Source organism: Geotrypetes seraphini, chromosome 4 (genome assembly GCF_902459505.1).
Source record: "Geotrypetes seraphini chromosome 4, aGeoSer1.1, whole genome shotgun sequence".
NCBI classification, from domain to species: domain Eukaryota; kingdom Metazoa; phylum Chordata; class Amphibia; order Gymnophiona; family Dermophiidae; genus Geotrypetes; species Geotrypetes seraphini.
This window is the reverse complement of record NC_047087.1, coordinates 301,667,505-302,244,220: the sequence shown is the minus strand read 5'-3', so window position 1 is coordinate 302,244,220 and position 576,716 is coordinate 301,667,505. Positions and strand designations below refer to the sequence as shown.

The 576,716-nt window shown below is 44.6% G+C and overlaps 1 protein-coding gene across 1 annotated transcript; it reads left to right on the top strand.

Moving 5' to 3' along the window:
- The first annotated feature begins 240,715 nt into the window (after positions 1 to 240,715).
- LOC117359849 (VPS10 domain-containing receptor SorCS1-like) lies at positions 240,716 to 545,083 on the top strand. The gene is made up of 22 exons (XM_033943225.1): positions 240,716 to 240,767; positions 242,480 to 242,598; positions 254,913 to 255,002; positions 288,673 to 288,852; positions 303,022 to 303,168; positions 354,450 to 354,552; positions 364,263 to 364,339; positions 370,710 to 370,801; positions 374,381 to 374,488; positions 381,099 to 381,216; positions 381,313 to 381,443; positions 407,478 to 407,591; positions 421,580 to 421,751; positions 436,996 to 437,182; positions 472,854 to 472,987; positions 485,264 to 485,387; positions 490,092 to 490,204; positions 502,835 to 502,966; positions 520,350 to 520,449; positions 530,601 to 530,706; positions 530,796 to 530,956; positions 542,711 to 545,083. The coding sequence occupies exons 1-22, from the start codon at positions 240,737 to 240,739 to the stop codon at positions 542,809 to 542,811; spliced, it is 2,640 nt and encodes an 879-aa protein (XP_033799116.1). The 5' UTR covers positions 240,716 to 240,736; the 3' UTR covers positions 542,812 to 545,083.
- Positions 545,084 to 576,716: the final 31,633 nt, after the last annotated feature.

The following is a 576,716-nucleotide window of genomic DNA, read 5'->3' as shown; positions in this document are numbered from 1 at the left end:
AGGGCACACGGCCATATTGTGATGGCTGTTAAGCTGATAGGTATTTGCAAATCCTTTACAAAGTTGTCTATTCTCTAACACTCCCCCACCAAACTACACCTGCTCCAAGGTAGGAGTTCATTTGTTCTTTTGTTCGTCAGTAAGTCATCGGTTATGCGTGTCTTAAGGTACATGTGCAAGCGCTGAGCCCATTCTCGTCCACCTGTTAACCGCCCCTGTAAACCTCTACATGTCATGAGGGTAACATTGTGTATTTATCTTCCGACATGCGTGCGTCACAACTAGTTCGAAATTCCATTATTCGATCTTTGTGACTGGGGCTTCATGTTTCATATCATTGTATTGGCCGGGTACTTGGGTTTTGGCCAGGTACTAGGAACTTGGATTGGCCATTGTGAGAACAGGATACTGGGATTGATGGACCAATCTTCCACAACAGGTAATTGAGGCCAGCAGCGTGCCAGATTTTAAGAAAAGATGGGATTGGCATGTGGGATCTCTTCATGGAGGTAGTTAGGGGATGGGCAGACTAGATGGGCCGTGGCCCTTTTCTGACGTCATTTTCTATGTTTCTATGTTTCTATGACCATTGGTCTGATCCAGTAAGGCTATTCCTTTGTTCTTACAGAATGAAGTATAAGTTACTATTGTTGGTTTATCTAAGGGCTCCTTTTACGAAGGCGCGTTAGTGGTTTAATTCGCGTAATAGCATGCGCTAAACCGCCGGCCGCTACCGCCTCCTCTTGAGCAGGCGGTAGTTTTTAGGCTAGCGCGGGAGTTAGTGCGTGATGAAAAGTCAGGCGCGCTGAAGCTGCTAACGCGGCTTTGTTAAAGGAGCCCTAAGTGTACATCATTTATCACCAAAATACCTACAGGATTGTGTAATGCCCTATGTGCCCTCTCGACCATTGCACTTTGCTACACATTGTAATTTGGTTATTCCACGTCATAAGAAATCACGTTTCCAGACTACAAGATCTAGTACTTTCCCCTGCTTGGGGACTTCAACATGCCTGATGCAGACTGGAACACATTTTCAGCAACCACCAGCAGCAGCAAGAGGCTTTTGGCCTCCATAAATGGTGCACAACTAAAACAGATGGTAACGGAGCCCACTAGGGCCCAGGCGATCCTTGACCTGGTACTCACCAACGGGGAAAGCGTCTCAGAGGTCTTGGTAGGAGATACGCTAGCCTCCAGCGACCATAACATGGTATGGTTCAACCTTAGGAAAGGATTCCCTAAATCAATCACAAAAACAAAGGTACTTAACTTCCGGGGCACCGACTTCACACGCATGGGAGATTTCGTCCATCAGACGCTGCAGGACCAAGCAGAGACCGGTAATGTGGAAGCTATGTGGTCGTACCTGAAATCATCCATACACGAAGCTACTAATCGCTACATAAAATCGGTAGACAAACGGCAAAGAAACAATAAACCCCAATGGTTCACTGAGGAGATCTCGCACCTCATTAAGGAGAAGAAAACAGCATTTCTTTCCTACAAACGTACGCAGAGAAGGGAAACCAAAGTAGAATATAAGACCAGGTCTGCAGCGGTCAAAACAGCAGTTAGGGAGGCCAAACTTCGAGTGGAAGAAACTTTGGCAAAAAACATTAAAAAAGGTTTCCAGTACAGGTGATCGAGGCCCGCAGTATCCCAGACTTCAAGAATAAATGGGATACCTATGTGGGATCACTGCGAGAGTCGTACCAATGAATAGGGTCGCTAGGATATAGACTTAACAGAGCAGGTCAGTAGAGTTAAGGGGGCCAGTAGACTTAAAAGGGGGTCAATGGTATGGGCAGACTTGATGGGCTGTAGCCCTTATCTGCCGTCATCTTTCTATGTTTCTATGTTTCCTGTGTATGGGACCTGCTGAGTGGAACAGGCTGCCAGAATGCATCAAGCAACGAAAAAATTTCTGTAAATTTTTTTAAAAAATTGTTAAAACGTCATCTGTTTTGCACGAAGTATGATAGTTGATGCTTTTTATATAAATTGGCAATTCTGATATTTTTTGACGTTATGTTTTGTTTTATTTTTAAATTGTGTACATTTGGTTGTAATCTGCCTTGTTTAAAGGCAGAATATAAAAATAAATTATAAACTAAAGCATTTTCAAAAAAAAGTGTCTATTTTGTGCTTTTATAAAATGGGGCCTCTGAGTTTTCTCCAACAGTGCACATATGGTCTCAGACAAAGTTACACCTTTACCAAGGCTGATATAGTAACATAGTAAATGACGATAGATAAAGACCTGAACGGTCCATTCAGTCTGCCCATTAGTTATAGCCATTAAAATACATACTTGTCTCTCCTTTGGTATTCCTGGGTCATAAACTGTAAAGTCCACCTGGTATTGTCCGAGGTTCCAACTGCTGAAGTTGCCATCTAATCAAGCCATTGTGACATCACTGATGAGTTTGTCTCTTAGGCATTGGTGAAATGAGGCATTATGACATAATAATAATAATAATAATAATAATAATAACTTTATTCTTATATACCGCCAACAATCTTGCGACTTCTAGGCGGTTTACAATGAAGATAAATTGCACAGACATCGAATTACAGAGTGTAGCAGTGAATATCTGATAGTAGCAACAATAAAAATAATAACAACAGTTTATATATTGCAGGACCGTGAAGTTCCATGCGGTTTACAATGAATTAGAAAAATTCCATAAATTGTAAGGAACATTCATAGTTAGAGATTAGAGGTTAACAGTTTACAAGATCTAATTTGGGGAGGGATTGCGATGGGGGCTATTGTTCTGATTCGTTACCTAGGTATTTCGAGAACAGGTATGTTTTTAGGTGTTTCCTAAATTCACCATAATTGTTTGTGTGTGTAATTAGTTTTTCCAAGTCTTTGCCCCATAAGGCTGCTTGGTATGATAGAAGTTGTTGATGGTGTCTCTTATATTTGCATCCTCTGGCTGGTGGGGAAACAAATTTCTGGTGTGCTCTTCTCTCATGTCTGTTGGTTGGGAATGAGAAGAGGTCTGTTATATATTTAGGGGCTAGACCGGATAATACCTTGAAGCAGAGACATCCCAGTTTGAACTTCGTACGTGCCTCCATTGGCAGCCAGTGCAGGAGTTGGTAGGAAGGGGTTATATGATCGGACTTCTTCAGTCTGAAGATCAACCTGACTGCTGTGTTTTGGATCAGTTGAAGTCTCTGCATTTGCTTCCAGGTGATTGCCAGATGGGTAATGTTGCAATAATCAAGGTGGCTTAGTATTAGGGATTGTACCAGAATTCTGAATGCTGAAGCGTCGAAGTATGCTCTAATGGACCTAAGTTTCCAGAGAGTAAAAAACCCCTTTCTGACTAGGGAGTCCACATGGTCTTTCATAGTTAGACCTTGATCCAGTATTACCCCCAGAACCTTCATTGTAGGTTGAATAGGGTAGTTAAGATTGTTAATGCGTAGTGGTATTGTGGTGATAGGTGGGTGTGGCAAGGCTATGAAGAATTTAGTTTTATCTGAATTAAGCTTCAGTTTGAATTCTGTGGTCCATTGTTCCATCAGGTTTAGCGCTTCTGTTGCCGTGGGGATGATTTCGGAGGGTGACGTATTAAACGGGATAATGATTGTGAAGTCATCCGCATAACTGAATACTTTTATACCCCGTTGGGCCAGCTGCATGCCTAGTGATGATATATAGACGTTACAGAGTAGTGGGGATAATGGAGACCCCTGTGGAACGCCTGATGGGTTTCTCCATGTTTTAGAGAGGTTGCAGTTGAAGCGTACTTGATAGGTGCGGGTCGTAAGGAATCCTCGGAACCAGTCGAATACCTCACCTCCGATGCCGATTGCGTCTAAACATTGTAGCAATTTTTTGTGATCCACCAGGTCGAAGGCCGAGCTCATGTCAAATTGCATGATTAAGGCATTGTGGCCCTTGCTGAATAAGTTGCGTAAGTATTCTAGGGTCGCTGCAATCACCGTCTCAGTGCTAAACAGAGGACTGAAGCCAGACTGGGTTTCATGTAGTAGTGAGAACTGATCAAGGTAGTTCATCAATTGGGTATGTACTAAACCTTCCATTATTTTTACGAAGAATGGAATGGATGCTACCGGTCTATAGTTGGTTACAGATGTTAGGGATTGTTTACGATTTTTTGGAATTGGGGTGATTATAATGTGACCGTTATTCGTTAGGAATTTTCCGTTTTTGAACTTATTGGTCAGATAACTCCACAGTGTTAGTTTAAAGTCTAATGGGGCTGTTTTCATAATGTTGGGGGGACAGGGATCTAGAATGGAGTGTGATTTAGTGTACTTGTTATAGAGTTTTATGAAGTTATTCCATTCTAGATCCTGAAAGGAGGTCCAAAACATATCCACAGGTATTTCGTTTTCATGTATGTTGGCTATTTGATGTGCAGGTATGCTGTTTGTTGGGCAATTGTTCCTTAGGTTCTTAATTTTTGAGTCAAAGTGTTGACATCACAATCTCAGCTCTGAAATGTTGCTACTCTTGGGGTTTCTGCCAAGTAACATAGTAAATGACGTCAGATACAGACCTGAACGGTCCATTCAGTCCATTAGTTATATCCATTAAAAATACATGATTAAATGAACTTGTCTCTTCTTTGATATTTCTGGGCCATAGACTGTAAAGTCTGGTATTGGCCTAGGTTCCAAATGCTGAAGTTACCGTCCAAGCTCAGTCCAGTCTATCTGACCATCCTGTTTGCAGGATATCTACCATAAAGTCTGGTCAGTAACATCCTCAAGTTCCAAGTTAGTAGAAATCCCATCGATGCCCTCCCCTTCCCATCCTACACCAAATCACCCCATATGGGACACAGACCATGCAAGTCTGTCCAGTACCTGCCTTAATTCTTTAATTTACATCCTTCATTTTCTAATTAGAGATCCTGTATGCTTATCCCACGCTTTTTTGAATTCCATCACCCTTTTTCTCTCCACAACTTCCCTCAGGAGGGCATTCTAGGCATCTACAACCCTCTCCATGAAAAAATAATTTCCTAACATTGCTCCTGAGCCTTCCCCCCTGCAACCTCAAATTATGCCCTCTAGTTTTACCGTTTTCTCTTCTCTGGAAAAGATTTGGTTCTATATTAATACCTTTCAAGTATTTAAATGTCTGTATCATATCTTCCATGTGAAACCAAAAGAAACTCTGTGGAATGATGATGTTCCTCAATGGACTTTATTTGAAAATGTCAAAGTTCCAAAGGTATACTAAAATCATCCACATAAAATAAAATCATCCACATAAAGTAAAGTAATCCACATAAAAGCCTTAAAGAACCTAGTCCGCCAGGGATGCAGGTCCTAACATGGTCCGCGTTTCGACAAAAAGTCTTCTTCAGGGGTCCCTGGGAGGTCCTATATCTTCCATGTTCCTCCTCTCCTCCAGAGTATACATATTTAAGTCTTCCAGTCTCTTTTCATACTTCTTTTGGTTCAAACCCCTTACCATTTCTGTCGCCTTCCTCTGGACCACTTTACCAGATACGGCCTCCAAAATTGAACACAATACTCCAAGTGTGGACTCACCAATGACCTATATAGGAGGCAGCAACACCTCCCTTTTTATGCTGGTTATTCCTCTTTCTTGACGTGTATGCTTATATGTATTTTATAAAGTACACCTACATCACAGACACCAACCCAACTGTGTCTAACAATGGAGTCCTTTTACTAAACTGTGGCAAGTGCTAGTAATTATGACACATTAAAAAGGCTTACCGTGAGGACGTGCAATAGTGTGCAGCCGTAAAATGTCCAATTTGCGCGTTCATACTACGTAATAAGAAATATTTTTAATTTTCTGGAAAGGGTGCATGTTAGGGGTGGTGAACAAGCATAGCAGCACTAATCAGTTATCTCATGGGGAATTGCTGCATGCTAACTGATTAGTGTATATGTTTGGGGGTTGCCGGCAAGCGGGATTGGATATCCCTCCTGTTGGGGATTTTTCGTGGGTGCCAGCAGGATGGAGTGGGCATCTCTCCTGCTGCGGACAGTGTCTGGGTGTTCGGGGATGGTGGCAGGAGGTAGCATCCCTCCTGCTGGCCAACTTGCGGTGGGGTTTGGGGGTTCCCTGTCGTGGCTGCTTAGCTGATCATAGCATGGAGATTTCCTTGCCGCAATCAGTTTAGCGGCTGCGTCTATTTAAAATGTAGGCCGGAAATTCAATTACCTACATTTCAAGCGGCTATCATAGCCCTAGGGAAACACCCACAATAGATGCATACATTGTAAACAGCCTCTCTCGGGTTTTTATTTTTTTAGAAAACGTGCATCCCGACTGGCTGATTAGACAGCGGTAGGACGCCTATCACTGCCTACAATCGGGTCGCTGTTTATAGAATTTCTCCCTAATTGACTTGCCCAGTGTCACAAGGAGCAGCACCGGGATTTGATCTCGCAATCTCTGCGTGCAGATGCAACTGTTCAACTAGTGAGCCGCAGCCCTTCCTCAAGTTAGATGGTGGTAGGCACCCTACCGCTGCCTAACTTAAGCTGGGTTTTTTCTAAACAGTAGTAGAGACTTCTACCATGGGTTGGTGAGGTCAATGCTCCATGGCTCATAGAATTCCTATGTGCATCAGAGCACACTACCAAAACAGTTATCCACACTCTTATCACCTTGTGCTTAGACTACTGTAATTCGCTACTCTGAGGCCTTCCACTTAGCCATCTCGCTCCCCTCCAATCTGTCCAGAATTCAGCTGCACGACTCGGATTCCGGGAGAGCCGCTTTACTCGCGTTACCCCTCTCCTGAAGTCACTTCATTGGCTACCCATCCATTTCCGAAAACAAATCAAACTCCTCTTACTGACCTACAAATGCACTCACTGAGCTGCCCCTCACTATTTTTCTTCATTTATCTCCCCCTATGATTCCCCTCCTGCTCCCCCCCCCTCCCGTGAGCTCCGCTCAGCTGGTAAGTCCCTTCTATGTGTGCCTTTCTCTTCAACTCCAGACTCCATCCCTTCTGCCTTGTTGCGCCGTATGCTTGCAACAAGCTGCCCAAATCCCTATAGCAGCTCCTTCTCTGGCAGTGTTCAAGGCCAAGTTAAAAGCCCACCTCTTTGAGAATGCTTTCGACGCCTAATTCCTCTCACCTTGGGTTCTGCATCCCCAACCCTATACATCATGTCTGTCTGTCCAAGTTAGATTGTAAGCTCTTCTGAGCAGGGACCGTCTATAAATGTCAAAATGTACAGCACTGTGTACACCCTTCAGTGCTATATAAGTGATAAGTAGTAGTAGTACTGCCGGTTAGTAAAAGGAGCCAATTGATTTAATTGGCACGGTGATTGACTGTCATTTAAGACCAATTAAAACCTAATTCTTAAAAATGTAGATGACTGCAGGTGCTTACAAAAAGGGCACTAGAATTGTGTCTCCAGAGGTGCCTAGCAGTGCCTAAGGTCAAATTAGGGTGGTTTTGGCTGGAAATTAACTTAGGTGATGCTAGATACCTCTGAAGACATAATTCACATCAAATATAGGCACCATTAATGTTGGCCTTCAAAACCCTGCTCTACGTTACGGGCGCCTAAGTTTAACATTAGCTGTGATTCTGGTAACAATGCCTACATGTGATTGACACATGGACGGCACCATTTTTGTAACTGCCAGCCAATGTAGGCACTGTTTCTAGAATCCAGCCTTTCCTCGTGATCATTAGAATTGCTTTTGGACACAGGTTTTTGTTTCGGACTCTATCTAAACATTTACCTTTGCCTAATGCACTATTAACTATTAGAGAAATTATAGTTCAAGCCTCTTGACAAAGGTATTGATTCCAAAACACTCTCAGTGTCGAGTATACGAGTCTTCGCAGTTCTACTACCAATAAAGCGTATTTTGAACTGTATACCCGTGGGTGAATTATTGGCATCTTATCCTCGTGACTCCTACGTTGTGCTACAGTTAGCACATGGCCATCAATTCTGGAAATAGACTGATTTTCTTATTTTCCAACCGCGGCAAAAGTGGTCTTTGGCACGCAGAAATGGCTCGCGGTAAGGCCACGCGAAGGCCACTTTTGTCGCGGCTTTAGTAAAAGAGCCAATGTCCCCTGGGATCCTTCTTAATGTTCTCAAGGAGGGCACCCTGAGATCTTGACCCCTTAGTATAATTGCTGTTCACATTGGATATTCTGGTGGATCTTTTTGCATGATTAAGGTCCCTGACTTTTCCCACGTTCAAATTGATTTTTACGTTTTGCGTGTCAGCATTATGTAACAGGTGGCTCGGCTGTTCTTTTCAAGTAGCTGAATTAATCAATGTCCCACGCTTGCTGTTATATAAAGAAATAAATGAGCCTCCAGTGCTTTTCATTGTTTCATTTTTTTTTTTTTTTTGTTTATTGCGATGATTAATGCCTTTATCAATGGAAATTATGGATTGCCTGCCTTGCTCCTTTCCAGCATGCACAGACTTTATTACGATCATAATTGGAAGGGTTTTATTTTTAGGAGAATCATAATAAGTCTCGTCTTGGTGGAGCCCCACATTATTATTCTTAAGCTGGGTGTTTTCGCTGCAATAAAGATTTAATTACTGCATTTTCCAGACACAGTAGGCTGTGATTAATGTACTGTTTACTGCAAGATCATTATTGTTATACTATCAGCATCAAAACTGGGGGGGAAAAAACCCCCACACTGGCTGCCCAATGCATCTTAAACAGTCTCCCATTGGTTTTCACAGCGAGGATTCTTTCTGCCAATTTGAATCCAGTCGTTTCTCTTCCCATCACTTTATCAGCCTCAGTCGTAGAGATATAAAGAAGTTTTCTCTCAGATGTTCGTATCTAGATTTGAATATTTATAGAGGAACATGACCAGCTGTCACGGTCTCTTGTGATATTGTAGGCTCGGCTTGTAGACGGTTTCGTTTCTGTGGTTCCTCTCCGGAGATGGCGGTCTTCTCCTGCAAAGGCTATTTTGTGTCTTAAGTGCTTCCAGGTCTATTTATCATGATCAGTGGCTTGACACAGCTCGAGTGTGAGATTTACATACAACGTCTTTGAGGCTGTGGATTTTTTTTTTTTCAACCCATCTATCATTTTAAGCCCAATGTGCTTCTCCCATAATAAATGGATGTGGACGAGTAGCCAGCACAATAAACACATATTCTAGATTGGCACTGTAGTTGTTCTAGGACAATATATTACACTCGTTCTCTTAAACCAAATGCTAATTTGAGTCCGGCGAAGTAAAAAATCCTCTCGCACTTCCTCTATCCCCCACCCACCCCCAGACTCTCACTCCAAGAAGAATTCCAGCACAGTAGAGGATTATTAAAGTAGCCAAACATTAGTGCAAGCTGAAATTGTGCAGGGTTTCATTCTTTTTCTGTTTGTCTAAGTTTTTATTTTTTTTTACATGCACAGATTGCTAGGTTCATAAAGGCCCTCTATTGTACAAACAAAGGAATGTAGGCAGGTTAAATCTCTGTGTAAGAGAATCAATTATCGCTTCTGGGACTGGCCCAGATTCTTTTTGTGTTTCTCAGCATGAGAAACAAAAAAAAAAAAAAAAAAAACCTTTATGCCAAAAATCAGTCATATTTACATTTAAGAGGACAATAAAAAGCAAGTTTTGTCCAGTCTACATTTTGAACCCCCACCCCCACCCCTCCATCACCAAAGATAAGTCGGTGCCCATCTTAGAGAATGACACGGTGACAAATTTTCTCCATCCCTATGGGATCTCTCTATCCCCGTCCTGTCCCTGCGAGCTCTCTCTGTCCCTGCCCCATTCCTGCAAGCTCTGTCCTCATCTGCACAAGCCTCAAACACTTTAAAATCCTAAGTAGCAACATTCTAGAGCTCAGATTGTGATGTCATAATGCCTCATTCCACCAATGCCTAAGCTCCGTCCTCACCTGCACAAGCCTCGAACACTTTAAAATCATAAGTAGCAACATTCTAGAGCTCAGATTGTGATGTCATAATGCCTCATTCCACCAATGCCTAAGCTCCGTCCTCACCTGCACAAGCCTCAAACACTTTAAAATTATAAGTAGCAACATTATAGAGCTCAGATTGTGATGTCATAATGCCTCATTCCACCAATGCCTAAGCTCCGTCCTCACCTGCACAAGCCTCAAACACTTTAAAATCATAAGTGGCAACATTCTAGAGCTCAGATTGTAATGTCACAATGTCTCATTCCACCAATGCCTAAGCTCCATCCTCATCTGCACAAGCCTCGAACACTTTAAAATTATAAGTGGCAACATTCTAGAGCTCAGATTGAGATGTCATAATGCCTCATTCCACCAATGCCTGAGCTCCGTCCTCATCTGCACAAGCCTCGAACACTTTAAGATCATAAGTAGCAACATTCTAGAGCTCAGATTGTGATGTCATAATGCCTCATTCCACCAATGCCTAAGCTCTGTCCTCATCTGCACAAGCCTCAAACACTTTAAAATCCTAAGTAGCAACATTCTAGAACTCAGATTGTGATGTCATAATGCCTCATTCCACCAATGCCTAAGCTCCGTCCTCACCTGCACAAGCCTTGAATACTTTAAAATCATAAGTGTTCGAGGCTTGTGTGGTTAAGGAAGAACTTGCAGAAATGGGACAAGGATAGAACTTGTGAGGATGGGCCGGGGATATTGAGATCCCACGGGGACAGATTTGTCCCCATGTCATTCTCTGAGCACCTCCAACATATCATTTGATATTCAGCCTTTCTGTTTGACAACCAAGCAACTTATATTCTCTCTCCATAGGGGCTCTTAATCTAAATTTTGTACCTGGGGCAATGGAGAGTTAAGAGACTGGCCCAGAGTCACAAGGAGCCATAGTGTAGGGTTACCAGATTTTACAATCGTTAAATCTGGACCCATGGCCACGCCCCCCCCAGGCCCGCCCAGTCCCACCCTATTCTGCCCAAGTCGCGTCCCGTTCTCCTCCAACTTCTTCTCATGCTCAGAGCCGTGTCGGGAGGGCATCTGCGCATGCGCAGATGTGATGCGATGATGTCACCGCATTGTATCCGCGCACACGCAGATGGACTCCCGACGCGGTCCCGAGCTGGAAGCTTCTCAAAACCCAGACAAAGTGCCAGGTTTTGAAAAGCCGTCCGGATTCCTGGACAGTCCTCTGAAAAGACAGCATCGTCTGGGTAAATCCAGACATCTGATAACCCTGCCTTAGTGGGAACTGATCCTGGTTCCCCTAGTTCTCAGCCTCCTGTAATAATCATTAGGCTTCTCCTCCACTTGATATTAAGCAAGCCGCTTCATTGCTTCCAGGGATAGATAATTTAAAATTGCATTTGGTATACCCCCAATTAGTTGGAAATACTGGCACCTATGGTTCTCACCAATATCAGTGCCTTTGATTCACAAAGAGGCACCTAACTCGACAACACATTCACGATCCGCACATAACTATGCCCACTTTGTGTATAGGTGTATTAAGCTAGGCGCCTACTATTTGCAGAATCAAGATTTTCAAGTTAGGCACTAGAGAATGACACGGTGACAAAATTCATCACCGTTTCCGTCCCCGCGGATAACCGCGGGAAATAATCCCATGTCATTTTCTAGTGTCTATTTCAACCTCAGTCCTTCGACACCAGCATTCTTCAAAGCAAAGCTTGCGGGTCATTGGTTGTGGCCATTCATACTCTGATTCTTATCTGAGCCAAGGATAATGAAGCCATTGTGACATCACTGATGTGATTGGTTCTTAGGCACTGGTGGAATGAGGCATTATGACATCACAATATCTGCTCTGGATACCAGAGACTGTCATTCTTTAGTGTCTATCTCAACCTCAGTCCTTCTACACCAGCATTCTTCAAAGCTTGTGGGTCAGTGGTTGTGGCCATTCATACTCTGATTCTTATGGGAGCCAGGATAATGAAGCCATTGTGACATCACTGATGTGATTGGTTCTTAGGCACTGGTGGAATGAGGCATTATGACATCACAATATCTGCTCTGGATACCAGAGACTGTCATTCTGTAGTGTCTGTTTCAACCTCAGTCCTTCTACACCAGCATTCTTCAAAGCAAAGCTTGTGGGTTAGTGGTTGTGGCCATTCATACTCTGATTCTTCCCTCTCTCCTTAAAGAATGACATGAAGATGGTTTCCCGCGGTTATCCGCGAGGACGGGAACGGTGATGAATTTTGTCACCGTGTCATTCTCTATTAGGCACTTAACTTTCAAATAAGTCAAATTAAAACCAATTGTAAGGAATTTTAAGTGCCAATATCAGTACTGATTAAGACTATTATCCAGTTAAGTTAGGCGCCGATTGGCATCTAACTTTAGGCAGACTTTATAGAATCAGGGCCAAAGTGACTAGCTTCACTGAAAACTGGTTAAAAGGGAAGTGACAAAGGGTAACCGTAAACAAAGTGAATTCTGAGGCTGAGTGTTATCAGTGGTGTGCCACAGAGGTTGGTCCTGGTTTGGTCCCTTAACAGTTCTGTAAGTGATACTGTGTAAGTACTGTCTGGTAAGGTTTGCCTCTTGGTGAACGATACCAAAATATGCAACAGGTGAGGCACCCTGGAAGGTGTGGAATCCTAAAGAGAGATCTATTAAACTTTAATGATGATATAGTATGTTATAACATATTTAATATTACAAATAGTCATGTTTTGGGGCTGCAGAAATCCTAGCGAATGACAAGGTATAGGGGGTAAAGTACTTCTGTTCATGAAAGATTGCATTTGATGATTTTAAAGTGTCTGTGCCTTGAACATGCCCTTACTAAAAGTCTATAAGCCATGGCCTTGTAATATTGACAAATCGTGCACTCAGCGCTTGTTGCTCTACCCCCCGAGATCTGTCCTGAAAACAAAGACAATACACAGGCGTTTTCAACTAGTGTGGAATTTTATTTGGCCGCAGCCATAACAGCACTATTACATCACAACTGCCATGTATAACACTTATAACATGTATAACCACCACATGATCAGGTGCACAGCATATGCCTCTCCATCCTCTCCCAACGTGGGGTTGCCGTACCAGCTTCCCCTGCTCGCTGGACCTATCCCGTTCAAGGATGTGTCCTCTCATCAGCAGTCCGTTGCTGTGAAGATCATGGCCTGGCCTCCTGCCGTCCAAGCAAGGCGACATGCCCCATTTCATAAGCAATGTAAAGGTGTATGTCGTTGACTCATATGCTGTGCTTACCCTCCTCCAGTCTGGCTGCGACAGTAGTAGAGGGTGGGCGGGAGGGAAGCCGCGTCCGCCTCGTGTGATGCTGGATCGAGAGGGGCGACCTCCCCTCCGCTCACCCCTAATCTATCCTGCCCCCCTCCCCCTCCCCCCCTACTCCTAGCCGATTGGCCCCAAGGCTTCGGCCGATTTGTCTTCGCTCCTCCCTATGTGGCTCGGAGCTTGTTTTTAGCTACTAGGAATTCCAGAATTCTGGAGCGTGTCACAAATGACCTTAACAAGAAGGATTCAGCCAGGTATTTTAGAAAACAGCCATTACATTTATATTGCTCAACTTCTAACTAGGCAAATGCCGCTAAAGCTGGCCTCTGAATAGCAAATATTTATTGGGAAGGAGGGAGGTTTGGAACGCTTTCTGACTTCATTATTAGCATGAACCATTAAGATAATGTTTCTTGTAGTTGTTAGATGCCATGGACTTGTGCTCGAGTCCTGGCGACTTGATGAATTGCAGATCTAAAAAGAAATTTGTGCTAGTCCTGAAAAGTCCTCCGGCATCATCCCCATGGCTGTTTTCAACGTGCCCAGCCATCTGATGGCAGGTCACCCTCTTCGCCTGGTTCCTTCGATCTTCCCAGACATGATGTCCTTCTCCAGTGATCTCTCTCTTCTGATGGTGTGACCAAAATGAGACAGTCGTAACTTCATCATAGGGGCTTCGAGTGACATAGGCCGGTTTGATCTCTTCCAGAATCGGTCTGTTAGTTCTCCTGGCGGTCCACGGCACGCCTAAAATCCTTCTCCAGCACCAAAGCTCAAATGAGTCAATCTTTCTGTCTCGTTCCTGCAGTGTCCAGATTTCACTTCCATAACTGACCACGGAGAAAACGAGTGCGTAGACAAGTCTGTTCTTCGTTTGGAGAGGGCCTGGGATAGGCATGCGGGATGTTTCAGAGAGAGAAAGAAATGATGGTTACTGCAGATGGGCCGATTAGATGGGCCATTTGGCATTTATCTGCCATCGTGTTCCTATGTTTATCTCTTTGCCTTTGAATACTTTGTCGAGAGCCTTCATTGAAAAGCGACTCCCTGCTAGTTGCTTCTTTGTTTACAAAAGAGCCCAGGAGACTGAAATCCATTACAACTTCTATTCTATCGCCTTCAGGTTCAAAGTCTTCATTATTTTCCAAGTTCACGATCTTCATCTTGTTTATGTTCAGTTCTAATGTTATGCGTAATATAATTTCTCATACTTTGGCTGCTCTCTAGAGTTTAAACGGTACAACATAACAGGAGAATTAGTAATCTTTTTATGAGATATGTTAATAAGTCCTTGCAGATATTCTTTTAAAAGATTGTCTAATACAAAGCCGATGCAGTTTCCTTTTGAGGCTTTATCATATGCTAAGTCCTTCAGTCTCCCACTGTCATTTCATATACAAGATATATTATTACCTTGAAAATATCAAACTCTGCAAATTAGCATTTCCCTTGGTCTTTCCAAATGTGTAATGACAAAATTTTAGGTACCAACAAATGTCTATGAGGTCACATATAGAGCCTAACCAAGAAGAGAATGATGTGGAACCATGACATTTACAAGTTATTCCATACTTCTTTTGACATTTTTTGTTTCATTGAGGCAAATGCATCTAGTAAATGAGCACAAGTACAGGGAAACCAAGCCATTGTGACATCACCGATGAGGTTGGCTTTTAGGCACTGGTGGAATGAGGCATTGTGACATCACGATACGAGGGGCCAATGAACAGTTCTCAGCCCAAACAAGAAGAGAATGATGTGGAGCCATGAAACTTACAAGTTATTTTACACTTTTCATTTCAATGAGGCAAATACACCTAGTAAATGGGCACAAGAACAGGGAAACCAGGCCATTGTGACATCACCGATGAGGTTGGCTTTTAGGCACTGGTGGAATGAGGCATTGTGACATCACGATACGAGGGGCCAATGAACAGTTCTCAGCCCAAACAAGAAGAGAATGATGTGGAGCCATGAAACTTACAAGTTATTTTACACTTTTCATTTCAATGAGGCAAATACACCTAGTAAATGGGCACAAGAACAGGGAAACCAGGCCATTGTGACATCACCGATGAGGTTGGCTTTTAGGCACTGGTGGAATGAGGCATTATGACATCACAATATGAGGGGCCAATGAAAAGTTCTCAGCCCAAACAAGAAGAGAATGATGTGGAGCCATGAAACTTACAAGTTATTTTACACTTTTCATTTCAATGAGGCAAATACACCTAGTAAATGGGCACAAGAACAGGGAAACCAGGCCATTGTGACATCACCGATGAGGTTGGCTTTTAGGCACTGGTGGAATGAGGCATTGTGACATCACGATACGAGGGGCCAATGAACAGTTCTCAGCCCAAACAAGAAGAGAATGATGTGGAGCCATGAAACTTACAAGTTATTTCACACTTTTCATTTCAATGAGGCAAATACACCTAGTAAATGGGCACAAGAACAGGGAAACCAGGCCATTGTGACATCACCGATGAGGTTGGCTTTTAGGCACTGGTGGAATGAGGCATTATGACATCACAATATGAGGGGCCAATGAAAAGTTCTCAGCCCAAACAAGAAGAGAATGATGTGGAGCCATGAAACTTACAAGTTATTTCACACTTTTCATGACAGTTTTCATTTTATTTCATATCATTGAAATGAAAAGTGTCAAAAGAGTGGAATAACTTGTACGTTTCATGGCTCCACATCATTCTCTTTTTGGTTGGGCACTTTTCAGCGGCCCTTCGCATAACAGGAGAAAATTGTTGTGCTCATATTTACTTTTTCTCAAACCAATAATATGTCTCGCAAAATAAAACTTGTCTTTTCAGTAAGTGAGGTCTATTCACAAGTCTGACAGAAAACTAATTTCTCAATAAATGCTAAGGCCACGATTAAACAAGCAAAACTAATTCGGGAACCCAGGGTGAGAGTTATGCTTCAGATGTTCTATCTAATTATAGAAAACTGTTGAATGTTAATATTTTGAAATCATTCCAATTTATACTATTATCTATTAAAAAATGAATAAATGTCTGCAGTCGTATTATGCTGTGGGGAAAAATCGTTCTGTATGGTTCGTCAGTCCCAACAGACATTTTAGTCAATGGCTGCCAAAAACACCTATTGTTGTTCCAGGGCTGACCTTTCGCCTTGTGCACCAAATTAAAATGTATTGCTTTTGCCTCTGCTGTGCTTGCAGTAATTGGATGTTTTTGACATTCTTCAAGACATAAAAACACGTATATGAAATAAATCAATGAAGACATTAATGCTTAACTAGATATCATGTTTCTACAAGAACAGAAACTGTCATTGTAGAAGTGGAAGTTTTAATTATGCCATTTTAATGGTCAATAGAAACCACCTCTTCTCTAGTAACATTTCCACTCTGCTAGAAGCTGAAGAAGTGGAGTTGTCTAATGGTCAGTGTGGTGGGCTGAAAACCAGAAATGCTAGGGTTCAAATCCCACTGCCACTTTGGCCTGGATTCTGAAACAGTAGATCGCAAAGGCAATGCGAGTCGATCGCGTTGCCTTTGCGATCATGTTAGGCCTGGCGCGTACAAGCATCGGACCCACAAGCCTTAACCTCCGACGTCAATTCTGACATTGGCGAGGCCGTTCTGGGCCAGCCAATTGCTGCCTGGCTGGCCTGGCACTTCCTCTCCGACATCAGAATTGACCGGGGGGAGGGGGAAGGCTTATGGGCCCGGAGCTTGTACGTGCTAGGCCTGACTCGGGGAAGCAGAGAGAAATTGGCGTGGTGGCTGGGGGGGGGGCAGGGAGAGAGAAAGAATCGGGGAAGTGGAGAAATCGGCACGATGGCTGGGGGGGCAGAGTGAGAGAGAAAAAAAGACAGAAATAAAGAGGGGGAAGGGAGAGAGAGAAAGAAAGACAGGCAGGCAGGGGGAGAGAAAACAAAAGACAGAAATAAAGAGGGGGCATGGGGGGAAAGAGAAAAATGATAGGCAGGCGGGGGGAGAGAAAGAAAGACAGAAATAAAGAGGAAGGCAGTGGGAAAGAGAAAGAAAGATAGGCAGGCAGGGGAAGAGAAAAAGAAAGACAGAAATAAAGAGGGGGCGGGGGAGGGAGAAAGAAAGACAGAAATAAAGAGGAGAGCAGGGAGAGAGGAAAAGAAAGACAGAAATAAATAGGGGGAAGGGGGGGCGAGAGAAAGAAAGACAGAAATAATGAGGGGGCAGGGGAGAAAGAAAGAAAGAAAGGACAGAAAGAAAAGGGGGGGGCAGAAAGAAAGAAATATTGGATTTACAATGAGAAGGAAGTGCAACCAGACAGAAACTCATGAAATCACCAGACAAAAAGGTAGGCAAAATTATTTTATTTTCAATTTAGTGATCAAAATGTATCCGTTCTGAGAATTTATATCTGCTGTCTGTATTTTGCACTATGGCCCCCTTTTATTAAACTGCGATAGTGGTTTTTAGCACAGGGAGCCTATGAGCGTCGGGAGCAGCGCAGGGCATTCAGCACAGCTCTCTGCACTAAAAAACGCTATCGCGGTTTAGTAAAAGGGGAGAGGGTATATTTGTCTGTTTTTGTATAGTTGTTACTGAGGTGACATTGCATATTTTAAAGTCATCTGCCTTGACCTCTGAAAAAAAAACCCCAATACAAATGCTAATTAACATTTTCTCTGCGTACAGTGTGCTTTGTGTTTTTTTAAAATGTATTGTTGGTATATCATTTTGAACTGGTCATTTTAAAAGTAGCTCGCAAGCCAAAAAAGTGTGGGCACCCCTGCTCTAGAGGAGAGGAGGGACACGGGAGATATGATACAGACATTTAAATACTTGAAAGGTATTAATACAGAACCAAACCTTTTCCAGAGAAGGGAAAATGTTAAAACTAGAAGGCATGCATTGAGATTGTGGGGTGAGAGACTTAGGAGTAACATTAGGAATTCATTTTTCACGGAGAGGGGCGGTGAATACCTGGAGTGCCCTCCCGAGGGAGGTGGTGGAGATGAAAATTGACGGAATTCAAAAAAGCATGGGATGCACACAGAGGATCTCTATTTTAAAAAAATACATGGTATAAAATAAACAAAAGCCCGTACTGGAATGTCTTGCATGGTCTTTGTTCTGTATATGGCGATTCAGTTTAGGATTGTGGAGGGCTTTGATGGAAGCTCCAGTGATATGGCACGTGAGGACAGTGCTGGAAGATTTTGGTTGGATAGTATTTTTTCGTAATTCATAGTGATCAAAATGGATTCTTGAGAGGGCATTCCACTAATGATTTAGTTAGGAAATCCACGGCGTATGCCGAGGATAAGCAGCATAAAAATATGTTTTACTCTTTGGGATCTTGCCACTGTTGGAAACAGGATACTAGACTTGATGGCCTTTCGGTCTGTCCTAGTTTGGTTGCTTTTATGATCTTATATTATAATACCTGTTTGTGTTGAAATATATTGTTACAGTCAGAAAATTTAGATGATTCCTTCTGTGCCCTGTCTTTGGATGTTGAAAAACTCTGGATAGGGTTGAGTGGAGGTATTTGCTTCATGTTTTGCAATGGTTTGGCTTTGGATCATTGTTCATTAGTAGGTTCAGTTTCTTTATACTAATCCACAACTCCAAGTGTCGGTTAACATCTCCTATTGGGAAGTTGTTTTTTTACTGAAGAGAGGAACTCAGCAGGGTATTACTCGAAAAGGTCCAGAGAAGAGCGATTAAAATGGTTAAGGGGCTGGAGGAGTTGCCGTACAGTGAGAGATTGGAGAAACTGGGCCTCTTCTCCCTTGAAAAGAGGAGACTGAGAGGGGACTTGATCGGAATGTTCAAAATACTGAAGGGAATAGACTTAGTAGATAAAGACAGACTGTTCACCCTCTCCAAGGTAGGGAGAACGAGAGGGCACTCTCTAAAGTTGAAAGGGGATAGATTCCGTACTTCTTCACCCAGAGAGTGGTAGAAAACTGGAAGGCTCTTCCGGAGTCTGTTATAGGGGAAAACACCCTCCAGGGATTCAAGACAAAGTTGGACATGTTCCTGCTAAACTGGAACATACGCAGGTGAGGCTGGACTCATTTAGAGCGCTGGTCTTTGACCTGGGGGCCGCCGCGTGAACGGACTGCTGGGCAGGATGGACCACTGGTCTGACCCAGCAGCGGCAATTCTTATGTTCTTATGTCCTTTTTCGCCTTTGCTGTTTGATACAACTTTGGAACCATAAGCACTTGCTGTCAAACAAGAGCCTCTATCGTGGGCTTTGTTGCATTGCAGATTCATTGCAAGCTTTCTATATATGTAGATGATATGCTTCTTCTATTTCATCCTTGCTTTCCCTTATCGCAGAATTCTTGATGATGTCAGGCTATCGTGTTAAGTAGGACAAAAACCACAGATCATACCAATGGACCCTTATGCTTTTTGTTGATCTCCTTTTGGAATTCTTTATTTGGGAGTCCATTTCTGTTCAGTGCTTGATGAGATGTGAGGCAGAATGAGGAGGAGTTGGTTAGGCTTCTTACAATGTACTTTTAAATGGTCTCTCTTGGTAGGGTAGGCTGGAGGCCACTAAAATGACTATTGCACCAAAGGTATATTATATTTTGAGTGCTAAGCTTCAATTAAGTCTGATTGAAGTATACCCAGTATTAGAGCATATGATGGTTGCATTTTTGTGGAAAAATATGCTTCCTCGTATAGCCATGAGTAAAATAACATGTTCTAAAGATAAGGGAGGGATGAGATTTCCTGATTTTCAGACGTATTCTGTGGCATAGAATCTTGCTATTCTTTGGGATTTTGCAAGGTGCTTAAGACCTGGATTGGCCAGTGTTGGAAGCAGGAAACTGGGCTAGATGGATCATTGATCTGACCTAGTATGGCTGTTCATATGTTCTTACGTTCAAATATCCTCCAGACAGCAAAGACTCGCACCTGAGGAGCATTCCCCATACTTTTAACGGCATCTTCTAGGTCAGTTTTCTATCACCTTAAGCCCAGGTAGCTAAATTGCTTTGGCTTAATCCTAGTTTATCCCTGAAAGTCCTGGGATCCTCTATGTCAGGGGTGTCCAATGTCGGTCCTCGAGGGCCGCAGTCCAGTCGGATTTTCAGGATTTCCCCAATGAATATACATGCGGTCTATTTGCATGCACTGCTTTCATTGTATGCTAATAGATCTCATGCATATTCATTGGGGAAATCCTGAAAACCCGACTGGATTGCGGCCCTCGAGGACCGACATTGGACACCCCTGCTCTATGTCAACCTTCACTGTGCTATCTCCATACAGACATAAAATCCTTTCAGAGGAAAAGATGGGCAAAAGTATGTAGTATTCGGTACATATTTTAAACACTCCTTTTAATTATATTATGTTCTATTGCCACATATTTTATATTTACCGTATTTTCACTCATATACCGCGCACCCGTGTAAAACACGCACACGGGTATAGCGCGCGGGAAACTGTAATTTATGTAAAGAAATTTTTATATACCGCGCACACCCGTATACCGCGCATGCCGCCCCGACTCTCCCGTCGCCGCCCGACTCTCCTTTTGCCCTCCCCGACTTTCCTCTGGCCGCCCGACTCTCCTTTCGCCCGCCCCGACTCTCCTCTCCCCCTTGAAGTCCTGTCCCCCCTTGAAGTCCTGTCCCCACCCTGAAAGCCTGATGCCCCCCGACGTCCGATTCACCCCCCCGCAGGACTGCTTGCACCTCCACCCTGAAGGACCGCTCGCACCCGCACCCCCACCCCGATGGACCGCTCGCACCCCCACAGCCTCCCCACCCCCCCACCATCATGAAGAAGCTGCCTACCGTTGTCCTGCTGCTTCCTCTGCCAGCGGTCCCGCCCCTTCTCTGAGTCCTGCGTCTGCGCTGCTTCCTCTTCCGGCGGTGGGGGTTCGAGCGGTCCTGCGGGGGGATGAATCGGATGTCGGGGGGGGGGAACTATGCAAAAAAAAATGTGTACAACGCGCTCACGAATATAACACGCACGATTATACTCGGTTTGTAAAATCGTGTATAACGCGCGCATTAAATGCGTGAAAATACGGTACTTATTGTATGAGGGCGAATCAAAAAATTAAAGCCAATTAATAAATTACATGATAACCAGAACAGAACTAGTGAAAATGCAACACTCATTGGATAGTTGGATAGTTCGTCCATGCACAGTGCAGAGTTCGGTCTTTAGTCGGGTGGCAGTCACAAGGTCAGAAAGATGGACACTCCCTTGCAAGATTGCACCATTGAAGAACAATGTGTAGTAGTACGGACATAGCATCATGAATCAGCAAAAGGTTTATGGGCGGGTAAAAAGGTTTCAGATGGGACGAACAGATGTAACCGACGAAGGTCATTCTGATCACCCTTCAACATCAAGCACACAAGGGCACATTGACAGGGCGGATGCAGTAAGCGGCACAAAATGCGTTCGTTGCAGATGCGCTGCGTTGTTGCAGATACGGTAGTCGGCACAGAGTGCGCATATGAAGAGGTATCCATCCGTTGACTTTTTGATGGAGAAAATGCTTGTGATGCAACAGCGTTGGAGGGGGGGGGGGACAGCGCTTGTGCTTCTTAGCTTTCTCATGCGGTTTCCCCGATGGTGGCAGTACAAAAGTAGCTGAGGTAGAGCTGGACGTTGAAGTCTACGGCCCTGGTGTAGGGCTGTGAAGAGGAGCCTCAGCTTTGGAGTTGGCCATTCTTGATGCCACTTCAAAACCGATCTGAAAATCTTCAAATTATTGAGAGGTCAATGACCCCAAGAGGAAACCCACCAACAAGAGGTTCCTCAGCAAGGAGTGGGAGGCTAGTCAGACACAGGTCTAAAGGGAAACAGAACTTCCCTTCCACAACCCCTGGATGTAGAGACAGCAGCTCTACCACTAGGCCACGCCTCATCTCAAGCGGGAGGAGTGGCCTGTGCCTATATGTAGGTTTGGAGGCCCTTCTTTGGTAATTACATGCATAATTTAAGTGAATGCCCATGATCTGCACATGACCCACCTATTTTCATGCCCCCCTCTTTTTTTTTCCCAACGTATACCATTTAGGTTCAGAGTAGTAGTAGTGGTGACAGGATTCTCTTCTGTCTTCATGGTGTTTCGCAGTACTGAGGCTTATATGGATGCTGCGGGGACGGTGACGGGGCAGTGAATGGGATGGCAGTGGCGGTGATGGGGCGGTGAAAGGGATGGCGGTGACGGTGAAGGGAACGGCGGTGACGGGGCAGTGCAGAGGATGGTGGGCCGGGGACGGTGCAGTGATGGGGACAGATTTTTTCCCCGTGTCATTCTCTAGTTCAGATCTTGCACTTAAATTTATGCACATAACCCTTAATTGGTTCTAATTAACTCTAGTAATTGCTTGATAAAATGCCAATTATCAGCGCTTTTTAGTTTGTTGTTCAATTAAATTACATGTGCAGTTTGGGTACACAACCAAAATTATACAACAAAATTTTTAGCACTTTTTATGGAATTAGGGAGAAAATCCTTTCAGATGAAAAGGACAAAAATATGCAGCATTCAGTACACTTAAAAAAAATATTTTTTTTTTGTTTTGTTCTATTGCCACTTATTTAAAAATTGCCTAGAATTTGTGTATTTTAAAGTGTCTGAGAAGTTTGCAACCCTATGACCTATTTGAAAATTGCCCCCATAACCTACAAACGTAAGGAAGTTCTTCTTCAGCCAGAGAGTGGTAGAGAGCTGGAACGCTCCTCCGTAGTCTGTTGTAGGGGAAAACACCCTCCAGGGTTTCAAGACTAAGCTGGACAAGTTCCTGCTAAACTGGTAACGTACGCAGGTGAGGCTGGACTCATTTTAGAGCACTGGTCTTTGAGCTGGGGGCCGCAGCGTGATCGGACTGCTGGGCGTAATGGACCACTGGTCTGACCCAGCAGCGGCGATTCTTATGTTCTTATGTTCAAAGTTGTTATTCTGTAGCAAGTGACCTTAAAATAGATGGAGAGAGCAACCTTAATTGTAATAATTAAGGTTGTTGATAACGACTACAGACTACAAATCGTTTAGAAAAGAAATAAAAACCATCCTATTCAAGACATCCTTGAAGACAAACTAACTCCGCAAGACTCATCCCAATTCTCTGTAGCAAATCTCTCTGCTCTTCAATCCCTCTGGAAATGGCCAGATAACTTCTTTTGTAATCCGCCTTGAACCGCAAGGTATTGGCGGAATAAAAATCACTAATGTAATGTAATGTTGTCTGTCCTGTACTTGTACAGTTATTTCGGCTGTTAACTAGAACATTGGGTCCCCCGTGAGAAAAGTTATTGAGGAGGCCCCCCATCCCTCACAATGGACTCTCCCCTTATCAAATGCCACAAGGTTCATAGACAACCCCGCGAAAGACAAAGGCGCGCGCCGACAACTGAGCGCAAGACGGAGGTGCGCGCCAAAGAAAATTACAGTTTTTAGGGGCTCTGACGGGGAGCCCCCCCAGTTGTTGGGGAGCCCCCCCAGTTTACTTAATAGAGATTGCGCCGGTGTTGTGGGGGGTTTGGGGGGTTGTAACCCTCCACATTTTATTGTAAACATAACTTTTTCCCTAAAAACAGGGAAAAAGTGAAGTTTTCAGTAAAATGTGGGGGGTTACAACCAGTGTTCCCTCTAAGCGGGCGGGTGTTGTGAGCAAACTTTTTTCACTGTGAGCTAAAAATATCGGGCGCCAGCAAGTTATGAGCCAAATAAATATGTTGCTTTCTACCACAGAACTTCCTTACGTTTGTATGGAATCTATCCCCTTTCAACTTTAGAGAGTGCCCTCTCGTTCTCCCTGCCTTAGCTACTAAGTCTATTCCCTTCAGTACCTTGAATGTTTCTATCATGTCCCCTCTCAATCTCCTCTGCTCAAGGGAGAAGAGGCCCAGTTTCTCTAATCTTTCGCTGTACGGCAACTCCTCCAGCCCCTTAACCATACGTGACAAAAAATCAATTTATGTAGCAAATGCTACATTTATCTTTTGGCATGGCCCATCATGTAGCAAATGCTATACAAACCTGGGAAAATATTTTTCATTCAACATGTAATTAAAAAAAGATTTGGATAATTTCCTTAAAAAATCTGCATGACATTATTAAGATGGACTTAGGAAAGCCCACTGCTTATTCCTAGAATAAACAGCATAAAATCTGTTTTACTCTTTTGCACTGTTGTGCTTTCAGCAAAATGTTTTAAACACAAAAACAGAAAATCACATGCACAGGCATTAGGTCACCCAGGCATCTAGAATTAGCAATCTTGCACAGCCAGCCTATGATTGACAGGAGCTGCCAAATCACATTGAAAAGGATGATAAGGAAGGCAGATAAGAGATGGTGGAAGGAAGACAAAACGAAAAGGCAAGAACAAAACTGAAGTAGAAACGAGCCAAACATACAGTATAGCATACAAAAAATGTATGTTTTCCTTTGGCTTCCAAAAACTGATTGGCATCCAAGTTCCCTAAAGTTTCACACAGTCATCTTCTAATAATGTCACCATATACAGTTGGCTTGCCAGAAATATGTTTAGGATGCCACTGCAACTCTACCAACAGCATATTAACTTAACAGTGTAGCTTCAAAATAACTGCATCTCTATCCTTCCCTCCCCCCTGTGGTTTTTAGCATATCTCTCTTCTCATTTCCTCCACTCAGATCTGATCATTCTCTGCTCTCTCTTCCCTTTTCTTCTCTGGTCTTCCTTCTCTATTTTCTGCCTCCATCTAAATTAAATTCTTTCTTACTATTTAGTCCCGTTTCCCTCTTTTCACTGTGTCTACACACAGCTTGTCACCCCTTTCCCTCACCCCTCCATTATCTTACTATTTTCTTCCCCCTTTATTTATCTCCTCCTTCCATCCAGTATGTGTTCTTTCCCCACTTCCATTCAGCATCTGCTCTCCCTTCTCAACTGACATCCATCTGCCTTCTGCTCTCTCTCCCTTCTTCTCACTTCCATCATCTGTCCCCTTCTCTCTCTCTCTCATCTCCTCCATTCCATCATCTGCCCCTTCTCTCTCTCTCTCTCTCCCCCCCCCCAACTTCCATCATCTGCCCCCCTTCCCCTCACCTTTGTGGGTCACTTTCTTTCCCCTGAGGGTGGCTCATGTCACAGGGGAAGCTTTGGCCGAGCAGAACCGCTTGATTGACAGTGGAACTTACTTGATTGATGTCGATGCTGGGGCCCGTTGCCGTTTGAAGGAAAAAAAAAAAGGTGGAAAAAAGGAACCTGTAAAGGCGAGAGGAAGGGAAACCTCCAGGACAGCTGCTTTTTGCCCTCCTTCAGCGGCCCAAGAGTTCAGACCAGCAGCGGCAGCTCTGTATGCTTTTAACTTCGGCACAGAGCTGCCCCTAATCAATAGTTTAGCGCGGTTTCATGAGGCAGCCTCGGGGCCTTTGATAGCCGGCCCGCTTCGATGATGCGATGTGGGCCGGCCTAGCAAAGGCCCCGAGGCTGCCTTATGAAACCGCGCTAAACTATTGATTAGGGGCAGCTCTGTGCCGAAGTTAAAAGCATACACAGCTGCCGCTGCTGGTCTGGAGGTGCGGAGACAAGGCAGGAGGCAAACGCGGTGGAAGGCAGGAGTCCCGGCGAAGGCAGGAGTCCCGGCACAGCGACTACAACAGGAAGTTGCAAGTCAGCTGACGCCGGCCTTTCGTTGCGGCGGGGACCGAATCCTTCGCGGACCGGCAAGATTTTGTTTGCGGACTCTACACTGTGTGCGCTGTGACGAGAAACTTGTGCGCTGCGAGGTAATATTTTGTGCGCCAGCGCACCCCAGCGCAGCTTAGCGGGAACTGTCACCCCCACAACGCGGCGTGATCTCTATTAAGTAAAGTGGGGGGGTTCCCCCATGCCCCCCCGTCGGAGCCCTAAAAACAGTAATTTTCTGCGGCGCGCGCCTCCGCGCTGCGCTCAATTGTCTGCGCGCGCCTTTGTCCCGTCACGCTTTTGACCTGACACCATGCCACACAGTAGTCTCTCACGGCCCCCTCCCCTAAACAAACCCGAGGCTCTCTTACAGTTTTTAAACAGCCTTATCAGAGACTGGAAACCTTTTCTACAGGCGGTTCTGCTCTCACTGCGCCTGCCACTTCTCCGTTGGGTCCTGATGCATCTCTTGCGGCTCTCCACAGGTCCCGATGCTCCCCACTCCCCATCAGTCTTCGATGCTCCCGTTGTCCTCCCCAATGTTAGCTGGCTTTGTGGTACTTAGCCTGGGAACCTAAGCACTGCCGAACATTGGATGGTAAGTGAACACATACTTCTCAGCATTGAGTGGGATTTTTTATGGCAAACATCTTTTGAGAATAAGCTTCCAGCATAGGGACTGATATATTTAGGCATGCTGGCATCAATAGTCCACATGAATAAATGAGATATTTATCCCACATATTAATACAAAGAGCCGTTACACTTCTCCCTCCGTATTTGCGGTTTCAACAATCACGGTTTCGACTATTTGCAGTTTTTAGCTTGCTGGTTCCTCCCCCCCAAATTACATCAGCTTGTATAGAAAAATCGCTGATTCCAAGCGTTTACAGAGAAAAATTGCTGATTCCCAGCACTTTCTTCACCATGTTTTGCCTCTCCTTCAGGGACAGGCCAGGTCCCCCATCATGTTATTTGCGGTTTCACCATATTCACAATGGTTTTTAATTAGAAAACAGCAAATAACATATGAAAAAGTTATTTGCGGTTTTTCTGTATTCACGGGTCTGTTAATTCCCTATCACAGTGAATACAGAGGGAGAAGTGTGTTAGTAATGCACACATGATAGATGGTAAAATATACACATACTGCACTTATGGCTAATATTAAAACAACTTAACTACACCTCTCAATTATCTTGCAATGCTAATAAATAATGAGATGTTTAGCATAGTTTTGCACCCAATTACCTCATTAGCATATAACCGGTACTTCATATAAAACTATCACAACCTAATTGAAATGCTAATGCTTGCAAACTAGCTTCCGGGCTATTATCTCCTATCAAAAAAATCCCTTTCAAGGTTAAGAGGTGTTCACTTATTACTTTAAGCTTTTAATATGTATTAATGCTTTGCAATAGTGTTTTTGCACCGGAAGAGTAGGACTGGCTTGATGCTGGAGCCTGAATTCAACTTTTCAGGCTGGAAGCGGTGTCAAGAGCACCCCTGTCACAAAGACTCAGTCATCAACCAGCAGTAATATTTACTGGCCAGGCTCCCCATCCCAGTGATGGTGTAAGGGGGTGGAGACTACCTCATGCACCCACAATGCACTCTTCTCCACTAGTCCAATATCTCTGTGTCCCCTGTTCATTCCTGTTGCCCTGACATCACCGTCCCCTGTACCTCTTTACAAAAATTCCCCAACTCCCCAATCCCTATATATCCTCTCTGTCTGTCCAAATTAGATTGTAAGCTCTTCTGAGCAGGGACAATCTTTTACAGCACTGCGTATGCTTTTCAGTGGTGTAGAAATGATAAATAGTAGTAGTTGTAGTAACCGCTGGCAGCAAGCCAACTGTCTTACATGCTGCCTACGCCAGCCTCATCCTTCTGATCTCACTTCCTGTGTGCAGAGCCAGAAAATGACATCAGAAAGAAGCCTCTATTCCAGCAACTATTCCAGTTTGCTTGCTGCCGGCATAGATAGGAAAGAGGTGCAAAGGGAGGGCGTGACATGGTAAGTGGGGAAGAGCAGGAGGAGTGTATCGATGTCGGAGCAGCGGGGAGGAACAGGGGCACAGCGATATAGGGGCAGTGGGGCATGCACAGGGCAGTGATGCCAGGCACCTTCGCCTTGGGCACCAACTTCCCTCACATCGCTGTTGTATTACCCCTCCCCCTTACTCAAAGTAAACAAGCAAATTAAATAGATGAGAAAACTGAAATATAATGATCTAATTTGCAAAAACTAAGTGCCATTTAGAGATTGTTGCAAAGTATGCTGGATTACGGCCCTCAAGGACCGACATTTCACACCCCTGCTTTAGATGATAGAAACACATGTTTTCTCCATAGTCTATGAGCAAGCGCTTGTCATCAGCGGCAACGTCTCTAATTCTTACTGACTTTGTGTCTCCGATTCCCATCTGTTCATTTCTTCCTCTTTCTTGTCCTCTAGACTTCTCTTCTATCCTCTGATGGTTTATAAACATGTGAATAAGAACGTAAGAATATAAGAATAGCTTTATTGGGTCAGACCAATGGCCCATCAAGCCCAGTAGCCCGTTCTCACGGTGGCCAATCCATGTCACTAGTACCTGGCCAAAACCCAAGGTGTAGCAACATTCCAGCATCTCAAAGAATAGCAAGATTCCGGAACCCCAATGAGAGCAACATTCTAGAGCTGAGATTGTGATGTCATAATGCCTCAGAGCCAACCTCATCAGTGATGTTACAATGGCTTAATTGTCCTATACTTGACTCATGTAAGAACATAAGAATAGCCTTATTGGCTTAGACCAATGGTCCATCAAGCCCAATAGCCCATTCTCACGGTGGCCAATCCAGGTCACTAGTACCTATCCAAAACCCAAGGAGTAGCAAAATTCCAGAGCTGAGATTGTGATGTCATAATACCTCATTCCACAGTGCCTCGGAGCCAACCTCATCAGTGATGTTACAATGGCTTGATTGTCCTATACTTGGCTCACATAAGAACATAAGAATAGCCATACTGGGTCAGACCAAAGGTCTATCAAGCCCGTTCTCACGGTGGCCAATCCAGGTCCCTAGTACCTGGCCAAAACCCAAGGAGTAGCAACATTCCAGCATCTCAAAGAATAGCAAGATTCCGGAACCCCAATGAGAGCAACATTCCAGAGCTGAGATTGTGATGTCATAATGCCTCAGAGCCAACCTCATCAGTGATTTCAAGTTTTGAGTTTTATTTTGATTTGATAATTCGCTTATTCAAATTTACTAAGCGAGTTACAATAGAATAAAATAAACATACATTTAGACATACTATTTAAAATTTAAAAATAATGGGATTGGACCGACAAACTTACAAACTAGTTGCTACACAAGGAATGGAGGAATAAAGTTACAATTCAGTGCTTTAGAGTAAAAAAAAGAACCATAAATGGAAAAAAATCCATTAGGGAGGATGTTACCATGGCTTGATTGTCCTATACTTGGCTCACATAAGAACTGCCATACTGGGACAAGCCAGTGGTCCATCAAGCCCAGTAGCCTGTTCTCATAGTGGCTAATCCAGGTCACTAGTACCTGGCCAAAACCCAAGGTGTAGCAATGGCTTCCCTATTGCATTAGCTTTCCCTTTTTTTGCTGTAACTTCCAGTTCTAATATAGCAGTATTGTAAACCGCTTAATATTCATGTAAAAACGTTATATCAAATGTAATAAATCCAATCCAGTCCACTCCTGGTCCCATGACCAGGAAGTGGCATCAGAAGGAAGCTGAGGTTGGCACGAGCAGGAGGTGGAAGATGCTGCTCACGCTGGCGAGCATTTAAAGAGGTACACAGTGGGGTGAAGAGGCGGAGAGGCTCCAGCAGCGCCGGCACCCCTGCCAAGGTGGCATCCGGGTGCTCCACACCCGTGGCCCACTTAGTACACAACTGATCACACCAGCCATCTTTCACTATATTTCTTTTTTTTTTTTTTTTGGGGGGGGGAGCAGGGGGAGAAGCAAAGGTTTAGGTACCTTTGTTCAAAATGTTTGCTTTATTCATTTTATTGCAGCGGTACCTCGGTTTACGAGTGCACCAGTTTGCGAGTGTTTTGCAAGACAACCAAAACAATCGCAAACTTGGTGCCTTGTAAACCGACCTTGCCTCGCTGTACAAGCGCCCCCCCCCCAGCGATCCGGCATCCCCCCCCGCTTGCGTTGCCCCCCTCCACCGCGATCCTACTTCCCCCCCCGAGCAGTCAATGACACCCTTTACCTGACTTGGCATCAGTGCCCGAAGATCCTCCCTCTTCTGGCGCGGCCTGGGCTGGGCGGTGCGTTGGAGATCCTCCTTCTTCTGGTCTGGGCTTGACTGGCTTTGAGCATTTTCGCATCCTGAAAGTCAGTCCAGCCCAGCCCAGACCACAAGAAGGAGGATCTCCGATGCACCGTCCAGCCGCGCCAGAAGAGGGAGGATCTTCGGGGACCGGCACTGGTGCCAAGTCGAGTAAAGGGTGTCATTGACTGCTCGGGGGGAGGGGGAAAGTAGGATCGCGGTGGAGGGGGGCAACGCAAGCGGGGGGGGGGATGCCGGATCGCTGGGGAGGATGCTGGATCGCGGGGGGGGGGGGGGTTGGAACAGCATCGGATTCCTCAAAGGGGAGGGAGAATGGAGCAGCGCTGGTAGCCTCGGGGGGGGGAGGAGGTGGAACTAATCAAAGCAGTTTCCCTTACTTCCTATGGGGAAACTTGCTTTGATATACGAGCAATTTGGTTTACGAGCATGCTTCTGGAACGAATTATGCTCGTAAACCAAGGTTCCACTTTTTTAGTGCCCATAGGGCTAGATTTATTGAAGAGTGCTACTGCATAAGTATGTGATAAACCAATTAATGCGCAATATTAGTCCATAGGTCCCATTCCATATTTAAGAACGAGTGCATTCACTCGACAGCCCATCAATATCTCTCCTCACTTGCCTCCCTCTACGCTTCCTCCCATGAACTCCGTTCATCGAGTAAGTCCCTTTTATCCATACCCTTCTTCCCCACTGCCAACTCCAGACTCCGTCCCTTCTATCATGCTGCGCCGTATGCCTGGAACAGACTGCCTGAGTCATTACATCAAGCTCATTCTCTAGCAATGAATGTCAGGCATCTCCCTTTTTACAGATTCCTTACACATCCGGGGGTGGGGGTGGGGGAGGGGAAGGTATTTGGGTTTGCAAAAGGTATTTATCTATAATATCGCAACAATATATTCATGTGGAGTGTAATAGTTATGTGAGGAAGGGAGGGAGAAAAGGATTGGTAATGTATTAATTTTGTGCATTTTAAGTGCGTTATGTATAATGCTCATGTTTAATATAGTTGTATTGCACTGTCAAAATTTGAAAATCAATAAAGAATTTTTTTTTTTAAAAAAAAGCTCATTCTCTAGCAGTATTGAAATTCAAGATAAAAGCTTACTTTTCCGAGGTTGCTTTTAACTCTTAGCTCCCACTCACCATTAGATACTTATGCCCGTCTTCCATTCTCTCTGTGAGAAACTCCCCAACCCCTATATGTCAAGTTTCAAGTTCATTAATTTTTAATATACCGACCATCAATGAGTATCTAGCCGGTTTACAATAAAATGTTAAAATATGGATAAAAGGTTATGCTTATAAAAGTAAAGTGTTGTTAGAGAGAAGGGAAGTGTACATTAAGGACATGGACGGGACAAACTATTTTGTCTGTCTAAATTTGACTTTAAGCTCTTCTGAGCAGGGACCATTACATGTTAAATTCACATGGACAGTGCCGCGTATGCCTTTCAGTGCTTTAGAAATTATAAACACTAGTGGTAGGTAAATGATGCCAATTAATGTTTGTGACTGCCCCAACACATTAATACTTTTTAGAAAATGCAGCTTATTATTTGCTAATCATGTATGCTATTTCTAAGTTATGTACAAATTTGATTACCTTTTGTTTCATTTTGAAATACAATGAAATAAACCCATTTCCTTACATTTTTCATTTAGGGGGGAAACGGTGATGGAATTCAAAAAAGCATGGGATAAACAGAGAGGATCTCTAATTAGAAAACAAATGGTGTACATTAAAGAACTTTTAAAGACTTCTTTTTTCCAAATTCTTGGTTTATTAAATTTCTGTATATCACATTATTCTTGTATTTTCCCATAGCATAATCTTTTGTTAACCACACTGAAGTAAGGGTTATGTGGTCTAGAAATTTGTTAAGTTATATATGGTGATTCAGTATAGGATGGGCTGGGGAGGGCATCAATGGGAACTTGACTAACTTGGAGCATTGAGGGCGTTACTGGCCAGACTTTACGGTAGATATCCTGCAAACAACGGGATGGTTGGATAGGCTGGAGTGAGCTCGGATGGCAACTTCAGCATTTGGAACCTAGGACAATGCCAGGTGGACTTTACAGTCCATGACCCAGAAATATCAAAGAAGAGACAAGTTAATTTAATCATCTATTTTTAATGGGTATAACTAATGGGCAGACTAGAAGGACCATTCAGGTCTTTATCTGCCATCATTTACTATATTACCTGGCAGAAACCCAAACAGTAGCAACATTCCAGAGCTGAGATTGTGATGTCATAATGCCTCATTCCACCAATGCCTAAGAGCCAACCTCATCAGTGATGTCACAATGGCTTGATTAGATGGCAACTTCAGCAGTTGGAACCTCGGACAATACCAGGTGGACTTTACAGTCCATGACCCAGAAATATCAAAGAAGAGACAGATTAATTTAATCATCTATTTTTAATGAGTATAACTAATGGGCAGACTGGAAGGACCGTTCAGGTCTTTATCTGCCGTCATTTACTATGGGCTCCTTTTACTAAGCCGGTTTAGTGTTTTTAGCGCAAGCAGCATTTTAGCGCGTGCTAAACCCACGCTACGCAGCTAGAACTAACGCCAGCTCGCTGCTGGCGTTAAGGTCTAGCGCGGGCAGCTATTTAGCGCGCGCTATTCCACACGTTAAAACCCTAACGCTCCTTAGTAAAAGGAGCCCTATGTTATCAATGTTGGCTGTCGTAAGACCGATTCTTTTATCTCAAATGGCACTATGTTAGCACAGAGTCTCATTGCAGAAATGGGACCCTGAACTAAAATAACACACCTATATGTAAACTAACCTGTCTTAATAGAAGCCCACATTGATAACTTTCCCCTTTAATTAAAAACAAAAAAAACCACAACACAATACATATCCCGTGTAGACAATGGCAGAAGAAGGTTATCTGTCTATTCAGTCTACCCTGTCTCTTCATAGACACTTGAATACTTGGAGGCTATTGCTACTTGTTCAAGTCATTTGTCTTTTCTTTTTCTTTGATTCACTATCATTTTAGATGAGCATAGAAACTCCAAATCTTAATCCCCATCCCCGTGCCTTTTCTTACTCTAATGTTTTGTAATAATGCATACAGCTACAAAAATTAGTGCAACCTTTTAGATTTACGTGGTTGTACTTCATGGTACTTATCCACCACCAGTCTGCAACAAGTATTTGCCTAGCCAGTAACAAAATTTGGACCCTTTTTTACTAAGCCATGGTAGAGGTTTCTTCCTCAGGCCTGGCACGCTAAATGTTCCGACGCTGATCGGAATTCTATGAGCATGGGAGCATTTAGCTCTGCAGGCCATGGTAGAAACCTCTACTGTGGGAGGGGGCAGTGGTGTAATGCGTGAGCCTTTTTCACCACCCATTTTCTATATGATAATTTGGATCTTGATTCACACCGTCATTTTCATTCTCTGCCCTCAGACATGCCTCCTCCGAGAGAAAAAAATTATCTTTCCCCTCGTTAAAAGGCGTCATGTATGCAGGTAAATTAGGGAAATCCCTTTTCTTCAAATTCACTGAGCTTTGGAACAACCTCCCTGCCCTGCTGCGGAACCTAGGCTCATTCCAATTTTTCTGAAAGCATCTGAAAACCTGGCTTTTCTCCAAAACATAAAGCTATCTATTTAAAATGTAAACCTAGCTATCCTTTTTCATAACCTCTGATTTCTTATTATGTCCTTCCCTCATTTATTGAATTACCTGTAAACCGTGCCGAGCTCTATCTTTATGCAGATGATGCAGTATACAAACTTAAGGTTTAATTTAGTTTAGTTTATCTTCCTCTCTATCTCTCTCTTTTTTTCTCTCTCTCTCTCCTCCTCTCTCTCTCTTCTCCTCTTTTCCTCTTTTTTTTCTCTCTCTCTTTTTTGCTCTCTCTTCCTCTCTCTCTCTCTTTTTTTCTCTCTCTCTTCCTCTCTTTTTTTTCTCTCTCTCCTTTTTTTTCTCTCTCTCTCTGTCTCTCTCTTCTTTTTTTCTCTCTTTCTCTTTCTCATTAAAATGCGTCATGTATGCAGGTAAATTAGGGAAATCCCTTTTCTTCAAATTCACTGAGCTTTGGAACAACCTCCCTGTCCCGCTGCGGAACCTAGGCTCATTCCAATTATTCCGAAAGCATCTGAAAACCTGGCTTTTCTCCAAAATGTAAAGCTATCTATTTAAAATGTAAAGCTAGCTATCCTCTTCATAACCTCTAATTTCTTATGTCCTTCCCTCATTTATTGAATTACCTGTAAACCGTGTTGAGCTCTATCTTTATGGAGATGATGCGGTATACAAATTTAGGATATTTTTTTATTCCATGGTTTGCTTGTACACATCGGGATTTTAGCGTAAGACTCCTCAGAACGTCCTGTGGTAAGCGTGTGCCACTGTTTACTGCAGCATAGCAAAAGGACCCCTTAATGAGGAGAGTCTTCAAAACTTAAGAAAGAAATCTCAAATAGAAAGCAAAGAAGTCTTATTTGGATCTTTTTCTTAATTTCAAACCAATGTTGGATGTTTTTTTTTTTTTTGTCAGGCCAATAATGGTCCTTCATCAATTTCGGATCGATTGACGAGCTGAAGTATTGCACAGGTGACGGATTTCACTTAATGGATAACTGCGCCTTTTATTATAGTGATGAAATGGCTCCTCGTCTCTGATGTGCTGTTACAGTGTAGCTATTTTCGAGATCCCGTGGATGGTGAGCAAGATTAAATTGACCCAGCTGCGAGAAAGCTGGCAAGGAGGGAGGCCAAGGCTGAGAAACAGAGATGGTGTCTTTCTAAGATAGAAATTTGATTTAGAGTCGATCAGACACAAAACATATTGCAGGTGGATTTAAATTATCAGCCACAAAGAAACTTGATAGAGGTGCGTAGAATTAAAAGTCAACAAAACAAGTTGTAGATGATACTTTTTTCAGACTAGCTTGTGGCAGCTGTATTTCACGAAGGGGATAATTCTATGAAGAGCACCCAGCCACTTGGGGACATGCCCCAAAGTGGGCGTACAAGAGAGCATGGCAACTTTATAGAATGGGTGTGTATGTTGGCATAAGTCTTAGCACTCAAATGCAGTGGGACCACATATGGAGGTACCTGAGGGGTATCTTTAAGAACATAAGAATAGCGTTATTGGGTCAGACCAACGGTCCATCAAGCCCAGTAGCCCATTCTCACGGTGGCCATTCCAGGTCACTAGTACCTGGCTAGAACCCAAAGAGTAGCAACATGCCAGCATCTCAAAGAATAGCAAGATTCTGGAACCCCAATGAGAGCAACATTCCAGAGCTGAGATTGTGATGTCATAATGCCTTATTCCATAGTGCTTCAGAGCCAACCTCATCAGTGATGTTACAATGGCTTAATTGTCCTATACTTGACTCATGTAAGAACATAAGAATAGCCTTATTGGCTTAGACCAATGGTCCATCAAGCCCAATAGCCCATTCTCATGGTGGCCAATCCAGGTCACTAGTACCTGGCCAAAACCCAAGGACTAGCAACATTCCAACATCTCAAAGAATAGCAAGATTCCGGAACCCCAATGAGAGCAACATTCCAGAGCTGAGATTGTGATGTCATAATGCCTCATTCCACAGTGCCTCAGAGCCAACCTCACCAGTGATGTTACAATGGCTTGATTGTCCTTACTTGGCACACGTAAGAGGATAAGAACAGACATACTGAGTCAGACCAAAGTCCATCAAGCCCAGTTGACTGTTCTCAAGATGGCCAATCCAGGTCACTAGTACCTGGCTAGAACCCAAAGAGTAGCAACATTCCAGCATCTCAAAGAATAGCAAGATTCTGGAACCCCAATGAGAGCAACATTCCAGAGCTGAGATTGTGATGTCATAATGCCTTATTCCATAGTGCTTCAGAGCCAACCTCATCAGTGATGTTACAATGGCTTAATTGTCCTATACTTGACTCATGTAAGAACATAAGAATAGCCTTATTGGCTTAGACCAATGGTCCATCAAGCCCAATAGCCCATTCTCATGGTGGCCAATCCAGGTCACTAGTACCTGGCCAAAACCCAAGGAGTAGCAACATTCCAACATCTCAAAGAATAGCAAGATTCCGGAACCCCAATGAGAGCAACATTCCAGAGCTGAGATTGTGATGTCATAATGCCTCATTCCACCAATGCCTAAGAGCCAACCTCAGCAGTGATGTCACAATGGCTTGATTAGATGGCAGCATCAGCAGTTGGAACCTCGGACAATATCAGGTGGACTTTACAGTCTATGACCCAGAAATATCAAAGAAGAGACAAGTTAATCTAATCATGTATTTTCAATGAGAATAACTAATGGGCAGATTGGATGGACCAGTCAGATCTTTATCTGCCGTCATTTACTATGTTTTTATGTTACTAAACATAGAAACATAGAGTATGACGGCAGAAAAAGGCCATTGGCTCAACAAGTCTGCACACTAATGATCAGCATTTTCCTTGTAGTCCTTTTCTTTGTTGCTGCAACTTTTCTTTTTTTCTGATGTTGTCCTTTCTGCTCATTTCTGACTTCTGTGGCAAATCTTTATTCACTGAAGGCACTGCCCAAATCAAATCTTAGGCTCTGCCCTGAAAGATGCAGTCATGGAAGGGAAGGCGTATCCAAAATCCTCATGCTGAGTCAGAAAAGGAAACAGCTTTCTGGGCTGAACATGACCTCAGGAGGGTCAACTCTTTCCGCACATCACAGCCTCGCTGCTGCTCCAGCTCTACCTGAATAGAAAGGGCTGATAGTTTCAGACAGTTAGAAACCACACGTGTACCAGCAGCTGAGGATATTGCTCAATCTTTCAGCCAATTACTGTATATTATCAGCACTAATTTATTAGTATTTATTTTTTAAAAAAAAAATTCTAAACCGTTTTAAGCCAAAACGGTTTACAAAAATGTTACATACATAAAATTATCATAACAACATAAGAATTGCCGCTGCTGGGTCAGACCAGTGGTCCATCGGGCCCAGCAGTCCGCTCCTGCGGTGGCCCTTAGGTCAAAGACCAGCGCCTTAACTGAGACTAGCCCTACCTGCGTACGTTCCGGTTCAACAGGAACTTGTCTAACTTTGTCTTGAATCCCTGGAGGGTGTTTTCCCCTATAACAGCCTCCGGAAGAGCGTTCCAGTTTTCCACCACTCTCTGGGTGAAAAACTTCCTTACGTTTGGACAGAATCTATCCCCTTTTAACTTTAGAGAGTGCCCTCTCGTTCTCTCTACCTTGGAGAGGGTGAACAACCTATCTTTATCTACTAAGTCTATTCCCTTCATTATCTTGAATGTTTCAATCATGTTCCCTCTCTTGTCTCTTCTTTTCAAGGGAAAAGAGACCCAGTTTCTCTAATCTCTCACCGTACGGCAACTCCGCCAGCCCCTTAACCATTTTACTCACTCTTCTCTGGAGCCTTTTGAGTAGTACCGTGTCCTTCTTCATGTGCTGGATGCATGTGCTGGACGTATATGCTGGATGCAGTATTTCAGGTGGGGGCGTACATGGCCCAGTACAGCGGCATGATAACCTTACTGAAATTGGGCATATAGATGGATTCAATAAGTTAGGGTTACCAGATTTTCTGTATGGAAAATCCGGATCCCTAAAACTGCCCCCCCCAGGCCCGCCCAGTTTCACCCATCCCCTCCCCATCATGCTCCAGTCCCGCCCCAGCCCCAGCCCCCGCTGGCTGCTCTCGTTAGACAGGACGTTCATGCATGCGCGGATGCCCTCCTGCTGGGTTTTGAAAAGTCGTCCAGATCCCCTGGACTTGTCCTCAAAAGGAGGACATGCCCAGGGAAATCCTGATGTCTGGTCAACCTACAATAAGGGATTATGGAATTACTTGTGTTGGGATTGATTAAAACAGACAGGGGTACGGAAGGGCTGCACCTGCGTGGCCCTTATAGAATAACTAGTATTTTAGCCCGTTACATTAACGGGTGCTAGAATATATGTCTGTTTGTCTTTATTTCTGTCTTTCTCTCTCTCCCGCTGTCTGTCTCTCTCCTTGGCCCCCTTTGTCTATCTGTCTTTCTGTGTCTCCCCCTGCCCCTGTGTCCTTCTTCTTTTCTTTCTATCTATCTGTCTCTCTCCCTGCCTCCTCTGCAGCACTATTTCTCTCCCACCACTTCCCTGTGCAGCAGCCACAGCAGGATTCCCTCCCCCTCCATTTCCCTCCCCCCACACCACTTCCCTGTGCAGCAGCAGCGTTTCCCCTACCCCCCTTTCCCTTCCCGCGGTCTGGCCGGCTCCCTTAGTCCCTTACCGCCTCTCCCTTCCCTTCCCGCTTCCCCCTTCCCTTCCCGTGGTCCCGACTAACCTTCTGATTCCAGCAGCGTCTGCAGCACTCTACACACTGCTGCTTCGGGGCCTTAGAAGGCCCCGAAGCAGCGTGTGTAGAGTGCTGCAGACCCTGCTTGAATTGGAAGGTTTCAGGACCCGCAGCCCTTGCCGGACCCGAAGCAAGCTCTGGGGTTTGTTTGTTTTTTTACGCGGGCCCAGCCGGAGCAGGAGGAGAAGCCTGGGAGGCAGCAATTAAAGTCCGTTCCGGCCCCCGCTGACGTCGCTCTGGCCAGTTCACATTCTTAAGACTGCAAGAGCCTCCGCATCCGACAGGCTCCGCACCGCCGTGCGCATGCTCACTTCTACCTGCGGGTCCCTACAGCTCACGGAAAACAGGAGTACGCAGGTGGGAGTGCGCATGCATGCTTAGGGCTTTATTATATTAGATTGTATGTGCATCCTTTATAGAGTTGTACATATATGCAGGTAAAGGTTTGACTGGGCCTCTAAATGTTGGCAGCTGTGTTGCAGAATTATTCCTGTAATACACACTCGTATAGTGGTGGGCGGAATACAAAAGAAGGACAAAAAAAAAAGAAACAAAACAAAAATCCTGAATAAAAGGAGAGAAGGGCGTACGGGGAGAAATGCGGAGTACAGAGAGTAGGAGATTTCCAGAAAATAAGGACATAAATTAGAGGGGAGAGGAGTCGCAGTTAAATAATCAACAGAGAATCAGGAATAGTATAGGAACTGTCAGAAGCTGAAGGGAGACACATGACGAATGAGGCAAAACAACACAGATTAAATGCATAATTTATTATTTTATTTTTCATTACCTCAGAATGAAACTCTGGTAAACTTTGTATTTATTACGTGATTCAGCTTCGATTATCCTAGAAGAAAAGCCCATTCATTGTGTGAACTTTTAATGCACTGTACTACAAAGCAGTATTTTACATACCCTCGTACTGTAATTTAAATGCAAATGATAATTTCAACCCATTTCTTTAGTAAAAGCTCGCGCAGTATAGATTTGACTTGTTTTTAATCAGCTTGGCCTCTTGGAAGGTGTTTAAATATTAATCAGCGAAGCAATCAGAACATCTTACTCAGACATTTTGGAAGCTCCGTCATCTTTAGTTATGATACAGGGTTTTTTTTTTCCTCTCCCTCTGAATTGTTTTTAATAATTTGATCTAGCTGTATCCGAAAAACAAATCCCATGTATTCATTTTGTTAATAACTAACCCCCGTAGCACAGTTTGTAGTGCCAGTTCCGACGCTCATAGAATTCCTATGAGGGTCGGAGCTGATGCCGCATTACAGTTTTGTAAAAAGGGGGGGTGAGGGATAATTCAGCTGCCAAGGTTCAAAGGTCAGAAGAGTGCCAGTGGCTAGGTTCTGTCCCAAGTCCTGTGACACTTACCCCCCTCTTTTATCAAGGCGCGCCAACCGATTCGCACACGCTAAACGCTAACGTGTCCGTAGACTAACACACACCATGTTAGCGTTTAGCGTGTGCGAATCGGTTGGCGCGCCTTAGTAAAAGAGGGCCTAAATGTGTGGGCAACAATTTCACTAATTTTGGTCGCCATTTAAATTATTAGAAAGTTAGATTTGTAGATAGAGCAGGTAAGATATATATTTTAAATATATAAAGTAATATATGGAGGGCTGGTAGATGAGATGGGGGAGTGTGCGGCAAGTATTGCATTAATTATGGGATCCTGTTTGCACACCTGGTATCATAAAAAGCAGAGAAAGAAAATAATATACAGTAAATTGGCTTCGATAAGGTGCAAGAGCCCATAGCTGTTTAAGCTTCTCCAACTGACATCTTGGATGGACCCTTAGCAGAGGGGACCAATTAGATGTGTCAGTTGGTATTTTATGGCATCACTATTCATTTTTGAGTGCAGTAAAACCTTGGTTTACGAGCATAATTTGTTCCAAAAACATGCTTGTAATTCAAAACACTCTTATATCAAAGCGAATTTCCGCATAAGAAATAATGGAAACTCAGACAATTCATTCCACAACCCAAAAACTTTAATACAAAATACTATACGTACTTGCATTGCAAGACCTCGCTCATTTAGAACAGTCACTACACTCCCGCAGCGTCAGAGAGAGAAGAACCATCGGCTCAGTTGTGATGATGTGACGTGTGTATACTGTATGTACTCGTATTGCAAGACTTTGCTTGTTTAGAACAGTCACTACACTCCCGCAGCATCAGAGAGAGAAGAACCATCAGCTCAGTTGTGATGATGTGATGTGTGTATACTGTATGTACTTGTATTGCAAGACATTGCTTGTATATCAAGTTAAAATTTAATAAAATGTTTTGCTTGTCTTGCAAAACACTTGCAAACCAAGTTACTTGCAATCCAAGGTTTTACTGTACTTGTGTTTTGAATCTATGCTTTTCTTTTAACCATTATAAAGAAAGAAAAAGAAGCTATACCTTAAAATGAATATCCAACCTGGATTCAGGCTCCTTCTGGACTAAGGAGCTCCCAAGAGGCTAGGTGTGCCCCTTGTGGCATACTCCGTAGGGCACATCCTGAGGCTGTGCGGCTCAGGCACTCCCAGCTTTTAAAGTTGTTCCGGTGGCAACATCTGATGTCATGCACCACCGCTCAGCAGAGCCCCAAACTTTCTCTCTCCAAGGAGGGGGGTGGGGGGTTCCACAAACGAACTGCCTCCTCCAATACTTCTCAGGCACTCCTGGCTTTTAAAGTTGTTCCGGCGGTGGTGTCTGGTGTCATGCACCAAAGCCCTGATCTTTATTTCTCCGATGGGGAGTCAACAAATGAGTCGCCCCCATCCCTCAGCATCACATTTTCAATACTGAGGAACAGGCAAGCTGTGCAAATTTATAACTGTACCTAGAGATTGAAAACACAGTCTTGAAGCTTCACCCCTCGCTGGAAAGAATGTGGTTGGGAGATTAAAGGGAGCACGGTCCCCAGTTGTGATATTGTATGGTGCTGAAAAGCGTGCAACCTTGACTGCACCACTTTCAGGTGGCCAGGCAGATGTCAAGTTTCAAAGGATTTATGCTATTAAAATTGGCTTTTAACTGCATAACTCAAGCAAATATCTATCTGTAAAAAATTGTCATGCACTTGAATTTGACCAAAAAGAGAAATGGAACAGCATTCTGTCAAGCCTTGGTGTAAGTTTCAATAAATTTCTAATGGCAAAATGTCTACCTTTGCACCTCTCTGAAAGCACCTCCCAGCTTTGAAAATTAAAATGGTCTGATGTCCTCACCAGCTCCGTACCAGATTTGGTCGTGCCAGGCACAGCTGTTCTAAAGTGATGGTAAGATGAGCACAACTGAAACGGAAACAAAACACGTGGAGGGGCATAATAACAAAAAAAAAACACGTCTAAGTCCCCTTTTGGCCTAAGGTCTTAAACGTTGAAAGTAGAAGCAGGGAAAATGTACATTCTCATAAAAAACGTCCAAAAGGAGGTTTTTTTGATAATGGCCTGCCTCTTCGTTCAGCTGTATAAACGCCCAGACCACCACTACGTCTACACTAACAACATATAATCAACCTAAAAAAAGCCTAACTCCCAAATGCCCAAAGCAAGAGCTTCTAGGCGAAGGAGGAGCCAGTCCTTCACCTAAAAGCTAGATTCTGTAACCGGTGTCTGTCAAAAACAACACCGGTTACAGAATCCACCCCCCCCCCCCACCCTATAACGATGGGGCCAGGAGAGAGCCCAAGTCCTCCTGGCCCTGCCGACTACGATCGGGGCAAGAGGAAGCCCAAGCTCTCTTGCCCCGGTGACAGCCCGACCTTCTCCGACACGATCAGGGCAAGAGGGAGCCCAAGCCCTCTTGCCCCGCGGCACTCCCCCTGCCAATAACGATTGGGCAAAAGGGAGCCCAAGCCCTCTTGCCCTGGTGAGCCCGATGTTCCCCGACTCCATCAGGGCAAGAGGGAGCCAAGCCCTCTTGCCCAGCAGCACTCATCCCCTGCGGATAACGATTGGGCAAGAGGGAGCCCAAGCCCTCTTGCCCGGTGGCCCCCCCCCCCCCCCCACCGATAATGATTTGGCAGGAGGGAGCCCAGGTCCTCCTGCCCAGATGAACCCCCTACCCTCCACCCCCACTAAGATACGTGCATGAGGGATCCCAGGCCCTCCTGCCCTTGAAGCACTCCCCTTCCCATGAACACCCCCCAACCCCCGATCGGCCCCCTCCCCCTGACCCACAAGACCCCACCGACCCCTCGACCCCCAATCCCTCTCCCCGTACCTTAAATTAGTTGGCCAGACGGACGGGTGCCAAGCCCATCCGTCCGGCAGGCCAGCCATCCATTGAATGGCTGGCCTTAGGGCCTGATTGGCCCAGGCAGCTCAAACCCCTCCCACAGGTGGGGCCTGAGGCGCCTGGGCCAACCAGAATAGGCCTAGTAGCATTAGGCTCCTCCTGTGGGTGGGACCCAACTGGCCCATGTTCCATATTGATTGCAGTAGAGGCATCTTTTCAACCAAATGATCAAGTCTTTATTCAAAAATAGATAGTCCCAACAAGGATCCCAGTTTTGGCATATGGTGTACACCTTCCTCAGGGGACACTTGGCTGGTGGACACTAACCCCCTCTTCTATGAAACTGCGCTAGAGTTCCTATGAGCATCGGGAGCCACGTGGGCCATTCAGCACGGCTCCCCACGCTAGAAGCTGCTAGCGCAGTTTCGTAGAAGAGGGGGTAAGTCCAAAATACGCTAATGAAGACAATCTGCAGCAGATTTTAGACTTGGCGTCCACCAGCCAAGTGTCCCCTGAGGAAGGTGTACACTATACACCAAAACTGGGATCCTTGTTGGGACTACCTATTTTTGAATAAAGACTTGATCATTTGGTTGAAAAGATGCCTCCCTTGACTTCCTGTTGTCTACCTATACTCTAAGGCCAGGTGCTCTTCTGTTTGCCTGTCTATATTGATTGCAGTACCAGAATAGCCCCTTGGACCCTACCGTGCATTCACCACCCTTTCTGTGAAAAAGTATTTTCTGAGGTTACGTCATAGTCTATTCCCCTTTTACCTTCATCCTATGCCCCCTCAATCAAGAGTTTCATTTCAATGGAAAGAGACTCACCTAATGCGCATTTAAGCAATGTAGGTATTTATATATCTCTCAAGAATCAAAATCACAATAACAAGATATAAATACAATCAGCAAAAAAATTGTTATTAGCCTAGTGGTGGAGAAACCCCATGAAAGTACATTTATAATAGGTGGAGAAAAAGAACTCATTGGGTTGCCATCCGTATATTGTTGACGAGTTGAGGCTTTTTCTCCACCTATTGTAAATGTACTTTCATGGGGTATCTCCACCACTAGGCTAATAATTTTTTTGCTGATTGTATTTATATATCTCTATCATATCTCCCCTCTCCTGCCTTTCCTCCAAAGTATAATTTTGAGTTCTTTAAGTCTGCCCCCATAAGCCTTATGATGAAGACCACCAACCACTGTAGTAGCTTCCTCTGGACCATCTCCAACCTGTTTTTCAGACAGATTGGGAGCCTGCCGGGACAGACAGAGAAAAATGCTTGAGAATCTGAATAAATCCATGTAAACCATTTTGAGCTCCCCAGGGAGAACGGTATAGAAAATTGAATGAATGAATAAATAAATTATATCTTTTTGAAGGTGCAGTCTCCAGAATTGTAAAGAATTGTAAAGAAATTCTAAATGAGGTCTCAACAGGGGCATCAATGCCAACTTTGTCCTACTGACCATTCCTCTCCCTTTGCACCCAAGCATCCTTCTAACTTTTGCTATTTACTTTTCAACCTGTTTTGCCACCGTAAGATCATCAAATACGATCCCTCCCAAGTCCCGCCCCTCTTTCATTCACAAAAGTTCTTCACCCCCTAAACTGTACTCTTCCCTTGGGTTTTTGCAGTCCACACGGATAGCCTTGCATTAAACTTTAGCGTCCCTATTTTAGACTATTTTTCAGGCTTCTCTAGGTCTTTCCTCATGTTACTCACATCATCAGGGGTGTCTATTGCAGATTTTTGGTATCATTCGCAAAGTGGCAAATCTTACCAGACAACTCTTCATCAATATCGCTTACAAAAAAATGTTAAAAAGAATAAGTCTAAGATCCGAACCTTGTGGCATATCACTGATAACATCCCTTTCTTCATAGGGATCTCCACTGACCACTACCTTCTGTCACCTTCCACTCAACTGGTTCCTGACCCAGTCAGCCAATTTGGGGCCCATACTGAGGGTACTCGGTTTATGTATTAGACTCCTGTGTGGAACAGTGTCAGACTTTGCTAAAATCTAGCACTCCCCCCTCTATCCAATTCTCTGATCGCCCAAAGAAATTAATCAGATTTGTCTGACAAGACCTACCTTTAGTGAATCCATGTTGCCTCAGTGTTTTTAAATGGAGACCATTATTAAAGTATTATAATGAATAATTTACATTTTTCCCAATTTTAATACTCATGTGGATTTGGGGTGGGGAGGGGGATTCTTGGTTTTCCACTAATAATATATTTATGAATGATATAAGATATTATTTTCATGTGGTATATTTTAGTTGTATATGAATTTCAAGTGATGTTGTACTATAATTGTTTGATATTTACTGTACACTTGATGTAAGTTATAAAATGAATAAAGAAATTAAAAAAAAAAAAAAAGTGTTTCCATTGATTTAATTACCACAGAAGTCAGACTTACAGGCCTGCAGTCCCTTACCTCTCCATTTTCATTTTTTGTGGAGAGGGAGCACATCCGCCCTTCTCCAGTACGCTGGCACCACTTCCAACTCTAGAGAGACATTGAAAAGGTCAGCCAGCGGAGCTGCCAGAACCTCCCTAAGTTCCTTCAGTACCCTCGGATATACACAATCCGGCCCCATCGCTTTGTCCACCTTTAGTTTACCTAGGTCCTCACGAATCCTCTCTCCTCTTAACTCTATATTCGGTTTATAGACAACCCCGCGAAAGACAAAGGCGCGCGCCGACAACTGAGCGCAAGACGGAGGCGCGCGCCGAAGAAAATTACAGTTTTTAGGGGCTCCGACGGGGGGTTTTGTTGGGAGCCCCCCCCACTTTACTTAATAGAGATTGTTGTGGGGGCGTTGTGGGGGGTTGTAACCCCCCCCCATTTTACTGTAAACTTAACTTTTTCCCTAAAAACAGGGAAAAAGTGAAGTTTTCAGTAAAATGGGGGGGGGGGGTTACAACCCCCCACAACGCCCCCACAACAATCTCTATTAAGTAAAGTGGGGGGTTCTCCCCCCACGCCCCCCCCCCCGTCGGAGCCCTAAAAACAGTAATTTTCTGTGGCGCGCACCTCCGCGCTGTGCTCAATTGTCTGCGCGCGCCTTTGTCCTGGCGCGCTTTTGACCTGACACCCTATAATTCAATCCCGGCTTTAGCCAATTCCTTGCAGCATAATAGCCAGGTAGATTTTAACTGGTTAAAATTAACTATTAACTTTTGCCACTTAGTTTGAAAATCAACTTATAATTGTAATTCTGACTTTCTTTCAAGCCACAAAAGGCCGCTCTCCATAAACAAACGAGTAAGCAAACAATGTATAATGAGGACAGAGGCACAAAACCCTTAGTTACATTCTGAATAATCTAGTTGAGGCAGAAATTGATCTCAAAGCTGTGATTTGTTTCCCCTGACAACATAGGAAATCGAAATGCATTAAAAGATTTAGAACTTGCAAAGTGCAGAAAGAAGCTATTACACCAGCATTTTGAGGTGAGGTACGGTTAAATGCATGACAAAAACGCTTTTCTTTTTGCCACCGATGACATTTATTCTGTTGGCTGCTCCATGTTTTCGCTCATGGGCTCTGCTTTATTTGCCTTGATAAGAAGAGCTGGTGGAAGTAATTGCGCAAAGCTTACCGCCGGCAGGCTTGGGCTAGGCCTCCGTACAACAGTTCCTCTAAGTTAAACAGCACAATGATAGCTGCTTCGCGCTTTACTTTCCTGAGCTGTAGAGGTGAAGCTGTCAAAAGGAACAACATGAAAAAAAAAAAAAAAACCGTACTTGTAGCCTAGGAATACAGATCAAAAAGTGTGGTAGCATTTTGAGCCACCTGTCATGGGCCGATGATGCCTGTCAGTGACAAGACTACTTTTAGCAGAGTGCAGTGCATGTTCCATCTGCAGTGGCGTGCAGTCAGGGGATTCGCCCCACCCCCTAAAAGCCCTGAGGGCACTGCGCTGAATTTGATTGGTTGAGCAGGCTGCCAACTTAACAAGCAAAAAGTAAACAACAAGAACAGAAAAAGCAGGGCTGTAGAGCTGGGGATTCGGTGAATCCCCCGAAAGTCCTCGCCCCACGCCACTATCCTTCTGCGATCCTTTCTAAATCGTCACTTCAATGTTTAATAGTCCTTAATAGTCTCTTGGCCTTTGTAAAGAGAGGACGATGATTGCTTTCCTATCTGCATAGTTTGTCCTGCAGGCGTGGTATACTTCACACATTCTCTGAGATGCTGAGTAGAGAATGGCACAGGGACAAATTTTTCCCCTTCCTCGGGGAAACCCATTTTCCCGTCTTGTCCCCGTCAGTTCTTTTCCTGTCCCTGCCCCATTCCTGCAAGCTCCGTCCTCATCTGCACAAGCCTCAAACACTTTAAAATCCTAAGTAGCAACATTCTAGAGCTCAGATTGTGATGTCATAATGCCTCATTCCACCAATGCCTAAGCTCCGTCCTCATCTGCACAAGCCTCAAACACTTTAAACTCCTAAGTAGCAACATTCTAGAGCTCAGATTGTGATGTCATAATGCCTCATTCCACCAATGCCTAAGCTCCGTCCTCGTCTGCACAAGCCTCAAACATTCTAAAATCATAAGTAGCAACATTCTAGAGCTCAGATTGTGATGTCATAATGACTCATTCCACCAATGCCTAAGCTCCGTCCTCATCTGCACAACCCTCAAACTCTCTAAAATCATAAGTAGCAACATTCTAGAGCTCAGATTGTGATGTCATAATGACTCATTCCACCAATGCCTAAGCTCCGTCCTCATCTGCACAAGCCTCAAACACTTTAAAATCCTAAGTAGCAACATTCTAGAGCTCAGATTGTGATGTCATAATGCCTCATTCCACCAATGCCTAAGCTCCGTCCTCATCTGCACAAGCCTCAAACACTTTAAACTCCTAAGTAGCAACATTCTAGAGCTCAGATTGTGATGTCATAATGCCTCATTCCACCAATGCCTAAGCTCCGTCCTCGTCTGCACAAGCCTCAAACATTCTAAAATCATAAGTAGCAACATTCTAGAGCTCAGATTGTGATGTCATAATGACTCATTCCACCAATGCCTAAGCTCCGTCCTCATCTGCACAACCCTCAAACTCTCTAAAATCATAAGTAGCAACATTCTAGAGCTCAGATTGTGATGTCATAATGACTCATTCCACCAATGCCTAAGCTCCGTCCTCATCTGCACAAGCCTCAGACTCTCTAAAATCATAAGTAGCAACATTCTAGAGCTTAGATTGTGATATCATAATGCCTCATTTCATCAGTGCCTAAGCTCCGCCCTCATCTGCACAAGCCTCAAACTCTTTTTTTTTTTTTTTTTTTTAAGTTACAGTAATTTTATTGGTTTTATAAACAATAGAGTTACAGAAAAGTAAGATAAGCTTCCGAAAAACTACGGAAGAAATCGAAAAAGAAGGACACCAGCAAGTATATCACATTGCATAACAATGGAGAGTGGGTTACAAAAAATAATCAATAATACGATACAACTTTTATATAGGAATACATCAGCTATCAATAATGAGCGTGAATATAAAAGAGATAAGAAATATGAAATGATGTGTGACATGTGCGTACAATGTCAGAAATAAACATGTCTGATTATAATCATACGAAATCAATCATATAGTTATCAAATCGGTAAATACAGCAACCAAATTAGTGCTCATAATAAACATATTGAAGATCACTATGAGTAAGACAAAAAGATCAACTCTTTTAAAATCAGAAGTGTTTGAGGCTCGTGCGGTTAACCCTTTCAGGACCAAGGGACATATTTGTCCCATAACTTTAAAATCCTATAAATTTTGATTGGGATAGTCTACAGTTCTAAATTTGATATGTACGGATTCCATAGGATACTGCCTTTATGTAAACAAACTGGTTCCGACATTCATTCATTAGCGTCGTTGCCAGATTGACGAGAAGATTCACTTGCCACACTGACCATAAGCCAGAAGTGTGATTTTTTAAAAAAAAAAATAATGATATTTCACAAAAAAAATCAATTTTTTGGCATCTGCAAGCCCTTTTTACCATAAAAATGTCGTCAAAACCACAAAAATTGGCCTACGATCCTTATGGTCCTGAAAGGGTTAAGGCAGAGCTTACAAGAATGGGGCAGGGACAGAGACAACAACAAAACCCGCAGGGACGGGATGTGGAAATTGAGTTCCCCGTGTCATTCTCTAATGCTGAGTTCAAGGAGGAACTCTGCCCGACATTAAATACAGTTAATTAGTTAAGATGATTTTTTTAGGCTTCTTGTGGCTCTTATTGAGAGCTCTTTGTAATTGAATCCTTATCAGAGATTAATACGGTGTGTCCACTCAGTTTGGAGCACAGCTTCTCACCTCATCTCTTTCCAAAAATGTCATATTGATTGATCTTAGTTTTGTTCTGCACTTTAGGTCCCCACTGCTATATGTTTATTGGATAAAAACAAGCAATACACACAGTAACTCAGTATGTCAACAGATGCAGTTTGCCCTTCACGTCACCAACCCCTAATGCACCCTGTTTCTTCCCAAACCCTCCACCTCCAACCACTCATGCAGAACAACACAGTATAGCCAGAAATCCCCCCTCCCCGTAGAACAAACCTAGTAGCATTCAAGGTATATTATCCAATTTCCAGGTCTAAAAAAGAATGCCGTTGTCTTTTAAAAGAGGGCCTGAGGTGTAATGGGGCAGAGATGAGTAAAACTGGGCGGGCCTGGGGGCAGGTCTAGGGGGTCTGAATCTGTTAACCCTACTCAAGCCCCAAAATGGCAGAAGCTGGTGACAGTCCTGAGCCACGAACCCCTTTGCTCCCTTCCTCCCTTTCCCGAAGTGCGGCCGGACAGCAGGAGGCAGCCTCAAAACAGGACGCATTGGAGGAAAGGCCCTGCTCGGACTGGCCGCGGGCAGCACTTTGGATAAGGAAGGAAGGGAGCGAGGGGGGTTCACAGCTCAGGGTTGCCGCCCGCTTCTACCACTTCGGGGCTCGAGGGAGGACGGGAGGGGGGATTTGCGTCTCGGGACTACTGGTGCTTCGGTGCGGTAAGGAGGGGAGGGTTCAAGTCTCAGCTGCTTCAGGGCTTGAAAGAGGGAAGAGGGATTTGCAGCTCAAGACCACTGCCACGCTGGTGCTTATGGGCAGGAGGGAGGGGGGGGTTCCCTTCTCAGCTGATTTGGAGCTTGGGTGTTTGAGGGAGGGAGGCAGGATTTGTGGTTCAGGACACTGCCACACTGGTGTTTCAGGTCGGGAGGGAGGTGGGGGTTCGCGGCTCAGGACTGCTGCCGCTGCAAGTTCTTTGGGGCTTAGGACCGCTGCTGCAGGTGCTTCAGTGGACTTTTTTCCATCGGTGATTTTTTTTTTTTTTTTGCTGGTTGGGTGAGAGTGTCGGTTAACTGAGAGCTGGTTAACTGAGATTCTACTGTATATTCACTAAATCCATATTATATGAAAAAAGGGGACCACTTATCTGTTAACCATAAAGCAGCAGGGTCACTTGAATCAAAACCCCGATGCTAATAGCCAACAAGCGTTTCAGTTTAAAAAAAAAACTCTGCTTCCGGGGTAGTTATATGGATCCGCAATCTAACTTCAAAATTGCATGATGACACATCTGAAACTCTGAAACTGGAGGTTTTGTTTTGATTAATTTATATTCTGCATACCCTACAATTCTATGCGGATTACAAATTATTCGGTTACTCAAGCATTATTCCCTAACTGTCCTGGTGGGCTCCCACTCTATCTAATGTACCTGGTGCAATGGGGATTAAGGGCTAGATTCACTAAACCCCAATTGTGTCTCTGATCTGTTCCCGATTGCGTGCAGGCCGACGAATTCACAAAAGGCCTGCGTGCAAATGGGGACGATCATTGACACCCCCCCCCCCCCCCCTCACTGCACGGATCGCTACAGAGCGATCCTGGAGCCTGCACAGACCCTGACAGGAGTGACAGGAGAAACAGCCTCTCCTGTCACTGCTGTCAGGGTTTCTGCGGGCTTTTAAATGTTTTTTTTTAATTGGGCAGAAAGTTTGTGTGTATTATACACATACAATACCTGCTCGGTTAAAAAATAAAAAGCCCCCCCCACCCCAAGTGCCTCCTCCCTCCTCAAACCCCTAAAAAAATGCCCCCCCCCCCCGCTGATGTCCCACAAAACGCTAGAGGAATGCAAACTCCCTCCTGCCACCACCTGACGCTGCCCTCCCCACCCGCGCGAATATGGCAGGAGGGATGCGAATTCCCTCCTGCCCAGCCACCAACTGAGTCGCCCCTTCCCCCCTCCCCAACAGGCACGTGAGTCACCCCCTGGCCTAGCCCCCCCTGACTGGCCCACCGCGCCTGAGCCAATCAGGGCCTTAGGCGCCTCTCCATGCTTCACATGTGCACCGGGGTGGGGCCTAAGGCCCACATTCGCGGTACGCAAGAGGAGGAGAAGGAGCTGGAGGACTTTGCGGTTCCTCCTGCTCCGGAAGACAGCAGCGCTGGAGGCCTAAGGAGCAGGAGGGACTGAGTAACCCTCCTGCTCCCAACTTTTAGGTACAGTAGAGGTATCGGGCTGGGTCGGGCCAGTCCGGTCGGGGTGGTGCGGTGGACAGTCTGGGGTGGTGCGATGGGCCAGTCATGGGGTGAGCATCCCTCCTGCTATTTGTGGGTTACCGGGGGGGGGGGGAGGGGAATCACATTTGTTGGGGGGGGGGGGTTCGGTCGTTTTTTGACAGGCCTGCCTGTCTTTTCATTTATTTCTTTTTTATGGGGCAGATATTTTGCATATGTAACACAATCAGTACATAATCAGTTTTGTTTTGTGAATCTAGCCCTAAGTGACTTGTCCAGGTTCACGAGGAACAATGGGTCGATTTGAACCCACAACCTCAGGGTGCCAAGGCTGTAGCTCTAACCACTGCACCACACACTCCCACTCCTCCTGTGAACAAGACAACCTTCATCTGTACGAGCAAAATTCAGCGGCAGCCTCCTCTCAGCAGTAAAAAACCATCACTGCAGAACCATCTTCAGAAATTTCCAGAGAAATACACACACTGACCTACAACAGAAGAAAGATGTTCTCTAGACCCAGAGCCTGGCTACTGTATATTTGCCATTCATAGTGAGTTCACGCTGATTAAGAGCAATTAATAATTCAGGATTTAAATCAATATGTATCTTGATGCATATTCTCTTTGGATAAGCTCCCGAAAGAAAATTTATGTATAAAACTCAGTGCTGTAATGAATGCCAAGCTTGTAATTATCTGCAGCTTAAGAAGGGAAGCCTAGACCTTCCTTAACTTTATGGATTTACGAGGGTGGTTTGAAAAGTGTGGTAAAAAGCAACATAGCCTCTATCAAGGGCTACACACGTAGGCTCGGATTCGCTATAGGGCGCCGATCATGTGTCATTCACGTGACAGGGCCCAATAGAGAATCATGTCTCCGTGAAAGATTGGCACCAGAAATGTAGGCCGTGAATTGCCACGAAAGATAGGCATCAAGGGCTACACACTTACCCCATCTTTTACTAAGGTGCGCTATGCTTTTTAGCGTGTGATAAATATTAGCGCGCTAAACACTAACGCGTGCATCTTATCCTATGGATGCGTTAGCGGTTAGTGCACACATTGATTTAGCGTGCACTAAACGCGCTCTAAAATGCGTGGAGGGGCATAATCAAAAGGAATGTCCGTTTTCGTTCAAGTCGCAAGTCGTCCAAAGTAAAATAATTGCTTAGGACACATTTTCGAAAAATACATCCAAATATTTTTCCGTTTCGAAAATCGTCTAATTAGTATACGTCCTGCAGATCTGATCGTCCAAGTCACTAAATCGTCCATCTTTATACCGCATTTTCATCCAAGTCAAAAACGCCTAGAACAAGCCCTGTTGGACGTGGGAGGGCTCTGCAAAGTGATGGACTGAACACCCAGACATGGCACCTAATTAGTGGGGTACCTTACAGGGCACTGCTGTGAACTTCACAAATAGGGTGCCATGTCTTCTCCTCACTACAGCTCCCTTATAGGTCATGGTGAGCCCCCCAAACCACTTCCAGAATCCCCTAGACTCACTTATCTATCACCTCAATAGCCCTTATGGCTGCAGGAGCCACTTATATGCCAGTAAAAAAGGGTTTTGGGGATGTATAGGGGAGTGCACGTGTTTAAGTATCAATGCAGTGATTACAGGGACTTATGGGCATGGGTCCTCCTCTCCATGAGTCCCCAACCCACCCTCAAGCCAGCTTAAGCCGCCTCTGTGCAGGACGACTAGGCTTTCCTATGCCAGGCTGCCAGGTGATGATGGTCTGGAGGCTGAATTTTAAAGGTGTGATTAATATTTTTATGGGGTTGGGGGGGGGGTCAGTGATCACTGGGGTAGTGTGTGGGGATCTGTATTATGTGTTTGCAGTGCTTATCCGGTGACTTTGGGTGGGTTTTTGTGACTTATTCAGCATCTTCTCCTTGTCTCCCTATTCCCCCTTTACCATGTCCAGCATATCCCCTCTATCTCCCTACTCCCTCTACCCATGTCCAACATCTTACGTCTGTCTTCATACTCCACCCTCCTGTTCAGCATTTTCCATGTCTCTCTGCCCCCTGCAAGGTCCAGCATCTGTCTTTGTGTCCCTATTCTTCCAACTCCCACCTAGTTCCAATAACTATCCTCCCCCAAGGGGATCCACCATCTCCATTCTGTCACACCAATCCCTCCCCCGGGTCTGCCATCCCTTCCCACAACACGTGGGAATCCAGCATCTCTTAATCCCTCCCTTGGCTGCTGGCCCCAGAGTGACTCCAGTGTCACAATAGCTGGTCTCACCATAACTGACACTAAATTGGAAGCAGTTTACTTACAGTTCCCTTGCCTAGAACTCTGAACGAAGACAGAAGCCGTGGGACCTTTCCTCTTGCCTGCATTGCTATTCGCTATAAACTCTGCTGGTCTCAATCCTGCCCCTCAAACACAGGAAGTCACTTCAGAGGGCGGGGGGGGGGGCGGGATCAGGATCGGCAGAGCCTATAGCGATGCAGGCAAGAGGAAAAGTCCCGCGGCTTCTGGCTTTCTTTTTGCTGTCTGCAGCCGATCCTAAGCCCTGGAAGGGAAAGGGGAAGAGATGCCGACGGGAAATTTAACCGCGCCGATCTCAACCGGCGGTTGAAGAACAGTGACTTAGACCATGTTTTACATGGTCAAAGTCACAACGTCCAAGTTCCATCGGTCCTGGGCTGTATAACTTTTGGTTATACATGCTGTACGACTAAGTCTAAGCCGACCTACGTCCCGCTCAACTCCCGCCCTTGACACTCCTCCCAAAACGCCTCGTTTAGCTTTGGTCATTCAGCGGCACTTTGTAGGCCTAGGTCGTTTAGAAATATGTCCAAAACCCATTTTTATTAACAGTACTTGGACGTATTTGGACAATGTTCTTCCAAGTGCCGACTTAGGCCGGTTTTTGGACGTTTTTCTCTTTCGATTATGAGCCCCTTAGCGCACCTTAGTAAAAGAGGGCCTTAGGCTCGGATTCTCTATAGGGCACTGGTCATGTGTCAATCACGTGACAGGGCCCAATAGAGAATCATGCCTCCGCGAAAGATAGGCACCGGAAATGTAGGCCATGAATTGCGCCTAAGTAGACGCTTTAGGCCTGATGCCGCTTTCAGTGCTAGACATAGTGGCGTTAGGCATCTTAAAGCACCTACATAGATGCAATTCCGGCACGTTTTATTTAGACTAGGTGCTTTAACGTTGCAATTTTTTGTTGTTGTTTCAAAAGGCATTTGTGCATTAACTTAGGCGCCGGCAGAGCGCGTACCGGTGTCTAAATTTAGGTACCATTTCTAGAAATTCCCCCTTAACGCAGCGAATTTCCAGTTTTTTTTCTAAGCAATTTTTTTTTCCTACAATACAGTACATAAAAAACGGAAACTCGCTGGACTACAGCCCTCATTTACAAAGGCGCACTAAGCGTTTTAATGCAGATTTAGCGCGTGCTAAATCAACGCATGCGCTAACCGCTAACACGTCCATAGGATAACATGCACGCGTTAGCGTTTAGCGCGCGCTTATATTTACCGCACATTAAAAAGTATAGCGCACCTTAGTAAAAAAAGGGGGTAAGTGTATAGCCCTTGATGGAGACTATGTTCAACTTGCTTTTTCACCAAACTTTTCAAACCACTCTCGTATTTTATTCGTGAATGCTTGCAATGCATGTTTTCAATGAATACTAGGGGCAGATTCCTTGATATATATCTATATTTACATATTATGAAGATCAATGGGCAAAGGCTTTATCTAGACAAGAGATAGCTCCTGTCTTGTTAAACTCCACTACGCTGCCTAGTCACCGATATCCATTTGAAAGGAAACTCTGCAACGAGAGGGCATAGGATGAAGTTAAGAGGTGATAGGCTCCGGAGTAATCTGAGGAAATACTTTTTTTTTACAGAAAGGGTGGTAGATGCGTGGAACAGTCTCCCGGAATAGGTGGTGGAGACAGAGACCGTGTCTGAATTCAAGAGGGCCTGGAATAGGCACGTGGGATCTCTCGGACAGAGAAAGAGATAATGGTTACTGCGGATGGGCAGACTAGATGGGCCATTGCCATTTGGCCTTTATCTGCCATCATGTTTCTATGTTTCTATAACCATAAAGCTTTATGACATCATAATGCAGGTATAAAGAGCCTTAGCCCGTAGGGAGAGGAGGAGATAGTGGATGGGCAGACTGGATGGGTCATTTGGCCTTCATCTGCTGTCATTTTTCTATGTTCTAGTGTCACTTAATATTGGTTCTAATATTCCCTAACTGGCCACTTTGAATCTGCTAACTGGTTATCCCCAAATTCTACTGCATAACTCTTTCACAAGGATAGTGCAAGGAAAAGAACAGCACTTACCCACAGTTCAAAACTATGTACCCAGGGGAGAAAAAAGCCTCAGCAACAAACCCTCCCACCATCCACACAGCGAGAGGGTGGTGGACACCTGGAATGCGCTTCCAGAGGGTGTGATAGGACAGAGTACGGTATTGGGGTTCAAGAAGGGATTAAACAATTTCCTGAAGGAAAAGGGGACAGAGGACATAATTTGAGGTTGAGGGGTGGTAGATTCAGGGGCAATGTTAGGAAATTCTACTTTACGGAGAGGGTGGTGGATGCCTGGAATGCGCTCCCGAGAGAGGTGGTGGAGAGTAAAACTGTGACTGAGTTCAAAGAAGCGTGGGATGAACACAGAAGATTTAGAATCAGAAAATAATATTAAAGATTGAACTAGGCCAGTTACTGGGCAGACTTGTACGGTCTGTGTCTGTGTATGGCCGTTTGGAGGAGGATGGGCAGGGGAGGACTTCAATGGCTGGGAGGGTGTAGATGGGCTGGAGTAAGTCTTAACAGAGATTTCGGCAGTTGGAACCCAAGCACAGTACCGGGTAAAGCTTTGGATTCTCGCCCAGAAATAGCTAAGAAGAAAAAAAAAAAAAAAATTTTTTTAATTGAATCAGGTTGGGCAGACTGGATGGACCATTCGGGTCTTTATCTGCCGTCATCTACTATGTTACTATGTTACTATGTAGAGGATTACTATACAGGTCCTGGACCTGATGGGCCGCCGCGTGAGCGGACTGCTGGGCATGATGGACCTCTGGTCTGACCCAACAGAGGCACTGCTTATGTTCAGGCTAAACCTCACTGGCATAGAAAACCATATCTGGAGTCTTAAAATTGGCTCTGTGCGGTGGAGTGAGAATATAAAACAACTCAGACAGATAGGAAAAAAAAATCAGCTTATCTCATGAAGACGACCTGTACACCAACGATGGCCAGCGTTTCACAATTATGCTGCCTTAGGGGGTAACACGACCGATCGATGACTTTGAAATAGAACCCAAACAGCGTGTCTCCATTCATCAAATTCTATACCCTCAAATTCTATGCATGGTACCTAAAAAAATAAATAAAATAGGCACCGACCAGAATGGCATGGAGCATGATTCTAGAAAAGGCACTCCTACTTGGCGCCCGTATGCGTAACATTTAGGCGCACCCATTTCGGCCAGTGCAAACCAGGCTTAGATACCTGTGCCTAAGTTGGCCATTACTTGGGCGTATTCTATAAACGTGCACCTAATTTTTAGGAATGCCCATGTCCAACCCATGCTCCTCCCCCCGGCCAAGTCCCCTTTTGAGATTCAGGCACTAAAATTTACATGCACCGATTGATAGAATGTGCTCAGAAAGTTGTGTGCGTAACTTCTAATTAGTAATCTTAATAATCCTTTAAATTCTTGTGAAACACACTAAATACTTACAAATTTGGCTAAAGCACAAGACAAAATATCCAAACTGGATGTACCGTATTTTCACGCATATAACGCACGCGTTATACGCGTTTTTACCTACCGCGCATACCCCTCGCGCGTTATATGCGTGAGCGCGGTATACAAAAGTTTTAAAACATAGTTCCCACCCCGCCCGACGCCCGATTCACCCCCCCCCAGCAGGACCGCTCGCACCCCCACCCCGAACGACCGCTCGCACGCGCTCCCACCCGCACCCGCATCCACGATCGGAGCAAGAGGGAGCCCAAGCCCTCTTGCCCGGCCGACTCCCCGACGTCCGATACATCCCCCCCCCCCAGCAGGACCGCTCGCACCCCCACCCCGAACGACCGCTCGCACGCGCTCCCACCCGCACCCGCATCCACGATCGGAGCAAGAGGGAGCCCAAGCCCTCTTGCCCGGCCGACTCCCCGACGTCCGATACATCCCCCCCCCCCGGCAGGACCACTCGCACCCCCACCCCGAACGACCGCTCGCACGCGCTCCCACCCGCACCCGCATCCACGATCGGAGCAAGAGGGAGCCCAAGCCCTCTTGCCCGGCCGACTCCCCGACGTCCGATACATCCCCCCCCCCCGGCAGGACCACTCGCACCCCCACCCCGAACGACCGCTCGCACGCGCTCCCACCCGCACCCGCATCCACGATCGGAGCAAGAGGGAGCCCAAGCCCTCTTGCCCGGCCGACTCCCCGACGTCCGATACATCCCCCCCCCCCCGGCAGGACCACTCGCACCCCCACCCCGAACGACCGCTCGCACGCGCTCCCACCCGCACCCGCATCCACGATCGGAGCAAGAGGGAGCCCAAGCCCTCTTGCCCGGCCGACTCCCCGACGTCCGATACATCCCCCCCCCCGGCAAGACCACTCGCACCCCCACCCCGAAGGACCGCCGACTTCCCGACAATATCGGGCCAGAAGGGAGCCCAAACCCTCCTGGCCACGGCGACCCCCTAACCCCACCCCGCACTACATTACGGGCAGGAGGGATCCCAGGCCCTCCTGCCCTCGACGCAAACCCCCCTCCCCCCCAACGACCGCCCCCCCCAAGAACCTCCGACCGCCCCCCAGCCGACCCGCGATCCCCCTGGCGACCCCCACGACCCCCCCACCCCCCTTCCCCGTACCTTTGGTAGTTGGCCGGACAGACGGGAGCCAAACCCGCCTGTCCGGCAGGCAGCCAACGAAGGAATGAGGCCGGATTGGCCCATCCATCCTAAAGCTCCGCCTACTGGTGGGGCCTAAGGCGCGTGGGCCAATCAGAATAGGCCCTGGAGCCTTAGGTCCCACCTGGGGGCGCGGCCTGAGGCACATGGGCCCAACCCGACCATGTGCCTCAGGCCGCGCCCCCAGGTGGGACCTAAGGCTCCAGGGCCTATTCTGATTGGCCCACGCGCCTTAGGCCCCACCAGTAGGCGGAGCTTTAGGATGGATGGGCCAATCCGGCCTCATTCCTTCGTTGGCTGCCTGCCGGACAGGCGGGTTTGGCTCCCGTCTGTCCGGCCAACTACCAAAGGTACGGGGAAGGGGGGTGGGGGGGTCGTGGGGGTCGCCAGGGGGGTCGCGGGTCGGCTGGGGGAGCGGTCGGAGGTTCTTGGGGGGGGCGGTCGTTGGGGGGGGAGGGGGGTTTGCGTCGAGGGCAGGAGGGCCTGGGATCCCTCCTGCCCGTAATGTAGTGCGGGGTGGGGTTAGGGGGTCGCCGTGGCCAGGAGGGTTTGGGCTCCCTTCTGGCCCAACTACCAAAGGTACGGGGAAGGGGGGTGGGGGGGGTCGTGGGGGTCGCCAGGGGGGGTCGCGGGTCGGCTGGGGGGGCGGTCGGAGGTTCTTGGGGGGGGCAGTCGTTGGGGGGAGGGGGGTTTGCGTCGAGGGCAGGAGGGCCTGGGATCCCTCCTGCCCGTAAAGTAGTGCGGGGTGGGGTTAGGGGGTCGCCGTGGCCAGGAGGATTTGGGCTCCCTCCTGGCCCGATATTGTTGGGGAGTCGGCGGTCCTTCGGGGGGAGGGATGTATCGGACGTCGGGGGGGGGGAGCAGGCTTTCAGGATGGGGACAGACCTTCAAGGGGGGACAGTGCACGGAAGTCAGGGGGGGTGAACGGAGAGTCGGAAAGTCAGGGCGGGCGAAAGGAGCGTCGGGCAGCATGCGCGGTATACCCGTGAGCGCGGTATACCAAAGTTTTTGTACATATCATCGTGATTTCTGCGCGCTATACCCGTGTGCGCGTTTTATACGGGTGCGCGTTATTTGCGTGAAAATACGGTAATGGAGAAATACTTTGAAATATTAAGGATCTCAAGTGCTCACAGCTAAAAGCCTGATGTATTTTTCAAGCCAATAACTATAGGGTGAGCTATCATCGGTCCTGTATATTCTCCTATTTTCTCAATTTTTTATCAAAACATTCTTTTCTTTTTTATTATTTTAAATATTTTAAATGTATTAAATATTGTACAAATCTTATTTTGATTCATATAAATACTTTGCAAATCTTTTTTTACTGGTCTTCATTTAATAAATAGTACTATTTATTAAATGAAGACCAGTAAAAAAAGATTTGCAAAGTATTTATATGAATCAAAATAAGATTTGTACAATATTTAATACATTTAAAATATTTAAAATAATAAAAAAGAAAAGAATGTTTTGATAAAAAATTGAGAAAATAGGAGAATATACAGGACCGATGATAGCTCACCCTATAGTTATTGGCTTGAAAAATACATCAGGCTTTTAGCTGTGAGCACTTGAGATCCTTAATATTTCAAAGTATTTCTCCATTACATCCAGTTTGGATATTTTGTCTTGTGCTTTAGCCAAATTTGTAAGTATTTAGTAACTTCTAATTAGTGCCAACTATTCCTTGCTAATTGCCACTTATCAACTCTGATTAGCTTGTTAAACAACTTTAGTTACACGTTATAGAATCTGGCCCTTAGTGGATAAAGTTAGAGCAGCAAAAAAGGTTCTCCTAACTATAACCAGCAATTTAATCCGACACTGGTCTGAATAGGGAAAAGTGTGGTAGAGTGGTTAAAGCTACGGCCTCAGCACCCTGAGGTTGTAGGTTCAAATCCACACTGCTCCTTGTGACCCCGGGCAAGTCACTTAATCCCCCCATTGCCCTAGGTACATAAGAGTGTGAGCCCACCAGGACAGATAGGGAAAAATGTTTGAGTACCTGAATAAACCATTCTGAGTTCCCTTGGGAGAATGGTATAAATAGTGGGAAACGTTTCAGCCTATGATAACCAGAGCTGGTATTGTGACATCATAATGCCTCATTCCACCAATATCTAAGAGCCAACCTCATCAGTGAGGTCACAATGGCTTGATTGTCCTATACTTGGCTCACATTTGCTACATTTTGATTTCTAGAATGATGCAGTGGTTAAAGCTACAGCCTCAGCACCCTGAGGTTGTAGGTTCAACCCCACACTGCTCCTTGTGACCCTGGGCAAGTCACTTGATCCCTCCATTGCCTCATTAAGACAGATTGTGAGCCTGTCGGGACAGAGAGGGAAAAAGGCTCAAGTACCTGAATAAATTAATGTAAACTGTTCTGAGCTCCCCTGGGAGAATGGTATAGAAAACTGAACAAATAAATATCAACCAGTGCCCAGTCAACTTCTAGGTTGCCTCACTAACCCTGATATTCAATGCCAGAGGCATAAAATAGCCCAGCATTGATCCAAGGTTAATTTAGCCCTTGGCAGTGAGCAGCTTACAAGCCACTTACCACTGCAGGGTGACTATTAACTCCTGTACATTTTATATCTATCCATCTCCATCTATTTCTTTCCATTTAGATAGATAAATAGATATAAAAATCCCTTTCAAGCAATGTTTAATCATAATATAATTAAACACGAACTGAGACATTATGTTTCTACCAGAGGCAGGTTTTGCCAAATAACTCTGATTGATTTTTTTTTTGTTTTTCATTTTGAAGACTAGAGAATTAGATTGAGGGCCAGTGCTGGACATACTTTATTTTGTTTTCAGCATCCCACATAGAAAACTTGTGAATAAGAGGGCACAGTCTGGAATTGGGTCCTAAGGTGGTGGATTAAAAATTGATTGAATAACTGAAGAGAGATAGTAATGATCAATAAAATTCACTCAGAGAGAAAGGTGTGGACTGTGGAGTCAGTGGTGTAGAACGGGGGTGCGAGGGGGGGTGCGGTCCGCCCCGGGCACGGTCTTCCTCGGGGCGCTGGCACCCCCTCCTCCTCTCCGCCCCTCTTCCCACTCCTTCCCCATACCTTTTTAACTTCAGTACGAGCAGCCAGGAACACACTGCCTGCGTCGGCTTTGGCCCTTTCTCTGACGTCACTTCCGGGAGGAAGTGATGTCAGAGAGAGCGCTAAAGCTAGTGCCGGAAGCATGTTTGTGGCTGCTCATGCCAAAGTTAAAAAGGTACAGGGAAGGGGCGCGGACACACGCTCATGGCAAGGGGTGGGGAAGAGGGTGGGAGAGGGGCGCTGGTTACTCTGGCTAAGCCACTGTGTGTAGTAGAGAGCTCCAGGGGTAGATACTGGGCCTGCTGTTGTTTAGTATCTTCATGAATGATATTAAAGAAGGATTGAAAGAAAAAGTTTGCAACAAATTAGACAATATGAGAAATTTAACCCCCCTCTTTTACTAAGGTGTGCTATGTAAAATTCGATCATGTCACTCCACTTCTTAAGGAAGCCCATTGGCTTACTGTTGCTCACAGAATCATATATAAACTTAGCTTGCTTACTTTCAAATCTCTTTCTTTTAAAACTCCAGCTTTTATATATAAATCATTAATCCCTTACACTACCAACAGAACACTAAGATCTACCGACCAACATTTACTGACAATCCCATCCCTGAAAATCATAAATACAAGACGCCAATATATTTTTTCTGTTACTGCTCCCCAAACCTGGAATTCTTTACCCTACCACTTGAGACAAGAAGTCAATCTAGAGAAATTCAAAAGTAACCTGAAAACCTTTCTATTTAATGATGCCTTCATAAATTAACAATAATTTCATTATAAATTAATTTCAAGACTCTGCTTCACCCCTTCCTCATGTACCTTCCCTAAATGTTATCCCCTTCTTTATTTTTATATTGTAACTTCTTGCCCATTTCTTTCCCATATGTTTCTTGTATTGTCATATTTGTCATAAGTTCAGTTAACAATCTTCAATGTATTACTTTGTTATATTGTAATTTTTATTATGTACATCGCTTTGAATTAAGATAAAGCAATTAATCAAAACTGAATAAACTTGGAAACTTGGAAACTATGCTTTTTAGTGCACGGTAAATATTAGCGCGCACTAATCACATGCTAAACGCTAACGCATGCATGTTATCCTATGGACGCATTAGCGGTTAGCCTACACGTTGATTTAGCGCATGCTAAACGCGTGCTAAAACGCTTAGCGCACCTTAGTAAAAGAGGGCATTTAATGTGTGATTAGCGTGCGCTAACCGCTAACAGGCCCATAGGATAACATGCACGTTTAGTATGCGCTAAAAAGCTTAGCACACCTTTGTAAAAGAGGGGGGTTAGTAAAAGAGGGGGTTAGTGTACTGACAGAATTACAAGACCACCTTTTAGATGTATTGCAGCAAGGTGGATTACAGGCATTAAATATAAAGGGCAGAGAAAGAGAGAGAGAGAGAGAAAGAGCAGAAGAAATGTATTAATTTTTTTTTAGGGGGGGAAATAGTATGACATTTTGATCCTGTTTCTATAAATGGCACCTAACTCAGTAGGCGCGGTTGAAAACAACAACTACCGTAGGCCATTCAAAGTTAGGCGCCGACTAAGTATTAAACATTAAAAACTAATACTAATATTGATTCTGCACTTTGAAAATATATATTTTTTTAAAAAAATCATTTTATTTTATAAATCTTTATTCATTTCATATCTTAAAATCAAGTACAGTAAATGATGTTTAACAATTGAACATTTAAAAACATTTGAATTCTTACATATGATTGTATCATCCTAAAATATTGTAACCCCCCTCATTATTTATATATATATATATAAATATTTATATATATATATATATATATATATATATATATATATATATATATATATATAAAATGATCTATTTCTTTAATAATCAAATTTTCCCTCCCCTCACCCTCCCTCATATGTCATATATCATAATCAGGGAAGAATATTTTTAATCTTTGCAATAATCTATCAATGGCCCCCACACATCCTGAAATTTGCTATAATTTTCTTTTTGGACAGCTAATGTCCTTTCCATTTTATATATGTGGCACAGAGAGTTCCACCAGAAACAGTAATTGAGTCTATTCCAGTTTTTCCAGTTATACGTGATCTGTTGAATAGCAACCCCTGTTAAAATGAGCAATCATTTATTATTATTAAAGGAAATTTGTTTCTTTGCCCTCATTTCCATGCCAAATAATACTGTGTCATATGATAATGCCACGTGATTTTCTAAAAGGCAATTAATTTGGTTCCAAATTGATTTCCAAAATTCTAGTATATATGGACAATAGAATAAACAAGTGATCTAAAGTTCCTGCTTCAAAGATGGCAATGCCAGCATCTATCAGATTTAGAGCTATCTAAGTTTTTTAAACGAACAGGGGTCCAGAAAGCTCTATGTAGTAAGAAAAACCACGTTTGTTTCATAGACGCTGACATTCACCTACCTTCAGATAACCTTCCCCCAAATTACCCACCTTAACACCGTCCAATTAAACAAATACCATAAATAGATTGTAACCTACCCTCTCTAACTGCATTCCATATGTATTTTTCATACAGTTCTTCACTGTCAGTTTAATTTCCATCCTATAAATTCACATAGAATTTTTCTTTTTTCAACCATCTTTATTTTCTCTTCTTTATTAATTTCCAGGTACTTTAGTTAGATTGTGAGCCTTCGGGGCAGTAAGGGAATTTTTAAGTACCTTCTTACTTCTCATTTATAATCTTAATGTATATTTTCTTCAAACCGCTTAGAACCTAACGGATGTAGCGGTATATAAGAAATAAATTACATTACATTACATTACATTGTACATCTCATCCTCCAAGACCAAATACGTGGCCATTGAGATGCTGTAATTTCGTGCTTAATCTCAATGCTCCAGATGTCTCTAAGACCAGTCCTTGGTTTTTTTATTCAACAATCCAGATATTAATTTGTACCACTGTGCGGCCTGGTGTCCTACGGAAGCATAGGAATTCCACGGTAGAAAATTGCATTAGACACGCCCACAGTGGCGTTAAGCGGCCTAAAGCACTGATTCCGGCACTGATTTTTTTGGGCGCCAGTGGGCACCTTGAAACTCAGTTTCGAACGTCATTTAAAAATCATTTTATTACTGAGCTTTGGGCATCTTCCGGTGTCTAAAAAATTGGCACTGGTTAGCGAATCCAGGCCTTAAAGCTAATATTCAGCGGTCATCTTGCACAGAATATTTGCACTTATCTCTCTCTCACCCCTCCCCCCTTTCCTTTTACAAAACTGTAGTGTTTTTTTAGTGCCAGCCACTGTGATAACAGCTCCGACGCTCCTAGGAATTCTAGGAGCGTCGGAGCTCTTACTACCGCGGCCGGCACAAAAAAACACGCTATGGTTTGTAAAAGGGGGGGAGGGGGGAGTAGCCTGGTAAATTCAATTTAACTGGCCAGGAGCCATTCCTGGTCAGTTACAAAGCACTGAATTTTGGCCAGAGAAGCTCTAAGCGTTTATTACTTGCTGTAGTTTTAGGCACAGTAACCCCCTCCTTTACAAAGCCACGCTAGCATAGTTACTCCCTGTTTTACTAAGGTACGCTATGCCTTTTAGCACGCTAAATATACGTGCACGCTAACTGCTAACGTGTCCATAGACTAACATGCATTCATTAGCGTATAGGGCACCTTTGTAAAAGGAGCCCTTAGTGGTGGCCGCCACAGTAACAGCTCCTATGAGCATCCGAGTTGTTACCGCCGCGGCCAGCGCTAAAAACGCTAGTGCGGCTTTGTAAAGAAGGCAGTAAATTTAATGTGTTCTGATAAGCAATTTTTAGTGTGTTTGGTCCAACTCTCTGGACCCAATATCTAAAACGATTACAATCAACAACGATGCTCTACACTCATTTTACAATGGTTCATAGTCGAAAACGCGCAGGACAATCGAGCGCCAACAATACGGAGCAGAAATTGCGCGCAGGACATCAGCGCGCCGGACTTAAACTTAATTTTAAAGTGCTCCGAGTGGGGGTTTGAGAGGGAACCCCCCACGCAGTTAAGTTAGTACTGCTCGCGCTGCCGTTGGGTGAAGGGTGTTGGGGGGGAACCCCCCATTATAGAGGGAAGAGGCATCTTTCTCTTTTTTTAGGGGAAAACGACAATTTCCACTGTAATGTGGGGGGATTTCCCCCCCCATCCCTCCCAACATCAGCGGCAACAGTACTAACTTAAGTGGGGGGGTTTCCCCCCCCACACACACACACTCTCGGAGCACTTTAAAATTAAGTTTAAGTCCGGCGCGCTGATGTCCTGTGCGCGATTCTCTGTTCCGTATTGTCGGCGCTCGATTGTCTCTCGCGCTTTTGTCCCATCACCTTTTACAATATATCTCAGTTATGGGATAAATTGCATGATTGGATAAGAAAAAGCATACCTGATCTCACACTAATGGTGTAATAAAGTTTTCAGATTTTATCACGCATCTCTTTACAAAGTAAAAAGAAAGCTTCAATTTTGTACAAAAAGCTAATCAAGATGATCACATCCATCATAATTCTTGAACTGAATCCTTCTGGTCTTCCGAACTATACTTGAACTCCCCCCCAACATTGACTGGATTGAATTTTGGCCTCGTTCAGCCCGTCCTACCATGTCAGCTTCAATATGTCAGTCGACTTTTTTCATTTTACATAAATCCTGCTGGACCCCAAATACAAATTTAGAATTCTTCTAAAACCCTCCTCCGACCTATGCTGGTCTTGTCATAAAGAGCCTGGAACGCTCACTCATCTTTTATTCCAAAGCCCTAATGTGCAATTATATTGGCATTCTATTTGGCACAGAATTATTAATATTAGAGATATTGATAAATCTATACCTTTCTGTTATACAACTATTCCTACGCTCTTCTCATCCCGATATTACTGTGTCTGACAGCCAAAAAATATTTTTCAATATTTTGCTTGCTACTGCTACCCACCTACTCATCTGCAATTGGAAAGATAGCACAAAGCTCGATTTTTAGAATGGTGGAGTTATATTTGTTCTGTACGGAAATATGAAAAAAATTATTGCTATTAAAAATCATTCTTTATTATACTTCTACAAAGTCTGGGCTCCTATAGTCAAATTTTGTAACACAACATAGGCCCTCTTTTACAAATGCACGCTAAGCGTTTTAGTGTGGATTTAGCGCACGCTAAACCTACACGTGCGCTAACTGCTAACCCGTCCATAGGATAACATGCACGTGTTAGCATTTAGTGCGCGCTAAAATGCTTAGCGCTCCTTTGTAAAAGAATGGGGTTAATTGTATAACTCTTTCTATATTTAAATCTCCTGCTTATATACTTATTATCCACAGCTTGTATTACTGTATTTTCACGCATATAACGCGCGCGTTATACATGATTTTTACAAACCGTGCATAACCGTGCGCATTATACGTGTGAGCGCGTTTTACAACTTTTTTTTTTCAATCCGATCCGGCATCCCCCCTGCGAACCGGCATCCTCCCCCCCGCTCGCGTCACTCCCCCTCCCCCGCGATCCTACATCCCCCCCAGCACCGCAAAACATCTCTTACCCGATTGGGCACCGGCACCAGCACCAATGCACAGGATGTGCCAGTGCCAGTGCCCGAAGATCCTCCCTCGTTGGGTTGGGCTGGGCTGGGCTGGGCTGGGCGGTGGGGTGCGAGAGAGATCCTCCTTCTTCCTGCGCCAGGCTGGACTAGGCTTTGAGCATTTGCGCATGCTCAAAGCCTTCTGGTCTCGCTCTCTCTCGCTCAAAGCCTAGTCCAGCCCGGCGCAGAAAGAAGGAGGATCTCTCTCTCACCGCACCACCCAGCCCAGCCCAGCCCAACCCAACAAGGGAGGATCTTCGGGCACTGGCACAGGCACATCCTGTGCATTGGTGCTGGTGCCCAATCGGGTAAGAGATGTTTTGCGGTGCTGGGGGGGATGTAGGATCGCGGGGGAGGGGGGGTGACGCGAGCAGGGGGGGGGGGTGAGGATGCCGGTTCGCAGGGGGAATGCCGGATTCGAATGAAAAAAAAAATGCTCTCTTGGGTAAGTGAGCAGGGGGGAGGATGCCGGTTCGGAGTAGGCGGGAGGAGGATTTAGCATGCCCGGTATATGCGTGTGCGCGCTATTTTAAATTTTTTTTACATAAATTTGTGTTCCCCGCGCGCTATACCCTTGTGCGCATTTTACACGGGTGCGCGGTATATGGGTGAAAATACGGTACTACATCATTTATGTTAATAAGCACTCATATTTAAGTATAATTGTTCATTAATTGTTCACCTGTTGTTAAGTATACACTTCTCCCTCCGTATTTGCGGTTTCAGCATTCACGGTTTCGATTATTTGCGGTTTTTAGTTTGCTGGCTCCTCCCCCCTCCAATTCCATCAGTTTGCATAGAGAAATCGCTGACACCCAGCACTTTCTTCACCGTGTTTTGCCTCTCCTTCAGGGACAGGCCAGGTCTCCCGCCATGTTATTCGCCGTCTCACCATATTCACGATGGTTTTTAATAGAAAACAGTGAATACCATATGAAAAAGTTATTTGCAGTTTTTCTGTATTTGCGGTTCTGTTAATCCCCTATCACAGCGAATACGGAGTGAGAAGTGTATATGTTTTTATACTGCTTTTGTAACAAATTTTTAAATACCAATACAATATATTAGAAAAAAATTTTTTTTACATCACTTAGAAACATAGAAACATAGAAGATGACGGCAGAAAAGGGCTACAGCCCATCAAGTCTGCCCACTCTGCTTACCCACCCCCTGTCTATGCCCTAATGACCCAATTTCCTTATCTTGACCCTCGTAGGGATCCCACATGGGTATCCCATTTATTCTTAAAGTCTGGCACGCTGTCTGCCTCGATCACCTGCACTGGAAGCTTGTTCCAATGATCAACCACTCTCTCTGTGAAGAAATACTTTCTGGTGTCTGCAGCAGCCACTCTCTCCTCCTCTCCCTATTGGCTAAGGCTCTTAACATTTGCATCTCCTCTTCCTATAGGCTAAGGCTCTTTACACCTGCATTGTGATGTCATAGAACTTTCTGATTATAGAAACAGAAACATGATGGCAGATAAAGGCCAAATGGCTCATCATAGAAACATAGAAGATGACGGCAGAAAAGGGCTACAGCCCATCAAGTCTGCTCACTCTGCTTACCCACCCCCTGTCTATGCCCAATGACCCAATTTCCTTATCTTGACCCTCGTAGGGGCGTACTCAGCAGCAAAGAAGAAAACCAGAATCATCTGGTGTGATATAACATTAGCTGAGCTGATGTCACATGCTGGTAATATTTATTGGATGGTGGTGTGGGTGAAATGTGGGGGGGAGGCAGAGGGTGAGGGGAATATATGAGGTGATATCAAAGGTCTGTAGAATAAGGATTGACAAGTTTATAAGATGAGGTAAGAAAGAGTTAATAGACAGAGATTGTAAGAAAGCAAAAGGATTGGGATGGTTTTTGAGGTGATGGGGTGGAGTAGTCATGGACCTGGTTGGATGTTGTGGCAGGTTGGAGGGAATTCTGTGAGGAAAGGGGAAGAGTAGAGTAGTCTCTTCAGGAAACAAATTATCCCTCCCTCCCCATGTGTGCTGGTGGTATGTTTCATGTCAGTGTTGGGGGGGGAGGGTTACAGGTTTTATGTGGACGGGTGGGTTTGGTTGAGCTTATGGGGTTGGGGGAGTGCGGTTGCAGCTTTGGGCGGAAAATAGGGTTTGGTCCAGTTAGATCTGGGAGATGCGCAGTTAATAAATAAATGTAACACTCGTAGGCGACACCGCTGCGAGCGGAAGCATGGCCTGGCGTCACCGTGGGTCATGTTTGGGGGAATGTTATAAGTTTAAAGACTTAACGGGAGTTAGTTTCGACCCCGGATAGCTCGCTGGGGGTGTGTGAAATATGCATTGGGGGTTTGTTGGTTTTGGATACAGATTTTATTGTAAGTGGAGATAATATTGATAGATAATAAAGCTGCGGCCAAATTGCATGGATTGAATTTTGAAAAAATAATAAGGCCCCCCCCCCCTTATGAAGCTGCATTAGGCTTTTTTTTAATCACTATCCATGGCAGTATTAGTGCCGACGCTCATAGGAATTCTATGAGAGTCCGAGCTTTTTCTGCCGCGGCCGGTGCTAAAAAAGCCTAATGCAGATTCGTAAAAGGGGGGTAAATTAGAATAATGCTTAGAATTTTTAAAGATTCCACATTAAGGCCCCTTTTACTAAGCTGCGAGAGCGAGTGCTTTGTGGCAAATGCTATGACATCCATTCAATCCCTATGGGTGTCGGAGCATTTAACATGTCAACCCACGATATCGGACTTAGCAAAAAAAAAAAAAAAAGGGGGGGTAAGTTACTCTCAAAATGCGGGTTTTTAATTTTGCGGGAATGCACACTGAATCTTACCTCTCTGGGCCCCAGGAAGTGGAAATTATTTTTTTTAATGCACTGGAAATTATCTTTTGAAACTAGTTTGCAAACTCCCCCTTCCCCCCCCCCTTTACAAAACAGCGTAAGAGGTTTTAAGTGCGGCCAGCCCGCTGAATGTTCTGCGCCGCTTTGACGCGCATAGAAACGCTATGACCTTCGGAGCAGTGCAGAGGATTCAGTGCACCTGCCAGCGCTAAAAACCTCTTCTCCGGTTTTGTAAAAGGGGGAGGGGGGGTCATAAAAAGGTATTTCCCCCCCCCCACCTCTGCTCTGTGCAGAAGTTCCAGAAATTCTTTTCATATGCACAGACTTTCTTTCAAAACTCATTTCAGCCATTGCGATAATGGCATTTAACTTTCCATTCTCAGAAAGACACTGAGTGAAGAGAAAGCAATTACTGTCTGCCACAGTTAATAAAAAAAGCAGACATCGTTTTGTTTCTTACCGAGCTATTCATTTGGAGATTTTGCCATTAGTATAAATACTTTCTATTAATCAGACCCACCATGCCACTAAACATATGTAAAACATAGGGCTCCTTTTACGAAGCCGTGTGACTTTTCATCACGCGCTAACCCCCGCGCTACCCGGAAAACTACTGCCTGCTCAAGAGGAGGTGGTAGCGGCTAGCGCAGCCGGTGGTTTAGCACGCGCTATTACGCGTGTTAAACCACTAACGCGCCTTCGTAAAAGGAGCCCATAATATATAGGGGTCCTTTTCATTAAGGCGCGCTAACCGCGTTAGCGCGTGCTAAAAATTAGCATGCACTAAATGGTAAGGCGCCCAAAGAATATAATGGATGCCTTAGCATTTAGTGCGTGCTAATCTGTAGTGCACGCTAAATCAGTTAGCACACCTTATCATTAATCTTTTTTATTGATTTATAATATATCGCAAGTGATACACTTGTTTCAGAAATACAGAACATAAAATATAAAAGAAAAAAGGAAAACATCATTAGTGGTATACTACTCATTGTCTTTCTTAGACCACAAATTAGCACGCCTTAATAAAAGGATCCCATAGTTTATCGAGCATAAGAACATAAGAATAGCCTTACTGGGTCAGACCAATCTAATCTAATCTTCCATTTGTGAGTCGCAACATACCTATACAGGCTCAAGGCGACAGATCAAAGAGGAAGGGGAAAAGAAGGCGGGGAAGAGGATGTGGAAAGATAAGAGGAGGGACTTAGACGTAGGGGATGCTATACAGAAACTGAGATAGTTAGTTGTCAAAAAAGTGTGTCTTCGGGTTTTCTCTGAATCTAGTGTAGTTTGTCTCTTTCCTGATAGCTTCTGGTAGGTCATTCCAGATTTTTACACCCAGATAGGTTAGCATAGAGTGGAAAATTTGTTTGTAGTGGAGGTATTTTGTGGATGGTAGGTTTAGTTGTACTCTGTTAAGGATTCTTTTTGATGTCGACCAAACATTAGAGAATAAATGGATGAGATGGGGTGCTGAGCTTCCGTATAGGGTATGCTGTAGGATACATGACGATTTGAAGATTATTCGGGATGATATTGGGAGCCAATGTAGTTGCCTGATGAAGGTTATAATTGAGTCAAATTTCTTTAATTTGTAGATTAGTCTAACATAGTAACATAGTAGATGACGGCAGATAAAGACCCGAATGGTCCATCCAGTCTGCCCAACCTGATTCAATTAAATTTTTTTTTTTTTGTAATTTTTCTTCTTAGCTATTTCTGGGCAAGAATCCAAAGCTTTACCCGGTACTGTGCTTGGGTTCCAACTGCCAAAATCTCTGTTAAGACTTACTCCAGCCCATCTACACCCTCCCAGCCATTGAAGCCCTCCCCTGCCCATCCTCCACCAAACGGCCATACACAGACACAGACCATGCAAGTCTGCCCAGTAACTGGCCTAGTTCAATATTTAATATTATTTTCTGATTCTAAATCTTCTGTGTTCATCCCACGCTTCTTTGAACTCAGTCACAATTTTACTCTCCACCACCTCTCTCGGGAGCGCATTCCAGGCATCCACTACCCTCTCCGTAAAGTAGAATTTCCTAACATTGCCCCTGAATCTACCACCCCTCAACCTCAAATCATGTCCTCTGGTTTTACCATTTTCCTTTCTCTGGAAAAGATTTTGTTCTAACGGCTGTGTTCTGGATGAGTTGTAGTTTGTGGATAATGCGATGTTGATGCCAAGGTAGGCGGAGATGCAATAGTCCAGTTGGGGTAGGACCATCATCTGAACAATCAGAGCAAAGTGGTGTGGGTGGAAGTATGATCTTGTGAGTCGTAGTTGACGCATAGTGTAGATAGTCTTTTTCCGAAGGTTAGATATTTGTGGTTCCATTGTGAAAGTGTCGTCTAAGATGCAGCCTAGTACCTTGGTGGATTTTTCCATTATGAGAGTGATGCCTGATGAAAGACTGAGGTTAGGTATGACATTCTGTTGTGCGGTGCGGAAACCAATGGCTTTCGTCTTAGTGGCGTTCAGTTTCAACTTGTTGTTCGTTGCCCAGGTTTAAATTTTATCTATAGTGTTTGAGATTTTTTTCGGCAATATTGGGATGGTTATTGGTTATTGGGGTCAGGAGGAGGATGTCGTCGGCATACGATAGTATAGTTTCATCTTCCATTTTGATGTGGCCCAGTGAGCTCATGAATAAATTGAATAGGATTGGGGATAATGGGGAGCCTTGTGGGACGCCACAGAATGCCTTCCAGGGGTTGGAGTATGATTCTTGCCTTTTGACCATGTGTTAACGATTTTGTAAGAAGTCTGCAAACCATTTCAGTACAGTTCCTGTTATTCCAATTTCCGAGAGTTTGGTTAGTAGTAATTGGTGGTCCACTGAGTCAAAGTCTGCGGAGATATTAAGTTGGAGTAAAATGGCCTGATGACCCGAGCTTAGCAATTGTTTGATTTTAGTGATTAAAGTGAAGAGGAGGAGCTCGGTGCTGTGCTGTTTTCGGAAGCCATATTGGGATGTATGAAGGCAGGAGTGTTGCTCTATGTATGGGGCTAGCTGCTTGCTGACGTGGGACTCGAGAATTTTAGTGAGGATCGGAATGCCAGCAAACGGTCTGTAGTTGGATGCTTTGGAGAGGTCTGCTTGGGCTGTTTTCGGTATAGGGGTTAAGGCTATTTTGCCCATTTCTTTGGGTAGTTGCCCTTGGTTCAGGGAACTATTTAGTAGATTGGTGAGCCAGTTAATGATATGACACGGAGCTGCTGAAAGAAGGTATGGAGGACAGTTGTCTAGGGGGCTACTTCGTAAGGCTAGCTTTGATATTAGTTTATTGGTATCGGGGATGGACAGGTTAGTGAATGAAGACCAGATCTGGTCTGCTTTTATGGGTTCGATGTATTCCGTACAGTTATGTTGGGGAGTGTTTGTTGTGGCTGTCTTAGCAACTTCCGATTGGACCAACTTGACTTTGTTGAGGAAAAAATCTGCTAGATCTTGGGCTGAGATTTTATTAGAGAAAGTTGTAGATTCTTGGTTTGGGGGGGATGTCAGTTGTTGTACTAGGCGGAACAGCTTTTTGCTGGCGATTGCGTTACCTCCTATTTTACTGGCATAGTAATTTTTCTTTGTTTCAGATATGTTGTCCTTATATTTGTTTATGGCTGCTCTCCATTGTGTTTTGTGTTCTAGTGTCATGTTTATCCTCCATTTCCTCTCTAGACATCTGCATAGTTGTTTGTCTAGTCTTAAGGACTCCGTAAACCAGGGCGAAGTTCGGTTTGGTTTTATTTTGCGCGGGTGGAGGGGGAATACAGTATCTACAAAAAGACACATATATATATATATATATATATATATATATACACACACACACATATATATATATATATATATAATCAGGGCAACCATATTTATTTTATTTATTTAAAATATTTATTATCCACCTAAAAAATAGCCCTCCCCCCCTTTTTTTTTTTTTTCAAAACCATAGTGTGGATTTTAATGCCAGCCACAGTGGTATTAGCGCCGACACTCATAGAATTCCAATGAGTGTCACAACTGTTACTTCTGCGGCCAGTGCTGAAAACCGTGCTACGGTTTTGTAAAAGGGGCGGGGGGTACTTAGAATTTTTAAAAAATCCACAATACAATAGTCACAATAATAGCGTAATAATAGACACAATGCAAAAAAAGTACAAATTAACCTGCCATACCTTATCCATATGTCTCAGTAAAAAGCACAGCCTTAGTTTTCTGTGAACAATGCTTATTTGCCCTCCTCCCTAAGAGCTAAACCCCCTCTTTTACTAAAGTGCGCTATGCTTTATAGCGCGTGATAAATATTAGCGCATGCTAATCACGCATTAAACGCTAATGCGTGCATGTTATCCTATGGATGCGTTAGCAGCTAGTGCACGCGTTGATTTAGTGCACGCTAAACGTGCAATAAAACGCTTAGCGCACCTTTTTAAAATGGGGGGGGATTTATTTATTTTTTTCTTTTTAAAGAAATGCCATCCCTTTTTTCCTCTCGTTATTCCCTACCCCTCCATCCTTCCTTTTATTTTTATTTATATATTGTAGGTAAAACTTCCCTATCCCCTAATACCTCTCGTCTCCAATAAGTCTGAATATGTCATAGTATTAGTTTTACCCTTCTTATTTTAATTAAATTTTAAAAATGATCAGATTTAATTAATTTTTAATATTGTAAACCGTCCAGATACATGTGACGGTCGGTATATCAAGCTATAAATAAACTTGAAACTTATAAAACAGATGGAAACAGACTCTCAGCTTAACAACTGGCAATCCGATGAGCTGCAGCGTTTTGCACCATCTGTTGAACCTACAGCAATATAAACCGCACTGCGACAATCAGTGCGGGATAAAACCAGCATTTTTATTTGTTATGGTTGTTTGCATCAAATCTTGGTGGAAAATAATAAAGCCATCCGCACAATAATCTCAATTTAAAATTTGCAGCACGGGCCACCTTAACCATTTAACACAACAAGCTATAATCACCCTTGCCTGTATCGTAGGAGGAATAGCAAAACTCATTTAGTTTATTGATAATGGTTTCTACGCGAGTAACATAACACTGTCATCAAACTATCTACCAAACGCTGGTACTTCAACAAAATCCTATAAACCTACCCCATCTTCTATTAAACCGCGCTAGCGTTTTAGCGCAGGGAGCCGCGCTGAATGGCCCATGCTGCTCCCGACGCTCATAGGAACTCAATGAGCGTCGGGAGCAGCGCAGGCCATTCAGCGTGGCTCCCCGCACTAAAACCGCTAGCGCGGTTTAGTAGAAGAAGCCCTTAGTGGTCACAAGTTGTCCTTGACGTATGCCAAGTTTTTACAACCTAGAATAACTCTTTCCTCACTATCACCGGCTCTGATCTGATGTAAAACCAGAGAGCTTTATGTTTATTTCCCCCTAAATGACTTTTTACGGGTCCATTGCTGCCAATGTCTTTACCACTGAAGCAAAAAAAAAAAAAGATTCTTGGGCCTCCAGATCACCATCTAACTCCTTATGATGTAACTCTTATCTATTTCCCCAGAAACATATCCATCTTAACTTTAGAGTGTCATAAAAACCCATGGTTATACTATTTATTACTTGAACACATCCAGGACAAACAGATAAATGACCAGAAATAATAGTCAGACCAAAAGACAGGTGTTGCCTCAAATTACTTACTAACCCTAAGGTCACTGAGTACAAAAATAAGCTCTAGCATATATCTGTTCTCGTGTGAATGAAACATCACATATGCTACCAAATCTGATATAAAGCATGGCCTCCATAGACTCCCTGACCGCTTTATCAGACGCACAATCAATATGTTCATTAAAATGCCATAAAATAACCAGAATATGTAGACTTGATCCCCATAATAGCGTCCACAAAGAAAACAGTGACAGCCATCCTCCTCTCAGAGTCCTACCTATAAATCAAGCAAGACTTCAAATCCATGGAACCCCAATTAAATCCCTCCCATTCCATAGTCAGAAATATTCCAAGTCACCAGAAAATGCTCCCAGTAAAATAATAATAATGGCACTGCTCCTTCTTACCTAAACAAAAACATTGACTTCCTAATTCTATAATGGTTTCATTTAGAATTAAAGGAATTCAGACAACTGGAACATAGTTGGTTGAAAACAAGGACCGAGAAATTTGGAGAGAGAAAGTTCATCATTACAAAAAATAATATAGGAGAAACACAAGGTGTTTTATTCTGCTAAAATTGGATCCCCAATAACTAATACAAATTGTTTGGTTTGGTATCTAATATATTTAATACTAATGCATATACTCAATCCTCATACATTTTGCCTCAATTATCTGAGGATTTAGCAAAATATTTCTGTTCTAAAATTACTAGTTTGAGGACATCTTATATTCAAACGCAGATTATTGAAACTCAGATATCACATTAGGTGCTATTCATGCAGATCTGTTCTGGAATGATTTTGAATTACCGGATTGGGATTTTTAAAAAAGATTATATAATAAATATGTAAAAACGTTTAGTCATATCGATCACTGTCCCCCAGATATTATGAAATCTGCACTGATGGATTTCCAGGTAGATTGATTCCAATGGCTCTCTTATATGTTAGAAAAGGGTGTTTTTCCTTCTAATGGTGGACATACAGTATATGAATTACACCTAGAGTTAAAAAATCCAACAAGCTCAATTTCGTTAGTTAACAATTATAGACCAATAGCATCAGTTCCTTTTTTCCTATGGCCCTGATTGGCTCAGACGCCATGGGCTCCTCCCTTGGGAGGGACCTGAGGCATCTGTGCCAATCAGGGACTTCTTTAGGCTCCTTCCTAAGGAAGTCCCTGATTGGCTCAGATGCCTCAGGCCCCTCCCAAGTGAGGAGCTTGAGGTGTCTGAGCCAATCAGAGCCTTAGGCCCCTCCCCATGCTTCACATGATGCAACGGGGAGGGGCCTAAGGCCCAATGTCATCCCAAAGAGATGAGGAGCAGGAGGTGTTTTCAGTACCTCTTGCTCCCAACTTTAAGGTATGTGGCACGGGGGGCTGGAGGGGGAGGGGGCCTGCGGTGGAAGGAGGGAGTAGGCATCCCTCCTGCCTTTTTCTTCAGGGGAAGGGGGTGGTATTTTCTGGCAGGAGGGAGTGGGCATCCCTCCTGCCTTTTGTTTTAGGGTGGGTTGCCATGTTTGTCAGGGGGGGGTGCGAGATTGTCAGGAGGTCATTGGGGGAGGGCCATTGGCAGCGGTAGAGGATTTTTTTTTTTCATTTTTTTTATGGGACAGATATTTTGCGTGTGTAATACATGCAAAATATCTGTGCCATTAAATGAAAAAAAAAAAAACGGGCAGATCTGTCGGTAACACAGTTACCAACAAATCTACAGTAATCGAGTTTTAGGATCAGTAAAACCCGATGCTAAATAGCCAAACAATGTAAGTGAATCAATCGCTTGGCTATTTTGCATGAGATTTTACTAATTTGCATAGCCGGATTGGAAAATGGGCAATCGAGAGGAAAAACACATGGTGGGCCAGTTAGTGAATCGGGTCGGTTAGCAGCGATCGTCGCTAAACCTGTGAGAACAGGTTTAGTAATGGATCCCTGACTTTAGTGAATCTAGCCCTAAGTGCCAATGTTTTTTGGTGCTGAATTATGAGCACTATATAATAATAATAACTTTATTCTTCTATACCGCCATAGTCAGATGACTTCTAGGCGGTTCACACTGAAGAGAGCTGGACAGTCAGCAAATTACATAATGCAAATAGTGAAAGTACAACATATTACACAAGAAATAGACAGAAGGAATATAGTCCTCTCGGTGCATTACTGATCTTGCTTGGAAATAAACATTTAGATGTGACTTATAACACCCCCCGTCCGAAAACAGGCACAGCCAGTTATACCCACTATAAGGCAACCCCAAATGGTGCCAAAGAAAAGCTTTATAAAATTAATCCCATTTTCTAAAAGGTGTACAGTATCCTGCTGTACTAAAGTGTTTGATAGAATTTAATTTTTCAGTCAAATGCTTTTTATCGGTGGTTATTTTTGCTGTTCAGCTGATAAGGAGTGCCTTATCGGCAAATGAACAGCTATCTTTTGATGTGTGTTGATGGCAAGCTGAATGTCAGATCCAGCCGGCCTTTTCCAGATAACAGTTCACGTTTGAAGATGATGCTAACCTTATGTCATTGATGGATCTTTGTAGCATTCTTAAACTCAAGGGGGTAACACCGAGGTGACTCCTACACACTACTTGTAAAAAGTGTGCCTTGAGTTTCTGTTAATATGTTTGGAAAACCAATGACGCAGTTCTCCTTACCTTGGAATGTCTAATATCATTGGTGACGGGACTAAATCGCGCGAGACAACGGCGCGCAGACAACCGAGCGCAAGGTTGACGGCGCGCCGAAGAAAAGCACTATTTTAAAGGGCTCAGACGGGGGGTGTGGGGGGAACCCCCCCCCCCCCCACTTTACTTAACAGACATCGCGCTGGCGTTGTTGGGGGTATGGGGGGTTGCAACATAGAAAGTGACGGCAGAAAAAGGCCAAGGCCCATCGAGTCTGCCCACTCCATTGACCCACCCCCCTAGTTAAACACTCTCTGATGACCTTTTCCCTCGTAGAGATCCGACATGAGCATCCCATCTGTTCTTAAAATCTGGCACGCTGCTGGCCTCGACCACCTGTACTGGGAGCTTATTCCAGCTGTCCACCACTCTTTCAGTGAAGAAGTACTTCCTGGTGTCGCCATGAAACTTCCCGCCCTTTATTTTCAGCGGGTGTCCTCTTGTGGCCGAGGGTCCTCTAAGAAGGAAAATATAATCTTTTACCCCCCACATTATACTTAAAACTGAACTTTTTCCCTAAAAAACAGGCAAAAAGTTTGGTTTCAAGTATAATGAGGGAGGTTACAACCCCTCAAACCCCCCCCCCCACAACGCCAGCGCAATGTCTGTTAAGTAAAGTAGGGGGTTCCCCACCAACACCCCCCGTCGGAACCCTTTAAAATAGTGCTTTTCTTCGGCGCACCGTCCACCTTGCGCTCAGGTGTCTGCGCTCAGTTGTCGGTGCGCCGTTGTCTTTAGCAATTTTGTCTATGAACCTGATGCTTATTGAAGCTTACGCTTTTAAGATGTGCGTTTCCCCCAAAAAAGAGAATGCACCTATTGTCGAGGGTCTTCCCATCTGTCCATGTGCATCAGTTTGTACTAGGGCAGGGATCTCAAAGACCCTCCTCGAGGGCTGCAATCCAGATGGGTTTTCAGGATTTCCCCAAAGAATATGCATGAGATCTATTAGCATACAATGAAAGCAGTGCATGCAAATAGATCTCATGCATATTTATTGGGGAAATCCTGAAAACCCGATTGGATTCCAGCCCTTGAGGACCAGAGTTACCCATGTCTGCTCTAGAACAGGGGTAGGGAACTCCGGTCCTCGAGAGCCATATTCCAGTCGGGTTTTCAGGATTTCCCCAATGAATATGCATTGAAAGCAGTGCATGCACATAGATCTCATGCATATTCATTGGGGAAATTCTGAAAACCCACCTGGATTGCGGCCCTCAAGGAGGGACTTTGAGACCCCTGTACTAGGGTTACCAGACGTCTGGATGGCTTTTCAAAACCCGGCACTTTGTCCGTGTTTTGAAAAGCTTCTGTCAAAGAGCGACATTGGGGCAGCATTTGCTCATGCAAAGATGCAATGCGGTAATGCCACGTGCAAGTGCGTGACATCATCGTGTCACACCAGCACACGCGCGAATGCCGTCCAGTGTCACTCGTGCGGGTCAAGGGGTTGGGGATAGGGCATGGCCGGCTGGAATGGGGCAGACATGGAGGCAGGGCCATGGGTCTGGATTTTCAGTTTGTAAAATCGGTACTGGAAGAATTGATCGCAGGACAAAAGCGCTACGACAAAGGTGTGCCAACAATTGCACGCAGGATGTATGCGCGCCGCAGGTCCTGCTGCTTTAAAGCCTTACCGTTAACATTGTGAGGAGGGATATGGGGTCCTCGTGTTCCTGTTGGGGGGGTTTGGGTGGGACCCCCAGCACTCTGAAAACTTCTGTTTTCCTTTCAGTTTTTGGTGGTTGGGAGTTTTTCAGGGGACTGGGGCGGGTTCAACCCCATACCTCCCCCCAACGAGAGCACGAGGACTTGTGCCCCCCTCAAAGCGCTAATAATAAGGCTTTAAAGCGGAGATACCGGCTGTGCGCATACGTCCTGCACATAATTGTCGGTGTGCTTTTGTCAGTGCGCCAAAGCCCATCACGCTTTTGACGGGTCACAGTAAAATCTGGTAACCCTACTTTGTACCTACTGTAACTTGAATGTACAGCACTTCCATAGCCTTCAGACTTACAAGGAGTCTTATATTTTTAGGCACAGTAGGTATTTTTCTGTTTCTGGAAGGCACAGAATTATTAAAAAAAAAAAAAAAATAATAATAATAATAGTTGAGATAGGATTTGAACCTGGATCACTTTAATAACACGCCAGTCCACTACACTAACCAGTGAGCTGTCCTCTGAATTGCTTAGTGCTTTGTTCAGAATGGCTATAGTACTTGCAGGATTTCATTTCTAGTTTGACTTTCAGGAGAGTTGGGAATGGGGTGGGGGGCAGCAACTACTGGAGGACTAAGAAGGTGTCATGCATTAATCCAGGGGTGCCCAATACGTTGATCGCGATCGACCGGTAGATCAGGAAGGCAAGTGACTTGGGGGAGGGCAGAGAGAAAGAAAGAAAGGGGACAGGCAGGGAAATAGAAAGAAAGGGGGGGCAAGGAGACAAAGAAAGAAGGGAGTCAGAAAGAAAGGCGGTATGGAGAGAGAGAGAAAGAAAGGGAGGCAGGGAGACAGAAAGAAAGAAGGGGGCAGGGAGAAAGACAGAAAAAGTTGGGGGAGAGAATGAGGTCTGGAGGAGAGGAAGCATACAGGAAGCTGAAAGAAGGGAAGAAATATTGGATGCACAGTCAGAAGAAGAAAGTGCAACCAGGGACTCATGAAATCACCAGACAACAAAGGTAGGAAAAATTATTTTATTTTCAATTTAGTGATCAAAATGTGTCCGTTTTGAGAATTTATATCTGCTGTCTATATTTTGCACTTTGGCTTCCTTTTACTAAACCGCAATAGCGGTTTTTAGCGCAGGGAGCCTATGAGCATCGAGAGCAGCGCAGGGCATTCAGCGCAGCTCCCTGCGCTAAAAACCGTTATCACAGTTTAGTAAAAAGGGAGGGGGTATATTTGTCTATTTTTGTATGGTTGTTACCGAGGTGACATTGCATAGAGTCATCTGCCTTGACCTCTTTGGAAAAAACCCCGGGATATAAATAATTAACATTTTCTCTGCGTACAGTGTGCTTTGTGTTTTTAAAAATTTTATTGTTGGTAGATCATTTTGACTTGATCATTTTAAAAGTAGCTCGCAAGCCCAAAAAGTGTGGGCACCGCTGCCTTAATCCTTCCAGTGGTCAGCTACTTAATTAGTGCAGCCTTTTGTAATTTGGACATGAGTGAAACCGGTCTAGATAAAAAATATCTTTCCTTTTAGACTGGCTTTACTCCCAGTCAAACAAGCAACGGCTTTATTTTTGCAGCCATCTTGTGAAACAAAGAGCTCGAAGAAAGAATAGAGCATCTCCAAGATAAGTACAGATCTACTGCTATATGTAAAAAATGTACTAGTTAGTATGGACTTTGAAGTATAATCTGCACTAGTTTGCACCAGTTTGCCGCTTCTTTGTTGAAATAATCTGAGGCACATCTGCGGTATGTGACATACCTGCTGGTTGGTAGATGAACTATCAAAAAATGACAGGGAAAAGACTAAGGCTAGATTCACTAAGCTGCCGATCATGCCCGATCCTTGGCCGATTTGCGGCAGGTCGACTGATCCATAACGGGTCAGTATTTAAATAGGGACGATCAGAGGAACGCCTCCCTCCGACCACATGGATTGCTAGTGAGCGATCCTGAAGCATCTGCAGACCATCTTCTTTGCAGACCAACTTCACTTTCAAGCCCGTGGTTTTAACCCCCAGGTTAAAACCACAGGCCTGCACTGTGGGGAAGGGCAGGAGAGTCGGGGCTGAGAGCAGGACATTGGGGCAGAGAGCAGATTGGGGCAGAGAGAAGAGAAACAGGGCAGAGAGCAAGGCAGCAGAAAGCAAGGCAGTTGCTTATTTATTTATTTATTTTTATATACAGTGGTGCCTCGCATAAAGAACGCCTCGCACAGCGAACGCTGCACACAACGAACTTTATGTCATGATTCATATAACGAACTTCGTTTCACACAACGAAGTCGCCCGAGCTTCCACGATCGCTGCCGATGTATTGCATCCTTCCGCGCAGGCACTGCAGGCAGTCATTAGTCACTGCGCTTAACGCGTTTCACATAACGAACTTTTCGCATAACAAACTTGCTCCTGGAACGAATTAAGTTCGTTGTGTGAGGCACCACTGTATATCTTTATTCATTGACTATGGCAGTATAGAAAAATAAAGTTATTATTATTTTCAAACCAAAAACAGTGCATACAAGAATTCATTTTCAAGTTATTTGAAAAACAGCACTTACATCCAACAATAAAATACTTAAGAATCATTTCCACCCCCCTCCCCCCCTGATTTCAATGTATTCAAAATAATCATACATTAATACTTACAAAACATTAATAAACCAGTTGCTTATTTTTGATCAGTCAGCCCAGTCGGTATCTCTCATTTTTTTTTTTTTTTTTGTGAATCGCTGCCTGCCTGCATTTGCATGCCTTTCCCCCTCATTTGCATGCGTGGATCGGAATCGGATCGGCAATGAGGTTAGTAAATCAGGCCGGAGGAAAATCGGGTCGCAAAGGGGTCGCAAACTGATCAGTACACGATCGCTTTGCTTAGTGAATCTAGCCCTAAATACCCAACGGTATCCTAGGAATAGGGAGTCAAAATATCCAATTTGTTTAACAAAAAGCACTTCCCTCTATACATGATAAAGTAACTTTTTGTAATAACAGCTTTACATATGATAGGAATAGCTCAGAGACATGAAGGAACACAATAGAGGGTGTGAACCCCCATCCACCTCACCACCCAATCGTTGCTTAATCCTTCATTCTTTTAAGCTTATTTTTAAAATATTCAAAAATCATTAATGGTGAAACTCTCAATTTCCCCAAAAGGCGTTTAGTAGGTGGATTCATGGCTAAGTTCTATTATTTCTCAGGCCCATTCATACATGTCCTTTAGGAAACTATTGAAAACTGATTTATTCGAAAAGTTTGTAAATTGATGTTTCAGAATATTGATTGGAAATTTGCACATTGATTTTACAGTTGTACTTTTTAAGGAATATCTATCTTTTCGCGAATGCATTTTATTCAATTACTAGTCTTTAAGCCCGTTACATTAACGGGTGCTAGAAAGCAGCCCCCTTTCCCTCTCCCCCTCCAGTTCCTCCCTAACTGTCTCTCCGTAGCTCCCCTTCTGTCTTCCCCTCCTAAGCAAAATGATCTGCCTCCCAGCACACCCCTCCCCCCGAAGCAGCCCCCTTTCCCTCTACCCCTCCAATTCCTCCCTGACAGTGTCTCCGTGGTCCCCCTTCTGTCTCCCCTCCCAAGCAAAGCTGTCTGCCTCCCAGCACACCCCTCCCCCCCAAAGCAGACCCCTTTCCCTCTACCCCTCCAATTCCTCCCTGACTGTCTCTCCGTGGCCCCCCATTTTGTCTCCCCCCCAAGCAAAGCTATCTACCTACCAGCACACCCCTCCCCCAAAGCAGATCCCTTTCCCTCTGCCCCTCCAGTTTCTCCCTGACTGTGTCTCCGTGGCCTCCCTTCTGTCTCCCCCCCCCAAGAAAAGCTGTCTGCCTCCAAGCACACCCCTCCCCCAAAGCAGGCCCCTTTCCCTCTTCCTCCCTCTTCCTCTTCCTTCTTCCCAGTTCCTCCCTGTCTCTTCGTGGCCCACCCGATTTTCTCTTCTCGCGGTCTGGCCAGCTCCCCTAGTCCCTTGCCGCCGCCGCCACTCCCTTCCCTTCCCGCGGTCGACAAACCTCTTGGCTCGAGCAGCGGACGCAGCACTGTAAATACGCTGCTTCGCAGCCTCTACTGCCCCGATTTGCTCTTCCGTGTCTCTGATGACATCATCAGAGACACGGAAGAGCACATCGGGGCAGTAGAGGCCGCGAAGCAGCGTATTTACAGTGCTGCATCCGCTGCTCGAGCCAAGAGGTTTGTCGACCGCGGGAAGGGAAGGGAGGGAAGGGGGTGGCGGCGGCGGCGCGAGAAGAGAAAATCGGGTGGGAGGCTCAACGGGGATTGGGGGGGAGGGGCGAAGACGACGACGAAGACTGAGCCCTTGCTTTCTCCCTAGCACCCAGTACACCGCGATCTGGAGTGCAACGGTTGCGGCTGGCAAACAATGCGGCTGGGAAGCAGTAAAGCTCGGGACTCGCGCATGCGCACGTCTGCAAAGCCACGGATATACATCTCACGGAACAGGGATTTCAGATCACGCAGATCTGAGTGCGCATGCGCGTCTAGCATTTTATTATATTAGATTGTCTAATTTTAGTTGGTTTTAGATTTTGTACTTTTATTTACTGTTTGTATATTTTTAGTACTGTATGTGAACCGCCTAGAACTATATGGTAGGGCGGGTATATAAAAATAAAATTATTATTATTATTAAAAAGCACTTAGCTAAAGCTTGGTCTCTTGGTTCCAACATGTGGAAAGACAGCAATAAACAGAGTGTATCTCTCAAAAACAGGCTTTTCGCTTTAAAAAGACGCTCTCAATCTTCTTTTTGAGAGTATGATTGAGTTTGCAGCTATTTGGTTTCCCGAAGCAGTATAACGAAACGTGGACACGTTGGAACCAAGAAACCAAGCTTTACTAAACGCCTTTTGGGGAAATTGAGAGTTTCACCATTAATAATTTTTGAATATTTAAAAAATAAGCTTAAAAGTATGAAGGATTAAGCAACGATTGGGTGGTGAGGTGGCTGGGGGAATCACACCCTTTATTGGGCGCCTTCATAGCTCTGAGCTATTCCTATCATATGTAAAGCTGTTATTACAAAAAGTTACTTTATCATGTATACAGGGAAGTGCTTTTTGTTAAACAGGTTGGTAGATGACGGCAGGAATGCTTAGGGCTCTTTTTACTAAGGTGCGTTAGGTCCTCAACACGCGGAATAGCTCATGCTAAATTGCCACACGCACTAAATCTTAACGCCAGCATTAAGCTGGCGTTATTCTAGAAGCGTACCGTGCGGTAATTTCGTACGTGCGCTAAAACCGCTAGCGCACCTTAGTAAAAGGAGCCCTAAGTCTGTCTTTTTGAATAAAAATTTTTTTTAAAATAAATAATTAAAATAAAGATAAGAAGCTGATAATAGTAAAGAAAATAAATTAGTTGAAAGAAACATTAAAACTAGGGAGTGAGGGAGTTAAGCCAGTGACGTGAACAGGAGTATGTGAAAGCATTCACAACATAGCCCAAATTGGGTACACAACACCAAATTCTGAGGCTTTTGAACCCCTACATAAAAACACAACCTTCTAGTTTTATTTCAACTCTCAATGGCTTTGTGATGTGTAGTATGATTACTGTTTGAACCACAAGATTTATTCTGGAGGTTGTTATAGAACAGTGGTCTCAAACTCAAACCCTTTGTGGGGCCACATTTTGGATTTGTAGGTACTTGGAGGGCCGCAGAAAAAATAGTTAATGCCTTATTAAAGAAATGACAATTTTGCATGAGGTAAAACTCTTTATAGTTTATAAAACTTTCCTTTAACAGTTAAAAGGAAAGCTATATAAACTATAAAGAGTTTTACCTTATGCAAAATTGTCATTTCTTTAATAAGACATTAACTATTTTTTCTGCAGCCCTCACATTTAAAGTTTAATATCTTTTCTTTCTCAAAACTGACACATTTCAATCACTATATTGAAAACAAAATCATTTTCCCTATCTTTGTTGTCTGGTGACTTTATTTTTCTGTGCTTTCAACTATATTTCCAGGGCCTTCTTGTCCTTTGACTGTTTTTTTCTCCGTCTTCACTTTCTGCCTTGCATCCATCTTTGACATTAACTTAATGTTCAATTTTTCTGCTTTCTTTTCAAAATCTACATTTCCATGTCTTACCTTCCCTTCCTATCTCTCTCTTCTTCCATCCTATTTCCATGTTCTGGCATCTCTTTCCTTCCTTTCTCTTCCTCCCTCCTTTCTTCCTTCCTTTCCCCTAGTCTGGCATGTGTCTCCTTCCCTTCCCCCATGCCCTGGCATCTCTCCCTCCCCCTCCATGGTCTGATATCTCCTTTCCTTCCCTCCCTCCCATGAACTTGGCTTCTCTTGTTCCTCTCCTCTCCCTTGTCTTCCTTCTCCTTTCTTCCCTCTCTTTCCTCAATTGGGTGCAGCAGCAACAGAAGCAGCATTTCCCTTCCCCCTTTCCTGTGCAGCGGAAGCATTTCTCTTAACCTTTCCCTCCCTCTCCCTTTCTCTTTCTCTGTACAGCAGCAGCAGCATTTCCCTAGGGTCCCCCCTTTCCTATGCAGCAGAAGCATTTCTCTTTCCCCTCCCCTTCCGTTCTCTTCCTTGTGGAGCAGCAGCATGTCTGGCCGGCTCAGTTGATCGTTCCGTTCAAAGCCGCGGGTGGTGGCTCCTTGCGAGGTCCATGCCTGTGTCTGAAGCCTCTCTGATGTTGTGACGTCAGAGAGGCTTCCGATGCAGGAGTGGATAGCGCGAGGAGCCGCCAATCCGCGGCTTTGAACGGAACGATCGACTGAGCCGGCAAGACACGCTGCTGCTCCAAAAGGAAGGGAAGGGGGAAGAGAAATGCTGTTTTGATCGCGTCCAGACCGCGGGCCACAAAATAGCACCCTGAGACCGCTGTTATAGAAATATAGAAACATAATGACAGGTAAAGGCCAAATGGCCCGTCCAGTTTCCCCATCCGCAGTAACCATTATCTCTTCCGCTCTGCAAGAGATCCTGCTTGCCTATTCCAAGCTGTATAACACTATAAAGGTGCACGTTAAAACTTAAAAAAAAAAAAAAATTACAGTTTGAAATCTATCGATTTGTATGAATTGGTGATTAAAACCACAGTAAGGTTCTGTCTTTCTCGGGCTCATGTCCAAGGACAGGTCTTTGCGTAATAGAAAGAAACGTTACCCTGCAGAATGCATTTCTTCTCTCTTAGAGGTGAGTTATCTGTAAATCCCATTATCGCCAGGGTCCAGTCCTACTTTTCACTTCTCGAATCAAAGCGCTCTTTAATTATGTCACTTCTGTGCTTCCTGTTGAAACCATTCTTCTAGTTTCAGGTGAGAAAAAAAGTAAAACTGTGACAAGCTATCCAAGAAAGTAATAGAGATTTGTTCTCAGGCTCTGCAGCAAGCTGTCCGTCAGTCAGAACTCATGTTTCCAGAAAATGGCTGTTGAGATGTTCATCTGATGGAATGGTGTAGGCCGTTCCCCAATATATTTTAATAATATTAAGACTAGTATGCATTTAAGTGACAGGAAAAACGTCTGTACATCGATCCTCATCATTAGTAAATATGAGACACTTGATCTTACAACATAAAAAGACACCGTAGTCAATATTCAAAGCAATGTAACGAGGCAAGGGGCCTATCCACTGATATTCAGTGGCACAAAGAGCTAAAGCCATAGAGGCATATTTTCAAAGCACTTAGACCCACGCAAAGGGGCATTTTCGATAGGACGTCCGAGTTTGGACATTTTGAAAAAGATGTTCAAAAATTCAGTAGTAAAAATGTCCATTCTCAAAACTGCCATACGTCTTTTTTTTTTTTTTTTCCAAAAATAAGTTTGTTTTTTAAAAAAAATCATTTTTATTAAGAAGGGAACAACAAGGTAACAAATACAACAGGTACGCCTGAGGCGCAAATACCAAAGGGTGCCAAGGCAAAAGACAATTACAAAAAACAAAGTAGAAATACGGACAAAAATAAGTTTTAACCCTTAATATGTCTTTTTTTTTTTTTTTTACGTTCTCAAATATAAAGACGTTCACATGAAAAACACATAAAAGCAAGCTGTTTGGATCAGCTTGCCATCAGCTGATTGCGGCAGGGGAATCCCATTAAGCTGAGCCGATTTCATGAAGTCCTGCTGGCTCAGCTGATCGGGGTTCCCCTGCCGGGATCAGTTCAACTTGCAGGGAGAACCAAAATTCCTCTCTCCCTCCTTCCCTCACACCTACCGATCCCCTCCAGTACACCTCCAAAGAGAGCCACACAGCCCTACACCCCTCCCCCTGACATCCCCCGACATCCCTGGACCTGACTTGACATAACATAACATAACATAACATCGTGCTTCGTAACCGCATAACCATAAGTTCTACGTGGTTTACAAAAGATTATAAACTGGAGACAATTTAAGAATGACAGAAATAAATGATTTAACCAAGTATTTTGAAAAGGGATAAGTTTTCAGTCGAGTTCTGAAATGTTTATATGAACAGGCTCCAAGCAATAACAATCAAAATTCTCCGTCATGTGTAGCTGCTTGGAATGCTAAAGTATGGTCCAGAAATTTCTTGTTTTTACAGCCCTGTACTGATGGGAAGGTAAACAGGGCAATCCCACCCCTCCAACATCCCCCAATCAGGGCCTTAGGCCTCTCCCACTGCATCCCAAGATGCATTGGGAGGGGGAAGGCCTTATAAGCAGGAGGGAGTGCACCTTAGTAAAAGAGGAGGCTAGTTTGAAGCTCAAACGCGAGATGGTTGTCAATAATTCCTCCCCAAATTTTCAGACTTTTCTCAGTTTGATAAGGCATTGTATGGATTGTAAAATAGTCAGTGTTCAAAGATTTGAAAGGACTATTGACCACAAAGGATTTTTTTTTTTATCACCATTGAGTTTCAATTTGAATGAGTTAGCCCACAATTCTAAGACATCTAAACCTTTGCAACTGATCCTACTTATCACTTACATAGCGCTGAAAGGCGTAAGCAGCGCTGGACATTCTGACATGTATAGACAGTCCCTGCTCGGAAGAGCTTATAATTTAACTTGGACAGACAGACACGACATATAGGGCTCCTTTTACAAATGTGCGCTAGCGTTTTTAACCCACGCATCGCATTAGGGCGCGCTACCAGAAAAACTACCGCCTGCTCAAGAGGAGGCGGTAGCGGCTAGCGAGCACGGTAATTTAGCGCGCGCTATTTCGCACGTTAAGGCCCTAACGCACCTTTGTAAAAGGAGCCCATAGGGTTGGGGATGCAGAACCCAAGGTGAAAGCAATTAGGAGTTGAAAGCACTCTCAAAGAGGTGGGCTTTTAACTGGGTCTTGATATCACGATATTGCTGACTTCATCTTCAAAAAACAAAAACACAAAAATAGTGATGTTGTCAGCATATATTTAAAAAACATTTCAGCCGACTGCCTCCTCCCAAAAATAATATATTACGTCTCCTTTTACAAAGCTGCAATAGCGATTCTTGTTCAGCAACTGCAACGAAGCCCATTCACTTCCCGGAGGCTTCAGTGCATGTGCCGCAGGAGAATCGCTGCGGTTTTGCAGAAGGAGCCCTTAAATAATATTGAAGAAATTGGTGATCCTTGTGGAATCCCACAATCAGAATCCCAGTCAGAAGAAAGATGGCCAGAGAACTTTACTCAATATGATCTGCTCCCCCCCCAAAAAAAAAAACTCTTGAAACCACTGAAGCAAATGCCTAAATGATCCAACAGTTTTAATAGTGCTTCATGATTTACTGTATCAAAGGCACTAGTTGCATCACATTGGAGAACGATTACTTTTCGGCCTAAACCTATCTCAGTATTAAGGTCAGCTATTAAAGAGCTAACACTGTTTCTGTCCTGTAATCCAATCTAAATCTTGATTGAAACTCATCCTCCATTTAGTTTAATCACTTTTGATAAATGATTAGAGGCCCATGACCCATATTACCCAGAGGCCCAGACTACTGTCAGTCCATCCATGACAGTTACTAATAACTAGCGTTAATAGCAAAATATTACATCTTAATGGTGGCCCTTAACTTCCATTGCATCAGGTACAACATTAGACTGGAAGACCTCTGGGTACAGGAAAACACACGAATGTAACTCATCCTGAGCTAAAATGTGAGCTAAATGTAAATAAATATTAATGCATGCTATTCAATATTCCAAATTGTGTGGGAGAAAGTGCAGAACTGATGTACCAAACTCGACCAGCAGGAGTGCTAGTGAGCACATATTAAGGTCCTCGAGGTCTGCAATCCAGTCAGGTTTTCCCTAATGAATATGCATGATATCTTTTTGAATGCACTGCCTCCATTGTATGCAAATAGATCTCATGCATATTTATTGTGGAAAACCTGAAAAACTTCCTGTTTTGCAGACCTCCTAATACACAGATCTGGTGCTTTCTAAATGAAATGCTAATAGCAACTGAAGCTGTGTCATTGGTCAGTTACGGTAAGTTTTATGCTAATCACAGCGGTGAGTCATGCATCGCATTAACAGAGAAAATTAAAAAGGCTCAGACAGCCACAAACTTGTTGAAAGATCTTGAACGAAAAAAGGTGAGAGCCGAACACTCAAAAATGGAAACAATTAATGTTTTCAGACACTCCGTTGTCAGAGCATCAAACAACCCAAAATGATGTGCATCGGCTCTACAAACTGTATTTCATTTTCATTTGTCATATGTAAAAAAAAAAACAACACGTAAATGGAGTTTCTTCCCATCTCAAGAGGAAGTGATGGATTGCTACCTTGAATCTGGGCGAAGGAGTCCAAGCTGCCTTTATTGACTTTCTAGGAAGAGCGATTAATGTAACCCATCAACGACTGCAGGAGTAAACTTGCTCTGATAACGTCTGGACTGTTAGCGAAAGGAAATATGAGTTCTATCTGATGGAAGATGAAGCTTTTCGGTCCTCACAGTAAACGACAGTAGACATTGCATATGAAGGGCATAGTGTGTAGAATTCGATAAGCTGGAAATGAAAGATGAAAAGACAATTTTCTGAAACTTTAAAAAAAAAACAAAAAAAACACACACACATCAAAGACATGCCTTTCAATCCTCCTCAGAGGAAAAAGTGGGGTCTGCATGGATGGGATCCTTTGTAAAGTTGATGGTTATTTTACTGTATTGTTTTGTGCTATATGCTTGCTGGAGACCTTCTGCGAAAGGGCCTCTTGCGGATTTATGTTCCTGTTCTATGCTGACTTCTTAATAAAAATTATCCACCCCTCCCCCAAAAAAAAAATTTTTAAAGACAGAAAGAAAGAGACAGGGTGAACATAAGAACATAAGAATTGCCACTGCTGGGTCAGACCAGTGGTCCGTCGTGCCTATTATCGCGCGCTAAATGCTAACGTGTGCATTTTATCTTATGGACGCGTTAGCGGTTAGAGCACGTGTTGATTTAGTGTGCGCTAAACACGCGCTAACATACATAGCGCACCGTTGTAAAAAAAAGGACCTAAGTTTTAAGTTCGGTGCAATTCTGTAATGGGTGCCTAAATCCAGAAAATAAAGAAGAAATGATTGAGATTCCAAGATGGCCGACGGTCCCGGACGCTGAGCAGAACGCCGGAGATTTTCTGAAAACTTTTCAGAAAGGAAAGAGTTACTTACTCAGAATGCCGAAGAGGAGAGGCCGCAGCGCCGCTGGAGCCTCGCGGCGTTCGGCGGTCCCCTCGCTCGGCAACATAGAAGAACTCCTGTGTCGGATGCAGGATGTCCCGGCAGCGTTGGTGCCCCCGCTGGAGACGCCTCAGAGGGGCGGGAATGAGGCAATTTCCTTGGGGCTGGAGACTACGCTGAGCCCCGACGCTAGGGCACCTCCCCCACCTCCTCAGGTTACCAGCTCCCCACGAGAGGAGGAGCTGCCGGTAGAAGGCAGGCATCTACCCTCGGAGGCCAGGGAGAACAGTGAGGGGAGTGTGGAGATGGACTCCCTGAGTTTTCAGGTGAGTCCAAAGAATATTGAGGAATTGGAAACATCAGGGACTACTTCAGGCCAGCAGAAGGATTACCAGGAACAGCTGAAAACTGGTGAGACTATTCAAACTTTTAATTCTTCATATGTTATTGAAAAACCCAGAGAAGTAACACTGGATTCAATTTGGGATTTGGTGGCTGACCTAGCCAAGTCTGTCAAGCCCCAGCTTTTGCAGCTGGAAAATAAAATTACTCTTCAAGAAACTGAGATAAAAAATATAAAAATTGAAATTGGTGAATCTAAGAACTCTATTGAGAATATACAACAGGAATTAAAAGCATCAAAACAGTTTAATGAAGTAATAATAAAAGATAATACAAATATGCGTAGAAAATTGGAAACTTTGGAGAATTTTTCGCGTAATAATAATCTCCGACTGATTAACTTTCCTAAAATACCCTCGGTGACGCCTAGGGATATGTTGAAACGTTATATGTTGGAGATTTTGGGTATTCCAGAGGATACATTACCACCACTTACTCAAGTATATTACCTACCAACGAAACCTACCAACGAAACCTATTAAATCACCATCTAAACAACAGGAGAATAATCAACTAATTAATGTTTCAGCAATTTTGGAACTTTCGGATAGAGAGCTTGCATCTCCGGCAACATTGCTTCTTACTGTGGCTCTTCCCCAGATAAAAACTGGTTGCTTAGATTGTTCTTTAGAAACAAAATGAAATAATTTCTTGGACAAAAAATATTAATGTTTCCAGACTTGGCACGGGAAACCCAGAGAAGAAGACGAGAGTTTCTTTTGTTGAAACCAGGAGTTATATCTCTTGGTGGGACTTTTTTTCTTCGACACCCTTGTAAATGTGTAATACAATACCGTATGAAGAAATATGTATTCTTTGAACCATTCCAGTTGACAGCCTTTTTGGTAGGAACTCGGCTGGATGAAGGAAAATCAAAATCAAAGTGAAGTGCATTTGAATAATGATATCCTTCCTCAGCCAAGGGATCTTGTTTTCCTAATATTTGAATTGATAGTTGTTAGTATTTGTTACTAAGTCCGCCTTATCCTTCTTGGATCTAATTTTGAGGACTTGAGCTGAATTTAAGCTAAAAATTTTATTTTATTTTACTTGATTACCATGTATTTTACTTTTGAGTATTATTTTCCTGCTTTTCTTCAACTTTCTGTACAAGTGGATACTTGATTTATAACATGTAAAAATTTGATAAATAAATAATTAAAAAAAAAAAAAAGAAATGATTGAGATTAACAGAAAGTTAGTGGAAATTAAGCAATGGCTTAATTCTAATATGTTAGCCCTAAACATTTAGAAAACTAAAACTTTAACTTTTCCCGTGGAAAGAAGACATAAGTCTGATTACCACATTCATCCTAGATCACATCCATCTAAAGTTGGTAAAATCTCTGAAAATATTGGGTGTCACTTTTGATGAAAGGCTTTCCTATCATGAACATGTAAGCAATAGCATCAAATCTCGCGTTTATAGGCTACGAATGATTCGCCCAAATCACTCAACATACTAATTCATTCCCTAGTTATCACTAAACTCGACTCCTGTAACTCTTTATTAATAAACTAGTATTTTAGCCCGTTACATTAACGGGTGCTAGAAGTCTGGTTGGCTCTCGTAGTCCCTTGCCGCCACCCCTCCCCCCTTCCCTTTCCGCGGTCCTGACTCCAAACCTGCCGACTCCAGCAGCGTCTGCAGCACTGTACACACGCTGCTTCAGGGCCTTCTATGGCCCCCGAAGCAGCGTGTGTAGAGTGATGTAGACGCTGCTAGAGTCGGCAGGTCTGGAGTCGGGTCCGCGGGAAGGGAAGGGGGGGGGGGCGGCAAGGCGAAGAACTTACTTTTACCAGAGCAGGGAGTCCAGCGCTGGCGGCCAGTCCTGCCGGCGAGTGTAGTTAGGTGCTGTAAGGCTGGGGACCCGCGCATGCGCACTCCTGCCACCACGGACCTACATCTCACGGAACAGAGAAAAGGGAACACGCGGCTAGGGTTTTATTATATAGGATATTACACAAAAAGAAAAGAGGCGTCTTCAGATAGTCCAAAATACCGCCATTAAATTGATTCACAATGGCAAAAAAATACGATCATGTCACCCCCTTTTTGATCAAATCCCACTGGCTTCCAGTTAATCACCGCGTTACTTTCAAAATCTTACTTTTAGTATTTAAAACTTTGTCTTCCAATGAACCTCAATTTATTAACAAACTACTTATTCCTCATACTAGCTGATGACCCGGCGTTGCATGGGTATTTAATTATAGCAATAACACTGTAAATGGATTCAAATAAAGATACTTTATAGTGGTGAATGAAATTATTGTTTTACAGCTTAATAAAAAGTACAATATTCAAATTATAATGTGAAATATTTGACAAAATGAATACAATACAACTAACGCAAAACGTGATTATAAACAAAATTTTTAGTTTAACCTCCAGGAGCAAGAACATATAAATTGATGGGGAACCCACCCTTGAGCAAGCAACATAGAGTTGTGGGCCGAGACACCCCCAGAACATATCACCCCAGGTAGTGAGGGATCTGCATACCAAGTTTCATTCAAATCGGTCAAGCCGTTTTTGCGTGATCACGGCACATACATACATACATCCGATTTTATATATATAGATTACATCACGCTCCCTTAGGTCCATTAATCAAAAACTTATAGCAGTTCCCTCATTGAAAGTAATTGGAACTCGTCGTCATGACATGTTCTCACTAATGGCCCCGCAACTATGGAATACCTTACCTCAATATATAAGAGAAGAAAATGACTTAAGTCGCTTTAAAGGCAATCTGAAGAGTTTTCTTTTTATTTTTAACTATGCTTAAAATTCAATTTAGTCCTTTTTTATTCTCTCCCCTCTCCCTTTTGTTCTTTCCATTCATGTCTTCTCTTATATTCTAATAAATACAATTGTAGTTCTGCCCTTCTTACCTTACGTATTTGTTAGTCTGTAAGTCTGTCAGTTAAACCCATTATATTTAATGACTAAATTGGTATATGCTTATATCTTTTTTAAATTTGTAAATCGCTTAGTAAAGTAAGTAAGCGATTCATCAAGATAAAATAAAACTTGAAACTTAAGTGTGAATGGCAAGAGATAGTCGCCTATATTATAGGCCCTTGTCTTTTTAGATGCCATTTACAGAATTCCCCCAAAAAGCCCATAGGTATGGGCTTTAGAATTTAGCATGCACTAATTTCTATAATGCACGTTAAAAGTGTGTTAAGCCCTAACGTTGCATGAAGAATTCTCCCCTAGGTGGGTTAAGTTAGAGCTGGCCGATAAAACACAGATGTTCAACGTTGGTCGCCAAAATGGCCTGGCATTGAATAGCCAGGTTGAGTGTCAGTGTTGAGGAGTCAGCACGCTGCATGGCACCGGCCGAAACTCTTAAAAGTTAGGAAGAAAAGGAACTTCAATAAGTGAAAGTAAAGCGAGTCATATCAGACCGTACATTGCAACTAGAGAATGACACGGTGGCTGTTACCCGCGGCTAGCCGGGGGTAACCCGCCAAAACGGAGAGAAAAGAGGTGGTTGCCGCAGGTACGGGGAGAAGGCCTTTCACCGCCCCGTGGAGCGGTGAATGGCCTTGTCTCCATAGTAAAGGGAGGGAACACGCGCGGTCAGCGATCGCGCTCCCTCCCTCCATACTGATAGCCACAGCCGCCCAAGCATCTCCCTCCCTCCATATCGCTGCCGCCTGAACCCGATCGCCGCCACTGCCGCATGATCATCTCCCTCCCTGCTCCTTACCTTCTCGGCAGGCAATTTCTAAATGTGTTTCCTACCAGCAGCCGGAGCATTGAAATTGCGTGCGGCTGCCGTAAAGGTCATCTCTGATGCAACTGGAAGTTGTATCAGAGACGACCTTTCCTGCAGCCACACGCGATGGACGGGGAAGGGGCGGGGACAGTGGTCACGGGGACAGGGCGGTGACAGGGACGTGGTCGTGGGGACGGGGCAGTGACGGGGACAAATTTTTTTCCCCCGTGTCATTCTCTAATACCAACAACAGTCATATCCATGCAATTAAGTAGCAACTTACAGTGGTATAGAGGTCCTTTTACCAAGGCGCGCTAACCGATTTAACACACGCTAATCGATTTATCGTGTGCTGATTAGTGCACACTAAATCGATTAGCGCGCACTAATTGTTAGTGCGCACTAAATTGATTAGCGCACACTGTTAGTGTTCACTAAATCGATTAGCGCACACTAATCATTAGCGCACATTCAATTGATTAGTACACGCTAAATCAGCTAGCACACCTTCGTAAAAGATGGCGAGAGTGAGGGAGAGAGTTGCCTGTGCGGAGCCATTTACATCCGCAATTTAAAACGACATGCTCCAGGGTGTCCTTTGCAGTCAAGCATTACTTGATGTTCCAGATTTCAAGCAAATAAGATTAGAGATGTATAAAGATTCAAATCTTTATGGTCGTGCATTTCCAAGATTGATTGAGTCCTTGAATGATTTTGGAAAATCTAATCTAATACAAGATTTCTGAATCGCTCTAATACCATTTCGTTCAAGGCGATTTACATCAAAAAGAAGCCATAATAATTCTAGGGGGAAATACAATTTCTTGGATAAAAAGATGTCCTTACAATTCTTTAACTATAAAAGGACTAACTTTTATAATCTATCATATAAAAATGTTTTCAGCTTTCTACGAAACCTCCAATAACTAACTCCTGTCCTTATTTCTATAGGTAAATCATTCCAAATAAAAAATAGCGGCATACAGGGGTCCTTTTACTAAGGCGCCATGGCACGCTCTAAAGCGGTTAGCACGCCTTTGTAAAAGGACCTCAGAGTACGTAAAAGAAGACATAAATTGACATTGAAAACATATACAATGCTCCCCCGGTCATTCGCGGTTGGCGATTCGCGGTCCCAGTCATTCGTGCTATTTTCCGACCGCGAATGACCGGGCAGGAGAGGACAGCCGGAGCACTGGCGAGTGAAGGCAATCACTCGCGCTATGCTCCGACCGCCTCTTCCTGCAGTAAAGTCGTGCCTCACCAATCAGGAGCTGCTTTGACACGTAGCTCCTGATTGGTGAGGCACGACTTTCGTGCAGGAAGAGGCGGTCGGAGCATAGCGCGAGTGATTTCCTTCACTCGCCGGCGCTCCGGCTGCTCTTTCCGGCTTCCCTCTCATGTTTCCCCCAGTAAAAAAACTTATTCACGGTTTTTCAAGATTTGCGGGGGTTCCTGGAACGGAACCCCCACGAATATCGGGGGAGTACTGTACCTCTAAAAGGGGGAAACGGCCATAAAAATGTATTACTCAATCTATTAGATGAATAATGGAAAGGTGAAAAGAACAAAGTGAGATGATCGGAAGCCTCTGCCTGTATAATATGATGAATGAGAGAAGCAGTTTTAAACTCTATTTTTCTCTACAGGCAGCCCATGAAGATTACACTTCTCCCTCCGTATTCGCTGTGATAGGGGATTAACAGACCCGCGAATACAGAAAAACCGCGAATAACTTTTTCATATGTTATTTGCTGTTTTCTATTAAAAATCATCGTGAATATGGTGAAACCGCAAATAACATGGAGGGAGACCTGGTCTGTTCCTGAAGGAGAAGCAAAACATGGTGAAGAAAGTGCTGGGAATCAGCGATTTTCTCTGTAAACGCTTGGAATCGGCGATTTCTCTATGCAAGCTGATATAATGGGGGGGGGGGGGGGGGGGACACTAGCCAGCAAGCTAAAAACTACAAATAATCGAAACCGCGATTGCTGAAACCGCGAATACAGAGGGAGAAGTGTATTATACAATACAGAAACACTATCATATCTCCTCAGGCCATACACACTGTATATCAATCTCACTGCAGTATTTTGCATCAGCTGCAATTTATTTATTTTATTTTATTTTTTTACCATTTTGGAGTTTAAGTTCAGATACAAAGAATTACAATAATCGAGTTGTGATAATATCAACATCGGAACCACCAATGCAAAATGATGTTCAAAAAAAATAAGATTTCACCAGTCTGAACTGTCTCATTACATACGTGGTTTCGATCCATACATTTGCGATTTGATCCTTATATGTCAAGGATGGGGGAGGGGGGGTCCAAAATACAGTAAAATCTTGGTTTGTGAGCATACTTCGTTCCAGAAGCATGCTTGTAATCCAAAGCACTCGTATAATCAAAGCGAATTTCCCCATAGGAAATAATGGAAACTCAAGACGATTCGTTCCACAACCCAAAAACTTTAATACAAAATACTATACGTACTTGTATTGCAAGCCCTCGCTCATTTAGAACAGTCACTACACTCCTGCAGCGTCAGAGAGAGACGAACCATCAGCTCAGTTGTGATGATGCGATGCGTGTATACTGTATGAACTCGTATTGCATGACTTTGCTTGCTTAGAACAGTCACTACACTCTTGAAATGTCAGAGAGACAAGAGCCATTGGCTCCGTTGTGATGATGTATGTATACTGTATGTACTTGTATTGCAAGACATTGCTTGTATATCAAGTTAAAATTTAATCAAATGTTTTGCTTGTCTTGCAAAACACTTGCAAACCAAGTTACTTGCAATCCAAGGTTTTACTGTAATCCCTAATACTTTGGTTGCTTTTTTCAACTTTAAGATGAGCTCCAGATTCCAAGCAATCGATGTCGGGACCAAAGAGAACTGATTATTAAACCATAAAACTTTTGTCTTATTTGGATTTAGTTTACAGGACAAAGCCCACCTTTCAAGTTTTCCAATACAATCCCTGATCTTAATATTGGCATCTCCAATATCCCTGTTCACTAGAATTAACCCCAAAATATCATCAGCGACAGAGCTCATAAAGATAGAAGACCCCTGTGGACCCCACAAAGAGAGTTCCAACTTTTTAGAGAAAACTCCATCTTTGATCACGCAATAGTGCCGATTTGTAAGAAATTCCTTAAACCATAGGCAGCGGAACGCCGCTTTGTTTGAGGGGGGAGGCCAGGAGCTCTGCCCTGGCACACAACCTCTAAACAGCTCCCGAGTCCCCCACCCACCTCCTCCTGGCACTTTAGTTAAATCTTCAGCATCCTCGAGCGTACCAGCCAATGGCAGTAGAATGAGGGGTTCCGAGGCAGTCGGACGCTGCGCGGTGGCTGCTTGAAGATTTAAGCAACACCACCTGGGAGAAGGGAGGGCAAAAAAAAAAAAAAAGAAAAGTGACTGAGAATTTTTGGGGAAGCCGTGGCCCCTGTGGCTCCCCCGTTTCAACGCCTATGCCTTAAATCAGTGGTTCCCAACCCTGTCCTGGAGGACCACCAGGCCAATTGGATTTTCACGATAGCCCTAATGAATATGCATGAGAGAAATTTGCATATAATGGAAGTGACAGACATGCAAATCTGCACCATGCATATTCATTAGGGCTATCCTGAAAACCCAATTGGCCTGGTGGTCCTCCAGGACAGGGTTGGGAACCACTGCCTTAAACCATTTAATAAGTGATCTACACAAACCTAAATCACTTACCTCCCTCTTTTACCAAGGTGCGCTATGCTTTTTAGTGTGCAGTTCAAGTTTCAAGTTTCAAGTTTATTAGTTTTTAATATCCCGATCATAAAACAAATATCTGACCGGTTAACAATAAAATTTAAAATAGGTTAGAAAGAACTAGTTGTTTGGTGTATTAGAAAAATTAGAGAAAACATATAAAACATGTACTGACAAACCTGAAAGTGAGGATGAATGGGGAGGAAGGGAGAAGTTACATAATATTAGAAGAAATGAGATAGAGGGAAGGGATAGGACATAAGGGATGAGGGTGCATGGTATAAGAGATACGCGCTGAAGTAAAGGTTAGTTTTGGGAAAAAGATAAATAAATAAACAAAGTAGAGATTAAGATTTGTCAAAGGCATCTTGAAATAGGAAAGTTTTAAGATTAGTCTTAAATTTTGGTAAGTGAATTTCATCCCGGAGAAATTGAGGGAGAGAATTCCATAATGTGGGGGCAGTTATAGCAAAATTAGTTTTCCTAGTATAGTAGGATTCTTTTAAGGATGGAATGAAAAGGAGTTTTTGGTCAGTAGATCTTAAGGAACGGGGAGAACTTTGGGGTATTAATAATTTATCGAGAAATAAGGGCAAGTGGGAGAGTTTGATTTTAAAAGAGAGCAGTATAATTTTATAAATTATACGGTGGGTGACAGGGAGCCAATGAGCCTCTTTAAGAAGAGGGGTGACGTGTTCGAACTTACCTATTTTATAAATGAGTTTAATTGCGGTATTTTGTATGAGTTGCAAATGTCGAAGTTCTTTTTGGGGTAGTCCATTTAAAAGAGAATTACAGTAATCTAAGTGGGAAATGACTAAGGAATGAATTAGGATATTAATCGAGTCAGTATTTAGAATAGAACTGAGTGAACGGATGATACGTAATTTAAAGAAACAAGTTTTTACAACTGAACTTATATGGTCATGAAAAGTAAGCTCTCTATCCAAGGTAACGCCTAGTAATTTTATTTTAGTATCCATAAGTAATGGTGTGGATTTGATGTATATTGTTCCTGGTAATGTTTCGGATTTTTTAATGGGGAGAAGGAGACCACAGGATTTATCAACGTTAGCAGGCGCTAATCACGTGCTAAACGCTAATGCGTGCGTGTTATCCTAAGGACGTGTTAGCAATTGGCGCATGCATTGATTTAGCACGCGCTAAATGCGCGCTAAAATGCTTAGCGCACCTTAGTAAAAGAGGGCCTTAATCTGCTTATTAATAGCGAATGATCCACTGAATCAAACGCTACACTAATATCAAATTGTCGTAATATAGCTTGACAATAACTAATACCGTCGCAGCCGGTGATTAAAAAAAAAAGCCCCGTAAAAGGGCGCCAAAATAACTAAGGCCCTCTTTTACTAAGGTGTGCTAACCGGTTAGCGCGCACTAACCACTAACGCGTGCATGTTAAGTCTATGGACGCGTTGGCGTTTAGCGCACGCTAATTCCGTTAGTGCGAGCTAATCGGTTAGCGCACCTTAGTAAAAGAGGGATTAAGGCCCACTTTTACTAAGCTGTGCTAGAGGTTTCTACTGCGGCCCGGGGTGCAAATTGCTCCTACACGGCTCCGGCGTTCATAGGAGGTCAATGAACATTAGAGCAGCGTTGAAGCATTTAGCGCTCCGGGCTGCAGTAGAAACATAAGCACATAAGCTTTGCCTCTGCTGGGTCAGACCAGGGGTCCATCGCGCCCAGCAGTCCGCTCCCGTGGCGGCCCCCCAGGTCCTTGACCTGTAATTGGTCCTTACCTAAATTATTCATCCCCTATTCATTTAGTACCTGTACCTATACCCTTCAATCCCCTTCTTCAGGAAGTCATCCAATCCCTTTTTGAAGCCCAATATTGTACTCTGCCCTATCACCTCCACTGGGAGCGCATTCCAGGTGTCCACCACCCTCTGAGTGAAGAAGAACTTCCTAGCGTTCGTTTTGAATCTGTCTCCTTTCAATTTTTCTGAATGCCCTCTTGTTTTTGTTGGCCCAGTTAGTCTGAAGAATCTGTCCCTCTCCACCTTCTCTATGCCTTTCATGATTTTATAAATCTCTATCATGTCCCCTCTAAGTCTCCGCTTCTCCAGGGCAAAGAGCCCCAGCCTCTCCAAGCATACGAAAGGTTTTCCATGCCCTTTATCATCCTTGTCGCTCTTCTCTGGACCCTCTTGAGTATCGCCATATCCTTCTTAAGGTACGGCGACCAGTACTGGACACAGTACTCCAGATGTGGGCGAACCATCGCTCGATACAATGGTAGAATAACCTCCTTCGTTCTGGTAGTGATACCCTTTTTGATTATGCCCAACATTCTGTTCGCTTTCTTTGAGGCTGCTGCACATTGCGCCGCTGGCTTCATTGTTCTATCCACCAATACCCCCAAGTCTTTTTCTAGGCTGCCTTCCCCCAGTACCCTCCCTCCCATCGTACAGCTGTACATTGGGTTCCCCTTCCCCACATGCAAGACCTTACATTTTTCTACATTGAAGCTCCCGTATTGGACGCAGTACTCAAGATGTGGGCGAACATCGCTCGATACAGCTTAGTAAAAGAGGGGTAGGTTAGAGGTAAATAAAGCTATTAATTCCAATAGTGCAGAGAAATTATGCAAACACCAGAGCGATGACTTTTCTGTATTGCTGGTGTTAAGATGTGGAATGCTCTGGTGAGAACAATTGCGCCTGTGTGCAAATCGGTTTCAGTGTAAGAAACAGTTAAAAACTCAGCTGTTTGTTACCGCATTTTTGTGATTTATTAGTCGGCATTTGAAGAAAAGAATCCGCTTAACCGTGTCTGCTATTGTGCTCTTGCGATTTATTAGTTGACATTTGGAGAGAAGAAATTGTTTAATTATGTAGATTTTATCTCTCGGTTTGTTTTTATTTTATGCATATTTTAATTGATGTAAACCGTTTAATTTTTTTGTAAATGGAATAAAAAAGTTTTAAATAAATAAATCCCCAAAGGGGGCATGACCACGGGAGGGGCATGGGCAGGTTAGATTTTTCCAGAAAGCTGTATTCAGTGCTACTTAATTAGAGGTTGAATTTGACCCTACGGTAGGGTCACTAGATGTCCGGATTTCCCCCAGACATGTCCGGGGGATCTGAATGGCTTTTCAAAACCTGGCACTTTGTCCAGGTTTTGAAAAGCTTTCCTTCGGGTAGAAGGGCATTCACGCATGTGCGGATGTCCTGCTCGATGAGAGGAGGCAGCAGGGGGGGATTGGAGGCGAGCTTGGGGGGCATGACAGGGTGGGGATGGTCCTGGGTGAGCCTGAGGGCGGATCTAGAGGTCCGGATTTTCCAGACAGAAAATCTGGTAATGGTACCCTAAGGGCCGGATTCTCAAAAAGTTGCCAAAGGTTAGGTGCAAGAAGGCGCCTAGATCATGCCTACCACTGCCTAACTTAAGTGTTTTAATTGGTTTTAAGTGGTGCGATAATTAGTTGCACCATTAAAAAACCAATTACAAACTCATTTTACAAAGAAATTGGGCGCCACTAGGTGGCCTCTGGGACCAGTGCCTGGGTCCATGGGGCCTAACGGGGCCCAGTGACACCGAAGCCTGTAAGCATGTTTAGGGGCGGAACCCAACTTCAGCATCGCTAGGCACTGCTGGGCATGATTCTGCAAGGACCCCAGGCACTGGAAACGTAGGCATGTGAAACCCTGGCCTATATTTCTGGCTCCTAGGGTCCTTCCTAGCCTTGATTCTGTAAACGGTGCCTGTCTGTGTTCTAGGTGCCTTCCGTGGCAGGCACCGCTTACACAATCAGCCCCTAACTCAGGGGTGGGCAACTCCGGTCCTCGAGGGCCGGAATCCAGTCGGGTTTTCAGGATTTCCCCCCAATGAATATGCATTGAAAGCAGCGCATGCAAATAGATCTCATGCATACTCATTGGGGAAATCCTGAAAACCCGACTGGATTCCGGCCCTCGAGGACCGGAGTTGCCCACACCCCTGCCCTAACTGCTTAACTCAGGGGTGTCCAATGTCAGTCCTCGAGGGCCGCAATCCAGTCGGGTTTTCAGGATTTCCCCAATTAATATGCATGAGATCTATTTGCATGCACTGCTTTCATTGTATGCTAATAGATCTCATGCATATTCATTGGGGAAATCCTGAAAACCCGACTGGTTTGCAGCCCTCGAGGACCGACATTGGACACCCCTGTAATTTAGTCACTGCCTCACTCCCAGTATCTTATGCACAAGGTTTGGGTCTCTCTCTATTTGTGTTCCTTTTGTTGACATGTGCACCATGAGAATCATTAAGGCAGCCACAGGAAACCAGGGTGTAATGGACTGGAACTTCATTAGTTTGATTAGCAGAAAAATAAATGACAAACAGTTAATGAAAACATTCATAACCTATGAATGTAGCAGTAAATAGAATGTATTTATTTCATTCCATTTAGCAAATGTTGCTTATAAGAACCTCGGAGTGATGCACATGAAAAAAAATATTTTGTATAAAACATTTCATAAATCCATTCAACACAAATATGTCCTAATAATCTAACTGTATAAACAGCAGGATTTTTTTAATTGCTCATCTTCGGCAATGTATAAGCCCTTGGAACAGAGGTGTCAAATTGGAATGCTGGAGGGTTGCAAAACGGTTTGATCTTCTAGGATATCCTTAATGAATATTCATGAAGTATAGTTGCATTAAATGATGACAGTGTATACATCTTGTGCAGAAAAAGCATTGTTGCACACCTGTAATGAGTGTTCTCCCCAGCAGTTGTATTAATTCTAGAGATACAGAACCAACTGAGTAGCTGAGAAAATCATTCCCCCACCCCCAATATTCAGTTGGCGGTGATCAGCGTTTATTTGAATGCTTACCATCGCTGGCCGATTAAGTCCCCAGTATTTAGTGTCAGGCCATGAATGGACACCGCAATGAGTACGGGGGGGCTACATCTGGGTGACCTGGTCTCCAGGAGCTTATGCAGGCCTGGCCGATATTCAGCTGGGGGGCTGCATAACAGTTATGTGGGTCCCGGCTGAATATCAAGCTGGGTCCCGCCTAAGTATTTTTCTCTTTTTAAAAATTATGTGCCCCCTCCCACACCCTCAACAATATATAATAACTAGTATTTTAGCCCGTTACATTAACGGGTGCTAGAATATATGTCTGTCTGTCTGTCTTTCTTTCTGTCTCTCTCTTCCTCCCACTGTCTTTCTTTCTGTCTCTCTCTGTCCCTGGCCCCCTTTGTCTCTTTCTGTGTATCTCCCTGCCCCTGTGTTTTTCTTCTTTTCTTTCTGTCTCCCTTCCTCCCTCTGTCTGTCTGTCTGTCCAAAGCAGCATTCCCTCCCCCTTCATTTCCCTCCCCCCCACACCACTTCCCTGTGCAGCAGCATTAGTGTTTCCGCTACCCCCCTTTCCCTTCCCGTGGTCCCGACTACGAACCTGGTGATTCCAGCGTGTGCAGCAGTCTTCACACGCTGCTTCGGGTCCTTCTATTGCCCTGATTTACTCTGGCACGTCCCTGATGACATCTCCAGAGACGCGGCAGAGCAAATCAGGGCATTAGAAGGGCCCGAAGCAGCGTGTGAAGACCGCTGCACGCGCTGGAATCGCCAGGTTCGTAGTTGGGTCCGCGGGAAGGGAAGGGTGGGGCGGCAAAGGACTCGGGTCCCGGGCGGCGGGGTCATCGCAAGAGCCGATTCGGAAAGTTGCTGGACTCCTCTCGGCTCCGTTTTTCGGTTCGTCCCGGGGGGGGGGGGGGGGGGGGAGGCAGGAGGCACTCTTTGTGCCCCAGTCCCGGCTTGTGGAGGTGATCGTCGGCTGGCTGGGAGCGGGCTTGTGGAGGCGATCGTCGGCTGGTGACGTGCAACGCGCATGCGCGCTCTCGCCTAGCGCGACAGATCAGATCTCAGGGAACATGCGGCAAGAGCGCATGCGCGGCTAGCATTTTATTATTATAGATAATAATTTTATTTTTTTTATATACCGCCTAACCAGCAGTTCCGGTTGGAACTTGTATATCGCCTTTTTGTAGCTCTACAACCACACTCAAAGCGGTTTACATACATGCACTTCAAGCATTTTCCTGTCTGTCCTGGTGGACTCACAATCTAATGTACCTGGAGCAATGGAGGATTAAGTAACTTGCCCAGGGTTACAGGGAGCAGTGCAAGGTTTGAACCCACAACCTTAGGGTACTGAGGCTGTAGCTCTAACCACTGAACCACACTCTCCTCCAATACAATGTCAGAAGTGAGCCAAGTATAGAACAATGAAGCCATTGTGACATCACTGATGAGGTTGGCTTTTATTGGTGGAATGAGGCATTATGACATCAGGGAAAGGGCCTGGGACTTGTGTACTGCCTTTTTGTAATTTTCCAACCACACTCAATGTAGGTACTTCAAACATTTTCCTATCTGTCCTGGTGGGCTCACAATCTAATGTACCTGGGGCAGTGGAAGATTAAGTCATTTGCCCAGGATTACAAGGAACAGCATGGGTTTTGAACCCACATCCTCAGGGTGTGGAGGCTGTAGCTCTAACCATGGTGCCACACTCTCCTCCAATACAGTAGCAGAAGTGAGCCTAGTATAGAACAACAAAGCCATTGTGACATCACTGATGAGGTTGGCTTTTATTGGTGGAATGAGGCATTATGACATCAGGGAAAGGGGCTGGGACTTGTGTACTGCCTTTTTGTAGTTTTCCAACCACACTCAATGTAGGTACTTCAAGCATTTTCCCTCTCTCTCCTGGTGGGCTCAAAATCTGGGGCAGTGGAGGATTAAGTGACTTGCCCAGGCTCACAGGGAGCAGCATGGGGTTTGAACCCACAACCTCAGGGTGCTGAAACTGTACCTCTAACTGCTGTGCCACACTCTCTGTTTATACTATCTTATTTTTGAAACTCTTCTTCTACTATAGATCATGCTGCTGACAGACCCAGAGATCGAGAGCAGTTTACTGATCAGCTCAGATGAAGGGGCGACTTATCAAAAGTACAGGTTGAACTTTTACATCCAGAGTCTGCTGTTCCATTCCAAGCAGGAAGACTGGATTCTCGCCTACAGTCTTGACCAAAAGGTAAGCTTTCCTGGCCAGCAATAGCACGACCTCGGTTTCGGCAGGACTGCTTTTCTTCTCCGTTTTCTAATTGTCATTCTGTTTGTGACACTTTTTTTTTTTTTTACTTTCTTTATTGATATTTTGAACTTTAAAATGTATACATTTGAAAAATCAGAAAAACTATATGAAAATACATTATTAACATCAGAATTATTACGATAAATAATTTTTCATCCCTTCTTAACCTATAAACAGTAATGATATATATTATACTATTAATATTATAAAATATTAATAAATATTGCACCCCCCACCCCCCAACCCACCCTGGATGTGCAAAGGAATCTAACATAACTTTAAAAAAGGCGGAGTTGAGTCAGGCATGCCAAATTTACAGATAAACTACATCTCCCGTCATTTTGGTTTTAAGGAGGTAAAAAGGGGAGGAAGAGAAGGTTCTGGGGTAGGAAGCTTACTTAGGGATTAATGTTATGAATACACTCAAAAATACATACATGCTCTACCTAAGGTTACCAGATTTTCCCAAAGGAAAAGCCAGACCCTTGGCCACGCCTCCAGGACCGCCCACTTCTGCCCTGTTCCGTCTGTGTCACTCCCCGTTCTGCCCCCCCCATCCCCGTCCCCAGATGGCATCTGCGCATGCACGGATGTGAAGCGATGAGGTCACATGCATGCGTGCGTGCGTCCGTGCGACGTCATTGCGTTGCATCCACCCCTTCCCGACGCGATTTTGTCGGGAAGCTTTTCAAAACCTGGACAAAGTGCCGTGTTTTGAAAAGCCGTCCGGGCCCCTAGACGTGTCCACGAAAAGGAGGACATGTCCAAAAAAATCCAGATGTCTGGTAATCCTAGCTCTATCTCCCTGCTGACTCAGGTGAATTTGCGACATGACAGTACATATGTAATTCTGCTTTGAACATTACTTCTATGCAGACCCATGTATACCTTCTCTATGGAATGCACAAGTCTCGGTGCCTCAGATAGCATTAGGGCAATTAATAGATCATGCATTAGATTAGATTACGTCTCTTGTATGTTTAATGTACATTACTCTCCCGATATTCACGGGGCTTCTGTTCCAGGAACCCCCGCAAATTTCAAAAAAACGCGAGTACGGTTTTTTTGCCTGTCAAAAGGCAGGAGAGGGCAGCCGGAGTGCCAGCGAGTGAAGGCAATCACTCGTGGTATTCTCCGACCGCCTCTTCCCGTTACTAAAGTAAGGCTACGCCAATCAGGAGCTGCTTTGACACGCAGCTCCTGATTGGTGTAACCTGACTTCAGTACAGGAAGAGGCGGTCGGAGAATACCGCAAATTAGTGAGTCCGCGAAACGCAAATTCGCGGGGGAACGCTGTATAGCGTTGCATACATCTGGCAGCGCTATAGAAATGATAAGTAGTAGTAGATTGGATCTCAGATGTTTCACAAGAAAGCCTTGTACGAGGATAGAACACTTTTTCTCGTTTTTGCACTCTCTTTTTTTCAGAAGTTCCTTTGGACAGGAAACACTGCCCCTCAGTCTGAGTGGCATAGCGACTGCAGGTTGGCATCCAGGGTGGTGGCACCCGGTATCAACTCATCATGCATCCCTCCCCCACTCTTCCCCGCCCCTTGAGTGCCTTCTGCCCTCCTACGCACCCCTTGAAATGTTCTTCCTGCCACTCATGCTAGCTTCGGTTCCCTTCTGATATCACATCCTGGACCCATGACCCGTACGTGACATCAGAAGGGAGCTCAGGCCGGCGCATGCAGCAAGTGTAAGATAGTGCTTATGCTGCTGAACATTTCAAGAGGTGCGGGGGGAGGGGACAGAGAGGAGGAGATGTGCCAACAACCCCTGTAAAGAAGGTGCCCAGGGTGGTCTGCCCCCTCCTCCGTCCTTACTCTGCCACTGCTTGCACCTATAGTCCTGCCAGTGGGAACTGGCAAACTCTGCATTCCAGGGAGTCTGCCTGTCTCTTGCAACTGAAAACACAGTATTGAAACACTGCCCCCTCCTGGTAGCAATGCAGTTGCAGAACTCCCACTCAGCTTAGAGGGGGAAAGAGACAGGAAAGGTCCTTAGACAAGCAACCCACACGACTTGAGAAAAGCAATTCCAGAATAGCCATGAATAGCGTTACCATATTTTTCTTAGGGAAACCCCTGGACACATGAGAAAGGCAATGGGGGCCACCCCAGAGACCTCTGAGGGCTGCCTTTTTTTCAGGAAAGTAGGTGATGGTTCAGGGAAGGAGGGGCTCCATTGGCATGAAGGAGTGGGCATCCCTCCTGCCAATTTTCTCTCGTGGGAAATGGCATGTCAGGGAGGAGTGGGCATCTCTCCTGCTAAATTTCTTTTGTGCGGGGAGGGGGAGGATTCCCGGTGCTGCATTCGTCAGAGGTCTTTGGGGAGGGCCATCATCAGCGGTGGGAGACTTTTTCTACATTTTTTGTGTAACACACGCAAAATATCTGTGCCATTGAAAAAAGAAAAAGCCAGGCAGACCAGTTGTTTTTTTTCCCAATAGCTAAAACCTCTGTTTTGGGTTTGTTTGTTTTTTTGCATAGTCAAGCGATGTTAGTGCGTCAATCGCTTGGCTATTTTGCACAGAGTTTTAGCTAATTTGCATGGCCAGATCGGAAATGACTAATCGAAGGAAAAAAAAAACACGGGATGAGCTGTTTTGTGCATCAGGTAGGTAAAAACAATCATCACTAAAGCTGCCTGGCTGACCCGGGACTTTCTCTCTGATGTCAAAATTGATGGAGGAAGTCTCATGGGCCGGCTGCTGCATGCGGCCACGGCCTGTCCCTGCTACAGAGTTTCTGCTGGGAGAGGGATAGAGCGTGTTGGCTCCGGGTCAGCTTTGGGGTGGAGGGTTGTGCAGTGGGCATGCCGACAGTAGGAGGGAGATTTAACTATAAGCTTTACTCAAAACCAGTAGTTTGTATAAATTTATATCCAACCCACTCCACTAAGTCATATATGGATACAGTAACTGGGTTGTTGTAGCAATATAGAACAATAGGTTTAATCGAAATACCTCAGCCCCACCACTCCACCGCAATAATAATCTTTTCTAAAGCGGGAGATTTACGTGGTGCTTCATCATTGGTAAATCGTCTTTAGCGCCGTGGTTGCATTTAAATTAGTTATTTAACTTATAATAGAATTTATGAATCTATCAATCAATAAATAAAGAGTTGTGAAATTTATAAAATTGTATACTTAATGTCTATACACAGCTAGACCTGGGAGTCCGACCCGACATGTTTCGCACTAGTTGTACTGTCTCAAGGGTCTCCCTGTATAAAAGATAAGAAACATCTTAGGGAAGTGACCGTGACATTTCTCAACCTATCACCGCCCACCATTCAAAAACTTAGTGTCAATATAACTATCCCCTCTCATCATAACTCACCGAGGTAGCCGCAGTCATCCGACTCACAAGTGTACTGTCTGTGAAAGATGGCGGTGGCGTCCTCAGTACAGGTGTAAATAGTTTCCTTAATGTGACACACCCCCCCACATGCAGCAGTCCATTGGTCCATTCACCCTCCAATCAATGTATTCCAGTCAATCTCAGCATTCAATCCCCGCGGTTCCACAGTATCCAATGTAAAAATTGTTCTCTGTTCAATCTCATTTAATCTCCGTACATCCTTCTCACCCTCCCTCCCCGTCACTCTCTCCACCACACGCCACCTCAATTGATCCACCCCATGTTTATATTTCTGCCAGTGGGTTACCAAGGGGGCCTGAACAACATTGTTGACAATACGTGACTTATGTTCATTAAGTCGAATCTTGATCTTACGATTCGTTCTACCAATGTAGATCAGCTCACAGGGGCATATGATCGCGTATATTACATCTTCAGATGTGCAATCTGTAATTGCATTCGAATATAGAGATACCGATCTGCCTGGAACCCTCCATACGTCCCCTATAATGGTAGAAGAACACCACTGGCACTTCCCACAGGGATTGTGACATCCTCTCTCCCTCACAGTCTTCTTCTCATATTTTAAAGGGTCACATCTTTGCCCCAGGGTCCTACCTCTAGAGTATGCTACACGAGGGAACTCACTAAGAGATGGGTGACTCTGTACAATATGCCAGTAGCGATGCATATAACCCACCAGCAACCTAGTAGCCTTCGAATAAGGAAGCACACATGACAATAATTCTTGGGGGCTCCCCTCAACATCCTCTTGAATACCCAAAAGTAACTCCCTCTGAGCGTATCTAGCCCTTAAATACGCGTGACGTATAGATTTTTCCGAGTAACCCCTCCTGCGGAATCTGCCCGCTAGCAGATCCGCCTGTTTTTTATACTCTTCTAAAGAGGAACAAACCCTACGAATACGTAAGAATTGTGCTATGGGGAGATTGAATCTTAATTTAAATGGGTGAAAACTATCGTAATGGAGGATGGTGTTCATGGTTCTTCATACTTATGAAACGTCAGTTTACCAACCCAGACGTGGCGAGACCCGGAAAACTGCAGCAATGAAGCCCTTTCTTTCTCGTGAATTATTAAATATAAAATTAGCTGTTGTCTCTCTGGGCTGGTGGTCAGTTAACAGTACACCTCCTAGCATGGGCTGGAGGTACCAGGAAGAATTTATTAAGCAATTTTTCTATCCCTGGACCAAATAATCAGCTATAATGATTCCCTAGGCAACCTGGAAACTATAGATGCTCATTTTGGGTGTTAGGTAAATAGAGAAAAGATCGCTGCCTTTAAGCAATTGAGCAGGCTGGAAGATTTTCATTTATTTGTAAAGGTTTAGACATTGTAGCTGCATATTGTGATGTGAAATTTGCTATTATCACCTACAGCTGTGAAAATGAGAATAGCACCTTCATTGCCCTGCTTGAGAATTTAAATAAAAAAAAAAAAACAGCTCTGAAAAAGTATTTTTGAAATATCTTCTCCTCACCATCACTATCTCTATTTATATTTAGCCCCCTTATAGGTCTGGGGTAGAGAATGACAAGGTGACAAAATTCATCACCGTTCCCATCCCAACGGATAACCGCGGGAAATAATCCCATGTAATTTTTTAGTGTCTATTTCAACCTCAGTCCTTCTACACCAGCATTCTTCAAAGCAAAGCTTGCGGGTCAGTGGTTGTGGCCATTCATACTCTGATTCTTATGTGAGCCAAGGATAATGAAGCCATTGTGACATCACTGATGTGATTGGCTCTTAGGCACTGGTGGAATGAGGCTTTATGACATCACAATATCTGCTCTGGATACCAGAGACTGTCATTCTTCAGTGTCTGTCTCAACCTCAGTCCTTCTACACCAGCATTCTTCAAAGCAAAGCTTGTGGGTCAGTGGTTGTGGCCATTCGTACTCTGATTCTTCCCTCTCTCCTTAAAGAATGACATGAAGATGGTTTCCCGCGGTTATCTGCGGGGACGGGAACGGTGATGAATTTTGTCACCGTGTCATTCTCTAGTCTGGGGTCTTTCACTGCCTCATGTTCGTGCTTTGCAGGAGACCAGTGGTGAAGGGGTATCTTCAGGGAGGCAACACTGGGTTTCTTCAGGTTATCCTGCTGGGGTCCCGAGTCCTTGGCTAGAGTGCTACTTCAATGGCAGCTTTTAATAGTTGGAGAACAAGGCTAGAGACGGGCAGACGTCTATGGTCTATGCCTTGAAAATGGCAAGGATAAATCAAGATCAACTATGCATATGTAGTATCACATCATACCTTAGTCTATGAGTTTTTCTTGTTAAGAACGTAAGAGCATAAGAATATCTTTACTGGGTCAGACCAATGGTCCATCAAGCCCAGTAGCCTGTTGTCACGGTGGACAATCCAGGTCGTTAGTACCTGGCGAAAACCCAAGGAGTAGCAACATTCCATTATCTCAGAGTAAGCAAGATTCTGGAACCCCAAAGAGTAGCAAGCTTCTGGAACCCCAAAGAGTAGCAAAATTTCATGCAGAATCCCCAAAGAGTAGCAAGATTCAGGAACCCCAAAGAGTAGCTACATTCCTTGCAGAATCCCCAAAGAGTAGCAAGATTCCGGAACCCCAAAGAGTAGCTACATTCCATTCAGATTCCCCAAAGAGTAGCAAGATTCTGGAACCCCAAAGAGTAGCAACATTTCATGCAGAATCCCCAAAGAGTAGCAAGATTCCAGAACCCCAAAGAGTACTACATTCCATTCAGATTCCCCAAAGAGTAGCAAGATTCCGGAACCCCAAAGAGTAGCAACATTTCATGCAGAATCCCCAAAAAGTAGCAAGATTCCGGAACCCCAAAGAGTAGCTACATTCCATGCTACTGATCAAGGGCAAACAGGGGTTTCTCCCATGTCTGTCTCCTTAGCAGGCTATGAACTTTTCCTGCAGGAACTCGTCTAAACCCTTTTTTTTTTTTTAAACCAGCTACGTTAACCGCTCTTACCAACAAACTACAAACTTAGCAACAAACATTTTGTAGTCAACACACTACAAAATGTACAAACTAATAGTAATAATAATTATAATCTTCATTCATCTCATTTTGCAACAAGTTACTTCAAGTTATTTATTTATTTAGTAGGATTTATTTACCATCTTTTTGAAGGAATACGCTCAATAATAATAATAATAATAATAACTTTATTTTTCTATACCGCCATAGTCAGGTGACTTCTAGGCGGTTCACACTGTAAGAAGGCTGGACATTCAGCGAATAACAAGGTCACAATACAATACAATAAGTCAACATACAATACAAGACAAAACAATACAATACAGTACGATACAATACAATGAGTGTATACAACACAGTACAATATAATACAACGAGTCTAAATATACTACAATACAATAAGTCTAAAGACAACACCATACATAAGTCTAATACAGTATCGTACAATGAGTCTAAATATAATACAATAGTGAAGAGGGGAAAGTTACAGATTGGGGTTCAATGGGTAATGAGTAACTGAGTATTTCTTTAGAACTTCCATTTGAATTGGAGTACTATGGATAGCGAATATCTGAGTACATGAGGGGCATCTTGAGAAAGAAAGAAAGGCGTTTAGAGGGAGGGGAGTCCTAGTGCGGGAGGGGACAATTTTAGTCCGTGAATTTTTCGAATAGGGCGGTTTTGATCGATTTGCGGAATGCACTGTAAGACAGGTTGGGTTCGTTTATGTAGTTTTTCAGCCAAACTTGCTGTCTGTTCGCTTGGAACTTAAAGGTTCTATCCAGGAATGATTTGTATCTGCAGCCCGTAATCTTTGGGTATGCAAATATGTTTTTGTTTCTGGTCGCTCGTGTGGGGTTGTGTAGGATGAAGTGAGTTTGTAGGTATGAAGGTGCTAGTCCCCAGACTTGCTTGAAACAGGTGCAAGCAAATTTGAATAGTATTCGCGCTTCTATTGGAAGCCAGTGCAGCTTTTTATAGTAGGGGCTGATGTGGTCGTTTTTTCTTAGTCCGAAGATTAGTCGAACGGCGGTGTTTTGTATTAATCTCAGTTTTTTTATTGTTTTTTGTGGGATGCCCAAGTAGATGATGTTGCAGTAGTCAAGAATGGATAAGATCAGTGCCTGTACCAGCAACCTGAATGATGTTGGGTCAAAGTATTTTTTTATGGTCCTTAGTTTCCATAGCGTGTAAAAACATTTTTTCACTAGTGAGTTTGTGTGGTCGGTCATAGTTAGGTGTGTGTCTAGGGTGATACCAAGTATTTTTATGTTATTAGAAATTGGGTATTCGTGATTGTTTATTTTTATCGATGTTCTCGTAATTTTGTCATTAGGACTAGCCAGAAAGACTTTTGTTTTTTCTGCGTTTAATTTTAGTTTGAAATTGGTGGTCCATTTATCGATTTTGGTCATTACGTTTGAGAGATTGTCTACAATTTCTTTTGTGATGTCATTTAAGGGGATTAGGATGGATATGTCGTCTGCGTAAATGTAGTGTATAAAGTTTAGTTTTTGTAGGAGGTGGCCTAAGGAGGCGATATAGATGTTGAAGAGTGTGGGCGATAGGGGGGAACCTTGAGGCACGCCTGATGGGTTTTTCCATGGTTTGGAATAATTTCCATTGCTGATTACTCGGTAGGATCTGTTTGATAGAAATTCTTGGAACCATTTCTTTGCCTTTCCAGAAATTCCCATTATTTCAAGGCAAAGTAGCATGATTTCATGGTCTACCAGGTCGAACGCGCTGCTGAGGTCTAATTGTAGAATTAGTGCGCTTTTGCCTTTGCTAAAGAGATCATAAAGGTGGTTTAGTAGGGAGGCTAAGACAGTTTCTGTGTTGTATCCTTTCCTGAATCCTGATTGGTGTTCACTAAGGATGTTAAATTTGTCCAGGTAGTTTACTAGTTGAAGGTTGACCAATCCTTCTTGTAACTTTGTGAAAAGGGGAATGTTTGCTATGGGTCTGAAATTGGATGTCAGAGCAGAAGAGGTTTTCTGATCTTTGGGGATTGGAGTGATTAGTATGTGTCCCAATTTTTTGTTTAGTGTTCCGCTTGTGAAGGCGGATGTTAGCCATTCAAATAGTTCCTTTTTAAATTCTAGAGGGGCAACTGTCATGATTTTAGGGGGACATGCATCAAGTAGACAGTTAGTTTTGGTGTATTTGTTGAAGAGATTTAGGAATTAATGCCAATTTGGATATTCGAGGTGGTCCCATATCATGTCTACTCTGGTGTCTTGGTCGTGAGGTTCGAGGTATTGAAGAGCATTTGTTATGGTAGTGGGTAGAGTTGCTCTTAAGTTAGCGGTTTTATTTTGAAAGAAGTTGGCTAGGGTTTGTGCCGATGGAGTGGGTTCATTATCCTTTTTCAGTATTTGTGTTGTATCGGTTATTGTTTTTACTAGTTTGAACAATTCCTTGCTGTTTATTTTTGAAGTACCAATTTTTTTTGCATAATGCTTAGTGCGTTTTTCTTTGATCAGATTTTTGTATGTTTTCATTTTTTGTTTCCAGTTTGTCTTGTCTAACTCATTGTTTGTTTTTTGCCAGATTCTCTCCAATTTTCTTAGTTCCTGTTTGGTGGTTAATAGTTCACAGTCAAACCATTCGTTTGGTGGTCTATTTTTCTTTTTGTATGTTTTATATGGTGCTATTTGGTCTAGGAGTTCTTTGCTGTAAGTTTCCCATCTTGTAGGGAAATCCTGATTATCATTAGTTATGGGATGTAATTCATAGTGGGTCCAGAATTCTGTTGGGTTAATAATGCCCCGGCTGGTTATTGTGTTCGTATTGACGTTTTTGCGTTTTTGTTGTGTGTTCTGTTTTAGCCAGTGTAGATTGAACTTGCCAATGAAGTGGTCTGACCAGACGCATTTTTCCCAGGGTCCTGGGTAGTATTGTATTTTGGGATCTGTTGTTTCTTTGTGGGAGAAGGTGATTAAGTCTAGTTTGTGTCCTTTTTCGTGGGTTATTTCTGTGTCAGGGTTTGGAAAGTCTAGTGATGTTAGGAAGTTGGCGAATTCGGATATTTCCGGTTTTGTCTGTTGTTCTAGATGTGTGTTTATGTCTCCCAGAAGCAGGTTGTATGATCCTTTTAGGGTGGATAAGGTAAGGAATTCGGCGAATTCCTCTTTAGCGTTTGCCCATTTTTTGGGTGGGATATAGAATAAAGTTGTAATTAGAGATTCTTCTAACTGTGCGTTGGTAATTTTGCAGGTTAGTATTTCAAGGTTTTCAGATGATTTGGAGTCTGTCTTGATGTAGTTGAAGTGGTCTTTTAGGATGATCGCTAGTCCTCCTCCTTTTTTCCAGTTTCTTGATAGTGGAATGATTTTGTATCCCTGGGGAAGGATTTCTTTCATGATAGTGTCATTGTCAGAGATCATCCATGTTTCTGTCAAGAATAGGAGATCAGGTTTTGTTTGTAGTATCCAATCATTTATTATTTGTGCTTTGTTTCTCACTGAACGGGTATTTAGGTAGTATCCCTTAATGTTTTCGTAACTGTTAGCTGTGGGGATTTCAGAGTATGTTATCTTTCTTAAGTTTCTGTTACAGGTCTTGTTTCTGTGAGGTTTACGGTGTTTGCGGGTGGTGTTTAGTACTTTGATTTGATGGAGGTCTTGTTGTGGCTGGTTTTGTAGGGGTTGGAGAGGGTTGGAAGGCTTAGTTAGCTCGGCTGGTCTGCGCCAGGAGATGGGGTAGGTGTGCATGGGTTGGGGGGGGTTGTCTTCATTGCCCCAGCATGTAGAGCATAATAGGTATAGTATCCCTAAGAGTAGTTGCTGTTTATTGCAGATTGCCATGTTGTGTGAAAAGGTGTGCGGTTTGGATTGGGAGAAGTAGGGACTGTTGCCTATGTAGCAATGGAAATGGGTAGAGGTAGAGAAATTGGTTGAGGAGACAGAGAGAGTTGGAAGTAAGGAACTGAGTTGAATTGAGAGAGGGGTTTAAGTGAGGGGAGAACTTACGGTATAAAGTGGAGGAAGCTTATCTCTGGGGAAGAAGGATAGTCGTACGGTAGCCTAGTGCTGACAAGTTGAGTATATGGAGTAAGATAGCTGGGCTGGTTGTGCAGCTAGTGCCAGGTCGTGTAGTAACAGATGGCTCCCGACGAAGTGGCTGGGCCCTGGCGACGATCCTAGCAAGTTACCCCGCAGGATCGGAGGAGGGGCGGCGCGGTGCACGCGTGCCTCTCTCTGGGCTGGCTCCCGATGTAGTGGCTGGGCCCTGGCGGCGATCCTAATAAGTTACCCCGCAGGTTCGGGGGAGGGGCGGCGCGGTGCACGCGTGCCTCTCTCTGGGCTGGCTCCCGATGTAGTGGCTGGGCCCTGGCGGCGATCCTAATAAGTTACCCCGCAGGTTTGGGGGAGGGGCGGCGCGGTGCACGCGTGCCTCTCTCTGGGCTGGCTCCCGATGTAGTGGCTGGGCCCTGGCGGCGATCCTAATAAGTTACCCCGCAGGTTCGGGGGAGGGGCGGCGCGGTGCACGCGTGCCTCTCTCTGGGCTGGCTCCCGATGCAGTGGCTGGGCCCCGGCGGCGATCCCAACAAGTTACCCCGCAGGTTCGGGGGAGGGGCGGCGCGGTGCACGCGTGCCTCTCTCTGGGCTGGCTCCCGATGTAGTGGCTGGGCCCTGGCGGCGATCCTAATAAGTTACCCCGCAGGTTCGGGGGAGGGGCGGCGCGGTGCACGCGTGCCTCTCTCTGGGTTGGCTCCCGATGCAGTGGCTGGGCCCCGGCGGCGATCCCAACAAGTTACCCCGCAGGTTCGGGGGAGGGGCGGCGCGGTGCACGCGTGCCTCTCTCTGGGCTGGCTCCCGATGTAGGGTAGGTAGGTAGGTGGTGTACGGTAAGAATATTAAGATAGACATGGAGGCAGCCACTGCTTGTCCTGGAATTGGTAGCATGAAATCGTGCTACTCTTTTGGAATTTGCCACAACTGCTGCTACTGTCTTTTCTCCTTCTGGTTGGGATGGTGCTCTGATGAGCCAATCGTCCAATTAAGGGTGCAACTGCCAACATGGATGAGCTGCCACCACCATCATAACCTTGGTGAAATTTTGGGGCGCTACTGCTAGTCCAAAGGGAAGCGTTGATAGTGAATTTCTAGCACATAGAATTTGAAGAACTTTCTGTGTTCCGGGAAGATTGGAAAGTGATGGTAACTGTCTGTCAAATTTGAGGTGGCCAAAAACTCTCCTGGCTCCATCGCTGCGATGATGGACTGAGCAGTCTCCATTCAAAACCGAGTTGACATGTTTGAGATCCAGAATGGGCCTCCGTTCCCCTAAGCCTTTCTTTGACATGACAAAGTATATGGAGTATCTGCTGGAGCCTAAGTCATCTGAAGGAACTGGTCCTATGGCTTGCATATCTAGTAACCTCCGTCTTCACTTTCTCTAGCTGGACTGCTGGTGAAACCACAAACCAGTCGGAGAGAGAGTATGCAAACTCTATCTTGTAACCCTTTCTGATAATGTATAGGACCCAGCTTTTAGATATTTGTTCTCAAGCCTTCACATAGACCACGAGCTGGCCTTCAACCTTCAAAGGGGTGTTGTAAGGCCTGGCATTATTGTGGCTTTTTGGCTGGTAATGCAGAGTCGGAACATGAACCTTGGTTCCTCCAGTTCCCAGAGAATTTCTGTCTGGAGCCTTGAAAGTAGCGCTGGGTAGAGACTCCTTTGGAATACTGGTAAGAGCATGAGGAACCACAAAGGGACCTACTGCTCCCGCATTTAGATGCTCAGGGTCTATTGTCTTGGCCTGAAATTATATACACTGGCCATAAGATCATCCAGGACCTTACCAAACAGCATCTGTCCCCTGAAAGGGAGCCTGCTCAACGTCACTTTAAAAGTCAAATCATTCACCCATCACCTGATCCAAAGCATATGATGGGCAGCAATCAAAAATGCTGAGACTTTCCCTATGACTCTGATAATACCAGAGTGTATCCACTACATAGTGTATTCCAGCCAGCACAAACTGAGGCCGGGGCTGAGAGTCTATCAGGCTCTGATTTCTGAGCCTAGAATGATAGGTGTGTGCCATGAAGGAGGCCGCAGTTTCAACCTTAACCCCTAAGGCTAAAGCCTAAAACTGCCTCTGGAGGAGCATATCCACTCTGTGGTTCTGTGGATCCTTTAAAACCACTGCTACTTTGCTTGGTAGGGAAGTGGATTTGGTCATCTGGACTACCAGGGAGTCCACCTTTGGCACTGCAAACATTTGCTGAAATTCCTAATCAATGGGATACAGTAGCGTCTCGCAAACTTTTTCGAGCTGGGGCACACAAACCTAGTGTCCCCAGCTCGAGACACTTGGAAGTGCGCTAGCGTCGGTGTGATGTCACATGCATGTGTGGCGTCGGCACGCTGATGCCAGCGCATGCACAAAGGCCCTTCAAATGGACCTTGAACCGAGAGAAGGACCTGCGCTGGAGAGAAGGGTCGGCAGAGAGAAGAGGTGCCGTCATCAGGAGATTGCTTACAGGACGTGCCTGTTCGCAAGAGGCACATCCTGTAGACAGTCATCCGGCTCCGGCACCTCTCCTCTTCCCCAGTATACCGTGGCACACCTGAAATCTCAGAAGGCACACATTTTGCTATACACTGGGATACAGTTTAGCCATGATTTCAGGGGTCTCCCAGGGTTCTATGATTAAGATCCTCATATTTGGGTGCCACAGAAAGGATGTGAGTTGAGTCTGGACCCCACTCAGAAAAAAACACTAGGAAAAGTGCATGAATTGGTAAGGGAGGTAATGGTGTTGGGGGCCGCTTGATAGGGATTATGGCCTGATCAGATTTGATATACCGTAATCCCTGGAATAAGTTTGCACAGGAAATCTAATACAACAGCACATGATAATAATGGTAAAAAAGAAACTTAGAGGGGCAGCTGCAAAGGTGTAAAATATACATCAGGCATGGATGTTATTTAAAAATACCATCTTGGAAGCCCAGACTAGATATATTCCATGTATTATAAAAGGAAGAAGAAAGACCAAACGGCAGCCAGCGTGGTTCATGTGTGAGGTGAAAGATCTAAAAGAGAATTCTTCAGAAAGTGGAAGAAGGATCCAACTAAAAAGAAATTGTAAACAGCAGAAGGAATGTCAAGGCACTAATAAGGAAGGCAAAGAGAAATCTTGAAAAGAAGATTCCGCTTAAAGCAAAAACACACAGTAAAACCTTTTTTAGGTATATTAAAAGCAAGAAGCCTGGAAGAGAATCGGTTGGACCGCTAGATGACTGAGGGATAAAAGGGGTTGTCAGGTAAGACAAGGCCATAGCAGAGAGATTAAATGAATTATTTGCTTCAGTTTTCATTGAGGAAGATGAGGGGGAGTAACCTGTGCCAGAAATGGTATTCAATTCTGATGAATTGGACAAACTCATACAAATCTCTAACACTGGATGATGTAATGCGTCAATTTGACAACTTGAACAGTAGCAAATCACCTGGACTGAATGGTAAACATCCCATAGTGCTGATAGAATTGAAAAATCCATCATAGTACCAGAAGACTGGAAGGTGGCCAACGAAAATGCCGATTTTTTTAAAGAGTTCCAGAGGTGATCCAGGAAATTATAGTCTGATGAGTCTGACGTCGATGCTGGGCAAAATGGTAAAGACTATTATAAAGAAAAAAATGACAGAATATATATATATATAAGCATGGATTAATGAGAGAAAGCCAACATGGTTTTAGTCAAGGGAAATCGTGCTTCACCAATCTACTGCTTTTCTTTGAAGAAATGAACATGTGGATAAAGATGAGCTGGTTGATATTGTGCATTTGAATTTTCAAAAGGCATTTGACAAAGTACCTCATGAAAGACCTCTGAGGAAATTAGAAAGTCATGGGATAATAGGTAATGTCCAATGAAAGACAGAAAACCGAGAGTAGATTTAAATGGTCAATATTCTCAATGGAGAAGGGTAAATTGTGGGGTTCAACAATCACACTACACAGCCAAAATTATTATACAAGCATAATATACAAACTGTGGATCAATTAATGAAGATGCAATAACAGCATACAATACTTGAACTAAAGGAGGAAAAGCCTCAGAACCCTGTTAGGGAAGAAACCCTCCTCCAACTAGAGAGGGTGATTCACGTCATTGGCATAAAAATCTCCTTTGGCTTATATTATAGCTGATATTAAATCAAATGTCAATTAGAATGATCAGATTATCATAGTCGATGATGGCTTATAAAGACCCGAATGGTCCATCTAGTATGCCCAACCTGATTCAATCTAAAAATTTGTTGGAGTTTTTTTCCATCTTCTTATTAGCTGTTTCTGGGCAAGAATCCAAAGCTCTGCCTGGTACTGTTCTTAGGTTCCAACTACTGAAAAGTTATTTTTTTATTTTATAAACTTACACCAAAAAGCATTACAATTCAACACATTACAAAGTCACAGCAGCAAATATCATACAAATAATACAAATATAAACTGACACTTCACTATCCCCACACCAAACCTGTACATATGAAAACTAAACAGCCCCAAACCCTGTACACAAAGTGACTATAAACCCCCCTTCCCCCCCAGCAATAAATAAACATAAATACAAAAACTCAGTTAAAACAAAAACTGAAACACTCATCCACAGGCGTCAGGGAGGCCAAAGCCGCACCCCCTTCCACAGTAAATGCCACTGCTGTTCACTCCTTCTTTTTCTCTCTGCTTCTGCAATTTGGCACACTGCCCGCACCACATCCATCACCACTGTGTGCGGTGCCAGCTGTCGCTGCCTCACTACTATTACCATTCCCTCCACCATCCTCCCTCCTCCCCCCACTCTCCCCTTGTGCATTCCCCCTCCCCCAATTCCTACCCCCCTGTCCCAATCCCCCAGCCACCACATCTGCAAAAGACATTCCCCTTAACCCCTTTCCAGGCACCATGCCCACCACTACCAGATCCGCCACCCTCTCCCATCCCCTCCCCCTCCCCAACACCCCCATTCACATCCATAGGGATCTGTCCTACTTCAAACTGCCCTGCATTCAGTTCTTTCAACTGCAGTTCTTTAGAACAAAACTTGCTTTGTCCATTGCTGCCACTGTGGCAGTACAGCTTCATCACCTGCAGCCACCTCTCCTGCTGTACTTCTCTCTGTAGATTCTCAGGTTCCAGCTCCTGACTCCACTCCACTCCTCTCCTTCCAACACACTGGAAACACCTTTTTGCTGTACTCTGCACTTTGAATTAGGCTGAGTTCCCTCAGCACAGCTCAGAGAAGACTCCACCCCTTTCTCAGTCACATTCTCAGTCCCAGAAACGATTTTACCCACCAGTTCTTGGGAACTCCTCCCCTGAGCTGCATTCTGGGATATTCCTTGCAGATGGAACTCAGGTGTTTCCAATCCATGCTGCTGCTCAATCACTTTCAAACCACATTCCTCCTCCTCCTCCAAGAATTGTAGCAAGTTACTGGGCAAACTAGTCTCAGCTACCTGCTGTTCCAGTACTCCCACAGGTGCTTTTATTAAAGTTTGTGGTTTCTCAGTCCCTGCTTTTCCAGGTAGTTCACTCTTTGTGTGGCTTTCTTCTTCCTGCACTCCTTTGCCGCCCCTCCTCTACTCTGGTTTCTGCTGTGACTGCACGCTTTCCCCAGCTGTACCAATTAAGGCTGTCTCCCAACTTTTCTCCAGTAGCCTCTGGTAGCTTTTTCTTCCACTACTGTGGGAATTTCCTGCACCTCTTTTAACTGTCCTGCTTCTGCACAGGGTTCTTTTGTAGAAACTGCTGTTTGTACTTTCCCCTGGTGTCCCTGCAGCCCTGCCATTCTCTCTCTCTTCTGATACACTTCAGCCATGGGGTTAGACACATCTTTTGTGATAGCAGCCATTTCTGTTATGCAGTTCTCCACCTGCTGCTGAAAGTATTGCTGTTCTTTCTTATACTTTTTCTTTTGCTGCTCTGGAGCCAGCTTATACAGAGTGGACACCATAAGTTGTTTCTTTTGTAAGTCCTGCAGCTTTTTCTCCAGTCCAGCCATCCCCTTAACTATTAATATGGCTCTTGTGGCCAAATCCATGTCCTTCTCCACCACCTCCTCCCCACCGAAAATATCCTCTTCTGACCCTTGTGAGTCCTCCACCACTGTAACAGCCTGGGCTTTCTGCCTGTCCATCTCCACCTCCAACTCCAAGGCCCTGCCAGACCCCTGTTGTACCTTCATGCTCCTTGGTGTCAATTCTGGAACAGGAACCCTTCCTCTAGGAGCTCTGGGGTCTGGCTCTCCTGGCCTCCTCCAGCCTGATGGCCCAGGCTTTTCACCATCTGGTTCCCTCCTTCCTTCCATAGTAGGCCCTCCAAACCAGGACCTTCCCTGGGAAGGGACCCCAGGCTTCATAGCTCTGCCTGGGGCACAGAGCTAGGCCCAGCTCCCACAGGCCTCTGGTTCTCAGTTGCAGCTCTCTTTTCAGCTCCTCTCACAACCACAGTCACACACAGACTGTTTCCAACTACTGAAGTCTCCGTCAAAGCTCACTCCAGCCCATCTACACCATTCCAGCCATTGAAGCCCTTCCCAGACCACCCTTCTCCTAACAGCCATATACAGACAGAGACCGTGCAAGTCTGCCAGTACTGGCCTTAGTTCTTCAATATCTGCTATCATTTTCTGATTCTAGATCCTCTGTGTTCATCCCATGCTTTTTTTAAACTCCGTCACAGTTTTCCTCTCCACCACCTCTCTCAGGAGTGCATTCCAGGCATCCACCACCTTCTCCATAAAGAAGAATTTCCTTACATTGCTCTTGAGTCTCCCACCCCTCAACCTCAAATTATGTCCTCTGGTTTTACTGTTTTCTTTTCTCTGGAAAATATTTTGTTCTATGTTAAAACCTTTCAAGTATTTGAACATCTGAATCATATCCCCCCTGTCCCTCCTTTCCTCTAAGGTGTACATATTCAGGGCTTCCAGTCTCTCCTCATACATCTTTTGTCACAAACCACCTCCTCTGGACCGCTTTTTTGTGTCCTTCGCCAGATACGGTCTCCAAAACTGAATACAATATTCCAAGTGGGGCCTCACCAACGACCTGTACAGGGGCATCAACACCTTCATTCTTCTACTGGTTACGCCTCTCTTTATACAGCCCAGCATCCTTCTGGCAGCAGCCATGGCCTTGTTTCACTGTTTTTTCACCTTTAGATCTTCAGACACTATCACCCCAAGGTCCTTCTCCCCATCCATGCATATCAGCCTCTCCCCTCCCAACATATACGGCTCCTTCTGATTATTAATCAAGTTTCAAGTTTATCATCAAATTTGATTAATCGCCTAATCCAAATTCTAGGCAATGTACAAATAATTAAAATTACAGAGTTGGGGGTAACAGACACAGCTAACAAAAAACTAAAACTACTAGACATGATAAAAAACCAACTTATACAAACATATTGAAACATGAGGAAAGGATAGGAAAGAAATACAATCTAGTTATAAAGAAAACAATAAAGGTTGAATACGATAGGAAAGGGAAAGAAAAAGCAAAATATTTTGAGGATTAAAGAGTACAAAAAAGTATAAGGAATTCATTTATTCATCGAATGCATCTTTAAAAAGAAAACCCTTACGTTTACTCTTAAATCTTTCTAAGTTTTTTTCCTCTCTTAAGTATATTGGAAGAGAATTCCAAGTTTGTGGAGCTGTAACGGAAAAAATGGATTGCCGCCGTGTATTGATAATTTTGAGAGAGGGAATGACCAATAAGTGTTGGTCATTCGACCGCAGTAATCTTGATGTGGTATGAGGAATCAAAAATTTATAGATAAAAACTGGTGTTTTAAATGACAGAGATTTAAAGGTAAGCAGACTTAATTTGTACATTATACGATGAGCTACTGGAAGCCAGTGGGCCTTTTTAAGCAGCGGGGTCACATGATCAAATTTTTTAGCTTTCATGATCAGTTTAATAGAAGCATTCTGGACGATCTGTAAATGCCTAATTTCCTTTAGAGCTAATCCCTTAAATAGGGCATTGCAGTAATCAATTTTTGAGATGACCAGGGAATGGATTAGTATGTTCAAAGACTTTGGACATAAAAATTTAGACACCGAGCGAATCTGACGGAGTCTGTAAAAAGTTGATTTAACAACGTAGCTAATATGATCATGAAAAGTTAATTTATCGTCAAAGATAACCCCTAAAATCCTAATTCTGTTTATCAACTTAAGGGGGATTCCTTTAATAGAGATTGGAAGGGAAAGTTTATAACCATCTTTTCAGGGGAAAAGCATAATGTTTGTTTTTTTTATATTAAGGGCCAGTCTATTTGATTCAAGCCATTGATGGATCTGTTTCAGTTTTTCATTGATGGATGATATTTCACAGGCACTATTAGGGTCCAAATGATGTATAAACTGTATATCATCCAAATGCATTACTCTGCATTTCTTTGCATTGAATTTTAGTTGCCAGATATTAGACCATCTAGAAAGGAATAAACTTATGAAAACAAGCCAACATGGCTTCTGCAAGGGAAGATCGTGCCTAACGAACTAATTGCACTTCTTCGAAGGAATTAACAAATGGATGGACATAGGGGACCCCATTGACATCGTATATTTAGATTTCCAAAAAGCCTTTGACAAGGTACCCCATGAACGCCTACTTCGGAAACTGAAGAACCAAGGGGTGGAAGGAGTCGTATACAGATGGATCAGGAATTGGTTGGCAGGTAGGAAACAGAGGGTAGGAGTGAAGGGCCACTACTCGGACTGAAGGAGGGTCATGAGTGGTGTTCCGCAGGGGTCGGAGCTTGGACCGCTGCTATTCAATGTATTCATAAATGATCTAGAAACAGGGACGAAGTGCGAAGTAATAAAATTTGCAAATGACACCAAACTATTTAGTGGGGCTAGGACTATAGAGGACTGCGAAGGTTTACAAAGGGACTTGAACAAACTGGGGGAGTGGGCGATGAGATGGCAGATGAAATTCAATGAAGAGAAATGTAAAGTCTTGCACGTAGGAAACAGAAACCCGAGATACAGCTACACGATGGGAGGGCTGTTATTGAGTGAGAGTACCCAAGAAAGGGACTTGGGGGTAATAGTCGACAAGACAATGAAGCCGTCGGCACAGTGCGCAGCAGCCACTAAGAAAGCAAATAGAATGCTAGGTATAATCAAGAAGGGTATTACAACCAGAACGAAAGAAGTTATCCTACCGTTGTATCGGGCGATGGTGTGCCCGAATCTGGAGTATTGCGTCCAATATTGGTCGTCATACCTAAAGAAGGATATGGCGATACTTGAGAGGGTTCAGAAGAGAGTGACACGTTTGATAAAAGGTATAGAAAACCTTTCATACCCCGAAAGATTGGAGAAACTGGGGCTCTTTTCCCTGGAGATGTGGAGACATATAGGGGACATGATAGAGACTTACAAGATCTTGAAGGGCATAGAGAAAGTGGAGAGGGACAGATTCTTCAAACTTTCGAAAACTACAAGAACGAGAGGCCATTCGGAAAAATTAAGAGGAGACAGATTCAGAACCAATGCTAGGAAGTTCTTCTTCACCCAACGGGTGGTGGACACTTGGAATGCGCTTACAGAGGGCATGATAGGACAAGGTACGGTATTGGAGTTCAAGAAGGGTTTGGACAATTTTCTGAAGGTAAAGGGGATAGAAGGGTATAGATAGAGGGTTACTATACAGGTCCTGGACCTGGTGGGTCCCCGCGTGAGCGGACTGCTGGGCATGATGGACCTCTGGTCTGACAAGCAGAGGCACTTCTTATGTTCTAACTTTTGTAGATCCTTTTTCATGTTTTTCACACCCTCCTCGGTGTTTACTCTGTTACAAATCTTGGTATCATCCGCAAAAAGGCAAACTTTTCCTTCTAACCCTTCACCATTAGTGTTGTTAGTATCACTGAAAATGTTCACAGCTAGATTTATGTCAGAAAAAAAGCTTTTGTAAAATATTAGTAGTTAGCAATTAATAGTAAACAGTTCCAGTGGACTTATCTTTTCGGCGTATATCCATACACTGTGGTTCAGCATACCATCCCTATTGCACTGGAACACTCATTATAAATTCATGATTAAATTGAATCATCCTTTTTCTTCGATATTTCTGGGTCATAGACTATGAAGCCCTCTCTCCCCCCCCCCGGTACCGTCCTAAGGTTCCAACTACTGGAGTTGTCATCGAAGCTTACTACAGCCTATCCGAACCATCTCATCATTTGTGGGATACAGACCGTAAAAGTCTACCCAGCACCATAGCTGATTTTAAGAAAGGTTTGGACAAGTTCCTGGAGGAAAAGTCCATAGTCTGTTATTGAGAAAGACATGGGGGAAGCCACTGCTTGCCCTGTATTGTAGCATGGAATATTGCCATACCTTGAGTTTTGGCCAGGTACTAGTGACCTGGATTGGCCACTGTAAGAATGGGCTACTGGGCTTGATGGACCATTGGTCTGACCCAGTAAGGCTATTCTTATGTTCTTAATACTGGAGTTCCCATCAAAGCCCTCCCCAGCCCATCCTAAACTGAATTGCCATGTACATTGCACTAGTTTTTCAATTTATACCATTCATATTTTTTTATACCGTTCTCCCAGGGGAACTCAGAACGGTTTACATGCATTTATTCAGGTACTCAAGCATTTTCCCCTCTCTGTCCTGGTGGGCTCACAATTTATCTAACGTACCTGGGGCAAAGGGGGGATTAAGTGACTTGCCCAGGGTCACAAGGAGCAGCGTGGGTTTGAACCCACAACCTCAGGGTGCTGAGGCTGTAGCTTTAACCACTGCGCCACTCTAGAAATCAAAAATGTAACAAAAGTGAGCCAAGTATAGGATAATCAAGCCATTGTGACATCACTGATGAGGTTGGCTCTTAGGCATTGGTGGAATGAGGCATTATGATGTCACAATACCAGCTCTGGTTATCAGAGGCTGAAACCATTTCTTCAATTTTCTATGCTGTTCTCTCAGGGGAGCTCAGAATGGTTTGCATGAATTTATTCAGGTACTCAAGTATTTTTCCCTGTCTGTTTCAGTGGGCTCACAATCTATCTAATGTACTTGGGGCAATGGGGGGATTAAGTGACTTGGTTAGGGTCACAAGGAGCAGCGTGGGTTTGAACCCATAACCTCAGGGTGCTGAGGCTGTAGCTTTAACCACTGCGCCACTCTAGAAATCAAAAATGTAACAAAAGTGAGCCAAGTATAGGATAATCAAGCCATTGTGACATCACTGATGAGGTTGGCTCTTAGGCATTGGTGGAATGAGGCATTATGATGTCACAATACCAGCTCTGGTTATCAGAGGCTGAAACCATTTCTTCAATTTTCTATGCTGTTCTCTCAGGGGAGCTCAGAATGGTTTGCATGAATTTATTCAGGTACTCAAGTATTTTTCCCTGTCTGTTTCAGTGGGCTCACAATCTATCTAATGTACTTGGGGCAATGGGGGGATTAAGTGACTTGGTTAGGGTCACAAGGAGCAGCGTGGGTTTGAACCCATAACCTCAGGGTGCTGAGGCTGTAGCTTTAACCACTGCGCCACACTCGCCCCTGAATAAAGATCCAATGTGTTCATCCCACACTGTTTTTGAATTCCATCACCGTTTTCATCACCAGCATCTCAGGAGGACGTTCCAGGCATCAACCACCCTCTCTGTGAAAAAGAATTTCAGTGCACAGAATTTTTTATTGAAATGGCAACATTTTGGGGGAAAAAAATTGTCACATTAAAACCTGTAAAGTTATATGCTCTATGTTATCTAGTCTAAGTTGCACAGCAGCGAAGAGGGTCAAAAGAGCACCAAGGCCTGTCAAGTGAGGGATCATTCAAGAGCCCTCTATTAATGACCCGACACAGGCTTTGTTTCGGCGTGTGTCAGGGGTCTTTCCAAATGAGATCTGTCACATCCCATATAATCTCAAAAAGATAATAATGGTGTACCATAAATAGCTGATAACTGGAAAAACACATGACATTGACCGTCTTTTGGCAGTTCACGTTCATCAGGGGTCCACAGTCTGAGAAGAGCTTCTGCAGTGGAGGCCTAGGGTGGAGACCTTCAGACTATTTTATGAAGGTGGCCATCGATGGAATTCAGAAAACCTTTTGTATCAACCAGATAAGATAGCACTGAGCAAGAGAAATCCTAGGACTTATATAAGAACATAAGAAATGCCTCCACTGGGTCAGACCTGAGGTCCATCGTGCCCAGCAGTCCGCTCACTCGGCGGCCCAACAGGTCCAGGACCTATGCAGTAATCCTCTATCTATACCCCTCTATCCCCTTTTCCAGCAGAAAATTGTCCAATCCTTTCTTGAACCCCAGTACCGTACTCTGCCCTATTACGCCCTCTGGAAGCGCATTCCAGGTGTCCACCACACGTTGGGTAAAGAAGAACTTCCTAGTATTTGTTTTGAATCTGTCCCCTTTCAACTTTTCCGAATGCCCTCTTGTTCTTTTATTTTTTGAAAGTTTGAAGAATCTGTCCCTCTCTACTCTCTCTATGCCCCTCATGATCTTGTAAGTCTCTATCATATCCCCTCTAAGTCTCCTCTTCTCCAGGGAAAAGAGCCCCAATTTCTCCAATCTTTCTCTATCTATCTCTCTCTATTTCTGTTTCTCTCCCGTTTTCTCTCTCTTTCTTTCTATCTCTCTCTATATATATTTCTCTCTGTCTCCCTTCCTTTCTCTCTCTCTTTCTGCCCCTCTCCACTCTCTCTATGCCCTTCATGATCTTATAAGTCTCTATCATATCCCCTCTAAGTCTCCTCTTCTCCAGGGAAAAGAGCCCCAATTTCTCCAATCTCTCAGCGTATGAAAGGTTTTACATCCCCTTTATCAGACGTGTCGCTCTCCTCTGAACCCTCTCGAGTAACGCCAATAACACAAATAATCTAATTAATACTAGCTTCTCTTACTACAGTGATACGTTTGTAAAGCTTGCTGTTCTGGGTTCTACCAAACCAATCTGATGTGACTAAAAAGCATAAAACAGATAATTAATTGATAAAGAGAATCCCTTATACAACACAATTTTTAAATACTTTTTTTCTTCCAAGAATATTTATTTCTAATGCAATAATAAATAAAGTAGACATACATATATACAGTCCAGAAGGCTAAATTAAAAATGTAATAAAGATTAGCATATCATTCTCTATTAGTCCATACTTCTAAAAAACGGACACCTTTATTGATGAATAAAGTTCAAACTTATCTGGAACAACTCCCAGGGTCAGCAAAAAATCTGATATTTGCTGTAATCCAAAGAAGGTGGATGAAGAGCAGGTTTCAGTCAACCGGAAAGCTAAGGGGTCCTTTTATCAAGCCGCGCTAGCGGACGTTCCATCGCGCGCTAACCCCCACGGCCGGCTAAAAAACTAACGCCTGCTCAATGCAGGCGTTAGCGGCTAGCGCGGCAGGCGGTTTAAAGCACGGTATTACGCGCGTTAAACCCCTACCGCAGCTTGATAAAAGGACCCCTAAGTGTTCACGTGTTCCCATGTCTCAAGCAATCAGAGCTGAGACCTTAAAGTGCAAGCTGTAATTGACTGAAACTTGCTCTTCGTCCACCTTCTGTGGATTACAATTAGTTTGAAAAAAAATATCGGACTTTTTGCTGACCCTGGGAGTTGTTCCAGATAAGTTTGAACTTTATTCATCAATAATAGTGTCTGTTTTTTAGAAGTATGGACTAATAGAGAATGATATGATAATCTTTATTACATTTTTAATTTAGCCTTCTGGACTATGTATATGTACTTTATTATTGCATTATTCTTGGAAGAAAAAAAGTATTTATAAATTGTGTTGAATAAGGGATTCTCTTTATTAATTAATTATCTATTTTGTTGAGTACCCTCCTTTTGATTTATTATCTCCTTTTTTTATTTTGATTTGTTGGTATAATAATAATTAAAAGCATAAAACACCATGGTTCACGCAAGGTAAGAATTGGCCAAGAAAATAATGACATAGCATCAAATATGGGCCTTGCAATTAAGGGACCCAAGGTCAAACACCTACTGGGAAAAGGCGACACTATCTTTTCACGCCATGGATCTCTATCAACCAGATCCCAGAAAGAATAAATTCATTATGGTCAGCCTGAAACCTTTAATTTCGAGGAGAAAAAAAGGTTGTTACAATTTTATCTCTTCTGGACAGTTATAATATTAGAGAGTTCTTGTTGTTCTTTCTAAAGCTCTTGGCAAAATGACAGAAACAAAATAAAAATTAAGCCTCTAGCAGCCAGTGCAGATGGAAATTGACTATCTCTCCAATTCTTCTGGATTTTATGGGCCTTCTGCTGTGTGGTATGTGCTCAAGGTATGAGCTAAAAAATGAAGGATAAAGACATAGTCCGTGTACTAAATTAGGGGGAGGGTAGCTGGAAGGATTTGTGATAGGGGTAGCCTTGCCTGGAGTTGTTCTGAATTTACATATTAATGGCACAATAATGGCCAGGTCAGGTCTTTTGCAACAAGTAACATCCTTTTATACAGAGTTTACCTGTGAACAGAATTACTGAAACTATAGCTTTAGCATTATAGTATAATCTCGTTATAACGGACTCGCGTATAACGGAATATCGTCTATAGCGGAAGAGGTCCACTAGTCCCGGCCATGTGCCTTTAAAAACATAAATGTGGGCTTAAAAAGGAATTATGTATATTATGATTATGTATTTTTTATGAGATTTCCTTTTTTTTTCCTTTGAATTATTGGATATTGTAAGTATTCAAAATTATAATAAAAAAAAATAAAAAAAAGCACAAAAGCACCGCATATAACGGAATTTCTCATATAACAGACAACCAATTTGGTCCCCAAAGCCACTTTTAGCTGTAGTTTTGTTCGGCTATAACGGACATGCAGGCTCCGCCTACAAGGCGCGTGGCGTGCCGGTGATATAGTATCAAAATGCAGCCCAGAAGAAAATGACAGAATATTTTTCTTTCCAGTACAGTACGACATAATGCTTTCGAACATCTTTTAGGGTTCTGGTTTTGCAATTATTTCGTGCCATACCAATGTTTGGCTGAGTTTTGTTCTTGATGTTGCTGATATGGTTGTGCAGTGACTGTTGTTCATTGATTGTACGTTGTTTCAAGTTGACCTAAATAAAGTTTTTTAAAAATGTAACTCTGGATTTGCCAGATCCCTTGAAATCTGTTTTTAACGAGATTATACTGTATTAAAATAACATGCGAAGAAAGTGCTGGAAGCAATCTGAGGTATTTTAGTGCTTTACAAGAATTCCAAAATCAGCAGAAGACCAAGGGCCTCTTCCACGAAATTGCGCTAGCATTTTCTAGCGCAGGGAGCTGCGCTGCTCCCGATGCTCATAGAGCTCCTATGAGCATCAGGAGCACCGTGGGCCATTCAGCGCGGCTCTCTGCGCTAGAAACTGCTAGCACAATTTCGTAGAACAGGGGGTAAAAGGGTAATCCTGTGAGTAAAGGGCACTCAAATGAAGGTGTCATTTGCACACATTATAGAAAACACGATAAGCTCCAAAAAAAGAAGGCCACAGAAACTTAAAAGAAACCAACAATAAGGCAAAAAAAATAGTCTAGGGTTCCATGAGTGATTGCGGGTCTCAGAAAACACCGGAAAAACAGTTAATAAACAAAACTAGAAAAGATCCAATAATTTAAGGAGATGTTAGGTACCCTCAGTGCGCAGGGTCAGCGATGGGAGCAACGCTCCAACGCTTCACACGAAGAGGTGGAGGCCAACAGGCCACCACCTACACACCATCATCGGGTGCCAAGGGTGTGCTTTAAATCAAATAGCTTTATCACCATAAAACAGTGCACAGTAAACACAGGTGAAATCAAGACACAGCAATCACTCAGGGAACCCCCCCCCCCCCAGCCAACTCCCCAAAAAATCAAAAAAAGCAACTTAGCTTCAGTAAATCTTCATCCAACGTCCAAGGGAGCGAGGACAAGGCAGATGGAACACCACAGAACCAGGTTCAACCAAGCCTGGTTTCAGGACTTGGTTTCGGGGCTTGGTTGAACATGTCCCCTATTTTCAGCCCCAGCTCCAAACCCCTTTTTAGCCCACCAGCTCCCTTCTCCCATTTTCTTCCTATCAACTTCCAGCCCCAGCCCCCTTTTCTCACATGTCCCTCGGCATGTTTCTTCAGATAGAGGGGGGAGTTGCCGCCGTGGTGGTCGCCACTGACTCCGGCCTCGCAGCGTCGCCGAGGGAGGGCGATGGGGAAACCGCCGCAGGCTCCTGGCAGATGGAGAGAGGGCGGGAGAGGGGAGTCGCTGCCGTAGCGGTCACCGCTGGTTCCGGCCTTGCAGCGTTGCCGAGGGAGGGTGATGGGGAAGCTGCCACATGCTCCTTCAAGTAGGAGAGAGTTCTGCTCTACTGCACATGCGGAGGCACGGAGACACGAAGGCATGGAGTTTCAAGTGCGCATGCGGGCTAAGGGTTTTATTATTATCGATGATTAATGCTAGGTTTTACTAAGCCGCAGTAGAGGTTTCTACAGCGGCCCGGCGAGGTAACTGCTCCGACGCTCATAGAATTCCTCGACGGACCGTGGTAGAGGTTTATAAAAGGAGCCCTAAGTTAGGTAACTAGATCAGCGACCTTGAAAGAGACCTGGGAGTGATGGTAGACACAACATTGAAGGCGTCGGCGCAGTGTGCCACGGCCTCAAGGAAAGCAAACAGAATGTTGGGTATCGTTAAGAAGGGTATCACAACCAGGACAAAGGAAGTCATCCTGCCACTGTATCGTGCAATGGTGCGCCCGCATCTGGAATACTGTGTCCAGTACTGGTCGCCGTACCTCAAGAAGGACATGGCGGTACTTGAGAGAGTCCAGAGAAGAGCAACTAAGCTAATAAAGGGTATGGGGGACCTCTCATATACTGACAGACTGAAAAAGCTAGGGCTTTTCTCCCTGGAAAAGTGGAGACTTAGAGGAGACATGATAGAAACCTTCAAGATCATGAAGGGTATAGAAAAGGTAGACAGGGACAGATTTTTCAAATTAAGGGGATCAATAAGTACAAGGGGGCACTCAGAGAAATTGAAAGGGGAGAGGTTTAGAACAAACGCCAGGAAGTTCTTTTTCACACAGAGGGTGGTGGATACATGGAACGCGCTACCAGAGGATGTGATAAACAGGAGCACGCTACAGGGCTTCAAAGAAGCTTTGGATAGGTACTTGGAAGACAAAGGGATTGAGGGGTACAGATAAGAGTTAAGGTAGATTATAGGGATGGGATTAGAGGTAAGTTACAAAATTAATCAGGGACCACTGCTCAGGCACTAGGCCCGATGGGCCGCCGCAGGAACGGACCGCTGAGCAAGATGGACCTCTGGTCTGACTCAGCGGGGGGCAACTTCTTATGTTCTTATCTTTTATAGAATCAGGGCCTACATGCATATGTGCTAGGCACAACTCTGTAAAATTGGTTTATTAGTCGCATGGCAGGTAGAAGCTAATGGGCTGTACCAGGTGGAGCGTGGGCATGTCTTGCACATTCCACCTAGCAACAGGCATCAAATGTGCACATTGCAAGGCACACTTTGCCATATTAGTTTATGCCTGCCATTGATTTAGCATAATCTAATCTGATCGGAGTTCTTATACTCCGCTGCCATTCGTTTAAGATTCAGTGCAGATTACAAAAAAACAGACAAACCCTAAAACCAAGGGGAATTGCGGAGAAACAAATGCTTAAAAAGCTGTCCAAAGATACTCAATTTGTGTAACGGATCAAAACCAATAAGATTAAAGAGTCTTTCGAAAGACTGTATAGGAATCATTCTGTCCTATATTAAGGGGCAGATAGTTCCAAACTTTGGCCGCCTGATAAGCAAAAGTGTTTTCCCGTTGCTTCTTCCAGGAAGTACTTTTAGTAGAAGGAAGATTTAATTTAAGAGATCAGGGAGTTCCTGACGATGCAATTTTTTTTTCTGGCGCCTACCTTTTCTGAAGCCACGATTCTATAAACAACGGAATTGTGTGATTGGCACACTATCGGCGGCTGCTTTTGAGGCGACCACTGATAACTACTCCATTTATAGAATCTAGGCCTGAGTTTATTTAGCAACAGTGAATGATTTACTGCATCAAAAGCAACAGATATGTTGAACTGTAAAACCAGCGCTTGCTTTCCTAAACTCAGAAGTTTTCATATCTGATATCATTTCTAAATAATATAGTCTCGGTATTATGCATTGCTTTAAAGCAGGGCTGTCAAAGTCCCTCTTCGAGAGCCGCAATCCAGTCGGGTTTTCAGGATTTCCCCAATGAGTATGCATGAGATCTATTTGTATGCATTGCTTTCATTGTATGCTAATAGATCTCATGCATATTCATTGGGGAAATCCTAAAAACCCGACTGGATTGCAGCCCTCAAGGAGGGACTTTAAAGCCATGTTATGTGGGATGTAATGAGGCGGTTAAGGATGGAAAATCAATAAGTTGTTGATTTCCAGAAAGTTCCAAAAGCTTTGCGAGCAATGGCAGACTAGCGATCGGCCTATAATTTTTAGGTTTTGTAAGATCTGCTCCTAAAGACTTTGGAATAGGAGTCAATATTAGATGAGACAGGTCTTTGGGATAGAGACTCTCTCATAAAATGGCATTAACAAACTGTGTAATCCAAGTAAGTGAATTAAAGGTGTGTTTTTCAATAAGTATGATGGACAAGTATTTAAAGAACAAGATTTTTATGCTTTTTTTTTAAACATATGACTAACCTGTATATTATCAACTTGTTGGAATTTATCTCAGCATTGATCACTCAAAACATTGTCTAATTAACAGATAAGTTGACCTTACTATAAGGTAAGGTATTCGAGCTAAACAGATCTCTTATTTTATTTACCTTATCCTGAAAAAAATATGTCAAATCATTATCTTTAGGTTTATCTTTAGGTTGTAAAGCAGGAGAAATAGAGAGAGAAGAACTGGTTGAAGTTAAAGACGAAAATGTCCGTAAAAGACATTTGGATGCGTTATCTGCCTTGGCAATCCTACCCTACGCTCAAAATAGGTCTTATTGGCTTCTGACACTGCAGATTTGTACAATTTAATCTCGTGCCTCCAAGCTTCAAAGTATTCCTGACTTCTCCATGATCTCTCATACTTCCTATATTTTCTCTTCAAAGTCATTAATTGAACTATAAATCATGAGTATGTCTATCTTTTAATGTACTCTTCCTTAGTGGAGCTAGCTCATCTAGGGGTCCTTTTTCTAAGGCGCGCTAATCAGTTAGTGCGCGCTACATCAGTTAGCACACGCTAAATCGGTTAGAACGCCTTAGTAAAAGGACCCCTTTGTGTCTGCGTTGTTATTGAATTCCAAGATTGTAATAGTAAATTTAGATCATAATCAATATTATTTTCCAAGAGTAAGTGTTGCACCAAAGTAGCTTTGCACTAATATTCTATAACGGGTTAAGCACGCCTTACCTCTTTTATAAAATAGGTGCTAAGCTTGTCTTCTGTCAAGCCTACAATTAGGCACCATTTTATAGAACTGTCCCCTCATTGTTTTGGAGTAACTCATAAGGGACTCTAAAGTCACATCATCTCTTGTTTCCATGCTGAATAATGTATCATTTTTTGGAATGTGAGGCACTACTATTTGACATTTTCCTGTAAAATGATTCTCACAATATTTTTCCAACCGCTAGAAATATTTTACATTTTAATCCATTTCATTTTGTAGCTCTACAGTTCAGCTGAATTTGGAAGAAGATGGCAGCTTCTCAGCGAAACGGTCGCACCTAACAGATTCTACTGGTAAGCAAGGGATGGTCATGCACATTAAATGCTCCTTTGTATTTGAAACAGTCAGGGGACAAAGATCACTTATTTATGACTAAAGCACTTACATATAAAAGCTTAGTGAGCAGTTCTATAACTGAATGTCTTCAATTAGTCATCCAGAGGGTGCAGGATAGGAACCTACTCTAGTATGGAAAGTAGGCATTTATTTTCCTTTATAGCATACTAGTATAACAAGACACACTTTTTTCCCCCAAAAAGTGGGTGTAAAAAAGGGTGCATCCTATGAAGCGAATACCCAACTCCCCCCCCTGTCCATTAACTTATTTAGACCACCGCCCGCCCCTCGCCCCTGCCGCTGCTACTGGTCGCTCGCTGCAAGTAGAGGAAGGAAAGGGCCAGGCGGGTGCAGCGATTGCACGCCGCCGGCCCAGAAGCTTTACCCCCGACGTCAATTCTGACGTCAGACAGAAGGTCCGGGCCAGCACCCGCCTGGCTCTTCCCAGCAATTTGTTCCATTCAGAGGGAGTGAAGCGCCGCTGGCTCCCCGCTCATCCCTCACTCTTGGTACCGCGCTGACAAATTCGACCCACTGCTTTAGCCAGGAGTCCCCCCCCCCTGCTGCTTCATCGACGTGCCTCACAATGGCAGCAGCGGGAGGCAATTAAAACCAGTGGGCGGGCAGGCTTGGGGGAAAGAGGACAGAGGCTGTAAGGCAGTGAAGGGAACACAGGAGGGAGGGTGGAAGGGACAATTGTTGGGCCTGAGTTGGGGGGGGGGAAGAGGACAAAGGCTGGAAGGCGGTGAGGGGAACATAGGAGGGAGGGAGGAAGAGACAATTGTTGGGCCTGTGGCAGGAAAGAAAGAAATAAATCACCAGACAGCAGGGGAGGAAGAGGACAAAGGCTGGAAGGCAGTGAGGGGAACATAGGAGGGAGGGAGGAAGGGACAATTGTTGGGCCTGTGGCAGGAAAGAAAGAAATAAATCACCAGACAGCAGGGGAGGAAGAGGACAAAGGCTGGAAGGCATTGAGGGGGACATAGGAGGGAGGGTGGAAGGGACAATTGTTGGACCTCAGTTGGGGGGGGGGGAAGAGGACAAAGGCTGGAAGACAGTGAGGTGAACTTAGGAGGGAGGGAGGAAGGGACAATTTTAGGGCCTGAGGAAGGAAAGAAATAAATCACTAGACAACGGGGTGAGGAAGAGGACAGAGGCTGGAAGGCATTGAGGGGAACATAGGAAGGAGAAAGGGAAGAAGGGACAATTGTTGGGCCTGAGGAAGGAAATGAATAAATAAATAAATCACCAGACAACAAAGGTAGGAAAAATGATTTTATTTTCAATGTAGTGATCAAAATGTGTCAGTTTTGATAATTTAAATCTGCTGTCTATATTTTGCACTATATTTGTCTATTTTTCTATAGTTGTTACTGAGGTGACATTTCATATTTAAAAAAGTCATCTGCATTGGTATCTGTTCCCTGTCCCCGCCCTGTGCCCTGTCTCAGCCTACCACTGAGGGGGGACAGGGTACAGAGCCTGGCAAGGAGGGGGGACAGGGTACAGAGCCTGGCAATGAGTGTGAGGTTGGGTGCAGAGCCTGGCAAGGAGAATTTGGTTCAGCATATTTTTTTTCTTGTTTTCCTCCTCTAAATCTAGGGTGCGTCTTATGGTCAGGTGCGAAAAATATGGAGCGAAAAATATGGTATTAATTATGTAAATTAAGTGGGTGTTTGCAGAATAACATTTTACTACATTTTTTTGAAGGGGTGAATAAACATGTGGATAAAGGTGAGCAGGTTGATTTTGTGTATCGATTTTCAAAAGGCATTTGACAAAGTACCTCATGAAAGACTCCTAATGAAGTTAGAAAGTCATGGGTTAGGAGGTAATGTCCTACTGTGGATTAAAACATGGTTAAATAGCCAACATTCTCAATGGAGAAGGGTAGATGGTGGGGTACCCCCAAAGGTCTATGCTTGGACCACTGCTTTTTAACATCTTACTCAATGATCTAGACAAGGGAATAACTAGTGAAGTTAATGAATTTACTGATGACACAAAGTTGTTCAAAATTGTTAAATTGCAAGAAGATTGTAAAAAATTACAAGAGGACCTTGTGAGACTGGAAGACTGGGCGTCAAAATTGAATTATCTGGGAGAGGATGGCTGGATCACACATGGGAGTGTAGCGTGTGTGTGTGTGTGTATTATGTGGGGATATTATTCCCCCAAACGAGGCACCGCAGCATTGTTCACATCACATCTTACCTAATTCTGGTATATATCCTGGTCCCAACCGTGGAATGGGACAATTGAGGCCCTGCAGCTTTCCTTACCCTTCGCCCTGCCCTCCCCTGAAGATGCCTTTCAATTAAGTTGTGTCTGCCCTCTTCTGACACAATTTCCTGTTTGGAAGGTGGGACAGATTCTTCAGACTAGCGGGGACAACAAAAATAAGAGGGCATTGAGAAAAATTGAAAGGAGGCAGATTCAGAATGAATGTTAGGAAGTTCTTTACTCAGAGGGTGGTAGACACCTAGAAAGCGCTTCCAGAAGGGGGTGAAAGGACAGAGTATGATATTGGGCTTCAAAAAGGGATTGGATGATTTCCTGAAGGAGAAGGGATTGAAGGGTATAGATAGAGGGTTACTATACAGGATAATAAATGATTAGGGAATAAGAGGTTTAGGTAAAGGATCACTTATAGGTCTTGGACCTGGGGGCCGCCACAGGAGCGGTCTTCTGGGCATGATGGACCCCTGGTCTGACCCGGCAGAGGCAATGCTTATGTTCTTAATGTGATCAAGTGCAAAGTGATGCAAAATACATTTCTTCCCCACTCTATAGCCTTTACGAAGAAGCATATTGTCCCCTGAAAGAGGAACGAACTATATGATGCTGGGTTGTATATTAGGAGTCACTGCCCTGGAGAGGATCTAGGAAAGTGACATTGTTGAGAATACGCTGAAACTCTCAGCTCAATATGCGGCGGCAACTGAGAAAGCAAATAACGAGTAGAATGTTAGCAATTATCAGAAAAGGAATGGAAAACAAAATGTTATAAAGCCCTTGTATCGCTCTATGGTACGGCCGCACCTCAAATACTGTGCGCAATTCTGGTCACCGTACCTGAAAAAAGATGTAGCAGAAGAAACTGAAAACACCACTCTTCGACAGCTAATTCTTCTAAGATCGTTATAAGCCCTGTCTTTTACTTAATTCACCTAGGATCCTCACTTTCTGCATGTTGCACTACTTTGAGCTGTGTATAGCTGAAATTATCAGAAGCAATTAAGGAAAGATTTATAAACTATAATGAGTTTTACCTCGTGCAAAGTTGTCATTTCTTTAATACATTAACTATTTTTTTCTGAGGCCCTCCAAGTACCTAGAAATACAAATTGTGGCCCTGCAAAAGGTTTGAGTTGGAGACCACCGGCCTATAGGAAGAGGAGATGCAAATGTTAAGAGCCTTAGCCAATAGGGAGAGGAGGAGATAGTGGATGCTGTGGATGGGCCATTTGGCCTTTATCTGCCATCATGTTACTATGTTTCTATAACCATAAAGTTCTATGACATCACAATGCAGGTGTAAAGAGCCTTAGCCTATAGGAAGAGGAGATGCAAATATTAAGAGCCTTAGCCAATAGGGAGAGGAGTAGATAGTGGATGCTGTGGATGGGCCATTTGGCCTTTATCTGCCATCATGTTACTATGTTTCTATAACCATAAAGTTCTATGACATCACAATGCAGGTGTAAAGAGCCTTAGCCTATAGGAAGAGGAGATGCAAATATTAAGAGCCTTAGCCAATAGGGAGAGGAGTAGATAGTGGATGCTGTGGATGGGCCATTTGGCCTTTAACTGCCTCAGTGGTCTCAAACTCACAGCCCGCCAGGTCCTATTTTGAGGCCCTCGATATGTTTATGATAATCACAAAAGTAAAATAAAACCATTTCTTGATCATATGTCTCTTTAGCTATAAATGACAATATTATTATTAAGACGTAGCCAAAAGGAAAGATTTATAAACTACTAGCTGATGCCCCGGCGTTGCACAGGTATTTAATTATAGCAATAACACTGTAAATGGATTCAAATAAAGATACTTTATAGTGGTGAATGAAATTATTTTTTTACAGCTTAATAAAAAGTACAATATTCAAATTATAATGTGAAATATTTGACAAAATGAATACAATATAACTAACGCAAAATGTGATTATAAACAACAATTTTAGGTTCACCTCCTGGAGCAAGAACATATAAATTCTTGGGTGAACCCACCCTTGAGCAAGCAACATAGAGTGGGCCGCGAGACCCCCAGAACATATCACCCCAGGTAGTGAGGGATCTGCATACCAAGTTTCGTTCAAATCGGTCAAGCCGTTTTTGAATTACAGTGAGAATGGCAGCTTTTTACATTTTTTCCATTGACATGATTGGGTGAAATCTGATTTTCTGTTTGTAGGTCCGCCCATGTGTGCAGGTGGGCCGCGAGACCCCCAGAACATATCACCTCAGGTAGTGAGGGATCTGCATACCAAGTTTTGTTCAAATCGGTCAAGCCGTTTTTGAATTACAGTGAGAATGGCAGCTTTTTACATTTTTTCCATTGACATGATTGGGTGAAATCTGATTTTCTGTTTGTAGCTCCGCCCACGTGTGCAGGTGGGCCGCGAGACCCCCAGAACATATCACCCCAGGTAGTGAGGGATCTGCATACCAAGTTTCGTTCAAATCGGTCAAGCCGTTTTTGAATTACAGTGAGAATGGCATCTTTTTACATTTTTTCCATTGACATGAATGGGTGAAATCTGAATTTCTGTTTGTAGCTCCGCCCACGTGTGCAGGTGGGCCACGAGACCCCCAGAACATATCACCCCAGGTAGTGAGGGATCTGCATACCAAGTTTCGTTCAAATCGGTCAAGCCGTTTTTGAATAACTGTGAGAATGGCAGCTTTTTACATTTTTTCCATTGACATGAATGGGTGAAATCTGAATTTATGTTTGTAGCTCTGCCCACGTGTGCAGGTGGGCCGCGAGACCCCCAGAACATATCATCCCAGGTAGTGAGGGATCTGCATACCAAGTTTTGTTCAAATCGGTCAAGCTGTTTTTGCGTGATCGCGGCACAAACACACACACATACATACATACATACACACATACATACCTCCGATTTTATATATATAGAAGAAGAAGATAAAGAGTTTTACCTCATGCAAAGTTGTCATTTCTTTAATAAGACATTAACTATTTTTTTCCTGCAGCCCTCCAAGTACCTACAAATCCAAAATGTGGCTCTGCAAAGGGTTTGAGTGTGAGACCGCTGGTACAGAGGCAGTGGTTACACACCACTGATTGAATTTGTGGGTCGGAGAAAAGTCAAGCTGTGTAGGTGCAGAGCAAACAGACTCCTTCTGAGATGCTCGGTAGTGAGAATAGATAATAAACAGGAAAGAGCAAAGCAGAGCACATACAGGCCTGAGCAACTGGCGTAGGCGAGACATGCAAACATTGAATTTGTATGTGTGGGTATTGCTTCACTTGCAAAAGTCTGCAGTGCTCTCCGGGCCTAAAGAGACTACCAACCGGCCAATATGTAGCCAGAAATGGTGCTGACCCTCTAAATAGCATGTAACCGGCTAAATGTGAATATTCAGTGCAAGATAACCAGTTATCTCTGCTGAATATTCACGGTTAAAAGAAAAAACAGGGGAAAAAACAAAACCATAAAGGCAAATACATGAAAAACAAGGGTGGAATTGTCCAAATCAGAATGGTGTGCACTTAAATAGTGTCCTCCAACTCATCTGATGGTACAAAAAATCTTTATTCCTCCAATGATGCAATAATACATTCAATAGTTCAATAACTCAATGACTCAACTCGACATGTACATGTTTCGGCCCTCGGGCCTGCCTCAGGGGTCTTAGAAGTCAATAATGATGATCCAAAGAGGGGCACAACCAAAACACAAAAATAGCATATCCTATCTCCGATGATACGGATACGTGCAACTGCCGCAAGCGTGCCGAATATTCACAGTTAGCAGCTAAATGTTAACTGGTTATAACTGTGTGAAAACCGGCAATTTTCAGTCAAGTTTTAGTGAACAAATCAGGCCTTGCAAATATCAGTCCTATCTTTGCTCACTATAAACTTAACCAGCCAGCACGTAGTATTGACTTAGCTGGATACGTTTACACCAGCTAAAAAAAAAGATATTAAGTGCCGGTCACCGGAAACAGCTCGGCATTGAATATCTATGGTCAGCACCAACCTCAGGAGTTAACTAGCCTGTCGCCTGCAGTCTGAATATCAGCCTGCAAGTGACTGGCTTTGCTGTAATTAGAGAATGACATGGTGGTTGTTAACCCGCCAAAACGGTGACCAAAAAAAAGGTCACCGCGAGTTCGGGGACAAGGCCATTCACCGCCCCGTGGAGCGGTGAATGCTAGCACGGGGCAGTAAACAAGTAGTGAACGCGCGGTGAATGAGCGTTCAATCCGGCAGCTCATTCTCTCCCGCCGGCCATCCATGCATCTCCCTCCCTCCTTTTCCCTTACCTTTTCTTCTTGAAACTGGCGATTTCTATAAGGCTACGAGCTGTATTACAGCCGGAGCCTTGAAGTCGTGTCACGTTGCCTGCTGAAAAAAGTCTCCTCTGACGCAACTTCCTGTTTCCGGTTGCATCGGAGGAGACTTTTCTAGCAGGCAACCTGACGCGACTTCAAAGCTCCGGCTGTAATACAGCTCGTAGCCTTATAAAAATCGTCAGTTTCAAGAAGAAAAGGTAAGGGAAAAGGAGGGAGGGAGGGAGGGAGGGAAATGCATGGCTGGCTGGCGGGAGGGAGCTGCTGGTCCGCGTGAAAGGTGCTGGGGATGGGGGGGATGGAGAGGAGAAGACGCTGAAGACAGGGACGGTGACGGGGCGGTGAAAGAGACAGCGGGGACGGTGATGGGGCGGTGAAGGGGACGACAGGGACAGGGACGGGGCGGTGAAAGGACCAGCGGGGACGGGGCAGTGCAGAGGATGGCGGTCCGGGGACAGGACGGTGACGGGGACAGAATTTTTCCCCGTGTCATTCTCTAGCTGTAATTTCTGTTTATGATAAAATCAAGTATGATGTGCGTACTGTATTGTCCGTTAATATACTGCATGATATAAAGCTTTTTCACTCTTACTGAATCATATCAATGCTTGGAAAATGGAGTAGACTTATCACACCATATTTGTCATGTTATGTTTTGCTGTGCTTGTTAACTATAACTGCCATCTTTGTCAGACAATGCTTGCCATGCCTGTTGCAGGTTTCCGGGTCTCGCTGCGTCTTGTCAGGTAGAAACCAACATTTCAGCCACCAAGCTGTGGCTTTCTTCAGGGTATGCTCTGAAGTCTGCAGTGTGACTTTGTAAATAGTGAGTTCGCTGACCTGATTGGGAACAGGGCAGTCCAACAATTTGAATTTTGGCGGGAAAGTCAGTTGGTCTGAAATTTGAGTTTTGTTGTGAAAGTCCATCGAATGGAAAAAGTCTCTGGTAGGTTTAAAGATGTTCTTTAGCTCTGATGGATATCTTGTCAGTCCCAGGGTGGGGTAAGGAAATCTGCTCCCTACTCTTACTGTTGGGCTCCCCTCCCCCAGTTCTTAAAGGGCCAGATTATTTTAAGTTTCTTGAACTCCTCCTTTCCCTTGAGTTCAGTAGAAATTTTCCCTCCTAACCCTCAAATGCCTTTTCTTAATCTCCCCTTTCCCTCCAAAACCTGCAACATTTGCTTTCCGGTAGGGAAAAAACCCTTCTTGCAATCTGGGAAGTTACTCCTGGTTCTGAAAGCTTCTTATGGGCTGTTCTCCCAACTGCTCTCTGGCCCATAAACCATATTATCAGACCCAATACTTGCTATTTCAGCTGTTTTCTGAAGATAAGCAGTGGTACAGACATTTAGAGGCCCTGCTTTCAATAACCAAATAAATGTTCAGGCAGTTCTTCATTTAACTAGACAAGTTATTAACTGTGCTTTGTGTGATATTCCTGCTAATGCCTCAGAAAAAGTTAAAAAGGGTTTTAAAAGGGACAGATAATTAAAGGCAATTATTGTAGCTAGAAAATGAAATGAAAAGCTGATAGTTTAATTTTATAATGAAAATATTCAAAATAAATGCAAAAATGAAAAAAAGATTGCATTGATGCTGTCATAGAGTGTCTGTCAAAAACCATAATAGATTGCACGCTCTGTCTAGAAGAATAGTCATGCTTCATCTGAATTTGCATTCTGTGTGGAGAGAAGATCTACAGCCTCAGCACCCTGAGGTTGTGGGTTCAAATCCCACGCTGCTCCTTTTGACCCTGGGCAACTCACTTAACCCTCCCCCCCACCATTGCCCCAGATACATTAGATAGATTGTGAGGCCACTGGGACCGACAGGGAAAAAAATCCTTGAGTACCTGAATAAATTCATGTAAACTGTTCTGACCTCCCCTGGGAGAACAGCATAGAAAATTGAATAAATAAATAGTGTGAAAAGTGTCTCTCTGATAACCAGAGCTGATATTGTGACATCATAATGCCTCATTCCACCAATGCCTAAGAGCCAACCTCATCGTTGATGTCACAATGGCTTGATTGTCCTACACTTGGCTCACTTTTGCTACATTTTGATTTCTAGAGTGGTGCAGGGCTTAAAGCTACAGTCTCAGCACCCTGAGGCTGTGGGTTCAAACCCCTGCTGCTCCTTGTGACCCTGGGCAAGTCACTAAATCCCCCATTGCTCCAGGTTGTCACAACCCGGGGTCTCTGTTGTGTACAGCAGACCACCTGGGCTGCGACAAAATACTGGCCCATGTGTCCCCTTTAGCTTGGGGTACCCTTCAGGCCTGGTGACAGCTATGCTGCGGTTAAACCCCAGTATTTTGGGTAAGGATTTTCCTTTCCAGCCAACAGAAGGTAACTTCCACCAAAGGGTTCAAGTTCTTAACAAGAGTTATTATTCTTGGCCACTGGCCAGACCTCGTGTTTGGGTTCAAAGCACCCTATTTCTCACAGAACAATTCAACTGTTTCAAAAGTAACAAAAGCAAAGAATTTCATCAATAAACAAAAATACAGCTTTTCCTCCTGCAACTGGTCAGCAGCCACAGTAAAGACACTGGATAAAGAGAGGTATAGTATAGCAATACTTTCAGGCAGGTTAAGGTAACCATTAGCAATGTATAACTTTATCAAGGTATCTTGCCCCTGGTAGCAAAGGCTTAAGTTTAGCAAGGTATCTTGCATGCAGGCAGCTTTTGCCCAAAAAGTTCTTAAATAGCTTTCTTTGGTTATAAGTGAAACAAAAGAATTAAATATAAGCTTTACCTTCTTTACAATCCACAAACTAGCAGACATAAAAGAGACAGTTCTTCAACACAGGCTGGTTCAGTCTTCAGCACGGCTTCCAAGCACAGCGGCTGCACTACCCTGCTGCTAATTAGCTGCCTCTGTTCAAACGGACCTCAATGCCAAAACCTCAGCAAAACAAAAATAGGAAAAAACAAACGTTTTCTCTGAGCTAGTTTTGAAAAGACAAAAAACCCAATAGCTCAGAAATATTATAGTTCATAAGCAGGAAGCACAAGACACTCTTCTAAGCAAAACATTCCAAACAAAAACACAGTTCAAAGTAATGTCCTCCTCAGAGAGTTAATGGCACAGTCCACACACTCACTTTTACAGCAATTGATTATCCCCAGTTCCACACTAGGTTCTGGTATAGAGAATGACACGGTGGCTGTTACCTGCGGCTAGCCGCGGGTAGCCCGCTGAAACGGGGAGAGAAAAGAGGTGGTCGCTGCGGGTACAGGGAGAAGGCCATTCACAGCTCCATGGAGTGGTGAATGGCCTTGTCTCTGCAGTGAAGGGAGGGAATCCGCGCGGTCAGCGATCGCTGACGCCGCCCAAGCATCTCCCTTCCTCCATATCACTGCCACCTGATCGCCACTGCTGCCTGAGCCCAATTGTCGCCGCTGCCGCCTGATCATCTCCCTCCCTGCGCCTTGCAATTTCTAAATATGTTTCCTACCAGCAGCTGGAGTGTTGAAATTGCATGTGGCTGCCATAAAGGTCATCTCTGATGCAACAGGAAGTTACATCAGAGACGACCTTTCCTGCAGCCACACGTGATTTCAACTCTCCGGCTGCTGGTAGAAAACATATTTAGAAATTGGTTGCCGTGAAGGTAAGGAGCAGGGAGGGAGAAAGGGAAGAAAGGTGGGGTGGATAAAAACAGACGCTGAGGGGACCTGGGGAAGATGGGGTGGAGGAAGTGGGAAGAAGACACTGGGAAATGGGGAAGAGAGAGTTGGGAGAAGACGCTGGGAAATGGGAAAGAGAGAGTAGGAAGAAGACGCTGGGAAATGGGGAAGAGAGAGTGGGGAGAAGATGCTGAGAAATGAGGAAGAGAGAGTAGGGAGAAGACACTGGGAAATGGGGAAGAGAGAGTGGGGAGAAGACGCTGGGAAATGGGTAAGAGAGAATGGGGAGAAGACGCTGGGAAATGGGGAAGAGAGAATGGGGAGAAGATGCTAGGAAATGGGGAAGAGAGAGTGGGGAGAAGACGCTGGGAAATGGGGAAGAGAGAGTGGGGAGAAGACGCTGGGAAATGGGGAAGAGAGAGTGGGGAGGAGACGCTGGGAAATAGTGAAGAGAGAGTGGGGAGAAGACACTGGGAAATGAGGAAGAGAGAGTAGGGAGAAGACGCTGGGAAATGGGGAAGAGAGAGTAGGGAGAAGAAGCTGGAAAATAGGGAAGATAGAGTAGGGAGAAGAAGCTGGGAAATGGGAAAGAGAGAGTGGGGAGAAGATGCTGAAGGGAAATGGGGATGACAGAGTGGGAAGAAGATGCTGAAGGGAATGGGGAAGAGAGAGTGGGGAGAAGACACTGGAAGGGAAGAAGACAGAGATGCCAGACTATGGGGGAGCGGAGGGAAGAAGATGGATGCCAGACCAATTGGGGTGGGGGGTGAAGGGAGAGGCACAGTAACAGAGAAATGGAAGGCGCAGAGAGAAGAGAAATAGTGGATGGAAGGTTGCTTATGGTTCCTTCTTTAAAAGTTATTGGAACCAGACGTCATGATATATTCTCAGTAATGGCCCCTCTTACCTGGAATTCCCTATCTTTATATATAAGAGAAACAAAAGACCTCAAAATATTCAAAACCCATTTAAAAACTTTTCTTTTTAAAGCTTCTTTTAATCTTTAAACAAAAAGTTTTCCTAATAATTTTACCCCAAACCTCATGTTTTTCCCCTTACTTGGCTTTTCCTTTCTTCTCATCTGAAGAACAACAATTTTGTAACTTTTTCCCTCCTTTTTCCTTTCCACATGTGCCCGAGTATGTTTGTTTTGTCAGTTTGTTTTTCCCCCTTTTTTAAAAACTGTACAATTTATATTTTATTGTTAATCGCTTAGTATGTAATAAGCGATGCATCAAACCTGATGAAACTTGAAACTTGAAGAGGAAAGTAGAAACCAGTCCACAAAGGTAGAAAAAAAATTATATTTATTTATTTTATTTTTTTTTTTGCTTTAGGATAAAGTAGTATATTAGTTGTGTTGATAAAAATTTATAAACAAAGCCCTGCCAGCTGAACATCTCTTTCTTCAGTTCAGCAGCTAGTACTTTGATTTATAAGGAAGGGATAAGCTAAATATTGCAGTACTGAGGCATGTATGGATGCTGCGGGGACGAGGCGGTGAAGGGGATGGAAGGGACGGGGATGGGGTGGTAAAGGGGACGGCGGGGTGGAGACGGGGCGGTGAAAGGGATGGCAGGGATGGGGCGGTGAAGGGGACGGTGGTCCGGTGACGGGGCAGTGACGGGAACAGATAATTTTCCCGTGTCATTCTCTATTCTGGTACACTCTCTGCTGTTTCAAAATCCATAACTTCCAAAGTATTCACCTGTCACAGTCCTCCAGCCTCTCACAGTCTGGCTGGGAAAGCAAACGTCCTCTTCTGCTGGGCACTTCCCAGCTCCTACTTCCTCTCCCCTTCTCTTCCCGTCCCCTGTCTCCCTCACCGGCTTCTATTTTAGGGAGCTCAAAGCCACGCCCTCCTCTGCCTGGCTGAGGGGGGAGGTGAATCAGTTCTCTAGAGAACTGCTAGATTTGCCAGAAGTCAGATTTCCCTGCTCCTTTTTTTAAAGGAACAGCAAGCATTTCAGGAACAAGTCTCCTGCCAGGATTTCAAGGCTCTATACAAGATTTACAAAGGGACCTGAACAAACTAGGAGAGTGGGTGAAAAGATGGCAGATGAAGTTTAATGTAGAAAAATGGGGAAGAGAGAGTGGGAAGCAGAAACCCGAAGTACAGCTATACGATGGGAGAGCTGGTAATGGGTGAAAGTACCCAAGAAAAGGACTTGGGGGTAATAGTGGATAAGACAATGAAGCCGTCAGCACAGTGGGCAGTGGCCTCCAAGAAGGCGAATGGAATGCTAGGTACTATCAAGAAAGGTATTACAACCAGAACGAAATAAGTTATCCTGCCGTTGTATCGAGCAATGTTGCGCCCGCATCTGGAGTCTTGCGTCCAATATTGGTCGCCGTACCTTAAGAAGGATATGGTAATACTCGAGAGGGTTCGGAAAAGAGCGACACGTTTGATAAAAGGTATGGAAAACCTTTCATATGCTGAAAGATTAGAAAAGAGGAGACTTAGAGGGGACATGATAGAGACTTACAAGATCATGAAGGGCATAGAGAAAGTGGAGAGGGACAGATTCTTAAAACTTTCGATAAATACAAGAACGAGAGGGCATTCGGAAAAATTAAGAGGGGACAGATTCAGAACCAATGCTAGGAAGTTCTTTTTCACCCAAAGAGTGGTGGATACCTGGAATGCACTTCCAGAGGGTGCAATAGGACAGTGTACGGTATTGGGGTTCAAGAAGGGATTAGATAACTTCCTGAAGGAAAAGAGGATAGAAGGATATAGATAGAGGATTACTATACAGGTCCTGGACCTGATGGGCTGCCGCGTGAGCGGACTGCTGGGCGCGATGGACCTCTGGTCTGACCCAGCAGAGGCACTGCTTATGTTCTGCAAGGAACTGGCATGGCAAGTCCCTCCTTTCTGTGCCCTTCTGCCAACTCCAGACTCTGACCCTTCTGCCTTGTTGTGCCATATGCTTGGAACAAGCTGCCCGAATCCCTACAGCGGGCTCTGTCTCTGGCAGTGTTCAAGGCCCAGTTAAAAGCCCTCCTCTTCGAGATTGCTTTCGACTCCTCTCACCTTGGGTTCTACATCCCCAACCCTATATGTCATGTCTGTCTGTCCAAGTTAGATTGTAAGCTCTTCTTAGCAGGGACTGTCTATAAATGCGAAAATGTACAGTGCTGTGTACCCCTTTCAATGCTATATAAGTGATAAGTAGTAGTAACTTTAGAATTGCCTGAAAGATATACAGTAGTCAGCAGACTTGTCTACATTTTAGTAAAACCGAAACTATTCTCAAATCTCATCATTCCATCACATGGTTAGCTTGAAATAAGTTGAACACAATGCAAGATTGTGAGCTCGTAATGTTTATTAAGGTCTTCTGAAAATCAATATTTTATTCAAGCAGCTGGACTCGTATTAGCAAAATGATTCCAGCAACTTCAGTTGATATGGAAACTGTATGAGTTTTGGATCTAGAAAACACACACCGGTGGATTTACCAGTTCAAATGGCACCATTGCCCAACTGTTTACAAAAGCCTGCTTGAATTGCTTAACCTGACCTTTTAATCACCGTGAGCGATTCCCGAGGGCTTCAGTGCAAGCAGCCGAAAGACAAGAGAGTGTCAATCAAAATGACATGGCAGAGGAAGATGAGGAAATTGTCTGCTGAACATTAATAATGCCAGGACTGGGGGAAAAAAGTCCAGAATAATAAGATTTCTGTGGAGAAGTCTTCAATAAAAAGTAGGCCTATATATAATTCATATACACAAAAGTATGAGGTTAATTTATGCTGAAATTAAAAACCAATGCCCAACTCAGTCTTCCAGATTAAGACTTTTTGTCTTGGGAAAATATGAGATGTGAAAGGACAAGCCAAAAGTTTAGAACTTTTCACTATGTGCTCTTTCACTGATTTTTATGGACGGAATAAAAAAAGTCAGAGCACAGCAAACAACATTAAACAAAGTGAGGCAATACAGTGGGGAAATTAATCACAGGCACAATGCAAAAGCATTAGAAAAAGGAACAATCTGAGAACAGCCCGAGTTAATAAACTAAATATAATTATAGACCACCAAGCAAGACGTAATTTGTCTGGATTTTGGCCTGCATGAAGTTAAAAAGTTGAAGAGAATTTTTAGAACTTCTGCCTTCCTCTTCCCACTTGTTACCGAGGCAAGCATACGGCTTTTTAATTACATCCACAAAGGATCCGACCTTGTGAGAGGCAGGACTTGACCGAGTTGCATAAGTCAATCTTCCATTCCATGCCTGAATTTAAAAAAAAAAGTCATGATCTTGAGAACTTTTTTTTTTTTTTTTTTTAAATAGGTTTCTGAGAGAGATGAAGATAATGGGTTTGCGTTTCTATGATGGAAAAGAATGAGTTCTGGTCAGTGAATGATTAGGATATATGGCACCTGTCTTAGGGAAGCTTTTTTGAAATAGCTTTATCAAGGTGCTATACTTAGCACTATCTTTAATGATGTTGAATAGAGTATGAGTTACAGAGAGGATATTCTGCCTAATGGAACTATGTCCCCCGATATTCAGTTGGCGACAGTCAGTATTTTTAATTTTTTTTTTTGTTTCAACATTTTTTATTAATTTTATAAACATACAGAAAGTGCAAAAAATTAAATTACAATAAATATATAAAAACGCTTATATTCTAACCATAAAACCATAAGTGTAAATATGCCTTTCCCCCTCCCTTCCTCCCCCCCAACCCCACCCTCTGTCCCCTAGTCTGGATACGACATTGGAATTTCAAAGCTGACAGGAACCTGTAAAACCTTATGAGAGATCTTTAATATAAGACTCCAATGGTCCCCAAACCTCCTTGAATTTTTTGGAGTCACCTAATTCCTCCACTAGTATTTTTTCATATCGGTAGTATAGACCAATGGTTCCCAACCCTGTCCTGGAGGACCACCAGGCCAGTCGAGTTTTCAGGACAGCCCTAATGAATATGCATTAGAGAGAGCTGCATATAATGGAGGTGCCAGGCATGCAAATCTGCTCCATGCATATTCATTAGGACTATCCTGAAAACCCGACTGGCCAGGTAGTCCTCCAGGATAGGGTTGGGAACCACTGGTATAGACAAAGAGACTCCCACCAGAAAGGTAAATCTAATCGATCCCATTGCTTCCAATTCCTCATAATCATTTGTAAGGCAATGCCCGTCATAAGTAGAAGGAGATTGTCCCTATGCTTTGTTAGTGAATATTTAGTCATAAATGAGGTACCAAACAAGATAGTTCTATATCAGGGGTCTCAAAGTCCCTCCTTGAGGGCCGCAATCCAGTCGGGTTTTCAGGATTTCCCCAATTAATATGCATGAGATCTATGTGCATGCACTGCTTTCAATGCATATTCATTGGGGAAATCCTGAAAACCCGACTGGATTGCGGCCCTCAAGGAGGGACTTTGAGATCCCTGTTCTATATGATAATGGTATGGGTACCTCAAGAATGTAAGTTATCTTACTCCAAATAGATTTCCAAAAGGACAATATCAAAGGGCAATAAAACAGAAGATGATCTAAGGCAGTGTTTTTCAACCTTTTTTGGGCAAAGGCACACTTGTTTCATGAAAAAAATCACGAGGCACACCACCATTAGAAAATGTTAAAAAATTTAACTCTGTGCCTATATAGCACAGTTACTTACCGTAACAGGTGTTATCCAGGGACAGCAGGCAGATATTCTTTACGCATGGGTGACGTCACCGACGGAGCCCCCGGTACGGACCTTTTTACTAGAAAGTTCTAGTTGGCCGCACCGCGCGTGCGCGAGTGCCTTCCCGCCCGACGGAGGAGTGCGTGGTCCCCAGTTAGTATAAGCCAGCTAAGAAGCCAACCCGGGGAGGTGGGTGGGACGTAAGAATATCTGCCTGCTGTCCCTGGATAACACCTGTTACGGTAAGTAACTGTGCTTTATCCCAGGACAAGCAGGCAGCATATTCTTTACGCATGGGTGACCTCCAAGCTAACAAAGAGGGAGGAGGGATGGTTGGCCATTAGGAAAATAAATTCTGAAGTACAGATTGGCCGAAGTGCCCATCCCGTCTGGAGAAAGCATCCAGACAGTAGTGAGTAGTGAATGTGTGAACTGAGGACCAGGTGGCCGCCTTGCAGATTTCCTCTATGGGTGTGGAACGGAGGAAAGCAACAGAAGCGGCCATAGCTCTCACCCTGTGGGCCGTGACAGCACCGTCCAGTGACAGACCGGCCCGAGCATAACAGAACGCGATGCAAGCTGCAAGCCAGTTGGATAGCGTCCGTTTAGAGACCGGTCGACCCAAACGATTCGGGTCGAAGGTCAGGAAGAGCTGAGGGGACAAGCGGTGAGCCCTTGTACGATCAAGATAGTAAGCCAGGGCACGCTTGCAATCAAGACTGTGCAATGCCTGTTCCCCGGGATGTGAATGAGGTTTCGGGAAGAAAACAGGCAACACAATGGACTGGTTGAGGTGAAAAGCTGAGACCACCTTGGGGAGGAACTTTGGATGGGTGCGCAGAACCACCTTGTCATGATGAAAAATAGTGAACGGTGGATCGGCAACTAGTGCATGAAGCTCACTAACCCTCCTGGCAGAGGTGATGGCAATGAGGAAAAGCACCTTCCATGTCAGAAATTTGAGTGAAGTTGTGGCAAGTGGCTCAAAAGGAGGTTTCATGAGGGCAGACAAAACCACATTCAGGTCCCAGACGACCGGAGGAGGCTTCAGAGGTGGTTTGATGTTGAAGAGGCCCCTCATGAATCGGGAAACCAGAGGGTGAGCCGTGAGAGGTTTTCCGAGGACAGGCTCATGAAATGCCGTGATGGCACTGAGATGGACTCTGATTGAGGTAGACTTGAGGCCTGCGTTGGACAGGGAGAGCAAGTAGTCCAGAACAGTTTCCACCGCTAAAGAGGTGGGATTGTGATGATGACGGAGGCACCAAGAGGAGAACCTGGTCCACTTCTGATGGTAACATTGGAGAGTGGCCGGTTTCCTGGAGGCGTCCAAAATGAGACGGACAGGCTGAGATAGATTTCCTGGAGAGGTCAGCCCGAGAGAAACCAAGCTGTCAGGTGGAGCGAAGACAGATTGGGATGTAGTAGAGACTGATGCTGCTGTGTAAGTAGAGTAGGAAACACAGGTAGAGGAATGGGCTCCCTGGAGCTGAGTTGAAGCAGGAGGGAGAACCAGTGTTGACGAGGCCACCGGGGAGCTATGAGGATCATGGTGGCTCCGTCCCTGCGGAGTTTGGATAAAGTCCGCAACATCAGAGGTAGAGGAGGAAAGGCATAGAGGAACCGATCCGTCCAATCGAGAAGGAATGCATCCGGGGCCAGACGGTGAGGAGAGAAGAGTCTGGAGCAGAACTGGGGCAGCTGATGGTTGTGAGGGGCTGCAAATAGGTCCACTTGCGGAGTGCCCCAGCGAGCAAAAATGGAGAGGAGCGTGGGAGGATCCAAAGTCCACTCGTGAGGTTGCAGGATGCGACTGAGATTGTCGGCCAGGGAGTTCTGTTCGCCCTGGATATAGACAGCCTTGAGGAAGAGACTGCGGGCCGTGGCCCAGGTCCAAATGCGAAGAGCCTCCTGACAAAGGAGGCGAGATCCGGTGCCGCCCTGTTTGTTTATGTAGTACATGGCGACTTGGTTGTCCGTGCACAGGAGCAGAACCTGAGGACAAAGAAGGTGCTGGAAGGCCTTGAGAGCGTAGAACATGGCTCGTAGTTCTAGGAAATTGATGTGATGTAGACGTTCCTGTGGGGTCCAAAGACCTTGGGTGCGTAGGTCTCCCAGGTGAGCTCCCCATGCATAAGGGGAGGCATCCGTGGTGATGATCATGGAATGCGGGGGCAGATGAAAAAGAAGGCCCCTGGAAAGATTTGAGGAGTTCAACCACCATTGTAGAGATCGCTGAAGAGACGATGTCACAGAGATGGGATGAGAAAGAAGGTTCGAGGTCTGTGACCACTGGTTGGCCAGAGTCCATTGAGGTGTCCTGAGGTGGAGTCGTGCCAGGGGAAGCACATGCACCGTCGAGGCCATGTGGCCCAGGAGGACCATCATCTGTCTGGCAGGAATGGAGTAATGAAGGAGCACCTGACGACACAGGCGGAGCAGATTCCGCTGACGGTCGGAGGGGAGGAACGCCCTCATTAGTGTGGTGTCGAGAACTGCTCCAATGAATTGAAGGCGCTGTGTGGGAAACAGGTGCGACTTGGGGTAGTTGATCTCGAACCCCAGAAGATGGAGGAGAGAGATGGTATGATGAGTGGCTTGTAGCACGAGCGGAGACGTAGGTGCTTTCACCAACCAATCGTCCAAGTAGGGAAACACCTGAAGGTTGTGAGACCTGAGGAAGGCCGCCGCCACAATGAGGCATTTGGTGAACACCCTGGGTGATGAAGCGAGGCCAAAAGGTAGCACTTTGTACTGATAATGGCGATGGTGCACCTGGAATCGGAGGTAGCGCCGTGAAGTTGGATTGATTGGGATGTGAGTGTAGGCCTCTTTGAGGTCCAGGGAACATAGCCAGTCGTTCTGAGAGAGATGAGGGTAAAGCGTGGCAAGGGAGAGCATTCTGAACTTCTCCTTGACTAGACACTTGTTGAGGTCCCTGAGATCGAGAATGGGACGTAGGTCTCCTGTCTTCTTTGGAACTAGAAAGTAACGGGAGTAGAATCCCCGGCCTCTTTGTTCCGGAGGTACTTCTTCGATGGCATTGAGAAGAAGGAGGGATTGGACCTCCCTCAGAAGGATGGGGGTTTGAGTTGAAAGAGAAGCAGACTCTACGGGAGGATTGTCTGGTGGAAGAGTCTGGAAGTTGAGAGAGTAGCCGTGGCGGATGATGTTGAGGACCCACTGGTCCGATGTGATGACCTCCCAACGGCTGATGAAGATGTGGAGCCTGCCTCCGATTGGCTGAGGAAGAGGCAATGAGGGTGGAAGACTGGCTAAGCCCTGGAGAGAGGAGTCAAAAGGGCTGAGAAGGTTTGGCAGGAGGAAGAGGCTTGGCAGGTTGATTAGACTGTGCACGAGCCTGGGTGTGTTGGTGTTGGCGGGCCCGCCTAGGTTGCTGCGAAGGTGGGTTGAGCGGCCTAGCGGAGAACCTGCGCTGATAAGAAGTCTGCGGTCGGTAAGGACGAGCAGGAGGAGCCTTCTTTTTTGGTTTAATGAGAGTATCCCATCTGGTCTCATGGGCGGAGAGTTTCTGTGTGGTGGTATCCAGGGACTCTCCGAATAATTCGTCTCCCAGACATGGGGCGTTGGCTAGTCTGTCCTGATGGTTGACGTCCAGATCAGAGACCCTGAGCCAGGCCAGGCGGCGCATAGCCACAGCGATGGCAGATGCACGGGAGGTGAGCTCAAAAGAGTCATAGATAGAGCGCACCATAAATTTTCTCAGTTGAAGCAGGCTGGAGATGTGCTGCTGGAATAGTGGAACCTTGTGCTCCGGCATGTACTTTTGCATGGCGGAGAGTTGCATTACCAGATGTTTCAGGTAGAAAGAAAAATGGAAAGAGTAGTTGTTTGCCCTGTTGGCAAGCATGGCATTCTGGTAGAGCCGCTTGCCAAACTTGTCCATAGTTTTGCCCTCTCTGCCAGGAGGGGTGGAGGCATAAACACTAGAGCCCTGAGTCTTTTTTAAAGTGGACTCTACCAGGAGAGACTCATGGGGCAGCTGGGGTTTATCAAATCCCGGGATTGGAATAACCCTGTAAAGGCTATCCAGTTTACGGGGCGCCCCAGGGACAGTCAGTGGATTCTCCCAATTTTTATAAAAAGTTTTCCGTAGGATGTCATGCACGGGCAACTTTAGGAACTCTTTAGGGGGTTGATCGAAATCTAATGCCTCCAGGAAAGCCTGTGACTTCTTAGAGTCAGATTCCAGAGGCAAAGATAAGGCCCCCGATAACTCCCTGAGAAATTTAGAAAAGGAAGATTGCTCAGGTTTAGATGTGGTATCGGGGGCCGAAGGCTCTTCGTCCGACGACGATGCATCCTCCTCGGTACCGAGGGGGGATTCTTCCCAGAGGTCCGGGTCTCTGACATCGGTGTGCGCGTGTCGAGAGACTGGAGTGGAAGGCTCGGTATGGTGAGTTTTAGACCGAGACTTGCCTGAGCGTACCGAGACGGTACCGGGGGATGAAGACCTGTGTCTGTCTCGGTCCCGGGAAGAACGGTGCCGGTCAGGTTCGCGGGAAGACCGGTGTTCCGTTCGGTCCCGAGGAGGATCGGTCGTCGTCAAGGCGACAGCCTCGGCATGGGCCTGGAGATGTGGCGCCGAGAGAATGGGCATGGAGGAGTCCATAGGTACCGATGGCGTGAATACCGGTTGGACGGTGCGGGGCTCGGGCCGGTCTGGTACCGAAAGTAGCGGTGCCAGGATAGAGGGCAAGAGCTGTTTAAGTTGCTGTTGGAGTTGTTCCTGCAACTTATCCTGGAGGATGGCCGCAATGCGGTCATCCAGGGGTGGCACCGGAACCACTTTTTTCTGCTTTGGTTCCATGGGTGCCGCTCTACGCTCCGGCGATGAGGAGGCCGATGACGAGGCACTCACCGATATCGGAGCGGAGCGCTTTTTGGTTCGGCGTGGAGCCGAAAGAGCTGGTGTCGCCACCGAGGTGGGAGGGCGCTCAAGGGTGGAAGGCTTCTTAGCCGGCTTACCTGGCGCCGGTGGCGCCGATGTAGTTTCAGGCGGTGTCGAAGTGGTCGGTGCCGATTTCGACGGTGCCGCAGTTGAAGAAGTCGAGTCCATAGTCGGGCCGGTGCCGAACAGTAGACTTTGCTGGATTTGACGATTCTTCAAAGTGCGTTTTTTAAGAGTGGCACAGCGGGTGCAGGAGTCCGCCCGATGCTCAGGTCCCAAGCACTGTAAACACCAATTGTGTGGGTCAGTGAGGGAGATCGGGCGTGCACACCGCTGGCACTTCTTAAAACCGGGCTGCGGGGGCATGAATGGAAACACGGCCTCCGCAAAATCAAACCCCGAGGCCTGGATCGTGACAACAGGCCCCGCCGGGGCAAGAACGAAAAACGAAGTCAAAAGAAAATATATATATATATTTTTTTTTTTAAATGAAAGAAAAAAGCACCCGAAGGTGAATAAAAATGAAAAAGAACGCGAGCGGGAAGGCAAAAAGAGGATTTCAACGGAGTTGAAAAACGCACGTCTTCTTCGCTCCGCGGAAATGAAGAAACTGAGGACCACGCACTCCTCCGTCGGGCGGGAAGGCACTCGCGCACGCGCAGTGCGGCCAACTAGAACTTTCTAGTAAAAAGGTCCGTACCGGGGGCTCCGTCGGTGACGTCACCCATGCGTAAAGAATATGCTGCCTGCTTGTCCTGGGATAATGACTATATATAAAGTAATTCTCTTGAATAGGAATCAAATAAACACAAAGAAAGTATTTTATAATTACTTTATTATGAAATATTAAGTAAACAGAATAGTGAAAAATTATAAAATACTTTATTCAGTGCGAAACCTGGGCCTGTTTGGCTGAACACAAAGCTGATATTCTGGCTGGAATCGAAGAAAGACACACACGTAGCTCTTCGTCAACAGCCGTTCCCTTCACCGCCCCGTCACCGTCACCGCCATCCCTTTCACCGCCCCGTCACCGCCACTGCCATCCCATTCACCGCCCCGTCACCTTCCCCGCTGCATCCATATAAGCCTTAGTACTGTAATATTTAGCTTATTCCTTTCTTATAAATCAAAGTTCCTGCTGCTGAACTAGAGAAAGAGATGTTCAGCTGGCAGGGCTTTGTTTATAAATTTTTATCAACACAACTAATATACTATTTTATCCTAAAGCAAAAAATAAATAAATAAATATAATTTTTTTTTCTACCTTTGTTGTCTGGTTTCTGCTTTCCACATCTTCTCATTCAATTCCTTCCATCCACTGTGTGTCTTCTCTCTACGTCTTCCATTTGCTGTTACTGTGCCTCTCCCTTCACCCCCCCCCCCCCAATTGGTCTAGCACCCATCTTCTTCCCTCCGCTCCCCCATAGTCTGGCATCTGTCTTCTTCCCACTCTGTCTTCCACATTTCCCTTCGGGGTCTGTTCCTCTCCACCCTCCTTCAATGTCTGTCCTATTCCTTTCCACCACCACCCTTCCCTCCCTCCTTTACCATTTATTCCTTTCTACTACCCTTCAGCTCCTCTCACGTGGCTTATCTATCTACCTTCCTCCCTCTTATTTTCATGGCACGTTACAATGTAATTTGTGCAAGCCACTGGAGCCTGCGAGCTCGGTCCCTGTCCCATCCCCACAAACCATCTCGCTTCTGTGCTCCTATTTTCTCCATTTCTAATATCTCCCCTATGTATCTGTCATTGCCCCCCCCTGTATCCATATACCATCCCCATGGCATGTCCCCTTTATGTCTCTGTCCCTATGCCCCATGCACATAATTTCCCCTCTTTCTGTTACCTTCCTGTGTCCAGATTTCCCCTATCTTCCTCTTCCATACCAGTGTGTCTCTTCTTTTCAACCCCATCTAGCTTTTTTCCCTCTTTCTTCCCCCCCCCCCCTGCTTCTAGCATCTGGCTCCCCTGCCTGTCCTTCCCTTTCTTTCCTGCTGTGGGTTTTTCTTTCCGTCTTCATCCCCTTGGCCCAGAATCCTTTTCCCTTTCACTCCCTCCTTCCAATTTGAGCCGGGAACACGAGCGATCGCACGGTCCCCGCAGCCACCACTCGCCTGCCCAATCGATCCTACTGTTTAGCCAGCTCTCTCCCTTCGCCTCACCTTAGTTTGTAGGTTTTGTTTTTCGGCGACATGCACGCTTTCCCAAAGAGCCGCGCACGCGCGGCTGCTCAGTGTTCAATCTTCTGCTCTGCTGCAACTTCCTGTTTCCGGTTGCGTCAGAGCAGAAGATCGAAACTGAACAGCAGCGGGGACCGGGGGAGTCTCATGGGAGCGCGTGCGGGACCCGGCCTGAGGCCTAATCAGTGTCTGCACCGTACGGCACACCAGGCAACATCTCGCGGCACACTAGTGTGCCGCAGAACAGCGGTTGAAAAACACTGATCTAAGGTACCCACTTCCAAATTACAATGCCAACATTTGACAGAGTGTGATTTATCAATTTTTTTCAGTCTTACTGGGGTCCAAGGAATTCTGGTTTGTTTGTTTTTTTTAAACGCTGACCATCGCTGGCTAAATTAACCCCACTTTTTGAAAAATAATAAAAACATACCTCTTCACCTAAACCCCTGCCCATGACCGATGGTCTACAAAGAAATGTGTATTGGTACCAGAACCAGTAAGTTTCACGTAAGGAAAACTTGTATTGTAACATCTTGGACTGTAACTATGGCAAATCTAACCTGTAAACTGTCTATATGTGTCAAATTAGGATACAATTTTTACTGAAAACCTTGCACTGAAAGGATAACTATGGCAAATTGTAACCGGTAATCTGTATATTATATATATTAATATTAGACCTCCAAGTATGTGTCAGGTTAGGATAAAAACTTGTATTGTATACTTGTACTAGATAGAAAACAAATTAATTAAATACATACATATTCAATGTCCGGCTATATGTACTACTACTAATTATTATACGCGGGGGTTACCGTGTGACTAAAAGTCGCGTGCGCAAACCCTGCGAGCGCGGCTTGATAAAAGGAGCGAAAAGTGACCGGTGAAGTGACCCATCTTCTGGTGGAGCTCCCTGCCTCTGTCCTGGCACTGACTGGGCTGGATTTTTTCCAAGATTCCCCTGATCCAAAAAGAACAATCCAGCAAAGATTACATCCTCTTATGCATTCTTTATCAACTGCCTTTAAACACTTGGGAACAGGCAATTTGAATTTTGTGGTTTTTTTTAAATCTCTGGTGCCTTATTTTATAGGCCCAGAAACCAGGCGTGTTTATATGGACTTAGGTCTCCTTTTACGAAACTGCAATAGCAGTTTCTAGCGCAGGGAACCACGCTGAATGCCCACCCCCACCACCACCACTGCTCCTGACGCTCAAAGAGTTCCTATGAGTGTCGGGAGCAGCGCGAGCCATTCAGCGCGGCTCTCTGCGCTAGAAACTGCTATCGCTGTTTCGTAAAAGAAGGGGTTAGTTTATCCCTGTATCAAGTTATGACTTTTAAGGTTTTTTAAAAATTATTATTGGAAATCAGCGTATCGCAAACTTTTGTGCTGCTTCAAAATTTTATCTTTACAGAAACTGAAACACTTACTGGGGATTTGCTTTTATCTTAAACAAAGTAGAATTGGGTATTGAAAACAAATCTATTCAGTTTTAAAATGAAAATCTTAAAACAGCTGTTTTCTTGGGGGGAGTTGTTGCAATTTGGTTTGTCTTCATTTAGGCCCCCTTTGGCTAAGCCACGAGAGCGAGTGCCGTGTGACGTGATCACACTCGAGAAATGGGCAGCGACATGGCATATGAGGTCAAGCATGGATAAGTGTAAGGTAATGCATGTTGGTATCAAAAATCCCACACACGAAAAGAAGATGTCCGGGGCAGTCCTAGGAGAGACCTCCCAGGAAAGAGACTTGGGAGTACTGGTCGACAAGTCAATGAAGCCGTCTGTACAATGCGCAGTGGCAGCAAAAAGGGCGAACAGAATGCTAGGAATGATTAAGAAGGGGATCACGAACAGATCGGAGAGGGTTATCATGCCGCTGTACCGGGCTATGGTACGCCTTCACCTGGAATACTGCGTCCAGCACTGGTCACCGTACATGAAGAAGGGCATGGCACTACTCGAAAGGGTCCAGAGAAGAGCGACTAAAATGGTTAAGGGGTTGGGGGAGTTGCCGTACAGTGAGAGATTAGAGAAGCTGGGCTTCTTCTCCCTCGAAAAGAGGAGACTGAGAGGAGACATGATCGAAACATTCAAGATAATGAAGGGAATAGGCTTAGTAGATAAAGACAGGTTGTTCACCCTCTCCAAGGCAGAGAGAACGAGAGGGCACTCTCTAAAGTTAAAAGGGGATAGATTCCATACAAACATAAGGAAGTTCTTCTTCACCCAGAGAGTGGTGGAGAATTGGAATGCTCTCCCAGAGTCTAAGGGAAAACACGCTCCAGGGATTCAAGACAAGGTTGGACAAGTTCTTGCTGAACCAGAACGAACTCAGGTAGGGCTGGTCTCGGTTAGGGTACAGGTCTTTGACCTGGGGGCCGCTGCGTGAGTGGACTGCTGGGCACGATGGATCACTTGGTCTGACCCAGCTGCTGCAATTCTTATGTTCTTATGACAAATGCTCAGACGCCCATTCAATCCCTATGGGATATGCAGTCCTTAACACGTCGGTCCGTGCTATCGGGCTTAGTAAAAGAGGGGGTTAGCAGTCTGGCAGCCCTAGACCGCACTTTGTCTGGACCCTAGGACTGTATTTACTCCAGACTTAAGAGCCAGCACTCCCCCCCCACCCCCCACACATCTTACTCCTACCACAGATCTAAACAGGGAATGATGAGCCCCATTTACTTAAGCCTTACTAATGCTTTACTTGAAAATGGTGTTGTTTGACCAGAGGCCAACACCATTTTGGGATGTTCTACCAGTAAGACAGGATTAACTGGTAATACTGCTACTACCGTTTATCATTTCTATAGCGCTGTAAGGTGTACACAGCACTCTTACATTTAACATGTAATAGACGGTTCCTGCTCAGAAGAGCTTATAATCTAATTTGGACAGACAGACAAGACATATAGGGGTGGGGAGTTTCTTGCAGAGAAAATGATACGATGGCTATAGGTATCTTATAGCCTTGAAAAAGTGAACTTTTAGCTTGGATTTGAATACTGAATAGGGTCCTCAAGGGTAAGGGTGGCCAGAGGAGATGGAAGAAAACTTTGAAGGTTTTTAATTATTTTGCTAGAGTTTTAGTGTGTTTCGTGATAGACCAATAAGTCCTAAAAACAAAACCTGGTCAAAGTCTTTTTGTAGAAATGCTTTGTGAAAACATACCTGAGGATACAGAAATCTACATCTGTTTCATGCCTAATTACATGATAACAATTCTGGCAGAAAACAAACAACAATTTACCTCGAAACGTGGCGGAAACGGTCGGAGAGCTTGTTTAGCTCTTGAGAGATTTATGACAAAGTCTATGCAGTTCTGGCAGGGTTCAGGGAAGATAAATTCCCCAAAGAGCAAGTCCTACCTGTAATTGAATTACAAAGACATTATCCTGGGCTGAACAGGGGTTTTATTGTGACAGAGTAAAGCTTGCAAGAATATTTATGCACATCAAACAATTCCGCTGTAAACATCTCCGGTAATAAACTATGCCTCTACCTGCTGGTTCCATCTAATTAACCTTCTTGGATAATGTCATGGATGGATAGGAAGCCACAATGCATGAAAAAGAGCCGGAGAGCACTGGAATGAGTATTATACTAAGCTTTCTCACCGCAATGACAAAAATCAGCAGCTTTCTGTAGATCATAATAGGAAAATTCTTCTGTTTACAGAGCGAAACTACAACGCAGCCACTGCACACTGAGCTGAGGGTTTCAACGTATTCTCAACGATGACACCTAGATCCTTTTCCTGGGTAGTGACTCCTAATGCAGAGCCCAGCATCATGTAGCTATAGTTGGGTTTTTTTCCCCCCAAATGAATGACTTTGCACGTGCTCACATTAAACGTCGTCTGCCATTTTGATGCCCAGTCTCCCCATCCCACAAGGCGATCTTGCAATTGTTCACAATCCTCTTGAGATTTAATAACAACTTTGGTAATCAGGGGCCTGCGCTGACACCGCTGCTTTTTAACATATTTACCAATGATCTAGAGATGGGAATAACTAGTGAGATCATTCAGTTTGCCGATGATACAAAATTGTTAAGGAACCCGAACAATAGCTGTGTGATGCAGAGTTCCACGTTAGGAGTCACTGCCCACGAAAAGGATCTAGATGTCATTGTTGAGCTACCAAATGGGGGGATTAGTACTAGAGGCAAGTAACCTTGAAAAGGACTTGAGTGTGCTCGTGGACACAACAATGAAGTCAACGGCACAATGCACAGCAGCCTCAATGAAGGCAAACAGAATGTTGGGTATAATTAAGAAGGGTATTACAGCCAGAACGAAAGAAGTCATCATGCCACTGTATTGCGCGATGGTGCGCCCGCATCTGGAATACTGTGTCCAATATTGGTCGCAGTACCTAAAGAAGGACATGGAGATACTTGAGAGGGTTCAGAGAAAAGCGATGAAAATGATAAAAGGTATGGAAAACCTTTCATACGCTGACAGGTTAGAGAGGTTGGAGCTCTTCTCCCTGGAGAAGCGGAGACACAGAGGAGACATGAAAGAGACTTACAAGATCATGAAGGGCATAGAGAAAGTGGAAAGGGACAGATTCTTCAGCCTATTGGGAACTACAAGAACAAGGGGGCACTCGGAGAAATTGAAAGGGGACAGGTTTAGAACCAATGCTCGGAAATTTTTCTTCACTCAGAGGGTGGTGGCACCTGGAATGCGCTTCCGGAGGTTGTGATAGGTCAAAGTACATTAAAGAGATTCAAAGAGGGATTGGACAAGTTTCTGAAGGATAAGGGGATTGAGGGATATAGATAGAGGTAGAGATAGGATTATGGAAGGGTATAGATAGAAGAAAAATGGGGATTGAAAGGTTTTAGACAAAGGATCACTTACAGGTCATGGACCTGATGGGCTGCCACGGGAGTGGACTGCTGGGCACGATGGACCCCTGGTCTGACCCAGCGGAGGCAACTTCTTATGTTCTTGTACGTTGAAACCCTCGGCTCAATGTGCGGCGGCTGATAGGAAAGCAAATAGAACAAAAGGAATTATCAGGAAAGGAATAGAAAGCAAAGATGAAAATGTTATAATGCCCTTGTATCGCTCTATGGTACGGCTACACCTCGAATGCAATTTTGGTTGCCGTACCTCCAAAAGATGTAGAGGAAGTAGAAAAGGTACAGGGAAGGGTGATGGAAATGATAAAAGGGATGGGACGACTTCCCTAAGAGAAAAGGCTAAAGCAGCTCGGGCTCTTCAGCTTGGAGAAAAGATGGCCCAGGGGTCTAGAAAATTCTGAGTGGTGTGAAAAGGGTTGGTGTGAATCGCTTGTTTATGCTCTCCAAAAATACTAGGACTAGGGGGGCAAGTAATGAAGCTACTAAGTAGCAGATTTAAAACAGATCATAGAAAATATTTCTTCACACAACTTGTAATTAAACTCTGGAATTTGTTATCAGAAATCAGTTAGCTTAGCAGAGTTTAAAAAAGGTTTGGATAATTTCCTAAAAGAGAAGTCAATAGACCTTTATTGAGATGGCTTGGGAAAATCCATTACTTATTCCTAGGATAAGTACAATAAAATCTGTTTTACTACTTTGGATCTAGCTAGGACCTGGGTTGGCCACTGTTAGAAACAGGATACTGGGCTTGATGGACCTTCGTTCTGTCCCAGTATGGCAATTCTTATGTTCTTAGGTACAAAATTGACTAGTTTCTAAAATGAACAATTCTACAGTTCATAAGATGAGAGCTCTGTAAAATGGGTTACAGTTTTGATTTGCAGAATTTGCATAATTAAGTGATTTTTATCCAAGGTTTCTATAATCTTTCTTCAATTTTTCCTTTTGTAGGATTCCCTTTCACTGATATTGAGTAAATGGCATCATTCCTTAGAAACCCTCCTAGTATTTTAAAAAGCCTCCCATATTCCACTATTGTGCATCTAGCAGATCTGCTGATTGCAAATATGTTCAGAATCCCAGTCCTTTCCCCAGCTTCTATGAGGGGCATTCAATAATTTATCTACCTCAGTATGAAATAAAGTAGCATGTTGAAACAAGTCTGTGCATGTTGTGACATGTCTCAAGGTTACTAATGCATAGTTGTGGCTCAATGCAAGTCTAACATTCCAAGAGACAGGATGTCAGGAGAGTCATTGTGCAAATCAAGAAACTGCCAGATTTGGAGCACCATTCAGTGATTATATTTCTCACAAAAGAAGGGAAAAAGTCTGGAGATCCATGAGCGAATGACTGCAGTTTATGGTGAGTCTGCCCCATCATCCTACAAAGTAAAATTTTGGAGCAAGCAGTTTAAGTGGAGTATAGAGTCCATTGAAGATGGCCCTCATACTGGATGGCCTGTAGAAGCAGCTTCCACAGAAATGTGCAAGAAAGTTGAGGATTTAATTAAGGTTTCCTGAATAGTTGAAGAAATGGGCATCTCAGCAGGTACAGTCTGGAAAATAATTCATGAAAAGTTAGGCATGTCCAAGGTTAGTGCAAGATTGGTTCCAAGAATGCTGATGCCATGCCAGAAGACCACGAGGCTCCAGTGCTGTCAGGAGAACTTGGAGATACTCTGTGACGACCAAGTGAATTTTTTTTCATCGTTTGGTGGCTGGAGACGAGACTTGGGTCTATCACAAAGATCCTGAGTCCAAAACTGAGTCAATGCAGTAAAAGCACATCCCCATCCCTGAAAAGTTCAATACAAAAAAAATCTTCAGGCAAAGTCATAGCAACCGTCTACTAGGATGATGAAGGACTTTTGCTTCTGGAGTTCATGCCACACAAGACAACCATAAACGGGGAGAGTTATGCCAAAACAGTGATCGCTTTGTGAGAGTCAATCAAAGAGAAAAGTCTAGGAAAACTCACAGCAGGCTTGCTGCTTCTTCACAATATATCCTGTTCTGAGTTTTGAAGAAATCTCTCTGTGGACAGTTGTTTTCAAGTGATGAATACATCAAGGCAGCTGTGATGTCCTGGTTTGAAGGTCAAACAGAAGAATTCTTTTCAAAGGGATTAAAGTCATTGCAGGAAAAGTGGACATATTTTCATAACCATTTTGACAGTCTTAGAATCTTTCTGTCCCTCTCGGTATTGACAAACGTTGCATCATCAACATACTGAGAGGAGAGAGGCCTGTTCCCATACCCTAAAGAAGGAAGAATTTGTTTATCAGGGAGACCTGATCCAGTTTCTCTGAAAGAGAGTAAAAGAGTGGTTACTACATGTGCTACAAGGCAGTCCTTATCAGGAAAGGACCTGAAAGCTGGAAGCAGCAGAGCTAGGAAGGTCTGACACCTTAATTAACAAGATGGAACCTACCCAGGGGCTTAGCAACCTTCCTGTTCTAAAGGAAGAAACTACCGGAGTTCTGTTACTAAGCAGTAAAAGGTGGCTTTGGTTTGCCGTTACACTGTATTATGGGGGTCATTAAGACCATTTTTACCACAGCTAGAAAATGGCTGATTTTATATGTTTAGCAATTAATGGCCATGAGCTAATGTTATACAAACACAATAAATTATAAATACTGGCAGTCCCGCCTTGAAATAACTAATGATACAAGTTCTTGTATTAGGAGGCAGGAAAAGCTGGCAGCGGCGGAAAGAGCTCCGACACTCATAGAATTGCAATTCCCTCCTTTTAAGCTTCTCCTCTGTGCCCCTTATTACCCCTCTCTGCAAGCCGCCTAGAGCCTGAAGAGGTATGAGCGACACACAAATGGAAGATTAGATTAGAACATTGCTGGATAGACGAGATCATTTGTGTCAGTTGTGGTTTTCTCCCATTGCACCCAGGGTTATCAAGTTCTGTTTTTAATTACAAATCCAAGGATTCAGTGAAGCAAAATCTGGAATATTTCTGCTTCTTCTCTGATGAACAGATGCCATCTGTTATTCTCACTAATTTAAAGTTCAGATTCTATAAGAAATGCAATTCTCTGATTATATCCAAGTGGAAGAGAACCAGCTTTTCTGCTTAAAAGGTAAATCACTCAGAAATGTAAGAGAATAGTTTAATTTAAGATTTGTGAAAATCAGGGTTGTGGGTTAGATGAGATTCTGGATGTGGCATATCAATGGATACTCATATGTTATTTTCCTAGTCACTATTTCTCCAAATTTCATGCTGGTATTGTAGGTGCTTCAGATAGTACTCAAGGAATGTTACAAGTGAAATTTATTTCATGCATCTTCAGAATACTTCAGTGTTCAGTAGAGTTTCTCGGAAATGTGCGCCTTTAATTTCCATATTTAGTTCCAAGAATTGAACAATAAAGTCTGCAACTTGAACAATTAGAGGGTAATTCCATAACTGCACGCCTACGTTTACACACCTGAGTGGTACCTATTCGATATAGGAAAAGAGGAGTCTATAATTTATGCACAAGTATTTACGTTAGCCACAGAGCTGTTGAAAGGCTCACTGCTAAATGCCGCAGATATGCTCCGTAACACAAGAGTTAACATTGAAACAAAGAAACATGAGAGCAGATAAAGGTCAAATGGCCCATCCAGTCTGCCCATCCGCAGCATTCACAATCTCCTCCTCTCCCTAAGAGATCCAACACTTTCTTGAATTGAGATACAGTCTCTGTCTCCACCACCTCTACCAGGAGACTATTCAATGCATCTAGCACCCTTTCTGTAAAAAAAAAAAAGTATTTCCTTAGATTACTCCGGAGCCTATCAGCTCTTAACTTCATTCCATGCCCTCTCATTCTGGAGTTTCCTTTCAATTGAAAGAGACACCTCATGTGTATTTATGCTACGTAGGTATTTAAATGTCTCTATCATATCTCCCCTCTCCTGCCTTTCCTTCAAAGTAACGAACCAAATATTCTGGCTTGTATTAATTGTGTGATTTGTTTATTATTCGCTGCACTATTTTGCACTAATTTTGGTTAGGCACACGTGAGATATCCAGTGATGGTGTGCAGGTAGGGGCTTTTTGCCTCTGCTGTAGTGTGTTAAGTGCTGGAGGTTCTCCTCCCTTCGCTTATTCCTCACACTGAGGATATCCCGTCTCACTATTATAATATTGGGTTCAGATTTGTATTTTAATTGAGGGTTTGTTACCCTTTTCACACACTCTCACCAAGATACCACTCTTAGAACCTGTTGACTTTACTGCCTTTTGGTTTGTTTCTTTTGTAAGTTCCTCTGGCAGTGCTCTTTTTGAAGTTATTTTCTTTGCTTTCCTCCAAAGTATACAGATTGAGATCTTCAAGTCTGTACACCTTATGATGTAGACCAACAACTATTTTAGTAGCCTTCCTCTGGACCAATTCCATCCTTTTTATATCTTTGTGAAGGTATGGTCTCCAGAACTGTATGCAATATTCTAAATGAGGTCTCACCAGAGAATTATATAGGGGCATCAATACTTCCTTTTTCCTATTGGCCCTTCTACTAGGCAGCCAAACATTCTTCTAGCTTTCACCATTGCCTGTTCAACCTGTTTGGCCACCTTAAGAACATCATGTACTATCACACCCAAGTCCCGTTCCTCTTTCATGCACAAAAGCATGACCTTGTATTTCATAGCATCAATGGCAATTCTATAAGTGGTCGCCCCTTTGAACATGTCCTGATGCCACTTGATGAAACCAATAAGAGGAAATTTTTTTTTCAATAAGAGACTAGTTAAGCTCTGGAATGCGTTTCTAGAGGTTGTGGTAAGAGCGGATAATGTAGCTGGTTTTAAGAAAGTTTTGGACAAGTTCCAGAAGGAAAAGTCCATTGTCTGTTATTGAGAAAGACATGGGGGGAAGCCACTGCTTGCCCTGGATCGGTAGCTTGGAATGTTGCTACTCTCTTGGATTCTAGAATCTTGCTACTCTTTGGGGATTCTACATGGAATGTTGCTACTGTTTGGGGTTCCGGAATCTTGCTTCCTCTGAGATAATGGAATGTTGCTACTCCTTGGGTTTTGGCCAGATACTAGGGACCTGGATTGGCCACCGTGAGAACGGGCCATTCGTCTGACCCAGTAAGGCTATTTTTATGTTCTTATAACCCAATTTAGGTTTGTCATTTCAATAAGCACCACAGTTATAGTAGTCATAGATCTGGTGTAATTGGGGGTGCATAAATGCAACTGGAATACATATAACTTGCAGTACTGGCAGTATTCTGTAAGTTATATGCATAACTGGAAGACCCACCCATATTCCACTCCTTGCACTTACATACCATAAAACTTACCCTCAGTGGTATAGTGAGGGAAGGAGGAGCCCAGGGCGGTGGCACCCTTCATCGCCACACCATGTGCCCTGCATTCTTCCCTGTTGCTCACGTTCACCCCTCCCCTGCATACCTCTTCAAATCTTCACCAGCAGCAAGCAACATCTCCTACCTGCTGCTCGTGCCGGCCTCGTTTCCCCCTCTGATGTCACTTCCTGGTCCCGCAACCAGGAAGTGATGTCAGAAGGAAAGCTGAGGCCAGCACAAGCAGCAGGTAGGAGATGCTATTGCTTGCTGCAAAGATTTGAAGAGATAAGAACATAAGAATAGCTTTACTGGATCAGAGCAATGGTCCATCAAGCCCAGTAGCCCGTTTTCACTGTGGCAAACCCAAGTAGCAGCAATATTCCATGCTACCAAAACAGTGTACGCAGCGGCAGAGATGAGGAGAGGTGATGGTGCTCTCGTCAAGATGTCATAAGATGGGCAGACTGGATGGGTCATTTGGCCTTTATTTGCTATCATGTTTCTATGACTCTCCCTCACTATGCCACTGCTTACCCTTATAAAACCTCGTTTAGGCTGCTTATGTGCATAAATTCTACTCTTCAATGCATTTATATATGCAAAACAATGCATAACCACTGGGACATAATTACAGCACGAACAGTATTCAGTAAAGTGGGGGGGGGGTTCCCCCCCCATACCCCCGTCGGAGCCCTTTAAAATAAGGTTTTTGTGCAGCGTGCTGATGTCTTGCGCTCAATTGTCTGCTCCAATTTGTCGGCGTCCGTTTGTCTGGCGCGCTTTTGTCCCGTCACCCCCCAAATCAGTCCTATCTTTATATGGTGCCCCTTATGCACTTAACTGCTTAACATGTAGATGGCTGCATCAGTCCGAATATTCAATGCTGGTGCCTGGACAAGAAAAGTCAGTGGAAAAAGAAAAGTAAAAATATATAAACGCAAAAATATAGAGGGCTTCTTCTACTGAAACTGCGCTGCTCCCGACACTCATAAGAGCGTCAGAAGCTGTGCGGGCCATTCAGCGCGGCTCCCCGCACTAAAACCGCTAGCGTGGTTTAGTAGAAGAGGGGAATAAACTAAAAATATGTAAACTAAAAAAAAGTTGATAAAACTATAATTTATTAAACATAGAAAAGGCTGTGTTGTATCATAGGAGATGATAAAACAACCCTGTATGGGCCACGTTTCAGCAGAGGACCTTCTTCAGGAATCCTCAGAACAAAATGAGACAGATAAAATGAATAATAATGGCACAGAAGTATGGTAAGCCCTTTGAAATAATCAGAGGGCTCTTAATATTGGACGAGCCCTGCAAGAGAAAAGGGGATATTCGGGGGGCAGGAAGTTTGAATAATTAGGGAGGTGAATGAGACTGTGATGAGGAGTGGAAGTAATGGGAAGAGGAAGAATTCTTGGGGGATTGGAAACAAGGAGTAAAGGATAGTGATTGGTGGGTTTGGGAAAAAGGTGATTGGTTAATTCGGGTGGGAGAATTGTGAGGAGTTTGTTTGTGGGAAGTTGGGGTCTGAGGAGGGTAGGCGGTAAAGAGGAATGATAGAAAAAGTTGATTAACTGAATTCTTTTCGTTTTTAATATTTTATATTAAATTTCTTCCCCTCTTCCCAATGTTATTTTACCTTAATCGTTTCTTTTATATTTCATTGTATTTCTCCCTATAACTTTCCCTTTATTTGATCATGTATGTTAAACAGTCTTGTTAGTTATGTTTAGTCATGTTATTTTATGTTATGTATTTTTACGATATTTTAAAATGTTTAATATTAATTTTATTAGTCATGTATGTTTCCCCTAACTTTGTAATTTTTATCTGTACATCGCTTAGAATCTGGAATAGGCGATTAATCAAATCTTATAATAAACTTGGGAACTTGAAATTGAGAGGGTAGTCTGAGGTTTTAATACCCGCCCTTTCCCACCCTCTTGTTCTGTGGTCACTGCCTATGTTTCGGTGGGTGGGTATGGAGTTATGGTTTGGTATGTTTCCAATTGTTTGGGGTGTTTTATTGAAATATGAGAGATGTGTGCTTGGGTGGGTGGGTGGGCGGGGCAAAACAGGGGGTTGGCGATTGCAGCTTGGGCGGTAAATGAGAAGGGATTCCTTCCAGGTGGCCAGGGTTTGTGGGGAAATACCTATGAAATATAATGTTGAATGCGGCACCGCCACAGACTGAGGTGAGGCCGGGCAACACCGCAGGTCTTGCAGATGGGATATTTGGAATGAATACAATGTATTGGGATGTTGGGATAAGCAGCTAGATCGGGACCGACTAGCTGTTGGGATGGGAAACAGGAAGGCCACCTAGGATGAGAGATATGAATTTGAGTTGCATTGTTACTGGAGTATGTTAATTAATAAAGCTGCGGCCACATTTCTGCTAAAGTTCATATCGTAAGTGTTTTACTTAAGTGGTGGTCATCTGAATGCAGGGTGCGAATTCCAAATATTAAATGTTGTTTGTTTTTATATATTTCTCCCCCGCCCTTATCTAATAAGCCATCAACATTCATCGTACAAATCAATACAAGATGCTTTGGACCAGGTGTTTAGGGGCCCGTTTCTGTAAGCACATGTTACCGAGTAACGTGTGAGAATGAATGTAACAGGGGTGTGATGCGACGTCATGTTGAATCAAACTAACAGTGCTTAGACCATGTGGTGATGCAAGTGCGAGGGTTCTTCAAGAAGTTTCCGCACCTTCATATTTTCGCAGGAAATGGTTGGGGCTGGGAGAAGTGGTAAGAAGGCGTGTTGTAGAATGTCATGGGGAAAATATATCGCAAAACAGGATGACTATGTGGAAAAGTGATGTAATTTGCTTTTGATATATTTAATAAGTGGTGTTTAAAAAAAAATAAATAAAAGTGCGGAAACTTTTTGAAGATCCCTCATATTTTAGAATAATATTATAACAGAAAGTGTAAAAATTATTCTGGTCCCTGCCCCATTCCTGCAAGCTCTGCCGTCATCTGCACAAGCCTCAAGTATTGTAAAATCATAAGCAGCAACATTCTAGAGCTCAGATTGTGATGTCATAATGCCTCATTCCACCAGTGCCTAAGCTCCGTCCTCATCTGCACAAGCCTCAAACACTTTAAAATCCTAAGTAGCAACATTCTAGAGCTTAGATTGTGATGTCATAATGCCTCATTCCGCCTATGCCTAAGCTCCGTCCTCATCTGCACAATCCTCAAACACTTTAAAATCATAAGTAGCAACATTCTAGAGCTCAGATTGTGATGTCATAATGCCTCATTCCACCAGTGCCTAAGCTCCGTCCTCATCTGCACAAGCCTCAAACACTTTAAAATCCTAAGTAGCAACATTCTAGAGCTTAGATTGTGATGTCATAATGCCTCATTCCACCAATGCCTAAACTCCGTCTTCATCCGCACAAGCCTCAAACACTTTAAAATCCTAGGTAGCAACATTCTAGAGCTCAGATTGTGATGTCATAATGCCTCATTCCGCCTATGCCTAAACTCCGTCTTCATCTGCACAAGCCTCAAACACTTTAAAATCCTAAGTAGCAACATTCTAGAGCTTAGATTGTGATGTCATAATGCCTCATTCCGCCTATGCCTAAGCTCCGTCCTCATCTGCACAATCCTCAAACACTTTAAAATCCTAAGTAGCAACATTCTAGAGCTCAGACTGTGATGTCATAATGCCTCATTCCACCAATGTCTAAGCTCCGTCCTCATCTGCACAAGTCTCAAACACTTTAAAAGCTAAAGTGTCCGAGGCTTGTGCGGTTAAGGTAGAGCCTACAAGGACAGCAACAAAACTTGCGGAGACAGGAAAATTGAATTCCTGCAAGGACGGGGACAAATTTGTCCCCGTGTCATTCTCTAGTTCAAGTATGTGATTCAAAAGAACATGGAATAGGAAGTACATGCACACTCCATTTTGTTTGGTGCCTGGACAAAGCCTGAATAACTCTGATGGCAGCTACAAGAATGCTCACGGCTGAAAGCTGAACATTTACCCCAGACATTTAAGAATGGACTATGTGAGTCACATAGGGGAAGTTGGATTTGAACTAGGGTTACCCTATGGCTCCAGAAAAAGGAGGACAAATTGAGACAACCGGGTTTTACTTCCACTGAACGCAATGGAAATAAAACCCGGATATCTAGATCCACCTTTCTTTTTCTGGAGCCGTATGGTAACCCTAATTTTAACTCTTTCCTATCCTAGATAAATTGTCTTGGGCTCAATCTACTACCAACTTATTGACCACATTTGTACTAGAATGTAGTAACAGAGGAGAGCCTTGGAAACCCCCCACCCCCGCACTCACCCACCCACCTGAAGAAAGTTGCATTTATTTCAAAGTGCATTAAGGGCTCCTTTTACTAAGCCCCGTTAGGGTATTATCACGCGCTAAATTGCCCCGCGCACTAGACGCTAATGCCATCGTTGAGCTGGCGATAGTTCTAGCCGCGTAGCGCGGGTTTAGTGCGTGCTAATATGCTGCGTGCACTAAAAACGCTAACTCAGCTTAGTAAAAGAAGCCCTAGGTGTTTCTAATGCACTTTTGACAGATTTTCAGGGGGTAAAATGAAGTCAGGGGATGAAAAGAGTTTATGAAAAATCTGCAAACAAGAAACTGCTAAAATTTACACATTTCGACTCCAGGCCGAGGGAATAAGAACATTACGCTATTTTAATTCTGCAAGCGCTTCCTTATTAAACTTCACGGTGCTCAGTGCTTGAGCTAAGCTCAATTTCTCGCGCTGTCAATCTGCCACCTTTCATCAGAAGGATGTTAAAATAATAATAGTAATTATAACAAACAGTGATAAAATCTGCCTACTGTTATAAGCAGTGTGCATTAATTTATTTCCATATATGTCATTTTCTCCACCCTCAAGCGGAGCAGATGGTTTCAGCAGAATTAGAAATTATCATCATTACAGAAATTAAAAGCACCTCTTCCTGTCTGAACTCAAAGGAGTTTAGTTTAGTTTGCAGCTGGAGAGTCAGCCATGTGAAACAGAACCAGCCATAATTATACCAGAGAACACATTCGCTGTATACTGCACATACTCGAATATAAGTCGATCCGAATATAAGTCGAGACCCCCTTTCCCCCCCAAAAGGAGGAAAAGTGGTTGACTCAAATATAAGTCGGGCAGCTTAATATTCAAGTGTCCTGCCCCGTCAGGCTGTGCACCCAGCCCCCTTCCTTCCTCCCCTCCCCTGTCAGGCTCTGCACCCAGCACCCTTCCATCTTCCCTTCCCCTCTCAGGCTCTGCCATCTGTCCCCCCTCTGCCCTATCTTCCTACCTCTGCCGATTTGGTGGAGGTGCAGCGGATCCTTTGCCGATCGTTGGTGGAGGTGCAGCAGGCAGGAGCAAGCTTTCTGAACTCCTGCCCCGCTGCTAACCAGCTGTGCGGATCCACTTAGTCCATCTCAGCGGCACGAGCAGCAGAGCGATTTGGCGCTGCTTCTCGACACTGAGTAGCTTCCTTACTGGCTCCCGTGAATTCTCACGCCAGTAAGGAAGCCGCTCAGCGCCAAATCGCTGCTGCTCATTTCTGTCTGTTTTTCTTTCTTTCTGTCTCTCTCTCTCTCCTTGGCCGCTTTCTGTCTGCCTTTCTTTCTTTCTGTCTCTCTATTTCCTCGGCTGTCCACCATCACCCCTTGCCTACTCCACCTGTCCAGCAGTAGCCCTTCTCCCTGCTTTTTACCTCCCCCATGTCCATCAGTAGCTCTTCTCCCTTCCTTTTACCTCCCCCTGTCCAGCAGCACTCCTTACCTGCTCCCCTGTCCCTCTTCCCTGCTCCCCCTATCCAGCAGCACTTCTTACCTGCTCCCCTGTCCCTCTTCCCTGCTCCCCCTGTCCAGCAGCACTCCTTACTTGCTCCCCCTGTCCCTCTTCCCTGCTCCCCCTGCCCAGCAGCACTCCTTACTTTCTCCCCCTGACCCTCTTTCCTGCTCCCCTTGTCCAGAAGCACTCCTTACTTGCTCTCCCTGTCCCTCTTCCCTGCTCCCCCTGTCCAGCAGCACTTCTTACCTGCTCCCCTGTCCCTCTTCCCTGCTCCCCCTGCCCAGCAGCACTCCTTACTTTCTCCCCCTGACCCTCTTTCCTGCTCCCCTTGTCCAGAAGCACTCCTTACTTGCTCCCCCTGTCCCTCTTCCCTGCTCCCCCTGTCCAGCAGCACTTCTTACCTGCTCCCCTGTCCCTCTTCCCTGCTCCCCCTGCCCAGCAGCACTCCTTACTTTCTCCCCCTGACCCTCTTCCCTGCTCCCCCTGCCCAGCAGGACTCCTTACTTTCTCCCCCTGACCTTATTCCCTGCTCCCCCTGTACAGCAGCACTCCTTACTTGCTCCCCCTATCCCTCTTCCCTGCTCCCCCTGTCCAGTATGCGACTCCTCTTCTTTAAAGCAACCTACTGAGGATTGCGGCCGGCTGTAGCGAACCTCGCAGGCTGCTCTGCACCTCGGTAGCACGTTTCCTGTGACACGATACCGTGCATCAGAGGGAACGTGCTACTGAGGTGCAGAGTGGCCTGCGAGGTTTGCTACAGTCGGCGATCAGAGATGGAGCAGCAGCAGTTGGTGAATGAGGGCGGGAGGAGGGAGTCGCCAGTGTGTTCCCTGCCTCCATGTTCTCCCTGCCTCTGTGTTCGAATTCGATACGGAAGCACACCTCACGGAGGCAGGAAACATAAAACCCTAAGTGCGCATGCGCGCTTAGGGTTTTATTATAGAGGATTATTATTCTTCCCCATACACATATATACCAATCCCCATACCCCTTCCACAAACCCACCCAGCCAACCACACCTCCACCACATACGCATAACATCTACCCATCCCACACACCACCTCACACTCACCTACACCCAACCACAAATATATGCAGGTTTTATGTAAAATGTGACCCATTTTCTAAAAAATCTACATGAAAGAAGGGTTTAGACACCAAGAGAAACAACTTTTATCCTGTTCAAATTAGAATTCATCTTGCTTAAAATAAATGCCATTCTTTAGTTCAACAGAAAAGGAAATTGTGGCGTAGTAGATAGACTATTTATAGAGAAAAAAAAGATTTGTTCTCCCAAGCTGACAGAATCTAACTTCGATCCTATAGAATTCTCCCTGGATCAAAAAGAATAATTACTTTTCGTGTGGGAAAGACAAACTGAACCTAGAGTTTGTAAAGCATAAATGTTAAGACAGAGAAAGACGCTGTGAATCACTTTGAAATACACAATGAAAGGCACGGTGTGAAAATCTTAAACTAAACTCAACCAAACATGGGTTTGCGATTTGTTAAATATAGATTTTTTTTTTTTTCTTTATTCCTTTGAACATGATCTAAGAGTTTTAGATTCTGACCTGCCGGCTAGGCTGAACCAAAGTGAGGCAGTCTCAAAGCAATTCGCAGTCTCGGGTTTCTCATGTGATGAAGCACCGTGCCTGCACGGAGCTGCAGTAATTAATTGGTCTATGTCTAATTTCTGTTTTAGAAATAATTGCATAGTCTTTACAGTAAAACATACTTTTATATTACTTACCAAATATAAATAATGTGCATTGGAGAAAAAAAAAAAAAAGCATCTTAAAAGAATGAAAGTAAGAAAAGGCATAGAGAATGTGAAATGTTAGAAAAAAAATCATGTGGGATATGTGAATGTTTGGTTTTCATTTGATATCCCGCTTAATGCAAAAAGGTCACAGAAGAATGCCTCTGCTACAAAGCAGGAGGCAGGAGATTAAGAACATAAGAATAACCATTCTAGGTCAGACCAATGGTCCATCAAGCCCAGAAGAATGTTCTCACGGTGGCCATTCCAGGTCACTAGTACCTGGCTAGAACCCAAAGAGTAGCAACATTCCAGCATCTCAAAGAATAGCAAGATTCCGGAACCCCAATGAGAGCAACATTCCAGAGCTGAGATTGTGATGTCATAATGCCTCATTCCACAGTGCCTCAGAGCCAACCTCATCAGTGATGTCACAATGGCTTAATTGTCCTATACTTGGCACACATAAGAGCATAAGAACAGCCATACTGGGTCAGACCAATGGTCCATCAAGTCCAGTAGCCCGTTCTCACGGTGGCCAATCCAGGTCACTAGTACCTGGCCAAAACCCAAGGAGTAGCAACATTCCATGCTACCGATCCAGGGCAAGCAGTGACTTCCCCCAATAACAGACTATGGACTTTTCTATAACAGACTATGGACTTTTCCTCCAGGAATTTGGCCAAACCTTTCTTAAAACCAGCTACACTATCCACTCTTACCACATCCTCTGGCAACGCGTTCCAGAGCTTAACTATTCTCTGAGTATAAAAAAATTTCTTCTAAGGTGTGTGCTGAGAGAGAACTGGCCTTTTGGCTATCCTGATCTCTCACCAGAGCCCAACTACTGAGGAAGAGTGTCAATACAATCAGAAAATCTGGACCCCTAGTCCTGCCCCCATGCCCACCCAGTTCCATCCATCCCTGCCCTGTAATGTGCCAAACCCCAACCCCGCCCTAGTCCCACCCCCATGACCTGCTCTCATTGGGCAGGAAAACATTCGCGGATGCCTCCTGCCTGACACTGATTTCTTCAAAGCTTTTCAAAACCCGGACAAAGTGCCGGGTTTTGAAAAGCCGTCTAATAATAATAATAATAATAATAACTTTATTTTTCTATACCGCCACAGTCAGACGACTTCTAGGCGGTTTACATAGTAAGAAGGCTGGACATTCAGCGAATATTAAAGGTTTTAAAACAATACAAAACAAAACAATAGATCCACATACAATACGATACTATACAATACCATGAGTCTGAATCCTGGACTTGTCCTCAAAAGGAGGACATGTCCGGGGAGCTCTGGATGTCTGGTAATCCTACGTTAAGATTCGAGTGAAATTGTCAGAGTGCAATACCGTGGTATGTTTAATTCAGGTTGGCGGGAAAGAAGTGGCCCTGGATTGAAGGAAGAAGGTGAGACCTGGAACTGCTTGGCAGGAGAAGAATCAAGGGGACTGTTGGCAGGAGGGTGTGGACACTGATCTCTGTGGGTCAAAAGAAAAGTGATTGTGACTCTACTCATAGCTAGGGTTACCAGACGTCTGGGAAAACCCGGACTTTCCAAAACCCGGAAGTTTGTTCAGATTTTAGAAAGCCCTGACAAGCTCCGTCTGCATCCGGAGGGCATCTGAGCATGGGCGGATAACGTCATACACATCCACGCATATTCCAGGTCCTCCAGACACGGCTGGAGCTCGTCGGGGAAGAAGAACATAAGAAACATAAGAAGAACATAAGAAGTTGCCTCCGCTGAGGCAGACCAGAGGTCCATCTCGCCCAGCGGTCCACTCCCGCGGCGGCCCATCAGGCCCATTGCCTGAGCAATGGTCCCAGACTATCCCTATAACCTACCGCTACTCTTATCTTTACCCCTCAATTCCTTTATCCTCTAGGAACCTATCCAAACCTTCTTTGAAGCCTTGTAACGTGCTCCGGCCTATCACAGCCTCCGGAAGCGCGTTCCATGTGTCCACCACCCTCTGGGTGAAAAAGAACTTTCTGGCATTTGTTTTAAACCTGTCTCCTTTTAATTTTTCTGAGTGCCCCCTTGTACTTGTGGTTCCCCGTAATCTGAAAAATCTGTCCCTGTCTACTTTTTCTATACCCTTCAGGATCTTGAAGGTTTCTATCATGTCTCCTCTAAGTCTCCGCTTGTCCAGGGAGAACAGCCCCAGCTTTTTCAGTCTGTCAGTATATGAGAGGTTTTCCATACCTCTTATCAGTTTAGTTGTTCTTCTCTGGACTCCCTCAAGTACCGCCATGTCCTTTTTGAGGTACGGCGACCAATACTGGACACAGTACTCCAGATGCGGTCGCACCATTGCACGATACAGTGGCAGGATGACCTCCTTTGTCCTGGTCGTGATACCCTTCTTAATGATACCCAACATTTTGTTTGCTTTTCTTGAGGCTATGGCGCACTGTGCCGACGCCTTCAAAGACGTGTCCACCATCACTCCCAGGTCTCTTTCAAGGTTACTTACCCCTAGCAGTGATCCTCCCATTTTGTAGCTGAACATCGGGTTCTTTTTCCCTACATGCATGACCTTGCATTTCCCTACGTTAAAGTTCATTTGCCATTTTTTGGCCCATTCTTCTAGCGTCGTTAGGTCCCTTTGCAGATCTTCGCAGTCTTCCATGGTTTCAACCCTGCAGTAGAGTTTGGTGTCATCCGCAAATTTAATAACTTCGCAATTTGTTCCCGCCTCCAGGTCATTTATAAATATATTGAACAGGAGCGGTCCCAGCACCGACCCCTGCGGAACTCCGCTCGTGACCCCATGCCAGTCTGAGTAATGGCCCTTCACTCCAACCCTCTGTTTCCTGTCTGCCAGCCAGTTTTTGATCCATCGGTGGGGTAGGTTTGTGGGGGCGGGGCTGGAGTAGGTTTGTGGGGACGGGGCTGGAGGCTGAACTGGGCGAGGCCAGACTGGAGGCAGAACAGGGCAGGGCCATGTGTCTAGATTTTTGCGGCCCAAAAATGGTAACCCTATTCATAGCAGAGCCCAGAATGAGGGTTTCAGCATGGCGAGGAGGAAGTGGCCCCGGGCTGAGGAATGAGAGTGGGACCCAGAGCAGCTCACCACAGGTGCAAAATTATTTGTTATGAAGAGATTGGGAACAGGAAGAGGGATCAACTGAAGTGAGTGAATACTGGAAATGTGTCTGGAGAATTGCTTTGACAGTCTTTTGTAAATAGTTTCGAAAATGTTATCTGCAACTCAGATTTTCAAGTAAAGTTGAAGTTATCAATGCCCAGGGTCACAAGGAGCAGAAATGGATTTGAACTCACAACCTGAGGCTGTTGCTCTAACCACTTTTTTCCTCCTTTCTCCTGGGGGTAGAGGTGCTGAAGAGGAGGAGCTCAGGAGGAGAAAAGGTAGTTAATGGGTTGGAGAATATGTTTGCTTGAAAGGCACATAAATGAGAGAGGTTGCATAGGGGCAGAAATCAAACCCGACCCCACTGGAATCAGAGAGCAAGTGTGGCTGCACAGTAAATGAAGGGAGGAGGAGGAGGCAGTACTTGGTGACTCTGGGTAAGTACACATCCCGTGGGAACCCTGCAGGAGCTTCTTCCATCATCATGAGATCCCTATGACATTGGCGGGGGATCCTTGCGGGATTTCCACCAACCCTATCACCCTGCAGCTCTCTAGTTGCAAATTTGAGGAACGGTGAGGCTTGACCACATATTGAGTCATCAACCAGTAGTGCAATGCACCAAGCAAAGCTCCAGGTCAAACGAGACATCTTCTCTACCATTCAAGGTGACATTTTTAATGTGTATATTGGTCTTTTATGTGTCATCTGTGTGTGCACTTTTTATAGAAAGTTTCATGTGCACATGTCCACTCTCTGTCCTAAATGGACTCACTTGCAGGGTGCATAAATATATGTGCCATACTGCATATATATGTGGCCAGTTTGCCCTTAAAGAAGACTCGACAGAGACATCCCATTTCTCACATAAAGCCCCTTTTGCAAGATGAGACTTCATGAATCCAAAATCATATGGGATGGGACATAAAGGCATAAATGAAAGGAGAAGGGAGCAAGTAAGAGACATTCAGATACTTTGATGGCATCAATAATGTACGAAAAGTAACCTTTTTTCAGAGGAAAGAATGTTCTAGAACAAGATGTCATGGTATGAGGCTCCAAGGAACAGACTCAGGAGCAACATCAAAAGAACATAAGAATAGCCTTACTGGGTCATCCCAATGGCCCATCAAGCTCAGTAGCCCATTCTCAGGGTGGCCAATCCAGATCATTAGTACCTGGCCAAAACCCAAAGAGTAGCAACATTCCATTATCTCAGAGTAAGTAAGATTCCGAAACCCCGAACAGTAGCAACATTCCATGCAGAACCCCCAAAGAGTAGCAAGATTCTAGAATCCCAATGAGTAGCAACATTCCATTATCTCAGAGTAAGTAAGATTCTGGAATCCCAAACAGTAGCAACATTCCATGCAGAACCACCAAAGATTAGCAAGATTCTAGAACCCCAAACAGTAGCAACATTCCATGCAGAACCCTCAAAGAGTAGCAAGATTCTAGAATCCCAATGAGTAGCAACATTCCATTATCTCAGAGTAAGCAAGATTCCGGAACCCCAAACAGTAGCAACATTTCATGCAGAACCCTCAAAGAGTAGCAAGATTCTAGAACCCCAAACAGTAGCAACATTCCATGCAGAACCCTCAAAGAGTAGCAAGATTCTAGAATCCCAAACAGTAGCAACATTCCATGCAGAACCACCAAAGATTAGCAAGATTCTAGAACCCCAAACAGTAGCAACATTCCATGCTACCAATCTAGGGCTTCCCCCATGTCTTAATAACAAACTATGGACTTTTCCTCCCTGAATTTGTCCAAACCTTTCTTAAAACATCAGAAAATGTTGTTTCACTGAATGAGGATTAGATGAACGGAAGGATCATCTCAGGAGAGATGGTGAAGGCAGAAATGCGCACAATTCAAGAAAAAATGTGGAGGGATAAGCATAGAGGATGCCTTGCTGTTGAAGCAGTGAGCGGAACGTCAAAAATCAACGGGGGTCTTTGGCGCTGCAGCAGGAGTGAAATCAGACGGAATGGATGACTAAAGTTCTCTGGCTGCAGTCATGCTCCAGGTTTCAGTGTTTTCGTGTAAGTGGGGCTTTAACAAGCCAGCGAGAAATTTATGGCTGAGAAAATCAGGACAGATTGGTTTTGTTGGGCTTCTCTCCATTAGATTATGTTTGAGTAAGTGTGTGTATTAGCCGGTGTAGTTGCAACAGTACAAATGGGGACTTGTCAGGGTTCCTCAGAGTGACTTAGATCATAATATATTCGTAATAAGATGTTTAGAAGTGGTGCAATTCGGCCAGTTGATTGAACTGCGGATGTTTAATGGTGCGTCATGTTTTGTTTGGGTTTTTTTTTTTTTTTTGTCAGCTGAAGAAGCATGTCCTACAGCATGTTCATCAATTGCAACAACAATAACGAAGGAAATAATAAAATCATTTTTCAAACGATCAGACGCTGTAAAGGGCTCTCTGTCTTGTATATTAAGCTGTTTTTAAAGACTTCACAAGTAGGGGAGATAATGTAAACATAAACGTCTTATCTGAAGAAAAGAAATTAAGTTCTGCTGGGAGAGCAGGAGATGCTTGCCCTAGAAGACCCCCAAAATCAAGTTTTCAGGCAACCCATAATGAATATTCATAGACTGCGTTTGCATATACAGAGTTTAAGGCCTAGCACCGGTAGGCATCATAATGCTAGATGCTGGTGTATTAGGCCAGGGTTTTCCTGTTCTAATATACTGGCGCCTAACTCATTCCATGCCCAAACTCTGCCCCTAACCACGCCTATTTTCCCTGTAGGCATTGGTAGATGTGTCAGTATGATACACCATCAAAAGCGCGCCGGACATTGGCGCGGCGACATTTGCATGCAGGACAAATGCGCATCGCCGCTTCCGCCACTTTGAGGCCTTCCCGTTTGCGCTGTGAACCCCCCCCCCCCCAGTGAACTTACAAGTTCTTGTGCTCTCATTATGGAGTGTATGTGGGGGAATCCCCTCCAGTACACGGAAAACTCCTGTTCTGCTTCCCATTTTTGCTTTTCGGGAGTTTTCCGTGTAGTGTGTGCGTGTGTGGGGGGTGTTCCCCCCCCACGCCCCCCAATGGGAGCGCGAGAAGTTGTAAGTTTAGTGGTGGGGGGTTCCCCCCACCTCCTTCACAGCCCAAACGGGAAGGCCAGAAAGGTGGCACGCATCTGTCCTGCGCGCAAATGTCGCCGCGGGATTGTCAGCGCACCAATGTCCGGCACACTTTTGACGGGTCACCCCTCAGTATAGATGCCCACTGGCAAATTAATTTTTTTAATTGGCTTTTCATGGTGCTGTTCAATTAACAATGCCGATTGAACCAATTAAATAATTAAGATCAACTAGATGCGCCGATTTTTTCAGAATCAGGACTCTTAATGTGTGATACGAGGGTTCCGTAACTAAAGCGCGCAGGTCAATGGCACGGCGACAATGGCGCACCGACACCTGCATGCAGGACGATTGCACGCTGCCGTTTCCAGCGCTTTTACGGTTTACTGGTAGCGTTCTAAAGGGGGTGGGGGTGAAACCCCCCAGTACACTTGTAAGTGCTCGCACTCCTGTTGGGGGGATTGGTAGGGGGAACCCCCCAATACACTGACATCTTCCGTTCTCTCGCTGTTCGGGAGTTTTCAGTGTAGTGTTTTGGAGGGTTTTCCCTCACATCTTCTCCCCCCCCCCAGTGGGAGTGCAAGCATTTATAAGTATAGCGGGAGGAGTTCCCCCCACACACACCCCCTCATAATGCTACCGGTAAGCCATAAAAGCACTGGAAAAGGCAGCATGCAATCGTCCTGCACGCAGGTGTCGACACGACAATGACCTGCGCGAGATTGACGTGCCACCGATATGAAGGGCTGGTGTCAGACGTTCAGGGGCCCAGGGCAGAAACTGTGGAGGGGGCCCCCCACTGCTAAGCCTTAAATCCTATGCCTCCTTTAGCTTGAGGCAGGTTTGGGGCCCCTTGCAGTATAGGGGCTCAGAGCAACTGTCCTGTTTGCCACCCAACGTCAACCCTGGTGACAGGTAGAAAGAAGTACGATTTCAATTTACTAGTCTGTTCATCTTCTTTTCCTTTTTTTTAGGTCCATAACAAGTTCCAATAAAGTTTCTGACCTGATACATTTGGAAACAAAGACCGTGGACGGACGTAAGTCGTAATGTTGTCATACATCCATGTTGGGGTTCCTCCGGAGTAAGCTTCATTATTCTATTTAGGATTTCGTTTTGGGCTGTGGATTTGGCACATTGACATCGGTTTCAGATAAAAGATCAGTCCAGGAAAAGACGGCATCATTTATAGCAGTTTTACTTTGGGCCTAAGAAAATCGACGCCAGCTAGTGCGTGGCTAAGTGCGATTCTATAAAAGGCACAACAAATCCCCGTCGGGCAGGAGGGCATCTGGCGTGCGTGGATGCCACGTGATGATGTCACATGCATGTGACGTTATTGCATCACATCTGCGCAGATGCCCTCCTACCCGACGAGAGCAGGCAGCTGGGGTGGGATTGGGGCGGGGCTAGGTCAGGATTGGGGCGGGACTGGGGCATAACTGGGCGGGGATGGGTGGAACTAGGCGAGGCTGGGGACGGGGTTAGGAGTCCAGATTTTCTATTTGGAAAATCTGGTAACCTTATCTTTCACGGAGGCGTTTCTCTACAGGGCACCGTCGTGCGACTGGCACGCGACCGGCTGCCTCATTTTAGGCGGCCGATATTGGCGCCCTATAGAGAATCTGGGCCTGAGTGCTTTCAGGCTGAATTGTTTTCAAAAGTAAGTTAGTTTGCTCGGTGTTTAGATAATATGCAAAAATTAATGACTAATTATACTAATAGGCTTTTTACTCAATTAAATTACACCTGCAACTTGGGTACATGCCCATATTTGCATGCACAGTTTTAAGCACCATTTATAGAATTTCCCCTATAATCTAGTACACATTAACCTATAAATTATGCCACATTACTAAAGCTTTGTTTTCTTTTTTTAATTAAAGCGAATGTGTGAAATGAACAGAATAAAAAAATACCCACAAATAGACAACATTTCAGGAAATTCCTCGTATGAAAACTAAAGGCCAGATTCACTAAATGCACCGATCGTGTCCCGACCAGTTTGCGATCGTTCACCGACTCGATTCAGGGCGGAAAGTTGCTGGGCTCCTCGGTGGGGGCGCTGAGCGGCCGCGAACCCTCTCCTCCGAGACCCCCCGCTGGAGGAATGGAGATCATTGGCTGGCTGTGGTCCCGGCTTGTGGAGGCGATCGGCGGCTGGTGACGTATAAGCGCGCATGCGCACCCCTGCGGCCACAGACCTACTGATCACGGAAGCACGCAAATAGGAGTGCGCATGCGCGGCTAGCCTTTTATTATATAGGATTATGCATTTGCACGGGTAGCGCAGGAAAAAAACACCACCAATAGAAGTAACTGCTGGTCTCATCAACAGAAATTCTCTCCTTCTTCTCTGAGTATGTTTGGAGACATCAGGAAACATTAATATTTTTTGTGCCATAAATTTTTTTGACTTATTCTTAAAAAATAACCTCATTATCCAATCCTTATCAGGCGCTAACGCCACTGTTACTAATAATGTTTCTGGTTTCACAAGTGTTTCCTCAGAAGTTTCCAATAATTCGGAAACATCCAGAGGCTTGTCCTGACAATTTAGATCTTGATCTGATTGTTCCTGACGTTTCTTGTCAGGAAGATAATACACTTTAACAAAGGGGGGTAATGATTGTTCTGGAACATTCAGAATCTCCAAAAAATATCTCTTCGACATATCTTGAGGAGTTGTCGTAGGAATTTTAGGAAAATTTATAATCCATAAGTTGTTTGCCCAATTATAGTTTTCAAGAGATTCTATTTTTCTCCACATATTAATATTACTTTTAACTTGCATTTCCTGGAACCAAGATGGCCGTGGCAGCTGCTAATGGGAGAGACGCCTAAGAACTTTTCCCATTTACATACTTTTTTCGCTTTCCACGATACCCAAAAGGAGGGGGAAAGAAGTTGGTGGAGCCTCCCGCCATCCCGAGATCCTTCTAGTGGCACGATAGATGAGATTCTTCGGCGCCTTACAGGAGGTTTGGATCAGTCTGGGAATCGCCTGTTGCCGACGCCGGCAAGTGACGCCGTTGCAGACAACTTGGGGCTTGATGCGACTCTGAGCCCAGACCATAGAGTTCCGCCCCCAGGGCCACAGCAGGCAAGCTCTCCGCAGGAACTGAGCATGCCCGGAGAGGCAGGGCTCACACTGCGAGAGGCTAGTCCATTTGAGGGCTTGCTGTTGGAATCAGCGGGGGAACTTGTGTCCCTGGAGCTGACTGAGGCCGGAAGACCACCGGAGGAGCTGGTACAAGGGACATTGGAAGAAAAACCAGCAGTCGGTAAGACTTTGATGCCTTTGTAAGTCTTTTCCTTGTTAGTAAAACCATCAGAAGTCACGCTGGAGACCATTTGGGACTTAGTGGTGAATTTAGGAAAAACTTTTTCCCCACCAGTTAAGGAAATTGAAGGAAATTTAAAGATACAGAAAGAAGAAATTTTGCAGTTGAAGCAGGAAGTTGAAATAATAATAATAATAACAGCTTATTTACCGCAATACCGTGAAGTTCTATGCGGTTTACAAAGATTAAGCAAAGGTACAAATTGATTGACTTTAAGAGGGGAGGAAGAAAGAGGGTTAATAGGATAGGAAATCCATTTTTGAGGAGAGAGTGATCAATAGAACAAGTTAATCGCTATAGAGGGGAGAGAGAAGAGAGGATCAGGTGTCTAGATACTTTAGGAACAGGTGTGTTTTCAGACGTTTCCTAAATTCCTCATAAGTAGTGGGCGAAAACAAATGTTCTAGGTCTTTACCCCATGATGCTGCTTGGTGCGAGAGAAGATGTTCGTAGTGTTTTTTCAGTTTACAACTTCTCACTGGGGGGGAAACGAAGTTGGAATGTGAGCTTCTCTTGTGTCTGTTGGCTGAGAAGATGAAAAGGTCAGTTATATATTTAGGGGCAAGTCCGTGTAGTGCTTTGAAGCAGAAGCAGGCAAATTTAAACTTTACGCGCGCCTCCATTGGCAGCCAATACAGCTGCCGGTAGTAGGGTGTCATGTGGTCAAACTTCCTCAGCCCAAAGATCAGTTTGACCGCTGCATTTTGCATCAATTGTAAACGCTGCATGTTCTTTTGGGAAATTGCTAAATAGGCAATGTTACAGTAGTCAAGTAGACTCAGTACGAGGGATTGGACTAGGGTTCTGAATGCCGCTGTATCGAAATAAGCTTTAATGGATCTGAGTTTCCAGAGAGTGAAAAATCCCTTTCTGATCAAGGAGTCCACCTGGTCTTTCATGGTTAGGCACTGATCCAAAGTTACACCTAGTATCTTTATGGTAGGTTGGATAGGGTAATTAAGATTATTGATACATAGTGGTGATGTGATGTGGTGACATCACAAAAGAAATTGTAGACAATCTCTCAAACGTAATGACCGAAATCGATAAATGGACCACCAATTTCAAACTAAAATTAAACGCAGAAAAAACAAAAGTCTTTCTGGCTAGTCCTAATGACAAAATTACGAGAACATCGATAAAAATAAACAATCACGAATACCCAATTTCTAATAACATAAAAATACTTGGTATCACCCTAGACACACACCTAACTATGACTGACCACACAAACTCACTAGTGAAAAAATGTTTTTACACACTATGGAGACTAAGGTCCATAAAAAAATACTTTGACCCAACATCATTCAGGTTGCTGGTACAGGCACTGATCCTATCCATTCTTGACTACTGCAACATCATCTACCTGGGCATCCCACAAAAAACAATAAAAAAACTGAGATTAATACAAAACACAGCCGTTCGACTAATCTTCGGAGTAAGAAAAAACGACCACATCAGCCCCTACTATAAAAAGCTGCACTGGCTTCCAACTGAAGCGCGAATACTATTCAAATTTGCGTGCACCTGTTTCAAGCAAGTCTGGGGACTAGCACCTTCATACCTACAAACTCACTTCATCCTACACAACCCCACACGAGCGACCAGAAACAAAAACATATTTGCATACCCAAAGATTACGGGCTGCAGATACAAATCATTCCTGGATAGAACCTTTATGTTCCAAGCGAACAGACAGCAAGTTTGGCTGAAAAACTACATAAACGAACTCAACCTATCTTACAGTGCATTCCGCAAATCGATCAAAACCGCCCTATTCGAAAAATTCACGGACTAAAATCGTCCCCTCCCGCACTAGGACTCCCCTCCCTTTAAACGCCTTTCTTTCTTTCTCAAGATGCCCCTCATGTATTCAGATATTCGCTATCCATAGTACTCCAATTCAAATGGAAGTTCTAAAGAAATACTCAGTTACTCATTACTCATTGAACCCCAATCTGTAACTTTCCCCTCTTCACTATTGTATTATATTTAGACTCATTGTACGATAGACTTATGTATGGTGTTGTCTTTAGACTTATTGTATTGTATTATATTTAGACTAGTTGTATTATATGGTACTGTGTTGTATACACTCATTGTATTGTATTGTATTGTATTGTTTTGTCTTGTATTGTATGTTGACTTATTGCATTGTATTGTGACCTTGTTATTCGCTGAATGTCCAGCCTTCTTACAGTGTGAACCGCCTAGAAGTCACCTGACTATGGCGGTATAGAAAAATAAAGTTATTATTATTATTATTATCAAGTGTCAAATAGGGAAAACTGAGATTCAAAAATTGAATACAGAATTGAAAACAATTATATTTTATAATTCTTGGTTTTTTTTGCCAGGATACTTAATGTCTTCAAGTACACTGACTGCAGGCAGAGCACCTGGCTTGCTCCCTCGTGGAGACTTTTTTTTTTCTTGGTGCCTTTTCTTGGCTACCCCGGTTGAGCTCCACAGTGTGCCCTTCCTCCAGGGCTGGCAGTCATCTATCCTCAGAGGATTCTGCTGCATGGCTTGACAGGCTTCTTGCCATGCTAATTCCCAAACTCCCATTGTGGGTTTCTTAGATTCTGGTATCTACCAGTATAACCTGGACTGGAGTACTGAATTTTTGAAAACACCAGTTCCCTCTAGGAATTCCACTCTCTCTATTTTTTTTTCCCCCTTCTTTATACAGCTTGGTCTCTGGCAGACACAATTCACACACAGTGCTTTCTGGTCTGGTGTTGCAGCAATTAATTCATCCACAAAAACAGTCATTGGTCCAGGATGGCTCGCTGCAATAGTGCTGCCCGATTTGCCGATTCAAATTGATTCACCGATTCACTTCAATGAATCGATTCAAATCAATTCATTGTCCGAGAAAATTTAATTCACCGATTCAGAGACCAACATCCCCTCCACCCCCACCCTGGTGAGACCTGACATACCTTCGAAGCCTCCTAAAGCAGCGGCAGCACTCTGAATGGGCTACTTCATGGCCTGCCCCGCCAGAGCCTTCCCCTTTTCACGTCACTGATGACATCATCAGTGATGCGGATGAAAGAAGCTCTAGCAAGGCAGGCCGCGAAGCAGCATTCAGAGTCCCGCCACTGCTGCTGCTTTAGGAGGCCTCAAAGGTATGTCAGATCTTATGGTGGGAGGGTCGGTGGGGTGCTGCTTGATAAAGGGATGGAAGGAAGGGGTGGGAAACTTCTGTAAAGGGGGATGGAACAGTGGGAGGGATGGAAAACTGCTATACAGGGAAATGGGTGAGAGGGGAGGAAAGTGGCTGTTCAGGGGGATAGGAGGGGAGGAAAGATGTTGCACATGGGGGAGAGAGGAAGAATTATTGGGGTGAAGGAGAGGAAGGTAGAGAAGAGGTAGAAGGGGGTGAGAGAGTGAGAGGGAGAAATCCTGCATATGGTGCAGGGGAGGAAGACGTGCATGAAGAGGAGAGAAGGAGAAATGTTGGACAAAGGGTGGAGGGCAGGGAGAGATGGTGTATGGGGAGAGAGAAAGAAATGTTGCATATGAGGTTGCCAATTTCCTCATTCAGGTCCTTCACTATTTGATTCATAGATACCGTGTTTTCCCAAAAATAAGACACTGCTTATATTAATTTTGGGCCCAAAAAATGCACTAGGTGTTATTTTTGGGGCAGGTCTTCTTTTTTTCATGTACAATTATCTCTCCTTTCCTCTCCTCCACCCCAATTCTTCCTAATTCCTTTCTCCCCCTCCCCTCCATGTACAGCATCTTTCCTCCCCTCTCACCCATCCCCTTGTGCCTTCCCTCCCATCCCATCCCTTGTGCGGAACCCTTGCACAGCTTCAATCCCTCCTTTCCTCCCATCTCCTCCCCCCCATGCAGCATCTTTCTATCTTTCCCCTTGCGCGGTCGAATCCCCGCTGATGATTTCATCTCTCCCTCCGATTAGAATGCCACCGAACATGAAATTGATATACTTTGCAAACGGCTGCATCGGCAAAAGTCTAATCAGGCTGCTTCACGGACTTCTCTTCTCCCTCCCTGGCGTTCCTCTGCCGCATCACCGATAATGTCATCAGCAACGTGGCACACAGAACGCCAGCAACCTGATTAGATTTTTGCCGACGCTGCCGTTTGCAAGGTATATTGATATCGCAGTTGACGGCGTTATAATGGGAGGGAGAGACGGAAGTGTCAGCAGGGGTTTGGCAGTGGGGGGGGGGGGCCCTGGCGGGAAGCGCTGCTGCTTGCAACTAGGGCTTAATTTGGAGGTAGGGCTTATATTAAGGCCTACCCCAATAATCATGTTAGGGCTTATTTTCGGGGAAGGTCTTATTTTTTGGGAAACACGGTAATTCCATCTCAATCAGCTGAGTCTGAACAGCTTTGTTGGCTTTTCGAGCGTCTTCCATACTTTCCTTTTGCCTAAACCACTGGTCCTGGGCTTCCAACAGTTGCCTCTGGAGGTTTTTTCTTTTCCTCCCTTAATTTAGCAAATAGCTGCTCATCTAACAGGTCAATAATTTGGCACATAGCCTGTTCTAGCTCAGTAGCTAAATATGGAGGTAGGGTTTAGACCCCTTCCAGGTAGTCCTCCTGGAGCTCCATCTCCCCTTCTGGCAGAAATACCATGGCAGATACCCCATCCCATCCTTCAGTGGGATCCAAATCACAGGGTTTGACCAGGCTCCTTCTCTTGGGCTGTTCCTGAGTCAGGATTTGGACTGCCACCCGGTGCCCCTCACTGGTCTCCTTCCCCTTCTTGGAGCTTTCGGGTTTCTGTTTCACCACTCTCCTGGGTTTAAAACCAGCTTCTCTCTGCTGGTTAGCCCTTTGGCTGCCTCATTGTTGTCTACTGGCTCCTCTAAGCCTGCCAGGATTCTGTTGCAAGATCAGCCAGGTTTCTTGCTAGTCATACTCCAAGATACCCAGTGGTGTACCTAGGGTATGTAACACCAGGGGCCCATCATTTTTTAAACCCCCCCAGCCCATCATTTTTTGACCCCCCCTCCCCTCCCTTGGTACGCCACTGCTACGGTTTGAAAAAGGCTAAGAAGCTGGCGGGAGCGGCGAAAGCATCCTTTAAGGAACACCTTCCCGATCTGGCTCTATCCTGCTCCCTTCGTGATGCCACCGGACAACGTTCTCAGCCATTGGTCGACCAATGGCTGAAAGCGCTGTCCGGTGGCATCACGAAGGGGGCGGGAAAGAGCCAGATCGGGAGGGTGCTCCTTAAAGGACGCTTTCGCCGCTCCCGCCGGCTTCTTAGCCTTTTTCTTGGCGGCAGGGGTGGACCGGCAACTGCGCTGAAGTGTAGGTCCCAGGAGGTTCCCGACCCGGCCGGCTGTGCACCCCCTTAGGGCGTGCACCCGGGGTGTACCGCCCCCCCGCCCCGCCCTTGGTATGTCACTGCAGATACCCATTCTAGAGTCCTCAGATACCTAGCAGTCTGGATTCTCACCAGTATCCTGGCGTACTGACTTGTACCCAGTACTTCACTCCAAGATTTTACAACAGTTCCTTTTCACCTCTTTTCTTTTCATAACTCAGGTAGGTATTCCCAGCTGAATTCAGTGAGGTAATTAAGGCAGCTCTTACTGCTGCAATGCACAGACAGGCTGCTGGTTTAGCAGGTGCCAACAGCGGCTTAATTAAGCCTGTCATCATGCTGGAGCTGTATATATACAAACACTTTCCTTTTTCTTTTTTGCCTTGTGGTAATGCAGTACTCAAATAAACCAAATAAAAGCCTGCCTGTTTGGCTCTAAATACCTGTTATAAATTCCCTCTCTCTCTCATCAGTCGGAGATGATCTCCTTAGGCTGTTCCAAAAAAAAGAAAAAAGAAAACTTTCTTTATCGAGGTCCCCAGGCTCTACAGATGTCTGGTAAGTTTCTCTGCAGCAGAAGCTAAAAAAAAACCAGGCAGAAACACCATATGTGGTAGACTAGCCTGGTTTGGCAGGCTAGCCTGGCTTGCTAGGAGCAATTAGCACACAAACACCTTTCACAGTAACAAAAACACTATGCTTTATTGTTTGCCTCACACCAATCAATGTGGCTTACCTCAGCCAGCTGCTACAGGCATCATCAGTCTGTTTTCCTAAGGCCTGCCTCCACCTATATCTAGGGAAAACTTAAGAGTCCCTTGGGGACCTCTCTAGAATGATCCCTTGGTAGAAATGCCTCTCTCCTATAAGTCTTGTCCTTGTGACTCAGCATCAAGTCCCAAAGTTCAGGGTATTCTGGGACATGTAGTCCATTCTCTTTCTGATTAGCGTTTTCTGCTGCCTGGGGATATAATATTTGCATGGGGGAAGGAAACCCCTTAATCAGTCACAGGCCCATAGAGCTTATTATACAGGCTCTCTGTAATACCTCCATTTTTTATTTTTTTTACAAAGCCACACTAAAATGTAACCTGCGCTATGAGTAGTTCATGGGTTTCCCACATGCTGAGGCCACTTTTAGCACAGCTATAAAATGCCCACATTTTCCATTTGTGCAATAATGGCCACAGCTAATCTTCCCTCCCCCGCCATGCGCGCACCTTCCCTCCACCCGGTGCCTCTAACTCTTCACCGGTACGAGCGTCAGCTCCATCCTGCAGCTCGCGCCAGCCTCGGATTTCCCTCGCGGTATCAGGAAGTCGACATCAGAAGGAGAGCCGAGGCCGGCACGGGCAGAAGTTCAAGATACTGCTCGCACCGGCATAGTTAAAGAGCTATGGGGAGGAAAGTGGCAAGCAGGTGGCGGGGGCGACAGAGAAAAGGATGGAGGGCACCACTGCCCCAGGCCCCTTCTACCCTCACTAGACCACTGGTCACAGGAGAACTACTATATTTGGTGGTGCTATCTCACAAGAAACACCGGTTAGATTCCTCTCATCATACTGCATCTATTTGTGTGGCTCCATCATTCTGTAATCCTCTTCCTTCAGAGCTGTGTATATACTGCATAAGGGGAAAATGTAATGCAGTGGTTCAAGCTACAGCCTCAGCACCCTGAGGTTGTGGGTTCAAACCCATGCTGCTCCATGTGACCCTGGGCAAGTCACTTAATCCCCCCATTGCCCCAGGTACATTAGATAGATTAGGCGTCCACCAGGACAAATAGGGAAAATGCTTAAGTACCTGAATAAACTCATGTAAACCGTTCTGAGCTCCCCTGGGAGAACGGTATAGAAAATTGAAGAAATGGTTTCAGCCTATGATAACCAGAGCTGGTATTGTGACATCATAATGCCTCATTCTACCAGAACCTAAGAGCCTCATCAGTGATGTCACAATGGCTTGATTGTCCTATACTTGGCTCACTTTTGCTACATTTTGATTTCTAGAGTGGTGCAGTGGTTAAAGCTACAGCCTCAGCACCCTGAGGTTGTGGGTTCAAACCCATGCTGCTCCGTGTGACCCTGGGCAAGTCACTTAATCCCCCCATTGTCCCAGGTACATTAGATAGATTGTAAGCCCACCGGGACAGACAGGGAAAAATACAAACTGTTCTGAGCTCCTCTTAACTTCATCCTATGCCCTCTCATTCCAGAGCTTCCTTTCAATTGAAAGAGACTCAACTCATGCACATTTATGCCATGTAGGTATTTAAACGTCTCTATCATATCTCCCCTCTCCCGCCTTTCTCTAAAGTATATATATTGAGATCTTTAGTATATCCTTATGAAGGCCACGCACCATTTTAGTAGCCTTCCTCTGGTCCGACTCCATCCACACATGCTCAGAGGCCCTCCAGACGTGGCCAGAGCTCGTTAGGGCTTTCCAAAACCTGGACCGGGAGCCTGGATAGACATCTGGTAACCCTACCTCATCCTGTCTCCACCCTGTATTCTAGTGTTTGGTATCATCTGCAAAGAGTCAACCTTTACCAAGAGGAAACATATCCAACAACATTCAATTAAAAATCTTCTGCTCCTTTCCCACATGAGCTATGACAGTGGGGTTACCACTCTCAGTTCCAGTTAACTCAGCAGTCTCAAACACGCGGCTCACGGGCCACATGTGGCTCTCCAGGTTTTATTTGCGGCCCGCGGTCTGGAGGCCATCATTCTCTTCCTTTTGGAGCAGCAGCCGGCTCGTTCGCTCAAAGCCGCGGGTTGGTGGCTCCTTGCGCTATCCACTCCTGCATCGGAAGTCTCTCTGATGTCACAACATCAGAGAGGCTTCAGACGCAGGCGCGGATCTCGCAAGGAGCCGCCACCCATGGCTTTGAATGAACGAGCCGGCCAGACACGCTGCTGCTCCAGTGGAGTACCAAGGGGGGGGCGGTCCACTGTTCTCTTCCCTGCAGGGCCGACCAACTCTGGTGGCCCGACGTCAATTCTGACGTCGAGAAGACGTTCTGGCTAGCCAATCACTGCCTGGCTGCCGGAACGTCCTTTCTGACATTAGAATTGACATTGGGCAACGAGAGTTGGTCAGCCCGGTGCAGAAGAGAAGCAGGGAGATGGCCTGTTCCCGATAGCGGCAGCAGCAGCAGCCTATTCCGCGGCGGCGGTGGCATGGGGGAGGGCAGGAAGGAAGGAAGAAAGAAAGAAAGAAGGTGGGGTGAGGACAGGGAGCCAGAAAAAAAAGCAAAAAATGGGGCACGGAGGAAGGAAGAAAGAAGGAGGGGGGACAGGGAACCAGAAACAAAGCAAAAAATGGGGCACTGAATCAGAGAAAGACAGACAGAGAAAGAAAGAAAAAGTTGGGGGAGGGAATGAGGTCTGGAGGAGAGGAAGCATACAGGAGGCTGAAAGAAGGGAAGAAGTATTGGATGCACAGTCAGAAGAATAAAGTGCAACCAGAGACTGATGAAATTACCAAACAAAGGTAGGAAAATGATTTTATTTTCAATTTAGTGATTGAAATGTGCCAGTTTTGAGAAAGAAAAGATATTGAACTTCAAATGTGAGTGCTGCAGAAAAAAATAGAGTACTTGGAGGGCCGCAGAAAAAATAGTTAATATCTTATTAAAGAAATGACAATTTTGCATGAGGTAAAACTCTTTAAAGTTTATATATCTTTCCTTTTAACTGTTAAAGGAAAGTTTTATAAACTATAAAGAGTTTTACCTCATGCAAAATTGTCATTTCTTTAATAAGGCATTAACTATTTTTTCTGCGGCCCTCCAAGTACCTACAAATCCAAAATGTGGCCCCACAAAGGGTTTGAGTTTGAGACCACTGAGTTAACTTGACTCCTGTCTGCATCATACTTCAGATCTGCTGAAAGAAAGCACAGATCCCATCCGGGACACCAATTACTGTAGCAATTATTATAGCTCGCTGACCTGTGAGAATCTTGTAACCAAAGATGGAAATGAAGATAACACAACTGATTAGGTGGACTCTTGAAATGTTTATCACATGCACTGCACTTCTACTGTTGCAGTTACCCTGGAGGCTGTCGTGGGAGCTAATACGGGCGATAAAGAGAAAAGATGATAGGCAACGACTCGGTTAAGATCTGAAATAACCCTCTGAGAGCATTTTGAATTGAGACTAATTGAGTATTCAAGCTTGTAGTAAAAAATAGTTCACGTCTTGGTAATTATAACTGTTTGTTAATATGTCCTGAACATTTAGAAAACCAAAACTGGAATCATACAAGCAACAGAAGAACTCTTAGGAAAGAGTGACAGTACAGTTGTAACTAACTAGGACATATTCGGAAGTTTGCATAAACCTAAACATAATTACTAAACTAAACTAAGCCTTAAGTTTATATACCGCATCATCTCCACGGAAGTGGAGCTCGGCACGGTTTACAAAGCTTAAAAATATAAGAAGAGAGGAGAAAGATTTACAAGAGTATATGAATAGAGGGAATATAAACAGGAGAAGAAACGTGAACTCGCAGGCCTTGAGCATGCTCAGATGCTCAAAGCCCAGCAGACGAGTAGGCCGATCTTCAAGAGTGCCCAGATGAGGGTAAGAAGCGGCGGCGGGGGTGCCCAATTGTGTCGGGGGGATGTCGGATCGTGTCGGGGGGGGGGGGTCGGATCGTGGCGGGGGTGCCCAATCGTGTCAGGGGGGGGTCGGATCGTGGCGGGGGGGTGTGCCGGTTTGAGGCAGGGGGGGTGCCGGATCACGGGGGGGGTATCTGATCGCAGGGGGGGGGCCTTCGAGGGGAGCAATGCCGGTTCTCGGGGGGGAGGGAACGCATCAAAGCGAGTTTTCATTATTTCCTATGGGGAAACTCGCTTTGATAAACGAGCATTTTGGATTACGAGCATGCTCCTGGAACGGATTATGCTCGTAATCCAAGGTACCACTGTACTGATATTTGTGAATATTTGTTTATTTCTGATTTTAAGAAGAGGTTACCTTCAAAAGCTCATCATAAAATGCATCGAGTTAGTCCCCCAAAAAAGGTACAGCATTATCTTATTTCCTTTGTTTGATTTCTATAAATTACCTTGGAAAGTGGACCAACACGGCCAACGCACCATTTCACTCAGCCATCTTGAGAGATGCCAATTATCAGACTGAACACTTAAATGTGCACATTGCTCTCTCTCTCCGCACACAAATGGCTTCAAAACTCACCCTCCACACTGTTAGAATCATCGCTTCGGTTGTTTCGAATGACAGCACAACTGTCTGCACAATTATTAGGCAAATGCCCGTAGAAGAGCTCCGTAAGAGCAAAAATGACAACCTGCGGAACAGATGTCGGGCATTGTGATCTAAATGAAAAACAGATTATCCATACTGTTTAGTGGTTTTTTTTCTCTCCGTGTTAATGAATTCTGGATAAATATTCTCATTATTTGGATTTGCTCCATCATTCATGGGTTTCAATGTACTTGGAACAGCAGGCATTCAGAGAAGTTAATATGATTATCTATTTTCATGTTAATTGAGTTGGGCGAAGACACATGGCTGGCATTGTTAAGGGAAACGGCGCATTTCTCCAGTTTCTCAATATTTGATCTCTATCATGCTCCTGTGCATTCAACTCCTGGGAAACTAGCAGTCATTGAGAGAATAATTTTGTAGCCAATAAAAAAAAAATATTTTAAAAAGTGCCTATTTTATAAAAGCACTTCAAAAGACACAATAATTTTTTTTTTGCTATAAGGGAAAACAGGATAGGGGCAAAAATTCCCTGGCACTACACAAGGTAAGTGCACTAAACGTAAAGAAATTAAAGGTCACGTAAATGGCGCCATTTTCAACTTGGCCTGACTACAATTGCTGTGACTTTTGGAGAGCGAGTAGCGATAGCAGAGCTGGTTCCTGCGGAAGGGGGTGTTAAACCCTCGATACGGAGGCCCGTTATAGTCAGGCTACGTAAGTTTACTCCGGACTTTCTTTGGAGAAGTTAAGCACTACGCTCTTTGTTTACTTTTCCCGTCCAGCTTGTGATTTTGTTCGGCTTGGATGAACTTTGGCTGCTGTGCACCCTCGGGTGGGGGGGGGAGGGGCCAAAGACAGCCTGACAATTTATTTTCTTTTGTAATTATACGGTTTATTTAGGTTGCTCACTATTAGCTCACTGGTTTGTGCACTGGTTATCACCCAAATTACACATTTGGGGATGGCCTAGGATGTTTCATACAGCACGCGGCGACAAAGGCGCGCTGAGACAACTGAGCGCAAGGCGGAAGCCCACACCGAAGAAAAACAGTGTTTTAAGGGGCTCCAACCCCCCCACTTTACTGAATACAGATCGCGCCAGCGTTGTGCGGCGTTGTGGGGGGTTTGGAAACTTAACTTTTTCCCTGTTTTTTAGGGAAAAAGTGAAGTTTTCAGTATAATGTGGGGGGTTACAACCCCCCAAACCCCCCCACTGCGCCGGCGCGATCTGTATTCAGTAAAGTGGGGGGGGGGGGGAGTCCCCTCCCACACACCCCTCGTCGGAGCCCCTTAAAACACTGTTTTTCTTCGATGTGGGCTTCCGCCTTGCGCTCAGTTGTCTCGGTGCGCCTTTGTCGGCACGCGCTTTTGACCTGTCACCGTTTCATACATAATGCCCTGTTGGGTGTATGATTGTGGCAGATATGCGTTAGGGGCGGTGTTTCCCCACTGCGGGCTGTGGGACTGAGGACTCCCCATTTGCACAAAAATTTATTTTAAAAATGTATTAAAATTCATTAGGTTTGCTTGTCAGTGCTGTCTCTCCCCCTCACTCGTTTTGGGTCAGGGGAGACTCTCTGTCTTTTTGCCACTTAAATAGTGAAAGCAGGGCCCTCAGTGTGAGGTGATAATCTTCATAGAGCGGGTCAAAAAGACCTATTCAGCGGCTTAAACAGGAAGGCTAAAACTCAGGGCTCCTTTTACGAAGGTGCGCAAAAGGAGGCGGTAGCGGCTAGCGCATGCGGAAATTTAGGGCGCGCTATTCCGCGCGTTAAGAACCCTAACTCGCCTTCGTAAAAGGAGCCCTCTACGTTTTCAACCGCACACCATCATAGGAGCCCTGCTTGTGTGCTATAACGTGTAATAACCTTGTGATATCATAAGTAAACAACATTATTTTAATAATTTCAAATAAATTTTCACCCCCACCCATAAGCCCGACGGAAGGAACAAAAAGCGGCAGTCTCAGGAAAAAGTTAAAAAAAAAAAAAATCATCCATCAAAGTATAGCTGCAAAGTCTACTTAGCTGAATATTGTGTGGAATCCAGGGATAATCGTCCCTCCAGTCAAATACTATCCGATGGTCACAAGCTGCAGTTTCAAAATAACTAGACAGGACCAACCAGGCTCGGCTTCATCAGGGACCGCTGAACTTTGGCCGGCTACAGCTGATACACACTGAGAACGCCGTCGCTGATATTTAATGACTTTCTTTATATTTAGTGCAACCACAAATCGACAAAACAATGCAGAAATCATTTGCGGTCCTGCGAAACTTAAGGAAAATCCGAAAATTCTTTGACAGAAAATAATTTCAGCTCATGGTCCAATCCCTAGTCCTAGGACTTCTAGACTACTGCAACATCTTCTGCCTCCCCTGTCCCGCAGTCATGATAAAACAACTACAAACAGTACAAAATCAGCCCTGAGACTGATCTATTCGCTGAAGAAATACGACCATATCACCGCCGCATACCTCGTCTCACACTGGCTCCCAATACAAGCAAGAATTCTAGTCAAATTTTACTGTCTACTATTTAAAGCCATGAATGGAGACCGCCCAGCTTATATGAACAATCGTCTTATCCGAACTACCACAACCAGGCAAAGGAGAACCCAGACACCATTCACGCACCCTTCAATCAGAGGCGTCAAATGCAAAAAAATGTACGATGGCCTACTGGCCACGCAGGCAGCGAAACTAGACCACCAACTGTCCAATCTACTGATCACAACACCAGACTACAAAACTTTCCGAAAAGAACTAGAAACCTCGCTATTCAAGAAATCCATCAAGACAAACTAGCTCCGCAGGAAGCATTTCAATCCCCCGAAGTAGCCCGCTCAACTCTGTAACACTTCTGGAAATGTCCAGATAACCTCTTATGCAATCCCCCTTGAACCGCAAGGTAATGGCGAAATAAAAGTCACTAATGTAATGTAAGTTTTGCCCCTAACCTGTTTTCCCTTATAGCAAAAAAATAAAAATAAAAATATTGTGTCTTTTGAAATACCATTGCACTATATTGGGGGGTCATTGAGTTGATATTTTTATAAAGGCAACAATAAAGAACTCCCCCAATTGCTGAAAGTCACTAGGAAGACAATTCCTTACTAATAATCAATCAAATAAAACATTAAAAATGTGTATACATGTGAGAGGGGGTATCAGCGATTGAAAGTGCCAGCCAGGCCCCCAGAATGGAGACAAATGCGAGCCTAAAAAGACTCAGTTATCACTCACAATTCACATCATATCGGATGCTCATAAGGCTGTCCTATTTGATCACTCAGCCCATCTTTGCGGAATGAACTTAATCTTCCCCAACAAATCTAAACCCCTTCTCCCTGCACCATCACCTCATCCACGCAAGAGACAAGCAGAGCCCCAGAGTCTCAACATTCTGGGGAAGAGGGAGCTTATTCCACAAAGATGGACCGAGTGACCAAATATTCTTTAGAGATTCTGTATGGAATCTTGATACTCTTTGGGGTTCTAGAATCTTTGGTTACTCTTTGGGATGCTGGAATATCCTTGGGTTTTGGCCAGGTACTAGGGACCTGGATTGGCCACCATGAGGACAGGCTACTGGGCTTAATGGACCATTAGTCTGATCCGTAAGGCTATTCTTATGTTCTTATCTTAGGACAGCCTTATGGGCATCCTGTTTTTGACTGCTTAGTTACATGGGCGCAGGCACTTCTTATGGGCCGAAATTTGTATAGCATATGGGTTGCCAATCTGCTATTCCTCCTTTCTGGTTCCCCCCCTTAACTTTCCACTATGTTCCCCAAACCTAATCATCCCCATGCATAGAAACATAGAACATGACGGCAGATAAAGGCCAAATGGCCCATCCTGTCTGCCCATCCGCAGCATCCATTATCTTCTTCTCTCCCTAAGAGATCTCACATGTCTATCCCATACTTTTTTGACTTCAGATGCAGTCTTTGTCTCTATCAACCTCTGCCAGGAGGCTATTCCAAGTCAAAACACAAAATGTGGAGGAACAAATTCAAAAGAAAAAAACGTGAAAAAAAAAAAAATCACACTTAATACATCATATAACACGTGTTTCAAAATGATTTTGTTATAGGATGAAACTCAATCACCAAACTTCTATATTGATTGTCTAATTAGAGGGTTGTGCTCAGAGACATGGAGGAAAAAGGGGAACTTGTTCCCCCAAAAAACCTCACCACCCTGTCATTGCTTTACCCTCAATTTTAACAAAATACTGTGTCCAAAAGCATCTAAAAATTCAACTAAGCTCCTTCCATGCTTCTGTCTTCCCCCCTGTCCACTTCCCCCAATCCCTAGAGCAGGGATGTCAAAGTCCATCCTCGAGGGCTGCAATCCAGTCGGGTTTTCAGGATTTCCTCAATGAATATGCATGAGATCTATCTGCATGCACTGCTTTCATTGTATGCTAATAGCTCTCGTGCATATTCATTGGGGAAATCCTGAAAACCCGACTGGATTGCGGACCTCGAGGAGGGACTTTGACACCCCTGCCCTAGAGCATACTCTCTTTCTGAAATCCATGCTAGATAAAAAAAAAAAACCCAATAAGTCTCTGCCCCAAAAAGAAGCCAGGCCTACATGGACTAAATCCACCCTCCCTGTACCCCTAGACAACCCCTAGCCTCTCTTCACCCACAGGTCTATATCAGGGGAGAAGCCTAGTGTCTAGTGGGACAAGGCTATAGCAGTTTTCCTTTCAGTTCTTCCACTTAGGCTCTGGATTTCAAAATGGTGGTGCTACTGATTTTTCTATAACTTTTACCAAGAAAGGCAATTTAGCAATTGGCCTACATATCACATTGTTCTTCATATCTGAATGTAAGAATAGCCGAACTGGGTCAGACCAATGGTTCATCAAGTCCAGTGGCCCGTTCTCACGGAGGCCAATCCAGGTCACCAGAACCTGGCCAAAACCCAAGGAGAAGCAATATTCCATGCTGCCGGTCCAGGGCAAGCAGTGGCTTCCTCCATGTCTTTCTCCAAAACAGACTATGGACTTTTCCTCCAGGAATTTGCCCAAACTTTTCTTAAAACCAGCTACGTTATCTGCTCTTACCACAACCTCTGGCCATGTGTTCCAAAGCTTAACTATTCTCTGCGTGAAAAAGAATTTCCTCCTATTGGTTTTTAAAGTATTTCCATGTAACTTCATCGAGTGTCTTTGTAATTTTTGACGGAGTGAAAAATCGATCCACTTGTACCCGTTCTACTCCACTCAGAATTTTACAGACGTCAATCATATCTCCAAGCTGAAGAGCCCTAACCATTTTAGTCTTTCCTCATATGAAAGGAGTTCCATCTCCTTTATCTGAATGGTTGTGTTTGGATTCAAGAGTTCCGCAAGGCTCTTTATTTTTCTTTATTTATTTCTGAAACCTTAGAGACTGCAAATCTAAAATTCTGAGTGGTTTACAATTAAACATTCAGATTATCCCAGGACAAGCAGGCATGATATTCTCACATGTGGGTGACGTCATCTACGGAGCCCCGATGCGGACAGCTTTTTCAAGCAAACTTGATTGAAGATTTAAGTTTGCTCTGCTGCTCCACGCATGCGTGCCTTCCTGCTCCACTAGAGGGCGCATCCCCTCCTCGTGGTCTCCAGTTCAAATTTTTCCGCTGAGCCTAGAAGTCGTATTTTTTTCAGGCTCTGCCCCAACTGCCTTCTAGCACCGCAATTTTTCTTGTTTTTTTTCGATTAAGTCGCTGTGCGCGTTTTTTTCCTGTTTAATTATTGTTCCTGCTTCGTTTTGACCGACCCGGAGGCTTCCGGGTCGCCACGGCCGCGTGGCTACTTGGGCCGCGGCCAGTTTCATTTTCTATGTCCCGGCCTTTGACCAGCATTAAAAAGTGCACCCGGTGAGAGCGGCTTCTTTCCATCACAGACCCGCATCGTCGGTGCATCCTCTGCCTGGGGGCCGCCCATCCAACCGATTCTTGCCCCCAGTGCGCTACTTTTCAGAACCGGGCCCTCCGTCGAAGGAAAGCCCGCATGGCGGACCTTTTCACCGCCGACCAAACCACTACCTCGGCCTCGAGGTCGGCCCCGGCCTCGGCCCCGGCCTTGACCTCGGCCCCGAATAGAAACATAGAAACATAGAAATAGATGGCAGATAAGGGCCCACGGCCCATCTAGTCTGCCCACCCTAATGTCCCTCCCCTACCTTTGCCCTGTGAATAGATCCCATGTGCCGTTCCCATTTTGCCTTAAAATCAGGCACGCTGCTGGCCTCAATCACCTGTAGTGGAAGACTATTCCAGCGATCAACCACTCTTTCAGTGAAAAAGAATTTCCTGGTGTCACCTCGTAGTTTCCCGCCCCTGATTTTCGACGGATGCCCTCTTGTTGTCGTGGGACCCTTGAAAAAGAAGATATCTTCCTCCGCCTCGATGCGGCCCGTAAGATACTTGAACGTCTCGATCATGTCTCCCCTCTCTCTGCGCTCCTCGAGCGAGTATAGCTGTAATTTGTCAAGCCGTTCTTCGTATGGAAGATCCTTGAGTCCCGAGACCATCCGGGTGACCATTCTTTGCACTGACTCCAGTCTCAGCACATCCTTGCGATAATGCGGCCTCCAGAATTACACACAGTATTCCAGGTGGGGCCTCACCATGGATCTATACAATGGCATAATGACTTCCGCCTTACGACTGACGAAACCCCTTCGTATGCAGCCCATGATTTGCCTTGCCTTGGACGAAGCCTGCTCCACTTGATTGGCAGACTTCATGTCCTCACTGACGATTACCCCCAAATCTCGTTCTGCTACCGTTTTTGCTAGGATCTCTCCATTAAGGGTATAAGACTTGCATGGATTTTGGCTGCCCAGGTGCATAACTTTGCATTTTTTGGCATTGAAGTTGAGTTGCCATGTCCTAGACCATCGCTCCAGTAGGAGTAGGTCGTGCATCATGTTGTCGGGCATTGAATCTTCGTCTGTTGTGCATTTGCCCACCACATTACTCAGTTTGGCGTCATCAGCGAATAATGTTATTTTACCTCGAAGCCCTTCTGCCAAGTCTCTTATAAAGATGTTGAATAGGATTGGGCCCAAGACTGAGCACTGTGGTACTCCACTAATCACCTCCGTCATTTCGGAGGGGGTGCCGTTCACCACCACCCTTTGGAGCCTACCTCCAAGCCAGCTCCCAACCCATTTCGTCAATGTGTCACCTAATCCTATAGAACTCATCTTGCTCGGCAACCTGCGGTGTGGTACGCTATCGAATGCTTTGCTAAAGTCCAGGTACACGATGTCCAGGGACTCCCCAATATCCAGCTTCCCTGTCACCCAGTCAAAGAAGCTGATCAGGTTAGATTGGCATGATCTCCCCTTAGTAAATCCATGTTGTCGGGGATCCCATAGATTCTCTTCATCCAGGATCTTATCCAATTGGTGTTTGATTAGAGTTTCCATTAGTTTGCTCACTATCGATGTTAGACTCACTGGTCTGTAGTTTGCTGTCTCCATCTTTGAGCCTTTCTTGTGGAGTGGAATGACGTTAGCCGTCCTCCAGTCCAACGGGACGCTGCCTGTACTAAGGGAGAGGTTGAAGAGCGTGGACAGTGGCTCCGCCAAGACATCACTCAGCTCCCTAAGCACCCTGGGGTGCAGGTTGTCCGGCCCCATTGCTTTGTTAACCTTGAGCTTTGACAGCTCACCGTAGACACTGCTGGGCGTAAACTCAAAGTTACTAAACGGGTCAACTGAGCCAACCCTTGTCTGTAGCTGAGGGCCGAGCCCCGGCGCTTCTCGGGTGAAGACTGAGCAGAAGTATTCATTTAATAGTTGGGCTTTTTCCGAATCCTTTTTCACATAGTCTCCGTCTGGATTCCTAAGACGTACAATCCCGCCTGAGTTTTTTCTTCTATCACTGATATACCTGAAGAAGGATTTATCTCCCTTCTGGATGTTCTTTGCTAGAGACTCCTCCATGTGGAATTTAGCCTCCCTGACTGCTGTTTTGACGGCTTTTGATTTTGTCAGGTAGTCTGCTCTAGAGTCCTGCTTCCCTGATTGTTTGTAAGAGATGAATGCTTTTTTCTTCTCCTTGATCAGGTCTGAGATCTCTGCAGTAAACCACTGTGGCTTATTGTTCCTTCACCGTTTACTTACTGATTTAACATAGCGGTTTTTTGCTTCTTGTATGGTTGCTTTCAAAGTCGACCACATGTCTTCCACGTTATCGGTTTCTTCTTGGCTTTGTAGCGCCTGGTGAACGAAGTCTCCCATTTCTTTGAAATTTGTGTCCTTGAATTTGAGGACCTTGGTTAGTGTAGTAGATTTAGTGAAACCTTTCCTGAGATTGAACCATACCATGTTGTGGTCACTGGAGGCCAATGTGTCGCCCACCGAGACCTCTGTGACACTTTCTCCATTGGTAAGTATCAGGTCCAGTATTGCCTGATCCCTTGTCGGTTCCAACACCAGTTGCCTGAGGCTTGCTCCTTTCATAGAGTTTAATAGCCTCCTGCTGCTGCCGGAAGCAGAGGTAAGTGTAACCCAATCCACATCAGGCATGTTGAAGTCACCTAGCAATACTGTGTCCCCACGCAAGGTGATATTTTCTATATCTTCGATTATTTCCATATCCAGGTCATCCTGTTGTCTTGGGGGTCTGTAAATTACGCCAAGATACAAGCATTTGTCCTTCCCTCTGGCCAAATTAACCCAAAGGAATTCCCCAGTATACTGGACATCTGAGATTCTCGTAATCTTAATGTCATCTTTAGTATATAATGCTACACCTCCTCCCATCCTGCCCTCCCTGTCCCGGCGAAGCAAGTTGTAACCCGGTATGACCATGTCCCACCCGTGGGAGTCTGTGAGCCAGGTTTCGGATATTGTCACCACATCCAGGTCGGCATTCCTTATTTCTGTTTCCAATTCCAGGATCTTGTTTCCTAAACTGTGTGCGTTGACGTACATAGCCCTCCATGTTGTATTTTTGTTACGTCTCAGTGGGGATGTTCCTGCTTGAGCTACTTGAACACCTTTAGCATTATTTGTGTTATTTGTGCTTTCCTGAGGCCCAGAACCATAATGTGTACTCCCCATATACCCAGAACTACAGTGTCTACTCCCCCTAGACCCGGAATTACAATGTGACCCATAAATATGAAGTGACCCTACTCCCGACTCGAAATGCTGAAACAAGGCTGCCCTGTGAACTTCTAAAAGCTAAGTTACTCACCATTTCATATTCTGCTCTTTTCACTGGTTTTCAGCATTATATCTGCTTAATTTCTCTTCTCCTCCCTGTTTCTTACTAAAAAAAAATATAAAAAAGCACAAAAAAATCCTTCTCTTTCCTCTGTTAAATCTTATTTCCTCTTCCTGCAGTTTTGTTTAAAATACTGTGTTTTAGGTGGTATAGAGCCTATATTTCTGGTGCCTGTGGCTCAGGGTGACTAAAGTAGGGAAAATCTGTTATAAATCCTGTGTTTTAGGGTAGCACTGATAGAACCTGCATTTTTGTTTAAAATACTGTGTTTTAGGTGGTATAGAGCCTATATTTCTGTCTTACCAGTATTCAGCCATTGTTTTCTGCTGATTAGGTGGAGAAGGGAGGGGTTCTGTTTTACTTCTAAGGTTAATTGCATTATCTTTGGGACATTGCTGAAACAAGGCTGCCCTGTGAACTTCTAAAAGCTAAGTTACTCACCATTTCATATTCTGCTCTTTTCACTGGTTTTCAGCATTATATCTGCTTAATTTCTCTTCTCCTCCCTGTTTCTTACTAAAAAAAAATATAAAAAAGCACAAAAAAATCCTTCTCTTTCCTCTGTTAAATCTTATTTCCTCTTCCTGCAGTTTTGTTTAAAATACTGTGTTTTAGGTAGTATAGAGCTGATATTTCTGGTGCCTGTGGCTCAGGGTGACTAAAGTAGGGAAAATCCTGTTATAAATCCTGTGTTTTAGGGTAGCACTGATAGAACCTGCAGTTTTGTTTAAAATACTGTGTTTTAGGTGGTATAGAGCCTATATTTCTGGTGCCTGTGGCTCAGGGTGACTAAAGTAGGGAAAATCTGTTATAAATCCTGTGTTTTAGGGTAGCACTGATAGAACCTGCAGTTTTGTTTAAAATACTGAGTTTTAGGTGGTATAGAGCCTATATTTCTGGTGCCTGTGGGGTGACTAAAGTAGGGAAAATCTGTTATAAATCCTGTGTTTTAGGGTAGCACTGATAGAACCTGCATTTTTGTTTAAAATACTGTGTTTTAGGTGGTATAGAGCCTATATTTCTGTCTTACCAGTATTCAGCCATTGTTTTCTGCTGATTAGGTGGAGAAGGGAGGGGTTCTGTTTTACTTCTAAGGTTAATTGCATTATCTTTGGGACATTGCTGAAACAAGGCTGCCCTGTGAACTTCTAAAAGCTAAGTTACTCACCATTTCATATTCTGCTCTTTTCACTGGTTTTCAGCATTATACCTGCTTAATTTCTCTTCTCCTCCCTGTTTCTTACTAAAAAAAAATATAAAAAAGCACAAAAAAATCCTTCTCTTTCCTCTGTTAAATCTTATTTCTTCTTCCTGCAGTTTTGTTTAAAATACTGTGTTTTAGGTGGTATAGAGCCTATATTTCTGCCTTACTAGTAGTCTTACTTATAGTCCCACCAACCCCAGGGACCACTATTCATATATAGAGACCCATATAATCAGGACTTCACAACCAATCAAGATGACCTTTATTCTATGCAATCACTGTGGTGCTTTAATTCCAAGACATACTATTTGGAGGCTTAAGGCTTGCCCCATCTGTCTTCAACTTGCCAGTATTAAGGAGGAGCTCTGCAAACTTAAACAGGAATTGAATACAATTAAAGCAGCTTCCATCACTCCACAAAATCATACCAACTTACCACCTCTACCTCAAAGAATAAAACAGCCCAGGAATAAATGGGTCACAGTAGGCTCAGGAAGACTGCGACATGTAACACAGAAACATCCACCTTCACTAATATTACCTCTACAGAATTCCTTCGCTCCACTAGTGCACTGCGATACTCAGGAAAACAGAAGGGAGGTGGGACTGGAACCAATGAAGGAAACTCAAGAGAACAAGAGCACCCTAAGTACAAATAAAAAAGCCAAAAACAGAAAACTATTACTGTTGGGGGATTCCATCATCAGAGGCATTAACCTTGGAACACAGGGCGAGGAGTCCAAAATAGTGAAATGTCTTCCAGGATCCTCAGCTACCAGGAGTTCCAGGCAAATACTGACTATAATTAAGGAAGAAACTAAGGATTTTAACACTGATGTTGTTATCCATCTGGGAACAAATGACCTGGCCAACAACTCCACACTTGCAGCACAGAAAGCTTTTCGGGAGCTTGGTGAGGGCGTGAAACCTTTTGTAAAGACTTTAGCTTTTTCTGAAATACTGCCTGCATATGGAAAAGGAGAGCAAAGAATGAAAAACACAGAGGACTTTAATAGATGGCTCAGAGCCTGGTGTCATCAAGAAGGCTTCAGGTACATAGGAGGATGGGGAAATACATGGAAGGACAAGAAGCTATATTGCACTGATGGGCTACATATTACTACAGCAGGAAAAAGAAACCTTGCAGAGAAATTTAGACTATTTTTCCAGGCATTTAAACTAGAAGGTGGGGGTGGTGTATGTACGAAGGACAATTATAGAGACCACCCCCGGCAAAAGAAAAGATGTGATAGTAGTAAAGGCTGCAACATAAGCAATATCAGCAACTCATTTCTTAGTATTGCAACGGAAAGTGAAACGACACAAAAATCCATACGAAAAAGGAGATTATTGCTGAAAAATAGTTGGAAAGCGATGACCACAAATGCTCGCAGTCTAAGCAACAAAGTTCATGATCTGCAAGCCCTGATATTAGAGGCAGATCTAGATATTGTTGCTATCACAGAGACATGGTTCAGTGAATCACATGGATGGGATGCAAACATACCGGGATATAATCTTTTTAGGAAGGACAGAGATGGTCATAAAGGTGGAGGAGTAGCTCTCTATGTAAAGATCAATATCCAAGCGACCGAAATGCAAGGGACCTGGGGAGAGGAAGAAGCGATATGGATTGCTCTGAAAAGAGAAGATGGAACTTCTATCTACGTGGGTGTAGTCTACAGACCTCCGACTCAATCGCAGCAAATTGATAAGGATCTGATTGTGGATATCCAAAAGTTTGGAAGGAAAGAGGAGGTTCTGCTGTTGGGAGATTTCAACCTGCCGGATGCGGACTGGAATGTTCCGTCTGCGGAATCGGAAAGAAGTAGGGAGATTGTGGATGCCTTTCAAGAGGCTCTGCTCAGACAAATGGTGACGGAACCCACAAGGGAAAAAGCGATATTGGATCTGGTCCTCACAAATGGAGAGAGTATCTCTAATGTTCGAGTGGGTGCTCACCTGGGTAGTAGCGATCATCAAACGGTTTGGTTTGATATAACGGCTAAAGTGGAGAGCGGCCGCACGATACTTAAAGTCCTAGATTTCAAACGTACGGACTTTAATGCAATGGGAAAGTACCTGAAGAAAGAGCTGTTAGGATGGGAGGACATAAGAGAAGTGGAAAGACAGTGGTCTAAGCTGAAAGGAGTGATAAAAATGGCTACGGACCTTTATGTGAAGAAAATCAATAAAAACAAAAGAAAAAGGAAGCCGATATGGTTCTCCAACCTAGTGGCTGAGAAAATAAAGGCGAAAGAGTTGGCGTTCATGAAATATAAAAAAACCCAAGAAGAGGAGAGCAGAAAAGACTACAGGGTGAAACTGAAAGAAGCCAAGAGAGAGATACGCTTGGCGAAGGCACAGGCGGAAGAACAAATGGCTAAAAATGTAAAAAAGGGAGATAAAAATTTTTTCAGATATATTAGTGAAAGGAGGAAGATAAAAAATGGAATTGCTAGGCTAAAAGATGCTGGGAACAAATATGTGGAGAGTGATGAGGAGAAAGCAAATGTGCTAAACAAATACTTCTGTTCTGTGTTCACAGAAGAAAATCCTGGAGAAGGACCGAGATTGTCCGGCAAAGTTACACGAGAAAATGGAGTAGATTCTGCGCCGTTCACGGAGGAGGGTGTTTATGAGCAACTTGAAAAACTGAAGGTGGACAAAGCGATGGGACCAGACGGGATCCATCCCAGGATACTAAGGGAAATCAGAGAGGTTCTGGCGAGTCCTATTAAAGACTTGTTCAACAAATCTCTGGAGACGGGAGTGATTCCTGGGGATTGGAGGAGAGCGGATGTGGTCCCTATTCATAAAAGTGGTCACAGGGATGAAGCAGGAAACTACAGGCCGGTGAGCCTCACTTCAGTTGTTGGAAAAATAATGGAAGTGTTGCTGAAAGAAAGGATAGTGTATTTCCTTGAATCTAATGGGTTACAGGATCCGAGGCAACATGGCTTTACAAAAGGTAAATCGTGCCAAACGAACCTGATTGAATTTTTTGATTGGGTGACCAGAGAGCTGGATCGAGGACATATGCTAGATGTAATTTATTTGGATTTCAGCAAAGCCTTTGATACAGTTCCTCATAGGAGGCTGTTGAACAAACTTGAAGGGCTGAAGTTAGGACCCAAAGTGGTGAACTGGGTCAGAAACTGGCTGTCGGACAGACGCCAGAGGGTGGTGGTTAATGGAAGTCGCTCGAAGGAAGGAAAGGTGACTAGTGGAGTCCCTCAGGGTTCGGTGCTGGGGCCAATCCTGTTCAATATGTATGTAAGTAACATTGCTGAAGGGTTAGAAGGAAAAGTGTGCCTTTTTGCAGATGATACCAAGATTTGTAACAGAGTAGACACCGAAGAGGGAGTGGAAAATATGAAAAAGGATCTGCAAAAGTTAGAGGAATGGTCTAATGCCTGGCAACTAAAATTCAATGCAAAGAAATGCAGAGTAATGCATTTGGGGATTAATAATAGGAAGGAACCGTATATGCTGGGAGGAGAGAAGCTGATATGCACGGACGGGGAGAGGGACCTTGGGGTGATAGTGTCCGAAGATCTAAAGGCGAAAAAACAGTGTGACAAGGCAGTGGCTGCTGCCAGAAGGATTCTGGGCTGTATAAAGAGAGGCGTAGTCAGTAGAAGAAAGAAGGTGTTGATGCCCCTGTACAGGTCATTGGTGAGGCCCCACTTGGAGTATTGTGTTCAGTTTTGGAGACCGTATCTGGCGAAAGACGTAAGAAGACTTGAGGCGGTCCAGAGGAGGGCGACGAAAATGATAGGAGGCTTGCACCAGAAGACATATGAGGAGAGACTGGAAGCCCTGAATATGTATACCCTAGAGGAAAGGAGAGACAGGGGAGATATGATTCAGACGTTCAAATACTTAAAGGGTATTAACGTAGAACAAAATCTTTTCCAGAGAAAGGAAAATGGTAAAACCAGAGGACATAATTTGAGGTTGAGGGGTGGTAGATTCAGGGGCAATGTTAGGAAATTCTACTTTACGGAGAGGGTGGTGGATGCCTGGAATGCGCTCCCGAGAGAGGTGGTGGAGAGTAAAACTGTGACTGAGTTCAAAGAAGCGTGGGATGAACACAGAAGATTTAGAATCAGAAAATAATATTAAAGATTGAACTAGGCCAGTTACTGGGCAGACTTGTACGGTCTGTGTCTGTGTATGGCCGTTTGGAGGAGGATGGGCAGGGGAGGGCTTCAATGGCTGGGAGGGTGTAGATGGGCTGGAGTAAGTCTTAACAGAGATTTCGGCAGTTGGAACCCAAGCACAGTACCGGGTAAAGCTTTGGATTCTCGCCCAGAAATAGCTAAGAAGAAAAAAAAAAAAATTTTAAATTGAATCAGGTTGGGCAGACTGGATGGACCATTCGGGTCTTTATCTGCCGTCATCTACTATGTTACTATGTTACTATGTTAAATGTGTGCACTCACCCCTGACCCAGACCTAGAATTTCGGTAACTACTTTCCTCAGCCTCAAAAATGTATTGGCAGTTTAGTTCGCCAGGTATGTTGTTTGTGCCTGTACCCTTCCCCGACTTACCTAGTTTAAAGCCCTGTGGAGTAGGCGGGCTAGGCGGTGTCCAAGGACATTCTTCCCTCTTCTGGTCAGGTGTAGCCCGTCGTGTCCCTGTAGTCCTTGCAATGCTTCTCCATGGTGCAGAAACCCGAAGTTCATCTCCTTGCACCATCCTCGCAGCCAGTCGTTCGCCCTCTGTATTCGATCCTCTCTGGCTCTGCCTTTGCCCCTCACTGGGAGAATCGAGGAAAAGACTACCTGCGCATCCATCCTCCTCAGCTTCTCCCCCAAGGCCCTGAAGTCTTCAGGTATGCTGTCCGGGCTGCTCCTTGCGGTGTCGTTGGTTCAAGGCAAGCAGTGACATCCCGGATCCTGGCCCCTGGCAAACAGCAGACCTCTCTTGATTGTAGGTCTGGTCTGCAGATTGGTCCCTCGGTGCCCCTCAGCAGCAAATCTCTGATGACCACCACTCTGCGCTTCTTAGGGGTGGGCTGTACTGTTGATTCCGGAGCTGGAACCGTCTGCTGAACAACTTCTTGTACCTCTTTCTCCGGACCTTCCTGTAGCAGCTGATATCTGTTCCTCAGGGTGATATGAGGTGTCGATGTAGAGCTGTCCTGTATGAGAGAAAAAGAGACAGAGTTAGGTCCTCTGCGTTTTCTTGTGGAGGAAGTCACCAGCTGCCAGGAGTCAGCGTCTCCAACCACTTCCTGCATTCCGGTAGTTTGTCTCAAGGTGGCCGTTTTGGATGCTATGGGTGTTCCCAGGGTGGTCTTGTCAGGTTCCTGTTCAGTGATCTGAGACAGCTCCTGGATTACTCCATCGATGAAGGTCTCGTCGTCTCGGATGCTCCTTAAGCGCTGAACCTCCTCTCTCAGGCTCTTCAACTCCATCAAAAGGCTTTCGTCCGGTTGATCCATTACTTCTGTCTGCGTTGAGACTGTAGACATCTTTGAGGGGATGGCCTCGGTCTGTACAGAGACCTCTGCCCTCCGTCCTGTTTCTCCTTCCATCTGTACTCGGACCATAGCCATCCCCTGGGTGCTCTCGGTGACTGAACTGCCTGTTTTGATTGAAGTCTTGCTGCTTCTAGTCCTACCTGCCATTACAAAGGTTTATTGTTATTATTTCTTTACTTAAATTTTTTTTTTTTTAAGATGTTTGTTAGGGTGGGGGCTGTTAGGTGTTGATCAGTAAGTGTTGAGGGAGGGGTAGAGGTAGTTAGTTAGTTCTTGGTCTGAGGGATGGAGTAGTTAGTTAGTTAGTTAGTAGTAGTAGTTAGTTAGTTAACAGTTAGTTAATTGTCAGTTAAGAATGTCTGTTTGTTAGTGTGCTGGAGAGGTCTGCCTCGAGACTCGACCCCGAAGTCCTCGGGACAGCAGAAAGCCTCGGCTCCGGGTAAGTCTCCTCTTCCTTCTTCAGGTTCCGCACCGGCGAAGAAGCCAGCCTCGGGGACACCGGCGACGCATGGTGGAAGTCCCATGCTTTCAGCCCTGGCGAAGTCCTCCAAGCCTTCGGGCCGTGCCTCCACCACATGGGAATACTCTGATACGAGGTCGCCCCCGGTGGAGTGCACTGAGGCATCGGACATGCCTTCGATGCTGTCCGTGCCCGTTTTCCAGGACATGTTCCGGGCGATGATCTCGTCGGAGCTGTCCGCTGCGCTGGCCCATCTACAACCGGCCCCGACCTCGACCCCGCGTGCGCCGGACCAGCCTGAGCCTCGCGTCGAGCCCCCTCAGGGCAAAGTGCGCCAGCTTTGCCGCATCCCATCCTCCTTGGATTCCTCGCTGAGGCGCCCGAGACGCTCTCCCTCCACGGACCGCTGCGGGGCAAAGCATCGCGCTAAAACGACCGAAACCTCGAACCGCCGTACCTCTAAGAAGGCCCGGAGTTCTTCCACGCTCCTTCCTCCCCCCTCCACGTCAAGAGGCGTTAGTAAGTCTGAGTCAAAGGATTTCGCTGCTGACCTCGGTATCAGCTCGGCAGATGATGACTCTTCTGGGCCACATGGCCTCTACCGTCCACGTCATACCCTTCGCCCGCCTCCACCTGAGGATTCCTCAATGGACCCTGGCCTCTCAATGGCGTCAGGACCGGGACCCAATCGACCGTCCCATGACAGTGACTCCTTCCTTGAAACGATTGCTCCTCTGGTGGGCCGACTCTTCAAATCTTTCCAAAGGTTTACTTTTCCTCGCCCCTCCACACAGCAAGGTACTCACCACGGATTTGTCTGAGTATGCTTGGGGAGCTCATCTGGATGGCCTACGCACTCAGGGGATGTGGTCAACAGAGGACCGCTGCTGCCACATCAACGTGCTGGAGCTTCGGGCCATCTATCTCGCCGCTGTGGCTTTTCAACATCTGCTCCACGACCGAGTGGTTCTCGTCCGAACCGACAACCAGGTGGCAATGTACTACGTAAACAAGCAAGGGGGGACGGGGTCTCGGTCCCTCTGTCGGGAAGCCCTGCGTCTCTGGAAGTGGGCAATCTCCAACAACATCTTCCTTCGAGCGGTGTACATACAAGGAGAATGGAACTGTCTGGCGGACAGACTCAGCCGCCTCCTCCAGCCACACGAGTGGTCACTGCACTCTCAGACCTTACGACAGGTGTTCGAGAAGTGGGGGACTCCTCAGATAGATCTGTTCGCCTCCCCCCTCAATCACAAACTCCCTAACTTCTGCTCCCGGATGTACTCCCCGGACCGCCTCGAGGCCGACGCCTTCCTCCTAGATTGGGAGGGAAGGTTTATGTACGCGTTTCCGCCTTTTCCTCTGATTCTGCGGACGCTGGTCCATCTCAAATCGGTGCGAGCCACACTGATCTTGATTGCTCCTCGGTGGCCACGCCAGCCTTGGTTCTCCCTCCTACTTCAACTCAGCACCAGAGATCCGCTGCCTCTGCCTCTGTTTCCCTCTCTGCTATCGCAGAGTCAGGGTTCGCTGTTACATCCCAATCTTCAGTCTTTTCATCTGAATGCTTGGTTTCTCTCCCCCTGACTTCTCTCCCAGTGTCGCAATCAGTCAAGGAGATATTGGAAGCCTCGAGGAAGGCCTCAACTAGAACCTGCTATTCCCAAAAGTGGACCAGATTCTCGTCCTGGTGCTCCTCGCACAGCCAGGACCCGGTGTCGGTCCCTGTCCCCTTGGTCCTGGAGTATTTGCTTCATCTATCTCACTCCGGCCTGAAGACCAACTCCATTCGAGTATATCTTAGTGTGATTGCTGCCTTTCATCAGCCCCTGGAAGGGAAAGCCCTTTCACTCCATCCCTTAGTTTCTCGTTTCATGAAAGGTCTTTTGAATGTCCACCCTCCTCTCAAACCTCCCCCGGTGGTTTGGGACCTTAATGTGGTTCTGGCTAAACTCATGAAACCTCCATTTGAGCCTTTAGACAAATGCCATCTGAAATTCCTCACTTGGAAGGTGATCTTCCTGCTTGCACTCACTTCCGCTCGGCGGGTTAGTGAGCTACAGGCTCTGGTGGCGGACCCACCTTTCACTGTATTCCATCAGACAAGGTGGTTCTCCGCACTCACCCTAAGTTCTTGTCTAAAGTGGAGTCTGATTTTCATCTCAACCAGTCCATCGTTTTGCCAGTGTTTTTTCCCAAGCCCCACTCTCACCCCGGAGAGATGGTGCTCCACACGCTTGACTGTAAGAGAGCGTTGGCCTTTTACCTCCAACGCATTCAGTCTCATCGGACAGTTCCACAATTGTTTTTGTCCTTCGACCCTAATCGGTTGGGTCGCCCAGTTTCCAAGCGCACCTTGTCCAACTGGTTGGCTGCTTGTATTTCTTTTTGCTACGCTCAGGCTGATCTCGCGCTGCATGGTCGAGTAACGGGACATAACGTCCAAGCGATGGCAGCCTCCGTAGCTTTCCTCCGATCCACACCCATTGAGGAAATCTGCAAGGCTGCCACGTGGTCTTCGGTTCATACTTTCACCTCCCACTACTGTCTGGATACATTGTCCAGGAGCGATGGCCGTTTTGGCCAATCGGTATTGCGTAATCTATTTGCTTAAATTGCCAACTTCCCTCCATCCCTTTTCAGTTAGCTTGGAGGTCACCCACATGTGAGAATATCATGCCTGCTTGTCCTGGGATAAAGCACAGTTACTTACCGTAACAGGTGTTATCCAGGGACAACAGGCATATATTCTCACAACCCGCCCACCTCTCCGAGGTTGGCTTCTTTGCTGGTTAGGTGGGGATGCGCCCTCTAGTGGAGCAGGAAGGCACCCATGCGTGGAGCAGCAGAGCAAACTTAAATCTTCAATCAAGTTTGCTTGAAAAAGCTGTCCGCATCGGGGCTCCGTAGATGACGTCACCCACATGTGAGAATATATGCCTGCTGTCCCTGGATAACACCTGTTATGGTAAGTAACTGTGCTATATGATCTCACAGAGAATGTTGGAATACGATAAACAAAAAATCACCCATAAACAGTAAAAATCAAATTTCTAGCAATCAGCAGTTGTATTCAAGAGGGTTTTCAAACTGTACCATGACATTGAAAAAATAGAACAGTCTTCAGCTCCTTCTTAAATGAATTTACATTTGATGACCTCTTCTTTGGATGATGTAAGTGATAATATATTCCATAACTGAGGACCTTCAATCTTAAACATGCATCTGTGATGGGCTTCAAATCTAACCTCCTTATAAGAGGGGGCTTCTAAGAGGACCTTGTCGGCAGATCTCTGTAACTTCCTGTGGATTTCAGCGATACAGATGTTTTAAGTTCTGTATTTTCCAAACTCATTTTTCTGGAAAAAAAAATATGTCCTCTATAATAAAACCCCTAAGCACGCATGCGCACTTACAAAGTTGTGTTCCCGACAGCGTGATTTGTGCCTCCGTGCTGAATTCGATTGGAGGCGGGCTTGCGGCGCGCGGGGCAGCTTCGGGCGGCTTGCGGTGCGTGCGGCTTAGAATTCAGCAGCGGTTTGTGTCAGCGACGACAACGAGGTGTCCCACTGCACTGCGAGGTGGTAAGAAGCGGCAGTTTGTGTCATGCTGGTAAGAAGGAGAGAGGGAGAGGGAAAGGGGACTACTTTGGAGGAGGGGTGTGCTGGGGGGGGCAGACAGCAATCATGTGTCCCATACCGGTAAGAAATGGAGGGGGAGAGGGAAAGAGGGCTGCTGTGGGGGGATGCTGGACAGGGGGAGCAGGGAAAGGAGAAGGCTTACTGCTGGACAGGGGAATCAGGTAAGAGGTGCTGCTGGACGGGAGGGGGGTAAAAGGAAGGGAGAAGGCCTACTTCTGGACAGGGGGAGCAGGGAAGAGGTGCTGCTGGATAGGGGGGAGGTAAAAGGAAGGGAGAAGGCCTACTTCTGGACAGGGGGAGCAGGGAAGAGGTGCTGCTGGACAGGGGGGAGGTAAAAGGAAGGGAGAAGGCCTACTGCTGGACAGGGGGAGCAGGGAAGAGGTGCTGCTAGACAGGGGGGAGGTAAAAGGAAGGGAGAAGGCCTACTTCTGGACAGGGGGAGCAGGGAAGAGGTGCTGCTGGATAGGGGGAGGTAAAAGGAAGGGAGAAGGCCTATTTCTGGACAGGGGGAGCAGGGAAGAGGTGCTGCTGTACAGGGGGGAGGTAAAACGAAGGGAGAAGGGCTGCTGGACAGGGGGAGCAGGGAAGGGGTACTGATGGACAGGGGAGGAGGTAAAATGAAGAGAGAAGGCCTACTCCTGGACAAGGGGGAACAGGGAAGAGATGCTGCTAGACAGGGGGGAGGTAAAACGAAGGGAGAAGGGCTGCTGCTGGACAGGGAGAGCAGGCAAGGGGTGGTGGTGGACAGCCGAGGAAAGAAAGAAAGACAGACAGAAAGCGGCCAAGAGAGAGAGAGAAAGAAAGACAGACACACACATCTATTCTAGCACCCGTTAATGTAACGGGCTTAAAGACTAGTATATATATTTTTTTATTGATAAACATTTCTCATTTCTGATGCTTAAATTTTGCAGATTATTCATGTGATATTCCTCTATCTCATGCTACACATACCCAACTTTTAGTACTGTTCTTGTTTGTCAACAACTGTTATTATATACTTTTGTAAATTTGTAGACTGTTTGATCATGGTGAGATCTAATAAGCCTATTTGAATATTTAAACTGCGGGACACATATTAACAAACCATTCATCATAGTTGGACTATTATATTCCAATCTGTCCTTGAGTTTTCAGAGGAGAACGAAAAATATGGGAAGAGAGAAGAAAGCCAGAATAATTCTCAAACTCCTGTATCTCTTTTTCCCCCTCCTTAACTGGAAAAAGCCTTTTAGAAACATCTTCTGACTTCACTATCAAAGCGCTATTCATAAAGGACTCTTCTGATAGATATGATAGATGCAATGCTAAAAGAATTATATGGAACTTTTGAGCATTAAAGAATCTCTGTTGGTTGGTTCTACTATTACTACTTATCACTTATAAAGCGCTGAAAGGCATACGCTGCACTGTACATTTTGACGGTCCCTGCTCAGAAGAGCTTACAATCTAACTTGGACAGACAGACATGACATATAGGGTTCGGGATGCAGAACCCAAGGTGAGAGGAGTTAGGAGTTAAAAGCACTAAGAATAGCCTTACTGGGTCAGACCAATGGTCCATCAAGCCCAGTAGTCCGTTCTCACGGTGGCCAATCCAGGTCCCCAGTACTTGGCCAAAACCCAAGGAGTAGCAGTATCGATACAGGGCAAACAGAGGCTTCCCCCATGTCTTTCTCAATAAGAGACTACTAACTTTTCCTCCAGGAACTTGTCCAATCCTTTCTTAAAACCAGCTAGGCTGCCAGAGACAAAGCTCGCCGTAGGGATTCGGGTAGCTTGTCCAAGCATATGGCGCAGCAAGGCAGAAGGGATGGAGTCTGGAGTTGGCAGTTGAAGAGAAGGGCACAGATAGGAGGAACTTACCAGCTGAGGGGAGCTCACGGAGAGGGGGAGAACGATAGGAGGATATAAGCGAAGAGAGATTGTGAGGGGCAGCTGAGTGAGTGCAATTGTAGGTGGGTAAGAGGAGTTTGAATTGTATTATATAGTTAAATGGGTGATTATTCACTATTAATTCAGTTGACTCTCTTTGTAGTCACTTTAAATCATCTGCAAACTCATTGGATCTGCGATGTGAAAGTTGTAGGGGATTTTATAAAACAGAGTAAATTATTCCCAGTGATCTGTGGCTATTGTGACTTAAAAGATGCAGAATTCCTCCTGCGCAGGAGTTAAATTATGGAACTCCTTGGAGAGTCAGATACGAAATTGCTGTGAAAAGGGGAGCTTTAGAAAATTACTAAAGACGCAGCTATTTGTTGAAGCCTTTTTTTAGGTACTCTGGACAAAGTTGATGAACTATCCATGATCTTTTTATGCGCATCATGGTATCTCCTCGAAGATTGTTTTTATGTTTATTTTATTATATGTTTTTAAACTATGCATTATGTGTTCATTTTAAATACTGTTAATTTTGTAAACCGTTTAGTTTTAAACGGTATATAAATTAAAAAAAAAAAAATAATAATAATAAATAAAAAACAAAATCGGGTTGTTCCTTGCTGCCCCCTTTTGCTTGTTTTTCTGTTGGCAAATGAAGTCAAATGCGTGTTTCTACAATCCTTGACCTGATGTCAAATGTAGTCTAGCTGGATGTACATAAGAACCTAAGAATCGCCGCTGCTGGGTCAGACCAGTGGCCCATCGTGCCTAGAAGTCCGCTCCCGCGGCGGCCCTTAGGTCAAAGACCAATGCCCTATTTGAGTCTAGCCTTACCTGCGTACGTTCTGGCTCAGCAGGAACTCGTCTAACTTTGTCTTGAATCCCTGGAGGGTGTTTCCCCCTATGACAGATTCTGGAAGAGCGTTCCAGTTTTCCACCACTCTCTGGGTGAAGAAGAACTTCCTTACGTTTCTACGGAATCTATCCCCTTTCAACTTTAGAGAGTGCCCTCTCGTTCTCCCTACCTTGGAGAGGATGAACAATCTGTCATTATCTACTAAGTCTATTCCCTTCAGTATTTTGAACGTTTCGATCAAGTCCCCTCTCCATCTCCTCTTTTCAAGGGAGAAGAGGCCCAGTTTCCTACTGGAATTGATGTCTATCCAGTGCCCCACTCTCGCTGATTGTTTGCAGCAGGCTCCTGCTCTCTTATTCCTGTATCCGCTTCATGTACTTAAATACCTTCCTTGTACCTATCGTCGCTGATTGTCCAGCTCCTCTTATTGTGAACCGCCTCGAACTACTATGGCTTTGGCGGTATATAAGAATAAAATTATTATTATTATTAATCTCTCACTGTACGGCAGCTCCTTTAGCCCTTTAACCATTTTAGAGCCCAGATGGGATTTTTGTTGGGTTAAAGTGGCTGCACTATTTCTTTTGATTTTACGTATGCATACAATATCAGAAGTTTGGCACTTAGGGGCTCTCTTACTAAACTGCGGTAAATTTTGCAGTTACCACAGATTAAAACAGGATTTTACTGCATTGTAGCTGTAAATATTACCCCCTCCCCCCCTTTTACAAAACCGTAGCAAATTTTTTAGCGCCGGCCGCAGCGGTAACAGCTCTGATGCTCGTAGAATTCCTAGGAGCGTCAGAGCTGTTACTGCCGCGGCTGGCGCTAATAACGCACTATGGTTTTGTTAAAAAAAAAAAAAAAAGGGGGGGCGGTTAATGCAACACTTACTGGACATTTCTATGATTTTTTTTAATGCATGCCGTGCATTAACATTCAGATTAATATGCGCATAGCTAATGAGGATATCCAATTCTAAACAGTATACTTAGCTTTCTTAATTGAGTATAATCAGACTAATTAAATCAATCATACACAGTACTCAATCTCTTGGATCTCAGCGATGCATCTCTGTAGCAATCAAAATTTCATTCACGCTAGGGAGTTTTACATCAAATCGTAACTGATCCTTTACATTTTCTTTTACCTATAATGTATATATATATATTGGTCTTGTAATTATTTCCACAGTTTAGACACACCCTAGAAAAAAAATGGATTTAAACTAAGGGCTTCTTTTACAAAGCTGCATTAGCGGCTTTAGCGCGCGTGACTTTTTTAATCACGCGCTACCCCCCGCGCTAGCCGAAAAACTACCACCTGCTCGAGAGGAGGCGGAAGCGGCTAGCGTGTCCGGCGGTTTAGCGCATGCTATTACACGCCTTAAAACGGCTAACGCGGCTTCGCAAAAGGAGCCCTAAGGTGCGCTAGTGTTTTTAGCGCGCGCTGCATTGCCGCGTGCGCCAACCCCATGCTACGCGCCAAGAACTAACGACAGCTCATTGCTGGCATTAGCGCCTAGCGCACGCGGCAATGCAGCTTAGTAAAAGGAGCCCTAAGTGCCCATAAAAGAGTAATCAATTCAATCCACATAATAAAGTTCTCGTTTATTACCTTTTTTTCACGTTGCCACAGCCACTCTCTAACTCTATTTCAGTAGTTAAAAGTGGCGGCGGTGTTCGACTACATGAAATTTAAAGCCGGCATTTCAAAACCGGCTGACCTTCTCTTCAACCAATCGCAGGGCTCAGAAGCAGCTTAACTATAAAGAACAAAATTGGTTCTTTCAATTGAATTCAGCTACTCCATGTGGATTAAATACGGAGATAGAATGCTCAACGCTGATTTGCATGAGCCCTGCGATTGGTCAAGATTGGTTTTGAAATGCCAGCTTTAAATTTCTGTAGAAAACAGAGGATAGGTTAAACAGAGGAGAGTAGATAATGGGTTCCCCAGGGTCTGTGGTGGGAACACTGCTTTTTAACATATAGACAGTCCCCGGGTTCAGAATGAGTTATGTTTTTCAAGCTGTTCTTAAGTCGGATTTGTATGTAACTCAGAACTTGTAGATTTTAAGATTTCTGACTGCTTCCCTCTGCTCCCAGCTGACAAAAGGGCCAACTGTCCCTAGTCCAGAGTTCCCTCTAAGGTACAGCTTGCACAACCACACACTCTTCTTAATGTGGCCATTCACCATTCCTGAATCTGCTGCAGGAGAAGTGTAGGAGTCTATGCCCCTGGAAACACTACTCAGTGAAATCAAATGAAGCTGGAACCGCGTTCTTAAGTATGAGTCATACTTAAGTCGGTCGTCTGTAACTCAAGGACTGCCTGTATTTATAAATGATCTAGATGCTAGGCTGCAACTTAGGGGTTATGATCCAAGAAAAATATCTAGGTGTCGTCGTAGACAATACTCTGAAACCTTTCACCCAATGTGCAGCGGCGGCCATAAAAGGAAACAGGATGATAGGAATTATTACATAAAGGTTGATATATAAGACGAAGAATATTATAATGCCTTTGGTAGGTCCTGTTATGGGATATTTCCATTGTTGATGGCTTGCTGGAGTGGCTGCACGTGACCCGTCAAATGCGCACAGGACAATCGCGCGCCAATTCCGCCTGACATTTACGCGCAAGACAAATGCGTGCACCGAATGCGGGGTGACCCGACCCGACAATTTATTTATTTATGAGAGTTAAGAGATAATCCTCTTTTTTGAGGGGTGGTTCCCATAATCATCACGTAAACCTTACCCTAACACTAGATAGCAAGTGAATGTTTTAACGCGCCGCACTTGTCAGTGTGCGCATTTAACGGGGCGGAATTGTTGGCGCGCAGTTGTCTGTGTACCGTGGCTGCATGATCAAATCCCTTGATATAGCTTTCTTGTGAAACAGCCACTTTTGAGGTTGTGTCTTTTGGACTGTAATGCAAGTGGCAGCCGAAGTCTACGCTGCTTTTCAGCTAAGTATTTATTTCTCCGCTTTATATACGAGGCATAGGCCAATTTTTGGAACTTTCTTCCTTGAAACTAATGCCAGCAGTACCTGTTTGCAATTATTATATGTTGTGAAAGGATGGAGTTGTTTTTTTCTGAGGCTGATGCTCCTTGATAAGACACTATGTTTGCTGAATAATATTGGAGCAAAATTTATGAGGTCTCTTTTTTGCTCCTCCTAATTTTATTTTATTTTTTGCTTTATATAGTGCAACTAGTCTTTAAGTCCGTTACATTAACGGGTGCTAGAATAGATGTGTCTGTCTGCCTCTTTTTTTTCTTTCTCTCTCTCTCTCTCCATGGCCGCTTTCTGTCTGTCTTTCTTTCTGTCTCTCTCCTTGGCCACTGTCTTTCTTTCTTTCTGTCTGTCTTTTTTTTTCTTTGTCTCTCTCTCTCCTTGGACGCTGTCTGTCTGTCTTTCTTTCTGTTTGTCTCTCTGGCCCCCTGTCTGTCATTCTTTCTGTCTGTCTCTCTGTCTCTCTCCCTGGCCCCCTGCCTGCCTGTATTTCTCTGTTGCGCCATGCCTGCCTGTCTCTCCGTGGCCCCCTTCTGTCTCCCCCCCCCCAAGAGCAAAGCATGATTGCTTTCTGCCCCCAGCACACCCCTCCCCCCAAAGCAGCCCCCTTTCCCTATCCCCCTCCACTTCTCTGTGCAGCAGTAGTAGAATTTTTGCCAGCATATGAGACCTCGCAGCACCCGCACGACACCCTCCTGCCATTGCTGAGACAAACCGCCGCTCAATCCACTGCACGCGCCGCAAGCCGACACACGCACCGCAAATGGAATGCGGCCACGGAGGCACACATCATGGCGGCAGGAATCACGGCCTCGTAAGTGCTCGTGCGCGCTTAGGGTTTTATTATAGAGGATTGTAATTCTCCTGGGACTTAGTTTTCACTGTGGCCCTATTTTACTAAGGCATGGTAGAGGTTTCTACTGTGGCCCGGAGAGCTAAATGTTCCAACCCTCATAGAATTCCTATGAGCATTGGAACAACGTCGGAACATTTAGTGCTTCAGGCCGCAGTAGAAACCTTTACCGTGACTTAGTAAAAGAGGGTCTATATATTTTTCATTGGATTTTCATGAGCTAATTTTGCCATTAACGGGTGGCCATTAAAAAAACAGATTAGCATATGAGCCCTTCCTGCCACTCATTCGCTTTCTGCCCTTGATTTGCCCTCACTTCAAAAAAAAAAAAAAATTATTTTATAGCACATGGGTAGTGCGCGCATATCCCCAAATTATCACAGGATGCCTCAGCGTGCCACGGTTTGCCGTTTTTTTTTGCTGCTGTAAGCACACATTAGTGCTGACGTCAGCTTTGTAAAAGGTCCCCTTAATGACAACCCAATGACGTCAACTTCAAGATCAGCTACAAGTCAAGTTGAAAGCGCAAACATACTTGAGGTAGCCATGGTTGCTTCAGCCATTGCCAGCAGCTTAACTCTCCTCAGCCCATGGCAAGGATACTTGATTTCCCCTTGTACTCCTCTCATTCACTATTTCCTAGGCTCTGCAGAGCAAATTCCTGGCACCATAGCCACGTTAGCTGGTACAGGATTCTCTTCTCTCATGGGCTCTAGGAATTTCTCCTGAGGGCTGGGCCCATTCTTTGGAATGCCATGACTGGTACTTTACGATTTTGTGGAAATCGGTTGCAGTTTAAAAAACTGCCCGAAACTTATCTTTTTTGCACAGGCGTTTCGTTGTTTGACTTGCACTTCTCCATAATGTAATGTAATGTAATGTAATTTATTTCTTATATACCGCTACATCCGTTAGGTTCTAAGCGGTTTGAAGAAAATATACATTAAGATTATAAATGAGAAGTAAGAAGGTACTTAAAAAATTCCCTTACTGTCCCGAAGGCTCACAATCTAACTAAAGTACCTGGAAATTAATAAAGAAGAGAAAATAAAGATGGTTGAAAAAAGAAAAATTCTATGTGAATTTATAGGATGGAAATTAAACTGACAGTGAAGAACTGTATGAAAAATACATATGGAATGCAGTTAGAGAGGGTAGGTTACAATCTATTTATGGTATTTGTTTAATTGGAAGGTGTTAAGGTGGGTAATTTGGGGGAAGGTTATCTGAAGGTAGGTGAATCTTCTGGAGGTAAAAGAGGAGGGGTTAAGATATTTGGATGTATTTTTTGAAAAGCAGGGTTTTGATTTCTTTTCTGAATGTTTTGCGGTTGTCTGATATTGTCATAAGATTGGAGATGGAATGGTTGATTTTTGCTGCTTGTGTTGCCAGAAGGTTGCCAAACATTTTCTTGCGTTGTGTGCCTTTGAGTGGGGGGAAGGCGAAAGGGTTCGAGGTTCTTCTGTGTCTTGAGGTGGAGATTTGGTTTAAGCGGTTATTTAGATAGGAGATATTTAGATAGATCATGTTACCTCTTCCAGAAGACTGTGACATAGTTTTTTTGTAACCTTTATGTTTATTAAAATCGTTCTATACCGCCTATAAAGCCAAAAAGGATCAAAGCGGTTTACATCACAACTTAATCCTATTTAAGAAAGGAACTCCATTAGAAAATAGGAAAGGAAAGAAATTAACATTTCTAAAACGTGTTATATGAAATAAAAAAATCCAAATCAACACGAATCAGTACAAATTAATACAAATTAAGGCAGATTGCGGTCCCCATTCCATTATTCAATTTTAAAGTGATTCTTCCTTCCTTAACTCTACTGGTAAATTGTTCCACAATATTGGAACCAAGTAGAAAAATGCACCATTTCTGGTTGAGGCCAGGTGAGCCTTTGAGATATGGGGAGCAGCTACTCTAGTGTCATTTAAAGATCTCAACGAGCGACTGGGTGTGCAAAATAGCACTAGATTAGAGAGATATAATGGTTGTAACTCAAATAATGCCCTATGTGCCAGCATCAGAATTCTAAATTTAATTCTAAATTTCATTGGTAACCAATGGAATATCAAATATAATGGAGTTATATGATCATAGATGTGTGCGCAACTTAACAGCCAAATTGCCGCATTTTGTACTGTTTGTAAACGTTTCAGTTGCCCAATTGTTATTCCCGCATATACCAAGTTGCCATAATCCAGTTTAGACAGAACAAAAGCATGGATTAAAGTATGTAACGATTTCTCATTCAGAAAATAGCCTTTACCTTTTCTCCTTCCCATGTTGTGTACTTGGTCTTGTGAAATTCTATATATTTTAAGCTATGTATGTAAATTAAGAACATAAGAACGGCCTTACTGGGTCAGACCAACGGTCCGTCAAGCCCAGTAGCCCGTTCTCACGGTGGCCAATCCAGGTTACTAGTACCTGGCCAAAACCTAAGGTGTAGCAATATTCCATGCTACCGATACAGGGCAAGCAGTGGTTTCCCCCGTGTCTTTCTCAATAACAAACTTTGGCTGAAAGCTGATTATAAATGTTGTAAAATCTAATATAATAAAGCCCTATGCGTGCATGCGCATTCCCACCTGCGTGCTTCCGTTTTCCGTGCGCTGTAGGGCACCGCAGATAGGAGTGCGCATGCGTGTGAATCCCCCGAGGCGCATGTCGGCCGCTGCGGCTGTCGGCGGCTGCAGGCTCAGCGGCGGGTTGGAGACAGTGCCGATTCTCAGGTCCCCCTCGCCCCCAGCCGTCAACAGGAGACATAGATGAGGTAAAAAATGCCTCCTTCTCTCCCCCCCCAACCCGGGCAGAGGCGCAGCCGAGAAACGTACCCGGAAACGAAACGCCGAGGTCATCTCGCTGTGGGAGGGGCAGATGGGAGGGTCAATGGGGTCGGCTGCACGGTGGCGGGGGGGAAGATGGAAACAGGCTGATCACCTGTTCTACTGCCCGGGGGGGATGGGAGGGATGGAAATAAAAATGCCGGGTTCTACTGTACAGGGGGAATGGAAGGGAGCTAGAAATTTAAACATGCTGCTCATTGGGTCTACTACACAGGAGGATGGGAGGGAGGGAGGCAGGCAGGCTGGCTTCGGGGGTGGGGTTGGGTCAAAGTCTGGAAGGCAGTGAGGGGGACATAGGAAGGAGGCACTGGGGGGCACTAAGGTCATAGGAAGGGGCATTGAGGGCACTAAGGACACAGGACAGAGGCACTGGGGGCACTAAGGACACGGGAAGGAGGCACTGGGGGCACTAAGGACACAGGACGGATGCACTGAGGGCACTTAGGACGTAGGAAGGGGTACTAAGGACATGGGAAGGAAGAACTGGGGTACTAAGGACATAGGAGGCACTGAGGGCATTAAGGACATAGGATGGGACAGTATGGACATAGGAAGGGGGCCATTGAGAGACGGGCAGGCATGACACAACAGAGAAATACAGGGGGCCAGGGAAACAGAGACAGAAAGAATGACAGACAGACAGACAGCGTCCAAGGAGAAAGAGACAAAGAAAAAAAAACAACCCAAAATAGACATCTACTCTAGCACCCGTTAATGTAACGGGCTAAAATACTAGTAAATAAATATATGGAATCCACCTGAAACTTTAATGTACGACCTTTTCCTTTGCATAGCTACGAGGGGGTCTCCCTGACAGTGCCCCTAGCCTTTTTTTTTCTTTCATCTGCCCTCCTTGAGAGTTCAAAGACCCCATAATCTTGTGCTATTCCAGCGTTCAGGCCAAAATGGCATCAGAAGGAATCCTTTAACAGAGCGGCTTCCATACTTCACCAGTAGTGATGCAGAGCCTGGTGTGAGAATCAAGTCAGAGCTCTCAGGTCAGCTCCCAGAAATAAGTAGCCAAATCTTTTCTTTTCCTTCTCTTATCCCTAGCCAAGGCCGGATACCTGAGTGTAGGAAGCAAGGTGGATTGGCTGGAGTTGTAAACCTTCTACTTATCAAGGTTCTGGAAAAAGAAGGATTTATCCCACCTGCTCTTTTCCATTATCCTTCTAAAACCAGTGGAATGTCTAGTCTTACTGTCTTCTCAGTTCCTCCAATAAGGCTGAGCTCAATAGAAGCTCTATGGAAAATTTCTAGATGTGGAATTATGCTGAATCCAGGATATTAATTTCCCTGCAACAACCAACATGGCTGCAGAAAGGATCTACCACAAGGCTTGAATGAGAAAAGAGGCAGAATAGTTTGTGTGAAAATTTTCCAAGTGGTTAAGTCGTTAACTCATAAACCTTTAATTGTAACGGTGCCTTCTGATAATCCACTTACTGCTAACACATGGTCTCAATTTTTTGAACAAAAGGTGTCATGAGGTTCATTTTCAAAGACTTACAAAGTTCACAAGTAACATTGTTTCAGATGACTCTATTGTCAAATATCGTTCAACGGAGGAATCATTATTACAGAATGATATGGGGACAAATTTGTTCCTGTCCCCGCAGGAGCTCAATTTCCTTACCCCGTCCCCGTAAGTTTTGTCACTGTCTCTGCCCCCTTCCTGTAAGCTCTGCCTTAACCACACAAGCCTTGAACACTTAGGATTTTAAAGTGTTTGAGGCTTGTGCAGATGATGACGGAGCTTAGGCATTGGTGGAATGAGGCATTATGACATCACAGTCTGAGCTCTAAAATGTTACTACTTATGATCTTAAAGTGTTTGAGGCTTGTGCAGATGAGGACAGAGCTTAGGCATTGGTGGAATGAGGCATTATGACATCACAATCTGAGCTCTAGAATGTTACTACTTATGATCTTAAAGTGTTTGAGGCTTGTGCAGATGAGGACGGAGCTTAGGCATTGATGGAATGAGGCATTATGACATCACAGTCTGAGCTCTAGAATGTTGCTACTTATGATTTTAAAGTGTTTGAGGCTTGTGCAGATGAGGACGGAGCTTCTAGGAATGGGGGTAGGGACAGGAAAAGAACTTGCGGGGATGGGATGGAAAAATGAGTTCCCGCAGGGACGTGGAAAATTTGTCTCCGTGTCATTCTCTGGTCATTATCACAGCTGCTTTTAGCTGACTGCCTTTGAGATCATTTTCAACCAGTGCCCTTTCATGAAAAGGCTTAGAAGAAAATTTGCCCAGGGCAATTGTATTTTGAATCAAGTTTCAAGTTTATTCATATTATTTGATTGAACGGTTTACTAAAATACAAAGCGTTGTACAAAAAGGTAAAAATAACATTTTAGAAAAATCATATATACATAATTTGCTGCCAGACATACTTGGGTATGTGCTTTTTAAAGCCACGGGAAACAGTAGGAAAGAGGGGCAGAAATACAATTTTAAAGAAAAAGTACATAAAAGGGAAGTACATAAGGGGGGTAGGAAGAAGAGGATTACTGGCAGAGATAGGGTTGAATAAGAGAACTGTTTAAAATCAAGTGTGCTTATTATACTATTGATTTTTCACATATCCGAGTATTTTGTGCTAATTATTTTATTATATGAAATCTTAAAGTATTACATCTTAGTTGGACATTGTATTTTCAGTTAAAGGCATCTTTAAAAAGAAAGCTCTTTAAACTGCTTTTAAATTTCTGCAAATCTCGTTCAAGTCTTAGATATAAGGGAAGAGAATTCCAAGTCATTGGAGCAGTTACGGAAAAAATAGAAGCACGGCGTGTTCCGATAATTTTCAAGGAAGGAACATTAAGGGTAAACTGTGAAGTAGATCTAAGAACTCTAGATGAGCTCTGTGGAATCAAAAGCCTATCTATAAATGCCGGGGCGTTGGTTTGTATAGACTAGAAGAGCTATTTTATATGTAATCCTATATGTAACTGGCAACCAGTGAGCTTTTTGCAGTAATGGGGTGACATGGTCAAATTTTTTTTGAGCCTGAAATTATCTTTATTGCTGTGTTTTGTATAAGTTGGAGACGCTTTATGTCTTTTAAATATGCCCCTTTTAATAAAGAATTGCAATCGTTATTCAGGATCTCTATAATCTTCTAATTTGCTTCTGTGATTGCAGTTAACATCTCACTGCATGACCGTTCTCCTTTCCTTGAACTGGGACATACCATATATTTGTGTCACCATTACGGGAAACTGAGAATTTAGACTCTAATTCCTGCTCCAATTATTGACCGATCACCCAAATTCCTGTTTTCACCAGAATGATTAAAGTAGTGGTTGCAGAGTCTGCCACAGCAGTTTGTATGATTCTGACCTCGGTAGTTCACAGGCTGGCTTTCGTAGCAAGTATAGCACTGAAACTTTGTTAGCAGCCCCCTTGAGGGGATTGAGACTGTTATTAAATAAATGACAACAAGATTTTTAGTAATACAATTGGATTTGACAGCGGCTTTTGATTTGGTCGGACTTGACATATTGTTAGTGGAATTAAGTGAGATGGGCTTAACTGGTAGCGTGTTAAAATCATTTCAGGGTTTCTTACAGAATTGTACTGTGAGGGTGAGTTGGAACAGTGAGACCTCAACTGCCTGGAGGTTATTTTGTGGGGTCCCTCTGGTTTCCCCACTTTCTCTGATCTGGTTTAATGTGTATATTGAGTCAGAGTGTGAGAATGGGCCATCAAACTTCAGTGGCTGTGGGGGTGGGGGGTGGGGGGAGATTAATTGAACCATGGGGAGTATGGGGGGGGTAGGGGATTGGGAGTGGACGTCAAGCTGCAGTGGGATGTGGGGAAGGAGAGATGCTGGATCATGTAGGGGGAGAAGGGAGAGTGAGAGCTGAACCAGGAGGGGAAGGGAGTAGAGACAGAGAGCAATGGATGGGGAGGGGATGAAGGGAGGGAGGAAGACAGAGAGAGAGAGCATTGGACCTGGACCTGGGGCTGGGGAGAAGGGAGGGAAAGAGAGAACATTGGATCTAGAGCTAGGGGGGGAAGAAAGAATGAGGGAGACAGGGAAAGAGCATTGGACCTGGGGTTGGGGGGCAAGAGGGAGAGAGATGGACCTAGGAACAGGAGATAGGAAGATATGGGGGAGCCCCTTGGATACCAGGCCCCCTCCCTTGGGCTCAGCCCCCCTCCAAAGCTGGTGGAGTAGCTGAAGCCCAGTTGGCCAAAGAAATCAGCTGCCTAAGTTGCCCTCTTTCTTCTCATCCTGCCTCAGGAGCGGAGAAGCCAGTAGCATTCCTCCAGCCACCAACACTTGCACACCCCAAGCAGGCTTAGTGCATGCATGAACTAAGTATGCTGGGAGGGGGGTATCGACATCAGTGGTTGGAGGCACCCCTCTGACTTCCTCGGTCTTCAGGTAGCTTTGGCAAAGGATTTCTTTGATTGGCAGGGTTTTGGCATCTCCACAAAAAAGGTATGATGCTTAATGTGGGGAGGAGGGAGAGGAAATATGTGACCCCCCCAAGCCCCTGCTGTGCCCCTTCCCCATGAATTTCTGGCTATGCCCCACCTTTAATTGTGCAATTAATTGTAATTAAACATTGTAATTAAAATGTAGCTCTAATTATGAACACTATGTAAAATAAAAAATTATTTATTTTTTGTTCCTGGGTAGTAAGTGTTCTTTCATAATTGCCTCTGCCACAAAAGAATAGAAAATGGATTTAATTCCCCTCAAAATTTGCTTTTGTGACCAGGACGTTGATATTTTGAAATTTACCTATTTTGCAGAACATTCCAGATTGATTCCAAGCTGAGTAAACTTAGGGGCCCATTTACCAAGGTGTGGTAGGGTATTGCCATGTGGCAAACAATACTGCAGGTGTGCCAAACTTGCTACTGTAGTAAAAAAATGATTTACCACATGGCAATTCAGGCAGTAAAGCTTACTGCGGCTGTGGATGGAGATGAGCAGAGGAAGGGGTGTTTTGTGGGTGGGCCACAATACACTGGCACACTGCGGTAAAGGCGTGTGGCACTTCTTACCCCCAGGTTAGCACAGGAGCCTTTACCACCTGTAAAAAGGCAGGCGGTAAGGGCCTTTCATATGTGCTGTTACTTCAAGAACTTTCTAGAACTTTCCAACAATATAAATAGTAGTACAGGATAACTATAGAGATCATAAACCCATCAGCTCAGTTCAGTTCCAGCTGCCTAAGTGGTAACATATCTGTATTGTTTTAGATGACATCCAGAGGCTGCAAACATCTGGCAGACGTATTTTGCTAAGTATGAGGCCAATTTATCAAGACAAGAGGGATACTCCATAGAAGCATCTGCTAAGATGTGCAATACCAACAAGGCATATTTCGGCATGCCTGTTGGGGATTAAGGCAAACCTTGGCCATCTCACTTCACATGCGTGCACTGGAAAAAAAAAAAAAAAACTCTGGAAGGTATGACAAATTTGTTTCTCACTGTGATGGTGGACTTTTCTGCTATAACATTTCTTTGAATGTTTAATTTTTTAAAATATTTAAATTTTACAATTTTCAATGTTATTTGAAAATATATTATATATGAAATATGTTGCGAGAATCTCATACACATTAGTCATAGGTGAAATAAATTTATTGTTTTCATTACCACAATTTCATTTTGTTCTTCTACAGGATGGTACAGAGAGCCATGAAGTTTGCTATCTGAAGAATTTGGCGGGAACCCACTGACCACTCAAGCAACTGCTACTTCTGCAGGGTGGACCTTTCCAAACATTGAGCTAGCAAGCATGCATCTGCAGCCACACATCCAGACATTCCTTCACCCATCGCCCCAGTGCCACATTGCCCAAAGCTCCCCCAGAGAGAGAGTAGCTGTCTTCAGGAGAGCGCAGCACGTCAGAGAGCAAAGGAGACATTGGAGATCCCTGATCTAGTCTACAGTATCAGCAGTGCAGCTGATGAGAGAGACCTATACTATCCAAACCAAAAAGACCTCAACAATTTGATCAAAGATCTTGGTCTCATCAGGTCCATTGCCGAGCTTTTGATGTCTAGACTCAAGTAGTGGAACTTGTTTGATGAAAGTGTGCAAGCCATAGATCAGGGGAAGCATCACCAAGCTTTTTTCACTGTCTTCACCCATCAAGGTGGGTTCTGCTTCTGCCACAATGTGACCAATCTGTTTGAGGCAATTAGAATTACCTGTAACCTGAAAGAGTGACGCCTCTTCACCGACAACCCATCCAGGAACATCAAAGTTGTGTCAACATCAAATGGGAACCAATGGTAAGACCCCTGGAAGGTGCTGATGCCACCACTGTTCATCAGACTGGGCCTAATGAAACAATTTGTCATAAGGAGTTGGCAGTACGTTCAAGACATCATCCTTAAGCTGTCTGAGGCAAAGGTTAAAGCTGGTGTCTTCGTCAGACCACAGATAAAGAAGATCCTGAAGTGGAAGAAGTTTCCAAGAAGCTAACTAGGAAGGAGAAAGTGGCTTAGAACAGCTCTGTTGCAGTGGTTCAGAGCTTCCTGGGCAATCACGTGGAGTTGGTTGAGAATCTGGTGAAGAATTACAGTAAGTTGGACTGTAGGATGTCTCTGTGTCCTTGATGCTCATCTTGAGACATTCAAGGAGAACATGGGAGCATACTCAGAGGACCAGGATATATTGGACTTCAAATGATGCTACCAAGGACAATATAATGAGAACACAATGGGAGACTACATCTGGGGGCTGATTCATTAAAGTGACTTGCAATATAATCACAAATCTCGAAAAACTACTCACTTCTAAATCTTCTGTGGACAACTTTGTAGAACTTCAATATAAGTACATGTTAATTGTGATTCATATGTTGCTTTTTATGAATTATATAAATGAAAAGATGAAAATTCAACATTTTCACGTTTTATTTTCATTTATTTTTTTTTATTTATCCAATTTTCTATACCGTTCTCCCAGAGGAGCTCAGAACGGTTTACATGAATTTATTCAGGTACTCAAGCATTTTTCCCTGTCTGTTCTGGCGGTCTCGCCATCTATCTAATGTACCTGGGGCAATGGGGGGATTAAGTGATTTGCCCATGGTCACAAGGAGCAGCGTGGGATTTGAACCCACAACCTCAGGGTGCTGAGGCTGTAGCTTTAACCACTGCAAAATTTGACTATCCTGGTCACAAATTAACATTTTATGGAAATAACAGACATTTTCTATACTTTTTAGGCATGAGAAATAATAAATTACACTTGCTGTCCAGGAATAAAAATTGTGTTATATAGTATAAAAATAATGATAAAAAATAATTGTTTGCCACATAGGAAGTCAATGAAGCTTTTTTAACCCTTTCAGGACCATAAGGATCGTAGGCCAATTTTTGTGGTTTTGACGACATTTTTATGGTAAAAAGGGCTTGCAGATGCCAAAAAATTGATTTTTTTTGTGAAATATTATTATTTTTTTTTTAAATCATACTTCTGGCTTATGGACAGTGTGGCAAGTGAATCTTCTCGTCAATCTGGCAACGACGCTAATGAATGAATGTCGGAACCAGTTTGTTTACATAAAGGCAGTATCCTATGGAATCCGTACATATCAAATTTAGAACTGTAGACTATCCCAATCAAAATTTATAGGATTTTAAAGTTATGGGACAAATATGTCCCTTGGTCCTGAAAGGGTTAAAGCTGGAGTTACTGTATATGTGTCTATCTATCTATCTCACCCCTTCTTTTACTAAGGTACGCTAATTGATTAGCGCGCGCTAATCAAATTATATTGCACTAAATGCTAGCGCGTCTATAGACTACCATGCATGCGTTAGTGTTTAGTGCATGCTAATTCAATTAGCGCGTGCTAACCGGTTAGCGCACCTTAGTAAAACAGGGCCTCAGTGTATCGCAAACTGTGCCGCGGCGAGATTCCGGGTGTGCCTCGAGATGCTGGAGAGGATGAGAGGCACCTCTCACCCCCAATGCCATAGTTATAGCAAGCTCAGGGCCCCTTCTGGAGGGCCTCCATGCATGCACGGGCATCGCTGTGATGACATCACACATGCTCGTGACATCATCACATTGACGTCAGGGCCCTCCAGACGCGGCCCCGAGTTTAGGGTGCAGTCGCTTCAAAAAGTTTGCGAGACACTGGTCTGTCTAATCTATCCATCTATCTATCTGGGCGATGAAAGTAACTTACACATTCAGAATGGGTCTTTACTAGCCAGGCATTATAGGGCATTATATATTCTAAAAGGCAACATTCTTCAACTGATTTACATTCTGTGATTCTGATTGCTCATTAATCCCTTGTTAATAAACCAGAACGCTAGAGAAGGAACCTGAAATACGCTTAGCATGAAACCTTGCAGAGTGCTACCTTGATTCTTCAACTCAGAGGGAGCTTTTTATACCAAGCTATAATTCCAGCTTGAGGGACCTTTTTACTAGGCTGCTCTAATAAATGGGTTTGGCAGGACTTCCCTGTGTGCTAAGTCCATTTCCAGCACAGCTGTAAAAAGGCATTTTTCCACTTCTTGAATCTCTGACCAGGTACTGATGTTAATATTAGCGCACGGCCATTTAAAAAAAAAATTAATGCAGGAGCATTTACCCCCTCCAATCTAGGGGGCGCTAAAGGCTCTGTGTAATTGATGCACTAACCAGTTCGGATGGTGGTAACTGCAGCATGCTAGCTGTATACTACTTATTACTACTACTAATCATTTCTATAGCGCCACCAGACGCATGCAGCGCTTACATTAACATGAAAGAGACAGACAAACAGGCTAAAAAGGGTGAACACACGCTGCCCAGGTGCGGAATTACAGATTAATATACAGGCAGTCCTCGGTTTACGAACGCTCGAATTACGTCAAACTCGTACTAACAAACCGGGGGTCCTGCCTCTCCCTTCCTGTATCAACTCGCCCCTTCTTCCTCCCTTCCTGCCCAAACACAACCCTCCTCCTCCATTCCATGTCCCAACGTGCCCCTCGCTTTTCCCTCTGTTCTGTTTGTTGGTTTTGTTTTTTTTTCAAAAACTTTATTAATCATTTAAATACATTTTAAAAAAGAAAACATTGTCTTCCATTTCCAATCATGCATTAGTACATTAATTCATTATAAATCTCATTTCATAATATCAAAATAGAAAAAAAATCAAATTTCTTATACAACTTCTCTAAACATACCCTCCCTTCTCCCCCCCCCCTCCCCCCAGTGGAAGGATGTGTGCAGAAGATTCATGTTAGCTAAAGTAGTATCATTTTGGAGGCTAATCCAAGTTTCATATTCTCCCCAAATTATATTATAGCTATGTATTTGATTTCTCCGGAGAGCGGTCAATTTCGACATTTGTTGTATCTGTTGAACTTTAGTCAACAATACTCGAAATGCCGGAAGATCTGGTTCTTTCCAAGCAGATGTCATAATAAGTCGACCTGCTGTCATTATCAGATGTATCCATTTTCGCTGCTTAAGTGGGAGATTATCTGGACCTATATTCATTAGGCAGCACCCCATAGTCTTAGGAATCTTAATGCACTTTATCCAAATAAGCCTTTGCTTTGACACAATACTACCATATATGTTCAAAGGCGCCCACTTCTACACATGATTCTTTACCATACATACCCCACAATCGTTCCGGAGTGTAGTACCAGCAGAAAAACATCTTCTAACCATTTGCTATCATATGACTTGCTATAGTGCCATAAAGCAGGGAATGCATTATTTTAATCCATTCTTTATCAGTATAACATTTACCAATGATCTCTTCCCAACGCCGCCTATATTTCAAAGGTGGATGGAGATGCTCCAATTGCGCATCGTATAACCTGGTGATACTACCCCTCCCACTTTCTTTCATCAAGGCACTCTCTAAATTTGATTGTTCAGCAGTAACTAATTCTTTAATGATTCTTTAAAATATAGCTTTCAATTTGTCTATAGTAGAATAGGTCTCTCGGTAATTGCCACCTCCCACAGGTGTTTACCTCCTCCCATCGCAGTTCTCTTTGCAAAGCCGTGGCTCACGGCTCACATGGCCGCCTGACCCTTCGTGCCTCCCGTGTGTGTTTACTTCCTCTGGCCGGCTCTTTCCTCTCAAAGGCACTTCTGTTCGCGAAGCCGCAACTGCTGGTTCCTGTACGAGGCTCGCGGCTGACCCAGAAGCCTTCCAAGTCAGCCAAGGGCCTCATGCAGGAACCAGTGGCCACAGCTTTACGAACAGAAATGCCTCTGAGAGGCGAGAGCTGGCCAGAGGAATTATGCGGCAGGCATGAAAGGACAGACTGCTGTGTCAGCCGCATACAGGAACCATGGCTGCGGCTATGCAAAGAGAACGGGAGGAGGGAGCCAGCCAGAGGAGGTAAACTCCCACGGTAGGCACAATATGGGACGCAGAATGGAGGGAAAGGTGTCGAGGGGTGCGTTGGGACACGGAAGGGAGGAGCAGGGTCGCATTTGGACAGGAAGGGAGGAAAGGGCGCGTTGGCACAGGAAGGGAGAAGTAGGGTCACATTGGGACACACAAGGAAGGGAGGGAGCATGAATTTGGTAGGGAGGGAGGAAATTTTGGAGGGAGTGAGGGATAGAGACGCTGAGGTGGGGGAGGGATTAGAAAGGGAGAATTGTTGGGCATGGGTGTCTGACTGAGAAGGGAAAGAGAGACAGTGCACACGGGGAACTGAAGAAAGAGGTGAATTGTTGGGCATAGGGAGGGGGAGGCATGAGGTGCAGATGCATGGGGAAAAGAGAGTTGAGAGTGAGAACAGTTGGATGTGGTGGTGGAAAGGGAACAGTGGGACGGATGAAGAGCATAAGTAAGTGTAAACCTCCTATCTTTTCTTTCTATTTCTGTTTTGAGAACTGTTTCTTTAATGTTTAATGTTTTTATAGACTGTGGACTGTACAGGATCCGAGTTACATACAAATTCAACTTAAGAACTCGTCCTTAACCCGGGGACTGCCCGTGTTGTCATTTGAAATCCAGGATGGCACCTTGCTGGTGGACAGACCAAAAATAAAACCAGCGTTTTATAAACGAAGGGCCTCGTTTACAAAGCCATGGCAGCGGCTGCTGCAGCAACAATCGCTTTGAGGCCCGTAGGGATTTAATGGGCGTCGGAACGTCTGCCGCACGGCAGCTGCCACTGCAGCTTTGTAAAAGGGGGAGGGGTGTGTGAGACAATACAATCGACAAACTGAAAAAATTATATTTGATTCATTTTCACAGTAGGTTTAATGCAGTGGTCTCAAACTCAAACCCTTTGTAGGGCCACATTTTGGATTTGTAGGTACTTGGAGGGCCGCAGAAAAAATAGTTAATGTCTTATTAAAGAAATTACAATTTTGCATGAGGTAAAACTCTTTGTAGTTTATAAATCTTTCCTTTTGGCTAAGTCTTAATAATAATATTGTCATTTATAGCTAAAGTGACATAGGATCAAGAAACGGTTTTATTTTACTTTTGTGATTATGATAAACATTCAGAGGGCCTCAAAATAGTACCTGGCGGGCCGCATGTGGCCCCCGGGCCGCAAGTTTGAGACCACTGGTTTAATGGCATAATAACCCCCCATGTTCTTCCCATTACAGATGAAACTCCAGAGGGGAATATGTTATTGTATCAGAGCATCGCTCAGGACACACTTAGATTCATTAAGCTTCCATTGCTATGCCAAGATTTCCGCTTTTTCTGCCTCAACAACCGGCGCACACCAGTTGTTTATAGTTCTTCATTTCGTACAATCATCATTACAATCGACGTCCAAAACAGAGCTATGATATCACAGTGCTATTTCAGTGGTTATCACAAAGCAACTGCGTCAATATCAAAATAAAGTTTATCATGATTTTGTATAGCGCTTCCATGCCCATTCTCTGCCTCTGACACTTTCCCTCCCAAAAGTAAATAAATACTAAGAACATAAGAGTTGCCATACTCATGGACAGTCCAAAGGTCCATCAAGCCCAGTATCCTGGTTCCAACAGTGGCCAACCCAGGTCCCACGTACCAGGCAGAAATCCAAAGAATAGCAACATTCCAGAGCTGAGATTGTGATGTCATAATGCCTCATTCCACTAGTGCCTCATCAGTGATGTCACAATGGCTTGATTGTCCTATACTTGGCTCATATAAGAACATACTGGGACAGACCGAAGGTCCACCAAGCCCAGTATCCTGTTTCCAGCAGTAGCCAACCAGGTCCCAAGTACCAGGCAGAACCCCAAAGAGTAACAACATTCCAGAGCTGAGATTGTGATGTCATAATGCCTCATTCCACTAGTGCCTCATCAGTGATGTCACAATGGCTTGATTGTCCTATACTTGGCTCATATAAGAACATACTGGGACAGACCGAAGGTCCACCAAGCCCAGTATCCTGTTTCCAGCAGTAGCCAACCAGGTCCCAAGTACCAGGCAGAACCCCAAAGAGTAACAACATTCCAGAGCTGAGATTGTGATGTCATAATGCCTCATCCCACTAGTGCCTCATCAGTGATGTCACAATGGCTTGATTGTCCTATACTTGGCTCATATAAGAACATACTGGGACAGACCGAAGGTCCACCAAGCCAGTATCCTGTTTCCAGCAGTAGCCAACCAGGTCCCAAGTACCAGGCAGAACCCCAAAGAGTAACAACATTCCAGAGCTGAGATTGTGATGTCATAATGCCACATTCCACTAGTGCCTCATCAGCAGTGTTCCCGCTAAGGTGCGTTGGCCTGCGCGCGCGCACAAAATATTACATCGCAGCGCAAAGTTTCTCTTCACAGCGCACACACGCGTCGCAAAGGTAAGGGGAGGTAAGGTAAGGGGACGCATTGGGGGGATTGCACTTCCCCACAATTGCCATGCTTCGGTTCCTCTTCTTCCTTCCTTCCTTCCCCCCCCCCCCCCCCCGCGGGACCCTGCGGCACCATCAACTCTTACTCCCTCTAATGTCGGCCCTGCAGCTCCAGACTTCCTCGCACCTTCTCCCCTCCCCCTTTGGATCGCTATTATTTTAAATGTTATAGCCGCGGAGATGTATCCATCAGTGGAGATGTCTAACCTCGGCCTGCCCCGGAACTCTTACTGCAACAGTGACTTCCTGTTCCTGCCTAGACGGGCGGCTCCTGCAGTAAGAGTTCCGGGGCAGGCCGAGGTTAGACATCTCCACTGATGGATACAGCTCCGCGGCTATAACATTTAAAATAATAGCGATCCAAAGGGGGAGGGGAGAAGGTGCGAGGAAGTCTGGAGCTGCAGGGCCGACATTAGAGGGAGTAAGAGTTGATGGTGCCGCAGGGTCCCGCGGGGGGGGGGGGGGGGGAGGGAAGGAAGAAGAGGAACCGAAGCATGGCAATTGTGGGGAAGTGCAGAGCTGCAGGGAAGAGTGTTGCGGTACCCAGCTGGAGGGAGAAGGAAGATGAGGGAGGGAATTAAAGGAGATGCCAGGGCTTGGAGCATAGGACGAAGGTATGCCAGTCTAAGGGAAAAGGAAGGGGGAGATGTGAGAGCATGGAGGGGGAATGAAAGATGGAAGAAAAGGAAAGGAGAGAGATGCCAGAGAATCAGGGAAGGGGAGATACCAGACTATGAGGAGAGGTGTGGGAGAGGGAAGGCGAGGAGAGAGATGCCAGACCAATGGGGTGAAAGGAGAGATGGAAGGGGGAGGCATACAGTTTCTGGAAGGGGCATAGAAGGAGAGAAGATGCCATATAGGGGAAGAGAGACGGCAGACAGTGAATGGAAGGAAGAGAGTTACAAGAAGATGAGGAAAGGAGAAACCACAGAAGACAAAGGTAGAAAAAAATTTCTATTTATTTATTGCTTTAGGAGACATGTGTCACTGTTTCTGTGAAGCATTGTATGCAGAGTCCAGCTTCTTGCTGGTTCAATTTAACCTTTGTCTATGTATTTTTATTTTATCCCCCCCTTTTACAAAACTGTGAAGCGTTTTTAGCGGTAGCAGCTCTGATGCTCAGAATTTTATGAGCATCAGAGCTGTTACCTCCGTAGCTAAAATCCACACTACAGTTTTGTAAAAGAGGGAGGGGTTAGTTTGTGATTACATATTCCTTACTAGGCGAAGGTGTTTTCTGTGTTCTGTGTGTTCGAAAGACATGGTTTTCTGTTAGGATTGACGGTGTAGGATTGATCTGTGCTGGTCTGGCTTGTTTAGTTTTACAATGGGTGTATTGATGTACTGCTCACTGCAATATGTAAGATGCTGCCTTTTCCTAGGTACTCATGTGTGACGTGTGGTTTGTTACTAAAAATCATGTTTTTCTTACAGATGGGGGGGGGTGCCAAAAAATGATGGGCCCCGGATGTTACATATGCTAGGTACGCCACTGTATGTAAAGATACCAGAAAGCTGGCGTAGCAAAAACTTCTAAGTTTTGAGTATTTAACCCTCCCACAATCTCACGGGCACTCGTTTCAAGTTTATTGAGATTTTGATTTAAACGCAATATCAAATATTTTCAATGCATATAACAAAAATAAATTTGGGGAAATAAATAAAACCATTTGAACCAGTGTTCCCGCTAAGCTGCGCTGGCGTGCGCTGGCGCACAAAATATTACATCGCAGCGCACACGTTTCTCGTCACAGCGCACGATCGGAAGAGGCGTACGGCAGATGGCAGGGCGGCGAGAGGAGAATCGGGCGAGTTGGCTCATAACTTGCTGGCGCCCGATATTTTTGGCTCACGGTGAAAAAAGTTTGCTCACAACACCCGCCCGCTTAGAGGGAACACTGCTCATCAGATGGCTTGATTGTCCTATACTTGGCTCACATAAGAACATAAGAGTTGCCATACTGGGACAGTCCAAAGGTCCATCAAGCCCAGTATCCTGGTTCCAACAGTGGCCAACCCAGGTCCCACGTACCAAGCAGAAACCCAAAGAGTAGCAACATTCCAGAGCTGAGATTGTGATGTCATAATGCCTCATTCCACTAGTGCCTCATCAGTGATGTCACAATGGCTTGATTGTCCTATACTTGGCTCACATAAGAACATAAAAGTTGCCATACTGGGACAGTCCAAAGGTCCACCAAGCCCAGTATCCTGTTTCCAACAGGGGCCAACCCAGGTCCCAAATATCTAGCTAGGTCCCAAGTAGTAAAACAGACTTTATGCTGCTTATCCGAGGAATAAGCAGTGGATTTCCCCAAACCATCTGAATAGTGGCCTAAGGACTTCTCTTTTAACATTCACAGATGCCAAAATGAACTAAGAACACTGTAGTGCATCTTGTATTATGCCATTTTTCCGACACTCATAGAATTCCTATGAGCGTCGGAGCTGTTACCGCCGAGGCCGGCGCTAAAAAACGTGCGACGGTTTTGTAAAAGGTGTGGTGTGCAATAGCATTTAACGCAGCTTAGCAAAAGGGTCCCGTAGGTAATAAATGATAGAAATAAGAAGCATAGAGGAATTAAGGCAATCGGAGTGTTCTAACAGGATGTTTCATGTCGCTATCGGATATCTTTGTTTTTCTTGTTACAGATGCCCAGTATATAACCTGCCGGATGCAGAACTGCAGCGAAGCCGGGAGAAGTCGTCCCTTTCCAGGGTACATTGACCCCAACTCTCTGATCGTCCAGGATGATTATGTGTTTGTTCAGGTATGGAAGTCCACTTCTGCACGTTTGTTCCACATTTATTTCTCTGTTTTTTTTTTAAATTCCTGAGCCATGTATAGGGTTGCCGGATTTTGTCCTCAAAAAGAGAGGGTGGGTGGCCCTGCCCTGTTCTGCCCACCCAGCTCCACCCTGTACCACCCATGGCCCTGCCCTGTTCTGTCCCCCAACCCCATTCCGTTCTGCCCCCTCAGCCCCGCCCTGTTCCACCAATAGCCCCGCCCTGTTCCGCCCCATCCCCATTCCGTTCTGCCCCCCTCAGCCCGCCCTGTTCCACCAATAGCCCCACCCAGTTACGCCCCATCCCCATTCCGTTCTGCCCCCCTCAGCCCGCCCTGTTCCACCAATAGCCCCGCCCAGTTACGCCCCATCCCCATTCCGTTCTGCCCCCTCAGCCCCGACCTGTTCCACCAATAGCCCCCCCCTGTTCCCCCCCATCCCCATTCCGTTCTGCCCCCCTCAGCCCGCCCTGTTCCACCAATAGCCCCGCCCAGTTACGCCCCATCCCCATTCCGTTCTGCCCCCTCAGCCCCGACCTGTTCCACCAATAGCCCCGCCCTGTTCCGCCCCATCCCCATTCCGTTCTGCCCCCCTCAGCCCGCCCTGTTCCACCAATAGCCCCGCCCAGTTACGCCCCATCCCCATTCCGTTCTGCCCCCTCAGCCCCGACCTGTTCCACCAATAGCCCCGCCCTGTTACGCCCCATCCCAACGGGATGGTTGGATAGGCTGGAGTAAACATGGATGGCCATTTCAGCATTTAGAACCTAGGACAATACCATGTAGACTTTACAGTCTGTGACCCAGAAATATCAAAGAAGAGATAAGTTCATTTAATCATGTATTTTTAATGGATATGACTAATGGGAAGACTGGATGGACCGTTCAGGCCTTTATCTGCTGTCATTTACTATATTACCTGGCAGAAACCCAAAGAGTAGCAACATTCCAGAGCTGAGATTGTGATGTCATAAAGCTTCATTCCACCAATGCCTAAGAGCCAACCTCAGCAGTGATGTCACAATGGCTACTTCAGCAGTTGGAACTTAGGACAATACCATGTAGACTTTACAGTCTGTGACCCAGAAATATCAAAGAAGAGACAAGTTCATTTAATCATGTATTTTTAATGGGTATGACTAATGGGCAGACTGGACGGACCGTTCAGGTCTTTCTCTGTCGTCATTTACTATGCTACTATAGGCGCCGTTAGACACAATTCTCTAAAGAACTCAGCTGCCTACAATGTAGGCCAGTAAATCCCTGGCCTACATTGCCTGCACCTAGTTTTTCGACAGGCATCGTTAGACACAATTCTGAAAATGGCACCTAAGCACACATCCGGTGCCTTTTTTCTAGGCGCCTACCGATTTAGAATCTGACTGCAAAGAAAACAGCGAAGGTGACCTTAGGTCAGGGGTGGGCAACTTTGGTCCTCGAAGGCCGGAATCCAGTCGGGTTTTCAGGATTTCCCCAATGAATATGCAGGAGATCTATTTGCATGCACTGCTTTCAATGCATATTCATTGGGGAAATCCTGAAAACCCTACTGGATTCAGGCCCTCGAGGATCGGAGTTGCCCACCCCTGCCCTAGGAGGTACTCAATTTCTTTATTATATTTATTGAATGGATGGGAAAAATGGTGAGTTTTCTTTGCTCAATCATTTGTTGACAAGAAGGACCTCAAGAAGGACATGGCGGTACTCGAGGGAGTGCAGAGGAGGGCGACTAAGCTGATAAAAGGTATGGAAAATTTTCCATACGCTGACAGGTTAAAAATGCTGGGGCTGTTCTCCCTGGAGAAGAGGAGACTTAGAGGGGACATGATAGAAACCTTCAAAATCCTTAAGGGCATAGAGAGAGTAAATAAGGACAGATTCTTCAAACTGAGAGGAGCCACAAGCACTAGGGGTCACTCGGAGAAATTGAAAGGGGACAGGTTTAGAACAAATGCTAGAAAATTCTTTTTTACCCAGAGGGTGGTGGACACATGGAACGCGCTTCCGGAGGAAGTGATAGGCCAGAACTCTGTACAGGGATTCAAGAAGGGTTTGGATAGGTTCCTGGAGGATAAAGGGATAGAGGGGTACAGATAGAACTTGAGGTAGGTTATAGAAGTGGTCAGAAACCACTTCACAGGTCGCAGACCTGATGGGCCGCCGCGGGAGCGGACCGCTGGGCGAGATGGACCTCGGTCTGACCCAGTGGAGGCAACTTCTTATGTTCTTATGACACACTCATTTTGGAAGGGTGCGCATGCACATTCGTTATCAGGAACCTTGCAGATAAAGGTCATATCCTTCGATATTTATTTACACATTGAAAATCAGACTCCTGAAGCATGCCTTTTTGGCCGAAACACGGTCGTGTTGAATCTCAATAAATATAATAAAGAAATTGGTCACCTTCGCTGTTTTCTTTGCGTTGCTGTCTTGAGAAGGTAGTATCTCCTGTCTCTTTGTGGTGTAGTTTACAGAATCTGGCCAGAATGTTTTTTCCTGTGTACAGTATGTGAAGGATGACCTTCGTACTGGGCACCCGCAGACAGAAAAGTCAGCATTTTCATCGTTAAGCGTACACTGTGGTGCAGCAAAGTGACCACTATACAGTACTCCCCTGAAATTCGCGGAGTTCCGTTCCAGGAACACCTGCGAATTTCAAAAAAACCGCGAATACGGTTTTTCAGCTGATCGAAGGCAGGAAAGGGCAGCTGGGGCGCCGGCGGGAGCTTAAATTGTACTTACGAAGCCGGGCACATTTTCCGACCGCCTCTTCCTGGTACTTCCAGATTGGTGTAACCATGACTTTAGCACCAGGAAGAGGCGGTCGGAAAATACCGCCAATTACTGAATCTGCAATTTGCGAACCGCAAATTTGCGGGGGGTTTACCGTGTTTTTATGCATATAACACACCTATGCGGGTTCAGTAAAAAGCGCTCAAAAACTGGCACCAGCAAAAAAGCAATCCAACCAGATCTGCAGAATAAACAGCGAAGCAGGTGAACAAACAAAAACTGCAGACAATGTACACGATGCAGGCAAAAATTTATTATACAATACTGAAATAATATGTAATGTAATGTAATTTATTTCTTATATACCGCTACATCCGTTAGGTTCTAAGCGGTTTATAGAAAATATACATTAAGATTAGAAATAAGAAAGGTACTTGAAAAATTCCCTTACTGTCCCGAAGGCTCACAATCTAACTAAAGTACCTGGAGGGTAATAGAGAAGTGAAAAGTAGAGTTAGAGGAAAAATAAAAATAAAATAAACATTTTAACAAGACAGCATTGATCTAAATACTTTGGAAGGTAGAAGAGAGGAGAGAAAGGAATAGAAGCATGATGAAGTGATGAAGTGGAGCAAGTAAGTGTAGGAGGAGCGATTGACGTTTCCAGAAAGGGCTTCTTCAGGGAAGAGACTTGGCCGACAGTCCCAGGATGCCTATGTCTCCTCCCCTGAGATGTTCTCCCATCCATGCATTCCCTCCCAGACACACTGCCCGTGCCCCAGCCGCTCCAAGGAGGCTGCCCCAGATGAGGCCCACGGTGAATGCAGGATTCTCTCCTCTGCGGGAAAGCCGCCCGGAGCCGACAGTCGATCTTCTTAGCGGATTACATGGGGGGAAGAGTTCACTCTCTTGGTAGGATCGGGTCTGTGTGCTCTCGGTGGTTGTGGCTGGTCTCGTTGCTGCTTAGGTGTAAAAGCAGTTGATCTCCACTGCTGCTGATATTTAAAAGCAGGCAGATTGATCTCTCCAATGGACTGCAGGGGGAGGGGTTTTTAAATATTGCTAATATTGTTTATATTATTTCAGTATTGTATTTTATTTATTAGGACCCCTGATGAAGGTGTTTGTCCGAAACACGGACCGTGTTGGGTCCCTTGGGTTGGTAATAAGGTTTTTATATTACTGCATTTTATTTTGGGATAATACATTTTTGCCTGCATCGTGTACATTGTCTGCAGTTTTTGTTTGTTCACCAGCAAAAAAGCAGCATTCTGCGCTATTCTATAAACGTTCCTCTGGGCTGATTGCCATTCGTAGATTCCTGCGCCCATATTTGGGTACCAGGGCTCACACCCGCTAATCCAGTTGTGGTGAATATCCTCAGCAATAGGTGTCAGTTTTTGTTAAGAGACGCACACTAATGGAAAATCGGCCATTTTCCTGTTGATACAGAAATGGCCTTAGCCCACGGGAAAGACCTATGTAAGGGCTTGCTCAGGCCCCTTTCTTCCTCTTGTGTATTAGCCGTTTATAATAGCCGTTAGCACACCTGAGGGAGGTGGTCGAGAAGAAAACTGTGACAGAACTCAAAAGAGTGTGGGATGAACCCAGAGAATCTCTAATTAGAAAATAAATGTTATAAAACTGGGCAAACTTGCACAGTCTGTAACCCGCATATAGTGATTCGGTTTAGGATGGGCTGGGGAGGGCTTCGATGGAAGCTCCAGTGATTTGAAGCATGAGGACAGTGCTGGGTACACTTCATGGTCTGTATCCTGCAAACAGGATGGTTAGGATGGGCTGGAGTGAGTTTCGACAGCAACTCTGGTAACGGGAACCTAAAGATGGTGCGGGGCGGACTTCTACGGTCTATGGCCCAGAAATATTAAAGAAAAAAAAAAGACAATTTAACCATGAATGTATAATGTGCGTGGCTATTGGGCAGACTGGATGGACTGTTGTCACACCCGCGCTCCTGTAAGGCGCAGTGAGCACATGGGAACGTGACCAAAACCTCAGATCCAGCGTGTCCCTTACTACCAAGGGATCCTTCAGGTCTTAATTCAGGCACGATATCTGCCTCAAGAGCATGCAAGGTAAAAGAGTTCAAGTCAGAAATGGCAAAACAAAAATAGCTTTATTCCAGCCACTGGCCAAATAAACCAAAATACACTTCTCCCTCGTCATTCGCGGGGGATACGGGCAGAGCCGGACCGCGAATGCCGAAAAACCGCGATTATCCGGCTCTGACCCACCCCCACCTCCCTGCCGCCTTCCCGGCCTTACCTGGTGGTCTAGAGGGCTTTCGGGGCAGGAGCGATCTTCCTACGCTCCTGCCCCGTGCAGATCGCCATCAGGAAATGGATCTCCCCAATGAATATGCATGAGATTTATTTACATGCACTGCTTTCAATGCATATTCATTGGGGAAATCCTGAAAACCCGACTGGAATATGGCTCTCGAGGACCGGGGTTTCCTACCCCTGGTGTAAACAAACAGGATACAATTTACAAATGTCAATTAGAGTTAGAACCTCTTAGGTTGATATATAGTACTTAAAGAGTCGAGTTTAGCACACCAGTTGGTCATTCTTGGGTGTTTTCTAAGTTTGCATCAATAGAGTTTGTATACAGAGGTAGGATGCCCAGGGAAGAGATAGAACGTAGTTAAGAAGCCTCTATAACAGGGGTGTCCAATGTCGGTCCTCGAGGGCCGCAATCCAGTCGGGTTTTCAGGATTTCCCCAATGAATATGCATGAGATCTATTAGCATACAATGAAAGCAGTGCATGCAAATAGATCTCATGAATATTCATTGGGGAAATCTTGAAAACCCGACTGGACTGCGGCCCTCGAGGACCGACATTGGACACCCCTGCTCTATAAGTTTGTGCGATGAGTTCCATTAAAGAAATGACCTCTCAACAGAGGCACGCGTGCCAGATTACAATCAGTCATGTTGCTCCAATACTTTCCCGCACGCTATGGCTCAGAGGCCTTTTCTGAAAAGCCATCCCTCTTTCCCTTTCCAGAACTAATCTTATAAGGCTAAAGACTAGAACAAGCGCCGGGTAATGGCTGGGGATCCGGACCTTCCCCTCCCATCTTTAAAGGTTGCCGCTTCAGAAGCTGTTGACCCCAATAACAGTTCTGAGCAAGCCTGAGCTGTTTCAGAGGTAGACGGCAGCTGTCTGTATTAGCGCAAAAAAAGAAATTGCAGAGGTGCCTCACGCTGAACAGGCCAAGCAAGTGACGGAATGACAACCCGTCCCTGAGGACAATGCCAATTTCTTTCTTTCAATTTGTCTCAGAGAAATCAACATGAAATGCCTTTAAAGCCCTGCGGACTCTCGGCTCGGATTTTACTCTCTAAAGGTAGAATTAGAAATGGGTTAGAGATTTATGAGAAATAGAGGGGGGAACGGCAGACTGTCACTTGAAATGGCCGGCACTGTTCAACCAGTAATAAAAAAAAAAAAAAGTTTACCTATTCCTTTAGAATATCTTTATTGTGATGAAACAGACAGCCCAAATAATGCTGGATGTTTGTAGTTCAAACATTTTGGCCTCCTTTTATCAAGCCGCGCTAGCGGTTTAACGCGTGTAATAGCGCGCGTTAAAACCGCCGGCCGCGCTAGCCGCTACCGCCTCCTCTTGAGCAGGTGGTAGTGTTTGGCCAGCGCGGAGGTTAACGCGTGATGAAAAGTCGCGTGCCTTTGTAAAAGGAGCCCTTGGTTTTCATTTGCACAGATGGTTTCACCTAAAGGTTACTCACGTGGGCAGGTGCTACGTGCGATTCTGTCAGCTGCGCCTAACTCGGAGGCATTTTATAGAATTACGCGAAGTGCCTCCTATTGGGGGATGATTCTATAAACGGAGTCCCAACTGTATGTGACGGTAGACATCCTACCGCTGTCTCACCAGCCATTCGTGACTCATGTTTAAAAAAAATCCATGCCGCGAAGGACGCCGTCAATATAGGTGTCTGACTCATACCGATGGAGGTGTCTAGGCATGTCGGTGTGGGCGTGGTTTCCACCGGAAGTGGATTTGGGCATTCCTATGTGTCTCTGAATGCATGAGACAGACGCCTTAAAACGCAGGCTTGGAAAATGTTGGCCTACATTTATGGCATCTGTTAGGAAAAAAGGCGCAATTCTCTAAAGGCCGCCAATGGGTGATTGACAAGTGATCGGTGGCTGCTTCTTTGGACACTGAGATCAGCATACTTTAGAGAATCAGGCCTTGATTGTGTACTTGTGTCATAATTAGTGGATGCCATCTTTAGTAAAATGGCCCCTAAGTGGTGAATTTATCAAAGCCTTAGCATGTGCTAACTTCATTAGTGCACCTTGGTAAAAGAACCCTGCTATGTATTACTTGTTGATAACATTGTGTAACCATTAATTATATACCATATGGGAACTTTTTATTCTGGTTATAATTTATGGATTAACTTTATTTTCCCATATTGTATGAACAATTTTTATCATGTCTCATTAGTCGATGTGATCCTTTAAGACACAGTAATTTAGAAATGATTTTTATTATATATCCAGAAGCTTAGGAATGATCCAGATATCTTTGCAAAATGTAGACTGAACCGTGCAAAACTGCTTTCTGTAAGCGCGCTGTTGTCAAGTCTGAAACAAAGCATTGACAGAAAATAGTTTTGCTTGCATCAGGCTACATTTTATATTAAACCTTGAAATTTCAGATTTGACAAGAGTGGACGTACAGTAAACCTTGAAATTATTTCCTACTAGCTGATGCCCCGGCGTTGCACGGGTATTTAATTATAGCAATAACACTGTAAATGGATTCAAATAAAGATACTTTATAGTAGTGAATGAAATTATTTTTTTACAGCTTTATAAAAAGTACAATATTCAAATTATAATGTGAAATATTTGACAAAATGAATGCAATACAACTAACACAAAACTTGATTATAAACAACATTTTTAGTTTCAACTCCAGGAGCAAGAACATATAAATTCTTGGGTGAACCCACCCTTGAGCAAGCAACATAGAGTTGACCATGGGAAAAACAGGGGGATCTTAAATCCACTCCACAGTATGTAATAGTCTGTCCCTGTGATTTGTTGATTGTGATAGAGAATGCAAGTCTCACTGGAATTTGCAAGCTCTTAAACTGAAAAGGAAGATGTGTTGCAAGTTTCGTTCAAATCGGGCAAGCCGTTTTTGCGTTGGCAGATTTTTACATTTTTGCCATTGACATGAATGGGTGAAATCTGATTTTCTGTTTGTAGCTCCGCCCACATGTGCAGGAGGGCCGCGAGACCCCCAGAACATATCACCCCAGGTAGTGAGGGATCTGCATACCAAGTTTAGTTCAAATCGGGCAAGCCGTTGTTTCGTTGGCAGCTTTTTACATTTTTGCCATTGACATGAATGGGTGAAATCTGATTTTCAGGTTGTAGCTCCGCCCACGTGTGCAGGTGGGCCGCGAGACCCCCAGAACATATCACCCCAGGTAGTGAGGGATCTGCATACCAAGTTTCGTTCAAATCGGTCAAGCTGTTATTGCGTGATCGCGGCACATATACACAAACACACATACATACATACACACATACATACCTCCGATTTTATATATATAGATAGATTACGTTATTTGTAAACAAATTAGAAAAGTCATTTGCATTATAATCACATCAAAGGAAACAATACTTTATATGCCCCCCTTCCCCCAAATAAAATGAGGACACCATAACCCCTCTTCCCCCAGCCACAAATTGCCATTTCCCTCAGAATTCTAGGAATAACACTTTCAGGCAAGGCTGGTGTCAGGGGTGGGCAAACAGGGCAGATGCCCAGGACTCTCATGTCACAGGGAGCTCCAAATCTGCTTAAGTTCAAAGTGCAAGCAAGCTTTGGGGCCCCTCCATAGCTTCTGCCCCGGGCCTTATCTGGGAAATTCTATAAAAGGCGCCTAAGGATAGAAGCCTAAATAAATAGGCGTCTAACTTAATTAAGTTTCAAGTTTATTGCATTTGATATAATAAAAAAGGGGAAGGTGGGGGTGACAAACAATAATGACACTATTGGGCAATGTTGGATACAAAGGGAAAAATGGAAAAGGATACAACATTTAGGATGGGGGAGGGGACAGAACAAGAGGGAAGGAAAGAGACTTGAATGAGTAGATGAAAGAAAAATGCCTAGCAGAACAAATTCAATGCTGACGGCAAGTGTTCATGGGACAAAAACGTAAATTAGTAATTAGTAAATTGGCTTCAATAAGGAGTTTAACAAGCTCGCAATTCTACAAAAGTTAGGCGCATAGCTTTGCCTAACACAAAAGTAGGCGTGTTTAGGGGCGGAGAAAGACTTAGGTGTCGCTAGGTGTGATTCTCTAAAGCAGTGTTCTTCAACCGCTGGTTCGCAGAAATTTCCTGCCGGTCCGCAGGGCTGGCACGTGCATTGGGCCCGAGACAATCTTCGGGCCAGTTCCCTCTTCTTCACTGCTGCAGTGCACAAAGCCGCGGGCAGCGGCTTCTACGGGCGTCCTGTGTCTGAACTAGAAGCCTTCTTTCTGACCTCCTAAATATGGGCCAAACTGGATTTAGAAGCTTAAAAGTTATCCTTATAAACTGAGATCTGACATCCATTTGCCTAGATTTATAAATTTAGTGATTGAATTGTGTCAATTTTGATCATTTACATCTGCTGTCTGTATTTTGCACTGTTCAGGAAGAAATGCATTTGTATCTGTTTCTCTGGGGTTTTACTGCATGCAGTGTCTTGAATCTTAGGATTTCATTTATATACTAGTGTTTAAGCCCGTTACATTAACGGGTGCTAGTAAAGCCTCCTTCCCTCACATGTCCCCTATTTTCAGCCCCAGCTCCAAACCCATTTTTACCCCCCCCCCGCCCCCTTTTCTCACCAGCAGCATTTCCCTCCCCACCCCACTTCCCTGTGCAGCAGCAGCAGCAGCATTCCCTCCCCCCCACACTTCCCTGTGCAGCAGCAGCAGCATTCCCTCCCCCTCCATTTCCCTGTGCTGCAGCAGCAGCATTTCCCCCCCCCCCACTTCCCTGTGCAGCAGCATTCCCTCCCCCTCCATTTCCCTGTGCAGCAGGGAGGGAACTTCTGTTTGTTTCTGGCTGGCTCCCTTACAGTCCCTTGCCGAAGTTATTTTTGAGTTTAAAGCTGCTGCCATGGCTCCTCTCATGATCCGCGCCTGTGTCGAAAGCCTTCTCTCTGACGTGACATTAGAGAGGCTTCCGACGCAGGTGCTGCTCATGAGAGGAGCCGCAGCAGTGGCTTTGAACTTAAAAATAACTTTGGCAAGGGACTGTAAGGGAGCCGGCCAGACCACAGGCCTCACTGTGTTAGACAGTGTGAGGGCGGGAGGGGGAGTCGCCTCCGTGCGTCCCTGCTTCAGGTGCCTCTGCATGCGCAGAAGAAACTACCGCTGACTCTTTCTACTGCGCATGCGAAGCCACGGAGCTACAGAGCACGGATCACACAGGAGTGTGCATGCGCGCTTAGGGTTTTATTACTAGTGATATTAGTACTTTTAGTTTTTGATCCCGAATTTGCATAGGGGTTATCTGTGTTCTGGTAGGAATGAATGTTGAGAAGCATAGAGTGTGCTTTGTGTAGTTTAATTCTGTGGTTAACCATTATGTGTTGTTAATAAGATTATATTGTGTGTATATATGAAAAATGAATGGAAAAAAATAGTGTTACAATTAGTACTATTATGGGGGAGGGGTCTGGGGCAGAGATTGGGCGGAGATGGACAGGGTCTGGCCCACGACTTAGCCCAGTATTCTTCAACTGCCGGTCCGTGGACCGGTGTCGGTCCACAAAATAATTATTTTATTTCCGCCAGTCCATAGGTGTAAAAAAGTTGAAGAACACTGGTCTAAAGAACTTAGCCACCTATAGCGTAGGCCAGGGGTCTCCAAAGTCCCTCCTTGAGGGCCGAATCCAGTCGGGTTTTCAGGATTTCCCCAATGAATATGCATGAGATCTATGTGCACGCACTGCTTTCAATGCATATTCATTGGGGAAATCCTGAAAACCCGACTGGATTCGGCCCTCAAGGATGGACTTTGGAGACCCCTGATGTAGGCCTTTAAACCCTGGCCTATATTACAGGTGCCTAAGTTTTAATTTAAGCACCGCTACACACAATTCTGTAATGGATGCCTAAGTGTGATTGACATTAGAGAATGACACAGGGACAAATTTGTCCCAAACCCCGCAGGAACTCAGTTTTCCCCGTCCCGTCCCCGCGAGTAGTGTCGCTGTCCCTGCCCCATTCCTGTAAGCTCTGCCTTAACCGCACAAGCCTCGAATGCTTATGATTTTAAAGTGTTCGAGACTTGTGCAGATGAGGACGAAGCTTAGGCATTGGTGGAATGAGGCATTATGACATCACAGTCTGAGCTCTAGAATGTTGCTATTTAGGATGTTAAAGTGTTTGAGGCTTGTGCAGATGAGGACGGAGCTTAGGCATTGGTGGAAAGAGGCATTATGACATCATAATCTGAGCTCTAGAATGTTGCTACTTAGGATTTTAAAATGTTTGAGGCTTGTGCAGATGAGGACGGAGCTTAGGCATTGGTGGAATGAGGCATTATGACATCACAGTCTGAGCTCTAGAATGTTGTTACTTATGATTTTAAAGTATTTGAGGCTTGTGCAGATGAGGACGGAGCTTGTAGGAATGAGGCAGGCAAAGGAAAAGAACTCGCTGGGATGGGACGGGAAAATGAGTTCCCGCGGGGACGGGAAAAAATTTGTCCCCACGTCATTCTCTAATTGTCATGCAATAGGCACCAAACTTTAAGCACTTAACTTTCTTAGGACCAATAATGGAATCTGAGCCACATGTTATATTGATATTTATGCTTGCATTTTGCTCTTTTCCGCTCTTTCCTCCCGCTTTGAATTTACACTCAGCGTTATATATTTATTTGTATCATATTTCCTTGAAATTTAGGGATGTTAGTGTTTATTTAGACCTTACCGGTCTGGTGCTAGACATCAATACACACTTGCCTTGGGCTAAATGCGAATCGAAAGGTGGATTGAGCCCGTTCCAAAATCCCATCATTATTATTAGTAGTATTTCAGGCGCTGGTGTTGTTCTCGTCGGGAGGCAAAAGCTCCTTCGAATTGTTTTGGATTAGTTCTCTATTATATTGGTGGTCATTTTTGGTTTTAAATAACACCAGCCCTGCCATCAGGAAACATATCCAATTATTACGCCACCTTTCATTCCTAATTCCTAAAGACTTTATGAAATCCATCTATTGGGCAGAATGGATGGACCATTCGGGTCTTTATCTGCCGTCATCTACTATGTTACTATGTTCAGCATAATAAAATTGCAGGTCTGTGACAAGTTTAACAATTTTTTGGTAATTCTTCTTAATGTGTGTTTCTAATTTGTTTACAACTTTAATTTCCTTCAAATCCACACGTGTGCTTCATGCTCCGGTACCTTAAAGGTCTTTAGCTGTATAAATGATCTTTCTAATAATCATCGTCGTGATAAAAGCAATTTTTTTGATATTGCAGTTAACTTCAGGAGGGAGGCCTCATTACTACGTATCATACAGAAGAGAGTCTTTTGCACAGATGAAGCTGCCTAAATATTCCCTCCCGAAGGTTTGTATTGCTTGGCGTATATTAAATAATCTATTTCTAGGCACTGGCCTGCCATTTTCTCAGATGGTAGTGCTATCTAGTGGTAACATTAAAGAGAGAACATTTCAGATTCAAAGTGGTTTTTATTTTCATTATAAAATCATTTCGGATAGGTACGGTTGCTTATCTGAGCAAAGTCGATTAGGCTGTAAATCTTTGGAGGACACACACATACAAACATTTGAAAACAATCACACACACAGACGGATACACACAGACACAGACAGACACACAAACATTTGAAAACAATCACACACACAGACGGATACACACAGACACAGACAGACACACAAACATTTGAAAACAATCACACACACAGACGGATACACACAAACATTTGAAAATGATCATACACACAGACGGATACACACAGACACAGACAGACACACAAATATTTGAAAACAATCACACATAGACAGACGGATACACACAGACACACACACAAACATTTGAAAATGATCACACATACAGACAGACACACACAAACATTTGAAAACGATCACATACAGACAGATACACACAGACACACACACACAAACAGACACACACACAAACATTTGAAAATGATCACACACACAGACGGATACACACAAACATTTGAAAACGATCACACACACAGATGGATACACACAGACAGTCACACACAAACAGACACACACACAAACATTTGAAAACGATCACACACACAGATGGATACACACAGACAGACACACACAAACAGACACACACACAAACATTTGAAAACGATCACACACACAGATGGATACACACAAACATTGAAAATGATCACACACACAGACGGATACACACAGACAGACACACAAACATTTGAAAATGATCACACACACAGATGGATACACACAGACATAGATAGACACACAAACATTTGAAAATGATCACACATAGACAGACGGATACACACAGACACACACACAAACATTTGAAAATGATCACACATACAGACAGACACACACAAACATTTGAAAACGATCACATACAGACAGATACACACAGACACACACACACAAACAGACACACACACAAACATTTGAAAATGATCACACACACAGACGGATACACACAGACAGACACACAAACATTTGAAAATGATCACACACACAAACATTTGAAAACGATCACATACAGACAGATACACACAGACACACATACACATACAGACAGACAGACACAAACATTTGAAAATGATCAGTGTGAGAATCAGTTGTTTTTCTTTTTTTGCCAGGGCTGCTCAGGAAAAACAAATGTCTCTAATTAGAAATCAATACATACAGCACAAGTTCACTGATCAAACCCTCCTAGGACTCTAGAAAGATCAAAGCTGCTGTGGAAGACATTTAGGTGGCGTGTCAAGGCAAAACCAGAAGCAACTGATTCAGGCTTGATTTTGTCCCATTCTGTGCCTGAAGTTACCATTCCACTCCCCCCCCCCGCCCAAAACAAAAAAATAGACTGTAGCTATCTGTACACAATAGGGAAAACTCAACAATGGATCAGCCGCTTCTGCTCAACCTGGCCTCTTTAACTCACCTACAGATTAATATTCAACATTTTATTTTGTTCTTTTAAGCAAAAATAAAATTTAGCCCAGTGAAAATCGATTGTCCTGTACCATCTTCAGTTCATGTGAATTAGAAAGAAATTAACAGTGGCAAAAAACCTTTGAACTGTGACCTTGCAAAATATAAATAGGGCAACCCATATGCAAATTAGGGCAATTGTAATTTTAAACAGCCGTTTATTTGAGACACTTGGGTATCACATAAATACGGACAGCCACATCAGGAGACACATAGGCCCAGATTCTCTAAACGGCGCCGGTTTTAACAATGTTTTTCACTGATTTTCAAGGCTCCTAAAAAAATCGGCACCGTAATCGCCACTCTATAGATGCTTTGTGACGTCTAATGCCACTGTAGGTGTGGCTAACGCTAGAAGTGGCGTTGGACACTGCAAAGCACCTATGGAAGTGCGATTCACATCACAGGCAGGTGCCAGGAAAACCCTGTTCTACATAGGGTAGGCGCAACTCTCTAACTGACGCTGGTCTGTGATTGACACACAATTGACAGCTGTTTTTAAAGCGGCCACCGACAACGGTGCCAACATTTTAGGCGTCGGTAGGCGCCCAAGCTGAGTGAAGAATGCTGTTTAAAATGACGTTTTTCAGATTTTCGAGGCGCCTAACCGTGCCTAAAAAATTGTGGCCGGAATCGTTCCTCTGTAGGTGCTCTGTGGTGCCTATCGCCAGTGTAGGCGTGGCTAATGCCAGAAGTGGTGTAGATTCAAATCACAGGTAGGCGCCGGAAATGTAGGCCAGGAAAAACCTTGGCCGGAGGCATGATTCTCAAACCAGTGCTTTTAAGGTGGCCATCGACAACGGCGCTGGTTAGAGAATCCGGGCCATATTCTTTTCCTTTAAATTTATTTTTCCGTTATAAATCTGCACCACATCACACTAAGAACTGCTTTATTGCAAACTGCTTTAATACTGCAATGAAAAATGGCATATGCATAAGAACATACGAACTGCCATCTCCGGATCAGACCTTCGGTCCATCAAGTCCGGCGATCCGCACACGTGGAGGCCCAGCCAGGTGTACACCTGGCGTAATTTTAGTCACCCATATTCCTCTATGCCTCTCGTAAGGAGATGTGCATCTAGTTTGCTTTTAAATCCTAGAACGGTCGATTCCGCAATAACCTCCTCTGGGAGAGCATTCCAGGTGTCCACCACTCGTTGCGTGAAGCAGAACTTCCTGATATTTGTCCTGGACTTGTCCCCCCTTAGCTTCAGTCCATGTCCTCTTGTCCGTGTCACATTGGACATTGTAAATAATTTTTTTTTCCTGCTCTATTTTGTCGATTTCTTTCAGTAGCCCGTTCTCACAGTGGTCAATCCAGGTCACTAGTACCAGGCAGAAACCCAGAGTAGCAGCATTCCAGAGCTGAGATTGTGATGTCATAATGCTTCATTCCACCAGTGCCTAAGAGCCAGCCTCAGCAGTGATGTCACAATGGCTTGATTGTCCCAAGTACCAAGCTAGATTCCAAGTAGTAAAACATAAGAACATAAGAACTGCCATCTCCGGATAAAACCTTCAGTCCATCAAGTCCAGCAATCCGCATGCACAGAGGCCCAGCCAGGTGTACACCTGGCATAATTTTAGTCACCCATATTCCTCTATGCCTCTCGTAAGGAGATGTGCATCTAGTTTGCTTTTAAATCCTAGAACGGTGGATTCCACAATAACCTCCTCTGGGAGAGCATTCCAGGTGTCCACCACTCGTTGCATGAAGCAGAACTTCCTGATATTTGTCCTGGACTTGTCCCCCCTTAGCTTCAGTCCATGTCCTCTTGTCCGTGTCACATTGGACATTGTAAATAATTTTTTTTTCCTGCTCTATTTTGTCGATTTCTTTCAGTAGCCCGTTCTCACAGTGGTCAATCCAGGTCACTAGTACCAGGCAGAAACCCAGAGTAGCAGCATTCCAGAGCTGAGATTGTGATGTCATAATGCATCATTCCACCAGTGCCTAAGAGCCAGCCTCAGCAGTGATGTCACAATGGCTTGATTGTCCCAAGTACCAAGCTAGATTCCAAGTAGTAAAACATAAGAACATAAGAACTGCCATCTCCGGATAAAACCTTCAGTCCATCAAGTCCAGCAATCCGCATGCACAGAGGCCCAGCCAGGTGTACACCTGGCATAATTTTAGTCACCCATATCCCTCTATGCCTCTCGTAAGGAGATGTGCATCTAGTTTGCTTTTAAATCCTAGAACGGTCGATTCCGCAATAACCTCCTCTGGGAGAGCATTCCAGGTGTCCACCACTCGTTGCGTGAAGCAGAACTTCCTGATATTTGTCCTGGACTTGTCCCCCCTTAGCTTCAGTCCATGTCCTCTTGTCCGTGTCACATTGGACATTGTAAATCATTTTTTTTTCCTGCTCTATTTTGTCGATGCCTTTCAGCATTTTGAAAGTCTCGATCATATCCCCTCGCAGTCTCCTTTGCACCAGAATTGTATAAACGGTGCTTTGAGTTGGCTGCACAAATTTGGACGTGTGCCCAGTTGGTGACACGACTTAATTGAACGGTCTATTACAATATATTAGGAGATGCAAAAACATCCAACGTGCTTCACGCCTACTCTATAGAATTCATAGCAGCAAGAAAGGAAACACGGGTAGTATTTATCATTTCACTTCTTCAAAATGGGTGAAATCACTCCATGTTGAAGCACTTTCTCTTCACACCAAATGCTTTTAACATTTTAAACTTTTAAATATAAATTTCTAAATACATCACAGTTTTATTTACCCCCCACTCCCTTTTGTTTTTTTTTTTCTTCTCGTTCTTTTCTTCTAAGACAAAAATTGTAACTTTTCCTCTTTCCCCCCCTACTCATGTTTGTATTATATGAAAGAATTTTGTTAATTTGTTTGTCTTTACGTATTATACTTTATTTTTGATTCTGTTCATCGCTTAGTGTTTCTAATAAGCGATTCATCAAATGTTAATAAAACTTGAAACTTCAAATACAGTGGTGCCTCACACAACGAACTTAATTGGTTCCAGGAGCAAGTTTGTTATGCGAAAAGTTCGTTATGTGAAACGCGTTTTCCCATAACAATACATGTTAAAAAAAATGATTCGTTCTGCAGCATAAAATATGCTAAGATGACATAAAAAAAGATAAATTTGTCAAAATGGTGAAAATGGTGGTCTTGCTGAGGCCAAACTCTTTGACGAGGTCACACTGTTTTACCCCACATTCACTCCTTCTTTTTTTTTTTTTTTGAGTTCAATAAGTTTTATTGTCTTTCAAACAATTACAAGTGCAAAATCATCAATGAAAACAACGAACTGTGTTATGCATACAAACAGCGGAAGTGCAATATGCAAACTGCATATGTAAAATCATAATATACAAATACATAATCTTAAAGAGACATTATATTATTTCCCGTTTCATTTCAACAGAAACCACCTTCCTGCTTTTTTTAGAAGCCATGATATATAAAAAATATTGAGTTTATCTTAAAAGGACGACTGCCGTGATACGTGCGTGCGTGCGTGCGTGATTTAATTCGTAATGAAGAACGATTGCCGCGATACGTGCTTAAGTTAAGCGCAGTGACTAACGACTGCCTGCAGTGCCTGCGCGGAAGGATGCAATACATCGGCAGCGATCGTGGAAGCTCGGGCGACTTCGTTGTGTGAAACGAAGTTCGTTGTATGAATCATGACATGAAGTTCGTTGTGTGCAGCGTTCGCTGTGCGAGGCGTTCTTTATGCGAGGCACCACTGTATAATTATTCAGAACCATCTTCTCAATATCCCATACACTGGGTCGAGGGGGGTGTATTTGAAATTAGAAAACTAACACTAACCAGGCGAGGAATGTCAGAAATTTAGGGCTCCTTTTCCAAAAGCGCGGTAGCGGTTTAACGCACGTAATACCTCACGCTAAACCGCCGGCCGCGCTAACCGCTGCCGCCTCCTCTTGAGCAGGCGGTAGTTTTGGGGCTAGCGCGGGGGTTAGCGAACGATGAAAAGTCACGCGCGCTGAAGCCGCTAACGCAGCTTCGTAAAAGGAGCCCTTCGTCTGGGGAAAGGGATCACGGGGCCTCTTACGGCACACAGCTATTTCAGGACCCGCTTCGCCAATCCCAGTCCCTGTCCTACATTTCAGGCTTCTGTCCGGGAGTGTAGGCGCGATTCTGCCTAGGACGCCAGCGCATGACTGACACGCGATCGGCAGCAGCTTCTTAGGCAGCCACCAATACCGGTGTCCTTCACAGCAGTGTTTCTCAACTCGGTCCTGCAGTACCCCCTTGCCAGTCAGGTTTTCAGGATATCCACATTGAATTTGCATACGCTGCCTTCATTATATGCAAATTTCTTTCAGGCATGTTCATTGTGGATATCTTGAAAGCCTGACTGGCCAGGGGGTACTCCAGGACCGAATTGAGAAACGCTGCTTTACAGAATCAGAATGAGTGACATACCTGTGGGACTATGCGTACGCTAAGTCCACTTACAGCCTCAAAATCTTGATGTTAAAGGCAGAATACATCCAGCACATACATGCCAATGCCAAACCGTGCTGGATATCAATACTTATTTAGCACACAGGCCTCAGATCCACCACTCCACAGCCTAGCAAAAACTTCAAGCGGGATAAATTACGTGGCTCTTCATCATTGGCCACAGCACTTTTTGCTTAAACTAAACTAACTAAACTAAAGCTTAAGTTTGTATACCGCATCATCTCCATAAAGATAGAGCTCGACACGGTTTACAGGTAATTCAATAAATGAGGGAAGGACATAATAAGAAATTAGAGGTTATGAAGAGGATGGATAGCTTTACATTTTAAATAGAAAGCTTTACGTTTTGGAGAAAAGCCAGGTTTTCAGATGCTTTCGGAATAATTGGAATGAGCCTAGGTTCCGCAGCGGGGCAGGGAGGTTGTTCCAAATCTCAGTGAATTTGAAGAAAAGGGATTTCCCTAATTTAGCTGCATACATGACGCCTTTTAGCAAGGGGAAAGATAGTTTGAGTTTGTGGGCGGATCTGGTAGTTTCAGGTCTCGAAGAATTTCAGGATAGTGGAATTAGGGGAGGAAGAATGCCATGTAGGATCTTGAAAATTAGGCAGGTACATTTAAAGTGAATCCTAGAAATCACCGGAAGCCAGTGAAGTTTTGACAGAAGTGGGGAAACATTGTAGTCTAATTTTAAATAATTTAATAATATATAATAGATTCAATAAATATCATTGGTTAACCTTTAAATAAGCTTTAGCTTGACTTGTCATACTAAATTTTAACCTCATTTCTCTTATTATGCGTGACTCAGGAGGGAATGACCTTACATGTTTCGCACTAGTGTGCTTTATCAAAGATCCCCCACGGCCGCTAATGTCATCCGACTCCTAGAATGCTTAAAGAGCCACCTAATTCTTCCCGCTTGAACTTTTTGCTAGGCGGTGGAGTGCTGGGTCTGAGGCCTGTGCGCTAAATAAGTATCAACAACAACAAGATCTGTTTTAGCTGGTGTGCTCTCCCTCCCGGGCACCCCGCCCTCCAGCCGTCCTCTCTGCTCGTGTTCTGTTGGAGGCTAGGTTCCTGAAGAAGGGCTCCTCCCGAAACCAGCGCGGTTGAACCTTTCCTCCTGGCGCGGTTTTTCCGTTGGGGTGATAGTTTTGGATAAGTATTGTTTATTTTTGGATGTTCTTCATTTTTTGGTATGGTTTTTGATTTTGTTGTGATTTTGTGCGTGCTTTTTGAGGGGGTTTGGCTGGCAGGGTTTGTGTGGGGGTCGCTCAGGTTGTTAGTGTTGTGTTGAGTTTTATTTACTCACTTTGATTGTTGATTGCTTTGATTCTTGCACACACAGGGCGCTCGATGATGGTGTGTGGGTGGAGGCTTATTGCCTTGACCCAGAAGTGAAGTGTCGGAGCTGAGCTCCTATCACTGAGGGTTCACACTGAGAGCGCCCTACAATATTATACAGTGTGACATGCTTTTTTGACGTCACGCTGTATTTGGCTTATAAGTTGTGAGACAAGTTTGGCACTGTGAGCTTCCCCCACGCAGACCTTGATGTGACTTGGTTGCCTTCCTTGTTTTTTCTAAATAAGTGTCGACATCCAGCACGGTGTTTGGCATACGCTAAATCCACGGCATCCCTTAATGAAAGTGCCCCTTTGTAAATTTGAAAGTCAAAGCGGTTTGCAATCTGTGACTGTGTTTAACGTTTTACATTTAAAAAAAAAAAATAAAGTTCAGCAAACTAATTAGGGTGAACTTGTGAAAGTCTTTCAGGTTTGTCTAATTAGTTCGGAAAGGTGGTTTTTGCAAAGTCTCTGCTAATGAGGAAGTCTCAGACAAAGATATTAGCTGCTCTGCTTTGCACAACCCAACAGGTGAACTTGTTCAATTCAGGGCTTATAATAATTGTATACAAGGTCGTTGGCTGAGACGTGCAAATGTTTCAGCAGTCATCAGTATGCTCATATATTCCTTTGTTCCTCTCCCCACCCTACACCACCTGCTGTGCTCATTTTGGTTTCAGCATTCCCAGAGAGAAAAGTAAAAGATTCTTGTAGAATATATTAAAAAAATAAATAAATCCCAATATCCAGGTTATATTTATCTAGAATCTATTATTTTTGTTTGCTAAATTCATGCCGCCAGATAGAACCAGAACGAGTCGTTACACAAATCTAAATGAAGTCCAACCAGGCTAGAAAGTCAGGAACACCCTGGGATCAACAATGAAAACCGATGGACGTTTGATGGAGCATGACAGCAGAGCAGACTGTATCAGTAGCTAATTATAGCACCATCTCCTGACCAACCTGTCACCAACACATTGCCTGCAGCATGCCCCGGGAATCCCACAGCCCTGCACAGAACACCCACATTGTGAGTTGGCTGCGATTCTTTTCAGGAAGCGCTGTGGCGTATCTACAGCAAGCTTCGGTCGGACCTCTAAAAATTGGTTCAAATGAATCGATCAAATTTGGAGAGCGAGTACAAAGAAAGATGGTGGAGAGTAAAACTGTGACTGAGTTCAAAGAAGCGTGGGATGAACACAGAGGATTTAGAATCAGAAAATAATATTAAATATTGAACTAAGGCCAGTACTGGGCAGACTTGCATGGTCTGTATATGGCCGTTTGGGGGAGGATGGGCTGGAGAAGGCTTCAATGGCTAGGAAGGTGTAGATAGGCTGCAGTAGATTTTGACAGAGATTTCGGCAATTGGAACCCAAGCACAGTACCGGGTAGAGCAGGGGTGTCCAATGTCGGTCCTCGAGGGCCGCAATCCAGTCGGGTTTTCAGGATTTCCCCAATGAATATGCACCAGATCTCCACCTCAAGACACAGAAGAACCCCAAACCCTTTTACCTTTCCCCCACTCAAAGGCACACTATGCAAGAAATTGTTTGACAACCTTCTGGCAACACAAGCAGCAAAACTCAACCATACCATCTCCAATCTGCTGACAACATCGGACGACTTCAAAACATTCCGAAAAGAAATCAAAACCCTGCTTTTCAAAAAATTAATCCAAATATCTTAACCATTCTTCACCTACCTCAAGACATTACTTCCCCAAATAACCCACCTAAACACCTTCCAAGCAAACAGACCCCAAAAATTAGATGGTAATCTTACCTACTCTAACTATATTCTCTTTGTCCATATCACACAGTTCGGCACTGTCATTTTACTATCCAACCCCTAAATCCCCTTAGGAATCTATCCAGCTATCTCTCCTCTGTCAAAAAAAAAAAAAAAAATTGTATCTTCACTGGAAAATGTCCAGTCAAATCTTTTGTAATCCGCCTTGAACTGCAAGGTATAGGCGGAATAGAAATCCGTAATGTAATGTAATGTAACGTAATCTATTAGCATACAATGAAAGCAGTGCGTGCAAATAGACCTCATGTATATTCATTGGGGAAATCCTGAAAATCCGACTGGACTGCGGCCCTCGAGGACCGACATTGGACACCCCTGGGGTAGAGCTTTGGATTCTTGCCCAGAAATAGCTAAGAAGAAAAAATTAAAAAATTTTAATTGAATCAGGTTGGGCAGACTGGATGGACCATTCGGGTCTTTATCTGCCGCCATCTACTATGTTACTATGTTACTATGCAATCAATTGCCAACTTTGACGTTCGTGCATTCCTATCCTCTACCAAGGAATTTGTTCCAACTAATACTGTATGGGATTTATTTAAAACATTTTTAATCCGCCTTTATCCAAGGTGGCTCACAATATTACATACATATTTCAGGACTTGCACAACACAAGGATCCCCTACATCAGCAAAAATCATAAGATTATACCATCTCAACTGCTCATCCACTACATCAATTCAATCAAGAAGCAGAAATCCAATAACATGCAAAAAAAAAAATGTTATTCAAAAGTAAAATATTAACTCAAAAGAAGCAGAATATTAGCATAGAAAAGCTTGAACAAATAAATGGGCCTTGAGCAGCTTTCTACATTGCACTAATACTGTTATAAGCGATTCATCAAATGAATATTAAACTTGAAACTTGATATTAAACTTGAATAATAATAATAATTTATTTTTGTATACCGCCATACCCAGGGAGTTCTAGGTGGTTCACAACAAATAGATGAGTTACATACAGTGCAATTGAATAGAGAAGAACATAACAAGACAATCGAAGGGTCAAACTAGTTTACATTGACAATCTAAGTGAAGGAGGGCTAATACAGAGCACATACGGTATGTACTGTAAGAGAGTACAATTGAATTTATGAGAGGGGGGAACAGAGCATATTATATGAGAGGGAGGGGGCAGGGATCTTGGAAGGGGGGGGAGGAGGGGGAAAAAGTAAAGAAAGGTGGGCAGTGTTGGGGGGAGGGGAGAGTTAAGGATTTGATCTGATGCAAAGAAGAGTGTTCGATCTGTTTTCTAATGTGGAGAGGGGGAGCGTTAAGGCGGAAGAGGGGAGCATTAAGGATTTGGTCCATTGAAAAGTAGAGTTTTGAGCTTTTTTCTAAAGTGGAGGTATGAAGAGGCGTCAAGTATAATTTGGGCAAGCCATGAGTTTAGTTTGGCCGCTTGAAAAGAGAAGGTTCGTTCGAGGAATCTTTTAAGATGACATGATTTCAGTGAGGGGAAAGTGAACATAGTTATTCTGCGGGAGCTCTTATTATTATAGTTCAGGTTGAAGTGGGGGTAAAGATAGTCTGGTGACATAGTAACATAGTACATGACGGCAGATAAAGACCCAAATGATCCATCCTGATTCAATCAAAAAATTTGTTGTTTTTTTTTCTTCTTCTTCTTCTCTATTTCTGGGCAAGAATCCAAAGCTCTACCCGGTACTGTGCTTAGGTTCCAACTACTGAAGCCTCCATCAAAACTCACACCAGTCCATCTACACCCTCCCAGCCATTGAAGCCCTCCCCAACCCATCCTCCACCAAACGGCCATATATAGACACAAACCATGCAAGTCTGCCCAGTACTGGCCTTAGTTCTTTTATATTTACTATTATTTTCTGATTCTAAATCCTCTGTGTTCATCTCACGCTTTTTTTAAAACTCCGTCACCATTTTCCTCTCTACCACCTCTCTCGGGAGCGCATTCCAGGCATTCACCCTCCTTACATTGCTCTTGAGGCTACCACCCCTCAGCCTCAAATTATGTCCTCTGGTTTTACCATTTTCCTTTCTCTGGAAAAGATTTTGTTCTATGCTAATACCTTTCAAGTATTTGAACGTCTGAATCATATCTCCCCTGTCTCTCCTTTCCTCTAGGGTATACATATTCAGGGCTTCCAGTCTCTCCTCATACGTCTTCTGGCGCAAGCCTCCTATCATTTTCGTCGCCCTCCTCTGGCCTGCTTCAAGTATTTTTATGTCCTTCGCCAGATACGGTCTCCAAAACTGAACACAGTACTCCAAGTGGGGCCTTACCAACGACCTGTACAGAGGCATCAACGCCTAAAAATAATCCAAAATACCGCCGTGCGCCTAATCTTTGGCCTAAAGAAATGGGAACACGTCACCCCTTTCTACCACCAACTTCACTGGCTGCCATTCGAGTCTAGAGTCCTTTTTAAATTCGCATGCTTCTGCTACAAGGCTGTAAATGGTTCCTCACCAAGTTACATCAACCCCCACTTCAACCTCTATCGCACCAACAAGAAATCCCGTCGTATTCAGTTGTTCGCCTTCCCTTCGCTCAAACGTTGTCACCTTAAAAGATTCCTGGACAAAACTTTCGCCTTCCAAGCAGTTAAACTGAACCCATGGCTAGCACAAATGATACTCGAGGCCCCTACTTACCTCGGCTTCAGAAAACTACTTAAAACCTACCTATTCAGCAAACAAGACCCGAATTGTCGTCCCCCCCCGACAATAACTCCCCGCCTCCCCACTCCGCCTCCCTACTTTCCACCTCCTCTGTCTTGTTCGATTAAAGCTGTAATTCTGATAAATAATTGTAAATATGCCTGCCGATTAAAGCTGTAATTCTGATAAATAATTGTACATCTGCCTGTCTATGCAGATCCTAATCTAAATTAATGTAAACCGCCTTGAACTCGTTGGATATGGCGGTATATAAGAATAAACTATTATTATTATTATTATTCATTCTTCTACTGGTTACGTCTCTCTTTATACAGCCCAGCATCCTTCTGGCAGCAGCCACCGCCTTGTCGCACTGTTAGTTTCTCACCTCCCAGCATATATGGTTCCTTATGATTATTAATCCCCAAATACATTATTTTGCATTTCTTTACATTGAATTTTAGTTGCCAGATAGACCATTCCTCTAACTTTTGTAGATCCTTTTTCATATTTTCCACTCCCTCCTCGGTGTCTACTCTGTTACAAATCGTGGTATCATCAGCAAAAAGGCAAACCTTTCCTTCTAACCCTTGGGCAATGTCACTCACAAACATATTGAACAGGATCGGCCCCAGCACCGAACCCTGAGGGACTCCACTACTCACTTTTTCTTCCTCCGAGCGACTTCCATTAACCACCACCCTTTGGCGTCTGTCCGTCAACCAGTTTCTAATCCAGTTCACCACTTTGGGTCCTAACTTCAGCCCTTCAAGTTTAAGAGCCTCCTATGAGGAACTGTGTCAAAGGCTTTGCTGAAATCTAAGTAAATTATATCTAGCATATGTCCTCGATCCAGTTCTCTGGTCACCCAATCAAAAAATTCAATCATGTTCGTTTGGCACAATTTACCTTTAGTAAAGCCTTGTTGCCTCAGATCCTGCAACCCATTAGATTCTAGGAAGTTCACTTACCAGACAATGCATTCCACATAAATGGTCCAGGTATAGAGAAACGTGACTTTTTGGTCTGTACATATCGTAAAATATTCCCCTACCTCCCCTTTTTCCACTATCTTGGAACTCCTCTAATCCCAACACCACCAGATCCACTTAAAAATTCAAACTATCCTTCTCCTCTTTAAAAGGCATATCCCACGCAAGAAAATTAGGGACTTCCCTCTTCTTCAGGATCACCGAACTCTGGAACAGCTTTACCACCCCACTTCGGAGCCTGACCTCCCTCCAACTCTTCCGAAAACATATGAAAACTTGGCTTTTCTCTAAAATGCAATAACCCCTCCCTCTTCGATATACTAAGTCCCTCTAAACTTCTCCTTCTACTTTTCATTGTAGTTCCTTTCTATATCAATTCTTGTAAACCGTGCGAGCTCTACTTCTGTGAAGATGATGCGGTATACAAACTTAAGGTTTAGTTTAGTTTAGTGTCTAACAACCAATAATTCTGTGACCTCAGCGTCCTTGGTGGAGTATATAGTGTTAGGCATTTTGCCAAATAATTTGGTAGAAGGTCATAAACACCTTGTTGGACAAGTTTCAAAACTTTGAATTGGAAGTTTATTAAACGTTACTCTTTTGTTTTGGTCGCTGCTGTTGTGGTTTTACCCAGTTGGAGAGTTGACCTGAGGTTGAACTTGGGATTAGAAGCAAAAGACTGAGCACAGATCCACTTTTAATGGGACCTGTGGAACATTACAGATAATTCCGTTATTTGATAGCTGTTATATGCTATTGATTGGGCATTAAAGAAAATGGTGAAGACACATTGCAAGTTTACATTAATGTTGCTTTTGAGCCAGGTGCTCTGTAGATAAGAAGAATATTGAGATATATATATATTTTTTTTATTGCTGTAATTTCCACTGCACACGCATGGTCAATTCAAAGGGAATTTCAAATATTAATTAATAATGTGTTAAGAAATCCCCAGATTCAAAAGAAATGGCAGTCTTATAATTGTACTACTGAAGAATCAGGTTCAAATGTGTTAGACTCTGAGGATATCTATCAAAGCAGTCGCTTTAGAGAAGTGGTCTCAAACTCAAACCCTTTGCAGGGCCACATTTGGGATTTGTAGGTACTTGGAGGGCCTCAGAAAAAAAACAATTAATGTCTTATTAAAGAAATGATAATTTTGCATGAGGTAAACTCTTTATAGTTTATAAATTTTTCCTTTTGGCTAAATCTTAATAATAATATTGTAATTTATCAAAGAGACATATGATCAAGATACAGTTTTATTTTACTTTTGTGATTATGATAAACATATTGAGGGCCTCAAAATAGTACCTGGCGGGCCACATGAGGCCCCCAGGCCGTGAGTTTGAGACCACTGCTTTAAAGCATGATCATGGTGGCATATAAAGACCATAAAGGCTGTCTAGTCTGCCCAGCCACACATCCAGTGAGTACTTATTAAAACTGAATAAAGCATTGTGCTATTCAAAGAGGCAAGAGTTAAAAGGGCTCTTTCTTCCTGGATTCTCTTTCATCGCTTTTGGTCGGAGCATATTGAGGAAAGTTGGTTCCTGGAGAGTCTGTTCACTTGAGCAGGACCTATGTACTCTACTGTTAAGATTTCAACATAGCTAACCTGTCTGAAGACAGGTAAGTTTTTGTTTCTTAATTGGCTGGAATAGGTTGCCAATGCCAATGATCTGTTATTCACCAAGGGGGGGGGGGGGTGGCTTTCACAAGGCAATCTGTGCTTTCTCTGAACTATGATATGCAAAAGGAACCAGCAGGTGGCGCTCTAATGCATGACAATCCGAAAAGTGGCCATTTTCAAAGAAAACATCACTTGGCCATTGAAGTACCTTTAGCTGAAGCAGACAGGGGGTCTTCTTTCTGCCTCTTCACTTCTTTTTTTTTATTTAAATGCTCCATTTCTGTGTGAAAACTATGGTGTCTATCTCAGGCCTGGCAAACTTTAGCCTGAGTTAAAGTTTCTGAGACTTTTTGAATGTTCCTCAGCCATGCTGGATATTTGTCCGAGTTTTCCCAGCAAGCTGGCACAGAAAGGGAAGAATGTGAGCTGGATGAATCCAGATTAACTGGTTCACAGGAATCCCATATCAACTGCATGCCAATCCACTCAGACATTGGTGCAGATTTGCTGGTTAGAGAAATATGCATGAGTTGGGTTTTAGTTTTTTTTAGTTCAAAAACATATCTTCCTGTATCTACCCATCCCCATCCACATATACAGTACTCCCCCGATATTTAGGGGGGGTTCCGTTCCAGGAACCCCCATGAATTTTGAAAAACCGCACATACAGTTTTTCGCCCGTCAAAAGGCAGAAAAGGGCAGCTCCCGACTGGTGTAGCCCGACTTTAGTACTGGAAGAGGCAGTCGGAGAATACCGCAAATTAGCGAGACCGCGAATTCGGGGGGGAACACTGTACACACTTTGTGTCTCTACTGTCAACAAAGAGAGCAATCTTTCCAGATCGCCCAAAGTGATCTGGAAAGATTGCTCTCATTGTTGAAAGTAGAGACACGTAAAGGTGGGGGGAGAATGACAGATTTGTGTGTGGTGGCGGGGTGAGTGTTGGGTTGAGTGTGTGCTGCTCTCTTTGGCGATGGTTTGCTGAGGAGACTTCTGGGTGTAGGAAAATGTGGGGTCTGGGAGAACGGGATTTATTCTTCTAGTGGAGCTGAATAACTACTAATGTATAGCGATTGCTCCGTTGCCTGTGCCATTGAGTTCTCCATTTGGTAGGTGAATTTTTGTCAGTTGGGCGGCTTCAGTATGGCGTCTTGATGCCTTTCATGCTTATATCATGCTTTACGATGTTTCCATTTTTGAATCCCCTTCTTTGTAAGGGTTTTCTATTCTACTGTTCTTTCTGTTCTCCGTTGACTCTTTAATAAAGATGATATATATATATATAAAAAGAGAGCAATCCGGAGGGGGGGTCCTTTTATTATGATATGGTAAGTGTTAATGCATACTTGTTAGGTGCCATTGACTCATGTTCGAGTCCTTTCAACTTGATGAACAACATCAAGTTTTCATGGCAGAATACAGAAGTAGATTGCCAGGGCCTTTCTTCTGCGCATTTTAAGTTTGTTGTTGTCACCGTTGTCGCATCAAACGCAATCCTATGCCTCCAACACTGCCCGTCTGCTGCTGCTCAGATGGGTGGTGCATCGTTACCCTGACATCTCCGCTGAAACCTATCAGTCTTGGGAGGCCCTGATGGCAATGAAACTACTGACGGCATAGCTTTCAACTTCTCAGATGTGCGCAAGCCCCAGTGGAACGACAAGCCCGTGTACTATGACTGGGAGCTTACTGCAGCTTAAAAAGTCTTACCGATCTATAAGACACACCTAAGCATAAGACACACCTATGTGCAGAAGAGGAAAAAACAAGAAAAAAAAAATTAGTTCAGAATTTTTTTTCTTGGCTTTTCCTCTTCTACACGTAGGTACGTCTGGTGGTCTGTTGCGTCTGGTGGTAGGCAGCCTGCAGCCCCTGGTACCTTTTTTTAAATGCCAGTGGTCCAGCACAGTCTCAGCAGGAGCTTTCCATGCTCCTGCCCCTCCCTCACTGGACAGCTGCCTCCTTTCTTGCTGAACAGCGGTGCGTAAGGCAGGAACGTGAGCTTTTCGCTCCCTGTCTGGTCCCGTACCTGAATGGCTGCCATCAGTTCTCACGATTCGCCATTCAGAGAGCGGCGCGGGACCAGGCAGGAAGTGAAAAGCTTGTGCTCCTGCCATATGTGCCGCTCTGCAGCAAGAAAGGAGAAAGCCATCCAGTGAGGGAGGGGCAGGAGCGTGGAAAGCTCCTGACAAAACCACGCTGGTCCACCAGCATTTAAAAAAAGGTCCCGGGGCAGGGGAGAGGTGTTTAAAAAAAAAAAAAAAAAAATTGCATTCGCTCCATAAGACGCATCCACTTTTCCACCCACTTTTTTGAGAGGAAAAAGTGTGTCTTATGGAATGAAAAATATGGTCATTGGGGAGGCATTCTGAGGTGTCCCACAGTAATTTTGCAATCCGTGCACACAAACCAGACACTAAAAAATACATTTTATTTTTTGCAGAGGGGGTTTGTCTGGGGGGTCAGAGAGAGGACATTTCTACATTAATCAGTTAGTATATCGACACATGCATGATTCGGGTGTGCGTGTTAGTCCCTGATTCTAAACATGACGTCTAAAGTTAGACATCTAGATTGGGGTGCCTTCTTTTACAAAAGCGCGGAAGAGGTTTTTAGCGCTGGCTGATGTACTGAAAACTCTGCGCTGCTCTGATGCTCTTAGGAACTCTATGACAGTCGGAACAGTGCGGAGCATTCAGTGCGCTGGCTGGATCGAAAAGACCTCTTCTGTGCTTTTGTAAAAGAAGGGTATTATTTTTTTTTTAAATTGGTGATGTTAATTGGGAGCACCATTAAAAAAAACAATTTAAAAATGATTTAGGTAGTAGGCATTGAACTCGGTAGGCGCCTACCACCTCGAGGTAGATGTCTACTGTTCAAGTGGCTGGAGACTCCAACATCGTGCCAAAAGAATTGCCAGAATGGATTCTCTTTCCCACATCGTTGGGCTAGAGACTCCGTTCTGTGAATTCCAATAACAGACGAGGAAAAGCCATGTAAAAACAAATGGTTTATTGACAGAGCTTCCACAGTCTGGGAAGAGCAAGCCCTCAAAATTTCAGTGCTCTTCAAAGAGAGAAAACAAGGCAAACAGATTTATACCCTAAGTGACATCATTTGTAATAATTATCATGCTTTAGAATACAATGGCACAGTTGATCACATGACTTCCCTTCCAAAAATGCCTTACGTCAGTGTTCTTCAACCTTTTTACACCTATGGACCGGCGGAAATAAAATAATTATTTCGTGGACCGGCAAACTAATAAGACTGAAATTTTTTAAAACCCCATTGCCGCCCTGTCCCCGTGAGCTCGGTCCCGTTAACCATCTGATCCCATCCGCACAAGCCTCAAATAGTTATGATTTTATACTGAACATATTTTATTAAAGTATAAAGAGAAACAATATTCTGTACAATTGTCATTTTATAAATATAAATAATACAGGGCAAAGATCAACAAAACCCCCTTCTCCCCTCCCCTTCACATATATCCCCTCTACTATCAAGAAAACTGAATAAGCCAAATTATTACAGAATGCTACACAAATATCATGCTAACAGAATACCGCAGTCACACATGGCAGGAATGGTGTTAGGGGGAGTGCAACTAGGGCAACTGCCTCCTGGTCAGAGAGAGCCCTAAGCCAGCTGGAAGCTAAAGACGCACTGTCTGGGCTTTGCACTCTCCAGTTATGTCTAACATCAGCTCTAGCAGGATACATATTTTAAATCTGATATATTCTAATCACAAGATAGAAATAAAATTATTTTTTTCTACCTTTTGTCGTCTCTGGTTTCTGCTATCATCGTCTTTTTACTCTCTTCCATCCAGCGTCTGCCCTCTGTCTCTTCAATCCAGCATCTGCCTCTTCCATCCACTGTCTGCCCTCTACCCCTCTCCCTCCCATATGGTATCTGCGTTCTTTCTATGCCCCTCTCTCCTACACCAGATCTAGCATCTTTGTCCCTCTTTCCTTATTTTTCATCTGACCCCCCTTCCCAGCATCAATCTCTCTCTACCTTGTCATTCCTCTGTCTCTCCCCTTTCCCTCATCTGATCTCTCCATTCCATCCTGACTCCTTCCCCTCCTCTAATCTCCCTGCCAGCTGTTTCCTTCCAATGTTCCTCCTCCCCTGTCCAGCAGTACCTTCTCCCTTTCTTCCTCCCCTTATCCAACAGTAACTCTCTTCCCTTTCCCTTCTCCCCTGCCAGCAGTAGCCCCTTCCCCTCCCTTGTCCAGGAGCACCCCTACTCCCTTCCCTCCTTCCCTCTCCAGCAAATGTTTCCTCTTTGTAGGCTAGCGGCAGCTCTGCGTGCTTTTAACTTCGGCACACAGCTGCCCCTAGGCAGTATTTTAGCGCTGTTTCATGAGGCAGCCTCGGGGCCTTTGGTAGGCCGGCCCACATCGCATCATCGAAGCGGGCCGGCCTACCAAAGGCCCCGAGGCTGCCTCATGAAACCACACTAAAATACAGCCTAGGGGCAGCTGTGTGCCGAAGTTAAAAGCACACAGACCTGCCGCTGCTTTTCTGGGGGTGCGGAGAAGTTGGTGGTGGCAGGCAGGAGTGCCGGCATAGCGACAGCAACAGGAAGTTGCACGTCAGCTGACGCCAGCACCTTTTGCTGCGGCGGGGTCTGAATCCTTCGCGGACCGGCAAGATTTTTTTGCGGACCGGCACCGGTCCACGGACCGGCGGTTGAAGAACTGTGCCTTACGTCAATGTTAACATTAAAAGTCCATTCTGTTAAGTTTTTAAAACCAGCAGGTGGCAGTGTTTCACTTTTCTTACTAAATCAGTTTTGATCTTTGACCTTTCCAAGTATCAATCATGCCCTACTTCCTGCAAAAACATCTTAACCTCTGTATGAAGTTCAAAGTAGTATTGTATTTTCTAATCTCTAAGAAACAGATTCTCTGTAAAACACCCAAATTTCCTGTTGCTCTGAGAACCTTATCCCATAGATGTATGTGAACAATGGTACATAAATCTATATCTCTTTAAAAGTCACAAAATCAACCAAATCAACCTTCTGAACTTCCTAGCATTAGCTGAAATGTAGAATCAGCAATTTAGACAGGGAATGCCAATCTGTGAGCTAGCTAAATCGGTGACAGGTCAAAAGCGCACGACAACAAAGGCGCGCCGACAACCCAGCGCAGACAACTGAGCGCAAAGCAGAAGCGCGCCGAAGAAAAACAGTATAAAGGGCTCCGACGGGGGGTGTGGGGGGAACCCCCCAACTTTACTCAACAGAGATCTCGCCAGCGTTGTGGGGGGTTTGTAACCCCCCACATTATACTGAAAACTTCACTTTTTCCCTAAAAAAGAGGGAAAAAGTTAAGTTTCCAGTAAATGAGGAGGGTTACAACCCCCCAAACCCCCCACAACGCTGGCGCGATCTCTGTTAAGTAAAGTGTGTGGGGGGGTTCCCCACCAACACCCCCCTTCGGAGCCCCGTAAAATACTGTTTTTCTTCGGCGCGCTTCCACCTTGCGCTCAGTTGTCTGCGCTGGGTTGTCGGCGCGCCTTTGTCGTCACGTGCTTTTGTCTATGAACCAAGCTAAATTTACTTATTCCAAGGCCTCATGGCTGAGTTTACAATGCAATGTGCCAACAGACACAAGAGAAGCTCACATTCCAACTTCGTTTCCCCCCCAGGGAGAGGTTGTAAACTGAAAAAACACCATGAACATCTTCTCTCGCAGCAAGAAGCATCATGGGGTAAAGACCTAGAACAATTGCTTTCGCCCACTACTTATGAGGAATTTAGGAAACGTCTGAAAACACACCTGTTCCTAAAGTATCTAGACACCTGATCCTCTCTTCTCTCTCCCCTCTATAGCGATTAACTTGTTCTATGAATCACTCTCTCCTCAAAAATGGATATCCTGTCCTATTAACCCTCTTTCTTCCTCCCCTCTTAAAGTCAATCAATTTGTACCTTTGCTTAATCTTCTGTAAACCGCATAGAACTTCACGGTATTGCGGTATATAAGCTGTTATTATTATTATTATTATTATAACTGTATTTTTTAATGTATTCACTTGTTTGATTCATTCACAATCTCAGTTTTCATATCATCGGTAACAACTGTCGCACCTGTAAATTCCAGAAATCTTCAACACTACACTGAGGCACCAACCGGCGAGTAAGCATGGTTAGGGATTAATTTGGGGTGGAGTGTGGGCGTAGATTGAATTAGGCACGGCGCCTAACTTTAATTGACAGGTGCTAGGTGTTGTTTTCCTAGGCGCCTACTGGGTTAGAAGCCGTTTATAGAATCTGGTCCTTACTACCTACAGAATAGGTGATGGTAAGCACTGTTTCTGCATGAGATTCCAAGTGTGCCGCCAGATGCCAGGAAGAAAGAGAGCTGACTTCCTTTTGCAACGAGAGACACTTCCTGTAGGCAGTCAGCCGGCGCTGGTGCCTCTCCCCCTCCCTGAGCCTTTTCTTTTTCAGCCCCCCTTACTGGAGTTTCAAGGCCCTATCTGGAGAGCCTCCGTGCATAGTGTGGACATCGACGTGATGATGTCATGCATGTGTGTGACATCATCGTGCTGACAGATACCCTCGATAGAGAGCTGCACGGGAACGGGGACGACGGGAATCCCGCGGGTTCCCCCTTCACGGGGATCCCGTGGGGACGCCCCTAGGGTCGCGGGGATCCCGTGGGGACGCCCCCTAGGGTCGCGGGGATCCCATGGGGACGCCTCCGAGGGTCGCGGGGCTGGATGTACTCAGTCGCGCGGCTCTTCTTCTCCCTACCTTCTCTGCCTGCAGCACAGAGCCGAACGGAAGTCTTCCCGACGTCAGCGCTGACGTCGGAGGGGAGGGAGGGCTTAAACAAAGCTTAAACAAAGCCCTCCCTCCCTCCGACGTCAGCGCTGAAGTCGGGAAGACTTCCGTTCGGCTCTGTGCTGCAGGCAGGGCAGGTAAGGAGAAGGAGAGTAGCCTCGCGGTTCGAGTGGCTACCAAGGGAGGGGGGTGGTCCGCCCCGCCCCGGTTGCAGCACAGCCGGCCAGGTCCCCATGTCCTTTCAGCGTCCTTCTCCCTCTCTGTCTTCCCCATGGCCTTTCAGCGTCCTTCTCCACCCCTTTGTCTTCCCCATGTGCTTTCAGCATCCTTCTCCCCCCTCTGTCTTCCACAATTGCTTTCAGAGTCCTTCCCCCCCGCCCTTCCCATGGCCTTTCAGCGTCCTTCTCCACCCCTTTGTATTCCCCCATGTGCTTTCAGCGTCCTTCTCCCTCCTCTGTCTTCAAGTGCTTTCAGAGTCCTTCCCCCCCCCCTCCTGTCTTCACCATGGCCTTTCAGCGTCCTTCTCTACCGCCCCGGGTGCAGCACAGCCGGCCAGGTCCCCTTACTTTTGTGGCACTTCCCTGACCGACCGATAACAGCCCGGGTCCGACAATCCTCCCTGCCCTGTAGCCGCGAATCTAAATTACCTTCTTACAGCAGCTGTAAGAAGGTAATTTAGATTCGCGGTTAAGGGCAGGGAGGTTTGTCGGACCGGGGCTGTTGTCGGTCGGTCAGGGAAGTGCCACAAAAGTAAGGGGACCTGGCCGGCTGTGCTGCACCCGGGGCGGTAGAGAAGGACGCTGAAAGGCCATGGTGAAGACAGGAGGGGGGGGGGAAGGACTCTGAAAGCACTTGAAGACAGAGGAGGGAGAAGGACGCTGAAAGCACATGGGGGAATACAAAGGGGTGGAGAAGGACGCTGAAAGGCCATGGGAAGGGCGGGGGGGGAAGGACTCTGAAAGCACTTGTGGAAGACAGAGGGGGGAGAAGGATGCTGAAAGCACATGGGGAAGACAAAGGGGTGGAGAAGGACGCTGAAAGGCCATGGGGAAGACAGAGAGGGAGAAGGACACTGAAAGGACATGGGGAAGATGGGGGGGAGAAGGATACTGAAAGGAAATGAGGAAGAGAGAGTAGGGAGAAGATGCTGGCAGGGAAAAAGACAGATGCCAGACTATGGGGGGAGTGGAGAGAAGAAGATGGATGCCAGACCAATTTGGAAGGGGGAAAAAAGGGAGAGGCACAGTAACAGAGCAAATGGAAGATGCAGAAGGAAGAGAGACAGTGGATGGAAGGAATTGAATGAGAACATGAGGAAAGCAGAAACCAGGCAACAAAGGTAGGAAAAGAATTCTATTTCTTTTTTTATTTTTTTGCTTCAGGATAAAGTAGTATATTAGTTGTGTTGATAAAAATTTATAAACATTAGAGGCTCTGGTAGAAACCCGTTTACAAAGTATGTATTCTTCCCAATTAATATTTTCAAATTAATCAAGTCTTTTTGCTTATTTGTAAATGGGTTTCTACCAGAGCCTTTAATTCAGTAGCATAATTAAATGAAATAACTATTTCTAAAGTTTATAGGGACGGGCGGGGACGGAGGGGATTCCTCGCGGGGATGGGTGGGGACGAAGGGGATTCCTCACGGGGACGGGTAAGGATGGAGGGATTCCTCACGGGGACGGGTGGGATTCCTCGCGGGGATGGGTGGGGACGGGTGGGACTTTGGCGGGGACGGGTGGGGATGGGTGGGATTTCTGTCCCAGCGCAACTCTCTAACCCTCGAGCCATGGCCCCCAACTTAGTGTGCCGCTGGCTCGCAAAGTTTGCAAGACACCGCTCTAAGATGATCTGGAGTAGAGAGTTGCGCGGGGACAGAAATCCCACCCGTCCCCGCCAAAGTCCCACCCATCCCCATCCGTCCCCGCCTGTCCCTATAAACTACAGAAATAGTTATTTCATTTAATTATGCTACTGAATTAAAGGCTCTGGTAGAAACCCATTTAAAAATAAGCAAAAAGACTTTATTAATTTGGAAATATTAATTGGGAAGAATATATACTTTGTAAACGGGATCTACCAGAGCCTCTAATGTTTATAAATTTTTATCAACACAACTAATATACTACTTTATCCTGAAGCTGCGGCAGGGCAGGTAAGGAGAAGGAGACTAGCCTCGCGGCTTGAGTGCCATCCAACCCCGCAGGAACACCGCGACCCTCGGAGGCGTCCCCACGGGATCCCCGTGACCCTAGGGGGGCGTCCCCACGGGATCCCCGTGACCCTAGGGGGGCGTCCCCACAGGATCCCCACGACCCAAAGGGGGAACCCGTGGGTCCCGCGGGATTCCCGTCGTTCCCGTTTCCGTGCAGCTCTTTAATCTGGAGTCCTTCACCTGTAGTCTTGCCATTAGATGGTACTGTTTTGCGATTATATTTTCAATAGTGAGAGAAAGACATGCTCTGCAGGACTTCAGGGATGGGAAACTAGGGGGTCCGGACAGCTTTTCAAAACTCAGCACTTTGTTCGGGCTTTGAAAAGCTTCCAGCTAGCAGCGACGTCGGGATGGCACCTGCGCATGCAACATGGTGACATCACAGGCATGCGCGCATGCACATGATGTCATAACATTACACCAGCGCATGTGCAGATGCCCTGACGACAAGCGAACAGATTAAGGGGGTGAGGCTGGAGGTGGGGCTGGGGGGTGGAATGGGGCGTGACTTGGACAGAAGGGCGGGGCTGAGTGGAACTGGGCGGGCCTGGAGCAGGGCCATGGTGAGTTTATAGCTTACAGGTTTTATGGGGTTATATTTGGGGGGGTGTTTTTGTTTTATTTTTGGCTGTTTTGTATGTGATGCATATGTTAGAAGTACAGTAAAATCTTGGATTGCAAGTAACTTGGTTTGAAAGTGTTTTGCAAGACAAGCAAAACATTGGATTCAATTTTTATTTGATATACAAGCAAGGTCTTGCAATACAAGTACATACAGTATATACACATCACAACTGAGCCGATGGTTCTTCTCTCTCTGACCCTGCAGTAGTATTTTGTATTAAAATTTTTGGGTTGTGGAACGAATCATCCAAGTTTCCATTATTTCCTATGGGGAAATTTGCTTTGATATAAGAGCGCTTTGGATTACGAGCACGCTTCTGGAACAAATTATGCTCGCAAACCAAAGTACCACTGTAACTTCATCCTTTGCAGTCTTGTTATTTTCCACCATTTTTCGTTTGGAGGTTTTTTAATTTATTTTTTTACTTTTTATCACTTTGGTTCTGAGGCACGAAGACGTTTTCATACAGTATATATCTAGGTCCTTCTGGAACTGGAATCCTGTCCATCAAAACAAGTTATGACCAGGAATCCTTCAAATGCTTCAGTACAGTTACATAAGAACATAAGAAGTTGCCTCCACCGGGATCAGACCAGAGGTCCATCGCACCCAGCGGTCCGCACCCGCGGCGGCCCATCAGGTCCATGACCTGTCAAGTGTTCCCTGCCCTAAAAAAAACCTATCCTTACTTCTATCTGTATCCCTCAATCCCCTTTTCCTTCAAGAATTTATCCAAACCTTCTTTGAATCCCTGTAGTGTCTTCTGCCCCACCACTACCTCCGGGAGTGCGTTCCATGTGTCCACCACTCTCTGGGTGAAGAAGAACTTCCTGGCATTGGTTCTAAACCTATCCCCTTTCAGTTTCTCCGAGTGCCCCCTTGTACTTGTTGTTCCCCACAGTCTGAAGAATCTGTCCCTGTCTACCTTATCTATGCCTTTCAGGATCTTGAAAGTTTGTATCATGTCTCCTCTAAGTCTCCTCTTTTCCAGGGAGAACAGCCCCAGCTGTTCTAGCCTGTCGGCATATGAAAGGTTTTCCATACCTCTTACCATTTTCGTCACTCTTCTCTGGACCCCCTCAAGCAATGCTATGTCCTTCTTGAGGTATGGCGACCAATACTGGACACAGTACTCCAAATGCGGGCGCACCATTGCACGGTACAGTGGCAAGATGACTTCCTTTGTCCTGGTCGTGATACCCTTCTTGATGATACCCAGCATTCTGTTTGCTTTCTTTGAGGCTGTCGCGCATTGTGCTGATGCTTTCATTGTTGTATCCACCAGCACACCCAGGTCTCTTTCAAGGGTACTCACATCTAGCAATGTTCCCCCCATTGTATAGCTGAACATCGGGTTCTTTTTCCCAACATGCATGACCTTGCATTTCTCTATATTAAAACGCATCTGCCACTTTTTGGCCCACTCTTCCAGCTTCGTTAGGTCCCTTTGCAGGTTTTCACAGTCTTCCGTGGTTCTAACCCTGCTGCAGAGTTTGGTGTCATCTGCAAATTTGATAACCTCACATTTCGTCCCTGTCTCCAGATCGTCTATAAATATATTGAACAGGAGCGGTCCCAACACCGACCCCTGCGGAACTCCGCTCGTGACCCGTTGCCAGTCTGAGTATTTGCCCTTCACTACAACCCTCTGTTTTCTGCCCGCCAACCAGTGTTTAATCCATCGGTATACATCCCCCTCCACTCCGTGGTTCCACAGCTTCCTAAGCAGCCGTTCGTGGGATACCTTGTCGAAAGCTTTTTGGAAGTCGAGGTAAATTATGTCTATGGGTTCCCCTTTGTCTATCTGGCTGTTTATTCCCTCAAAGAAATGTAGTAAGTTTGTGAGGCAAGACCTTCCCTTGCAGAAGCCATGTTGGCTCTCCCTCAGCTGCCCATTTTTTTCCATGTGCTCGCAGATGCTGTCCTTAATAAGTGCTTCCATCATCTTACCCGGAACCGAAGTCAAGCTCACCGGCCTGTAGTTTCCCGGGTCTCCTCTTGATCCTTTCTTAAAGATAGGCGTGACATTTGCTATTTTCCAGTCCTCCGGGATCTCCCCAGTTTTCAAGGATAGATTACATATTTGCTGGAGTGTTTCCGCTATTTCCTTTCTCAGTTCTTTTAGTACCCTTGGGTGGATTCCATCCGGGCCCGGTGATTTGTCGCTTTTTAATCTATCTATCTGTCGTAGGACGTCCTCATGGCTTACTTCTATTTGCTCCAGCTTTTCATCTAGATCCCCACTTATAATCTCCTCAGGTTCTGGTACATTGGATGTGTCCTCGCTCGTGAAGACCGACGAGAAAAACTTGTTTAACCTGTCTGCTACCTCTTTTTCCTCTCTTACCACTCCCTTTCTGGTTCCATCATCCAATGGTCCCACTTCCTCCCTTGCCGGTTGCCTCCCCTTCACGTACCTAAAGAACGGTTTGAAGTTTCTCGCCTCCCCAGCCAGCTTCTCTTCGTATTCTCTTTTTGCTTCCCTAACCACTCGGTGGCACTCTTTCTGGTGTTTTTTGTGTTCCTTCCGGTTTTCCTCAGTTTGGTCCTTTTTCCATTTTCTGAATGATGATCTCTTGTCGCTTATCGCCTTCTTCACTTCCTTTGTTATCCACACCTTGTTTTTTGTTTGGTTCTGTTTGCGCCCTTTCCTAAACCTGGGGATGTACATGTTTTGTGCTTTTTGCACCGTGTTCTTGAGTAGGGACCAGGCTTTCTCTACGGTCTCCATCTTCCGTGAGCTGTTTCTGAGTTTATGTCTCACCATTTTCCTCATAGCTTCGTAGTTCCCTTTTCTGAAGTTGAGTGCCATCGCTGTGGTTCTCTTCACTTTTGATGTTCCCATTTCTAGTTTGTACTGGATCATGTTGTGATCACTGTTTCCTAGTGGCCCTACTACTACCACCTCCTTTGCGGGGCCCCCTAGACCGTTGAGGATTAGGTCAAGAGTGGTATCTCCTCGTGTCGGTTCCTGGACCAGCTGCTCCAAGAAGCAATCCCTCACAGCCTCCAGGAACTTTGTTTCCCTCGCGCTGCTGGAGTGTCCAATGCTCCAGTCTATCCCAGGGTGGTTGAAGTCTCCCATAACCGTCACCCTTCCGCTTTTGCATTCCTGCCTCAATTCTGCTTCTAGGTCATTGTCACTTGTTTCTGGCTGTCCAGGTGGGCGATAATAAAGTCCCAATTTTGTGTCGGTTCCCTTTCTTCCTGGTAACTTAACCCATAGCGATTCCAAACCTTCTGCCCTTGTTGCCGTATCCATCCTGGTCGAGTGAATGGAGTCCTTTATGTATAGCGCTATTCCTCCTCCCTTCTTACATGTCCTGTCTTTCCTATAGAGTTTATAACCTGGTAGTACTACGTCCCATTTGTTGTCCTCAGACCACCATGTTTCTGTGATTCCAATTATGTCTAGGTCCTCTTTGTTGGCCATGACTTCCAGCTCTCCCATTTTGGTCCGTAGACTCCTTGCATTGGCGTACAAGCAATTTAAGTTTTGGTTTTTTACTTTCCCTGTTGTTCTTCCTTGTGGGTTGATTCTCTTGTCGTCCCCTTCTTGGGGTGCCAGCCCCTGAGTCCCATTTTGTTCGTCCCCTTCCCATGGTGTGATTTCTTTGTCCTCAGCTGTCTTCCTCATTTCTGCATGTCCTTTTAGTTCCTGCTGTTTTTCCTTCTTTTCGCTCTCTAATTTCACTTGTTCCTTGAACTCCTGTAGGTCGTCTTTGAGTTCTTTTTCGCAATTTTCCCGCTTGCCTTGGAGGCCTACTTTGCATTTTTCCCTTTCAGTGTCTTCCCTTGATATTCCTTCCCGAAGCGTCGACACCAGATCGACTGTCAGCTTTCCCCCTCTCCTCAGTTTAAAGCCTTGTCTATTGTGCTCTTGACGTTATTTGCCAGCATTCTTGTTCCTGTCGTGCTCAGGTGCAGTCCGTCCCTCCTGTAGAGCTTGTTCTTACCCCAAAAAGTTGACCAGTTCCTTACAAAGTGGAAGTTTTGCATTCAACGCACTCCAGAAAATCCGGTAACTCTATGGAAAATACAATATTGAAGCCCCACCCCCCACCCCGACTGGCAGCAATACAGTTGGAATTCTCCCGATCTGCTTAGAGTGATAGTAAGGGCTCACACATTATTTTTTTGTTAATGACGGCGGCAGCAAATGCCAATTAATTTGGGAAATGGAGAACTGGCCATTTTCCGGCTGCCCTAAAAATGGCCTTGGTACACAGGAAAGACTTGGGGCTTACTAAGCTGCGTTAGGGCATTAATGCGCGGAGTAGCGCACGCGACAATGTGGCATGTGCTAGATGCTAACGCCAGCATTGAGCCGGCGTTAGTTCTAGCCGCGTAGCGCGGGGTTAGCGCACACTAATTTCCTGCGTGCGCTAAAAACGCTAGCGCACCTTAGTAAAAGGAGCCCTTGGTGAGAGCGCCCTATGGTCACGTTTTAGTGCAACTCAGTAAAAGGACCCCTTAGAAACTGCAGCTCTTAATATTGAAATTAAAATCCAGGGCTTCAAAAAATGATATGCCAAAGATGTGCTTGGTAATTGCGATCCTCTTTGAGATGCATATTCGCCCTTAAAAAGAAAGAATTTATTGATGTAGCAAATAAATTATTCATATTGTTATGCATATGCTTACCAATATGATGAGAAATTAGCAGAAAATCAAATTGAAAAAAAAGAAATTGAGCAGTGCATGTGTAAGAAAAAGATGTATGATTTTCATATTCATAGAAAAATGATGTCCTTTCTCAAATGAAAGACTTTTTTTTTTTCCGGAGTGCGTTGAATGCAAAGCAACTGTACTGAAGCAGTTGAAGGATTCCTGGTTATAACTTGTTTTGATGGACAGGATTCCAGTTCCAGAAGGACCTAGATGTATACTGTATGAAAACGTCTTCATGCCTCAGAACCAAAGTGATAAAAAGTAAAAAATAAATTTTAAAAACCTCCAAACGAAAAATGGTGGAAAATAACAATACTGCAAAGGATGAAGTTACAGTGGTACTTTGGCTTGCGAGCACAATTCATTCCAGAAGCGTGTTCGTAATCCAAAGCGCTCTTATATTAACTTGTTTTGATGGACGGGATTCCAGTTCCAGAAGGACCTAGATATATACGGTATGAAAACGTCTTCATGCCTCAGAACCAAAGTGATAAAAAGTAAAAAATAAATGAAAAAACCTCCAAACGAAAAATGGTGGAAAATAACAATACTGCAAAGGATGAAGTTGCAGTGGTACTTTGGTTTGCGAGCACAATTCGTTCCAGAAGCGTGCTCGTAATCCAAAGCGCTCTTATATCAACTTGTTTTGTTGGACAGGATTCCAGTTCCAGAAGGACCTAGATATATAGGGCTCCTTTTACGAAGGTGCGTTAGGGCCTTAACGCACCGAATAGCACGCGCTAAAATGCCATGCGCGCTAGCCGCTACCGCCTCTTCTTGAGCAGGCGGTAGTTTTCGGCTAGCGCGCACTAATCTGGTGCGTTCTCTAAAAACGCAAGCAGAGAGATGTCCAAAAATGACATAAACTGGCATTTGGACCCATTAATCATCAAAATGTCTAAGTGCCCAGTGCATCCTTTCCCATTATTGACATAGCACATTCCAAGGCCCAACTTCTTCCAGGCTGACCAAAATCTACACACCTTGTGAAAACAGCGCATGTACGTTTACTTGCAAAGAGGGAGAAAATGTTCACGTGACTCCATCTCTCCATGGGGAATCTATTGTAATGCATCTGAATCTGCTTGAAAATTGTCCTCTGTAAACGACAATACCCCTAAATCTTAAACTCAGATTCATAAAAGATAGAAAATCCAAATACAGTGGAACCTTGGTTTACGAGCATAATTCATTCCAGAAGCATGCTCGTAAACCAAATTGCTTGTATATCAAAGCACGTTTCCCCATAGGAAGTAAGGGAAACTCGCTCAGAATCTCGGAGAGAGCGAGACCAGAAGGCTTTGAGCATGCGCAAATGCTCAAAGCCAGTCCAGCCCAGCCCAGACCAGAAGAGGGAGGATCTTCGGGCACCCGCACTGGTGCCCAGTCGGGGTAAAGGATGTCATTGCTGTGCTCGGGGGGGATGTAGGATCGCGGGGGGGGGGGGGGGGGCGGTCGTACAGCGAGGCAAGCTCGGTTTACGAGGCACCAAGTTTGCAAGTGTTTTGCTCGTCTTGCAAAACACTCGCAAACCGGTGCACTCGTAAACTGAGGTACCACTGTATACAACTAGAAAAACAGTCCCCAATAAAACACTTATGAAGTCCTTTCATTTAAATAGTGTTCATTTCTTGCTCTTTGTCCAGAGCCTTTGGCCTTTCAATTTTTACTTCCTAACCAGATTTGATGGGAACCTGTCTCCACAATTTCTCAATTACCTGCCTGAAAATTGGGTGACTTTCTAGTACTAAAATAACGGTACACCATCAGTAGCGCACAGGACAATTGCGCCCCGACAATTCCGCTCCGTCAAATGCACGCACCAAGTGCACGCATGAAGGGAGTGGGATTTTCGGAGTACAATTGTAAGTTTAGTGAAGGGGGGGTGTTTGCGGCAATCTTCAAATTGACATCCCCCTGAAGGAGAACATGATTGTAGTGGCGGGGGTTCTCCAAACACCCCCCCCCCCTTCAGAGTGTAAGAGCGGAAAGGGAAGGGCTTTGGGAGGAGAGTGTGAGTTATAAGTGTAGTGGGGAGGTTCCCCCACACCCCCCCTCAATGAGAGCGCCAGTGTGTTGGGGGGTTCCCCCCAAGCCCCCTCAGAGCGCAAACGGGAAGGCATAGGGAGCGGCGTGCATTTCTCCTGCGCGCAAATGTCGGTGCAGAATTGTCCAATGTCCTGCGTTCATTTGACAGGTCACCAAAATAACTATAGAACTTTTTTTGTCACCTCAATTTCCTTTCCAGTTTCCTAGTGAAAAAACGTTTTTCTTATAAAATGAGTGTTCTGGAGGAAGAAAGCAAATAAAATAAAATAGTAGTTGACATAAAAGTAGACATTTAGGCCCTCCTTTACTAAGGTGCCCTAAGCGTTTTTTAACGCACATGTAGCACGCGCTAAATCAATGTGTGCGCTAACCGCTAACGCGTCCATAGGATAACATTCATGTGTTAGCGTTTAGCGTGGGATTAGCGCACACTAATATTTAACACGCACTGAAAAGCATAGCGCACCTTAGTAAAAGAGGGGGGTTAGGCCCAGCTTCTATAAAAGACGCCTAAAGTTAGCCGCCTAACTTATTTTAAAAAAGCTTAATTGGTGTCGGTAACAAGCAATTAGCACCTTGTAATTGGGTTAAATTAAAATTAATTGGATGGTAGGCACCCAACTCAGTAGGCGCCTACTGTTTCAGGTAGGTGCCTAGTCTAAGGCATGGCTGGTGGTGGATCGTGGGTGCGTTTTTATATGTAGGTGCTTGGTTTGCACTTATTTTCCTGCAGCTACTTAGGTGAGCTGACAAGTTTAATATGCACGAATGGGAAATAATAATAATAATAACTTTTGAAAGGATTAGGTCCCAATTCCTGCCCCATACTTTCTCTCTGTCTATCATTTGCAAGACAGATGCATCTGGGGACATATCTTAGAGGTAAGAAATTATCTCCCAAACATGTCCAGTTTATTGTCAGCTTTACCACTCTTTTATATCATTTTACATGAATCAGTGTTGTCAGCATGTGTCAGCATGTGACGTAAATGCAAACCATATATGGACACAGGTCACATAAAACTTTAAAGAAATAACAAGCATTTTACTATCTAAAGGCTGAAGTCCAAAGGGTCAGCAGAGCCTTTTTCTTATCTAAAGCTGCTTGCAAATACAGCTATGAAAACAATTGAATTCACTTCACAACAAGATAACACACATCTTCTCAAACATAAAATGGCCTTGCAGTATTTCAGCAAGAGAAGGCAAACAGTGTCTGGATTTACAGCTTCAAACATAGCATAAGGAAAACTACAAGACGTGTCCCTTCAACTTTATTCTTTTATACCGCCATAACCAAAAGTTTTAGGCAGTTTACACTAAAAAGAACTGGACAATCAGCGAAATACAATAATACAGTAAAAAATACAAATATTTATAAAATAGAATTTCAATAATAAAACTCACTAAGTAATAAACTTATCGAACAAAGTAATTAATTTCTGAAAACTTCAATAGGATAACATAGCTTGCTGAATACATTTACCTAACCAAGATTGTTGCCTACCAGCTTGAAATGCTAGGGTCCTATCTAAGAAGGTCTTATATCTACACCCATTAATTTTTGGATAAGTAAATAAGTAGAAGTTTCTAGTTTCTCTTGATGGTCTATGCAACACAAACTGAGGAAAAAGGTAAGCTGGAGACAATCCCGATATCAGCTTAAAGCAGATACAGGAAAATTTGAGTAATACTCTTGCCCCCAAAGGCAGCCAATGAAGTAAATGATAATATGGAAAGGGATGGGACTTGATATACCGCCTTTCTGTGGTTAAAATCAAAGTGGTTTACATATTATTTACAAATACTAATGGCTAGATTCACTAACCTTCCGATCCGTGGGCGATTGGAGGCAGGCCGACTGATTCACCAACCATCTTCAAGCAAATGGGGGTGATCGGAGGTACGCCCCCATCCGACGACACGGATCTGGTTAGCGATCTCGACGCATGCGCAGACCATCTACTTTGCCTGAAGATGGTCTGCGAATGCATTTGCTGTCCGTTTTTTTTGTGGTGTTTTTTTTTTTTACTCGCTCCAACTCTCCTCCGAAGTCGTGCCTTCCTTCCCCTTCTTGCCTTCGGTGCTGTTCTAATCCTGTGCACGGATCATCTTACTTTTAACTTTTTAATAGCGAGCCTGTGGTTTTTTTTAATGCGGACTGCCAACGAGCATCTCCGGGGGAGGGGGGGCTGGGGAAAACCCCCATGAATAATCGAAACTGCGAACAACGAAACTGCGAATAGGGAAGGGGAAGTGTAATATGCAGTAATATATTCAGATTTTTTCAAACCAAACATCAGGCGTATAGCTGTGTTTCGGATAATTCTCAATCTCCTGTTGGGGGTTTTTTTTTTTTTCTAAGATCCTAGATGATATTACAGTGATCCAAAGTACTCAATACAAGAGATTGAACCAATAATCTAAAAGATGAAAAATCAAAATATGGCTTCAGAGAGCGTAATTTCCAAAGAGTGTAGTAACATTTCTTTACCAAAGTGTCAACATGGGCATCAAACATTGATTGAGAGTAATTCCTAACATTTTTATTTTGGGATTGAAGTTATAATTTCTCCCATTCAGCCTTAAAGAAGTCTCCATGATTTTATTTGATGGTCTTGTCAGAAAGACATTTTTTTAAATTCTGAATCCAGTTTGTTTAAAGTCCTTAGCCCATTTTTCCTGAATGGGTAGGCACAGGGCATGTGACTCTCTGAATAAACATAATTAAATTATTTTCTTTTTTTATTCTTCTGCAGGACATGCATGTAATCAGTACAGACGAGAACCAAGTATTTGTCGCCATTCAAGAATGGAACCAGAATGATACGTACAACCTTTATATATCTGACACCCGGGGCGTCCTTTATACGTTGGCCTTGGAGAATGTGAAAAGCAGCGTCGGGCCAGAAGGAAATATTATGATTGACCTTTATGAGGTATATCACAAGTGCAAACCACAGGGTACTATACTGAGCCTGCTTCAATGAAGCCTCGTACTATAACAAAAGAATGAATGGCATAAGAACGTCAGCTGTAGTGTCGCTATAATTGGACATACGATTAGCTCTAAAAATCATTAGAACACTGTTAGCTAGAAGTGTTACCTAGAGTCTCATGAATAACTTAATCCCTTCAGACCTCGGAGATCACGTTGTGACAATCCTTCAAGCTAATTCTGGGTAGCGTTTTAACTGACCCATATGACCTATTCATTAAAGTTCAGTAGGGTTTTCAGTCACCGCATGTTAATTTGCTACATTTTGTGAGCACTAATAGCTAGATTCATTAAGGACACCGATAGTGTCCCGACCACTTTGCGACCCAATTTTCCTCCAACCCGATTCACTAACCTCGTGGTCGATCATCTTACCATCCGCGCACGGAAATGAGGGGAAACGGCATGCAAAGTAGGAATAACGAGATTCACGAAACGAAAGAAGGCACACCGACTGGGCTGGCCGATCCAAAAACAAGCGACTGGTGAGGACCAGTCGCTTGAGCAAAAACCCTGCTCTCTGCTCTGATTCTCCTTCTCCTGCTCTCTGCCCCGATCTCCTGCTCTCTGCCCCGACTCCATGGTTTTAACCCGCGGTGCAGCCCCGTTTTCAACCTGCGGGTTAAAACTCACGGGCTCACGAATGTTTCAAGCGCGGTGAGCATGCGCAGACCATCTACGGGCAAAGGAGGTGGTCTGCGCTTGCGTCAGGATCGCTGGAGAGCAATCCGTGCGGTCGGTGGGGGGCGTGATTACGGTCACCCTCTTTTGCATGAGGGCGCTTTGTGAATTAGCCCCCCCCCCCGGCCACAGATCGGATCCGATCTGTGGCCTTAGTGAATCTAGCCCTAACTGCAAAGCCACTGCATTAATGGGGGGATGGGGGAAGGGGGAGGAAATTTATCAAGATGCGCTAACACATTTAGAGCATGCAAATGATTAGCAAGCGCTAAATGCTAAGATGCCCTTAGGAATATAATGGGTGTCTTAGCACTTAGCATGCGCTAAATCGATTCGCATCCCTTGATGCCAATTGTTGGGGCTATTCCCAGCGTCGTCCCCAAGAAGTGATGTAGAATAAATGCCATTGCTACGCATTAAGGGCCAGATTCTGCAAACAGCGCCACTATTGGTGGTCCCCTACAAAAGCACCGCCGACCGCATGTCCATCATGCCATGACACTATATCAAAAAAATGGCTCAATGAAACCTCAATGAATAGACATTCAAAATGAGCAAACAGGTTTCTAAACCAGCTTAAAAGTTGTAATGTAGTTGAGAGAAAGGGTCTCAGAAATCCTGCAACGTTCAATGAATGAACGCCAAGATAGTAATGCAGGTAGGATTCTCGTTCATCGACCCACAATTTCTCACTTATCATTTAAAGTGTTTAAATCAACAAAAATATATGTTGAATAATGAATAAATAGTGCACTTATCTTTTAAAACTTTTTGTAGAGAAGTGCCTCCGTGCAAAAAGTGCTGTGAGCAGTGCAATGCAATGTTTGCCCGACGGGGCCCGTTTCGCCACCTATTAATGGCTTCTTCGGGGGTCTTTCTATGAAAACTACAAAGAGCAAGCAATGCTGTCACATTATTCAACATATATTTTTGTTGATTTAAGCACTTTAAATGATAAGTGAGAAATTTGGGTCGCTGAACGAGAATCCTACCTGCATTACCATCTTGGCGTTCATTCATTGAACGTTGCAGGATTTCTGAGACCCTTTCTCTCAACTACATTACAACTTTTAAGCTGGTTTAGAAACCTGTTTGCTCATTTTGAACATCATGCCATGTGCAGAATGGTAGGCGCCGGAAATGTAGGCCAGGGTTTTGAAGGCCTATGTTTCCGGCGCCTACCTTTCACATGAATTGGGTCCACAAAGGCGCCTAGTGGCATTTCCGGCACTGTCCACGCCTACTTTGGCCGTAAATGCCGGTAGGCACCTTAATAGCCACGGTTACGGTGCCTCTTCGGGAGGCGCAGTTAGGCGGCTTCATTGTTTGATTGAAATGGGTTGTTAAGTAGATTTTAAGGACGCGGGTCACTTCAGTTCGGCGGCGGTGCAATGCCTGCTAAGGTCAAATGCATTTTGCCCGGCACTTTGCCTGGGTTTTGAAAAGCGTGTGATGTCGTTGCATTGCAACCGTGCATGTGCGGATACCCGACCGACCGACGAGAACAGGTTGAAAGAGTGGGGTTGGGGGGGTGGGGCTGGGTGGGCCTGGGGGCGGGGCTATAGGTCCAGATTTTATTTAACCCTACGTTGACAGAGCTTACAATCTATTCAAGACAAGACAAACAGGACACAAATGATCAGGGAGTTATGTGTTGTGGGAATAATTAAAATAAATCTGGGTACTGAATAGGCGAATAAGAAATAAAGAGTTAAAAGCAGCCTCAAAAAGGTAGGCTTTGGCCTAGATTTGAACAGGGCCTGAAACAGCATGAATTTGATATACTGCCTTTCTGTGGTACAGTCAAAATGATTACATTTCTTATATGCAGACACTTACTTTGTCCCTAGTGTAAGGTTGCCATATTTTTCTCTGGGAAACCCCAGATGCATGACCCCCATTCCAGCCCCACCTCCTTCTGTCCCAACCCCACCCCCACAGAGCCTCCTCTCTTCTTTCGGACAAGCTCCAGCCACCTCTGGAGGGCCTGGAGCATGAGTGGATGTGTGTGACATCACCCACATGTGCTCAGAGGCCTTCCAGAGGCTTCCGGAGCCCGTCGGGGCTTTCACAAAACCCAGACAAATGCCGGGTTTTGGAAAGTTTGTCCGGGAGCACGGACAGTCCTCTACAAAGAGGATGTCCAGATTTTCACGGCTGGCAACCCTACCCTGGTGGGCTCACAATTTAAGTTTTTGTATCTGAAGAAATGGAAGTTTAAATCACTTGCCGAAACTGACAAGGAGCTCTGGTGGGAATTGAACCCAACTCTTGAGGTACTCACCCCCACTGCATTAACCAATAGGCAATTCCTCCATTCCAGGATGTACCAACTCAGGAAGTCTATTCCAGGCATACGATGCAGTGAAAGGAACAGAGCACTTGGGCCTTACTACTATTACTATGAATTATTCCTATAGCACTAACAGAGTCACAAAGGAGACAGTCCCTGCTCAAAAGAGCTTACATTCTAAACAGACAAACAAGATGCTAGGTGGGGGATACAGTTAGGAGGGATGTTTAATCTGCTGGCTAGGCAGTGGGGAGTAGGTTATGAATTGAAGGTGGGTTTTTAGTCTACTTTTAACAAGGGAAGGGGCGTGACTAGGGTTCCCAGATATCTGGGAAAACCTGGACATGTGTCCTCTTTTTAGAGGACTGTCTGGGCTCCTGGGAAGACTTTTCAAAACCTGATGAGCTCCGGCTGCATCTGGAGGGCCTCTGAGCACGCACGGAACGCGCATCTGCGCAAGCTCCAGGTCCTCCGGACGAGGCTGGAGCTCGTCCCGGAAGAAGAGAGGAGGCTTGTGGGGCGGGGCTGGAGGCGGGACTGAGCAGGGCTGGAGGTGGAACTGGGCGGGACTGGGGCGGAAGGGGCAGGGCTGGAGGCGGAATGGAGTGGGCTCTTGTGTCCGGGGTTTCCCAGAGAAAAATATGGCAACCCTAGGTTTTGATGGATGAACTCAGGTAGTTTATTCCAGGCATACCTTGACAGGGTTCGTAGTCACAAGCACGTGAGACAAATGCGCGCCGACATTTGAGAGCGGACAACTGAGCGCAAGACTTCAGCGCGCCGCTCTAAAAGCTTCTTTTAAAGGGCTCCGACGGGGGTGTGTGGAGAGGCGCTGCCGTTGGGGGTGGTTTAGGGGGAATTATATAGAAAGCTTAACTTTTCAAAAAAAATAGGTAAAAAGTTAAGTTTTCAGTATAATGTGGGGGGTTACACCCCCCCACACGCACCCCCCAACACGGCAGCGTGAACACTAATAAGTAAAGTGGGGGGGTTACCCCCCCCGTCAGAGCCCTTTAAAAGAAGCTTTTACAGTGGCGCGCTGACATCTTGCTCTCAGTTGTCCGGTCTCAAATGTCGGTGCGCGCTTTTATCCCCTCACCCCTTGACAGCTATATGAAAGGAAGAAATTAGCAGTGGAGGAGAAGTGGCCTTAGATAAGAAGCGACTTCCCTGACTAACAGACTTCCCAGGGAAGGGGTGTAGGGAGACATTACATTACATTACATTACATTACAGATTTCTATTCCGCCATTACGTTTCGGTTCAAAGCGGATTATAAAAAGAGTTATGGAAGAAGGGTTACAACGTTAGATCAGAGAAGGTTTCCAAGAGAGGGAAAAGTAGGATCTGGGGTTAGGGAGGGGATGGTAAGAGGGGGGTTAAGCTTTATCATGGTATTAAGCTTTATTAAGGGATTTCTTGAAGAGTTTTTATTTCCATTCTGAACATCTTGTAGTCTGGGGTTGATGTCAATAGGTTGGAGACTTGGTTGTCTATCTTCGCTGCCTGAGTGGCCAGAGATAAGTGAAGAGAGATGGAGGAGATACAGAATTCATGCTCTGGGAGACTGGGTGAGCAAGATATCATCCACAGAAATAGAGGATGGGGAAAGATAGGGTTATTCTCTTTAATCAATACACTATATTGAACTAACGGGGGACTCTGCACCTCTGAAAAGCTTCACCCAACCACACTTAACAGTCACTCAAACACAAGTCGACAAGAGAAAAAAGAACCGAAAAAAGGGGCTACTAGTTTCAAGTTTATTGATTTTTAATATACCGACCATCAACAAGTATCTAGCCGGTTTACAATAAAAGTTAAAATCAAAGTAAAATTATATTTATAGATTATAAAATTAATTTAAAAAAAAGTCCGGGCGTAAGAGCAGAGTGTGGATATCCGGAGAGAACCAGGACATTATTGGCAGCTAAGTGGTTCTGTTCTGCTCAGTATACAATATCTTGAGAAGAGAAGACTGAGAGGGGATCTGATAGAGACTTTTAAATTGCTAAAAGGAATCGACAAAATGGAGCAAGCTCACTCACCAGCAGGGGGAAAGGATGGTGAGCAAGAAACAGCGTTATTCACATTGGCAAATGCGACTCAGACTCGGACCAGAGGTCGTGGCCTGAAGCTGAGAGGGGACACGGCCAGGACAAACGTCAGAAAGTTCTGCTTCGCACAGCGAGTGGCGAACGCCTGGAACTCTCTCCCGGAAGAGGTGGTGAAGGAAACCACCATTCTAGGATTTAAGGGAAAATTGGACCCACATCTTCTTGCAAGACACATGGAGGGATACGAGTGACTAAGGTATTCGCCAGGGTATGTCTGGCTGAGCCTCCGCGTGTGCGGATCACCGGACTGGATGGACCCTAGGTCTGATCCGGTGCAGGCATTTCTTATGTTCTTAAGTGCTTATTTATCCACAGTATCACTGTTTGGAGTTTTTTCCTGGCGTGCTGAATGATATGGAGGTGCTCTACAGGCTATTTATAGTGCTGTTTTTCACCTTTTTGTGTAAAGTCACATGTGCAAGTGTTTATCTTAACAAAGTGGAGTTTTTTTTACCAGGTGAAGCAGAACTGAGGCTTTTTCTCCACTTTTTCTTTTTTGGGTTCTTTTTTCTCTTGTTGATTTGTGTTTGAGTGACTGTAAAGTGTGGGCAGGGGTGAAGCCTTTCAGTGGTGCAGAGTCCCCCGTTAGTTCCATATAGGGCAGGGGTAGGGAACTCCGGCCCTCGAGAGCCGTATTCCAGTCGGGTTTTCAGGATTTCCCCAATGAATATGCATTGAAAGCAGTGCATGCAAATAGATATCCTGAAAACCTGAGTGGAATACGGCTCTCGAGGACCGGGGTTCCCTACTCATGCCCTATATGGATGGGTGGGGCAGGGGCGGGTCTATGTGTCCAGATTTTACATATGTAAAATCTGGTAACCCTAGGGCAGGGATAGACAATTCCGATCCTCGAGAGCCAGAGCCAGGGTAGGTTTTCAGGATAACCATAATGAATATGTATGAGACTAGTGTTTAAGCCCGTTACATTAACGGGTGCTAGAAAGCAGCCCCCTTTCCCTCTCCCCCTCCAGTTCCTCCCTGACTGTCTCTCCGTGGCCCCCCTTCTGTCTTCCCCCCTAAGCAAAACGATCTGCCTCCCAGCACACCCCTCCCCCGAAGCAGCCCCCTTTCCCTCTACCCCTCCAATTCCTCCCTGACAGTGTCTCCGTGGCCCCCCTTCTGTCTCCCCTCCCAAGCAAAGCTGTCTGCCTCCCAGCACACCCCTCCCCCAAAGCAGCCCCCTTTCCCTCTACCCCTCCAGTTCCTCCCTGACTGTCTCTCCGTGGCCCCCCTTCTGTCTTCCCCCCTAAGCAAATCGATCTGCCTCCCAGCACACCCCTCCTCCCGAAGCAGCCCCCTTTCCCCTCCTGTGAGAATTTTTACCTGCATGGGCCACCTGCAGCACCCTCCAGCTGTTCCTCTGAGCTGTAACTCCTTCACGCGCTTCCCGCCTACACACTGTTGAAGATGCGCACCATCCCCACAGTCTGGCCAGCTCCCCTAGTCCCTTGTCGCCGCCATCACCCCCTTCCCTTCCCACGGTTGACAAACCTCCTGGCTCCAGCAGTGGCCGCAGCACTGTAAACACACTGCTTCGTGTCCTCTACTGCCCTGATTTGCTCTTCCGTGTCCCAGATGACATCATCAGAGACGCGGCAGAGCAAATCAGGGCAGTAGAAGCCGCGAAGCAGCGTGTTTACAGTGCTGCGGCCGCTGCTGGAGCCAGGAGGTTTGTCGACCGTGGGAAGGGAAGGGGGTGGCGGCGGCAGCAGCAAGGGACTAAGGGAGCCGGGAGAAGGGAAAGTCGGATGGGAGGGTCAGACCGTGGTGGGAAGCTCAACGGGGATTCGGGTGTGGGGGGGGGCGAAGACGACGACGATGAAGACGAACTGAAAAACCCTAGGCGCGCATGCGCACTCCTGCGGCCACAGACCTACATCTTACAGATCAGGGAAAATGGAAGCACGCGAGCAGGAGTGCGCATGCGCGGCTAGCGTTTTATTATATAGGATGGATTTGCACGCACTGCCTCCTTGAGATGCAAATCTATCTCATGCATATTTATTGTGCATATCCTGAAAACCTGCCCTGGCTCCGGTTCTCGAGGACCGGAATTGCCTACCCCTGCCCTAGGGAAAGAGGAGAAGTGGGTTCAGGGGAAAAAAATTAACTCCTTCATGAACTGCTCTCATCCCGCCATTTATAAAGCACAAAAACCCCATCACAAGTCACCCCTGATTAGGGTTACCATACGGCTCCAGGAAAGAGAGGACAGATTGAAATATCCGGGTTTTACTTCCATTGAAAGCAATTGAAGTAAAGCCCGGATGTCTCAATCTGTCCTTCTTTTTCTGGTTCCATATGATAATCCTATGGCCCTGATTAGAGAATGACACGGTGAAAAAATTGGTCCCCGTCACCGCCCCGTCCCCGTCTCACCATCCCCGTCACCGCCCCGTCCCCGTCTCACCATCCCCGTCACCGCCCCGTCCCCGTCTCACCATCCTCTTCACCGCCCCGTCACCGCCACTGCCACCCCATTCACCGCCCCGTCACCGCCACTGCAATCCCATTCACTTTTCTTTATTTACGTATAAAGGAAACATTCTTTAAAACTTTAAAACTTTAAAACTTAGTTAAATATTAGTTAATAACTATACAAAAACAAAACACGCAGAGAAAAAATTAATTAATATAAATTCTCAAAACTGACACATTTTGATCACTAAATTTAAAATAGTTATTTTTCATACAGTTTTTCAATCACTAATCTTCCACCACCCCTGGGGCTAGCAATGCAAAAACAAACACGACATGTACTTTAAATGCTTACAATGTTAGCCTATATGGTAATTAGACGCGGCCGCTGTACCTAATCGCGGCAAAGATCTCCCTGCCGTGATTAGCATAGTGACCGCGGCTACGGCTGCAAGTCTCCCCTCCCCCCAGCGATCACGGCAGGAGGGCACCCAACCCCTCCTGTAGACCCCCCCAACGGCCCTCCCGACAATCGCAGCAGAAGGGTACCCAACCCCTCCTGCCGGTCCTCCCAATGGCCTCCCCTAAGATCGCCGGCAGGAGGGTACCCAACCCCTCCTGCTGGACCCCCCCCCAACGAACCCTCCCACCCCGGAACCCCCTTAGTCTTACTTTCCAAGTTGGACCGGACGGCTCCTCACACGTATGGCCAGCAGGCTTGCCTCCGTCCAAATGAGGCGGGCCCGCCCCTACCCTGCCCAACCCACAGGATCCTAGGGCCTGATTGGTCTAGGCACCTAAAGCCACTCCCGCTATAGGAGGGGCCTTAGGTGCTTGGGCCAATCAGGCCCTAGGATCCTGTGGGTTAGGCAGGGGAGGGGAGGGGCGGGCCCGCCTCATTTGGACGGAGGCAGGCCTGCTGGCCAGACGAGCGAGGAGCTGTCCGGTCCAACTTGGAAAGTAAGACTAAGGGGGTTCCGGGGTGGGAGGGTTCGTTGGGGGGGGGTCCAGCAGGAGGGGTTGGGTACCCTCCTGCCGGCGATCTTAGGGGAGGCCATTGGGAGGACCGGCAGGAGGGGTTGGGTACCCTTCTGCTGCGATTGGCAGGAAGGGTTGATCTGACAAATGAGGAGCACGGTGAAACACAGGTAAATAGCGGTTCCTAGAAGGGGGTACATTGGCCCGCGGGGACAAACCTGTTCACCGTTTCCGCGGTCGGTGAATGGCCTTGTCCCCGTCACCGCAGCGACTGCTAGTTTTCTTCCCCGTTTTCGGCGGTGACCCGCGGCTTAAATGCGGTGGCCGCGGGTAAACCGTCACCGTGTCATTATCTAGCCCTGATCTTCTGTGCACCCTACTTAGAAAAATTTACCTAGCAGACAGATGGCTTGTTACAAAAACAAGACAAACAAAAAAAAAACCCACTTAATTTGGCCACTCTTAAATATAAAAAGTGCATTGATTAATTTAGGGAGATATGATTTCATGTGAACTTAGCAAAGTTTGTAACAAAAAGGATTTGGATAGCCTGAAAGCTCCCTCTAGTTAATTAAGGCTCTTGTATTCTGTGATATGCTTAAAAGGAAACTGTTAAAATATTTAGGCCGTGGCCCTACCTGCTGAAGCTTTTGGTACAATGAAGCTGCAGTTAAGAGGGACTGCAAGGCCGGCTGTTAAAACGTCTGATGGAATCACAAAAGGCATCTCTCCTGTGCGTCCCCTGTACTACAGAGAAGGCAGAATTGAAGCTGATTTGATCAGATCAGTAGCCAGGGAGAGGTTGATTACTAGACGGAATATTGGCTGACACTAATAGCTCCAGAAGTGCTTCTTTCACACTGGATTGTTCTGTCTTGAAGGGAGCTTGAAGGCCATCTCGCAACACATCTCTCAGTAGGATTGTTGTGAATGACGAATGCTCGGGGGGGGGGGGGGGTGGAATGGAGTCAACGAAACGGAGAGGAGGAAAATCTATACCTTAATTAAAAGAGCAGTGGATGGAGGGGGGCGAGAGCAAGGCCTTGGCAATAGAGCCAGCAAATAAAATAGTAATGAATTAAAATAAAGACGCCCTGGATTAAATGCTCTGGCGAGGCTCACTGAGAGGGTGTATATACGCTCCTATAAAATCAGTCCCCCAAAAAACCTGCCCAGAGCCCTCCGTTTCCTCCAGAAAGGCCTATAGTGTTCAATGTGGATTTTCAAGTCATAGGGGATAAAGTAGTGCCATATTAGTTTACCTTAAAGGTTAAGTACATAGACTGGTGAGGTAAATGCTACGACACTCATAGAAGTCCTTGTAAAAGGACCCTATAAAAAGGAAAAAAAAAAAGACTACATTCATTTTTCAACTGACTTTCAGAGGCCAAAACATTCTTCCTCAGGGCAGAACAATCAGTGCCATGTAAATCACAGAACATACTACCCACCCCTGTATTTATGGCACCAGAAGACACGATATGTTTTCGGTCATGGCCCCTCAACTGTGGAACTCACTACCACAGTACATCAGAGACGAAAAAGACCTTTCACCCTTTAAAAAAAAATCTTAAAAGCTTATCTTTTCAGAGATGCATTCAATCTTTCACTTATTGACCAATAACCAGAAGTCTTAGGGTTGTGTTCTTTTTTACCCTCCCTCTCGTTTACTCCCCTCCCCTCCCCTTCTCTTTTTTCGCTCTAACAAGGAATTGTAACTTTTCCCTCCTATCCTTCACGATTCATGTTAGTCTCATTTTGTAAGTCTGATGTTATTTTTTCTGTATTCACAACCCTATTTTTGGATCTTTTCCAGATAAGCCCCGCCAAAAAGTTAACCCCCGCCACCCAAAAAAGATTATAAAAAAGAGGCGTGATCTGTTTAAAGTAAAGTGGGGGGGTTCCCCCCACGCCCCCCTGTCGGAGCCCTTAAAAAAATGGTCGACAGTTTATCCTATTTTTTATAATGTTAAGTTTCATATCCTCTTTTTTATAATCTTTTTTGGGTTGCGCCGCATTGTGGGGGCGTTGTGCTGAGAACTTCACTAGTTAAGGTTGCGTGCGCTGGCAAAAGGTGGCGGGGCTTAACTTTCGACGCATGCACTTTTTCCATTAGTGGCGGGGCTTATTTGAAAAAGATCCCTGTTTTTATATAATTGTACATCGCTTAGTAAATTAAATAAGCGATCCATCAAATACTAATAAAACTTGAAACTTGAATATTGCATTAACATAGAAACATGACGGCAGTTAAAGGCCAAATGGCCCATTCATAGCATCCACTATCTCCTCCTCTCCCTATTGGCTAAGGCTCTTAACATTTGCATCTCTTCTTTCTATTGGCTACAGTGCTTTACACCTGCATTGTGAGGTCATAGATCTGCCCATCCGCAGTAACCATTATCTCTTTCTCTCTCCGAGAGATCCCAAGTGCCTGTCCCGGGCCCTCTTGAATTCAGACACAGTCTCTGTCTCAACCACCTCTTCTAGGAGACTGTTCCATGCATCTACCACCCTTTCTGTAAAATGCAGTACTCCAGGTGAGGTCACACCATGGAGCAATACAGGGGCATTACAACATTATTAGTCTTGTTAACCATCCCTTTTTTAATAATTCCCAGCATCCTGTTTGCGTTCTTGGCCGCTGCCGCGCATTGGGCAGGTTTCATCGTATTCTCTACAATGACACCCAGATACTTTTCTTGGCCGCTAACCCCCAAGGTGAACCCTAGCATCCGGTAACTGATTCGGGCTATTCATCCCAATGTGCATCACTTTGCATTTGCCCACATTAAATTTCATCTGCCATTTATATTGTATAAACACATCTTCATCTCGATTAAAAAACAAAACCAGGACGCACGTATATAAAACGCCACCTATTTAGTAGACGTTAAAGGCGTTCCTGCTAATTCTGCTCAGTCAATTAGCACGCGTCAATGCCCGCACACCAACCAATTGGCTTGGGGGCATTCTCCTCCCCCTAACACATCCCCATGCGGTTAGCGCGTGGCTTCTGAGCGAGTGCCACCAGTGCAGTTTTTAGGCGGCAGTAAACATGTCTAGTTTAAGGACCCCTATGCTTTTTTCAATGGTTCTAAAATGGATGCCTCTGCTGCACCGAAATCTGCGCCTAAGCATCGATTTCTCCAAGTATTTTAAAACAAGCTGTACAGTAAGTCAGCAAATTTTGTTCTACAATACCAGCCAAACAGGACTTGGAAGTCTCAGTTCCAGTTTGTATGTCCTTTCTAAAATACCATTCCCAATGCATTTCTCCCTCTCTAACTCACCGAGGCCCCGAATCTCAAAAGCTTGCTGTGGAAGGAAGACTGGTTGTGGTCGTATTTGCAAGGCTGCTCAGCCTCTGAAGCACCTGAGAATTCAGGGAGAGTCGACACTGACGCGGGAGGCAAGTTCATGATACTGCTCGTGCTGGGAAAAAGAGGTACGAGGAAAGGGGTGCAGGTGCGGCAGGGAGGTGGTGGGAAAGGGCAGGGAAAGAGAGGAAAAAGGGCGCCAGTGCTCCCACCAAGACGGCGCCTGGAACAGACTGCCCCCCCCCCCCGCCCCTCCCCAGTTTCTACACCACTGCTACAAATCACAGAAGCAGCCACCGAGAGCCCTACACAAGGAGATCATTGCCACGTGAGTTAGGATATATGTATATACAGTATTCCCCCTGCAAATTCACGGTTCGCAAATCGCGGACTCAGTAATTCGCGGTATTTTCCGACCGCCTCTTCCTGACACTAAAGTCATGGCTACACCAATCAGGAGCTGCTTTGACACGCTATCTGGCGTATCAAAGCAGCTCCTGATTGGTGCAACCGTGACTTTAGCACCAGGAAGAGGCGGTCAGAAAATGTGCCCGGCATTGTAAGTACAATTTAAGCACCCGCCGGCACCCCAGCTGCCCTCTCCTGCCTTCGATCAGCTGAAAAACCGTATTTGCGGGGGTTCCTGGAATGGAACCCCTGTGAATTTGGGGGGAGTAATGTATTTATATATACATATTTCATTCTGTACATGAGATGCACATCAATATTATATAACTGTTTTGTTCATATAAAACTCTAATAAAGCTTTTTGAACTTAAAAAAAAAAAAAAACCTCACTCTGTGTAATGCACAGGAAGGAACTCCCACCTCTTACTGGGTGAAATTTTCTGGCAGTTCTGGAGCTGCAGGTCGTTATCTGTCTGTGCGGATGTTGTGCGAGCGTGTGTCTCGCGCCTATGGTCAGAATTCAGCTATTAAGACACGCGGGACACACGCTCACACAAAACACGCACAGCAACCGCATCCATATTGCGTGCAAAGCACATGAATAAAAAATGACAACAAAAATAAAACTTGTTCAAGAGCTCCGGCAATCGGGAACAGTACTGGGCCTGTGCACAAGAGCTGCACCTACCGCTCAGCTCTTGTGCGCAGGCGCCAGGAGCAGTTCCTCCTGCTTTCACCAGGATATTGTATGTCTTTATTTGAATTTATATCCCGAGCTCACAGAAGGGCTCAGAACGGGCTACAAGTTTGCATACATAATAAAGCAGAACAGGGTATAGTAATGTATAGCATGACAATACATTTTAGATCCTGACATGATAAGAAAATACATGTAGCTCAGTGGTCTCAAACTCGTGGCCCGGGGGCCACATGCGGCCCACCAGGTACTATTTTGAGGCCCTCGGTATGTTTATCATAATCACAAAAGTAAAATAAAACAGTTAACTTGATCATGTCTCTTTAGCTATAAATTACCATATTATTATTAAGACTTAGCCAAAAGGAAAGATTTGTAAACTATAAAGAGTTTTTACCTCACGCAAAATTGACATTTCTTTAATAAGACATTAACTATTTTTTCTGCGGTCCTCCAAGTACCTACAAATCCAAAATGTGGCCCTGCAAAGGGTTTGAGTTTGAGACCACTGATGTAGCTGGTTTTGAAAAAGGTTTGGACAAGTTCCTGGAGGAAAAGTCCATAAACTGCTTGCCCTGGATCAGTGGCATGGACTGCTGCTGCTATTTGGGGTTTTGCTGGGTACTTGTGACTTGGATTGGCCTCTTTGAAGAAGGGATGCTGTTCTAGATGGACCATTGTTCTGATCCAGTAAGGCTATTCTTATGTTCTTATAGAAGTCAAAGAGCATGGTAATACTTAATAGGATATGACAGGACAAGATCTCATACATATAGCATGGGGTAGTACATTATGAGTTTGGTATGACATTGTGGTAACTAATATGGGCCCCCCTTTTATGAAGTCGTGTTAGGTTTTTTTATCTACGAGCTATGAGCATCGGAGCTAATACTGCCGCGGCCAGTGATTTATTTATTTATTTTTTTAAAAGCCTAATGCGGCTTCATAAAAGGGGAGGGATAATTTGCATGCTTTTTATGCTAAGCAAAGCCCAGTAAATCAAAATCGCTCCCAACCCAGCCAGTGTTTTTTTTTTACTGGGTTGCTGGAGCTTTGTGCATCCAACCCCGAGAGAGAGACTTGTTTCATCAGAAGTCAGTTTCTCTCTAGCCATATCCAAGTTTCAGACAGTTGAATACACAGAGAAGTCTCTCTCCAACAGATATATTTTTTAAGCTTTGTCAATTTCTCCTAGGTAGCAGGCATAAAGGGAATGTTCTTGGCTAACAAGAAGATTGACAATCAAGTGAAGACTTTTATCACATACAATAAAGGCAGAGACTGGCATTTGCTGCAAGCCCCAGAGACGGATCTGAGAGGGAATACTGTTCACTGCGTCCTGGTAAGCTATTTTGCCTTAAAAACCTGTCTGCGGCTGACGCCATGACATCGTCTATTAAAACTAAACACACTCGGCGCACAGGTGCGGTGGCACGCTTGTTCGTTGTAATTGGGTCTGTTGCCTTGAGCAACTATCTTGAGGAATGCTAACGTGTTTTAACTTAAATTGAATACTGCTTTGTTAAAAACAAAGAGAGAGGGGGGAAAAAAAACTATAATGAAGCTCTCTACATCTCTTTAGAAAGGTACAGGAATACGAGTGTGTTGGTATATTTTAAAAGTTATCTGTTGATTTTGATAAAGAGATGAAACAGAGGCTCATCTTCAGATAATGCTCCCGTGCAGTTAAGAGTCTGTACACTAGGTGGGGTGAAGGAGCTGTAGATGAAAGTGGCAATGGTATCTTTCAGCTTTTGATATTGGGATTCCTATTTCCATACAGAAATGGCTCTTGATTTGTAATGCACTTTCTTTGCTGTATTCTACCAGTGTAGGTTCGGTCGCTGAACATCTCCATCTGTTCTCTGAGGTGACGAAATAAGTGGGACTAATGGTGGTTCATACGTAAATCTCTCTACCCTTTTTTTATAATCACTAATTCTTATTATGTTTTCCTTCCCTTATTTTAAAGTTCCTGTAAACCGTGCCGAGCTCTATCCTCATGGAGAGGATGCGGTATATAAACTTATGGTTTAGTTTAGTGATTTCTCTACTAAAATTAAGAAGCAGAAATGCTAAAACGGACAAGAGTGAAAGAAGGATAAGATGGAGAGACAAGGGAGGAATCAATGGAGGGGTTGCAGTGGGAGATATAGAATAGAGATACATTTTACCCCGTCCCTGCGGGAACTCATTTCCTGTCCATGCCCCATTCCTGTAAGCTCAGCCTTAACTGCACAAATCTCGAAGACTTCTGATGTTACAGTGTTTCAGGCTTGTGAAGATGAGAACAGAGCTTTGAAGGAATGGGGCAGCAGCGAAACCCGCAGGGCCCAAGTATGAATGAATGATATACCCTGATGAAGGGACAGTGGCATGTCAAGGAACTAATAAACTTGAAAGTTGAAACTTTTGGACCAGTGAAGGGTTGACATCATTTTGTGAAACTATGGTGTGCGAGCAAAAGGAGCATTTTTCAAACTGACATGTTGCAGAGGAAAAAAACAACCCCAGTGTTATTATATATTTATAGAGCACGCCAAGATAGAAAAACTTGTTTGTTTGCTGCAAGCCTGTCCTGGGGCTTTGCTGCATATAGATATATATATAGAGAGAGGATTTACATTTGGAAATGTTACAGCTTCAGCAGAACTAAAAATGAAGGGAGGTAAGGTGAAAACTTACAGGCACAGAAATAAACCATGGAATTATGAAAGGCGCACATGTAGACACCTGAAAAGTCCACAAAAAACCACAGGAAGATACAGAATACAACTAAAAAGTGATGTCAATCATGGTGGACAATCCCAAATGCTGTCGTGATAAAGAAAATGTTTCCTCACGCTCTTTGGGCTCCTTTTACTAAGCTGCGTTAGCGGGTTTAGCGCCCACACTAGACACTAACGCCTCCACTGAGCTGGCGTTAGTTTTTCCACGTAGCACAGAGGGCAGCGTGCGCGATAAAAACGCCACCGCAGCTTAGTAAAAAGGAGCCCTTTCTTTCTCTTCATATATTTTAATGGAGGAAAAGGTTTTGCCTCTCCATTGGCTCCCGGTTTATTTTAGAATTCAGTTTAAGTGTTTATGTATTGTTTTTAAGACTTGACATGGTATCTTTGCTCCTCTTGTTCCTCTGCTATGGAATGTTTACAGATTTTCATATGTGAGAGGTATTCGTCGATTTGAACTTTCTCTTCCTTCTTGGAAAGGAATTCAAGGAGTTAATAATTTTAGCAGCTCTCTGGCGTTTAAATTTCCCCAGCTATGGAATGAACTTCCCCTAATTTTGAGGTGTCCCAGTTCCTTCCAACTCTTCCGTAAACTTCTAAAAACTTTTTTATTCGCTAAACATTTTGAAAACTAACTCTTGTATTTCAGTTTGCTTTATTTTAAAAAAATTTATTGTTAACCGCGTCGAGCTTCCTTTGGTTGAAGGCCCGGTATATAAGGTTAAGTTTTAGTTTCTTCCACAATGGACTCCACATCTTTCTTTCTCTCTCTCCCTTCCCATTGTCCAGCATCTTTCCTCTTTCTTTCCTTCCATTATCCAGCATCTCTCTCTCCTTCCCCTCTTCTCCCAGGTACAGCATATCTTCCTTCACTCTCCTCCCTCTCCTATCTACAATCCAGCATCTCTTCTTTTCTCACAACGACTGCCCCCCCCCCTCCTTTATGTCTAGTCTACCTTATATTGCTAAAATTTGCTGATAGGTAGAATGCTTTACACCAGTGGTCTCAAACTTGCGGCCCAATAAATGAATGAAATGAGAACCTTGTCCAAATGCCCCTCTATGGACCTTTCCCCACAGGCCTTGTAATTCTTCCTTATCTTGGCTATGGTGGCGCTTTTTAAAGCCCTTCCTTATCTTGGCTATGCGGCCCGCCAGGTACTATTTTTGAGGCCCTCGGTATGTTTATCATAATCACAAAAGTAAAATAAAACAATTTCTTCATCATATGTCTCTTTAGCTATAAATGACAATATTATTATTAAGACTTAGCCAAAAGGAAAGATTTATAAACTATAAAGAGTTTCACTTCATGCAAAATTGTCATTTCTTTAATAAGACATTAACTATTTTCTCTGAGGCCCTCCAAGTACCTACAAATCCAAAACGTGGCCCTGCAGAGGGGTTGAGTTTGAGACCACTGCTTTACACCTATTTCCCGCAAACTACCCCAGAGCCTTCTCTCTGATGTATCCTGCCTGTGTGGAAACAGGAAACTGCATCAAAGGGGACAGTATGTATCGGAGTAGGCTGCAGAAGTGGATGTGAACAATTGCACCTGTCAGCAACTTTTAGTGGTAAAAAATAGACACAGACACAGGAAGAGAGGTGCAAGATCACAGACAGAGGAGAAGAATGGAGGAGAGATCCTAGACCCAGGGATAGAGGGGAATGAGAGAGAAATGCTGGATAATAGAAGGGAAGAAAGACTCTGGGCAAGTCACTCAGTCCTCCATAGCCCCAGGTACGTTAGATAGATTGTGAGCCCGCTGGGACAGACAGGGAAAATGCTTGAGTACCTGATTGTAAAAACCGCTTAGATAACCTTGATAGGCGGTATATTAAATCCTAATAAAACTTGAAACTTGAGGAAAGATGCTGAACCATAGAGAAGGAAAAAGCAGAGCTGCTAGGAGAGATGGAAAGGGAGAGATATTGGATGATGGGAAGGAGGGAAATTGGCGTAGAGGAGAGATGATAGACTACAGGAGGATGGGGGGTTGATAGAAAGGAAGAGGTACTGGAATACGAGTAGGAGTAAAGGGGTGTGGGGAGATATGTAAAACTTGGGGGTGGAGAGAGGTAAATATCACTTCTGGGCCAAATTCTCTGACACCATGATAAAAATAATACCATGGTGGGAGCAATTTTTGTTGTACTGGTGATTCTCAGAACAACATACAAATTATATGTATGCAATGTGTGTGGAAAATCACTGGTAAAAAAAAGGGGGGGGGGGAGGGAGGAACTATGCTCAGAAGGAAAAATGCTAGCACAGTTCTAGAGAATGACATGGTGGCAAAATTCATCACCATTCCCGTCCCCGCGGATAACCATCATTCTTTAAGGAGAGAGGGAAGACTCAGAGTATAATTGGGCACAACCACTGACCCGCAAGCTTTGCTTTGAAGAATGCTGGTGTAGAAGGACTGAGGTTGAAACAGACACTACAGAATGACAGTCTCTGGTATCCAGAGCAGATCTTGTGATGTCATAATGCCTCGTTCCACCATTGCCTAAGAGCCAATCACATCAGTGATGTCACAATGGCTTCATTATCCTTGGCTCACATAAGAATCAGAGTATGAATGGCCACAACCACTGACCCTCGAGCTTTGCTTTGAAGAATGCTGGTGTAGAAGGACTGAGGTTGAAATAGACACTAGAAAATGACATGGATTATTTCCCGCGGTTATCCGCGGGGACGGGAACGGTGATTAATTTTGTCACCGTGTCATTCTCTACTCCTCCTGTCTGCCTGTCAAAAAAAAAAAAATAGCAAACCCTTCTCTCCCTGCCTGAACAGGCAAACAGGGAGAGCAGGGCCTATAAAAAAAATGCCCCCCTCAATGCTGGAAGCCTCCCACACCCCCAACATCGGAGTACTTTTTTCTTTCAGGCGGTTCCCCCCATGCTGGGAGATCCCCCTGACAGCAAGCTCCCTCCTGACCACAAGCACCCCTGACAGTCCCCACCATACCAAGCCTGGTGGTCTAGTGCCCCTCACCATTGCCGCTCCCCGCCTATACCCCCCACCCCATGTAGAAGATCAGCAGGAGGGATGCCAACTCCTGCCTGCTGCAGGGTCGGGGACACCCCTGACTGCAAGTCCCCCAACCCTGATAACCCAGTGCTACACCAAGCCTGGTGGTCTAGTGGGCCATCCCCCTCTCTGATTCCCCCCCCACACCTTTTTTAGAATTCCTGCAGAAGGGATGATTACTCCCTCCCACCGGCAGGCCTGCCTCTTCAAAATGGTGGGCCTTCCCCCTCCCAGTGCATCCTGGTCATCACAGGCTGAAACTTTTCACACTATTTATTTATTCAATTTTCTATACTGGTCTCCCAAGTAGAGAATGACATGGTGACAAATTATTCCCCTTTATACTCAGGGGATATCAGGTAAATGTAATGCATATAAAGGCTGGGTGAACTTAATTTTATGGACATAATGGAGCCCACTGTTAACAATAATTAAAAAAAAAATCTGTTTAACAAGTAACAGCTTTGTTGTCGCTCAGAAACGCTCACTGGTTCCAAAAAGAGCAGTAGACTTTGAAGACAATGCAATTCAATATTTATTGCCCACACCCCTACCTGCAAAAAGACCTAGACGGTTAATAGTCAGGCGCCAAAGAAACCCGCTGGGTTCTAGTTAGATCAGGAATCTGTTTCCTGCCTATGTGAAAGTCTGAACTCCTTAGACAAATATCTGGGAAAACAACATTATTGATGTACCAGCTGGGGGCAATCTGGTTCCACGAAGAGGATAAGGAGTTTGCAATAGCTGAATGACAGTCCTGTATTATTTGCTTGCCTTGGGTTAGTTTTTCTAAGTTAATAATATTCATATCACAGCAATGGTAACTGTGATATTATATCTGTTTATACACATTTATCTACACCCGTAAAACAATGTGGTTTCATCGTCATCATCATCACAGACATTCTGTAAGCAGTGAGCACAAACTATCGCATATCATTCTATGTTGCCATATGCAGCAACCTGAATTCCTATGGCCTCCACCCAATGCCGTTCAACAAAAAAGTGTTGGTTGTAAAAAATTGAATCTGCCCAGGAGGTGGACCACCTGGCCACAGCAGAGGTAAATTTGACCGAATTTTTGGAAGATACACAGGATGTGATCCAGAACATGCATGAGCGAGATGGATAAGATGTTAATAATGAAACTTTACTTTAAAAACAGGTTAATGAAATTTTGTGGGGATTTAGTTAGAATTTTTCCGGATGTCTCTAGAACCACTCAATTGAGAAGGAAAGAATTTCTGAAATTGAAGGATAGAGTTTTGGCCCTAGAGGCATCCTTTTACCTGAAATTTCCCTGTAAATGTTTGACTAAGCTACAAGCTCTCTCGTACAAAGAAAGATTGAACAAATTGCAGCTCTATACTCTCGAGGAGCGTAGGGAGAGGGGAGACATGATTGAGACATTTAAGTACATCACGAGATGGGTCAAGGTGGAAGATGATATCTTCCTTCTCAAAGGACCCTCGAACACAAGAGGACATCCGCTCAAACTCAGGGGAGGGAAGTTTCGTGGAGACGTCAGGAAGTACTTCTTCACGGAACGAGTGATAGAGCATTGGAACAAGCTTCCAGTACAGGTGATCGAGGCCCGCAGTATCCCAGACTTCAAGAATAAATGGGATACCTATGTGGGATCACTGCGAGGGTCATACCAATGAATAGGGTCGCTAGGACATAGACTTAACAGAGCAGGTCAGTAGAGTTAAGGGGGCCAGTAGACTTAAAAGGGGGTCAATGGTATGGGCAGACTTGATGGGCTGTAGCCCTTATCTGCCGTCATGTTTCTATGTTTCTAAGATATTGAGTATGCCTTTTGGGATCCTATACATCTACAACAATTTTTAGTTGCGAGAGAACAGAAATGAGTATGTTTCATCTAGCTGAGAATATGAGGAGAATTAATTTAATATAATATCCCATTTAGTAAGGAATGATTCAAGGTTCTTTAGTGCGAACCGAGAATTATTGTCCTTTAGTTTTCTTGAATTTATTTGATTAGAAATAGTAACATGTGCTCCCCATTAATGTGGGCTTAAAAGGAATTATGTATGTATGATTTGATTATGTATTGTTTTATGTGATTTTTCCTTTGGAATTATTGGATATTGTAATGTATTCAAAATTATAAATAAATTTTAAAAAAAAGTGTTGGTTGTATTATGACAGGTGCAAGTGGTGCCCTATCTTGGAATTGCCATGGGTGGGGGCGCCCTGGCTGTTTCCAGACTAAAACTAAGGGCTCCTTTTACGAAGTTGCATTAGCGCGTGCTACATTGCTGCGCACGCTAGACGCTAACGCCAGCATTGAGCTGGCGTTAGTTCTAGCCGTGTAGCGTGCGGTAATAACCTGCGTGCGCTAAAAAAAAAGCCCTATATATGCAAAGAAAATAGCGTTGCTCCTTTAAGGTTGACAGTATAGAAGCCTTTCAGGAAGGAAAAAGAGTCATTTCCCTTTCAAGAAAAGAAAGGGGGCAGAAACAACAACTCCCAGAAAGCCCAGGGAAGAGCCAGGACAGGAAGGAAAAAGAGTCATTTCCCTTTCAAGAAAAGAAAGGGGACAGAAACAACAACTCCCAGAAAGCCCAGGGAAGAGCCAGGATTTCCAGAGCCCAGAAAGGAGAGTGCCGGCTAGGAAAGTTCTGGCCCCAGCTAAAAGTAAATGGGAGGAGTTTTCTGGATGAGTTGGGGCAGAGAAGCCCAAAATCCCTACAAGAAGCAATGCCCATATTAGGAGGGTTGGGCTGTGGGTTTCCATATTTTCTTCCGCAAAACCCTGGACACATGACTTTGCCCTGTTCTGTCTCAGCCCCAGCCAGTTCTGCCTCCAGCCCCACCCTGTTCCACCACCAGCCCTGTCCCCACACAGCCTCCTCTCTACCCTAACGAGCTCCAGCTGCGTCTAGAGGGCCTGGAGCATGCACGGATGTGTGTGACGCCATCTGCGCATGCTCAGAGGCACTTAATATGCGACCGGAGCTCATTGGGGTTTTCCAAAACCCGGACAAAATGCCAGGTTTTGGAAAGTCCATCCGGGAACCCATAAATTCCTCTAAAAAGAGGACATGTCTGGGATTTCCCGGTTGTCCGGTAACCCTAGGCTGGGCGGGACTAAATCAGCTGTCCTTAATTGGGAAGAAAAGGAGCCGAGTTCCTGAAAGGTGGAAACCTGATAAGCAGGGAGGGGATTGGAGTTTCGAGGGCTTTAAAAAGCGCCACCATAGCCAAGATAAGGAAGAATTACAAGGCCTGTGGGGAAAGGTCCATAGAGGGGCATTTGGACAAGGTTCTCATTTCATTCATTTATTGGGATTTATTAACTGCCTTCATGAAGAGATTCACCCATGACGGTGTACAGCAGATATAATTCAACATAAAACTTACAAATTTGTTATCAGCATAACAGTAGTAAAAAAAAAACAAATATAATTAGAAATACAACGAATGAGGTAAAGTCAAAATCAGTAAATTGAAACTTATTAATAGAGCTACCATGAAAAATATACTTATTAATAATAATAATAACTTTATTTTTATATACCGCCAACAATCTTGCGACTTCCAGGCGGTTTACAATAAAAGAAGCGGTTTACAATAAAAGAAGCTGTTTACAATACAAGAAACTGAGAATACAATAAATATAAAGAGAAACTTTACATACAGCGAATTGAAGAGTATAACAGTGAATATCTCGTACAGCGAATTAAAGAGTATTGCATTGTACATCTGATAACATTAATTATGTTAACGTCAGTCTGTGAGTTGTGTGAGTTGTTTAAACAGAAGTAGAAATGTTCCGTGAGTTGAATAGAGTGTTCATATTTATTGATTGCAAGTTCAGGTATGTGGTGTTGTTACAAGGGGGGTTGATGTTCCGGTTCGTTACCTAGGTATTTCAGGAATACTAACAGCACTGAAATTCAAATAAGAGAGATATTAGATAGATTGTGAACCCACCAGGACAGAAAGGGAAAATGCTTGAGTACCTGAATAAATGCATGTAAACCGTTCTGAGTTCCCCTGGGAGAACGGGATAGAAAATCAAATAAATAAATAAATCCGAGCATGCACGGAAGACTTCACACACATCTGCGCATGCTCCAGGCCTCCAGACGCAGCCGGAGCATGACAGGGAAGAGGAGAGGAGGTTTGTGGGGGCGGGGCTAAGACTAAACTGGGGGAATGAGGCGGAGCTGAAGGCAAAACTGGGCGGGACCGGAGGTGGAAAAGGGGCCATATGTCTGGATTTTTACAGCCCAAATATGGTAACCCTATGTTTGTGCCACTGTGGTAGCTGTGTGCTACAGCACTGAAGCTTTTGTCTCATCCCTATTCTGTTCTTACTGTGTTTCTGCCAAGCTTAAAATCTCAAAGGAAATATATCTTCAGAATTTTTATTTTGTTCATACAACCTAGGCCTTAGGCTGGATAGTTTTGCTTCTTTCGTAGAGCAAATATTAACTTTTTCTAGTCCTGTAAAGCTTTTTATTGATGGCTTAATGCTGTGGAAAGCTCGTAATGAAGGAAAGCAAACGATACCAAGGATTGCAATCAATGAGGTTAAAAAGGAGAGAAATGAGGTGGAGGGGGTTCAGGAACAAAGTGACTCTCACCTTCACTGATGGTTAATTGTAGATATTGCAAAGAAATCCCTGTGGAGTAGTGTTTGTTAATATTCCTTTAGAACAGTGGTTCTCAAAAATTTGACCTGTTTTTGCTTTTTTTTAAACAACTACCTGTGCTGTAGGTTGGGGAGAGTTGAGTAGCATGAAGTCAAGGTACTTGAAATCTCCATAACTGGTCCCCCCCGGATAAAAATATATGCAAATATAAGCCTATCTGAGTACAAACTGAGATAACAGTTCTTCCCCTCACCCTTCCAAAAGGCAGAAAACTGTTAACTTGAATATAAACTAGAGGAGGGGATTGAGATAGAAATGGGAATATTCTTTTTTTAAAAAAAAAATCTTTTTTTATTGAATTTATCAATAAACCTTACAAACAGAAGAAAAAATAACAGGTCATGATACATGTACATATGTGATTATAAGTGATAGTTATGACCAGAGAGGACCTGACATGTAGAGGCATGAGTCAAGACAAAATTCATGCCTTCTAACATGTGCAGAAAAACAGGGAACAGAACACTAAGGAAGGTAAAGTCTTGTAGCTATAGAGCAGTGGTCTCAAACTCATTGCCCGGGGGCCACATGCGGCTCGCAAGGTACTATTTTGAGGCCCTCAGTGTGTTTATCATAATCACTAAACTAAACTAAACCTTAGGTTTGTATACCGCATCATCTCAGCATTCGCAGAGCTCGACACGGTTAACAAGAATTAGGGTGGAAAGGAACTCCAGTGGAGTTTCCAACCCAGTCCAAAGAGACCACCCAGACAGTCAAGTTAAAAGGGGATAGATTACGTTCAAACATAAGGAAGTTCTTCTTTACCCAGAGAGTGGTAGAAATCTGGAATGCTCTTCCAGAGGCTGTTATAGGGGAAAGCACCCTTCAGGGATTCAATAAAAGGTTAGATAAGTTCCTGCTAGACCAGAACATACGCAGGTAAGGCTAGACTCAAAAAGGGCACTGGTCTTTGACCCAAGGGCCGCCATGTGAGCGGACTGTTGGGCACGATGGACCACTGGTCTGACCCAGCAGCGGCAATTCTTATGTTCTTATCCAATGAATATGCATGAGAGATATTTGCATGTGATAATGAAAATGCACACATCTCATGTATATTAATTGTGCATGCTCTGAAGACTCAATGGGCTGCAAACCAGTGCTTTAGGTGATAGATAAAGGCTGAAAATTGACAGGGGGAGGTGAACAAGAGGTTGACTCCATGCTGTGAGAATTGAGTTCTGACCTGATTTTCCTTTTTTGTAAAAAAAAAAAATCTTAGACCTACCCCAATGAGGAATAAAATAAGGGCAATAGGCTGGCAACTGCGCTACCTTTGATTTCGACTCTAAAATTTGGTCTAATGGACCATCATCTTCAGTGATCAGTACCTTCTGTACAAATGCCCAATGATGCACTCCTGAGAGTGTCTGCAGGGCCTGCTGGAGATGCCCTCCCCTGGCATCTTAATTATATTTAAACCCGAGCGAAGGGTAGACTCTTCCAAGCCCAACCATGAGACGAACAGTGGTTGCTGGCGTTTTGGCACCACCTATAGTAAACACAGCAGTGTCTGTTGAAGCCTTTGACTGGTGTGACGAAAGATAGAGCTTCCTCTCTAGAGGAACACTCTGTTCCTGGGTAAATGGAAGATGGATCTGGAATAAGTGATGTGTTGTTTCAAGCTTTCACATTCACTCTTCAGCGACTTGGCGTCAATTTGGCCAGCTATAGAAGAATTGGGTAAAACTGTATTTTCAATTTTCTTCTTTTTGCAATCAAACACAAGCTTGGACTAGACTGCACTCTCAGAGTTGAAAGTTCTTAAAACTTGTGTAGATTGGTTCAAATTAAAAGTTGACTCAATTTACTAATATTCTACACAATAAAATTGAAATTTTGGAGAACATCTCTAGGAATGAAATTGCCATCATATTAACTTTCCCAAAGGTAAAAATATATCATCTAAAGAATTGTTTAGAAAATACGAGTAGCGGAGGTATTAAATTCCTGAAATCTCTACTCCATTTATGTTGAAAGCTTGCTACCTTCCCTTAAGGAGCCCTTTTACCAACTGCAGTAAAAACTGGCCTTAATTTGTGCTTACACAGGTCATTCCCACACACAAAGACCATTTTTTACTACATGGGTAAAATGGCCGCTTTTCTCTTTTTCAAATTTATGGCCATGTGCTAATTTTCTCATTAACATGTAAACCTCAACCACCTCAACCTACAAAGGGTTTCATAGGTGGTAAGGGCTCATGCACTAATCAGTTAGTGCATGATAATGTTGTTTCGCTGATTAGTGCAAAATGGGCCTACTCTTTGTCCCCTGACCTGCTTCCAGTGCAAAAACAAAATTACCATAGGATGCCTAAGCATTGCCCTACAGCAGGGGTGTCAAAGTCCCTCCTCGAGGGCCGCAATCTAGTCGGGTTTTCAGGATTTCCCCAATGAATATGCATGAGATCAATTTGCATGCACTGCTTTCATGGTATGCTAATAGATCTCATGCATATTCATTGGGGAAATCCTGAAAACCCGACTGGATTGCGGCTCTCGAGGAGGGATTTTGACACCCCTGCCCTACAGTAAGGCATTATTAGTGCTTCCCAAGCTTAGTAAAAACAAAAAAAAACAACAACAAACAATCCACCCTAAACCACCATCACAAACTGAAGTTTTGGTGTATTTGTTGGAACTGTATCCTCAGATTGAGATATGGATCTCACAACCTTTCTTGAAACATGTATTAAATGACAAGCTGTTCTGTCAGCTATGATTGTGACATTGACATCTGATCCTGTTAGAGATAAAATAAGGCCATTCTTTCTACATAAAGATTTGGGGGCTGATTTTCAGACCACGGGAGGCAGCCCAGTGAACCCAGGAATTCAATGCCGGGGTCATACCCGCTGACCAGCATTGAATTTCCATCTATTTTCAGTTGCGTTTGACATAGCCGGCCAAGCCAATATTCATTAACTGATCAGATAAATCAGTGGCTCTTAAACCTGTCCTGGGGGACCCCCAGACAGTCAGGTTTTCAAGATATCCCTAATGAATATGCATGAGGCAGATTTGCATGCATGCCGCCTCTTATTATATGCAAATCTGCCTCATACGTATTCATTAGAGAGATCTTGAAAATACAAATTGTTGGGGGGGTCTCCCAGGACAGGTTTAAGAACCACTGGCCTAAATCATAGCGGCCAAAGATAGACCAGTGATTTAGGCAGGTCTATCTGATTACTAAATTTAACTGGTCAGCCAATGAATATTGGCACTGACTAGCTATGTCGTGCAATGTAATAATAATAATAATAATAATAACAGTTTATATACCGCAATACCGTTAAGTTCTATGCGGTTTACAGAAGATTAGTGGGGTACAAGTTGAGTTGACGTACAAGTTGAGTTAACTTAAGGGATGTGGGAACAATGGGGAGAAAGGGCAAGAGAGGGGAAGGAGGGAAGTGGGTCAGCTGTCTAGGTATTTCAGGAATAGGTGAGTTTTGAGGCGTTTCCTGAATACCTCATAAGTGGTGGGCAATAGGAGTTGTTCTAGGTCTTTACCCCATAGAGCAGCCTGATGTGAGAGAAGATGCTCATGGTGTTTTTTTAGTTTGCATCCTCTAACCGGGGGAGAAACGAAGTGCAAGTGGGAGCTTCTCTTGTGTTTGTTGGCTGAGAAGGAGAATAGGTCAGTGATGTATTTAGGGGTTAGACCGTAGAAAACTTTAAAACAGAGGCAGGTGAACTTAAACTTTGCACGAGCTTCCATCGGCAGCCAGTGTAGCTGTTTGAAGTATGGCGTCACGTGATCGAACTTCTTTAGACCGAAGATTAGTCTGACCGCAGTGTTTTGCATTAGTTGTAATCGTCACATATTCTTTTGGGGGATTGCTAAGTAGGCAATGTTACAGTAGTCGAGTTGACTTAATACGAGGGATTGTACCAAGATTCTGAACGCAGAGTTATCAAAGTATGCTTTAATGGATTTAAGTTTCCAGAGGGTGAAAAAACTCTTTTTGATTAGGGAGTTCACCTGATTTTTCATGGTGAGGCATTGGTCCAGAGTTACACCCAGTATTTTAATGGTGGGCTGTATGGGGTAGTTATGTTTGTTGATGTCTAGTGGGGTTTTGGTGTCAAGAGGGCGCGGTGAAGCGACAAAGAATTTTGTCTTCTCAGTATTGAGCTTGAGTTTGAAGTCTGTCATCCAATGTTCCATCAAGTTTATGGCTTCTGATGCTTTTGGAATTGTTTCCGAGATGGAGTTGGCAAATGGGATAATAATTGTGAAGTCATCAGCATAACTGAATAATTTTATCCCCAGCTGGGTTAATTGAACGCTCAGTGAGATCATGTAGATATTGAAAAGCAGAGGGGATAGTGGGGACCCTTGCGGAACGCCGGATGGGTTGCTCTAGGTGTTGGAGAGATCATTGTTGAAGCGAACCTGATAGGTTCGGGACGAAAGGAAACCATGAAACCAGTTTAGCACTTCGCCTCTGATGCCAATAGCGTCTAGACACTGTAGCAATTTCGCATGGTCTATAAGGTCAAAGGCAGAGCTCATGTCGAATTGCATGATCAGGGCACTGAGGCCTTTGCTTAAAAATAGGTGCAAGTAATCTAAGATAGCCGCAATTACCGCTTCTGTGCTGAAAAGCGGTCTAAAGCCGGATTGAGTCTCATGAAGGAGTGAGAACTGGTCTAGATATTCCATTAATTGGGAGTGTACCAGCCCCTCCATGATCTTTACAAAGAGTGGTATGGAAGCAATTGGTCTGTAGTTGGAAACTAGGGCTGACGATTCTTTGCTATTTTTTAGGATAGGGGTTATTATTATGTGGCGTTTGTTGGTGAGGAATTTTCCGTTTTTCAGGTTATGGACTAAGTAGTGCAGTAGAGATAGTTTAAATTCAAGTGGTGCCGCTTTCATGATTTCCGGGGGACATGAGTCCAGGAAGCAGTATGATTTGGAGTATTTGTTGTATAATTTGGTATAGTTATTCCAATCTATGTCTTGAAATGAATCCCAGAACATGTCTGCAGGGGTTTCATTTCCCTGTGTGTTAGCTATATGGTGTTCATTAGGTTCTTCTGTTGGGCAATTGTTTCTTAGTTTTTTAATTTTTGAGTCAAAGTGCAGGGCTAGGTCGTTCGCCGAGGGTAATTTAAAGTTGTGTGTGGGTAGAGTGTAGCGGGTGGTGTCAAATAGGTTAGTAACCAGATTGAGCAGCTCTTTTGTATTAACTCCCCTTGAGCTGTTGCAGGATGAATTGATTTGTTTGAGTAAAATGCTTTGCATTTATCTTTTATTAGTTGTTTGTAGGTTTTTATATTGGCTCTCCAATTGTTACGGTCTGATAATTCTCCTGTTTTTTTCCATTTTCTTTCTAGATGTCTGGCTAACTGTTTCATTTTTAGGAGATCAATGTCGAACCATTTGTTATATTTATTTGCATTACTTTTACTGGTATGTTTAGGTGCAATGTTGTCTAAAATGCAGGTGCTGGTAGTGGTCCAGTGATCCCAAAAATCAGCTACTTCCTTTACCTCTGCTTGTAGTTTATATTGCGCCCAGTAGTTATCTGGGTTGATGTGGCCTCTCGTGAGATGTTCTCTTTTTATTTTTGGTTGGGTAATTTGTTTTCGTTGGAACCAGATTAGCTTGAAATAGAAAATTTTTTTTTTTTTTATTTATTCAATTTTCTATACCGTTCTCCCAAGAGAGCTCAGAACGGTTTACATTAATTTATTCAGGTACTCAAGCATTTTTCTCTATCTGTCCTGGCAGGCTCACAATCTATCTAATGTACCTGGGGCAATGGGGGGATTAAGTGACTTGCCCAGGGTCACAAGGAGCAGCGTGGGTTTGAACCCCCAACCTCAGGGTGCTGAGGCTGTAGCTTTAACCACTGCGCCACACACTCCCCAGATCGGACCAGATGTCGTGGCACCAGGTGCCTCCTGGTAATGAGATGGTGGGGTCTGGGAGTTCCTTTGTGGACATGGCTACTACGTCTAGATGGTGGCCTTTTTCGTGAGTTTTTGCGGAGGGAGGGAGGTTGTAGTTAAGTAGGGATAGGAAGTTTTTGAATTCTTTTGTGTCTGTGTTGTCCTCTTCATCGAGATGTATGTTTATGTCTCCTGCGATAATATTGTAAGAGGAACTAAGAGAGTTGTGTAGGACGAATTCGCAAAAGTCCTCTTTGGCTTTTGACCAACTTTTCGGTGGGACGTAGAATAGTATGCATGAGAGGGAATCTTCTAAGTGGATGTTACTGATTTTACAGGCTAGGATTTCTAGTTGGTTGGATGTTTTGGAGTCCATAAATTCGAACTCGAATCTTTCTTTGAGAAGAATTGCTAATCCTCCTCCTTTTTTTCCCTCGCGGTTTAGTGTAAGGATTTTGAAATTGTCAGGAAGGAGATCGGTAATTATTGGGTCGTCTTCAGACAGTAGACAGTGTTCGGGCTAGCCATTGATCGGGATATTCAGTGAGAGATACTGGCTATCTCCCGCTGAATATTAGCCGTCAGCCATCAATGCTATTTAGCCGACCAGGAGCTAAATCGTACTGAATATTGGGTAGCCTCTCTTTAGTGGATTAACAATTCGTATTTTCCCAGATGTGCATTTAACACAGAAGAAAAGAACTTCCGGTTAAGCCATAGAGCTGTGAGCGTGAGTCACATCAGCTCCGGAGGACCCCGCAGTGATTAACCTGCATTTATAGCATCACCCCTGTTATTTCAGCCAGGCGAGTTCGCTGAGGCTCCGAGAAGTGCGCGGCTTTTATATATGCAATATCTGTGGCTAGATGGCGACCGAATTAACGTACAAGAATCGGGAGAAGGGGAAGGCCTTGGATCCTAAAATGGCAGATGCAGTCGCGCCGGCCTCTCCCGCTCCCAAGTTCACCTAGTTCCACGTGGATAGCGGAGGTTACTACTGAGGTTCAGGCGGCGCTGGAACATACGGTGAGCAAACAACTAGAGAATGACACGGTGAAAAAATTGGTCCCCGTCACCGTCCCGTCCCCGTCTCACCATCCCCGTCACCGCCCCGTCCCCGTCTCACCATCCCCGTCACCGCCCCGTCCCCGTCTCACCATCCTCTTCACCGCCCCGTCACCGCCACTGCCACCCCATTCACCGCCCCGTCACTGCCACTGCAATCCCATTCACTTTTCTTTATTTACGTATAAAGGAAACATTCTTTAAAACTTTAAAACTTAGTTAAATATTAGTTAATAACTATACAAAAACAAAACACGCAGAGAAAAAATTAATTAATATAAATTCTCAAAACTGACACATTTTGATCACTAAATTTAAAATAGTTATTTTTCATACAGTTTTTCAATCACTAATCTTCCACCACCCCTGGGGCTAGCAATGCAAAAACAAACACGACATGTACTTTAAATGCTTACAATGTTAGCCTATATGGTAAGTAGACGCGGCCGCTGTACCTAATCGCGGCAAAGATCTCCCTGCCGTGATTAGCATAGCGACCGCGGCTACGGCTGCAAGTCTCCCCTCCCCCCAGCGATCACGGAAGGAGGGCACCCAACCCCTCCTGTAGACCCCCCCAACGGCCCTCCCGACAATCGCAGCAGAAGGGTACCCAACCCCTCCTGCCGGTCCTCCCAATGGCCTCCCCTAAGATCGCCGGCAGGAGGGTACCCAACCCCTCCTGCTGGACCCCCCCCCCAACGAACCCTCCCACCCCGGAACCCCCTTAGTCTTACTTTCCAAGTTGGACCGGACGGCTCCTCACACGTATGGCCAGCAGGCTTGCCTCCGTCCAAATGAAGCGGGCCCGCCCCTACCCTTCCCAACCCACAGGATCCTAGGGCCTGATTGGTCTAGGCACCTAAAGCCACTCCCGCTATAGGAGGGGCCTTAGGTGCTTGGGCCAATCAGGCCCTAGGATCCTGTGGGTTAGGCAGGGGAGGGGAGGGGCGGGCCCGCCTCATTTGGACGGAGGCAGGCCTGCTGGCCAGACGAGCGAGGAGCTGTCCGGTCCAACTTGGAAAGTAAGACTAAGGGTGGTGTTTCGGGATGGCGGGGTTTGTTGGGGGAGGGACCGGCAGGAGGGGTTGGGCACCCTCCTATTGGCGATATAGGGGGCCGTTGGGGGTGCCGGCAGGAGGGGTTGGGCACCCTCCTACCAGTGAGGGCGATCGTCGGGGGGGGCGGGTTCTATTGGCAGGAAGGGTTGATCTGACAAATGAGGAGCACGGTGAAAACACAGGTAAATTGCGGTTCCTAGAGGGGGGGACATTGGCCTGCGGGGACAAATCTATTCACCGTTTTTGCGGTCGGTGAAAGGATTTGTCCCCGCGTCTGCGGCGATTTGCTAATGAGGTCACCATAACCCGCAGCCAAACCGCAGCCACACAGCGGTTCGCTGCGGGGATCGCTCCCCGTGTCATTCTCTACAAACAACTTCAACAAATCCTAGATAAGCTGAATGCTACGGACCGGTAGTTTACAGTGATTACGAAAGATCTGCAGAAGGAGCAACGAGTCGGCTCTGGAAGACACAGTCCACTTGCTCGCCACAGACTCTCAAACTATGGCCCCACATCTCTTTGAGCTAGAAGCTAAAGTAGAAGACCTGGAAAACCGGTCACGCTGGAATAATTTGAGGCTGGTGGGTCTCCCAGAATCCTTACCTGTTCAAATGCTGTCTACTTTCCTGGAGACTTGGATAGTGGAATATTTACAACTAACACAGACTAAAAGGTCACAGTTCCTACTATTGCAACCAAAGGTAGTTCAGATTTACATGGTAACATAGTAGATGACGACAGATAAAGACCCAAATGGTCCATCCAGTCTGCCCAACCTGATTCAATTTAAATTTTTTTCTTCTTCTTCTTAGCTATTTCTGGGCAAGAATCCAAAGCTCTACCCGGTATTGGGGATACAATTATTCAGTTGCACAGATGACTTTACGATCATCATCCCATTTGCTAACTCTATCTCGGAAACTATTCCCAAGGCATCAGAAGCTATAAATTTGATGGAGCAATGGATGACAGACTTCAAGCTCAAACTTAATTCAGAAAAAACTAAATTTTTCGCTGCTTCGCCACATCCGCTTGACACCAAAACACCACTATGCATCAATAAACTTAGTTACCCTATTCAGTCTACCATGAAGATACTGGGTGTAACTCTGGATCAATGCCTAACCATGAAAGACCAGGTGGACTCCTTAATCAGAAAGGGTTTTTTCACTCTCTGGAAACTTAAATCCATTAAATCATATTTTGATACGTCAGCATTCAGAATCCTGGTACAATCCCTCGTACTAAGTCAACTTGATTACTGTAACATCGCCTAATTAGCAATTTCCCAAAAGAATATGCGACGTTTACAAGTAATGCAAAATGCAGGCTAAAGAAATTTGATCACGTGACACCTTACTACCGGCAGTTGCACTGGCTACCGATGGAAGCACGCATAAAGTTTAAGTTAGCCTGCCTCTGCTTTAAAGTACTATATGGACTAGCCCCTAAATACATAACTGACCTTTTCTCCTTCTCAGCCAACAGACACAAGAGAAGCTCACATTCGAACTTCATTTCCCCCCCCCCCCCCAGTTAGAGTATGTAAACTGAAAAAACACCATGAACACCTTCTCTCACATCAGATCTAGAACAATTGCTCCCGCCCACTACTTATGAGGAATTCAGGAAGCGCCTAAAACACATTTGTTCCAGAAGTATCTATACAGCTGACCTGTACATCTCTTTCTCCTCAATAACGGTCCTCTTGCCCTATCAACCACTTGCTTTCACCTCTTTTAAGTTCAATCAATTTGTACCTTCTTTTATTCTTTTGTAAACCGCAGAGAACTTCACGGTACTGCGGTATATAAACTGTTATTATTATTATTACTGTTCTTAGGTTCCAGCTACTGAAGTCTCTGTCAAAGCTCACTCCAGCCCATCTGCACCATTCCAGCCATTGAAGCCCTCCCCAGCCCATCCTCCACCAAACGGCCATATACAGACACAGACTGTGCAAATCTGCCCAGTACTGGCCTTAGTTCTTCAATATTTGCTATTATTTTCTAATTCTAGATCCTCTGTATTCATCCCACACTTTTTTGAACTCCTTCATTGTTTTCCTCTTCACCACCTCTCTCGGAAGCACATTCCAGGCATCCACCAACCTCTCTGTAAAGAAGAATTTCCTTACGTTGCTCTTGAGTCTCCCACCCTCAACCTCGAATTATGTCCTCTGGTTTTACCATTTTCCTTTCTCTGGAAAAGATTTTGTTCTATGTTAATATCTTTCAAGTATTTGAACATCTGAGAAGAGAAGACTGAGAGGGGATCTGATAGAGACTTTTAAATTGCTAAAAGAAATTGACAAAATGGAGCAAGCTCACTCACTAGCAGGGGGAAAGGATGGTGAGCAAGAAACAGCGTTATTCACCAGAGGTCGTGGCCTGAAGCTGAGAGGGGACACGGCCAGGACAAATGTCAGAAAGTTCTGCTTCACACAGCGAGTGGCGAACGCCTGGAACTCTCTCCCGAAAGAGATGGTGGAGGAAACCACCATTCTAGGATTTAAGGGAAAATTGGACGCACATCTTCTTGCAGGACACATTGAGGGATACGAGTGACTAAGGTATTCGCCAGGGTACGTCTGGCTGAGCCTCCGCGTGTGCGGATCACCGGACCGGATGGACCCCAGGTCTGATCCGGTGCAGGCATTTCTTATGTTCTTATGAATCCTATCCCCCCTGTCCCTTCTTTCCTCTAAAGTGTACATATTCAGGGCTTCCAGTCTCTCCTCATACGTCTTTTGTCGCAAACCTCCTTTCATTTTCCTCACCCTCCTCTGGACCGCTTCAAGCCTTTTTGTGTCCTTCACCAGATACGGTCTCCAAAACTGAACACAATACTCCAAGTGGGGCCTCACCAACGACCTGTATAGGGGCATCAACACCTTCACTCTTCTACTGGTTACACCTCTCTTTATACAGCCCAGCATCCTTCTGGCAGCAGCCACCACCTTGTCACATTGTTTTTTCGCCTTAAGATCTTCGGATACTATCACCCCCAAGGTCCCTCTCCCCCTCCGTGCATATCAGCCTCTCCTCTCCCAGCATATACGGTTCCTTCTGATTATTAATTCCCAAATGCATTATTCTGCATTTCTTTGCATTGAATTTTAGTTGCCAGATATTTGTGCAGCTTTTCTACTGAAATATCCGTGGAAATGTGTTGTGAAATAAGGATGTAAAATATATATTTTTTGAGTTTTCACAATTATCTTTTCTTCCTTTCTCATGTTTCTACTTATAACCTCTTCTCCTCGCTAGTTCTGATTCATTTCTGAACCCGTGAACTATTCCTGCTCTGTGAAGCAATAACAGGCAGACTGTAGTCATATATTATGTCCTTAATAAGGGTTCCCTTGTTAATGGCTTCTGCTGTACTTGCTCCATTTCCCCATTAATTGGTCGATTCTAGGTGTGTAATGATGTTTAAGAAATATTTTCCTTTTCTGTTATAGGTTAAGGTTCTTCTTTGTATAAAATTCTGTTCACTCTCGCTCTGTTTTTGAAGAAGTAATCTTGTAATAATATTTGAAATTTCCATAAGGTTAAAAAAAAGAAAATTGAGAGAGTGAACGGTGAGTGGATTTATAGTTAACTGACTTGGATAAGTTCATAGGTGAAATTCAGCTGCTGAACATACACCTGGGAAAAGAGAAATAACAAGTGTAAATTCAAATAGAGAAGTGATCAGTCATTGGTTCTGAGTGAGCTGGATTATTGTAATACTAGTTTTTAAGCCCGTTATATTAACGGGTGCTAGAATATATGTCTTTGTTTTGGTGTCTGTCTCTTTGAATCTGTCTCTGTAACCCCCTGTCCTTCTATGTGTGTCTTTTTTTACCTGTTTGTTGTCTCTCTCTACTTGTTTTTTCTTTAAATCTGTCTCTTTAGACCCCTGGTCTTCTGTGTGGTTTTTTGACTGTCACTTTCTGTCTATATCTTTGGCTGATGTCTGTATTTCTTACTTGTGGTCTCTCTGTCTGTGTTTGTTTTGTTGTTTGTATCTTTGGCTGCTATATGCGTGTCTTTTTTTTCTGTGTATGTCTGCCTCCCTGGGTTTTTTTTTTTTTGTAGTTGTTGCTGTGTGTCTCCTTGACCAATGTCTGTTTGTCTGTCTTTGTTTTGGTGTCTGTCTCTTTGAATATGTGTGTGTAGCCCCCTGTCCTTCTGTGTGTGTCTTTTTTTTCTGTTTGTTTCTCTCCTTGTGCAAATTTTTTTTTTCTTTAAATGTGTTTCTTTAGACTCCTGTTCTTGCTTGGATTTTTGACAGTCACCTTCTGTCTATCTGTTTGGCTGCTGACTGTAATTCTTACTTTTGGTCTCTCTGTGTTTGTTTTTGTGTTTGTCTCTTTGGCTGCTATATGGTTTTTTTTTTTTTTTGTTCTTTCTGTCTCTCTCTCCTTTGTGTTTCTTTTTTTTTTCCTGTTTGTCTGTCTCTGCAGTATATTTTTTTTTTTGCTGTGTGTCATGTCTGTCTGTCTCTCTTTGTTTTGGTGTCTGTCTGTTTGAATCTGTATCTGTATCCCCCTTGTCCTTCTGTGTCTGTCTTTTTTTCCTGTTTGTCTGTCTCTCAAGTAATTTTCCTTGTCCATTGTCTGTCTATCTGTCTTTGTTTTGGTGCCTGTCTCTTTGAATCTGTATTTGTAGCCCCCTTGTACTTCAGTGTATGTATTTTCTGTGTGTGGAGATGTCTGTCACTTACCTTTTTTTTTTTTTTTTTTTTGTAATAAGGGAAGTTGCACAGAGTAAGTTATTTGAAGTAAATCAGCACAGTAGAAATGGTCCAAAGTATGAAATAGGCACAGAGTGACTTGTGTAGGTCAAACCGTCACTTGACACTCATTTAAATGCGAAAGTTAGCACGTGGAACGGGCCTATTAGTAACCAGATGCAACATTGTTATGGCAACCATCTAAGGCGCCTACTATTACCCGGATGTGAGTTGTGATCTCAATACATAGGTTTTCGAGGGAGAGGTGGGGAGGTGGCATGCAAATGAGATAATTTCGTTTTGGATCAGCATTGGCATCGAGCATGACAGGTGCCGGCTCCGGATGACAAAGTTCATTTTTTAATTCAAAGCCGACGCCGCGGCTTCTCTCTCGATCCCCGCCTGGTGCAGTTCGAGAGAGGAGCCGAGGCGGCGGTTTTGATTTTTAAAAATGAACTTTGTCATCCAGAGTCGGGAGTTGTGGGCTTAGACCTCTTTCCGCCTCTGCCGGCGGGGACCGCCGGGGCCTGGGTGTGGCGGGGAAGGGGGGGTCTTGCCTAGCCAAGGCCGGACGAATCCCGGGCCTGCTCTCCTTCCCCTAAGAGAGAGTACTAACCTCTTGCTGCTGGTGAAGATTGAGGCTCTGAAAGGACGGCGCTTTTTTAATTCAAAGCCGACGCTGAGGCTTCTCTCTCGATCCCCGCCTGGTGCGGTTCGAGAGAGTAGCCGCGGCGGCGGCTTAGATACGCTGTGTTGGGGGGGGGGGGGTTAGGCAGGCGCGGGGACCGGGTTGCGCGCTTTCACGCTCAGTGGATTTTGCGGCTTCTGTGGTGCCTGAACTGCAGGAGAGGGAGCGGGTTGTGCGCGGCGGGGGAGGCCCCGACTGCCCCAGCTGCAGCTTCTTCGTCGTCGGTGATGTTGGAGAGGGATTGGACTGGTGAGGAGCTTCAGGGGCTGCTGCTGTTCTTCCACCGTGTCGGGCCCTTCGCTTTTCCTGAGTGAGTCGAGTTGCCATAAGTGACGTAAAAAGCACGCATGCGCACTCTTGTGGCCACTTCCTGACATAAAAGGGATCAGGGAACACGCAGCGCGAGTGCGTATGCGTGCTTAGCATTTTATTATTATAGATTGTCTACTTTGCTGGTCATTACAAAAATCTATGTAGATTGCGCATTATTCTGAAGTCTACCGTTTGACTGATCTTTAATCTGAACAAGTTTGATCATGTCACCCCTTCTTTTCATGAATTGCATTGGTTGAGGCTTGGGCGAAATTTAAATTTGGTCATATTTGTTATAAGGCATTGTTCGGCCTTGCACCTAATTATCTTGTGGATTCGTTCATAGTTGTAAGTTCAAGCACTCTCGACTCACGCCTGCTGTATTTACCTTTCCTTCAGTCAAAGGTTGTCATAAAAAATGTCATCAACGTCTTCTGTCGTTTCAAGCTCCAATATTCTCTAATAGCGACCTCTTACTCATATCAGCTTTTTAGGAGACAATTGAAAACGTATTTGTTTACAAGATTTTTAGGAAATTAATGTATGGCACTCAACTGTATGAGTGCAGTTTTTTATTCTGTTTTGTAAACCGCAGTATAGAAATAAATTTGTATGTTATGTAATCTATAAGGGGCCACTGAAAAGTTCTCAGCCCAACCAACAAAGTTGGAGGCAGTCTCCATTTAGGGCTATGCAGTTACTCCAATTATTTTCTACTTTTTTTGTTACACACACACAAAAAAAATATGGAAGAGTCTCTAGGCTTTACGTTCTATATGTATGTGGATGACATTCAGCTCATTCTTCTTTTGGATATACATTATCTTACATCCTACTCATCCATTTTTGCAAGATTGAACACTATTGCAGTCTGGCTTACCATAAAAAAGTTCAAGGTCAACTCTCAAAAGACAGCAGTGTTGCTTTTCTCTTCAAAAAAATTCACCAGAACGCACTCAGTTCCGGGGAAGATGGTCAAATCATTGATCAGGGAAGGTATCAATGAGCATATAGAAAAAAATAAACTGATGAGAACAAGCCAGCACGGTTTCTATAAAGGACGATCGTGCCAAACGAATCTACTAGATTTCTTTGAGGGGATAAGCAAACATTTGGACATAGGTAACCCTATTGACATAGTTTATCTGGATTTCCAAAAAGCCTTTGACAAGGTACCCCATGAGCGCCTGCTGAAGAAACTGTGGAACCACGAGGTGGAAGGGGACATCCACAGATGGATCCAAAATTGGCTGGCAGATAGGAAGCAGAGGGTAGTGGTAAAAGGACACTACTCTGACTGGAAAGGGGTCACGAGTGGTGTCCCACAGGGGTCAGTGCTGGGACCGCTGCTGTTCAATATATTCATTAACGATCTGGAAACGGGCACGAAATGCGAAGTTATCAAGTTCGCGGACGATACAAAACTCTCCAACAGGGTCAAAATTGTTGAGGAATGCAAAGAACTGCAGAGCGACCTGAACAAACTGTGTGAGTGGGCAAAAAGATGGCAGATGAGCTTCAATGTGGAGAAATGTAAGGTCTTGCACATGGGGAAAGGGAACCCCATGCACAGCTATATGATGGAAGGAAGGGTGATGGGGAAAGGCACCCTAGAAAAAGACCTGGGGGTATTGGTGGATACAACAATGAAGCCAGCGGCGCAATGTGCAGCGGCCTCAAAGAAAGCGAACAGAATGCTGGGCATTATCAAAAAAGGTATCACTACCAGAACGAAGGAGGTTATCCTGCCATTGTATCGAGCAATGGTGCGACCACATCTGGAATACTGTGTCCAATACTGGTCACCGTACCTTAAGAAAGACATGGCGATACTTGAGAGGGTCCAGAGGAGAGCTACTAGGATGATAAAAGGAATGGAGAACCTTTCATATTCCGAAAGATTAGACAAACTGGGGCTCTTTACCCTGGAAAAGTGGAGACTGAGAGGAGACATGATACAGACATATAAAATCATGAAAGGCACAGAGAGGGTGGAGAGGGACAGATTCTTCAGACTAGCGGGAACAACAAAAACAAGAGGTCACTCAGAAAAACTGAGAGGGGACAGATTCAAAACGAATGCAAGGAAGTTTTTCTTCACTCAAGAGGGTGGTGGACACCTGGAACACGCTTCCAAAGGAGGTAATAGGACAGAGTACAATACTGGGTTTCAAAAAGGGACTGGATGACTTCCTGGAAGCGAAGGGGATTGCAGGATATAGGACAAAAGCGAAAAGCGTATGTGAGTTTTAGGGTAGGAGCACTATCAGGTCCTGGACCTGAGGGGCCGCCGCGTGAGCGGACTGCCGGGCACGATGGACCTCCGGTCTGACCCGACAGAGGCAAGTCTTATGTTCTTATATTCACTATGAAAGGAGTGCCCTTACAATTGTCATCTAAAAACAAAATTCTAGCCGTTACGATAGACAATACCTTAAGCCTTCATTCACACATTTCTAAGATGGTATCTTCATCTTTCTACACCCTCTCAAATCCGATCCATTCGCTCATTTCTTCAACAAAGCTCACTCCGCACATTCCCTTGTCTTGACCAAACTTGCAATTCCATTCTCATCGGACTCCCGAAATAATTACATCGATTACAGTTAGTTCAGAACACTGCAGTATGATTACTTCACCACCATTCTAAGTTTTGATCACGTCACAATCGCTTCTACAATCAGAACATATCCTCCCGGTGTCATATCGCATTCCTTTTAAATACAATATTCTCTCTCATCCGATTCTACCAAGTGGTCTTCCCTCCTTTTTATATAGTCTCTCGGTACTATACTCACCACAAAGAACCCTACGCTCTTCACAACAACAGTTATTAGGCGTTCCCTCATTTCGACAATTCTTCCTCGACTTTCAAAGGAATTCTTCATTCTCTGTCATGGCTCCCACTCTCTGGTTTTTACGTTTGGGAGTGCAATGGAGGTTTTTTGCCAGTGAGGTTATCGCCTAACCACTTGTTAACCACCTTTGTGGAGGTGGGAGGGTCCCAGTCTGAGGCTTTTTTTTTCCTCCATTTTTTAATGGCACATCACATTTAAATCTAAGCAGTACTGTTCATGTTCCACTTGACATTATATATATTTTTCTTGTGAAAGTGTAATTTGGAATGGTTTCGCACTAAGCCAAGTTTGTTTTAATATTACTGTATTTTCACGTAGATAACGCGCACCCGTGTAAAACACACACACGGGTATAGCGCGCGGGAAACCGAAAATATGTTTTAAAAATTTTGTATACCGCGCACACCCATATACCGCGCATGCTGCCCCAACTCTCCCGTCTCCGCCCGACTCTCCTTTCGCCCGCCCCGACTCTCCTCTGGCCACCCCGACTCTCCTTTCTCCCGCCCCGACTCTCCTCTCCCCCTTGAAGTCCTGTCCCCACCTTGAAAGCCTGATGCCCCCCCCACATCTGATTCATCCCCCCCCCGCAGGACCGCTCGCACATCCACCCCGAAGGACCACTCGCACGCACTCCCACCCGCACCCGCACCCCCACTCTGAAGGACCGCTCGCACCCCCACAGCCTCCCGACCCCCCCCATCATGTAGACGCTCCTACCGGAGTCCTGCTGCTTCCTCTTGGCGGTCCCGGCCCTTCTGTGAGCCCTGCGCCTGCGCTGCTTCCTCTTCCGGCGCAATTCTCTTGCCCGTGGGACCGCCGGAAGAGGAAGCAGCGCAGGCGCAGGGCTCACAGAAAGGCCGGAACCGCCAAGAGGAAGCAGCAGGACTCCGGTAGGAGCGTCTACATGATGGGGGGGGGGTCGGGAGGCTGTGGGGGTGCGAGCGGTCCTTCAGGATGGGGGTGCGGGTGCGAGTGGGAGTGCGTGCGAGTGGTCCTTCGGGGTGGGGGTGCGGGTGCGTGCGAGCGGTCCTTCGGGGTGGGGGTGCGAGCGGTCCTGCGGGGTGGGGGGTGAATCAGACGTCGGGGAGGGGGGAACTATGTAAAAAAAAATTGTACAACACGCTCACACGTATAACGCGCAAGGTTATGCACGGTTTGTAAAATCGTGTATAACGCACGCGTTATATGCGTGAAAATACGGTAATTCCCCATTTATTTTAATGTACAACGCTCTGAATTCTATGTTTAGCGTTCAATCAAAATTTTAATACACTATGAAACTTAGGGCTCCTTTCACTAAGGCGCGCTAGCGTTTTTAGTGCACGCACAAAATTAACGCGCGCTAAACCACACGGTATGCTTCTAGAATAACGCCAGCTCAGTGCCGACATTAAGGTCTAACGCACGCGGCAATTTAGTGCGCGTTAAGGCCCTAACGCACCTTAGTAAAAGGAGCCCTTGGGTTTGCATCACATAATCAAATGGTAAAATTATTATTAAATCTTTTTTTATTGGTAAAGAGAATAACAACTCACAACCACGGAACACAGATAAGGATTGTAACGTTTCCAACAACAGGCAAAAGAGGGACACCTCCCCCCCCAAAGAGGACTGCACTCTGATGTCCTCTCAGGGAACAAAGAGACCCAAACACCCCCCAACAGACCTGTACCCCCCCGTCCCCCCAAACCCCTCTCCCCCTCCATAAAAGGAATCCCAGGTCAGACAGGTGGAGCAGAATACAGTTGCAATCTGTTCAGAATTCGACTACGACTCCTTGGCGGCATGGTAAAATTAATGCACGTGTACCTTCAGTGTGTTTTATGTTGACCTAAGTTCCCAAAGTAAATTTGTGAATTTACCTCGTGCACACAAATAAGTCCTCATGCTACTTCAAAGCTGGTTTCTACAGTAATAGGTAATGGGAGTTTTCACTATGGAAACCATTTGTAAAGACAGATGATATATTACCTAAGGAAAAAAAAAAACCCCATGCTGAATGTTAGGGTCAATTCACCGCCTTTCATGATACTGGCATTTAGTTTCAGCAAAGGTTTAACGAAAAGTGTTGAAGCCTTTAGGGGTTTACTATGATCAGAGGATGCTGTTGAGGGAATCAATTGTTAAAAAAAGGCGTCTATCAGATACTGGGCTTGGGCTGGGGGGGTCAGCGCAGGATTAATCTTTGGTGGGCTCTAGGTAAACAACCGCTCACCATAATATAAATACATTTTTAACCCCCCCCCCCCCACCACCACAATTGTCTGAACACCAATATTTTAGCTTCTACAAGGGGGTGCTGAAAGATTCTCAGCCCAACCGAGGATGGAATGACGTGGAGCCACAAAACTTACAAGCTAAGCCACATATTCACCCCTAAGTTCAACACACTTGGCACACTGCACCTGAAGTTTCTGTAACCCTTCCAAAAAATATTCTGATGTTTGGTTACTGAAATAATGCTCCGCTGGTGCAACCACCTCCGGATCACTCAAAAATTGTTCCCTTTCAAACTCTTTTTAAGGTTTGTAAACAGAAAATAGTCAGATGGAGCAAGATCTGGTGAGTAGGGTGGGCAAAAAAGATGGCAGATGAGCTTCAATGTGGAGAAATGTAAGGTCTTGCACATAGGGAAGGGGAACTCCATGTACAGCTATACGATAAGAGGGAGGGTACTGGGGGAAGGCAACCAAGAAAAAGATCTGGGGGTATTGGTGGATAACACAATGAAGCCGGCGGCGCACTGTGCAGCGGCCTCAAAGAAAGCGAGCAGAATGTTGGGCATTATCAAAAAAGGTATCACTACCAGAACGAAGGAAGTTATCCTGCCACTGTATCGAGCAATGGTGCGCCCACATCTGGAATACTGCGTCCAATACTGGTCGCCATACCTCAAGAAGGACATGGCAATACTCGAGAGGGTCCAGAGGAGAGCAACGAGGACGATAAAGGGTATGGAGAACCTCTCATATGCCGAACGGTTGGACAAGCTGGGGCTCTTTACCCTGGAAAAGCGGAGACTGAGAGGGGACATGATAGAGACTTATAAAATCATGAAAGGCATAGAGAAGGTGGAGAGGGACAGATTCTTTAGACTAGCGGGGACAACAAAAACAAGAGGTCATTCAGAAAAACTGAGAGGAGACAGATTCATAACGAATGCAAGGAAGTTCTTCTTCACTCAACGGGTGGTAGATACCTGGAACGTGTTTCCCGGAGAGGTGATAAGACAGAGTACAATTCTGGGGTTCAAAAAGGGACTGGATGACTTCCTGGAAGTGAAGGGGATAACAGGGTACAGATAGAAGTTTACCTTACAGGACATTAAGCGAACAGGGTATGGATATTTTAGGTTAGGTCTTACAGGTCATGGGCCTGGGGGGCTGCCACGGGAGCAGACTGCCGGGCACGATGGATCCCTGGTCTGACCCGGCAGAGGCAATGCTTATGTTTTTATGTTCACTGAAACCCCAACTGCGTGAAAACATCCATTGTTTTGCCAGCCTTGTGAGCAGGTGCATTATCTTGCAAAAAGAGAACTCCTTTCTGCAGCTTCCCTCTCCATTTTTCTTTTAATGCCTCCTTTAATTGGCACATCAAGTTACAGTAGTATCCTGCATTAACTGTTTGGCCCCTTGGAAGATAGTTGGTCGTTACAACATCTTCCTGATACCAAAACATTGTGGCCATGACCTTTCCTGCAAACTTTTGGGTCTTGAATTTCCATGGCCTTGGCGAACTTGAGTGCCACCATTGCATGGACTGTTGTTTTGTCTCAGGATCATTGTGGTGTAACCATGTTTCATCAACAGTAACTAGTCATTCCAAAAAGTTGGCACTGTCTCGCTGAAAATGTTGCAAAATCAACTTGGAAGTGTCCACTTGACGTTGTGTCTTGGCAGCATTCAAACATTTGGGCAACTACTTGGCTGACAGCTTCTGCATACTCAGCTGCTTGTGGATTTTACACTCAGAACATTCCCTGGATATCTGTAGTGCCTCAGCAATTGTTATAGCTGATATTCGTCGATCTGTCAAAATTAGATCATGGACATGCTTAACAAATTCAGGAGTTGACACTGTTTGAGGCCTCCCAGACCTTGCTGCACCTTCGGTCTCAAAATCTTCATGCTGAAAGTTTGCACACCACTTCTTCACTGTGGAGTATGATGGGCATATGTCACTTACCCTCCCCCCCATTTACAAAACTGTAGTGTGGTTTTTAACGCCGGCCATGGCGGTAACTCCAATACTCACAGGAATTCTATGAGTGTATTGCTAAAATCCACACTACGGTTTTGTAAAAGGAAGAGGGGGATTTATCATACATTCATGAATTTCCTTTAGAGTTTTGTTCTGCAGGGAATAGGAACTTCATGAAGGCTCAAAGTTACACATTTGAAAATTCCATACTTTTCATTGACATGGTGGAATTCAGAGCAGACATTGTGGAGGGGATTCCAATTTATCTCCTCCCTGTCCACTCCCCCAATTCCTCCCCCTCAAAAAATTATCTCCTAACCAGCATCTCTCCCTTCTGCCTCCTTGCCTCATCCCTCATCCCTCACCTCTACTACTCCCAGGTACACCACATGCCCTCCCATCCTGCATCCCTCCATTTCAAAAATCAGCTTCTCCAGGGGGCCCTCATGTGCTGTACCTCCCTTCTTCCCACCTCGTTCTAAAGCTCCCCTCACCTTTTAAAATGCAAAGGGGTCGCTGACATGGCAGTGATTCTCTAGCCTACTCACAGTTTCCTCATGCTGTTCCTCTGTCGTGGTCTGCCTAAGCAGAAACAGGAAGTTGTGTCAGAGGGGGTGGACCGCAGCAGAGGAAGAGTGCCGAGGAAGCTTCAAGCAGCACTAGAGAATTGTTAGTGCACTGGCAAACCCTTTACATTTTAAAAGTTGAGGGGGTCTTCAGAACAGGGTGGGGAAAAGTACAGGACATTCCAGCCCACAGGGCCCAGGGCAGCTGACCTGTTTGCCCCCACACACCATCCCTGCCTGCTTATAATAAGTCCATGTAATAAGGAGAGTGAGGATAGCAGTGAAGGTTGAACATAATATATGTATGCTCTCAGTTCCTGTAACTGCCTCATGTGTATTTATGCCACATAGGTATTTAAATATCTCTATCATATCTCCCCTTTCCTGACTTTCCTTAGCATTTTTTTTGCTACTGCAGCTTGTCTGTGGTGTTCTTTGCTCACATGTTTAAAGACAATAGACTTTTCAGTCCAATTCTTTATATGTGAGGTTGCAAACCATTGGACCCCTGAGGAAGGCGTGTTCGCCGAAACACGGACCGTGTAGGGTCCAGTTGGATTTTTATCACAGTATTTTTTATCATTGTACTTTTTTAATTGAATTTTCATGGTTTTATATGTCAGTGTTTAATAAATTATCTCCAGAACATCTGTAGCCACAGTTTTTGTTTTTGTTTTCATCGGTGGATTATTTTCACTGTGGATCATTGGGTCTCCCCATTTTTCTTTGTTGTGCTTTCCTTCAAAGTATACATATTGAGATCTTTAAGTCTGTTCCTATATACCTTATGATGTAGGCCATCAACCATTTTAGTTGCCTTCCTCTAGAATGACTCTATCCAGTTTATATCTTTTCGAAAGTGAGAATTGTACACAATATTCTAAATGAGGTCTCATCAGAGTCTTCTACCTTTTTTCCTTCTGGTCATTCCTCTCTCTATGCACCCAAGCATCCTTCTGGCTTTCACCGTCGTCTTTTCAACCTTTTTTGGCCACCTTAAGATCATCACATACTATCACACCCAAGTCCCGCTCCTCTTTCATGCACAAAAGTTCTTCACCCCCTAAATATGAAGAGAATCCTAAATAGATGTAGAGGGAAGGAAGCAACCTAAGGGGAAAATGGCAGGGGAAAGAGAGAGGGTTTCTAAGTGGGGAGGGAACAGTGGAAACATGAAGTGGGTAAAGAGGAGGTAGGGATGGGAAGGAAATGAACATAAAGAGTAGGGGGAGGGAATGTAATCTGAACTGAGAAAAGATAGGAACTTGATGGGTGAGAAGTAAAGGAGCCCAAGGGAACCTGAAGGGAACAGAGTAAAAGAGAACAAACTGAAGATGGGAAGGAAACGGGAAAGAATAAAAGAACCTGGGCGTAAAGATGGGGAGTATGAGCAGAACTTGAGAGTGCAGAGGAAAGGGGGACAGATGATATTGGTAAAGAAAAAAATGGTGGACAAATGCAGAGATGAGGATGAGAGGGAAGGTATGAAGAGAAGGAAGTGAAACAAATGGTTGATGGAACGAAGGAAAGAAATGCCAACTGATGGACATATGGAGTTATGAGTACGTGAAGACCTAGGATAAGGATGCAAAGATCAGAGCTGAAAGCAGTTGGAGTGGCCAAGAAGACCATAAATCTTTAGTTCTACTTCCTGTCCTGGTCAAGTCTAGCGTCCGGAAACCTGAAGCGTATAACACAACCAAATTTATGGGGAAGATGCTAATTTCAGGTGAGAAAACCTTACCAAAAAGTTTCAGCAGAGATAGTAGGACTGTCACAAAAGTTAATAGTAATTAATGGGCAAGTCAAACTCGGAAAATGAGAAATCTCAGCACTGTGTGGTCTTCCTGGCCAGTAGGGTGTCATAAGCAACATAATATTTATTCCAAATTGTTGGGGAAAATGTATAAACTTGACATTCAAATACAGTACTTATAATCATTAAATGTAGTGTCTTCTTTTTACTTTACTAAATGCCCTCAAATAAATAAATTTTAAATTTTAATAACCGTGCTCAATGTATCTGCTTCAGATATGACCATGGTGGAGGTGACTGAGCACAATACACAACATTTATTTAAAATTTATTTATTTGAGGGTATTTAGGGCTCCTTTTACAAAGGTGCGTTAGGGTCTTTAATGCGCAAAATAGCACGCACGCTAGCCGCTACCGCCTCCTCTTGAGCAGGCAGCATGCACTAAAAACGCTAGCGCACCTTTGTAAAAGGAGCCCTTAGTAAAGTAAAAAGAAGATAGCAACATAATTTCATGATAGCAACATAAGATCGCCATTCTTTTACTACCTGGCAGCAAAGTGGGATAAACAGAGTGGCCCAGAGAAGGGCCGCCTCCATTTCCAGACGGTTCGGTCAAAATTAGATAATGCATTCAGTAGGTCAAAAGGACTGACAAGTATGACGGTCACACCGTGAACACTGTATACAGGGTTTGCCAAAACCACGATGCAGCGGTGACAATTCTCCTGACTCTGCTGAACGAGAGTCTAGAGACATAAGGGATAAAAGTGTCACCTCTAGGCAGGTAAATTAAGCTTCCATCAGCAGTGTGTCCATTAGTATTGACATTGCTCGAAGATCGATAACTGCATGGCATGGTAGCTCATACTGAGTGAAATCACTGCTCAGTTGAGGCAGATGTTGAAAATGAGGTCACCTGGGGATGAGGCTGGTGCAGCCTCTGCAGAAACGTGGACAGATATATTCTTCCCTGTGGATTATCAGCATGCCAGTCTACTGGTGCTGGATCCTAGTTTATACATGGTGACAGATGTAACTATTCCACAGGGAGCGTTGTGTCGGAGAAAATCTGGCATAGTCACTTACGCTGAAGGTGTTCTTTTCTGTTTACTAATGGTGCATGATAAAAGCCTTTTTTGCATGCTGTCTGCCGGAAAGTCCATTTTGTATCATACCACGCAATACAGGCACTTACTATCTGCATCTCACTGAAGGTTTAGAACGGATTTCAAAAGAATATAAACGGGAAAAGACAATCCCAAAAGAAAAAAAAAAATTAAAAATTATTTGTACAGACAAAAATGCCTTAAATAAAGCAGTTTTCAGTCATTTCTTCCAGATTCTGTATTTAGCACCATAAGTTGCTCAAGATTTTTTTTCTTTTCTCGTCTTCCCAATATGCCCCCTCTGAAATCCTAATCAAACTGCATTTTGTAATTTCTGGACCTTTCATCAAAAATATCCCCTCCGAAAATTCTTAACAAACTGTACACTGTAATATTCGCTGTATTTTTTGTAATTCGCGACCTCTCTCAAACAGGTCCTCCCGGAAATTTCTTAGCAAACTGTATATTTTATTTTTCGCTTTCTTTAAGTTTCTGTACTCTGTATTTCCTCTGACTATCAGCATATTGTAACTCGCTGAATGTCCAGCTCTCTTGACTGTAAACCGCCTAGAAGTCGCAAGATTGTGGCGGTATAGAAGAATAAAGTTATTATTATTATTATTTTGTAGGCTTCATTCATATCTCCCCTCGGCCGCCTCTTTTCCAAGTTGAAGAGCCCTAACCTCTTTAGGCTCTCTTTTACTATAGGTGCACTAACCAATCAACGCTAACGCGTGCATGTTAGTCTATGGACGCGTTAGCGTTTAGCGGGTGCTAATTTGATTAGCGCACGCTAATCGGTTAGCATACCTTAGTAAAAGAGGGGGTTAGTCTTTCCTTATGTGAGAGGGGTTCCATCCCCTTTATCATCTTGGTTGCACTTTTTTGAACCTTTTCTAATTCCGCTATATCTTTTTTAAAATATATCAACCGGAATTGAATGCAATACTCAAGGTGAGGTCGCACCATAGACCGATACGGAGGCATTACCGTATTTTCGCGGATATAACGCGCACCATTGTAAAACGCGCACAGGGGTATAGCGCGCAGAAATCACGATGATATGTACAAAAACTTTTCTATACCGCGCTCAGGCATATAACGCGCATGCTGCCCGACTCTCCTTTCGCCCGCCCTGACTTTCCGTGCGCTGTCCCGACTCTCCGTTCACCCCCCCTGACTTCCGTGCACTGTCCTCCCTTGAAGTCCTGTCCCCCCTTGAAGGTCTGTCCCCATCCTGAAAGCCTGATGCCCCCCCCGACGTCCGATACATCCCCCCCCCCGGCAGGACCACTCGCACCCTCACCCCGAAGGACCGCCGACTCCCCAACAATATCGGGCCAGGAGGGAGCCCAAACCCTCCTGGCCACGGCGACCCCCTAACCCCACCCCGCACTACATTACGGGCAGGAGGGATCCCAGGCCCTCCTGCCCTCGATGCAAACCCCCCTCCCCCCCAGCCGACCCGCGACCCCCCTGGCCGACCCCCCCGACCCCCCCACCCCCCTGCCCCGTACCTTTGGAAGTTGGCCGGACAGACGGGAGCCAAACCCGCCTGTCCGGCAGGCAGCCAACGAAGGAATGAGGCCGGATTGGCCCATCCGTCCTAAAGCTCCGCCTACTGGTGGGGCCTAAGGTGCGTGGGCCAATCAGAATAGGCCCTGGAGCCTTAGGTCCCACCTGGGGGCGCGGCCTGAGACACATGGTCGGGTTTGGCCCATGTGCCTCAGGCCGCGCCCCCAGGTGGGACCTAAGGCTCCAGGGCCTATTCTGATTGGCCCACGCGCCTTAGGCCCCACCAGTAGGCGGAGCTTTAGGACGGATGGGCCAATCCGGCCTCATTCCTTCGTTGGCTGCCTGCCGGACAGGCGGGTTTGGCTCCCGTCTGTCCGGCCAACTTCCAAAGGTACGGGGAAGGGGGGTGGGGGGGTCGGGGGGGTCGGCCAGGGGGGTCGCGGATCGGCTGGGGGGAAGGGGGGTTTGCGTCGAGGGCAGGAGGGCCTGGGATCCCTCCTGCCCGTAATGTAGTGCGGGGTGGGGTTAGGGGGTCGCCGTGGCCAGGAGGGTTTGGGCTCCCTTCTGGCCCAACTACACAAAGGTACGGGGAAGGTGGGTGGGGGTGTCGTGGGGGTCGGCCAGGGGGGTCGCGGGTCGGCTGGGGGACGGGCGGAGGTTCTTGGGGGGGGGGCGGTCGTTGGAGGGAGGGGGGTTTGCGTCGAGGGCAGGAGGGCCTGGGATCCCTCCTGCCCGTAATGTAGTGCGGGGTGGGGTTAGGGGGTCGCCGTGGCCAGGAGGGTTTGGGCTCCCTCCTGGCCCGATATTGTTGGGGAGTCGGCGGTCCTTCGGGGTGAGGGTGCGAGTGGTCCTGCCGGGGGGGGGGGGATGTATCGGACGTCGGGGAGTCGGCCGGGCAAGAGGGCTTGGGCTCCCTCTTGCTCCGATCGTGGATGCGGGTGCGGGTGGGAGCGCGTGCGAGCGGTCGTTCGGGGTGGGGGTGCGAGCGGTCCTGCTGGGGGGGTGAATCGGGTGTCGGGCGGGGTGGGAACTATGTTTAAAAACTTTTGTATACCGCGCTCAGGCATATAACGCGCGAGGGGTATGCGCGGTACGTAAAATCACGTATAACGCGCGCGTTATATCCGTGAAAATACGGTATAACATTCCTAGTCTTATTTGCCATCCCTTGTCTAATAATTCCTAACATCTTATTTGCTTTTTTTGGCCACTGCCGCAAATTGGGTGGAAGGTATCAGCGTATTATCTACCATGACACCCAGATCTCTTTCTTGGACGCTGACCCCTAAGGTAGACCCTAGTATCTGGTGGCTATGATTTGGGTTATTCTTCCCAATGTGCGTCACTTTGCATTTGTCTATATTAAATTTCATGTCCTAAGGTCTGCCTGCATTTTAACGACTCTGAACAATTTAGTGTCATCTTCAAATTTAATCACCTCACTCGTTCCAGTTTCCAGATCGTTTATAAATATGTTAAATAGTGCCATTCCCAGTACAGATCCCTGTGGCACTCCACTATTTACTCTCCTCCATATTGGTCTTCCTTTTTTTTTGTATTATTATTTTTTTTAATTTCATGAAATTTTATTGAAAATGTTAAGAGCAAAAGAAAATGCCAAATACAGATTAAACATAATAGCAAATGTATAGAAACATTGCCATATAAGAGAAATAGAATTCAGAGAGAGGTGTAAAAAGGAGTAAATCTGATGTAATACTCAATGATCAGGATATAATTTTACCTAAGATTTAAGGTATGGAGTGATATAGAATAGTGCAATACATAACATCATACATGTGAACACTTTGGGGCTCATAATCAAGACTGAAATATGTCTAAAAACCCACCCAAGGCAGCACTTAGATGATCTAAAAGACAGGTCGTCAAAGTGCCAATAATCAAAATAGCTTTTTAGACATACCCAGGGACTTTTTAAGTTTCTGAATCTTGCTGTACTCCCAGAGATAAAAGGCGCATTTTTGGAGGAGTGGTTAGGGTAGGATGTGGGCCGATGTAGACTTAGTCGTCCTGCAGCGATAACTGAATATTTGACGAGACTGCCTAGATCAGGGAGAATGTGGAGAAATCAGTTAGCTTAGCAGGGTTTAAAAAAGGTTTGGCTATTTTCCTAAAAGAGAAGTCCATAAGCCATTATTGATAAGGCTTGGGGAAATCCACTGCTTATTCCTAGGATAAGCAGCATAAAATCTGTTTTACTACTTGGGATCTAGCTAGGTACTTGGGATCTCGGTTGGCTACTGATGGAAACAGGATACTGGGTTTGATGGACCTTTGATCTATCCCAGTATGGAAGCTCTTATGTTCTTTTCTACTTCCATATAGGGCTATTGGAGTGATAGACAGGTAGGTATAGTAAGTTTTGGGGGGGCTCACCATAAATTATAAGGGGTTTATGGTGAGATGTATATCTGACACCCTTTATGTGAAGTTCACAGCAGCGTCCTCTAAGCTAGTGGTCTCAAACTCAAATCCTATGCAGGGCCACATTTTGGATTTGTAGGTATTTGGAGGGCTTACAAAAATAATAATAATAATAATAATAATTTTATTTCTTATATACTGCCCAACCAGAAGATCCGGGCGGTTCACAGCAAGAGAACTGAGGCATATCAGTGAAGATAGAAGATACCGTAGGAATCAGAATTCAATGCTATACAATACAGTAAAATACGACATGATACAACGTAGAGTAATACAAAGCAAAGTCATCGCATAAATTTACCAAACAGATAGGTTTTCAGTGATTTTCTAAACTCATAGTAAGATTGGGAGTGGGCAATCAAAGAACACATCCAAGAGTTCATTCTCCCCGCTTGAAAGGCTAGAGTTTTGTCTAAAAGAGTTTTATAACGGCAGGCTCTTGGAGTAGGGTACATGAACATGCCCGAGTTTCTTGTGTTCTTGCTTGATATCTTATTCAAGAAATGACAATTTTGCATGAGGTCAAACCCTTTATAGTTTCTAAATCTTTCCTTTTGGCTAAGTCTTAATAATAATATTGTCATTTATAGCTAAAGAGACATATGATCAAGAAACGGTTTTATTTTACTTTTGTGATTATGATAAAACATACTGAGGGCCTCAAAATAGGATCTGACGGGCGGCAAGTTTGAGACCACTGCTATAGGCTAAGGCTCTTTACACCTGCATTGTGATGTCATAGAACTTTATGTTAATAGAAACATAGTAACATGATGGCAGATAAAGGCCAAATGGTCCATCCACAGCATCCACTATCTACTCCTCTCCCTATTGGCTAAGGCTCTTAACATTTGCATCTCCTCTTCCTATAGGCCAGTGGTCTCCAACTCAAATCCTTTGCAGGGCCACATTTTGGATTTGTAGGTACTTGGAGGGCCACAGAAAAAATAGTTAATGTCTTATTTAAAAAATGACAATTTTGCATGAGGTAAAACTCTTTATAGTTTATAAATCTTTCCTTTTAGCTAAGTCTTAATAATAATTTTGTCATTTATAGCTAAAGAGACATATGATCAAGAAAAGGTTTTATTTTACTTTGGTGATTGTGATAAACATACCAAGGGCCTCAAAATAGGACCTGGCGGGCCGCATGTGGCCTCTGGGCCACGGGTTTGAGACCACAGCTCTAAGGTGTCCCACTGCTCTGTTGGGATGTCAATGTGGCCAGTCCAGTAGAATGCTGGTCCCACCCATGTCCAAATGTCTGGGTTTGGACGTTTTGGACTTGGATGGTTCTGTGGTCGAAAATGGGGAATAAAGTTAGGTCTCCTTTGAATGTCCTGTCAGCCAAGGTGTTCAAGTAGTTGATAAAAAAATAAAAATAAAAAAATTGGGGGGATGTTTAGCAGTTCGCCTTTCAAAAATGAACGTTTCTGTAAGTCTGAATGTGGACATCGTGCAGGGAATTCCCAAATTGGACTTTTTGAAAATGTACCTCAACGGAGCAGTTACCGCCGCTGCCGGCACTATAACCCGCGCTACGCGTTCGTAAAAGAATGGGTTAACTTGGGAAAATTTGTGCAAGTTAAAGAATGGATGTAAAAGTAAGTGCTTAAATTCTCTGCAATAATTTTTTTAATAGTTTCCATGCATTTCTATTATTTGAAAAATTTATAGAAGGCTGCACAGGGAGAAAGAAGTGTGTGTGTATTATTTATGTCTGCACAATTCTTAAATTACCCCATAAAACGCTGAGGTTGTAAAACATGTACATTAGATCATAAAGAGGGTAGTAATCGACGACATTTCTGTGGGTAATGCAATATTTTAACTGCAGAAATGGGCTTTTTCGTCTGTGCAGAAAAATGATCCTTGATTGTACCTCTGCTGATTATTGTCTTTTTTGAGGGGAGGCCTGGAAGGGGGTTCATAGTCAACTGCACGCAAGACAAATGTGTGCAGACATTTGAGCGCAAGACACAGGTGCGTGGACACGTGCGTGCAGGCTATTATCACACTAGACAATAGCGCAAGACAAATGCGTGCGGACACATGCACGCAGGCTATTATCGCGCTAGACAATGGTATGCAAGACAAATGTGTGCCGACACATGTGCGCAGGCTATTATCACGCTAGACAATAGTGCGCACGACAAATGTGTGCAGACACATGTGCGCAGGCTATTATCACGCTAGACAATAGTGCGCACGACAAATGTGTGCGGACACATGTGCGCAGGCTATTATCACGCTAGACAATAGTGCGCACGACAAATGCATGTGGACTCATGCGCACAGGCTATTATCACACTAGACAATAGCGCAAGACAAATGCGTGCGGACACATGCGCGCAGGCTATTATCGCGCTAGACAATGGTATGCAAGACAAATGTGTGCCGACACATGTGCGCAGGCTATTATCACGCTAGACAATAGTGCGCACGACAAATGTGTGCGGACACATGTGCGCAGGCTATTATCACGCTAGACAATAGTGCGCACGACAAATGCATGTGGACTCATGCGCACAGGCTATTATCACACTAGACAATAGCGCAAGACAAATGCGTGCGGACACATGCGCGCAGGCTATTATCGCGCTAGACAATGGTATGCAAGACAAATGTGTGCGGACACATGTGCGCAGGCTATTATCACGCTAGACAATAGTGCGCACGACAAATGCATGTGGACTCATGCGCACAGGCTATTATCACACTAGACAATAGCGCAAGACAAATGCGTGCGGACACATGCGCGCAGGCTATTATCGCGCTAGACAATGGTATGCAAGACAAATGTGTGCGGACACATGTGCGCAGGCTATTATCACGCTAGACAATAGCGCAAGACAAATGTGTGCGGACACATGTGCGCAGGCTATTATCACGCTAGACAATAGTGCGCATGACAAATGCATGTGGACTCATGTGCACAGGCTATTATCACACTAGACAATAGCGCAAGACAAATGTGTGCGGACACATGTGCGCAGGCTATTATCGCGCTAGACAATGGTATGCAAGACAAAAGTGTGCGGACACATGTGCGCAGGCTATTATCACGCTAGACAATAGTGCGCACGACAAATGCATGTGGACTCATGCGCACAGGCTATTATCACACTAGACAATAGCGCAAGACAAATGTGTGCGGACACATGTGCGCAGGCTATTATCGCGCTAGACAATGGTATGCAAGACAAATGTGTGCGGACACATGTGCGCAGGCTATTATCACGCTAGACAATAGTGCGCACGACAAATGCATGTGGACTCATGCGCGCAGGCTATTATCACACTAGACAATAGCGCAAGACAAATGCGTGCGGACACATGCGCGCAGGCTATTATCGCGCTAGACAATGGTATGCAAGACAAAAGTGTGCGGACACATGTGCGCAGGCTATTATCACGCTAGACAATAGTGCGCACGACAAATGCATGTGGACTCATGCGCACAGGCTATTATCACACTAGACAATAGCGCAAGACAAATGCGTGCGGACACATGCACGCAGGCTATTATCGCGCTAGACAATGGTATGCAAGACAAAAGTGTGCGGACACATGTACGCAGGCTATTATCACGCTAGACAATAGTGCGCACGACAAATGCATGTGGACTCATGCGCGCAGGCTATTATCACACTAGACAATAGCGCAAGACAAATGCGTGCGGACACATGCACGCAGGCTATTATCGCGCTAGACAATGGTATGCAAGACAAAAGTGTGCGGACACATGTGCGCAGGCTATTATCACGCTAGACAATAGTGCGCACGACAAATGCATGTGGACTCATGCGCGCAGGCTATTATCACACTAGACAATAGCGCAAGACAAATGCGTGCGGACACATGCACGCAGGCTATTATCGCGCTAGACAATGGTATGCAAGACAAAAGTGTGCGGACACATGTGCGCAGGCTATTATCACGCTAGACAATAGTGCGCACGACAAATGCATGTGGACTCATGCGCGCAGGCTATTATCACACTAGACAATAGCGCAAGATAAATGCGTGCGGACACATGCACGCAGGCTATTATCGCGCTAGACAATGGTATGCAAGACAAAAGTGTGCGGACACATGTGCGCAGGCTATTATCACGCTAGACAATAGTGCGCACGACAAATGCATGTGGACTCATGCGCGCAGGCTATTATCACACTAGACAATAGCGCAAGACAAATGCGTGCGGACACATGCACGCAGGCTATTATCGCGCTAGACAATGGTATGCAAGACAAAAGTGTGCGGACACATGTGCGCAGGCTATTATCACGCTAGACAATAGTGCGCACGACAAATGCATGTGGACTCATGCGCGCAGGCTATTATCACACTAGACAATAGCGCAAGACAAATGCGTGCGGACACATGCACGCAGGCTATTATCGCGCTAGACAATGGTATGCAAGACAAAAGTGTGCGGACACATGTACGCAGGCTATTATCACGCTAGACAATAGTGCGCACGACAAATGCATGTGGACTCATGCGCGCAGGCTATTATCACACTAGACAATAGCGCAAGACAAATGCGTGCGGACACATGCACGCAGGCTATTATCGCGCTAGACAATGGTATGCAAGACAAAAGTGTGCGGACACATGTGTGCAGGCTATTATCACGCTAGACAATAGTGCGCAAGACAAATGCATGTGGACTCATGCGCGCAGGCTATTATCACACTAGACAATAGCGCAAGACAAATGCGTGCGGACACATGCACGCAGGCTATTATCGCGCTAGACAATGGTATGCAAGACAAAAGTGTGCGGACACATGTGCGCAGGCTATTATCACGCTAGACAATAGTGCGCACGACAAATGCATGTGGACTCATGCGCGCAGGCTATTATCACACTAGACAATAGCGCAAGATAAATGCGTGCGGACACATGCACGCAGGCTATTATCGCGCTAGACAATGGTATGCAAGACAAAAGTGTGCGGACACATGTGCGCAGGCTATTATCACGCTAGACAATAGTGCGCACGACAAATGCATGTGGACTCATGCGCGCAGGCTATTATCACACTAGACAATAGCGCAAGACAAATGCGTGCGGACACATGCACGCAGGCTATTATCGCGCTAGACAATGGTATGCAAGACAAAAGTGTGCGGACACATGTGCGCAGGCTATTATCACGCTAGACAATAGTGCGCACGACAAATGCATGTGGACTCATGTGCACAGGCTATTATCACACTAGACAATAGCGCAAGACAAATGCGTGCGGACACATGCACGCAGGCTATTATCGCGCTAGACAATGGTATGCAAGACAAATGTGTGCGGACACATGTGCGCAGGCTATTATCACGCTAGACAATAGCGCAAGACAAATGTGTGCGGACACATGTGCGCAGGCTATTATCACGCTAGACAATAGTGCGCACGACAAATGCATGTGGACTCATGTGCACAGGCTATTATCACACTAGACAATAGCGCAAGACAAATGTGTGCGGACACATGTGCGCAGGCTATTATCGCGCTAGACAATGGTATGCAAGACAAAAGTGTGCGGACACATGTGCGCAGGCTATTATCACGCTAGACAATAGTGCGCACGACAAATGCATGTGGACTCATGCGCACAGGCTATTATCACACTAGACAATAGCGCAAGACAAATGTGTGCGGACACATGTGCGCAGGCTATTATCGCGCTAGACAATGGTATGCAAGACAAATGTGTGCGGACACATGTGCGCAGGCTATTATCACGCTAGACAATAGTGCGCACGACAAATGCATGTGGACTCATGCGCGCAGGCTATTATCACACTAGACAATAGCGCAAGACAAATGCGTGCGGACACATGCGCGCAGGCTATTATCGCGCTAGACAATGGTATGCAAGACAAAAGTGTGCGGACACATGTGCGCAGGCTATTATCACGCTAGACAATAGTGCGCACGACAAATGCATGTGGACTCATGCGCACAGGCTATTATCACACTAGACAATAGCGCAAGACAAATGCGTGCGGACACATGCACGCAGGCTATTATCGCGCTAGACAATGGTATGCAAGACAAAAGTGTGCGGACACATGTACGCAGGCTATTATCACGCTAGACAATAGTGCGCACGACAAATGCATGTGGACTCATGCGCGCAGGCTATTATCACACTAGACAATAGCGCAAGACAAATGCGTGCGGACACATGCACGCAGGCTATTATCGCGCTAGACAATGGTATGCAAGACAAAAGTGTGCGGACACATGTGCGCAGGCTATTATCACGCTAGACAATAGTGCGCACGACAAATGCATGTGGACTCATGCGCGCAGGCTATTATCACACTAGACAATAGCGCAAGACAAATGCGTGCGGACACATGCACGCAGGCTATTATCGCGCTAGACAATGGTATGCAAGACAAAAGTGTGCGGACACATGTGCGCAGGCTATTATCACGCTAGACAATAGTGCGCACGACAAATGCATGTGGACTCATGCGCGCAGGCTATTATCACACTAGACAATAGCGCAAGATAAATGCGTGCGGACACATGCACGCAGGCTATTATCGCGCTAGACAATGGTATGCAAGACAAAAGTGTGCGGACACATGTGCGCAGGCTATTATCACGCTAGACAATAGTGCGCACGACAAATGCATGTGGACTCATGCGCGCAGGCTATTATCACACTAGACAATAGCGCAAGACAAATGCGTGCGGACACATGCACGCAGGCTATTATCGCGCTAGACAATGGTATGCAAGACAAAAGTGTGCGGACACATGTGCGCAGGCTATTATCACGCTAGACAATAGTGCGCACGACAAATGCATGTGGACTCATGCGCGCAGGCTATTATCACACTAGACAATAGCGCAAGACAAATGCGTGCGGACACATGCACGCAGGCTATTATCGCGCTAGACAATGGTATGCAAGACAAAAGTGTGCGGACACATGTACGCAGGCTATTATCACGCTAGACAATAGTGCGCACGACAAATGCATGTGGACTCATGCGCGCAGGCTATTATCACACTAGACAATAGCGCAAGACAAATGCGTGCGGACACATGCACGCAGGCTATTATCGCGCTAGACAATGGTATGCAAGACAAAAGTGTGCGGACACATGTGTGCAGGCTATTATCACGCTAGACAATAGTGCGCACGGACAAATGCATGTGGACTCATGCGCGCAGGCTATTATCACACTAGACAATAGCGCAAGACAAATGCGTGCGGACACATGCACGCAGGCTATTATCGCGCTAGACAATGGTATGCAAGACAAAAGTGTGCGGACACATGTGCGCAGGCTATTATCACGCTAGACAATAGTGCGCACGACAAATGCATGTGGACTCATGCGCGCAGGCTATTATCACACTAGACAATAGCGCAAGATAAATGCGTGCGGACACATGCACGCAGGCTATTATCGCGCTAGACAATGGTATGCAAGACAAAAGTGTGCGGACACATGTGCGCAGGCTATTATCACGCTAGACAATAGTGCGCACGACAAATGCATGTGGACTCATGCGCGCAGGCTATTATCACACTAGACAATAGCGCAAGACAAATGCGTGCGGACACATGCACGCAGGCTATTATCGCGCTAGACAATGGTATGCAAGACAAAAGTGTGCGGACACATGTGCGCAGGCTATTATCACGCTAGACAATAGTGCGCACGACAAATGCATGTGGACTCATGTGCACAGGCTATTATCGTGCTGGACAATAGCGCAAGACAAATGCATGCGGACACATGCTCGCAGGTCTATATTCAGTATTGTGCTCTTTATATTGTGGTCCTTTGCCCCTAGTGCCTCCTTCCTATGCCTCCCAGTGCCCTCAGTGTTTAGTGCCCACAGTGCCTCCTTTGCCCCCCCCGTGCCTCTTTCCTATGCCCCCAGTGTTTAGTGCCTGCAGTGTTTCCTTTGCCCCTAGTGCCTCCTTCCTATGCCTCCCAGTGCCCCCAGTGTTTAGTGCCCACAGTGCCTCCTTTGCCCCCCCCCCTGGCCTCTTTCCTATGCCCCCAGTGTTTAGTGCCTGCAGTGTTTCCTTTGCCCCTAGTGCCTCCTTCCTATGCCTCCCAGTGCCCCCAGTGTTTAGTGCCCACAGTGCCTCCTTTGCCCCCCCCGTGCCTCTTTCCTATGCCCCCAGTGTTTAGTGCCTGCAGTGTTTCCTTTGCCCCTAGTGCCTCCTTCCTATGCCTCCCAGTGCCCCCAGTGTTTAGTGCCCACAGTGCCTCCTTTGCCCCCCCCCCCTGGCCTCTTTCCTATGCCCCCAGTGTTTAGTGCCTACAGTGTTTCCTTTGCCCCTAGTGCCTCCTTCCTATGCCTCCCAGTGCCCCCAGTGTTTAGTGCCCACAGTGCCTCCTTTGCCCCCCCCCTGGCCTCTTTCCTATGCCCCCAGTGTTTAGTGCCTGCAGTGTTTCCTTTGCCCCTAGTGCCTCCTTCCTATGCCCCCAGTTCCCCCAGTGTTTAGTGCCCGCAGTGCCTCCTTTGCCCCCCCGTGCTTCCTTCCTATGGCCCCAATGTTTCCTTCCTATGCCCCCAGTGCCCCTTCATCTGACCCCCAAGCTAACCTGGTTCATCCCTCCCCCTCTCCCCTCCTGGTCTTTCTTCCTCTTTCGGTGTGGGGTTTTCACTTGTTCTCTCTGCGCTAGGATTGGATCATGATTATGATTATAAATATTATGAGTGTACTCTTGTAAGCCATCTGCATGAGATGCAGATACTTTGACACTAATACAACCAACCAGGCCACCTACTAGAGATATCTAACATTCAGTAGGTTCTGTTATTTACTTTCTTTTTAGGTTTACCACCCTTACTCATTTATTTATTTTTTTTTCCCTGCAGGGTACCTCTGTTCTATGATTACTTTGCATACCTTTGTCTTGAATAATGAGATCTTTGTTTGGGAATTTTACTGAATAAAGGTTGAAATGTGTTGCAGCTCTTTGCTCAATACATTTGCATGATAATACCTACATGACATAACATACCTGGAAATGTAGAAATGTGGAAGTCGTGTCGTTCTCACCAACTATACCTGCTACAGCCAAAGGGCTAGATTCACTAACCCCCGATTCTGTCTCCGCTCAGCCCTAAGGAAGTCCCTGATTGGCTCAGGCCCCTCCCAAGGGGGGAAGAACCCGAGGCGCCTGAGCCAATCAGGGTCCTACGCTCCTCCCTGTGCACCGGGGCGGGGCCTAAGGCCCTGGCAGATGCGTCCCAAGGGAGCTCAAAACAGTTTATATGAGTTTATTCAGATACTCAAGAATTTTTCCCTGTCTGTCCTGGTGAGTTCACAATCTAATGTACCTGGGGCAAGGGAGGGGGATTTAGTGCCTTGCCCAGGGTCACAAGGAGCAGCGTGAGTTTGAACCCACAACCTCAGGGTGCTGAGGCTGTAGCTTTAACCACTCTAGAAATCAAAATGTAGCAAAAGTGAGCCAAGTATAGGACAGTCAAGCCATTGTGACATCACCGATGAGGTTGGCTCTTAGGCATTGGTGGAATGAGGCATTATGGGGATCCATGTTCTCCTCTTAGTTCTTAGGAATGAAACAACAAAAAAAAAGATTAAACTTATTTCTGTCCTCTAGCAACTAAAAATTGTTGTAATTGAATGGGATCCCAAAAAACATATTCAACATCTTGTAACATTACTAAACATTTACAAGGAAATTTCAGATAGAAAGATGCTTCTAGAACCAAAACTCTACTTTGGCATTGGTGGAATGAGGCATTATGATGTCACAATAGCAGCTCTGGTTATCAGAGGCTGAAACTTTTCCCACTGTGTATTTATTCAATTTTCTATGCTGTTCTCCCAGGGCAGCTCAGAATGATTTACATGAATTTATTCAGGTACTCAAACATTTTTCCCTGCCTGTCCCAGTGGGCTCACAATACAGTCAAACCTCGGTTTGCGAGTAACCCGGTTTGCAAGTGTTTTGCAAGACGAGCAAAACACTCAGCAAACTTTTGACTCGCAAACCGAGTGTTGACTCGATTTGTGAGCACCCCCCGATAACCGGCATCGCTCCCCCCTGCTTTCAAAGGCCCCCTCGCTCCAACCGGCACCCCCCCCGCGCAAACCAGCCCCCGCCCGAACAACTAAAAGTTACCCCCCCCCATCTAGCGCAGGCACAGATCGTGTGCCTAGAAGATCTTCCGGCTTCCGACTTCTGCCTGCCTGCCTTGAGCATGCATCTGCGCATGCTCAAGGACTTCTAATTCTCCCTCTCGCCGAGATTTTCGCAAGTAGAATGATCCTTGTAGCAGTCAGTCGCACATTTCCAGCTGCTGACGCTGGCACTTCCCCTCCTCCTCTCATATGTTCAGTTCATTCAGCACCTCTTCACATGCATGTGCCGGGATGGGGCACTGCTGGCGTTGGCAGCTGTAAATGTGCTGCTGACTGGGGGGTGGGGGTCCATAAAGGACTCCAGCTGGCATGACCCGGAGATTCATGCCAGCCAGTGAATATATTTTGATCGATTCAGCAGGCCGGGTCAGGTCGGGTGTGGGAGCAGAGTGGAAACAGCACGAAAAAATATAACCCTTTGGACAATGTTATAGCCAATAAAGTCCAGGATGAAATTCAATCTATAATTGGCTAACACGCTTAATCCCTCGGGGAGAATGTCTGAACCAGGAAAAATACAAAATCAATACAAAAAATTCTCTAAATAATGGACATCGGTATGAGCCCCTAGTGTATGAACGGGAGATTATGGCTTGGGCTGTATCTCATAAATGACCAGCACCAGACCAAAGTTTAAATAAGAACTGCCCCATACATCATTTAGTCCTTTTCAAAGTTATCAAACTGGTGAGAACTCTCACGCTCCCAATTTTAAGTCCCGGTCAGACATACACACCGGGGGAGAAAGGGTGAAAAATGCACAATAAATGAATACATTCCCAAGAAACCAACACACTAGCTAAATAGAATTAAGTATAAAGTGCAGAGTGCAAAGTGCTCACAAACAATTCAGGCTAAAAGTCCCACCCTTCTTTACATAGTATGCTCATACTGATGTTCATTATTTAGCGATTTTTTTGTATTGATTTTGTATTTTTCCTGGTTCAGACATTCTCCCCGAGGAATTAAGCGTGTTAGCCAATTATAGATTGGATTATGTCCACTCAGTCCACCCCAGGTCCACCCACAAAATGAGACCTGGCTATGCTCCTCCCCAACCTAACTGTACTTACCTTTCCCATTCTCCTTTTTTATTTTTATTTTCATCTCGATGTATTTATTAATCTCTCCTTCCCAGCCTCTCCTAATGCCATGCGTAAATATTCCCCATTTTCGTAGCTTAGATAAGTTTTTATTCTTTTTTTTTAAATTATGTATATATATATATATATATATATTACATTTTATTGTAAACTGTTTAGATACCTGTATGATAAATGGTATATCAACAATAAAGAAACTTTAAACTTGTAAACTCGTGCGAGTCTGTTTGGGAAGAGAAAGAGGGGAACCGCTTTGGGAAGAGAAACAGCGCAGGAGCTGTCTTGATTATCAACATTTGTGAAAGGAAGATAGCTTTAGAAGATCTCAGATGTAAATTCAGATAAGCGGTGTCCTTAATAATATCAAAATGAATGGACTTGTGTGAAACACCCCTGTGTGATTCATCAGACGTTTATCACTATTGATTTTATTGACTTTAACACAACATAATTTGAAAAGGAGCTGAGCATATATGAATATTTTGGAAGCAAATTGAGTATATATGTGGAAAAAATGTGATTTAGTGAGGTTTTTTTTAACAGATCTATGATAACATCGAGCTCTAACATGTTTTGATGTAAGTCAAAGGTGCCAGTGAATTAAGTTCTGGTTTTCTCCACAATATTTTTCGATTTATGATTTTGATAATTTAGATATTTATCCAAACGGCACTCAATTTTTATATATAAATGTTCTTGTGAGGATCACCAATCATACTCTCACCAAGATATAAGCTCAATCTATAGCTCAAACTCCTCACGTCTAATGTATAATCCCTAGCTCCTCAGCAGTACCACCTGGGCTCAAAAGCTTTCACAGCCCTAGGCTTTATGTACAACCTCCTCACTGGAGCCGTTATCAATTTTTACACACAAACTTTATTTTTAAATTTTTATTTAACAACCCTTCTAGCATATTTCATGGGTACTTAGCTTTTAATTGTGGTCTTCTTTTGAGGGAAATAGGAGCCAACATTTTTCACCCACAGAAGGTTTTTTTCAAGGTTTATCATCCCTTAGCAAGCTTTACACCGACATATATGATAAGCCTTGAAAAAAAACCTTCTGTGGGTGAAACATGTTGGCTCCTATTTCCCTCAAAAGAAGACCACAATTAAAAGCTAAGTACCCATGAAATATGCTAGAAGGGTTGTTAAATAAAAATTTAAAAATAAAGTTTGTGAGTAAAAATTGATAACGGCTCCAGTGAGGAGGTCGTACATAAAGCCGAGGGCTGTGAAAGCTTTTGAGCCCAGGTGGTACTTCTGAGGAGAGGGACCACATCCACCTTTCTCCCTCCAGTACCACCCCCGATTCTAGAGAAGCATTGAAAAGGTCAGTCATCGGAGCCACCAGAACTTCAAGTTTCAAGTTTATTATTACATTTGATTAATCGCTTAATCCGAATTCTAAGCGATGTACAAATTAATAAAAATTATAGAGTAAAGGAAGACAGACTTAAATGACAGGTACCTAAACGACTAAAACATCATAATAAATAAAAGTACACATACAAGTAGAAACATAAGGAAAGTTGGGGATGAAGTACAATTTGATTATAAAGTAGTACAATTAGGGTTAAGAACAATAGGGAAGGGAATAACAAAAGTCAAAATGATCTAGGTTAGAATCAGAGCCATAAGCAATTCAATTAATCGTTGAATGCATCTTTAAAAAGAAGACTCACTAAGTTCTTTCAGCACCCTCAGATGTATACAATCTGGTCCCATTGCTTTGTCTACCATTAATTTAGCTAGCTGCTCACGAACACAACCCCCTGAAAATCGATCAGGGTCTACCACTCCTCCATCCCTTTTCGTATTTGTCTTCTGCTCCCGGAACTTAGCTGTGTACACAGAACAGAAATATTTGTTGAGCAATTCAGCCTTTTCTTTATCAGCTTCTACATATTCCTCCCCTTCACTTTGAGCCTCACAATAGGACTGCTATTAATGTGGACCGGTTATAGCGGTTATCTTATGTGCAGGGTTACCAGATTTTCCAGAATAAAAATCCAGACCCATGGCCACGCCCCCAGGCCCACAAGTTCCACCCGGCCCCGCCCCCATTCCACCCAAGTCACGCCCTGTTCTGCCCCCAGCCCCACTCCCTCAACCTATTTGCTTGTCAGGAGGGCATCTACACATGTGCTGGTTTGACGCGATGACATCACTCGGGTGAAATGTCCCTAGAAACCAGGGTGAGATAAACTATAATTTGTGCTGTTTTCAGAATATAGTCAATAAGATTTGGGATCCCATAGAGAACTTTTCTTAAATGCCAATGGTATTTCCACCACGATTTTCTTTGAAATTATGCCACACCCTTTACTATATTCTGACTTTAAGTCTCCCTGTTACTTACATTACAATGCAAAACACCCCTCTTGAACAGTCCCCCATCTGTACTTATTGACTGAACAAGGTACTAATCTCTCCTCCCTCTCCAGGATTTTCTTCTGACTCCGTTGGAGTTGCCGTGTGTGATTACAGAATTCTTATTACGTGTTTACTATTTGAAAACCTTATTTGTCCATTTATGTTCTCGAACACTGGCAACTACCATGTTTGTTCTATATGTTATGTTCCACTTGTTTAAAAATTTCAATAAAAATATTTGAAATAAAAAATAGGAAGGGTAAATCGACAGTTACAGAATTCCAACTTGTAATATGCCTTTGATTTCTTCTAGCCTTACTGCTCGCTCCATTTGCACCTGAAGGTCTCGGATAATCCTTACACCTCTGGAAACATCGCTAGCAGAGATACTGCTCCAGGCATTATAGTGGCGTCAGGTATGGAATGTTCACTTACTTACCATAAGCAAGATTGCATGATTTTACCCAGCTTGGGAAGGAAATCTTGTAGTTTTAGGCATAATGGGCCCAGTCAAACTGAATCATCTAGAACAGGGATTTCAAAGTCCCTCCTTGAGGGCCGCAATCCAGTCGGGTTTTCAGGATTTCCCCAATGAATATGCATTGAAAGCAGTGCATGCACATAGATCTCATGCATATTCATTGGGGAAGTCCTGAAAACCCGACTGGATTGCGGCCCTCAAGGAGGGACTTTGAGACCCCTGATCTAGAACTAGCTATTGTTGCTTTTAAGCAGGGCCGCCATCAGAAATTTCTGGGCCCCTTACTGAGCAATCCTATTGGGCCCCCCACGCACCCCTTTCCCCCCCCCCCGACACCTCCCCCTTCTTCCATGGGCCGAATACACACATACTTTTCTCTGTCGCTGCACTCTTTGACCAAAAGATTTGTAAGCCTGCAACCACGTCAAGGTAGACTCTTTCAGTAGGGCCCTAACCTAACCTAACCTAAACTAATCTATACCTATCTATTCTAAACTAACATATGTCTAATACTGAACTAATAACAAACTAACAAACATCTGCATAATAAAGAACTAATAAATAATAGTGCTAGTAGCTATAATTCACTTTTGAATGTAAAATCTCAGTTAAGGATTTCTTTTGACCTTTGTAGGCCAGAAGTAGATCACAATTGCACAATATTTTTTGTAACAAGTATTAAATGTGTTTTTATAAATACTGTAAGCTTAATAAATATATCAGAAAAAACTACACATCTGAGCGCATATCTGAACATACACATCTGTATGATCCCATCCTCCTCAGCTTGCCTATAGCTGCATCATGCATGTTAAAAATGTACGATATGTTGATATGTGCACCTTCCTTCCTTCCCATCCATCCTCCTCAGCCTGTCCTTACACATCCACAGCTGCATGTTAATGATGATGTATATGTTATGATGATAAATAAGTGCATATGAGCACATCATTAACATGCAGCTATGGATGAATATAAAAAAGAAACAATATTCTGTACAATTGTCAATTTATAAATCAGCGTCTTCTCCCCACTCTCTCTTCCCCATTTCCCTTCAGCGTCCTCAGCCCACTCTCTCTCCACTTTCCTTCAGCGCACACACATAAAAACAAGCAAGTAATTTATATCATTTTCATTCTATTCATTCATAGAAATTAAAGTCTAAATAATGCCAGTCACTTAGCAAAACATGATTTTACAAAAATAATTCCCTGCACAGTCAAGCCTGCAAGGATTACTAGATGTCTTTCAGCAGCTCTCCTCCCTCCCCCTTACCTTTGTGGCCAAGTCAAAATGATCTATCAACAATAAAATTTTAAAAACACAAAGCACGCTGTACGCAGAGAAAATGTTAATTATCATCTATATTCCACGGGTTTTCAAAGAGGTCAAGGCAGATGACTTTATGCAATGTCACCTCAGTAACAACTATACAAAAATAGACAAATTTTCCCCCTCCCTTTTTACTAAAACGCGATAGCGGTTTTTAGCGCAGGGAGCTGCGCTGAATGCCCCACGCTGCTCTCAATGCTCATAGGCTTTTATTTAAAGATGCTTTTAACATTTAAAAACGCATTATATTTAATTTTCTATTTTTAAAATTACTTTTTATCCAATTTTCACATTCCCTTTCCACATGTTTTTTCCTGCCCCTTCTTCTTCTTTTTTAGATTATGTAAAAGATTAAATATTGTAACTATTCCCTCCCGTTTTCTTTTTTTTTCCTTATGTATCATGTCAGTCTGTTTTGTCTGTTTGTATCAGAACCCAACTTGTTGTACTTCGAAAATTCTATTTATTTTAAATAAATTGTTCATCGCTTAGTTTGTAATAAGCGATCAATCAAATAATAATAAAACTTGAAACTCCCTGCGCTAAAAAACGCTATTGTGGTTTAGTAAAAGGGGGCCATAGTGCAAAATATAGACAGCATATATAAATTCTCAAAGCAGACACATTTTGATCACTAAATTGAAAATAAAATCATTTTTCCTACCTTTAGTAATTTCATCAGTCTCTGGTTGCACTTTATTCTTCTGACTGTGCATCCAATATTTCTTCCCTTCTTTCAGCCTCCTGTATGCTTCCTCTTCTCCAGACCTCATTCCCTCCCCAAACTTTTTCTTTGTTTCACCCTGCCCCTTCTTTCTTTTTCTCTCTCTCCATACCCCCTTTCTTTCTGTATGTCTGTTTTTCTCTCTCTCACCCTGCCCCCTTCTTTCTTTCTCTCTCCACACCCTCTTTCGTTCTGTATGTCTGTCTTTCTCTCTCTCTCCGTGCCCCATTTTTCTTTGTTTCACCCTGCCCCCTTTCTTTCTTTCTGGCTTCCTGTCCCCCCCTTTCTTTCTTTCTTTCTCCCTGCCCTCCCCTATGCCACCACCATTGGGAAAATGCTGCCACTGCCACTGGGGAATAGGCTGCCACAGCCGCCATCGGGAACAGGCCGGCGCCGAGTTCGCCCTGCTTCTCTTCCCCGCGGGGCCGACCAACTCTCGCCACCCGACGTCAATTCTAACGTCAGAGAGGACGTTCTAGGCCAGCCAGGCAGCGATTGGCTGGCCCAGAACGTCCTCTCCGACGTCAGAATTGAAGCAAGTGGCGAGAGTTGGTCGGCCCCACAGGGAAAAGCAGGGAGAACTTGGCACCTGCCTGTTCCCGATGGCGGCGGTGGCACTCAAGTGGCTAAAGAGCCGCAGTTTGCCGGCCTAGGGAGAACACTGGAGGGTGGCCAGGTGTGCACCCCCTTAGGACGTAAACGCGGGGCGGGGCAGACCCCCCCACCCTCCCCCACCTTGGTATGCCACTATCTGTACCTCACTCCCTCCCTATGACCAAAAATTCTCCTTTCTTCTATTCCCCGTGTACACAACCATCTCTTTCCCTCCCTTCCTCTCTCACAAGTCGATGCCTTCTGTGCCAAAAACCCATTCCCTCCCCACCTCAGAATTTCTTTCCCTCCCTTCCTCTCTCCCAAGTCCATGCCTTCTGTGTCCAAAAACCCATTCCCTCCCCCACCTCAGCATCTCTTTCCCTCCCTTCCTCTCTCCCAAGTCCATGCCTTCTGTGTCCAAAAACCCATTCCCTCCCCAACCTCAGCATCTCTTTCCCTCCCTTCCTCTCTCCCAAGTCCATGCCTTCTGTGTCCAAAATCCCATTCCATCCCCCACCTCAGCATCTCTTTCCCTCCCTTCCTCTCTCCCAAGTCCATGCCTTCTGTGTCCAAAAACCCATTCCCTCCCCCACCTCAGCATCTCTTTCCCAACCTTCCTCTCTCCCAAGTCCATGCCTTCTGTGTCCAAAAATCCATTCCCTCCCCCACCTCAGCATCTCTTTCCCTCCCTTCCTCTCTCCCAAGTCCATGCCTTCTGTATCCAAAAACACATTCCCTCCCCCACCTCAGCATCTCTTTCCCTCCCTTCCTCTCTCCCAAGTCCATGACTTCTGTGTCCAAAAACCCATTTCCTCCCCCACCTCAGCCTCTCTTTCCCTCCCTTCCTCTCTCCCAAGTCCATGCCTTCTGTGTCCAAAAACTCATTTCCTCCCCCACCTCAGCCTCTCTTTCCCTCCCTTCCTCTCTCCCAAGTCCATGCCTTCTGTGTCCAAAAACCCATTCCATCCTACACCTCAGCATCTCTTTCCCTCCCTTCCTCTCTCCAAAGTTCATGCCTTGTGTCCAAAACGCACTCCCTCCCCCCTTTTGTGTTCCGCGTTTGCCTCCCAGCCCATCTTTGCAACTTTCTCAGCAAAACGGAGCTCGAGCCGAGAGGCTTGTCTTCTGTTTCCTTTCTGCTCTGCCACGCACAAATAGCTGACCGGATGTATTCTCCGACGTCCGCGCTGACGTCGGAGGGCAGGCTTTGCTTAAGCCCTCCCTCCGACGTCAGCGCTGACATCGGGGAACACTTCCGATCGGCTATATGTGAGGGCAGGGCAGGTAGGAACAAAAGACGAGCCTCGCGGCTCGAGATTGAACTCCACGGGTTCCCCGTCCAGCTCTCTTCTGTGCACCTGGGGCGTACCGCCCCTTCCCTAGACTGTGGCCTAGGACCCTTGGGGAGCCCGGGCCCCCTGTCAGCTCCGGGCCCCTGAATGCAGGACTGGTAGTACTGCCTTGATGGCGGCCCTGCTTTTAAGTAACCCATTATGCGGTATGATTTTACGCCATGCAAAATTCTTCCAAAACTATGAGGGTTGTAGATAAGATGATTAAATCAAATGCTGGGTCATAAAAAAACTATAAATATGCCCAGTTTGAAAACGAGAATCAGGGACTTCATATAAAATATACATAAATATAAGTGATGGAGGGTCCTCAGTTTTCACAACTCATTGAAACCAGCCCTTTGTATAAGAGTTGTGCACTCCCAGTAATCCAAATGGGTAAATATGCGAAACATCCTAGGGCAGTGGTCCCCAACCCTGACTTGGAGGACCACCAGGCCAATTGAGTTTTCAGGCTAGCCATAATGAATATGCATGGCGCAGATTTGCCTGTTACTTCCATTATATACAAATCTCTCTCATGCATATTCATTACAGCCAGCCTGAAAACCCGATTGGCCTGGCGGTCCTCCAGGACAGGGTTGGGAACCACTGTCCTATGACCTCTCATGTGCAAAACGTGTTAAATCAAAAAGTGTAATAAATCAATAGTCCCATCCTTCCGTACAAAATTAATGTCTATATCAATCCTCTTCAAAACCATAAAAGTCTATTAACTCTATTAAGCACATTCGTTATCTCCCAACAGACACATGTATGCAATTTCTGTCAAATGCTGTAATAAGATCAAAAATAATGCCCTTAATCAGGAAATATTTATCTTTCTCAGTAAAATCCTTCCCCCAAGTCAGGGGTGTCAAAGTCCCTCCTCGCGGGCCGCAATCCGGTCGGGTTTTCAGGATTTCCCTCCATGAATATGCATGAGATCTATTAGATACAAGGAAAGCAGTGCATGCAAATAGATCTCATGCATATTCATTGGGGAAATCCTGAAAACCCGACTGGATTACGGCCCTTGAGGAGGGACTTTGACACGCCTGCCCCAGGTCAATAAGTTCAAGTTGGTATATTTCAACTTTGGAGGTCAGCATCCAAGAAAAAGATCTAGGTCATCGTAGACAGTAAACTCAACCTCCACCCAATGCAATGATGGTGACTAAGAAAATAAACAGGATATTAGGAATTATTAGAAAAGGGATGGCAAATAAGACTAACCCCGTCTTCTATGAAATCGCGCTAGCATGTTTTAGCGCAGAAAGCCGCGCTGAATGGCCCGCGCTGCTCCTGACGCTCGTAGAAACTCATTGAACGTCGGGAGCAGCTCAGGCCATTCAGCATAGCTCTCTGTGCTAAAAACAGCTAGCGCGGTTTCGTAGACGAGGGAGTAAAAATATTATAATGTCTCTGTATTAATCCATGGTGTGACCTCACCTTGAGTATTGTGTTGAATTTTAGTCACCGTATCTCCAAAAAAAGATATAGCAGAATTAGAAAAGGTTGAAAGAAGAGCGACCAAGATGATAAAGGCGATGGAACTCCTCTTGTATGAGGAAAGACTAAAGAGGTTGGGACTTTTCAGCTTGGAAAAGAGACGGCTGAGGGGAGATATGATTGAAGTCTGCAAAATCCTGAGTGGTATAGAATGGGTATAAGTGGATCAATATTTTACTCCATCAAAAATTACAAAGACTAGGAACCACTCAATATAATGAGCATCTTAGCATTTAGCGTGTGGTATATCGGTTAAGAACATAAGAATTGCCGCTGCTGGGTCAAACCAGTGGTCCATCGTGCCCAGTGTTCCGCTCCTGCGTCGGCCCCCAGGTCAAAGACCAGTGCCCTAACTGAGACCAGCCCTACCTGCGTGTGTTCTGGTTCAGCAGGAACTCGTCTAACTTTGTCTTGAATCCCTGGAGGGTGTTTTCCCCTATAACAGCCTCCGGAAGAGCGTTCCAGTTTTCCACCACTCTCTGGGTGAAGAAGAACTTCCTTACGTTCGTACGGAATCTATCCCCTTTCAATTTTAGAGAGTGCCCTCTTGTTCTCCCTACCTTCTCCCTGCGCCTCTTGATGAATCCCCCCCTTAATGTGAACTTGCCTACCATTCAACGCAATATATATATAAAAAAAAAAACGATATGCAATACATCAGACCCAATGAAATCAGTCTCTAATGAAAGCTAGCTAGTGCATTAGGATTACTGCGCGCTGACTGGTCAATACTGGGTTAACATGGTTTTAGCACTGGCAGCAGCGGTAACTACTCCGACATTCATAGGAATTGTATGAGCGTCGCAGCAGTTACCGGCGCTTCCGGCGCTAAACCCCACGCTATGCGTTCGTAAACGAGGGGGTAAGAGATAGTAAGGCCCAAATTCTATATATGTCACCTAAAAAAAGCTGGCTGACTATTGCAGCACTAAGCACGATTCCATAAATAGTGCCGATTTGGCCTATTAATCAATTAAGTTAGGTACCTACATTGGTTCAGTGCCTAACTTTAAGTAGACTTTATAGAATTGGGGGGTAAGTAACCCTGAATTAACATTTTGTGGGTACCCCTAAAAGTACTTTTGCATTTGGGGCCATATTCCCAAATTTGCATCTTTTTCTCTTATATTTTAAGTTGCGACTACCACCCACAACTCATCCTAACACCACCAAGTCCCCCATCATAAAAAAAACCAACACAAAAAAAACATGGCTCCAGCAAGAAACAGCCAAGACAAATAAAGACAAAAGAAACAGCACTGGACTCAAATAAACACTGGGAGGAAGAGGGAAAAATCTCCTCATAGCACCTACTCATACTACCCTGCCATACCCGACTCCCACATGCTCTTAAGTCTGCCAAAACTCCCAACAACATCCTTCACCTTGATCTCCACCCCTCACCTGTATTATTCAGTCATAGGTCTCCTTTTAAGCGCCAACCAATCTATTCCTCCCATCTGTAGATCAACCAACCTATCCTGCTACCTTCCCTCCCACTTTTCATAATTAAATCCTTTTCTCCCATATCCCAATAGGGGCCAAACTCAGCCAACGCTATCATCGCCCAGACCAATTTTAGTGGGTTTCTTAAAAAAAGAAGAACATTCTTTCAAAAAATGTCACTTAAAATCAGAGAAAAGAAAAATACATGCAAGAAATCAGACTAGGGCAGTAGTGGGCAAACTCATTAGTCAAGAGCCAAAGATCAGCAGTACAATGATTAAGATTTCTTTTGAGAGCCATACACCGCGCCCATTTGCGCTAAGATGGCTACGTCAACCCGACTGACACCCCGCTCACCCGCACATAGTTTGAAATCAATTTGTGGCAGAGCCTAGAGAATGACACGGGGAAAAAATTTGTCTCCATCCCCATCTCCGCAAACCATCTGATCCCATCCACACAAGCCTCAAATAGTCTTATACTGAACTTATATTAAAGTATTAAAAGAAACAATATTCTGTACAATTGCCAATTTATAAATCAGCGTCTTTTCCCCACTCTCTCTTCCCCATTTCCCTTCAGCATCCTCAACCCACTCTCTCCACTTCCCTTCAGCGCACGCACATAAAAACAAGCAAGCAATTTTATATCATTTTCATTCTATTCATTCATAGAAATTAAAGTCTAAATAATGCCAGTCACATAACAAAACATGATTTTACAAAAATAATTCCCTGCACAGTCAAGTCTGCAAGGATTACTAGATGTCTTTCAGCAGCTCCCCTCCCTCCCTCCCTCCCCCTTCCCTTCGTGGCCAAGTCAAAATGATCTACCAACAATAAAATTTTTAAAAAACACAAAGCACACTGTACGCAGTGAAAATGTTAATTATCTTTTATATTCCATATGTTTTCAAAGAGATCAAGGCAGATGACTTTATGCAATGTCATCTCAGTAACAACTATACAAAAATAGACAAATATACCCCCTCCCTTTTTACTAAACTGCGATAACGGTTTTTAGCACAGGGAGCTGCTCTGTGCTGCTCTCAATGCTCATAGGCTCCCTGCACTAAAAAACGCTATTGCGGTTTAGTAAAAGGGGGCCATAGTGCAAAATATAGACAGCAGATATAAATTCTCAAAACGGACACATTTTGATCACTAAATTGAAAATACAATCATTTTTCCTACCTTTATTCTTCTGACTGTGCATCCAATATTTCTTCCCTTCTTTCAGCCTCCTGTATGTTTCCTCTCCTCCAGACCTCATTCCCTCCCCCAACTTTTTCTTTCTTTCACCATTCCCCCTTCTTTCTTTCTCTCTCCATGCCCCCTTTCTTTATGTATGTCTATCTTTCTCTCTCTCTCTCCATGCCCCCTTTCTTTCTTTCTGCCTGTCTCCCTGTCTTTCTATCTCCCATCTCCCTTCTTTTTTTCTTTCTCCCTGCCCTCCCCCAAGCCACTACCATCGGGGAACAGGCTGCCACCGCCACCGGGGAACAGGCCGCCATTGCCGCAGGGGAACAGGCTGCCACTGTCGCTGCCATCAGGGAACAGGCCGCCACCAAGTTCTGAGCTCTCCCTGCTTCCCTTCCCCATAAAGAGGATGCTGAAGCACCGGGCCGACCAAACTTCTCCACCCGACGTCAATTCTAACGTCGGAGAGGAAGTTTCGGGCCAGCCAGGCAGCGATTGGCTGGCCCAGAACTTCCTCTTCGAGGTCAGAATTGATGTCGGGTGGCGAAGGTTGGTCAGCCTGGTGCTTCAGCATCCTCTTTACAGGGAAGGGAAACAGGTTGGGCATCCCTGCTCTAGCTAGCTGAGCCGTGAGCCACACTCAAGTGGCTAAAGAGCCGCATGCGGCTCATGAGCCGCAATAACAGATATTCAAATAAATGTAAGCAGCCAGGAGAGGCTTCTACTGTTGCTATTAATTATTTCTAGAGCACTACCAGACGTTGTCATGAAGAAGACGGTCCTGCTTAATAGAGCTTACAATCTAAACAGACAAGACAAACAGGATGACAGAGTAGGGGATACATTTAGGTAGGATGGTTAATCTACTGGCTAGGGTGCTGGGCAGTGAGGGGTAGGGTTATGATTTGAAGGCTATATCAAAAAGGTGTCTGGTCTCCCTCTGATGTCACTTCCTAGCCGCGGGACCCAGAAGTGACGTCAGAGAGAGCTGACACCGATTTGGGCAGCAAGTTTGTGATGTCGCTCATGCTAGGAAAATTAAAGAAGGGGTGCACAAGTGTGGCAGGAAGGAGCGGGGAGGGGGGGTGAAGAGGAAGATGGGTGCCAGCCCCCCCCCCCCTCAAATGAATGGCCAATTCAGGTCACAAGTACCTGGCAAGATCCCAAAAGAGTAAAACAGATTTTACGCTGCTTATGCTAAGAATAAATAGTAGATTTTCCTAAGTCCAGTTTAATAAAGGCTTATGGACTTTTCTTTAGGGAACCTGTCCACAAAAGGCTCCTAATCCCTGGTGTTTATTGCAGGTTCCTGCCTCTGCTTTCTTTTCTGAAAAATCTGAATGTAGAATGCTTTATGTAGGCCAATATAATTATGCCTATTGCAGACTTAATATATTGCTTTTGTTTCCTCAAAACAAGATACGTCACCCATGGATTATAAAGAAATTTCATAAATGAAGAACAAAACTGATTCTTTTTGGCTATTCTTTCCCCTCCCCCACCTCAGGAAATATAGGCTCAGAACTCACCGACAGCGATATCAGCATGTTTATCTCATCTGATGCCGGAAACACATGGATCCAGGTAAATGACGAGCTTGGTCGCTGACTGAGGAAGTGAATCGTTTGAGATCATGTGTAATAGGGGACTCAAACCTGGGGCGCAGCTGTGTGCTGCGAAACTTGGGCTACGTGAATGTCTCTATTTCCATGTCAGAGAAGAAAGGTTGGTCTCATTCCTCCACCATGAGATTTCTGTAAAAAAGTGTTACCATTTACTACTGCTACTGCTATTAATTATTTCTATAGCGCTACCAGACGCACGCAGCGCTGTACAGAGTCACAAAGATTAAGAAAACAGTCCCTGCTCGAAAGAGGCAAGACAGACAAGCAAGACAGACAGGCAAGACAGACAAACAAGATGTCATGGATACAGTTAAGGGGAAACGGTTAATCAGCTGGCTTGTACAGGACAATCAAGCCATTGTGACATCACTGTTGAGGCTGGCTCTTATTGGTGGAATGAGGCATTATGACATCACAATCTCATATCTGCTTCCCAAAGACAAACAGGAAGTCGTGGATGCAGTTAAGGAGAACGGTTAATCATCTGGCTGGGTTGGAGGGCAGAGGAGTAGGGTTATGGATTGAAAGCTATATCAGAAAGGTGGGTTTCCAGTCTGATTACATGTGTTAACATGTAGGATAATGGAACTCACATGTGTACGTGTGTACATAGATAGAATTGTACTTAAGTGTGCATAGAACATGGGTGGGACTCACAGTTATGCACATAATTTATAGAATACTATAACCGACAAGCATATCTATGGCATTTAAACACTAAACACGCTAGATCTATGGCTGGCATAATTGCTGGCGCCTAAGATTTGCGCATGTATTTAAGCAGTTAGGCTAATATTCTATCTAGAGAGTAGGCAGTGGCATAGTAGGGGAAGCTAGGGGGGGGGGTGGCCTATTCCGGCCGCCGCCTTGGTGGGAGCGCCGTCAGCCTTCCTCGTTTCTGCGCCCGCTCTTTCCCACAACCACACCCCGCCGTGCGCACACCTTCATTCCCCCCTTCGCCAGCGTGATCAGCAACTCCAACTTGCTGCCCATGCCTACGTCGGCTGTCCCTCTGATGTCACTTCTGGGTCAAGCACCTAGGAAGTGACGTCAGAGGACGAGCCGACGCTGACGTGGGCAGCAAGTTGGTGACGCTGCTCATGCCGGGAAAGTTAAAGAAATATGGGGGAAGGGAAGGGGCACGTACGGTGGAGAGGGTGGGGAGGGGCCCCACTGCCCCGGCACCTCTCAACCTCACTGAGACCTGATTCTATGAACAGGGCCTAACTCATAGGTGTTGTTAGGTGTGATTGTCACTCCAAGAAGCATTATATAGTATATTAAGAGATCACTGGAGATACATTCATAAGTAACCAAATGTAAAATTAATATTAATATAATTTTAAATTTTGTGATGGGTCCTCAGTTTACACAACTCGATTATCAGGCCCAGCCAGTAATATCGAGTTGAACGTTGTGCTAATCCAAACTGGTTATTCAAGCATGGACCCAATTCAAATAGTGAATAAATAAATGACGTGCAAAATCACACAACCAAAAATGAATCACCACTCATCTCTCTAATATACTAAAGTGCAATGTGTCATTGCTACGAAAGTCCAAAAATCAATTTGAGGTTCAGCTTCCAAATGTATCCTCCTCTGATATAATAATAATAATAATTTATTTCTTATATACCGCTATACCCTGAAGTTCGAAGCGGTTTACAATAAAGATACATTTGACAGTACATGGGATAGAAACGGTTTACTATAAAGATACGTTTAGTCAGTACATGGGATACAAGTGGGTTACAGTAAAGATATATTTTGTTAGTACATGGGATGCAAGTGGGTTACAATACAAGTGGTTTACTATCAAGGTGCATTTTGTCAGTGTAAGGGATACAGGTGGGTTACCATAAAGATACATTTAGTCAGTACATGGGTTACAATAAAGATACGTTTTGTCAGTACATGGGGTGCAGGTGGGTTACAATAAAGATACATTATGTCAGTACATGAGATTCAAGGTGGAAAGTATAATTAGATGTCCAAAGTTGATAAGTAAAACAGTTCATCAAGACCAACAAATAAGTACTTATCTTGAAACGTGAAGGCATCTATGAAATCATCATTATTCCATCATTCTTGCTACAATATTGAAGCTCTATGGGACTCCGTTTCAGAGGAACACTCCTCCTTCCTCTGGAGCAGTAGCACTGAACTGGTACGAGTAGTGAGGAGAGCAGAATAAGCCACAAGGCAGGAGAAACTCAAATGGAAAATGGCGCTGCGGCGTGGAGATACCCACTGTTCACACGGCAGATCAACCATGAACAGTGGGCGTCTTCATGCCGCAGCGCCATTTTCCATTTGAGTTTATCCTGCCTTGTGGCTTATTGTGCTCTCCTCTTCACTCTCACCAGTTCAAGGGCAGGAAAAGAACTCGTGGGGATGGGAAAATGAGTTCCCAAAGGGACGGGGAAAAATTTGTCCCCATGCCATTCTCTAATTCTGTGCGTAGGTGCCTACGTTGATTTATAGAAAAGGCTCCTACCCAGTTATAGAACTGCCCTCACTGTGTGCAATAGATGTGTCAGATCAACTGTACAAATAGGTTCATAGACAACGGCGCAAAAGACAAAGGCGCGGCCGGACAATTGAGCGCAGTGCGGAAGCGCACGCCACTCTAAATTACTGTTTTTAGGGCTCCGACGGGGGGGGGGGCGGGGGGGGGGAACCCCCCCAGTTTACTTAATAGAGATCGCGCCGGCGTTATGGGGGGTTTGGGGGGCTTGTAACCCTCCACATTTTACTGTAAACTTAACTTTTTCCCTAAAAACAGGGAAAAAGTGAAGTTTTCAGTAAAATGTGGGGGGTTACAACCCCCCAAACCCCCCACAACGTCCCCACAATGCGGCGCGATGTCTATTAAGTAAAGTGGGGGGGATTCCCCCCCACATCCCCCCCGTCGGAGCACTAAAAACAGTAATTTAGAGCGGCGCGCGCCTTCGCGCTGCGCTCAATTGTCTGGGCGCGCCTTTGTCCCGGCGCGCTTTTGACCTGACACCGTACAAATGGCTTGATGTTGAGGTCATAGTTCATGTTGTTGATAGGCTCCATTGACTCGTGCTCGAGTCCTAGTGACTTGATGAATTGCAGATCTATAAATAAATCAGTTTTGTGCTAGTCCGTAAAGGTCCTCCAGCATCATCCCCATGGTTGTTTTCAATGTGTCCAGCCATCTGGTTGCAGGTCGCCCTCTTCGCCTGGTTCCTTCCATCTTCCCAAACATGATGTCCTTCTCCAGTGATCTCTCTCCGCCGATGGTGTGAACAAAATAAGACAGTTGTAACTTCATCATTTGGGCTTCGAGTGACATAGGCCGGTTTGATCTCTTCCAGAATTGATTTGTTAGTTCTTTTGACGGTCCAGCACCAAAAACTCAAATGAATCAATCTTCTTTCTGTCCTGTTTCTGTAGTGTCCAGTTTTTGCATCCATATGTGTGTATAAACATAAGAACATAAGCATTGCCTCTGCTGGGTCAGACCAGGAGGTCCATCGTGCCCGGCAGTCCGCTCCCGCGGCGGCCCCCCAGGTCCATGACCTGTAAGTGATCCTTTACCTAAATCGTGTATTCCTCATTCATTTAGTGTCCTGTATAGTTACCCTCTAACTGTATCCTTCAATCCCCTGCACTTTCAGGAAGTCATCCAATCCCTTTTTGAAACCCAATATTGAACTCTGACCTATCACCTCCTCTCGGAGCACATTCCAGGTGTCCACCACCCTCTCAGTGAAGAAGAACTTCCTATCATTCATTTTGAAATTATCTCCTTTCAACTTTTCTGAATGCCCTCTTGTTTTTGTTGTCCCCGCTAGTCTGAAGAATCTGTCCCTCTCCACCTTCTCTATGCCTTTCATGATCTTATAAGTCTCTATCATGTCCCCTCTAAGTCTCCACTTTCCCAGGGTAAAGAGCCCCAGCTTCTCCAGCCTTTAAGCATACGAAAGGTTTTCCATGCCCTTTATCATCCTAGTTACTCTTCTCTGGACCCTCCAAATAGGCTATATAAATTCCTTTTATAAAATACTCGCTAATCACTAAACATGGAATTCAATTTCTTGGTCACAACGAATATGCCTTTGTATAGACTCAGGCAGGGGTGTCAAAGTCCCTCCTTGAGGGCTGCAATCCAATCAGGGTTTTCAGGATTTCCTCAATGAATATGCATGAGATCTATTAGCATACAATGAAAGCAGTGCATGCAAATAGATCTCATGCATATTCATTGGGGAAATCCTGAAAACCCTACTGGATTGTGGCCCTCAAGGAGGGACTTTGACACCCCTGGTATAGAGGATGGAAGAAGCTTTTAGTAATGTCACAACTTTAGCTCATTTTGCTTCTCAGGCTCAGGTGAATGTCACTTCGCCACATAAATCACCACATCCTTAACCCTCTCTGCCATGAATTCCTTTTTAATTCAATCTTTTTGACACATCTTCACAAATAAGACACGTGCAGATTCTCCAACTAATTAACTTATCCAATGTATCCACACTGATCTGCAGTTCAGCTCAGCAGAACTGCATGTTTTGCAAATTGCTTCATCAGGAGCAGCCATCTTTGCTGCAGAACTAAAAAAGGGAAACCAGAAAAAAGAAGACCCAATTTTCCTCAGAAGAAGGAGCAATCTAAACACAAAAAGACTGTGGAGATGACAATGTTCTTGACTTTACTCTTTATTGCTTGCAAAAATCTTCAAATGATGTTGACAACTTATCCACATTGATAAAATTTGCACACGGGCCGTGTTTCGGCAAGCAGAGCCTTCCTCAAGGGTCCAAGAAGGGATATTTGGAATATGCAAATATAAACGAGTTGTCCAAATTTTGGAGTAACGATACAATCTTGAAGCCAACAAACGCAACGCTGATGCCCTTGAGGAAGGCTCTGTTTGCCGAAACATGTCCCGTGTCAGGTCTGTGAAATTTGTATCAATGTGGATAAGTTGTCAACATCATTTGAAGATTTTTGCAAGGAATAAAGAGTAAAGTCAAGAACATTGTAGTTTCCACAGTTTTTTTTTGTGTTTGGCAGAACCAAAAAAATCATCATAAGAAAAAATCTTGCCCAGTTGATACAGTAACTGTAACAGTCTCTTAAGTGTGGAACTCAGGTGTCTCAAGGAATTTGCTACTGCTGACAATCCAAAGTAAAGTGAGGGTTTTAAAAAAAATATATAACCTTGAAGTCTGTAGAATCATTATTTGTATTAATTTTTAATGTTTAATACCCAGTCTGATCAAGTAGGTCTAGTCAGTTTACAAAATTAGTAGTATGTCCTCAGAGCTTTTTTGTATTCATATTAGTAGGGTTACCATATTTTAGTCCAGAAAACCCCAGGCATATGACCCCCACCCCGTTCTGAATCCAACCTCATCCTGCTCTGCCCTAGCCCCGCCCATTCCTACCCCCAGCCCCGCCCCTAAAAGCCTCCTCTTTTCCCTGACGAGCTCTGGCCGTGTCTGGCGGGCCTGGAGCGTGCACAGATGTGTGCGAGGCCCTCTAGATGCGGCCGGAGCTTGTTGGGGCTTTGCAAAACCCAGACAAATGCCGGTTTTGGGAAAGTCCATCCGGGAGCCCAGACAGTCCTCTAAAAAAAAGGACATGTCTGGGTCTTGTGGACATATGGTAACCCTACACATCATGGCCCTTTACATGAAGAAGGTTGTAGACCACAGGAAAAGAGCCTTGTGCACTAATGTGTGAATCTGCCAATTAAAGGTGCCCTTGACACACATAAGTGGCTCGGCATGAGCTTACTGAATCGCTCTGAAAGCCTCTGGTCCATTCTGCTGAGTTCTACAATGGATTTTCCTTTTCAAGGAGTCACGGAATGTACAGCGCACTCATCAATGGATCACATCCTTGCAGTCAATGATCTGAAAACGTTTGATTTAAGCAGAGCTTTTCAAGTGGCAGAGACTTGACAGACAAAACCCAAAGCCACCTTTCAACTGCCTTCCCTGCCCTGTTGCTTCAACCCATACATCCAAGAATGACTTTGCTATTACATTTTATTATGGGTGGAAAACCTTAATTCTTTTTGTTGGGGGGGGGGGGGGGAATGTCAGCATTATCCAACAGAGGAGCTTCAGAGACCACACAGGCCTTTTCTGCAGATGGCACGAATGGACCTCTCTGATCTCAAAAACTCAAGTCTATAATTTCCGCATAATTCTTCTGATCTCTTGATGGTCTTTTGTAAGCCATCACTGCCTACAAAGAATTGACTTCTCCTTAGGATTATATCAAGTACAAACATTTCTATTGAATTAAAGAAAGATATACCATTGAATGCATTTTTTTCCCCACCAGATATTTGAAGAAGAGTACAGTGTTCTGTTCTTGGATCAAGGTGGTGTCCTGGTGGCTATGAAACATACATCACTTCCCATTAGGCATCTATGGTAATGTAATGTAATGTAATCTATTTCTTATATACCGCTAAACTCCGTTAGGATTCTAAGCGGTTTACAGAAAAAATAGACAATAGGGTGCATTAAAATTATAAGTAAAATAGGTACTTAGATATTCCCTTACTGTCCCGAAAGCTCACAATCTAACTAAAGTACCTAGAAAAATGACAATTAGTAGAGTAATGAAAAAATAAAAGAGATAGATGAGAAAAAATAAGAAAATAAACATTCTAATAAGACTACAATGGTCTAAAGGACTTTGAAAGGTTGAAAAAGAGGGGAGATAGGAAATAGAAACAGAAGGGAGAACCGTTGAAACTATAGAATACTTGGTCTGTGCATTGTAAAAAGCAACATTGGACCATGAAAGAAGTATGCTCTTCAAGGACAAGATGTTGATCAAGCTGCACTCCTAAAATCCTCACAGAGGTTTTAAGGGATAGGGGACAACTAGCAATCATAATGGTTGTAGACAGCACAGGTTTAATTTCAACTTGTTGACAATCAACCACTGCTTGATTATAATAAGTTTGTCGTTGAGGGCTGTCATATTGAGGGAGGCTTGACCAATCAGGGCTTTAGGCTTCTCCCTCCGTGCAAATCATTTGCATACAAACTTGATAGTGCATCGATCTGTCAGAAACAACAGTTAAGGTCTTGAATGGTATTGATTGTAGACGAGACTGTAAATAAGATCACTTTGTATGAATTTATTTATTTATTCATTCATTCAATTTTCTATACTGTTCTCTCCAGGGAGCTCAGAACACTTTATATGAATTTATTCAGGTACTCAAGCACTTTTCCCTGTCTGTCCTGGCGGGCTCACAATCTATCTAATGTACCTGGGGATTAAGTGACTTGCCCAGGGTCACAAGGAGCGTCGGGAGCAATGCGGGGCATTTAGCGCAGCTCCCTTCACTAAAAAGCGCTAGCGCGGTTTAATAAAAGGAGGCCTTAAATAGTGGAATTCGAATTACGATAATTTCAAATATTGAAAGGCAAGAGCTTTCAAGACCAAAATAGACCTTGTCCATCGTATCTAAAGACTATTTGGAGGTCTCAAAAGTTCTCATTCCACTACATCTTTGGGTTAGTTTTCTATGAGGTGACATCACAGCCTATAATAATAATACTAATAATAATTTTATTCTTATATACCGCCAAAGCCATATAAGTTTGAGGCGGTTTACAGCAAGAGGCGCTGGACAATCAGCGAAGAGGTTACAATCAAAGTCAGCAATACAATCTTTACATAATAAAAAATATGAAAGCTAAAAGGTTCATAGGGTTACAGGACTGAATAAGAAGTGCTGAGTAGATTCTTAGTTAACAAATCGATTGAACAGACTTGTTTTTAATAGTTTTCTAAAATTGAACCTCGGTATGCGATTAACGCGGTTTGCGAGTGTTTTGCAAGACGAGGAAAACACTCAGCAAACTTTTGTCTCGCAAACCGAGCACTGCCCCGATAAACGAGCACTTACAGCTGCAGGAAGCGCCGCTTCAGGGGGATTTCTCTTCCGTCCGCCGGCCAGCCTTCCACTCCGGGTGCCTTCCGCATGTTGGAGAGACTCTATCTGAGCCCACGCAGCCGAGTGCCTCCCACCTGCACGTTCCGTATTAGAGAATGACACGGTGACAAAATTCATCACCGTTCCCGTCCCCACGGATAACCGTGGGAAATAAACCCATGTCATTTTCTAGTGTCTATTTCAATCTCAGTCCTTCTACACCAGCATTCTTCAAAGCAAAGCTTGCGGGTCAGTGGTTGTGGCCATTCATACTCTGATTCTTATGGGAGCCAAGGATAATGAAGCCATTGTGACATCACTGATGTGATTGGTTCTTAGGCACTGGTGGAATGAGGCATTATGACATCACAATATCTGCTCTGGATGTAATGTAATTTATTTCTTATATACCGCTACATCCATTAGGTTCTAAGCGGTTTACAGAAAATATACATTAAGATTAGAAATAAGAAAGGTACTTGAAAAATTCCCTTACTGTCCCGAAGGCTCACAATCTAACTAAAGTACCTGGAGGGTAATAGAGAAGTGAAAAGTAGAGTTAGAGGAAAAATAAAAATAAAATAAACATTTTAACAAGACAGCATTGATCTAAATACTTTGGAAGGTAGAAGAGAGGAGAGAAAGGAATAGAAGCAGAAGGGGGAGCCGTTGAACAGTAGAATTCTGGAGAAATTTAAATGATAGAAATAGAACAAAAACAAAGACAAAAGGCAAAACAATAGATAAGATTAAAGATAAATCATAAGCTGAAAAGAAAAATAAAATAAAACTTTGTCTTCAATCCACGGTTTCAGCGTCAGTGATGAAGTGGAGCAAGTAAGTTTAGGAGGAGCGATTGACGTTTCCAGAAAGGGCTTCTTCAGGGAAGAGACTTGGCCGACAGTCCCAGGATGCCTATGTCTCCTCCCCTGCGATGTTCTCCCATCCATGCATTCCCTCCCAGACACACTGCCCGTGCCCCAGCCGCTCCAAGGAGGCTGCCCCAGATGAGGCCCACGGTGAATGCAGGATTCTCTCCTCTGCGGGAAAGCCGGGATACCAGAGACTGTCATTCTTTAGTGTCTATTTCAACCTCAGTCCTTCTACACCAGCATTCTTCAAAGCAAAGCTTGCGGGTCAGTGGTTGTGGCCATTCATACTCTGATTCTTATGGGAGCCAAGGATAATGAAGCCATTGTGACATCACTGATGTGATTGGTTCTTAGGCACTGGTGGAATGAGGCATTATGACATCACAATATCTGCTCTGGATACCAGAGACTGTCATTCTGTAGTGTCTATTTCAACCTCGGTCCTTCTACATCAGCATTCTTCAAAGCAAAGCTTGCGGGTCAGTGGTTGTGCCCAATTATACTCTGATTTTTCCCTCTCTCCTTAAAGAATGACATGAAGATGGTTTCCCGCGGTTATCCGTGGGGACGGGAACGGTGATGAATTTTGTCACCGTGTCATTCTCTATTCCGTATGATCACTCACAACGTCGATGATTGACGTGCATGATCATACGGAACGTTCAGGTGGGAGGCACTCGGTTGCGTGGGCTCAGATAGAGGCTCTCCAACATGCGGAAGGCACCCGGAGTGGAAGGCTGTCCAGGGGATGGAAGAGGAATCCCCCTGAAGCGGCGCTGTATGGGCTCAGGGGTTCTTTAGCAGCTGGTGGACAGACGAGGCATCCCTCCGAAGCGGCACTGCGGGGTTCTTCAGCAGCTGGTGGATGGACCCTAACCTGGCACCCGACAGGTACAGATCCCTGGGCCACCCCTCGCCACTTCCTCGGCACCTTTTGGGTTCTGGAACGAATTGTCATTATGGCCTATGGGGAAAGTTGCTTTGCTATACGAGTACTTTGGATTACGAGCATGCTTCTGGAATGAATTATGCTCGTAAACCAAGGTACCACTGTAATTTGTTTTTCTCAAAGACCAGTTCAGTCAGATTCATTACCAAAATGAGACTTCATTTGCATACAGTATGCGCTACAGCTCCACTCGCAAATTATAAGAAGGTTCTGTGTTTTCTTATTTGGACAACAGGTTAAGTTTTGATGAAGGAAGGTCGTGGAACAAGTACAGTTTTACATCTAGTCCACTTTTTGTCGACGGTGTGTTGGGTGAACCGGGAGAAGAAACTCTTATAATGACGTAAGTGAGCGTTATATAACATTTATGTCATGTCCTGAAGCACAAAAAGTAAGACTGTAATGGCTGATGAAGACTTTAAAAGCCAATGAGTCTATCCAAATTGATGCTTTTTTTTGATGCCATATGAATCTGGTTGATCTCTGATAAAGACGTGACTAGAGAAAGCTTTTGTTGCATTTTATTTTCCTATTTGTTTTCATTTTAAAACGTTTTTTTATGCGTTTCTGTCATTTCAGCATTGCAAAATTGTTTTCATTTATACTATAATAAGTTTAGCATGTGACCCAAAATGACTTTTTTGTTGATTTTTGTGTAATCTTGGATGGGAAAGGATTTAAGATGAAGCAATAAGCTTGTTTTGGAAGTATCTAGATTTATTACATATATTCTGCTTTAACCAAAGCGGGTTACAAAACAAACATACAGAATAAAATATACAATGTGTAATAAACCTAACAACATCAGAAAATCTATTTGGCAACCATCATTCTGAAAATGCCTTCACAAAATAATGAGCCTTTAAGGGCTAGATTCACTAAACACACTGATCGTGTCTTGACCAGTTTGCGATCAATCTCCCACCCGATTCAATCCGCCCATACAAATGAGGGGAAATGGCATGCATAAGTAGGAAGCCATCGATTCACCAAGCAGGAGAAGAAACACCGATTGGGTTTGCCGATCCGAAATGAAGCGACCGCTGAGGTCCAGTCACTTACTGTCCTTGCCGACTCTCCTGCTTTCTGCTGCCCTTAAATCCCAGCATCAAGGTTGCAAAACAACCCTCAAAATAAAATAAAACTGTACTTATGATATGAACTCCCTTTTTATTCTGCAAAAAGCGCAGTGCGAGCCTATGGTTTTAACTCACGGGTTTAAAGCGTGTTCTGTTCCATAATCAAAGCGTGTTCTTGTTCCATAATCTGGCTGCACAAATTGAAATGATTCCTTTTAAAATGTCCACTCGTAGGGCCAGCAAGTAAACTGCAGCCACCCCTCCCCCTTTATTTTGACCTCGCTTGTGCGAAGAGCAAGCGCATGTGAAAATCGCATCTATAACCAACAAGGATAATCTGCGCATGTGTCTCGATCGCTCTACAGCAGTGGTCTCAAACTCAAACCCTTTGCGGGGCCACATTCTGGATTTGTAGGTACTTGGAGGGCCGCAGAAAAAATAGTTAATGTCTTATTAAAGAAATGACAATTTTGCATGAGGTTAAACTCTTTATAGTTTATAAAACTTTCCTTTAACAGCTAAAAGGAAAGATATATAAACTATAAAGAGTTTTACCTATAAAGACATTAACTATTTTTTCTGCGGCCCTCCAAGTACTCTACTCTATTTTTTCTGCAGCACTCACATTTAAAGTTTAATATCTTTTCTTTCTCAAAACAGGCACATTTCAATCACTAAATTGAAAATAAAATCATTTTCCTACCTTTGTTTGGTAATTTCATCAGTCTCTGGTTGCACTTTATTCTTCTGACTGTGCATCCAATATTTCTTCCCTTCTTTCAGCCTTCTGTATGCTTCCTCTCCTCCAGACCTCATTCCCTCCCCCAACTTTTTCTTTCTTTCTCTATGTCTGTCTTTCTCTGATTCTGTGTCCCATTTTTTGCTTTGTTTCTGGCTCCCTGTCCCCCCCCTCTTCTTTCTTTCTTTCTTCCTGCCTTCCCCATGCCACCGCCGCCGGGGAATAGGCTGCTGCTGCTGCCGCCGCCATCGGGAACAGGCCGAGATCTCCCTGCTTCTCTTCTTCACGGGGCCAATTCTAACGTCGGAAAGGACGTTCTGGGCAGCCAGGCAGTGATTAGCTAGCCAGAACGTCCTCTCGACGTCAGAATTGACGTCGGGCGGAAGAGAAGCAAGGAGATCAAAGAACACGGTGCTGGCCTGTTCCCAGATGGCAGCGGTGAGAAGGGAAGGGAAGCAGGTTGGGCACCACTGCTCTAGACAAGCCGCGAGTCATACTCTAGGGAGAACAGTGGAACGCCCCCCCTTGGTACGCCACTGGAGCAGCAGCGTGTCTGGCCATCTCTTCCGTGGATAGCGCAAGGAGTCGCCAACCCGCGGCTTTGAGCTGAATGAGCCGGCCAGACACGCTGCTGCTCCAAAACGAAGAGAATGATCGTGTCCAGACCGTTGGCCCAAATAAAACTTGGAGAGCCACATGCGGCCCGTGGGCCGCGTGTTTGAGACCGCTGCTCTACAGCGATCCACGGGATTGCTTGTGGACGTGCGTCCGATCAGATCATTTGCATGAAGAATCTGTAGTGAATCGGTCACTCGGCGAAACTCAGTCAAGAATCGCCCAACAATGATCCAGATCGGTGAGCTTAGTGAATCTAGGCCTAAGTGTCTCTTAAACTGATAAGAATTTGCACACAATCTCACAGTACCTGGAAGTTTATTCCATAGCAGAGACCCAACTATTGAAAACGAATGGCAATGAGTCTTTGTATAATGATTTGCTGTGGCATCACTTTCAAGCGTAATGATTGAGTTAGTTGGTAACACATCTGTTCCTGAAGTACTTAGGTAACTGACATATACAATCTTAGTCCTCAACAAATGATCTTTAGAACTGTTAATCACTAACTCTGAACTTTGTTTATTCCACTCAATCTGTACCATCTTTTAATCATTGTAAACTGCATAGAACTTCATGGTCCTGCGGTATATAAACTGTTATTATTATTATTAAATATTTAATACTTAAAAAAAAAAAAAAATACACCAAAACAGTTGCATAAATTCGTTGATGAACTATTATCTGGCAGCCAATTAAATGACTTTAAAATATGAATAACATGGGTCAGTTTTGTCAGCCCTACAAACATGCCTCAACCTTCTCGATGATCTACAGAGCTTGGTAACACGTAAATGCTATACTCAGATAGAGAGAATTGCAATAATCTATTTTAATTAATACCAGGCTCTGCACCACCATCTGAAAATCTGATGTAGTAAAAGATTTCCTATATCTATTTTATTTTGCATTCTTCTTCCCTACAAAGAAATGTTGCTGACCTCTATAATGAAGATGCTTAATGGCTATAGATTTCCTGGAGAAATTTACATAATAATAATAACTTTATTTTTGTATACCGCAATACCACAAGCAGTTCAGAGCGGTTTACAGAGGAAGAGACTGTATCCAGACAGCGATGTTACAATAAAGACTTTCAAATTACAATAGCATGTCAAAATTTATCCGGAAGCATTTCAAAGATATGAGACAGGAAAGGAGTCAGAGAAATTTATCAAAGAGATAGGTTTTAATTGACTTCCTGAAGTTTTGGTAGGAGGGTGCATTTAAAATGAAGTTGGTTAAACAATTATTCCATTTGCCTGCTTGGAATGATAGTGATCTATCAAGGAATCCCTTGTAGATACAGCCCTTCAAGGATGGAAAAGGATGAACCTATGTATATGATTGGCAGATCATTGACGACCATCGTGATTTGAGAATGGCTGTCAATGGCTGGGATATAGTATAGAGATTTCAAGTGGGAGATTAAAAAATGAGCAAGATATCTAATTGGATAGGTGAAAAAGGTGCCTTTATGCTTTCCATCTGAAAGAAAAGCTCTGCAAGTAAGAGCTGGAACAGTAGCCTTCTGCATGAGCTGAAGTCTTGAAAGCTAGAAGGATAGACGACCATTTAAAAAAAAAAAAAAAGTCAACAGCATTTAAAGTCAGAGGAAAAAGGCAAAAGAGAAATACATATTTGTCCAAGCAGTTTTCTGTCAAGAAGATTATAAATATATCTTACCCCATTTTTATTGTTAAAACTATCTATTTATTAATCAAATAGGCTATGCTCCATGATGAGCAAGTCGATTTGGTTGGCCACCATTTTTCAAAGTAGGCTGTACACGCTTCATGTAAGGGGCAATATCCAAAAATGCTTATATGAGTAAATGTAAAAATGTGGTTTGAAAATGGCGGACCTGATATTCTGCCAATGGCAATCATTTTGCTGAGCGCTGCTGGCGTTATACCCAGAAAACCAAGAGCACAAAAAGAGACCTATATTCCACACTCCAAATGAAATACTGGATGGACCATTCGGTTCTTTATCTGCCGTCATCTACTATGTTACTATGTTACTCTCAAGTCAATTGCTATCCGTATTTCATTATTTCTAAATCCTCACTATTGATTCGCCATTCACGGTTTAACCACTGTTAAAGTTGTCCTCAATATAGTTATAGCTTTTGGCACTTAATAAGTAACATATAATATGTATCTTTTTTGTTGGATTTTTTTTTTATTTTTGTCACATTTCCAAAATTGATCCTTATTTTTATCTTCAAGTCAGTTTGATGATCTTCTGCATGTAGTCATCTTTATGTTCCTCAAAAAACGTCTTTTAGTCCCCCTTTTCAAGTTATCCTTCGCCAAAAGCTATCTATATTCCTTAGCTTTCACTATTAAGTTACTATTCACATTTTTAACTTTGCACTATCAAGTCATCCTTTGCACAAAAGTTATTCATATTTTACAAGCCACACATTTCTTGAGTCACTCTCATTTCCGCCATCGCACCATTTCCCACTTGACATTAAAGTTCTTTTTATGGTTCACTCTTTATCTCTTCATATTCACTTCATTTTGTTTTCTAATAGTTTGATTTTGGTTTTCCTGAAGGACCCCTGATGAAGGCTTGCCGAAACATGGTTTGTGTCGGGTCCGACCACATTGTTACTGAACTTGTACCAGAATGTTAGGCTGGTTCTGGACTGAGTTGGCTTATGTAGTCATGTGATATTGATATGTTTTATATTACATGTGTTTAATAAACTTGGCACTTATTTATCTGTGTTTCCTGCGACATCCAGGAGCCATTGTGTCACTTTGGTCTGGTTTGAAGTTATACCCAGAAACTCAATACCAGGCCATGTTTAAGCTCCGAAAGTGAATTTTTGGGTATATGGAGCTGGTAAAAAAACATAGCTGGTTAAGTGCAATATTTAGAGGACTACGTTTTATGCATTCTAACGAATATAGTTATCCTTGCCAAGATAGAGAATGACACAGTGACAGAATTTGTCACCGTCTTCGTCCCCGCGGATAATCGCAGGGAACTATCCCATGTCATTCTTAAGTGTCTATCTCAACCTCTGTCCTTCTACATCAGCATTCTTCAACGCAAGGCTTGAGGATCAGTGGCTGGGCCCATTCATACTCTGATTCTTCCCTCCCTCCTTAAAGAATGACACGGGGGTGGTTTTCCATAGTTATCAGTGGGGATGGAGACAGTGACAAACTATTTCACTGTGTCATTCGAACATCTTCACTTAGGCCTCTTTTTATGAAACCGCGTCAGGCTTTTTTATCGCCAGCCGCAGCGGTATTAGCTCCAACGCTCATAGGAATTCTATGAGCGTCGGAGATTTTACCGCCGTGGCTGGTGATAAAAAAGCCTAATGCAGCTTCATAAAGGGGGAGGGGAGGTTAATTGGCTAAGTGGTGACTTGGCCCCTGAAATGGCCCCAAAATAGTTGTTTTCGACTTGGACACTAACAAGGCATTTTCATCAGTACGTAGGGAGAGGGGAGACATGATCGAAACATTTAAGTACCTCACGGGACGTGTCGAAGTGGAAGATGATATTTTCTTTCTCAAGGGACCCTCGGCCACAAGAGGGCACCCGCTCAAACTCAGGGGCGGAAAATTTCATGGCGACACCAGAAAGTATTTCTTCACAGAGAGAGTGGTTGATCATTGGAACAAGCTTCCAGTGCAGGTGATCGAGGCAGACAGCGTGCCAGACTTTAAGAATAAATGGGATACTCATGTGGGATCCCTACGAGGGTCAAGATAAGGAAATTGGGTCATTAGGGCATAGACAGGGGGTGGGTAAGCAGAGTGGGCAGACTTGATGGGCAGCCTTTTCTGCCGTCATCTTCTATGTTTCTATGATGGGTCATTTGGCCTTTATCTGCCATCATGTTTCTATGTTTCTATAATCAGAAAGTTCTATGACATCACAATGCAGGTGTAAAGAGCCTTAGCCTATAGGAAGAGGAGATGCAAATGTTAAGAGCCTTAGCCAATAGGGAGAGGAGGAGAGAGTGGCTGCTGCAGACACCAGAAAGTATTTCTTCACAGAGAGAGTGGTTGATCATTGGAACAAGCTTCCAGTGCAGGTGATCGAGGCAGACAGCGTGCCAGACTTTAAGAATAAATGGGATACCCATGTGGGATTCTTACGAGGGTCAAGATAAGGAAATTGGGTCATTTAGGGCATAGACAGGGGGTGGGTAAGCAGAGTGGGCAGACTTGATGGGCTGTAGTCCTTTTCTGCCGTCATCTTCTATGTTTCTATGTTTCTATCCAGTTAAGGTCCACTGAAAATGTCTGATTAGCCCTGGACAGGTAATTTAAATGGCCAGGAGTATCTCTGGCCTGTTTAAATCGTGCTGTTTTATCTGCATACAAAAAGTTGGGCAGTCAAAAGTTAATTTGCCAATGGTATCGCTGCATGTACTTTTTTGAGGCCTGTTTTGCATCTGCTGTTATAGAGCTTCAAAAGTAAAGAGGTACTGGTGCCCCCATTACCCTGATTTTCAAAAGGAAATACGCTTTTATTTTCTTCTATAGAGTTTTTGGACACTTCAGCCATCGTTCAGAGTGGCAACTGGTAAAAGTGGATTATAAGTCTATATTTGACAGACGATGTGTTCATGAAGATTACCGTCCATGGCAACTGCACAATCAGGTAAGGCAAGCAAGAAATAGCTCCTGGCACTAATTGACGGAAGGATTTGACATGCAACGCTGTTTGATATACCTTTGCTTTGTCCCTATGTTTCAGGGAGAAGCATGCATCATGGGTGCCAAGAGAACATATAAAAAGCGCAGATCAGAAAGAAAGTGCATGCAAGGAAAATACGCGGGAGCCATGTCATCAGAGCCCTGTGTGTGCACAGAAGCAGACTTTGAGTGGTGAGCAATTCTTGCGTTATGATGCGCTTTTCACCTATGGCAACAGCACAGAGCAAAGTGGACACAAGGATGTCGATAAATGTATGCCGCCAGATATTCAAACCGCGGCAGAAAGCCATCTGTCTCCTGCAGTCCGCTTTGAAACTGAAAATTCAATGCCAGCATTGTATCTAAGAGCATAAGAATTGCTATACTGGGACAGACCAAAGGTCCATCAAGACCAGTATTCTGTTTCCAACCGTGGCAAACCCAGACCCTAAGTTCCTATCTAGATCCTAAAAAGTAAAACAGATTTTATGCTGCTTATGCTAAGAGCAGAAATGGATTTCCGCAATCTATCTCAATAATGTCCTATGGGCTTCTCTTTTAGGCCCTCGTCTTCTAACCTTCAGTAGAGGTTACAACCACGGCCTGGGGCGCTAAATGCTCCGACGCTCATAGGAATTCTAGCGCTCTGACCACAGTAGAAACCTCTACCATGGCTTAGTAAAAGGGGAGGGGGGGGTTGGGTAGGAAATTATCCAAACCTTTTTAAAACCCTGCTAAGCTAACTGCTTTTACCATATACTCCAGCAACAAATTACAGTTTGTTAAATTACACGTTGTGTGAAGAAATATTTTCTCCAGTTTGTTTTGCATTGTAACATCGCTGTATATGTACGGTCTCTTCCTCTGTAAACCGCTCTGAACTGCTTGTGGTATTGCGGTATACAAAATAAAGTTATTATTATTATTCTTAGTAACTTCATCGCATGCCCCCCTAGTCCTAGTATTTTTGGAAAGAGTAAACAAGTGATTCACATCAACCCTTTCCACTCCACTCAGTATTTTATAGACCTCTCTCGAATCACCCCTGAGCCGTCTCTTCTCCAAGATGAAGAGCCCTAGCCGCTTTAGCCTGGCAACTGGCATTGAATTTCCAGTTTAGATTTGGCTGGCCAAGACATAGGCGGCTAAGCCAGTGTTCACCAGCTGGTTGACTTCCTAGTGGCCAAACATAGGCCTGCCCTTTAGGTGGGTCTATCTGGTCACTGGACTTATCTGGTGAGCTGCTGAATATTGGCGGCTCGAATGTTGAGCTATCCACCAAACGAAATATTCAGCGGGAGATAGCCTGCAATCTCTTGCTGAATATTGGCTATTAGCTGGCTCTGTGCTATTTAGCCAGCTGGGAGCCGTTCCTTACTTTTATTTTTTTAAATACTTGCCCATCCCAGCCTAGACACCCTGATTCCTCCCTAGAGTACACCCTTCCCCCGACATTCAATGGTACTTAACCAGTTGGGAATGGGTCACGGCTGGCTAAGCCCTGATATTCAGCGAGACACAGTCGACTATCTCCCGCTGAATATCCCACTCTCCTAAAATGAAGGTCTGTCTGTTGCTGCTTTGCCGTAGCTTGGACGGCTGAGTTTGAGGCGACAAACATCGACCCAGATATTCACCCCCCTCTTTTACAAAGGGGCACTAAGCTTTTTAGCGCTCGCTAAACACCCGCTAAACGCAAATACTTGCAGGTTATCCCATGGACGCGTTAGTGGTTCGCGCGCGCGTCGATGTAGCGTGCGATCAGTCCGCGGTAAAACGGTTAGCGCGCCCTTGTAAAAGAGGGCCTCGGTATCAGATGCCAGGTATCCGGGATCGCCAGGGGCCGTGGGAGGTAGCCAGGCTGCCCCCCTGTAGGTTGAATATTGGGAACCTTATGTAAATTCAGGCACTTCTTTGAAAACAAAAAGTTGAGTTTTTTGCTACTTTTCTTACTGTCAACTATTGTACTTATATTTCTTCGTTTTGAATATTGTTCCCAGGCTACTTGTGGTTTTCCCTGAACACTAACACTGGCCTTAAAGCTTCTTTTTTTTTTAACTGATTTTTGTGGTCTCGTTCATTATTGTGAGGGCCACTATAAACACAGTCATTTAAAATCTCTCTTTCCTTACCACTTTTACCCATTCGCCCCAGTGTCTGCTTTTATTAAATAGTCGAGGAAAAGCAAAGATCTGATGTTGTTCAAATAAATTAATTAGTATTCTATGGGAACTCAGGATTTATTGCAATAACAGAGCCCCACACCTAAATACAGTAGATGTTAGGGTTATGGTCCAAGCTATCATTTTGACACAGTTAGATTATTGTAACTCTACGTGGGATTAAGTAAACCAAATATGAAACGGCTACAGTTGGTTCAAAACACTGCAGCAAAATTGATCTTGGGAGTAATAAAGAAGTTTGATCATGTGACACTTCTGCTGAGGAAGCTCATTGGCTTCCCTTTCGGTGTCAGGTCAAAAGCGCGCCGGGACAAAGGCGCGTGCAGACAATTGAGCGCAGCACAGAGGCGCGCACCGCAAAAAATTACTGTTTTTACGGCTCCGACGGGGGGGGGGGGGGGGGGGGGGGGAACCCCCCACTTTACTTAATAGAGATCGCGCCGCGTTGTAGGGGTTTGGGGGGTTGTAACCCCCCACATTTTACTGAAAACTTCACTTTTTCCCTGTTTTTAGGGAAAAAGTTAAGTTTACAGTAAAATGTGGAGGGTTACAACCCCCCAAACCCCCCACAACACCGGCGCGATCTCTATTAAGTAAACTGGGGGGGGCTCCCCAACACAACCCCCCGTCGGAGCCCCTAAAAACTGTAATTTTCTTCGCCGCACGCCTCCGTCTTGTGCTCAGCTGTTGGCGCGCGCCTTTGTTTTTCGCCGAGTTGTCTATGAACCTCCCTTTCAATTGAGAGTTCAATTTAAATGTGCCTGCATAGTTTTTAAAAATCTGACATGGGCTTTTTGTTCCTCTGACTTCCTTATCTCTAAACACCAAGAGATCCTCGGTAGAGAATGACACGGGGACAAATTTGTCCCCGTCTCCGCAGGAACTTAATTTCCCCATCCTGTCCCCCCCCCCCCCCGAGTTTTGTCGCTGTCCCTGCCCCGATCCCGTAAGCTCTGCCTTAATCGCACAAGCCTTGAACAAATATGATTTTAAAATGTTTGAGGCTTGTGCAGATGAGGACCGGAGCTTGCAGGAATGGGACAGGGACAGGAAAAGAATTTGCTCTGGACGGGATTGAAAAATGAGTTCCTGTGGGGATGGGAGCATAATTTGTCCCCGTGTCATTCTCTAATCCTTAGGTACAAGAACAATTCATATGTATAAGCTCTCTTTTCCATCCTTAAAAGGAATAAAATCTTCCCGCAAAACTTTCCATTCGCTACCATATTTTTTAACGGTGATATGGAATGAATTACCATCTAATATAATAAAATGGTAAGCCGCGCATGCGCACTTCCTATGTGTGCGCCTGTTTTCCGTGAGCTGTAGCGACACATAGGAAGTGCGCATGCGCGGCTTACTGTTCTTTGAAAGACGCGGCGGTGGCTACTCTCACGACCCCCGCCTGCGTCGGACTTCCGACGCAGGTGGGGATCGTGAGAGGAGCCACCGCCGCGTCTTTCAACTAAAAAAAAAAAAAGTCAAGACGGATGTCGGCTGCCACGGCTGTCAGCGGCTGCAGGCCGCGGCAGCTGTAGCCCGCCGCGGCCGAGCACGGAGACGGGCCAAAGTTTTTTCCAACTTCAGAGTTAGACTGCTGGAGGCTCGGGCTGTTAGGTCCAACACGCGAAAAGAAAACAAAAGAAAATAAAGAAAACGTTGGCCCCCGCCGAAGAAGCGGAAGTTGGAGGAGGGGCGGGAGGAGCCGGAGAGCTGTATGTAAGTGTGTGTGTGCGTGTGTAAAGCCGAGGAGGAAGTGCAGCAGGAGCAAGGAGGTGGGGAGAGTGGTTTTCCCCTACTTGGATGTCAGGCATCAAGAGGATTGGAGTAAAAGCTTTGGTCCTGTGATCCTCACTCTTTTCCTGGGGCTACTGCTGCATAGGGGGGGGGGGGGAGAGCAGGACATAAAGGAGAAGAGCTACTGCTGGACAGGGGGAGGAGGGAATGGAAGGGGTGCTGCTGGACAGGGGGAGATAAAAGGAGAAGGGCTACTGCTATATGGGGGGAGCAGGGAAAGGGGGGGAGGTGTTGCTGGACAGGGAGGAGGTAAAAATAAGGGAAAAGGGCTGCTAGCACCCGTTAATGTAACGGGCTAAACAACTAGTCTTATATAACAGGGGTAGGCAATTCCAGTCCTCGAGAGCCGGAGCCAGGTCAGGTTTTCAGGATGTCCACAATAAATATGCATGAGATAGATTTGCATCTCAAGGAGGCAGTGCATGCAATATTTATTGTGGATATCCTGAAAACCTGACCTGGCTCCGGCTCTCGAGGACCGGAATTGCCTACCCCTGTTATATAAGATCTCGCCAACTTCTTCAGATCTTCCACAAAACCTGATTTGTTCCAGCATTTTTTTAGGTAATTGTTCCGAGTGTTAATAGATTCTCTTGTCTGTAATCTAATTATGTAAACCGAATCGAGCTCTGATTGGCATGTAAGTCAAAGGTTTAGAATAGCACCGTGGCACTCTTTCCTAAGGCAGACCACCTGGAAGCTTAAGGCTTGTCTCATCTGTTTACAACTCTCGACAGAGGACAGAAAGGAAAGTTAACGATGAATTAATTGGCAAAATAAATGAGTTGAAAAGTGCACGCTTGAAGAGCGATTCCTTAACTGGCCAGCACATTTTTGTGCCCCTTGCTTGCTTAAATTTACGGAATACTAGTGCTTTTGTGGGTAAATATAAATTTGCACCCATAAATGCCAGCAAGGTGCTTAAACGCTGTTCCTTAAGGGTACGTGTAATTGGCATAGCAGAAAAATTCAACGAGATGGGCGCATGTGTAAAATATAATGGGCACCGAACGCGTCTGCTACATTTCCACCCAAATTATGGAATATAGTAAGTTGCATAAGTCCCTCCTAGACTTGGGTGTGCACACTTCCGTGTGCTCTATGGCCAGGGCAGGATTAATTCATCGAGGGCCCCTAGGCACGCAAGTACACTGGGCCCCCCTGCCCCGCCCCACCATGCGCCCAGGTGGAAACAGGAAGCTGCGTCAGAGGGATGCTTTGGGCAAGCAGCACCGCTTGCACAATTACAGTTCCTGTTGCCTTTCTTACCCACATTGCTTGCTGGTCTTACTTTCCTTCGAAGGGGAGGGGGGGCCCGTGTTACCGATCGGGGTGGGGGGGCACGTTGACAATCGATGCTGGAGGGGCCTATCGCCGTTTGGATAAAACCATGTTGATGCCCTCCTTCATCGGGCCCCCCTGACCATTTCGGGCCCTAAGCACGTGCCTACTTGGCCTATTGATTAATCCTGCCCTGTCTACGGCTGGGGTAACTGCGGGCTTGTAAGTGTCAGACGTTCAGGTGCCAGGTTGTGCTAGTATCTGTAATTGAATTTTGGTGCCCAGATGCTGTTAGAAGCATAGAAACATGACATAGGGCTCCTTTTACAAAGCTGCGCTAAACTGCCGACCGCGCTAGCCACTACCGCCTCCTCGTGTGCAGGCGGTAATTTTTCGGCCAGTGCGGGGGTTAGCGCGCGATGAAAAGTCGCACGTGTTAAACCCGCTAGCGCGGCTTTGTCAAAGGAGCCCATAGTTTCATAGTTTTATTTAAATTTTGATTAAATGCTTATCCAAAGGTACAAACTAAACTAAACTAAATAAGAACATAAGAACATAAGAAGTTGCCTCCACCGGGATCAGACCAGAGGTCCATCGCACCCAGCGGTCCGCACCCGCGGCGGCCCATCAGGTCCATGACCTGTCAAGTGTTCCCTGCCCTAAAAAACCTATCCTTACTTCTATTTGTATCCCTCAATCCCCTTTTCCTTCAGGAATTTATCCAAACCTTCTTTGAATCCCTGTAGTGTCTTCTGCCCCACCACTACCTCCGGGAGTGCGTTCCATGTGTCCACCACTCTCTGGGTGAAGAAGAACTTCCTGGCATTGGTTCTAAACCTATCCCCTTTCAGTTTCTCCGAGTGCCCCCTTGTACTTGTTGTTCCCCACAGTCTGAAGAATCTGTCCCTGTCTACCTTATCTATGCCTTTCAGGATCTTGAAAGTTTGTATCATGTCTCCTCTAAGTCTCCTCTTTTCCAGGGAGAACAGCCCCAGCTGTTCTAGCCTGTCGGCATACGAAAGGTTTTCCATACCTTTTACCATTTTCGTCGCTCTTCTCTGGACCCCCTCAAGCAATGCTATGTCCTTCTTGAGGTACGGCGACCAATACTGGACACAGTACTCCAGATGCGGGCGCACCATTGCACGGTACAGTGGCATGATGACTTCCTTTGTCCTGGTCAATGGTGCGCCCGCATCTGGAGTAGTGTGTCCAGTATTGGTCGCCGTACCTCAAGAAGGACATCTTGGGTTTATATACCGCATCATCTCCTCAATGTGGAGCTCGACACGGTTTACAGGGGTTGAGATAGAACGGAACTCCAATGGAATTATAGAAGTAAGTAAGAGAGGTTAGGGCTTAGAGTACCAGAGAGGGGGAGAGGTTACGATTTGGAGAAGCGTTGTACATAGTAATTTAAAATAGATGGGAGATGAACATTTTAGATAATTAAACATACACCAACTAAACAAACATACTTATGACATGACGGCAGAGAAAGGCCAAATGGCCCATCCGGTCTGCCCACCCGCAGTATAGAGACTAGGCTTTCTTCAGACATCATTGGGGTGATTAAACAGAGGCGCTCAGTAGGATGAGATGTGGTAAAGACTTTGCCTCAAATTCTGTAAGCAGATGTTCTGAATAGCTGTCCAAATTTTTCTATGAATAAATAAATCCACATCACAGTTTCATAAATATATATGACACATTCGTTAATGAAATAGTGCTCAGACCCACAACTTATTAATGTTCAAGTCTTGTGTTTCACGGCTTCAGGAGTTTTTAATGGTGTTGCACTGGCACTTTTTACCCATAAGTCTCGTAACTAGCCCATTTCAACCACCGCTAGCAGTTAAGTGGGTTTTTATTGCTATTCCGCTTATGAATATGAGTTTGACTGTGGTGGTACAGACATCGTTGGTGCTATGATGGTCTGGTGGCAGTCTATCTTTGGTTCACTTCACTTGAACATTAATAGGTTGTGGGTCTGAGCACTATTTATTTAATGAATGTGTCACATATATTTATGAAACTGTGATGTAGATTTATTTATTTGAACTACTTGTAATATCACAGATTGCTATATAGTTACTCCCTTAGTTTATATCAGTGGTTCTCAACTCTGTCCTGGGGACCCCCCCAGCCAGTCGGGTTTTCAAGATATTCCTAATGAACATGCATGAGAGAGATTTGCATATAATGGAAGTGGCGGGTATGCAAATCTCTCTCATGCATATTCATTAGGGATATCTTGAAAACCCGACTGGCTTGGCGGTTCCCAGGACAAGGTTGAGAACTACTGGTTTATATTGTCATATTTTTCTGAAATCATAAATCAAGTCAGACCTGTTGCATCAGGCAAAATTTGAAAATCTGGATGGACTAAGTGGTTGCGTTGTTCTGATATCTCCACTGTTTATCTGTTTACCTGTCGATTAGAAAATGACACGGGGACAAATTTGTCCTCGTCCCGCAGGAACTCAATTTCTCCGTCCTGTCCCCTTAAGTTTTGTTGCTGTTCCTGTAAGCTCTGCCTTAACCACACAAGCCTCGAACACTTATGATTTTAAATTGTTTGAGGCTTGAGCAGATGAGGACGGAGCTTAGGCATTATGACATCACAATCTGAGCTCTAGAATGTTGCTACTTATGATTTTAAAGTGTTTGAGACTTGTGCAGATGAGGGCGGAGCTTAGGCATTGGTGGAATGAGGCATTATGACATCACAATCTGAGCTCTAGAATGTTGCTACTTATGATTTTAAATTGTTTGAGGCTTGAGCAGATGAGCTTGTAGACATGGGGCAGGAAAAGAACTCGAGGGGACGGAACGGGAAAATGAGTTCCCGTGGGGACGGGGAAAATTTTGTCCCCGTGTCATTCTCTACTGTCGATCAAATTATATAATAATAATAACTTTATTTTTGTATACCGCCATACCCCGAAGAGTTCTAGGCGGTTCACATGGGTTAGAACAAATTACAAGAGGTTACATGCCAAATTGATCATAGAGTTGCGAACAGCAAGGAGAAAGAAGTTACAAATGGGTACATACCAAATTGATCATAGAGTTGCGAGTAGCAAGGAGAAAGTAGTTACAAGTGGTTACATTCCAAATTGATCATAGAATTACGAACTACAAGGAGGAAGAAGGGGGGAGAGGAGGGAGACGGGGGGGGGGGAGAAGTTTCGGTAGGAGGGAGGAGGAGGATGAAGGAAGGGGCATTAGGGACTTTAAGGGTCTTGCTCTCGGAATAGGTGGGTTTTAAGTGTTTTTCTGAAGTCGAGGTAGTTGTGGGCTTTGAGGACCATTTGGGCCAGCCAAGGGTTTAGTTTGGCAGCTTGGAAGGCATAGGTTTTGTCGAGGAATTTTTTTGAGTGGCATAGTTTTAGGGAGGGGTAGGCGAAGAGTTGGATTTTGCGGGAGGTCTTATAGTTGTGGTTTAGGGGTGATATTGCTTGGGGATAAACCAAATATTGTTTTGTAGCAAAAGCAGGCGAATTTGAATATGATTCTGGATTCTAGTGGGAGCCAGTGGAGTTTGTGGTAGAAGGGGGTGATGTGGTCCCATTTTTTCAGGTCAAATATGAGGCGGACAGCAGTGTTCTGGATCATCCTAAGTCTCCTGATGGTTTTCTTTGTGGTGCACAAGTAAATGATGTTGCAATAGTCCAATATGCTGAGGATGGAGGATTGTACTAAGAGGCGGAAGGAAGTGTCGTCAAAGTATTTTTTTATGGTGCGAAGTTTCCATAGTGTCGAGATACTTTTTCTGACTGTGATATCGGTGTGTTTCTCCAGGGATAGATGTTTGTCTAGTGTTACTCCTAGTATTTTTAAGGTTTGTTCGAGGGGGAAAATGGATCCTTTTACTTGAATTGAGGTGTCTTTGATTTTGTCATTGGGGGTTGCTAGGAAGAATTTTGTTTTGTCTGGGTTTAGTTTTAGTCTGTAGGATAGCATCCAGAGTTCTATCTGATTCAGTATGCTTGTGAGGGAGTTGAGGAGCTCTTGAGTGAAACTGGTTAGAGGGATGACTATGGTAATGTCATCTGCGTAGATAAAGAATTTTAGCTTGAGGTTTTGCAGGAGGTTTCCTAGGGAGGTGAGGTAGATATTGAACAGGGTGGGGGGCAGGGGGGAGCCCTGAGGTACACCGCAAGAGTTTACCCATGAGTAGGAGAGGGAGTCGTTTTTAAATACCCTGTAAGATCTGTTCCGTAGGAATCCGTTGAACCAGTTGAGGACCTGGCCGGAGATGCCAATACAGGCAAGGCAGTTTAGGAGAATGTCATGGTCCACTAGATCGAAAGCACTGCTCAGGTCCAGTTGTAAAATCAGGGCACTAGATCCCCGGCTGAAGAGTGTGTGTATGTGGTCTAGTAGGGAGGCTATGATGGTTTCGGTACTGTGATTGGAGCGAAAGCCTGATTGGTTGTCATTGAGGATATCAAATTTTTCTAGGTATTTGGTTAGTTCGGCGTTTACCATCCCTTCTGCAATTTTGGTGAATAGCGGGATGCTTGCGATTGGTCTGTAGTTGGACGGGGTGTTGGGTGGTTCATTTTTGTTTTTTATGATAGGAGTTATTGAGATGTGGCCTTGTTCTGCTGGAAAGTTGCCAGTGGTTAGTAGGAGGTTTATCCAGGTCAGCATATTGGCTTTAAAATGGATTGGAGCAGTTTTCATAATGTTGGGGGGTGGGTGTGGGGGGGGGCAGGTATCCAGTCTGCAGAAGGAGTTGGAATATTTGTTAAAATATTTGTTGAAGGTAGGCCAGTCGATAATTGTGAATCTATTCCAGTTTAGGTCTGTTCTGGATCCTGGGTCTGGATTGGGCCTGTCCGAGTTTGGGAGGATTGGGAAGTCCCCATGGGGGTTGGCTGGGGCAGTTATTGATGACCTTAATTTTTTTATCTTTGAGTTAAAGAAGTCTGCAAGGGTGTTAGCGGTTAGTGTGGATTCGTCGACGTAGGGGTTGGTGAGAGTTTCGAGGTTGTAGAGGTCGTTGACCAGTTTGAAGAGGTTGCTACTGTTGTTTGTAACATTTCCGATTTTGTGGGCATAGAAATTTCTTCGTTTGACCTTGGCGAGGTGTTTGTATTTTTTTAGTTTAAGTCTCCATGTTGCTCTGATCTTCTGAGGTCTCTTTTTGCCTGTAGTAACTCCGAGTCAAACCAACCGTCCTGGATTGGAGATCTAATTCTGCGTGTTTTTAAGGGGGCAATTTCGTCTAAGATGTTTGTGCTGTTTTTGATCCAGGAGGTCATAATTAGGTCCGTTTCTTCGTTTTGTTTAGAGAAAGATTCCTAGAGGGGCCAGAATTCAGCTGGGTCGATTTTACCTCGAGTGGTGTGAGTTTTGGTGTTTGTTTCCTTTTAATGTTTCAGTTTTCCTTTTTTTAAAGCACTGAACGCTACTGACTGTAGATGGCATTCTTATGCCGTCAAGGAAAGCTCATAATATCTGAACACCTTATCTTATCCCTTATCTCACTAGTGCCCTCTGCTGGTTCTAGTTTCCTTTGTATTTTTCTATGCTTTGCTGCTCAATTTCTTCAGCTAGACTTTGATTTCACTAAAAGCAAACATGTACAGTAATTTCAAGGTTATTTTCAAAAAGCGATCAACAATCTTCTTGCAAAGTTGTATCATACCCACAGCGTCACTTGCTCTGTGAACGCATTGGCATTCTTTGGTATAACAAAGCCCAAGAGAGTAGAAATCATATAAATTACATCAACTAACACTTCCACTAATACCTAAAAAGAAAGCATAGGCAAATCATCAGATATGAAAAATAACTACTGTGTTTCCAAATTAATATTTAACAGTGTTTTAAACTAGACGCACCAATGTATAAATAATACAGAGGAAAAAGCCTCCATATGGAAAAGGGATCTCAAAGTCCCTCCTTGAGGGCCGCAATCCAGTCGGGTTTTCAGGATTTCCCCAATGAATATGCATTGAAAGCAGTGCATGCACATAGATCTCATGCATATTAATTAGGGAAATCCTGAAAACCCGACTGGATTGCGGCCCTCGAGGAGAGACTTTGAGACCCCTGATATAGAAGAATCATTTAGGGGTCCTTTTACTAAGGCGCGTTAACTGATTTAGCGTTAACGTACCTTAGTAAAAGGACCCCTTAGCTTGTTTGTTTATTTAAATGTTTGTTTTAATCATTTGTTTTATGGTGGTGTTATTTTTAGAATGTTAAAAATCATATCTGTGTATAAACTGGTTATGAGCTTTGCTTTGCATCCCGCATAAAATATTGGATATGTAGGATATAAGCACTTTAAGTAAATAAAAATAATAAGAAGAAGATCCAAGCCTCCACCCTACAGAAAGCAGATGGTGGAACTTATGGGATGGAAAAACCTCATTGGCATTAAAAAAAAAACAACCCCTCGACTATTTAAATAATCTCGGTGGCTCTATGTAATGCAAAACAAGCACGACAATAATAATGTGAGAAACACCGTACTTATTATCCGTGCAAGATCTGTTTGTACACCGACGATGGCCAGCGTTTCGCCATCACGGCTACCTCAGGGTTTGGATGCTGTGTGTTTTCCTGAAAATTAAGAGTCCCATCAACTCTGCATCGACTCCTCTAAGGTACGGTATATCTGTTTGAAAATGTAAGTAAATACCTCTGCTATCAAACAAAGAACATCAACATGTGTTACTTCATTCACAAAAATGTCCGGCCTTATCATGTCCTGTTGAATACAAAACCAATCTTCTGGCATCAAGGAGTCTTACTCAAATCTAATCAAACTGAGGTCTAATAAAATAGATTTTTTTTTTCTCAACTGGAAGTACATCCATGAAATAAACCTGTGTAGTTACTGTTCAGATGTTATATTCACAGGGTACAACCTATTATAATCAAATTTTAACACCATTCTAACCTTAAGTTTAATCCCTTAGGCTCCTCACTCACACCCTTCCTCTTTTTATCAGAAAGGAAAAAGATCTTATTTCTTTTAAAAAATTATTGAAAACTTTTTTATTTAACGATGCTTTTAACGATTAATTTCCTTTCCTTTCTCCCTTTTTTTTATATTGTCGTTCCCTTCCATTTGTTCTTTCCCTTTTTTTTTTTTAAAGAGAAATATTGTAACCCTTTCCTTCCTTTCCTCCCTGTTATGTCTTATGTTTTCGTTAATTGTTAGGTAAAGAGTAATTTTCTCTATTTTATTTAATTAATTAATAATTATCTGTGATTATGTTTTGGATGTTTTGTAATACTAATGTGATATTATGATATTAACTTGTATTTTATTGTACATCGCCTAGAAAGCTTTATATAGGCGATTAATCAAAATAAACCTGAACTTGAACTTGAATTTGAACTCAATGAATCCAAAAGTATTCACCTTGGAGCAAGAGCTGTTTGCTGACACCTCTGTGATCAGGGATAAGGTCAATCACACTGCACCGTAAATCATTAAAATCATGATTCCATTCTAAACATTGTAGGACCACAGGAGCAAAAGAACATAAGAATTGACGTTGCTGGGTCAGACCAGGGTCCATCCTGCCCAGCAGTCCGCTCACGCGGCGGCCCTCGGGTCAAAGACCAGTGCTCTAAATGAGTCCAGCCTCACCCGCGTTCGTTCGAGTTTAGCAGGAACTTGTCCAACTTTGTCTTGAATCGCTGGAGGGTGTTTTCCCCTATAACAGACTCTGGAAGAGCGTTCCAGTTGTCTACCCCTCTCTGGGTGAAGAAGAACTTCTTCACGTTTGTACTGAATCTATCCCCTTTCCGCTTTAGAGAATGTCCTCTCGTTCTCCCTACCTTGGAGAGGGTGAACAATCTGTCTTGATCTACTAAGCTTAAAGTTTGTTTCTATGTAAACAGCTGTTGTGTTCACTCGCGTATTTTGCCGTGTCGAGCTCCATACTCATGGAGATGATGCGGTATATAAACTTAAGGTTTAGATTAGATTAGATTAGATTTTATAAGGTCATGTAGTTTGGCTAATGTATATTTTTGTGCAGGGGCAAATTATAGCACCTACTGCAAAGGACGTGGTAGAAGTGGTGGCATGTGCCAGACTAAATCTTCTGTTCATAGAGGGATTAATCAACCAACCATTCAGTTCCAAAGTAATATTGCAAATCTTATTCTTATTGCGTTTACAATGTCCCCCCTGTAGTCTTTGCTGAGAGATTGATTTCCCCACTATCAGAAGAGCTCAAAAGTTCTTTCAAATTCTTTTGTCGTGCGAAAGCAATCTTTAAAAAAAAGAGTCCTGAAAGGCAGGTTGAAATTCCAAGACCCTCCAATGATGTCTCAAAATATGCATGACTTCTTTTAAATTTTAGGTAAATATTGTAATATGCACGTCCGTGCTCGGTCATCTGAAAATTGATATCACTATGCAAATAACAGATCCTTGCTGTTAAAATATTTTTCAATACATGGACAGATTTTTCTCAACAAGTCTCGGAAGTGGCCACCTTGTCTCTTTAGGGTGGAGGCAGGGCTCTGAGGCTTTTTCCTCTGTATTACTTATACATTGGTGGCTTCTAGTTTAAAACATTGCTAAATATTAATTTGGTAACACAGTGATTATTTTTCATATCTAATGACTTGCCTATGCTTTCTTTTTAAAGTATTAGTCGAAGTGTTAGTTAATATAATTCTTTGGAAGAGGGGCGGAGAGAAGTAGATGGATGCCACACCAATGTGGGGGGGGGAGGGAGAGATGAAAGGAAAAGCCTACAGTTTCTGGAAGAAGCATAGAAAGAAAGTAAATGCCATATGGAAGAGGCAGAGAGAGGGCAGACAGTGGATGGAAAGAAGAGCATGATGAGAAGATAAGGAAAGCAGAAACCAGACAACAAAGGTAGAAAAAATTTTCTGTTTGTTTTATTTATTTCTTTTTGCTTTAGGATAAAGTATTATTTTAACTGTGTTGATAATAAGGTGATCCTGTTTATTAGACTAATTTTAATAAATTTTTTACTAATTCAGAGACCATAACTCCTTTCCTCAGGTCAGGACATCGATACTGTAACAGCAGTATAGTGTACTGACCTGAAGAAAGAGGTTTTAACCTCTGAAAGCTAATTGAGAAATGAATTAGTCCAATAAAATGACGGGCACTAGATTTTCTTCCTGCTATGCCCCATGCCTCCTACCCAAATGCAAAATATAAATTGGTGGGCTTCCCAAAGCCCTGCCAGCGGAAGATCTCTTCCTCTAGGAAGGAAGGGGAGATTTGTTCAGAGATGTCTGGAGGTTGCATAGAAGAAAAACTGTACACTGGCACTGGTATGGTCATCTTTGTTCTTTGTTTAGAATTTTAAAATAAAAAAAATAAAGTGGAAATGAAGTAAATAAGAAAATGGGTAAATAAATGAGGTGGATTTGGGCGGGGGCAGAGGACCCATTGGAGTTGTGTGCCTAGGAGCCCTCGACAAATTAATCCTGCCCTGGGTACCGGAGAAGGGCGGATATGGTCCCTGTCCACGAAAGTGGAAGTAAGGAAGAAGTAGGGAATTATAGGCCAGTAAGTCTGACTTCTGTGGTAAGCAAATTAATGGAAACACTTTTAAAACAGAGAATGGTCAAATTTCTAGAATCCTGTGGCTTACAGGATTGGAGGCAACATGGATTCACTAGAGGTAGGTCTTGCCAGACAAATCTGATCAATTTCTTTGACTGGGTGACTAGAAAATAGGATAGAGGATGTGCGCTAGAAAAAAGTAAAAAAAAAAGTCGCAGCTCAGACGGGTCTGCGCATGCGCGATCTGTGCAGGCAGATGGGGGCGTTCCTCCAATCGCCCCATTTGCATATTTTAGGTTAGTGAATTCGTCAGACCTGCCCGAATCGGAAATGGATTGTTGCAATTCGGGCAGGTTAGTGAATCTAGCCCTTAATTAGCAGAAAAAAAACAACCCTCCTTCCACTCCTCATGCTATCAGACACACCATTAGTAGCACTCAAACAGCGCCAATCATCGTTAGTGTCGAAATCACTCAAGCACATAATTTGTTAATTTACAGCACAGTCAGTGTGAACTGTAGAACTTATCTTTACAGCATGTCCAGCTCAGGATATGTCCAGGCAAAGCTCCTGCCCCCAAACCAACGATGGCCCAACCGTTTCGCCTCACGGCTGCGTCAGGGAAAAGGGGAGGTAGAGCTGGACATGCTGTAAAGATAAGTTCTACAGTTCATACTAACAGTGTTGTACACTAACAGTGTTTTTGAGATTTATAGATTGTCCCTGATTGGAAGAGCTTACAATCTAACTTGGAGAGATAGACATGACATAGGGATGCAGGACCTATACAGAATTCCCTAGTTAGCGTGCAATTGCAAGATTTGGACAAGTTCCTGAAGGAAAAGTCCATAGTCTGTTATTGACAAAGACAGGGGGGAAGCCCTGTATTGGTAGCATGGAATATTTCTACTCCTTGGGTTCTGGCCAGGTACAAGTGACCTGGATTGGCCACCGTGAGAACAGGCTACTGGGCTTGATGGACCTTTGCTATGCCCCAGTAAGGCTATGCTTATGCTCTTATGTGTGTCAAGTATAGGACAATCAAGCCATTGTGACATCACTGATGAGGTTGGCTCTGAGGCACTGTGGAATGAGGCATTATGACATCACAATCTCAGCTCTGGAATGTTGCTCTCATTGGGGTTCCAGAATCTTGCTATTCTTTGAGATGCTGGAATGTTGCTACTCCTTGGGTTTTGGCCAGGTACTAGGGACCTGGATTGGTCTCCGTGAGAACGGGCTATTGGGCTTGATGGACCATTGGTCTGACCCAGTATGGCTGTTCTTATCCTCTTACGTGTGCCAAGTGAGGACAATCAAGCCATTGTAACATCATTGATCAGGTTGGCTCTGAGGCATTATGACATCACAATCTCAGCTCTGGAATGTTGCTCTCATTGGGGTTCCGGAATCTTGCTATTCTTTGAAATGCTGGAATGTTGCTACTCCTTGGGTTCTGGCCAGGTACAAGTGACCTGGATTGGCCACCGTGAGAACAGGCTACTGGGCTTGACCCAGTAAGGCTATTCTTATGTTCTTACATGTAGACAGAGAATGCAGTGGCATAACTACTACTACTATTTCTACTAGTTATCACTTATATAGAACTGAAAGGTATACACAATGCTGTACATTTTGACATTTATAGATGGTTCCTTCTTGGAAGAGCTTACTTGGACAGACAGACATGACCTAGAGGGTAGGGGATGCAAGACCGAAGGTGAGAGGAGTTAAGAGTTGAAAGCACATGAGAGGGTCATCTGCCTCAGGTGCCGACTTGGTGGTGGTGGTGGTGGTGGGGTGCCAGCACCTCTCCTCTGCCCACCCACCTCTCCAAATCTTCGCTGGCAGCCGGCAGCATCTCCTACCTGCTGCTTGCGCCGGCCTCAGCTCTCCCTCTGATGTCACTTCCTGGTGGTATGGAAGTGATGCGGCAGGGAAGAGTGCGGGGGCAGTGCACGGCCTGGCGATGCCAGTCACTACCGCCCTGGGCACCTCCCTCCTTCGCTACACTGCTGAGGGCATGGGTGTGCAAAGGGTTTTCCCCCCTAAACATGTACAACTTGCAGATGCAGTTGTGCGCATCCCACGGCACACTGAGGTGTGCCCAATTATGCCGTCCATTGGTTTGCCCATTTTGAATCGCACCTGATGGTATTTTGAAGCAGTGCACACTGGACTCAGGGAGCTCATTATAGGCAACCTCTTGTGTGACAGTGTGACCTCTGTCTTTGAATCATTTCTTTTGCGCCTGATGCAGGCATTGTATAGTACGTACCGAAACATTGTTAGCATTTACTGTGACATCTAAATGTTTGAACAGCATAGATTGACAGCGTTGTCAGAGGAAAAGTCCATAGTCTGCCATTGAGACAGCCATGGGGGAAGCCACTGCTTGCCCTGGATTGGTAGAATGGAATGCTGCTACTCTTTGGGTTTCTGCCAGGTGCTTGTTACCTGGACTGGCCACTGTGGAAACATGATACTGGGCTAGACGGACCACTGGTATGACCCATATGGCTATTCTTATGTTGCTTTTTCTATAGCAGGGGTGTCCAACCTTTTGGCTTTCCTGGGCCGCATTGGCCGAAGAAAATGTTTCTTGGGCCGCACAAACGTGCAAACACAGCAAGACAGAGGAGGGAGCCTGCAAAACGATAAACAAATAGGGGCTGCAGAGGAAAACACTGCATCGCCCTCGACCGGAGCCACACAAAATACTTCACTGGGCCGCATGCGGCCCTCGGGCCGCAGATTGGCCACCCCTGTTCTATAGGGTGCCAAAATTTGGGTGCTATTTACTGAGTCCAGACCAAAGGGCTGTCCGTGAAGGGGCTGTTTTGGAAACTACCCCGCATCCCTGTGGCACGGAAAAGGGAGGAGGGGGGTGCGAGGAGGGCGGTCCACCACGGGCGCCATCGTGCTAAGGGCATGGCACCCTTCCTCCTCTCTGTCCCCCTCCCTGCTCCTCTCCTTGCCGCACACGTGCGCCCCTTGCCTTCCCTGTACCTTTTTTTACTTCTCCGGCGCAAGATTGTTGTCCATGTCGGCATTGGCGATCTCTCTGACGTCACTTCCGGGACCCGAGCCTAGGAAGTGACATCAAAGAGTTAGCCGACACCGACGTGGGCATGCTGCTCATGCCATAGAAGTTAAAAAGGTATGGGGAGCGGAAGGGGGGGGGTGGCAGGCGTTCACCCTTACTACACCACTGCCTGCACAGTCCAACAACACTTTTTTTGCCCACAGACTGCACTAAGTTATGCATGAAATGTACTTTGAAAATGAGGAAAACATGTGTGCAAATGTTTTTTTTAAAATGGGCATTGCATTTTAACTTAAAAAAAAAAAAGCATGCTCTAATGAAAATATACAAGTAAATGTACTTCTGCAATCCCTGCCCTAACTCTATCTCTGGGAATGCCACTACCGCACATGTGGGTAAACCTGCGTGGGATAGAATTTTGTTTGATAAAATTGGTGCTTAATTTGTATCCAATTGATAGACAAGAGGAGGAAAAGACTAGAGAATGACATAAGGACAAATTTGTTGTTGCTGTCCCTGTCCCATTCCTGTAAGCTCTGCCTTAACCACACAAGCCTCGAACACTTATGATTTTAAAGTGTTTGAGGCTTGTGCAGATGAGGACGGAGCTTAGGCATTGGTGGAATGAGGCATTATGACATCACAATCTGAGCTCTAGAATGTTGCTACTTATGATTATAAAGTGTTTGAGGCTTGTGCAGATGAGGACGGAGCTTAGGCATTGGTGGATTGAGGCATTATGACATCACAATCTGAGCTCTAGAATGTTGCAACTTATGGTTTTAAAGTGTTTGAGGCTCGTGCAGATGAGGACAGAGTTTGCGGGGGATGAGACTTTGGAACATAAAAACATTCCCGACCTACTCACACATTAATGAGCCATCATTAGCCATAAAAACCTCTATCATTGAGACTGCCCAGTTAAAGCAAAGTGGAATATTTATTTTCTACTCGTGCACTGATTGTGTAAATATTATAGAGTAAAAAAGTGGACATATTATCTAAAAAATAAAAGTAGGAAGAAGATATATTGGATGTTTTACAGCACAGAGGAGGTTTTTATGGCTAATGATGGCTCATTAATGTGTGAGTAGGTCGGGAATGTCTCTGAGCTCTTGCAGTCTTTTCCTTCTCTTATTGTTAGTTGCTACATATTGCAGTGGTCTCAAACTCGCGGCCCGGGGGCCACATGCGGCCCGCCAGGTTCTATTTTGAGGCCCTTGATATATTTATCATAATCACAAAAGCAAAATAAAACAGTTTCTTGATCATATGTCTCTTTAGCTATAAATGCCAATATTATTATTAAGACTTAGCCAAAAGGAAAGATTTATAAACTATAAAGAGTTTTACCTCATACAAAATTGTTATTTCTTTGATAAGACATTAACTATTTTTTCTGAGGCCCTCCAAGTACCGACAAATCCAAAATGTGGCCCTGCAAAGGGTTGGAGTTGGAGACCACTGATATATTGTATATCAATTGGATACAATTTAACAGCCTTGTAACTTTATGGTAACAGCGGGATCTGGATAGTCTCTGTTGCTACCCATCACCACCCCTTTTTCCCCATAACCCACCCCTAAATAAAACCCAACACACTTTATTATGGTATATAGCCGCAGCTCTTTATTAAATCCACCATAACAATAAATTAACATGAATAACTTAACCTCATAAACATACTGACCCTCTATTGACAAACAACATCAGCAAGCTCCTCCCGATCTACCCCATGTAACCATTAACCTTTGCCCCCGACCCCGCCACAAACAGCAAGCGTCTGAGGGGTGGCATGACCTCATGCCCCTTTAACCCGGGTCATCTGACCCCAAGGCACGGCTCCCAGCCGGCCCCCCGCTCATCGCCGGATGAGCCCCAGCACCCAGTAGCTCGGGAGACCCGCCACAGGCCTGTATCCATACAGGCCCCTCCCCCCCCAAGAAAACAAGCTGCGACTAGTATCAGGCGCTAAGGAACCGCTCACACAAAATTAGCGCGCGCTATAGCTCATGCTACCCAAAAAATTACCGCCCGCTTAAAAGGCGGCGGCAGCGGCATTTTAGCGTGTGCTATTCCGCGCGTTAAGGCCCTAACGCACCTTTGTAAAAGGAGCCCACTGTTTCCAGAACACCTGGTTTTATCAAACAGGTGCTAACATTTACATACTGGTTATGCTCAAATGCGCCATTTTCAACTTCGCCTGATCATCTTTTGGCTGGTTCCTGAGGAAGGGGGTTTTCCCTCGAAACCGAGCCTCGTTGGACGGGTTCATGTCATGCTGGCTCTTCATTTGCTCCAGGTTCTCAAGGAGAAGCTAAGTACTAGAGAATGACACGGTGGCGGTTTACCCGCGGCCACCGCATTTTAGCCGCGGGTCACCCGCCGAAAACGGGGAAGAAAACTAGCAGTCGCTGCGGCGACGGGGACAAGGCCATTCACCGCCCGCGGGGCGGTGAATGGTCTTGTCCCCCGCAGTGAGGCATGAAGGATAGCGCGGTCCCCGCAGCTCACACCCGCCCGCCCAATCGATTCCAGTGTCCAGCCAGCTCTCTCCCCTCTCCTCACCCCAGTCCGCAGATCCTCCTCCTCGGCGACCCGCACGCTACCAGAGAGCCGCGCACACCCGCCGCTGCTCAGCCTCGATCTTCTGCTCTGACGCAACCGGAAACAGGAAGTTGCAGCAGAGCAGAAGATCGAACACTGAGCAGCCGCGCGTGTGCGACTCCCTGGGAAAGCGCGCAGGTTGCCGAAAAAGAAAACCCACAAACCAAGGTGAGGAGAAGGGAGAGAGCCGGCCAAACACCAGGATCGACCGGGCAGGCAGGTAGTGGCCGCGGGGACCGTGCGATCGCTAGTGTTCCCGGCTCAAATTGGAAGGAGGGAGTGAAAGGAAAAAGGCTTATATGGATGCAGCGGGGACGGTGACGGGGCGGTGAATGGGATGGCAGTGGCGGTGACGGGGCGGTGAAAGGGATGGCGGTGATGGTGACGGGGCGGTGAAGGGATCGGCGGTGATGGGGCGGTGCAGAGGATGGTGGGCCGGTGACAGGGCGGTGACGGGGACAGATTTTTTCCCCGTGTCATTCTCTACTAAGTACCTCAACTTTTTGTTCAGCTCATGATTGAGCCGGCTTGGCTGATTTGGGACGCGGCTGTACCCTCGGGTGAGGAGCAGAGACAGCCGTACTTATTTATTGATGTGATTATTTATTTTTGTTCACTTTTAGCACATCGGTTTGTACATTAGTTACTCACATTCAATTTGCACATGGGTTAGCCCGGGGATGTTTCACAGATAATACCCTTCTGGGTGTAAGACTGTGACAGCTGGTGCATTAGGGGCTTGTTCCCATTGCCTGCTGTGAGACTGAGGGCTTCTCATTCACCTTCCCGATAATTTGGTAGATGGTTTCCTGTTGGGCTGTCTCTTCCCCTCACCCTTCTGATTGGGTCAGGGGAGACTTGTTCTCTTAGCAAATGCAGGAAATCTGGCTCCCCACTACGTATCTTCAACGGCGTGTAGTTTGGAGGTGGGCGTTCATCTGGGTGGAGTCTGGATGCTCAGTGTACGGGATGCTTAACTGCCAATTCCAGACTTTGTTCCTTTCATCTGGCTGCCCCCTATGCCTGGAATAAATTGCCAGAGTTTGACCGCCAAGCTCCTTCCCTTATCTTGTTTAAATGTAGACTGAAACCCTACCTTTTTGATATAGCCTTCAATCCATAACCCTACTGCCCAGCAACCCAACCAGCTGATGAACCGTTCCCCTTAACTGTATCCATTGCATCCTGTTTGTCTGTCTTGGCTGTTTAGATTGTAAGCTCTTTCGAGCAGGGACTGTCTTCTTTGTATCTCTACAGCACTGCGTGTGTCTGGTAGCGCTATAGAAATAATTAATAGTAGTAGTAGTAGTGTGAAGAGTTTCAGTCTTTGGGAAGCAGAGCTGAGCTTGTGATGTCATAATGCCTCATTCCACCAATAAGAGCAAACATAATCAGTGATGTCACAATGGTTTGATTGTCCTGTACTCCCCACTGCCCTTCAACCCAACCGTTTCCCTTCTGTATCCATAACATCCTGTTTGTCTGTCTTGTTTGATTAGATTGTAAGCTCCTTCAAGCAGGGACTGTCTCCTTTGTGACTCTGTACAGCGCTGTGTATGTCTGGAAGTGCTATAGAAATAATTCATAGTAGTAGTGTGAAGAGTTTCAGTCTTTGGGAAGCAGAGCTGAGCTTGTGATGTCATAATGCCTCATTCCACCAATAACAGCCAACCTCATCAGTGATGTCACAATGGCTTGGTGAGGGCGTGAAACCTTTTGTAAAGACTTTAGCTTTTTCTGAAATACTGCCTGCATATGGAAAAGGAGAGCAAAGAGTGAAAAACACAGAGGACTTTAATAGATGGCTCAGAGCCTGGTGTCATCAAGAAGGCTTCAGGTACATAGGAGGATGGGGAAATACATGGAAGGACAAGAAGCTATATTGCACTGATGGGCTACATATTACTACAGCAGGAAAAAGAAACCTTGCAGAGAAATTTAGACAATATTTTTCCAGGCATTTAAACTAGAAGGTGGGGGTGGTGTATGTACGAAGGACAATTATAAAGACCACCCCCGGCAAAAGAAAAGATGTGATAGTAGTAAAGGCTGCAACATAAGCAATATCAGCAACTCATTTCTTAGTATTGCAACGGAAAGTGAAACGACACAAAAATCCATACGAAAAAGAAGATTATCGCTGAAAAATAGCTGGAAAGCGATGACCACAAATGCTCGCAGTCTAAGCAACAAAGTTCATGATCTGCAAGCTCTGATGTTAGAGGCAGATCTAGATATTGTTGCTATCACAGAGACATGGTTCAGTGAATCACATGGATGGGATGCAAACATACCGGGATATAATCTTTTTAGGAAGGACAGAGATGGTCATAAAGGTGGAGGAGTAGCTCTCTATGTAAAGATCAATATCCAAGCGACCGAAATGCAAGGGACCTGGGGAGAGGAAGAAGCGATATGGATTGCTCTGAAAAGAGAAGATGGAACTTCTATCTACGTGGGTGTAGTCTACAGACCTCCGACTCAATCGCAGCAAATTGATAAGGATCTGATTGTGGATATCCAAAAGTTTGGAAGGAAAGAGGAGGTTCTGCTGTTGGGAGATTTCAACCTGCCGGATGCGGACTGGAATGTTCCGTCTGCGGAATCGGAAAGAAGTAGGGAGATTGTGGATGCCTTTCAAGAGGCTCTGCTCAGACAAATGGTGACGGAACCCACAAGGGAAAAAGCGATATTGGATCTGGTCCTCACAAATGGAGAGAGTATCTCTAATGTTCGAGTGGGTGCTCACCTGGGTAGTAGCGATCATCAAACGGTTTGGTTTGATATAACGGCTAAAGTGGAGAGCGGCCGCACGATACTTAAAGTCCTAGATTTCAAACGTACGGACTTTAATGCAATGGGAAAGTACCTGAAGAAAGAGCTGTTAGGATGGGAGGACATAAGAGAAGTGGAAAGACAGTGGTCTAAGCTGAAAGGAGCGATAAAAATGGCTACGGACCTTTATGTGAAGAAAATCAATAAAAACAAAAGAAAAAGGAAGCCGATATGGTTCTCCAACCTAGTGGCTGAGAAAATAAAGGCGAAAGAGTTGGCGTTCATGAAATATAAAAAAACCCAAGAAGAGGAGAGCAGAAAGGACTACAGGGTGAAACTGAAAGAAGCCAAGAGAGAGATACGTTTGGCGAAGGCACAGGCGGAAGAACAAATGGCTAAAAATGTAAAAAAGGGAGATAAAAATTTTTTCAGATATATTAGTGAAAGGAGGAAGATAAAAAATGGAATTGCTAGGCTAAAAGATGCTGGGAACAAATATGTGGAGAGTGATGAGGAGAAAGCAAATGTGCTAAACAAATACTTCTGTTCTGTGTTCACAGAAGAAAATCCTGGAGAAGGACCGAGATTGTCCGGCAAAGTTACACGAGAAAATGGAGTAGATTCTGCGCCGTTCACGGAGGAGGGTGTTTATGAGCAACTTGAAAAACTGAAGGTGGACAAAGCGATGGGACCAGACGGGATCCATCCCAGGATACTAAGGGAACTCAGAGAGGTTCTGGCGAGTCCTATTAAAGACTTGTTCAACAAATCTCTGGAGACGGGAGTGATTCCTGGGGATTGGAGGAGAGCGGATGTGGTCCCTATTCATAAAAGTGGTCACAGGGATGAAGCAGGAAACTACAGGCCGGTGAGCCTCACTTCAGTTGTTGGAAAAATAATGGAAGTGTTGCTGAAAGAAAGGATAGTGTATTTCCTTGAATCTAATGGGTTACAGGATCCGAGGCAACATGGCTTTACAAAAGGTAAATCGTGCCAAACGAACCTGATTGAATTTTTTGATTGGGTGACCAGAGAGCTGGATCGAGGACATATGCTAGATGTAATTTATTTGGATTTCAGCAAAGCCTTTGATACAGTTCCTCATAGGAGGCTGTTGAACAAACTTGAAGGGCTAAAGTTAGGACCCAAAGTGGTGAACTGGGTCAGAAACTGGCTGTCGGACAGACGCCAGAGGGTGGTGGTTAATGGAAGTCGCTCGAAGGAAGGAAAGGTGACTAGTGGAGTCCCTCAGGGTTCGGTGCTGGGGCCAATCCTGTTCAATATGTATGTAAGTGACATTGCTGAAGGGTTAGAAGGAAAAGTGTGCCTTTTTGCAGATGATACCAAGATTTGTAACAGAGTAGACACCGAAGAGGGAGTGGAAAATATGAAAAAGGATCTGCAAAAGTTAGAGGAATGGTCTAATGCCTGGCAACTAAAATTCAATGCAAAGAAATGCAGAGTAATGCATTTGGGGATTAATAATAGGAAGGAACCGTATATGCTGGGAGGAGAGAAGCTGATATGCACGGACGGGGAGAGGGACCTCGGGGTGATAGTGTCCGAAGATCTAAAGGCGAAAAAACAGTGTGACAAGGCAGTGGCTGCTGCCAGAAGGATTCTGGGCTGTATAAAGAGAGGCGTAGTCAGTAGAAGAAAGAAGGTGTTGATGCCCCTGTACAGGTCATTGGTGAGGCCCCACTTGGAGTATTGTGTTCAGTTTTGGAGACCGTATCTGGCGAAAGACGTAAGAAGACTTGAGGCGGTCCAGAGGAGGGCGACGAAAATGATAGGAGGCTTGCACCAGAAGACATATGAGGAGAGACTGGAAGCCCTGAATATGTATACCCTAGAGGAAAGGAGAGACAGGGGAGATATGATTCAGACGTTCAAATACTTAAAGGGTATTAACGTAGAACAAAATCTTTTCCAGAGAAAGGAAAATGGTAAAACCAGAGGACATAATTTGAGGTTGAGGGGTGGTAGATTCAGGGGCAATGTTAGGAAATTCTACTTTACGGAGAGGGTGGTGGATGCCTGGAATGCGCTCCCGGGAGAGGTGGTGGAGAGTAAAACTGTGACTGAGTTCAAAGAAGCGTGGGATGAACACAGAAGATTTAGAATCAGAAAATAATATTAAAGATTGAACTAGGCCAGTTACTGGGCAGACTTGTACGGTCTGTGTCTGTGTATGGCCGTTTGGAGGAGGATAGGCAGGGGAGGGCTTCAATGGCTGGGAGGGTGTAGATGGGCTGGAGTAAATCTTAACAGAGATTTCGGCAGTTGGAACCCAAGCACAGTACCGGGTAAAGCTTTGGATTCTCGCCCAGAAATAGCTAAGAAGAAAAAAAAAAAAAAAAAAAAAAAAAATTTAAATTGAATTAGGTTGGGCAGACTGGATGGACCATTCGGGTCTTTATCTGCCGTCATCTACTATGTTACTATGTCCTGTACTCCCTTCTGCCCTCCAACCCAGCCAGCTGATTAACCCTTCCCCTTAACTGTATCCATGACATCCTGTTTGTCGCTCTTGGCTTTTTAGATTGTAAGCTCTTTCGAGCAGGGACTGTCTTCTTTGTGACTGCGTATGTCTGGTTGCACTCTAGAAATAATTCATAGTAGTAGTAAGACATTCTAACTTACATGTGTATCCCCAGAATCTAGGCATGAGCATTTTCACTAGGTCTATGGTTGGCATTAAGTCCTGATTCAATAAACATTGCCTAAAACATCGGCGCCGAGTAGTATGGCGCTTAGGTGCGATTCTACCAAAGTTAGGTACACTTTATAGAATCATGCCTCGCCGTGCCTTCTACCGCAGGCCAGAGCGCTAAATACTCCGATGCTGCTCCGACGCTCAGAGGAATTCTAAGAGCACTGGCGCTGCCCAATGCCCTGCGGTGAATTTCGTCAAAGGGGCAGCAATTAAATCCTAATAAAGAAATAAATACTGCCCAAGGACCTTCTTCATTCTATTTATGCATTATTTCTGTCTTTTGTAAAACAGTGATTTCGGCTATGAGCGACACAGCAATGGCCAATGTTTGGCAGCATTTTGGTATAATCCGTCTTCACCATCGAAGGACTGCAGCTTTGGACAGAGCTATCTAAATAGCACGGGGTAAGCGCTGTGGGCCAATTTTGGAGATATCATAATTTTATAAAGCAGTAGTGAAAAAATGGTGACGGGACAAAAGCGCGCCGGACAAAGCCGCACCGACATTAGAGAGCAAACAATTGAATAATAATAAAAATAATTTCTTTATATACCGCTCTACCGCAAAGTTCTACGCGGTTTACATATGTTAATAACTTTATACAAGCAATGATTAAAAATACAGTACTCTAAATAGTACTAAAATTATACAATAAAAATGCTAAAATTATGTTATAAAAATTATACAATCAAAGAAGTATAAGATACAATTTGCTAAAATACAGTGAAAAAACATCAAGAACCTTCTGCCTATCAGTATTCTGGAACATCAGTTTATAAATTTATCGAATAGATCCGTTTTTATTGATTTCCTAAAGGACATATAAGAGTAGGCCTGAGAGATAATAGTACTTAGCCATTGGTCCATTTTACCTGCCTGAAAACCGAGCATTTTATCAAAAAATCTCTTATATCGACAAGGTTTAATGGTTGGAATAACAAATAAATATTTTAAAGAGCTCCAAAGGAGGGTGTGTGGGGGGGGAACACCCCCCTCACACTTAACTTAAGTGTTTGCGTTGCTGTTGGGGGGTTAAGTTTCCCTATAATGGGGGTTCTAACCCCTCCCAACGACAGCGCGAACACTATTAAGCAAACTGGGGGGGTTCCCCCTTCACACCCCCCGTTAGAGCTCTTTAAAATTAACTTTTATGGCGGCGCGCTGAAGTCTTGCGTTCAATTGTCTGCTCTCTAATGTCGGCGCAGCTGTGTCCCGCACGCTTATTACTGTGAACCGAAAAAATGGTACAGTTTCAGGTGGAAAATCAACAACTAGCTTTCAATTTTCTGTGATATGTTATTTACGTAACTGGAATGACTTGAAAATTATGCAAAAAAAAAAGAAAAAAAAATACACAAATAATTGAAATATGTTTAAGTGCTCTCATAATAGGTTTTATGTGTGTCTGCACTGCATATTAATGCTTTTTTGCACATCTATTATCCATTTGTCTTACTTATGGGCCCATATTGACACTAACACATTAGATTCATTTTCTCATTCACAGGTTTTCAACATAGCATTGTCATAGCAATAATCTAATATTGGAATTGTCCAAAAGAAAAACAAGACTGCAAGTCTAAACTCATTTACATCAAAGAGGAGGAGAGTGTGGTGCAGTGGTTAAAGCTACAGACTCAGCATCCTGGGGTTGTGGGTTTAAACCCACATTGCTCCTTGTGACCCTGGGCAAGTCACCAGGACAGACGGGAAAATGCTTGAGTAACTGAATAAATTCATGTAAACTGTTCTGAGCTCTCCTGGCAGAACAGCATAGAAAATTGAATAAATAGTGTGAAAGGTTTCAGCCTCTGATAACCAGAGCTGCCTACTGTGACATCATAATGCCTCATTCCACCAATGTCTAAGAGCCAACCTCATCAGTGATGTCACAATGGCTCGATTGCCCTATACTTGGCTCACTTTTGCTACGTTTTGATTTCAGCACTCTGAGGTTGTGGGTTCAAAGCCACGCTGTTCCTTGTGACCCTGGCCAAGTCATTCCATTCCCCCATTGCCCCAGGTACATTAGATAGATAGATTGTGAGCCCACCAGGATAGAGAGGGGAAAATGCTTGAGTACCTGAATAAATTCATGTAAACCATACTGAGCTCTACTGGGAGAACGGTATAGAAAAATGAATGAATAAATAAATTTATTTGGTGGGGCTGGGTAAAGAACTACTTGTAAAGTGCCAACTGTCAAGGATCTCAGTAGATATGGGTTGTGTTTGAGAGACCTCATTGATCAAGACAGCCAAAATGACGGCGCTGATAAGCTGGTCAATGGCCTGACAACTGGATTACTTGCTCAGTGGTATGAAGCAAATTCAAAATTCAGTGGTCCTGTAAGAGCAGCCATGTTAGGATTAAAGCAAAGTTGAAATGCGCGTGGAAACAAGCCAGCAAAGTTTCTGTGGCCGGAGCAAAACTGGAGGAGAAAGACAGATTTATAACGAAGCGTGACACACTGATGGGCGTACGTATCTGCACGCTAAATATCACAGGCAGCCAGAGCAAACGTCGAAGATAAGGCATGTTTTGGTGCTCCGGAGATCAATCTGGCTGCGGCATCTTGTACCGCTTGCGATGCCCTGTACCTTGTCTTAATCACTCCAAGATACATGGCATTACAGTAGTCCATCCTCAATAAGACCATGGTCTGTACTACAGTACGAAAGTCAAAATGCACCAACATCATTTTCACCAGATACAGTAATATGTATTTGCGCAAACAATATCGGTACCGTCTTAGCCATTTGGCAATTCATCGTGAGACCGGAATCAAGTGTAGGTCCTAAGATTGCCATTGATTCTCTCACTGGAAGGACTTCATCCATTGCCTTTATTTCCTTTGGCCACCTAGGCTTAGGTGACACAAAACATGATTCTATAATGGGCACCTACATTTTCATAGAATCAGTGTCAATATTGGTGCCTAACTATAAGCAGACTTTATAGAATCAGGGCCTTGGTGACTGCTTTAGATGGCATAGTAACGGGGGGGCGAGGGGGCGGTCCACCCCAGGCACCATGTTGGTGGGGGCACTGGCACTCCTCCTCCACTCCGCCCCCTCCGCCTCATTCCACTCCTCCTCTCGCCACGTGCCCTTCCCTTTCCCCTCCATGAGCAACAACTTCAATGTGCTCCTCGCGACCACGTCAGCTCTCCCGCAGATGTCATTTCTGGGTGCCGCGCGTAGGAAGTGAGGTCAGAGGAAGAGCCGCCGCGGTGAATAGCTAGACGTATGGGGGAAGGGAAGGGGGCACATGCATGGCAGGGGAGATCGGGGAAGGAGCGGGAGGGGGGTATGGAGACGAGGACAGGTGAAGGGCCACTGATTGGCTGAAGGTACATAGTAGCTAGGTGTCATCGACTTAATTATGAGTCCTAGAGACTTGATGCATTATGGATCTAAAAAGAAATTGTTTTGGTGCTAGATCGTCCAGCGTCATCGCCATGGTTGTTTTCAACGTGTCCAGCCATCTGATTGCAGGAAACCTCTTCACCTAGTTTCTTCAATCTTCTCAAATACGATGTCCTTTTCCAATGTGACCAAAATAATAAGACAGTCGTAACTTCATCGTTTGGGCTTCGAGCGAATGTACATTTATTTATTTATTTCGATTTCTATCCCATTCTCCCAGAAGCTCAGAACGGGTTACAAGTAGACAACTGCTTTTACATCCAAGCAGCAACGAGACCTACCGCAACCACCAAGAGCCCACAGACCCGATCCTGCCAGGAGTGTGAACTCCTCCCCCTGCAGTCCATTGGAGAGATCAATCTGCCTGCTTTTAAATATCAGCAGCAGTGGAGATCAACTGCTTTTACACCTAAGCAGCAACGAGACCAGCCACAACCACCGAGAGCACACAGACCCGATACTACCAAGAGTGTTAACTCTTCCCCCCCTGCAATCCGCTAAGAAGATCGACTGTTGGCTCCGGGCGGCTTTCCCGCAGAGGAGAGAATCCTGCATTCACTGTGGGCCTCATCTGGGGCAGCCTCCTTGGAGCGGCTGGGGCACGGGCAGTGTGTCTGGGAGGGAATGCATGGATGGGAGAACATCTCAGGGGAGGAGACATAGGCATCCTGGGACTGTCGGCCAAGTCTCTTCCCTGAAGAAGCCCTTTCTGGAAACGTCAATCGCTCCTCCTAAACTTACTTGCTCCACTTCATCACTTCATCATGCTTCTATTCCTTTCTCTCCTCTCTTCTACCTTCCAAAGTATTTAGATCAATGCTGTCTTGTTAAAATGTTTATTTTATTTTTATTTTTCCTCTAACTCTACTTTTCACTTCTCTATTACCCTCCAGGTACTTTAGTTAGATTGTGAGCCTTCGGGACAGTAAGGGAATTTTTCAAGTACCTTTCTTATTTCTAATCTTAATGTATATTTTCTGTAAACCGCTTAGAACCTAACGGATGTAGCGGTATATAAGAAATAAATTACATTACATTACATTCACAATCGTTTGAAAACAGACCAGTCATGACAACAAATAGGTTACAGTAGACAATAACGGAGCATATTCTAGAGACCAGACTGGTCATAGCGAAGAGTACTAGGAGAAGTATATTGAGGAGGCAGTTTTTAATGGCCTGATTGGCGGAAGAGGAAGGTCTTTACTGCTCTGCAGAAGGTCACTAGTGAGTCTAGCGACCTGATCTGTGTGGGTAGTCGGTTCCATAGCTGAGGTAGGAAATGGCTGTAGGATCTTTTGTACGCTGTACTCATTTGGAGGGATCAACCTGCGGGAATGCTGAATCTTTGATCTGTTTTGGAGCGGAGGGGGCGGTTAGGGGTGTATAGGCATAGCTTGGATGCTATGTAGGCTGGGGTTTTTTGGTAGAAGCTCTTGTGTGTCATGACCAGGGCTTTGAAGATGCATCGCTTTTTGACTGGTAACCAGTGAGCTGCATAGAGCACTGGAGTAATGGGGTCATGGTAGCTGAGGTTGTATAGGAGTCGGATCAAAATTCTATATGTGGTGTAAAAAAAAAAAAAGAGCGCTAAGGGGCTGATTCTATAAAGGGAACCTAAAGTTTGGCACCTTACTTAATTGTCAAAATACTCTTAACAGTCTCAATAGTTGTAAAAAAAAAATTTTAATTGGGTGATAGATACCTATCCGAGTCTATAAAAGATAGGCGCCTATCACAGGATACATAGTGGCACTTAACGCCTAAGTGGGTGTTTCTGTGGGCAGAGCGTGACTTAGGCGCGGCTAAGCGCGATCAACAAAACTTAGGCACCTGAAATGTAGGCCATTAAAACCCTGGTCTACATTCCAGGTGCCTACGTTTTTATATAGGTGCCACTAGCCGCTAGCACCTAAGTGTGATTGGCATGCGGCCAGCGCCATTTTTCAAGACGCAGATAATTTAGGCGCCAATTTATAGAATCACTTTACAAACAGCGCTCCAAGTTGGGCGTCATTTATAGACTAGTGCCAGGATGTACACCTAACTTATAGGCATGAGGATTCATAGCAGCTGGAATCTGGTGTAAATCCTTAGGTCTAAATTAGGCGTTGATTGGGCATATTTTATAACAGTGCGTGCAAATTCTTGGAGTATTCATGACCTGGCCATGCCCCTCCCGTGGCCACGCCCCCGTTCAGATCTGCGCACCAGAATTCAGGCGCTTCTTTATAGAATACGCCAGTGGATCGCAAACTGCGTGCCGCGGCAGATTCCAGGTGTGCCGCGAGACGCCAGCAAAGAGAGGCGCCGGCTGACTGCTTAAAGGACGTGCCTCTCATAGCCAGAAGCGCGGCCTGTAGGCAGTCAGCTGGCACCAAAGACTCCACTCCTCGCCATTGTCTCTCCTCTCCCTGTACCTCCCCTCCTCCAGGATCCCCCACCAGCGAAGTGACAGATTCAGGGTCACGGTCGGAGGGCTTCCAAGCACGCGCGGACATCCTCACATCGACGTCCGTGCACTTCCAAATTCCTTCCGGCTGCAGCACTGGGTTTAGTATGCCACGGAGCAGAAAAGTTTGCGGGACATTGGGATATGGCAAGCAAATTCAGTAAATTCTAATTGCTGCCAATTGACATCAACAATTGATTATTAGCGTCCAATTATCATCATTAATTGGTTTGGTATCCAATTAAATAGTGCACACTCAAAGTTCCCCATGCTATTTTAAGTCAACACTAATAAGAGCAGAGGAGAAAAAACTCTCTCAAATTATACAAAATGTCACCCAGAAAAGGAGAGAATATTAATGTATAATGGTGTTATGTAATTATTATTATTATTTTTTTAATTCTATATTTATATTTTCAACAATTTACAAAGAAAATAAACTTCTTGTCAGAGAAATACATCATAGACATATGTTATATATTCAAAAGAAAAGAAAACAATGGCATATCTGATTATCCTTTCTTAGACCACAACCAAGGGGGAATTGGCTCAGAATTATAAGAAGCTTATTACGCTAGAAGAAAAAAAAATATATATATATATATAAAGAAAGGCTATAACACATTTTAACCTGCCATTCTATTAACACTGGGTCAAAACTTCAAGTCATCTTTTTCAACTCCAGAAAGGACTTTAGCTGATCAGGAAGAAAGAATACATATTTAACTCGTGCATACTTTGCAACACATTTACAGGGGTATGCCAACAGGAAAGAGGCTCCTAATGCAATTGTTTCCTGCCTTAATGATAGAAACTGTTTCCGTCTTTCTTGTGTGGTTTTTGAAACTTCCATATATGCCCATATTTTTTTTTTTAATCAAAATAATGAATTGGCTAAACAGTCCTCTCCCTTGTAGGAAAAGTGTAGGCTTAAGATTAAATTTTAAAGTTTTTTGAATAATGGACATCAGTATGAGCCTTTATGCAAGAACGAGGAACTATAGGCTCAAACAGTGCCTTCATGGATGTCTAGCACCAAACTTAATGAGGTTTGCCCCATACATCATATAGTCCATATAAAGGTTGACACTCAAACAGTGTAAATAAGAAATAATCAGTGCCTTATTAACTTTACCATCAAGGAGGAGGACAAAATAGAAAATAATGAAAAATAATAATAAAGCAATAATGAAAAAGTATGTAATAAAGAGTATGTATGTAAAGTAAGTATGTAATAAAGAGTAAAAAAAATGAAAACTCTAAAGATTTTGAAAGTCTAAAGTACTGTTTCATAAATGAGTCCAAGTCCTGTTGGAAAACGAAGGAAATCAATAACGTAGCTCTCTCCGCCACCTCAGAGAGAGAGTCTTCCAAGAAAGCAGATATATCTTCCATATCAATTTGCGGAACCTGTTTCTTTTCACCCTCTCCTTCCGTAGGGCTCCTTTTATTAAGATGCACCAGTGTTTTTAGCGCACGCAGGAAATTACCGTGCGCTCAGCTCAATGCTGGCGTTAAGGTCTCGTGCGCAGGGCAATGTAGCGTGCACTATTCTGCACGTTAAAGCCCTAACGTGGCTTAGTAAAAAGAGCCCTTAGACTCCTGGGGATTTTTTTATGGATGGTGGAAGATAATAAATTTTGTTCAATGGAGGTATATGCTCAGAGGACTATTTCAAAATTTCCACCACATATTTTTTGAACATTTCATATGAGGAAATCCCAGGAGTTTTCAGGAAGTTTAAAATTCTTACATTTATCCGGCGATTAAAGTTCTCTATATTTTCTATTTTTCGGTGCAACATGGCGCTGACTGTTATCGCAACGGTTCTATAAGCTTGTAAAGACTGGACTTCATTTTGTATTTTAGCTAAGGAATTTTTTTGTGTCAGCATTCGTCTGTTCAAAAAGCTTTGTGAAGTCATATGGTGTTGTGTAATTATGTCCTTGCTTTGGTAATTACATAACACCATTATACATTAACTTTCTCTCCTTTTCTGGGTGACATTTTGTATATTTGAGAGAGTTTTTTCTCCTCTTCTCTTAGGGCTCTTTTTACTAAGGTGCGCTAGCGTTTTTAGCGCGCGCTAACCATGCACTAAATGAAAAATACCAACGCAAGCTCTATGGAGGCGTTAGCGTTTAGCATGCGCATCGTAGCGTGCGCTAAAACCACTAGCGCACCTTAGTAAAAGGAGCCTTTAGTGTTGACTTAAAATTTTCTATTTTAAGTGCCATATATAGAATCCAGGGGATTTTGGTTTGTAAATGTATCATATGATGACTTGGTTGGCCTTAAACACTTGGGACCTATGTATAAGGTATTGATTATATGATAAGAGAGGGTGGGAAGGGTGGGAGATAAGAGCATATCATTTGTACCATTGATGATTATTAAGTGTTATATTTATTGTTAATTTGTTTGGATATATTGTTACACTTATTGTAAATTTGAGAATGAATAAAGAATTAAAAAAAAAACAATAAAAAAACACCTGGGACCTCGTTGCTGAACCCCAACTCCAACTCAACAAAAACAATAAGAAGCTAATGTTCCCAGTAGGAAAACATGATATGATTCTGGTTTTATCAGGATTTGGGTACCTTCTAGGGCAATGGTCTTCATTCATTTTTAAGCAAGGGCTGTTTTGGGTTCAAAAGGGCTGGAGGAGAGCCAACAAATATCTTCCTACCTGGGCCCTTGATGCCAACAGCGCTTCTCAATATTTATTCCTACCAGAACACCTGGTCTTAGTCACACAGTGAACCCTATGCAAATGCAGGAGCCAGGGCAGGATTAACCAATAGGCCAAGTAGGCACGTGCCTAGGGCCCGAAATTGTCAGAGGGGCCCGATGAAGGAGGGCATCAACATTGTTTTTTCCAAACGGCAATGGGCTCCTCCTGCATCGATCGGCAATAGGGCCCCTTGCCCAAAGCTTCCCTCTGACGCAGCTTCCTGTTTCCGCCTGGGCGCATGGTGGGGTGGAGTGGGGCGGGGTCCAGTGTACTTGTGTGCCTAGGGGCCCTCGACGAATTAATCCTGCCCTGGCAGGAGCACAAACTCAAAGTCCTAAAATGCATAACTGAAAGCCAGACTCTGCATGCAGAGATAGCGCAAAATATAGAAATGCTCCAAACTGACATATTTCAATCGCTGAATTGAAAATGAAATCCTTTCTCCTGCCTTTGTTGTCAGGTGATTTTATTTTTCTCATCATCTTTTCCCAGGCTCTGGCTTCGCTTCTTTCTGTCTGTGCTCATAACTACCTTCTTATCTATTTGCTGTTTTTCTCTCCTTCGCCTTCTACCCTGCTTCCATCTTTGGCGTTAACTTTTAAAACATTCCATTCTTCTGCTTCCATCTCAATCTGTCCACTTTTCCATGTCTTCCCCTCCTCTCCATCCATGTACACCATCAACTCCCTCTCTCTGCCCTTCCCCTTTCCTCCCTATCCTTTTTCCCTCAGAGGCCCGGCATCTTCTTCCCCTTTCCCTCCCCCCACCCACTTTTCTTTTTTCCAGCACTGCAGTCCTGCGCTCTTTGGGCCACAGGCAGCTGTAGCAGAGGGAAAACTTCCAATGCCGCTGAAGACAGTGTGTTTATTTCATTCCCACTGCTCGCGGCCCAAAGAACGCAGGACTGCAGGGCTGGAAACAAAAAGTGCCAAATCCCGAAGGGGGATGATATTCCTCACAGGCTCCGAGAGATCTTGGAAGGTCGCCATTGGCTCACTGTCCTAGGGTAACACCAGCTCCACATTGTCAAAATTAAGGCGCCAACTTGGAGAAATTGCACAGGGGTAATATTTGGGCATGTTAGACAATATTCCTGCCTTATTTAGAATGAATGCTTTAGTGTGCTGATTTCCATCTGAAAATTTTACTTTCTTTCTCTCAATTTCTTAAGAAGCCATTTGCTCAGAATAGTGATATTACGAGTTAATGAATACTGTAGTACAATACTGACATAGGCTAAGTGCAAATTAGCCATGATAGTTTAAGAGTAGATTGCTTTAGGGTAGCAGAATTGAACACGGTGTCAGGTCAAAGGCGCGCCTAGACAATTGAGCGCAGCGTGCGCCGCCGCACCGTTCTAAATTACTGTTTTTAGCGCTCCGACGGGGGTGTGTGGGGGGGAACCCCCCCCACTTTACTTAATAGACATCGTGCCGCGTTGTGGGGGCGTTGTGGGGGGTGTGAGGGGTTGTAACCCCCCACATTTTACTGAAAACTTCACTTTTTCCCTGTCGGCGCGCGCTTTTGTCTTTCGTGCCGTTGTCTATGAACCATTTAACACAATTAGCAGTCATTATTCCCTGAAAGAACAAAGGCATCTGTTTACATCGGTAACTCTTTTAACGTGACAAAAAAAAAATGCTTTGACACATGTTCTGTTAACTTTGTTGCCTGAACTTGAGTTATTTACATATTTATTTGCCATCTTTTTGAAGAAATGTACAAAAATATACTGTCTTTTTGGGGCTTTGGCACTTCAAAGCTTGCATTCAAAGTGGTGGGCACTGGAGGATTAAGCGACTTGCCCAGGGTCACAAGGAGCAACACTGGGATTTGATCTCACAACCTCTGAGTGCAGGAGCAGAAAGAAGCTCTACCAGTGAGCCTCACCTTCAGCCTGGATATGGCTATTCTTATGTGAGCTGAGTATAGGACATTGTGACATCACTGATGAGGTTGGCTCTTAAGCATTGGTGGAATGAGGCATTATGACGTCACAATGTCAGCTCTGGAATGTTGCTATTCTTTGGGATACTGGGCTTAATAAAAGGTAATGGGGACTTGTATACTGCCTTTGGCATTTCAAAGCAGTGAGCACTGGAGGATTAAATGACTTGCCCAAGGTCACGAGGAGCAGCACTGGGATTTGATCTCATAACCTGTGGGTTCAGGGGCAGCAGCGCAACCAGTGAGCCACAGGCCTTCCTCCTAAGGGCCGGATTTTATAAATGATGCCTAACCTTGCCTAACTTGTAGGCACCAATTAGCTCGGTTGTCAGTCAACTGCTAGGTGCTGCTTATAGAATCCTTGTGGTAGGTGCCGGTATATTAGGCCAAGGTTTTCCTGGCCTAATTTACCGGCACCTACCACAGACACCTAGTGATGCCTAAGTCAACCAACACCTACTCTCTGTCTCTAATCAGGTAGGCATCATTAGGCGGCAGTAATCACCTTGACTTAGGTACCGCTAAGCTCCAAGTGGTAATCCATGTACAGTGCTCCCCCGCGAATTTGTGGTCCGCGATTCGCGGTCCCGGTCATTCGCGGTATTTTCTGACCGTGAATGACCGGTCAGGAGAGGGCAGCCGGAGTGCCGGCGAGTGAAGGAAATCACTCCCGGTATGCCCCAACCGCCTCTTCCTGCGTGTCAAAGCAGCTCCTGATTGGTGAGGCCCGACTTTAGTACAGGAAGAGGCGGTCGCAGCATACCACAAGTGATCTCCCTCACTCGCCGGCGCTCCGGCTTCTCCTGCCTCCCTGGCTGCCCTCTCCTGTCTCCCCTGCTAAAAACCATATTCGCGGTTTTTCAACATTCACGGGGGTTCCTGGAACGGAACCCTCGCGAATATCGGGGGAGTCCTGTACAACCCTAATTAACTAATTTTTTTTTTTTTTTAATTTAAATGGTTTTTAATGGTGTGGTCAATTACCACGCCAATTAAGCTGACTGCAAAACATTGCGCATGGACTTTAGTTAGGCATCCGTGATTAGTGCACTTAGCAGAGCCTAACCTAGGCACCGTTTATAGAATTCTCCCCTAAGTGCTTGCTATATTGTGACAATAAATCACGTATAGAGTCTTACTTAGCTTATTTATTTTATTTGTCTTTTTTTTTTTAATAATTCTTTATTCATTTTCACAAATTACATTAAGTGTTAATATTTTCATTCACAGTAACAATAAATACATCACTTATAAACAATCATTGGTATATTACATAGATTCTTATCCCTATCCCTCGCCCATCCCTCCCAACCATATACTCCATTATTGTATGATATATGTAATAATAAAATATCCCCCTCCCTACCTCATAAACTGATATTGTTATTTTATTTGTCTTAAGACCTCAGCGGTACCGCCTGTATGCCAATAAACTTTTTGAACATACAGTATTCAGGCACCCATAGTCGTCATCGGCCTCAATATTGCATACTTTAGATAATTTAATACTTTAAATAGTTTATTTTAAATATTTAGTTAGATATAAATACTCACCTTCATCTATACAGGTGGGGGGTAGGCACTCCGACATAGACCTATGTTTTGCCCCAGAGGGCTTTGTCAAGGAATTCCCCCTCAAATCAAACGGCTCATGTTCCCCGCAGGTTAAATCTACAGACGCGGGGAACATGACCTGTTTGTCTGATTGCTATATTGTGAGGCGGGAACGGAGCAGATTATGGGTTGAGCCTGCTTGTGAACAGCGCTTGGAAGTTAGCAGGTGGCAAAATTACCCTATGCTAACTGACATGACTGCCAATGGCACAGGTGCATTTAGGGGGTCATTAGGAGAGACTCCTGACCACTTACATCAGGCTCGGTGGGATAGTCGCCGATGTTCTAAGGCAGTGACACTGACTATTGGCTCTGACCAGCCGTTTTTAAAGTGGGCCGGTAAGGGGCGTTTTGAGGTTGGCATCAGGGAGGAGCTTACAACTGTGTGGGTGTCAAAAATATTCAGTGTCTGTGAATAAATAGCCAGGCAAAGAAATAGGACCATGTCAAAAGCAGTCCTAACTTTGGTCGCTTAGTTATGTGGATTCCGCCCTGAATTGGGTCAAAGTCACAAAATATGTATAGGGGTGACCAATTCAGACCGTTGGTATCGTAGAGTGACTAAAGTGGTCAGTGAAACAAAATAAAGTCACTGCTGGATCATCAATGTAATTTGTACATTCAAGAGACTTCTTTTACACTTAGAACTCTGCTCAGAGACATGAAGGCTGATTACTCCGCATCACCACCCAATCATTGCAGTGTTCAAAAAAAAGGCTCCAAGAAACTTTCAGTAAATAAAGTGCTAGCCTTGACAGCTATGCTAACACTGTAAATGCTTCCATAAGATTTATATTGGTAAGAGATGACTTAACTTAGTGACTGGTTCCGACGTGCCACGTTTCGTTGCTGCGTCAGGGAACCGACAAAACAGCTAGATTTAAAGCTGGAGGTGAAGTCACATAGGATTGAAAAACCTAAAAACATTTAAGAAGAAACATATGTTGAGTGAACCAGGTTTTTCAATCCTATGTGACTTCACCTCCAGCTTTAAATCTAGCTGTTTTGTCGGTTCCCTGACGCAGCAACGAAAAGAAACATATGTTGAGTGAACCAGGTTTTTCAATCCTATGTGACTTCACCTCCAGCTTTAAATCTAGCTGTTTTGTCGGTTCCCTGACGCAGCAACGAAACGTGGCACGTCGGAACCAGTCACTAAGTTAAGTCATCTCTTACCAATATAAATCTTATGGAAGCATTTACAGTGTTAGCATAGCTGTCAAGGCTAGCACTTTATTTACTGAAAGTTTCTTGGAGCCTTTTTTTTGAACACTGCAATGATTGGGTGGTGAGGCGGAGTAATCAGCCTTCATGTCTCTGAGCAGAGTTCTAAGTATAAAAGAAGTTTCTTGAATTGATGATCCAGCAGTGACTTTATTTTGTTGCCCTGAATTGGGTCGGCATACACATAGCTTCTGGGTAGTGACTGCCCTTGTTGGATGCGCTCCTCACCTCCCTATGATCAGACCCACCTCATATTTCCCTCCCTACCAATTGAGACCTCTGAACACCCTCCCAGCTGACTCAGACCCTCCCCTCCCCATTCAAATTCCTCCTAACCCCCCATCAATTCACAGCCTTCCTACATCTCTGGGGGTCTATTGGGGGTTTCTGACCTAGAGCAATTCCTACCTGCTTCTGCCCTTGGTAGTATCATGTATGAATGGCTGCCATGAACTGTAGCAGTAGTCTCATGGTATACTGCTAGAGATCAGCCCACCAAATAACGCTGACCTCTAGTGGTAGAACCATAAGTCTACTGCTTGAGCTTGTGGCAGCCATTTTAGTAGATGGAGGCACTAGTAACAGAAGTATGTGGGGATCGTTCCTTCCCAGATACCCATACTGGGTGGCAGTTTGGGGGGTCAGAATTGGCGGGAGAATGGATTTTCAGGAGGTTTGAATCACTGGGAGAGTGAGAGGGGTGTTTGGGAGATAATAAAACTGATGAAGGCACTTATTGGGGCTGATATTCATTGAGGAACTGCATAAATGTGAGTGGCCAGTAACAGTCCAGTCAGACCCATAGAGTCAATGTCTGTGCCCAGACATGGCCCAACATCAAATATGTGAGTCTAACTTAGCCAATGACGGCTGATGTTTAAAAACACGCCAACCATTACCAATTGAATATTGTCCAGTCTATTACTGGGCTTTAGGTCTGGGAGCACTGGCCATATTTTACTCAGTTTTGGGGTTTTTTTTTCCTTACAGATACAGGAAGGTGGTGTCCAATAACTGCACAGATGGCGTGCGAGAACAGTACACAGCTAAACGTCAGCAGTGCCCTGGCAAGGCTCCAAGGGGTCTCCGTATCATCACTTCCGATGGCAAACTGATAGCAGAACAAGGGCACAATGTGACTTTTGTGCTGCAGCTGGAGGAGGTAAAATGCAACTTCCCACTTATGCCTTCTGTGTCGCTCAGTGGCGTAGTAAGGGGGGGGTAGGGGCAGACCGCTCCAGGTGCCATCTTTGCAGGGGGGTCGCTGGCACCTCTCCTCTCTGCCCCTGGTGTATCCCTTTAAATATTCTCCAGTGAGGGTAGCATCTTCCGCTTGCTGCTCTTGCTGGCCTCGACTCCCTTAACGTTACTTCCTCCGACGGGGGTGTGTGGGGGGGGGGAACCCTCCCACTTTACTTAACAGAGATCGCACCGGCGTTGTGGGGAGTTTGGGGAGTTGTAACCCCCCCATGACACCGGCGCGATCTCTATTAAGTAAAGTGGGAGGGTTCCCCACCAACACCCCCCGTCGGAGCCCCTTAAAATACTGATTTTCTTCGGCGTGCTTCCGCCTTGCGCTCAGTTGTCTGCGCTGGGTTGTCGGCGCGCGCTTTTGTCTATGAACCGAATATCTTGCTCTTTATGTTTGGAGTCTGGAACTTCATATCAGCCTACAACTTATCTATTCTCTCACATAATTCTAGGTTACTGATTTTGTGTTTCTGTAATGTCACCAGAGCATTTTGTAATCTTAGCTGCAATCATTTATTTATACCAGAACAGGCAAGATGGAATTGTACCCATAACCCAAAACCATCTAAGGTTAAACACTGACCTCGGCATAAGTGTGAACAACACACATGGGGCCCTCAGAGTAAATCCATTCAGCTCATGCAGAGTGTATAAGGCATGTCAAACCAGGCTGAAAAATGCATGCTTCTGTGACTGTTTGAGGATGTGTCAATTTAGATTCCTGAGAGAATGAGGGGGTAACAGCTCAATTCTTTTCACTTCAGAAAGCTCAAACCAGGGTTCCTGAGGCGAAAGCCTGCGCATTTAACTATTAAGCTTCTTAAATGTGTTTCTTGAAAGCGCAGCTTCTGCACCTTGGAATGTGTGACAGAAAAATCTTTCCAGCATCTTCGCAATAAACAATTGTAAAAAAAAAAAAAAAAGAATATTTCAAGATACTATATGAATGATTATTGGAGGTTGCCCAAAGTAGTCCGCTGAAGGTGTTCTACTGCATGGGCGAAATTATACGAGGGGCCGCTGAAAAATTCTCAGTCCAGCCAGCAAAGTTGGGGCAGTCTCCCTCGAGGGCTATACACTTAGCCCCGCTTCTACGAAACTGCGCTAGCAGTTTTTAGCGCAGAGAGCTGCGCTGAATGGCCCGCGCTGCTCCCGATGCTCATAGGAACTCAATGAGCGTCGGGAGCAGCGCGGGCCACTCAGCGCGGCTCTCTGCGCTAAAAAAAAAAAACGCTAGCATGGTTTCGTAGAAGAGGGGGTAGTCCAGTGATTTTTCACTTTTATCGTTCTGTTGGAAAAATACAGAACAAAAACAAGTGGAAAATCGCTGGACTAAGGGCTCCTTTTACGAAGCCACGTTGGCGGTTTAACGCGCGTAATAGCGCACGCTAATTTGCCGGCCGCGCTAGCCACTACCACCTCCTCTTGAGCAGGCAGTAGTTTTTCAGCTAGTGCGGGGGTTAGCGCGCTAAAAAGGTACATGCGATAAAGCCGCTAACGTGGCTTCGTAAAAGGAGCCCTAAGTGTTTAGCCCTAAGCTGGACTAAGTGTAAAGCCCTAAGCTGGACTAAGTGTTTAGCCCTATAGCTGGACTAAGTGTATAGCCCTAAGCTGGACTAAGTGTATAGCCCTAAACTGGACTAAGTGTATAGCCCTATAGCTGGACTAAGTGTATAGCCCTAAGCTGGACTAAGTGTATAGCCTTAAGATGGACTAAGTGTATAGCCCTATAGCTGGACTAAGTGTATAGCCAACTTTGTTGGTCGGGCTCAGAACTTTTCAGCGACCCCTCGTATTTCTTTCATTATTTTTAATGTTCTGTAACAAGAAATTGAGAGGGAGGTAGGCACTGTTGAGCCAGTGAATGATTTGGCTGCATGAAATCACTACTCATCTTCCTTGATTTCTACTTCTTACAAAAAGGGCAGTGTTTTCCTCAGAAAGAAAGAATATCTGTTTGCCTGACATGGGCAGCTGGATTTCTTTTGATTGAATGATTGATTGATTGATTTCAATTTTTATCCCCTCCTCCCGAAAAGCTCAGAACGGGTTACAAGAAGACAGTCACCAAAAAAACCCAAGGACATGACTAAATACAAACAGGAAATGCATAGAGGAGTCAAGTAGGGCAGGTGTATATTTGTGGAAGTCTTTTTTAACAGGAGAGTCTTCACTGCTCTTTGGAAATCAAATGAAAGGAGCAAGTCCAGCCTTCTGGTTTGTGCGGGCGGCTGGTTCCATAGTCAAGGGGTAAAGTGACTATAGCAGCGTTGGCGTGCAGTTTCCATTTGGAGACTTCTCCCTGGGGGAATGCTGAGCCGTCTCTCCACTTCAGAACGGAGGGAACGGTTGGGGGTGTATGGTCGTAGTTTGTCCGTGATGTAGGTCTCGTGGTGGAAGATTTTATGTGCCAGTACAAGGGCCTTGAAGGCACAGCGCTTGCTGGTGGGTAGCCAGTGGGCTACTCGGAGTGCAGGTATGATGGGGCCGTGGAAGTTGAGGTTATACAGGAGGTGGATCCAGCTGAGTTCTGCACTCGCTGGACATGTTTTAAAGTCCTTCGTAGTGAGGCCGTTAAATAGGGAGTTGCAGTAGTCCATTCGAGATAATACACAGGCTGCACACATGGTCCTTTGCCATTATAGAGGTGGCTTCCCAGGATAAGGTGGGGCAGGTGAAGCTAGAGTTCTTTCTGATCCAGAGAAGTTCAGTTTTGGCGGCATTGAGCTGCAGCTTATCGCAGGTCATCCAGCTTTTCATGTCGGAATGGCCGTGGTGGAGGTTGGAAAGTTGGGCAGGCCGGTCCTTACCCAGCGGGAGTAGTAGCTGTATGTTGTCGGCATAGGAGGGAACCTTGATGTTGTATCCATGGGCAATGTCAATGACAGGTCTGCTGTACAGATTGAAGAGGAGTGGGGAAAGCAACGCACCTTGAGGAACTCCATCTTTAATGGGCTTAGGCTTTGATTTGTCCGACCTAGTGGTACTGTTTGTGTTCTCTGGCACAGGAAGGAGGGTAAAACAAAGAGTATTACAGCATTGCAGCAGGACTACTGCTGCTGAATTTTTGTACCAGTGAGAAGTGTATTCTTTGTGTTTAACTAGTCTGGATTGTTTGGTAAGCTGTTACTCTAGAGATAAGCTTACTGTCTGGTTTTCCTTTCTAGTTTTGCCTCTGATGCAGCCCTCGGGCGAAACGTAGCACGTCAAGCACACACACATTCCATTAAATTTCTTTTTGCTCCACATAGTCATTTGGTCTGCTCTTTACTCTACCCTGAATCATCGCAGGTCATCTGCCTCTCTTACATCCCTCCTTCCTTTTGATTTGCTCCGTGACCCCTGCTATTGAAGATAAGCTGTGATTGTAACTACACAGCACAGCTGAAAACGGCACAGAACAACACCCCAAATGGTTGCTTGTTAGTAGCAGTGATAATTAGAGGGTCTCTGGCTGCATGCCAAACCAGTGCAAAGTGACAGAGGGCTGAAATATTACATTTGTATTAGAGAATGGCACGGGGGACAAATTTTTACCTATCCCTGCGGGAACTCATTTCCCTGTGAGTTCTTTTCCTGCCCCTGCCCCATTCCTGCAAGCTCTGTCCTCATGTGCACAAGCTTCAAACACTTTAAGATCATAAGTAGCAACATTCTAGAGCTCAGATTGTGATGTCATAATGCCTCATTCCACCAATACCTAAGCTCCGTCCTCATCTGCACAAGCCTCAAACACTTTAAAATCATAAGTAGTAACATTCTAGAGCTCAGATTGTGATGTCATAATGCCTCATTCCACCAATGCCTAAGCTCCGTCCTCATCTGCACAAGCCTCAAACACTTTAAAATCATAAGTAGTAACATTCTAGAGCTCAGATTGTGATGTCATAATGCCTCATTCCACCAATGCCTAAGCTCCGTCCTCATCTGCACAAGCCTTGAACACTTTGAAATCATAAGTAGTAACATTCTAGAGCTCAGATTGTGATGTCATAATGCCTCATTCCACCAATGCCTAAGCTCCGTCCTCATCTGCACAAGCCTCAAACACTTTAAAATTATAAGTAGTAACATTCTAGAGCTCAGATTGTGATGTCATAATGCCTCATTCCACCAATGCCTAAGCTCCGTCCTCATCTGCACAAGCCTTGAACACTTTGAAATCATAAGTAGTAACATTCTAGAGCTCAGATTGTGATGTCATAATGCCTCATTCCACCAATACCTAAGCTCCGTCCTCATCTGCACAAGCCTCAAACACTTTAAAATCATAAGTAGTAACATTCTAGAGCTCAGATTGTGATGTCATAATGCCTCATTCCACCAATGCCTAAGCTCCGTCCTCATCTGCACAAGCCTCGAACACTTTGAAATCATAAGTAGTAACATTCTAGAGCTCAGATTGTGATGTCATTAATGTCGCGTTCCACCAATGCCTAAGCTCCGTCCTCATCTGCACAAGCCTCAAACACTTTAAAATCATAAGTGTTCGAGACTTGTACGGTTAAGGCAGAGCCTACAGGAATGGGGCGGGGACAGGGACAGCGACAAAACTCACGTGGACAGGATGGGGAAATTGATTTCCTGCAGGGGTGGGGAAAATTTGTCCCCGTGCCATTCTCTAATTTGTATTCCTCGTCCTAAAGTGAAAACTGCTTAGCGAACAAGAACACTCCCCCCCCCCCCCACACATACATACACTAATGTATCCAACACTTTAAATAAAGATTAATAAAGTTTAAATTAGCCACAGCTTTTTGAAAATATATAGAAAACTAACCACTAGTTCCTCAGTTTGCCTCACTATGATAACGTATGGTAGCTGTCCTCATAGGAACTTTATAGCGTGTATAGTTTTCATTATTTTTATACTTTTCATTTCCTTTATTTTATATTATATTTGCTTGTGAGATACTTGTGCCTAGTATAATAGCATTTATAGCAAAAGTGATGATAATAACAGTCACTTAGCTTTTATCTAGCTCTGGGTCTAGCTCAATCCCCACCGACGCGTTTCACGATTTCATCAGGGTCGGGGAAGGAGAACGCTGTTTCTGGAACAGAACCACACCCCCAACCGTTCTCCTTCCCCGACCCTGATGAAATCGTGAAACGCGTCGGTGGGGATTGAGCTAGACCCAGAGCTAGATAAAAGCTAAGTGACTGTTATTATCATCACTTTTGCTATAAATGCTATTATACTAGGCACAAGTATCTCACAAGCAAATATAATATAAAATAAAGGAAATGAAAAGTATAAAAATAATGAAAACTATACACGCTATAAAGTTCCTATGAGGACAGCTACCATACGTTATCATAGTGAGGCAAACTGAGGAACTAGTGGTTAGTTTTCTATATATTTTCAAAAAGCTGTGGCTAATTTAAACTTTATTAATCTTTATTTATTAGTCTTTGAACCTTGGTGCACTATTTTTCTGAGTTTGAGTATCCAACACTTTAAAGCATAGTTGTTTCTATACCAGGTCTGTCTATCCTTCGTCAAATGTCAAGCAGCAAGACTCACGGTAAATTTTTGCCCTGAGTCATAGCAGATAGCTGGTAGCGAGCACTTTCAGATGGAGATTTTCCACATGACTATGGGCCAATCAGCTACCTTCCTGGGGTCTCAAGGGCTGATTTCAAGTAGGAAGAGGCATCTTTGTTTTGTTTTTTTTTTAATTTAAATTTTTCAAAACAACAATTCACAAGCATAATCTTGTTCCATGAAATACAGAGAAAGAAAACAGATTCCACCAACGTAATATTTCAAATTTGAACAAAACAATTCAAATTGAAAATTAAAGAAAATTAAAGAAATACATTTTTTATCCCTTCCTTAGACCACTAAAAAAGGGAGTGATAATCATATACAAGTTGGAGACATAAATTTAAGAATTTAATTTAAATGAAAAGGCTTAATGAGGCACGGCTACCCTCCAATTTATTTTATCCCTTTCTACATCATACCTTGGTGATCCTTTAACTCTTAGTAATCTTTTTAACTTTTAGAAACTCCTTTAAATGTTCTGAAAAGAAGAAAACATATTTGACTCCCAAATACCTTACCAAACATTTACAGGGGTAAGCTAGAAGAAATGTAGCACCCAATTTAAGAGTTTCTTGTCGTAGGGAAAGAAATTCTTTCCTTCGCTCCTGAGTCACTTTAGAAACATCCGGATAAATCCAAATACGTTGTGCCCCAAATAATTTTTGAGAATTTTTAAAGTATAATCTTAAGATCATATTTAAATCTTGCTCAAAAACAAAGGATATTAGAAGTGTAGATCTTGCAGTATCTGGATTCAAGGTTTGTTCCAAAAGAGCAGTAACATTGGCAAAGTCAATCTGTTCCTCTTGTCCATTATTTTTCTCTTGTTCAGCATTTTTTTCCTGAGGAAATTTTTTGTTTGGCAAATAATAAATCTTATTTAAAGGAGGAATATTTTCAGGAGAAATTCCCAAATTTTCAATCAAATATCTTTTGAAGAAACCAATAGGCGGAGTAACAGATGAAATTGGGAAATTCAATATACGAAGATTCAATCTCCTATTATAATTTTCAAATTGCTCTAATTTCCTATGTATAGAGGAATTATCTTTAATTATTGCTGTTTTAAACATTTGAAGCTGTTGTATATCCTCCTGTATCTGTTTGTTTTGGGAGGCATCTTTGTAGGTCTGGAGATGATATATGAATGTGTTATGTATTTTAGGAGGGAATGATATCAGTTTTCTGTAACTTTCTGGTTTGTAAACTAAAGTACTTCTTATGCACCGGTGTCCCGCAAACTTTGTCAAGCCACGGCACAGTAAGCATAGTGGCTGCAGCCTGAGGCATCCAGAAGTGTGCCAACGTTGATGTGATGATGTCATGCACATGCATGACATCATCACGTCAACACATGCCCGAAGGACCTCCAGACGGGCCCTGAACTGCCAGTGGGGGAGGGGTGGGGGTGGTTCTGGCGGGGAGGGGAAGGAGAGGCTCTGGCACCGGCTGCTTGCCTACAGGACATGCCTCTTGCCGTGAGCGACATGTCCCTTAGGCAGTCAGCCGGTACCGGCGCCTCTCCTCCTACCCAGCATCTCGCTGCTCACCTCAAATCTCAGGAGGCACACAGTTTGTGAAACATTGTTATACACCATTACAGAGGTTGTGTAAAAGAACTATTTTCCCCCAACGGCGTAGGGTGAACTATTTCATTCTTTGGCCTGCTTTCGGTATTCTTTCATGGAACATATCATTTTTAAGGACTGAGTTAGGCTCCCATTCCAGTAATGTTAGCCTATTCTTTGTAGCTTCATCCTGAATCTAATAGTTACATTGGGGAAGGGGCAAATCCTTACTCTCAATGCCTAACTCAATTTGCTTGACCACCTCTACAAGCCCCAACACTGTTTCCACATAGGGCAGCTCCAGGAAGAGATCCACCTTGACTTTCGAAAGCAGGGGCATCTGCCCCAGTTACGGAATCAGGGTGTTAAGAACTGATATGAAATCATAGCTCAAGTCATCAGATGCGTATATTGCTTAGAACAAGATTCACATTCGAGAACAAATGGATTTGGTGGCCTGTGTTCAGAGGAAGATAACATCTTTGGAATCAAAAAGGAAAGATATAAAAGCAAAGGAAAAGGACACAGAGAATAGAGTATCAAGAAACAGTCTACACATACTGGTATCCCTGAGCTGGAAAATGAGGATCCTTTTTCATATTGTGAGATATCTTTTTGTGTGCTTTGTTCTGAGATTCTAAAGGAGAAGGTTCTTCAAGAGGAGGGGTTCTCCCTGTCTTCCGAACACACCTAACCAGTCAGGTTTTCAAGATACCTACAAAGAATATGCATATGAGAGATTTGCATAGAATGGAGGTAGCACTTGCAAATGTATCTCATGCATATTTATTATGGATATCCTGAAAATCTGATAGGTTAGGTGTATCTATTGGCAGAATTTGTCCCCGTTCCCATGGTTAACCATGGGAGACCGTCCCCATGTCATTTTTTTAAGGAGAGATAGAAGAATCAGAGTATGAATGGGCCCAGCCACTGACCCTCAAGCCTTGCATTGAAAAATGCTGGTGCAGAAGGACCAAGGTTGAGATAGACACTAAAGAATGAGTCTATGGTATCCAGAGCAGATATTGTGATATCATAATGCCTCATTCCATCAATGCCTAAGAGCCAACCTCATCAGTGATGTCACAATGGCTTCATTATCCTATACTTGCCTCACATAAGAATCAGAGTATGAATGGGCTCAGCCATTGACCTTCAAGCCTTGCATTGAAGAATGCTGGTGTAGAAGGACTGAGGTGGAGATAGACACTAAAGAATGACACCAGATGATTAGAACATAAGACCATAAGCTTTGACATACTGGGACAGACCGAAGGTCCATCAAGCCCGGTATCTTGTTTCCAACAGAGGCCAACCCAGGTTCCAAGTAACTGGCAGAAACCCAGAGAGTAGCAACATTCCAGAGTTGAGATGTCATAATGCCTCATTCCACCAGTGCCTATGAGCCATCAATGTTGTCACAATGTAATGTAATTTATTTGTAATTTAATGTAATTTATTTCTCTTATACCGCTACATCCGTTAGGTTCTAAGCGGTTTACAGAAAATATACATTAAGATTAGAAATAAGAAAGGTACTTGAAAAATTCCCTTACTGTCCCGAAGGCTCACAATCTAACTAAAGTACCTGGAGGGTAATAGAGAAGTGAAAAGTAGAGTTAGAGGAAAAATAAAAATAAAATAAACATTTTAACAAGACAGCATTGATCTAAATACTTTGGAAGGTAGAAGAGAGGAGAGAAAGGAATAGAAGCATGATGAAGTGATGAAGTGGAGCAAGTAAGTTTAGGAGGAGCGATTGACGTTTCCAGAAAGGGCTTCTTCAGGGAAGAGACTTGGCCGACAGTCCCAGGATGCCTATGTCTCCTCCCCTGAGATGTTCTCCCATCCATGCATTCCCTCCCAGACACACTGCCTGTGCCCCAGCCGCTCCAAGGATTCTGCCCCAGATGAGGCCCACGGTGAATGCAGGATTCTCTCCTCTGCGGGAAAGCCGCCCGGAGCCGACAGTCGATCTTCTTAGCGGATTGCAGGGGGGGGAGAGTTCACACTCTTGGTAGTATCGGGTCTGTGTGCTCTCGGTGGTTGTGGCTGGTCTCGTTGCTGCTTAGGTGTAAAAGCAGTTGATCTCCACTGCTGCTGATATTTAAAAGCAGGCAGATTGATCTCTCCAATGGACTGCAGGGGGAGGAGTTCACACTCCTGGCAGGATCGGGTCTGTGGGCTCTTGGTGGTTGCGGTAGGTCTCGCTGCTGCTTGTATGTAAAAGCAGTTGTTTTTCTACTGCTGCTGATATTTAAAGCAGGTAGATTGATCTCTTAAATGGGATATAGGGGGAGGAGCTCACATGCCTGGCTGGATCGGGGCAAGGGCTCCTATTATAGGCAGCTGGTCTTGCTGCTACTTAGGTGTTAAAGCAGTTGATCTTCCTAGCGGACTGCAGGAGGTGTGGAGCTCACACTCCTGTCATGATCTGGCTTCATTATCCCATACTTGACTCAAATAAGAATCAGAGTATGAATGAGCCTCTGCCTTGCATTGAAGAATGCTGGTGTAGAAGGACTGAGGTTGAGATAGACACTAAAGAATGACACGGGATGGTTTCCTGTGGTTATCAGCGGGGACAGGGACAAATTCTGTGCCTGCGCCATTCTCAAAGGTTCATTGAAAACTACCGTATTTTCACCCATATACCGCGCACCCGTGTAAAACGTGCACACGGGTATAGTGCGTGGGGAACACAAATTTATGTAAAAAAAATTTAATATAGCACGCACATGCGCATACCGCGCATGCTAAAACCTCCTCCCGCCTACTCCGAACCGGCATCCTCCCCCCCCACTCGCTTACCCGCGTTTTACAACTTTTTTTTTTCAATCTGATCCGGCATCCCCCCTGCGAACCGGCATCCTCCCCCCACCCGCTCGCATCACCCCCCCTCCCCCGCGATCCTACATCCCCCCCAGCACCGCAAAACATCTCTTACCCGATTGGGCACCGGCACCAGCACCAATTCACAGGATGTGCCAGTGCCAGTGCCCGAAGATCCTCCCTCATTGGTTTGGGCTGGGCTGGGCTGGGCGGTGCGGTGCGGGAGAGATCCTCCTTCTTCCTGCGCCGGGCTGGACTAGGCTTTGAGCATTTGTGCATGCTCAAAGCCTTCTGGTCTCGCTCTCTCCGAGAGGATCTCTCCCGCACCGCACTGCCCAGCCCAGCCCAGCCCAAACCAACGAGGGAGGATCTTCAGGCATTGGCACTGGCACGTCCTGTGCATTGGTGCTGGTGCTGGTGCCGGTGCCCAATCGGGTAAGAGATGTTTTGAGGTGCTGGGGGGGATGTAGGATCGCGGGGGAGGGGGGTGATGCGAGCGGGGGGGGGAGGATGCCGGTTCGCAGGGGGGATGCCGATCGGATTGGAAAAAAAAAAGTTGTAAAACGCGGGTAAGCGAGCGGGGGGGAGGATGCCGGTTCGGAGTAGGCAGGAGGAGGTTTTAGCATGCGCGGTATACGCATGTGCGTGCTATATTAAATTTTTTTTACATAAATTTGTGTTCCCCACGCTCTATACCCGTGTGCACGTTTTACACGGGTGCGCGGTATATGGGTGAAAATACGGTAGTTTTCAATGAACCTTTGAGAATGGCGCAGGCACAGAATTTGTAAAACGCGCTCACACGTATAACGTGCACAGTTTGTAAAATCGTGTATAAAGCGCGCGTTATATGCGTGAAAATACGGGAATCAACATTATATCACATTATATCATAGTAAAATAGTAAATGATGACAGATAAAGACCTAATTGTTCATGAACCTTTCCTCCAGGGACTTGTCCAAACTCCAATTAAACCCAGCTATACTAGTAACTAAAATTGGACGATATATTCCAAGAATGGCCACAAATGGCAATGTCATGTCTCCCTTATTAAATACAATAATCTCCGTTATCTCTTCTTGAATGTTTGATGCAGCTCTGTTGAGCTGTGTGCGCAGTCTTTCAACATTCAGTCAACACTGTGATAACTGTGTTTCCACAGCAACCAAACAGCGCAGCAACCAATTAGCGATCAGCCATTTTAAGACACACAGTAGGGTACGATCAAACCGGGGGATGGGGAATGAGGTGACCAAAACAGTGTATTAAGATTGCAGAAGATAATTAAATCCGCTTTAAACAGATGTAAGGATAAAGAGATTCGCTCAATGCATAATTGAAGACTTCTAAATGAAATCTGTGGTGAGGGACCAGAGAATAAAAACTTTGAGCTGTTTCTCATTCTTTTAATGCCTCCATTTATGCACGAAAGACTAACACATTAAAAAAAAAAAAAAGGAAATTCATGAGTACAACCATCCTGTTGAGAATTAAATCCTAGGTTTAAAGTCAGAGTTCTCATTAAATTGGTTTGTATGAACCGTATTACTTTTGCAAGCTGATAAACTGTGCCAGAGCTCGCATAAAAGTAATAAAACGTAATACGAGGCTGGAAGCGATGGAGTACCTGAAATACTGCAGTTTAATAGATACTGTCGTTCTGGTTCTTTTCAGCGTTGCTGGACTTGAAGAGCCGCTTTGGCGCCATGGCTTACTATGTACTTTCTAGTTTTCTTGGCAACATAATATTAGGCCAAAACTATAAAAGGGAACTATTCCACTATATTACTGCATCCTTATATCATGTTTCAAGACGTTATGCAGTGTTACACTTAAAACTTTGGGCTCCTTTTACAAGGATGCGCTAAAATGCCGCGCGTGCTAGCCGCTACCGCCTCCTTTTAAGCGGGCAGTAATTTTTCGGCTTGCGCGCGCTATAGCACGCGCTAGTCTTGTGCGTGCGCTAAAAACGCTAGCGCACCTTAGTAAAAGGAGCCTTATATATCAAAAAGGAAGAAAGACAAAAAACCAAGCAATAAACAAAATAACTAGTACCATAAATATATGAAAATATACCGTATTTTTCGGACCATAAGATGCACTTTTTCCACCACCAAAAAGGGGGTGGATAAGGGGGGTGCCTCTTATGGACCGAACACACCGCCGTACCTTTTTTAAGTGGTGGTGGTCCAGCGCAGTCTCCCGCTGAATGACTGCCTCTTTGCAGAGTGGCACACAATACAGGAGCGTGACTTGTACACTTCCTGCCTGGTCCCGCACCGCTCTGTGATTGGCTGCAATAATCCACAATAAATATCCATGAGATATTCACAATAAATATGATATGTATGAGATAGATTTGCCTCTCAAGGAGGCAGTGCATGCAAATCCATCTCATACATATTCATTGTGGATATCCTGAAAACCTGACCTGGCTCCGGCTCTCGAGGACCGGAATTGCCTACCCCTGCCCTAGACCAATGAGCAACTGTGCATCAGCCTCAGGGTCAATCAATTTATTAAATACAAATGCACAATCAAATCGTAAACATAAAATAATTCAAGCCTATTCCAGAGACCTGAATCATTTATAGCTGGACTCCCATCATGGCCCGTGTTTCGGCTCATGGAAAAAGACTTCCTCAGGGGTATGCGCGTGCTCTCTCTATGTTGAAAGATTTGCATACAACGTAGTGGTCAATCCCAAGATGCTGCACAGTGAAATCTGCAAAATCGACATGAACGCTAAGGTCATCAGCCTTTTCTATAATACCTACAGGGGTGCGTGTGTATTTGCTGGCCTTTACAGTGGGAGCAGCCGTTTTAGAAATATGCACATAGATAAAATGAATGGCACAAACCCGACACCTTCCACACGGAAGTGATGATTTCACAACTTCCTTTGTTATTGGCACTATTTTCACATGTAACTGCCCTATTTTACAAACCTACCTGTGGAAGTGCCATCAGTGAAGGAAGCTCAGTGGCTTAGTAAGGGTGGGGGGTGGACCACCCCCGGTGTCATCTTGGTAGGGGCGCTGGCACCTTTCCTCTCCCCCATATCATGCTCACACCCTCCTTTCCCCCCCCCCCCACCATACCTCTTTAAATCTTTGTCAATGTGAGCAACTTCTCGGGCCTAGCTCTCCTTTCAAATCACTTCCGGGTCACAGGGTCAGGAATTGACATCAGAGGGAAAGCCAACGCTGGTGCAAGCAAAAGGCCGGAGAAGCTGCTTGCACTGGGGAAAATTGTGTGCTTGGTGTGCATGGGTTTTGAGTCGGGCTTGGGGAATGTCTATTTGGTTATTTTGGGGGGTAAGTAAAAATATGTGAAGTTGGCACTGCCTTATGGCGGGGAATTTCCTCGTATTTCTTGTTCACGGATCCCTCTCGAATCCCTGATGTCTCTGGTTTGGTTTGCATTTACCAGCTGTTTTTGTATCCCTTGTGTTATTTGCTTGTAGATTATGGCATTGTTGCCACCTGAATGTATGTGCTGCTTCACTGCTAATAAACATATGTTTAAAAAAAAAAATAAAAATAAAGCGGTATGGGGGGAAGGGATGGCATGAGTTAATGGGGTGGGGGGCGGGAACTGGGAGCGCATAAGGAGCGGTGGGTGGCGAATAGGGTGACAGGTCAAAAGCGCGCGCTGACAAAGGCGCGCCGAGACAACTGAGCGCAAGGCGGAAGCCTGCGCTGAAGAAAAACAGTGTTTTAAGGGGCTCCGACGGGGGGTGTGGGGGGAACCCCCCCACTTTACTGAATACAGATTGCGCCAGCGTTGGGGGGGGTTGGGGGGTTGTAACCCCCCACATTATACTGAAAACTTCACTTTTTCCCTAAAAAACAGGGAAAAACTGAAGTTTCCCGTATAATGAGGGGGGGTTACAACCCCCCCACAACGCCGGTGCAATCTGTATTCAGTAAAATGGGGGGGGGGGGTTTCTCTATGAACACCCCCCGTCGGAGCCCCTTAAAACACTGTTTTTCTTTGGCGCGGGCTTCCGCCTTGCGCTCAGTTGTCTCGGCGCGCCTTTGTCGGCGCGCGCTTTTGTCTATGAACCGGCGAATAGGGTGTGGGGTGTGCCACTGCCCCGGACACCTCCTACCCTCACTACGCCACTAGAGAGGCTGCGGATTTAATTTGATTTAGAACATAAAAGTTGCCATACCAGAACAGACCAAAGGTCCATCGAGCCCGGTTTCCTGTTTCCATCAGTGGCCAACCTAGGTCACAAGTACTTGACAAGATTCCAAGGAATAAAACAGATTTCATGCAGATTATCCTAAAAATAAGTAGATTTCCCCAAGCCAGCTCAATAATGGAGGCAGAAATAGACAGTGAAGCTCTGGCTGCATCAAGCACTCTTTTAAGAATCCATGCATTGCTCTGAGCTGGTGCACTGTAAAAACTAGTAAAATATTTTTTTTCACCACAGACGTGCATTACTTTCATGAAATGAAAAATGTAGATTTTTGCTCCATCCAATGCCTCTGCTTGGTGTGGAGTGCCACATATATACATGTCTGTGTGAGCTGCAGGTGTAGTTGGCTGTTGTTATGTGAGAGGATGCTAATTAAATAGAGACCAAATCTCAATGGCTTTTGAACTTTGAAGTGAGCGGAGAGCACCGTTCCTGTCCATGGGTTTTTTTTTAAAATATTAGATGAAGGACTGCTGGATCAGTTTCTTTCATATTCAGGTCACAGGATTCTTTAAAATGTAATTTGGTGGTGGCTAAAGAATATCAAAATTCATCCCAGAATATCTACAGGTAACCGGGAATGCATTTTCTTATGAAATCTAGGATTGCCTTTTTTTTTTTTTTTTCCCCTTTCTCTAGAGTTTGCAACGTTGAGTGTCTAGACATAAGCCAGTTGACTGCTGGGCACGATGGATCCCTAGTCTGACCCAGCGGAGGCAACTTCTTATGTTCTTATATTGAGGGATATAGATAGAGGTAGAGATAGGATTATGGAAGGGTATAGATAGAAGAAAAATGGGGATTGAAAGGTTTTAGACAAAGGATCACTTACAGGTCATGGACCTGATGAGCCGCCGCGGGAGCGGACTGCTGGGCACGATGGACCCCTGGTCTGACCTAGCGGAGGCACTTCTTATGTTCTTATGTTCTTGTATATTGACTGCAATGTATTGTAATTTAAATTCTTCTTCCCTTCTCTGTCTTCCTAGGGTGATGTTCAACGGACAAATATCCAAGTGGATTTTGGAGATGGAATTGCTGTTTCGTATGCTAATTTCAGCTCAATGGAGGATGGCGTTAAGCATGTTTACCAGAATGTGGGGATCTTCCGAGTGATGGTGCAAGTGGACAACACCTTGGGATCAGAGAGTGCTGTCCTGTACTTACATGTAACTTGTATGTTATTACTGTTGTTGGCTTATCAAATTTCTTAAAGAAACATTATGCCCATTTTAAGAACACATCAGTTGTATCTGCTGTCCAGTACAGGGCCATTTCTACCATGAGGTGGACTAGAGGTCCACCTATGGCAGCACAATTCTGTCCTTAAAGCAAAACAACAGTGGCTGTTGTGTGTCCTTGAGCACACACGTGCACTCAAGGCATACTATGCCCTACCACTTCTACACAGGAAGTTTGGAGGGAATGGAATATGGCAGGCCTTGAATGCAATTAGCTTCCAAAAGGCTCTTCTATGAATTCAGGGGTATCTGCAAACTTAAATATTCTCCAGCATGTCTCGCAACTCAATCAACATACCATAATTTTCCCTTGCTCTTCTTTCTTTCAATTCGTTGAACCTCAGCGACACCACTCAAAGCTCAAGCTATCATTGCTTTAAGCTTCACGTGTCCAATTGTCATTGGTTCTTCTTATGCGTTCTCATATAGATATTATGTAGCTTAAAAAAAAAAAAAACAACACTTTTATTAAATTCTCTTATAAAGCTCAAACTGAACTAAAAATGCCACCAAAAAGTGAACGAGGTAAGGATAACTTCCAATACATACCTATTCCTAGGATCGACAATGGCGTCGTCGTTCACAATTCCACTTTTAAAGCTAACCGTCGTGTCCAGCTGAGCCTTGACATCAGCATTTTGTCGTGGCTAAGCTTAGAAGCCGACGGAAACCTACAGCGCCAAGTTTGTGACCCCCCAAACTTTACAGTGAAACCACCCTTGCCCTGACTTAGCTTAGATCCCTAAGGAAAAACCCTCCCTCACAGCCTCTATCTGAACTGGAAAGGGTCGTCTACAGTGAAACCAAAACATTCAGACAGTTACTTCATCTTATCTTTTTCTTCATTTAATCTTTTTTCATCAATTATTTATCCCAACTCCCTGAAGGCACCATAGTAAAGAGTAGCAGTCTAATTCATTATTCAAGCCATATGGTGTAACAGTATTCAATTTATACATCCATGTTTCTTCTCTATAATTAAGCCTCTCTTCTCAAGGCCTCACACCATTCAATATTGTTTTGCCTTATGGGCAGGGCTAACCTTATGCAGGGTGGCAGCAGCAACAGGCGTGCCACCCCCTGGTAGGAATAGGACAGGGGAGATGCATACCTGGGTTGGGATAAAGAGTAACAGAAAAATTCAATGCTGAATACTTGGGAAGTAGGAAAGGGGCAATGCTGGTCACTTTGGTGAGGGCAGGGAAGGAGAGATGCTGGACTCCTACATGGTCAACCGATTGGAGAAGATAACTGTTCATACCTATACCGAAGAAAGATTACGACAAGGACTATAACAACTACAAAACCATTGCATTAATTCCACATGCCAGCAAAATATTGCTGAAAATAATACTTTAGTATTATGTTTATTCATACACTGTACTTCGCTTAGATATAATTTTAATTAAGCGATTAATCAAATATAAATAAAACTTGAAACTACAACAAAGTCTACAAGAACTACCGGAAGTTCAGATTGGTTTCAGAAAAGGTCGAGGAACAAGAGACATTATTGCCAATGCTAGATAGATTTTATTTTTTTTATTTATTTAGGCATTTATATACCACTTATAGTCTAAGTGGTTTACTTTCAGGTACTCAAGCATTTTTCCCTATCTGTCCTGGCAGGCTCATTAATGTACCTGGGGCAATGGGGGATTAAGTGACTTGCCCAGGGTCACAAGGAGCAGTGTGGGATTTGAACCCACAACCTCAGGGTGCTGAGGCTGTGGCTCTAACCACTGCACCACACACTCCCCGATATTGGAGAAGAGCAAGGAATACCAAAAGCCCCTATAATTTTTGCTTCATTGACTACAATAAAGCTTTTGACTGTAGATCATGATCAATTATGGAGAACTCTAGCGCAAATGAGAATACCTAAGCACGTAACTCAGCTGATAAAGACCTTCTACAAAAAATCAAGAAGTTACAGTGAGAACCAGATATGGCAACACTGATTGGAGGAAGAGAGCGTCGGTTTCAAAGTTGGTGGCCAAAATATAAACAACCTGCGCAGTACAGATGATTCAACACTAACCACCAGCAGTAAAGATGACTTGCTGTATCAACTGAGAAAAGTCAAAGACGAAAGTCATAAAATGGGACTGGAGCTGAACATATACAAGACGAAAATCATGAACATGGAAAATGATGAAGATTTAGAGTGAAGGCGATAGATTAGACGTTGTAAAGGATTTTAATCTGGGCTCTTTCGTAAACAAAGAAGCAACTGGCAGGGAATAAATACTCCACGAGAATAGCACTGGGTCACTCTTCAATGAAGGATCTTGACAAAGTATTCGAAGGCAAGGAAATAACACTCCAAACCAAGGTCAGACTTGTCCGTGCACTCATTTTCTCAGTGGTCAATTTATGGATGCAGAAAGAAGATTGACTCATTTGAGTTTTGTTGCTCGAGAAGGATTTTATGCATGCTGTGGACCGCCAGAAGAACTGACAAATCGATTCTGGAAGAGATCAAACTGGCTATGCCCAAATGATCGAAACATAGAAACATGATGGCAGATAAAGGCCAAATGGCCCATCTAGTCTGCCCATCCGCAGTAACCATTATCTCTTTTTCTCTCCGAGCGATCCCATGTGCCTATTCCAGGCCCTTTTGAATTCAGACACAGTCTCTGCCTCCACCACCTCTTCTGGGAGACTGTGCCATGCATCTACCACTCTTTCTTTAAAAAAGTATTTCCTTAGATTACTCTGGAGCCTATCACCTCTTAACTCATCCTATGCCTTTTCATTCCAGAGCTCCCTTTCAAATGAAAGAGACTCAACTCATGCATATTTACATCGCGTAGGTATTTAAACGTCTCTCAAGAAAAAAACCAGAGTTATAACTAAATCAAAAAATTATACTGAATTTTTTTATTTAAACGTCTCTATCATATCTCCCCTCTCCTGCCTTTCCTCCACAGTATACAGATTAAGTCTGTCCCCATACTCCTTAGGATGAAAACCACATACCATTTTAGTAGACTTTCTCTGGAATGACTTCATCCTTTTTATATCTTAGGGGTTAGCGCCAAAGAAAAGGATCTGGGTGTCATTGTAGGCAATACGATGAAACCTTCCACCCAATGTGCTGCGGCAGCCAAAAACGCAAACAGAATGCTGGGAATTATTTAAAAAGGGATAGTTAACAAGACTAAGAATGTCATAATGCCCCTGTATCGCTCCATGGTGCGACCTCATTTGGAGTATTGCGTTCAATTCTGGTCTCCTTATCTCAAGAAAGATATAGTGGCGCTAGAAAAGGTTCAAAGAAGATGGTAAAAGGGATGGAACTTCTCTCATATGAGGAAAGACTAAAATGGTTTAGACTATTAAGAGACGGCTGAGGGGAGATATGATTGAAGTCTACAAAATCCTAAGTGGAGTAGAATGGGTACAAGTGGATCAATTTTTCACTCTGTCAAAAATTACAAAGACTAGGGGGACACTCAATAAAGTTACAGGGAAATACTCTTAAAACCAATAGGAGGAAATTTTTTTTCACTCAGAGAATAGTTAAGCTCTGGAACGCATTGCCAGAGGATTTGGTAAGAGCGGATAGCGTAGCTGGTTTTAAGAAAGGTTTGGACAAGTTCCTGGAGGAAAAGTCCATAGCAACACATGCAGCTAAATTGGACCCCTCCATCACCAACCTACTGACAGCATCAACTGACCTCAAGGCTTTCCGCAAAGAAATCAAGACCCTACTATTCAAGAAATTCACCCAAACGTCCTAATCCCTTCCTTTTCCCCTCTCTCCCCCTCTTAGAATCTACTCATCAAAATTGCTTTAGACCTTACGCCTTAATTGTAATTTGTATTTCTCTTCCTGGAAATGTCCAGTTATCGTTCTGATGTAATCCGCTTAGAACTGAAAGGTACAGGCGGAATATAAGCCAGTAATGTAATGTAATGTAATACCTCCTTTTTCATACTGGCCATACCTCTCCCTATGCAATCTAACATCCTTGAAGTTACAACTGTCTTATTTTGGTCTCACCATCAGAAGAGAGAGATCACTGGAGAAAGACTTTATGTTTGAGAAGATCACTGGAACCAGGAGAAGAGGGCAACCTGCAACCAGATGGCTGTACACATTGAAAACAACCTTGTAGATGATGCTGGAGGACCTTACCAGACTAACACAAACCCAATTTCTATTTAGATCTATAAGTCATCAAGTCGCTAGAACCCGAACATGAGTTCATGGCACCTAACAACAACACATGCTATGGTATTACATACAAGTTTGTTGGAAGTTGTCGAAGTAATTTTTCTATGCTAAGCTCAAACAATCCTCTGTCTAACCTCTAGAGATGTGCATTCATTTTTAAATGAAATAAGCTTGTTTCATTTCATTTCAAAATGAAAGGAAGAAAACTAGAACATCTTTTTTCATTTCATTTTATCTTTAGTTCAAATTATTTGCAGATAAAGCCCAATAAAATTGAAATTTAATGAAACAAACAAACAAAAAAAAAAAAAGAATGAAAATCACTCACTTCTAAAGCAAAATGAAAACTGTTCTTGTGTATGTCCTTACTAAAAGGCAAACTTTGTACTACTAACCCTTCAGCAATATGACTCACAGAGATTTTGAACAGAACCATTTCCAGAGTTGATCCCTAAGACGGTCTGGAAGAAATTCTTAAACCGGTGCCATAGGCGCCCTATCAATGCTTAAATTAATTGAAAAACACCATTAGAAATGGCAAAATATGGCACAATTGAGATGCCTACCAATGCGTAAATAAAAGATGTCGGTATTGCGCCTATGTAGATACTTTAGGCTACCAAACACCAAAGTAGGCATGGCCAAAGCCAGAAATGGCATTAGGTGGCCTAAAGCATCTAAGTGGGTGTGAGATAGGTGGCTGACACGTAGGCACGGGAAACATAAGAACATAAGAATAGACTTACTGGGTCAGACCTATGGTCCATCAAGCCCAGTAACCTGTTCTCACTTTGGCCAATCCAGGTCACTAGTACCTGGCCAAAACCCAAGGTGTAGCAATATTCCATACTACCAATACAGGGCAAGCAGTAGCTTCCCCCATGTCTTTCTCAATAACAGACAGGAACTTGTCCAAACCTTAAAACCAGCTACACTATCTGCTCTTACCACATCCTCTGGCAACGCGTTCCAGAGCTTAACTGTTCTATGTCCTACATTTCAGCCACCTATCTTTGCCACCAGACCATAGCTTGGCATCAGCTGATCACGGTAGAGGAATTTCCCCCAATCAGCTGAGCCAACAGGACTTACTGAAACCACGTCTTTGGGGAGTCCTGCCAGATCAGCTGATCTGGGGAAATTCCCCTGCTGCGATCCGCTCAGCCGGCTACGGTGGGCAGAGAACCCCCCAACAACCCCTCACCCGACATCAGCCGGAGGGATGCCCACTAACTCCTGCCTAAATGACCCTTCCGCCCACCACACCCCCCCCATACTTTTTACATGAAGACTGGCAAGAAAAAGGCCCACTCCCTCCTGCCGAATTATGCCCCCCTGACATCGGCAAGAGGGATGACCACTCCCTCCTGCCTACATGATGCTCCCGACACCCCCCACTGACATCAGCAGGAGGGATGCTCACTCACTTCTGCCCTGATACCCCCATACCTTTACACGAAGACCGGCAAGAGGGATTCTCACGCGCTCCTGCCGGCAGGCCCTCCTCTTCACAATGGCAGGCCTTCCCCTTCATGGTGCATCCTGGAATGCACTGGGGGAGCCTAAATTTCTGACTGGCACAGGCAGGAGGGAGTGGGTATCCCTACAGCTGCCTGCCGGCTCAGCTGATCAGGAGAAATTCTACTGCTATGATCAGCTGATGGCATGCTGCGGTCTGGTGGCAAAGATAGGTGGCTGAAATGTAGGCCAGGGTTTTCCATGTTTTTAACGTGTCTAGCCATCTGATTGCAGGTCACCCTCTTTGCCTGGTTCCTATGATCTTTCCAAACATTTATTTATTTCTAATATTTCTAGACGGCCTAAAACTAAGATGTCATTCATGATGTCATTCTCCAGTGATCTCTCTCTTCTGGTGGTGTGATCAAAATTAGACAGTCGCAACTTCATCATTTGAGCTTCAAGTGACATAGCCGGTTTGATCTCTTCCAGAATAAATTGGTTGGTCCATGGCATGCATCAAATCCTTTTCGAGCACCAAAGCTCAATATGAGTCAATCTTTCTGTCTTGTTTCTGTAGCGTCCAGCTTTTACATCCATAATTGACTACTGAGTAAATGAGTGCATGGACAAGTCTGATCTTCGTTTGGCATGTTCTTTCCTTGCCTTTGAATACTTTGTCGAGAGCCTTCATTGAAGAGCGACCAAGTGCTATTCTGCACGGTATGTCTTCCCTGCTAGTTGCTTCTTTGTTTACAGAAGAACCCAGGAGCTATGAGGCAGTACTTACTTTTACTGGAACAATGGTCTAATACTTGGCAACTGAGTTTTAATGCCAAAAAGTGTAAGGTGACGCACCTTGGTAGCAATAACCCCTGCAGAACATACACCCTGAATGGTGAAAACTTAACAAGAACCATTGCAGAACGAGACTTGGGTGTAATCATTAGTGAAGATCTGAAAACTGCTAATCAGGTGGAGAAAGCTTCAGCCAAGGCTAGACAAATGCTAGGTTGCATCCGGAGAAGTTTTATCAGCTGTAAGCCTGAAGTCATAATGCCGTTGTACAGGTCGATGGTGAGACCTCATCCGGAGTACTGTGTTCAGTTTTGGAGGCCACATTATCAAAAGGATGTGAAGAGAATGGAGTCGGTTCAGCGTATAGCCACTAAGATGGTCTCAGGACTTAAGGATCTCCCATATGAAGAACGTCTAAGCAGGCTGCAGTTATATTCTCTCGAAGAACGCAGAGAAAGGAGTGACATGATAGAGACATTCAAATATCTTACGGGCCGTATTGAGGTGGAGGAAGATATCTTCTTCCTTACGGGTCCCATGGCAACCAGAGGGCATCCGCTCAAACTCAAGGGTGGGAGATTTCATGGTGACATCAGGAAATACTTCTTCACCGAAAGAGTGGTTGATCGATGGAATGGTCTTCCACATCAGGTAGTTGAGGCCAGTAACGCACTCGACTTCAAGGGACGATGGGGATAAACATGTAGGTTCGCTTCGGGGAAATGCTTAAAAAAGCGGGTTTTTGTTGAGTTTGGGTTCTTGGAGTGGGTTCGCTCCGGGAAATTCTCAGAGGGAGGGTTGTTCGAGTGGGCAGACTTGTTGGGCCGACGGCCATTTTCTGCCATCATACTCTATGTTTCTATGTTTCTCATCACCAGAAGCAAAGAAGACATGCTATATCTACTGAGAAAAGTCAAAGCCGAAAGTCAAAACATGGGATTAGAACTAAACATAAACAAGACGAAGATCACAAACACAGAAAATGATAAAAATTTGAGCTTGAAGGTGATAGAAGTTGTAAAGGATTTCAATCTCCTGGGCTAGGTGCCTTACTAGCAATTAATTTTAAGCCAATTATTGTGCCAATTAAGTTTGTTATCAGCACTGATTAATCTAATTAAGTTAGATGCTTAAATTGGCTAGGCATACCGATTTAGGTGCCTAGTTTTAGGCTTCTTTTATAGAATTAAGGCCTTATTGCATAGGCATACCCATTTAGGCCAAAGAAAACCAGGCCTAAATGCCTAAGTTATGCACGGATCAGGAGTATTCTATAAATCACCACAAAAAGAATCCAACAGAGCTGAAGTAAATGTAGAGCAACAGAAAACCAAAAAGAATTACTGCTGAAACAATATATATGATGGCAAGTCTTTATTTCCAACACAACGTCGTGATAAAGTGGTAGTCCTTTGTAATGATGGAACAGGGACCCGACACGGTTCGTGTTTCGATTGACAAATCTTCCTCAGGGGTCCGAAAGAATTCACAAAGGTCCACAGTGACGTGCTAGGAAACCGAACCTCTTACAGGAACGGGAATGCCTTGAGGTTCAGTTTCCTAGCACGTCACTGTGGACCTTTGTGAATTCTTTCGGACCCCTGAGGAAGTTTGTCAATCGAAACACAGACCGTGTCGGGTCCCTTTTCCATCATTACAAAGGTCTATCACTTTATAACGACGTTGTGTTGAAAATAAAGACTTGGCATCATATACATTCTTTCTGCAGTAATTCTTTTTGCTTTTCAGGCATATTCTATAACAGTACGTCTAACCTTTAGGAATGTCCATGATCTACCCATGCATCTCCCCTGGCCTTAACCCCTTTTGAGATCCGTACACTAGAATTTACATTCTATGGAATATACTTAGAAAGTGGTGTATGTATAACCATCAATTATTACTTAATTGCCAATTATTAGCCCTGATTAGCTTTTAAGCAATTAAGTTGCATGTGAAAATTAGCAATAAGCACAGATTTGCCTGTGGAACTTTGGCTGCATTACACAGAATCACGCCCTGAATGCACGGTTGCAAAGTTTAGCTGGTGAAAACAAGCTTGCGCAGCCAACAAGCCTCATTTGTTTTCAATTGCACGGATGTTGGTGTGCGTGTCTACACTAGCATGATGAATGGATTTGCTTTCTAATTACTTCTCCTTATTTTTGCAATGTGATGTGATGCAAGTTGACTTCTGTGCCGAGCACAAATTTGGTTTTAAAGATGCAGAGCATAAATCATGGAAGCAATGAAGGAAACCCTCTAGGAGTGTTCATTATAAATTAAACCACATAATGCCTTGAGGCAAGAGTCTACAGTAATGAAAACAGTGTGTATCAAGTAAATGTTACAGATTTGGCCACAGTAATTCTGATCCCCAATGAAGTTTACAGCTAGAGCAAGGGATTGAGAATGTCTTAGCAAGCAATGGAAACAATCCATCTTTTCCATAGGGTCTTTATTTTATTAATCTTTATATCACGAAGATTTATAAGGTGAAAATAATTACTTTATGTTTGAGGATTAACAGAAAGGAAAGTAAGAAAACTGAAAAATAATAAGACAAGAGAAATGGGACCTGGTGCAGAATCTTAGAGCGGAACAAAATGCTCTGCTTTCCAATAGCAACCATGCCGAAGAGGGAGCTGGAAAGTTGACCGCAGATTTGCCAAATAGTGTGACTACGCAGAGAGAGAGAGAACTAGTGGAATTCTAGAATGTATGCCAAGGGGACTAGAAATGGCTCCAGAAAAAGGAGGACGGATTGAGACATCCGGGTTTTACTTCCATTGTTTTCAATGGAAAGCCCAAATATCTCAGTCTGTCCTCCTTCCATTGCTTTCAATGGAAGTAAAACCCAGATGTCTCAATCCATCCTTTTTCTGGAGCCATATGGTAACCCTATGTATGTCTCATGTAAATTACTGTGGATAGTTCTGAGCACACAATCTCCAGAAAGACTGAAACAACGTAACAGACTGGGGACAATCTAGAACAGCGGTCTCAAACACGCAGCCCGCGGGCTGCATGTGGCTCTCCAGGTTTTATTTGCGGCCCGCGGTCTGGACACGATCAACAGCATTTCTCTTCCCCTTTCCCTTCCTTTTGGAGCAGCAGCGTGTCTGGCCGGCTCGTTCCGTTCAAAGCCACGGGTTGGTGGCTCCTCGCACTATCCACTCCTGCATCGGAAGCCTCTCTGATGTCACATCAGAGAGGCTTCAGATGCAGGTGCGGATCTCGCAAGGAGCCGCCACCCGCGGCTTTGAACAGAACGAGTCGGCCAGTCACGCTGCTGCTCCACAAGGAAGAGAACGGAAGGGGAGGGGAAAGAGAAATGCTTCTGCTACATAGGAAAGGGGGACCCTAGGGAAATGCTGCTGCTGCTTTACAGGGAAAGGGAGAGGGAAGGAAAGGGGAAGAGAAATGCCTCTCCTGCACTGGAAAGGGGGAAGGGAAATGCTGCTTCTGTTGCTGCTGCACCTAATTGGGGAAAGAGATGGAAGAAAGGAGAAGGGAGAGGAGAGGAACAAGAGAAGAAGCCAAGTTTATGGGAGGGAGGGAAGGAAAGGAGATATCAGACTAAGGAGGGGAGGGATAGATGCCAGGGCATGGGGGAAGGGAAGGAGACAGATGCCAGACCACGGGAAAGGAAGGAAGGAGGGAGGGAGAGAAAGGAAGGAAAGAGATGCCAGATCATGGAAATAGGACGGAAGAAGAGAGAGATAGGAAGGGAAGGTAAGACATGGAAACGTAGATTTTGAAAAGAAAGCAGAAAAATTGAACATTAAGTTAATGCCAAAGATGGTTGCAAGGCAGAAAGTGAAGATGGAGAGAAAAACAGTCAAAGGACAAGAAGGCCCTGGAAACATAGTTGAAAGCACAGAAAAATAAAGTCACCAGACAACAAAGGTAGGAAAATTATTTTATTTTCAATATAGTGATTGAAATGTGCCAGTTTTGAGAAAGAAAAGATATTAAACTTTAAATGTGAGGGCTGCAGAAAAAATAGAGTACTGGGAGGGCCGCAGAAAAAATAGTTAATGTCTTATTAAAGAAATGACAATTTTGCATGAGGTAAAACTCTTTATAGTTTATATATCTTTCCTTTTAACTGTTAAAGGAAAGTTTTATAAACTATAAAGAGTTTTACCTCATGCAAAATTGTCATTTCTTTAATAAAATATTAACTATTTTTTCTGCGGCCCTCCAAGTACCTACAAATCCAAAATGTGGCCCCGCAAAGGGCCACAAACCAAATCAGGGCCTTCCAGATATCCATTTATGTAAAGGGTTACATCTGAGATCTTTAAGTGCTGTCCATGCCTCTTCTGCTGACTTAACATTACAGGACTTCCCTGCCACCGTGATCCGTAAGGCAAAGGGAGAAATCCATCGACATTGAGCAACCTCCCTCAGAGAGTGCCTCTTAAGTAGAGTTCTCCATGATAAGTCCTAATAGACTTCTAACTCCTTCTAGTGAATATCCTTTAGCTCCTTCTAGCGAATATCCTTTAGCTGACGGGCTTTGCATAAGACCTGTTCTTTAGTAAGGTAATCTGCAAAACAAACCACTATACGAACATAAGAATTGCCATACTGGGACAGACTGAAGGACCTTCAAGCCCAGTATCCTGTTTCAAACAGTGACCAACCTAGGCCCCAAGTATCTAGCTAGATCCCAAGCAGTAAAACAGATTATATGTTGCTTAGCCTAGGAATAAGCAGTGGATTTATCCAAGCCATCTCAATAATGGCCTATGGACTTTTTTTAAGGAAATTATCCAAGCCTTTTTTAAACCCCGCTAAGCTGACTTCACCACATTCTCCGGCAATGAATTCCAGAATTTAATTACATGTTGTATGAAGAAATATTTTCTCCAGTTTGTTTTAAATCTACTGCTTAATAGCTTCATCGTATGCCCCCTAGCCCCTAGCATTTCACATCTACCCTTTCCACCCCACTCAGTATTTTATAGACCTCTATCATATCACCTCTGAGCCATCTCTTTCTCAAGCTTAAGAGCCCTAGCTGCTGTAGTCTTTCCTCATAGGGAAGTTGTCCCAAATCTTTTATCATTTTCCTCACCCTTCTCTGTATCTTTTCTAATTCTGCTATATCTATTTTGAGATACGGCGGTCAGAACTGCACACAGTATTCAAGTTGCAGCTGTACCACAGAGCGATACAAGGGCATTATAACATTTTCTTTTTTTTTTTTTTTCATTCCTTTCCTGTTAATTCTTAACATTCTATTTGCTTTCTTAGCTGCCGCTGCACACTCAAATGAGGGTTTCAATGTATGAACAATGATACCTAGATCCTTTTCCTGGGCAGCGATTCATAACATAGAATCTTGCATCACGTAGCTATAGTTCAGGTTCCTCTTTCCCACATGAATCATTTTGCACTTGCTCACATTAAACATCATCTGTCATTTTGACACCCAGCCTTCCAGTCTCACAAGGTCCTCTTGCAATTTTTCATAATCCTCTTGCAATTTAATAACTTTGAACAACTTTGTGACATCAGCAAATTTAATTATCTCACTAGTTATTCCTATCTCTAGATCATTGATAAATATGTTGAAAAACAATGGTCCCAGCACATATTCCTGCCCTGGGGAACCCATTCACCCTTCTCCATTGAGAATACTGACCATTTAAACCCACTCTCTGTTTTATGTCTTTCAACCACTTCTTAATCCATAATAAGACATTACTTCCTATTCCATGACTTTCAAATTTCTATGAATCCCTCCCCCCACTTGGTCCAGGCCCAAATGAGCCCTCAAAATAGTAAAGTCACATAGTGGAAATCCCAAATCTTCATTCAAAATGTGAACACAAAAATTTTTAACCACAGCCCTACAATCCTTTATATACGTCCGATTCCCTTGAAACATAGATTGTTTCTGCGGGATCCATTTTCTAAGTCCTCTACTTGATCACACATTGCCTGGAAAGCAACAGACTCTCTGCTCAACTCCACTCTAATCTCCTTGAGGTCACCAGATAGTGAGCCTGGGGTGAAGTTCCTGTTTTAGTTCTTGGATCCATTGAAGGATTTCACACTTGGGTATCTCTTGCTCCACAACCTCCGAGGGTTGCTTGATCTTCATCGTTCGAAGCAATATGGTCCACCACCATTTTCCTTGAGTTTCCTACACCCACTGGCAAATCACCTTTCATCTGTTTACCAGCCTCCACCACAAACTCAAATTTCTCCTGCTTCTTGTGGGTGTACATCTTATTCACAGATCTTCTTCAAGATGGTAAGCAAACTGACAGATAACATTGGAATAGCGTAAATTGTCACTAGGCCCCTGATGGAGCTCAGTCTTCAAATTGCCATCTCGTGACATGATGTCACTTCCCTCTTGAGGTGAGCCTTTTTCAAATGAAGGAAAAGTCCAGAAGGAGAGGGCATAGGCTGAAGTTAAGAGATGACAGACTCAGGAGAAATCTAAGGAAATACTTTTTTTTACAGAAAGGGCGGTAAATGTATGGAATAGTCTCCAGGCAGAGGTGGTGGAGAGAAAGACTGTGCGTGGAGCAGGCATGTGGGATGATGCACATGGGCAGACTGGATGAGCCATGTTTCTATTTCTTTATTTAAAATATTTGTATCTCGCATATTATAAAAAAACACACACATAAAAATAAGTAAACAAATACACGCTAACATTAAAATGCTAAACACACCACTAAGGTGCGCTAGCTGTTTTAGCGCACGCTAAACGCAAACGCGTCCATTATATTCTATGGATGCATTAGCATTTAGAATGCGCTAAAACGGCTAGCGTGCCTTAGTAAAAGGACCCCTTAATCTTTCTCAAAATATGCAATCTTACATGCTAAAATACCTAATCAAATTCTTCAAAACATATAAATAAAAAGAAGCCATCACAGATTTTAAATAGCCTTCAGAAAGAAGTAAGCCTTCAAACATTTACGGAAAAGTTAAAAAAAAAAAAAAAAAAAAAAGAAGGAATTCTTCAAGGACAAACCATGCAAGCTTGAAATAATTTGCCTTTTGGCATTTACACCTGCTCTGAGTCACTTATATGTGGCAATTGCCAGCTTGTTTGGACTTTAGTTTTGAAGGAATCGAATCTAAACAGTACCTTAATGCAACCTTCTCTCAAGCTCCTCTTGACTTGATGTTTGCAAAGGTCCTTTATCAGTGTCTTCTGAACTTATAAAGCACAATGCGGTTAAACTATAGAAGTCAGAATTGCAAAGGCCCCTGAGCTCTATTACCAAATGAGGATGTCAAGGTGACAGAACAATGTGACAAGAGACATAGCCAGCAGAAAAAAAAAGAGCTGTTGTTGAGGCCCTTCTTGGGGTTTTGTGTTTAATTGGGGGGACTGCATCTCACTAAGGATGTACGAAGACTTGAAGCGATTCAAAGAAAAAACAACACAAATGTTACAGGATTTGGATCAAAAGATGTATGGGAAGAAATTAGAGATACTGAATATGATAGCGCGATTTTATCCAGCCCCCAGAAGAATTGTGCAGAAATGCGCCATTTGGACTATTTTTCCAATGAGAATCCGCAAAAAAAACAAACAAGCCATGGGGTGTTGATAGATTTCAAATGCATTAATTAAGATTGTGCTCAAAATATTTTGATAATCCGTATTATGTTAATATGAATATTATTCGCAACTTTATTTAATACTGAACCGTAATTGTATATTTTGCGGTATTTCTTCGTACTTGTTTGGCCTCGATCGACAGTGTCAATTTGCGGTGTCGCAGGTAGCTCTGGCGTTGTGACTAATCTTTAAATTGAATCTGGAAGTTCGTTACTAGTCATTATGGTTAATTGTCCATAAGAATACTTGCAGTGGTGCAGTGTAATGCTCAATTTCTAATTGCATAAATTTATACTTAAAGTTGCCACTTGTAATTAGCGTTTCAAAATTTGAACCTCGGTTTAATACGATTTTAAAAAGCAGAAAAACAGTTCCATCATTCACATTAATGGTTTTATTATAATTTGCGATAAAAATACGAGAATTTGCTGGTAGTGTTCGTCGTCATTAATATACGATAATTTAGGGGTCTTTTTATTAGGACACACTAATCAATTTAGCGCACGCTAAAGATTAGCAAACGCTAAATCAGGGGTTGGGAACTCCAGTCCTCGAGAGCCGTATTCCAGTTGGGTTTTCAGGATTTCCCCAATGAATATGCATTGAAAGCAGTGCATGCAAATAGATCTCATGCATATTCATTGGGGAAATCCTGAAAACCCGACTGGAATACGGCTCTCGAGGACCGGAGTTCCCTACCCCTGCGCTAAATGCTAAGGCGACCATAGAATATAATGGATGCCTTAGCATTTAACATGCGCTAGTTGGTTAACGCGCCTTAATTAAAGGACTCCTTAATCTCACATACTCTGTAATTAGTTTATAAAATTTTCTGCTTTCAATAAAGCTCATATATAAAGAGTTATTTATCTTTTTTTTTTTTTTTTTTTTTACTACGGCCCGCTGAAAAGTGCTGAAGTATCCAATGTGGCCCTTGTGGCGAAACGTTTGGAGATCCCTGCTCTAGAGGATAGAGAAATTAGAAAACAAACATTTAAATATTGAAAAGGTACTAATATGCAAATACATCTTTTCCAGAGGAGGGGAAATGGTAGAACTAGAGGACATGAATTGAGATTGCAGGGAAGTGAATTTAGGAGTAATGTCAGGAATTACTTTTCATGGATTGCCCTCTCGTGGGAGGTGGGGGAGATGAAAACAGTAGCAGAATTTGAAAACTTGTGTGACAAATGCAAAAAGATTCCTATGTGGAAGGAGAATCGAATCAAAACAAAACTTCTCGGTGCTTACATGGTAACTCCAGTTGGGCTGGAGTGGGCTTTGATGGCAATTCCAGTAGTTGGGGTGTATGTCAAGTGCCTTGCAGACTTCTGAAAATAGCAAGGACTGATCAAGTTCAAGAATATTAATCCCACTAAAGACATGTTATATTGCATCACATGCTATTAGTTTATCTTATTGAATAGGGTTACCATATTTGTGAAGACAAAAAGAGGACGCATGAACTGGCCCCTGGCCTCACCCTGCCCCACCCATGATCCCACACGAGCCCCGCCCCCAACCTCCCCCAACCTGAGCCATATGCACGTGCCAGTAGATCAGGTGACTGCAGTGACATACCTAGTATATTTGACACCTAGGGCCAATCATTTTTAATATCCCCCTCCTCTATATAAATGTTTATCAATACAGCCACAATACTATTTTATCCTATAGAAAAATAAAGTTATTATTATTATTATTATTATAAAGCAAAAGAAAATATATATAGATGTTCTTACGTTTGTTGTCTGGTTTCTGCTTTCCTAATCTTCTCTTCACTCTCTTCCTTCCATCTAGCATCTGCCCTCTCTCTCTCTTCCATCCAGCATCTGCCCTCTTTCTCTGCCCCTTCCATCTACTGTCTGCCCTTTCTCCCCTTCCTTATGGCATCTGCCCTCTTTCTATGCCCCTTCCATAAACTGACTACCCTCTCCCCCTTCCGTCCAGCCTGTGCCCCGTCTCTCCTTTTTACATGATTCATTCCAGCTTTACCCCCTCTTCATTTTTATCTCTCCTTTCTCTATTCCCCTCCTCCCATGCTCTGGCATGTCTCTTCTCTCCTTTCCTTCTCCATCCTACCCCATTTCAAGGTCTGACATCTCTGTCTATTTTCCTTCCTTCTCTCCCTCCCTTCATCTTTTCCCCCATTGGTTTGGCATCTCTCTCCTCTCTTTTCTATCCTCCAGGTCAGGTATCTCAGTCTCCTTCCCTTCCATCTCTCTCTCTCACCCCACTCCATGGTTTGTCATCTCTGTCTACTTACCTTCCATCTCTCCCTCCCTTCTTCCTTCTCCCCCCCATGGTTTGGAATCTCTCTCCTCTCATCCATCCCACACATCTAGTATCGCAGTCTCTTTCACTTCCATCTCCCCATGCTCTGGCATCTCTCTTCTCTCCCTCTCTTTTCCCGTCATCTAACATCTCTCTTCACCCTTCAACATCGGGATTCTTTGTCCCTTCACCCCTTTGCATTGATATTCCTTCTCGCAGCAACACCCTCTTTCATCTACACCAGATCCAGCATCTCTCTTTGTCCCCATCTCCATCTTTCTATGCTGACCCCCCTTCTCAGCATCAATCTCTCTCATGCCTCTGTCTCTCCCCTCCCTCATCTGATCTCTCCATTCCACCCTCATCTGTTCTCTCCAGTCAACCCTGTCCCATCTCATCTCGTCTTATTTCTCTACCATCTCTCTGTTTCCTTCCTTCTTCCCCCTTTTCCTCCAAGCAGCATCTTATCCTGTTGATCCGGTATTTCTCACTAGTCCCTCCCCACCAGACACACTGCCAGTAGTGTCACTGATTGAGACACCGGCCGGCTCCTGAACTCTTCTCTCTGCCCACCTCTTAGACAGTGCTTTTATGACTCATCTCACCTTACTTTATGTATCTCCTACCCTCTATGTCAGGGGTGTCCAATGTCGGTCCTCGAGGGCCGCAATCCAGTCGGGTTTTCAGGATTTCCCCAATGAATATGCATGAGATCTATTAGCATACAATGAAAGCAGTGTATGCAAATAGACCTCATGTATATTCATTGGGGAAATCCTGAAAATCCGATTGGACTGCGGCCCTCGAGGACCGACATTGGACACCCCTGCTATATGTCATGTCTATCTGTCCAGGTTAGATTGTAAACTCTTCTGAGCAGGGGCCATCTTTAAATGTCAAACTGTACAGTGCTGCATACGCTTTTCAGCGCTATATAAGTGATAAGTAGTAGTAGCATGCACTGATTAATGCAACACTAATATTTTTTTCAGGTAACACATACAAATGCAAACATTAGTGCTTTTAGTGGCTAATGTTCTGTGCAGCGCCCAAGAGACTTATTCACATGTGATAAAAGTTGCATTTGCAATCATGGATTTGATCCCTACCACCGAATGACTGAAACTAGCTCGAGCCTCAGAAGAAACATGTACACGTGCAAAGTAAGGGTTTAAAAAAAAAAAAGAAAGAGAGATTTTAAATCAGTCATAGCTCCTGCCATCTAGAGCTAATTTTCTATTCTCTCTATAGTAAAGAGACATGACTTGTGTGTTATTCCTTCAAAGCATTTTGTCATGTAATTTAGGGCTTCCTGAGGGTTTATTATGCTCATCAAACAGCTAGAGGAAAATCAAACAGTACTTAGTTGCTTTTTTTTATTATTACATTATTTTTCCTGCAACAGCAGCTATGGAAGGGAACATCATTGTGGCTTTCACTAAAAGACAAAGGCTGCCATTCCAACACTTCTGAGATCACTACCACTATCACTATTTATTATTTCTGTAGCGCTGAAAAGGCGTACGCAGCGCTGTACATTTTTTTTTTTTAATTATTATTTTATTTCTAATTATTCAACAAAATTTACAAGAATACATCATGTTACAATAAACACAGGAAAGAAAAACAATACAGAAGTATTACAGATTCATACTTATAGAGATAAATAGATTCTCCTTTCTTAGACCACTATACTAGGGGGATGGTCAATCGAAACTTTTTGAGAGAAGAATTTAAAGAAGAATTTAATTAAACGATTAGGCTTTATGTTCTAAGCACCAGCTATTAATTTCTATTTTCCCTCAGTCCTTGATGATTTTCTTTACATCCAAGAATTCCTTCAGATGATTAGGAGAGAAAAATGTATATTTAACTCCCAAATATCTAACTAAGCATTTGCAGGGGTATGCTAACAAGAAAGTTGCTCCCAATTTAATAATATCTTGACGCATAGAAAGAAATTATTTCCTCCGTCCTTGTGTAGTCTTTGCGACATCAGGATATATCCAAACTTTTTGCTCTCCAAATAGTTTCTGTGAGTTTTTAAAGAATAGTTTCATAATCATGTTCACGTCTTGCTCGAAAACAAATGATACTAAGAGCGTAGCTCTAACTGTATCAACAGTAATTGTTTGTTCAAGAAGAGCAGTCCCATTAGCAAATTCTATTTCATTATTTTTTCTCCTTATCTCTTTCTCAAACTCTTTTTCTCCTTCTTCTCTTCCGAGTATCTTCTTATTTGGTAAATAGTAGATTTTATTTATAGGGGGAATACAATTTGACGAAATCTTTAAATTTTCAGTCAGGTATCTTTTCAGTAAGTCAAAAGGCAATATACCCGGAATTTGAGGAAAATCTAAAATGCGGAGGTTCAGACGTCTATTGAAATTTTCAAATTGCTCCAATTTCTTGTTTATAAGGAAACTATCTTTAATTGAAGCCACCTTGAATTGTTGTAAATGCAATATATCCTCCTGCATCTGCTTAGTTTGAGCACTAGAGTCCCTTTTCATTATTTCCACAGTTTTAGTCAATGAGTCCAGGTTATCCACTATTTTTGTTACCTCTTCAGATGATTTTTCCATTTTTGTCTCCATTCGCTGAAGTAAAATCCAGATGCTTTGAAGGGAAACCTCCGTCGGAGAGGACAAATTCCCCTCTCTCTCGTTGGCTTCCATCAGCTGACTAGCTCCAGACGCTGTGCCCTCGTCTGGAGACCCCGCATCTCCATTTCCGGGATCGGGTGTCTCTCGCCACAGCGTTCCAGCAGTCGCTGGACACGGAGGAGTGAGGGAAACCGGAGGAGACAGAGATGTTTCTATGCCCGAAAGGGCAAGCGACTCCCTCTCTTCGCCGCCCAGCGCTGGGCTCTCTACTCCAGATATTGCAGGTGCCGGAACAGCCGAAAAGAAGCTGTCCATCGTTTGCTGTCGAGGGGTAGACGCCAGGGCCGGCGAGGAAGGTCCCCTGACCACCCCTTTTCTCTTCATATGAGGCATGAAAAACGAGGTAAAAGTTCAGGCAAAAGCTAAACACGGAGAGATCTTAACGCGTCTCTCACAGCTCCTCACATCGCCGCCATCTTGACCCGCCCCTCCCGGGACTGTTTTCAGCGCTGTACATTTTAACATGCAATAGACCAGGGGTAGGGAATTCCGGTCCTCGAGAGCCGTATTCCAGTCGGGTTTTCAGGATTTCCCCAATGAATATGCATTGAAAGCAGTGCATGCAAATAGATCTCATGCATAGTCATTGGGGAAATCCTGAAAACCCGACTGGAATACGGCTCTCGAGGACCGGAGTTCCCTACCCCTGCAATAGACAGTCCCTGCTCAGAAGAGCTTACAATCTAATTTAGACAGGACATTTCAGGGTTGGGGAGATTATGGTAGAGGAAATGATACAGTGGGTCTAGGTATCTGACAGCAGTGAGTGGAAGTTAAGAGTTGAAAACAGATGCAAAAAAAAAGTGGGCTTTTAGCTTGGATTTGAACCCTGCCAGGGACGGAGCACGACGTATTGATTCAGGCAGCCTGTTCAAGGCATACGGTGCCTCAAGAAAGAAGGGACGGAGTCTGGAGTTGGCAGTGGAAGAGAAGGGTACATGGGGGGGGGGAGGAGATAAGTGAGGAGCATAGGGAGAGATAAGTGAGGAGAGATATCGGGGGGGCTTCAGAGCGAATGCAAGAGGAGTTTAAACTGTGTTCGGAAATGGATGGGGAGCCAATGAAGCGACAGTTAACATTCTGACCAATATCGGACTTAGAATTGTGCAAATGGAAACATACCTGTGACAAATTCTTTGTTATCCATTTCTGATGTTTTCCCTCCCTCAGCCTTTCTAGCAGATGCCCAAGTCAGGATGTGTGGAATTCCCAAGCATTTGCACAAGTCACTTGGCCAAATGAGAAACCTCTTGTACAATAGGAACAAGACTGCATGTTTAGGCCCCTCTGTGTCCAGAAGCAAGAGGAATTTTATAAATCTGGGTGTGGAAAAAGTATATCCCCCCCCCCCAACACACATAGATGTAGAAACCACTTTCTAAAATAGCTTTTCCCAGATCCCTGTGAAGGCACAAAAAAATACTGAATGCAAGTACAATTTAATGCTAAAGACAAAAAATATTATTATAAATGTTTTAAATATAATGTGAATCCTCAGTGTGAGGTAGTAAGTAGTGCTGCCCGATTTGCGATTCGAATCTATTTGAAGCGGTTTGTTTTTTAATAAAATTGGACTTGTTAGAGACCTATTCGGGCTTTCCCTCTGCCACCGGAGTCCTTGCTTCTGGTGTAACTTCCGGTTTTGCAAAACTAGAAGTTACATTGAAGCAAGGACTCCAGTGGCAGAGGGAAATCCTGAATGGGTCTCTGGTGCAGATCGGCGGCAGCAAGGCTCTCTCCTTCCCGGCTACGAGTATTTCTCCTCTCCTCCCTAGCCAGGCAAAAGCGACGGTAGCGAATACAATTCACTGCCCTGCCACTACTCCGGGTGTCTTCTCTCCATTCGGCCGCCCAAGTGGAAACAGGAAGTTTTCACTGAGGGCGGGCCGCAGTGGAGAGAAGCCGCAAGGAGTGGTGGCAATAGTCGATCGCTACCGCCACCAGCAGACCTCTTCCCAGATGCATCCGTCTCTTTGGGAAAGGTGCGGGGGTGTGGTGGTGGTGGGGGCTTAGGAGTGCCAGGGGGGTCTACTGGTTTGAGGAGGTCTACTGATGTAAGGGGATCTGGAGAGGGGGTGTCTCAGGTTGGGGGGATTGGGAAGTTCCAGTGGGGTAGCGGCAGGAGAGTGGCACACTGGCTAACCCTAACAAAGAAATGTCCTTGTTCCAGCTACTCCGATGGGTCTCACATTAGGTGAAAAGCTCCGTTCTACAAGGAAGACCAACGTTTTGAGTTGTAATTTGTGTCTCCTTTAATGTGTGAAGTGATTCCAATTCAACATTAAAGCAGACACAAATCACAACTCAAAACGTTAGGTCTTCCTTGTGGAACTGAGGACGCGCCTTTTCACTAAGGGCTCCTCCGAATCTCTAAACTAACTATATATTGTAATTTTCGCTGTTTTTTTTGAAAGCTGCGACTTTTCTTTACAGGTCCGCTCTGAAATTCTTAGCAAACAGTATATTTTGCAATTTTGATTTCTTAAAGTCTCTGTACTCTGTACTCCTTCTACATATTGTAAATTGCTGAATGTCCAGCTGTCTTGAATGTAAACCACCTAGAAGTCGCAAGATTATGGCGGTATAGAAGAATAAAGTTATTATTATTATATTACAAAGGTGCGCTAGCGTTTTTAGCTCACGCACCGGATTAGCGCATGCTACAGCGCGCGCTACCCGGAAAACTACCGCCTGCTCAAGAGGAGGTGGCAGCGGCTAGTGCGCGTGGCATTTTCGCACACGCTATTCCTCGTGTAAAGGCCCCAACGCACCTTGGTAAAAGGAGCCCTGAGTCTAGCACTCTTTTTGACCAAAGAGTCTGGGATTTCTGAAGACTTTTGAGTAAGTAGTGCCTCGCTCTTGAAGTAACGACCACGAAACAGCACCGCCGTCGGGCTTGACTGCTAGTCTTATTACGAGTGAAGATGGAGTGATTGTTCTGAACATTTAGGGCGCCTTTTATGAAGGTGCGCTAGCGGTTTTAGCGTGCGCGATAGGCGCCAACGCCTCCATAGAGCTGGCGTTAGTATTTTCTGTGCAGTGCGGGATTAGCGCGCACGGCATTGTAGCGTGCGCTAAAAACGCTAGTGCACCTTTGTGAAAGGAACCCTTAGTCTCCAGTTTGAGTCTTGATTTGATCCCAGTCTACAACTTAGAAGATAAGCACATTGCTGCTTTATTTTCAGATATTTAAGTTACTGGATTTTTTTCTGAGACCGATGACCGGTGTTAGATCCCATTACAGGACTTTTCTGAACTGATTATAAGGGTTGTTACTTTCCGAGATCTCGTTTTCTCTACCTTTTTTTTTTTTTTAATCTATATAACCATAATAAGGGCACCTGTGCTTCTCTGGTTGTAGATTTTGTGGCTGTGACTGTATTATATAGACTTTTTTTTGGGGGGGGGCATAAATGCTCACATCTAACTTTGGATAGACACATAAATGATAGCATTCTAAGTAACCTGCGTGCCTAATTGCTTGACATATCGCTGACCCGTCCATACCCTTCCCAGGTCCATGACATCCTTGAAGTTAGTTCTGTGCTCCATAATTTGAGCATGTAACTTATAGAATAGTGACTAAGGGCAGTTATGCATTTAACGGCTAATTGGTGTCAATCAGCACTAAATAAAGCCAATTATAGCCAATAAATGGCTGTTAAATTAACTACCAATTATTGAATTAAGCTATACATGCAATCCACCTTATTTTATAACTTGTGAGTGCAAATTTGCAAGTTGGAAATTGAAGCATGAGAGTTTATAGCATGAGGGGGATACAGGCTTTGTAGTTATGAAGACAATTCTTTGGTTTTCTGAACAGAGGTTTGTAATACACAGCTATACTATGGGTAATAATCCCACAGGGTAGACCTCTGTAGTCAACAGCCAGATCAACAAGAGCAGGGATGGACAGATCTAGGCTAGCAAGTTACATGGGGACAGAAATTTCACCCATCCCCAATGGAATCTAACCCATCCCCACAATTAATCTTCTACAACCTCAGCTGTATCCACCGCAGTCAATGCTATTATTTACTTTCTTTCAGCTTCCTCTTTCTTTCCAACCCCAATAGCCTCCCATCATTTTTTGGATGGTATTCACTATTCAACCAGTGAGTGTTCCAACCCTCATTCCAGTGCTCCAACTGCCTGTCTCCGTATGTTCCAAGCCTCATTCTAGTGCTCCAACTGCCTGTCTCCATATGTTCCAAGCCTCATTCTAGTGCTCCAACTGCCTATCTCCGTATGTTCCAAGCCTTATTCTAGTGCTCCAACTGCCTGTCTCTGTATGTTCCAAGCCTCATTCTAGTGCTCCAACTGCCTGTCTCCGTATGTTCCAAGCTTCATTCTAGTGCTCCAACTGCCTGTCTCCGTATGTTCCAAGCCTCATTCTACTGCTCCAACTGCCTGTCTCTGTATGTTCCAAGCCTCATTCTAGTGCTCCAACTGCCTGTCTCTGTATGTTCTAAGGATCATTCTACTGCTCCAATTGCCTGTCTCCGTATGTTCCAAGCCTTATTCTAGTGCTCCAACTGCTTGTCTCCGTATGTTCCAAGCCTCATTCTAGTGCTCCAACTGCCTGTCTCCGTATGTTCTAAGGCTCATTCTACTGCTCCAACTGCCTGTCTCCATATGTTCCAAGCCTCATTCTACTGCTCCAACTGCCTGTCTCTGTATGTTCCAAGCCTCATTCTAGTGCTCCAACTGCCTGTCTCTGTATGTTCTAAGGCTCATTCTACTGCTCCAATTGCCTGTCTCCGTATGTTCCAAGCCTTATTCTAGTGCTCCAACTGCTTGTCTCCGTATGTTCCAAACCTCATTCTAGTGCTCCAACTGCCTGTCTCCGTATGTTTCAAGCCTCATTCTATTGCTCCAACTGCCTGTCTCCATATGTTCCAAGCCTCATTCTACTGCTCCAACTGCCTGTCTCTGTATGTTCCAAGCCTCATTCTAGTGCTCCAACTGCCTGTCTCTGTATGTTCTAAGGCTCATTCTACTGCTCCAATTGCCTGTCTCCGTATGTTCCAAGCCTTATTCTAGTGCTCCAACTGCTTGTCTCCGTATGTTCCAAGCCTCATTCTAGTGCTCCAACTGCCTGTCTCCATATGTTTCAAGCCTCATTCTACTGCTCCAACTGCCTGTCTCCGTATGTTCCAAGCCTCATTCTACTGCTCCAACTGCCTGTCTCTGTATGTTCCAAGCCTCATTCTAGTGCTCCAACTGCCTGTCTCTGTATGTTCTAAGGCTCATTCTACTGCTCCAATTGCCTGTCTCCGTATGTTCCAAGCCTTATTCTAGTGCTCCAACTGCTTGTCTCCGTATGTTCCAAGCCTTATTCTAGTGCTCCAACTGCTTGTCTCCGTATGTTCCAAGCCTCATTCTAGTGCTCCAACTGCCTGTCTCCGTATGTTCTAAGGCTCATTCTACTGCTCCAACTGCCTGTCTCCATATGTTCCAAGCCTCATTCTACTGCTCCAACTGCCTGTCTCTGTATGTTCCAAGCCTCATTCTAGTGCTCCAACTGCCTGTCTCTGTATGTTCTAAGGCTCATTCTACTGCTCCAATTGCCTGTCTCCGTATGTTCCAAGCCTTATTCTAGTGCTCCAACTGCTTGTCTCCGTATGTTCCAAACCTCATTCTAGTGCTCCAACTGCCTGTCTCCGTATGTTTCAAGCCTCATTCTATTGCTCCAACTGCCTGTCTCCATATGTTCCAAGCCTCATTCTACTGCTCCAACTGCCTGTCTCTGTATGTTCCAAGCCTCATTCTAGTGCTCCAACTGCCTGTCTCTGTATGTTCTAAGGCTCATTCTACTGCTCCAATTGCCTGTCTCCGTATGTTCCAAGCCTTATTCTAGTGCTCCAACTGCTTGTCTCCGTATGTTCCAAGCCTCATTCTAGTGCTCCAACTGCCTGTCTCCATATGTTTCAAGCCTCATTCTACTGCTCCAACTGCCTGTCTCCGTATGTTCCAAGCCTCATTCTACTGCTCCAACTGCCTGTCTCTGTATGTTCCAAGCCTCATTCTAGTGCTCCAACTGCCTGTCTCTGTATGTTCTAAGGCTCATTCTACTGCTCCAATTGCCTGTCTCCGTATGTTCCAAGCCTTATTCTAGTGCTCCAACTGCTTGTCTCCGTATGTTCCAAGCCTCATTCTAGTGCTCCAACTGCCTGTGTCCGTATGTTCCAAGCCTCATTCTACTGCTCCAACTGCCTGTCTCCGTATGTTCCAAGCCTCATTCTACTGCTCCAACTGCCTGTCTCCGTAGGTCCAAGCCTCATTCTAGTGCTCCAGCTACTTGTCTCCAACCTTCATTCTAGTGCTCCAGTTCTCTCTCTCAGTGTACTCTAAGCCTCATTCTTCTATCCCTGTGCTGGGTAACTTCTTTCATCCTCATAAGATTTTCAAAATCCTCATTCCCTTACAGCTCTACTGTGGGCCATCACCTGGTCAGATTTTTAGGATATCCCAAGTAAATATGCATGTGATAGATTTGCATACTGCTGAGTACATGCACATTAAAATCAATATTGTATGCATGTCCTATAAATCAGCAACGTTCAAAGACTAGAATTGGTTACTTCTGTACTAGACTGTTGCTCTCTCTATAAGGAGAACAAATGCTATAGTGTTAACTTTCTACAAGTAGAGACATGTATAAGAGAGAATTTACTGGTATGGTGAATACTTCCTAAAGTAAACCCTCTTTCCTCCTAATCAAAACATCTGCTATATGAAATAATTACTGGGTGGCACATGCTGTTTTAATGAGCACATCTCTGTTTCCTTCCAAGCCTCCCACATCTGTTCTTTGCTTGTATTATAAATGAAATAGAAAGCAATTCTCAAGTTCATCATAACAAAGTTAGATATATTTGTGTGTGTGTGTGTATATTGTGTGTGCATCAAAGATATAAATTTAACCAATCTCCAGACATAAAGATGAGGAAAAAAAACATTCATATAGAGCAGGGGTAGGCAATTCCGGTCCGCGAGAACCGGAGCCAGGTCAGGTTTTCAGAATATCCACCATGAATATGTATGAGATGGATTTGCATGCACTGCCTCCTTGAGATGCAGATCTATCGCATGCATATTTATTGTGGATATCCTGAAAACCTGACCTGGTTCCGGCTCTCGAGGACCGGAATTGCCTACCCCTGACTTAGAGCATCGGCGCCCACCTGTGTAAGGCATTAGGAAGAGCAACATTCCATTGTCTCAGAGTAAGCAAGATTTCGGAACCCCAAAGAGTAGCAACATTCCATGCAGAATCCCCAAAGAGTAGCAAGATTCTAGAATCCCAATGAGTAGCAACATTCCATTATCTCAGAGTAAGCAAGATTTCGGAACCCCAAACAGTAGCAACATTCCATGCAGAATCCCCAAAGAGTAGTAAGATTCTAGAATCCTAAAGAGTAGCAACATTCCATGCTACTGATCCAGGGCAAGCAGTAGCTTCTCCCATGTCTTTCTCAACAACAGACTGGACTTTTCCTTCTGTTAAAGGAGTCTAGTCTAAGGGTCAGATCACACGTTCTACCTGTTTTATATTGACTGCTGTTTGGAATGGCTTAACACCTCAGTTAAGAAAATGTCTTATTCGGTATTTTCTAAACAGCCATTGGAATAGTAAAGGGGGGGGGGCAGTCCGCCCTGGGCGCCAAGATGGCGGGGGTGCCGGCATCCCTCCTCCGCCCTGCCACGTGCACCCCCTTCCCTTCCTCCATACCTCTAGTTGTTCGCTTCCACAAACAACAACTTCAGCGTGCTCTTTGCAACCCTGTCATCTCTCCCACTGATGTCACTTCCTGGTGCCATGCATAGGAAATGATGTCAGAGGGAGTGCTGATGGTGTCGCGAGGAACACATTGAAGTTCTTGTTGCTCGCGGCATTGAACAGCTAGAGGTTCGGGGAAAGGGAAGAGGGTGCGGGTATGACAGGGGGATCAGGGAAAGAGTGGGGGAGGCGGAGATGAGGACGGGGGAGGGGCACCACTGCCCTGGGTGCCTCTCACCCTCACTATGCCACTGTAAACTGTACAAAGAACAATTTGATTTGTAGATTGGCTAATTTATATCTTATTTCTTATTGTAAACCGCGTTGAGCTTTAATATAAATAGGGATGATGCGGTATATATGAGGAAAGATTAGATTAGAGGCAACACATTACCAATCTGCTGACATCCTCTTTCCACTACAGCACATTATATTAATATTTTTTTTCCTTTTTCCATAAAAATAGATACACCGCGGAGTATAAATTGTAGGTATTGTAAGAATTTTAGCAGCATGAATTACTGAGTAGAGATGCATACATCTTCTTTTTCTATATCATGAAACAAGATGACATGTGCTCTCTTCAGAAGTGCAGACACAGCTTGTTTTGATTTAGAGAATGACACAAGGACAAATTTTTCCCCATCACCACGGAGGCTCATTGTCCTGCCCCTGCAAGTTCTTTTCCTGTCCCTGCCCCATCCCTGCAAGCTCCGTCCTCATCTGTACTAGCCTTAAACAGTTTAAAATCCTAAGTAGCAACATTCTAGAGCTCAGCTTGTGATGTCATAATGCCTCATTCCACCAATGCCTAAGCTCCGTCCTCATCTGCACAAGCCTCAAACATTTTAAAATCCTAAGTAGCAACATTCTAGAGCTCAGATTGTGATGTCATAATGCCTCATTCCACCAATGCCTAAGCTCCGTCCTCATCTGCACAAGCCTCAAGCACTTTAAAATCCTAAGTAGCAACATTCTAGAGCTCAGCTTGTGATGTCATAATGCCTCATTCCACCAATGCCTAAGCTCCGTCCTCATCTGCACAAGCCTCAAACACTGTAAAATCATAAGTAGCAACATTCTAGAGCTCAGATTGTGATGTTATAATGCTTCATTCCACCAATGCCTAAGCTCCGTCCTCATCTGCACAAGCCTCAAGCACTTTAAAATCCTAAGTAGCAACATTCTAGAGCTCAGCTTGTGATGTCATAATGCCTCATTCCACCAATGCCTAAACTCCGTCCTCATCTGCACAAGCTTCAAACAGTTTAAAATCATAAGTAGCAACATTCTAGATCTCAGATTGTGATGTCATAATGCCTCATTCCACCAATGCCTAAGGTCCGTCCTTATCTGCACGAGCCTAAAGCACTTTAAAATCATAAGTGTTCGAGGCTTGGGTGGTTAAGACAGAGCTTGGGTATTAAACAGGGTAGTTTAGATGGACTTCAGTTGATACAGAATACAGCGGCTAAACTTATTTTTGGAAAGAGAAAATATGATCGTGTATCCCCATTGTTGAGAAAACTCCATTGGCTTCCGGTTCGTCATAGGATACAGTTCAAGTGTGCATATGTTGTTTTTAAATTCCTTTATGGAATATTTGATCATTCAATCCCTCTTTGTTGGAATGCTATTAGATCTTGCCACTCAAGGATTACAACAATCTATAAATTATCTTTTCCATCTTCTAAAGGACTTAAATGTGCCCAGAAGCTCAATAAATTTATGGCATTTAAATTGGTAGAAATTTGGAATAGACTCCCAGATACTTTAAGATTGTTAGGTCAACTACATCAAGTTCGAAAAAATTTAAAAACTTGGTTGTTTACAACAGTGGTTCCCAACCCTGTCCTGGAGGAACACCAGGCCAATTGGGTTTTCAGGCTAGCCCTAATGAATATGCATGAAGCAAATTTGCATGCCTATCACTTCCATCATATGCAAATCTCTCTCATGCATATTCATTAGGGCTAGCCTGAAAACCCGATTGGCCTGGTGTTCCTCCAGGACAGGGTTGGGAATCACTGGTTTACACAATAGTTATCCAAGATTATTAGCTGACGAACAGTAATTAAGTATATCTTACTTTTAACCCTTTAATATCTATCTAATCTTAACCAATAGATTTCTATATGGCCTATTAGTATGTATCTACTTTTTAATGAATTGTAAACCAAATCGAGCTCCTTAGGGAAATGATCCGGTATATAAATTGAAGATTAGATTAGATTACAGGGAGAGCGACAAAACTTGCGGGGACGGGACAGGGACAAATTTGTCCCTGTGTCACTCTCTATTTCGATTAAGAAAATGTGATCATGTGACAGAATGCTATATATCTTTGTATTGGTTAAAATTAGAACATCAAATCCTTTATAAATTACTGGTCTGATTCAGCAGTGGCAATTCTGAATGAATCATAACTGGAAGAGAATTCCACAGGCGAGGAACATAAGAACATAAGAATTGCTGCTCCTGGGACAGACCAGTGGTCCATTGTGCCCAGTAGACCACTCACGCGGCGGCCCTCTGGTCAAAGACCAGCGCCCTGAGACTAGCCCTACCAGCGTACGTTCTGGTTCAGCAGGAACTTGTCTAACTTTGTCTTGAATCCCTGGAGGGTGTTTTCCCCTAAGACAGACTCCGGAAGAGCGTTCCAGTTTTCTAACACTCTCTGGGTGAAGAAGAACTTCCTTATGTTCGTATGGAATCTATCCCCTTTCAACTTCATAGAGTGCCTGTGGAATTCTCTTCCAGTTATGATTCATTCAGAATGGTCTTACATAGAAACATAGAAGATGACAGCAGAAAAGGGCCATAGCCCAACAAGTCTGCCCACTCTATTGACCCACCCCCCTTGATTTTACCTCCTTAGAGAACCCATGTGTGTATCCCATTTCTTTTTAAAATCCGGCACACTGCTGGCCTCAGTCACCTGAAGTGGAAGTTCATTCCAATGATCAACCATCCTTTCGGTGAAGAAATACTTCCTGGTGTCGCCATGAAATTTCCCATCCTTGATTTTCAGCAGATGCCCTCTTGTGGCCGAGGGCCCTTTAAGAAAGAAGATATCATCATCTTCCACCTCGATACGGCCCGTGATATATTTAAACGTCTCTATCATGTCTCCTTTCTCTCTACGTTCCTCGAGCGAGTATAGCTGCAATTTATTCAGCCTTTCCTCATACGGGTGATCTTTGAGTCCCGAGATTATCCTGGTGGCCATTTGTTGTACCAACTCAACTCTCAGCACATCTTTTTGGTAATGTGGTCTCCAGAATTGAATACAATATTCCAGATGAGGTCTCACCATGGATCTATACAACGGCATTATGACTTCGGGCTTCCGGCTGACAAAACTTCTACGGATACAACCCATCATTTATCTTGCCTTCTATGAAGCCTTCTCTACTTGATTGGCAGTTTTCATGTCTTCGCTAATGATCACCCCCAAATCACATTCTGCCTTAGTCCTGGATAAGGTTTGACCATTTAGTGTGTAAGTTTTGCACGGATTTCTGCCGCCAAGGTGCATGACTTCACATTTTTTAGCATTGAAGCTTAGCTGCCAAGTCGAGGACCACTGTTCCAATAGAAATAGGTCCTGCGTCATACTGTCGGGCAAAGTGCTCTTACTTACTATGTTGCATAGTTTGGCGTCATCAGCGAATAATGTGATTTTACCTTGAAGCCCCTGAGTCAGATCTCCTACAAATATGTTGAAAAGGATCGGGCCCAAGATCGAACCCTGCGGTATGTCAAATTTAGATCAATGGTTAAGACACATCTTTTTGGTTTAGCATTTTTATGAGAAGTTTGGTAAATTGCAATCCTGTAACTATTTATATAAGATTTAAACAACATTATTTTCTTTTTAGATTTAAATTACTTAGCTTTAATTAATTTTTAAATTTTATTTTATTTCTGTTTTTTCTTTTTCTTTACTTCCCTAATTTTTATGGCGTTCTTTTCATTCCTTGTTTTTATATATTTTGTACACCGTGCTGTTGGCGAACCGAAGTGTGGTTAAAACTTTTAATTGCTTTATTGCTTTGGTTTCCCGCAGCATTTGTCTCTCTACATATCAGTTTTTCTACGTATTCATCATCATAGGACTCTTAGGGACACCTGAAGAAGACATCTTGTTGAAGCGCGGACCGTGTTGGGTCCTGCGCCACTAGCGGACTAGATCCTTTTGATTTGTATGTGGATTATTCATTTTTTATGTGGATTATTTTATTGTATATTTGGAACTTTGATTCTTTTGTTAAAGTCCATCTCAGTATCATCGTCATTCCACAGTGTTTTCTTGGTTTCTCCTGGACTCTTTTCTCTGTGGATTCTCTGAGGTCAATTCTCTTTGGTTTGTAAAACTTTTAATAAACATAAACCATAAACATAAGCCAACTGCCGCCAACCCTGGAGTCCATTCTCCACTGCATCCCAACCCCTTCTGATGTAACTATTCTCCATATTCGTTCCCGGCTGTGCTCTAAACATTGAGTTTAATTTTGCCAACACTCTTTTCCTGTCCATGTCGAAGCCGTTGATGGGCATTATTTGTTACATTTGTTTTTTCAAGTACAACACACTAACAACTCCTAAAAGTCCCAGAAGTCTTCCTTTAATGGCTAGAACACGCCAAGGTTGCAATCGTAAAACGCTTTTCCCCGAAGAAGCTCTTTTTATAGAGTGTGAGCAAAACGGAGATCTTCCGGATGGCCGGGTAGAAAACTACACCCGAGCTAAGTACTACAGATAAAATCCTAAATAAGGGAGCAAATATATATATATATATATATATTTGCTCCCTTATTTATACAATGTAATTTTTAAATAAAAACATCAAACAGTTAATAGCAATCATCGTCAACATACACAGCATCCTCCCCACCACCACAACACAGACAATCTGTTCTTCAGCCAAATTTCATTTTACAAAAAAGATGGCGTCTCAGCCATCTTGTAGATGTCACCATATTCCCTTGCTGCCGTATATATTGCAGAAGCCTGTTCCATTCCTCTGGACCAATGCAGGAGAACACCCCTGCCCTTGATGTGTGAAGTCTCAACTCCTTTCTTGTTGGGATCCGCAGATCCCAATGTTAAGAGAAACGCAACTTGGGAAGCGCAATATAATACTCCAGACAATCCATTAGGTATCTCGGGGCCAACCCATGCAGACTTTGGTAAACTACCAACAGCTTATATCGGAGCCGCAAATTCATCTTAAGCCAATATAGTTTGATGTAATAGGCTCTCCTGCCTTTAGCTACCGATTTTGTGCTTTCAAAGTGACATCCAGTAGGTAATTGATGATGTGATGTTTGGAGCAATAGAGGGAATTTGAAATTGTAATAGTCATGTTCTTGTTTCCTCGTGCAGACTGAGATTTCTAAAACAGGAAACACTCTTGAATAAAAGTTCTAGTAGTGATCTTTCATTAGTTTGGTAAGGTTCATTTGGACAGATTTTAATAGTGGTTTGTTGCTGCTTTCCTACTGAGTATCATTATTTTTCAGATTTAAAAAAAAAAAAAATCAGGGTTATAAGCTGTGGGTTCTACTGTATATTTTGTCACTATTATAATAAATCTGTAACTGTCTTTATTCCATTCCTATTTATAGAACTAGGAGTGCGTTTTAATGCTATATAATAATGATTTATTTCATATGAAATTCATCATTGTCTCAACTGTAAGAAAACAGGCTTCTGTTTCCCCAGATGTACTATGGATAATGTAATAAAACTGGACTGTTCGCAATCTACACCATCCCCCTCTTCTACAAAGCCGCGTGGTAACGGCCCCAAAGCCCATAGAGATTTAAAGGGCTTCGGAGCTGTTGCCACATGACAGCCACTAGCGCGGCTTTGTGGAAGAAGGGGTATGTTTTATGGTTGGGCATCAGAGTCACCTGTAGTTTTTAATCTATATGAGGCCTTGAGATCATAGGCTCCTTTTCCCCACCAAATCTATGGGCCTTTTTTACAAAGCTGTGCTAGGGGCTGCCCTGTGCTAACAGCCCCGAAGCCCATAGAGATTTAAAGGGCTTCGGGGCTGTTGCCGCGCGGCAGCTGCTAGCACGGTTTTGTAAAAGAGGCAGTGTGTGTCATTAATTTATTGCTACGTTCTACCTTCTCCTTTCAAATCTTGGTATCTAATAGCAGACATTAAGGGCTATGTTCACTAGAAGTTCCTCTCTTTTCCTGGACCCCCCGTTCATCCCTAAAATCTTTGGTAGAGGTTTCTGCCGTGGGCCGGCAAGGTAGGTGGCACAGAGTGTGGTGCAGTGGTTAAAGCTACAGCCTCAGCACCCTGAGGTTGTGGGTTCAAACCTACACTGTTCCTTGTCACTTAATTCCCCCATTTAGATAGATTGTGAGCCCACTGGGACAGAGGGAAAAACACTCTAGTACCTGAATAAATTAATGTAAACCATTCTGAGCTCCCCTGGGAGAACGGTATAGAAAATTGAAGAAATGGTTTCAGCCTATGATAACCAGAGCTGATATTGTGACATCATAATGCCTCATTCCACCACTGCCTAAGAGCCTCATCAGTGATGTCACAATGGCTTGATTGGCCTATACTTGGCTCACTTTTGCTACATTTTGATTTCTAGAGTGGTGCAGTGGTTAAAGCTACAGCCTCAGCACCCTGAGGTTGTGGGTTCAAACCTACATTGTTCCTTGTCACTTAATTCCCCCATTTAGATAGATTGTGAGCCCACTGGGACAGAGGGAAAAACACTCGAGTACCTGAATAAATTCATGTAAACCATTCTGAGCTCCCTTGAGAAAATTGAATAAATAAATTACATGCTCACAGGAATTCTTTGGGCATCAGAACATTTACCTCGCTGGCCTGCAGTAAAAACCCCTACCGCCGTTTAGTAAAACCCAGCGTTTATGTAATGGGCCTTGTACTTCCCGTACGAACTGCCTTATGGATTCAGCTGGTTTCCAGCACTCTTCAGCACTGCCTTTTTTAAGAAAGTGGTTTCACTGTTTTAAGAATACATTACACAGATGTCACATATAGGTAATAGTAGACTTTTTCAATTCTAAGCCCAGCACTTTATGTCGCTTGCTTGCTCAGTCACAGAAAAAAAAATATTCACTATCCAGCTTTCTTCTCCCCACCTCAGACCTTCTGGGTTGGGTCAACGTTCAGGATTGATCGTTCTGATGGTCCTAACGGAAAAGGAGTCAGTGACGACCTGGCAAGGATCCTGGGTAGACTTTCATTCAAACGCAGAAGTAGATGTAGTCAACCAGGGATCTTTATTAGGTCAACCGATGATTAGGACTCGACAAGGCCGGCGTTTTGGCAACTCAAGCCTTTCTCAAGGGTTCATAGACAACTCGGCGAAAGGCAAAGGCGCGCGCCGACAACTGAGCGCAAGACGGAGGCGCGCACCGAAGAAAATTACAGTTTTTAGGGGCTCCGACGGGGGTTTTTGTTGGGGAGCCCCCCCAGTTTACTTAATAGATATCGCGCCAGCGTTGTGGGGGGTTGTAACCCTCCACATTTTACTGTAAACTTAACTTTTTCTCTAAAAACAGGGAAAAAGTGAAGTTTTCAGTAAAATGTGGGGGGTTACAACCCCCCACACAATGCCCCCACAACGCGGCACACATGCCCCCCCGTCGGAGCCGTAAAAACTAATTTTCTGCGGCGCGCGCCTCCGCACTGCGCTCAATTGTCTGCGCGCGCCTTTGTCCCGGCGCGCTTTTTGATCTGACACCTTTCTCAACAGTCAGTTATACGTCAGAGCCAATGTTGAACAAACAAATATCCTTCGTGCAATTAGGCTCTTTAAATAGCGCACATCCTCCATCTGCATACTGTGCGTTATTTATTATGAAGTCTGGGGGTAAAATATCTCATATACTGTTCCACTCGGAACACTGTTACTTGGGAGACTGATATATCAAGAACGGCTTTGTTCCAATGGCCAACTAGTGGAGCAGAAATGATGTTTCTATTAATGTGTTCTATGATATGCGTACGGATCATCCTTTTAGTTGTTCCCATATAAATAAGGTTGCATGGACAAAGTATGATGTAGATTGCATTAATAGAGTTACAGTCAGATTGATGCTTAAGTACAATGGGGGGTGGGAAGTCTAAGGATGCCTAAGTAAGGGGGAGTGGGAAGTCCGCCCCGGGCACCATCGTGGTGAGGGCACAGACACCCGTCCTCCTCTCTGCCCATCCCCCACTCCTTACCCGTTCCCCCCACTGCTGTGCGTGTGCGCCGTTTCCCTGCCCCGTCCTTCTGTCATGGTTCCTGGTGTGAGCAGCAATCCCCAAGATGCCGTCACGCCTGCGTCGGCCCTTCCTCCGATGTCACTTCCTGGACCAGCGCCCAGGAAGTGACATCAGAGGAAGATCTGATGCTGGCACGGCAGCAACTTGGGGGAGGGTTGCCGCTCACGCCAGGAACGTAACAGAGGTACGGGGGAAGGGATGCGGTGAAAGCGTGGCAGGAGAGGGCGAGGAGAGGCGCTAACGTCCCAGGAGCCCTCTCACCCTCGCTACGCCACTGTCTTAGTATATATTCTTTTTTAGTCTGGGGGATGAATAAATTTAGATATATTTAAACTGTGTTTGCAAACTCTGCATCTTCCACTGCTGGTATGTCCACCTACTTCATAATCTCCATCTGGTGATAAAGAAGAGATGGTAGGCAGTGCTGAAGGAGCCAGTTTATCCTTTAAATTTGTGGTCCTAGAGTAAGCTACTGTCAAGTGTTTGTCCTTAAAGCATTCATGACCTGTAAGCAGATGTCGTGTTTGACCAGGTCACTGGCTTCTGTCTTTCCACAGGCCCCCTGGAACACGTCCACTTGTCTCTTCCATTCGTCACGACCAAGAACAAAGAGGTGAACGCAACGGTTGTGCTGTGGCCCAGCCAGGTTGGCACTCTGACTTACGTGTGGTGGCTTGGGAACAACACGGAGGTTTGTATTGTCTTCTCAACATGTTGTTCGCGGAGGTTAAACACCGTATTTTTAGCGCTGCGCTGGCCTTCATGCCATGTAGTAGAAACATAAACTTGAATCGGCAATACACTTGGATGAATTTTGCCTTTCTTGATCAACGGCTGAACTGATGTTGCAAACACACTTGGAGAACACCAATAGCATTTCTATAGATTTTAATGATTAAATGCAAGCAACATATTGTATTAAAACTGTGAAAACAAAGCAACGTATGAAGCACCTTCATCCTTTAATAGTTCCAATATTTATTTAGGGGGGGGGGGGTCAATATTCAAAGTAATCTAATCAGGTGGAAATGGCTCCTGGCCAGTTATATCACCTATTCGGGAATAACAGCCAATTTATAGTGGCACTTACCTGGTTACTGAAAAGCATTTATTTTGAGAGTGTTCTTGGAGAAGAGTCAGGCCGCTTAAGTGCAATATGTAGCACTTAACCGACCAGATTAACCGCTTAAATAAAACCGCATTAGAGTCAGTCCTACACATGGGCTCCTTTTATGGGTTTAATGCTGGCAGTGGTCAGCAAAACGTTGATCACCGCTGGCTGAATATCAGACCTTCAGGCCTGGATTCTATAACTGGTGCCGTTGGTAGCCACCTTAAAAGCGACTGCAGAACATAAGAATAGCCTTACTGGGTCAGACCACTAGAAGCCAATGCAACTCAAGGTAGAAAGGAGTCACACGATCATATATATTATGCTATAAATTAATCTGGGGAATGGCCCCCAATTACCTCCTACCTCACTTCGAATTCTATTCCCCCATTAGATCTACCAGAAACCACAACCTGTTTGCATACCCGAAAATCGTTGGCTGCAGATATCGAACCTTCCTAGACAGAACTTTCAAGTTTCAAGCTGGTAGACAGCAATCATGGCTAGACTATCTCATCGATACCGCTAGGTTGACCTATAGCATCTTCCGGAAAGAACTAAAGACCACTTTGTTTAAGAAATTCTTGTCCTAGCCAGACACTCTCCCGCCAACATAACTTCTACACCTTATCCTGAATTTCTTCCTCACACTAGGTATCCACATTCCCTGTCTGCTAAAATTCCCTCTTCATAATTGTATCCTGATATTCGCTGGTATCAGACTGTTTTCAATTGTAAGATATAAAATAATTATTTATACATTACTTGTTGGAATATTCATATTTATCTCTATCTCTACCTCTGTCTTTATATTTTTATCTTTACCTTTCATAAATTGTTTCTTCAGGTACTTTAATTAGATTGTGAGCCTTTGGGACATTTAAGGAAATTTTCCAAGTACCTATCTTATTTATTTTTATCTATTGTATCTTTTAATGCATCATTTTTGTAAACCGCTTAGAAAGCTCACGGTTATTAGCGGTATATAAGAATTAAATTAAATTAAATTAAAAAATATATAGGTAGCCTTTTGGACATAAGAACATAAGAATAGCCTTACTGGGTCAAACCAATGGCCCATCAAGCCCAGTAGCCTGTTCTCACGGTGGCCAATCCAGATCACAAGAATCTGGCCAAAACCCAATATTCCATGCTACCGATCCAGGGCAAGCAGTGGCTTCCCCCATGTCTTTCTGAATAACAGACTATAGACTTTTCCTCCAGGAACTTGTACAAACCTTTCTTAAAACCAGCTACGCTATCCGCTCTGACCACATCCTCTGGCAACGCGTTCCAGAGCTTAACTATTCTCTGAGTGAAATAAAATGTCCTCCAATCGGTGCTTGTTACAGAATCATGCCTCAGGCAAAGGTAGGCACCGGAAATGTAGGCCAGGGTTTTCCGGCGCCTACCTATGATGTGAATTGTGCCTTTAGGCCGCCTAAAGCCACTTCCAGCCATTAGTCATGCCCATAGTGGCATTAGGCACCCTAAAGCGACCATGGAGGCCTGATTCTGGCGCCAATATTTTAGGCGCCTTGAACTCAGTTAAAAACATTGTTTTTGTACTGAGTTTGGGAGCCTACCGGCGCTTAAAATAAAACCCAAAACGGCACCTTTTAGAGAATCTGGGCCTGAGTTCCTGGACATTTTCCACTACATAAAGACTTTGCAAGTGCATTCTTGCCATTTTCAGTCTGTGCCAAATGGGCTGCTAACCAGAACTCTCCCAAGTCGTCCTACAGCGCACCATCCCACTGATTCCTGTGAAGTATGAGCAGTAGAAATAGATGCAAAACATGTAATTCCTACGAGCTCCATAATGCACACTAACCAATAGAAAATGACCCTTTAGTGAGAAATATAGGACCGGATTTAAGGATCAAGAGAAACAGGGCAAAGGAGGTGCAAGAAAGCTTGCATGATTAGATGCATCACAGTTTGAAAATAGTATATAGGTCTAAGACGGCGTTTATAGGGAATGTTCTTACGTGAGCCAAGTTTAGGACAATTAAGCCATTGTAACATCACTGCTGAGGTTGGCTCCGAGGCACCGTGGAACGAGGCATTATGACATCACAATCTAAGCTCTGGAATGTTGCTCTCATTGGGGTTCCGGAATCTTGCTATTCTTTGAGATGCTGGAATGTTGCCACTCTTTGGGTTTTGGCCAGGTACTAGGGACCTTGATTGGCCACTGTGAGAACGGGCTACTGAGCTTGATGGACCATTGGTTTGACCCAGTAAGGCTATTCTTATGTTCTTATGTCCAAAAGGCTACCTATATATGATCATGTGACTCCTTTCTACCTTGAGTTGCATTGGCTTCCAGTGGAGGCGCGTGTTTTGTTTAAGCTGGGTTGTCTTTCTTACACAGCTGCGTACGGTATTGCTCCAAACTATATGACCGATTTCTCAGAGCATTCCATAAACATAGGAGAGAATTACATGCACTGTTTAATTTCCCGTCTGCTCAAGGTTGTAAGAGCAAGAAATCCTTGGAACACATACTAGCATTTCAGGCCGTTTCCTATGACAAGGAATTTAGGCTGTCGTTCCGTCGTGCTTGCTCATACAAGCATTTAAGAACTCAATTGAAAACTCATCTTTTTTCAAAATATTTAGCAAACTAATTTAAATCATCCTTAGGTTATGTTATTTTTAATCTTTTGTTCACGCATTGAACTTACGGTTATGTGGTTTATAAGTACGATGTTATGTTATGTTATTATGCTTATTCTATACAAGCATTGGGTCTGGTCACCTTTATAAAACAGGCTTTCAGAACTAGCACAAATATTACTCAAACTAGTCTTTAAGCCCATTACATTAACAGGTGCTAGAATAGATGTGTGTGTCTGTCTGTCTTTCTTTCTTTCTCCTTGGCCGTTTTCTGTCTGTCTTTCTTTCTTTCTTTCTTTCTTTCTGTCTCTGTCTCTCCTTAGTCACTGTCTGTCTGGCTTTCTTTTTTTCTTTCTGTCTCTCTCTTTCCTCGGCTATCCACCACCACCCCTTGCCTGCTCCTCCTGTCCAGCCCTTATCCCTTCCTTTTACCTCCCCCCTATCCAGCAGCACTTCTTCCCTGCTCCCCTGTCCAGCAGCAGCCCTTCTCCCTTCCTTTTACCTCCCCACTGTCCAGCAGCACCTCTTCCCTGCTCCCTAATACCTGCTCCCAAACCGCCGTTCTTACCCTCCCTCCATCCTGGCTTCCTGGTCTCTTCTTGCCCACCGGTACGAACTGCTGCTGCCGCTGCTGCTCTTCATTCGTTTCTTCAAAGCAGCCTCCTCTGACTTACAGGATCGCGTCAGAGGGAACGTGCTCCCGAGTTGGAGAGCAGCCTGCGAGGTTCGCTACAGCCAGCCAGCGATCCTCAGCAGGCTGCTTTGAAAAGGCGAATGAAGAGCAGAAGCAGCGGCAGCGGCTTGTTGTCTGGCAGGCCAATTTTGAATACCCCGTGGGCCTTAGAGTGAGTGGGAGGGGGGAGTCGCCGGTGTGTTCTCCGCCTCCTTGCGTCCGTGGTCATCATTTAAAACTCCGCATGCGCAGTAGGACTGACATGGAGCTACGGATCACGGATGCAGAGAACACAAAGATTGAAGTGCGCATGCGCGCTTAGGGTTTTATTATAGTAGATTCTTTTGCACAAATTTACACCCACTAAAAATCTTCGCTGGCTGCCCCGCCCACCCACCCTTCAACTATTTGTTTAAGGTTGGGGAAATCTGGGGACAGAGCTCAGTCCCAGTGCCACAATAATTATCTGGATAAAGACAGCAAAATAGCCTATCTGAACACCACTGCTGGATATTGGTGGCAGTGGCATAGTAAAGTAGACTGCCCAGGATGCCATGTTGGTGAGGGCGCTGACACCTCTCCACTCCCCCCCCCCCCAATACTATGCTCGTACCCTCCCTTCCCCGCCCCGTACCTCTTTAAAATCTTCATGAGCTTTTTATCTGTCCTCCTTACAAATCCAGGGTGGCAGGGAGGGGGATGGGAAAACATTATAATCATTATTCATTATATCTGTTCAATTGAAATTATACATGTGGTTCTATTTTCATTGATTAAGGGTAGGAGGAGGGGTGAGAATGTTTGTTTTTAAAATATTTGTATATGTAAAGTGCTTTGGTTTGATTTGTTTATATTAAGATTCACTGTATTGCACTATTAATAATTGAAAACTAATAAAGATTTACAAAAAAAAAAATCTTAATGAGCACGAGCAATTACTCTAGCCTGCTGCTTGCGATAGCCTGGCTTCCTTTGAAATCACTTCTGGGTCATGGGGCCAGGAAGTGACGTCAGAGGGAAAGCCGATGCCAGCGCCAGCAGCAGGCCGGAGAAGCTGCTCATGCTGGCAAAGATGTGAAGAGGTATGGGGGTGGGGAAGGGAGTGCGGAGTGTGGCGTGGAAGGAGCAGGGGCACATAGCAGAGTGCGGGGGGGGGGGGTGTCACCTCCCCCAGCGCCTCCCACCCTCGCTATGCCACTGATGGTGGTACCCAGATAATTTTTGACAGCTGTATTCCCCTCAAATTCTATAAATGGTGCTCGATTTACGCTTGCGATTTAATTGAATACCAAGCCTGTCAGTGCCTATAATTGGGCGCTAACAATCAATTATTGGCACAGCTTAAATTTATACGCATATCTTCCTAGTTGGCTTTTTTTAAAATGCGCGTCACCATAAGAGGGGCATAGGTGGGTCAAGGGCATTCATTTCAAATGCACATAGTAATGTAGAAAATGGGAGAGCCGTGCCTTTTTTAGGTGTGAGGATTTACAGGTTTGAGATGTTGTAAAAGATCTTGGTGCTGAGAATTATTCTTTTTTTTTTTTTTAATCTTTATTAATTTTCAATTCGAGAACAGTGCATTAAATATATACATACAATTAACGTCATAGACAGCACTTACAATCGATCAATGAATACAACAAAATATATTACCCTCCCCCTCCCTCCCACCCTCTCTGGATGTGCAAATCAAATAGGAAAAAATGCCATAATCCAACTAATCAGAGTTAACATAATTCGTCAGTGGACCCCATTTTAATTTAAATAGTTTATTATGACACGATATTTCTGAATTCATTTTTTCATATTTATAACATAAACATAAAGTTTCCCACCAAAAGGAAAAATTAAGTCTGTCCCAATTTTCCAGTTCTTGGTAATCATTTGCATGGCTATCCCAGTCATAATGACAAATGCTTTTATATCTTTCTATAAGTTAATCCATAAGCATTATTCTATAAGTGCTACAAGTTAGCCTGATTGAATTTCCACGATACGATCTCCTAGATTTTGTGAACTTTGTCATGAACTGTTGAGCATAGTTCATTGATTCATGAACAGTTATTAGGAGTAGTAATACATCACAAGGGTATCCTTTGAGTGCGTGAGACCATTTTATTGTTAATTTATTTAACTGTGATAGTTTTGTGTATTTGATATCATTAAACAATAAAGATACATTTGAAATATAGCTTCATTTACATAAGAACATAAGAAGTGCCTGCACCGGATCAGACCTGGGGTCCATCTAGTCCGGTGATCCGCACACGCGGAGGCTCAGCCAGGGGTACCCTGGTGCATACATTAGTCACTCGTATCCCTCAATGTGTCCTGCAAGAAGATGTGCGTCCAATTTTCCCTTAAATCCTAGAATGGTAGTTTCTTCCACCATCTCTTTCGGGAGAGAGTTCCAGGCGTTCACCACTCGCTGTGTGAAGCAGAACTTTCTGACATTTGTCCTGGCCATGTCCCCTCTCAGCTTCAGGCCATGACCTCTGGTCCGAGACTGGGTTACATTTGCCAATGTGAATAACGCTGTTTCTTGCTCACCATCCTTTCCCCCTGCTGGTGAGTGAGCTTGCTCCATTATGTCGATCCCTTTTAGCAATTTAAAAGTCTCTATCAGATCCCCTCTCAATCTTCTCTTCTCAAGGGTGAATAATCCCAGTTTTCTGAGGCGATCCTTGTAGCTCAAGTTCTCCATACCTTCTACTAGCTTCGTTGCTCGCCTCTGCACCTTCTCCAGCAGTGTTATATCCTTCTTCAGGTATGGAGACCAGTGTTGGACACAGTATTCCAAGTGTGGTCTGACCATTGCTCTATAAAGCATCATTATGACCTCCCTCAATCTACTCGTGATTCCCTTCTTTATCATGCCTAACATTCTGTTAGCTTTCTTTGCCGCCGCTACGCATTGAGCCGACGGCTTTAGGGTCCTGTCTATCAGTACCCCCAAGTCTTTTTCTTGTTCGCTCTTCCCCAATGTTATACCTAACAGTTTATATTCATGCTCCTTGTTTTTTCTGCCCAGGTGCATCACTTTGCATTTTTCCACATTAAAACTCGTCTGCCAATTTTCTGCCCATCTCTCAAGTTGCTTCAAATCTCTCTGAAGTTCCTCGATGTCTTTTTGTGACCTGATTGTCCGGCATAGCTTTGTGTCATCTGCAAACTTGACAATAACACTGGTCGTTTCTTCTTCCAGGTCATTTACGAAGATATTGAATAAGATAGGCCCAAGAACCGAGCCCTGAGGCACACCGCTAGTTACTTTTTTCCAGTCTGAGTACTTCCCATTTATGCCCACTCTCTGTCTTCTGTTTTCCAGCCATTTTCCTATCCATCTTAGTATATCCCCTTCTATTCCATGACTTTGTAGTTTTTTGAGAAGTCTCGCATGAGGTACTTTGTCGAACGCTTTCTGGAAGTCCAAGTATATTACGTCTACCGGTTCTCCGCTATCGACTTGTTTGTTCACTCCCTCAAAAAATTGAAGTAAGTTGGTCAAGCACGACTTTCCTTTCCTGAAGCCATGCTGACTACCTTTCAGCAGGTCATGGTTATCTAGATGCTGTACTATGCTGTCTTTAATCAAAGCTTCAACCATTTTCCCAGGGACCGATGTGAGACTCACAGGTCTATAGTTTCCCGGTTCTCCCCTTGATCCTTTTTTGAAGATTGGTATTACGTTCGCTATCTTCCAGTCTTCTGGTATCAGTCTGGTTCTAATTGACATGTTAGCGAGGGATTGCAGTAGTTCTCCGATTTCCACCTTTAGTTCCTTTAATACTCTCGGGTGAATTCCATCTGGGCCAGGGGATTTGTCACTTTTTAGTTTGTCAATCTGATAGTATATCTGGTCCAGATCCACCTTCACTGTGGTGAGGCTCTCCTCTATTTCTCCCTTGAAAACTTTCACTGTTTCGGGTATTGAAGTGGCATCTTCCTTGGTAAAGACAGAAGCAAAGAAGGAATTTAATCTGTCTGCAATCTGTTTGTCTTCTTTGATGTATCCTTTTCTTCCTTGGTCGTCGAGAGGGCCTACTGTCTGTCTCCTTTGCAGGTTTTTTCCCCTTAACATATCTAAAAAAGGATTTGAAGTTTTTGGCCCCTCGGGCTATCTTTTCCTCATAGGCCCTTTTGGCTTCTCTCACCGTCTTGTGGCACTTCTTCTGGTCGTCTTTGTGACTGTTCCAAGCCTCGGTTGTATTCTCGCGTTTCCATTTTTTAAGAGTCCATGTGAAAATATGGTAATTATTTAGTTAAATGGTCCTTTTTCTTAGATATTTCTGGGCCAGTAGTGTGCTTAGGTTCCATCTATTGGAGTCTCCATCAAAGCTCACTCCAGCCCATCTTAACCATCCCAGCCATCGAAACCCTCCCCAGCCCGTCAACTGAATGTCCATATACGGGACATAGGTCGTACAAGTCTGCCCAGTAAACATATATTGCATAGTAACAGTATATTGTAAACATATATTGCATAGTAACAGTAAACGACGGCAGATAAAAACTCGAGTGGACCATCCAATCTGCCCAACCATACATGCTCCATAAATTACCGTATTTTCACGCATATAACGCGCGCGTTCTACACGATTTTACAAACCGTGCATAACCATGCGCGTTATACGTGTGAGCGCATTTTACAATTTTTTTTTTTACATTCTGATCCGGCATTCCCCCTGTGAACTGGCATCCTCCCCTCCCCCCGCCTGCGTCACCCCCCCTTCCCCGCGATCCTACATCCCCCCCAGCACTGCAAATACAACTCTTACCCGTTGGGCACCGGCACCGGCACCAGCACCAATGCACAGCATGTGCCAGTGCCAGTGCCCGAAGATCCTCCCTCGTTGGTTTGGGCTGGGCTGGGCCGGGCGGTGCGAGAGAGATCCTCCTTCTTCCTCTGCCGGGCTGGACTAGGCTTTGAGCATTATCTCGGAAAGAGCGAGACCAGAAGGTTTTGAGCATTCGCAAATGCTCAAAGCCTAGTCCAGCCCAGCAGAGGAAGAAAGAGGATCTCTCTCACACCGCCCGGCCCAGCCCAGCCCAAACCAACGAGGGAGGATCTTCAGGCACTGGCACTGGCACATGCTGTGCATTGGTGCTGGTGCCGGTGCCCAATCGGGTAAGAGTTGTATTTGCGGTGCTGGGGGGGATGTAGGATCGCGGGGAAGGGGGGGTGACGCGAGTGGGGGGGAGGGGGGAGGATGCCGGTTCGCAGGGGGAATGCCGGATCAGATTATCTTGGATCAGAGGGGGAGGGGGGGTGACGCGAGCGGGGGGGGGGGAAGGATGCTGGTTTGGAGTAGGCAGGAGGAGGTTTTAGCATGCGCGGTATACGCGTGTGCACGCTATATTAACATTTTATTACATAAATTTGTGTTCCCCGCGTGCTATACCCGTGTGCGCATTTTACACGGGTACGCGTTATCTACGTGAAAATATGGTAATTATTTAGTTAAATGGTCCTTTTTCTTAGATATTTCTAGGCCAGTAGTGTGCTTAGGTTCCATCTATTGGAGTCTCCATCAAAGTTCACTCCAGCCCATCTTAACCATCCCAGCCATCGAAACCCTCCCCAGCCCGTCAACTGAATGTCCATATACGGGACATAGGTCATACAAGTCTGCCCAGTATGGGCCTTAGTTCTCCAATGTATACCCATTAGTTGCTGATTAGAGATAATAATAATAACTTTATTTTTGTATACCGCAATACCACAAGCAGTTCAGAGCGGTTTACAGAGGAAGAGACTGTACACAGACAGCGATGTTACAGAAGGAACTTTCAAATTACATTAGTAGTTAGGTATATTCGGAAGCATTTCTGAGGTACAAGGCAGGAAGTAGTCAGAGAAATTTATCAAAGAGATAGGTTTTAATTGATTTCTTGAAGGATTGATAGGAGGGTGAATTTGGAATGACAGTGATCACAGAAACATAGAAACATAGAAATAGACGGCAGATTAGGGCCACGGCCCATCTAGTCTGCCCACCCCAATGACCCTCCCCTACCTTTCTCTGTGAATAGATCCCACGTGTCTATCCCATTTGGCCTTAAAATCAGGCACGCTGCTGGCCTCAATCACCTGAAGTGGAAGACTATTCCAGCGATCAACCACCCTTTCAGTGAAAAAGAATTTCCTGGTGTCCCCGTGCCATTTCAGGAGGGGAAGGGGAGTGTGTTCATCCCATACTTGTTTGTCAATGTTTTCTATAAATGGCACATGGCTTGGAACGTCATCTATAGAGTAGCACCGAACACCACTGTTCCCTCTGAACTAAGCAGGAGTCCTCCGGCTGCATTGCTACCACAAGGGGGCAATATTTCAATATTGTGTTTTCGGTCGCTAGGGATAGCCAGGTTAGGGTTATCAGACGTCCGGGCATGTCCTCCTTTTGAGGAAATGCCCAGGGGTCCGAATGACTTTTCAAAACCCGGCACTTTGTCCGGGTTTTCAAAAGCTTTCCTTTGTGCAGGAGAGCATACGCGCATATGTGGATGTCCTGCCCGACAAGAGCAGGCAGCGGGCGGTGGGATTGGAGGCGGGGCTAGAGTGGGCTTGGGAGCGGTATCAGGGGCATGACGGGGTGTAACCGGGTCATGATGGGGTGGGGATGGGTAGAACTGGACAGGCCTGAGGGTGGGACTAAAGGTCCAGATTTTCCAGACAGAAAATCTGGTAACCCTAAACCAGGTTCCCTGGAGTCCCATGGAATTTGTCTGTCCCTTGCTATTGAAAATGTGATAGCGAAACAGCACCCTCCACTGGTAAGACTGTAGATAGAGAACTCCCACTCAGCGTAGAGCAGTGGTCTCAAACGCAAACCCTTTGCAGGACCACATTTTGAATTTGTAGGTACTTGGAGGGCCGCAGAAAAAATAGTCAATGTCTTATTAAAGAAATGACAATTTTGCATGAGTAAAACTCTTTATAGTTTATAAATCTTCTTCCCCCCCCCGAAGGCCTGCATATTCCTCTCTTCTTTGCAACATCCTCCAGCTTCCCCCCCCCCCCTCCCGTGGCCTCCCGGTCTTAGTTTCAGCTAATTACCGCAGCCTGCAGAAAAGATCACCGGTGCTGTAGCATTCCTTGCAAACTACCATAGGCCTCCGCAGCATGTTCCCTCTGCCGCGGTCCCACCTCTCTTCTGACTTCAGGGGCAGGATCGCGGCAGAGGGAACATGCTTCTGAGAACGACGGCAGCCTGCAAGGATCGCTACAGCACTGGCGATCCTCTCTGCAGGCTGCGGTAATTATCTGACGGTAAGAGCGGGAGGCCAGGGGGGAAGCCGGAGGACGCTGCAAAGAGCGGGCAGCACTAGTACAGACCGTGGGCCGCAAAATAATACTTGGCGGGCTGCATGTGTCCCCCGGGCCGCGGGTTTGAGACCACTGACTTAGAGAGAACAGTGCTCAGCAATCTTTGTTTTTTGGTGACCAAATTACAAAGCGAAATCACATTCACAGGGAAGCAATTTCATTTCAAATCCGACATGGCCCGTGAACACAATGAATGAGGTAAAGTCAAAATCAGTAAACTGAAACTTATTAATAGGACTGCCAAGAAATAGTTCAGAAATGTTAACAAGGAGACATAATACTTATGAAGCATGTAATAAGCACAAATCAGAACATTCAAATAGCATAGATATGATGCTGACGTTGTCTATAATACGCATGAGATGCTGACGTTGTCTATGAATATGCATGAGATCTATTAGCATACAATGAAAGCAGTGCATGCAAATAGATTTCATGCATATTCATTGGGGAAATCCTGAAAACCTGACTGGATTGCGGCTCTCGAGGAGGGACTTTGAGACCCCTGATCTATAGTTAAAGAACGTAGATACGTGTTTCCCCCAAAATAAGACCTATCCTGAAAATAAGCCCAAGCATGATTTTTAAAGATGCTCCTAATATAAGCCCTACTTCAAAAATAAGCCCTAGATAATATCGACCCCCGAAGACCCTCCCAAATGTCCCTGACACTCCCCGACTCCATCCCTGACACTAGTGCTGCCCGATTCGCTGGCCACAGCGCTTCTCTCCCCCCCCCTTGTGCAGTATATTTCCTTCCCTCTCACCCATCCTCTTGTGCAGCAGATCCCCACCGACCCTCCCACTGTGAGACTGACATGCCGTACCTCCGAGGCCTCCAAAAACAGCAGCTGCAGCAGCACTCTGAACGGGCTGCTTCGCAGCCTTCCCCGCCGGAGCCTTCCCTCTGCCACATCACTGAGGCCTCGGCTGCCGCTGCTGCTTTAGGAGGCCTCGGAGCAGTGGTATGTCAAATTTTACTGGGGTGGGGGTCGCTGAATTGACGAGTTCAATTTTTTCGGTGAATCAGGCAGCATTAGTGTCAGGAATAGAGTCAGGGAGTATCAGGGACATTTTGGGGGGCTTCGGGGACAATCTTAACTAGGGCTTATTTTTGGGGTAGGGCTTATATTAGGAACATAACTAGGGCTTATTTTCGAGATAGGTCATATTTTCAGGGAAACGCGGTAGTTGATGTTGCTGTAGCATTCACGATGTCTCTCTCTTCCAGCCGCTGATCACCCTGGAGGGGAGCATCTCATTTGCATTTGCAGCGGAGGGAATGAACACCATCACAGTACAGGTCTCTGCAGGGAATGCCATTCTGCAGGACACAAAGACAATTGCTGTTTATGGTGAGCTGCTACTGTCAATGGCTACTGACCCCCCCCCCTTCCCTCCCCCACAATAGAACAGCAGTAGCAGAAAGCTGTGATCAAGGAGAACCATTGACAATGCCATTGTTTCAAGCCGTATTCATTCGGACCAAGGAAAAAGCATTTTTGTTGCTAAAAGGATATTGCAATTGTAGACTCTGCTAGATTGTACTAGATGCATTCATTGGGTTTGTATGGTCAAGGGTTCTTGCTGTTACACCAGATGTAGAAGGTGTGAAATTGTAGAGTAAATGATAATGCTTAGCAGGAATTAGGGGATCAAAGAACCCTTATTGTGCCGGGGAAAGGAAAGAAATAAACACTCTGTGTTAATTACAAATAATTCTGAAGGCATGTGGAGAGCAATTTATATCAAGCTGCCTAGTTCTTCAGACGTCCTAATAGGTGTCTATATTTTGGCGATGCTATAAAGACAATATACATGCCTAGGGGGCTTTGCTGAAAGCATTCCTGCATAGAAAGAGTGGCATGTATACTTGTAGATCGGCTACAAGTTCGAATCAAAGTCATTATTTACCCATGGAGATCCATACCATGAAGCATGGCTAGGGGGAGATTGGGTGGGCTTATATAACAGATCTTTTCAATACTACCTTTTACACCTGCTTCAAAATACATGCAGGAAGTGGTGTAGTGAGGGTGAGAGGCGCTCGAGGGAGTGGCGTCCTTCTCCTGCCCTCTTCTCCACCCTTATATGTTCCTTCCCCATACCCTACCCCCACTTCCGCACACACACTTTGCTTCCCTTCCCCATACCTCCATAACGTTCCTGGCGTGAGCGACAATCCCCGACCTGCGTGGGCTTTCCCTCTGCCATCACTTCCTAGGTCCCAGGAAGTGATGTCAGAAGAAGAGCCGACGCAGGCGCGACAGTAGGTCGGAGGCTAGCACTCGCGCCAGGAACATTACAGAGGTACGAGGAAAGGAAAATGGCGGGCGCACGGCAGTGGAGGGCAGGGAAGGTGCGGGGGAGGGGGCACAGAGGAGGAGGACAGATGCCATGCCCTTAGCAAGACAGTGCCTGGGTTCGGACTGCCCGCCCACTTCCCCCTTACTACACCACTGCATGCAGATGCCAGCTTGAAGGGTTAGGTAGGAAACACCTTCACCCCAAATTTGCCCAACCTCCCTGAACTAGTTCCTCTAAACCTCCCCTGTATTCTTCCATATTAGTCAACACCATCCTTGAAATTCCTGAGCCTCTTAGATCAGTCAAGACTTGCCCCCCCCCCCCAGCCGCCCCCCAAACCATCCCAGGGAGGAAGCCTGACCTCCCTCCAGCTCTTCCGAAAACATTTGAAAACTTGGCTTTTCTCTAAAATGCAATGACCCCTCCCTCTTCGATATACTAAGTCCCTCTAAACTTCTCTTTCTAAGTCCTTCTACTTTTCATTGTAGTTCCTTTCTATATCAATTCTTGTAAACCGTGCCGAGCTCTACTTCTGTGGAGATGATGCGGTATACAAACTTAAGGTTTAGTTTAGTTTAGTTTAGCTTAAATTGTAACCGTTAACTATTTACTATGTATGTTTAACCTGTTACCTGTTCTGAGCTGTTTGGGGACAACGGTCGGAGGTTCTTGGGGGGGCGGTCGTTGGGAGGGGTGTTTGCGTTGAGGGCAGGAGGGCCTGGGATCCCTCCTGCCCGTAATGTAGTGCGGGGTGGGGGTAGGGGGTCGCGTGGCCAGGAGGGTGTGGGCTCCCTCCTGGCCCGAACAACTAGCGGGGGGGGGGGGGGGTCACCAGGGCCAGGAGGACTTGGGCTCCCTCCTGGCCCGATATTGTCGGGGAGTTGGGGAGTCAGCGGGGCAAGAGGGCTTGGGCTCCCTTTTGCCCCGATCGTGTCGGGGAGTCGGGGGGGGGGGGCAAGAGGGCTTGAGCTCCCTCTTGCCCCGATCGTGTCGGGTGTGCCGCGGTTGGCTGGGGCAAGAGGGCTTGAGCTCCCTCTTACCCCGATCGTGTCGGGGGTGCCGCGGTTGGCTGTGGCAAGAGGGCTTGAGCTCCCTCTTGCCCTGATCGTGTCGGGGAGTCGGGACCGCCAAGAGGAAGCAGCAGGACACCGGTAGGAGCTTCTACATGATTGGGGGGGGGGTCGGGAGCCTGTGGGGGTGCGAGCGGTCCTTCAGGGTGGGGGTGCGGGTGGGAGTGCGTGCGAACGGTCCTTCGGGGTGCGGGTGCGTGCGAGCGGTCCTTTGCGGTGGGGCTGCGAGCGGTCCTGCGGGGGGGGGGTGAATCGGACGTCGGGGGGGCATCAGGCTTTCAGGGTGGGGACAGAACTTCAAGGGGGAGAGGAGAGTCGGGGCGAGTGAAAGGAGAGTTGGGGTGGCCAGAGGAGAGTCGGGGCGGGCGAAAGGAGAGTCGGGCGGCGACGGGAGAGTCGGGCAGCATGCGCGGTATACGGGTGTGCGCGGTATATAAAAATTTCTGTACATAGATTTGTGTTTTTCGCACGCTATACCCGTGTGCGCATTTTATACGGGTGCGCGTTATCTACGTGAAAATACGGTAAATGTTTCTGAAGCAAGCTCTTTCGAAAAGTAACATATTATAAGCTATTTCTGCAGATAAAACAAAATTTAAGTTGCAGAATTAGGTACCTATAAATTTGTCTGGGCTCTATACTGGTAAAAGTATGTGCTAACAACCACATTTTTTTATTACCTGGAATGACCATAGGGTGGCGCTGTGGTGGTGTCCAGATGTACATGTAACCTGTATATTTTACAGTAGAATTACACAGATCAGTGTACAGTTTGCGGAGAAATTTATCAAGTGTCAAAGCTGATGTGGCATCCTGGGGGTAATTTTATAAGCGCATTTCAGTTCACAAGTCACCTTTATAAGATGGATCATGCCGCTGACTCATGGCAACGTGCACAGTGAGGAATCCACCCTGCGATATATCATGGCAGAGTACCGATGTGGTTTGCCGTTACCCTCTCCTGTGCAGTGTATGGCTCCACTATGTTGCTGCTGCCCAACTTGGGGCCCTTCAGCCTTCAGTAGAGAATAAGGGGACAAATTTTTCCCCATCCCCGCGTGAACTCATTTTCCCATCCCGGCTAGTTCTTTTCCTGCAAGCTCTGTCCTCAACTACTACTACTATTACTTACCACTTATAAAGCGCTGAAATACGTACGCGGCACTGTACGTTCTGACATTTCTAGACAGTCCCTGCTCAGAAGAGCTTATAGTCTAACTTGGAGAGACAGACGTGACATATAGGATTTAGGATGCAGAACCCAAGGTAAGAGGAGATAGGAGTCGAAAGCAGTCTCAAAGAGGTGGGCTTTAAACTGGGCCTTGAACACTGCCAGAGATGGAGCCCGCCGTAGGGATTTGGGCAGCTTGTTCCAAGCGTATGGCGCAGCAAAGTAGAACGGACCGAGTCTGGAGTTGCAGGTTAAAAAGAAGGGCACAGACAGGAGGGACTTACCAGCCTAGCAGAGCTCACCGGGAGGATCATAGGGGGAGATAAGTGAAGAGAGATAGTGAGGGGCAGCTGAGTGAGTGCATTTGTAGGTCAGTAAGAGGAATTTGAATTGTAGTGTGAAACAGATGGGAAGCCAATGAAGCGACTTTAGGAGAGGGGTTACGTGAGTATAGCAGCTCTCCTGGAATATGAGTCGTGCAGCCAAAATTCTGGAAGGATTGGAGGGAGGGGAGCGAGATGGCTAAGTGGAAGGCCTGAGAGTAGCGAGTTGGAAGGCCTGAGAGTAGCGAGTTGCAGTAGTCTAAGTGCGAGGTGATGAAGGTGTGGATAAGTGTTTTGGTAGTGTGCTCAGAGAGGAAGGGTCTGATTTTGGTAATATTATAGAGGAAGAAGCGGCAGGTTTTAGCGATATCTTGTATCTGGACTCCTTTTACAAAGCCACGCTAGCGGTTTTAACGCACGCACCAGATTGCGCTAGCTGAAAATCTACCGCCTGCTCAAAAGGGGGCGGTAACGGCTAGCACGCACGGCAATTTAGCGCACGCTATTCCGCACATTAAGGCTCTAGCACGGTTTTGTAAAAGGAGCCCTTAATAAATTATCTGACCCATTTTTTTTTAAACCCTTCTAAACTAATTGCTTTTACCACATTCTCTGGCAACAAATTCCATAGTTTAACTACACGTTGAGTGAAGAAATATTTTCTCTGATTTGTTTTAAATTCACTACTTAGGCCCAGATTCACTACAGATAGCGATTCAATCGCTGTTGGCCGATTTTGAAACAGTGATTGATTCACTATCCTACATCCCCTGAGGAAGGCAGTCTCGCCGAAACCCGCACTGTGTAGGGTCCGTCAGGACAATCATACATGTATTAATATTTCAGCCTTTTATTTGTTTTTGTTTTTATTGTGCAGAGCGAATAAAAATCATCTTTCAGAACATCCACATCCACAGTCTGTTGCTTTTATCTTTGGATTGTTTTTTACTGTGGATCATTCGGTCTCCCTTTTTGTGTTGCACTGTGTGTTTATCCAGAAATTTCTAAGAATGCTATGTTGTATATACACCAGACTCGCTGTTTTTAATTTATCCTAATTAAAGAAATAAAGAGCTTGAATTATTACATGCATCAGAACCCTAAAATTAAGAAAAAAGACCTACATATACATGGGTGATATTCTGTATTCTGGAGTTAATTACTGATTCTTCACTATTACTTTTCTAGAACAATTTCAATCACTTCGTTTATCATTTTCTCCAAATTTGGATGACTACAACCCAAATATCCCAGAGTGGAGACGTGACATCAGTAGAGTGATCCAAAAAGCTTTGGTGGAGGTAAGCATAAAATAGAGGTGGGCAAATCTAGAATGATCTAGATTTGGACTAGACCGGATTTATTAACCATTTTTTTCATGAAGAGATTCACCCAAAGCAGTTTACAATTCCCTGAATAGTAATCAGGTACTCTTAAGTATTTACCATATTCAGAATCTACTACTACTATTATTAATTATTTCTATTGCGCTACCAGACGCATTCAGCGCTGCACAGGGTCACAAAGAAGAAGACAGTCCCTGCTCAAAAGAGCTTACAGTCTAAACAGACAAGACAGACAAACAGGATGTCATGGATACAGTTAAGGGGAACGGTTAATTGGCTGGCTGGGTTGGAGGGCAGAGGGGAGTACAGGACAATGAAGCCATTGTGACATCACTGATGAGGTTGTCTCTTATTGGTGGAATGAGGCATTATGACATCACAGTCGCAGCTCTGCTTCCCAAAGACTGAAACTCTTCGCACTACTACTACTATGAATTATTTCTATAACGCTACCCGACACACGCAGTACTGTAGAGACACAAAGAAGACAGTGCCTGCTCCAAAGAGCTTACAATCTAAACAGCCAAGACAGGCAAACAGGATGTCATGGATACAGTTAAGGGGAACGGTTAATCAGCTGGCTGGGTTGGAGGGCAGAGGAGGAGGGTTATGGATTGAAGGCCATATCAAAAAGGTGGATTTTCAGTCTGCTTTTAAACAAGGGAAGGGGGCTTGACGGATAAACTCGGGTAATTTACTCTATGCATAGGGGGCAGCTAGATGAAAGGAATGAAATCTGGAATTGGCAGTGGAGGAGAAGGGTACCGCTACGAGCGGCTTATCTGAGGGACGGAGAGCTCAGGGCATATCTTTAGCAGTGTTCTCACAAATTCTCACGTGTTTATGTCCCTGCTACTTAGGGCCAGATTCTGTAATTGGCGCATAAAAATGATAGGCGCCTAAAGTTAGGCACCTATTACATGTCTATCACAGGCTCCCGTTACAGAATTGTGCTTAACTTAAAACTTAGGCCAGAGTTTAAAAAAACCTACATTTTAGGCAGATAAGTCCTTTAGAGAATGGTACATAGTGGAGCCTAAATCTTTCTTCATCCTTAAACACGCCTACTTTGGTGTTAGACATCGCTAGGTACCATGCGCCTATCTTTTGTAGAATGGCGCTTAAGAAGATAGGCACCGATCTTCTAATTAAATTGTATTTTTTTTTTTAAATTATGAGCTTGTTAAAGCTCAATATTGAAGTTAATTTATTAATTAACGTGGGTTTTACTAAATAGCGCTAGAGAATTTTAGCTTGGGCTGGCGAGGTAAATGTTCTGATGCAAATAGGAGGCGTGCCAGCTCAGCTGATTGGGGGGTGAATACCCCTGCCACGATAAGCTGAGCCAGCAGTGGCAGAGGACCCCCGACACCCACATGGCTGGATGGATGCCCACTCCCTCCTGCCAGCAGCCTCTTAACATGGATGTCTCTCCTGAGATCGGCAGGATGGATGCCCAATCGCTCCTGCCGTCAGTCCCCCCCAAACCCCCAACACCCCACCCCAGCACCCCTGAGAGCCCACTCCCATGGCCTTTGGTATCTGGGCCAATCAGAGTCTTGGCCACTCCCAGGGTATACCAGGATGTACCAGGAAGGGGAAGGCCCACCCAGTGGCGTACCTAGGGGGGGGGCGGGCCGCCCCGGGTACCAGCCCTAAGGGGGTGTTCCCGGCCTTGCCGTTCAGTCCCCCGCCACCCCCGAAGGACCGCTCGCCCCACTGACCTTCCTGCACCACCTGTGAAGCAGCCCGCAGCAGGATCGCGAAGTCAGCGTCAGCATCCCTGCGCTGCTTCCTGCGCCGCGATCCCGCCCCTCCTCTGACGTCAGAGGAGGGGCGGGACCGTGGCGCAGGAAGCAGCGCAGGGATCGCTGACGCTGACTTCGCGATCCTGCTGCGGCTGTTCATAGGTGGTGCGGGGAGGCCAGGGGGGCGAGCGGTCCTTCGGGGTGGGTCGGGGCATCAGGCCTTCAGGGTGGGGCGGGCGGGCAGGCAAGCAGGCTTTCAAGGGGGAGGGGGTGACAGGCAGGCAGGCAGGCCTTCAAGGGGGGACAGGCCTTCGGGGGGGGGGTGCAGACCTTCAAGGGGTGCAGGCCTTCAAGGGGGGCAGGCAGGCCTTCAGGGGGGTGCAGGCCTTCGGGGGGGGTGTAGGCCTTTGGGGGGTGCAGACCTTCAAGGGGGTGCAGGCCTTCAAGGGGGAGAACAGGCCTTCAAGGAGGGAAAGGCAGGCAGGCCTTCAAGGGGGGGACAGGCCTACAAGGGGGGGGACAGGCCTACAAGGGGGGGGACAGGCCTTCAAGGGGGGGGGACAGGCCTTCAAGGGGGGGTGCAGGCCTTCAAGGGGGGTGCAGGCCTTCAAGGGGGAGACAGGCCTTCAAGGGGGGGAAAGGCAGGCAGGCAGGCCTTAAAGGGGGGACAGGCCTACAAGGGGGTGGGACAGGCCTTCAAGGGGGGGACAGGCCTTCGGGGGGGTGCAGGCCTTCAAGGGAGTGCAAGCCTTCGGGGGGGGGTGCAGTCCTTCAAGGGGGTGCAGGCCTTCAAGGGGGGAAAGGCAGGCAGGCAGGCCTTCAAGGGGGAGACAGGCCTACAAGGGGGGGGAGAAGCTACAAGGGGGTGGTACAAGCCTTCAAGTGGGGGACAGGCCTTCGGGGGGGGTGCAGACCTTCAAGGGAGTGCAGGCCTTCGAGGGGGGTGGTGCAGGCCTTCAAGGGGGTGCAGGCCTTCAAGGGGGGACAGGCCTTCAAGGGGGGAAAGGCAGGCAGGCAGGCCTTCAAGGAGGGACAGGCCTACAAGGGGGGGGGGAGAAGCTACAAGGGGGTGGGACAGGCCTTCAAGTGGGGGACAGGCCTTCGGGGGGGTGCAGGCCTGCGGGGGGGGCAGACCTTCAAGGGGGGGACAGGCAGGCAGGCCTTCAAGGGGGGGACAGGCCTACAAGGGGAAGGGACAGGCCTTCAAGGGGGGTGCAGGCCTTCAAGGTGGGACAGGCAGACCTTTAAGGGGGGACAGGCCTTTGGGGGGGGGGACCATGATTTAGAAGTACACGGAGGGAAGGGGGTGTTCAAAGAGACATGCATATGCCAAACTTTGGGGGGGGGGGAAGAAATAATGGGTCTGAAAATAGAGGAGAGGGAGAGAGATGATGGACCATGGGATTTAGGGAGGGAAGGAACAGAAAGGGGGAGAAATTGGACACAAGGGATGGTGTGGAGGAGGGATAGAGATACTGGATAGGAGGGTAATTAGGAAAAGAAACGGAGAGATGGTGGACTCTGGGATGGTGGGGAAGGAGGGAGAGATGCCGGATGAAAGGGTATTTAAGAAAAGGTGGATCTGTGGAGGGAGATGAAAAAAAGGAAAGATACCAGACTTCCTGGGAAGGGAAGGGAAATGGAAAGGGAGGACAGAGTTGGCAGATGGATGGTTAGCATGCAGAAAGAAGGAGACCCTGGCAAGCAAGTTATCAGAAGAAAACCAGAGCCTTGGACCAACAAGATTTGAAATATAACCAGACAACAAAAGGTAGAAAAATTAATTTTATTTTCTGTTTTGTGATTATAACATGTCAGATTTGAAATGTGTATCCTGCCAGAGCTGGTGTTGGACTGCAAACGTGAGCTAGGATTTAACAGAAAGAGGAAAAGTCCTTTTTGTTTCTTTATTTTATTTACACCACAGCGCCAGTGTGGTTAGGAGAAGCCAAAGGGGGTGAAAAAGCTATAAAACCCACCAGGAGTTTTGAAAAAAATCACCCAACTGGACAGGAAAATCGAATTGAAAAACCAATTCAATAGGGCTGAATCGAATCAAAATTTTTTTTTCCTGTATCTGGCAGCATTAGTTTGCGCTACTGTCTTAGACTTTAGGACCTGGGATTGGGGAGAGATGGCATCCTCAGTACTTTATAATGCAAGTGAAACGAGGATTTGGTCAGACTTTTGAAGGGTCTGCAGAAAAAAAATATTGTATAGGCCGGGGACATGAGACAGCAGGAAATGGGAACTTTTCTTCCTTCTATTTTTGTGAATGGAAAGGCTGAGGATGTCAGAGAGGTCAGTTAAAATATGTGCTTTATAAGAAAATATAATAATGTGTTTTATAAAGTTTATAGCATAGCTGGCCTACCCAGTGAGGTGTTCCTAGTGGTGATGGTGGCAGCGTGTCAATGTGTTGAGAGGAAGAGGTGGTCTGGGAAATTCTGCTGAGCAAACTCCGGGCCCATTTCCACCCCCCAGTTAGTCCACTCCACTCAACTGATTCACACACTGAGTGGGTCTTTGGGTGTTGTTTTGGGATCTCTTCCAGTGGTTTATCTCCTTCTGGTCCAAGGAAGGAAACTTTGTTATCCTTAGCATTGACCTACATAATATGTTTGTAACAGCGCTGCTTGTGTGGCATTAGGCTATGTAGTGATCGAAAGAAAAAAAACAGACCTTTGCACATTTTTGCACTATATGGTGGGTGTATGAGGAGATTCACATTTCCTGCACAGCTAAGTCCATGTGAAGTTACCTTGTGCTGTATTTGACATCTAGCAAGGTCTCTGTTTGAAAGGAAAGATCTAAACTTAAAAATGAAGTGGCCAGAAGTTATGGTAAAAGCAGATAGTGTAGCTGGTTTTAAGAAAGATTTGGACAAATTCCTGGAGGAAAAGTCCATAATCTGTTATTAAGACATGGGGGAAGTGTCTGCTTGCCCTGGATCGGTAGCATGGAATGTTGCTACTCTTTGGGTTTTCACCAGGTATTAGTGTCCTGGATTGGCTACCATGAGAATGGGCTACTGGGCATGATGGACCATTGGTCTGACCCAGTTAGGCTATTCTTATGTTATGTTCTCATCTGTAGGGGCCTTTGTTTTCACTTCTTATTTTAATGTATTTTTTTTCTGGGAACTTATGTGAGAATTAATGTGTGTGGAATGGGGGGTAACTAATTTCTTCAGCTAAATAATTCAATCCACTTCAAACAGACATAGGAGAACTTGTGCACCATTCACACACCCTCCAACCAAAAACGTCAAAAGAAAAAAAACTGTTCGACAACCTCCTAGCGGCCACAGGTGTCAAAGTCGGTCCTCGAGGGCCAGAATCCAGTCGGGTTTTCAGGATTTCCCCAATGAATCTGCATGAGATCTATTTGCATGCACTGCTTTCAATGCATATTCATTGGGGAAATCCAGAAAACCCGACTGGATTCCGGCCCTCGAGGAGGGACTTTGACACCCCTCGAGCTGCAACACTCGACCCCCAACTCTACAACCAATTGATATCAACCACAGACTGCAAAACCTTCAAAAAGAAATAAAAACCCTTCTATTCAAAAAACACATAAAACCGAACTAACACAATCAGAACTGTCCCAAGCATCACCTGCAACTACTCCATATGTACTTCTAATGTCATGACAATTTAGACATAATTTATGTTATGTTATGTTTGGAATAATGGTTACATATATGAGGTTCAATAAAAGAAAATTTTCACTGCCTGTTTCTATTCTGACCATTTATTCCATTTCATGGTTATTGCAAAAAAAAAAAAAAAAAAAAAATTTTTTACATGGGGGGGGGGGGGGGGGGGTGTCAAAAAATGATGGGCCCCAGGTGCCACATACCCTAGGTACGCCACTGGGCCCACCATTTTGAAGAAGCAGGCCTGTCGGCCAGAGGGAGTAGGTATCCTTCCAGCCAGCCTTACTCCTAAAGGTACATGTGGGATAGGGGTGTCAGGGCTGTTGAGGTGGGCTGTTAGGGATGCTGGGGTGTGGTATTGGGGTTTCAGGGGGTATAGGAGTGGGGGATTTGGGTATTTTGTGGGTGTTGGGAGATGTAGGGGGTTCAGAGTGGGGGTGTCAGGGATCTGGTGGCAGGAGAGGAAGGGCATCCGTCCTGCTGATCTCAGAGGGTGTGTCCATGTTGGGAGTCCACCAGCAGGAGGGAGTGAGCATTTATTCTGCTGATCTTGGGGGTGATGTCTGTGTTGGGGGCATCCCTCCTGCTGGTATTGTGGGGGCATCTGTGTTGGGGGTTCAGCAGCAGGAGGGAGTGGGCATCCCTCCTGCCTATCTCGGGGGGGCATACGTGTTGGGGATGTGCTATTGAAAGAGAGGTGAGGAAAAAGAGCAGAGGCGCCAGCGCAGGCTGACTGACTACCAGGACGCGCCTCTCGCTACGAGGGACCCATCGTGTAAGCAGTCAGACGACGCCTCTCCTCCTCGCCGGCATCTCACAGCACACCTGAAATCTGCCGCGGCACACGGTTTATGACACGCCACAGAGCAGTTAACTATGCTGCACTTGCTATGGGATTTGATTGGGTGAATGTCACTGGTGAAGGGTGAGGTTGCGATCCCGTCCGAGCCAGTGAATCTAGGGTAATCAACCATCCAGATTTCCCCGGACGGCTTTTCAAAACCCGGCACTTTGCCCGGGTTTTAAAAAGCTTTCCTTAGGGCAGGGCATACGCGGATATGAGGCGATGACGCCATGCGCATGCACGACGAGAGCAGGCAGTGAGGGGGGGGCGGGATTGGAGGAGGGGCTGGGTGGGATCAGAGGTCTGAGGGGGAAGAACTGGGGCGTGGTGTGGCGTGGCTGGGTGGGGCTGGGCAGACCCGGGAGTAGGTTTAGGAGTCTGGATTTTCCAGATGGAAAATCTGGTAACCCTAAGTGAGTCTGACATACTTCATCACACCATCTTTGCTCTCATGCATGCTCCTTGAGAAGAACCGTGCGGGCACCTGTCAATTTAATAGAAAGAGAGAATATCAATAGCAAATTTAATCAGTGAAGGCTGCCTAGGCAGTTCAGAAATACTGCACAGTGTATCGGAGAGGCCAGCTGTCTTTCAAGAGAGCTCTGCGACTTTAGCGCTTTGGCTTTACTCTGTAGAGCTCAAAGGGTTGAGATGCGGTTTGCACGGTCGATCCCTTGATTAATCTGAACTTTATTCCACAGTTTACTTGTTTGTGATTCTTCAAAAACAACACCCCCGCCAAATGAGGGAAGCTGTGTTTCCCATCCCTGTCTAATTAATTGCACTTGGACTAATTGAATCGCTTTTCTAATGGCAGATAAAGACGAGGGCTGCGCATCTTCCGCTCCTTCTTCCCTTCCTACTGCTGGTTAATAGAATTAGATGCAGCACTAAAAGTGCCTACGGCAACAGCCAGAGGCAGCGTCGAGTGAGTGGTAGTGCCGCAAGCTGCCCTTTAGCTGGGCCGGCCAATTAATCCGTCACCTTGCAGGAACTTGGCAGGGGTACAACAGGCGATTCCTCCTATTCCCTGCTACTTTTTCCTCCAGAGGGAAGGCACATCCAGCCACAGCCTTCTCACCTGCTGTTCACCATCTGGAAACGTGCTGCTAATTAGCGTTGCTGGGATTTCAACTACCTTCTGAATCTAGCAAAAAAAAAAAAAAAAATCCAGCAGCTGGTTCTTTACTTGTTCCTCCTAGCGTATTTACTTTCCAAAAGTGCCTTCATATTAGGAGCGGTGTAGGTTGCGCATTAGAGGGAATTGACCCCAGATTGTAAAATGAAGACGTGTTGAGTTCCTTTTCATTCTTAACACTCTAATGTACTAAAGCAAAAGTGTTTAAGTCGCAATGCCTCGTATTTGAAACTGAGGGAAGAAAAGCATGACCAATGGACTCGGCAACACATTACCTCATTTATTTGCATACTTTGGAGTTGGGCATCTATTGTATGTCTATTTTATTAAGGTCATATAATAATAATAATAACAACTTTATTCTTGTATACCGCCATACCCAGTGAGTTCTAGGCGGTTCACATTAATTAAACATGGTTACACGCAGTTAAGTATGAATTGAACAGATTTACATTGATTAAACATGGTTACATGCATAGTTACATGCGGTTCACATTAATTAGACAAAGTTACATGCAGTTAAGTATGAATTGAACAGATTTACATAGAGTTAAGTGTAAAATTGAACAGGGATGCAGGCAACGAAGTAGATGAAATTGGGGGGCAGGATAGAGTGGATCGGGGGGGTGGGTGGGGGAGGGGCGTGATAAAAAAGGGGAGGGGGAGGGGGGGTTCTTTGAGGAGGAGGCAATTAAGTGTCGTGGCGTTGGAAGAGGTGTGTTTTGAGCAATTTTCTAAAGCTGAGGTAGGTTGGAGCCTCGAAGATTAATTGGGCTATCCATGGGTTTAGTTTGGCGACCTGGAAGGCGAAGGTTTTGTCGAAGAATTTATTGGAGTGACAGAGTTTTAGGGAGGGGAAAGCAATATATGAGAATGAATAGGAGAAGACCAATCTCTCACATCAAAGCGACCACAGGTGCACGAAACCCCTGGGCCTTTACAGCTTTGGAACACCCCCCCTCCCCTATAGCTCTCTGAATTTTTTTTTTTTTGTAAGTTCTTGTAATACATCTTGGATAATTCTTTTGTAATCCGCCTTGAACTGCAAGGTAATGGCGGAATAGAAATCCCTAATGTAATGTAATGTAATGTTAGGCATTTGGGCGTAGTGGTGGATTCAAAATTGACATTTAAAAGCCACGTTCAGGAGTTGATAACAAAGATTTTTTTTTCAGACAGCCGGTTTTTCATAGGCTTCATCCGTATTTGCCTGCAAGCACATTTAAGTTCATTTTGCAGTCGATGGTGCTATCGTGTCTTGATTATTTCAGTCTCGTTCTCTTGGGCTTACCTGCTTTACAGGGTGCTCAGGATTCAGTGGTAAGGACTGTTTTTCGTGTGGAAAGGACATGGTTGAAGTTAGAAGACCTTATATACTTTAGACTGCTTGTGACAGTTTATTTGTGTTTGCACGGTTTGGCTCCTGCAAATTTGGTGGGTTCTATTCAGGCTTATGCCCCACTATCCAAGTTGCGTTCTGTTCATCATGGCGACTTGTTTGTGCTATCAATAAGGGAACTGAGACTGAATGCCTCACGTGTAAGCATGTTCTCTTGCAGGGGCCAAGCAAAAAAATTTTACCAACAGGTACTGCAGTGAAAATGTAACGTAAAAAAACAAGGGAAAACTGCAGACCATATACAAGGTCCAGGAATTTATTTAATAAATGTCATAAAAACCTATATATATTAGCATCAATAAAAGAAATAAAAAATGATAATAAAAATAAAAATAGTAATTATATCCAAAGGCTGGTTCTTGTTGTAAAGCGTGCTGGACCCGACACAGTCCGTGTTTCAAAAAACAATTCTTCCTCAGGGGTCCAGGAAGTTCAATACATAAAATATGCAAAGAACCAAAGTGGTGGAAATAATTATGCAATAATGCAAAGAAATCAGTTGAAGAACTCTCCTGATTGTGAAGCTGCACTAGGGGCTCCTTTTACTAAGGTGCGCTAGCAGTTTTAGCGCACGTACAAGATTAGCGCGCGCAAGCCGAAAAATTACCGCCTGCTTAAAAGGAGGCAGTAGCGGCTAGTGCGCGCGGCATTTTTAGCGCGCCTTTGTAAAAGGAGTCCTAAGTAACACTGAGTGCTGGACCCCCAGGAATGGAATCGGTTACCTCTGCACATTTGAAAACAGAGTAATTTTGATGTTTTCAAGAAGTTACGGAAAAGACGCTTATTCTGTAACATGAAATATGGATATCAAGGCATTTGTGATGGTGTAAGCGCTGGTCGCTTATTTGTTTGTGTCTCTAAATGTATTATATGAATATTTTATTATGCGTGTTTATACCGTGAGCCGCCTTGTGAAAAGCAGATTATAAATAAACTAAAACTTAGGGGTCCTTTATACCGCCTGCCGCGCTAGCCTCTAACGCCTGCACTGATCAGGCGTTAGTTTTTTAGCCGGCCGCGGGGGTTAGCGCGTGATGAAATGTCCGATGCGCTAACCCCGCTAGCGCGGCTTGATAAAAGGACCCCTTAGTTTTATAGACCGAGTCATCAACCAAGAGGAGCTCGACTCGGTTTATAATAATGTAAAACATAATACATAAATATGACAAAAAAAATTAGACTGAAATAGTTGATTTCCAAAATGTTTAGCAATCAAAATGTTTTCAGAACTTTCCGGAATAAAGCAAAGGAACCTAAACTTCTTAATGTAAGCATAAATTAAAATATTAATTTTAGAAGGACCTTCAGAGGAGAGGGAGAGCAGTAAGCACCCAAATCTTTTACCCCCCTCCCCCTTTTACAAAACTGTTGCGTGGTTTTTAGCGCCTTTGTAATTTTTAATCTCAATCATTGGTCCACTCAAATCCTTTTTTTTTTTTTAATCAAATTTTTTTCTTCTATTGCATTGTTTAAAAATGAATTTAATTTTTGCCTTGAGGTACAGGAATCCACTTAAGTCCCAGGGGCCTTTTACTAAGCTGCACAAAAAAGGAGGCCGGCACTATCAGGCTCAGGAGGCCATTTTGTGCAGAGCAGTAAAATGGATGCATTTCCAGTTTCCTCTAGTAATGGACATGTGCTAATTTCTCCAATAACGCATGGCCTTTAGTGTGGGAGCACTTACTAAGACCTGTTTTCTAAGTGGTAAGGACTCCCGTACTAATCATGCACAATGATTAGTGTTAAGGGCTAGGACCATTCCCTGATGCAGCCAGGGGCGAAACATGGGGACGGACTTAAAGATCTCAATCTGTATACTTTGGAGGAAAGGCGGGAGAAAGGAGATATGATAGAGACGTTTAAATACCTACGTAATGTAAATGTGAATGAGTCGAGTCTCTTTCATTTGAAAGGAAACTCTGCAATGAGAGGGCATAGGATGAAGTTAAGAGGTGATAGGCTCCGGAGTAATCTGAGGAAATACTTTTTTATGGAAAGGGTGGTAGATGCATGGAACAGTCTCCCGATAGAGGTGGTGGAGACAGAGACTGTGTCTGAATTCAAGAAAGCCTGGAATAGGCAAGTGGGATCTCTTGGAGAGAAGAAGAGAGAATGGTTACTGTAGATGGACAGACTAGATGGGCCATTTGGCCTTTATCTGCCGTCATGTTTCTATGTTTCAATGTTACTAAAGTTCTATGACATTACAATGCAGGTGTAAAGAGCCTTAGCCAATAAGGAGAGGAGATGCAAATGTTAAGAGCCTTAGCCAATAGGGAGAGGAAGAGATAATGGTTACTGCAGATGGGCCATTTGGCCTTTATCTGCCGTCATGTTTCTATGTTTCAATGTTACTAAAGTTCTATGACATCACAATGCAGGTGTAAAGAGCCTTAGCCAATAAGGAGAGGAGATGCAAATGTTAAGAGCCTTAGCCAATAGGGAGAAGAGGAGATAATGGTTACTGCAGATGGGCCATTTGGCCTTTATCTGCCATCATGTTTCTATGTTTCATGTTGACAGCAGGTCCAGCACAATTAGGAGCTAAGGCCCGGCTTCGTTAAACGGTGCTGTTGACGATCATGTGTCAATCACACAATGACGCCATTTAAAGAATCAAGCTTCCCTTAGGTCCTCTGTCTGCTACACCTCCTTGCTATGTCTAGTTTCCTTAGAGTTCCATATTTTTAACTTGTTGCCTGGAATGTTCTATAAAATGTAATGCCCTGAATAATTCTGTCTCCACGTTCCTCTGTGATCTCTGCATAGACCAAAGTATCCTCCAATTTTGTTTTGTAAATCACCTTGAACCTTTACAGGTATAGCGTGATGCACAAATTACAGATTAGATTAGATTAGATTTAGTCAGCTGGCAGCCATAATCGAAAAGTTTAACAAGGTGCCTGGACGGAACTTATACGTTTTGACTTAGACCAAGTCAAAACAGGTATAAGTTCCAGATCGGGCCGTTGAGCTGATCGTGGCAGCAGCAATCAGTTCAGCAGCCCAGAAAACCTGCTCCTCACCCCCCTCAACGATCACTGGCAACAGAAATGCCCAGTTCTTCCTGCTGTACACCCCGAAACCCTCCCCCCACCAAGGTAGACCACCTGACTCCCACCTCCCAGCCCAGCTGGAACCACCTTAGCCCTGCCGGAAGCTCCCCACCCGCCTAGCCCACCCGAACCCCCACCTTCCCCAGCCCACCCAAACCCTTCTCCCTACCTTTTGCAGTTGGCCAGCTGGAGGGACCCTTTCAGCCTCCGGCCGGGAGGCCCACCTTCACCAAAGTGGTGGGCCTTCCCGGTGCATCGTGGGATGTACCAGGGAGGGGCCTAAGTCCCTAATTGGCCCAGGCACCTAAGGCCCCTCCCATAGGTGCCTGGGTCAACCAGAATCTGAGGCCTGACTCCCAGTGCATTCTGGAATGTGCTGAGAGTGGCCTAAGATTTTGATTGGCCAGGGAGCACACGTGTGGCAGGGGGGGGGGCGGGGAACAGGGTGGGCAAGGGGTACCACTGCCTTGAGAGCTGCTCACCCTTACTACGCCACTGAGTGAGGCCTTCAGTATTGCAAGTGAAAGTAAATTCATTGATATAGGGCCCCTTTTAGAAAGCCAGGGTAGTGATTTCCTTGTGACAAATGGGCTGCCAGAACCCACTACTTCGGCTTTGTAAAAGGAGTCCATAGTGTTCTGTGATGATCTACAGAGCCAGCCTCTCCTTAAAAGCTCTGTTTTGATGCTGAGCGTCTTTTGTAATGCTGTTGGTTTACTTCCAATGTTCTGTGTTCCAGGCAACGGGAATCCACAGCAAACACGTCCTGATAGCGGTTCTCCCTGGTCTGCCAACATCCGCAGAGCTCTTCATTTTACCTTTTAAAGACACGGCAGATGAAAAGAAAAGAGCGGCAGATGATCTGAAACAGGTACCAACTCTGAGGTCAACGTTCAAAGGGTGTTCTGGCCCAGATGCTAGTGATGGTGCCAGAAGCTGGGCACTGATCAAATTCGGTGCTCAGTGCTATACTATCAAGGGCACTTTGAGATAAGCACTTTTTATAGAATAGTGTTGAGTGCCGAATTCAGTGCACAACTTTGGGCACAAGGACTTACACTAGCTAAAACCTGGTACAAATCCTGGTGCGCAAATTGCGCACAGATCCCCATTATGCTGTAACACTGTATGCAACTTCTGTGAATTCTACCTAAGAATAGCCTTACTGGGTCAGACCAATGGTCCATCAAGCCCAGTAGCCCATTCTCACAGTGGCCAACCCAGGTCCCTGGTACCTGGCGAAAACCCAAAGAGTAGCAACATTCCACGCAGAATCCCCAAAAAGCAGCAAGATTTTAGAATCCCAAAGAGTAGCAACATTCCAGGCTACCGATCCAAGGCAAGCAGAGGCTCCCCCCGTGTCTTGATAACAGACTAAGGACTTTTCCTCCAGGAAATTGTCCAAACGTTTCTTAAAACCAGCTAGGCAATCTGCTCTTACCACATCCTCTGGCAACGCTTTCCAGAGCTTAACTATTCTCGGAGTGAAAAAAAATTTCCTCCAATTGGTTTTAAAAGTACTTCTCTGTAACGTCATCGAGCGTCCCCTAGTCTTTGTAATTTTTGATGGAGTGAAAATCGATCCACTCGCAGCCGTTCTACTCCGCTCAGGATTTTGTAGACTTCCATCCTATCTCCCCTCAGCCGTCTCTTTTCCAAGCTGAACTGTTTTAGTCTTTCCTCATACGAGAGGAGTTCCATCCCCTTTACCATCTTGGCTGCTCTTCTTTGAACCTTTTCTAGCGCCGCTATATCTTTCTTGAGATAAGGCGACCAGAATTGAACGCAATACTCCAGATGAGGTCGCACCATCCTTTTTAAAATAATTCCTAGCATCTTGTTTGCTTTTTTGGCCACCGCTGCATATTGGGCGGGAAGTTTCATCGTATTGTCTACAATGACACGCAGGTCCTTTTTGGGGGCGCTAATCCCCAAGGTGGACCCTAGAATCTGCCCATTCCATTCTCATTTCCACACCTCCTTTTAAGTTGTGCCCAATCCAATTCAGGTGCCCATGGTTACACAATAGCACATAGTCAGATTGGTGCCCAAATCATTAGTGCTAATTAAGTGCTTATCAGCTCCAATTAAATCATTTGTGCATATCAACTAATTGTTTTGGGCAACCTTTACACCCAGATTCTGTTATAGGATACTATCCTAACCAGGTAATGCTATGCCTAAAATTTAGGTATCTGTAGATATATCAGCCATAAACCTGGTGTATCTGAAAAAGTGGCATTATCATGGTTGGGCTCAGGCCCAACCAAAATATTATTTGGTGGATTCCAAAATGCTGGTGTGGATTCCAAAGCCCCGCCAGCCGACAAAGACCTCCTCCCCGCCAAAAGAATTTACATGTTGGGCAGCTGCCGGCACCATCCTGGAGCCGGCACTGTTCCCGGCTGCAGGCTGCTCCCAACCTCACACATGTTCAGTTTTCATGCTTGCATGGAGGCTGGCAGCAACGACTCTGGGATAGTGCCGGCAGACATTTAACATGTAAACTCTTTGGCAGGGAGAAAGTCTTCGGCTGACGTGGCTTGGGGATCCCTGCCAGCACAAGTATGCCATTTACCTTGGAGGGCGCTGTTCTGCCACATATTTATCTAACAAGGGTATGTAGAAGTCACCTCCAACAAAGCTTCAGAGTAATATGATTCTTTATTGCATAAACATCAGATAATATACAAATAATGCAGATAATATACAAGATATAAGCAGAGAATATCTATATATACCAAAGAGAATACTTCACCATGTCTGCCACGCCCCTTTCCAATACTGATCGGGAATCTAGACGATCAAGGGAAAGGTACAGTCCATGGCCCTCCCACGGTTGCAGCAAGATTCAAAATCCAGTCTGTGACTATCAGTCTTTTATAGCACAGAAAGTGCTGAATTTCTCACACACACAGACACTGCTGTTTCTTCAGTAACAACAGGTGTCTCCCTTATCTCCTAACTCTCACAGATGGAATGAGCTCAGGCTCTTCCTAATTACAGTACCATGAGAAACCTTCCTTGGCCCTGCCTGGTAAGACGTGAAACAGTATAAGAGATATGATACAAGTTAATAAGCAACTTGCTCTCACGAAAGTAAGTTGTAAGGCTGCCTAAATGTCTTGCACAGATGTAAGACAAGGATTGCAGCTAAAAAGCAAGCAGACATGAAGATTCACACCTATTAGCCAAAGTGGCCACATAACTGCCATGCCCTGGCCAGCCATGGCACAACACATGGCATAACAGGTGCTGAGGAGGGGAGGAACAGAAATTAAATCTGGGTTTGTTTTAACTGGGGGGGGGGGGGGAGGTGGAGATTTAATTTTTGACCCACCCTCTTTGCTCTCAGGCCTAGCCTATATCAGCTGCAGGGACTCCCCCAAGCCGCAATTCTGTAACCGGCATCCTTGAACGATTGACAGGCGATCCGGCTTGGGCTCTGACTACAGAATCAGGCCTGACTCCTGACTCAGCTTCAGGGAGCTCTGCCGGCTCTGCTGATTGAGGATAAATTCCCCTGCCATGATCGATTTATGACTGCTGTGGCCAAGCGGCAGAGATAAGCAGGAAATGTAGGCCAGGGTTTTCCAGGCCTACATTTTAGCTACCCATCTTGACTGATTAGGCACAATTCTGGAACCGGCACCCTCGAATGATTGACAGGTGATCGGCAGCCATCGACTGGGTTGCCAGTTACAGAATCCGGCCCTAAAGGGCTAAGCCCTCATTTTTTTGAACAATATACTCACATTGACATAAGCAAAAAGGCCACGGAGAAACATGAACCCCTTTTCTTACCACTCAAGCAAAAAAAAACCCCCAAAAAGGCAAAAAATGTTAGAAGGCCTACTATCATTCCAAGCATCAAAACTAGATAAAAATGTTGTCAGAATCTTAGGTGCCATATCGGATTATAGAATATTCCGGAAATAAATCAAAACAATGTTATTTAGGAAATATGTCTTGCACAGCCAGTCCAATGTCTGTCTAACAATTAGCTTTGAAATGTAATTGCCTGGAAATGTCCGGATACCTCTTATTTTAATCCGCCTAACTGAAAGGTTAAGCTAGAATAAAAGTCAATGATTAAATTAAATCATCTTTTTTCTTTGATATTTCTGGGCCATAGACCTAGAAGTCTGCCTGGTGCTGTCCTTAGATTCCACCTACTGGACTCCAGCCTATCGGAACCATTTCATCATTTGCGGGATATAGATCATAAAAGTCTGCCTTGCATTGTCCTCATGTTCTAAATTACTGGAATTCCAGTTGAAGCCCTCTCCAGCCCATCCAGACTGTACAGGTCTGCCTAGTACCAGCCTTAGTTCTTCAATTTATACCATTAATTTTCTAATTAGAGAACCTCTGTTCAACCCACGCTTTTTTGGATTACATCACTGTTTTCATCTCCACCTAGAGTTGCCAGATTTTCCAATCAGAAAATCCGGACCCCCCCTAGACCGCCCACAAGCCCACCCAGTTCCACCCATCCCCGCCCTGTAATGCCCTAGGCCCACCCCCAGTCCCGCCCTAGCCCTGCCCACGCTGCCTGCTCTTGGCGCACATGCGGACTTCCTCTCTGCCTGACCCTGTTTGGGGTGACTTTACAAAACCATAGACAAAGTGCCAGAAATCCGAACGTCGTATCTTATCGGGGAAATCCGAATGTCTTATCTCCACCACCTCTCTCGGGACTGCATTCCAGGCATCAACCACCCTCTCCTTGAAAAGAAATTTCCTAACATTACTTCTAAGCCTATGTGACCCTCCTGAAAAATGCCTTTGCCCTAAAGACAGAGACAGCAGATTTTACAGAGGGTCACTGAGACTAAGCTGAAATGGATAAGAAGGCATAGTGGGAGGAGTTGGAGGTCCCTTGTTCCCTGATGGGAAGGGGGAGGATTATAAAAGGAGAGTGGGATGGAGATTCCTGGCTTTTGGTTGTTCCTGTTTCTCCCACCAAAGCCCAGGGTACTGAAGGAGATTCTTATTGGTTTCTGGGAGAGGAAAGAAAATAAAGGTATTAAGCATAGAGACTATTATGCCTAGAACAGAGTGGACTGAAAAATAGAGGCTTCGGTTTATCCTATATCTCCTGCCAAAGTTGTAGTCCCGAGGGAGACTCCTTACTGGTTGGGGAGAGAGGACAGAGAAGTAAAGTGCATGAAATTTGGATCTAAGGAGAAGAAGTGACTGTTGAGAGAATTTGCTTGAACCCCATAACTGCCAATACTGAAGAAGTTGTATATAGTTAAGATCGAACCTGCAATCACGTTAAATAAAGAGTTCCAGCTGGCCTCTGCCTCCTGCTTCTTAATAACCAGTGGGGGAGAGACTGAGTGTTGCGACCGAGACCCAGGATTTTTTTTCCGCTCCTCCAGCCTACCAGAAGTATCTGACCCTGGCTTACGCCCAAGCTCAAGTGAAACTAGAAATTTGAGATCAGTTTTTATGAGCCCTGATTGCAAGTCTCTAACCTCACAAGCTGGCCAGATCCCCATGGTATGGCCACAAGATGGACCTATTTACTACCACACAACCTCGATTTATGCCCTCTAGTTTTACTATTTTCTCTTCTGTGGAAAATATTTTGAGTATTTAAACGTCTATATCAGAGGTGTCCAACCTGCGGCCCAGTGAAGTATTTTGGCCCTGATTCTGTATAGGACACCCGGGAGAGGTGTCCTATTCAGAATCGGGCCTACACTAAACCCCGATTCTGTAACCGGTGTCCATGTTACAGACGCTGGTTAGAGAATCGGGTTAGATTACACACGGCCCGCTACACTTATCGCGGCAAGGGATCTCTCTGCCGCTATAAGTATAGCGGGCCGCGGCCCCCTATCCGATTGCAGGCAGGAGGGTGCCCAAACCCTCCTGCCAGAAGATGCCCCCCCCCCGACACTACTGACCGCCCCCCCCCCCCGACACTACAAACCACCCCCCCCCCCAACATTACCGATCTCCCTCCCACCCCGACACTACCGATCGCTGGCAGGAGGGTGCCCAATCCCTCCTGCCCGAAGACGCACCCTCCCCCCCCGACAATATCGATCGCTGGCAGGAGGGTGCCCAATCCCTCCTGCCCGAAGACGCATCCTCCCCCCCTGGCGCTAACAGCCCCCAAACCTCCACCCCACCAAACTAACCTTTTCTTAAGGCCAGACGGGTCTTGCCCGTCCAGCCGGCAGGCCCGCCTCGTTGAAATGAGGCTGGCCCGCCCCTTCCCGGCCCATCCCGCTGAAGCCTAAGGCCTGATTGGCCCAGGCTCTAGAAGCCTGGACCAATCAGGCCTTAGGCATAGCGGGTCCGCCCATCCCCACTAAGTCTAAGGCCAATCAGGCCTTAGGCTTCGGCGGGAAGGGGCGGGCCCGCCTCATTTCGACGGGGCGGGCCCGCCTCATTTCGACGAGGCGGGCCTGCCGGCTGGACGGGCAAGACCCGTCTGGCCTTAAGAAAAGGTTAGTTTGGTGGGGTGGAGGTTTAGGGGCTGTTAGCGCCGGGGGGGGAAGGGTGCGTCTTCGGGCAGGAGGGATTGGGCACCCTCCTGCCAGCGATCGGTAGTGTCGGGGTGGGAGGGAGACCGGTAATGTCAGGGGGGGCGGTTGGTAGTGTCGGGGGGGAGCGGTCGGTAGTGTCGGGGGGGGAATCTTCTGGCAGGAGGGTTTGGGCACCTTCCTGCCAGCGATCGGACAGGCGGCCGCGGCCCGCTATACTTATAGTGGCAGAGAGATCCCTTGCCGCAATAAGTATAGCGGCCGCGTCTACTTACAATGTAGACCAGCATTTTGCTGGCCTACATTTTAAGCGTTTCTTCCTCTACTAGGGAGACGCTTAGGGCCGCCTAGGTTCGCCTAAGGCCCTTAGGCGAGCTTAGGCGTCTTGCGGGTCTCCCTAGGCTCCCGGAGGCGCCTTCAATATAGGCGGCCTGCCTGGGGAGCATTTTTTTAAAAAATGTGCATCCCGATTGGCTGATTAGACAGCTGTAGGACGCCTACAGCTGCCTAAAATTGGGACGCACTTTGGAGAATCAGGCCCTTTGTGCGGCCCCGGTCTAGGGTGATGCAGTGTTTTACTCTGCTGCCCCCGGGTATTTACCATCTTTCCAGCTCCCTCCTCTGTCTTGCTGCAGCATTTGCGCGTTTTTGCAGCCCCAGAAAATTTGTTTTCAGCCAATGTGGCCCAGGGAAGCTAAAAGGTTGGACACCCCTGGTCTATATCATATCTCAACCATCCCTCCTCTCCTTTACAGTAGAGTATACATATTCAGGTCTTCCAGTCCCTTCTCATACATCTTTTGGCACATCTTTTCGTTACCTTCCTCTAAACCACTTCAAGTCTTCTTACATATCCTTAGCCAGGTGTGGCCTCCAAAACTGAACACAATACTCAGGGCTCCTTTTACTAAGAGGCGCTAGCGTTTTTAGCGTACGCAGCAGACTAGCGTGCGCTAACCCCCGCGCTACGTGGCTAGAACTAACGCCAGCTCAGCGCTGGCGTTAGCGTCTAGCGCGCGCGCTGTTCCATGTGTTAAAGCCCTAGCGCAGCTTAGTAAAAGGAGCCCTCAAAGTGGGGCCTCATCAACAATTTGTACTGGAGCATTGAAACCTCCTTTCTTCTGCTGATTATGCCTCTCTCTGGTTACGACCATCGCCAGACACTATCCCCCCAAAGTCCCTCTCCCCATCCGTGCATATCAGCCTCTCCCCTCCCAGCACATACTGCTCCCTGGGATTTCTGCTCTCCAAATGCATCTGCACTTCTTTGCACTGAATTTTAGTTGCCAAACATTAGACCATTCTTCCAACTTTTGCAGATCCTTTTTCATGTCTTCCACTCCTTCTGGGGGTATCCAGTCTGTTACAAATCTTGTTAACATCCATAAAAAAGGCAAATCTTACCTTCTAACCCTTCGGCAATGTCACTCACAAACATATTGAACAGGATCAGCCCCAGGACCGAACCCTGAGGGACTCCACGACTCACCTTTCCTTCCTCCGAGCGAATTCCATTAACCGCCACCCTATGGCATCTGTCCATCAACCAGTGTATAATCCAGTTCACCAATTTTGGTCCTGACTTTAACCTGTCAGGTTCATTCAAGAGTCTCTTATGAGGGACCATGTCAGAGGCTTTGCTGAAATCTAAATAAATTCCATCTAGCACATGTCCTCAATGCGATTCTCTGGTCACCCAGTCAAAGAATACAATCAGATTCATTTGGCACAATTGACTTTTAAATAAAACAATGTTTTTCTTGGTTCTTATAACCCATTAGATTTTAGGAAATTCACTATCTTTTCCTTCAGCAATGCTTCCATTAATTCATCACTTGTGTCTTCATCTCCATCGTTGTTATCATCATCGTGATGTCCAATTAGAGAAAAGGCTTCCACAAAGTTAACATCATTGTCTATTGTTCAAAAAAACATTTTGCGCCAAATTCTATAAACGGCGTCCCAATTGTAGGCAGCCAGGCGTCCTCCCACTGTCTAGCCAATTGGGATCCATGCTTTTTTTAAAAAAAAAGAACACGAGGCAGGCCGCCTACACTGTAGGCATCTGTCACGAATGCAGGGAGGCATCTGGAGATGTTTAAGTTTGCACAAGGGTGGGCTTGGGCGTGGTTTTACCCAGAAGTGGCCTTAGTTGAGCTTAAGCGGCCCTAGGCATCTTCCTAGGGCCGCGATAGGTGCCTGAAATGTAGTCCAGCAAAATGAGGGCCTACATTTCAAATAGATGCTGTCACTAAACTGATCATGGCGAGGAAATCTCCCTGTCACGATCAGCTGAGTTGCCGCCACAGGGAACCCCCAGAACCCCAACACAATTCGGCCGGCAGGAGGGATGCCCATTCTCTCCTGCCTCTATTGTTTGTGTAATAATGTTTGTATAGCAAAATCCCGTTCTGGCGGAGGCTCCCTCTTTTTGGCACTGGAGGAACCGATTACATAACTTGCTAGAATTTCAGGCCTTGACTTTCACCTTTAAACGCTCTAAATCCTTTTATTCGGTCTGGGGGCCATATATTCATAGGTTGCCCTCCCAACCCCACCCTGTACTGGCAGTTATTATCTCAACAAACTTGGGGGACTGTGTTACATATATCACCAAGGCTGTATCTAGGTTACATCCTCTTGAGACACATTAGTAGGGTTGGGTTTGGGAGTTGGGTGCCCGGAGGGGGGGGGATTTCTTTGCACTTTGATGGGAGGGGGGGGGAGGAGGGTCGGGGGTTCTGTTTGATTTTGTAAAACTTGATGATAATTGCTGTCTTCATTGTTTGCCAACAATTTGTGTGGTTTGTACTTTGCTTGTTGTCATCGATAAAAATTGTTGATACGCAAAAAAAAATAAAAAAAATTAAAAATCCCGTTCTGGGTTTTGCTGCTTCCTTTAGTTTTATAGAACAATCGCCATTTACGTCTAGATTCTGTTTATACCACCAAATTCTATAAAGCACATCTAAATATAGGCGCCTACATCAAAATACCTAGTCAATGTAGGCACCTAACTTAATTGGTTAAAAGGCTTAAGCCCCCTTTTATGATGCTGCGTTAGACTTTTTTTTTTTTTTTTTTTTAATCGCTGGCCACAGCGGTATTAGCTACGAAGATCCTAGGAATTCCATGAGCGTCAGAGCTTGTGCCACCGCGGCCGGCAATGAAAAAGCCTAACGCGGATTCATAAAAGGCGGAATTAATTAGTGCCTGTAATTGGTACTTAACACATCCTAATTGGACTTAATTGGAAATAATTGGACTTCATTGAAAGTTAGGGGCTCAACTTGAAAATGTGATTCTAAAAATGTAGGCGCCTATCCGAAGAACCTCCCCCAAAAGTGGATGTGATTAAGGGCAGATTGCGAGCATATTTTCCAGTTAGGTGCCTGATGTTGAATGAGGTGCCGCTGTGGCCCAAATTCTGTAACCAGCGCCCAATGTCAGGCACCTATTTCGGAGGCACCCAACTCGATAGGCGCCCTATCTAAATTGAACAACAAGCCCGATTAAGCTTTTCAATCAGCCATAATTGAAATGTAGGCGCCTATCCAGGAAGAGCGATTGTGTAACAAAGGCGCCTCTAAAAATTTAGGCAGCCTTCCCCAAAAATAGGCGCTATGCGTGTTAGGCGTGGGCGTGGCTACGTGTTAGGCGCCTTATTGCAGAATCGCTGCTCTTAAGCGTACTTAAATGCTTTCATGGCCGCCTAACTTTTAGTCGTGCCTAGAGCTGGCCTATTTCTTGGGCGCCTCCAAAATAGGTGTCGCTCAACGTGATTCACTCAACAGCGCCCGATTTTACTTGAATCGCGCTGAACGGTGCCTAATTCGGCGCCTAACTTAGGTGCAACGCATATAGACCTAGAACGCCCTGGCATAAATATCGTGCGCCTAAAGTTAGGACGCCGAGCAACGCCTAACACGGCCTAGACGGTGATCCTATACAGTGCGCCTAACTTTTATAGACGCGCTTAGCGCTGCACGATTTGGCGCTGATTTTTTTTAGAATCAGGGGCTTACTTTTTGCTTTTAACTTGAAATATGAGATGTAATTAAGTAAAAGAAGTAAAAAAAAAAAATTGGTGAAATTATTATTTTGGCACAAGTAAAAGAACAAATGTTTCCTGTACTTTAAAAGTAAAAGTGACAAAACGCCCAAATGTTTAGTACAGTACAGTAACTAGTTAATTTTTCTTAGCTATTATACAATACTGTTGACCTATAGACTTTGCTATCAAATCCAAACCACAAGTGTACAGGCAGTCAAGTTTCAAGTTTCAAGTTTATTAAATTTTGATTTTACGCAATATCAAATATTTCAATGCGTATTACATAATTGTAATGTACAATAGAAACCAGGGATGACAAATACAAATACAAATAAGACAAAATACAGACTAATCATTATGTTCTATTAATACAAATTGAAACATGTAGGTAAAAGGTGGAAATACAATTTAAATAATTTATAATATTAATAAAAAAGGAAAAAAAAAAAAAAGGGAACAATTAAGGTTTGTACATAAGGGTAGGGGAGGTGTAATAATAGGAATAATTAATCGGTTTAATATTAGAAAAATTTTAATATAAAGAGTGTAAGAAGATCCAGATTAATATTAATGATAATTTGATAGAAAAGAAAAAAAAGAGAATTAAGATTAGTCCCCAGGTTAGGAATGAGTTCCATTGTTGAAATCATTGAATTTGTATGTAACTTGGATTATGTGTGTATTTATGTTCCCCTGTACAATACACAGTCTATAAAAACATAAAACATTAAAGAAACAGTCCTCAAAAGAAAGTGCTGTAGTTTAAAAAGAATGAAAAAATAGGAGGTTTCACTTACCCCGGTCCTGAGCTCTGTCTTCCTTCTCCTCCTCCATAGTTGTGTGCCTCCAGACCAGGCCTTTCTTCTCCACTTCTCTCTTATGCCTCTTTACCAGTACCAGGCTTTGTCTCTCCCCCTCCACACCTTCCCTTCCCTCTCCCCATGCCCTGGCATCTTTCTCTTCTCCTTTCCTTCCATTTCTCCCTCCCTCTCCATGATCTGTCATCTCATCTCCTTCCTTTCCCTCCCTTCTTCCTTCCATATGGTCTAGCCTCTCTTTCTCCTTCCCTTTCTCCCCTCCCCCAACCACCACCATGCCCTGGTATCTCTCCCTCCCCCAGTGTGGTATCTCCTTTCCTTCCCTCCCTTCTTTCCCCATGGTCTGGCCTCTTCCTTCCCTGGTATTTCTTATCCCTCCCTCCATCTCTTTCCCCAATTGGGTGTAGCATTTTTCTCCCCCTCCCCTCTCTCCTGACAGGCCCCGGCAGAAAAGAAGGTTCAATGCCAGTAGAGCAGCAAATTGTGAATGCTGCCACTGCTGGAAGAAGTTCATGACTTTGTCTGCACCCAAGGCAGACCGGTCCCCACGCCCCACCCTGATATGCATTGCTGTTCTAGTCCGCTCCTTCCTACCAGCTACACTTCTATTCACAAAGCCAGGGCTGCAGTTCCTACACTCAGTTTCATCTGAGTACGTTTTGAAGTGCGGAGGGTTTTTTTTTGACCAGTGATGATATAAGCTCGTATGGCAATGTAACTGAGCGAGCGCTTATAATGAGGCCTTTTTCTCCACGTTGAAAATTTTGTGCTGAGTGTATTTTTTCCACTTACGAGTGTTTGAGTTAGAGTTCTGTGCGGCACGTCCTTGTTGACTTGTATATAGACTTAAGAACTGGTCGCCATCTTCTTCACTACCCGTAGACTCCTTGTTCTGTGATAAAGTACTCGCCGGTTACTGTTCTGTATATGCTGATAATAAACAGTGCAGTAGGTAATCTGAAGCTGTGTTTGGCGGGTAATTTATAATATCATCTAGATTTTCATTCCTATAAATCAAAAGGAAAGCAGTGCAAACGCTAGGAGATTTACAACCTACTGCTCTCCCCTGTACTGCTCCGATGCTTATTGTACTCGATAAATTATTATTATTATTTGGGCTATACTCTGCCTCTCTGTGGTTATAAATAAGGGAAACACTTGAATTCTACCACAATATTTTTCCAAAAATGAGATAGATGTCTCTACGGTTCGGTTTTCTTTTTCACACAGATTCTTTTCGTCCATAAGCTGTTTTTTCATCGCTGCCTCTTTTTTATGTATAGTCATGTCTTTACATGCCCATCATTGTTTGTATGCTTTGTCTTTTTTTTTTAATTTATATCGAACAATACATTTTTGTTGAACAGATACAGATGGGTAATCTTCAGGGGCCTGTTTATTAAAGTGTTATCTGTGTACGGTGGGCGTTAAGAGGGCTCACAGTTTGACGCTAGGGGCATGAAACAGTGGCTGAAGCTATCCTAGTATGAGCCGGTTAATAGCGGAGAATGTGTGCGTTTACAAAAAAATAGATAGTTCCAGATCTAATAAATGCTGGCATTTTGTCATACAGATATTGGGACATTAGATCATCTGCTGTTATTTTTGTCCTCTGATACTCAGCTTCTGGAAAATCGATATGGGGACAAATCAATGTAATACTTGATTCTGAAATTCCATTGTCATACGAGATGGTTCTAAGTGGTACCATATTGTATGTTAAACCCCCATTTGACCGGTATAAAGGCCGGCTTTTCATGATAATGGCAGGGATAGCCATCCAAACGATAACAAGAAATTGGAAGAGTTCTGATACTTTTTTAAATTCTTTATTCATTTTAAATCATAAACATGTGTGCAATAATATATCCATTAAATTTCAATGTAACACTTGAAAATCTTAATCATATCATCAAGAACAAAAGAATATATCCCCACCCCCCACCCTACTGAAATTAAAATTCATGAATCATTTTCAAACAGACAATCACGTGTACAGAAATACAATCATTATACTTTCAATACAACACTTAAACATCTTTCCAAATCATCTAAATAAAAATATTAATCCCCTCCCTCCCGCCCTACCTAAAGAAATAAAAACAAACTCTCAATGGAAAATATACCACCCCCCACCCCCCAATACGTAAAATGTAATCTCCCATAAAAAGTGATGTCTTCTCATTACAATATTTTTCCATTGGCCCCCAGATCTTTATAAACTTATTGTAAGTCCCTTTCTGCGTAGCAAGAGCTCGTTCCATCTTATAAATATATCTATGAGGAAAAAAAGTCAAATTTCGTCAAGTAATAATAAACTTTTGTTAATCATGACAGGGGTCGCCATTCAGCATATTACCAAAAATTGGAAAAACTACTCAAATCTTAACTATACATTTTGGTGGAACTCAGTTCTGATACTTTACATTTTCCTTTTTGGTGGGCAAATTTGTGTTCTAATTATAAATATGAAAAAAATGAATGCAGAATTTTTGGGGAATAATAAGGTATTTACCGGTAAGTTAGTGTGGGGGCCGTTAGCAGCTTTTGTTGCATCCATTCAAGATATGTAGTTATATATTTATGTCTTATATCTCTTTTAAATTAGGTTTCGTTCCCATACACCTCCGGGGGAGGGGAGGGGGGAGATACCGCATATATATTTGTATGTTTACATTTCTGAGTTATACAGGGTTGGGGGTAATGATGTCTTTTAATTTCTGTAGTTGAAAAGTGCTTTGTAATGGTTTGATATGTTTCAGATATATATATTTACATTGCACTGTTCATATTGGAAAATAATAAAATTTATTTTAAAAAAAAAGTGTTATCTGTGTACGGTGGGAGTTAGAGGGCTCACAGTTTGACGCTAGGGGCATGTAACAGAGGCTGAAGCTATCCTAGTGAGAGTCGGTTAATAGCGGGGAATGGTTTCTTTGGAGTGGGGGAGGGGAAAGAATCGGGTGACTTGGGTGGTTGTGTTAGAATAGGGTTAGGTGGTTCAGTGGGATTTAGCTGGGTGTGGTAGTGGAGGGTTGGTTGGAGGGCGGTTTGTGTTGTGATGCCAGCTAACGGTGGAAATGTGTCTCTGTGCGCGCGCTGCCTAATTGCAGCCTTTTAACGGCTTGGATTTTATGTGTTCGCGAATCATGGACTCAGTCTTTCTTTTTTTTAAAATATTTATTTATCATTTTAATACATCCTATATACAAAGATGTTTAAAGGCAAATACAGAAATATAATACTCTCTTAGTCATAATACAAACTAAGAACTAAAAATTAAGCATCCATAATAAGTCATCTAATACAGTCCACAACCTGAGGAGAGGAGACAAGATGAAATAAAGCCTTTCGGGAAAGGGGACATATACAAAAGAAAATGAAAATATTAAAAAATAGAGCAGCTAGATCTTATCCTATCCAAAAAAATTAAATACCGCATAAGTAACCTGTATCATTCGGACTGTGTAGAGATTCCTTTACCTTCAAGGAAAAAGCCTAATTGGGCAGGTTCAAAGAAAATATATTTACTCCCCTGATAGGAGACAAAATATTTACAAGGAAATCTCAACTGAAAACCTGCCCCCAAAGCAATCACCTTTGATCTATAAGACAAAAATTCTTTCCTCCTGGATTGCGTCCACCTCGAAACATCAGGAAATATATATACGGACTCAGTCTTTCACAGCATTTTCTGACCGCCTCTTCCGTGAACTAAAGTCAGGCTTTGAGGCGCCAGATAGCATGTAAAAGCTGCTCCTGATTGGTGTAGCCTGACTTTAGTTCCCGGAAGAGGCGGTCAGAAAGGACTAAGCAGGATCCCGCCCCCGATTTTAAGCACCCGCCGCCGCCCTGCTTCCCTCTTCTGTCTCTCCTGTCTCCGCTCTGCTCCTAAACCGCATTCGCGTTTTTTTCAAAATTCGCAGGTGTCCTTGAATGGAACCCCTGTGAATTTAGGGGGAGTACTGTATATAATATATATTTTAGATACTGTATAAAACCCCTGAGGAATGCCTTTTATATTATATATTATATATGTAATATATATTATATATTATATATGTAATATATATTATATATTATTTGATTTTTTACTGTGGGTGACTTGTGACTATCCCTCTCTTTTACTAAGGTGCGCTATGCTTTTCAGCGCATGATAAATATTAGCACGCGCTAATCATGCACTAAACGCTAACGCGCGCATGTTATCCTATGGATGCATTAGAGGTTAGCGAATGTGTTGATTTAGCGTGCGCTAAACGCGCACTAAAACACTTAGCACACCTTAGTAAAAGAGGGCCTATATATATTCTTTGTGGATTGCCTTTAAGTTTTTGGGACGCTTATTAAACTGCAACAGGTACATCCAATCCTATCCTGTTCCTGTTGTTTTTCTGTTTCATTTCTCTTGTGGAACCCTTTGGTGCTGTTTGCATTTTGCCGTTTTGTCTTATGGCCCATTACCACGCCATTTAAGCTAATTGATTAAATGTAGGCTAGATGTGGATTTTACCCCCCACCCCTTTTACAAAACCGCAATGGCAGTTTTTAGCTCAGGCTGGCGCACTGAACGCTCTGCGCTGCTCCCAACACCCATAGAGTTCCAATGAGCTTCGGGAGCAGCGCAGAGGATTCAGCGCACTGGCCTGCTTTTGTAAAAGGGAGGGGGGGCGTTGTTACCGTGTTTCCCCGATGGTAAGACACTGTCTTATTTTTTTTGGAAGGCCAAAATATGCTCTAGGGCTTATTTTCGGGGGGATGCCTTATTTACCCTTTCATGTCCCCTCTGTATCTCTATCCTTATTCAGTAGGTCCTGCTTACCCTTTCTCTTCTTTGTGTCACTATCTCCATTTTCAGCTTTCCCCCCCTTTTCCTTTGTTACTGCACCCTGTAGCTAGAATCTTTCCACCCTCCCTCCACTCCGGCCCAGCCCAGTATGAAATATTTCCTTTTGTTTCCCTCCCCTCTCTCTTTCTCTCTCTCTTCTGCTCCCTCACCCACGAGTCCTGCATCTGGCCCTCTCCCTTCTACCTGCACCTGGCAACACCCCCCTGCTCCGCGGCTCTCTTCAGCAACTTGTCAGCAGCGGTGATCAAGACAAGCTACCGACATCGAGGCCTTCCCTCTACGAGTCCCGCCTTTGTGGAAAAAGGAAGTTGAAACAAGCGGGACTCGCAGAGGGTAGGCCCCGACGTCAGAAGCTTGTGTCGATCGCTGCTGCTGAGTTGCCGAAGAGAGCCGCGGAGCAGGGGATGTGGCCGGAAGCAGGTAGAAGGGAGAGGGAGATAGGAAGGCTGTAGATCTCCGGAGCATGACACCGACCCCGGCCAGGATGATTTCTTTTTCAGGCGTGCACCTTACAAGTCCAGCGTCGCGGCGGGAAATAGCCATGCTGAGCAGTGAGCTCAGCACTACACAGATGAAAGCCTTGCTTGCTGATTGGTCCGGCGGCACGGCCGCCGGACCAATCAGCAAGCAAGGCTTTCATCTGTGTACGTGCTGAGCTCACTGCTCAGCATGGCTATTTCCCGCCGCGACGCCAGACTTGTAAGTTGCATGCCTGCGTGACACACTACCGGAGCCACGGCAAAGGTGGAAAAGAGCCGCATGCGGCTCTGGAGCCGCGGGTTGCCGACCCCCGCGGTAGACGGAGGGACCACACGGAGTCACCCACCGTACCACCCGATTCGGGTAAGCGCAGGTATCGGTGGGTGGCTTATTTGCGGGGGGGGGGTGACTTATTTTACAATTTTTTCTAAAAAGGGGGGGCTGTCTTATTTGATGGCCCTGCCTTATCATCGGGGAAACACGGTAGGTGTTGCTAAGTGGCCTCAATTAAGGCACCATATCTTAATCTTTTCTCTTTTTTCTGGAATCAATGGCATTTCTTAAGAACATAAGAATAGCCTTACTGGGTCAGACCAATGGCCCATCGAGCCCAGTAGCCTGTTCTCACGGTGGCCAATCCAGGTCACTCGTACCTGGCCAAAACCCAAGGAGTAGCAACATTCCATTATCTCAGAGTAAGCAAGATTCCGGAACCCCAAACAGTAGCAACATTCCATGCAGAACTCCCGAAGAGTAGCAAGATTCTAGAATCCCAAAGAGTAGCAACATTCCATGCTACCCATACAGGGCAAGCAGTGGCTTTCCCCGTGTCTTTCTCAATAACAGACTATGGACTTTTCCTCCAGGAACTTGTCCAAACCTTTCTTAAAGCCAGCTACGCTATCCGCTCTTACCACATCCTTTTAAGTCCATGTTAATAATGTCTTTTGGACTTTTCTTTTAGGAAATTATCCAAACTTTTTTTTTTTTAAACCTGTTCAGCTAATTGTTTATAAACTTTGTATTGTAATCCGCTTTGAATCCACGTAGGCATAAGGTGGACTATAAATTGACTAGAGCAGATTACTTACATCAGTGGGAACCTTACATATATTTTTTTTTCTCCATGGGGTTTGCACGAATAAGCAAAACAAAACTTTATGGGGAATTCTGCTTTACCCAGGGAAAAAGTAAGCACAAGGATTTGCACTTGCTTTTTGTTTAGGTATGTTTTTCACCTAAAACAACATTCATATTGAACATATGGATCAATTCTCATCCTCTCCCTATCCCTGGGGGACACCTGTATGCAATACATATGTATATATTTTTTTTTTTTTAAAGTCTATTATCATGGATAAAATGCTTTTTTACGCACATCAATGGTTTTTATTATTGGTTTTGTATGCTCATTTTTAATCTATTTTCTTTCTGAATCTCCGAAGCATAATGGCCCCTGAATAGATTATTTCTTTCCGCCTACTGTATTGTGCTGTGCAGAAGTAACCGAGTTCCGCATTCACAGAATTTGAACTGATTTTGTTTTGCAGATTTCTGAAACCTTCATCAGCAAACTGAATCAAGACTTTGTCCAGTTTGAGCTGAAGCCCGGCATTCAGATCCTGGTTCACGTTGCTCATTTCACTGCAGGTATCTTTTTGGCATTATCGAGCTTTTGGCCTGCGTCATATTCTTTTATATATAGAGCAAAAAATAGGTCAAGTCAAACAACAGAAGAACAAATGGGGAGTGGGTAGACCAGTGTTCTTCAACCTTTTTATATCTATGGACCGGTGGAAATAAAAGAATTAATTTGTGGACCAGCACTGGTCCGCGGACCAGCGGTTGAAGAGCACTGGACTACGTCGTGGGCCAGACCCCGCCCAACTCTTCCCCAAATCCCACCCCCATAATAGTACTAATTGTAACACCATTTTTTTTTCCATTCATTTTTCATATATACACACAATATAATCTTATTAACAACACATAATGGTTAACCACAGAATTAAACTACACAAAGCACACTGTATGCTTCTCAACATTCATTCCTACCAGAACAGACATCAGAGAGAAGGCTTCCATAGGATCTGCCACCCGCGGCTTTGTGCACTGATCTCCTCAGGCCCGAGGCATATGCCAGCCACGGACTGGCAAATTTCTGCAGACCGGCACCAGCCCGCAGACCGGCGGTTGAAGAACACTGGGACAGACCACGTCAACCTTGGGGTCGACAATCTTTCTTTGTATAAATCGATTCACAATAATAATGCACATAAATTCACATTAAAAAAAAAGTCCAAATAGTGGAAAGTCCTGGTTAGGAATGATGTTTCAATGACCTGACACGGTCCCGTGTTTCGGCCTCTGAACGGAGGCCTGCCTCAGGGGTGTAGTATATATGTCTAAAGGAATACATTGCACATAGAAAGGAGAAGGACAAGAATGCATACATGAAAATACATTCGAAAATGTGAAATAAATGGATCAAATCAAGCGCTCATATAAATAATTTGCTGCACAATTATATAAGTAAAACCATATCTGTAAACAACTGTTCGTGTGTCTTACGTTTTTCCCGCCCTTCGGTCCATATCTTTAACGGTTATGCTTATTAAGAACAGTGACACATTTTATATTTAAATCTTTTTATTAAACAGTGACAACAGCTATTCAACTATTCAAATTTGCCTGTATTTGTTATTCAAGCAGGTCTGGGGCCTAGCGCCTTCTTACCTACTACCACATTTCACATTACACAACCCCACACGACCAACCAGAAACCGTAACATATTTACATACCCAAAGATCACAGGCTGCAAATACAAATCCTGTTTGGACAGGTCCTTCATGTTCCAAGCAAGCAAACAGCAGTCCTGGCTGGGAAATTACATTAATGGAGCCAGGCTGACCTCCGGCGCATTCCGGAAAGCAATTAAAACTGCACTATTTGACAAATTCATCTCCTAAACTGAAACCTCACCTCTTATTAAGTTAAGACTGGAAGCCCTGAATATGTATACCCTAGAGGAAAGGAGAGACAGGGGAGATATGATTCAGACGTTCAAATACTTAAAGGGTATTAACGTAGAACAAAATCTTTTCCAGAGAAAGGAAAATGGTAAAACCAGAGGACATAATTTGAGGTTGAGGGGTGGTAGATTCAGGGGCAATGTTAGGAAATTCTACTTTACGGAGAGGGTGGTGGATGCCTGGAATGCGCTCCCGAGAGAGGTGGTGGAGAGTAAAACTGTGACTGAGTTCAAAGAAGCGTGGGATGAACACAGAAGATTTAGAATCAGAAAATAATATTAAAGATTGAACTAGGCCAGTTACTGGGCAGACTTGTACGGTCTGCGTCTGTGTATGGCCGTTTGGAGGAGGATGGGCAGGGGAGGGCTTCAATGGCTGGGAGGGTGTAGATGGGCTGGAATAAGTCTTAACAGAGATTTCGGCAGTTGGAACCCAAGCACAGTACCGGGTAAAGCTTTGGATTCTCGCCCAGAAATAGCTAAGAAGAAAAAAAAAAAAATTTAAATATAATCAGGTTGGGCAGACTGGATGGACCATTCGGGTCTTTATCTGCCGTCATCTACTATGTTACTATGTTACTATGTATATTGTCCCTCTGTCAATCTCGGTGTAATATGCTGTCCTTTTATCTATTTCTTATGTAATAAGCTGTACCCTCACTTCTTGCATTCTGTAATTCGCTGATTGTCCAGCCTTCTTCGATGTGAACCGCCTAGAAGTCTTTCGACTGGGGCGGTATAGAAGAATAAAGTTATTATTATTATTATTATTAACATCAGGAACAACAAAAGCGCAAAACAATGTTTACAATGAAAACTAGCCACCACGGAGGACTGGACTCTTATGTCTTCCACAGCCACTAGCAAACAACAAACCACCCCTACCCCGCAGAAAGAACCCCTCCTACCCACCCCCTTCTCTCCCTCCTCCACCAACACATTTTAGCTTCCCTTCTTCCATCCGGACTCTTTGACTCTGTATGCAGGATTTGGTAACGGCTGTATTTTTTTTTTAAACCCAGTAGTTCCATTCCCTTTAAGATTTATTGGTCTTCTTGTCCTGACCCAGCAGTTAAAAGTGATTATAGCAGGTGCGGGAGGGAAGGAGGACCAGCAGGAAGAGTTGGGCATGCCATTTCTAGTATCCTTTCGTCTGGTAATTCATCAATTTGACGGATAGTCCTGACTCTCGCTGAACTTTCCTGTGGGGAAAACGTTCACTAACGTTGCAAGAACCTTCAAAAGACCCCATCGAAAGTGCAGTGGCTGAGGAGTCCATGAGGAGGGGAAGAAGGCTTGAGGGGGGAGACAGCAGAATGGAAGAATGCACTTTTTCAATAAACTGCTCCCACATAGACAGGGGTTTGTTTGGGGTTTTTTTTGTGCTTCCCAAGAAGGATCTCTAGTAACTTCCAGGGGAATATCAAATCATGATCTTGCATTTCATTAACAGCGGAACAGATGTTCACCGGCCTTCATCAGAAATGAAGCCCTAAAGCGGCTGAGGAGAAGAATAGCTTGAATTGGTCACGGAAGGAAATGAAAGTGTCACCTCGGAAAATACTGCCATTAAGTCAGATTTTAACGCTGGCAAGATGAATTGATTTTGATTCTTCCACTGGACCCAAACTAACAATAACATGAAAGAGAAGAACCAAACTTGCCCCCACCTCCCCCCCCCCCGATTGTTACATATTTTAAAACATTATATTTGTCTAAGGACTGCTAATATTTTTAGAATCCCTTGCTTAACAAAGGAGAAATGCAAAACGGTAGAGTATAGTAACTTAGTGTGTCGAAATGGAAAGATGACATCCACGGTGAACAATTAAAAATCTGCTTCTATCATTATCTTAATTACTCAAGTGCTGGTGGATCTTCCTGTTCACTCATAAGTGATATTATTAAAGAATATGCCCATGGCTTGGTGATTTAGAAATAAAAACGTGTATATTATTTTCCTTTTTTCATCCATTTCCTGCTTCTGTACATTGTAAGCTTTTTAATGCCTCTGTAGAAGTCATTGATGAAACTGCACCCCAAATACCGCATGAAGGGGTCCTTTTTGTTAGTGCATGCTAAATGCTAAGGCATCCATGGGCGTCTTAGCATTTAGCATGCATTCAAGTTTCAAGTTTCAAGTTTATTAGGTTTTAATATACCGACCATCAAATAAATATCTGGCCGGTGTACATTACAGTAAAATTTTAAAAAAGAAGAGAAGTTAATATATTCTATATTTAGAGGACAGACAGTGTATATTAAAACATAGACTAGACAAACTTGATTGTGAGGGAAGGGGTTGATGGTAGGGTAAAGTTACAATGTTGAGAGAAAAGGGAGAGAGAGGGGATAGGAAAAAACATTAGGGTGGGGAAAAGTCTTTGAAGTAATTTTTTTTTTTTTTTTTTTTTGAAGTTAAATAATTAAAAAATAACTGAGAAAGAGATACTAAACTGTAATAAATGCATCACGGAATAGAAAAGTCTTTAGGCCAATCTTAAATTTATCCAGTTGTTGTTCGTCACGAAGAGATTGAGGTAAAGAATTCCATAGTGTTGGAGCAGTGACAGAGAAATTTATTTTCCGTGTGTAAAAAAAGTTTTTAATAGAGGGAATCAAAAGAAGATTTTGGTTTGTGGATCTCAGAGTACGGGATGAACATTGGGGGATGAGAAGTTTATATAGAAATGAGGGCAAATGAGAAGATTTTATTTTAAAGGTCAGGAGAATAATTTTATATGTAATTCGGTGGGCCACTGGAAGCCAGTGGGCATCTTTCAAGATTGGAGTGACGTGATCATATTTCCCTAGTTTGTAAATAAGTTTTATTGCTGTATTTTGAATCAATTGAAGACGTCGGATTTCTTTTTGTGGGAGACCATTAAAAAGGGAATTACAATAGTCTAGGTGAGAGATGATCAAAGAATGAACCAGGATTGTAATTGATTCGGTCTGTAAGATTGAAGTTAATGAGCGAATAATACGAAGTTTATAGAAACAAGTTTTTATTATAGAGCTGATGTGATCGTGGAAGGATAAATCTTTATCTATAATTACCCCTAATAGTTTTATTTTTGTTTCCATCTGGATAGTGCACCTTAATAAAAGGACCCCTTAGTTTTGGAAGTCACATATTTCCAAAGGTATTAAAAAAAAAGACTCAATCCTTTTCGGAGAAAAGCAACCAAAATGGTATGGAGCCTACACTGGAAGATGTATGAAGACTTGAAAATTTGACGTTATTCCCTGGATGGGGGTGGGGTGGGAGGTATGGAGGAGATATGAAACAAAGAAATTCTTGACAAACAACTTAACTAATGCAAAATGCAGCGGTCAGATTAATCTTCGGACTAAAGAAATTCGATCATGTATCACCCTACTACCGGCAGTTGCATTGGCTACCGATGGAAGCACGCATAAAGTTTAAATTCGCCTGTTTCTGCTTTAAAGCGCTAAACAGACTTGCCCCTAAATACATAATTGACCTTTTCTCCTTCTCTGCCAACAGACACAAGAGAAGCTCTCATTCCTACTTCGTTTCACCCCCAGAGGTTGTAAACTGAAAAACCACCATGAACACCTTCTTTCACATCAAGCAGCATTGTGGGGTAAAGACCTAGATCAACTACTTTCGCCCACTACTTATGAGGAATTCGGAAAACGTCTAAAAACTCAACTGTTCCTAAAGTATCTAGACAACTGACCCACTCATCTTCTTTCTCCTCCATAGTGTTTCCTCTGTCTTATTAATCTCTTTCTCCTCAACAACGCATTTCCGGTCCTATTAACTCTCCTCTTCCCCCCTCTTAAATTCAGTCAATTTGTACCTCGCTTAATCTATTGTAAACCACATAGAACTTAATGGTATTGCGGTATATAAACTGTTATTATTATTATTATTCACTTCTAGAAATAGAATCATCTAGAATAACAACTCTCAGACCTTTTGCATGTGGCATGAACTGGCCGCAGCTTTGTGGTCATGTCACAACTCCAACTTCAAGACCATTTCCCGTGTTTCACAAATACACATGCCCAATTCCAGTCTTAAACACAACAAAGGAGTCCAACAGTAAGTTAGATGGTATCGCACTAACCACAACTGCTCACCCTCCTAGGACAGGATCTGTGGTAACGCTAGAACCTGCCGGTTCCCAAGACTCATGATGGTATCATAAATAAGGCCAACCCCTTTCCCTTAAATTCTCATTAGTCTGATTCCAAATAAGAAATCCTTCTGTAATCATCCCTATGGAGCGGCTCGAATCCCGCTGCAGCTTACACCCAACCCTCCCCCTCCAATCTACTATTACCACACAATTTCAAACCTCCATAAAAAGGAGGGCAGGAGGGTCAAAGCGACCTTCTTGCAGGGTCCTTCATCAGAACTTTTTCAGGACAGTAATTTTCAGCATACTTGCCTATCCTCTCTACCATACAGATTAAACCTCGCACAGACGCACTGTGTGTTCCTCATTTAGCTATTAAGAGATAACCTCTTAATTTGGAGACTATCAAAGCTTGAATTTTTTTTATTGCTAATAAAAAATAAGATAGCTTTTAATAGTCAGTTATGTACAAAAAGTATGTTATACGAATGGAAAAGGGGGGGATGTATGGTTATATTATTGGTTTTTTCAATATCTTTGAATATAATATTGTATAATATGCTTGAATTATATTATTGGTGGAAGGGGAGGGTGGGGGAGGGATTTAATTTTATGTATGTATGATGATAACAGAAAAGATTTTCAAGTGATATATGTGAATCATTTGTTATATTATTGTACACTTGTTGTGAGGTGTAAAAATGAATAAAGATTTGGAAAAAAAAAATAGTCGGTTATATTCATACAGCTGACTGAAACAAAGGCATGGAGGTTAAACCTACACAGAGCAACAATTATATCCCAAACCACCTTGGAAAGATTTCATAGACCACACTGCTTGCCCTGGATAAGTAGCATAGAATGTTGCTACTCTTTGGGTTTTTGACAAGTACTTGTCAATTGGATTGGTCACTATGAAGACAGGATACTAGGCTAGATGGATTTACCTACGGAGAGTTCCAATCAGGTGTATGATTGGTGATGGACAATGGACATTGACTAATAATACCTTGGACATTGGGTTAATGGGTTTGGGGGTTAAGTGACATATGTATGACTGTATTGATGTTGTGAGAAGATCATTTATATTTGTATTATAATTAAACTATATTGTGATTAAAAATTAGGTAATAGCTTCCCTATGTGTCGAAAGTTTTAACAAACTGAAGCTACTGTATTTATTAGTAAAATTTAACCTCAGAAAATTAGATAAAATGCATATTCATTAGGGATATATTGAAAACCCAACTGGATGGGGGGTTCCCCAGGACAGGTTTAAGAGCCACTGGAATGGAGCCTAAGTTGGCATTCGGATGCCAACATTTGACTACCAACACCTACACCATGTAAAAGGCAGGTGGAAATGTGAGCAACTTAAGAACACCTATGTCTGGTGCCTATCTATGTGACCCAGCCATGCCCTGTCTATTCCCTACCTGCATGCATGCCCCCTTGCTGGTTACCTCTAGTTGGGTGTTTAAATTAGGTGCCTATTTGATGCCTTACCTATGGCACATTATATAGAATGAGGGGAGCACTGTGTACTGTTTAAGAAGAGAGCGCATTATTAATGACACTCATTTGGAATAAAAAAAAAATCCAAACAAAAATTGCACAAAAATATTCTGGCTGCTCGTCCCTCAGAGACTATGATAAATAGGGCTATCGGGAATAGTTAAATTATATTTCCATATGTTTATAGTAGTCACAAATGTACTTTATTGCCATTTCTTCCATCTTTACTAAACAAATTCATCATGCAATTATTGTCAATTAAACAAACATTTTAATGAATCACCAACCCCTCATTGAACTAGGACGAAGGTATATCATACATGATAAACAGATTTCAGTGCATAGGACCTCCCATAACGTACGTTATCCCAGGTCCATATTCTGTTAGATTTCAAATAATCATTTATACCAAACCTCCTTCCTTTCCCTTAATTCATTAACTAGTATCTTTATTTAATTTAATTTATTTTGATTTATTTCATTTCATTTTATTCTATTTTATCTTATATTTCATAAAAACAATTCTATCTCTGTGGTAGACAGTTCATAACGTTTCTGATCTAACATCATCTAATCAATTTATCATTGTAGAAATATCCATCAATTAAAAATCTTTTTTATGAAGCCTTAATATATATCAGCAACACTTATCTATTAATAGCAAACTGCTGATCCAACGTTGGCTTTATTGAATCATAACTGCCCTTTTTTTTAATGTTAGCCCTATTTATCATAGTTATTCCGAAGTTTGGGTAAGGGTTTTTTCAAAAAAGATCCGTTTTTTTATTTTCATCCCTCAGAGACTGGAAGCATTCAGGTTTTTTTGTTTTTGCTTTTAATCCATATAAGTTTGAAGAATTTGTCCCTCTCTACTCTCTCTATGAAGGGCATAGAGAGAGTAGAGAGGGACAGATTCTTCAAACTTTCGAATCATAAAAGAACAAGAGGGCATTCGGAAAAGTTGAAAGGGGACAGATTCAAAACGAACGCTAGGAAGTTCTTCTTTACCCAACGTGTGGTGGACACCTGGAATGCGCTTCCAGAGAGCGTAATAGGGCAGAGTACGGTACTGGGGTTCAAGAAAGGATTGGACAATTTCCTGCTGGAAAAGGGGATAGAAGGGTATAGATAGAGGATTACTGCACAGGTCCTGGACCTTTTGGGCCGCCATGTGAGCAGACTGCTGGGCACGATGGACCTCAGGTCTGACCCAGCGGAGGCATTACTTATGTTCTTATGGGAGAGGAGGAGATAGTGGAGGCTTCGGATGGACTATTTGGCCTTTATCTGCCTTCATGTTTCTATGTTTCTATAAGCATAAAGCTCTATGACATCACAATGCAGGTGCAAAGAGCCTTAGCCTATAGGAAGAGGAGATGCAAATGTTAAGAGCCTTAGCCAATGCGCTTCCAGAGAGCATAATAGGGCAGAATACGGTACTGGGGTTCTAAAAAGGATTGGACAATTTCCTGCTGGAAAAGGCGATAGAGGGGTATAGATAGAGGATTACTGCACAGTTCCAGGACCTGTTGGGCCGCAGCGTGAGCAGACTGCTGGGCACGATGGACCTCAGGTCTGACCCAGCGGAGGCATTGCTTATGTTCTTATGTTAACTCAGAACAACAAAAATATCAAGCTGGGAAAAATCTTTTATTTTTCATAGTGTATTAATATAAATTAATACAGTGGTACCTCGGTTTACGAGTGCACCGATTTGTGAGTGTTTTGCAAGACAAGCAAAACATTCGCAAACTTGGTGCCTCGTAAACCGAGCTTGCCTCGCTGTACGAGCGCCCCCCCGCGAACCGGCAACTTCCCCCCCCCCGCGATCTGGCACACACCCCCACCGCCATCGGGCACCCCCCCGCCGCAACCTGAGATCCCCCAACCCACCCGAACCCTCTTCTTACTTCCAGTGTAGCCTCCGCATCGGCACTGGTACCAGCATGTCCTGTGCCCGAAAATCTGCTTCCTGTGCCGGGCCTTGAGCATGTGCGCATGCTCAAGGCCTGGCATAGGAAGCAGATTTTTGGGCACAGGACATGCTGGTGCCGATGCCGATGCAGAGGCTACACTAGAAGTAAGAAGAGGGTTCGGGTGGGTTGGGGGATCTCAGGTCGCGGCGGGGAGGTGCCCGATGGCGGCGGGGGGGGGGTGCCGGATCGCGGGGGGGAGGGTGCCGGTTCGCGAGGGGGGCCTTCGGGGGGAGCAATGCCGGTTCTCGTGGGGGGGGGGGGAGCAGCGCTGCTGGCCTCGGGGGGGGGGGGAAGTGGGGGGTGGGAACATATCAAAGCAAGATTCCCTTACTTCCTATGGGGAAACTTGCTTTGATATACGAGCATTTTGGATTACGAGCATGCTCCTGGAACGGATTATGCTCGTAATCCAAGGTACCACTGTATATCTAATTGTATTCGGCAGATTCCTTCTTATTTTCATTTTAGAAATGCTTTAAAAATGTATTTGTTTTCAAACTAAGATTCAATAATGATTGATTAGTAATAGCCCTTCTAATTGAGAAGGTCTGCAGCTCTTGGGTTAAGGGCAGAATATAAGAAACTACAATAGAATCAAATATAATAAAACCCTAAGCGAGCATGTGCACTTCAAACTTCGTGATCCCTGCGTCCGTGTTCCGCAGCTCTGTGCCAGTAGAACAAACCTGTGGCGTTTTGTGTGCGGTTGTTTTCTGGCTCCTACTGCGCATCGGTGAATATCGCGGTTATTACTGAATGCAAAGATGGCTATTATGGTAGCATTCTGGGGCGGAGTCAGCACTTGGTTAGCGCATAAATGGGGTGCATAAAAGTCTGTCCTGTTTTTATGCGGTAATCCACGGCTTAAAAATAACCAGCTATTCAAGGCCAAGGCCCACTCAGGTCCCAGCTTTGACCATCCGGGAATGTTGCTTTTGACCCCAATAAATGTAATTCTCTGATCATATTTAAATAGCTTTGTTGTAAATAGTTGGGTTACTGTCGCTTGCTTTTTGTTAGTTTTGTGGAGGTTTTTGAGAATATGGGTCATTTCCATGACAACAAATCTGGGTAATGGCAATGTTGTTGGTTTTTTTTTAAATATTGTTTCCCGCCTTCACTGTGTTGACAGTTATGCTGATTTTTATGGTCTCTTTTCTCTATAGCTCCCCTTGTGGATCTCGCACCCAGCCACAGCGGTTCTGCCATGCTGATGCTATTGTCCGTGGTGTTCGTTGGGCTGGCCGTCTTCGTGATCTATAAGTTCAAAAGGTACGCCAGTCCTGTTTTATGACTCCGCGTCTAAGAAGATGCGCAGTGTGGCCTGTACGCAACAATGATGGTTTCTGTTAATATTTTAGGAAGATTCCGGGGATTAATGTATATGCACAGATGCAGGATGAAAAAGAGCAAGAGATGATCAGTCCAGGCAGTCAAAGTGAAAGCTTGCCCAATGTCCCTCTAAGTCAGCTGATGAGCCCTGAACAGCTCTTAGATGAGAAGTTGGATACACGGGCCATAGGTAAATAATCTCCATCGGACAAGAGGCTGATTCTGACTTCTAATTGGCTAAACTTGTCCCCTAAACCACACCCCCACCGCTGTATTAACTGTTCTAAAAGTAACTCATTATAGTGGAGATAGGACTTATTTCTCCCATATGCAATAAGGGATCATATACCACAACATATGAACGGGACGGGTTAGGCAGAAAGCTGTTTTGATATCTGTAACAGTTAGGTTTTGGAACTAAGGGGCATTGCGTTTGCTAACGAGATTAGTGCATGCTAAGGGGGAAGTCATCAAGGGGCACTAACGGATTTAGCACATGCTAATGATTATTACATGCTAAATCCTGACACCTATTGTATTCCTATTGGCGTCTTAACATTTAGTGCGTGCTAAATCCATTAGTGCATGCTAACAGTTAGTGTAGTGTCGCTTGATTAATCCCTCCCCCCACCAAGTGCTAAGAAGACTGTAGGTATAAAATGGGCTTCTTAGCATTTAAGGGCAAATTCTATAAGAAGCGCCCAAAAGTTAGGCGCCTAATTAGGCACTGTTCAGCGCAATTCAAGTCAAATTGTGCGCTGTTCAGTGAAATCACGCTGAGCGGCACCTATTTTGGTGGCGCCCAATGAATAGACCAGCTCTAGGCCCAACTAAAAATTAGGCGCCTATGTGAGCGCTTACGCACGCTTAAGAGCAGCGATTCTGCAACAAGGCGCCTAAAGTAGCCATGCCCACACCCCACGTGCATCGCGCCTGGTTTTTTGAAGGCCGCCTAAATTTTTAGAGGCGCCTTGTTAAGAATCGCTTTTTCTTGATAGGCGCCTACGTTTCAATCATTGCTGATTAAAAAGCTTAATTGAGCTTGTTCATCAATTTATAGTCGCCTATCTAATTGGTCGCTACCAAAATAGATGCCTAACATAGTAACATAGTAGATGACGGCAGATAAAGACCCGAATGGTCCATCCAGTCTGCCCAACCTGATTCAATTTAAATTTTTTTAAATTTTTTCTTCTTAGCTATTTCTGGGCAAGAATCCAAAGCTCTACCCGATACTGTGCTTGGGTTCCTACTGCCGAAATCTCCGTTAAACCTACTCCAGCCCATCTACACCCTCCCAGCCATTGAAGCCCTCCCCAGCCCATCCCCCACCAAATGGCCATACACAGACACAGACCGTGCAAGTCTGCCGGTTACAGAATTTGGGCTTTAGTGCACACTAAGTATGAGGGTCAGTTGAAAAGTTCTCGGCCCAACCAACAAATTTGGGGCAGTCTCCTTCAAGGGCTGTACACTGACGGGGAAATTCTGCACAGGACACGCTGCAGTTAGTCATTGGTAGAAACACCACTGCCGCCTAACTGACCAATCAGGGGGTACGTTTCTAAAAACAATTGAAGGCGCCATTCGAAGGCGCTGGTCTTGTACCTACAGAGGTACAAAGGGCTGCCTACGGACGCCTCAGGCCGTTGGGGGCGTGGTTTGCGCCGGAAGTGGTTTTAGGCGTCCGTGGGTGTCCCTGTGTTGCCTCTGTAGGACCTTAAATGTAGGCCTTTAAAATGCTGACCTGCATTGATGGCGCCTGTGTTAAAAAACAGCCGCGATTCTCAAACAGCGCAGGTGTGTGATTGATACGCCATAGGTGGCCACCAATACTGGCACCGTTTATAGACTCTGGCAGTTAGGTTAGCGATTTTCCACTTTTTTCTTTACGTATTTTTCCAATGGAATGAAAAAAAGTGGGGCATCACTGGGCTGAGGCCCAGATTCTCTAACTGGCGCCAATTTTTTTAGGTGCTGGTAGGTGTTCAAGCTCAGTAAAAATCACCATTTGAATGATATTTTAAACTGAATTTCAAGGCGCCTACCGTTGCCTAAAAGATCGAGGCTGGAATTGCACCTCTGTAGGCTGCTTAACACCACTGTGGGTATGGCTAATGCCGGAAGCGACATTAGGTTGTCTAAAGTGCCTATGGAGAAGGATTCACATCAAAGGTAGGCCCCAGAAATCTAGGCCTGGAAAACCCTGGCCTACATTTCCGGTGTCTACCTTTGCCGGAGGTTCGATTCCATACCTAGCGCCGTCACACGATTTGTACGCGATGAGTGGTCGCTATTAAGACGGCCGTCTACAATGGCACCCGTTATAGCATCCGAGCCTAAGCCCCTCTTTTACTAAAGTGCGCTATGCTTTTTAGCATGCGGTAAATATTAGCACACGCTAAACGCGCACTAAATGCTAATGCGTGCATGTTATCCTATGGACGTGTTAGTGGTTAGCGCACATGTTGATTTAGCGTGCACTAAATGCGTGCTAAAACGAGTGGAGGGGCATAATAAAAAAAATGTCTTAAGTCCTCTTTTGGCCTAAGGCCCTAAACGTTGAAAGTAGAAACAGGGAAAATGTCCATTATAAAAAAAAAAACGTTGGCGGGGTTTGAGCCTCCTGGGCCAATCAGGTCTGCCATTTGAGGGATGGCAGACCTGCCGGACGGACAGGCTTGGGACACGTCCGTCCAACTATTTTTTACAGGTAGAGGTTGGGGATTGGGGGGCGATTGTGGGAGGGGGGTGCGTCGAGGGCAGTAGGGCCTGGGATCCCTCCTGCCCGTATCTTAGTAGGGGTGGGGGGTAGGGGGGTTGCCTGGGCAGGAGGGCTTGGGCTCTATTCTGCCCAGATCATAGTCGGCCGGGGTGGGGGTCATAGGGCCATGAGGGCTTGGGCTCCCTCCTTGCCTGATCATTCTCAGCTGGGTGGGGGTCGCCGGGCCAGGAGGGCTTGGGCTCCCTCCTGGCCTGATCGTAGTTGCCGGGCCAGGAAGGCTTGGGCTTCCTCCTGGCCCGATCGCTGTTGGCGGGGTGGGGGTCGCCTGGGCAGGAGGGCTTGGGCTCCCTACTGCTCGATCTTGTCGAGATTGGCTATCTCTCCTGCTGCGATAATGATCCGAAGTGCCGCGGTTGGTGGCACTTTAGGATCGTTATCGTGGCAGGAGAGATTGGCTATCTCTCCTGCTACAATAATGATCCGAAGTGCCGCGGTTGATGGCACTTCGGGATCGTTATCGTGGCAGGAGAGATTGATTATCTCCCCTGCTGCGATGCGATCACCCCTCTACCCGAACTTCCACAAACTGCAGCAGGAGAGATTGGGCATCTCTCCTGCTGCTGGTCTCGGCACTTTGGGTAGAGGGGTGATCACCATCGCGGCAGGGGAGATGAGCCATCTCTCCTGCTGTTACGGTTGCGGGAGGGAGGGGGTAGGTTGCTGGGCCGCTGAGCTGATCGTGGCAGCCGCCATCAGCTCAGAGGCCCCTTTTTCGGCACTTATACTTGTTTCGACTTGGTCTAAGTCAAAAGGTATACATGCCGACTAGACAACCTGCCTAAAGTTTTGGTTATACCTGCAGCACGCTTAGGTCTAGGTCGGCCCACCGCCCGCCCTTTCCCCGCCTCTAAAAATGACTCTTTCCGTTCTATGCGTTTAGAGGCAGGAGAAAAGGCCTAAGCTGGTTTTAGATACATCTAAAACCAGCTTTGGTTATGGGTACTTGGACGATCAGGTTTTTTGATCATCCAAGTACCCATTTAGGCCACTTTTTAGACTTTTTTAAAATTATTGTGAGCCCCTTAGCGCATCTTAGTAAAAGTGGGCCTAAGTGTATAGCCCCCCCGATGGAAACGGTCCTAGCTTTGTTGGTTGGGCTGCAAACATTTCAGCGGCCCCTCATTAAAGAACCCCCAAGTATCTTCCACACGTGGAAGGTGTGCTGAAATTTGTTGTCGACCAAAGGATTCAATTATACAAACGTTTACCCCCCTCTTTTACAAAGGTGCGCTATGCTTTTTAGCGCGCGATAAATATTACCGCGCGCTACATACGCTAATGCGTGCATGTTATCTTGTGGACGCATTAGCGGTTAGCGCACGCTTGGCGCGCCTTTTGTAAAAGAGGGCCTTATTCATTTTCATTTATTTTTCACTCTCCCCGTTTATGCTAGAAGCGTACAATTTCAGTACATAAAATACCAAAAAAATACACGCTCATGGAACAAAATAAAGTTTATTTTTCAAATTAAAAAAAAAAAACCCTAACTTTTGGTTTCCGTTTGTTTTTTGAGATGTCATTGGTCATTATTACATCAGCCTTCTTACGCTTTGCTAACTCACAGTTTTATTGACTGTGCGTCAAAGAATAGGACAGTTCTTGATGTATGAGAAATAAGAACATAAGAAATGCCTTCACTGAATCAGACCCTTGGTCCATCCAGTCCGGTGACCCGCACACGCGGAGAGTGTGGCGCAGTGGTTGGATCTACAGCCTCAGCACCCTGGGGTTGTAGGTTCAAATCCCGCGCTGCTCCTTGTGACCCTGGGCAAGTCACTCAGTCCTCCATAGCCCCAGGTACGTTAGATAGATTGGGAGCCCACCAGGACAGATAGGGAAAATGCTTGAGTACCTGATTATAAAAACCACTTAGATAACCTTGATAGGCGGTATATAAAATCCTAATTAAACTTGAAACTTGAAACTTAACTAGGTGCTTCCTGATGAAGACCTAGGTGTTCCCAGATGAGACCTTGTTTACCTGTATCCCTCGATGTGATTTGCAAGGAGGTGTGCATCCAACTTTCCCTTGAATCTTATAATGGAGGTCTCCGTCACAACCTCCTCCGGGAGAGCATTCCAAGCGTCCACCACTCGCTGTGTGAAACTGAACTTCCTGACATTAGTCATGGGCCTGTCGCCTCTCAATTTCAGTCCATGACCTCTCGTCCGAGTCACATTTGACAACGTGAATAAAGATGCACCTTGCTGGATTTTATCAATTCCTTTTAGTATTTTAAAAGTCTCTATCATATCTCCACACATTCTTCTCTTCTCTAGGGCGAACAAGTTCTGTTGAGGTACTGATTTGTAGCAGGTGACCTTGCGGCCCAGAGATGTGGGCACTAGATCAACAAAGTTATTTTTTCCTTAAAAGGATTCTGGTTTGTGGGTTTTGATGAGCCATTTGGGTGGGGCACAGAAAAGTTCTATGATGATATCCCGACATGAACCAGTCCCGTCTTAAAGGGGGAAAGATATTTTTGTTTTTGGCAATGCGTATACAATTCAAAGGTTTTGCATGCGAAAAGCTAACAATATTCAGAGGTCTATTTACTAGCCCACTTAAATGTTCAGTAGATATTTCCAAAAACAAGAAAAGGAAGTGTCACTCTTAAATAAAACCAAAGTGATTCAAAACATTATTTTTTTTACATTACATTAGTGATTTCTAATCTGCCGTTACCTTGCGGTTCAAGGCGGATTACACAAGGAGAAATCTGGCCATTTCCAGAGGAATCAGAGAGTAGAGAAGGTTGATACAGAAAGTTGAGGTGGTTCTTGTGGCATTATTGTATTTAGAGAGTAGAGATGTTTTTTTTGGTGTTAGGTTGATTTCAGGGGTTTGTTGGGTAGTATGGTTTTTTTAATAGTAGGGTTTTTATTTCTTTTCTGAACATTTTGTAGTCTGAGGTCGTTATCAGTAAATTGGAGAGTTGGTGGTATAATTTTGCTGCTTGTGTGGCTAGGAGGCCATCGCACAGTTTCTTCCATTTGACGTCTCTGATTGGAGGGTACGTGAATGGAGTGTGGGTTCTCCTTTGTCTGGTTGTGGTGGTTTGGATTAGGCGGTTGTTCAGGTAGGTTGGGCTGTCGCCGTTTATGGTTTTAAATAGTAGACAGTAGAATTTGAATAGTATTCTTGCTTGAATTGATAGCCAGTGTGAGTTGATGTGGTCGTGCTTCCTCGGTGAGCCTCGGTGATGTGGTTGTGTTTCCTCAGTGAGTAGATGAGTCTTACAGCTGTGTTTTGGATTGTTTCTAGTTATTTAATTATGGTTGCGGGGCAGGGGAGATAGAGAATGTTGCAATAATCCAGAAGATGCGTTTCGCCAGGGCTGGAAGGTGACCTTTCATCTTGTGAAGAAATCAGTGGCTGTGTGCGGCAGAATCACTCTTGAGAGCTGCAGTACGAGTTCGTTGATGCAGCCCTGGCGAAACGTGTCAGAACCCAGAACGTGTTTTTGACCCCCCCCCCCCCAGCTCACTTTTCAAGATAAGTTTTCACTTTTTTGAATCTCACAACTTCTGTTAAATGGTAAAAAGATACAAATAATCTATACACTTCCCTCTCCGTATTCGCGGTGTTTAGGGGCAGAGCCAGCCTGCGAATATTAAAAAACCGCAAATAATATTCGGGCCGGTTCTACCCCTAACCCCCGCTTCCCCCGGCTATTTTAAGCCCTGAAAGCCCCCCCCCCCCTTAAGCCTTACTTGGTGGTCTAGCGGGTTTTCAGGCAGGAGCAATCTTTCCAAGTTCCTGCCCCGTGCAGATCGCTCACAGGAAATGGCTGCCTTGAGCTCCCGTAGTCTCTCGAGCCATTTCCTGTGAGCGATCTGCACGGGGCAGGAGCGAGGGAAGATCGCTCCTGCCACGAAAACCCGCTAGACCACCAGGTAAGGCTTAAGGGGGGGGGGGGGGAGGCTTACAGGGCTTAAAATAGCCTGAAAAATGAAAATGCATTTTTTTGGTTTAAAACCGCAAATAAGCGAATCCCTAGATATGGAATTTGGAAATACGGAGGGGGAAGTGTATACACCTTCTAATGTGCTATGATTAGAGGTGATCCCTTCAGACGCTCCACTACGCGGTCTTGTCCCGCGGTCTGACCACCAGTTCTCTAAGCACAAAAAATGTGTAGCAATGATGCTTTGAACCACTTTGGTTTTAGATAAGAAAGACACTTCCTTTTCTTATTTTTGCGTTTGCCACTTTGGGAAGTGTTTTCAAGTGGTATTGTTCTTCCCAATTGTTTTGGGTTTCCAGTACATATTTACTGCATGTTGAACAGAAATCAATATGCGTTATTTTCCACGGTCACTAGTATTTCTAATGACCCGCTTTCATTATCTAACGCTTGTTAACTTGTGCTGACATTATTGTGGGTTAATGAGAAGTTACCACGTGAGTTATATCGTGGCATATGTTGTGATATATCCCAGTATATGAGAAAATAAGACTTGTCACAGCTAGAGTTTCTGCCCTTACTAAAACTAGCTTAAGTTCTAATCCAGTTTCCTTTATCTCCTTTCTACTTTATAAAGATATATACTATCATTCCTTAACTTCTATTGCTAGGATATTGCCATAGAGTTTGTACAATTTATAACGTTAAGGAAAAGCACTGAAACTTTACACAAGGCTAATGCAGTCCTCCAGGCTAAGGGACTGTTCCAAAAAGGTTGACGAGGAAGCTGACAGGCTTGATAGATTCTTGTTGAGCAATGACCCTTCTGTTGATTTCCCACTCGGAGGGATAGTTTCTAAGAGGTGGTAAAAGCTGGCCTTTTATAATACCGTAATTTACATGGGAATCACTAACCTGTATTCTCTCAGTACTCGCAGGTAAGTGAGCCCCAAGGTACATGAATCGTACAACTTGTGATCATCCTTGCAAACTGTGTTATTCTTTCTTCCCAGGAGTATTGGTTAATTTATAGCCTGATAAGACCATGGAGTGCTCTTAAATGTGCCAAAACTGAACATTGGCTTCTCCCTTGAATAGACTTACTATGAACTATGAAGGGACCCCTAAATAGATCCACCAAAGATCCTCGCTGAGCTCCTAGTGTAGAGACCCCTTCCCTCGTGGATTGGAAGTGGTAGATCTATTAAAAGCCTACAGAAAAATGAGGGATCTTGGGAACTCTAGAGTCTAGAGTTCCCAAGACCCTTCACTTTTCTGTAGGCTTTTAATAGATCTACCGCTTCCAATCCACGGTGGTCTTGGGCAAGGGTGGGCAGCCTCAGTCCTCAAGGGCTACAGCCCAGTAAGATTTTCAGGACTTATTGAGTATGCGTGAATTTACATATTCATTAGGGAAATCCTGACTGAGGTTGCCCACCCTTGTTCTAGGGCAGGGATAGGCATCCTACAGCTTGCAAGCCACACGTGGCTGACTGTGTGTCTAGGCTCTTCTCCCATATATAGACAAGACCCCCTCAGACCTACCAAAGTGCTTGGTGGTCCAGCGAGAGTCTTTATGGCAGGAGCGTGAACCTCGCTCATTGCAGCTGCCTTCTAAAATGGGACCTGGAGAGGGGGAGGAGCTGGGGAGGGATGGAGGGAGGGATGAAAGGTGCAAGGGGTTGGAGGGGAGAGAAGCTATACCTTGGGGAGGGAAGAGAGAATTAGAGATCGTGACTATCTCAAGCCCTCTTCTCTACCCATTGTGGTTCTTTATAAACCTTGGGTCAAATGTCTCTTTGCTTTAAAAAAGGCTGTCAATCCCTGGTCTAGGGGGTTGCAGGCAAACTCTAGTCTGTCTCTGCTGGTGCTGGGTTCAAAATGATTCTAATTACCCCCTATTGGTAGTCTCATGGTATAATGCAGCTTGACCACTAGCAGTAGTATGGAGAGACCCCTTCAGGCCCCACCCTTGGGGAAACCAACCAGACTTTTTAGCAGCCAAGAAAAAACCCAGATATTCAGTGCCAGGGACCGGGTACGCTGGTGGCAGACAGCAAAAGTACTGCCCACGAACGGCTGAATATTGAAAGCATGTGTTTTATGTATACTGAATAAGAGACCAAAAATATTTTCAAAACAATCACTGTTCAGGTACTGGTAAGTACATATTTTAATGTCATATGGTAAGTCTGTGCATTTAGAACTGAAGCCGTTCATTGCAACCCAAGCAGGTGTTTCTTGGAAACCTTAGATTGAATGTAAATAGACACCAGAAAGGTTTCAGTTCTGCACCGAAAAAAAGACAAAAAAATATGTTTGTCTGCAGAGGTTCACGGCTCCTTTTACTAAGGTGCGCTAGCGTTTTTTTGCGCGCGCTGAAAATTAACGTCCGCTAACCCCCGCGCTACGTGGAAAATACTAACGCCAGCTCTATGGAGGCGTTAGCGTGCGCTAAAACCACTAGCGCAGCTTGGTAAAAGGAGCCCTCAGGCTCTAAGAAGAAATAGACCTAAAGTTTCATCAGACCCAATGTAAGTTGTAAAGAGAAAAAAATCTGGGTGACACGATGTTTACAAAAACGATGAAGAGCTCAAAAGTGCTTAAAAAAAAAAAAATCGCCCACTTTGAACCAGTTTCGCTTTTTAACACAGGGCTCCTTTTACAAAGCCGCGTTAGTGGCTTTATCGCACATGACTTTTTTATCGCGCCCCGACCCCCGCGCTAGCGGAGAAAGTACCGCCTGCTCAAGAGGAGGCGGTAGCGGCTAGTGCGGCTGGAAATTTAGCTGCGTGCTATTACGTGTGTTAAACCCCTAACGCGGCTTCGTAAAAGCCCACAATTTATCCAAGTATATGTTTCTTTTTAAAGATGCATTTGATAGCTAGAAAGCTTGATTAGAAGCCTCAGTTGAATCCTATTTCTCACCCCTCCTATTGTTTTTTTTTTTCTCTTACTTATCTTATTTACTATCAACAACTTGTACAGTGGTACCTTGGATTACGAGCATAATCTGTTCCGGGAGCTGCAGCGCCATCTCCTCCGTCCGCCTCCTCCGTCCGTCATGAAGAGCAACCCCAAAGTGCTGCTTCGGGGGGGATGCTTTTAATGTGCCAGCCGCCGGAGAACCCGCAGTGTCGCTTCAGAGGGATGCCTCCTCCATCCGCCGGCCAGCCCTCCACGTTGGATGCCCCTTGCATGCTGGAGAGCCCCCACCCGAGCCCACGCAGCCAAGCGCCGCCCCACCCGCACGCCGCGCACGACACGCACAACGCCGATGATTGACGCTGTGCGCGTCACACGCAACTTGCAGGGGGGACGGCACCGGCCGCGCAGGCCCAGACAGAGGTCCTCCAACCTGCGGAAGGCACCCGACGTGGAAGGCTGGCCGGAAGACGGAAGAGGAATCCCCCGAAGCGGCGCTTCTTGGACTGTAAGTGCTCGTTGATCGGGGCAGTGCTCGGTTTGCGAGTCAAAAGTTTGCTGAGTGTTTTGCTCGTCTTGCAAAACACTCGCAAACCGGGTTACTCGCAAACCGAGGTTCCACTGTATTTCTTTCCCCATCTTTTCCTTTTGTTTAATATGTTTTGTCAGGTTAGCCGTCTTCATTTGTTTTTTGTTTCCCCCGGAAATTTGTAATTTTATTGTTTTGTACATCGCTTAGAATTTTGATTAATCAAATTTATAATAAACTTGAAACGATAAATTGTGTTAAAAGCAAAATAGGTTCAAAGTGGAGCTTTTTTCAAGCACTTTTGAGCTCTTCATAACTTTTGATATATTGAGGTCAGTGCATCTTCCTGGGTAGGGGGTTCCTAGACGTCCAGATTTCCCTAGACATGTACTCCTTTTGAGGACATGTCCGGGGGTCCGGATGGCTTTTCAAAACCCAGCATTGGGGGGCTGGGGGAGGGCTAGGGCGGGATTGAAGGCGGGACTGTGGCTTAATAGGGCGGAGATGGGTGGAACTGGGCAGGCCTGGGGGGGCGGGGCTAGGGGTTCCGGATTTTCCAAACAGAAAATCTGGTAACCCCTCATGGGTGCCATTCTCTCCGCTGCATATGATAATCAAATGACATTGTCCGAGAAGTTTTCCAATTCAGAAATCATTAAGACCGGTACAGGCTCTAAAAGGGTTTAATTTTCTTAGAAAGATAGCTTGGATATTTCACCGCTGTGTTGGTAGGGGAGAATGTAAAGCAGGGGTGTCAAAGTCCCTCCTGGAGGGCCGCAATCCAGTCGGGTTTTCAGGATTTCCCCAATGAATATACAGTGGTACCTTGGATTACGAGCATAATCCGTTCCAGGAGCATGCTCGTAATCCAAAATGCTCGTTTATCAAAGTGAGTTTCCCCATAGGAAATAATGGAAACTTGCTTTGATACATTCCCCCCCCCCCCCCCCACCGAGGCCAGCAGCGCTGCTCCCCCCCCCACGAGAACCAGCATTGCTCCCCCCGAAGGCCCCGCGATCCGAAAACTCCCCCCGCGATCCGGCACCCCCCACCGCCATCGGGCACTCCCCCGACGTGATTGGGCACCCTCCCGCTGTGATCGGGCACCCCACCGCCGCGACCTGAAGTCTCCCAGAGCCCTCTTCTTACTTTAATGTAGCACCGGCATGTTGGCCTCCTCTTCTGTGCTGGCCTTGAGCATGTGCGCATGCTCAAGGCCTGCGAGTTCACGTTCTCTCCGAAGAGGAGGCCGACATGCCGGTGGTACATTAAAGTAAGAAGAGGGCTCTGGGGGACTTCAGGTTGCGGCGGGGGGGGGGGGGTGCCCAATGGCAGCGGGGAGGGGGGGTGCCGGATTGCAGGGAGAGGGTGCCGGTTCGTGGCCGGGGGGGCGCTTGCAAATCGAGGCGTGCTCAGTTTCTGAGGCGCCGATTTTGCGAATGTTTTGCTCGTCTTGCAAAACACTCGCAAACCGGTGCACTCGTAAACCGAGGTACCACTGTATATGAGATCTATTAGCATACAATGAAAGCAGTGCATGCAACTAGATCTCATGCATATTCATTGGTGAAATCCTAAAAACCTGAATGGATTGCGGCCCTCCAGGAGGGACTTTGACACCCCTGATATAAAGCATTCCCTCTTTCTCAGTAAATATTTAATTGTACACACAATATAGAATCTTAGGGTCGGCAGCAGAGTGCAACGTTTTATTCCTTATGCTGGCATGGTAGAGAATATTAATGATGATTTTTTTTTTTTTTTATGTTGTGTGTTTTATTTCTCATTTTTGCCCAGGAAGTATTTCCATAGCTGCTGAGAAGCAAAGCACAACCGAGATTTGTACCACAACAGAGACTCCTACCACAACAGAGATTCCTACCTATGTAAATGTTTGAACTGAGGATGACAATAAACGGAATCGCCACGAGACTTTTTGATTCTTCTCACAAAAACAAACGGGTTTTTAGCTTTAAGCCTGTGCATGTGAACATTTATGAGAACACCATGGGAGCCGCAGTGTACAGGTGCTTGGATTTATGGAAAATACCCCTCATTCCCCCCCCCCCACCCCCATGTTTTTGGATCCGTTGTGTTTGTAAAAGATTCCTAATGATGCCAACCAAGAAGTTGCATGCTTTTGAAATATTCTTGGCTTTACAGTAGAATGAACTGCTGCAACGATTGGACCCTGATGGTTGCCTGGATGGGTTAACCATTCTGGCAGCTTTCTAGTGCTCTTCATATATACCACACACACAAAAAAGCAAACATTTTCATTCACTACGTCAGCCAATTTCATCAGATTAGTTGGGTGGGAGGGACTTTTGCACATTTCCTTGCAGGGTCTCTTTTACAGCTGTCTATGTTTCTAATGAAACAATGGATGTTTCTGCAATAAGTACTGGCAGGTGAAGCAAGGTTTCCTTTCCCTGGCTGATCCCAGCGAAAAGCAGATTTTAGAATCCTCGCAAGCCAGCAGGCATTGAGTCTGTGGCTTTCTCTCTCTGCAGCTGCCCCACGCAGACAATATAATGGAGGTAACAGGCACGCAAATCGGCCTCATGCAACGTCACTAGGGATATCTTGAAAACCTGAATGGCTGGGGGGCCCCCCCCCCAGTATGGGTTTAAGAGCCACTGATCTACGGCATTCATGGCTCGTCGTGCAACTGGGGCTTGCGCACATCTGTGAAGCTGAAAGCCGTGCCATCGGTGGTTTCACTACCATCAGGACCTCCCAAGGCTGATAGGTTTTGACAGAGATGTCAGACTAACGATGCACCGCCCATCTGGGCAGCAGCAGATGGGGCAGTGTTGGAGGCGGAGGATCGTGTTTGAGGCAACAACGGTGACAGCATCAAATTTATACAGCGTGGAAGAAAGGCCCGGCAATCTACTGCTGCATTCTGCCACAAAAAAACCTTGATATCATTATCAAGTCGCTAGGACTTGAACATGAGTCAATGGCACCTAACAAGGGAGTTACTGAAGTATGGCTCTTGGAGCAGAGAAAGGGCCCAAAGATGAAATAGTTTCAACCAACCAAGTATCTTAGCAGCAGTTACAGAGCACAGAGGAAGACCTTATTTTAGAGAGTGAGTTTGAAGGGGTCTTGCTTCGCCTTCTATAGAGCATGCAAGATTCTCATATTCTATGAGGTACAATATTGTCAACTCATGGAAGACTGAAGGACCGTTCATTGCATTAACATTGAAAGGCTTTTTCAGTTTCCTTGTGTTATAATATCTTCTCGGCGTACGCTTGTTTAATACTCTCCTCCAACGTCCATGCAGTGCGAACTCATACATCTGCCATAACAGTTCAATAACATATCACTTCCTGATCTTAGCGATCAACCTGGTCTATACATTGTCAAGCAGTTTCTCAAATAATCAGGTATAATTTTGGTATATCCCTCTTTGAATTATTTTCCAAAATTCTAAATTTTATTTGAAATATAATTGGGATCCGATGCGATTTCTTTTAAGACTGGAGCGATGTGCTGAAAACGAGCCTTTTCCATCAAAATCCGAGCTGCTGAATCCTGAACAATCTGCAGTGCCCTCAAACGGACATAAATTTGCATTCCCAGAAGTCAAGTTTTGACCGCACCATTGCGTGTAACATCCGTCTAAAGTCCCAACCGGCCAGAGAGTTCTTCAGTAAGACTTTCTCATTGTAAAATGTGCGGCATCAGTGGTTAAAAATAGAAAGCCCACGTGGAAATGGTACGCTGACCACTGGAGACTGAACTTTAGGTGCATTTCAGCCTGTGTTGGAATCAAACAGAACGTAGTGACGATGTTTCTCAGAGTTACGGGGAGAGGTCATTCTAACGTCTCTCTGCAAATCGGTGGCGTAGCGAGGGAGAATGCTCGCCCCTCCCCGCCCTCTTCTCCGTGGGCTCAGGAAGTGACGTCAGAGAAAGATCCGATGTTGACGTGAGCAGCAAGTTGGAGGTTGCTGCTCGCGTCAAGGATGTTAAAGAGATATGGGGAGGGGAAGGGAAGGGGTGCAGACGGTAGTGGGAGGTGGAGAGGAGGACGGGCGCTGGCACCCTCACCAACACAGCCCCTGGGGTGAACCTCCCCCCCCTTTACTAAGCCACTGCTGCAAATGTGTGGAAAATTTGACAGATTCAAAGCGAATTCACCCAAATAACTGGCAACCAGTATTACTGCCTTGAACGGTGACAGGACTAAAGCGTGCCGGTCAATCGCGCGCCGACAAACCCGCTAAAACAAATGCGCGCAGGACGTCAGCGCACCGGATTAAAAGGTAAGTTTAAAGCACTCCAAAGGGGTGTGTGTTTGGCGGGGATCCCCCACTTTACTTACAATAGTTACCGCTGTTGTTGGGGGTGGGGGAACTCCCCACACACACACACACACTTACATAGGAAACTGTAATTTTTCACTAAAACACTGGGAAAAATTACACTTTCCTCTGTAATGGAGGGGAGGGGGGTCCCCCCAAACAGCAGCAGCAACTGTTCTAAGTAAATGGGGGGTTTCCCCCCCAACCCCCCATCAGAGCGCTTTAAACTTACCTTTTCATCCGGCGCGCTGACGTCCTGCGCTCATTTGTCTTAGCGGGTTTGTCCGCGCGCGCGATTGTCCAGCGCGCTTTCATCTATAAACCGCCTTGAACTGCCCCCTACTAATAAATCAGCCAAATCTCAGTTTTGGAGCAAAGTCACTGATTTGCATTTTGAGTGAGAATGATTATGGGACATAAGGGGTCGTTTTACTAAAATGGCATTAAGAATGTCCCGTGCAGTTAATGCGACACAGGCTACTATACAAAAAAAAAAAAAGGTAAATGCTTTTTAAAAAGATATTTTCCCTGTTTACTTGCACTAACCATGCACTAACTATTTGGCAGTATGGAACAGGCATAGAGTAGGCATGGAAGCCATGGCCAGGCCCAGATTCTAAAAATGGCACCATTAACATAGAAACATAGAAATATAGAAATAGACGGCAGATAAGGGCCCACGGCCCATCTAGTCTGCCCACCTTAATGTCCCTCCCCTACCTTTGCCCTGTGAATAGATCCCACGTGCCGATCCCATTTGGCCTTAAAATCAGGCACGCTGCTGGCCTCAATCACCTGTAGTGGAAGACTATTCCAGCGATCAACCACTCTTTCAGTGAAAAAGAATTTCCTGGTGTCACCTCGTAGTTTCCCGCCCCTGATTTTCAACGGATGCCCTCTTGTTGTCGTGGGACCCTTGAAAAAGAAGATATCTTCCTCCGCCTCGATGCGGCCCGTAAGATACTTGAACGTCTCGATCATGTCTCCCCTCTCTCTGCGCTCCTCGAGCGAGTATAGCTGTAATTTGTCAAGCCGTTTTTCGTATGGTAGATCCTTGAGTCCCGAGACCATCCGGGTGGCCATTCTTTGCACCGACTCCAGTCTCAGCACATCCTTGCGATAATGCGGCCTCCAGAATTGCACACAGTATTCCAGGAGGGGCCTCACCATGGATCTATACAATGGCATAATGACTTCCGCCTTACGACTGACGAAACCCCTTCGTATGCAGCCCATGATTTGTTAGGAAAGTAAATAGAGCTTTAAAGGCACAGTGATTTCAAAATATTTCCCAGATAAGCTAAAAGTTCCAAATAGTAGTTACTTCAGCTTATACAGTAGAATTCTAATGAATAATAAAAAGGTTTAAGGAATCTTGGAACTTCAGAGGTGACACTCATTGGACCAGGTTAGATAGTGAGTGAACGTCCACCATTCCTCTTCATTAGTTCAGTTTCTGTTATTCTTTTTCACTTATTTTTTATTTTTTTCCTTACTAAAGTGCATAAAAATATTGCACAGTTTCCACAGTAGTATATAAATACTTAAAACTTTATATCCCCCCAAATTTTTTTATATCAATTAACTTAGGGCTCCTTTTACTAAGCCGCGTTGGGGCTTTAACACGCGGAATAGCGCGTGCTACCTTGCCCCGCGCGCTGGACATTAATGCCAGCATTGAGCTGGCGTTAGTTCTAGAAGCGTAGGGCGCGGTAATTTCCTGCGTGCGCTAAAAACGCTAGCGCACCTTAGTAAAAGGAGCCCTTAGCTTTTAATCACGTTGAGGAGGGAAGATGATGCCGCCGACACGATCATGTTTTGCCGGGTAGGCTGTTTCAAGGCGCACTTTCCCCTATGTTTATCACAGCTTGTAGAAGATCTAAAAAAAACACTTTACTGGCACCTAAGTTAATTGCTTTAATTGGCTATTAATGGTGTGATTATTGACTGTACAAAACCAAAAGTGGATCTTATTCAAAAGCCCAAAAATGAAAATATGAATTATGTAATTCTTTGTTATTGGTACGTCTTCATTATCAATGAATCAGTCCCAAGAGTTTTGGAGAAAGGATCTCCGAAAGGTTGTTGATGCATACAAGTCAGCTGGAATCGCTGTTCAGCTAAAGCAGGGGTCTCAAAGTCCCTCCTCGAGGGCCACAATCCAGTCTGGTTTTCAAGATTTCCCCAATGAATATGCATGAGATCTATGTGCATGCACTGCTTTCAATGCATATTCATTGAGGAAATCCTGAAAACCCAACTGGATTGCGGCCCTCAAGGAGGGACTTTGAGATCCCTGAGCTAAAGCAACCATATTCTAATCATTGATCCTCCGCCACCTCCATGAAGCGTTAAATGTGCAAAATTTTAATTGTGCACAAATACAAATCTTTAATTGTGAAAAAAAATATTTTTTGAAATTTCCTTATTAAACACTTTTTCTATATAAAAAAGGCATAGTATTGATTGCCAGCTGCCGAGACTGTGCCATTAAAAACCAAACACAAAAGAAAAAACATAGCACTACGTGAAAGGGTCCAGAGGAGAGCGACAAAAATGGTAAAGGGGCTGGAGGAGTTGCCGTACAGTGAAACTGGGCCTCTTCTCCCTTGAAAAGAGGAGACTGAGAGGGGACATGATCGAAACGTTCAAGTTCAAGTTTCAAGTTTATTAATTTTTAATATACCGACTATCAACTAGTATCTAGCCGGTTTACAATAAAATGATAAAATAAGACTAGGAGAAATGCTTATAAAAAGTAATACTTATGAGTAAAAAGGGGGTGTGTACATAGGAGACAATTTACAATAACAAACATGATGGTGGGGTTAGAAGAGAGGGGAGGGGAGTAAAAGTGCATTATTAGAGGTGAATGAAAGAAAGAAAAAAAAGAGTTGAAAGGAAAAGGGGTGAAACATTAGGGATGGGATCACGTCTTAAAAGCGGTTGGCTGACTTAATGATGAGGGGTTCAGGAGCAATGAAATGCATCTTGAAATAGAAATGTTTTTAGGTTGAAGGGAATTGGCTTAGTAGAGAAAGACAGAGAACGAGAGGGCACCCGCTCAAGTTAAAAGGGGATAGATTCCGTACAAACGTAAGGAAGTTCTTCTTCACCCAGAGAGTGGTAGAAATCTGGAACGCTCTTCCGGAGGCTGTTATAGGGGAAAACACCCTCCAGGGATTCAAGACCAAGTTAGACAAGTTCCTGCTGAACCAGAACATACGCAGGTAGGGCAAGTCTCAGTTATGGCACTGGTCTTTGACCTAAGGGCACAGTGGACCACCGGTCTGACCCAGCAGAGGCAATTCTTATGTTCTTAAGTAGGCGCCACGAGGTCATAGGCAAATTCCTAGCCAATGATCTCAAACAGCTCAGACAAGCATCATCCATTCCATTTCCGTTTAACCCGTAAGGCTGAACTGCTTTCAATTTAAATAGTCCGTGTTGTTCTCTGAAATTCAGTTTACAGTTTACATTTCAGGCGTCTGTCGTGTTCCTAGGGAGATGCCTAGAGCCGCTTAAGCTCGCCCAAGGCTACTTCTGGGTAAAACCACGCCCAGCCTTGGGCAAGCTTAAGTGTCCCAATGCATCTCCCTCAACCACGACAAACGCCTGCCTCGGGGTTTTTTTTTTTTAGAAAATGTGCGTCCTGATTGGCTGGTTAGACAGCGGTAGGGTGTCTAATGTCGCCAACAATTGGGACACCATTTATAGAATCAGCCCCTACGTGCTCCCACATTGATATTCAGCAGATTTTGTGTGCTAATGGGAATATTAGCATATCTCCTGGGAGATCAGTATAGAAAATTGAATGAATGAATGAATTAACAACAAAAAAAAGCGGGAAAGTCTTCAGAAACCACCATTTGCGGTTATGTCAAGGTGAAATCCTGCATTATAAAGTATTAACTGAAAATTTTAGCATAAGAACATAAGAATAACCCTACTGGGACAAACCAAAGGCCCAAAAAGCCCACAGTATTCTGTTTCCTAGGTACCTTTCTAGAATCAGAAAATAATATTAAATATTGAACTAAGGCCAGTACTGGGCAGACTTGCACGGTCTGTGTCTGTGTATGGCCGTTTAGTGGGGGATGGGCTGGGGAGGGCTTCAAGTTTCAAGTTTATTAAATGGCTTGATTAACCGCTTAAACCAAGTTTCTAAGCGGTGTACATTTAAAAAGTTACATATGTTGGGTAACAAAACAGTTCATACAATTAATAAATAAACTTATTGTACAAAAATTTACAATGTTAAACACAAGGTAAGGAGGGATGAAATACAATTTGTAAAGAAAAGAGGAGACATCAAAGGAAAATACAAAAGGGTAATAAGACATTAAGGGGGAATAAAATAAGCAAAGCAATTAGTTAAAAGATTAATCTGCAAATGCATCTCTAAAAAGGAAAGTTTTTAACTCGTTTTTAAATTTTACAAACTCTTTCTCCTCCCGTAAAAACATAGGGAGGGCGTTCCATGTCTGCGGTGCTGTGCAGGAGAAGATAAATTGTCTCTTTGTATTAATGATTTTTAGGGAGGGAATAGATAAAAGATTTTGTTCGCTTGATCGTAAGGTTCTCTTTGCAGAATAAGGGATAAGTAATCTAAATAAAAATGCTGGGGTCTTATTATATAAGGTTTTAAAAATAATTGTGACTTGGAGGGTGTAGATGGGCTGGAGTAGGTTTTTACGGAGATTTCGGCAGTTGGAACCCAAGCACATTACCGGATAGAGCTTTGGATTCTTGCCCAGAAATAGCTAAGAAGAAAAAAATTTAAAAAATTTGGGCAGACTGGATGGACCATTCGGGTCTTTATCTGCTGTCATCTACTATGTTACTATCTAGATCCAAAGTAGTACATAAGAACATAAGAATTGCTGCTACTGGGTCAGACCAGTGGTCCTTCGTACCCAGCAGTCTGCTCCCGCAGTGGCCCTTAGATCAAAGATCAGTGCCCTAATTGAGTCTAGCCATACCTGCGTACTTCCTGGTTATCCTAGGAATATGCAGTGGATTTCCCCAAGCCATCTCAATAATGGCCTATGGACTTCTCTTTTGGAAAATTATCCAATCCTTTTTTAAACCCCGTTAAGCTAACCAATTTCACGACATTCTCCAACAAATAGCAGTGAAAAGTGGCTTTCGCAAGCCCTTAGATGAGTCTTTTCCATGTGCTAAGGCCTTTTTTCACTACTGGAGTAAAATGGCCAAATTCCTTCTTTGTGTTAATGGCCACACACTAATTTTGCCTTTAGTGCTTAGCCATTAAAACAACAGTGCGTGGGTCCCTACCACCCTCCATTACGTAGGCAGTAAAGGCTCACATGCTACTCATGGCGCTAATCAGCATAAAACATGCCTGCTCTCTACCCCTTAAATAACAAACTCAGCTGAAAGAAGTTATCTTACAGCTTTGCTAAACTTCATTCAAGTAAACTTCAGAATTAATGTTCACTGGTCCTCAGCGGGCCACCACCCACTCGAAAGCTCTCATTGTGTATGGCTTTACGCTCCCACTCGTCATAGGAACCAGCTCGTATTTTCAATTTGCATTCAAATGTATAAGTGATTAAATATAAATACTAAAAGTACTTAGCTTCTAGTAAGATGCTGTGTAGGGAGGATTTATTCTTAATCGCCCGTTTGAATCGATGGGCTTTATCAAGATTCCCACTCCCTTTTGGTAACTTTCAGCCACCATTGCATGAATGTGAAATGCAATGGCGGCCATCTTCATGCAATGGTGGCTGAAAGTTACTAAAAGGGAGTGGGAATCTTGATAAAGCCCATCGATTCAAACGGGCGATAAATCCTCCCTACACAGCATCTTACTAGAAGCTAAGTACTTTTAGTATTTATATTTAATCACTTAGAATCAGCTCCGATCCCCATAGGGAGGAGCGATGGCAAATCGGCCGAAGCCGTTGCCACTAGCAGGGGGGGGGGGGGCGGGGGAAAGGGGGGGGGGGGGGGGGGGGGGGGGGGGGGGGGAAGGGGGGGTAGATAAAAGAGGAGTGGGAAGGGGGACGCACCCTTTTCGGCGACCCCAGAGCTAGGAGAAGGAGGCATACATTTGAATGCAAATTGAAAATACGAGCTGGTTCCTATGACGAGTGGGAGCGTAAAGCCATACACAATGAGAGCTTTTGAGTGTGGGGTGGCCCGCTGAGGACCAGTGAACATTAATTCTGAAGTTTACTTGAATGAAGTTTAGCAAAGCTGTAAGATAACTTCTTTCAGCCGAGTTTGTTATTTGACAGTATCTTCATTCCTACTTAAATCCTATTAACCTAGTGCTGGTGCTTACTGCTCTCTACCCCTGACGTGCCCACACTGCAAAAAAAAAAAAAAAATGAATTGCATTTTTAGTGTGTAGGTAACATGTGCGCACCCCAAAATTACCATGGAACGCTTCAGTGTACCCAGCAGAATGCCATTTTTTGCTGCGGTAAGCATATCATAGTTCTTACCACAACTTTGTAAAAGGGCCCCTGAATATAGAACTTCACTGACCTGTTTAGAAAAGTTCACACCCCCTTATTCCATGACTTTGAACTGTGTACAGTGACCGCTTTATAAGAGATCGCAGGCAGTGACCATATAATTTTTCCCACAAATCTAACCATCAAAGACAGATATTAGCAAACTTATTTTTATAGTAAGCAAATTTAAAGTTTTCTTATAGCACTCAAAATCCTGCTAATTTTAAAATAGATTTTTGATGTATTTTTTTCTTTTTTATGTTAAAATATAATGTAGTGCGATGTACATTTGCTATGGTTTATTGCTTTTACAGTCATATTTATTAAACAGATTATGTCTCTAAACTAATGCGTTGGAGGTTTGTTTCTCACAAGCATATACGTATATGCATGTGTGTTTGTGTGTGTATAAGATGGATAAAAGGCAAGGGCCTAGATTCACTAAACTCACCGACCTGGATCGTTGTTTGGCGATCCGTGGCCGAGTTTTGCCGCACGACCGATTCACTACAGCTTCAGCATACAAATGATCTGATCTGACGCACGTCCACAAGTGTATTGCCACGTATCTATCTAACAAGGGTGTGTAAAAGTAACATCCAAGAAAAGCATCAGAGTAATATGATCTTTTATTGCACAAACATCAGATGATCACTAAATAATGCAGATAAGCATCAGATAATATACAAGATAGAAGCAAATATTTATATACACAAAATAGAACACTTCACCATGTCTGTCAGGTTCCGTCCTGATTCTGATCGGGAATCCAGTCGATCAATAGGTCGGTACAGTACACAGTTCCCACGGCTGCAGCTGGATTCGAAGGGAAAAGGCCCAGGGTTGTCTCATATACCTTTTTTTCACACCACCTTTGTCCTGTCTCACTGCTGTCTCTGAAGTAAACAACAGGTGTCTCTCTTATCTCACAGCTGGAGTTCAAACTCTATTCCTTATCACAGTACACACACCAAAATGCTGAAGTAAGTTCTTTTGCAAGTCTGCGCATAAACAAGGTAGAGGACAGACAGAGTGTACCCAGCAGATGGGTTTTGCAAGGTTGAAGACAGACATGAAACAGCACCCGCTCTTGGTCAGGAGGTCAGGAAAGCAAATAAGCAGACTTGAAGAGACATGTCACTGTGCTTTTGCAGAATATATAAAAAGGGAGTTCGTATGCTTATGTATTTTACAGTTTTGCAGTTTTATATTTTATTGGGGTTGTAACCTCGATACCGGAATTTCAGGGCGGCAGAGAGCAGGAAAGTCGGAAAGGACAGTAAGCGACGGGTCCTCAGCAGTCGCTTCATTTCAGATCGGCAAACCCAGTCGATGTTTCTTCTTCTGCGTAGTGAATCGATGCCTTCCTACTTATGCGTGCCATTTCGCCTCATTTGCATGGGTGGATTGGTTCGGGTGGGAGATTGGTCGGGCAGAAGGTTAGTGAATAGGGTCGGGGGCGGGACATGATCAGGACATGATCGGTGAATTTTGTGAATCTAGGCCATGGTATCATCACATAATCAGAATACACTTGTTATGAAATATCTTGTTGTCTGTGGATAAGCCAGTTAGAGGGTCATGACTGAGAATTTTGTAGCGCTTGCTGCTATCAAACATGATGACCTGCTAAACTCTGTTCCTGATCTGGAGGAAGATTATGATTCCTAATATGGTCAAAAGCTAGTGTAGAATACATTAACATAATGAGTAGGGTTGCCAGACACCCGGATTTCTCCAGACATGTTATCCTTTTTTGAGGACATGTCCGGGGGTCCACACGGCTTTTCAAAACCCGAGACTTTGTCCAGGTTTTGAAAAGCTTCCTCAAAATCGCAGCAGGGGGCAGGGCTGGGTCAGGGCTAGGGTGGGATTGGGGGCGGGACTGGGGCGTAACAGGGTATGGATGGGTGGAACTGAGCGGGCCTGGGGGGCGGGTCTAGAAGTCCGGATTTTACCAAAGTAAAATCTGGTAATCCTAACAATGAGCTTTCCCAGAATGCTAAATGATCTGTACTTTGTCCAGCTTTTGAGACGCTACAGGCAACGAGCGACGTCAGGACGGCATTTGCGCATGTCAGGATGCAACGCGGTGACATCATGCGCATGCGCGAATGCTGTCCATCCCTCGTTGCTCATGCAGGTTGAGGGGGTGGGGCCTGGAGGCAGAAAGGGGCGGCGGGCCTGGGGGGCAGGGCCATGGGTCTGGATTTTCCATTTGGAATATCTGGTAACCCTAGCCAAAGAAAATAGTTGCTCCGACCCCTCTCTTATCTCTGTAGGCCTCCTAGGCCTACTCAGAGATGTCCATACCTGAAGAAGGATATAACACTGCTGGAGAGGGTGCAGAGGCGAACGACGAAGCTAGTAAAAGGTATGGAGAACTTGAGCTACAAAGATCGCCACAGGAAACTGGGATTATTCACCGTTGAGACTGAGAGGGGATCTAATAGAGACTTTTAAAATATTAAAAGGAATCGACAAAATGGAGCAAGCTCGCTCACCGACAAGGGGAAAGGATGGAGAGCAAAAAACAGCGTTATTCACTTTGTCAAATGTGACTCAGATAAGAGGTCATGGCCTGAAGCTGAGAGGGCACACGGCCAGGACAAATGTCAGAAAGTTCTGCTTCACACAGTGAGTGGTGAACGCCTGGAACTCTTTCCCGAAAGAGATGGTGGAGGAAACCACTATTCTAGGATTTAAGGGAAATTTGGACGTACATCTTCTTGCAGGACACATTGAGGGATATGAGTGACTAAGATATTCACCAGGGTACGCCTGGCTGAGCTTCTGCGTGTGCGGATCGCCGGACCAGATGGACCCCAGGTCTGATCTGGTGCAGGCATTTCTTATGTTCTTAGAGGGAATCAAGCAGGCGCAATGCCTACACATGCTCAGCGCTGTCTCCTCTTGAAAATGGCTGCAGCAACCTCTAGCAGCAGCAGGCCTTATGTTGCTCGAAGGACCATAGTACCTAAAGTATTCACTGTATTTGAAGTACCTTGAGTAGGGTTGCCAGACGTCTGGATTTTCCCAGACATGTCCTTCTTCTCGAGGATATGTCCGGGGATCTGACAGCTTTTCGAAAACCCAGCACTTTATCCGGGTTTTGAAAAGCTTTCTCAAAATCACGTTGGGCAGAAGGGCATCCGCATATGCCCTCCTGCCTCATGACAGCAGGCAGGGGGGGGGCAGGGCTAGGGCAGGATTGGGGGCGTGACTGGGGCGTAATGGGGCAGGGGTGAGTGGAACTGGGCGGGCCTGGGGACGGGTCTAGGAGATACCACTAGAGGTCTTGACCGCCATTTTCAAGAGGAGACAATGCCGGGCAGGAGTGAGTTAGCATCTCTCCTGCCTAATCTCCCCCTAGACTAGCAGGGACATCTCCAGATAGGTCTGGGGCTGCAGAGATAAGAGGGACAGGGATGGGGCAGCTTTCTGTTTTCTTCAAGGGTGAGGCAGGGTTTTGCTACAGGGGGGTGCCAAATCTGTGTTGTTGCTTTAATTTTTTTTTTTTTTTTTAATTTATGCAGGCCCACATAGCTGTCTTATGCCTGCCTTGGCTGAATATTTATTTTTTATTCAATTTTCTATACCATTCTCCCAAGGGAGCTCAGAACGGTTTACATGAATTCATTCAGGTACTCAAAGATTTTCCCTGTCTGTCCCAGTGGGCTCACAATCTATCTAATGTACCTGGGGCAATGGGGGGATTAAGTGACTTGCCCAGGGTCACAAGGAGCAGCGTGGGTTTGAACCCACAACCTCAGGATGCTGAGGCTGTAGCTTTAACCACTGCGCCACTCTCTCCCCTATCACCTGGGACCTGCATAAACCCCAGCGCCCAAGGCAATTAGTTCTGCATATTCAATACTGGTGGGCGGACATGGCTCTGCACTGATTATCGTGGGCTAATTTAGTCAGTGACGGTCAGTGTTTAAAAAATTTCTGACCGTTCCCAGTTGACTACTAAAGCAATAGAAAACTGACTTTTATACACATACATAGGATACTCAATCACTATTCTATAATTATGAGATATAATCGCCTGGAATATAATTGTAAGGGGGAATGGACAGGGCAGAAGAGGAGCCAATATTTAGGCATGTGACTTATAGAATACTGTATATTACACCTGTAAAAGTCACATTTAGCCACTAACATTTGCATCAGCCACAGATGTATCATAAATGTGAACGCCTACATATTACTTTTCAGAGACTCTGCCACAGAGTCTTTGAGCTGACATTTTGTCCCAGGAAGGGCTCTTACCTTTCTGGTTTTGCATTCAAGAGTGGATGGAATAAGACATTTATAGCATAACCACCTAATAGCATATGACTGCTATCTACTGAATGTCTCTGTCCCCGTGAGGCAGGCTTTAATGCTGAAACACAGACCATGTCGGGTCTACGACTAAGATTGTCCTCAACATTTTATATGAGACTGATTTATTGACTTTTTAATAAATATTCACCCACTTGTTTATCCCTGGTTGATGTGTACAGTTGTGTCCCCACTTCTTCACTCTCTGTCGATTTCACGTGGGGTTTCTTTCCAGGCTTTTTGCAACACCTAAATCTAGGCATGTCGATGCTGACTTACACTAGTATTCTATAATTGCAATTACATGGGAAAATAGGTGCAATACCTGCTTAATTTGGTCACGTTAATGGTGGCTTCCAGTTACAGTTCTACTAATCATTTCTATAGTGTTACTAGACATACCCAGCATTGTACATCAAAACATAGAAGAGTCAGTCCCTGCTCAAAAGAGCTTACAATCCAGTCAAGACAAAGTGGACAAGAAGGTGCATCAATACACAGTGTTCAGGTGGGGGAAATTACAGAGGGAACGATAAGACAAATATTGGTGCTAGAAGTTGGGTTGGTGTTTGGAATTGAAAGCATCTTCAAAGAAGTGGGCTTTGAGTTTGGATTTGAAGACTGCCAGAGATTTGGATCATCTGTTATTTGATTGTCCATTGATACTTAATTTTTGGAAGTCAATTTGGGGACAAATTACTCTTGTACTTGAGGCATCAATTCCGTTGACTTATGAAGCCATAATTTGTGGTACTCTATTACATCTTAAACCGTCTTTGGATCGGTATAATAATGACAGATATAGCTATCCAGATGGTTACACGTAACTGGAGGAGTTGCGATAGACTTAATTACACATTTTGGTGGGCAAACTTATGTTCCACTTATGAGAGAATGAACGCCGAATGTTTGGGACTTAGTAATGCATTCAATAAGGTGTGGAGCCCATTGACTACATATTAGAGAATGATACAGGGAAAAAATCTGTCCCTGACACTGCCCCATCACCGGACCACCGTCCCCTTCACCGCCCCATCCCCGAACCCGCCGATGCCTTCACCGCCCCGTCCCTGACATCTCCTTCACCGCCCCGTCCCCGCAGCATCCACCCTTCCCTCTCGCCACCTCACCGCCCTTCAGCGGCCTGAGAATCTCCTTCTCTCCCCCTTACCTTCACGGCGTAAAGAAACTTAAGGGAAGGAAGGTGCGCGGCTCCTTCCCCCCTCCCTACCTCCAGCCAAATCTATCTCCCTCCCTCCCATTCCTGTGGTAAACCAGTTGCAAATGTCTCCATTCCTGCGGTGACCCGTAGTTTACCGCGGTAAATGGTCCCCATGTCATTCTCTACTACATATATTGGGTCACATTAGCTGACGTGTACTTTTTCTTATTAGATTACTTCCTTGCACATCCAAGGTGGAAGGAAGGGAGGGAGGATAGTAATATTATGTATGGTATAAACTATAGTTATAAGTATAATTAATGCTAGTTAAGGGAAGGGGGGAGAAAATGATTTCTTTTAAAATGTTTGTATGTGTAAAGTGCCTTTTCTGATTTGCTCTTGATAATTCATTGTAGTTCACTGTTATTATTTAAAAATCAATAAAGAATTTTAAAAAAAGAATACTGCCAGAGACGGAGTTTGGTGTACCGAGTAAGGCAATTTGTTCCTGGCTTATAGTGCAGCAAAGTAGAAGGAGACATGATCGAAACATCCAAGATAATGAAGGGAAAAAAATCTCATGTCCGGGGCGGTACTTGGAGAGACCTCCCAGGAAAGGGACTTGGGAGTTCTGATCGACAAGTCGATGAAGCTGTCCGGACAATGTGCGATGGCGGTGAAAAGGGCAAACAGAATACTAGGAATGATAAAAAAGGGTATCATGAACAGATCGGAGAAGGTTATCATTCCGCTGTACCAGTCCATGGTGCGCCCTCACCTAGAGTATTGCGTACAGCACTGGTCGCCGTACCTGAAGAAAGACACGGTACTACTCAAAAGGGTCCAGAGAAGAGCAACTAAGATGTTTAAAGGGTTGGAGGAGCTGCCGTATAGTGAAAGATTAGAGAAACTGGGCCTCTTCTCCCTCGAACAGAGGAGATTGAGAGGGAACATGATCGAAACATTCAAGATAATGAAGGGAATAGACTTAGTAGAGAAAGACAGAATGTTCATCCTCTCCAAGGTAGGGAGAACGAGAGGGGCACTCTCTAAAATTGAAAGGGGATAGATTCCATACGAACGTAAGGAAGTTCTTCACCCAGAGAGTGGTGGAAAACTGGAACGCTCTTCCAGAGCCTGTCATAGGGGAAACACCCTCCAGGGATTCAAGACAAAGTTAGACAGGTTGCTGCTGAACCAGAATGTATGCTGGTAGGGCTAGTCTCAGTTAGGGCGCTGGTCTTTGACCTAAGGGCCGCCGCGGGAGCGGACTGCTGGGCAGGATGGACCACTGGTCTGACCCAGCAGCGGCGATTCTTATGTTCTTATGAAGTTCTTATGAAGAGAAGGGTGCAGATAATAGAGACTTGTCCAATGAGCAGAGTGTCTGAGGGGGGCTTGAGGGGGGAGTGTGGGGAGAAAATTGTCCTCTTAATAAACAGCTCTGTTCCTTTTTTGGGGGGACCATTCGAGGCCCCAGCTTCTTTTGGATAAAAGGCTCTTTACTGAATATTGGATTTTATTGCACTCAAATACAAAGCCTAAGTTAGGATACTGGCTTTTCTACCTACTATTGAACATAGGCTTTCACAATAGGAATATGTTATTCACTAGCGTGTTTATCAGCACATATGAAAAAAAAAAAAATACTGTATGCAAAAATCAGTTTAATGTGTGTTAAGCTATAATGTTAGGGACCCAAAAGTAGAAAACATGGCAATTGGCATGGCTCCACATATTAAAGTGTGCATTAATGAATTTTTCAGAACTTTTCTGTCAAGGGGCTTGGCATGTGCGAGGTGTGTGGAACATTAGCCAGATAGCGGGTTGGCCTTACTGCATGCTAACTGCCAAATGCAGAGTTAATGCAGAAGCGCTTAGAGCAGGGGTAGGGAACTCCGGTCCTCGAGAGCCGTATTCCAGTCGGGTTTTCAGGATTTCCCCAAGGAATAGGCAGGAGATCTACGTGCATGCACTGCTTTCAATGCATAGTCGTTGGGGAAATTCTGAAAACCCGACTGGAATACGGCTCTCGAGGACCGGAGTTCCCTACCCCTGGCTTAGAGCCACGTAGGGGCATAATCAAAAGAAATATGTAAGTCCCCTTTTGGCTTAAGTCCCTAGGTAGCAGGAAAATGTCCATTCTCCAAAAAAAGTCCAAAATGAGGTCCAAAATTTATTTATTTATTTGGAATGGCCTACCTCTACATTCAGCAGTTTAATCGCCCAGACCACCATTATAGTAGATGACGGCAGATAAAGACTCGAATGGTCCATCCAGTCTGCCCAACCTGATTCAATTTAAATTTTTTTTTTTTTTTCTTCTTAGCTATTTCTGGGCGAGAATCCAAAGCTTTACCCGGTACTGTGCTTGGGTTCCAACTGCCGAAATCTCTGTTAAGACTTACTCCAGCCCATCTACACCCTCCCAGCCATTGAAGCCCTCCCCTGCCCATCCTCCTCCAAACGGCCATACACAGACACAGAACGTACAAGTCTGCCCAGTAACTGGCCTAGTTCAATCTTTAATATTATTTTCTGATTCTAAATCTTCTGTGTTCATCCTTACAACACATTCCTGACCAAAAAAATCACCCAAGTCCCAAATGCCTAAAGCAAGACCTTTTAGGCGAAGGAGGGAGCCAATCCTTCGCCCAAAAGAGGATTTTGTATCTGGCGTCTGTCATAAAAAACGCCGGTTACAGAATCCTGAAATTGTCCACCCCCCCCCCCTCACAATGATCACGGCAGGAGAGATGCCTGGTCCCTCCTGCTGCGATCCCACACAACCTCCCCAAATCTTCCCTGGCAGGAGAGATGCCCAATCTCTCCTGACGTGATCCCTCCGAACCCCCAGCAGCAATCCCTCCTGCTGGACACAATCCCCCCCCAACACCTACGCGATTAGCGGCATGAGGGTGCCCAATCCCTCCTACCAGATACAAGCCCCCCAACATCCACACAATTACTGGCAGGAGGATGCCCAATCCCTCCTGCTGGACACAATTCCCCCCCCCCCTACACCAGCACCATCACCGGCAGGAGGGTGCCCAATCCCTTCTGATAGAGAACCCCCCAGAACCCCCTTTGGCCCAACTGTGTACCTTCTCACCCGGACCCCTCCACATACCCCAGACCCCTCCCACCAGGCTCCCCTCTAACCTTAGTAGATGGCTGGCTGAACAGGTCCTACCTCCTTCCATCTGGCAGGCCTGCCCCTTCCCGGAGCATTGTGGGATGCCCATAAGGGAGGCCTTAGGTACCTAAGCCATCCGGAATTGGCCCAGTTACCTAAAACCCCTCCTATGGGTGGGGCCTTAGGCACATGGGCCAACATAAGATTTCAGTAGGCCCATGTGCCTAAGGTCCCACACATAGGAGGGGCATTAGGCAACTGTGCCATTTCTGGCTGGCCCAGGTGTCTAAGGCCTCTGTGCCAATCAGGCCCTAGGCCCCTCCCCAGTGCATCCCACAATGCTCCTTGAGGGGTCAGGTCTGCCATTCAGAGGAAGGCGGGCCTGAATGATGGATGGAGGGAGGACCCGTCCATCCATCCATCTAGTAAGGCTAAATACTTGCACCTCACGAGACTACAACAGGAACGCCCGTTGTAGTCTCATGAGACCACAGGAATTCACAGAAGAGGTGCACAGCACAGCTCTGCATGGGGCAGGAGTGTAGGAAGATCCCTCCTGCCCCATGTCATCGCTAGACCAGTAGATAAGGTCCAGGGGTGGGTCAGAGTTGACCAAAAAGTTATTTGCAGATTTTCCTTAATCACGGGATGGCTCTGCTCCTAACCCCCGCGAATAAGGAGGGAGAAGTGTACCCATCTAGCCCTACCCACACCATGATCCCTCTCGGCACAGACATAGTACAGTTATAACCTGTGAAAGCTGGCATTCTAAACTCAGATTTACCTTTGTTTACCTTTGTAACCTATATGTTTATGTTTATTTAAGATTTGATCTACCGCTGCTGCATTTTACTCACCTAAGCGGTTTACAATGTATCAAACTAAAATGAAATTAGGTACTTGAGAAAAACGACCCTATCTGTCCCGAAGGCTCACAATCTAGCTAAAGTCCCTGATAAATTAAAATTATGTAATAACAACATATAATACATTTCCAAGATCAAAAATCAAAGAAATAGAAAATTAAAATAAAATAAAACAAATTTAAGAGATAGAAAAGTCTTATTTTAGGGCATTTTAATACAACTCCCGGCATAGCCCACTTCACAGATCCGTCACTGGCAGAGCTTGAGAGCATCAAAGAAATGAACATTTCTAAAACATATCCACTATTTCTAAAACATATCCACTGTTATTGAACTTTTACTAAGCTGTGTTAGGTCATTAACGCACAAAATAGCATGCGCTACATTGCCGTGCGCGCCAGACGCTAACGCCAGCATTGAGCTGGTGTTAGTTCTAGCCGTGTAGCGCGCGGTAATACCCTGCGTGCGCTACAACCGCCGGCGAAACCTTAGTAAAAGGAGCCCTAAATCCAAATCAACACGAATCAGTAGAAATTAATACAAATTAAGGCAGATTGCGGTCCCCATTCCATTATTCAATTTTAAAGTGATTCTTCCTTCCTTAACTTTACTGGTAAATTGTTCCACAATATTGGAACCAAGTAGAAAAATGCACCATTTCTGGTTGAGGCCAGGTGAGCCTTTGAGATATGGGGAGCAGCTACTCTAGTGTCATTTAAAGATCTCAACAAGCGATTAGGTGTGCAAAATAGCACTAGATTAGAGGATTTAAAATTTAATTCTAAATTCCATTGGTATATACAAGTAAGCTCTGGTTTTCACATGTGTATATTCTCCTAAAATAAGGAATACTATTTAATAGCCAAAAACAGAAAATATTTTTCTTAAAATCTCAACCCATAACCCACCCTTGAAAATTTACCCACCACAGGCTTTAACCATCCACATTGCCATTTCTTTCCCGAAGGACAAATAATTTTGCTTCATCCAAACTCTAATGGAAATAGATTCTACTGTGCTGGACTAGGCTAGAAAGATATGACAGAGGTCTATAAAATACTGAGTGGAACGGGTAGATGGGAATCTTTCCAAAATTACTAGGACTAGGGGAAATGCAATGAAGCTACTAAGTAGTAAATTTAAAACAAACAGGAGAAAAATATGTCGTCACTCAATGTATAATTAAACTCTGTAATCCGTTGCTAGAGATGTGGTGAAAGAAGTTAGCTGGGCAGGGTTTAAAAAAGATTTGGATAATTTCCTAAAAAGTCCGTAAGCCATTATTAAGATGGACTTGGGAAAATGCACAGTCTATTCCTAGGATAAGCAGCATAAAATCTGTTTTACTCTTTTTGGGATCTTTCCAAGTACTTGTGACCTGGATTGGCCACTGTTGGAAACAAGATACTAGACTTGATGGACCTTCGGTCAGTCCCACTCTTATGTTCCTATGTCCTTTGTTCTTACAATCTCCCTTCATAGCTGACTGTAATCTTATTTCAGTAGACAATGGAAAATTCAGTGAGCATTTTTAAAATAAGAGACGGGAGAAATGACTGGTCTTAATTATAATATCTTGCAGCTGTAGAATTGTTTAGGAAATCAACAGCATATTAAGTAAGAACGATTCCCAGCAAGCAGAACATTTTCTAGCTGTTAATACTTTATCTGACTATACCGAAGTCCCAAAGTAATAACAAGGGATGTGATTTCATTGAAATGAAATGCTAAATTTTAATGAAATCTCCCCTTTTCTGTCTTCTGGTAAGCAGCTACCAGCCTTGGCCTGGACCCAATGGCATTATCTCTCTCAGCAAAAAATAAATACTTAAATAGTACAATACAATAAAAATATAAATATATTTTAAAAAATCAAGGCTTCCTAGATGTGCTTTCCTCCAGTATAATGTTCATCAGTGTTATACTGTTTAGTACTGGAAGATATGCATAGTGCTGTGATAAGTATTCAAGCAAAATAGACTGGAAGCCCTGAATATGTTCACCCTAGATAAGGGGTGTCAAAGTCCCTCCTCGAGGGCCGCAATCCAGTTGGGTTTTCAGGATTTCCCCAATGAATATGCATGAGATCTATTTGCATGCATTGCTTTCAATGCATATTCATTGGGGAAATTCTGAAAACCCGACTGGATTGCGGCCCTCGAGGACTGGAGTTGCCCACCCCTGGACTAGCCATAGCATGTGACTGTCTGTAATATATAGGCCTATATCCAAGGCAGGTGTTCCACCTTTGCACCCAATCCAGTCCAGTATTTGGATTTAGCTCAGGGGTATCAAAGTCCCTCCTCAAGGGCCGCAATCCAGTCGGGTTTTCAGGATTTCCCCAATGAATATGCATGAGATCTATTTGCATGCATTGCTTTCAATGCATATTCATTGGGGAAATTCTGAAAACCCGACTGGATTGCGGCCCTCGAGGACTGGAGTTGCCCACCCCTGGACTAGCCATAGCATGTGACTATCTGTAATATATATGCCTATATCCAAGGCAGGTGTTCCACCTTTGCACCCAATCCAGTCCAGTATTTGGATTTAGCTCAGGGGTGTCAAAGTCCCTCCTCGAGGGCCGCAATCCAGTCGGGTTTTCAGGATTTCCCCAATGAATATGCATGAGATCTATTTGCATGCACTGCTTTCAATGCATATTCATTGGGGAAATCCTGAAAACCCGACTGGATTCTGGCCCTCGAGGACTGGAGTTGCCCACCCCTGGACTAGCCATAGCATGTGACTGTCTGTAATATATAAGCCTATATCCAAGGCAGGTGTTCCACCTTTGCACCCAATCCAGTCCAGTATTTGGATTTAGCTCAGGGGTGTCAAAGTCCCTCCTCGAGGGCCGCAATCTAGTCGGGTTTTCAGGATTTCCCCAATGAATATGCGTGAGATCTATTGCATGCACTGCTTTCATTGTATGCTAATAGATCTCATGCAGAGTCATTGGGGAAATCCTGAAAACCCGACTGGATTGCGGACCTCGAGGAGGGACTTTGACACCCCTGCCCTAGAGGAAAGGAGGGACAGGGGGGATATGATTCAGACGTTCAAACACTTGGAAAGATATTAACAGAACAAAATATTTTCCAGAGAAAGGAAAATGGTAAAAAAACAGAGGACATAATTTGAGGCTGAGGGGTGGGAGACTCAAGAGCAATGTAAGGAAATTCTTCTTTACTGAGAGGGTGGTGGATGCCTGGAATGCGTTCCCGAGAGAGGTGGTGGAGAGGAAAACGGTAACGGAGTTCAAAGTAGCGTGGGATGAACACAGAGGATCTCGAATCAGAAAATAATGGGTATATATTGAAGGCCGGTACTAGGCAGACTTGCACGGTCTGTGTCACGTATATGGCCATTCAGTTGAGAATGGGCTGGAATGGTTTAGATGAGCTGGAGTGAACTTCGACGGAGACTCTAGTAGATGCATAATACAGCCTCAGCACCCTGGGGTTGTGGGTTCAAATCCCGCGCTGCTCCTTGTGACCCTGGGCAAGTCACTCGGTCCTCCATAGCCCCAGGTACGTTAGATAGATTGTGAGCCCACCGGTACAGATAGGGAAAATGCTTGAGTACCTGATTGTAAAAACCGCTTAGATAACCTTGATAGGCGGTATATAAAAACCTAATAAACTAAAAAAAAAAAATACTAAAAAAAACAGGCAGAGCTCTGGGTTTCTGACCCAGAAATATCTAAGAAAAAGAACGATTTAAATTAAATCATTAAATTATAGAGTGTACGTTTGGGCAGACTGGATGGAGTAGCTTAGTGGTTAGTGCAGAGACTGAGGACTTGGGTTTGATTTGCACTCCAGTTCCTTGTGACCCTGAGAAAGTCACTTAACCCTCTATTATCTCAGATACATAACTTAGATTGTGAGCCCATTAGAGACAGAAACATTATTTACACACTGCATCTGTATGGCCAATCTTTGACGCTATAATTTATTTTTGCTTGAAATTATTTATATGATTTGTATTTCGCTGGTGTTGACCAGTTTCTTGTGTTGTAAACCACATTGAACTGTGAAGCTCTGCAGTATAGAAATAAATTGTTATGTTATAATGGCAAAACGAAACAAAAAACAATGTGGAGAAATTATGTTCCTGAGATGGACTTTATTAATATTAAAATAATATTAAAACTTGGCAAACCGCATAAAAACTTCTAGGACGCAGTCTGCTGAAAAGCTTTGGACCCTGGACCCAACACAAAAAGACAGCGAGGAACTCCAGAGAGATTTGAAGCAACTTGAGAGATGGGCAGAAAATTGGCAGATGAGTTTTAATGTAGAAAAATGCAAAGTGATGCACCTGGGCAGCAAAAACAAGGAGCATGAGTATAAACTGTTAGGTATAACATTGGGGAAGAGCGAACAAGAGAAAGACCTGGGGGTACTGATAGATAGGACCCTGAAGCCGTCGGCTCAATGCGCAGCGGCGGCAAAGAAAGCAAACAGGATGTTAGGCATGATAAAGAAGGGAATCACGAGTAGATCAAGGGAGGTCATAATGCCGCTTTATAGAGCAATGGTCAGACCACACCTGGAATACTATGTCCAACACTGGTCTCCATACCTGAAGAAGGATATAACACTGCTGGAGAAGGTGCAGAGGCGAGCGACGAAGCTAGTAAAAGGTATGGAGAACTTGAGCTACAAGGATCGCCTCAGAAAACTGGGATTATTCACCCTTGAGAAGAGAAGACTGAGAGGGGATCTGATAGAGACTTTTAAATTGCTAAAAGGAATCGACAAAATGGAGCAAGCTCACTCACCAGCAGGGGGAAAGGATGGTGAGCAAGAAACAGTGTTATTCACATTGGCAAATGTGACCCTGACTCGGACCAGAGGTCGTGGCTTGAAGCTGAGAGGGGACACGGCCAGGACAAATGTCAGAAAGTTCTGCTTCACACAGCGAGTGGTGAACGCCTGGAACTCTCTCCCGAAAGAGATGGTGGAGGAAACCACCATTCAGGATTTAAGAGAAAATTGGACGCACATCTTCTTGCAGGACACATTGAGGGATACGAGTGACTAATGTATTCGCCAGGGTATGCCTGGCTGAGCCGCCGCGTGTGCGGGTCACCGACTGGATGGACCCCAGGTCTGATCCGGTGTAGGCATTCCTTATGTTTTTATGTTCTTATGTTTCGACAGAATGTCTTCTTCAGGGGTCCCTATGAAGTCCTATGGTAAAATTGCGTGGATAAAAATGCCAGTCGGAAAAAAACTGATCTGTAAAAGTTGTGTGCAGGACATGGCTGCACAAAATCCCCTTTTGAGTGAGCTTCAAAAGTTCCTCATATGATATTTAAAGCTGGAAAAAAAAAATCTATTACTGCTTTGTATTTCATGCTTCATTGACTCCCGATTGAAGCAAAAATTGAAGTTGTGTATTTGAATTTTTAAAGTTTTCCAGTAGGATTTGTTGGTGACTTTGGCTTGTTATTTTCTGTCTTTGAACAGTAATTGAAATCACTGTTATTTAGTATTCTTAAAGTGCATGACATCATTTCCTTTAAGATGTTTCTTTCCTCTTTGGTTTACCAGGTTGCCTCAGTATGGAATTCCCTACCTAAGAACATAAAAATTGCCATACTGGGAGAGACCGAAGGTCCATCAAGCCCATCATCCTGTTTCCAACAGTGGCCAACCCAGATCCCAAGTACCAGGCAGAAGCCCAAAGAGTAGCAACATTCTAGAGCTCAGATTGTGATGTCATTCAAGTTTATGAAGTTTCAAGTTTATTATAGAATTTGATTAATCGCCTATTCCAAATTCTAGGCGATGTACAAATCAATAAAAATTACAGAGTTAGGGGAAACAAACGTAACTAACAAAAAAAACCTAAATCTACTAAACATAATAAAAAAACAACTTATACAAACATAATAAAACACAAGGAAAGGCTAGGAAAGAAATACAATCTGATTATAAAGAAAAACAATTAAGGTTAAAAACAATAGGAAAGGGAAAGAGAAAATTATCAAAAGATATAAAGATAAAATGAGAGTCATAAGCAATTCATTTAGTCATTAATGCATCTTTGAAAAGAAAACTCTTGAGTTTGCTCTTAAATTTTTCCAAGTTTTTTCCCTCTCTTAAATAAATTGGAAGGGCATTCCACGTTTGAGGAGCTATAACAGAAAAGATAGATTGCCGCCGTGTGTTAATAATTTTAAGAGAGGGAATGACCAATAAGTATTGGTCATTCGACCTCAGTAATCTAGATGAAGTATAAGGAATCAAAACTTTATAAATAAATAAATAAATAAAAGTAGGCAAATTTGGGTCATCCCTCCCCTTTAGAATCACTGAGATCTGGAATAACCTCCCCTCCCCTCTCCGAACCTCAAGCTCCCTCCAACTCTTCCGCAAACACCTAAAAACCTGGCTATTCTCCAAACTGTAACACGTCCCCCCTCTTAGGCCTCTCACCTTCCCCTTTACACCTAACTCTTTAATCTCTCCACTGTAGTTCCTCTCTCATCCTTCTTCCTGTAAACCGTGCCGAGCTCCGCATTCGTGGAGATGGTGCGGTATATAAACCCAAGGTTTAGTTTAGTTTAGTTTAGTTTTGAATGTCAGAGATTTAAAGGTGAGAAGACTTAATTTGTACATTATACGATGAGCGACTGGAAGCCAATGTGCTTTTTTAAGTAAAGGGGTCACATGATCAAATTTCTTGGCTTTCATAATAAGTTTCATAGAAGCATTCTGGATGATCTGCAGACGCCTAATTTCCTTTTGAGGGCATTACAGTAATCAATTTTTGAAATAACCAAAGAGTGAATTAGTATGTTCAGAGACTTTGGACATAAGAATCTAGACACTGAATGAATCTGACGGAGTCTGTAAAAAGTTGATTTAACAACGTGACTCATATGATCATGGTAAGTTAGTTTATCATCGAAGATAACCCCTAGAATCCTAATTCTGTTTATCAACTTAAGAGAGATACCTTTAATAGAGATTGGAAGGATAAGTTTATAACCATCTTTCCAGGGGAAAAGCATAATATTTGTTTTATTGATATTGAGGGCTAATCTATTGGTATCAGGCCATTGGTGAATCTGTTCTAGTTTTTCATTAATAGCTGATATTTCAGAAGAACTATTGGGGTCAAGAGGATGTAAAAGCAGTATACCGTCCGCATAGGCAAATACGGAAAAACCAATAGATTGGCAAAGAGTCATGAGAGGAGCAAGAAAAATATTAAATAGAAGAGGTGAAAGAATAGAACCCTGCGGAATGCTTCATCAGTGATGTTACAATGGCTTGATTGTCTTATATTCAGCTCACGTAAGAACATAAGAATTGCCATCAAGCCCAGTATCATGTTTCCAATCATGGCCACGTGGCCAAGTGCCTAGCTAGATCCCAAGTAGTACAACAGTGGATTTCCTAAGGATTTCTATTTTAGGAAATTAGCCAAACCTTTTTTAAACCCCGCTAAGCTAACTGATTTCACCACAGGGGGAGGGTGGTGGTTTGCCGTGGGCGCCATCTTGTTAAGGGCACGGCGCCCCTCCTCCCCTCCGCTCCCCGTTCCTCTCCTTTCCACGTGCGCGCGCCCCTTGCCTTCCCCTGTACCTTTTTTACTTCCCCAGTGTGAGGTTGCTGCCTGCGTCTGCATTGGCGCTCTCTAGGACATCACCTCTAGGACCCCACACCTAGAAAGTGACGTCAAAGGGTGAGCCGACGCCGACGTGGGTGCACTGCTCACGCCGGAGGAGTTAAAAAGGTACGGGGAATGAGAAGGGGGCATACAGCAAGGGGGGTGGGAAAGAGGGCAGGGCAGGGGCACCACGTCCCGGGTATCGCTCAACCTTACCACCTCACTGCTGGTGGCCGTGGTAGCTTCTGCTTTAGTTATACTTAGAGACAAGTTGGACTTCTCCACTGCATGCAGATCTCTCACATAATATTCTTTGTGGATATCCAGAAAACCTGACCCGGATGAGGTGCCCCCGGGACCGGGCTTGCCACATAGATTCAGGCTTTCTACATTGTACAGATGTGCAGCATTTCCGTTTCCTCCTATAATAATAATAATAATAATTTTATTTCTTATATATCGCCAAAGCCATAGTAGTTCGAGGCAGTTTACAACGAAGAAGGACTGGACAATCAGCGAAAATGGTACAATGGTACAATCAGAAAAAATAGGTACCAGAGCAAATAGTACATACAGAAAAAAAAGGAACAATCAGTGAAAATGGTACAAACAGAGAAAAGTAGGAACAATCAGCGAAAATGGTACAATCAGTGAAAATAGGTACGATCAGAGCAAAAACGTACAGTGAGTGAAGGTCAAGAAAGGTATTAAAAAAAGAAAAAGAAAAAAAAGGGTAAAATCAGCAGAAGAAGATGCAGTTTAATGGGAAGCAGGACGTGGTGAGATAAGAGGGGCCATGGGTAGGGCTTTGAGGTCTTGGGTTGTAAATCGGGTGAATAGATTAGTTTTTAGTAGTTTCCCGAAGTTTAGGTAGGATGAAGCGCGTGAGATGATGTGGGCCAGCCAGTTATTGAGCTGACCTGCTTGGAAGGCAAGAGTTCTATTTAGATATCTTTTGTAACGGCAGGCCTTTAGAGTAGGATAGCTAAATAGGTGGGTTTTACGTGTGTGTTTGGATGGGCGGTCTAGGATAAAATTGGGTACCAAGTAAAGGGGGGGCAGAGCCAAGGATGGATTTGAAACAGAAACAGGCGAACTTGAATTGCACTCTTGCTTCCAAGGGTAGCCAGTGAAGTTTGCGGTAGTAGGGAGTTAAGCGTTCCCGTTTTTTTAGGCCGAAGATCAGTCGGATTGCCGTGTTTTGGATGGTTTGCAATCTTTGAGTGGCCCGTAGACTTTTGCGTTTTATCAAGATAAGGAAGCACTTTTTTTGCCTTTCTTTTTTTAGGCTGAAGGAAGTTTCTTTTCCGAACGTCAAAATCTCGACGTTTGCAGATGTCTCAAGAAGTGCACAGACAAGAAGAAAAAGGTCCCTGGAGATGAAAGATAGTGTGAAAGCATTGGGAGCAACATTTCAACTACGTTACCCTTGTAAACGCATGATCTATTTGGATCAGAACGCTTATGTATTTTATGAGCTCTCCCAATTACAATTTTTCCTAGAGGGGAAAGGGGTAATGCCGTAGATTGCACATTATAAATGGAGATGTGTCACTACCTGTCCTAGAAATTGTTTCGTTACAGTATCATTCCTTCTGATTGTGAAATTGGGTTCATAGACAACCCCGCGAAAGACAAAGGCGCGCGCCGACAACTGAGCGCAAGACGGAAGTGCGCGCCGAAGAAAATTACAGTTTTTAGGGTTTTGTTGGGGAGCCCCCCCAATTTACTTAATAGAGATTGTGCCGGCATTGTGGGGGGTTTGGGGGGTTGTAACCCTCCACATTTTACTGTAAACTTAACTTTTTCCCTAAAAACGGGGAAAAAGTGAAGTTTTCAGTAAAATGTGGGGGGTTACAATCCCCCAAATCCTCCACAATGCCCCAACAATGCGGCGCGATCTCTATTAAGTAAAGTGGGGGGGTTCCCCCCCACGCCCCCCCGTCGGAGCCCTAAAAACAGTAATTTTCTGTGGCGCGCACTTCCGCACTGCGCTCAATTGTCTGCGCGCGCCTTTGTCCCGGCACGCTTTTGACCTGACACTCTGAAATTGTTTCTCCATAATGAGGTTTATTCAAGAGTCTTGATAAATGTAGGAAACTGTTAATATGTTTATAATTTCTTCTTTATTTTTTTAATGTGATGAGACTCTTCATTTCTGTTCAATATGTACTTTATTGAAATATGAATAAATGATTTTAAAAAATGCAACACAACAAATATTTCAATGCTGCCTCTGCTGTTCCACATGACAATGAATTGAAAATGTCTTTCTTGTTGCACTTTTCATATCATTTCTAAATGAATCCATACAATATCAAATTGCATCAGCCAAAGCCATGAAGGTGTGGGAGCTGCCATGCAAAGCATCAGATATATTTTTGCAAATTCTATTAGACAACCTTGATCTGGTCTAATTGGGTTTAAAGTATAATGGATGAACAGATTACGAGGCTTACTTTCTCCCAATCTGTTTCTTAGTGAATCACACTCCACTTGTCCAGTGATAGATACGAATAAAAGCAGAAATAATAGGATGTCACGTTTGCAACATCGTTCCAGGGCCTGTTGAAAAAGCGTCAGGGTTCAAAAAGTATTGAGCATTTAAACAATCTTTCAGCACACACAAAAAAAAAGGATTTCTTTTTCTAAGCAGAATACTGGATTAATAAAAAGAGATTACTACTGCTAGTTCCTGTACCCTCTCTCCATAAGAACATAAGCATCGCCTCTGCCGAGTCAGACCATAGGTCCATCGTGCTCAGCAGTCCGCACTCGCGGCGGCCCCCCAGGTCCATGACCTGTAGTGTTCTTTCACTTAAGACATTTTATCCTTTATAGTACCCCTCTAGCTATACCCCTCAATCCCCTTTTCCTTTAGGAACATGTCCAACCCCTTTTTGAAACCCAAAATCGTACTCTGCTCTACCACCTCCCCCGGAAGCGCATTCCAGGTATCCACCACCCGCTGTCTGAAGAAGAACTTCCTAGCATTTGTTCTGAATCTGTCTCCCTTCGGTTTTCTTGCGTGCCCTCTTGTTTTTGTTTCCCCCGCCAGTCTGAAGAATCTGCCCCTCTCCACTCTCTCTATACCCTTCATGATCTTGTAAGTGTCTATCATGTCCCCTCTAAGTCTCCGTTTTTCCAGAGAAAAGAGCCCCAGTTTCTCCAGCCTCTCGGCATATGAGAGGCCTTTCATGCCCCTTATCAAAAACACAATAAAATGCAATGGTAATTTAGAATATAAATATTTAATTTTGTCTAGAGCCTATGTTGACTCTGCTTTTGACCTGTATTGGGAGAAAAAGCAAATGTAAAAAAAGGTAATGATTTCTTAATAAATTCAGCTTCAATTTCAGCTGTTAGAAAAGCCTAAATCAAAATAATTGCAATATTAAAATAGTTTGTGCCTTTCCAATTACAGCTCTGGATAGCTTCCAAAAACACAATAACAGCCTGAATGCATTATGTTGCTGGGTTCCTTAATGCCAAACCTATTTGAGGGGGAGAAATAATGGATAATCTACATTGAGAAAACAAAAACATGGACTGATTTATACAGATACTTTGCAGGGGGCCGTGCGATATATTATTGAACTATCACTAAATATATATCAGTGCATTAAAACACTGTCACTTTCTTTTGCAATGCAGTGGGAGTTGTGCGGTCGAATCTGTACTTTCCACTCATTGTGTCTGGATTGTCTGCACAGCCTGGTTAGATTTTGTGTAGCTCGCCTCTTACTTGAGGATTGCAACTTGCAAGAATGAAAAGGGTGGAAAACCAACCACTGGAGTAGAATGGGTACAGGTGGATCGATTTTTCACTCCGTCAAAAATGACAAAGACTAGGGGACACTCGATGAAGTTACAGGGAAATACTTTTAAAACCAATTGGAAAATTTCTTTTTTTCCACTCCGAGAATAGTTAAGCTCTGGAACACATTGTCAGAGGATGTGGTAAGAGCGGATAGCGTAGCTGGTTTTAAGAAAAGTTTGGACAAGTTCCTGGAGGAAAAGTCCATAGTCTGTTATTGAGAAATACTTGGGGGAAACCACTGCTTGCCTTGGATTGGTAGCATGAAATATTGCTACAACTTGTTTTTTGGCCAGGTACTAGTGACCTGGATTGGCCACCGTGAGAACGGGCTACTGGGCTTGATGGTCTGACCCAGTAAGGCTATTCTTATGTCCTTATGTAAATTAGCAAAAGGTGCCCGCCCCCTTCCCTTTCTCCTTCCCTTTTTAAGGTCCCCAGCGTGAGCAGCATGCCAACGTCAGCGTCGGCTCCCCCTTTGGGTCCTGAAAGCGACATCAGAGATAGTGCCAAAGCCGACGTGCCAGGAAAGTAAAAAAGGTTCAGGGGAAGGCAAGGAGCGGGAATGGGTGTGTCTTGCCTTTAGCGAGATGGCATCAAGGGCGCACCACCCCCTCCTCCTTACTGCGCCATTGGGTCTAGGTAGGATAGAGAGGATATCAGAAGACCTTACGCTAGAATAACTTCACAAGCAAAATAATCGCTCTGAACTCTGGACAAAGAAAAATAAACCTCAATGGGGCAATATTCAAACCCTGGAAGTTAACAGGGACAACTGCCACAATCTGTGCTAAGCCCAGATAGTCAATTTGGGGTTTTTTCCAGTGACCAGCAAGGAATATCTAGTTTATTTTTGGCCACTATAAAATTACCCCCTCTTTTATAAAGGTGCCCTAAGCTTTTTTAGCGCATGCTAAATGCTAATGCGTGCATGCTATCCTGTGGATGCGTTAGCGGACGTGCTGATTTAGCGCACGCTAAATCCGTGCTAAAATGCTTAGTTCACCTTTGTAAAAGAGGGCCTTAGTCGGCCAACTAAGGGCTCCTTTTATGAAGCCGCGTGACTTTTCATCACGCGCTAACCCCTGCGCTAGCCTAAAAACTACCGCCTGCTCAAGAGGAGGCGGTAGCAGCTAGCGTGGCCGGCGGTTTTGCGTGTGGTATTACGCCCGTTAAACTGCTACCACGCCTTTGTAAAAAGAGCCCTAAGTTTATAGTGGCCAAAGATATGCCATGTGGTCGAGGCTAGTAGCGTGCTCGACTTCAAAAGTCGATGGGACAAACAGGTGGGGGTGCTACAGAGTTATGCATAAAGGATGGGTACACCAAGGAGGGAGGGTTCTCGAGTGGACAGACTGGTTGGGCCGCCGGCCCTCTTCTGCCATCTTATTCTATGTTTCTATGTTATTTACACAGCCCGATTTGTCCACTAGATTCATAGACTACGGCGCGAAAGACAAAAGCGCGCCCAGACAATTGAGCGCAGCGTGGAGGCGCGCGCCGCACTAAATTACAGTTTTTAGGGGATCCGACGGGGGGTTTTGTTGGGGAGCCCCCCCAGTTTACTTAATAGACATCGCGCCGGCGTTATGGGGGATTTGGGGGGTTGTAACCCTCCACATTTTACTGTAAACTTAACTTTTTCCCTAAAAACAGGGAAAAAGTGAAGTTTTCAGTAAAATGTGGGGGGTTACAACCCCCACACCCCCCACAACGCCCCCACAATGCAGCACGATGTCTATTAAGTGGGGGGGGTTCCCCCCACGCCCCCCTATCAGAGCCCTAAAAACAGTAAATTAGTGTGGTATGCGCCTCCGTGCTGCGCTCAATTGTCTGGGCGCGCCTTTGTCCCGGCGCGCCTTTGTCCCGGCGCGCTTTTGACCTGACACCGTCCACTAAGTTTAGCTAGCTAAGTCACTCAGTTTCATGTGTAACTGTACTTTGGGCTAGATTCACTAAGCCCACTGACCAAGTTCTGACCACTTAGCGACCTTTGTGACCCGATTTCCCTCTGACCCAATTCACTAACCTCTATCCCGATCATCCTCCGATCCGCACATGCAAATGAGGGGGGAATGGCATTCAAATGTAGGCAGGCAATAATTCACACAAAAAATTGAGGGACAACGACTGGGCTGACCGATCCAAAAATAAGCGACTGCTGAGGACCAGTCGCTCAGGTCCTTTCTGACTGCCCTGCCTTCTGCCATCCTGCTCTCTGCCCCGACTTTCCTGCCCTTCCCCGCAGTGCAAGCCCATGTTTTTAACCCACGGGTTAAAACCACGGGCTTGCAAAGAAAAAAAAAGAAGTAAAGTTTCCTGCTCTGCCGGGCACGGAAGGCCAGCGCATGCGCAGACCATCTAGGCAGTTGGTTAGGGGCGTGATTCCGATCGTCCTCATTTGCATGAGGGCAATTCGTGAATCAGCCCCCCGGCCACGGATCAGATCGTTCACAGATCGCATCCGATCCCTGGCCTTAGTGAATCTGGGCCTTTGGCGGTATTCTATAACCTAACCCCCAATTCTATATATGGCACCTAAATTATGTGAAAAACAAAAGGAATTGACCCCGAAATATCCACAAAGAAGAAAATCCAGAAAAAAACAAAAAAACTCTGTGGAGTGACGATGTTCCTAAATGGACTTTATTTGAAAGTGTCAAAGTTCCAAAGGTACTCTGAAATCATCCACATAAAATAATTCCATCCACATAAATACAAATCATCCACATAAGAGCCTTAAAGGACCTAGTCCGCTAGGGATACAGGACCCAACACGGTCCGCGTTTCGACAAAAAGTCTTCTTCAGGGGTCCCTGGGGGTCCTATAAAGGTGAGTACCTGGGAAACAATTGTGTGGTGAGCCGGAAGTGAGACACTGTTTACATTTGCAATGGACCCCTGAAGAAGACTTTTTGTCGAAACGCGGACCGTGTTGGGTCCTGTATCCCTAGCGGACTAGGTCCTTTAAGGCTCTTATGTGGATGATTTGTATTTATGTGGATGGAATTATTTTATGTGGATGATTTCAGTGGACCTTTGGAACTTTGACACTTTCAAATAAAGTTCATTTAGGAACATCGTCACTCCACAGAGATTTTTTGGTTTTCTCTGGATTTTCTTCTTTGTGGATATTTTTGGGTCAGTTCCTTTTGATTTTTGCTACTTAGGATTTTCAAGTGTTTGAGGCTTGCGCAGATGAGGATGGAGCTTAGGCATTGGTGGAATGAGGCATTATGACATCACAGTCTGAGCTCTAGAATGTTGCAAACACAAGCAGTGTCTCACTTCCGGCTCACCACACAATTGTTTCCCACGTACTCACCTTTATAAGACCCCCAGGGACCCCCTGAAGAAGACTTTTTGTTTAAACACGGACCGTGTTGGGTCCTATATCCCTAGCGGACTAGGTCCTTTAAGGCTCTTATGTGGATGATTTATTTTTATGTGGATGGAATTATTTTATGTGGATGATTTCAGTGGACCTTTGGAACTTTAACACTTTTAAATAAAGCCCATTTAGGAACATCGTCACTCCACAGAGTTTTTTTGGTTTTACCTAAATTATGTGAAACAGCAATATGTTATTATAGTGTCCGACCCAGTGGGCCAATGAATGATCTATAATCCAACTATAACTCCACTAGTGAGCAATGTCAATCCTTATAAATTTCACAGTTGTTTTGCCTTTTAATTTAATCTGACTTTTAATTTAATGTAATCTAAAGGGAAAAAGCCTCAGAATTAAGAGCCTCTTGCACAGTTGATCAGTGTCACGTGATTCAGCAATGCTGCCGATTTGGCTCATATAAACAGTCATTGGCAAAAAAAACCCTTTTGTTTTTGTTTCTTTCTTATATTAATTTTTTTATTTTGTATTAATCTTTTTAGTTTTTATGTTTGATATTTCTTTTTATCACATATCGATTTTAAAACTGTTGCTGTTATAGTTGGATTATAAACTAGAGAATGACACGGTGACAAAATTTGTCACCGTTCCCGTCCCCGCGGATAACCGCAGGAAATAATCCCATGTCATTTTCTAGTGTCTATTT

Bases quoted from the DNA above. Each gene is read 5' to 3' on its own strand.
- LOC117359849 (XM_033943225.1), top strand. From the start codon at position 240,737: ATGAGGAAAGGAGAAACCACAGAAGACAAAG. The intron at 354,553-364,262 runs GTATGGAATGTT...CCCCCACCTCAG, and splicing joins AGGCATTATAGTGGCGTCAG to GAAATATAGGCTCAGAACTC. The intron at 381,217-381,312 runs GTAAGGCAAGCA...CCTATGTTTCAG, and splicing joins CATGGCAACTGCACAATCAG to GGAGAAGCATGCATCATGGG.